Source organism: Agelaius tricolor, unplaced genomic scaffold (genome assembly GCF_023055355.1).
Source record: "Agelaius tricolor isolate 1412-34295 unplaced genomic scaffold, bAgeTri1.0.p SCAF_2, whole genome shotgun sequence".
Classification (NCBI taxonomy): domain Eukaryota; kingdom Metazoa; phylum Chordata; class Aves; order Passeriformes; family Icteridae; genus Agelaius; species Agelaius tricolor.
Window position 1 is genome coordinate 53,401,502 of NW_027269262.1, and position 488,102 is coordinate 53,889,603.

At 40.3% G+C, this 488,102-nt stretch overlaps 6 protein-coding genes and 4 non-coding genes across 17 annotated transcripts; 4 read left to right on the plus strand and 6 right to left on the minus strand.

Moving 5' to 3' along the window:
- Positions 1-13,797: 13,797 nt before the first annotated feature.
- Positions 13,798-111,209, plus strand: MAPRE2 (microtubule associated protein RP/EB family member 2). Of its 6 annotated transcripts, none has more exons than XM_071419142.1 (9): positions 13,798-13,856; positions 40,150-40,211; positions 74,411-74,538; positions 86,185-86,330; positions 88,266-88,479; positions 99,457-99,596; positions 103,989-104,144; positions 108,851-108,934; positions 109,062-111,209. In XM_071419142.1, the coding sequence occupies exons 3-9, from the start codon at positions 74,418-74,420 to the stop codon at positions 109,131-109,133; spliced, it is 933 nt and encodes a 310-aa protein (XP_071275243.1). In that variant the 5' UTR covers positions 13,798-13,856; positions 40,150-40,211; positions 74,411-74,417; the 3' UTR covers positions 109,134-111,209. The 6 variants fall into 6 exon arrangements, with proteins under 6 accessions (XP_071275243.1, XP_071275222.1, XP_071275237.1 ...); XM_071419121.1 differs by lacking the exon at positions 13,798-13,856 and adding an exon at positions 24,247-24,365; XM_071419115.1 differs by lacking the exons at positions 13,798-13,856; positions 40,150-40,211 and adding exons at positions 53,894-54,031; positions 54,521-54,688.
- LOC139585991 (ethanolaminephosphotransferase 1-like) lies at positions 111,127-169,161 on the minus strand. Its single transcript, XM_071419105.1, has 10 exons — positions 168,900-169,161; positions 156,058-156,126; positions 151,202-151,310; positions 149,129-149,203; positions 141,668-141,936; positions 132,854-132,962; positions 122,647-122,695; positions 120,425-120,605; positions 116,680-116,862; positions 111,127-115,571 (listed from the first exon to the last, which is right to left on the minus strand). The coding sequence occupies exons 1-10, from the start codon at positions 168,954-168,956 to the stop codon at positions 115,506-115,508; spliced, it is 1,167 nt and encodes a 388-aa protein (XP_071275206.1). The 5' UTR covers positions 168,957-169,161; the 3' UTR covers positions 111,127-115,505.
- A 6,149-nt stretch (positions 169,162-175,310) lies between these two features.
- On the plus strand, positions 175,311-372,018 carry SPIDR (scaffold protein involved in DNA repair). Of its 2 annotated transcripts, XM_071419195.1 has the most exons (20): positions 175,311-175,439; positions 182,237-182,392; positions 183,297-183,375; positions 184,887-185,072; positions 187,645-187,802; positions 227,186-227,442; positions 236,669-236,769; positions 249,778-249,997; positions 303,034-303,244; positions 305,052-305,302; positions 344,662-344,820; positions 353,920-354,007; positions 356,389-356,532; positions 356,626-356,685; positions 359,883-360,081; positions 361,130-361,282; positions 366,742-366,835; positions 368,437-368,551; positions 369,061-369,114; positions 371,521-372,018. In XM_071419195.1, exons 1-20 carry the CDS (start codon positions 175,419-175,421, stop codon positions 371,653-371,655), a joined length of 2,841 nt encoding a protein of 946 aa, XP_071275296.1. In that variant the 5' UTR covers positions 175,311-175,418; the 3' UTR covers positions 371,656-372,018. The 2 variants fall into 2 exon arrangements, 1 of the variants encoding a protein (XP_071275296.1); XR_011677433.1 differs by lacking the exons at positions 368,437-368,551; positions 369,061-369,114; positions 371,521-372,018 and having other exon boundaries at positions 361,134-361,282.
- Positions 372,019-373,575: 1,557 nt separating this feature from the next.
- Positions 373,576-375,840, minus strand: CEBPD (CCAAT enhancer binding protein delta). The gene has a single exon (XM_071419162.1). The coding sequence runs from the start codon at positions 375,825-375,827 to the stop codon at positions 374,079-374,081; it is 1,749 nt and encodes a 582-aa protein (XP_071275263.1). The 5' UTR covers positions 375,828-375,840; the 3' UTR covers positions 373,576-374,078.
- A 7,731-nt stretch (positions 375,841-383,571) lies between these two features.
- Positions 383,572-466,468, minus strand: PRKDC (protein kinase, DNA-activated, catalytic subunit). Of its 2 annotated transcripts, none has more exons than XM_071419185.1 (86): positions 466,308-466,468; positions 465,798-465,874; positions 465,615-465,707; positions 464,706-464,780; positions 463,271-463,379; positions 462,167-462,279; positions 461,391-461,490; positions 460,793-460,848; positions 460,672-460,702; positions 459,514-459,671; positions 459,162-459,308; positions 456,925-457,089; positions 455,936-456,104; positions 454,837-454,886; positions 453,500-453,637; positions 453,047-453,196; positions 452,488-452,603; positions 451,659-451,818; positions 450,453-450,539; positions 449,973-450,092; positions 449,447-449,606; positions 448,896-449,002; positions 446,984-447,074; positions 445,561-445,724; positions 444,751-444,903; positions 443,436-443,543; positions 442,420-442,646; positions 441,883-441,977; positions 440,834-440,933; positions 439,786-439,919; positions 439,032-439,283; positions 437,808-438,034; positions 436,932-437,140; positions 436,676-436,808; positions 435,471-435,629; positions 435,106-435,309; positions 433,493-433,678; positions 432,478-432,582; positions 431,355-431,522; positions 430,940-431,067; positions 429,748-429,955; positions 428,462-428,640; positions 427,264-427,432; positions 426,690-426,755; positions 426,170-426,242; positions 425,788-425,936; positions 424,542-424,679; positions 424,222-424,341; positions 423,198-423,341; positions 422,820-422,971; positions 422,099-422,230; positions 421,558-421,669; positions 420,058-420,182; positions 419,815-419,964; positions 419,230-419,403; positions 418,313-418,411; positions 417,415-417,625; positions 416,648-416,837; positions 416,073-416,288; positions 414,655-414,767; positions 413,467-413,598; positions 412,117-412,296; positions 408,716-408,924; positions 408,128-408,266; positions 407,511-407,699; positions 406,769-406,993; positions 406,061-406,169; positions 405,248-405,359; positions 403,525-403,714; positions 402,269-402,443; positions 401,995-402,182; positions 399,336-399,516; positions 398,659-398,819; positions 397,094-397,305; positions 395,991-396,078; positions 395,158-395,301; positions 392,219-392,423; positions 391,609-391,676; positions 391,118-391,338; positions 390,670-390,762; positions 388,699-388,788; positions 386,643-386,714; positions 386,324-386,525; positions 385,699-385,887; positions 384,977-385,116; positions 383,572-383,951 (listed from the first exon to the last, which is right to left on the minus strand). In XM_071419185.1, the coding sequence occupies exons 1-86, from the start codon at positions 466,447-466,449 to the stop codon at positions 383,747-383,749; spliced, it is 12,405 nt and encodes a 4,134-aa protein (XP_071275286.1). In that variant the 5' UTR covers positions 466,450-466,468; the 3' UTR covers positions 383,572-383,746. The 2 variants fall into 2 exon arrangements, with proteins under 2 accessions (XP_071275286.1, XP_071275278.1); XM_071419177.1 differs by having other exon boundaries at positions 401,995-402,185.
- Positions 466,469-467,474: 1,006 nt separating this feature from the next.
- MCM4 (minichromosome maintenance complex component 4) lies at positions 467,475-477,960 on the plus strand. The gene is made up of 17 exons (XM_071419214.1): positions 467,475-467,564; positions 467,694-467,794; positions 467,931-468,089; positions 468,801-468,964; positions 469,050-469,148; positions 469,292-469,387; positions 469,476-469,571; positions 469,966-470,104; positions 470,502-470,722; positions 471,240-471,360; positions 472,780-473,039; positions 473,922-474,287; positions 474,464-474,591; positions 475,849-476,056; positions 476,559-476,787; positions 476,906-477,039; positions 477,393-477,960. Exons 2-17 carry the CDS (start codon positions 467,725-467,727, stop codon positions 477,483-477,485), a joined length of 2,583 nt encoding a protein of 860 aa, XP_071275315.1. The 5' UTR covers positions 467,475-467,564; positions 467,694-467,724; the 3' UTR covers positions 477,486-477,960.
- Positions 477,961-480,432: 2,472 nt separating this feature from the next.
- On the minus strand, positions 480,433-480,505 carry TRNAA-AGC (transfer RNA alanine (anticodon AGC)). The gene has a single exon. It is a non-coding gene; the product is annotated as a tRNA-Ala (tRNA).
- Positions 480,506-480,877: 372 nt separating this feature from the next.
- On the minus strand, positions 480,878-480,950 carry TRNAA-AGC (transfer RNA alanine (anticodon AGC)). Its single transcript has one exon. It is a non-coding gene; the product is annotated as a tRNA-Ala (tRNA).
- A 2,205-nt stretch (positions 480,951-483,155) lies between these two features.
- TRNAA-AGC (transfer RNA alanine (anticodon AGC)) lies at positions 483,156-483,228 on the plus strand. The gene has a single exon. It is a non-coding gene; the product is annotated as a tRNA-Ala (tRNA).
- Positions 483,229-483,901: 673 nt separating this feature from the next.
- TRNAA-AGC (transfer RNA alanine (anticodon AGC)) lies at positions 483,902-483,974 on the minus strand. The gene has a single exon. It is a non-coding gene; the product is annotated as a tRNA-Ala (tRNA).
- Positions 483,975-488,102: the final 4,128 nt, after the last annotated feature.

Sequence of the window (488,102 nt, forward strand, 5' to 3'; positions counted from 1 at the left end):
CCTCTGACCCACAACTCCTGATTCAGGGCATGGTGTGGCTCAGGGACAGCCCAGAAATGGGCTGTGCAGGCAAGGCTGGCTGCAGCAGCAGCAAGGCAGGAGTGGGCCTTGGGGACACGGCTTCCCACGGCTTCCCACGCTGCTTTCAATTAGAAAACTGTCAGGGAAATAGTCACAGATACCAAATCCCAGCAAAAAACCTGCAAGCATATGTAGGTGCTGAAATAGGGCATTGCATGGAAAATGAAAATCCCTGGAGATGGCTTAGCAGTCTCAAAGGGAACAAATATTTTCCTTATAAAATATTTCATAGGAATGCCTTGTGCTACTCGTAATGAAAAATTTATGGTAAATATTTGACCCTTTTTCTCTCCATGGTTTCTCAACAACTAGGCTCAATTCTTTATGATTTCCCTTCTTCAAGGAGTCCATAAATGTTTTATATGAACACATTTCAGCCTAGGCATGCTCTTGAATGCAGTGTGGCTTTAGTCTGGCATGTTTGCTTACCGTGATTTGGTCCATGTTCCCTCATTGCTCATCTAAACAACAGAAGTTATTTTTCTTCCACATTAGACCAGTGAGCCTGCACAGATGGGGAAATCATTTGTCATTACTTTGCTGAGAGCATACAAGTGACCACGTAAGAGATCCACGTTTCAGATAAGAAGGAATTCATTTACTTCCCCAACATGTTTTTATGCTGTTACAGACCCAAGAAAACCAAAGCACTCCCTGTATTAAATTAATTCTCACAGAATTCTAGTGTTCCACTAGCCATATGTTACAAGTAAAAAACAGAAGAAAGAACCAAAGACACATTTTGTTACGAGGTCTTCTTCAGCAGTGATGCTACTCTTCATTTTTCCAAAATGTCATCTTCTGATAATTAGTGAAAGAACACAACCATAAAGCAGGAAATTTTATTTTTCCATTTCTCTTGGCAAATCTCTGTAGTGAGATTTTGAGGTAGATGAAGCAATGGACTCTTCACTTTTTGAATGGATCCACTGCTTACCCCACCTGATTTTCTGGAGCAAAGAATTATGTCAGTCTGTGTGTCTGTCCATCTCTCTGTCTGTTTGTGCTGGCTGGTACATGCTCTTTATTTTCCCTTTCTTCAGAAGAGATTTCTTTGCTCATATTTCACTTATTGAATGTGTTCTATTGATCAATTTTCATTGCATTGCACTTCTGCCTCACTGGTTATGAGGAGCAAGCCTTGAACTGCAGACCATATCTCATTCTGGCCAGAGGAGAGAATCAAAGAGATGCTTAAGTCTGGATCCTATTCAGTGTGATAACATTAAGCAATAATTTTTCCTTTTTTTTTTTCTCTCTCCCTTTTCTGACCCCTGTGAATATGACTTTTTAATCAGAGCTTCAAATGAAAGAGGAGGAGGAAAATAAAACTATATACAGTACCATATTGTGGCTCAAATTAACCACATTGTGATCAAAGTAATTCTCCCTTGGATTCAAAACTGCAGTAGAACAAACCACATTCTTAATATTTTATTAGATTTTTTTTAATCAGAGACCTTTGAAGTTAGCTTGATAATATAAAACCAGAAATGTGACACATAGCAGAGGTAGATCCTGAACAATTTGTAGCAAACTGCCAAGAATCTTCAGTTGATTCTTGTTATTTTTGAAGGAAAATGTGTGTGGAGAAAGCACTTCTGTTTTATAATGTTACCTGAGACTTATCTGAAAATCAGAAATTGCACCAAAACAATAATGCAATCCATTGTGTACTTCAAAATTATCAGAAAACAGCTGTGAATATGTTTATGGTCAATGCTCAGTTTTGGACTCCTTTGGCATACAGAAGTTCTGATCTAAGCACAATAGCCCTGTTATTCATGAACCCCAAGCCTCTGAAAAATCACTGTATTGATGTGGTATCCTTAAGATTTAAGTTCTTCTTACTCACATCTGGGAACTGAACATAGAGAATTCAAAGTTTAAAAGTCCTGAGCACTAAAATACCCCGCCTTTTTTCTCTTGCTAAAAATTAATGTAAGATCACAAGAACAGATACACTGGATCAGGTTCAAGGTCTAGCTAGTTCAGGATCCTGTCTCTGGCAGCAACAAATATTACCTACTTTGGCTAGAACATAAAAATAGGCAGTAATATAGAAACATTCTCTTAATATAGTTACCAGCCTTTTTGACTGCAGCTGCAGAGATGGCATCTTGGTGTTCCACTGCCCCTATGGATTTTTCTTTCATTAATGTGTTCAATCACTTTTAACCCTTTTGGATCCATAACATCCCATGGCATTGAGATCCACAGGCTAGATACCTGTTGTGCAAAGAACACATTTGTTCTTGCATCTCTTCCCCATCTGCCACCTAAATCTGTGTGGTTTACCCCACATTCCTTTATTCTGGGAAAAACCAAACAATTACTCCCAAATTATTTTTTCAGGTGAAACCAAACAATTACTCACAATTATTTTTTTCAGGTCTTCTCAGGATTTAATAGAAGTCCTTATCATATTCCCTCACTTGCTTTTTCTCCTGGCTGTAGAGAGCCCATTTGTCACTCCTTGAACAGAAGTGGTGCCACATTTTTGGTCTGGCTGGTTTCTTCTTTGTGTAGTTTTCTTCTGTCATTATGTATTTATAACAGAGAGTGGGAGAGAGAAACTAGATCCAGATGCACTATGAATATATAAATATGCTATGGCATAATGATAAGTAGCATAAAAATGTTGTGCACAATGCACAATAAAATCAAAGAATGCTTTGAGCTGGAAGGGACTTTAAAGGCCATCTAGTTCCAACCACCCCTGCCATAGGCAGGGAAACTTTCCCCTAGGCATTACACCTGTTTCAGAAAATACAAGTCTTATGGAAATGATGGAAATATTATACATTCCAGTCTGACATGTCAGTTTAGATCCAGCTAGGGTTTCAGGCTCAATTTTTGCCTTCAGCTCCTAAAGCACAGGTAACATTTTCAAGCTTCTACTTGAATTATTTCTGGTTCTATCTTGGTGTAGATTTTTTTCTGTTCAAATGTAAGAACTAGGAATAATACAGATTTTTGTTTTGTTTTGTTCTGAACAACTTTTCAGCATATCTGTCCAGCTGAAGTTCTTCCATGCCAAAAACTGAAATTTACCATGGAATAGCTCCAGTTACTGAAAAGATCTTGGAGTGTTTTGGTAGAACTGATTGTGTGAGTGATTTGAGTCAGCCTAGAGACCCATCACTGCACAGAAGTGTTTGTTCCATACAGGGAGTGGCAGGTCAGGCAGGTGGCAGGTCAGGGCCCACAGAAAGGAGCTCTTTGAAGCTACACTGAAGAAAGTCATGCACCCTTGATTGGGTGAAATGCCCTCAAATGTTATCCAGAGCTTCTTTGTAACTCATCACTGAGGACAGACACTCTGTGAGTTGTGTTTCGTGTATGTAGGAGTAGCAATCTGTCCTCAGGTTACCTGTGCCAGAGGTGCTCCCCATGGAGAGCAAGCTGCAAAGCCCTGAAATGGCACACAGTGTTTCCTTCTTGGTCCTCATCACCTCATGTTGGCTCAGGTGCCAACTTCCCTGCAGCTGGTTTTCAGTTCTCCTGAGTTTTTGTGGGATGGGTGGAGAAGAGGGAGACCCAGAGCTCAGCATTGCAGAGTGTGGTGTGATGCAAGCTGAGATTGCTCCACTTTGTCCCTGTTGGATCACAGGGTGCTGGCAAGGCTTGTGACAAGTGACAGTCCTTGGGACATGGGGCCACCTGAGCTGGGACCCCAGTTCCCAATGGAAGATCAGCCCACTCCTGTTGTCAGGGTCTTGCTGCTGTGGTTATCCCGAGGTGCATGGAGCAGCAGGGATGGACACGGGCCTGAACCCCACTCCTCCCTTGGGCTGCTGTCTCTCTGAAACACTGGGAGTGCTGCAGGGCAGAGGGAGCACAGGTGTGCCTGTGCCAAGGACAGATAGCCTGCCCCAGCCCCAGCCCAGCAGCTCAGGTCATGGCAAAGTTTATCTCCTTCCAAAAGTTACTCTGCGACTGGCCAAGCTGGGAGAAGATTACTTGTGTGGACAGCCAATTTTTAAAACATAATAATGTTGGATTGGAAAGAGAACTTCTGAGGGTTTTAGTTGAAATTCTTTTTTATATTTGCTTCCCCCAAAGCAAATGGAATAGTGAAAAGCAATAACTATTGGTATTGTGTATCTTTCCATGGAATCTCATTAGTATCAGGGCATCTGTAATGCAAGGAATTGTGAGTACTATTTGTTTACTAAACCATTAGAAGCAGCCACTTTTTGGACAATTTGTAACAAAAATATCTGTGTAGTTCTCTTCTCTCTTCCTCCCACCACTGCTACTCCTGGCTTTGCTCCCAGACAACTATCCTCTTCAATACAGAAAATGTCCTTTATTACAAATCAAAATCAACACATCCCAATAATTTTAATTTTTTTTTTATTTATTTAGTCTCACCTTGTTTGAGTCTATAATGTATATTCTGCCTCTATTACAGTGCTTGCAATTTGCTTGCTTTCAAATTTCAAGCTTAACAAATAATACCCAGCAGAGTTATATTTCTTTGTCTTCAAATAAATCATTAAAACCAGAATGATGGTTTTAAGTGACAAGACTGATCTGACTTTCCTTATCATCATCATCATCCTCATCATCATCATCATCATCATCATCATGAAAAATTGGAGGCTGTTTGAGAATAAAGACCAATATATTATTCATGCCAAATACTAACAAACTTCTGGGGTTGTTTAGATGTCTCTTTCAATTCTAGAACTTTGGACAACTGATTATTTTTGAAGTAAGCTTAAGCAAGATTTTAGGTTCTGGGAACTGAGATCTTGTTGGAACTCTGCAGATGTGGAGCTTGGTGAACTCCTTGGCTCACTTGAAAAGCTCTGCTCACTTTTTGCTTTTGATGGAAATTAGAAACTTCAAGTCCAGTCAGTAAAGGATGTGTTGACATGGAGATTTTTCTTCACACCAGGAGTGTTTTTAAAGGGACTCACTTGGCTTTCCTCACTGTGCAGCAGAAGTCACAAAATGGATTTGTTTTGTAAATAAGTAAACCAGATGATACCATGCATTTACAAATAAAAATGCATTTAACAAACTTCAGGTGCTAAAGCCTTCAATCCAGAGCACCAGCCCAGATCTTGTCCAGGATATCCCATCCCTAGCACATGTGTGGCCCTTAGGTTCACTGGCCCTTCCCTCTGCAAAGCCACTGCCTGCTCCTGTAAGCAGAGCAAAAGCCATGCCAAGGATAACACCCTTTGCTAAACAGCTGCCAAAATGTTCAGCTCATTGCAAAATACAGTCCCTGACAATTTAAATATGTTGTTGCTGGAGTGCTGTGCTACCACAGCACCTGCTGACAGAGACATGCACGGGGTGCAGGAGAGAAAGGAGGCAATGGTGTAGGGCAAGGATATAGGATGTGTTTTCCTATCATGACTGAGAGGAGAAGCTGCTCTTTTGGCATCAGCAGGGCACTGCAAGTCCAGAACTGCAGGAGTCTGCCCTTTATAGCTCTCCAGACTTGTGCTTTTCTGCATTTATGACAGCATTTCAAAAGAACTCCATTAAATCCCATATAAACTGAGCTGCTTTCACCATCTCATATTAATCCATCTTTCTTTAGAGATCTCTGTTACCTGTGTAAGTATTGTTATTGACAGCATCAAAATCACTTTAGCTACACTGATACATGTGTTGTCAGCAGTTATACACAAGTTTCTATTCTACAGAAACAGCATATCTGGATTTTCAATGAACCTCTGAAGCTGTAACCCTGATCAGCAGCCATGGTACAGACCTCTAGTTCACTTCTTTCTTGTGCTATTAGGATGGCACAAATATTTATATTTTTATGTAAGTGACAACCAGGGAGCTTTTTAAGTTCAACAATGATGGTATTTGCTCATATAGTCCCTTATTTCCTTTTGGGAGTGTTTCTGTCATATGACATTTAACTTTAAATTTTACTGTCTTTGAGGGAGAGAAAGGGACTTGTGGAGGTAGGCATTGCTTATGCAAATTGCTCAGTCCCATGGGAAAAGGTTTAGTCACTTGTCATTATTTTCCCTATTAGCCACTGTAATATATTAACAGTTACTACTTTGGATAGATCATTTCAAAAGTAATATTTAATAGAATCTCATATTTTATATAGCAAAATAATTTGTGAACCACTCCTAGAAAATCTACGGCCTGACAGGGAAAACATGTGTTCATTTTTGTTCTCTTACTGTTAGTCACTACTCTGAGACAGCCAAATGTGTGCACATGGATAGTGCACAGAATTAATTTCATCGAGAACAAAGAAACACATGGTGGCAGCGTGGACAATGTCAGGGGCTTTCAATGCTCTGCTGACTGGGATATTCAGTCCCCAGAACTCTTCCTGCCATTGCTGGTTTTATTCCTGCAGATTCAATAGGACCTGATCCAGCTTTGTACACACAGTTCATTTACTTCTTGCATGGCTTGTTTCTATGGTAATACTAAAACAGGAGATATCTGATTACTCATGCTTCTTTATTTAGGGAAAAACTCAGTGTCAGATGCCATAAACTAAATTGTTTTAGCCCATTCCACTAAGGAAGTGCATACTTTTGCATCTGCTTATGGCACTGCATCTTGCTGCTGTGATTACCCAAAGTGACCTCAGCTTTACAGGAAGAAAAAAAGTGGGTTTTTTTCAGATGAGATGGTTCCTCATTCTACCCCTCATATCATTGCTTCCGCTCCTGAGAGTCACAGAAAGAACAACATGGCTCCCTCCAGCATCTGTTACAGTGAGATGTGCTCAGTGTTTTCAAAGAGGAATTACCCTCCAAGTTCCAAAAGAAAACCTCTGTAAAGGGAAAGTGTGGCTCAACACTGAGTTTCAACTCAGCTGCCTAATTATTCCCTCGGGGAGCAGAATTTCTTCAGTTGTAATCACGGTAATTCTGGCCCTTCAAAACTGAAGATTTCCTGAATCCTGCACAGTTTGGGGGCCACCTGTAGAGGGTGAGGAGACCTTGTATCATGGCACATTGCCATTAGCAACCATTTCCACAGAACCAGAGAGTCACAGAATGATTTGTCAGACTTTTCTGCTTTCCCTGAGGCTGTTCAGGAGCAGCACTTCCCACGGTGCTGTAGGGGTGCAGGGATCACACTTGGTGAGGTACTATCTGCCTCCTCTGCTGAGTGCCACAGACAGTGTCAGCTCATCCATCTGCTTCTGCCCCACAGATACCACTATGATCCCATCTCTGGGTAGGTGAAGTTTCCAAGGAAAGAAGATCTTCAGCCTCACTGCTTTTCACATTCTCAAGGTATTTCCCCCTGGTTATCATCTGGTAGGTCCCAGCAGCTGGGGACTGTCCCCATGCACAGTGGGGCTCCTTTTTGCTCTACAACCACCTTCCAAACAGCAATCTCCTGCCAGCCAATACAATTGCTGGCTAATTTTTCTCTGCTGGTGCCAACAAGTATTAGATTAATCTTGTGGAGCTTTCTTCTTTCCCAACTTATATAATGACAATCCAATTCAGAAATCCTCCTGGTATCAGGGAAGCAGTCCCTAGCCTTGCAAAAATCTTTCACACTTGACAGACCCAGAGAGATTTAGCATCACAACTTCAGCAACTTGATCAGCCAGGCTCTCACTGATAAAAAACTTCTTCCATCTAAAGAAAGACAATCTCAAATATGGTCAAAGGTGAATCAGAAGAGACTGGCTAAGAAGGCTTTGTGCACTCCTTTGGAAATCAGGGGTTTGGCATACATTCAAGAAAGCATCCTAGTCAGAAAAATGGATGTGTGCCTGATATGTGGTGCATACTTAGCAGCTTTCCTGAAAAGGACCTTAATAGATACCATTCCATAAATGCTTACAAAGAACTTGAGTGTTGCATCTATTTATTTTTTTCAAATGTTGTCAATTTCCTTTAAATGAATACATTTATCTCCACTATCTGACTATTTCAGACTTTGAAAACCTCCCTCCCTGGAGAAAAACATTTTAAAAGGCTGCACTTGGGTCTGACCTCATAAAGGGGTCCTAACCCCTTAAATTAAATGCACTCTTAAAACTCATTCATTCATTCTAGTGAGAGGAGATATCAGGGCCATAGAGAGGTTAGAGAAGAGGGATTGCTCTCCAGGGATGCTGGTAGAGTGGGCAAATATGTAGATACAGCTAAGAACCTCATTTTTAATTCTGGAACTGGGCTGAGACAATTACCACTTAATGCTGCCCTTCCCTGATGCAAGCAAGGTGAGTGAGGACAGGACTGTGCCAAAAAGTCTTGCTTTGGCCCTACTGGAAATAATGGATTTGGATGGCAACAGAAGCAAATGATGATATCCTGTATGAGCTGGGAATTGCTCTATTTGAGCCTGCCTTTGAGAACAGAACACAGAAGGTGACAACCTTCAGTGAGACTTTTCAGACTTAACCCCCAACAATTTCTATAAAATATTAAGAGTGACAGCTGATATATCGCTCCTGTTCATACACACCACGTAAAATAGGCTGTGTGTATCCAACCAAACTATTTAATAGCCCACTAATGCATTTGGGGATTGTTTTTTGAAGGCTTTGGCAGAGAAAAAGCCTTCTGTAAAAATACCATGAAACGTATCTATCAGATTACCTTGTCAGCATAACACAAGTCTCACTCCTTCCCCTTCCCTCCCTGCTCTCTGCTCACTGTGGCTACTGGAAAAGAGGCAGCAGAGGCACTGTGTACAACTGAGACCCCTTCAAAGGGACACACAGGTGATGGGGGACACACAGGTGTGTGTGCAGGGCTGCAGGCTTGCAGCGTGATGGTGCATGCCAGGGGACAATGACAATTTATCTCATTCTTTGGTTTCAGATGAACCTTCATGGGTGCTGGGCAGGGTCACTCCCTGTGGGCTGCTCAGTGCTTCCTGTCACCCTGGGAGCACCTGGGTTAGAAGGACAAAAGTAAATAAACATCCCAATGAAGAGAGTAGGGAAATGAGCAAAAGTAAAGAGAGGATGGTTTCCTGAGGATTTCCTCCGATGTTTCTGGATACCAAATGGTAAGGTTTGGCCAAATGCAACATTTTGTGGGAAATGTGGTTTGGGAGGACAGTTGGTCAGGGGAGAAGAGGGAGGGAAAAAAAGTCTGAATAGTTTTTATTTTTTTTAGAGTGGAAATTTTGCATGAGGGAAAAAAACCAATTCCTTTAACAGGTTCTACAAAACAACAGTATAGGCTAATTGTGACTTTTAGGAGGTGCTATTACTTATCCTGAGACAAATTTGTTTTCTATATATTCTGTAAACAAAGGCTGCTGCTATGTATAAGATATGTTAATTTCAACTCTATCCTTTGTTTTAATGGGAAATATCTGACATATTTTGGGATACTGTAAGTTTAAAAACAGTCACTATCCAGGAATAATGAAATATTAAACGAAGAAAGAGAGAAGCACTTGCAAATGACAATGCTAAGTTTTATATTCAGATAGATGTATTTACATGGATATTTAAGTGTATGTCCTTGCTAGAAGACTCAACCACACACTTGGCTTGCACTGTGGATTTGTGTAATGGGTCAGATCCAAAAGCTAGCAGAAGAGCATCTAAATCACTTCTGCATTAAACAGACTGATAGCCCTTTTATTCCTCCTTTAACAGCACTCACTGATGAAGATGATGCAGAGAATTAATTACAGCTATGAAGAATGAAATTGAAAGGGCCATATTCCCTCCTCAGCCATGACCCTGCACTGGGCTGACCTCAAGGAGGTTGCAGGGTCAAAGGAATTCAGGAAAAAGCCTTTGGTAATAAATTCTACTGAGCTGATGTCCTGTAACCTAACTGCAACTCTTCAATCAGCGACTGGAGATCATGTGCAAAGAGCTCTTAAAAACTGCAAGTCCTTTTTCTTCCTGGAAGCAGAGTGCAGTTGAAGATGGATGCACTTCCCTGAGGCTCTGAGCAGGTTGCAGTTGTATCTGCAGGTGCTTCTCTTGCTGTGTTTGAAGGAAAGCTGGGACCCAAGTGTGCTGCTTTGACCTTTCCTTTGTCAACTTGGAATCCTTCTGTTTTTTCGCTTGCTGCAAAGCAGGTTTTGTTAAGAGATAGCCAACAAACATCCAGCTTTAGAGATGAGACAAATGTTCATTTTAAAAACTCTTTTGGTAGGTAAAGACAGTTTCTCAGCCCAGCACCAGCTGCTACTTCCAGCACCATTGGTGGAAAATGGCACAAAACCAAACTGGCCACAAATGTATTGTTAGCCTGTCCAGGATGCCTGTGATGCTCAGGAATGTGCATGATCCTGACATCTCTCTGCCAAGGGAAACAAAATTGCCTGCAGAGGGACTACAGCAGCGACTGTTTTTGCGGCAGTGCCTCTTGTGCTGGCCTTGGTATAAAACAGAAACATGGGAAGTGTCTGAGGGAAGGAAACACATGTCAGGACGTCTCACAGACAGCAGCCTCCATGTTCTGGGACTGATAAATCCACAGACCTTACATGGATCTTATAATGAGCCTCTCTAGTTTTAAAACTTCTTGTTTCTCGGCTGTTTCAATACCTGAGGGCTGTGAGAGATGATATCCATCAGACCAGGCTATTTAGGCTTAGGAAATCACAGGTGTGCAGGGTGAGCCATGCTGCCCACACAGCCTGGTGATGGATGTGGAAGCACCTGGCCACAGCTGAGACCAAATACATCTCTCAGCTCTGCTGCTGGGAGCCTCAAGCAGGAGAGAGGGACCAGTGGAAGCTCCATGCCTGAGTCAGCAGATCTCCCCGTGGGCATTTAGACTGGATGTGCTCATAGGTGAGGTAGTTTTTATCTTGAGTCTGTCTCTCAGCACTGCAGTTTCCCTTCTGCACCATGAGGATTACAACTCCTGAAATACTGAGGCACATGCTGATGGCAAAATCATCCACCAGGGCCTCAAACACTGCTGTGCTGAGTCCCAGAGAAGACCATACAAAAATAGCATATCTTTTGATCTTCAAACTTGGTTAAATGCAGTCTGCAGATGCACTAAAATCCTCTAATTGTTCTGCAGGCACAGAAATAGGTTTTTGTCACTATGACACAAAGCAACAGGATTAGGAAAAAATCCAGGTGGTTTTAGGTGGAAAAAAAAAAGCCAGAAAATTCCTTTGGTTTTGAATGGTAGGTTTTTAAGGGGCTAACCACTCTGCATAACCTGAGAACACTTATATTTGGGATTCCCCTCTGCTCCCCAAGGGACATCTATGACCTCATGAGTGTACTTGGCCTCCAGGCCCAGCTTCATGGTTTTAGCATCATCTCATCAGCAGCATGGCCCTGTCACTGCTCTTCTGCCCTGAAAGATTTAGCTGCCATGAGCCCTACTCTGCACCCTTCAGAGCAAAGGGTCCAAGCCACTCAGTGGTGGTGAACACATCTGCACCTCAAGTTCAGCCCTAAACTGCTCCTAAAGAAGGGGGTGGTCTCTTTTTTCCAGCAATGGGAAGGATTGGAGGCTCCATGGGTATCTCTCATGGCATTTCCAGGCTGCTCTTTCTGTCAGTTCATTGGGACAACAGAGCTGCTGTACCAGTTCTGTCAGGGGTCTATGCATCCCTAGGGACATAGGGGTCCTTTAAACCCTGCAGCAGGAGAAGTCCCATAAACATTGGAGAAGAAGGTAAATCCCAGCCTTCACACAGAGCAGTTCAGAAGGGAATGGCACAGTTTCCTCTGACATGGATAATGACAGAAAAGCTTGGATTGGGAGGGACTTCCCCCCTCTCCCCCCCCATTTTAAATTTCATCATCATGTAAATGATGTGCCCTGACATAACTCCTGGGGGAAATACCAGGTGTCACGGCAAGGGCAGGAAGACTCTGCACTATTTCTCTTTTTTTTTTTTTTTTTTTTTCCAAGCCTTAATTGATAGGCATCCTTATAAAAATAGGAAAAACCATCCTACACAGAAATCACCTCCCCTCAGCATTTATGGCTACATGGCACAGAGCTTAACAGCACAAACCACTAGACTCCACGTGGGCAGTCCATCTAACTAACAGCCCATGACTAACAGTCCATCTAAAGATAGGCCTGGCAGCTTCCCTGGCTAGCTCCGCTTCCGAGAGCAGGTGGGACGGTTTTGCCGCAGGGAGTGATTTAGGAGAGAGCCTGTGGAAATCAGCATCTCCTTCTGCAGAGCCGGCTCTTGCGCTCTGCCCCTCCGGCGGGTCCGGCCGGCCTCAGAGCCGAGCCGTGGGCATGCAGCCGGCCAAGAGGCGGATGCTGGAGGCGCTTCCCAGCCCCGGCGCCGCCCGACGGGCGCTCCGGGACCGGCGGCTGCGGGAAAGGCGCGGGGGCTGCGCGGTGCCGGGCTGCGCTCCCCCGGGAACCGCGCCACCGGCGGAAGGGAAGGGAAAAAGGGGAAAAGGGGGAAAAGGGGGAAAAGGGGGAAAAAGGGGAAAAAGGGGAAAAAGGGGAAAAAGGGGAAAGGAAAGGAGAAAGGAATAAAGGAAAGGAAAAAGGAAAAAGGAAAGCAATAAAGGAAAGGAAAAAGGAAAAAGGAATAAAGGAAAGGAAAAAGGAGAAAGGAAAAAGGAGAAAGGAAAAAGGAGAAAGGAAAAAGGAGAAAGGAAAAAGGAGAAAGGAATAAAGGAAAGGGAAAAGGAAAAAGGAAAGGAATAAAGGAAAGGAAAAGGAGAAAGGAATAAAGGAAAGGAAAGGAGAAAGGAATAAAGGAAAGGAAAAGGAGAAAGGAAAGGAATAAAGGAAAGGAATAAAGGAAAGGAAAGGAGAAAGGAATAAGGAAAGGAAAAAGGAAAGGAATAAAGGAAAGGAATAAAGGAAAGGAATAAAGGAAAGGAGAAAGGAATAAAGGAAAGGAAAAGGGAAAGGAAAGGAGAAAGGAATAAAGGAAAGGAAAAGGGAAAGGAAAAGGAGAAAGGAATAAAGGAAAGGAAAAGGGAAAGGAAAAGGAGAAAGGAATAAAGGAAAGGAAAAGGGAAAGGAAAAGGAGAAAGGAATAAAGGAAAGGAAAAGGAGAAAGGAATAAAGGAAAGGAAAAAGGAAAGGAAAAGGAGAAAGGAATAAAGGAAAGGAGAAAGGAAAGGAGAAAGGAATAAAGGAAAGGAATAAAGGAAAGGAGAAAGGAATAAAGGAAAGGAATAAAGAAAAGGAAAAGGGAAAAGGAAAGGAATAAAGAAAAGGAAAAGGAGAAAGGAATAAAGGAAAGGAAAGGAGAAAGGAATAAAGGAAAGGAAAAGGAGAAAGGAAAGGAATAAAGGAAAGGAATAAAGGAAAGGAAAGGAGAAAGGAATAAGGAAAGGAAAAAGGAAAGGAATAAAGGAAAGGAATAAAGGAAAGGAATAAAGGAAAGGAATAAAGGAAAGGAGAAAGGAATAAAGGAAAGGAAAAGGGAAAGGAAAGGAGAAAGGAATAAAGGAAAGGAATAAAGGAAAGGAAAAGGGAAAGGAAAGGAGAAAGGAATAAAGGAAAGGAAAAAGGAAAGGAATAAAGGAAAGGAAAAGGATAAAGGAATAAAGGAAAGGGAAAAAGAAAAGGAAAAAGGGAAGGAAAAATGAAAAAGTTTTAATCTAGAAATATTAAATAAATAAAAGCAGCAACAAAGTAACAACAATAATAGTAGGTGCATCCGGGCGCAGTCGCTCCCGCCGGGCGGGATGCTGTCGGCGGCACTGGCAGGGCAGGGCCCGCACTGTCCCGGGGCTCGGCTGCCGTGCCCGAGCGGCTCCCGTGGCACCTCCCGCGGGGCGGAGCGGAGAGGGGCGGGCGGACAAAGCCGGGCTGTCAGCGGGGCGGGCGGGAGAAAGGAAAAGAGGCGGCTGCTGCCGGCGGGGCGCGGAGCAGGTGAGGCGGGAGCCGGGCTGTGCCACGCTGGCACCGGGAGCGGCTCCGTGAGCCCCGGGCGGGGAGCGGGACGGGAGCGATCCCTTCGCCCGCGGGCAGCTCGGGGCGGAGGGCGGCGATGGCCGGTGCCCTGGTTCACCCACTGCCTGCGGGGCCGAAAGTACTTCGGGGAAGCAGAGAGGAGCTTACTGCTCCCTGCTCTTATAAAAAAGAGGAAGTGAAATTTCAGCGCTGTGACGGTGCTGAAACAACCTCCTGACTCGAACCGAGTCCGCTATCCGGTGGCACTGAAGCCGGAGAAATCCCGGGAATATTATGCTGGGTTGCATCACTTAGAGACTAATTAGTATTTAGCGGGCTGCAGGACCGAGAAGCGTGTTTGTGTGTTTGTTTGGTTGCTGTGAATAGTTGGGAAGCGGGAGAGTTGTTGGCTGGCTCTGTGGTGCGCTGCGTTCATGAATTTAAAGTGCTTCGATATAAAACCAGTTTGCATGTCCCTGCTGAGCTGCAAGCATCCAAAACAGCTTCTGGTGACGGACCCTTCCTTCAGTGTGCTGCATGGTAGGAAAGCTACGTATGGATAAATGCCATTCCAGGGAAAGCACTTAAAAGCCTGATGATTCAGCATGCTGTATGCACTGACCAAGGGTGACAGCTCCTGCGAGGAAGGATGCAGCACTGTGGGTGGATATAAACATTACCTGAAGCCACAAGCTTCCCGTGCAGCAGTGGCACAACTGAGTGAGGCTGTGCAAAAAACAAACTCACCCCCCCCCCCCCCCCCAACCAACTACTACCATTTTTTTCATTTTAAACAGCTTTTTCTGATAATTCAAATCAACAACCCTCTGGTGCTTTCTTTGAGTTGAGGGAGGGAGGATGGTGTAACTATAGTGAGTTACAGTCCTTTTTGTATTGCTTCCCAAAGAAATAGTTGCTTTTTATCTGTGGCCCCAAAGCGTGTAGCAAATGAATTGGGGCTAATAACTCATACCTTAATGTAGCAAGAAATCTAAAGCTGTAAAGAAGGTGAAAACTTTTTACAATAAATACTGTGACATTTTTGCTATGTTTTAAGAGAAGATAAACACTGAGACCGAGATGACATTTGAGAAGTGAAATAGCAGAATGGTAAGTATTTCAAACAAAGCCTTGTGCAGCTCAAAGGTTATTTTGGTAAGTTGAGCTTGCTCTAGAAAAGACAATCTCTTTTAAAAGTCAAATGAACCATGTAAAGACTTCTACAGAAACACTGTTGCAGGGTGAATCTAGTCAGGCTTTTGACTGCTTCAGTGAAGAGCTAAGTATTTAGAAGTATCATCTCAAGGGCATGTTGAGGTATTTATTATTCACCAGCTGTATGAGCAGCTGTACACACTGTCATGTCAGGATGCCCAAGTCATGAGCTGAATGCTCTCCAAATCCTCGGTGTACACACACTCACTCTGTGTCTTTTCTCTGAGGTACAGGGACCCCTGCTTTAATCCTTGTTTATGTCTTTACTCACACAACTGGATGTGCAGGGTGGGGCTTTGCCCAGTGAGTGAGAATGTACAAAGAGCACAAACTGTCTTTGTCTCACACGGGGCTTGTCAGCAACCCCTGCTGAGATTGAATGGCTTCTTGTTGCTGAAGCCCTTGCAGTGAAAATCATCCCCAAAGTCAAGGAGAGGAGGGTTATGACCCCTTAGCTCACCTACTGCCTTATCCTGTGGGTGAGGGTTTGACTTGCAGGAAACTCTTAATCCAAGTCACTCAAGATGTATGGTTCTGCTGCAATAGTGAAGTTTCATACTGTCCCTAGTAGGGAAAGTTGACTAAGATGTTATAAAATCTATTTAGATTCAACCAAGGGCTTCAGAAATGGTTAGCAATTGATAAATTTTACTTTTCCTGAAGGTAAGAATGGTTTCTTTCAGTCTGCCTCAAACTTAGCATATAAAATCCATGAGGTACCTCAGTTTCCTAAGGAAGAAAGGTCAGCTTATTAAGAAGGGAAAAAGTCAGGGACAGCAGCAGGTGGGGCAGTCAATGTCTTGCAGGCTTGGTGTGTATGAGACATCTATGCCTTTTGGAGATATTGCAGAGACAGGAAAATATGGGTATTTTTCTATGCCCTCACTTTGTGAGATGTGCCAGGGGAGGGAGGATGGTGTAACTTGGCCAATTGTCCTGTCAGGCTGTATCAGAACACCTGGTGGTCAGATTTGATCATTTAGATTTTCTGCTAATTTAAAACTTTTGGCATTTGGCCACTTGTCAGGTTTGTTTGTTTGGGTACCTGGAGCTCCTGGAGTTGGTCCAGCAGAGGACTATGAAGATGATTAAGGGGCTGGAGCATCCCTCTGATGAGGAAAGGCTGAGGGAGTTGGGCCTGTTCAGCCTTGAGAAGAGATGACTGAGAGGGGACCTCATCAATGTCTGTAATAACTGGTGGAAGAGTGTCAAGAGGATGGAGCCAGGCTCCTCTTGGAATGCCAAGCAATAGGCCAAGAGACAATGGGCACAAACTAATGCACAGGAAGTTCCACCTGAACATAAGAAAGAACTTCTTTACTGTGCAGTGGCTGTGCCCTGGGACAGATTGCCCAGACAGGTTGTGGTGTCTCCCTCACTGAGAGACTGACTCAAGAATTGGATGCAATACTGTGCCATGTGCTTTAGGATGAACCCGCTTGGGCAGGGAGGCTGGACCAGATGGCCACTGGGGTGGTTTTCCAGCCTTGCCCCTCCTGTAATTTTGTGTTTCTGTGACTCTTGAAGGTTAAGTCCTCCTATAGCATGGCGCTTCCTCTGAGAAACAAAGGGTCTCTTGTGTCATCACCATTGTTTCTCAGGCAGGAGAAGCTTCTGTCCACAGGGACAGCAGGCATCACTCACTTGGGAGCACATAAAGTCTGTCTAAAGTGCACTGGAAATAACCCATGCATTGATGATGCTGGGACAGTTATTTCAGCCTTATGATTTTGTTTGCAATGGCCTCTCTCAGTTTTACTGATGTTCTAAATGTAAAGCCCCTCTCTGATGACGGAACTCTCCAATCAGATTTCTCTCAGCTCTTACAAGTCCAAGTATTGGATTCAACTATTTGTCATCTGGCTATCTGGCATTTTTCTGTATTATTTTTGAACATTCTTCCAAATGCCAGTGAAACATTAGGAGGAGTTAAAAAACAAATTATATCCCCTCCACCACACCACACCCACCCTCCCAAATGGATAACCACAATAATTTATTGTTGTGGTTTAACTCCAGCAGGCAATTAAGTACCATGCAGCAGCTCACTCCCCGCCCCCGCAGAGGATTGGAAAGAAACAGTAAGCCTTATGGTTAAGAACAATTTAAGGTTTGAAACAAAATATGGCAATAATAACATACCACTAATATTAAATATGCTGTCCTCACTGTGCAGCCTTCTGAAATCTTGTGTGGCTTCTCACTTCCAGAGTAAGAGACATGGAAAAGCCCTTGGCTTAGGAATAGCCAACATATCCATGTGTTATCAACATTATTCTCATACTAAATCCAAGAAACAGAGCACAGTACCAGCTACTAAGAAGAAAAAGAACTGTGTCCAACCCAAACAGGGACATTGAATAATTTTGGGGGATTTCAAAATTACTCAAATTTTGGCTGAAACCTATAGTTCAAATTTACCTTACAATAGCTTGTATCTTGATCATTTTTCCCTTAAGCCTTGCAACACTGAAACCTTAATACAGTCAAGTTTTTTGTTTTTTTTTTTTAATAGCTTAATTCCAAAAGAGGGAGAAACATTAGACTAATGCAATTAGGTGAGTGGAATGCATTTTTCCCTCGGGCAGCTCTGGAGAGTGATACTATATCATGTTAAAAACTGCAAGTGGTTGTGTCAGAGCGAGTTGGGCTGGGCAGATGTTGGCATGAAGCATGGGAGGGGGAGCTGCAGCTGATGCAGAGCCCCAGTGGGAGCATGTTGACAGCATTGCTCTGAGTCACTGGGGGCCCAAAGGACAACTCTGTCATGATGGCACGCACTATGGTGATGTTGGGTGAAGTTTAAGTGAAATCCTGAGCCTTCCAGCACCTTCATGTATATTAGTTATTTTACTGCAGGTACAGGTATACGTGTGTGTATATAAGTCAGTGTTTTGGCCCAGCTCCTCTGAGCAAAGCCACAGCTGTGGATGTGAAATCCTTGCAGTTTCAGTGGGGCTTTATTTGTCACTGATGGAAAGGTGAGGGGATGTGGGCAATTCCCTGCACAGCTTTTGCCACATGGATCATGCAGAGCCTCTCTGCTGACAGCCTCCACCACGTGTGTCTCCAGGAGCAGTGAACCTGAAGACTGACCTCTGGCAGAGCAATGGGTGCTCTCAGGGCAGCAAGAGAAACTGGTGGTTAGTCTGCCTGCAGGAAAGGTGGGGAAAGAGCCTCAGGCAAGGTGCTGTTTTCAAGGGGTTTGAAAAGACACTTCATGGACTGTAAGGAAGAAGCAGTGAGTCGTCTTCTGCCTTTGGGAAAGTCAGATGACAGGAAAGGGTGCTGGCAGCAGGGTTCAGGAGCGGGGAGAGGAGAATGCAAAATCTGAACTGCTGGGAAAATATTCCAAAACCAAGAATGTTCTAGGAAAGGTGTCAGGGACAGCATTTATCATATTATTATTTAATTGGATGTCAGAACAGTTTCACGTTGTGTTTGTCCCCGACGAGCTGGAGCGCAACCCCAGCGCGCAGTCGCAGGGCAGAGGGGATTAAGGCACAAACCTGTTCTGGGAGCAGTGCCCAGTGTCAGCAGCAGGGCTGCCTTGTGCTATTTATATTATGGCCATGAACAAAAAGTGTTTTAAAAGGACCCAAGAAAAGCAATGCTGCTAACAGAGCCCCTCTAGCAAGAGAATGGCTTCAGAAGGGACAAGTATGCTCAAATATGATCAGCAACTGCTGCCCTAGAGAGGGGACAGCTCTTCACAGTGGTCCAAAATGATGCCCAATGATAATGAGGAGGAGGAGGACATGTAGTAGAGAAGATAAAAACATGACAAAATTTGGGGAGAGAGCCTCAGTGATCTTGGTTGAATGCCTCAGTCCCAGAAACTCTTCTCTTGTGCTGAAGAGTTTTACAGTCAACCAGCTTCATTCCCCAAAGGTTTTAAAAGCCCCAGATGTCAAATATGTCCTATTTAAAGTTCAGGGAAGGTTCTCTTAGTAGAAGCTTAATCTTTAACCTGATCTCTTCTGAGAATGGCTCACCATGTAATTTCCCCCTTCTGGGAAGAAGCCAGTAGCATTTCTTCAGCAGAGCAATTTCAGATATTGAGTACACCATTTATTCAAGTTTACTCTTTTCCTTAAATGTTAAAATTATTAGGGTCTAACACTGGATAATCTACCATATACATGAATGCAAAACTTTCAGGTTGGTCTAATCACCAATGCCAAAGCAAATAAATACATCAAGTTGCCAGAAAATACAAATACTGCATACATTTGACAGTTGAGAAGGATGTAGGACAACAGGTCTATCAGCTGTAAGCTTTAGACACCTAAATTGTTTTAATCTAGTAAATCTTGATAGAATCATTGAAGTCCACAGGGGAAATGTGTCTCTCATCTCTCTGCATCGTTAGTTTGTACAACATGCAATGTGAAACGACTGAATATCTTCTCAGGCTGCTCCTTATAGAGGAGGTTTATTAAAATAGGCTTTGATCTGGTAACTATTTTATGCCTCAATTAATCCTGGGTTGAATACAGAGTGGTAACAATCTCTTCAGAGTTCAAATGAGACTGCAAGTAAAGTGTGTTATGTTTTATCAAAGGAAAACAATGTGTTTTGTTTGGCATTACTATATTCAGAATAAGTAGGAATGTGCATTCTGGAAGCTTCTTTGCAGAATGGCACTTGAAACTGACCTTGGATCTCATGACTCATCTCTGCTGGGAATGTGGCATCCCTTACAGTTCTGCATCCAAGAATATTTGCTAGCCAGACACAAAAACATGGACTAGGAAGCAAAATGGAAGCAATAGATGAAGGCATCTCTGGATTTCCATCAGAGTCTGGAATTCTTCACCTCTGATAGAAGTTCAGAAGACATTGTCTTGCAGGAGTACCTGCAAATGTAAATATTGTTCAGCTGTGTTTAAGGCTTGTGGATTTAATTGCCAAATAAACACATTTCCAAGCACCTGCAAGTATTGTCTGCTGTGCTTTGTAAAGTTGGAAATGGCTCCTTGGCAGATGGCATGAGCACATAGTCAGTATTAATAGACCCACACACAAGGAGAACAGGGGACTTCTGTTTGTAATTAAGCTAATCACAGAGGCAGCAGAGAGCTCCTGCCTTATCACTTATCACTGCTCAAAGTCCAACTAGCAGACTGCACCAACAGGGCAAAGAGTTTCCTTGGCATTTGATGCTCCCCAGTATCGTGTGCTTTGAGGTTTTTCTGGAGTTGGAAGTAGTCAGGGTGGGATATCCCACTCATTCAGCTCTGTTCTCCTTCAACAGATCAGTCTGCAGGTCTGCTGTAGAGCTAAAGGATTGCCAAACAATGGGTTATTTAAATCCACCAACACAAATAAAGTGTGCAACATAAACAGACTAACATTTAAAGCTGTTTATTTAGTTCTTTTCTGCAAGCTTTTGCATCTTTTTCTTGCAGCTCAAGTTCTCAGACATTATTAATTGTAGTAACTTTTTATAGTCAGTGCTGCTCCTTTCAACTGCATTAACCCTTTAATTCCCTCGTGAATTTTGGTATCATAATAATGGGAAATGTTATCAAAAGAAAGCAGGAAATTTAGAGGTAAAAGACAGTAGGTATTGACAATTGGTTGTGAACATCTTTATATCTCATTAGCAAGCCCCTGAAATTTTCTAGGAATATACATTTCTGTAGAAGAAGGGGTTTTGAGGTGCAGCTGAAACCGGTCTGGGAAATCTCACAGGAATGCTGCATTTGCTGAAGTTTTGAGCAGCAGCTCTAGGTAGGCTGTCTCTTGGAAGACCTTTGAAGTGCAGATTAAATAATTCCAGATGATGACAAAAAACTTTGTTAAGAAAACAAAAGATCTGGGCTTTGAGCCACTTCAGGGTAGTTGGTTTTGTGCCTGGAAAGAACCCTGCATCCACACACTGCTGCTCTCAGGCTGCTCCTGTGGAGTGCCCCTTTCTTTCTCATCTTACAAGATGATCTTATGAGATTTTTCACATTCTTTATCTGTGATGTGTCTCTTCCCCTGAGCTGCATCCTGACTTCACCACAAATTTGGCAGTAATTCTATTCTGTCAATTTGCTTTTTAACTTCCTCTGGCCTTTGCCTCAAAGGATCCCCAGTTTTTTGTAGTAGCATAGAAGAGACTACAGAATGGTTTTGGGTGGAAAGTACTAGTAAAGGTTACCCAGTTCCAAGCCCCCATCCCTGAGTGGTCTTGGACCAACAGCAAACACCTGAATTCCACCTTTTGCCAAGCAGAGCTTTGGTTGCTGTTTGACAACTCTCTTGTTTCCCAGCCTGGCCCTGGGTTCAGTAGGAAAGGGCTACCACAGGTTGGCCTCAGCCCAGCTGTGCAGCAGAGCCAGAAAATGTTGTGCTTGACCAAGGGGAATGAGAAGCAGCCTCTGCACTCAGAGGTTGAACATGCTGCTTTATTAAATCAAGAGCTTTTGATCCAGGGGGACCATGAAGAGGGAGGGGACTATGAAACAAATCAGGACTAAATCTCAGTGATAAGTTTTCCCCTGCATGTGAAATGCCAGCAGGCAGATTAATTCTGTACTTTAAAACATTGCTTCCTCTCTAGGTACAGGCAGATTTAGAGGAGGTCTTGTAACTATCCCTGCTCAGGAAAGCAAATGTGTTCTTAAGGCTGGCCTTTGCATGCCTGGAAGCAGCTGACAACAGCAGTGACATTATCAGTACAGGTACTGCTGAAGTGCCTCCCTATAAAGACCAAGCCACCAGCCCCTTGCTTGCAGGTGTGTACTCACCTCTCCTGCTTTTGGCTGCTGAAATCTGGTCAACTAAGTTTTAGCAATTTCCTCTGGTTATAAAAAGTGTGATTACACTTACAGCTGCATAATGCTGTGTGTGCCATTAGGACAGTAATAAAGTTGTTCTGGCAGGCAGTGCAGATGTGCCATCGTCTTTGTAAGAGCTGTTGGTCATATTCAGAAAATAAGACCTTAAGACTTTTTTTTTCCATGCATGGTGATTATTAGGAATGAATCCCAGGCACTAAGTGTTTTATCTATTGATTTTATTTATCTATTTTATTTTGCTAGCTGCTACAGATGAGACTATACTCCATTTCACTGTTTCATGTTTCAGTACTGGGATATAGGTATTCACTATTTCATATTTCAGTACTGGGATATAGGTTTTACCAGCAGAAACAGCAAGTCCTTTGGAAATTAAAGCATCATCTCTGGTATCTTCCCAATGCTGTATTTCTAAACAGAGCATGGTTCCAATGTGGAGTTGCATCTGTACAGTGTGAACAGCACTATGACATGCTGGTACTTCTATCACATCTCCTGTGATATTCCTCCTTCTTTCACCCACACCTGTGGATTTCCTCATTTTGTCTGGGAACATAATTCAAAAGAAGTGATAACTCAGCCAAGAATGTCAGAACTGACTGTTTAGTCAGTCATTGCTGAAGTGGAAAGAGAGGAAGTTGGCCCAGAGTGAGCACCTCGCAGGTAGGAAGGAAAATGAGCTTGTCTCAATTTCTCACAACTCTACATTTCAATTGAACTGCTTTCTTTTCTCTTGCATGCTATGTTTAATTTGTGAACTCACTCAAAACTTATAATTTCCTCAGAATCATCAGACTTTCTGTAAGGAGTGAAACTGTTTTATTAGCCTTGGAGAATGCTGCAGAATTTCTTATTCTCATATAGTAGAACATGACATTACAGACTTCCAGACACAGTAAGAGACATAGATATCTCTGTACTTTAAATATGGATTTTAAAATCAAAGATGCTTTATCCTGCCTGCAGTAGTACAAAAGCAGTGAGAAGTGAATGCTGTAGTTTATTATGCAATATTTCTTGTTGCAATAAAGGTGGCTTTCTTTCTTCATCTGACATCTGGGAGTGTCTAATATTGAAGTAAAAGTTCCACATGGATATATATTTTTTGAAGACCAGTTAGTATTTTCAGACAGAAATGGCCTGGCACTGTGAAAAGGGATGAACCTTCTGTAACACTCTTTAAAGCTGAGATTTGGCCCAAGTCACTAATTCTCAAGAAAATATCTCTGCTTTTTGTATCAAGATGGAACAATCACTTCAGCTTATATACAGGAAATGTTGGGTATAATAGTCATTACTTGCACAGATCTTGTTAACAAGAACATTATTTCCTAATCGCTCCCTTGAAAGCAAATCCAGATGATAGAAGCATAGTTGAACCCCTGCCAAACACCTCAAGAACTCTAATTTCACACCCAGCCTCCTTCAGGAGTGCCAGGATAACCTCAACTATTCAGTGAAAAATAAACCCCAAATTTAAGCCCTAAAAACCCCTAATTTAGGCCCTATGCTTATAGTTTTCATACTTGTACCCATGAAAACAAAAAACTATCAGTTGGAATAGTACAAAAAGCTAAGAGACAAGAGTGCAGCCACATAGATGTGTTTGTATTACACACCAAAGCAATATAAAACTCTGTAAGCAATACTGCCTTAGTGACAACATCCTAATCCATCACCCCATCCTCTTGAATTAGGCCTTGGGAGGAAAGAAAGTTGAGGGAATTTAAAATGCAGCGTGTCAGGAGGACAAAAGAACAGATTCTAATTTTTATTGGTGGTCCCTCCGTAGTGCAGGTGTGTGTGATTTAATGAGTCATGCGAAAGGCTTTGATGTTGCATCACCTTCCCTCTGTAAGTGATGAAAACAAGAGCCTTCACTGGTGGTGGAGGCTTGTCTTGAGGTGATGCAACTGGAGATTGCTGCAAGTTCAGAGATATGCTGCTTTTCAATATAATGCATCTGTTATACCAGTAGACACTCAAAGCTGATACACTTCCATCAGGTTGTTACAATACTGCTTTTAAAAAGCAAACCACTGAGCAACCCACCACATGGTTTGTAGACCATATTGGAGGTTACTGCAAATATGGAAGACAAATCTAATTTTGTCTACATTTTCCCTATAACTTGTGAGGCTGTCAACTAGTTACCTACTTAAGAAAAAAACAACCCCAGAACAGCATATGAGTAGTTGATAAAATTATTATATTGCTTCAGATAAGTTTTTTTCCTTTTTTTTTTGGTAGGGTTTCTAAATAGGATGAGAGGTGGAGCTAGTCATTTAGCCACACCCATGGTGAGGTTTATAAAGGGAGGTTATCAAAGGGAAGTTCTCTTCTACCAGTCTATGACAACAGGCAGTTTCATTTAATTTTTTTTATCTTAAAAAATAATACTAATCCTACCATGTCAAGGCTTCTTAAAGGTTCCAGTATTGGGGATACTCCTCTAAATGAACCTTTGAGACAGCAAGGAAAGGTAAGTCATGGGGTCTGCTTTACTACCTTAATTCCTTTTCTACACCTAATATTTCTCTGTCAGAGAATGGGGTATTACTGTCCTTTCAAAGGTCTGTGTTTTCTCTGCCATTTGTGATTGAAGTTTTATTCTCTATAGCTTTGTAATCCTCTATAATTAAGTCAAATGGAGAAAAAGCAGCCTTAAAAAAGCATGCCCAAAACTGGAGAGGTTGTTCTTTGTCATAAGGTAGTTATGCTTTCAGGACTGATGACTTTGAGGGCTAATTTGCACCACCTGGCCACAACACTGAGGTTAATGTGGCTGTCGTAATTGTGCTGCTGTTTGTCAGTCACACCAATATTAACTTCTCAAGCAGACAAATAAAAGATATGCTATGCTTTATTGCACAATTGCTGTGGCTTAGTCATGACTTTTTGATACACCCAAAAATCCTGCTATAATTTTTGGTTTCTACTGTATCACAGTTTCCTTATATGCACATGCACAGGATTGCTTATGAGTTACTCTGTTCAGCAGAGGCCTTGTGAGTGACAGTCGATGTCCCTCCATGAGATCAGGTGCTATAAAATTTGTTTGCTCTTGAACACAGGTGTTTATCTTGGTACAATAAGTCTAAGGAGAGTCTGTATCTGTTTACAAGATGTCTGGGTGAAATCTTTCATAGTCTTCTGCTGAAGTCAAATGCAGTGTAGTAAAAAGTGATCACAACAATGCATGGATGCGGCAAGGACACTGGTCAGCATAAAAAATACCTCTCTCATTACACTGTTTAGATGACTCTGGGTTGATTGCTGGTGTGATGGTAAAGCAGAACTGTGAGGAATTGTAGAGAGGAGGATAAACCTTAAAAGTGCTTTCTGGGAGCTCCTTTCAACCTTCTGGGAAACTGGAAGGAAGTGTGGGTGGATTTCTTGGAAAACTCAATATGTAACCAGACACAAGAGTCTTAACTTTCTTCTCCAATTACTTTATCTGTAGGTAACTAGATCAGAGAAGAGCAGTAAGTTTCCTTTTATAAGTTTTCAATAAAGATGGAGTAGAAGTCACTAATATTTTTTGTACTAATTGTATGCAAAACGTAGGAATATTTGAGGGTCACTAGTCTAACAGTGTTCTGAGCATATTCTGGAATAACTAGCATGGGCTACAGAAATAATCAAAGTCATGTTTTCCACAAAACTGGTGCTCTTGATGGGTTCTTCTCTTCAAGGTATAAGCAAAGCTGTGAATTAATGTATTGGCAAAAGCTGAGTGATGGCCTCTTGGGCAAAATGTCATGATGCAAGCTGGAGAGACTGTCACAGCATTTTGACTTTGTAATTAGTAGACATGAGGAAATAAATGCATCTTACACTTGAATACACACATTTTCTGCCTTGATAATGCTGTGGCATTTCTTTGGAGCCAGTGGTAAACTTGTAGGATGCTTAACTTGAGCAGTGTGGTCATTTCTGCTGCCCACCATATGTTTTCACTGATATGGAGCAAATTGTGGCTGAGCTGGGTTGTGGTGAGAAGAGTCTTGTTTGACAGCATAGCATCTCCTTCTCCTGCAAAGGCAGGCCCTTGGCTTTATCCACTGCCACTCTTCCGGAGGCTGACATGCTGCAGTTGCGTTGTTGCTAGCTATTTTTAAGTTTATTTTAAGTAACTTATGTTGATTAAATTGTTAAAAAATACTTGTTGAGTAAAAAATACTTGATGATCTCTCTTGTTGTACTAATACAGTAGATTGGGGAGATGAAGGAGGAGGAAAATACTCTCAATACTGGCAGAGAGTCTTAGGTGTCTCTACTCTTGGATCCTTTTGGATGGGTTTTCTGGATGAGGGAGAAAGTTGAAGCTTTTTCAAATGTGTAATGGAGAGTTACTTTTTGACATCATTGCATAGCTTAACACCTTTGTCAATTTGGTCATCCCCCAAGCAGGAATTAAAGTGACTTGGAAAGTAATAATTGTGGAATACTTAGCATCATTCTGACACCTGCTATTAAACACAAATGACTGAAGTGACACTAACTGTCCTATGGCTGATTATTTATTTCATCTGATAAATTTAGATAAATCTTCAAAAGGCTACTTTTGAGTAGCCAAACTACAAGCCTTTGGGTGCCACCTTCCTTTTCTGGTTTGATTTTTGGAGCCACTTATGTTCTAAATGTCGGAATACTTCTTGGTGATGAGCTGAGTAATGAACAGATAGATGGCCAGTGGCAATCTCTTGTAACTTCCTTGAAGCAGTGTATGAAGGCTGACACTGACAGTGGCCTTACCTTGACATGGTCCCTTCCATTAGTCCCTTCACATTTCAAAACTTCTGTCAGAAGATTTAAGCAGAAAATTCAGCATATATAGGTGACTATAAAGTCTATTTTACCCGTACTGCTCAGAAGACTCAAGCTGACCCTGCTCAGCTGGATGCCTTACTGCTTTATGGAGTCTTCTGTTCAAATGTGATTTATTTAAATGGTGGGATCCTTATATCAGAATGCTCTACAGATCTTAAAATAACTGCAGTTTCTTTAGCATTATTTGATGCCCTTAAGTAAAGTATCTTTTCTCAGGGCAGTGCAGTCAGAGGACAGACACAGCTGGCTTTTGTAGCTGCAGTCAAACCAACTTTCTAAATTTAAACAGTAAATCTTGTAGACTTGCAATTTTTCAGTTTTTGTCCACCTGACAGTCATGTATATAGGCAACAATTTCCAACACAAGGAAGAAGACTGAAATTCAACTCCTTTGTGTAAGCTGGAAGAGGAGTTGCAAAGGATGTGGTATACAATTAAAACTCTCCTTAGATAGCTGAGATCTAAATAATAAACTGAGAAAGCAATATAACTGCCCAGTCAGATGTCACTTGGCCTGAAACAAAGTTTTTGAGGTGTGTTTGTAACACTCGAAGGCCATACCAGATAAAGGATGTGCTTAGTATCCTGTGAATGGCTTTAGGATGATGTATTGTCTCTGCTGCAGCAAAAATCTTTCACTGGCATGCAGGGGCTACAGGCAACAGGTGATCATGGGAGAAAACCAGACAGAGAAATCCTATGGTGGGCTTGTCAGATGACAGGGAACTTATTCTGTAGCTATTCTGTGGAACAGACCAACAAGAAACGTTTGTCTGACGGGTGGCAGTGATGTCTCTGGGCTCCCTTTGAAAGGAACCCTGAGCTACTGGTACAGTTCTGTCCATCAAAACAATGTGGCACAGAGGGATTGGATGAGGCTTTGTTGCAGCACTCACTGGCTGCTACTGCAAGAAATTTGGAGTGCTGCTTTCTGATCTGTGATGGTGAAGGTCTTATTTCAGGTTTTATTGGTTTCAGTGATACGTAATAAATCATAAATAAAATGTGTCTGTTCTGCAGTAGCCTAAGTACCCATTTAAATCAACTAAATGGATTGGTGATACAGGGTATAGGGCCTCAGAGTTTCCTGTGTATGTCCTCCTGTACAGTGTGGTGTTTATATGTGGATTCTTCTTGATGAAACTGTTTAAAACTTTAAATTTAAGTAAAGATTTGCTCAGAATTATGCCTGAGGTAAAACTGAAAGGTATTTCTGCTTTATTCACAGCCCTAAGCATATGGGCTGGTCCTGGAAGGTGCTGGAGGGCCCACTGAGAGGTAACCAGTGGGAGCTGGGTGTCAGCCTGTGTGTTTGCAGGGTGCTGCAGCAGGGTCTGAGCTTCATGGGGAAGCCACACACTCTTTTATATGGGCTTAAGTGAGGTGTAAGGGGCTTCCAGCCCACAAAACTGATTTTATTAGAACATAAAAATAAATGTGAGAAGAAAAAGCACTTACCAGCAGGAGAGAAATCTGGTAGTGAGATTAAAGCTCCTTAATAATATATGTCTTCTATGCCCTATGTATCCTGTGCAGGAGGGTCCCTCCCTCCTATCTTTTCTAGCTGTCTAATGTTGTGACTTCTGAAGTTGAAGAAATTTTGTGCTGTCTCCAGTTTATTTCCACTTCTTGTTGAGTTTGCCTTTTGGTTCGAGCCCCTGGCACAAGCCCAGTGCTTTGCTCAGGCATCTGCCATTGTCCACTTGTGCATCACTTTGAACATGGAAGGGTTTCACTCGCAGCTCACCCCATGGAGTGCACTCACAGCAGTTAAATAAATAGCTCTGTGTGTGTGTAAACATAAAACCTCTTTGAGTTGGATTCTCTTGCCATGCTGCAGGATGCCTTTCAGTTCGTATCAAGCACAGACAGGGCCATTTCTGTGGGATGGGGACTGGCAAAACAGTGACCTTATTCCAGTTAAAAAAAAAAACCAAAACACTATAAAAGAAGCAGCAACTTGTGTTCCTGGACTTATTGAGTTCTTAGTGTCAGAGAACTGTCACATTGGCTTCAACATCATTTTCCCTGCATGAAATAGTAGGGGAAAGAACACAGCACTTCAAACAAGAAAGGTTGTAAGCATCTCTGCTGAAAAGGGAAAGCAGGAGTGTTCCTGGGATTAAAAACACTGCACTTCCTGGGGGAGCATCATGTCACCTGGTTAAAATTGGGACAAGTTCAGTTGTGTTTTTCTTTACACACCTTGTATGTCAAAATATATTGATAATTTTCGTATTCTGGAAATTAAACTTCAGCATCAATTTGCCATCAAACAGGAGTAGGAAAGCTGAACCCTGACATCTTGTCTTGGATTCAGCAGTTTCTCACAACCAACACGTCATGCCGAGGGAAAACAGAACAACGCTGAAGTGAAACGATGTGCTGGTGCTCTCGACAGGCAAAAGGCATTTAGTTTGATGAGGTGCCAAACAGAGTCATTTGAGAGTGTTGTAAAGCCTTCCAGCTGTCTCGTGTATGCTAACTAACTATCCGGGTGACTTGGAATTTATCCCCGTGAGTATTTCACCAGAAGTGACCTTGCCTGATCCCGTGGCTTCAAGATCAAGTGCAGCTCGTTGCATTCTCCCAGAATTATTTCTGGCCATGGCTGCACTGCTCTGAGCATCCTGCCCACTGCTGAAGCATGGACTGTGTTTTCACAGCCAGGCTCCCCTCTCAGCTCCCTCCCTGCTTGCTGCAGGAGATGCTGCCCTGCTCTGTTGACTCATGTGGAAGGTGTGGCATGTTTCTACCAGAAATGGGAGGGTGTAAGAGAGTTGCAGCAGAGTGCAGCAGACTCTGAGATAGGCCCTGCAGGGAAATCAATTTTATGGGAAAACGTAGGTTGAAGCTCACATTTTTGCTATGTGAGTTAATAAGCAATCCGACTACCAAAAAGGGAGAAATACTGGACTTGTACCACCAGCCTGCATGAAACTGCTCACTGGTTTGGAAGAGACAGACCTGCTTTCAGCTGTTGCTGGATGCTTCAGCTGCAGACACTATGCAGCTGCTCATTTTTTCCACAAGTTACTACCTTGATTCATCTTGGGCATGTTCAGTTCAGTAACATCTTGTTATGGGGACTTTCAATAGCTGACTAATCTTGATGAAAACAGCAAGGCTTTGTTAAATGAATTCATGACTGGGAAATAAGGACTATGTATCACAAGTTTTATTTAGAGCCCCAAAAACACCTTTTGTACATGTATTTTATATCTAGCAGTATTTCCTAAAGCAGTCATGCCTGAAAATATCTGATAGTTGCCATCTCAGGAGCCTTTGATGCAAAGAGTGTGAGTTTATGGAAGGCAGGAGGTGTGCCAATTGTTCTTTCAGGCTCAGCTGAAGGACACTCTGGTCATTCCAAAGGAAAACAGTTACTGGGAGGCTGCTGCTCCAGCAAGTGCCACAGACTGAAGAGAGCTTATCTACAACATTAACACAGGCTGGGCTCTCAAGGGCAGATTGCATGTGCCTCTGAAGAAACAGTAAGACTTGTTACTCTGCACAGAATCTACTGTACTGACAGGTTTATGAGAGAAGGATACAAACAAAACCAAACCCTTCCAAACTCCAAAACTGCCAGGTTTGCTAATCTAAGCTAAAAGGCTTTGTCTTCTAAATGTGACAAATTGGCTTTTGTATAAATCTATGAGGGAAATAGTGTGCATGTAAATGACAAATCAATCCAAAGTAGCTGATTCTTCATTTAAGTGATGACTTTTCTTGATTGGTTTGGCCAGCAAATGAAAAACAGAAGTGTCTGGGAAAGGCAGTGAGGAAAGTATCTACACTTAAATTGTGTATACTATTTAAATTAGTTTAGTACTCTTCCAAATCAGTGCTTACACACAGTGTGCTGAAGGAAAAGCTTTGCAGAGCAGAATGTTGTGGAAGTTTAAATTCAACCTAATATTGTAAAATAACTTGAAAACTTCCCAACTGGCTTTTTTTCTAGTGGGTAAATGAAGCACATGTTCATGTTTGTGGGCTGATGCACTGTGTTCTGTGGCTCTTGTCTGCAGAAAAACATGAAGAAACAATAATTCATGTGAGCTTTGTACTGCAGTTTCTTGGAGGAAGTACTGCAGCTCAATAATGCAGCCAAAAGTTTCTTACACAGTAGAATTCAAATGCAGGCTATCCTTTCAGAACAAAAGAACATTAACTTGAGGGGTTGAGGCTTAGCAACCCATCTTTTGAACCCCTTCCTATATCACTTTGCTTTATTGTGTCGTATCATGGAGTACTTAAATAAGGTAACAAGCTGTCACTCTTATCTCACAGACTGGAATATTTTTCCTTCAACTTGAAATTCACAAGCTGTGATCAGGTGGCAATGCCATTGTAACTGAAGGAGTAAAAGGCATTTATACAATTTTCACATACAGTCCTGCCCTGAAGAACCTCTCTTTGGCTATTTTTGAGTTTCCCTTAATGGGGAAACTTCCAGCCCTACATGCACTCTAGATGCCAGAAAAGCTCAGTTGGTTCTGTGCCCTCTGTCAAATATGCAGGTTTCCAGTTTTAGCTGCAATTATTTGTGTGGGGTCATTACCACAGTACAAGTGTCCTCAAGCTTCAGTGCATTTTAGCTTTCCCATTTTGCAAGCAGGAGGCCCCCACTTTGTGGCAGACCTTTTGCAAGTGCAGGTTTCTGATCCTTACTGAAAATATAGGTAGCTGTTATATTTGTCAGTGAATTTCTTCTTCTCTTCATGATAGGAGGTGCTGCCCCTGGGTAGGGTAAGCAAATCAGTGCTCAATGCTTTGAAACATGAATAAATACCAAGCTGTATTTCTCTGTCTACTCCCCCAAGAGATCCAATCCTATCAAATCCCCAGATTTTGTTACCTGTGCCAAGCACAGCAATTGCCTCCTGCTTTCAGTCAAAATATGTGTGGAAGGGTGTGAAGTGTTGGTGGGCTGTTCCTCCACCTGGTAGATGAGGAGGGCTGAAGGATTGACTCAACACATGAGATACTAAAGGGGATCTGCCCCTTAGCAGGTTGGAGAAGGCTTAAAACATGCTCCTCCAGTGTTTCTTGATCACTGGGCTGTGACAATGTCACTGGGACCCCCTGCCCATGTCTCTCCACTGATTAAATTGTGTAAAGGATTAACATGGTCCTTTCAGCAGAGATGGGAACACAGGGATCATTGTCACACTATGGGTCCATGGAAAAGTGACTCTTCCATTTCATTGAGGAAAACTGGATGGTTGGGATTGATTAGATGAAAAGGAGAGACTTCTTTGGCTTTTGGTTTATGGGAGCACCTGTTATGATCTGTGCAGGACAAATGAGGTGATGCTACACACCCTTCAATGTCCCATCAGCTGTCACATGAGCACCTTATCTAATCAGAGGTTTACATTTTTGCAAATTATAGCCTTAAAGCCTTCATAGGTTAATACATGCATAATTGACTGCAGGTAATCCATTCTGCTCACACAAGGCAGGAGTCCAAGAACTTTTACCTGCTTCACCAGTGCTGTAAAGAGAAAAACTTATGGCTTTAGATTTATGTATTAAATATTATTTATTATAAATTTATTTCTATAGTATACATTTATTAATGTATATGCATACTATACATATATTCTGTATAGCAAATGTTTACATAATAATATAAATGTATACTATATTAATATATTTATGAAGTATACATTTTCATCTAATGACTGAAACAGAAATCAACTTACAAGACTTGAGCTGCTTTAACTATTGCCCCCAATACTGGAATCTGTCTTTACATCTTTGAGTTGAACCCCTTTTTCTGTTCAGCAATTTAAGGTAGAGAAAGTTGCCAGAACTGTTAAAAGGGCTGAGATTGCAGTTCATACCCTCACTCTTTCCTGGGTAAGGCAAGCAGGCAACAAGCAGCCTGCAGTGATACTTCTGCATGGAATCACTGGATGATACTGGTTGAAAGACATAATCTTGTCCACTCCTGTTAAAAGCTATCCCAAACGGATCAAGTTGCTCAGGAACTTGTTGAGTTCTGAATATCTAGAACATTCAGATTTTCCAGCCTCACTGGACCTAATGTTCAACCACTCTCATGATGAAAACACTTTTCCTAACATGTAATCAGGATTTTCCCTGTTGAAACTTGCCTGTTGCCTCTTGCTGTGTCTGTGTTCCTTTGAGAAGATCCTGGCTTCATCTTCCCTACACCCTCCCCTTTAGGAGCTGAGGGCTGCAGTCATACATCCCCCACACACCTCAAAGCTTCTCATGTTCAGGCTGGACCAACCCAGCTCTCAGCCTCTCCTGTATCATACCTTCCATCTCCTTGACTATCTTGGTATGGTAGGCTGGGCTCCAGAGTGTCTGTCACTGGTTTGTGGCTCCCCAGTACACAGGCACTGCACTTTTGCAATCCCTGAGTACAGCAATTACTGTCCTGGATCTGCAAGCCCAGCCCACCGTAGAGTTGCCCTCCTTTTCTGCAAGGACATTCTGCTGAGCATTTTTCAATTTGTTGTCAATTTTTCAATTTGACCCCTCAGGTCTTTTTTTTTTTTTCCTCTGAAGTTTGTCTCCAGCTGGCTGGGACACAGCAAGGTCATTCCTTCCCTCGGGCAAGAATTTGCATACTTGATTTCCAGGCCTGTTGTCCTCACCTCTTTTCTGGTCTGATATATGCACAGGTCTTGCACTGCTTTGGAGAACTTTTTTATTTTTTAAAGGAAGTTACTGAATTCTGCAACTTAGCAAGGACACCCAGTTGGTAAGTTTAGATGATTTGTAGGCAAAGTGCTCATAGTAAAGCACTAGGTTAAAACAGAGGGTTGGTAGGAGCATTCATCCCCCTCTGTCAAGCCACCTAAAAGATTTTTGCTGAATGTTCTCTTATGTGCTAAATTTTCTTCACTCACTGTAAAGAGAGATCTGAAAAAGGAATCCCACAATAGTGAGGGATTCAGCCCATTTAATCTCAAGCACTTGAACTGATCTACCTGCATTTTTCTCAGGCATAAGTTACTTTTTGAGTTAAAACATCTGTCTTTTAAATCAACTTGCTCTTCTAAATGTTTTCCTGGTGCTGAAGTTGGTACATTTTATATCCCTGAAGCAATTTTGAGAGTCCCCCAGACACTGCATAACACTCCTATGGAAGTTCTCTTTGGGCACTTCCTACTGTGCTTGTTCAGCAGGCTCATTTTCAAAGGTTGTCAGCTTGGATAATTCAGCTTCTTATTATTATGCTATCAGGACTCCTCATGTTAACCTCGGGATTTGCTGTTTTAAAAGAACTTCAGAAAATGGCTCAGGTCAGAACACAAAGACAGGCACTTTTTGTGCTTTTTTTAAACTTTTGAATGTATATTTTAATGCCTTCCCCTTGAACCTTCTTTTTACTTCTAAACTGATGATTAGTCTATAAAATCCAGCTACAGAATGAGGCCTAAAATTGAATACAGGAAATGATCAATCTGGAGGCTGGTGGTGAGTTGACCTGGAGCAGAGCAGCTGCTGCTAGCTGTCTTCCATGTGCCTCTTACTCCCGTTGAACGGGGGAAGGCTGATGTGTGTTCTGCCTTAGCTCTGTGTATCCCCCAGTCTTTAGGCCATATCTGAGGAGTCTGTGTCTGCTTTCAAAGCTTGATCTTCCCTCCCACTCAGTGGAGTTATTCCCTGTGCCTGTTTTTCTGGCCAGCAATACAGATCCTGACATCCCAGTGTTGATTGAGCCTTGCTGGGTACTGTAAAACCCAGAAACTGTCCCAGATTTACTTTTCTAAATCTGAAAAAGAAAAAAAAATATTGATTACTTTGAAATTAGATCCCTTTTTGCTTCTGCTTCAGAGTGGATGGGATTCAGAGTTCTAGCAAAACTGCAGGGCAGCCCAGACACATAAATAAGGAGCAAACAGTTAGGGCTGGAATGCCTTAAGGCAATATTATTGCCAAATTCTTCATCATGGGAAACCTTAGTCAGTGCTGGCTTTTCTTTCCTCACTATAAAACATGCATTATCACAGCATAATTTTGTTTATAAGGAAATATTAAAAAGAAACTGCTTAAATTATTCTAGTGCATGAAACTAAGCAGAAACCTGATCAACTCTAGTTATTTTTAAACCAAGTGCTTTCTGTAAGATGATAGAATGCCTACCAGGAAAAAAAAAATCCAAACTAAAACATGAGTACATACAGAAGTGCATAAATAGCAAACTGCAGTCCATTGTGCAAACTGCAGACATGCAAACAAGATTGGTGGTTGTGTTGGATGTAGAAGTCAAGACACTGCCACTGCCAAGTGAGACAGACTTTTAGTTTTGTGATAGAAATTGAAATGTAGACATCAATGACTCTGAACTAAATTTTAAAGAAAAGGATGCCTCAAACAATTGAAGGAAGATTGTTTTATCCAAATGGAGCAAAGAGAAATTTTTTTTGCAGATAACTGAGGTGTGGCAGCCTGCTGCAAAATACAAAGAATGATAAATACACAGTCTCATCTGGTCATCCTATTAGGTCTGCCACCTACTGCTGGATATACTGGTTTGGCACTGCTTGTCATGCAAAAGAAAGGGTTTGCCAAATCTGTCACACTAGCTGAGTAAAATCACACAAACTGAGCTCTGTTACACCCTTTCCAAGTTGGAAGATAATTACTGTGTCTCAGAGTTACCAGGCAGGAAGGCAGTGAAGGTATTTATTATTAGGAGGAGGACAGGCAGACTGCTGCAAAAAATGTAAGTGTTGCTGCAGTTGGCTGGAGCTTTGAACCCTGCAAATCACTTGGGTCATGGAAATTCCTCTTTACAAGAAGTTGAGGAGGGACAGGAGAGGACAGCAGAAATGACAGAAATTGGTTTACTGCTCTATAGGAAGAAAAATCTAAAGGTTTCCCAAACAGAGTAGAAGTCTTCATGAAAAGGGATGCCTGCTCTTTCCTACAAAGTTGCTAAGTAGGACATGCTTGAATTTACTTTGTATGTAAATGACCAAAAAAAGTTTGTTTGCTTTGTAAATGAGAGGGAGGAAACAGAGTCTTATAAGAAATCTCTAGGACCTTTTTTGTGCCGGTAGATGACTTGAAATCAGAGCACTGGAGAGAAACAGAACCACTGGGACAAATCCGTGTTTGGAATGGGAAGAGCAAAAGAGGTGGGAAATGCTCGGTATCAGCATCTCACATCTTCTGGGACTGCCTTCCTTGTGAAGCACTCTGGGTCAGATTTGGTTTCTTGTAGTTCTGAAGCTGGAGATAGTATTCAGCTCAGCTCTGTTTCTTGATTTCTTTGCTTTGGGTCTTTGCCTTTGTGCCTTCCCTGTAGTGCCACAGAGCCGAGGCCTGAGTAGATGCAGAGGAATTACTCAGGAACAGTGAGGCAGCACAGGGCTGGGCTGTTAGTTACTAGCAAGTTGAGAAATCTGCCAAATTGTGAAGTAAATGGGGGTTTTTGTTTTGGTTTTTGTGATTCATGCACAGCTCATAAAAACAGTCGTTTTTTTTCCTTTGACACTGGAAGCTGTAAAATTAATGTTTCTGTTAATCTTTTCAACAGGAAAGCATATGTAAATAGTGATATACATGGTTTTCTGATTTACACTCTGAGTTTGTCCATTTCTGTAATTTGTCAAGCTATTCTCCACTCAGTAAATGCCTGGATAGCAGCCACATGGGGTTGCTTGAATTCTTTCAGTTGCTAAAAATAAGTTGGTTTTGAAGTTTTTTTTTCTGTAAGTGCTGAGAATATTTGAGGCAATAATCAGTGACTGTCAGCCCATATTACAAATTGTTTCATGCAACATCGCATTTCCAGTCTTTGGCAGGGAGAAGAAAACAGATCTGTGCAGTATGGAAGAAAGTATGCAGAGAGACAGTAGCAGCAGACAGGGCTCAGTGCCCACAGGGGAAACACAGTTTCTGGAGACAAAGTTTTGAACTAGAAGGCATTTGATTTAAATGACTTTAATTACATTCTGTCCTAATTTTTCCTCCTTGGTCCTTCAAACTAACAACTATGGGTTAGTTTTTCATATTACTTTTCATATTACGACTGTAGGATGTGCCTCTGGATGCTGTTGTTCCTTGTTTACTACAGATTCTCTGATGTACTTCTTCCATTTAGTTGCTTTGCTTTCTACTTGTATTCTCATAACCCTCTTTCCCAATTCTTGTTTTGTTTGGGGTGTTTGTTTTTTTTTTTATTTCGGGGGTTTTTTTTGGGTCAATATTCATTCAAATTAAATTCAATGCTTTACAGCATTTCCAGGGATATTATTATAGAAGCCCTTTCTGCATCAGTTTGTGTCAGTAGGTTCAGCACTGTTGGTGCAGAAATAGCTAGTCTGCACTGGGAGAAAAAAATATATGCTGAGACCAGGTAAGCCCTGGAGAGCAGCAGTCCTGCTGAATCCACAGGACACCCCAAGGTCCCATAAACTCTGAACTGTACAAGTTTACCAAACCTGCCCTCCACTAGCACTCATTAGTATCAAACAGGATATGTCACCCAGCAGCATCTGAAAAAGTGGCAAATGTAGGCTGCATACACAGCTGGTGAAGGAAAGGAAGGCACCCCTGAGGAACTCTCTGGAAGCCAGTGGCCCACTAGTCCAACCTCCCTCCCCTGGGTTTCACTTCCTGACTGTATCTGTAGCAGGATGAAACAAGGGATGGGATGGGGAGAACTGAATGCAGTATGTGAACAGTCATTGGTTACTAATAAAAGCTACTCAATTCTATTAATAAACAGCTAAACTTGAAAGCATTTTATGATAAACATTGGTCTGTTTTCCCCCAATGTAATTCACTCATCAGGGAAATGGATAGTCTAATATAGGGAACTTGCAACTACGGGTAACTTTACACATACCTGCAAATATTTGCATTACAACACAGTAGAGCAAATTATAAATTTCTGCCTTGAAAAAAAAAAAAGGCATAATCGTATTTATCTCTTTTACTACATAGGATTTTCTGAAACTACTCTTTAAATTGCTTTTAATTTTTTTTCCTGTATCTTAAGGTCTTTTTCATTTTCCTGATCCTCTACATCTTCATCCTCTTGTATTTTACCTCTTTTGCCTAAGTTTTCCAATGTGGAAGGAAGAATTTCTTTAGGTGTATTGATAGATGACTTTTAAGGAGATGGGAACCTACGTTAAAAACAGTTCAGGCTGTGTGTGGTGTGGAGTTTTGAGGAACTGAATTGTGCTTGCTGGCTTTTGTAGAGTGGTGATGTGATGCCAGTGTCTGCAACTGAGAGCTGTGCGTGGCCTGCCACGAAGTAAAAGGACGTGGCATCCTTTCTCCTCGCCTTCATTGCACATCTTTATCCCTCCACCCTTTCAAAGGAGACTCCAGCTCTCCATCCTTACCTTCCTCACACCCACTGACTAGGACCTCTACTGCATTCCTTTGTCCACCTCAACTAAATTCCACCCCAATGATCCGGTGTTTCCTACCACTCCCTCGCCTGGTGCTGCTGCGGCATCTGGAGCCAGCAGGACGGGTTGAGGTGTTGGCATGGCTCACGGAGCAGGTGGAGACCTGGCAGTGCTGCTGCACACAGCAGCAAGTGCCAATTATCTCATGTGGCCACGGTGATTGCACTGCTCCCTGCAGCTCAGGTAAGTACCTGTTTGCAGGCAGAAAGGCAGGAGCTGTTGCTGAGATGTGCCTCTTTGGCTTGACCTGTGCAAGCATCAGCAGAATCAGCTTCCAAGTTTTAGGGACTTGTGCTATGATGATTTTTTTATTTGAGACAATATGAATGACATTCAGCATGGTGGTGTTACTCAAATCCCTCTCAAACTGAGGTCTACATACTGAAGACAATTAAGTACCTCTGTCTTCAATATGCTGTAAATATCACACTCTTCAGAAAGTATAGTATGGAAAACATTCCATGAGTGTATTGAGTGTCATATTTCTAACAGGATCACTACGTCTCTCCACTGCTGATGCCTGTTAGAATTTCTGGTCAACACCTCCTGGTGAGAGATGTCTTTTAACCATTATCCCACTTGTATGGATGGGACACTTGTTGGAGTAGTGCTGTCAGATCCCAGCTTAACTTCACAGGGGCACTACTTGGCCAAAAGTCAATATACCATGATGAATTTGCTGTTCTTTTGCCAATAGAATGCCTGAGGTTTTTCAGCTGTGCTGGAATCACTTTCCACATTAAACAAATGGAGGAAAAACAGTACATTGAAAAGCAAAGCTTAAGAGGCTTGGAGAGATTCAACGAAATGAAACAATCACATGTTTAATTCCCATTCTGGTTTGGCTTTAAGGTAGCTTCGGCCTTCCAGTTTGCTAGCAGCCCTCCTAAGTTCTCTGCCAGGATGAGTCACAGCTTCTGGAGCTGAGATCCAGTCCTTTAGACAAGCCATCTTTAAAGGTCTGACTACCTTTTCCACATGATAGTGAAGTATAGTGAGAATTGCTTAATATTTTCCACCTCTTAAAACAGGGGTTTTGAGGAATTTAAATTCACCTTCTTACATCCCTTGGTCCCTGATTCAGTCCCAGTACCCCTGGGATCCTGTTTGGTGTGGTTTCGTGCTGTTATGCAGAAATAGATGTCTTTGGAATACTCCTCCCTGCTGGGCTGTCTCAACTAGTTGACTAGGAATGCAAAACAAGCAATAACCAGAGCCCTGGTCTGACTGTAAACCATTATTTACCTGCTAGGAATGATAGTTCCTGCTGACTGAGGAGTCAAATTAAGAAACTGAGCCACAGAACCATAGTATGTAATTCAGGGCACCAGCTGAAATCTATACATGGTTGCTCCATCTCATGTTTCTGTAGTCTGTAATGTACCACTTGAGAGAACGGATGTGAGGACAAATTTAGCATTCATAGGCAATTCCCTCCAGGAACACAGAAGGGAATAGGCCTTAATGTGGCTGCTACAAGGGGGCAGCACCATGATTTCATTGTTAAGTGAGACACTTCAAAGGACTGCCAGTGTTTTTGTGCTGTATTGGCAAAACCACAGGCTTTCCTGGATTACAGTTACTGAGCTTCTCAATGGCAGATTTTTTTTCCTTCTGAAAAGCTGTTCAGGCAAGTGCAGCAAGGCTCCAGTTGCATGACACAACAGTCATAACTGATTGCCTGTGCTCGGAAGAAGCCTGGTTGGATGAAGAAAGACCAGTGTGCCTGGAAATCATGAATAAACTCTAAATGCAGCACTGCATGAGGGAGCTCATAGACCTGCTACTACATCAGGGGGCATCTGATTGTTGTGCAGATGTGTTGGACACTGAGCCATTGTGAACACAGCTGAATTAGCGCATTGTAATGAAGGATTTCTACTCATTTCAATTTTCAGCATACGACTGTTGCATCACTGCTCAGCCAAGGCAGACAAAGACCATCCAGTGAATCTTTTTCCTTTTTTTTTCCCTCCTATTTGGTAGCTGAACTAAAGATTTCATGTTTTCTTTCAGGGCCAAATTGCTGCAAGGAACAATTCAAGCCGGCAACCAGGGAAAGTGTTTGGATGCTCAAAGTAAGTATGTTTGTGTATTTGTGGTTTTTTTACCTAAGAACTTCTGTTTGATGTATGTAAGGTAGTAGCTAGATAAGTTTGGTATCAAATACAAGTGATATTGCTTTCCATCCTCTTTGACTATGTAGTAGTCATGAAACAAAGCTGATGAAAGTCACACAAGTAGTCACAGACCTCTTAAATAAATAATAAATAATTTTATAATAAATATAATAAGTAATTTGTTTTTGGTTTTGTTTTTTTCCCCCCACTGGAATTAGAAGGAAATGGTGGCAGAAAGAAATTTAAAATAAAAAAAAAGAGGTGGTCAATGAGTCTGACTTCTCTCTTCTGCTTGGGAGATTTGAGAAATTGTATCCTTCTCTGCTTTTGTTTTGTTAACTGTTAGCTCTTCTGTACTTTATAAGCGCTGCCATCATAATGATAAACAGAAAAAGAGCAGATTACATGAAGCACAAATACGGAGTTAGCAATTTATGCCCCAGAGAATTCATAAGGTGCTGTCCCTTTTTTGATCCCCAACTATGGGAGTTTAACTTCAACCATCCAGTCTTAAGCTTGGCATCTGTGAAATGTGCTCAGGAAGTCACCTGAGGAAAGTGATATCAGACCAGTGATATCAGACAGGAGGCCCACAAGGTGGCAATGTTTAGAAAGCCTTCAGAAGGGATGTGCCCTGAACAGATCTGTGCTTCCTGCAGTTGCCATCACTTGCTGCCCTTGTACCATTTCTGCTGCATCGGTGCTGTTAAACAGAAAATGCCAGTGTTGCCAAAATCGAGCATAGGATAGCTGGTACTAAACCTCTTGTTTGAACGGGTTCACCATTAGCAATGCTCACCATGCTCTACTGGATACCATTCCTGCCTTTTCCCTTGGAAGGAATGTGCTGCAGCATTAGTGGTTTTCAGTAGCTTGGGGCTTCCTTATGCATAGCTAGGAATAAACATATGCATGGCACTGAAATGATGCTCAGGTTGTGTAATGAAGAACTTCCATTTTCAAAACATACTGCTGCATTTTTGCTAATGCTTGCAAAGCTGTTACAGTGTGTAAATAAATGCTAACTTTGGATGTAGGAGGCAGCTCATTTTGTAGTGATACTTTGTGCTTCACAGCTAGAAGTGAAAAGACTCGCTTTGCTGTGAAACTGGGGGGTTGCTCCAGGTTATGTAATGCCCTGGAAAAAAAAAAAAAAAGAAAAAAAGGAAAGAAAACTTAAATATGTTTGCAGAAAGATTTCTCTAGATACCTGATAGGTGTGGGAAACCACTCAGGATAAGTCCTGTGATAAATGCAAGAATTGCCACCAGCAATTGTTCACCAGTGCAGACACAGGTGAGTAGGAGAGGGACAGTTGAACGAGGAGCCACATAGTCCAGATTCATCAGATTGCAAACTGCCTTCAACAGCAATTAGCAGACATGTGGTGATCAAGTGTACTTGGAGATTCTCAGGACAATCAGCCTATAATTTAGTCAAAAGAGGCTCGTATGCCTCAAGGATGAAACAATAAATCTAGACCACAGGAGGCATCTCAGAGCAAGAGCTAGGAAAATGTACGGTTCTCCCCCATGGATGCAACCCTTCCTGGGAAGGTGTTGCAGATGGAAGGGCAGCAGGACAGTGCTCTGTGCTGAGCCACAGAGGCTTTCATCTGTTGCTGTCTGCTCTGGCATGGAGCAGAGGCTGCTCCCTAAAGTCAGGTTTCGTCACTGCAGTTATGCTGGCATTGTCACAAGCACTTGGAAACAACAGGAAATCTAAGGAAAACTGTGAGCATGGAGATAGTGCACAACCACCAAGTGGACATTTATAAAAGCAGACTGCATCCTACCTGTCTAGCAGAAACTTATCTGACGTGTGCAGATTTCCTGCAATGTGTAACCCTTTCGGCAAAGCAACAGACAGTTTTCCAGTGTATTCCCAATGGATTGCTGCTCACTGTTTAGCCTTTCCTTTTCAAATCCTTTAGTCCTTATGGCCTATTATATATCCAAATGAAGATCTAGTTATCAGCCTTCTAATACCAGAGATTCATTACATTGCTGCAGAATTAGCTGAGCTATTACAATTCCAAATCCCTGTAACATGCTATTATATACTAGTCTTTGCTCAGGAAACCTTCTGGTCAGGTTTCAGTGGCTTTGAGCCTGATAAATGTGTGTATTTTTTTGTGGAATTAAGTTACATGGACAACAACATGAGGGATGGATACTGGAATATTCAAGAAATTTTACAGTTCTTGTGTTAGGTGCTCTCATGTGTGACATGCAGATAAGGGGCCTCTTGGCAGCAGCAATTCCCTGATTGATGCACTATCACCAAAGCAATTACAATACATCCTAACATTAGAAAGCAAGGTTTCTACTGGAACATTAGCTCAGGAATTACTTGTTAGACTTCAGTTATTGTGAGGTAGGGGAAGAGAAAGAAAATAGATTGGAAGTGTGTGCATATGAATATATCTACATGTGTATATAAAGTATGTTTGTATGATGAGCTACTAATTCATTAAGTGTTCAGGGCAGATCTGAGCAAAGGCCTGTATGAGCTTTTTTTTCCCTGCAGACATAAATATTCTCTGGGTGTTCATGATAAAGGTGCATGTACTTACCCAAACCAGGCAGACTAAATAATTGCTTCCTCTCACTCCTTTCTCCTTACCTCCCAGCACCAGAACCGGTGCAGAATAAACACTGTTTCTAGATGGGGGCACTTTGTTTCCCACTCAGTTCCTTGCTACTTGTTTCCCCCAGCTGGTTTAGAAAATGTCCACTACAGAAGCTCTAACTTTCCTTCAGTCAAAAGACTGAAGAAGCATGACATAGGTGAACTTCTGGGCTAAGCAGAGTGCTTTTAAAGCATTTTCACTCTGTGGAAAGACCATAAAGTCCCCCAAAATGCAGTGGAGGACATCTGTTGAGGAGGCACACGACACAGATGCTTTATAGATCCAACATGAGAAAGCCAGAGCCCTGGAGCCTGAACCTGAGGGCGCAAAGTTAACCAAATGGAATGTTTGTTTATGGCTGTGCACTCACCAGCCCAATTCCCTTCTTAACTTAGGAATTGGGTAGCTTGGATAGCCTTTTATGGTGCTGTCTGAAGATATTCTGAACTTTGGGGTGATATTTATTTTTCCAGTACTCAATACCAAAAATTATCCCACAGGAGCTCAGCAAAGCAGCTGATGATTCATCAGGAATGTAACTTTGCTTTTCAAAAAAGATAACGTGTGGTTTTGTTCAGAGTTAATGAGATCCTTTCCAACACAGAAGCTGTCAACAGCACTGACATACATTTACAGTTACAAAAACACATAGCCTTGTGGTTGGGGCTTCTATTAAATAGAAACCTCATTTTCTACTGTAACAAGGAAAAGGCACTGTTTTCTTGCCACTAGTACCTTTTGTACTCAAAGTGTTAGAAGCCTTTTATTATTATTATTATTATTTTATACACAATGTGGCTGTTCAGAGGTTACAAAACGGTGCCACTTAATGCCAGGACTGGTGACACCATGACAATATAAAATAATCTATATATTAAAAAAAGATACCCTTGTTTCCAGTCATCTTCCATTGCCTTCTACATCTTCCCTATCAATGGTGTTTCATTTAGAAGCTGGAGAATGTTCATTAAAGGATGATTCAAATAATGATTTGAGTTTTGCTCCAGCAGAAAAAGAAACCATAAAATGCAGGACCTTGAAAAATATTAATCCTTGTCAGATATATAAAGTATTTATAGTGTGTGTAGATGCTATAAAAATAACTGTGTAATTTTTCAAAGCAGTCTCTAGATTTTATATTTATAATCTTGCATGTGCCCCTGTGCTGTGGTAGGCACTGGGGAGCTTTCCTGGCCTCTCTTCCCATGCTGCTGCTGAAGCCTGCATCTGCACAGCAGGCATTGGGATACTCAGCTGTGGTGCTCAGGGCCTCCAGCAGCAGAGGAAAATCCAGAGGTGGACAGGCTCCAAGTATCAGCATATTTTAATATTTCTCTGCAATCACTGGAGTTGGAAACTTTGGTTTTCATTAGCTGACTGCTTGGATTCTTATACACTTCAGTTGCTCCATGATCTGCAGCTTGCAGAAAATCACCCTGTGTACTGAGTCAGAGTAAAGTGGGAGTCACTGCCAATGCACAGCACACTAATGAGGTCAGGTGGAAGCAACATATAAGTTGTTCTTGCAGTAAAATTGTTCCTTATAATAATGGCTTCCTCAACCTTCTTAGAGACTCGTTTAGCGCTAGGTCAAGTATGAGAAGGCCACTGTTGTGGAGAGTGCTGTTGTGTTACAGTACAAGGTGGCAAAATTAGAGGTTTTCAGGTCTTGGGACCTAGTAATTTGTTGCACTCAAACCCAAATGTTGTAATCATCTGTAGCATCTTGCATGTCTGCTCCTACCTGAGCCTGGAGCAGGGGCACAGGAACAGGCTTTTGGTGGGAGGTGCAAAGGGGCACAGGGGCAAAGTCAATGGCAGCTGGCTTGAGCCTTAAGAGCCTCAGCTGGAGATCTGCCACCAAAGTGTGCACACTGTGTTAAAAATCCTCTCTGAATCATGAGGCAGGCCAGGTACATGTCCTGGGTACCATTTACTGCGGGCTGGGTACCATTCACTGTGGGAGCACCGGTTTTAAGCCTCCCTGTACCCATTCCTCATAGAAGGAAGTTGGCAGTGCCCCTGTCTTCAGGTTTATACAGTGGCTTCCATTAGAACTTCATCCTCTTACAGAAGGCCTGGATTTGGCACACCACTAATGACCTGAGTGAGATGTGTAGGATAAATGCCTCCTGAAAAGCACTACAGGAAACTACCCTTACATCATGTTGTAGGTTTTTTAACAAATAACTAATTCTTGTCTTGTGTCTGTATAAAAGAATAATATTGACTGTGCTCAAGTATTTTCAGGCTTGATCTGATTTCATAGCTAGGATCGTTTTTGTGTAATGTAAGAGGCTTCACATAATCACTCTTTTAAATCTACAGCTTATGTTTGACAAGTGGGTCATTGGTTAATGGAAGCAAGTAGATCCAGCTGTTTATCTTTTCAGTAAGACCATGCACTTTCTGTATGCTCTTGTCTGCTCAGAATGGAGACATGTACATTTTTAATGACCCTCCCTCTATTTCAGAGTGGGGTGTGAACTTTATCTTATATTTCATTACTTCCCTACATTCAAATAAAATACAGTATTACTTCTGCTGGTATCCCACCTGATCCACAAATGTGTGGCAGCAGTTGTGGTACTATTAATTTAATTACTATGTGTGATTTCTTTAAAAGTTGTTCATTTGACTTCATGAGGAAAATTTACTGTTGGACGTTGCTTAAAAGTTTTCTTGCTCTTTTATTTCTCCCATCCAAGCCCCCAGTATTTCTGTGTGTTGCTCTCAAGAGATGCACCTTCCACTAAAGTAGACCAGCAGCAGCCTTCTCCCAGATAGCTTTAAACCATCATTTTTTGGGGTAACTTGAAATTTCAGGGTTTCAGAAATTGCTATGTAAGCCTTCTGTAGGGTCCTAGCATCTAAATAAAGCACTTGCAACATTGGGTTAATAAAGTGCTCAAAGTATTAATGGAAACTTGGTCTAATAGGTCAAGCTGCAAAAGTCCTCTTAGGGAATGTCTGTCAGCAACATAATTTTCGTGACACAGTTTTCACATATTCTATTATTTTTTCAGTTCAGACTACTAATATAAGTGTAAGATGATTAAAGCTGTCTATGAAAATTATTTTTCCTCTTCATGTGAAAGCTATTTTATTAATAAAGACTTAGCATAAACACTAAGATGATAATGAGCATTAACTTGCCAGGGGAAAGAGTCTGTTTTCCATCAATAAGTGAGAAAAAGAAAACTTTCAGATTAGCTAGGGTATTGTGCTAAGTAGCAATTAAATTATACTCAACACTTTCTTGCTCCCAAATGCTCTAGTACTTGCAAATAGAAACTATTACTTTAGAAGTGTGTTGCAGGTCTAAATTCTTAACAACAAGTTTAAAAGCATGTAGGTAAGAAATTCTCAGAAAGTAAAGAGCAGAATTCCTCAGATGCTTGCGTCTGGCTGGGAAGGAGCCTGAAATAGCTGAAAGCAACTCTATTTGTCTATGGGAAGACAAACTTCTTTTTTAAAATGTTGTGTGTAATACACGTACTTGCTGTAGCCCAAAGAGGAGGCACTCCCTGATTTCTCTGTGAGCTAGAGATCACAAACAAACCCTTGGCAACCTAGTTTTTCAGAGGCGCTGAGGTGCCTCGGGGATTTCGGCTCTTTGGTGTGTTAATGGCAGCAATGTGTCACACGAGGTGTGTGAATCCCGGCTGGGATGCAGCCTTTAAACACAGGTGTCACTTCTCGGGGTGGCTGCCTGTGAAGGTTCGTGCGGCTCAGCAGGCAGAGCTGCAGCTCATTCCTCTGGCCGGGATGGAATGAGGAGTAATTAGCTAATGACAGTGTGCTAGCTGCACAATAAGTATGCTGGGGACTTGTCCGAGGGAAGGAAACCAATTTAACCCAGGTTCTCTGCAGGTGGCTGAGGAAGGGAAGTGGAAATTGCCCAAGTCTATAAAGGATTATGCCTGCCAAAGGAAGAGTGGGAAAGAATGGGAAAAAAAACAATAGAGAAACCTCAGGTGTAGAACAAATCCTGAGATAAAAAGAAGGAGGCACTCATTAAGTTGTAGCAACGGAGAAGAAGGATTGGATTTGCTCAGCTGCAGAACTGGAAGTACTGAAAAGATTAAAAAGCCACCCATGGAAGAAAGGATGGAGATGGAGCACAGTGGTGCTGAGGATGATGCTTGCACAGATTTGTGTAGTAAGTGTTTTGTGAAAGCTGGTCATAAGAGCAGGGCCTGTTTCTGTGCTTGTAAAATGAGGAAAGCTGACAGAAATCAGTTTTTGTAAAATGCAATGAATGTCCCAGATAAAAAGCAGCTATCAGGAGAAAGGAGAAAGTTGCACACAAACTGAAAAGCACACCACTTTCTGTGTAACTTCTTGGCGTTTCCTAATTTCACGGGCAATGAGACGCCTTGGCGATTTGTAGTGCACTGTAGGGTCCTGAGGAAACTGTAGAGTATTTTGCAGCAAGGCACTCACTAAGTTTTTGGGCTGGGGCTTGCAATCACTGAAACACTCACACACTACTGAATGACTTGGCAGTGTGATTTTGATCCTGGTCAGGCATGAATGTGCAATGGATTTTTTTAAACGCTAGCTAGAGCGTGTAATGCTGTTTATGTTGGCTTTTTGCTGGGTGTGGGAGGACAGACACTTAATTAACAGTTTCCTGGGACAAAGTAACCCCTTCAAATCCCAGTTTGTAAAGATCCAGTCTTTGTCAGCTGGTGAAACATTCTTGATCCAGTGAAATTTAATAGACCATCTGCTGGAATAATTACATTCTTGTGCCAGCCTTCTCCCTTCCTCTTTAGCAGTGGTGAGCACCTTGGGCAGGTCAGACAGGTCTAAATCAATTGACTGAAACGCCTTCAAAGTGTATCACTAACGTTTTCAGTGTAGAGCAGTAAGAAGGTATATCAGAGACGGAGATTGTCCACTCCCACTCCATTTTATCACCTTTTTATCTTTTTCCAGACACCCCTCCTGAGCCCCAAGAAAGCTAAAGATTCCTCAACAGCTGAAAATACATAAATAAATGCTAGACTTAGTCTCTCATATTTCCAAGCCCTTCCAGGCTTTTACCATTTATAACTTGTTTTACTGGTTTTGTTTAAGATACCAATGTCTGAAGCTCTGACTTTTCCCACTCATAAACGGTACTGTGTAGAAACATGAAAATCCCAAATCCTTCTCTTGTAGAACACTAATCTCACTTCCATTTAATTCAAATTTTCTCATCCTCTAAAAAAATGTAGGAATCCACATTACCTGAAGATTTTTGATGTTTTTATTTTGGCTTTCCATAGTCTTTACATCTGAATTCTGACAAAACAAGCCTAGAAAACTAGCTAATGGAAGTGGTGCTAACGGAAGTGGAAATGGTACATCTAGAAAAGCTCCAGCCAAAGAAATGCATGTGAATGAGCCATGAGTCAGTCTCCAGTCTCAATTCCTTTCAACCACTATTAAAGATGCAGGAATCCTTACTCAAAGAATTTATTGATCACAGCATGCATTTCCAGGTTTTTAAATGAGAGCAGCTCCACAAGGTGTATCTGAAACTCTGCTTTAGCCCAGTGGATATCACTGAACACAAGGGTAACAGACACTAAAGAACTCCAAATTTTGGGTTAGTCTGGAGTTAATGGAAGTAAAAATTCCTTCTCTTTGGAACCATTTCTCACTGAAGTATTTCCTGCTCTCACGGGAGTTTTTTGTTATGTAGAAAGTAGAAAAATGTTCTGGCTATTCGGTGTGAACTTCTTATGTTTTAAGTAAGGAATCCTTTGATGTATACTGAAGAATGCTTCTTTCTAAATAGGAATTTGGGGAGTTTACTCTTTAAAGCGGCTGGATTCAGCTAATTGGATTTAATAAATGTCTACTAAACCAATTTATTAATTTTAATCTAAGAATTAATATTACAAGTACACAATTAGTCTTAAAATATCTTATTCAAGGGTTTTTGAAATCCTGTTCCTGTGAACATAAGTCCTTGTTTTGTAGGCAGTTCTTGAATCTTGAATTAATCCTCTGATTTCTATTTGATTTCTACAGTAACTATAAAAGGTAACTTTTATAACTGGTCTTTCTAAAGGAAAATACCCACAGTTTGTGGCTCTACAAGATATTTCTCTTTAGCAATCAGTTCATGCACTAATGGTCAGATTGGATTTGCAGCTCATAAGGCTAAATTTTCAAGTACGCTTAGTGGATAAAGACTCCAAGATTTATTTTATTCTTCCTCACAGGCACAGAACACTTTTTAAAATGTTAAATGTGAGCTCTGAAATATAAATATGTCTGTATATTTAAAAATAGACTTGAATTACCTCATAGGGATGTGGTGCATGCACATTGTGTAATTGGGACAGCCCTCTCTTTTTTTTTTCCCCTCTTTATCTGTGTCCCTCCAGGGAAGGCAAATAATCAAGACTTTGCTTAAAGTGGCAACACTAGAATCCCCAAGGGTAGGAAGCTCATTCTTTGTCTACAGGATGTCTGGAGTGATAAGTAGCTGTTTTAATACAACTTATGCAGTGTTTCTTTGTCCTGACAAAATTATCATTTGCTGTTTGTCATAGTGAGTTTAAATGCCCAGAAATAAAAGGTATAGAATGAGCTGGTGGGATGGTGGTGGGACAATTTATTCAGGGTTGCATAAACAAAGAGAGTCTATAAAGTTACAGTTTTGAATTTTTACCTGAAGTGATTTTATGACACTCTGTTTTCCTTTGGGTTGATCAGTGCTGTTGACAGTATGTCAGGAAAATAGGAAACACCAGTTCTGCCCAACCCAGATCAGCTTGAAACTTACCATGCACCTCATCTCGTCTGATATATGTTTGCTGGGTTAGGAACCCTGCTGTCGCTGACCCCTTTACAGATGTCTCTGTGTGATAGGTTATTGTCACAGGTTAGAACTGTGCTCTGGTTTAGGCCGGCACAAGCCAGTGCTCTCTAATAGACATTCAGCTGCAGACACCTCACTTGTACTTCTCACAGATAACATGCAGATCTGGATCTCCTGAATCTTCTGTTCCTAATCTGCTAAATGCAACTTTAGAAATTAGGCTGATTCTGATGCAGCCTAATTAAGTATGCTCATGGTTATACCCATCTTACTGACCCTCCTCATGATGGGAATAAAGTATGTCAATGTACCTTAATGAATTGGGACTTCCTTGCACAACCAAGCTATGTCCAAGACTCAACAGAGTAATTTCTTTTAGCTCTTTCCAAACTTTATTCCTGAGATGCTTTATTCACTTATTTTCAAATTTAAACACTGTTGACCAACTCCTTCAGGAGAAAGAGACTGTTTCTGCATGGATTTCTTATAAACACAGTGCTAGAACTGATTTTAATCTACAGTGTGTAAATCTGTGGCTTTACAGAATTCTGTTAATCTTTGTTGTGATAAAGGAAGACTATGAAGATAGTTAAATTAGAAAAGCAGGCTACATTGCTCAGGACTGCTGCTTTCCAAAAGTTATTGCTACCTTCCAAATGGTTTCTGAAATCTAGTCTCAGGTTTTCTTTCCCCAGCGAATAAAAATGCACTTGTGACAGGAATGTCCATGAAACTCCTCAGAGAAGTGATGTACATGGCCCAAAATACTTACACTGGCATAACGTTTGCTGCAGTTTGTAGCTGGGGTCTATTCTGAGAAGACTGCAAGCAATATCACACTGACTCCTTTATGAGCTTGAACATGAACAGAGATGTCAGAGATGAGGGATCCTTGCTGGCCACTCTAGGGTTAAATGTGTTTTTCTTAGTCTCACTCCCTATTCCTCCCACCTCCCCAAAGTTATCCAAGCAGTGGGGAATTTCTGCAATCATTAATTGTATTTATAGTTTGGCTATGTCATGAAATACTCCCTAAAACCATGTGTGTGGGGCTTTTTTATCCCTTCAAAAATGTATCAGCACAAGTCACTAGCCTGACCATCACCTCTGCTGTCAGAGGCTGTGCATTGATCGCTTATCAGCATTGAAATATTTGTAATTTATTTCCACATTAGCTGCCTAATATAAAATTCTGGCTCGAGTATGCCTGAGGTCTTTCTAATGCTGCATTTTGGGCTTTTAGAGGATTTTACTCTCAGGCATTATAAATTAAGCTTCATGGCCTTCCTACTGCAGTAAGTGAGGCCTAGAGCAAGTAAAGAGAGAGGAACTGAAAACAAAAGCTCTGAAGAGGAAGGAGGAACCAGATTTTGGTGAATGATGTTTAGGCCTATTCCAGTACTTAGTAGTGTTACTGGATACTTAGTATCCAGTACTTAGCTAGTATTCTCTCTGCCTGGTTCACCAGAGCAGACATCAAAGTCCTGGAATGCATGTGATGCAGTAGAGTGGTGCTTTTTGCATCAGCAGTACACCTGGGACTTGCTGTGTGGCTAGAATGGTACAGGAGGAGGTGATCCGGAGAGGATGTGACATCTCCATCCTTGGAGATTTTCAAGATTTGGATTGATTACGATCATGTCACCAAATGTGACCTGATCTCATATTGGTGATGATTGTGCTCCAAGTGGGAGATTGGACTGGATGACCTCCACAGGTCCCTTTCAGCCATTGCCTCTGTGGTCTCAGTGCTGAGATCTATTACATCAGGTTTTGTAATTCCACCCTTCAGCATTAATTGCTTTCCTGGCTCTTAGCTTTGCTCAGTCAGCATATCACTTGTGAGTACCAGATTTCAGTACTTTCAGCATTCCACAGGTGGGGCTTTTTATTAACACCAAGGCTGACCTTCTACTCTTTGGATCAATTCTCTATTTTTGTGCCTAGTGCATGTAAAAATCTATAAAAGCAGCACAGATGTACAGACACCTAATAACAGCAACAGGTTTCCTCTTTCTTTGAGACCTTTAAGCTTAGAATGATGGGAGTGGGAGGAAGATCTAGTGGCTTCCAGCACATAAAGACAGGAGTTGTGCTTGTGGGCCACACAGTGCCCAGAAACAGAGATGTAGGCAGAAGGAATGTCATGCATATTGCATCCAAATTGCACCCAAAGCCCCCAGGCTGTGCTAGATGGACTGAAGCACACTTAAACATGTGCTTTCTGAAAACCAGTACCAGGTTTCTTTTGCTGATGCCTGGCTCGGCCTCTGTAAAGGTAAGGTACCTGCCTCAGCAGTGTGTGTTCTTCTGACCTTGGGTCCTAATGCAGAGGCAAGAAGAGGTCTGCAGCAGGGCTGCCATGCTCTCCTCACCTGCACTTCTCTTCTGTTGCTCTGTTGGTACATGTTTTAAACAGCTTTAGGGACTTCAAAAAAGAAGCTTCTGTTCATTGCCACTGGTGAAGAAATAAAAATGTTTTTACAAGTTAGGGTTGCAGAGTGTTTTACTGCTTGCTCCCTAGCAGAGCAGGTAGGGTTATGTCTGGCAGATAAAGACCTGCTGTAGATTATTTTTATATTCGGTCACCACATAGCATTTCTGGCTTGTCCATGTTCTTGAGTGCTACTAATACACTTATTGGAGTTTTTAACAGAATGTTTTTTGTTGCTTGTTTTGAAAAAGACTCAAAAGTAGCTTCCTCCAATTACCAGATGAATGAAGTGTGTTTCAATGAAGTGTGCCAATTGCAAATGTCCATAGATTGGTTACTGAAAGATAAATATGAGTATATTTGAAAAGCTGGCAGAAAGTATAAGAAGATTCCCTGTCTTGATGTGCAGAAGACAGTGGCAAATTGGCAGACTAACTTGAGCCTTGTTAGAGACTGGTCTAAAATGTGTTAATCTATACATCTGATTTAAATCCAGGGAGTTCTCAGCAGTCCAAGTGTTGTGCAGTTGGTTTTATTGATTTTATTCACCTTACAAGCTCTCTGTGAATGGTCTATATTATGAATATAATCACGTAAACTAAGATTTCAGTAGTGTCATTTCAGTCTGAAACATCAGGTAAAGATTATTTAAAATTTCATTAAGTCACTTTCTTTGCCCAGAAAAAAATTTGAGGCAGAAACCTGATCAAACTCATACTTCATGAGTTAAAATACCAGCATGTGTCTCTGAGAACATATTAGAAGTACTCACATGGCTTCTGTTCAACCTACCATCTTAAGATTCCTTTAAAAAGAGACTTGCATTTGGGGGCATGTATTTATTAAGATGTTAATAGATCAGCCCAAATATTTTGCATCTAACAGCCATGTGAGAGGTCACATAGATCTGTTTAGAGACTATGCCTATAGCCACCCTTGTTGGTTTCTGCTTAGAGAAAAGAATTTGTAAACACCTGGACAGTATTTTTCTATGGTGGTAGAAGTGTGGGTTTTGATGCACTATTGGGACATGAGGGTAGGTTTTGGCCACAGTGAAGTTCAGGTCTTCTCCTGAGGATGACCAGCACAGATCTGTGCTAATGTCAAACTTTGAAGCACATTGCTATATAGGCAAGGGGAGATATGCAGAAATAATAAAGAATTGCAGAGGAAAACGGGCTGGGGAGGATGCAAAAACTGTTCTAGAAGAAGGGGAGGAAGAGATGAGGGTTCTGTGATTGGTGGTGCTAGCAATGCCAGAAGTTCAGTGCCACTGCCTTGGCAGATCTCTTCTTGTTTCTGATCCAAGGAAGATTTTGAAGGATGTGCCATCATTTTTTTTTTTTTTTCTGTGCAAGCCTGAGAGCAGGAGAATGCTGGAAATGTGCAATGCAGCTTGACAGGTGTTATGCTGTGCTCTCCAGTGAAGTTGTAAGCAGAGATACAGAGCTTGGTATCCAGAGCTTTGAACATCCTGGTGCTTGGGGTGGAAATGCAGGCGGAGTAGCAGACACAGGAATCGGGAAAAAGGGCATAAAATAACTAAGACCTTCGTGTGCTGTTTTATTATTAGGAGTCCATGATTTTTTACATCTTGTAGCTTATGTCACTTAATATTTATGCCCTTTTTAAAAATAAAGCGTTTACCATGTGAAGCACGAATGCCACGCTATAATTCTTGCGAGCTGCAGCCGGTGCGGGCGGGCTTTGTGCGGCGGGGATGGCCATCGCCCCCGGCACACCCGCGCCGAGGGGAGATAGAGCTGGGCAGAGCTGGGCGGCGTTCCCTGCGGCGGCTCGCCGCTCTGTAACCGAGCAGCCCGGCGTGGGGCTCCTTCAAAAGAAGCGCCATAGCTCCTTGGTGTGGGCAGGAGGCGGACGATGCTGAGGTACCGGGGGCGCGGAGGGCGACGATGAGGCAGCGGCCGTCGAGGTCTCGGCCGGGCGCGCACACGGCTGTCAGGGCGGCGGTGGGCAGGGCACGGCGCGGTCCCCACGGCCCAGGCGCCGTTTCTGTGCCGCCCACGGGTGCGGGGACAGGCGCGGGGGCGGCGGCACCGCCGTGTGAGGCCGGGGGGTGCCCGGGCGCTTTGTGTGTGCCGGGGCCGCCGAACAGCTCGGGCCGCCCCTCACTGCCGGGGCGAGCGGCTCTTTGTGTGGGGGCGCGGGGCGGGGCGGGCCCCTCTCCCTGCCTTCCCTGCCGTGCCCGCCCGGCCTGCCCGCTGCCGTCCCCGGGCGCAGCGCGGCGCCGGCCCGTTGCCATGGCGAGGGGCGGTCACGTGTGGCGGCGGCGGCGGCGGCGGCGGGGCTGACGCGCGGCGGGGCGGGGCGGGCGGGCGGCGGAGTCGCGGCTGCCGCCACCTTCCGCACACCAGCAGCAGCAGCAGCGGCAGCAGCGCGGGGCTCTGCGGAGCGGCGGGAGCGCCAATGCCCGGACCGACCCAAGCCCTGTCCCCAAATGGCGAGAACAACAACGACATCATCCAGGATAACGGGACCATCATCCCCTTCAGGAAGCACACGGTGCGGGGGGAGCGCTCCTACAGGTACGGCGGGGGCGCTGCGGCGGGCGTTGCATAAGGCGGGCGGGCTGCAGCCCCCTCCTCTCCCGCCGGCCCCGCATTGTCCGGCTGCGGAGCGCTCGGGGGAGAGGCGGGATGCGTGAGGGGGCTCGCCGCGCCCGGGCGGAAGAAAGGCGGTTAAAAATGATAATTAAAAAAAAAAAAAAAAGATGAAAAAAAAGAAAGAGGAGGGGGCGGAATAAAAGGGAAGGCGAGAACGCCCCCCGCGCAGGCAGCCAGCTCCCCTTGGAAAAGAGCCGCAGCACCTCGCTGCGGATCTCGGAGGGAGGCGGCGCCGTGCGGGAGGCGGCGGCCGCGGATGGCGGGGCGCGGGCAGCCCCTGCCCGCCCGGGAGAGCCGCACCGGGCACCGGGCAGCGCCCGGCCCCGCACGCCAGGGCGGGGGTGACAGCCGCCCCCCGCTCCTGGGGCGGGGGTGACAGCTCTGCCGGTGCCTGCGCGGGGGAGGGCGGCTCCATCCCCGCCCCCGCTCCCCGCCAGCCCCATTTTGTGTTTATTTATCGTCTCTCGTTTGGGGGGGACACCCGTCTTTTGTCGCAGTTGTAGGCATTTTTGATGAATCGTTTGGCATGCGTTGCTGGCAGCGCTTCTGCATTAACATCTCTGACAATATGTTCCGGCAGATAAGCTCATTAAAATTGTTTGCATTGTTTGATAAGGGTCGCGGCGCAGCCCGGAACGCAACTGGTTTGATGTGCTCCTTGCTGCCGACCCGAAGGGCGATAATACGGCCGGTGGCTCCTTATGTCAATATACAGTTATTTAAAATGCTGCCTGGATGACAGCAAGCAGTGCCGCTGCAGAGAACACGCCCCTTAAAGCTGATTTCCAAGCAGCAGGAAATGATGCTGCTCTCAAATATCTGACTAAAGTGGCGAGTTGTAAGCTCGAATACATGAAAACAAGCGTGGATGACTTGGCTTGTTTGTCTGGAGAAAATCGCAGTATTTTTTCTTCTGCTGAGGAATAACGGAGCTGCTACCGGCATTTGGCCATTAATAACCTTAACAGTGAATCTCATTGTTGATCACTCACTGACGGATGAGCGTGAAATACGTCGGAGATCCCAGTGTGTGGTTAGTTTGAATTGCACAAAATTTAGTCTGTGTCTCTCTCTGAAGCTGCTTATACTTTGTGCAGCGGAGCCCCAGTGCACACATTTAGCACAAAGTAGCAAAATTGCTTTTGCAAGGACCTATTTCTAGGTCCTTTCTTGCAGAACGCCTGGAGCTCTCACTTCCTATATCTAAATTTCAGCTGAGTAGTACAAGATTCTGTTTTAGGGGAAAGCTGTGCTTCTGTCATGCAACTAAACAGAAATATGAAATAAATTTGAAATATCACGTATCTACCTTTAGTTACTGTGACATGCCATAGGTACCACTGATTGCTAACTTGTTTCCTTCAGAAGAGTTCTTTGGAAAACCTCTGTTACATGGGGTTCTCCGTTCTTCTTTTTCAGGCGGTTTGTATGTGTTTTTCTACAGTCATCAACAAGTCAGTTTTCTTGTCCTTTAGCCTGTCAAATCATACACTGAACTATGTCTTGAAAAGACATTTTGTGAGGCTGCTGTGTTCAGCGTGTGATGACAGGAATAACTGTATCACTTGCCCAGTTTTCCACTAATTGTGAAGATGCTATGCATCTGAATAGCCTTTCATCCAGAGAAGTACTCTGTAGTCTTTTAGGGATTTGTATCCATTTGTATCCCTCTCTAGAGCAATATAAAGGAATACAGAACTACTGATGCTAGCATTGCATGTTATCTTTGGGCAGTAAATAAGCAATCCAGTTCAAGATATTTCAGAAATAAACCTTCAATGCACAAGTAAAAATTTCCACTGAGGAATTCTATTTAGGTTGGGTTTTTTTCCTTTTGGAAACTTACCATGTTCTGCAGAGTCATAACTCCCATATCTGTTGATTTCTTCCTTTCTCTGGGTGAAAGGGAGAATGATACTTGCTTCCATCTGAAGCTAAAGTCCTTTATGAAGTAAATGTCAAGCATAACAGAAGGGAAATGTTAGAGAAAATACATGAAAACTGGTGAAGCTTCTTCTTGATACTGGAAAAAATGGGTTTTAACTTCCATGACAACCTTTAGTAGCTAGGCAAGTTTGGTCCTTGTTCAGTGTGAGTGGCAGCAGGAGACCACTGGGTACAACAGTTGAATTCCATCACTTTAGTGCCTGCTGCCACACTGGACTGTCAGTGCCATTCCAGACCTCTGGAGCAGCTTGTAGGACCTCGCCATATGACACATCAAGTTGCTATGCCTCTGATTGCTGGGCTGGCTTCTTCCATCTAGGAATATGGAATAAATATGTCATTAAACACACCCTGGAGCTTGACGGCAGATGAGCAGTTGTAGAAATTTAAAACACTTCTGCATCCTGCCACTTTGCTCCCAAGTTAACCTGCATCTACCATGTGTATAGAGGTTCAGTATTTGCCTTTCCATCCTTCTCTCCTGTAGTAACAGAAATGCTTTCTCATTTTAACATGTTCTGTTCCTTAGATTTTTTAAAACAGAAGTAATCTTTACTGATCAGAAAATTTGTGTTCATCAGATTAGATATTCTCAGACCTAAAAAAAAACCCTTTGCTATTCTAATACCAGGTTTTTCCAAAGATTTGATATCCAACTCCTGAAGCAGATTTAAAAACAGCTGCAGGTTGCACCATTTTACTGACTAGGAAGCTGACATGGAAGCTCAAAGTTATCCATGGAGCTGAGGATGCAGCAGGGAATTGAGCTTATACCACAAGCCCCAGCCATGTGCTCTGTATGCAAAGCTACAAATAGTTTTCCCAAGTCTTCCAAAGGACATATTATATTTTGCAGACTGGGACATACAGGCCCAAGGTGTTAAGTTTCTCATCCAGCTTTACTTAGCTGGTAAATGGAAACCAGGCACTTTGGCATAAAATTTAGACACAGGGTGATGTTACCTTTCAGAGTTAATAACTGTAATCAATCTGTATTGCTCCAGTGAAATGCTGTTTCTTGTGCTTCAGATCAGGAGACTGTTTAACATTTGGTACTGAGGTGTCTTTTTGTTGGCCCGAAGTAGAGTTGGGGTAATTTCTAAGAACGGCATCACATTTAATGGTAGTTTTACTTCTGCATTCAAAGATGGCTGAAAAAATTCAATGAGAAACCAAATCAACAGCTGTGGGGATAATTTTTTTTTAAATAAGACCTGTTTGCAGTGTTTGGTTTTTTTTTTGCCAGGTATCTTGTGTGCTTGATCAGCTCATCATATTTTTAAAAGCTAAAGTATTAAGAGTGAATACTTCTAGGCTCAAACGGCATACCTAGTCTAAATCACCCTGGCCCTAAAGAGACAGGCTGTTGTACCTTCCTTTGCAGGATACTGTGCTTTACTTCCACTTTGTCTCTGTGTGTTGCTGGAAAAATGGTTTTCTGGTCCTTCATTCCCTGGCTATATTTAGTTTTATACCCAGAACTTGCATGAAGCAGAGGGGAAGGGGCTGACTTCCTGATTGTTTTTCTTGAAATCACTAGGCTAGAGGGAAAGAGTACTTCTGTTTTAGTTTTTATCTATGATTGTCTACCTTTCTAATGTTATCTCTTTTAAATATTTGTTTTTCCTAAGTGTTGTCTTCATTCTAGAAATCATTGTGTGAGCAGACAAATGATGGTGCTGTGCATAATAATGAAAGCTAGACAGCAGTGGTGATTTCCTCACCCACTGCTGGAATAAGTTGTTACAGAGCATATCTGGCTGGCTTTTACAGCACTATGAGCTGATAACTTCCACGCTGAAAGTCAAGATTTACGTTACAGCAAAATCTGTTTTGGTCTTTGCTTTCTGAATCGCAGTGAATTGCCAAATGCAGGCTGGCCCTGGGCAGTAGAGAGCATCCTTCCCTCGGCAGGAGCTGCCCCTGGCTCTGGTGACTCTGTGCCTTCCACACATGTGGCTTTACTCAGGGTTCAAAGGGGGAACTATGGCTTTGCCTTACTCTGGGCAGAAGGAATTTCTTGCTCTAAAATTAGTCTCCACTGAATGTGGTAAGCAGGTAGTTACACTGAAGTAAAAAAGACCATTTGTGTTGATAAAGTTAATATATAAAGGCCCAAGCTTGAGAACTGGGAAGATGATACAGAGTAAAAGCAGTCTTCTCTTCACAGTACTGATAGATGTGACTTCTGAAACTGTAAACACCAATCAAAGCAAATGTTATTAAATATATTAGGAAGTGAATCTTTATTTTCAGAGGCATTTGCTTTGACCTAAGAGTTTTATTGCAGATTATGACAATTTTGCCCTAGATTTCATTGAAAGCAGGAAAAAGTCAGTAACAAATGTTAAAAAAAAAACATCAACAAACTAGTATAAATTACACCCCATAAATTTGGCCTGTGCTTTTCTAAAAGCTGTAGTTGCAATAACCCCCTTGTCTGCCAAGCATCTGGATTGCAACGAGGTAGTTGCTCTCAGGGAGAATACCATCCTGGTGACTTAGAGCCAGCAGCTTACCAGCTAGCATTAAAGAGGAACCAAGGCAGAAATCTTTCCTTGGTTTCTGTCAGCTTAGGTACCCTCTATTTTCTCTTGTTTCACTTTCATAAAGCTGTCTTCCTATTGCTGCCACTGCTGTTCTTCTTTAATCTTGTTTTCTGCTTAGGGAGCGCTCTGCCTAGAGAGAGCTGTTTTGGTGAGAATCTTCTGCTGGGCAGATCCAGCTCTCAAAAAGCATAGGGTGAAACTGTCTGAAGATAACTGGGAATCACATATGAGTGCATGTAAAAGTCCCTGAGGGTTAAGAAGATGACTCTGCTCAATACTGTATCAGTAGCTTGAGACTTAGAATATTGGGATATCTCTGCATTATTGGGATATCTCTGCTGACCTGGATTTAGATCTTCCTAGATAATACCCTCATAGTGTTTTGGGGGCTGGAGGTATTTGTTTAAATCAGGGGCTAAGAGAGAGGGGGCTTTTTAGGGACTGGGGGGAGAGGGGAGAAAACACTCCACAGACAGCCCAGTTTGTGTAAGGACATTGAGGTAATTTTCAGAGAGCACGAAATCCTCAGCTTACACCCAAGTGCTCTCACCATAAAGGTCTGAGAACGCCTAATTTGCACCCAGCCTCCGTGGGTTTCAGAAACATCCTGTAGGTGGGAGGCTGCGTTCTGGGTTTTGTTGTGTGATGTGGGGTTTTTTTTAACTACCTTGTTGAGCTGCATAGCAACAGCAGTGTTTTTTTGGCATATGAACAGAAAAAGGAGCAAGTTTGGGACATGCGAGAACTGAACCTGATGCTGGCACTTTCAGAAACAGACATTTTGGCTTCTGTCTCGTGTCTTCAATCTAGTCTTCCTAGAAAACAGGCACTGAAAAATATGCTGCATTGTGAAAGAAAGGTGATTTGGAGGTGGGGCTGTGGAGCAAGAGACCTTGATTAAAGCTATTTCTTTGGCTTGTTTGAGGGAGATGCAGTTACCCCATCTGGACCACAGGAATGTTCTTCCAGGGGGCATACCTGGACTAACCTTTTGTGATATAAAACTTGTTTTGGGAGCCACTAAGAAAAGAAAATGTGTGGTAGGTCTACATTTCAAGCCTTGGCATTTGAATGTGTGACTCTTTAAAAATATCTTCGGAGGTTTTGGGTTTTAGTGGGGAGGTTAGTTTAATTTGACAGTCTCTTCTCCTTCCTCATGCCCAAAGCTAATTATAGCCAAGGCTTGGTAAGGAAGCAGATAAATAGTGTGCCAGCTTTTCGTGCACCTTTGTTAGATAATTGAAAATGAGTGGTCTCACCACATCTGTTCTCAATCACAGATGGGATGGCACCAAGGCCATGGTGGTGTGGTGGCAGCAGCAGCAGCGCTGCTCAGGGACAGCGTTTGGCTGCTCGCGTCCTCCTCGCTCCCTGAATCCTGGCCTCCAGCTAGCAGCGCTGGTTGCTCACTCCCAGGATCCGTGCTGGGGAATGTAAATGGAAAACATCCGTGTTTCTGCTAGGGATGGTGTGAGCTGCGCTGCGGAGCTGTTTGGATCTTGCTCAGATCTCTGCTGCCTGACTCACCGATAAAGCATCTTCTTCGTATTGTTTCATTACAATTAGGTGGGAGGGGAAAGGGAATATCAGCTATAACATTTACTAAACATGCATTTAACTCTTGGGGTTTAAAAATAGTGTTGTTTTCTTTTTTTTTTTTTTTTTAGTACAGTTCTACTGTTTTGTGCTATGAAATATTTAATTCAAGACTAAAATCTTGCCTGTGATATTTTGAGAAAAGTTTGTCTGGTTTTCTAGTGGTATACCAAGTTATCAAATATTTTGTAGAGAAGGGTCTGTATACTGGAAGCACACCCATTAAATGTCTCAGTTTAGCCACTCTGAAATAATTTCTTTTTTCCCATAGAGCCCCATGATTAGAGAAGGGTGCCTTTGTGTTAAATCTGGTTTTTTGCTATGCTATCCAAACAGGAAGTGTAAACATTCATTAGTGAATTGAGACTTAAGGATGTAGCTTCCGTAGGAAATCCTACAACTGTGCCAAATCATTCTGCCTGGAGAGAAATACCCTGCAGGTTGTACTGTTGATCTTCTGGCCTTGTATATGACCATCTTGCATTGTATTGTCTCAGAGGCTTAATTTTCAATATTATGTTTCTTGGCAATTCGGAGCCCTGAGTCAGTGGAACCCTTAGCTGAGATCTGTGCGCTTCAGTTTTATCTTTTAGGAGCAACTCAAGTGAATTTCCCCTCCTACAGCAGGGTTCCTTAGTACCATACAGATTTCCTACCCAAGCAGCTGTAATTATTCAGAGATGCACATGAATGCAAATTCTTTCCTGTCACTCTGGAATGCAGTGTTGATGCTCAGAAGGGCTTACTGGCAATATGTATTAAACAATTTGGGGGAAGTGAAAATTCATTTTAGGCAAATCTTACACAGTTGTTATGCTTCGCTTCTTAAGGTTAATCTCTGTGGAGCTGGTCCAGTAATATCATGAATAGGAAGCCCTGAAATATTTGAAGTAGGATACTCATTTGTTTTACTTACAGATTCAGTGTTACACAAATCATAGCTTGTTAAAATAACTATAGAATCTATGAGTAATTGTTTGTATGGAAGTGGAACACATAACCCAGTGATATGAAAGTCCCACGGGAGCTTGTGTATACAGAAAGACCATGGTGTGTAGGAGTGCTGAGAACAGGGAAGCAGTGGTAATTGGTTGGATAGAAGGGATACATTTTCCCAAAAGGACAGCATTCAGTTTTAATTAGTCATTCTGTTGGAAACCTTGTTATGCAAAATGGTGTTTGTTATATTTTTTTGAATTGAGTTGTTTGTGGTCCATATTGCTATTTACCCATAATAATGTTTCAAAGTTATACATTATGTAGATTCTAAGTCAGGGTCTAAATACACGGTTTTCAGTCAACACATTCATGTTGTGCTAGTTGTCACATTCAAGGAGGCAAAAGAAATATTATCTTTTTATTTTTTTACTTCCTTTAAAATATCTGTGATGAAGACAGGCTGAGACACCTGGGGTTACTCAGCCTGGAGAAGAGAAGGCTCTGGGGAGACTTCAGAACAACCTTCCAGTACTTAAAGGGGGCTTGCAAGAGAGCTGGAGAGGCAATTTTTACAAGGGTGTGTAGTCCTGAGACAAGGGGCAATTGCTTTGCACTGGGAGTATGTTTAGATTAGGTATTAAGAATAAATTCTTTACTGGGGGGTGATGAGACACTGAAACATGTTGCTCAGAGAAGTTGTGAATGCTCCATTTCTGGAATGTTCAGGACTCGATTGCATGGGGCTTTGAGCAGCCTGGTCTAATGGGAGGTGTTGCTGCCTGTGGCAGAGGGACTAGAACTATATGATCATTAAGGTCCCTTCCAACCCAAACCATTTTGTTATTCTGCATGTTTCTGCCTGCAGAGGCGTGGCTCTCTAGTGCACATTTTTAATCTGTGGCTCCCAAGTGTCAAATGAGTTCCACAGGGGTGCTGTGGAACTGCCTAGTCTCTCAAGCAGCTCTGTTTTTAATATGGTGAGGTGTTTTTTCCCACTACCACATTATGCACAACCCCCCAGTTGTTCCTGAAGGGTTGCACAGTATGGACCTGGTGGTGCTGGTGAACAAGATGAACGTGAGTCAGCAGTGTGCTCTTGCAGGGAAGAAGGCCAAGCCCATGCTGGGCTGCATTGGCAGGCATGTAGCCAGCAGCTCCAGGGAAGTGATTCTTCCCCTCTGGTGCTTCTGAGACCACATCTCACATGCCGTGTCTGGATTTGGCCTCTCCACTTTGAGAGAGACAATGACATGCTGAAGTGAGTGTGGCAGAGGGACACCAGGATGATCAGGAGGCTGGAGCTTGTCACCTGTGTTTGGTCAGTCTGGATAGGAGCCAGCTCAGGAGAAGGGAAGACCTCACTACAGTCTTATCTGTCTGTGGGAGACTGTGTGTAAAGAAAATGGAGCCAGGTTCTTTGAAGAAAGAGAAAGGATGAGAGGCAATGGCTGTCAGCAGATGCAGCAGCACAAAGTACTCTGGATACTGGGAGAAATGTTCACACAGCCAGGATGGTCAAGCCCCAGAAGTTACCCAAAGGGGCTGTGGAATGTTTGTCCTTGGAGAGACTTGAAACTGAGACAAATAGCAGCCTTCTCTTGCTGTTTCTGCAGTGACTGGGAGGCTGGAGCAGATCCCTCTGGAGTGCCCTGCCTACCCGAGTCAGTTTATGATCCCATTCTGTAGCTCTAATAAACATAAACAGCTTGTGACTTAAAAAACAAAACAACAAAATCACGTGCTTTAAAAATGAAAGGAATATCATCTGGAAAGTATGGAAGTACAACTTTTGTACTTCCAGGAAGGAAAAATCAGCCAAAGGTTGCAAATGGAAAAGAAAAATATGTGTATACAGCCTCAGTATGACTTCATCAATATCAAACGTTTTCTAGTTTAATTCTTGTGAAAGCAATACTGCTGCTGCAGCACTACATTAATTCATATTCATATAATTTCATATTGTGTTCTCTGAATCACTGAGAGCAGCTTCTGCAGTTCAGTACCCAGGGATGATAGAAAGTTTGCAGAGACACAGCAGAGCAAAGGCATAGTTTTGCTGTATCATAAAATTAATTGTGTACATTGCAATTGAAGATTATGTCTGGAAGTTAACAGCTGATAAATTGCTCACTCTGCTTTTAAAGGATTGTAGCATTTTTTTCACACAGAAAATATTAGCATTATTGATAAGTTTAATCTGCAGAAAATGTTTTAACTGTGAGCACAGTTCTTAAACTGTGTCAGATGTCTGCTTAGTTTGATGTGCTTTTACAGGGAGTGGTGCAGAACTGTCTTGTCGCATGGCCTGCAGCAACACTGAGAGGGTTGAAGCAACTAAATATCCACATTGCAACCTAGAGTACCTTCATAGCTGCACTTACATCTAGTTAAGGGCAATTCAAGCAATAAACTTTTTCTTCCTTGTTTATTGTGAGAGTTGAACTTGGTAATGTCACTGTTTGCCAGCTGGGAGCAATACACTTTAGGAATTAACCTCAAGATATTCCATGAAAGGAGGCCAAATCCTATTAAACAGTACATCTATGCTTCTCTTAGCTTAAGGTGCAAGGCTTTACTGGGGCTTGTAGATAAAGACTGTTGTAAGTAGTTCAGTTTCTACAATTACAGTTACATCAAAGCAGTAAGCACCTTCTAAAGAACATTATTTAGAAAACAAAGCTTTGGGGATTTCCCCCTTTAGATAGGCAGAAGATGTTAAAAGTTAAAATCTGTCCAAAAGTTGCAGTTTCACAGATCTTCAAAGACCAACATGGTCGAAAAAAGAAGTTTTGGCGAAGCTTTACTTGATGCTGGTAGACACCAATTATGTTGGTACTGCAACAATGGTAAAATCAGTCTGTGGTTACTGGCACACAGCAAGAGTAATATGTTACATAAATCACAGATGGCTGAGCTAGAATGTTCCTAGAGGGCAATTTACTTCATGAAGGATTAGTGAATTCTAGTTTTAGTTGCTCCAAAATTAATTTAGCAGTTAAGCAATTGCACTTAGAAGTTCAGCCCTGTTCTAGATAGTACTTGGTAGGATTAATTCTTAAGGTATGTCATTTACCAGTAGTATGTTGGGCACCAGAATAATTTAAGAGTGCTTCTTTGTCTGTTATAGTGTTAACTCATGAGAACAAGGGAAGAGGTCAAGTTACGTTGGTATCCAAAACCAAATTTAAGTGTTGTGGCTGGTAGTCTTAACACTTGCAGTCTGTATAATATTAGAAATGGTTTGTAGGGAGTAGGGAGCTTGTAATAAGCCAATGACAGGGGCATTTATTTGGGCCTATATCAATAACATTGGAGATGTCAGAACTCCAAGATTGATTATTATTATTATCATTATTATTATTTTTAGTCTAGCTTTCACCAGTGGTTGAGGGAGAAGAGGGAGAGAGTTGGCCTCAGAGCCTTGTAAAAAGCTCTGCAGTCAGTTGGTGCAGTGGTCTGCAGAGGCAGTGCTGGCAGGAGACTTTCAGCTGGTTTGTGTCACAGGTGTTGTCTGGAGCTTGGTTCTGCATTCCCAGCAGAAAGCCTGGTGCTTCTCCTTTCCCCCCAAATGGCAGCAGAGCTGTGATAGCAGTGGGAAGTCTGGGCAACCGTACTAAAGCTTAATATTTTCATTACAAAAATACTCAGGCATGTTTTAGAGAGTGATACACCAGTGAAAGCAGCTAGCATGGTTGCCTGTTGCTTCATCTGTTGTCACATGCTTGTTTACAGCTTCAGGGCTTAAAATAAACGTTGTCTTATACCCCTGATGAGTGTCGTCACCTTCCTGCCAGGATGACTTGTTCAGGGATGGAGTGGAGCTGGCTCACTCCAGGAACCTCAGCAGCTCTGTTGTGCACACTGTGCTCCAGAACCTTTGCCCATGGGTCCTGGGATGGCTGCCTGAGTGGTTGCTGTGCTGTGTCTTGTCCTTTAGTTGGTATCACTCCAGGAACTTTCAAAGTGAACATGGCCTTAGAAGGCCACTTTAAAAGGGCCTTATTTTCTGCAAGAATAGAGAGTTGGACTCAATGATCCTTGGTGGGCACTTTCCAACTCCTGATATCCTGTGATTCTAACATATATGTTATATATACATATGTATATGTATTATTCTAACCTTAAGGTTAGAATAAATGTTGCAATGGATAAATCAGTGTGTATCTACACTTGTTTTTAATGTAGGAGAGAGAAGAGCTGATGCATGACCAAATCCTTGTGCTCTGTATCATAGTGCATCATTTGTGAGTGGGAAAGCTGTACTGCAGTCCCTCCTTAGCTGGTGCAAGAGGTTTCCCATGGGAGTGCTCTGCTCCTTAGCTTTGCCTGCCTTAGACAACCAGGGTTTTTTAAGTGCCCTGCAGTCTCTTGTTAGAAAACAGCAGCTATGTGTTAGCAGAAAGGGAAAACAGGAGGATTCAACAAGGGGAAATGCAATGCCTTTTCCCCAGACTTGTCCTCTTCTGAAACCCGAGGATGTTCAGTGCCTGTCTCCTGCTGACTCACTGCCTCTCTTGCCTGGCTCTGCAGGCTTGTGAGGCGCTGGAGGCTGCTCAGGCCCCCTGTCAGGAGGGCTGTATAGTATTACAAAATCTCATTTGCCATGAGGTTATGCTTGGAGTAAATCAGCGTGTTACTTTAGCCTTTCACCTCGGAATGTATACATGCCAGAGAGGAGGAGGGGGGCAGCAAAACCCCGGATAGGTCAAAACTAAATTCATTTGGTGACTTCATCTGTCTCTAGCTGGATCCCATCCCTGCTGAAACTCCCAAGCCTGCCCGCAGCGTTTTCTGGACTTAAAAGGCGGAAATGGCAGGAGCCGGGAGCAGCCGGGCTGCCAGAGCTGCTGCAGCGTGGCTGCTGTCCTGCTGGGCTCTCCTCTGACACACTGCCCTGCAGCCCCAGTGCCCAGCTCCCCTGGCTGCTCCTAATCAGGCTTTCTGCTTGTCCTTAGCCCTCCCCACTCACGGGCAGGTATTCCTTGGGGGCTGCTGGGGTGGGTGGCTGTGTCCGCCGTGTTTCGCCTGGAAGTTCACAGGCTGCACTCACATGGGCCAGTGGATTTGGGGACAAGCCCTCCTCCACTGCTGTCTTCATTTTCCCCTAAGTCTGCCTTTGCTAAAGAAATCTCCTCTCTGAAAGTGAAACTACTCATCCATCAACTCGTGGGAGCGAAATAATAAGTGGTTGCCCTGTTACTTTCAGTGCTTAGGCTAGGAACTGAGGTTTGCTTGCATGGGCTGCCTCTCAAGGCATCCTTTCTTCAGTGGTCAGCACTGATGTTACCTTGCTTTATGGCACGTTTTTTAATCTCTTGGAAATCCTTTAGCAATGTCTGCATGTTTTCTTGGTAACCTGTTATTATCCATAAGGGAAAAAATGAAAAGAAGGAGAATTGGAAGTTCGTGCTAGTGTCTGGGTGAATAGAGTCTTTGTTTAATAGAAGATTAAAATTTGGTTTATTTATCAGCTTTCTAGAGGTTTTCTCATTACAAAATGGGCAGACATCTTTGGTTTTCTAAAATGTAGGTGTTTCTAATTGACTTGAGTTTATTGTATGAGTCTGAGAATTATTTTTCTTTGAATCAACCTTTTTTATTTTTTTTCCCCTTCACAATCCCCTTGTCTATTGTGAAAGGTAGACTAGTTGCCAGCGTCTATTGTGAAAATTTGACAGGTTGAATATCTTACTTCAGGGCATCAGAGCAGCGATTCAAGCTTAAGATCTTAGAGTTGAAAGCCTTGGCAGGGGGAGGGTAATAACTGTAAGTAAAGGCAGTGAAGTTTTTTAGCGTTGCAGCTTTGCCACGGTTAGGTTCCTCTCGTTCAGTCTACTTCAAAGGAATTTTTTTTGTTCATCATTAATAAAATGCCTTCTTAATTTGTAGTCACATTCTTTTTATACTGAAATTTTTGTGTCCTTACACCATGTTAAGTAGTGCCTGTCTGTTCAGCAGAAAACATTACTATTGCTTTGTTCAACTGCTCTAAGGTGTGGTTTGAGGGTGCTGTGCACTGCTGTGGTTCATTTCTAACCAGAATGAATATACCTGGGTGGAAATGGTGGAGGCCAGAGGCTCTGAATTGCTTTCATTTTGTGTAAAGCTATTGATGTCTGCCTTTCTTGAATCTCTGTCCTTTGTCAAGAATGCTTTTTTTTAAAGTAACGTTTGTTTCCTCATAGAAATTGATAAGGAACCTTTCAGAGCATGCAAATACTTTCAGCCATAAAGAAGATATTACCTAGTTAGATGTTACTGTTGCATTGTACTTGTGATGGCGAAGGTGAACCCTGAAAAAAAAAAAGGAATTTTGTTGCTGTAGAGACATGACATTGCTGTTTCATTGCCACAGTTTCAGTGGCAGCAGGAGTGAGAATGTAGATGGAGAAATAAAGTCTTATGATATGGAAATACAACTGGAAGATTCAAGTGAATGCAGACATGACTGGCAGATGTGAGTCAGTGAATGTGGTTTGTTCTTCTCAGGTGGACCTATAGGTGCCCTGAAGTCTTCAAAGCATTAAATTATTGTCCTGGAATTTGAAACTGTTATTTTCATTTTTGTGAGCTGCCCCAGTTTAATAACTGGTTAGTGAACAAATTTCTATTTCTAAATGCTATGCAGTATTCAGTGTAATACATTGCTAGTTATTAGGCCATATCAGAGGGTTTGGCTCTAGTTGTGCATATTATTGGAATACTTCTGGTTGTATTTTTCACATTTGAGGAAACTGAATATCTGAAAAATAAAAAATATCTTTCTGCCTCTCAAATAATATTTTTTTTGGGGGGGGGGGGGGGGTTAGTTTTCTAAAGCCACATGTAGCACAAATCAGAATTTCCAGGAGCCTTTATAAAAGCTACTCAGATTTGGGTCTAAAGCAGTCCTTTAGACCCATCATAAACATTTATGTAGGTCAGAACATCCCAGCATTGGCAGGAAGCCTCTAATTTAAAAGAAAAATATTCCGTAATCCAATCAGAGTACATCTCTTATTACTCTAATTTCACCTGCATTTAAACAGGGAAGTGCAAGGAGAACAATAGAAAATAATCTTGTCTGTGTTCAGTGATAATCCAGTAATATTCAAGCCATAAAATGTACATGGATTGCCTCAGTTTTGTCTAGACTTTGTAGAGTACTTCACAAATCATTTTAGGTTAAGTCAGATCCATGTGGTAAATGTGAAATGGCATTCAGAAGTGAGTGAGATATACAGAAAATAAAAATATTTTTAGCATTTCAGGGCTATTTAGTAACATGGGAACAGTGCAAAAGAGATTTGACATTCAGCATTTAAAACCAAGACTTTCTCACAGTATTATAATCACAGGATTCTTTTATTTATTTATTTTTTCCCCATAGCAGTACTTCATTGTGATTAATCTTATCTGATTCAGTTTCTGGCTAGATAGAGCCTTTGTGTTGCTTGGTGCAAATATCACTGCAGTCGCAGCACTCTGATGCCACGGTATTTGCTGCAGAAGTACAGCATAAGTCAAAAGGGGAGAGCAAGAACAGTGTTGTCAGCACTGCACAGGAGCTTTTTGTGTTGATTTTCTGTCTGCAGGACTCCTTTCTGTACAGACAAGCTCGAGCACAACTGGTCTCTAATGGCTGTGGCTGCAGCTGTGTGCAGGGAGTGTTAAGAAACAGGCAAGGTCCAGCTGCAAATCAGTTGTCATTTCAGGATGGTATAAAAGGATGAATTTTCCTTGTACAGGGATTTATCCAATGAATCTGGCAGGTTTCTTCCTTCAGGGATTTCTTTGTTTTTGCAGTAGCTTTAATCTAGAAAGCCTTTTCACCACCAGCTGCAGCAGTCTCATTCAGCTTCATCTTTGCCTTTCTGCTGTTATATCCTGCTTTAATAATTTTTGGTGTGAGATCCTTTGTTTTATTGGCAGTATCTTACCAGGTGCCAGCTTCCACAAGGTTCCTCTGTAATGTCACACAGACTTTCCACTGCATTTAAAAATTTAATATCTCTTTGTCTCTTTGCACTGCTATTTAATAAAAATATGTCTATTTTTAATAAATGAGAGCCAGTGGGCAGAAACTGTTACACATGAGGTTCCACCTGAACACAAGGAAGAAATTCTTTACTGTAAGGGTGAGTGAGCACTGAAACAGGTTCCCCAGAGAAGTTGTAGAGTTTCCTCCTCTGGAGATAATCAAAAGCCATCTGGACACAAGGCTGAGTAATGTGCCCTGCTTGGGCAGGGAGGTTGGACTGCAGGGTCCCTTCCAACCTTTCCTATTCTGCAAAAATATGAAGGCCTTGCAGGTTCAGAGGTGATGGCAAGTGTGGTGAGGTTTTACACTACAAATAGATTCACTGCTGTAATCCTTCTAGTCTTGTCATTATTACTGCTTTGTTGTGATACAGCTTCTGCTGTCAACAACCGTTAGTTTATCCCTGGAAAAATAAAGTAAATGTGCTTCTTGCAAAACTGTCCTTAAGAACAGCTGGATAATACCTTGTAACAACTGCAGTCATCTGTAGCAAGAGCAGTGGAAAATACCCAATATCTCAATGTTCAGTGCTGCATAAAATGCCTTAAAAATTGATAGACTTTTGGGTGTAATATTTACCATCAGGCATGCTGAGCCAGTATATTTCTAACTGGGGAAACTGCTTAAGCATGTACATGATTTTCAGCACCTGTCTAATCCTCTGAACTCATGTCTGTGGTGTGTAGCTGTGCATGTGTAAAGTGTTTTTCTGAAATGGCCTAGACTAATATGGGAAGACTCTCCTCAGGCTTGAAGTGAAACAAGGGAGAGTCCTTTGTGCTTAGGCAGTACTGTACCAGCCAGAGGTTCTTAATGTCCCCCTGTGCCCCCTGAAGTGGGAGGTGTGATGTGCTACCTTCAGTCTGCTTTCAGTTGCTATAGAATCACCAGGCACCTCTATGGAATTCTGAAGATACCAGGTAGACACTGGTTATCAGGCTTGTGTAAGCTTCATTGCAATCTTATGATTCAGAGCCTTCAGTGTAAACAAATGAAAGCCTAACAAGTTGAAAATGTAAATAATGTTATTGGAAAAAAGTAATGTATTACAACATAAGATCAAGTTGTTAGCTACTTGGCTATTCAGAGTATGGGCTGTGTGTCTCCACCTGTACAGCTGTTCTCTTGCATCAGCTTACACATGTTTATTAATGTGTTTTGAAGATGGATCACATTTTCCAGAGTACTTCAGCACTTTGGGAACTCGGTCCTGCAGAAAACCCCAGCCCAGCTGTAGATGTTGAGCACAGAGGTTCTTGATTGCTGCTGAGCACGGTAGCTGCACTACCTACATCTGCTTGTTCTTTCTTTTTTTCCTTCTTTTTTGTTTTGTTTAAGGTCTCTCTATGTGGCAAACAGGATATGTGTGTATCTGAGCACCAAATTAGAACATGCTTACTGTAAAGGAAACCTTTCCCAGCTGAGTTTATTTAGAACGTAACCAGTAGGGGAACAAGAGATGCAAAGAGAGGGTGAACTCTTTCAAGAGAAGCAGCTGTGGAATATTCACATGTATGTCAACAAAACACTTAAGAATGAATGGCAGTGGCATGTTATTGAGTTTTTTAACAGAAATTCTGATTCATTTTGCCTTTGCTTACAACTGTACTCATACACCGTTATGCATGCTTGTGTACAAATCTGAAGCTCTTGTCTTTAATAGCTTGAACTCGTCTCTAATAAATAGTCTGAACTTTTGTTTGACCCTTAGACCATAATAATTAATTCACAGATGTAGCATAAGTTGTATTACAGGTATCCTTCAGGGTAGCATTGTAAAACTCAAGGTTATTCATTTACTCACAGTTTCCTGCAGTAGAATTCCCCACCCCATGCAATGCAGCAGAGGAAGCTGTTTGCTCCCCTGTGGGTTGCAGAAGGATGGGTATTTCTCTTTGCAGTTCTTTGTGGAAAAAGGTGATGAAGGAAGTTCTGCTTCCTTTTTCTGTGTGTGTGTATTTTCTTGATCTTTTTAACAAAGTGAACTTTCCCTTTTCACTGGTGGTAGATGATGGTTTTTTGTGCTCTGCCTGGCCTTAGAGGCCAATTAAAATCTTCTTGAAGTAGTGGCAATTACAGATCAGAGTAGTTTTATTTCAGATGTTCTCATCTAAATATCTTTAGTTGCTGTAGAATTCAGTGGACTCCTCTGTATTGAACTGTCAGTTTATTATTAGGCTCACCAGTAATTCTAAGTGAATATTAAATTCACTATTAAGCTGTTATTTCAACTGATCTTACATACAATATTTAACACGTTAGTTTAATGGTGACAGTAGTACTATCTTTCTGTTAGTTTTTTATCTATATAAAAAGGCTAAAAAAAATAAAACAGATGTGTTTCAAACTTCAGATGCCATTAGTATCAAAGGGGTTGTTTGCCTGCTCAGTGCCTTCCACGCTGATGTTGAAGCTAAGCTCTTACGGTTAGCCATTATGGTGTAGTTTTAAGAGTAAAAGGGCACTCCCTGTTTCTAAAACTTTGTTCCTAGCACTTGATTCAGTCCAAGCACTTAGTGCATGCCAAGAAAGCGACCTTTGCTAACTCTTCCAGTGAATACAGGGCTGTGTTCACACAACTGGCTGTGCTGCATGCGAGCCTGCGGTAAGAACGGAGCAGGCTGAGCACGGGCTGATTCCTTCCGTGCTCCAGAGCTGCCTGTATACTGTGGACAGGCAGGCAGCCTGGTTCTGAATGAGTTTCTGGCAGTGGTTGCCTGACTATTGGAGCACGAATTTTTCAACCCTATTTTCTCTCTCTCTCTCTTTCTTCTCTAATTCCTTATAAAACAAATTCGAGGATTTTATGCCTCGCATCTTAATGTCAGTAGATGGGAACAAACTTGAACAACCTTCTGTTTGTAGATTTGTTTCCTAGAAAGTGACCTGTGTTATGAACTTTGTAATCTTGTATTTAAATTTATTCTCTGTGTTATGTACTAATACACTTACATGTTACCAAGTCAAGTTTTGTGCTGGTAGGTTTTTCCCATTTCACAGTTTACCTAGGTTGCCCTACCTAGTTAGCACACATAACTATGGGTGGAGTTAATCTGCAGTCTTCTCCTTATAGAATTGTCTGTCAGGCTTCAAAGGGCTACATCACTGCAAATTCTCAATGGAAATAGTCCATGCAGACCTTGGATCCTACAGAAGAGATCCTGCTTTCTTGCATTGACTGAGAAAGTTGAGGTTCAAAGCTAAGATGGCAGGACTGGCACCAAAGATAGACAGATCAGTGTTAGCTGCAGATTGCCACGACACGAAGGTGTGCAGTCCCCAGCAAACCAAGAATTATCTTTCAACTTTGACTCTGGTCATTTCTGAGACACTTCACACTTGGATTGCTTCTAGTGGACTTTCTGCAGTCCGTTACTCACAGGAACATTACTTACTCTCTCCATTAACTTGATTCTGCTCTTTGAAACTGCTGATGAGATAAACTTGAGTGTGCTCATGTTTTCTCTTTGCAACATCTTGCAACAGAAAGATGTGACTAGGGTAGGATAACAGGGAGCAAAGTCCAGTAGTATGTGTTTCTGGTCTGTGTACCTGGGAAGATGATAAAAGCTACTATGAATTGCCAGCTTCCAGGGAGGGACCTTTGCTAACTAGAAGAATCTATCTAAGGTGATGTAGCTGTGAAAACTTCAAGCACAGAGTGCCATTTACCAAGGTCTCCGTGAAATGTTATCTGAACACTGCTTGAAACTGTCTGTTTGAGAAGAACTGCTGGCAGGACCAGTCAGTGAATGTCTGACTTGATATAAGAGACTTACATTGATTTGTTTAATCTAGACTACCTGGGCATTGGGACTGACACTGAGTGCTGTCTCTAAAGCATTAAGAAATCCACTCTGGGGAAGAAAAAGCAATTAGAGCTGGAGGATAATGTTGGCAGAAGAACAAATGGGTTTAAGCTTAGAGGAAATGTTCCTAATGTTTGAGAAGAATCGGGCTCCACGGCAGTTTTCCAACCACACAGTTGAGGGGGCAAATCTCAGTTGCTTTCAGGATAGATGTTGGTGCACTGATAACATTATTTGATTTGAGATTTGAGATTATTTGATATTCACTCTGTGACTGTTAGGAACTGAATTAATGATCCAAAAGGGCCCTGTCCCAGTAAGAAATCAGTAAGAGAACAGCTGCTTCATCATTTAGAAGTTACCTAAAATTAAGTGTTGGTTTAGGAAGCCTGATCATCCTGCAGTGGCAAAAAACTGGCAGATGTTGGATCACTGTATTGATGCAGCGCAATGTGACAAAATCTTGGGTCTCTCATCCTGTCTGTGCATCTTTAGGTCTGAGTCTGGGGTTTTTCCTACCTTATTGGCATGAAGCAGAGTACCATAGGTTTGTATGTTCTTTAAGTTCACAATGACAGCCAGAGAAATATGTTCATAGGTTCCAAGAGGACATTGAGGAGGTTACATATCATCAAATAATAAAAATTACCCCTTCTTTCTCAATAAACAAAGAGAGGGGTTTGAGTTTTCTTTCCCTCTTTTGAACAGGAAGCATATATTCATTGTGTTTAAAAAACAATTACCAAAATGTCAAAAATATTTTTTGTCTCTCTTTTTTTCCTAGTTGGGGAATGGCGGTCAACGTGTACTCTACCTCTATAACCCAGGAGACTATGAGCAGACATGACATCATTGCATGGGTTAATGATATATTAGCTTTAAACTACACAAAAGTTGAACAACTCTGTTCAGGTAAGAAAGCCCAGTATGCTCTATAAATGTTTATTTTAAAACCACTTTAAAAGTCTGATTTGTTGAAAATAGATAACTTTTAACTTTGACAGAAACCAGTTACTCTGAAAAAAGAGACTAATGTATGTGCACAGGAAGCATTTTTACATTTGTGTTAATCATGGGAAGATAAGGTACCTTGGGAAAGCATAACAAAGGCAGAGGTGAATGGGACAAATGTAGCAGGAGATACATAGAAGTAATAAAAAGGTTAGCTAAGCAAGCAAAGAATACAGTGATAAGTTTTAGTGTTTTTAAGCCACTGGGGTGGTATCTTTTCAAATGGAGGGTGGATATAACTGAGAAAGAGACAAATAGAGAACAAACACCCTAGATGAACAAAATCCCCCAGCTCCTTTTCCTTCCTGAAGAGGTTTCCTTGAGGTTTCTCAAGTCCCTGCTGATGCTTGCAGGAAAAAAGCACAAGAAAAAGACTGAAGAAAAAACATGGATTTGAGGAAATGAGGCTTTAGTTGCTGTGAGGGCTTTAGAACTTTCGAAGTTTGCCTCTTTCTCTTTAAATCTGAGTTACTGTTATAAGTATATTTGGTAATGAGCCCTGAAAAAAGGGTAATAGTTTGAATACTTCAGACATTTTGGTTAATCAGAGTTGCAACCAGAAGATGGGTGTTAAACAACAGGGTCTGTAACTAGATGATGGCTAGAAATGACACAGAAAAAGGTTGATGTTTCACTGTGAATATACATGCCCCTGGGGAATGATTTCTTTCTGATTTCCAACTGTGATTTTTAAATTTGAAGATGCTTGGTGGAGGAGGAGTTTGTTTGTGGTGGAGGAGATCTAACTTAGATTGCTACTTCCAGACAACTAACATGCTGGGACTATCTTATGAAGGTATCATATTATCTTATGAAGACAGTGCTCAAAGCACATGGAAGAGGAACCACATGACCAGACTTCAGCTATTTCTTGGTCTAGACAAAATGAATGAATGGGGTCTTATATTCATATATTTGATTTTTCCTATCATTCTGGGTAAATTTTTTGTCTCAGAGATGTTCCCTGAAAGATGGAAGTAATCCTTTCAGGCTGATTGTCTTCAAAATTAAAAAAAAAAACAATTTTCAGCTGCAGAAGTAGAGTATCATACTTGCAGCCTTGCACAACAACCATAAAAATGAGGTTGAAAAAGTGCAGGATAAAGTCAATGTAAGCAACTGATGTAATCTGAACAATTAAAGACCTAGACCATGGGAAATTATTTTTTAAACTGGTATTAAACTTGAAATTGAAGTGTTATCTCTAGCTGTTGTTATATTTACATGTCAGGAAGTTAGCCTAAGTATTTTATTTCAGTATATATAAAGGCAGAATTCACACAGGGAGTAGCTATAGATAGATACAGATAGATACATGCATGCACACACTGAAGGAGATAAAAACATAGAAGGAAATGGACGTTTGCATCCCAAAATACCCAAAGTTTGCTATTGTTTGAAACAGGAAGCATAGTAGACAAGTTATTGACTTGTTCCTATGTAGCTATTTAAATGCTTATAAATAGTTGAAAGGAAGCTTTTGAAGTGAGTTCTCAATCAAGTTAAATGTGTGTGGGCTTACACAAAAAAACCCACCAAGCAAAAAACCAGCTAAGACATAAAAAACTCCATGAAAACCGTTTCTGAAAACAGGGGAGAGGTGATTGAAGAAAATATTGACTAAGCAGAATAAAATGAGTTAAAGTTATGTAAGAAGATCAGATAGAGAGACTTCAGCTGTGTGGGGCAAGAAGGGGGAAAAGCATGGGAACTGTCACAAATTCACTGTCCCATTTCATTACACAGCTTCTTATACAACTTTTTCTGTGACCTACAGAGAGGATTTTGGGACACACCTCAAGGGAAGAAGTGAAAAAGGGTCAACTCATTGCAGCTCTTACTCCATTCTGTATAAAATTAAATCTTTTCTTCCTTTAGAATTTCCTGGATTGTATTGATTGTTATTGCTACCTGATGCTTCTACATTCTTGTCTTTATGAGTGAAAGCTGTTAATTTGAATTTCCCCATTTGGTTTGGTAGTCGAACTTGATGCTTACACATTCCTGTTTTTACATTCATGTACTTTACAATCCAGAAGGGGCTTTAGTAGCTTCTTATCTAAAGAAGCATTCTAGCACAATACTTCCTGTGTTCAGGAGGACTTTACTCTCCGAACTGATGAATCTAAACACTGATAGATTTTTGCAGACACTAGAGCATAGTAATCTTAATATGTTCTTCCCATTTGAGACTGCATAGTCCATTGCTCATGTGCAGAGCATCCATGTGTAGGGATTGAAGACAGATGGACAAGCAGGTTTGGGAATCTTTCTGCATTTAATATAGTTTACTGTGTAAACTCAACGCAATTTATTAAATGTACATATATTTTATTTAGCCTATTTCTAGCATAGCTTTTAAGAGCGATACTAAGGGAACAATAACACAAATGATGAGCCAACTAGCAGGCAGAGCACCAGCAAGCAAGCATGGTATGGACTGCTGTTTGAGAATGGCCAGTCTAACTCATTCATTCTGGCATTCCTTGGCTGATGTCCCTTGAACCATTGGCAGCTTTCGTGCAGATTAATGCTTGTTTCCATAAAATATGAGCATTTCTCCAGGACTTCAAAGGGAAGGAATATGTGGGAAACTCTTTACAGCTATGAAGCATTTCACAGCATTAACAAGGATCTGCAGAGCTGCCGTAACTGAATTTTTATAATCTACTGTAAAATTGTGCGGACATTTTCTTCTTTTTTAGAAAAAAAGCATTAACATTAGTCATGCTGTTTTATGACTATTCAGTTCTTGCTCATTTTTGTTAATAAGGAGCAATCAAAATGCCAGGAAAAGCTAAATGTGAGGCCAAAAAATGTGGGAGAGGGAAAGCAGGGGGGATGTTATATCTGAATTAAAAGCTCAAAGGAGTTACTTTTAGGAGGTAAGAGCAACCTAGATATGGCATATGCTGCTGTTCAGCACCTGGCTGAGAGACCTCACGGGTGCCCACATTTTGCAGCCAACCCAGCAATAATTTTTGACATTCAGAGCTTAAACAAGAAGGAATAATGTGACATTCTGCCTTTACTAAAGGCTTTATTCAGAACATATCTGAAGCTTAACATGACAGTAGTTACAATGATAGAAAAAGCAATCCGACCTCCTTTTCCTCATTGCTGTGGAGAAGTAGCTTTGATAATACACATACTCTAGCAATACCAGCCTGTTTCTCAGTTTCCACTTAGAGGAACAGAGCTTCTAGGATGAGGAGCAGCAAAGGAAGAGGTTGGCTTAGTCATAAAGTATTTGTATTCTTTGGGAGTCTTAGATGTGGTTTTTGTCTCTGCTAAGTAGGCCGAGCAAAGTGCAGTGTCCCCTGAGCTTTCTGAATGCCTGCTGTGGTAGTGATGTGCCAAGAGAGCCAGGTTATGGATGGGCAGCCCTGGAGAGTCTTGCTTCAGTCTGCAGCTCCTCTGGTAATTTAATTTTGACAACTGAACAGGGAAAATCTCTCCAAGCATCTCAATACAATTCTTTTTGCTTTAGACATGTGTCATATTGTCAGTCTTTGGACTCTGGGTTTGATTTCCTGCAAAATTGTTTTACCTGAACATGAAATTTATAAACCATGGTTTTAATAGAAGGCACAGTGCATTCCCTTTAGATTGGCTTTAGAGAGAGCATTTCATTTGATACATGAATTAAATATTATAGAGAACAATTGAGAGGATGTAATGTCGTAGGATCCCATGTGCAAAACCCATACGTTTGGGGAACAAGAGTTTCATATGAAGTATGACATTGGTTGTTTCTTAAGAGTCATGCTGTTTTTTAAGGAATACACAGTGGTTTCTTAGAAAGAATTCTGACTAAGCAGCTTATAGCTGAATTTTCTTTAGTAAGGCTGTTTTTCATCTCTAAGGAATACCAAGTGTATGTGTTGCAGGGCTTTTCATGACTGTGAGAGTGTTACATGAGAGTATATTCAAAATAAGAGTCAGGCAGGCGATTATAGAAGGCTTGCATATGAATTAAAAAGAAATAACACCATGTCTACAAGCTGTATAATGTCAAGGAAATGGTAAATGGATAGAAAGGAAAACGTGGCCTGGAGCCACATTTATAATTTTTTGGTATTATTTTTGACTTAGCTATACTTCTGTGATTCTATGAGATTAAGGAGATACAGACTCTCCCCACTTCCTGTATTTGAAAATTCTCAGTAGAATTATAAACTTGCAAATTGTCAGACCCCCAGTGCATGCAGACCTTCTGTCTTTGAGGATTTGTATGCAAGGATCAAGGATTGAATGCAGGGTTGTTTTTTCCTTGCTTTTAATAAATGGCTCTATTATAAAGAAAGCATGTGGTTTGGCATTTTCAGATTTTATTCTGGGGGTTAGCTGTGTAGGATTTGTGTTTCCATGTCTCAGAACATGTATTTTGTTCACTGCCTATATTAACCCATAACTTCCTATATGCTTATTGCTAAAATCTGCCTTATAGGGCCCTTTTGGAGCATTTGATGCAAGCATTCCTCTACAGCCCAGTGTGCCCAAGAAGCCAAAGCATGTTTCCACGTTGGTGGTTTTGGTTTTTTCCCAGTTGGCAGCCTTGCAGAGCTTGGGTCTGTAGCACAACTTAGGAACATGATTAAAACATGGCTTGATCTCATTTGTGCTCTGTAACCGAGGCATGTTTCAAGGAACTGGCATGTTGTCCTGAGGTCATGCAACACAGAGCATACTCAGTGTCAATGACTCTCTGATATCTTCCATATGATATTTAGGATTAGAGGGATACTATGAATGTTAATGATGGGATTTAAATAATTTCCAAAACTTTCTGAGGACACTTGAAAAGCAGTATCATGAGATTCCCAGCCAATAATTTTTTTTTTTAATGTCACTCATTAAGAATTTAGGAGGAATAGAACTTGAACAAGGTTTTTGCTTTTTAAAAGTAATTATTTAATTACTCATAGCACTCACTTGCAGTCAGTTGCTTGATTTCCCTCTGGTTTAAAGAGCTTGTTAGATTTTTTTGGTACTTTCTTTAGGCATGATGAGTTACACAGCTATTTTAAGTTAAATGGGAACTGTGTTTTCTGAAATTGTTCTGATCTTCGTGTTTAAAAATTAATGAATTCCAAAATAAATTATTGCCAAAAATTTAAGTACTAAAAACTCTGCTGTGTATAATTTATGAGCAGCTTAATGATTTACATATTTAAGAAAAAGAGAATGCAAGTTAACACAGGAAAACCTCCCTCCAATATCCATTATTTAGAATGATCAGTGGATATTCTGGATTACGTCACACACGTGCCCTACCTGTGTGGAACAGGACTTTTGGAAGCAGATGTTATTTGGGTGCACATGATCTCAGGGGCTGTTGGTAAGGCTGGCAGGAGATGCATAGTTCTTTTAGGCTGTGTCCTGTGGTAGCAGCACTGCTTTCTGGAGCTCCCATCTGTGTGCAGGCACTCACCCTGCCCTCTTTGAGGCAGCTGTGCTCATGCAACTGTGAGCAGGAAGGCAGGGCTGCACTCTAATCTGCATCACTTTTAGGGCTTTTTAAGGGCCCTCCCAGGACTGTTCCTGGGAAAGGTGAAGCTGGGCCAGAGTGGCTTCACTGATGCACAGCCCCATAAAAATTTGCTTCTCTACAACTAAGTAGGTGGTAAATTGATGTGATCTTGAACATTCACTGGGAAATGGGCTGAAACTTTTAAAAAACTTTTAAAATTGTAGTGAAGGTGTGGGGAGAGGGGGGGCAGTGGAGGGTGTGTTAACTGGAGAAATAAAATTATGTTGACCTACATGCTAGGTCATATAGGTGCTGCTGGAAATGCAAAGAGGAATTTGAAGACTGTGGTCTCTCCAGTGGAGAGCTCAAGATAAGGTGTTCTGTTTCTTAAACACATGGCTGTATGTAACATAACATTATGCTCACAGACATGGAGTCATAGAATGATTTATGTTGGGAAAAACTGTAAAGATCATGGAGTCCAACTGCCAAGTCCACCACTAAACCATGTCACTAAGAGCCACATCTGCATAACTTCTAAATACCTCCAAGGGATGGTGAGTCCATCACTTCCCTGGGCAGCCTGTTCCAATGTTTGGCAACCCTCTCTGGGAAGACATTTTTTCTAATACCCAATCTAAACCTCCCCTGACACAGCTTGAGGCTGTTTCCTTTTGTTCTGTTACTTGGGAGAAGAGACTGACCCCCACCTGTCTACAGCCTCCTTTCAGGCAGTTGTAGGCAGCAAGAAGGTTCCCCCACAAGCTAAATAATCCCAGCTCCTTCAGCTGCTCCTCATAAGGGTTTTGCTCCAGACCCTTCACCAGCTTCATTGCCCAGTTTTTAAAACAACCTTTGAATTGCATACCAGAACACCCATATTTGAAATCCAAATGAAAATGTATGCTCTGATACTTGAGTTGAAAACCTACTGCTGTGTGCTTACCTAAACATCACTGCTGAGGAAGCAATTCTAGAAAGCCTAAGCTAAAAGACCAGCCCTAAGTGCTGCTGTACTGTAAACAATGATTGCTGGCATTTGTGAGTTTTTCTCTCCCTTTCTTACCAAACTATTAAGTCACACGTGCTCCTTGCAAGTCACTGCTTTTTTTTTCATTGTTGCTGTTGTCCCAGCAACAGAAATACAGGGTGTGTGCAGCTTTCCATCAGTGCAAGCAACCACTGTGAGCTGAAGTACTGATGACTAATTCATACACAAATCATCCTGTATTTTCCAAATGCATGATCAGGTGGTTGCAGCTTTGGAGAGAATGAATAATTTGAAGGAGTTTGTATCTAACACGACTGGATATGTGTTTTTGTATTATCTAAATATTTCATTAAAGCAAACAAACTAATTTTGTTACAGAAAAAGGTGCAGTCAGCCTTTTTCCCAAATGGAATTTTTCAAAAACTGAGTGTATGAAAATCAAACTGAGGCCTGGTTAAAAAGTTCAAATTTGATTTCTATGCAGTTGTAGAACAAAGCTAATACTAAACATTTATACCAAATTTACAGTGTAGAACTTAGCTCGGTTTGCTGTGGTTTGAGTATCAGAATTTTAAAAAATCAGGCCCCCCCTCCTGCCCCAGCAAGGCCCTGTCTTTTCATGGGCCCTTTGTTTTCCACATTGGCTGGTGTGGTTTTATATCCTTTTCTGGGATCTTGCTCCCACACACTACAGGGATTCAGGGAGGAGCAGTGAGGGACAGTCCTTTGACATTAGATTTGAAGGATTGACCTAATTTGTGTAGGGCACAAACATATTGGCTTATATTTATACCTGCTTATATTCATAGTGTTTCTACTAAATATTTTATTAGGGTAATAAGTTCTAACTATAGTGTATTAAAAGCAGTCTGTTTGAAAATAAAGTTTTCCTTTTAATTTATAAATATATAAACATCAATGCTAAAGCATCTAATCTTGGTTTCAGATCTCTAGTCAGAAATCCAGGAAGTTTACTGAGTGGTTAAAACTGGTTGCAAACAGGATTCTCTTGTCTTCATTGTTACCTCTTTTAATTTCCTTTTGATTTAAATAGTGAGGAGCAGAAGTATTTTTGATAATAAAGAAAATACTTCTTTGCATTTGTGGATTCATTAGCCTCCAGATGGTGAAGGAGAGGAGAAAAACTGAAAATCTCTAATGATGCAGAGTGCATATGCTTCAGAGCAATCTAAGTCAGCATGGACAGTGTGGGGAAAGAAACACAGAAGCAGGGAAGAAGACATACAGGACAAAAGCTAAAATTAGTTCAGCATTGCTTACTGCAAGGGACTAGTGAAAAATTGTCTACAACTCTGAAAATCCTGTAAGATACTCAGTTTTTATAAATTTGGTAGCAATTTTCTGCTTTACCACTGCATGTGGCAAAATTCTTGAATTTTAATAGTTTTAAATAACCACCTTTTCAATTCTGAGTTTGTTCTTTTGTGTCTGAATTCTGTCCTGGCATCTCTTCCCCTCCTCTGGCAGCTGCTTGCCCAGCCTGGTGGATGCAATGCCCTCCCTCCACTTGCTGCCTGCTCTGCCCCAAGCCTGGGATGCCCAGGAAACACCTGCAAAGCCCTGATGCTGCTGGGCTCTTTCTGCTCACTAATGGGGCTAAAAATAGCAACTGCTGGGGGTGATTTCAGCACAGCCACATTTGCAGGCTCATTTCAGAGTCTGCACAAGTGAATATCTTGTGTAACTAATGGCTGCATCAATATTCTAGATCAAAACACAAAAGGATTTTTAGCCAGTGATTCTAAATTGCTTGTTAGCTAATAAAGGATTAGAGGTTTTTAACATTGATCCCTCTTCTGCAGTGCCACCAGCTGTACTTTTCATCTTTCATTTGAGTAGATGTCAAATTATTTCTTTTTGTATGTGTGTATGTGCATGTTTATGCATATAGAAGTTTTTCAGTCAGAAGGATAGATTTATTGTGAGAGTTATTCTGGCAGTGTGTTTTCAACTTCCCTGTACACATTTGAGAAGATTTAGGTTTGGGGGGTTTTTTGGTTGGGTTTTTGGGGTGTGGGGGGATTGTTGGGGTTTTGGTTTTGTTGTTTGGTTTTTTTTTCCAGAAAACATAGGGAAGTTTTTTAGTACTGAATAAAACACAGTAGCATAAGAATTCTTTTGTTTGTGTAAATTATGCAAGAGGTATGTCACAAGCCATAATGTCATTATCTCTACTGTCTCTACTTTGTATTCCATGAAAAAGATTCTTTTCTCATGCACCTGCATTGAAACATCAGTTGTGTAGTACATTGGATAGGCCTAAAGAGCTGTCCCATATGCAGAGGAGCACACAGATATGCTGTGGCTGAAAGGTAAAGGCTTTGCAGTCTCACATCACTTAAGTGGGGCTCCCCTTTCTGCTGCCTCCAGGAAATCTCAGCCATGGGCAGTGTAGACAGTAGTGTCCCCATTCTGCTGCACTGGTGTTTCCCATTTAAATGTAATCTGACAGCTACAAGCTTTAGGGGGTAAAATTTTAAATTATTTATAAACACCAGTGTTTATTTATAGTATAGTAGTATAATATATTATATATATATATAAAATTAAATACATACATAACCTCAATGTCCAAAAGCAAGTAGCCCCAGCTGACTGTAATGATATTTTTACTTTCTCCTATTGGTGGGGTAGGCAGGTTTCTGGCTTTTTGGAGTCGGGAGGAATTTCCTTTCTTTGTAGCTCAGTGTTTAGTTCAATCCATGTTTGTTTGTTGCCTCTGTACTTGAGGAAGGAGTATTTTAATGAAGTGTATTTGCCAGTGCAATGAAATCCTCCTGTTGGGGAGACAGCCCAGCAGCCACTCCAGTGTTGTGTCAGAGAACAGCTCCTGCTGCCAGGTGGATGCAGTCCAGTGTTTTCTGCCCTCCAGTGCTGTGCAGACCCAGGACCACCTCCTGGCTGGCAAAGGTACAGAAACAGCTGCCAGCAGAGAAAGCACAAGGAAATACCCTAACTAGAGAGAGACTGTCTAAAGGCATGCAGAAGGAATTTGCATTACCAGCAGAAGGAGAAAAATCTCATGTGAACACTTTGGGTTTCTAGTTTTCTAAAAGGATCTAGATGAAAGGTTGTGCAGTGCATTTTTAGGGCCTCCAGGCAATTACTTAGATATCAGAGTAAAGCTTATAATTGGGGTATGGGGAGGATGAAAGGACAGAGTTAGGAACAAATTCAATTTATAATATTAAATGATTGCATAATAATCCTTTTGCATTAAATTAAACAAAAATAAGTGTACTCAAGCTATGCATTATCTGTATATCTATGCTTTTAACTGTAATGTATTTTTTCCATTGCCATGTATTTACAAGTTCTCTTGCTAAGGATGGGTTTTGAATAGCTAATTGTGTTTATAAAGTTTTCTGTAAGAAGATGCAAATTTGTCATCTGATGCTTGCAACTTGCCAGAAGGTGCCTTTCCCTTTAGGGAATATTTTACTTTGATTCCTAATCATATCAAGACCGTTGCAAACAGCTAAGCACAAGGTGTCCTTGGAAAATGAGGTTTTTTAATAACCATTTTCTCCACAAAGCTAGGCAATGTGAACAGATTATTTTTTTAAATGGCAATGGTTTTCAGCACTACAGCTGGATCTTGGTAAGTCCCTTAGCAAAATTTGTGTTGCTATTTCAGAGAACGTTTTTGGACTCTTCTCTTAAGCTCTTTTTCTGTTTGGGAAGTGATGATCTCGGTAACCCTTTGTGTGATGGCTGGCTGGATACAGAGAATGAGAACCATCTCATGCATGAAGTTGGTTGTGTCAAAACATACACATACCCACGGAGAAAAATGACCTTAAGTTCAAGTTATTGTTGACTCTCCTGTAAAACTGGGCAAGCCAGGTGTCTGCTTTGTTACCTTGGTTTCTCTGTGAACACTCAGAAATATTTGTGATAAAAAATCATTGTTGATAGTGGGCTGAACTGTAAGGTGAGATCTGGACACTTTTTTGTCAAAACTAAGGTGCACTAAAAGCACAACAGTCTTTTTTGTGGAAGTGAAATTTAACTTGTCAGGGGTAATCAGGCAATCACTTCCCTGCCCTGATGCTCAAGCACAGGGGCTGCACCCTCTACACTCCTGTGTGGACATCACTGAATCTTTGCCAAGTATAAAGTACTTTGTAGAAAAATCTTCTGAAGAAGAAAGAAAATTGCTTGATTTACTTAAATATTTTCATCTTGATTTCTAAACGCTCGAGTGTGTCAGCACTAAAGGTTTTGCAAATGACAGTAGCATGATGCTGTAGGAGGAAGCTCACTGCATACAAGAAATGCTGTCTCTGTTAGCCATCCTCAGGATGCTGGTTAGAAATTTTTCCATATCTTTGTTCTAGATTAGTTATGCACACACACCCCTACTGTCTGTAAGTTCAGAGAGCTCTCAAAGTTGAACTTAGGAACCTGGCTGAGAGAGAACTAAAGCTGTTAGCCCAGCCTTGAAAGCTATGGGTGGACTATGCTAAAACCTGCTTATTTAAATGCTTTTCTCAAGCAATGAAAATTGGTAAGGATGTTGCAGAAGGGTGGGACCTGACTAGTGTGTTTTAACAAGCTGGAGCCTTGCACTTTTTATTTTTTTTTTAAATCGTGGTTGGATATAATCTTAAATAATTGCATTGGATTTGCTTGGCATTTGGGTACAAGGGCCAGAAGAAAGATGATCCTGGCTTGTTTGAATTCAGGGGACTGTGGGGATTGAGGAAGCTTATTAAGAGATTTTCATTTTCACTGTTATCTTTTCATTGTATGGACAGTCCTGCTGTGTATGGGGACTCCAAGAACATCCATTTCACTTTGCATTAGTCGAGGTGATTCCTCAGATGCTCATGGCAGCACATTGTGGATCCAGACTGAGTGGGAAAGAGCCACTTGAGCATGCCACTGCTCAATGTACATTAGATAAGTAGGTCTTGGGTGCATAGTGTGAGGCTGAATTACAGCAGGGACTTATTCAGCACTGTTGCTTTCTGCTCATGCTTTCTGCTAATGACATTAAACACCATTTGGTCTTAGCTGGGTGCATCTGGATTAACGTCAATGCATTCTCTCGTTGTAGGAGCAGCTTACTGCCAGTTCATGGACATGTTGTTCCCAGGGTGCATTAGCTTGAAGAAAGTAAAGTTTCAAGCAAAGCTGGAGCATGAGTACATTCACAACTTCAAACTTCTGCAGGCATCATTTAAAAGAATGAATGTGGATAAGGTAGGAATTCTCTATTTATATTTTGAACGCTACATGTTTCAAAAGTTACATGAATTGTGTAAATTGATAAATAGGGGAAACAAACTTCAAAATACTTGAAAATGCACTTTTTCAACTTTTGGATGAAGAACTAGAATTGCAATAAATGTTCTTGACCTTTCATCATCTGAAAAGGGTATTTGGGCGTGAAGGGAGAAGTTTAGCGTTTGGCTTCATTTAGGTACGAATTGAAAATTGAGTCCACATGTCTGCTGAGGAGTTGTGCCATCTAACTCATTGTATCTTAATACCAGAGACCCTTTGATAAAATTCCATGTGTTGGAAATTCCTTGTCATCAGTGAATCTTCATTTTTTGATAAATACAATTATTGGTGACCTAAATTTCCAACAAAACATATTTGAAAATATGCTGTTCTTACAAGTATTCCATTTCTTTTGTCCAAAGCAGGGTTTGAGGAATTTAAATTATTCAAAAGCTGGAATAATTTACCCGGTGATCGAAGAGATGGGTAGCACATGTGATCTTGTAAAGTTAAGAATGGAAACCTCTGAGAAAATGCTTGTTCAGGCTTAAGGGATTTGGTTTATGCTTGAATGTGAGAGTTTGACAGACTCACCAATATAAATTACTGTGTTGATAAAAATGAATAATGGAAGTTATGTTATCATGCTTATAATTTTACACTGATGCACTACCTGTTTACCCTTTTAAGGTTCTGCTCTGGCTTTTAGTGTTGCCTTATTCTGCAATTTAAACAGTCATAACAGAAAGTGCCTTAAGACTTCTACAAAGAACTGGAAAACACTCATTGTTTCATGAAATGTTATGGATACTTTGCTATTTACAGTGTGATTTGCTAGTGAAACACTGGGAAGACTAATGTAGTCAATTTTCCTGTAGAGAGAAAATTTATCATGCCTTTTTAATGCAGAGTTGAGATACAAATGGAACAACCTGAAAAGACATGCAAAATGCAATGTCAATTCTTGCAGAAGCATCATAGATTTATAAAATGCTGTACAGTTGGCTTAATCCTGAAGAAGAAAATGAAAACCCTTTTCCAGCTGAAGATTCCTAACATTCAAGAGGCATTGAGGTCCGCCTAACTTGGCTGTTTAATCAGCTGCTTGAATTAAGCAAAGCAGGGCAGCTTTTCTGCAGTTGTAGACCATGTCTGCCCACAGTGTCTAGAAGCCTTGAGCACTCTGATATTGGCTGAAGACACCTTTTGGAGGATTCATGTCTATGAAAAATTTCTAAGATACTGATATTGAGACATCCTCATAGCCTTGCCTTTCTTTTAGTAGAACTTTATAAGGCATTTAAGTCAACTTCTGCATGTCCACAAACTGTTCTATGTATAGCTATATGTGGAACAGAAAGAGATTACAAGGTTAAAACCTCAGGCTTGGTTCATATGACGACCATGTGCTACCAAAATGTAGGTTGGTTTGAACTTTAGCATGTCTTGGAAAAGCTGCTGGGCTTTGTAGTTCAAACAGTAGGACAGAGAGAAAGGAACATCTGTCTGGAGTTTTTGAAGAATTGTTTGTTTGTAGTATGTCAAACTGTACCATGTCCATTAAAACCAGAAATCCCTAGTTGGCTGAATATAGTGTTAGTCCCAGGACAGTGTCATTCATCATGGGATGTACCCATGGGATGTAAGGAGGTACTTCTGTGGAACCATAGCTATAAAAGCTTACATACACCCTATGTATTGCTACTTCAAAGGCTGGGTCTCACTGGGTTTTGTTTTCATTTTTTAAGAGCACTTGCAAATTGCCCCTTTCTTTTAGGAGTAAAACAATGGCAGAGGTTTCTTTGTTGGTGCAGTTAGTAGATTTTTATCAAATAAGTGTGTATATATAATTTTTATATTTTAAAAAAACCAGCAGTGATGTAATATTGGATGTTAATATCTACGTTTTAGGTAATTCCTGTGGAAAAACTGGTCAAAGGGCGCTTCCAAGACAACTTAGATTTCATTCAATGGTTTAAGAAGTTCTTTGATGCTAACTATGATGGGAAGGAGTATGATCCTGTGGAAGCTCGACAAGGCCAAGATGCTCTTCCTCCACCAGATCCTGGTGAACAGATCTTTAACCTGCCCAAAAAGTCTCACCATGCAAACTCTCCAACTGCAGGTATTTACCTCTTAAGGAATTCCATTTCTCTCTCTGAACACAATTATAAACTGTGATCCACTCTACTTAAATACTAGTTTAAAATAATTTCCTTGGGTGGTTGTGCCATTCTTTCTGCCTTATCATGGGCTTAGCATCTTGAGACAGCAGAAGGTTAACATCTTGTGTGCTCTAGTTTGGCCCAGCCCTACTGAGCATAGGGTGTCCTCCACTGCACTCCCTCCATGTAAATGACATGGACTCTGGTAATATCTGGTGGTGGAGACAAAGGCTCTTAACAATCCTGTTGCTGAATGTGGTATGTGCAAGTGTATTCGAGAACATTAAATGGAGTGCGTTCCTCTTTCACACCTCCACCTTTATAGGAAAATGCTTGCACAGGCTGATTTTTTTTTTTAATTTTTATGGTGACTAAAATGTTTACAAATCTTAAGGGCTGGCCAGAAGAACAAAAATTAAGTTATTTTTGGGTTTATGTGTGCTTATTGTTTGGGTATGCTAGTCCTCCTAACTGAAAAACATATAGCTTTTGCTCTTTCACAAAGATACCTCAGTCTTCTAATTTTTTATTTTGTGCTTGTGTTGGGTTTTGCTAGGATAGAGATGACTCTTCAGAGGAGGTTGGTGCTAAATTTTGAATTTAAAACAAAAACAGTGTTGATAAGTCATGGATGTTTTAATTATTGCTAATCAGTACTTACACAGAGTCCAGGCTTTCTCACATTGCCTTGCCAACAAACAGGCTGGGGGTGCCCCAGAAATTTGGAGGGGACACAGCCAGGACAGCTGACCCCAAGAGACTGCACAGATAATCCATACCACATGGCATTGTGCTTAGCCAGAAAAGCTGGAGGAATAAGGAGAAGGGTGGGGAGGGATGTTGAGAGTTACAGCATTTGTCTTGCCAAATCACCATTATGGGTGATGGTCTGGCTTTCCTGGAGGTAGGTTAATTCCTGCCTGCCCATGGGAAGTGGTGAATGAATTGTTGGCATGGATTTTGTTTTACCTAATAAACTGTCTTTATCTCAACCCATGAATTTTCTCACATTTCCCCTCCTGAGTTTCTCCCCCATCTCACTGCAGGGGACAGTGAGCCATCAGCTATGGGGGCTCAGCTGTCTGCTGGGGTTAAATCACAGCAGTGTTTCTGGAACAGGCCAAAGGAGTAAACCTGATCTTTGGTGTTTATGTAATGTGGCTATGACTAGTCACTAAGCAGATGCTGGTTTTGTTAACTGAGAATTAAGTGGAGACGAGCTAATATTTAAGAAAAAGAAATAGTCACTAAAAAAGTATTACTGGACATAGGTTTGTGCATATGGAAATACACATGCACACACACCTAATTCCTTCATTGGTTTGTCCTGGGTTTATGCTAACCCATTCCTCAAATAAGGATTAATATTTAGTTGATTTTAAACCTGTGACCTGTCCTCACATGGGCTTGGATATGCAGCAGTACTCACAAAAGCAGGGGCAGGTGTGAAGCATGAATCACCCTCACTTTTAGGCTGCCTTGTGCTCTGGAATCCTACCCAGATTTCAGTGTTCTGCTCTGATCACTTCTGACGTCAGAGTGGGGCATACTTGGCCAGCTGCCTTCAGCTCATTAGTGCTTCCAGGAAATAGGGCACCTAATAGCAGGCAGTGTTACTCTGGGCTTCTAAAGCTTCTTTACATCTTTATTTTGCACCCTCTTATGCCTAAACTTCTGAATTTCAGGGTCTGGCACGTTCCAATTTCCCATGTCATGTCTTGCACTCCCTTTGGAAACAGAAAACTCAAGTGCTAATGTCAAGATGTTGTCCAATTCAGAAATTGGAAAAGACATTTTTATTAAACACAGACTTTACTGTGCTTGTTAATTCTTCCTACAGATGGTCTGTTCTTCTCAAAGTCACAAATATGTCATCCAAACTAAAGCTGTGCAGGTGACAATCCTACAGAAATTGAATAGCTACTGGAGTGGAACCAGCCAGCTGATGTGGAGGATAATGCAGTAATGTCACGTTGTGTTGTTGGTTGTATGAAGAGCATGTCCTGTGCCTTCCCAGCCTTTGTATGGAATTGTACAACTGAGATAGTGTGATGAGTCTTGATAAGATCCTGTGGCTGTGAGAGTTAGCTTTTTCATGGAAAACATCCTTCATTATTAACCTAAATATTGTCCAGAATTATGACATGCTGGACACTAGTTTAATTTCTGAGCTGAGGATGGTGGGGTATGGATATTACATGATGCTGGGTGAAATGAGAGTTCCAGCTTTCCTTGCTGCTTGCATTTCAGAACAGAGCTAATTCAGTTAGGTGCCAGTCATTCCATGGACTTACTGAATTCTGGGTGAGCACGTTTTTGTGGCACTGATGTACAGTGCCTTTGTGCCTTGCCTCACCCCATCACAGAACCTGCACATTGGAAGGAATGGGAGCCTTTACTGATGCTCTGGGAGGAGTTCTGTATGCATCTGCAAACTTGAGTGTGCCTCATCTCCTGCTGTTTGGGAGTAAATTGGGATGATGCAGGAGCAAGTTCTGGGCAGCTGGGAAGTTACCATGACAGATGTGCTTCTGTACCTCTGTCTTCCACACTTAGCTGGAAGGGAAGGAGTATTCATTACAGCTGCTATAGGAACCATAATATAAACCCCAGGATATTGTTGGCCTTCTGGGCTGCAAGTGCACATTGCTGGCTAAGTTTCTTATCAACCAACACCCCCCAAGTTCTTCTCAGGGCTGCTCTCAATCCATTCTCTACCCAGCCTGTATTTGTGCCTGGGATTGCCCCAACCCAGGTGCAGGACCTTGCACTTGGCCGTGCTGAACTTGATGTGGCTTGCACAGACCCACCTCTCAGGCCTGTCAATGTCCCTCTGGATGGCATCCCTTCCCTCCAGCACGTGACCACACCACACAGCTTGGTGCCATTATTAATTTGTATGGTTTGCTCTACCTTATCAATGAAGCTTTGAAGTTTTAGTAGTACTGCCTGGTCAGTTCATTAACAAAACAAAAGGTAGCACTCATGAGAAAAAATAAGGAACCCAGAAGATCTTTCAGCATAATCCAAAAGTTTTTAAACAGAGTGCAGTGGACATACCTGAATGTACACATCTATTGTTTGGTGTCAGGAGCAAGCAGATATATGGGTACTCATTCATATTTGGAGGTTTGGCAGGCTTTAAAATATGCCTATTCTAAATTGATTAGATATATGTATTTCTAAAGGAATAATTTACTTTAGCTACTGGCAGTTTCATATGCATTTCAGGTGATTGCTTTTGCTCCGTAGAGTAACTCTTCCAGTGCCCTTTGACAGAGTTTTGGGCTTGAGTGATTTAGGAGATTATTGTTCACTATTCATAACTGCCTTATAACACTGTTCTGACAATGTATTTTCAGAGGTAGACTAAGAAACATATCCTTGAGTTAACAAGTGGTCAGATCCTTAAAGGCTGCTCTGAAAACTTATCCAGAAAGGTACTGGCATGAATTGAAATTATTTTTGATATTTTAATCAGATTCTAAAGCTTGAAGGGATGCCTGGTATCAGGTAGCTGCTTCCTGTACCTGTAAATGGATATTAACCTGTATCTCTATAAATGCAGAGTGTAATCTTTATTTAGTTTGAAAAATAAACACTTCTAGAAGAACCCAAAAGTTGAGAAGTGTAAAAATGCACTAGTTTTTGTGTTAATTGGTGGGCAGACCAGCAGCCATAGCCCTTCCCATTCCAAAGATGATCCCGCTGGGGAGTCAGTGCAGGTCAAGGATAATGCAGCTCGGAAATGGAAGCATAAATAGGTCCCCACAACTAATCTGCTGTGCCACCCTCACAATGCCTTGTCCCCTCCTTCAGGGACAGAGCCGATTTGTGGCCGAGCTGGCGGTGGTGCCGTGGGTGGATGGCTTTGGTAACGTGCCACAGGGTGCTTCTAGAAACAGCAGGAGCAGCAAGGTTTCACCAGGTGACTGCAGCTCCCAGGTGGGGAAATGAGGGTCTTTTCCTCCTTCAAGGAGCAGCACAGGGCACTGCTGTAGGTTCTTGGCAGCAGCACCACAGCTGCTTTTAGATGCCATCTGCCAGCCCTGAGCCAGCTTTCGATCTCCTACAGCCTCCACTCTGCTCTAATGCAGTGGTAAACAGCCTACAGATGTAGAGTCAAAATTGTGGTGCAGGATTAAAATATTAGGGCACTGTTGTTTGTGCCAGTTCTAATGCTCCCTGCGGGAAATAGCGGAAAAGGCTTCATCTGATCAAAATTGAAAATAGTGATCAGGTTGTCAGGATTTTAGCTTAGTGTCTTATGTAAGTATTCCTGTATGTCAGAGCAAATCTCCATGGAGCACTCTCTAGTGTATGGGTGGGGGGTGTCAAAAATGCACGGGTATAAGACAGCTTAATAAAATTAATTATTTATATGCAAGCTAAAATTGTGAGAGGTTCTTAGATCTGAAGGCTGTTAGATTTTTTTTTTAGTTTGAAATATTCAGTGAGGGCAGGATGACTAAAGCAGAGCTGGAAAATACTGGAGGATCACATGAGGGCTAAAAATACTCACGCTATGACAGGGAAAATAACCAGGGCAGAATGAACTGTTTGTGCATGAATGCATTATATATAATGTGCCATCGAAAAGCCAATTGCACAAGAGGAATACTGATTTTCTGTAGGGAAACAGTATATCCTGCTGTGACAGATGTGCTGTAAATTAATTTTGAGGGATAAAAATACTCAGCAAGTCCGGTCTTTATTTTAGCAGCTAGTGATACAATTAGAACTCCTGGGAGACTGGAGAACTCCTAATGCTTTTTTTTTTTTTTGCTTTCCACCAAGACTTGCTACCTTTTTCCCCAGTGGCAGGCAGTAGGTGTTGGCAATGGCAATCTCTGCTCACTGTGGTTCAGTGCTGCAGGACAACGTGGCAGAGCTAGATGGAAAGAGCTGCAGGGTGACAAACGGAGAGTGTTTTCATCGCTAGTTCATACAAGGCCAAGGAATTGTACTAAGCGAGGGGAACAGCATGTGCAGCGCCGGCCTGGGAGGTAAAGTGGCTCAGCTGTAATACAGACACATCTCCCCTGCCAGCATGAGGAGCATTTAATTTTTAAATCCACTGAGCTCGAGAATTTAGACCAGGAGGCAATGCGCTTGCAGTGCATGAGCCAGGGCCTTTTTTCAAGAGAGATGATTGTGTTGGGAAAAGCAGTGGTGAAAATGGCAATTTAATTTTCAGTGTACCATGGGTGTGGTCTGAGTGTCTGTGTCGCACAAATGTTGCACATTCTTTCCTTTTCCAACATGCATTTCTTTGTAGATTTTTTTTCAGATTTTCCTTTTGAGACTGCTTTCTTCTTAGAGCTAAGCAGACAGTGAGATTTTAGAAAACACAGGTTTTTAAGAGCACTTGAAATTTTAAATTATGTTCTTCTGTTAAGCCTATGGAATGGTTCCATCTATTGAAGATAAATGTTTGCCTACTTAAAGATATTTCTAGTGCAAATAGAGGTTTCAGTTGAGAAGTGAACTCAGTTGTTGATTATTTTAAATAATAAATAAATATTGGTTATTTAAAATCTAGAGTAAAATCTTCATTTTTGATGGGGGGGTGATGGGAAAGGCTTTGGTTAGTTCCCTTCTATCAACTCTTGTATTAAGGACAAACTGAGGCAGTCAGACCCCCAGTAAAATTTTTTATTTAACAGGTGGCTTCCATTGGATTTTCTTACTTGGATAGCACTCTTGAAATTGTGAAAGTTTCAAGTACTCATACACACTTCTCTTTGCCAGCAGTGTGGCAGAGAGGATGAATGCAGAGCTCACCAGGCTGTACTGGACCAGCAGCAGTGAAAGTTTGAGGAGCTGAGAGGACAGAAGTGTCCTGCCAGCCAGGGGAAGGCAGTGCCACAAAATAATTAGGACAGCTGCACTGCAGCATGTTGGAATTCAGAGTTAAGTCAGATTTTGTCTGAGGTCATTTAATTCCCATTAAGTATCATTTTTCATTGCTTATTTCATTAAGTGTCCCTAAAGTGAGCATTTGCTTGTGTCCTGGTGTAGCTACAATAATAAGAGTGTGTGAATATTAATTAATCTGCTGTTCTCGCTCTCTTGGTTTAAGCGGGTGGAGAATTTTTCTTCAGCTTGTGAAGAAATTACTGTGGCCTCTTGTTGGGTTTGGTTTTTCTCCTGTGGTATGAGTCAGGAATATTCATTTTATGAAGTCCTTTAATTTGACTAAAATAGACAGTGAGTGATTCCCAAATTCCACTGAAGCAGTGGTTGTGTGGGCTCAGCCAAGTCTTGTGCTTGCTCAGGGCTTCCATTGCTCTCCACACTCTCCTTATGCACGTCCACACTGTATTCATGCACGTGTTTCCTTGAAATTTTGCATAAATATTTAACAGCATACTAATTACTCATATAGCTTCAAGGAAGATTTCTCTCTAAACGTTAAGTAGGTCTCTTGTTACAAGACTGTGCCTGTGATGTAAAGAGAACTGGAATTTGCAGCACAGCTTTTTTGTACCCAAAGCTGCATGGTGCCAACATCCTCTGTTTTATGTTGCAGAAGTTTGCATCTGTTTGTAGAACTTAGGTATTTAGCAAAAAGAATAGTGAAGCTGAAACTGCGTGGGATACATTTAATTATGGGGTTTTTTTAACAAAAAAACTAGTAATTGTTTCTGGAGTACCACAGATGGAAACCTCGAATGCATTTCAAAGCTGGCTCATCTTAATTCAGTAAAAGAACAGAATAATTTGTCTTTCAATTGTGAATTTACTTTTCTCATCTCTGCTAGTGTTATGTGGGCAGGTACAAAAAGTTATCCAGGTGCTAATTAAAACAGCTGCAATACTGTTTACAAAAAAATTCTAACTGGGACCCTGCACTGACCTAAAATCAGAGCATGCTGTTACAGAAGTTCTCACAGAACAGTGGAGGTGGGAAGACACCTCTGAGATAATCCTGTCAAACTGTTCTGCTGAAAGCAGGGTCACCTTGAGCTGGTTGCCCAGGACCATATCCAGTCACATTTTGAGTATCTCTGAGGTTGGAAACCCCTCAAGCTCTCTGGACAGTTTGTTCCAGTATTTGATAACCCTCAGAGTGAAGAAGTTTTTTCTTATGTTTAAATGGAATTTCTTGAGTTTCATTTTGTGCCCATTGCCTCCCATCCTTTGGGGACCACTGAAAGGAGCCTGTTTCCTTCCTTCTTTGCACCTTCCCTGGTGTAGATGAGATCCCCCTGAAGCCTCTCTTCTCCAGGCTGAACAGACAGAGCTTTCTGACCTGGCTTGTGTGTGAGGTGCTCCATCCCTTAGTCTTTGTGGCCCATTGTTGGACTCTCTCTGTCCCATCCTGGGGAGCCCTGAACTGAGCTGAGCATTCCTCATGTGCCTCTCCAGTGCTGACTAGAGGGGGAGCATCACGTCCCTCAGCCTGCTGATGGTGCTCTTCCCAGGGCAGCCCAGGAGGCTGCTGGCCTTCCTTGCTGGAAGGATGCTCTGCTGGCTCATGCTCAGCTCAGTGTCCACCAGGAACCCCAAATCCTCTTCTGCCACAGTGCTTTCCAGTCTTTTGGCTGCCAGCATGTTTTGGGGCATGGGGATGTTCCTTTCCCTGCATGTCTTTGTGAACATCAGCAATAAGCTTGAAGAGGAATTAATAATGACAAACTGTTATGTTGCAGATTACAATGCAATTCTCCCTTACTGATCAGGGAAAAAAAAGATGATTATTGGATACTTTTCACCTAAAATACCTGTATAAAATTTTGTGCTTTCTCAGAATGTATAAATGGTCATATATAAATATTTTTATGGAAGAAATTATGTTGGAAAGAATTTAAACTGCTTGGGTTATGTAGTCCCTCTGAGCAGTGCATTAGGAGTTATTCCGTTATTGCACTAATTGACTGCAAAACCATTACTCAACACCAAGTCATTAAGTCTATCAAGATCTTTTGTCTCTGTTTAGATATCTGGCTGTTTCAAGTACTTTGCATTACTCTACCAACCAGCATCCTTTAATTATTTTATGAAATTAGGCTTCTGCTACTTACTTCTGGGCTGATTATGAAACAAATGCTTTAGAATAAATGTGCAGTAAGGCTTTTTTTTTTCTTCCAGGATATTTTAAATTAGAAATCCCTGAGCATTCTCTGGTGCAATTAAGCTCTATCCAGCTGTTGCTGATACTTCCTAGTCACTAGTTAGCTGGTTTTTATCTGTGTTGCTGAAATTGGAATATTGTGGTCATTTAAGAGCTGATCCTGAGCAGTGGAGCAAAAGTTGATTTCTTTTGATTTGTCTGGACTTTATAAAGCTTAGTGGCACTTTGCTGTAGAAATCCAAAGGGCTTTGTTGCTTTCAAAGGAGGGCAGAACACAATGCCAATGTCAGTGCTGCAGGCACTGGGGATGAGGCTTGCTCAGCATGCTCTGGGAGGGCATCTCAGCTGCAAATTAGAGAGAATACCTGGGGATCAAATGTTTGCGCCTGCTCTTTCCTTAGGTCTCTCTGTGCCAACTTTAAAGCATTTACTTTTCAGTTGATACCCTGAACCTGCATCTTGTAGTTGCAGAATACAATAAGAAGTAAATGTTGCTGCTTTGGTCATTAAATAACTTGAGACCCAGCTAGAATGCTAGAGTCAAAGTGATTTTACTTCATGTGTGTGTTCTTATTGCATATTTTGACACTAGTTTACTTCTGTTCATCTGCTAATCCAAATGAAAATTATTTTCCTGGCTTTGAGAACATTTTAGCAATCCTGCTCTAAACCAGCTGATTTTTACTTAGTTATAATATGGGCTGAACCTTGAAAGCATTGAAGGCAGAATGGTAAAGTTTAGACAATTTCATAAAGAAAAATAGCAGCAAAAGATCATTATTAACGATTTTCAGCAAATTATTTATTCTTTGCTGGTCTAAGTAGGATGTGAAAAAAGTCTCATTTCAGACATATATACAACACTGGATTTTCCCAACTTTATCAAGCCTGTGTACTATATCTGAATCTGCTAGAGAAGAGTTTGTGTATGCAACAGACATGGAAACTATTGGAGTCACCAGTTTCTAAAAGAAATAAAACCAAAATAAAAATACCAAACAAAAGGGAAAAAACCCATAACAAAACCACAAAAAAAACCCCACCAGCATGCTTTTTTCTCCCCTTATCTTTCTTATATTAAAGAGCATAGAAAAGGAGGATGGCTGTCTTGCACAGAAATGTTTACACATGGTAACTGAATTATCAAGTTGTTTGTTTGTGTTCTGTTGGCTTTAGGTGACCCAGTTAATACAGAGTTATCCATAGGGGTGGGAGGAGATTCTTTCTACAGAGGGAGGCCTGCGACTAAATCAGGAAAGCTTAAGTTTGATTAAATAACCCATTGCTGCTCTCCTTCCCCATCCCTTTCCAGCTCCTCCAATGAACTACTGTCACAGTTCTAGGTCAGTGAGACTCTGTGAGCTCCACAGTCTGGGCATATGGACAGCCCCACAGGCTGTCTCTTCCTCTCCCTGCCTCCTTGCAGTTTCTTCCTAGTAATGGCTTTTTTTTATACATTGGTTTGACAAAGAATTGCTTTATTAAAGCATTTTCTGACATTGGGGATGAATTGTGGAAATGACAACTTAGAACAATTTGTGGTGTGCCATAAATTAAGTAATCCTATGGGAGGAGCAGCTGGTGAGGTGTGGGGTAGAAGGTGGCTGCTGAGAAAGCCTGGGCAAAATCCCTCTGGAAGTGGTGAGCAGCAAGCTCAGAGCTCAGCTGGGAGCTGGATGCCTGCTGGATCAGGGCTGTCTCCTGTGTGGCTCAGGGTTCAGAACTGACAGCATCTGATGGTGGAGGATGGCATGGAGCCTGTCAGCACATTTGGATGACTGTGTTTTGCTCGCTGTAGGAATCAGTGATGAACATGGGTGCTGCTGAGCAGGACCTCTGATTCACGTGCCTGCCTGCTTAATAAATCAGAGAGGCCAGAGGGAGGCTGGGTTTCTGTTTTGTCTTCTTAACCAAACTGGTATCAGATGTCCCTCCAGTGCATCTCGAATTTATTCCTTGTTGGAGGGAATAAGAAAAGGCCGAGGCAGAGTGCATTGCCTGTGGGAGCTGAGGCAGGGGAGGAGCTGTGAGCCAGGCACTTGTGTTTGGGCTCAGTGACTGTAAGGAACAGCCAGCATCAAGAAATGAAAGGTGGAGAGGCAGAGCAAGGCGTGAGGAGCTGCCTGGGAGGTTCCTGTGAAGGCACTGCAAACCCTTTCACACAACTGCTGCTCTGCTTGGGCATTTATGTGCCAAGTCATTGTGGGAAAAGAGTCATGCACTCATTACTGAGTATACACTCATTATTTGCCATTTTTGCTGGTGAAGATGTGGCTCCATATTCTGGCAGCTTCGCAGCACAAGTAATTAAAAAGAAATAGGAAAACCTAAGGATATCAAAACACATCTTCTGGTCACTGTGGCCAACTATGAGTTCACCAATGGGTTTAATTCTGCTCTGTCTGAGTTTCAATGCCTTTGTCTCAGGGTGGTTTACATTTCAAAATGAAAAAAGCACAGAGGCAGTTTAGCTGACTATTTCAGCTCTGTCTTTCTCCAGGGAAATTGAGGATAGCTGCGTATGTTAAGTAATGGGATGGGGGAATGCTCTTTTAACAGCATATTTTATTTGAGCTGAAAGCTGCTCAGATCTAAGGGAACTTTTTTCTCCTGATGATGTTGTTTATTTTGGTTTTAGAGTTGCCTCACTCTCAGGAGCAGACTCAGATTGGTAGGAAATGTGGGTTTTCCTTTCCCAAGGCATAACAGCAGTGGAATTTCCTCTACTGTCACCTTGAAGTAAGAGAAAGGATGGATGGCTGTGAAATCAATTCTTGTGTTTCAGTACCAGGTTAATAGGAATGCATTTATTATAGAGATCGATCTTGTTTAATGTTTACTTATTTACTGTGTTTTTCAGGTGCTGCTAAGTCCAGTCCAGCTTCTAAACCAGGATCAACACCTTCTCGCCCATCTTCAGCAAAAAAAGCTACACCAAGCAGCTCAGCATCCAAATCAGATAAAGATTTGGAAACTCAAGTCATACAGCTCAGTGAACAGGTAAATTTGCTTTAGGCTCAAAAGTAGATGCATTCATTGTCACAGGCAGGCATGAAATCTAATACTGTCTTCTGATGAATGATGCTCTTCAGAATTACAAAGGGACAAAAAGTGGAAATAGTTCAGCTGGAAAGAAATAAAAAAAGAAGAGATTTATTGTAAAAAATAATGTCTGGCAGAGATGACTGATTTTTGCCAGTATTTTTAAATTATGATCTTAGGAGTGACACATAAGTCTTGCTGAAGCATGGTAATTTTATTAGATGTTGAAATATATCTTTTATTTCACCTGGACAGGAAAAATCCAAATAGTGTCTTTGCTCTTGTGTATTACTAATTTGAAATAAATCCTTTAATGTGCCACTGTGGAGAAAACAAGCCTGTTTGTCATACCAAGGTGTTAAGAGATTTGCAGTTAAAGTGAGTCTAGAGCATTATGCTCTGCTTTCTGGAAGGAAGGTGTTAAAGAAGCTAACACACCATTTTCATTTAAAAATGCAATCTACCTTTCTGAGAATACATAGTTATTGTAACTATATTATAACTAAATAATGTTTTGTGATATAATTGAAAAAGTTCAGAATTTCTGTAATGTTAGGAATGTCAGGGCTTCATTTTTGTTTATGCTCTGGAGCTTTACACCATTCTCTCATTTCTGAACTGCAAGAGTGTCTGCACTGGACAAGAATAAATACCTGCATCTGGCTTAAGACTGTGCTGTCAGAATGGTGTAAATGCCACTACTATATATGAGGCCTGATGCCTGTATTTGTCCTTGGTGAGGGAAAATGGAAAGGAAAAAACTTGTATTTTAGAGTTCCTGGCAGCTGCATTCAGGAAGCAGTCATTATTCTGAATCAAGTATAATTTTCCACAGTTAAGGACATTTCAGTTTCAGACTTTCATTGACCTGAACAGCAATGATTTCAGTTTGCTGGGGCACTGTTTGCATGTTTTTGATGAGTTGTACACTGAAAGGTGGTGAATGGATAGCCACATCCCAGACATGGCTTTCTGTGGATTCAGGGTATCATTCTGAGCAGCAGAGAGCACAATGGGATCCTCCTGCTTTCCAAATGGGCTCTAGATTGTTGCTGTAACCGAAAAGTTTTTAAATGTTGCACAAGGAATGGATGTATATATTTTGCATGGAATCCTTTTTTTTTTAATCAGTGTCGAGCAGAGTTCAAATGTCAGCTTAATGCAACTTAAACCACAACATTTGTACTCAGAAGTCAGAATGTGTTTGCTTCAGGAGGAAGAGTTGGTTGGCATCTGAGCAAGATAGAAACATTTGATCTTTACTGAAACAGACAGTCACTATCACATCCACTGCTAACATACTCCTAGCACGTTCCATGTGTGAAAACCTTAAGCTTTATATACAAATAACCCTGAAGGAAAACTGGTGATTTCCCCCATCACCGAAGAGAAGAAGAAATTTTGAGGATATGAAAAACTGATTCCTTAATAGCTAGTTTTTAAGAGACATCATCTAGCTAGAATGGTATGGAAGCCTTTTTTTCTTAATGCTGACAGCATTTGGTATCTCATTTCTCACTAATGGATACTTGTAAACCGTGCCGTATTACATGAGCCAAAAAAGCTATGCTGCAAGCAGCTCTGAGCCAGGTTTTCCTGACCCCCAGTGTGAACATGCTGCAAGAGCCAAATTGCCTGGTTTTTACTATTCTGCAGCAGTTGTGGAGATGAGGCAGCAGCCACCATTACTGTGTTTCTGTGTTGATTATAACTAAGAAATGCTGAATTGTGTCTTGGATATCAGGGTCCTATGTGGCTCTAATAGTTTTTTCATTCCTTTCATGGATAGCAGTCGAAGGAGATGGAAACATCTGAACTTCCATGCAACCTGTAGCAGAAAAGTTTAATCAGTGGGGATGTCTGTACACTATGTTTTACCATAGTGTAGCTTAATGAGCTATTTGTAATAATTGTAAGCGTCCCTAACATTTGCCAGTGAATGGCTCCCTACAATCTTAAAGTTTCTCTTAAAATCATCTTCAAACTGTGCCAGTAAATTAAACTCCAAAATTAAATTCCAAGGAGTGTCACTCTGCACTGGAACTTGATTACCCATAGCATTGAAATTACTCTCTCCCAAAGAGTGTCTGAGGGCAGCTGAGGTGACAACACAAACCAGGGGCTATTGCATACAGAGAGGGACTTTTACAGATGGAGAATGGTCCCAGGAACTATTAGCTGTGTGCTGGTATACATATAGTTTCTGAAAACAGCATCATTGTGGCTTTTTTGCCTACAGTTGGGCCTAATCTGCAGCCTAACTAGTAAGTGCCAGAAGAGAAAAGTCCAGTCAGTAGGAACTGCTGCCTTTGCACCCATTAACTGGGTTGCAGAGGGGTGCTTTCAGTCCAGAAATAGAGCATGGGAGCTGACATGAGCTGTTCCTCAAGTGTCAGCCTTCTGGCATGCTTATGGAAGGAAAAAGTAAGATGCAGATATGCAAAGTGTGTGAAGAAATATGAATTCATGTGGCACAGACAGGTAGCTGGAGCTGAAGGGAAGCATATCTAGTTTGGTTATAATAATGTTTACTATATACAGTAGTTAATTAAGTCTGTGCATATGTTTATAGAGTTTAATGATTTTGTTTCTTTAAACAGCATGAATGTGAGAGAATGAAAACAGGAGAATGTCTTCATAGTAAATAGGTCAGAAGGGGAGATAGTCTCAGCTATTAGCTGCCAGTTTTTCAGCTGAAGTTCATTGTTTTCCCAAGCTCTAGCAAGCACAGAGCAAGAGATCTGGAAGCAGTTACATTCTTATTCTGGCTGGATTCAGGCATTGCTCTCAAGCAATATGCTGTGGCAGTTCCAGAAGGCACATCTTAATTATGAGGTCTTCATCTATAGATCAGAATATTGTAAACTCTTGTTTCATTTTGCTATGCCTACTTTTGTAAAAAAGTAGTTAATTTTAAGGTGACTGGTCATTATATCCATAATGGATTCAAACTGTCAAGGAAGACTTGAGTGTCACACTTAGACAGCTGGTCAGAAATGAATTAGTGCATAAATGAGGTGCCCTGAGATCCTGCTCTGGTAACAGGTCAGTTCTGCTGCTTGATGCCTTTGAGAGTGCAATCAAAGGTCAGAAAAAGGCATCCCTAGCTCAGCAGTCATGGAAAAACAAACTGAAAGGATTTAGTAGGCTATCAAAGCATTGTTTGAACTCTCCTGGTATTTTGACTAGTGAAGGAAATAAATAAACTTGCAGTAGATCTGGCAACACAGAGGTTTCTATTAAATCATATTACTTCACTGAAATGTAGTCTGGTATGATTTCATTTATTTAGCATGTTTTATTTAGAAAATCATTTGTATAATTGCAGGATTTAAAATGTGAATGTTTGGTTGTAATTGGATGTGATTGTGGTCAGTGTGTTTACTGTAGACAGCTTTATCTGTGATTATTTCTGTTGGTTTTTATGCTGCTGTCCTCTGAATTTCTGAGCCACTTAGATGTTCTCCTGATTGTGTATACCCCATTAGACAGAAGTTTATATGTTATGCCCCCACAAAACCTCTCTTTTTAAAATATATATGTATAAAAATATATTGCAGCATCTGTCGTGATTTATACAAAGCCTAATCATTAACAGCTACATTGCCCATGAATTATTTGCAGCAGTCCTAGTAGTAAAATTGAGGCTGACAGCATAGCTTGAAGACTCTTGTGAACAAGGTTGCAAGGAGAAAGGTACTTGGCATTTGAGAGAATTTGTTGGTAGAAACAGCACATCAGTCAGAGCAGGTAGCCTGTGGTACACCCAGTCATGGCAGCAGAGAGCTGAAACGCAGGTTTGTAAAATGTGGTAAGTGAGGAGGCAGAACAGTAGAGGTGAAAACCAACACAGCAATAGCACATTTGTAACTTGAGGACCTTTTAATTTCCTAACTAGACTATTTCCATCCTCTGCTAGTTCAATGTATTTTTAGGCAAGGAGACATTGTTTCCCAACAACTACACAGTTGTCCAGGCAAAATAATGCAAGTACTGAGCTGAAGGTTTTATTAGTTACCACTATATGACATTTCTGGCAATCCTGTTAGGAGACATGGCTTAGGTAGCCCTGATTTCCTCACTGCTGCTTTGAGCTTCAGTTTAAAGGAGTGCTGAGAAAATTGACCTTTTAGGGTGAAGGTTAAGGAGTATCCAGGAGGAGTAGTGGGGGAGCCTGATTCTCTGTGGGGTAAGGTTCAATTTAGCACTGCAGAAAGAAAACTGGACTTCATTTCAAGCTATAAAATCAAATATGTATTTAAGATCGTTTCACATACAAAATTTTAGACTGTGTTCTTTTGTCTGTAGTGCACCTCAAAACTGATGCATCATGTCTTGGTTTATATGCAGGTACATTCATTAAAGCTTGCACTTGAAGGCGTGGAGAAGGAAAGGGATTTCTATTTTGGCAAATTAAGGGAGATTGAACTTCTCTGCCAAGAACATGGGGGAGAGAATGACCTTGTCAATCGGCTAATGGAAGTCCTTTATGCTTCAGATGAACATGTAAGTTGAAGCTTAATGGTTTTTATCTCAACAAAAAAAGCTTAATTGCATAAAATTTTACTGGTGTAGTATTGGGTCATATCCTGTATTTAGAACTGCAGCTAGGGTTCCTGTGACTCCTCCCCAAAAAGGAGGTTTGCATTTGAAATTGCAAACAACAGACGTTTAGCTTGAGGGGAGGATTCAGGAGGTTTGTTGCTTTTCACTGCTTCAGTGTAGGTTTTGTATTCTGGGTTTGCTGAGCTTTATCTAAAAGGGGAGGGTCTCTTTCACAATTTTAAATTGATTTCATATGTTTCTGAGCCTGTTTTGTTTTCTTCATCTTCCCCCTATGTGCATGAAGTCTTTTACTCATGTTCTTTTGTGTGTTGCAAATCACAAAACTTCTGGCAGAGATGCTGTTCGCTGTCTACAGCTGTGAACCTTCTCTGGCCCATGTGTTGGAATATGTGTGGTGCAGGTTGCCAAATACATAATTATATCTACAAAGATAATGCTCTTTAGCATTTTTTATCCTGTTGCTATAGGCAAAATTCTTTCTTGTGCAAACCAAATAATCCTCTATTAGCAAAATTTCAGAATGTATTGTCTGCAAGATTAAGCAAGAATCTCATTGCATCTTAGACTTAATGTTGTAGACACTGAACAAAGCAAGAAGCTGCAAAGGGTGCTGGTTAAATTCCTCAGAGACATTCAGGGATAATGATTCAGTGGAGATTTAGATGAACTACTCCCATTCATGTTAACTAAATCCCTGTATGGATTGTACTGACAATTGACCCTTCAGGCACCAGTGGAGGAAGGCTTTGGCTCCAGAGTGTACAAGCATCAACTTAATCCCTTGGCAGCACTGTGGTACCATAGGCTGTTCTTACATCTGCTCCCAGAAAGCTGTTGCAGCAGCAGTCATCTGACTTAGTTTTATATCAAAACTAGTGCTGGAGGAACTACTAATTCAACATACTTTTTCTAAAAGAGGCTAATGTAGGGCCTAAGTGTTTGAAAGTTAGGTGCAAGAGAAGCACAAGTTTGAAGCTAACAGGTGCCACTGCTCAGATGAGAAGTGACAAGGGAAAGAGGATTTGTTCAGCAGTGCAGAGTGAGTGCTAGAGAGGAAAAGGAGGAGGAAACCATTATTTTCACAGGAATAAACAATAAGACAAATTTGCCAGGCATGTGATAACAGGGTAAAAGTGTTACATATATATAGTGGTCAGGGAAAATGTCTTCTGGATTCAAGAGCAGTGATTTATTTATAAAGCAAAGCCAGAAAAATCCCTCTTCTCCCCATACCCCTACCACATCTATCTGTCTGTTGGCTTAAATAGCAGAGTGGTTCCACATCAAGGAATGCATTTGTTGCTTTTCCTTCTGCAGTATTCCTTACTGGCAGAACACATTACAAAACGTTCTACTTCAGCCCATTTCCCAGTGTTTTATCTGCTTCTTCCCTCCAAGCCTCTCTCTGATGAAATCATCATCCATGCCTGCATGTGAACTACATACAACTGTGCTTTCATCTAAAATGTGGTTGCTGTTGGAGACTGGGTGTGTCACTGCAGCAGGAGAGCACTGCTCCTCCACAGAGGAATGCAGAGGCCATTCCTCACACAATTTTTTTGTTCCTTTTGGTGGGAGGCTTGGTCTCCTCAGCTTAACAGATGGACTGTGACTTGCTGAGGAAAGACTCAAATGTATTAGCACTAAGCCAAAGACTGTAGCTTAGTGCTGATTCAGATTCTGCCTGCTTTTTGGTTTTGGACTTCACTCTCTTATTGCCCTGCTTTGCCCTTCAGATCTGAGTTGGTTTTTTTTCTCTCTTTCTCTGTAATGAATTTGTCCTAAGCTAAATTCTTTATCTTGCAGTATTTTGCAGGTTAATCCCTTGGTGACAGCAATTAGGCTTTCTTAGTCAGGCCATGAGGCTGTTAGGTGAATTATGTGCAGAATTATTCAAAATGCAAGTATAGAGTTCAGTCCCTCAAAGAATCATTCCCCAGGTGTTTGATTATTGTAGTGTTGCATTGAAGAGATTTTGATCAGGTTCATATCTTGGGGTGGGAAGTGGAGTAATTATTTTTCTCAGAATTTCAGTTTATAGTGTAGTTTCAGTCATGTCACCTCCTAAGCTTCTGTTTTGCTTAGTTCAGTAAGAACTAATTTTTTAAGACTAAACATTTTCTTTTTTCTTTTTCTTTTCTTTTTTTTTTTGTTTGATTTTGGTGAATTTGAGCAGTGCAATTATCAATCCAGTTGGTTCCTTCTCTTTAGAGCCTTTCTTCTCTTTTCCCTGTTACGGTTCTGCTTAAACCTCACCATTATGTCTCTGCTTAGGCAAGAGGGATATCATATCTTCTACTCTCATTTAACATTTGTCTGATCAGTCTGTAGGCCTTTGTAATTTTTAATTATTAATTGGTCATCTGTAATCCTACTCCTTCATCAAAAACATCAAAGTTGCCAGAGAACAGTGAGGGGTGGAGAGATGTGTGCTCTCAGTGTGTAAAGCACTTGGTCATGTAGAAAAGCTTTTGCTTTCCTACACAGGCTCTTGTGGTTCAGTTCATGTAGAAGTTGGGAGAATTGCTCATGTTGGGCATCTCACTTGGTCTGCTCAGTTTCCAACAGCAATTGCTCAAAATGCAGCTGGTTTGGTGACTTTCTGCTCTAGCAGCTTCTAGATCTGCTGCTACTTTTGGAAAAGGCCCCCACCCTCCCCAACACCAAGTTTTCATAGTCTAACTCTTCAGTCTACAGGCACACCTGAATAATTTGAAGCAGATAGATCCAAGGGTCAAAAGAGACCATCTCTCAACATGGGAGACAGAGATGACCATGGTCATGTGGCTCAAGCCAGAAATAAATGCTCTAAATAGATCTTCCACTACTTTCCTTATTAGGGGATGCTGTTCAATGAGATTCCACACTCCCAATGTAATTGGACTCTTATGGTTCCCATTTCATGTCTTTATACAAGCTGTACATACTGAAAAACATGTCCCAAGTCTCAAAACACCTTCTGAGGTAGTTACATTATAAGGTTCACTATTTCCATCAAAGATAAACCTGACAAAATAGGGGCCACCACTCCTCTTCAGAGCTGTGGAATAGATTCCACTCCCTGTGCTTAGAGGCTTTTCCTGTTGTACGGATGAGAGGAAAGCACGTACATAACCCATAAAGTCTGCACAAGTGGGCTTTCTAACAGTGCATCTCATCACTCACAGGGCCTGTGGAACATGTGCATTCCAGAGCAGGTCACCTCAGCACAGAAGGAGGGTCAGGACAGATGGGGTTAAGGCAGCATCACTCACTGCGGCTAAAGAAGCTTCAGTTTTCTCACCCTGCAGGGCAGGGTCACATTCTCCCAGCTGTCAGCTCCTCCCTGTGAACCTCCTGTTCTCTGCACATCCTGCACCCTTGCAGCCCATCACAGGAGCTGCAGTTTTTGGGTACTTGCTCACAAAACTATTTTGACATGATGTACCTACTGTATGTAATAAGGGCATCATTTCCCCCAAGGGGCCAAAACGTGCTTAACTTCAGCTGCCCTGACTGATGCGTGACTCCTATCTGAAAATGGCACCTGAGTGATAGAAAACTTGCTTTCATTTGAAATTGGGCTGTTCCAAATGTTAGGGACCTTATTCTACTTTTGCCCTTAGATAAGTATTTTACTGCCAGAAGGGAATTCATTTGTTTCATAAGCTGCTCTGACTATTGTGGAGAAAATAAAATTATGGCCTTCCTTTTCTTTTGATTTTGCCTCAAATTTGAAAACTTAGCAGTAGCAATTTGTTAAAGTTTGTTGTTCAAGCCGCTTGCTTCTAACAAAAGTTAGAGAGCCAGGCAAGTTCTGCAGAGGTAGCCCACTGGGGATGCTGGATTTTGAATGGCAGCTCAGTGTGCTGGAAAACTGTTTTCCTTTGGAACTGCCTAGGGCAGAGCAGTACTAATGCAGGGCAGAGCATACACAAGAAGGATCTCTTCAGTGAACCGTGCTGTGGAAAGATGGAAAGCACTTGAGAGGAAAGCTGTAAATGCAGCTGTGCTTAATGGCAGTCCAGAAGGGATGCTCTAAAAGTCAGCCAGACTTTTTGAGCTCAGATAACATTGAGGTCAACTCAGGATACTAAGCCTGTTGCCTGTAATTTGAAAGTTGTTCATAACTGGTGTCACCTGCAGCGAGCATACAGCCTTTCCTTGTGTCAGGGATTCATCTTCCAGTGGGAATGTATATTTAGAGAGGCAGTTTTGGATAATACTGAGAATAAAAACAATGGGAAGTGATTACTTAGTAATTAGTGCTTTTTACAGTAGCTCTGTAAGTCAGTGAATACGGGGCTCTTCCCCTCAGCCTCCCCAAGAAAATGTGTTTGCAAGTCTATGGGAGTTGGCATGGGAAACGTAAAACTTTTGGGAAAGTAATATGCCTGACCTCAAAAAAGAGGCTGTGTTGAATTTTTCAAGCAGGTGATAGTAAAAGTGTCTTGTCCAATTAGTGATCTAAACCTTGAGAGAAGATTGTGTGAAAACTACAGCAGACAGGTTCAGAAAACCTTGGACAAGCTGAAAATGGGCAGATATAAGGATGCTGTGGTACAGGATCTAAATGTTGGCATATCACTGTCTAACTGTTCAAAGTGTTCGTTCACTCACCAGAACAGATAACAGATAGCAATGTTGAAAGCTGACTTTTCTTCTAGGGAATTACCAGTACTGCATATGCCTCAATTAGAAGTAAAGAAAGTACATTTCAATATAATTTTATGAGATGCTGCTTTGCTCAGGTAACAGCTCATTTTGTACTTCCTTGCATGAAAATTAAGTTTTATGCTACAGTGAGCACCACGGGGCAAGATTACATGAGGAATGCTTTCTGCTGAAGAGTGTTTTGGGATCTTTTTCTCCCTACAGGAGAGCCACACAGATGAGCATGAAGGTGAAGAGCAAGTCCATGAACAGCCCCAGCAGCAGGATGAGTACTGACTCATGCAGCATCTCTGACAATTTTCGTTTTGTGTGAGAACTTTCTTCTGGAGAATGGAACATGTGCGGCCTCAAACTTGAAATCAGTTCACTCCCAGTCTGCCATTAACATTTATGTACCATAGTGAGTGCCAGCCAACCACTGCATTCTGTACCAATACTTTGCCAAGATGCATTTGCAGGCGTCTTCTTTCAGTGTATCTTCCCAAGAGGTTGTAGGGCTACATCACCTACTGTACATCACTGCAACGTCACCACTTGGCTGCTTGAGATTTGTTCTGCTCTTTAAAAATATATATATTTATTTTTTTTTCTTTTTCGTCTTAAGTATGATACACTTGTAACTTGTTCTAACATATTTATATTGGCATTTTGTGTGGCAAGGAGTTCTGTACCACTAGCTGTGTCTCTCACTTTGTGGTGCTTTTGCATTTTCTAGTACATCTGCCTTGGGGCATCGATTTGGCCAAACAGTTGAAATAAAGGGATACAGTGGATATCATACTCAAGTCATAACGATGAGGTTGTGTTGTGGAGGAAAACGCTTGTGTTGCTCACATTTATTCCTTTCCTGCCTTCACAAATGGAAGGCAGAGCATCTGTTTCACTGGGAGATTTAAACCCCTGTGTTAGGAAGCTTGTTAGAAAGCTGCATGGTATGTTTTTTGGCTGATTTCTGGAGGAAGAGACATCCACTTAAGCTTTTTGAAAACCCTCCCAGTTTCCTAGCTAGTCAATAGACATTTCCCAGCTTTTCTTCCTTTCTGAGGAATCCAGTCTCAGTCTCCAGCTGCAGCTCTACCTCCTCAGAGCTCAGTGCTGAGGGAGGAGAGAAATCTCCTTGACACAAGTGTAGCTGCAGGACACAGTCTGTACCATCATCCTTGGCTTCCCGCTTCTCAGAAAAGGAGAAAGTAGGCCACACATTTCTTTCCACTTTCCTTCCCCCTTCCACTTCCCCAGCCATACAAGTCTAGAAGACAGAAATTTGGTCACTAGTGCAAAGTATGGGGGGAAGAAGCAACAGCACTGGCCCCGAACCATACCCCAAACTCCCCTGTAAGTGGATGGTGGACACTTCACAAGTTTAAGGCTGCTTCTAAAGCATGGAGAAGCAGTGAGGAGTCCTCCTGGAGACAGGGCACACATTAGAAGGAGACCATCTGACTGAGGGCACAGAGTTGGTTCTGCTCTTGGCTGACCTTTCTCCTTTAAGGCCAGTGTGGTGCAGAACCATGTGTGCACTGGAGATGTCTGCAGTGGGAGCATTCCCTTCCAGGGTGGTCCCATGGCCCTGTTCTAAATGATGGTATTTTATAAGGAGAGGTATCTTGAAGTATAAAAAGCATTCCTTGTTCTTCTCCTAGCACTGCACATTGTAGTCTTTCTGGTTATTTAATGCCTGGTATTCTTGGTCTCTCACTTCATTTTCTGAGTTCTGGTTTGCTGTGCTGATTTAGCAGGTACGTGGAAGTCCCATCCCAATTGGCATTCACTGAAAAACTCCACAGCCTATTGGACAGCTAAATCATTTTAGGTGTTTGTAGGCTTCTAAAGCATTAGGTCCCCAGCTATACTTCCACAGAAAGGTTTCCAACACATCAGCCCCCAGGCACACACACATGCACATGCAGTTTTCCATTCCTAATCAATCTTCTGCAGCTAAGTGGCTCTTAGTTAAATGTGAGAACCCTGCTGTTGTGTTGCACCACCAACAATATATAAAATGCTGTTGAGCACCAGAACAGGTATTTCCAGTTCTTTGATCCTCCCCCTGCACAGCAGAATAGTTTCTGGACCCTGCAGGCTGAAGTTTTCCCAGCTCTGCACCCAGTATTGACCTCACATCCTACCCAGTGATGAAATCAAACTACTGCAACCTGCAGGCCAGCGCTTTCCTCTCCCTTCTCAATTGGTTACAAAGAAGGTCTGGTTTATAAAATCGTGTTTTTTCCAAAATAATTATTTCCAAGAATCACCACAAATGGGGGAATTGTCATTTTTGTTGTATTTGTGTTTATTAGAACATATGTACTTATTACAATTGTCATTGTAATAAACAGTAGTTCTTCATAATACTGTTGAAGAGCAGTTACTAATTTTTTTTCCAGACTCCAGAATGTCCTTTAACCTTTATGGGATCTCTGAATGGGGCAAGGAGTTTGGGATCAGGCTATAAACTTAATTTCATCAGCATGTGTCTGCTACTGGAGTTCATCTTTCTGCCAATACTCAAGCAGGTGCATGGAGAGCACTTCAAGGGAAAACAGTTTTCTGAAGGTGCAAATGGTTGGGGTTGCTGAGCTCCCCAGACAGTTCATAGCCAGGCTGTTGTGCCTCTCTTCTTTTCTCTCTTTTGAAGCACATATGAAAAAAATATTAAAAAAAGCTGAACTTCGTTTCCTGAAAATTCCTTGCATCCTGTTTCTGATCTGAGGACCATAGCCCTCTCACTGCTTGTATCAAGGGGGGAGTGACTGATTTAGGGAGCCAGGGCAGTGAAATTCTTTGGGGGCACCAGAAATGTGGCTGTGCTGAGGGGAGAGCAGTGTTCTGAAAGGGGAAAGAGTTGTCCTTCCCCCCCACCCCCTGTGAGTAACCCATTCTTCTGTTATGGTTTTAATATGCATTTGTAATTACCTTTACTAAATAGCACACCATAAAGCTTTGGTTATATATTAAATGTAAACTGAAAGGAATGTAAACATATGTATTGTTAATTATAAATAGATAAGTAATGGCATAATAGATACAAAAAAGTCTTATTCAGATGTATCAGTCATTTTACATTATCCACAAACTGTCGCATGATAGAGTAGATTTTTGTCTGAATATGTGAATAACTTGACTTGCGTTTATCTTTTTACATATTTAATAAAAAAATATATGTTAAAATCTGTCTAGCTCTAGAGACTATTCGGAACATTCTAAAAGAATAATTTTCTGGATTAAATGCATATTTTTGATTCATCAGGGGCTGCATAAGGGAGCAGGAAGAAAAAGGCAGCTGCTTTAAAAACCCAGAAGTCCACTTACGCTGTGTGTGTGGATAGCATCTCTTTCCCCAAGAGCTCAGCAACTGTATTCTCTTTTATAAATCAAAACAGAAAATCCATGTATGTATGTATGTGCATGTAAACAGCACATTTTTCTTTATGGTAAATGCTTTCAGATTTTGGAGTGCTAACTCCCTTGGGTATCAGTCCAAAGCAAAACTGGCAGCAGCCAGGAGGCAAAGAGAGCACTACAGAAAGGTACCCAAGCTCCCAGTGGGCTTCCTTGCAGTGGCCAGGTATTTAGGAATGAATCTTCAATGCAGTACCTAAAAGCCACCTAGATTTTAGATTAAAGTATGAGGTTTTGTTGGGAGAGAAGGGGGAAAATTCACTGTAGTTCTCACAGCTCTGGTCTTTTGTAGCTGCAGTAGTTGCTGCTCTGGGGCAGGAGTTCTGAGCCTTGGATCAGGACCCTTTTCCTCTGTGTTGAAGTGACCCCGTTGTGAGCCACCAGCATGCGCCCCGCTGCTCCAGGTATCCCTGGGCCTCTGACAAAGGAGGGGAGGAGAAAGCAGAGACCAGAGGAGCCCATTTCCAACCCAGGTGTTCAAACCTGCAAGAGCAACTCTTGTTTAGCTGCTTTTCATAAGACCAGGAGGAAGGCATGTCCTTGGGTTAGTGCAAATGCTCTAAAGCATAAAAAAATGATATATTTTCCAATTCAGATAGTTGAAAACTTTCTGCCATAACGTGACCAAAAAATATATTGTCAGACTGATAGGTCATCTACATACATGACTTTGCAAAATAAATCTGTGACCATACAACCCTATAAGCAAAAGCATTTTTCTTCCTATTCATTGAACCAGTTGTCATCTACAACAGCTAATAATTCAATAGACACACTGTGCAATACATGATCTCTTTTTATACTTGTCTTTATACAGATTGTAATGACAAATTGCTTTAAAGAGGAAAAAAAAAGTTATTTGCCATGTTTTCATGTAGAAGGTGGGAAAACTGGCTGGAGATTAATGCCCTTTAAAAGTGATACTCAGTTTCTCTTTAGTAAGGTACAAGTGCAGGTTGTGGTAGTTCAAGTTTTATAATTTCATTTAATAAATATTTCTAAATACTCCATTCCATTGCATCAGATTGCACTGCTTCTGTGACCCTTATTTCCAGCTGTTTCCTAAATAAGTGTGCAAGACATGGAAAAAGGAAGCCTGTCCACAGAGTTTCTCCTTATGACCACATTCAATTTGGAGCTATTTTTGTTTATTGTTTCCCAATCATTTTCTCACCAGAGTTTCCTCAATGCTTGTGATGGAAAGGTGAAACACAAAGTGCCCTTAAAAAGCAGGTGAGACTTTTGTGGCAGTGTATCAGGTATGGATGTAGTATTTAACTTCATCAAATGTTGAGACTGCTGGGTGCATGCAGCAACACCAAACTCGTCACTGCCCCCCAAATACAGTCAGAACTACCTTTTTTGGCAAACCTCATCAAATAAAGAGACTTCAGACTTACTCCAGGGAAGTCCTTGGGCAGTTGGGAACACCTCTGTGGACACCCCATGTTCTCTGGGCATCACACAGGGGAAGGGCATGGCTGCCACACCAGAGGGAGGAAGCCTGGGAGATGCCTCCTGTGTGGAACCACAGCAGTGGCAAAGGACAATCCTTCCTTCCCTGCCTGGCTCTTGGCAAAACCTCTGACTCTGCATTACAGCATGACCTGTCCCCTCTGCCTGACTCACACCTGGAGCTGCTTGAACTGTGACTCACCTGATGTTTGTTTGGGGGGTGGGACTCTCAGTGTGCTTGTTTGGTAGATGGAACATGGATTCTTTCAAACCTGAAGGGACTTTCCAATATTTCTGCTTTGTGAACAGGGGAAGCTGATGTGCAGGCTTGTCCCCTGGCGCCTGTGCTAAGGGCTGCCTGGGGAAATCAGCCCTGCTGGTGTTGTCATAGGGCAACTGCTGTAACAGGCAGTACCAGCTTAAGCTGAAGCTGCTCATACAACTTGCCAGTGGCTCAGCTGAAAATATCAATAGGAGCTACTGATGTAAGGGTAAGTTAACTGGGGGGCAAAAATGATCAGGCTAGTGATAAACCCACATAAACAGTCTAAGAACTGAAAACAATGAAGACTCAGCTCAGCAGCTCAAAAACTGCACTTCCACCTGGCTTCTGGCAAGTGAGATGGTTAAATAGTAAATAAATGTGCCAGGCTGTCAATCACATCCCTCTGTGCTTACCTTGGGGAAGTGGACAGATTGTTTAATTAGTGCTTCAAGGCCACAAAAGCCCTCTGGCTAGGGCAGCTTATGAAAAGACATGAAACTCAAATTCTTACTCCCTCTCCAAGGCACACAGAAAACCCACGTGTATTATAGATAAAGGGAGCAGTTTACATCTGCATGCAAACATGTTATGTTTTAAAAAAAACTAATTCTTGTTTCTCTTTCCTATGGCATTTTCCAAAACCACAAGAATTTGCTTCAAGCACACAGGCAAATAATGACTTGTTTAGCATTTTGCACTGGTAGATGATGTTGGACTGAAACTAGCTTTGAAGAGAAATATGCAAATCTTCGAAGGCTCGCTGGCCAAATTTATTTTCAGCTGTTTACCTTTGTAGGCTATATTGTTTGTTGCTACTGAAATATAAACAATGTGCTTGTTACTGCCTAGAAAATAAATAGAAGGGCCAGCTGCTGCTGTGTTAAGCCTACATTTCTGACAGGTCAGCTGAGACTCAATGCTGAGAATGGGGAAAAAACTGTACGTTTCAAAAGCACTTTACTGTACCCGTAGCTTTCTGAGCTCATTCTCTTGTCTTCACACATTCAAATGAGGTGAGGAAAAGACTAAATGTGCATAAGCCTTTCAGGAGGTTGTGTGGAAGAAATGAGCTGTGAGAAAATTAAATACGGCAAATGAAGCAGGCACAGATGTGTGAGTGGGAAGGATGCACAGGGAGGGTTTGCATTGCTGGGGTCCCACTGGTGACTAGGCTGGGTTAAACCAGTGCAGGTTATAAACCACCAAGGATCTTGTGTAGCCCAGCATGCATTGATCCAGGACTTTGGACACAGTGGTAAGGCAGAGGAAGACAAAAGAGAGGCGAGTAACATGGCTTGGTAAAAAGAATAAATATCAACAGAACAACTTGGTAAAGTTCTCTGCTGGACAGGCATCTTCCTCTGAGATGAGGCATCTGGCTGCATAGCTCATTGTTGCAGTGGTTCAGATATCTGTACTATTCTATTCTTTGGTTATTTTAATCAGATACATTCCAACTATTTATCACATCAGAAGAGCTGCAAATCTCCATGTCAAGTGTTCCAGTCTGATCGTAGTGCAGGTGTTCACTCTTGGACACGTTTCTTCAGGGAGAAGATGTAAATGTTCAAGTGCTCGCTCAGCTGCCGACCCTAAAGAGAAATCACAGAGATTAGTAACCTGCTTTGTATCTGCTTCACAATTCACTGCCTCTCCTCTCCCAGTAAGAGTGGGGGGACCCAACCTCAGTCCTCACATAGTTGGGGATCTCTGAGTACACGGGGACCTGTAAGTATTCAAACAAGAGAGCTGTTTTCCTTACATTCCTCTTGCAACACACTGCTGGGAAGTTAAATGGCTACAGACTGGATTCACAGATGACATAAGCTGTGATGGAGCTGGACCCCTCTGTCAATTGTGAATTTTGACCAGGTATTTCCATTCTGACCCCCACCAACAGGCCCATGTCAATGCTCAGGTAGACTCTACTATGCCACCAATGTCTGCTGACAAATGGCTGCTTTCAAAGAAAAATCCTTATATCCCATTGCTGTGGCTTAAATAAAAGAACACTGACCAGCTCCCTCTGAAACTAGACCTTTACCATGCAAGATGTTTTATCTAAAAGCTCAAGCCTTTAAAACAGTTGCTAAAGGATCATTTCACAATTTAGAAAAGTGGGCCTCAACAAAGTAAAAATTTAGGCAGTAGTTCAGATGACAGTGACAAGACTGAGATGTAGCAGACACAAAAATGTGCTGGTAAGATTGAATGAGCTGGAAAACTATTCATGTCACCAGCTTGAGAGATGCTAGCAGAGGGCCAAGAAAAAAATTGGGACAGCTATTTTGCCTGCAGATTCAAAGCAAAGTTGACCTTATTTTATTATTTCTATTTATGTCACTTTGCATTTTACCTTCCTATTTTTTCAGTCAAGTGACCTTAGGAAGAAGAAAGGCAAAAAAAAGAGAGGTGGATGCATTCATGCCTCATGGGTCGACGGCTACGTAAAACCAGTCTATAAATATTCTAATTCTGATGGGCCTAAAGCCGAAACCAGTTGGCTACATTGGAATAATTCAAGTCACTGAAGTTGCTGCCCATGCAAAAAGGCATTGCCTCCTGCAACAAAATGGTTTGGTTTTTTTTAACTTTAGACTAAATAACACAACGCAAAGGACTAAAAAAAAACCCAATGTAAACATTCAGACTCCCAGACAATGCCCCAACCAGAAACTGTTTCCAGACCCCTCTGCTCACCACGCAGACGCCGTAGTGCACGTGGGCAGCCGTGACCAGGGTGGTGAACATGGCGAGAACCGCTTCCTCCATGGGGCCCAGCAGCCCCAAGATGGCCGCGTACACCACCAGCGCCAGCGGGAACAGGAACCAGTGGAACAGCTCCGGGCGCGTGCTGCTCATCTGGCAGATGATCACCTTGCACTGCCGGAGCAAAAGGGGCCAGGTGAGAAGTGCTGGGCCAGCCCCGAAGGTCTAAGGAAAAGTATTTCCATTTTCTCCATGGCTTGCTTTGGGTGAGAGGGAAACAAGGCTGCAGTTCAGCATGGGGCTGGTTTCTGGTGAGAAGGCTGCTGTAGGCACACACCTTTGTGCCTCACTGAGTCCTGAAGGACATTATTACAGTTTAAAATATACCTGTGGAAACCACAATATTTCTGTCTCTGCTCTGAAGTGCCCTGACCCCCAGGGGAGCACTGACTTTGACCCTCATTCATGGAGAAAGTTTCCTAGACTTCAAGATAGACTAGAATCCACAAAAGTGTGAAATAGATTATAGAGAGTAGTGTAGGTGTATCACTTGGCGAGAAATGTAGATTTTGGGATTTTTAGTCTGTTGTGGATGGAAGCAAGATGGAGGGCACAGGGTGTCATTCTGGGTTTCTTCTTCATGCTTCTTCTTCCTTCTTCTTCTTGGGTTTGGGTGGCATTTTGTAATTGGGCAGAAAAGTCTGCATTGGGGGCTCTTTGGGATCAGTTATTACGTCAAAAGGAAAAATAATCTAGGTGTCAGTTCTTAATTGGATAGTTTAGTCTTAAAAGACCTTGTAACAAGAGATTGTGAGCCATTTTGTGCCTTCTAATGAAAAGCTGCCAAACTCACAGTAGTGAGACTGCTTTACTGATAAGAAATAATAAACACATGAGTCCAAACATGAACTACCATCTCAAGTGCCTTCAATCCAGACCCAGAGAAACCAACAACTGTATCAACAACCAACAACCTTTCCTAGAGACAGTGTTCTGATACACTTGATAAGCGGAAGCACATCTTCACTAAAGGGGAATTTGTTTGCCACCTCATGTTTTCACAGGGGCTCATAAAGTTGTGATCTCAAATCAAATGTGCCACCACCTAATTAATCACTGGGAGAGTGTGCTGGTATTTTAATCACGAAGCCTGACAGAAATATCTTCTGGTTCATTGTATAGAAGGGAGGGAAGACAATATACGACATTTTCACATCCTGTTTCTCTTTTCTAGCATTCCTTTATGTACTAAAACACCAATTTCTTGGCTCAATCATGGCAGTGGGCTCCCTGGAGATGCAGCTGGGGCCCAGAGAAAGGGATCCTCCTCAGAATGGTGGAAAAAATGAATATGTGGTGCATGGTTTAACTAAAGACAATTAGCTTAATTCTACTGAGTTCTGGAAACATAATGAGACTAATTTACTTGAAATTCAGTATTTTAAAAGCAATTAAGCACACCAAAGTGTTTTGTCTGGCTTAGGCTCCTTAAGAAATATGTCTCATATATATCATGCCCATTACAAAAAAGTAAAGGAATTCAGGCACATCTGAAATATTTTATTGATTTAAGTTTCACTTGAAATTGAAATGTGGTTAAAAATAGTTTTTATGTACCCTGAAAACAGCAGAAGAATGAAAAACTCATTCCCTGTGCAGTGCCTGAAATCTTATGACAGCAGCAGTAGGAGTCTGACCATAGGAAAGAAATACTGGCTTTACTGCCTGTGCTGTGGAAACTGAAGAATGCAAAAATAAACCATGAAAAAATAATTAACTTTGAATAGTGGAAGAAGTAAGCTTTTGTACCTAATGTTAATATTTTCACTTATATTCTCAGTATTGATTGTGAATTTTTTTAAATAACACTGATTTTATGAGTCCTTTGGGAATCATTCCAGAGGGTAACATAAATTGCTAAAGCAATCTATAAGCTATAATTTTTCTGCCTACATAACTGAAGCTGACCATAGGTTGCATTTCACATTGTTTTAAACCATTGTTAAACTTACACATTTGGGTGACCAAATACATGGTCAAAGGCATGAGAAGTTCCAGATACTGGAACTGGGATGGCAGGGAGAGAGCCATGCTCTGCAGTGTGTGGTCTGCAGAACAGGTAATGGAAACCCAATGTGTCAGGCTATCATGGAGAAGAAAAGTATTGCCATGACAAGCCTTCCTCTGATGCTGGAGGGAACATGTCTAAGGAACCAGAAGAGGTGAAAGGAAATGCAGGCTTGATTTTCAACTCTAGAATGTTACAAATTCCAACTAACACCCGTACATTTTTAATGCTTGCTTTTAAAATGTTAAAATGTTCAGCTAACATGCATACATTTTTAATTCACATGAGCCTCCAACACTGCAATATATGCTTTGGGAAAATAAAAAACAAAGCCTGAAGAATACACATTGCACTCAGTCACTGATAAACTGCAGCCTGTAAAGAAACCTCTGGTTTGCCTTACTATTTTTCTTCTGCAAGCATCTTGCCACAATCACTCTTGGTTGGTTAAGATGTACGTGCAGAATGTGCCATCTGCCAAACTCTGAAAGCATTTTCCCTACTGGCATGAAGCAATTGTATTTCTCATTTTGGAATCCCCACTATTCTCTTAAGAAAAAGGGGTAGATTAGGTAATGAATAATGCATACAATAAAACACATCTGAAAATCAAGTCATTTTGTGAGATTAAGTCCTTAAGATGGAACTTTTGTGACCCTCAGAAATGTACATTTATAGGACATATCTAACAAACATCACAATTATAACTTTTTCCCATTCCTGAATTCATATTTCTAAAGGGGCTATACTTTCTCTTTTAAAACCTCACATTTTTGAAGACGTCTCATAGTGCAACACACTTCTAGCCTTCCACTTTTTAAACTGGATCTAGCATTGCTCAATGGCAAGATTTTAGATGGAGTTGGAGTCTATTTTCCTAAGATGACACTACTCACTATCCTCTAGGGTATTTTTGCTTAAATGCAAGAACACCTTTCTGCTTGCCTGCTCTCCTGGCTTCCCCCAGAGAAGAAAGCCCTGGGTTACCTGCAGGGCTCAGCACCCACCACTGCCTGGCTGCCCCTGCTAGAACCGCACAGAGGTTTGTGTTGTCCCTTGGGAATGAAAGGGGGGAAACTGGTCACCATGACGTGGTACAGGAGAAACTAATCCGTGAGCAGAGAGCCATCACAGGCCCCTACAGCTCTCCACATCTTTCCCTACAACATGCTGTCACTGCTACAGCCTTTCTCTGAATGGTGAAGGGAAAATGTAGGACCAGCTGAACTGCAGGATACAGGAATGCATGGACCATTGTAATGGACACAAGAGCAGGGGAAAGCTACAAGCCCTCCACTCTGGCTAGTAAATCTGTGCCAGTGCTGACCTCTCTTTTACTTTGACAAATCCCCCGTTCTGCCTGTATCCTGGGGAGTATCTGTTATATTTCTGGAAGTAAGGCATCCCTAGGGTTTTCATAAACCCTCAGAAAACAAACCAGAACCCTCACAGAAGTGTTCCACTGTGGCAGAGGAGGTATCTCAGTACTGTAAGTGTCCCCACTCCAGACACGTGTTGTGGTGTATTTTTATGAGACATAGTGTAACACTGAGGTAGAAGAGCTGTGGGGCACTGCTGCTTTTAGCTACATTTTCTGCTCCCTTCTGCTTATTCACAGAAAAATAGAAAGCTATCTCTAAACAATGCCACCACCTCAAATATACTTACAATAACATTTGAGAAAGTAACCCCAACCATCCATAAAAACAGTCTGGGTTGCTTTGCTAATATGTTGCTTGGAGATAAAACCACCCAGACTGTAAGAAGAATGAACAGCAACAGAGGTGACACAAGAGGTAGCAGTCCTTCATACAGAGAATCATTCTTCAGCGTTTTCTTTAAATGTGCTCTGGAAATAAATACAATAATTTTGTAGAGAAAGCCATTTTATCCATTCTATTTCTACACAGTAACCTCCAACTTTAGACCAAACTCAGCCCAAGAATTCCTCTTGCAACCAGTGCAAATGTGCTAGATACCAGACATTTTACAAGAAATTGTAGTACATTTATTTCTGGGGTTAAAATATACTGATTTATTCACATAGCTCTTGATCAACTTTGCTTGCTCACCGTTGTCTGGCAAAGGACCAGTAAACTCACACAAAGTGAGCTGCAGTACTCTCAAGCATGCAGACGTGTGTGAATTCAAAATCAATGGTTTTTTAGAGGATGAAACTTCTAACATGAGACATAAACTTGTTTAAGTTTCAATACACCCCACGTTTTCAGCAGCAGCAGAGTGAAGCACATGGCTGGCAGGCATTGCATTGTTTAAGTCTGGAGGTCATGCTGCTTGAGGATCCTGTACTTTAGGATTTAGGTACTTTAGCCCAAATACAGCCTAAAAGGGAGGCTTTTTGGCTAATTAGAACACAGAAAAAATTAATGATACATTGTGTTTTCTTGGGCATTTTAAGCTGTTTTTTAAAATAGTAAATTATTGCATTTTCTGTCAGCTAGGGAAATGGAAACTCTAAGTTCACTACCACTAAACCATTCCTTCATACAGCTAGTTCAGAAGAGCAATTCTGTGTTTGAAATGTACTGGGAAATGTCCTGTTTAAAATCTTTGAACATATATATTTATAGAAACAGCTAGACAAAAATCCAAGAAATATCTTTCTCATGACAAAAAGGAATCACCTACTCCTAAAATAACAACTGAGAACAGGCATCAGGATGAAAAAAGAGGGGATGATTGGAAAACTCAAATCCTTCATCACCAAAGAGCTCGTGCATGCATCATTCAAGTAAACCTGACTGGTAGTTTAAAATCTTTTGTGCTCTTCTCTTCAGAGAAATGACAAGCCTAGCAGAAGGCTTGAGAGGAACCATGTCAAGTGATGACTTGAAAAGGAAAATATTAAACAAAAGTCCTGAGAGGAAAGGAAGGGAACCAAACCCTCAATGCTCATTAGGATAAAGGCTGCTCCTGCCAGGGGCTGACATGCACAAGGTGCTTCCCTCCTCCCCTCAGTCATTCCCAAACAAGATTTCCTTGCATGGCTGGTTCCCAGCCCCTGCCCCACAGCCCAGCCTTTCTGCAGGTCCTCAGCCTTTCCTGCCCCACATCTCCCAACTCTCCACACTTCCTGCCCCAAACCTGGGGCTGTGCATGCCTCTGGTAACTGCACTGAGTGCCACCACACAAAAAGGGCTCTGTAGGAGAGATGAGGCTTTGTCTTATAGAATCTCTAAAATTTAAATGTTAGTATTAGTTTCCACTAATTCCTGAAGACAGGCAGTGACAGTCCCTCCTCCAGGACACTTAGGACCTGGAGACCTGAAGTGACAGATGAGTGAAATGAGCTAGCAAATACTAGGGGAAGGCAGGCAGCATTAATAAAAATAGGCCATTGGAATATGAACTCACTGAATATAAAATTCTTGGGTGCAGCAAGCCAGTTCTTAGATGTAATCACAGCTTGCTGCCTGCCTAGCTTACATCTGATAGCAATTATCTGCAGACTGCATACAGAAGAGAGTTTTACAGAAGGACCAGGAAGACAATTAAGTACTTCATAGAGTGCAGGATGGTCAGCTGCAGCATTCCACCCAGCACAGGCAGAAGTTACAAATCACATTTGATTGCAAATTAAATGCAGTGTTTTTTACTACAGAGCCTTTATCAGTTTACTGTGCAGGACCACTGTGAGCTGCCTGGTAAACAGCAAGTGAAAGGAAAAGGAGAGAGTTGTAAACATGAAAAAGAAACCAGTCAGATTCTGAAAACTCACCAGGAAAACCTTTGCTACATTATCAGGACAACATCTGGATGAAAGAAGCTAGTCTACTTCAAGCATTATATTTATTTGTAAATGAGGAAACCATTAAAAACACAGAATTAAATAGGAGGTGATAAAACTTATTTAATGTTAATTAACTTACCTGTGAATGTTGTATAGTGTTTGTGGAAATGATAGAAACAAACTGAAGCCTGGAAGAGAAAAATATTAATATGTAATTCAACACTGATGACCTCAGTGGTTTTTCATATGATAACAGACCTTGTGTACTTTTCTAAAAATGATTTGGTATTCCTGTACTCATTACAGGATATGAACTAAGGTTGGGGGCTTTAGGCAATAATAAAGCTGTCCTCTTTTTTCCCAAAAGCTAGCTGCTAGAAATAGTTGCTGATACAGAATTTCCTGTGTAATGAGTGACAAGACCAGAATTTAAAACAAAAATTCTGATATAGCTAATTGATAGGATCAATTGTTTTTCATACAGGTTTGTCTGCTGGACCCAGAACAGCCCTACTTTTCATGAGCTCCAATTTATCTAGGAAAACCTGACTCTAACACCAAAAGCCTTCCAGTGGAATACAGAAAGACAATAAACTTCAAGCTGGGCTGTTCACATTAGTGGGGAAATAAGTTTATAGTTCAAAATATAAAGGGTCAATTAATGATCTGTTTTGATAATGCAATAGCTGAAATTAATGATTTTTTATGGCATGTCCATTATTTGAACAAGCGAGAATTTTTGACTTCTTTTTTAACACAGCTGTGGTGTTTCTGGAGCTCAGCTTTAACCCACAAAGCACAAGGGTTTCACCTTTGCTAATGCTGTTTGTCCCTGCACTGCTGCTGGTGTTATCAACCCAGCTGCCAGCAGCCCCTGAGCTGCCTGAAGACCCAGCTGTACTCCAACACTCCCATTCAAAACACACTGGTCCACCCAAGAATCAAAGGAGACTTTCAGCAACAAGTGGAAGCTTGAGATTTAAACAAAAAAGCCACTGTGTGAGTCAGTCCTAACTAGGTGAAAATATATATGACTTTTTAAATCGATGTCATTCCCTGTAGAGCTCTTTGGTTTGTACTTTTCCCCCACTTATTGTGTATTGAGGGCTTTTCCCTGGTCAATTTGCTGCTTGGAGATTGCCCTGGGTAGCACAGTTCTGCATGGTTCTTTTATTGTAGGGCATGAGACTTGGGCGTGGTGCACTAAATTAATACATAATTCCTATTTTATTATGGGCAGGAAAAGCACTCTGATGTGTTAAACTTTCTGGTTTTGACCAAAAATATATCATTTAAGAAGCACTGTGCTGCCTGCAAAGAAAAGTAGAAAACTTAAATCTCATTATTAGCAATATGGAGGGAAAAAATTATTAGAGGAAAGATATGATTTCAGATGATTTTGTACTGGGGCTAATGTAACATAGCAGTGTCTTGAGAAATGTCAGTGTTTACCCTTCAGTCCTCATTAAGGACATGTCCAAGTGTTTAGCAAGCCCTGGCCACAGCGGCAACTCAAGAAAAGGAAAACATGAAAGAAAAGTGGAGATCAGGATTGTTGGAAAAAAAAGAAGTAAAAAAGGAATGTAATAGATAATCTGTCTCTCCTGTCTTTCTGGTTATCTGCTAAAGAGAGGGAAACAAAGAATTGGAAAAAAAAGAAAAGCCAGCCTGTAAATAATTTCAGGTATTGCATTCTTTTTAATATTTACCTTTTGGGTTTGCTTCTTAAAACAATTAAGAGCTCTGCTTCTTTTCCATGGCAGAAACTCCCTATCAAACAGCTAAGGATGAGCAATTGAAGTAATGTCCCAAGTATTTTGTCAATACATTTCTAGAATTCACAGGCTTAGTGCCTTCAGAGTGATCTTTGTTTAATGTGCACTCCAGTTAGCTGTGTTTTCTATTAGGCAGGGAGCTCTGGTTCAATAAAATCTTGCCTTACGTACAGCAGTTGCAACATCTGTATCACATTAGAGCAGACATAAGACAAAACATTGACTCTTGAGGTTAAATCTAAATTTCCTGCTGCAATCCTGAAGTTTGATTTGTTAGGAGAAAAGCAACCGAGAGGAACAGAAATAGAGACTAGACCTAGAAATAGAATTCAAAGAGCAATGGTTGCCAACAATTTGTTATTTTTATGAAGTGCCATTTTAGTTAGAAATAACACACTGACCACAAACAGTCCCCCAGCAAGCAAAAAGCCACTTTCTAAACCGGGCAGTTCCACCAGTTACTCCCCTGTATTTCTACACAGCTTTGCTTTTAGCACAGTGAGAGAGCTGAGCATGCAGCAGGGAAAGCAAAGAGTGTTCCCCGTTTCTTATGGGATTTTCAGAATTCCATCATTTCCTACAACATGTTGCCTTCCCATCTTTTTTTTTAGCTAAAGAGGCCTGGCTTGGGGGCTGCTTTTGGTACTCATTAAGTCTCCTGTTTAATTGGCATTAAGGATCCCTTTGTGCCCAGGAGCTAAACTGCTGCATCCGCATTGCTGCCATTCCCTGCTGCTCTGAGGAACAAAAGGTGCAGCCTGGAAAGCAAACCCACTGCTGGCTCTCTGGCGCTCAGCCACCCAGGCACTGCCCAAGTGATCATCATGGAGCTTTTTTTTTGTTGTTGTTGTTTTTAATGTCCCAAAAGTACATATTTTATTTTAAAATAATTCTTAAAATTCAATTTCAGCACATTCGATGTTTTAACACGTATGGGAAAATAGAACTCCTTCAGTGTTCTTAGAGGTAGTATACTGCTCTTCCAGGATTTTTTAGTTTCTTCTTTACTATTTTCCCATTCTTCAGCTGATTTAAAATCTGAGACCCAACTGTAAGAACACAGGCCTATATTAAAGGCAGAAATACCAAAGCACAGATGGGTGGCACAGATACACAGGGAATTCTTGTGTCACGCCAGGCTGAAAGTATCAAGCCCAAATCCTCGGATTTAGGTCCAATCCTATCCTCAGTCCTCTGTGTTGCACAATGTAAACTCCCTTTTCAGAGAAATAAACATTTTTAAAGCTCTTTATTAGGAATTATTTTGTCCATATTAAAAAATGCCAAGCATAAGCATAAAAAAACAAACAAATCCCAATGCATTCAGAAATTCGGGATTAAAGACATATTAGAAGTGAAGAAATGAAGGCATTATCCTGTTTTCCAAATATGTATGTGTATAAAAGCAGATACACACACAGAGATATGCATATAAATATGTGTGCACATTATATATATACATATATATATGTGTGTGTATATATACCTATATATATGTATATATGTGTGTGTATATATATATATATATATATACACACATGTGTATAAAAGTGAGCAAAAGGCAATTCCCATCAATCTTAAGGACAACTTTAGATTTCATTTAGTGCTTTCAAATTCAATTCCAAACCAATAAGATGTTGTGATATAACTGAATAAATTAATAATAATTTTAAAAAGCTAGCACACAATGGATACCATGACACCTTGTCACCCATGTTATTTGGAGTGACAGTAATATATTTTAATTATGTGAGGGCATTTTAAATGCTCATGTAACTAAATTGAAAGACTGCTGAAGATCTACAGGCAGACAGGTTGTTTCCATGACATGCTGCAGTTACTGTGGCTGTTGTACCTGATTTAATTCAGGCATTGCTGCAAAATACAGACTTGGTCATTGTAGAGAAAGAGAGGGTATGGTCAGGAACAAACTGCTGACACTACTGTCAGCTCCAGAAAATGCTGTTTCAGTACCCAACAGCCCCATGCTGTCACTCAGACAAAGCAAACAGCCTGATGCAGGTAGCCACATTTCTGAAAACACAAAAACTCACAGACTGTAAAGACTGCTAAATAAAGTGACTCCAAGACACCTAAACCACTAAACAAGTCACAGGGCTTCAAAGGAAGGACAACCTTTGCTGTTTATCTTCTCCACACCTTTGCTATCATAAATCCCCTTTGTTTGTAAATTCCTGACAAATGAATCATCCTTAAACTGTCCTAAGAAAAGCACTGAAAATTTATTTGTTAAGAATTGGCTCTCCTGATAGCCAAAAATCAAAAATTCAAAAATGAGACAGTGCAATACAGGGATGTAATTTTAGGTGAACACTGTGCTGGAAATTGTGTGAATTTGTTCAGGAAAGCACCATCCCTGCTGTGCTCCCTCCAAAAAAAAAAAACACTCCCCAGAGCACTCATCCCATTTGGGAGGCAGGGAAGAGGCTGTGCAGATCTTCTGGGCATATCACAGAAGTTGACCAACTCTCTAACAACAGGTATTTGTACTTGCATTTCAGCTTACAAATTAAATACTATCACTCTCCTTATTCTTCAAGTGCCCACACCTCTGTATGGCCTTTTTCAGTAGACTGCTTGGCCTTTCCATCTCTAGATTAATAATCTGTCATAATCAATGTTTGCTATAAAGAAATGGGATGTTATAATTTACCTTTCTTAGCCACCAGACAAGAAAAATTAGATTCAAAATATCCAGGCCTCAATATTAGCTTGGAAAAATATTTAAGTACTTTTTCCATGGTGTTTTTCTCAAATTTCTTGCACATTTGGAGCAGCTAGACACATGAAAATATCTTAACACACTGAAGGTTTAGCACACTGATCAGTGCCTGGAAGCAAGCTTCATCAAAAGGTGAACATTTTAGAAGAACTTGTTTCTGGAACAGAAGCTTTCTATGGAATAGTGTGACCTTCTCTGGCATGTCTTGAGCAGACAATGCTTTTAATTTATTGTGTGCAAACACATAATTGCATTTTGAGCTGTCCACTAAAAAGCCATTATATTTTATTACGATGTAAAATGACAAACTTAAAACCACTCAGTAGCTGGGGGGGGGAAGCCTTAGAAAACAAATATATAATTTGCAGACTTAATTGAGCCTGTAAAGTCTGAATACATTAGGGGGAAAAATACACCCAAAATCCACAGTATGAAATGATTTTACAGGGATTAAGGAAACATAAGGTAAGCATAAGCACTGTCTTCATGCACAAAGTTGATGCAGGTTTTGGATGTTTAGCACCTAAGACATTTTTTGAGTATAAAGATTGTATAGGGATGCATTTATCATGCTTGTTGAAAAGAGATGTGTTTATCATGTTTGTTGATTTTATACCTTATTCTCAATGTCTAGGGAAGTACACATGGCATTTATCTCAAACTGAGCCATAAGATAACAATTAGCATTCAGAGAGATTTGGTACCAATTGAAGAATTAATTTATTTGTTTATTAGTTTATGGATGTAGCTGCTTCTTTGATGCAGCTCTGTTCAAACATCATTCTGTTTCTGGGCACAGCAAGAATTGAGCACCAGAGAAACAGTGCCTTTATTCAAAAAGCCTGGACTGGCTTCCAGAAAGACTCTCCAGGAAAGCTCCCTTGTTTGCCCTTCTCCTGGGGGTCCCAGAGCCCCTGAAATGACTCCTCACACCTTAACACCACCAAACTCATTCCCACCTGTAGTCAGCATCCTGTGACACTGCTCTGCCTCTGGCCTTGAGCACTCTGCTCTTCTGGGTTATTGTTCTGACTGGTTCAGATGAGTTACTCTGAACATGAACTCAGTGACTTCTTAAAAATATATCTCAAGTGACAGGTGAGTATTTCACACCCTTTGCTTTAACAGAGCCTCGTACAATCTGTCACAACAATGCCTTAATAAATGTTGAATTGGTGACAGACGTATAGAAGCCAACTCATGTTAAGCACACTTCTCAAACAGGACTGGTCAAAGCCTGTTGGAGCAATAACCTTTTGAAAACATTGCACTTAACATTTAATCATTTAGCAAGTCATCACTAGGGCAGAGCCATCAGCCACTTTGCAAGGGGAACTACAGGAAATCACTACAGAATGACAACATTCCATAGGGGGCAGAAACAATTCATATTGCTTGTGACTGTGATTGACTGTGGCCTCCTAAACAGTTTCTGACACTGAAAAAGGGGCAGGCTACTGTATGAACACCCATGGCAAGGACTTGTGAGTCCTCCTTTGATAGCCAGGATGTGGTACAGTGTAAGTACAAGGCACTGGTTTAGAGGAGTAACTGTGCTGTGCTTTCCCACTATGATGGAATTCAAATAATTGGCATGTTTTAAATGCTACAGCTTGGCCTCATGGTTAGTGTTTTGCTGCTATTATCTGTTCATTTATGTTTTCACTCCTCATTTTATATACTTAAGTAGCTCAGTGAAGAGTGACCCTCAAGGAAAAACACTCTGTAAAAGTCAGCATAGAAACCAGACCCATGGACATCATAGGAAAAAATTCTGAATGCTTTGTCCTCATCTCTAAAACAAAGTTTCAGATCTCTGACAGATATTAATATCCAATTCACATTTCATGTTCAAACCTGCACTTTGAGAACTAGTTTCATCTTTGCCACAGGCTTCAGTAGCCAGATCTGGGCATTGTTGACCACACATAGTACACTCAAACATGACACCATGTCTGGATTACAGAATAGCCTGCCCCATGAGCCACACACTGATGAAGTATAACATATCCACTCCATGCTTAAGTGATCCTTTTCCCATGAAGTCTATTCTTGTGGTTGCAATTAATACTGAGAAGGAGCAGGAAACTGTGCATCCAGGCATCATTTTTCCAACTTGCCTTCCTAAGGAAATGAAGCTGATGTGCTAACTCTTCTTGTTTGTGTACATCCCACCACAATTTCCAAGCTTTCAGTCAATTCTGAACAAAAGAATATACCAAAAGAAATTTCCAGTAAGATGCATGTCTCCATCTTCCTTTCTCCAGGAAAGGATTGCAGCCTGAACTCAAATTTTATTAGACATTATAAAATCTTCATACAGAGCAAGTATGAAGGTCCCAAACATGAGAAATGCTTCATGCAGAGCACACATCTAGAGGTCATTTAATAGCAACGTGAGGCAGAAACCATCATCAATTAGTAATGCTGCTCCCTGAACTACAGATGCCTACCTGTCAGTGAAAATCTTCTCACTAAGTCCACAGCATCATTTGTGGTACTAGAATTTATGTGCAGAACTGACTGCTTTAAAATGCTTATTGTAAATATTTCATATTGCTCTCAACCTGATAGCACAGTGACAGGGAATGTTAGGCATTTGGGATGCCCTGGAGGGGTGAAAATAAATGATAGCTCTCACCCCAATGCTGCCTTTGAAGGGACCCTAGTTAGCCAGATAATGCTATGGGAGAATTGTGGTTAAATCCCAAGAGAGCTTTTGGAGTGTCATCCACAGGAGCCCTGATGAGTGCAGAGTAATTAGTTCCAGATGAGCACACAGGCACACAACTTTAACAGGGTCTGTCTGCTCCCCTGCTGGGAGAGAAAAAGCATTTCTGCCTAGCAGCCAGGGCAGCTGCTCTGGAAACAGGAGAGGGACCTTCCTCATTGATTCATGGTCCAGCTAGGTGTGTGTTTTGGAGCTGAAGGATGGAATTGCATTCACTGCCAGTGAAAATTACAGGATCATGTTTGCTGGGTAGCTGACAAATTCCCATAAAATACTATGCTGAAGTTTCTCTATTTCACAGGGTAGTCCTCTGAGGTCACTGCTCAGCAGCTCAGGACTTGGCTTTCCTACAGGTGTTCAGTGTGCCAGAGAGTTCCCAGGAACATACATAAAGCTCTCTTTCCTAAAACATCTAATCTAAACACCAGCATTGCTGCACTTTTATGTATATCTTTGTGTGTTCTGGCACCTGATAAAAGCTCCATTACTTTCAATGAGTGTGTGTCACCTGGTGGTACTATAGCTTCCTCTGAAGAGGTGCTTTTGCAGAGTTCATCCTTAGGTTATACATGAGGGTGTTTTGTTTTTTTCCCAGAAAACTCCAGGAAAGACATCTGAAAAGCACTCTTGTGCATCTTGTTTGGATTTGTTCCCACCACAGAAGGTAGGGGCTAAAGCCCAGCTGCTCTCGGAGAAGCGACGGCTCAGCAGCTGAACTCCTGTTGTGTACAGAACAGTAAAAGCCCCCAACAAATGCCAAGTATTGATGGAGCAGCTACAGGTTCGTTGTTAGAAGGACCACTGGTGACTACTAAATGCCATCAGATGGTTAAGCACAGCCATTTATGGTTTAATGGCTCCTCTCAGGATCCTGGGAAACTAGCTTGTAAAAAGCATCAGAGGCCCACTTTGTTTTTAACTAGCCACAAAGGCATTTAACTGAGCAAGCCAGAGGGGGCTCTCTGATACAAATGGTTCTGGCTGAGCAAGACACTCTTGCTGCAGCCTCTTTAAGGGAGAGAATAATTGAATCTTCCTGGCTGCTTGGCCCTTGGTGTAGGTTAGACAGGTACTTTTTCTGCACTCACAGTGGGGTCCTGCAATTAACCACAAGCTTCTAAAAATTTCACATATCCCTAGTCACTGCACACGGGCTACCCAATGATAACCACCTTACTGCTGAACTGAAATTCAAATATGAAATGGCAGTGCTTTCTGGACCAGCATGATCCTTAGTGGAAGGATACTACTTTTTCTATTTTTAAATTTAGTGTCTGATTCTAAGAGATTTACTAAGCACTATGATGATTCTGTAATATAGAGTCAACCAAGACTATTATTTTGCATACTTTAAAACCCATATTTAACTTCAACGAAGTTGCAAAGGATGCCACTGTGCACAGTGTGCTAGAGACGAGGTTTTTGGAGAAACCTTTTGGCTCCTACTTAAGCCTACTCTGCTTGGGACAATGATGGAAGAAATACTTTTCTGTGCTCACAAATCCACTCATACAAGCACACCACAGAAGACAGAAGCAGTACTTCATTCTAGTGTTAATGGAACAGTCCATCAAACCTTGCTTTGCAGCTGGTTCTGGCAGAGTATGAAAAAGGATGCTCACGCCTGCAGATCTGATAACACTGAGATGCTTCCCTTCCACAAATGTTCCTACTATGTTGAACAGTTTGATTTAAACCTTCATCCGTGGCTTCCCAAGTGCAAGGGAAGCCATCAGAGTAATCCCTGAATGGGCTGTCATGTGTCCTAGTGACAGGAACCAAGCACACCTGCCCTGACCTGCCCATTCTGGGTGAGCCAGCATCCATCTGCCCTAGGCTTGCAGTGCTGTTTCAAGAGCACAAATCACTCCCTGTCTACAGCAGCACCTCTGTCAAAGGTGAATAATTCACTGACTATGGAAAAGGAAACCACTGTCTTTCCCTCCTTCCTTTGTTTTTTTTTCCTCAGAGTGCCTAAATCAGGTCTGACTAGAAAAGACTGTATCATCTTGGTCACACACTGTTGGGTTTTTTTTTGGGTAAAGCACAAAACCATGTCCTTGCAGACACAGCTCATTAGAAAGCACAGCCTGAACACAGGGTCCTTTCTAACCTAGGAATTCTGGGAAAGAGTGCTGGGGCAAGAGGTGGTACCTGCTGATAACCTTGCTATAGGGAGAGGGTGGTGAGAGCACACATCAGTGCAAAATGCTCACATGGGTGACATGGGGGAAGCACCTATAACCAAGTCCTCCATTTGGCTCAAGGGCAGAAGATGTTTCTTGGGATGCTAGTTCAGAGTGTTTGTGTCAAGCAGTATTGTGGTGCCCTCTTCTCACCACTTGTATGCTCATATAAAGATCTCCAAATGCATATGCTAATTTCTTCACCTTCCAAGCAACACATCAAAGGCATTTTGCATACACAGATTTTCAGCTAAGACTTCTATATTTCTAACTCATTAAAATGTAACTGCTCTTGTTCTCAGTCTTGATATGGCAGTCAAAAAACATCAATGCTCATTTCAAACTACACTGACAGTATCAAATAATGACCAAATAGGCTATTGCTGTGTATGAAAAATAAATCTCTTCTGTTTTGCAAAAGATTTCTAAAAAAGAGCTTAGAAACCACCTGGCTATTATTCATATTTACAGTTATGCATCTAAGGTTATTTAAATAATGTCTTCATTCCCTCTGTACATAATGTTTTGGAACATAATGTGCTCCAGGCCAAAACATTAAACATAGACTATGCATAAATGTAAGTGACATTTTACCTGAGTGACATGAGGAGTTCCTGAGACTTTGGGAGCCCAGCAAGCCAGCACACTGCACTGAACTGCACATGCAGATAAGGAGTATTTTCTATATTATTTGTGTGCAGCATACACTAATACAGCAAGGAACAAATTTTCCAAAAATATCTACTTTTAAAAAGTTTTCCAGTATTAACCCTTTTAATTATTTCTATTCATGTATTTTTGGACTAGCCAACACTTACAAAAGTAAAACAAAAAAAAAGAGGGAAGTATAAAAAATATCAAATCAAAATTATTAAAAAGCAGCACACTTGTGTATAGATTCGGACACTTACCTATAAGCAGGATAACTAATACATCTGTAATATAATAACCAAACAGCAAAGGCTTCTGCCAGACCTCCACACCAACAGTACCAGTGAGCAGATATGCTGCTATTAACACCTACAGAAAAAAAGATAACTGATTTTCAATCCTTTACATCTAAAGGCAGAGAATTTCACTTATCATCTTCATACAAATGCAAAAGTTAAAAAAAAAATCTATTAGTTACCTCCTCCTGTCCCTACTTTACCTTCTGCTGCCATGGCAAAACAATTACTTCTAAGCAGTGAAGCAAGTTGCAGGGTCACCAAGAGAATTATTTAAAATGTATGAAATATGGTAAGCAAGCAACTTCCCTGTGTTTGTATCTGTTTGTATATTGTATTACTGACTTACCTTTTCAAAATACCTAAATCCACTTTTATTGCCAGGTCTCCCCACTACACATGCAATTCCCTGTTTTTGGATACAGACTTCAGAATTAGCCATGTGGTTATTTTTGCAGCTCTGCCCTTGAACTGATCATATCAGAATAACTGAGAAGGGGGCAGAAAAACCCTAAGCCCATCTGATACAATAATAAAAAAATAATAAAACATTCCATTGAAAGTGAAGAAATAAAAATATTGGGAAGGAGATGAAGTCTTCCCTGATTTTAAATTTGTTTGACAGATAACATTATTGCAGGACAAAAAAAGAATCACATAGATGTAGATGTCATTAGGAGTGAAAGGACACATCCACAAGACTCAGGAGCACCCAGCTAGAGGGACTGCTGCCCTTCTCTTTCTCTGGCCTGTTTTGTTCTCAGCTGTTTGGTTTTGCCATAGGACCCATAAGGGGCTGCATGTTTCATGCTACACTAGCTCTAAATGAAAATAACAATGTTAATTACAATGCCATTTAGAAAACTGCATATTCATCTATTTATTCCCAGGTAACATTCAGTAACCTTTATATTTTCCACTCAATGCAGCTTCTTACTCTGGGATGAAAAAATGGTGCCCAGCTTTACTTGTGTTACAGATTTTATTATTTCTTAATTAGGTTTTTTTAATACACTTTTTTTTTCTATGTTATGTGTTTTCTCTATTTGAACTTCAACAAGCACATTTCTGGTCTTCTATTAAATTTTAACTCAAAGATGATACACTGAAAATCTCTTTATTAATTACCAGGCTTTTTAAGATCACAGATTAAGAGCAGAATGCTGATGTGATTTAAACTTCTATTATATGTAGATAATACTACACTTGTTTCCACTTACTTCTCTGTATCTGAAACCAAGATTCTTGCCCTGTCAGTATATAGGTCTTTATGAGGTTTTGCTTGGATTTGCACTGTGGAACTGGATGTTTGAATTGCCTCTGCAAGAACAAGCAGCACAGCAGATCTGCAGCAAGGAGGAGCAGGCACCAGTGAGTGCCATTATGTCTTGGGCCACTGAAGACAGTGAGTCAAATTTTGGTCTCAGTTAAGGACACATATAATGGGTTTTGCAATCCACTGCATCAGAGCTAACATTTGGCTTCCTGAAGAAATTGTATTCAATTACACATAAGACATGATGGATGGAATCCTGACCCCATCAAAGTTGATGGCAAAACTCCAACTGGCTTTGATGGAGCTTGAATTTACTCTCACACGTTGAATCCTGAAAAGACTTTTTTGGCAAATTATAAAAGAGGAACTTTAGTATTAACCATTATTACAGTCAGTACTTTTGGCAGGGCAGTCGTGAGCATCACTGTCAGATGTCAATGCATGTCTAGGAACAGGGGTGTGGATGCAAGGGGCTCTCATAGGGAATGCCCTGCCCTGGGATTTGGTGATGCAAAACTCCCAGATTGAGATTGCCTCTTAACAGATGTAGCATATGAAAAAAAAACACTCCTTGGCTTCAAAATTTTGGTATATTGTTTTTTAAGGACTCATCACTTTGACTACACTGAAGCAGTCTCCAGCTTTAGAAAGCAGACCTCCTTTAGAAAGCCTGAAGGATGGAAAATGGCTGTGTCCCTTGATCTAAGCTCTACTAGCAAAAAATTGAAGATTGTCAAAATTACTAGCAAAGCCTAAGTCTGTTAATCAGCTGTATAATGTGTTTTAAACTGGTGGAAAAAAAAAAAAAAAGTAAAGCAATGTTCCTGAGTTCAACTGAATAATTTTACTTTAGAAAAGATGGCCAAGTTTTTTACTTATCTGTCTGCCATAAACCAGCTTTAGTACTTTTCAGATATAAATGTAGTCTCTAGCAAGTAAAAATAATTGCAGCCTTTTGTAAAATGAGAAGTCCAAGTTAAATAACTGTATTTGGTTTGTGTGGTCAGTTTTTGGTAGCAGGGGAGGCTACAAGGGTGGCTTCTGTGAGAAGCTGCTAGAAGCTTTTCCCATGTCCAGCAGAGCCAATGGCAGATGGCTCCAGGATGGACCCACCACTGGCCAAGGCTGCACCAACCAGAAATGGTGACAATGCCTCTGGGTTAACATATTTTAAAAGGGAAAAAAACCCATATTGTACAGTTGTAATTGCTGCCAGAGAAGAAAGGAGTGAGGATATGGGAGAGGAACAGCCCTGCACACAACAAGGTCAGTGGAGAAGGAACAGGAGGTGCTCCAGGCACCAGAGCTGAGATTCCCCTGCAGCCCGTGGTGCAGCCCATGGTGAAGCAGCTGTGCCCCTGCACCCCATGGACATCCAGGGGGGTGCAGAGATCCACCTGTAAGCCCCCACATCAGAGCAGGTGGGTGCCTGAGAGGAAGCTGTGAACCTGCAGGAGGCCCTTGCTGGAGCAGGCTCCTGGCAGGGATCTGCAGACCCATGGAGAGAGGAGCCCTTGCTGGAGCAGGCTCCTGGCAGGGATCTGCAGACCCATGGAGAGAGGAGCCCTTGCTGGAGCAGGCTCCTGGCAGGACTTGTGATCCTGGGGGGGAACCCACAGGACTGAAGAAGGTTGTGCCTAGATGACTGCACCCCATGGAAAGGTACCCATGGTGCAGGAGTTCATGAAGAACTGTAGCCCATGGGATGGACTCATATTGGAGGAGTTCACAGAGAATTGTCTCCCATGGGAGGAACCCACTCTGGAGCAGGGGGAGGACTCCTCTCCCTGAGCAGTAGCAGAAACAGCCTGTAATGAACTGACCAACCCCCATTCCCTGTTTCCCTGTGCCAGTGGGGGAGTGGAGATAGAACCCAGGAAGAAGGGAGAGGTAGGGGAAAGATGTTTCTAAGATTTGTCTTACTTCTCATTATCCTGCTTTGATTTTGATTCATAAGAAATTAAATTAATATCCCTGAGCTGAGTCTGTTTTGCCCATGATAGCAATTTGTGAGTGACCTCTCCCTGTCCTTCTATCAACTCATGAGCCTTTCTTTATATTTTCTCTCCCTGTCCAGTTGCAGAGGGGAGTGACAGAGCAGATTTGGTGGGTGCCTGGCATCCATCCACCACAATAACACAAGTGAGAACTGTATAGCAAGGCAATGTAGATGGGTGCAATCTTGGATTCCAACTCTCAGCAGCATCTGACCAGGAATATTTTTGGCTTTCCAAGACCTTCTCTATGAGGATGAGGAATACTTATGATGAGAAAGATGTGAAAATACAAGGTGTTAATTTGTAGTTTCTCTGATAGAGCTGACAGCAGGACAGCTGGATTCTGAGCAGGGCCTCCCTATCTTGACACAATTTTGTAAATACCAGCAACATAGCCACATTTGTTCCTGTGTAAAATCAGAATAATTCTTTGATGTGGCATTGGGAAAACTCTATATAAACATAAGGCAGTATAACCCCTCAAAGTCTTCTGCCTTCTACCTCTTACCTGTTCTCTAAAATTTTTGATAATTTTAAATCACCATCACTTTCATGTCTTTTCACTATTTCAGGTATAAGTTTTGTGACCACAATATTTTAGATTGTGTGTGAACATACATTTATTTTCTTAACATAGATTTACCATTTCAGTTTTAAACACAGGCATATTTAGTATGCTGTGTGATATTCTACATGATGAAATAAAAAATTAAATACTTTGTCATCTTCTAAAAAATCATGGATATGCTATAAAATTCTTTATGATTCCACAGAAACCTGACATGAATTTTATTGTAATATTCAATTTCATTAGCATATTAGCTATAGTATTAATTGCTCATGTGTTGAAATATTTTCCATAAACACAATGCTCAAAATAAACATCTAGGAAGCAAAGCCATTTAAAATACAAGGCTACTTCATTCTTCTGATAATAAATGTGACACTTGCCTAAAAGAGTAAGAATTATTTCCTACAAGTTATTTCAATAGGAGTTAGCTTTAATGTGATGTGCAATTTTTCCACTTTATTTTTTCCTCAGGTTTTTTTTTCTTTCAATAAATAATTGAAGGTTGCAAATCTTATACTTCGAAAAATTTTACCTAAAAAGATGATTTTAAATTTAGACTTTACAGACAAAATAACTAAAGGCATGTGGAAGATTAATTAATCAAGAAAGGTTTGTGGGGACTCATGGTTGAGAATGAAGCAGTCTGCTGCAGAAAAAGCCTGTGCACAGCAGGTTCTTCTGTTCAGATTTCCCATGGATACACCATGGGGCTTCCCTCAGATAACTGAGAATTGAGATCAGTTTCCAGCCCTGTCTGGAGGCAGCTTGAAGCAAACACCATGGTCTGGCCAGCACTGCTTCCTCACTGCTATCACTTCTCTTACTTCAACAATTCCATTGTGCTACAACTTTGGAACTAAGTAATAATAGTTTTTCTTCACAAGAAAGGCTATGCTTTCCACAGACACTTAAATTAGAAAAGCTCTGAAAGTGAATATCCTTTCAACTGAAATTAAATTGTGAATCCTGTTAATGTGACCAAAGAACAACATATTTGCGCCTTTATTTTGCTTTTTAATAGTAAAGGGATTTTGCCCCTCAGAGGAGGTAGAAATTTTTTCAAGAAGTGATGTGCACTTGCATTGTTTGGGATTTCTCTGCCAGCTCCTGAAACATTTGCTGCCACAGCACATCCCTAGAAAAGGTCATATGGAACATATTTCAGCATGGGTTTTGTAAATAACCTTGTCAAAAGAAAACCTGGTCTACGGTACCCATGAAAGAAACCTTTCCCAGTTTGACTGAAAGGAAGGAGAAGAGGAAGTCCTACAATGTTTCAGTTGCTAGGGGCATCATGTACTTCCATTTATTCAGAGTTCCAAGGCAGGCAGAGGGTTCTCCCAGAGGCTCTCAGTGGTACTGTCCAAAGCCATCAGGCAGAAGCAGCTGGGAAAGCATCTTAGACTGAAACCCTGGGGCCCAAGGTCCAGGCACCCATCCCTTCAGGCACAACTCTCTCTATGTGTGGGATTTCTGAACATCCTCTCCTTGCAGGGCAAGGGCTGGGCCAGAGACAGCTGCCTGTTGCCTTTGGGATTTTGCTGCTTGTGCTTCTTCTGAGCCTGCTTCTCTTGGCTGGGGAGAGGGAGAGGAAGGAGAGTGGAATTGTCAGGGTCACCGCAGCTCTCACACAGCTCTTCACTTTTAAAGTTTTAATTAAGAATATAAAGGGCATCTCCTGTTACACTTAAGGCAGCACCAATGGAGCAGAGGTATCATTACATCATATTATGGAAAAATTTGTTCCCCTGCTATGAACTCAACTGCAGTGGCTTATGAAAAGCAACAGCAGGATTAGGCAAGTATTTCATTAGGGTAATATTAAATTTTCCAGAAAGAAAACAGATCTTTTTTTAAACAAAACAAGACGATGTCTGTGAAAATTAACATATGGCAAGAAGTCAGAAATTTTAATTTCTCAGGAAGGCTCTGTCTTTTTTTTTTTTCTCCAAGAAACTTAATTTGCAGATATTAGCTTTCTTTGGTTCATCTTGTGACAAAAATAAATGTCTTCATTTTCACAAGATGTATCCAAGGGAATTTCTCATAGATCATAGCAGAGATTTATTTTTTTGGTTTTTTTTCTCAGACTTTTGGGGTTTCCAATAGGTGTGCTTACTCAAAAGTGTATGAAAATTGTCTAGATGCTCTGATACAGAGGCTGCTCTCCCTGCACCTTTTTCTGCTACTCAGGAATCAGCACAGGACAGATCCTTATGCAGGAGGGAGGAGAGACAGGAATAGCATTTCCTGCTGCATTTGCTGCCACCTTGATTCTGGATCCACAAACATAATGGTCCTCTGACCAAGCATCTCTCAGACACATTACAGCCATTTTTCAAGTTTACAAACCACAGCTTCCTGCAAGTGATTGTCTGCTGTAATCAAAGCTAATTGGAGTGCCAATTACAGCCCAGCTAGCTTAATTGGGTTACCAGTTCTGATGAGTCATCAAGTCACAGAAAAACGTGATGTGCATAATTCCCACAGATTTCCCTGTCTATAAGAAGGTATTTTTCATGAGGAACAGCAGCTCTTTCTCCAGCACAGCTGAGGCAGAGCCCGGGAGAGGGCTGTGTTTGTGTGCAGCAGAGCTGACTCAGCAGCAGCGTCTTTGGAGCCACATGCCAGTTAAGAGCTCATTAAGGTCATCAGTCCTCTATTTGCACGTTGGCACTAACTACTGGTTTTCTTGAGTTCTGTGGTGATAACAAAGCCCAAAGTTCCTGGCTGCCAACAAGTTTAAAAGCAAAAGCAGGGGGACTAGACCACCTGAGTGTCTGATATGCCAGTGCAACAGCATTAAGTTGTAGGTGAAATTACTGAAGACAGGACAGAGAAGCACATTCCTGCAGCAATCCAGCTAGGAATGCCATGGAGGAAATTCTGAACTAAACATTGCAAATCAGTCTGGAAGCAGCTAGTGAGTGCTTTTACACTCTCTGCTTCTAAATGTGACTGTGGGAATACCTGGCAGAGAAGCAATGGGGAAAAAACCAGCAAGGGAAACATAACTTTTCTTACTCATCATCAGCCATTTACTAATGTCCCCAGTATCCTCTAAGTTACTGGAGATGAAGAGCTACCTTTAATAGAACACATATCATATAAATTTGATGAATGAGTTTACAAAACAAGAACAGATATTTATGGGCATTAAGATCTTTTACTAGACTAGTCAGTAGAATTGGGGAAAAAAATATTATGTACTTTCTGGTGTGTATGTAGTGTATTTTGGACTAATGGAAAAATACCACCTTGAGCTACAAAGCCTGCTTTCTCTTAGTTCATAGACAACCACAACAGCTATTTTTTTACAGATGAGAAAACTGACATACAGAGATTTTTATAGTACAATCTTCTACCACTGCTGATGACTTTGCTAAAGAGCATTAAAAAATCCTCACGTTCACAAGCTTATCACTTTGACTGTGACCAAGTCATCACAGAAAGCACTAAAAAGCAAGTGAGCAGGACAGCAGTTCAGCATCAGAGGGGAACAGGAAATAGCACTTGTTAGCACCTTGCATCCCAGTTAATCAAAGCAGTTTACAAACTTTACTGATATTCAGCCTCACCACAAATCTGTCAGGCAGGGAAATATTAAAAACAGGGCCACAGGCACAGGTCACTAACAGGCACTGACAGAGTTATCATACTGCTCTGCTAGTTGATACCCATTCCCAGATTTAACCACTAACACAGTTTGGATGCTGCAGTGATCCAGCAGAGCTTTCTGAACATTTACATGTACAGTGATCATCTGAGCAACCAGTGAAATAGGCTTGAACACAGCTACTCCTCTCCTGCTGGAAGAACTTCAGGGAGAAGCCTTACACAGACATGGCTGAAACTTGCAGACCAGCTGGCTGCCTAATGTCTTAGTCCTGAGCCAACTTCTTCTTCCAAAACCTATTTTCTAGGGGACAACACAGATGCACCACAGCTGGACCACCATCTCTGAGTTGTTCTCAAACCACTGGATTGTGATTATGTTTACAGCATTACATCTGCAGCCATTAATTTGAATACTGTATTTCCATTAAAACACATATTTGAGTATTTGTCAAACTTATTTTCAATAATTTGGCTGTACCTTTCATCTCGTGCCTGTAACAGGAAGCTCAGAAGACTGACTGTGCTCTTCAGGCTGCAAGACCTTGGCTATCTGAGACACAGATAAGCCAGCCCACGGAAGTGCTGGGCCTTTGGAAGGGCACTAAGCTTGTTAATACTGCTACTCATCTGTGCACTGAGGACACCATTCACTTAGGTGCCCTGGGCATGCTTTCTGAAGATGTCCACAGGGCTGAAAACCAGACAAGAACTCAGCTGATGCTGACTGTGGGCTGATAAGTACTTGACCTTGCTGAATGTCTATGACTTTTTGACATCCATGACGACTGACTTGTTTTTCAAAGGCAGAAGTCACTTGACAACAGCTACCTCTCTCTGCATTTCCATTACCACATTTGTTATAGAATGGAGTAGAATTGAGAAGGTCTGGTAGTGTATAACTGTGCAATTACTGTTAATAGATACTACCTCGACTAATTCACATCGTGCCTCACAATCTGGTATTGGGGGGAGAATAGCTTGTGGCTTCAGACAGCATAGTAATTTTTGTTAATATCACAAATCAAATGCAGTTAAATGACATTCTCATGGGCACTGTCTGGCTGCTAGGCTTGCTGCAAGCCTTTTTCTCCTGCACAGCAATGAATCACTGATGCTGACAATTTGCTCAAGAACAGCCCTTTATTGCAAATGCAGAAAATATTTCTGAATTACTTCTAGGGTTTTGCAATTTCACATATTTCAATATCTCAGCCAAATATATTCGCCTTGAACTCTATTTTTCTATTGCTTTAATATTACGAAAACAATTACATAGTTAAAAAACCAAAACCAAAACAGGGATGATAAATACTTACCACTTGGCTTATATCATATCCCCAAGGAAGAAAAAGAACTCCTGTGTTATATTTCTCCCAGTGTGAACACATGAAGTTAAACAAGACAATGCTTAAATATATATACATTGTATATACAGAAACTCCAGTCTTCCCATTGTCACGGGAACAGACAGAAAAAAAGGAAAGCACAAAAATGGAGGTAGCCCAGCTATCCAGCCCATGGTCAAATAGTTCTCCCAGGGGAGTACTGGACTGAGTCCTTCGAGCATGTTTCCCATCTATGGAGTCTAGAAGGATTGAGAAAGGAAAATAAACAAAGAATTAGAGCACAACAAAAGCAGTAGCTTTCTCCACATATAATTCACTACTGCCATATATAACATACAGGAAAATTACACTGATGACAGCAAACTGAAGCACAACAGCCCCCTCAATACCATCAGGTTAAAACTGCTCATAAAATAATTGCTCAAGATAGCAAGGAACTTTTCTGTCCTTACCTCAGCTCTGAAACTAAATGCCACCTTTCTCATGAGTTTTAGAAAGACACTCATAATTAATTACTTGCCCCCAGTGGTCTTGAAACACTTTTACATCAGTCCCTGCAATTAGTTTCAAGTGCTGAAAAGTGTCCATAGAGCTTCTTGCCCATCCATTGGTGTTGTGGACCCTCTGAGCCTTCAGACCTCTTGTGGGATGGATTCACTAAGGCTTTTAAGTTCCTTGATGCTCAATACCTCAATGACTAACAGTTACATGGCAGCTTAAAGGAGGGAGCAAATTTCACAAAATTTATTTGCATTTGTGCTTACACATATTTTGAAGTGTTTTTCAGTTTTCATATAAGAGTGTGTTCAGATGGCCAAAAAGGCCAATGGCATCCTGGCCTCCACCAGAAGTAGTGTGGCCAGCAGGACCAGGGCAGTGATTGTCCCCCTGTACTTGGCACTGGTGGGGTCACACCTTTAATCCTGTGTTCAGTTTTGGGCCCTTCACTACAAGAAGGACATTGAGGTGCTGGGGTGTGTCCAGAGAATGGCAACAGAGCTGGTGAAGGGTCTGGAGCACAAGTCTTATGAGGAGTGTCTGAGAGAGCTGGGGTGGTTTAGCCTGGAAAAAAGGGAGGCTCAGGAGTGACCTTATTGCTCTCTACAACCACCTGAAAGGAGGTTTTAGTGAGATGGGGGTCAGTCTCTTCTCCCAGGTACAAGAAGAAATGGTCTCAGGTCACACCAGGGGAGGTTACATTGGACATTAGGAAAAATTAGAAAAAAAAAAAGATGGTTATCAGGCATTGGAACAGGCTGTTCAGGTAAATGGTGGAGTCACCATCACTGGAGGTATTTAAAAGGTGTGCAGATGAGGGACTTGGGGACATGGTTTAGTGGTAGACTTGGCATTGCTGGGTTAATGGCTGCACTTGATGACCTTAAAGGATTATTCCAACATGTATGATTATATGATTGTAAGAATGCATTAGTTAAGGTGCATTATGTGTTGATTACTTTTAGTGCTTGAGTGCTAAAAAAATGATACAGCACTGTACAGGACCTTACTCTGGGGATGTAGTTGGACAAGTTGTTTTGAGTTGCTCTGATAGATCACTTCTGCTGAACAGGGTGACCTGCAACCTGTTCAGCTGGTGGAAAGACAGCAAACATTATGTTTTCTTCTGGGTCACTGAATTGGTACTGTGAATGGCACAAAATGCAAGGGAGATGGCACTAGGGAGGGATGGTGAACACAGGGAGGAGAAAGGTGGTCTAGCAGCTGTAACATTTCTTAGTTGTAATGTCAAACCATACTCTTAGGCTCTTTTCTGAGACTGTGCAGGTGAAAAATAGAACTATTTTCCTCTTGAAGTTACATGTAAACATGCAGGATGAACCTCTTAGGAAAAAGTACACAGAACAAACCCTACAGATTACTTGGTTTTGTCTTGAATCTCAAAATAAAATGGAGGTGCTTTTTAATTTGATATTATTTGGCAGGTGCTATAGCTAACAATTATTAGCTATTGTTAGCATTAATAACCCAAAACTGAGGAGGAGCACAACTCAGCAGAGTGAGACCAAAGACACCACAGCTGCTGTAGATCATATGCTACTTACTTCTCTCAATTATTTGGCAGTACTGTGAGTTTTGTTTAATGTAAATATACTTCAGGGACCTAAACCAGGAAAAGATGGGATTTCATTTTGTACAGATTTTAGACTATATCTCTATTGTAATATCTAAACAGCTGTGATATATCCTCTGCTCAAACACAAATCTCTTGAGACAGTTCTCAGAACTCAAAAACTTAAATATCTCATAGAGGATTTCAAATATAGCTTGTCTTCTTCTAGAGACTCATTCTCTCTCTATTAACATTTCCATTGAATTTTCAGCATCTTACTGAAATGTGCAGAAAGAAAACTGTGTAAGCTTGAGGTTACTTGAAAGGTGTTGCAATAAAATTAGAAATTCTTCCATCCATTGAATGACATCTCTGAAACCTTACCAGCAAATAAAGATATAAGCAATCTTAAAGAGTTTGTGGTGGTTTATGTTCCAAGAACACCTATCTCAAATCAGACAGGATTCAGGTACACAGGTGTTACTATTTAAAAATAAGAATGTTAAAACATTTGTCTGTTTATAAATTTGACCTTGTCACACAAGTATATAGATACTAAAATATCTACCTCACAGTGAAAAGTGGTTTTCATTTTGCAAGAACTTGGTTTTTGTAAAAAGAAGCTTATAGTATTGTCCTAAAATACAGTACTTCTAATTATAATGGTCATGGAAAAAAATACAGGAACCATATGACACATACATCAAACCGGATTTTCAGAAATCCTTAACCACATTTTCCATGTAGTTTCATTGGCTTTTTAAAAGACTGAAAATATTTTCTGGTTTAGGTTTCAGTTTGAAATCATTCATGCCAACAATAGTGTGTGTTCATTGGTCAGCATACAGTGTTTCACACTTCCATTGATTTAGAATTCTTATATTATGATTTTGTCTCACAAAGATTCATAAATACTCCATTTTATAAAGTTTATATAACTTTTAAAGAGTGGAATTCAAAGTAACAGCAAAAAGCCCTCCATTTCATGGGAAGGAAATGATACCAAGCCACCTTAAAAAATCAGGAGGGATGGAGAGCAGCATGTTAGGGAATTTGGAGAGAGTAACTGTGTCATTAAAATAAGCTGAGAAAGATTACAGTTGCATATTTAGTTAGTTATTATGGTTCTTTGCAGCCTTCCAGAGGGAAAACTTTGGCCATGCAAAATTAAATCTCCGACTAAATATTTCATGAAGTGGCTTGGGCAGCAGACATAAAAATCTACATATATATTAGTTCATTATAGCTTTGACTGTCAACATCATATTCCTTGCCTTACAAGTATTAGGAACTACAAGCTTCACTGGAAAAAACCAACTACATTAAAAATCTCAGAAGCTGAACTTCCCATGAGCCTTCTGGGGTGCCATACAGTAACAGTTCCAATATGTAATTCCAATTTATGAAGCAATAGTCACTTCAATAAATTCCATACAATGACATAAAAAAATGGTTTTCACAAAAGAAACCACCCTTCTGAGTACAGAGAGCTGCTAGAGAAATCTGAGTAGTAGTCACCTTCAAGGGATTGTTGTCCCATTGCTTTTTATGGCACAAAGAAACTCTGGACAAAAAGATTTTGGCACAATCTCACCAACTGAATAGAAATGCCAAGGTATGTACAATGCAGGGGGAGAGATCTGCTCAAGGGGATACCCCAGGCCAATCAAGATGGCTCTACATGCATTGGTCTGATTCCAAAAGTGGTCAGCCCCTCTGCACAGCACTGCATGTATAACACACCTGTATATAGCCTGAGCATCTCAAATATGGCACACAAATATACAGCTACACTGCAATGGCCTTACCAGAAACAGCGTCAAGGAGAGGGTACATTTGGAATCAATTAAGGTTGGAAAAGACCTCCAAGATTGTTGAGTTCAATCTCTGACTGAATACTACCATGTCAACTAAATCATAATGCCAAGTGCCATGTCCAGTAATTTCTTGAACATTTTCCAGGGATGGCGATTCCACTACCTTCCTGGGCAGCCCATTCCAAGGCTTAACCACCCCTTCAGAGAAAAATTTCTTCCTGATGTCACACATGAACCTCTCCTGGCACAGCTTGAGGTTACTTCCTTTTGTCCCGTTGATTGTTGTCTGGGAGAAGAAACCAATCCTCACCTTGCTACAGCGTCCTGCTACAGGTGTCTATTGGTTGTAGAGAGCAATAAGGTCATCCCCGAGCCTCCTTTTCTCCAGACTTAACATCCCCAGCTCCTTCAGCTGCTCCTCATAAGATTTGTGCTGCAGACCCTTCCCCAGCTCTGTTGCCCTTCTCTGTACATGTTCCAGCACCTCAATGTTCTTCTTGTAGTGAGGGGCCCAGAACTGAACACAGGATTCAAGTTGAGGCCTCACCGGTGCTGAGTACAGGGGACAATCACTGCCCTGATCCTGCTGGCCACATGATTTCTGATACAGACCAGGGTGCCATTGGTGTTTTAGGACACCTGGGCACACAATGGCTCAATGTTAGCCACTGTCAACCACCACCCTCAGCTCCTTTTCCATTGGGTCACTTTCCAGCCACTCTTTCTCCAGCCTGTGGCACTGCCTAGGGTTGTTGTGACCCAGGTGCAGGACCTGGCATTTGGCCTTGTTGAGCCTCACACCATTGGCCTCAGCCCATTGATCCAGCCTGTCCAGATCCCCATGCAGAGCCTTCCTGCCCTCCAGCAGATCAACACTCCCACCCAACTTGGTGTCATCTGCAAACTCACTGAGGGTGGACTCAATCCCCTCGTTCAAATTATTGATAAAGATATTAAACATGCCTGATCCCGTCTGTCCTGCATGTGCTGCAGGACACTAAAGATTATCTGTTCCATAACCTTCCCAGACACTGAGGTCAGGCTGACAGGCCTGTAGTTCCCCAGATCCTCCTTCCAATCCTTCTTGCAGGTGGGCATCACACTGGCCAGTTCTCCAGTTCTCTGGGTCCCCCCTGGTTGACCAGGACTGGTGAAAAATGCTGGAGAGTAGCCTGGCTCTTCCACCAGCTCCCTCAGCACCCTGGTGTGGATCCCATCTGGCCCCACAGACTGGTGAGTGTCAGCTGGCACAGCAGGACACTGCTGCTCCCTCCTGGATCACAGCAGGGCACAGCTGCTCCCTCCTGGATCACAGCAGGGCACTGCTGCTCCCTCCTGGATCCCAGCAGGGCTCTGTGCTGCTCCCTCCTGGATCACAGCAGGGCACTGCTGCTCCCTCCTGGATCCCAGCAGGGCTCTGTGCTGCTCCCTCCTGGATCCCAGCAGGGCTCTGTGCTGCTCCCTCCTGGATCCCAGCAGGGCTCTGTGCTGCTCCCTCCTGGATCCCAGCAGGGCTCTGTTCTGCTCCCTCCTGGATCCCAGCAGGGCTCTGTGCTGCTCCCTCCTGGATCCCAGCAGGGCTCTGTTCTGCTCCCTCCTGGATCCCAGCAGGGCTCTGTGCTGCTCCCTCCTGGATCCCAGCAGGGCTCTGGCTGCTCCCTCCTGGATCCCATCAGGGCTCTGTGCTGCTCCCTCCTGGATCCCAGCAGGGCTCTGTGCTGCTCCCTCCTGGATCCCAGCAGGGCTCTGTGCTGCTCCCTCCTGGATCCCAGCAGGGCTCTGTGCTGCTCCCTCCTGGATCCCAGCAGGGCTCTGTGCTGCTCCCTCCTGGATCCCAGCAGGGCTCTGGCTGCTCCCTGTCCCTCCCTACCAGCTCAGGCCGCCTGCCTGGAGGGTGTTGGGTCTTTCTGTTGAAGACTGAGCCAAAGATGGCATCGAGTACCTCAGCGTTTTCCTCATCTTTGGTTACAATGTTCCCCTTTGCACCCAATAAAGGATGGAGATTTTCCTTGGCCCTCTTTTTGTTGCTAATGTATTTATAAAAACACTTTGTATTATCTTTCACAGTAGTGACAGCATGGAGTTCAAGCTGAGCTTTCACCAATCCAGTTTTCTCTCTACAAGACCTGATGACATCCTTGAACTCTTCTTAAGTTGTCTGCCCCTATTTCCCAAGTTTATAAACTCTTTTTTTTTTCTCTCCAGGTCCAGTGAAAACTCCCTGTTCAGCCAGGCCAGTCTTCCCTGATGGCTCATCCTTGGGCACCTAGGGATAGCCTGCTCCTGTGCCTATAAGATTTCCTTCTTTAAATGTATCCAGCCTTCCTGGGCCCTTATTACACAGAACTGTGCAGTCCTTTAAATATATTACCTTTAGTCCCCCCAGAAATTAATTCTGTTGCACCATTGTGTGGAAAGTTTAGTTTGGAATGAGAGAGCTTTGGAAGAGAAAGCAAAAAAGCCACATAAATGTGGATCTCACTTCCAGGTCAGCATAATTTCAGGTCTGTCTTCACACCACCGCACAGCAAGGTGCAGTCTACCTAAAAATACACTCATGGCACAGAATGAAGTAGTAAAAATAGAATATGAAACCGAGACATAGGTGTTATAGGAGAAAAACAGCAAGAGGAAAGAAAAAAATATACACTTATTTCCATAAGAAACTCAGGCCTGTCATCACATCTGTCATCACCACCTCTCCTGACACAGTCCTTAAGCACTGAAGTGCCTAACAATTTCCTTTTTTCTGCTTTGTCCTTTATTTTTCCTATTTCTTTGAAAGCACCCTCTGCTAATTCTGATGTCTGAGCTTCTCAGAATATCATCATCAAGGGACAAAGATTTTTATGAAACCAAACAGCAGCGACTCTCCTATGAAGAAGGCTGAGAGAGTTGTTCAGCCTGGAGGAGAGAAAGCTCCAGGGAGTCCTTAGAGCAGCCTTCTAGTACCTAAAGGGGCTACAGGAGAGCTGGAGAGGGACTTTTGTCAAGGACGTGTAGGGATAGGACAAGGAGGAATGGGTTCACTGAAAGAAGGTAGGTTTAGATTAGGTATTAACAAGAACATCTTTACTGTGAGGATGATGAGGCATTGGATTGGGTTGCCTGGAGAAGCTGGGAATGTTCCATCCCTGGAAGTGTTCAAGACCAGATTGGATGGGGCTCTGGGCAACCTGATCTCGTGGAAGGTGTCCCTGTCCATGGCAGGGGCATTGGAACCAGACTGCTGCTATATAATGATTTCCATTGTTCCTCTAAAATAATTTGAACATTCAAGAGGGATAAGAGTTACTGTAATAGAGCCTCTAATATATTACTTAACATGCTAGTTTGGGTTTAAGTCTGATAAACATTTTTATTGTGTGTTGTGGTTTGGGGTTTTTTAGTTTGTTTGGTTTTTTTTTAATCTAAGAGAACTGTTTTGGAAAGAGATCAGTAATTTATCCACAATGCCTCTTTATCTCAGAATCATCACTAGTGAATTTGAAGACAAAATTACATGAAAATGTCAGACATGCAAATTATTTCACTCTGCATTACCTAATGCATAAGCACAAAAGGTGGTAAAAGCACTGAACAGCCACACCCAGGTGGGAACAAGTCCAGGACTGGTACCTGAAAAAAAATGGGGTAGTGAGTCAGGGTAACAGGGGTTAACATCAAAGAAATCCACCAAGATATGCACACAGATACAAACTAGCTGCCACTGATTAACACATTGCATCAAACAGAAATATTTGAGTCTGACCTTCAGGCACTGGTGAGCTCTATCAAAGAAGCACTGAGCAGGCTTGAATGTGTTTCCACCGTAAAGGACAAAAGGTAATAGAGAGGTTTTTGGTCCTGAAATGACTCTAATATTGCACAAAACAATGATAGCAACTAGGCAAATATTCACAGGTCATGGGAAGAATATCCATTGAAAAATTAGTTAATGTTCATGTTATATATAGGAAAAAAAGTTTTCAAGCATTATTATCAGTACCAGTCTGGGATTTGTGTAGCACTCTCACCGCACAGATCTGAACAGAAAGTTTTTGTCCTTAGGCAAGCAGAAATACTAGCACCCTTTTTTTTTTTTTTTCCATGAGAAAAAGGAAAAGATAGTTGAATTGGACAGAGCCCAGAGTTCTGTTCTTGCTCTGCTGACAGCATTAATCCAAGGTTATTGTTGCTCCTTTAAAGAAATCGATCCTTCTTCCAAAGAGACTTCTATTTAACTTAAACATCACCCAAAACTACATCAACACTAAACAACTGTAAATGCAAAGTGCTCTCAGGTTTCTGCCATTTGGCACCAAACACAGGGAATTCCTGCATACAGAGGTATGTCCTTGCCTGAAAGATGCCAGCACCTAAAGCAGTGCCCTGACTTCCTTTCTCTCAGTGCCTCATCTTGCCATTCTGAAAGCAAAGATGACAATTCCTGACTCCTAGCTGCAAATCTACAAACTGTACCATGAAAACCAACTGTGCAGGAAATTAAATTTTTTATTTCTGATCCTAGGTATAGGATTGATATATGATACTCCAAAGGCCCTTTAGGTTGTATGGAAATTTTCCATCAACTGAGAAATGATGGGGACTGTTCTCATGTGGACTCAGGAAGAGCTTGCAAACTACACATACAGGTCTCAACTCTAACAGACTTCATCACCATTTCAAATGTCTTCAAGTTCCATGTATATCTACTGAGAATGTGCCAAGATAACATCATCCCATTAAAAAGATCTGTTCTGGATGTTCTTTTATTACAGGGCTGAGTAAACATCATCTGCATTGAAAAAAAAAACCAAACCACCAGGTGTGCAAGAACGAGGTCAGACAACTACATAACAAGCTGGTCCTGAAAATGTAACTTTTGAACCAAAACTGCTAACAAGTATCCCTGCCTCTAGAATTGCCATGCTAAATGTACAACAACCCTCACCAAAGTCTGCCTCCTGAAGCTAACCACAGGCAAAACAAAATAAAGGCAGCTAAATGTAGTTGTTTCAGGAAATAAAAGTTATCTTCACTGAATTGTCTAGTTTAACGAAAATCAAAACCTTTTATCTATATGTATTTTACATATTACTCAGGAGCAATTAGATCCAAAAAAATTCTGACTTGGTCTTCAATGAGGAGCAAACATGGACTTGGACTTTGAAAGTCATAATTTGAAGAGACATTTATTTAGAAACTATGTTTTTGTCTAGAAGCAGTCTTGAATAGGGGGTGTGAATAGTGGAGAAATGAAAGGGAAGTTAACTCTTGCAGGCATTAGTGTAGGTATTAGGAAATGTGAAATCAATGAAAATGTTATGAAGAATATTCAAGTGGATTTTGGCTGCATATTTAAACCCTGGAATAAATTTTAAATATAATGAGATCTTACCAGAGACTTCAAGCAGCATATGCTGAAACCCATTTTAGGGATAAAGTTAAATTAGATTTTTCAATAAAATTATCTAAATTTATAATGCTATGTGTGAGGTAGATTCTCCTACCTGCACCTATAGAAGCCTTATTAAGGGAATAAGTGGAAGATTTAAGTGTCTGATACCTCTCTGTAACATTCAGAATTATAAGCAGTTCAATAACTCTGAAAAATTACAACGTGAACATATTTACCTGAGGCAGTGTAGTCCCAGTCATAAAAAGATATTAGAAAATAATTAAACAAAATCATGACAAATCCAGAGAATGTTAACAGGTTGGGAGCAATCCACAAAGGCACTATCTGTTAAAAAATGAAAGGAAAAAAATCAGAAAAAATATATTTCAAATTGTACATCTTATTTTAATAAAATATTTTTTATCAGGAAAGAAGATTTTATATTACATCAGCAATATTCAGATTTGTGTATATTTCCCCATTTTCAAATCCAAATACAGTTTTAATTTCTGAAATTTATTTTCAAATGCAATCCTTTTGCCTGATTTCTGTGACTGCAGTAAGAATGATATTTGTGAAACGTTGTACTCCCTTTAAAATGTTGTACATTGCCCTCATTCACCCAGCTCCCAAGGAAAGCCTTCTGTGATCAGCTGTATCAGAACTGAAAGAAGGCTGCAGCACCCCAGTGTGGTAATTCAGCATCCACGTGGCAGGTTTTTTAAGCATTGTATTCCCACACTATAACAAGGAAAGCCCTTCTTCCAAAGTATATGAATAATTTCTTACTCCAAACATCAACTAATTCTGACCCTGAGTGCATTACACTTTTAGATTCAGAAATCTCCCCATTACAAGCATCTCCCTGCTCTCTAGATAGTAACTTTCTGACAGGGTCTCCCTCTTTATTCATCAATTATTAACACTCCATTAACTCATTTTACTTTGGAGCGTGCTGAAAAGGACTCTGCCTTCACCTAGACCTCTTTGTCCCAGTAATCATTCTCAGGCATTCATTCCCTGGCTTTAAGGGGCTCCTTATACTGCAAAAGGAATCCCTTTTGAAAATACTCTTCCCAAGCAACACAGCTTCTCCAGAATATTTTTGAAATAGCCTACACAGCTTTCTACATGACTTTTAGACAGAACATATTTGCAGAAATACTAAGTATCAACCATTACCATCACTCAAACACATTATCAATATATATAAAACACATAAATACTAGAGGCTTATAATTAAATTATTTGGAGTGTCTAAGGACTCAAAATGTATATAAAGTACTTCAACACTATAAAACAGTACAAGAAAATATTAAAGAAAATCAAATCAAATAATTCCTGATACTAACAGGAATAGTATATTACAATATACTATAGTATATTTACAATATACTATAGTATATTGCATACTCTAACTATACCAGTAATAGTTTTGAAATCAAATGTTTTGTTAATATCTCTGGACTAGCTAGCTGAACAGACAGATGAATACATATTAATTTATTCTATCCAACTACTACATTTACTTAAATTTACTTTTAAAAATCTGAATGCTTTGACTGATTTAATATCCTGACTGGGTTATCTTTTTCAACTATAGAACAATTTGTAATATTCAGGAGAAATTGTGAAAACCAATAGTGTACAGACTAAGTGTATACTTCCAAAAACCAGGTTAGAGTTCCTGAACACTTTTCCATTATGTTTCTTAGATGTTTTCTGTAATGACATTGGGAAAACTATTATATCTGATATTTGTTTCCTTATCAGTAGGACTTTATCACTGATTTTAAAACACTGCATGTCAGCTTTCATGGTATTTAAAATACACCATGGAATGCATATAGCAACAATTTTTAAAATGTAACATATCTATCATTCTGAGTGTTCAAACGGGCAAATCTAAACCTCTAAGAAAAGGGACAGCAAATGTCCCCTGAAATTCCTTTTGGAGATCATCTAAGGAGGAACCCTTCGCCGCATGGTCTCCCTTTCTTACACTGACTGCATGCTCAGCGTGCAGCAACAGCTGCACATCTCCCACCTTTGCTACCTCAGGATGCAGAAGATGGATCTCCTGCTGGGATTTATCTGCTATCTCTGACCTTCCATGAAATAAGAAGCACAGACACTGAAAAAAAAAATCTAGATTTGTCTCTTTTAATCTAAATCACAGATCAAAAGAATGCTCTAAGACACTATGGTTGAAATGTTTACATGGATATACATGGATAAACTGACTGCTTTTTCCTGGATGATTCATAAGGATTGTTGACAATCAAATCAAGTGGGGCACCACAAATGTCTGCTTTCTAATTAGGCTCATCATTCTAAATAGTCACAATGTCATGTTTAAGTTATTACAGGAAATAATTCATGCTTCCATGTGTGAACATGAAGAAATTATTTTAACCGACTTTCTTGCTAACTGTGTAATTTAAGAAGGAAACTTTCAAAGGTTTTTCAACTTGTTACAGTTGCAATCCCTTTGGCTAACAGACACACCATGAAAAAGAGTTGCAGGAGTTCTGTCCTCAGGAAAACAGACTCTCCTGCAGTTAAACCCTTAAGCATGTTCTTTTGATCCTTACTGAACCTAAGCTGTCTAGGTATTTCAAAAGTATTCCAGTTGCAAAATCCCTTTTGTTATATTTAATGCTCCTTATCTTTTTAGTTGGCATTACACTACCATCACCCTATTTCATAATTAGAAAATCACAGGGTGTTCAAGATTAACTTCTTACACACCTTGGAAAAATAGAGCCTGAATTTATTAGTATGCTATAGAAGGATGAGCTGCAATCTTTACTGTCTAATTAACAGACAGTAGAGGTCTAATACATCAATGTGCTACATGATTAATACAACTGGAGGTGCCATGGGGCAAATCACATCTGCTCTCTGGCAAAACCCTTGTGTGCTTGAACCTTTTAAAAAACTCTTAGTTCCATGAAGTATTAACTGATTTCTGTTTCTCTGGGTCTAGCCATTCATTCTAAAAGCCTTAATACAAACAGCAAATGCTTTAATATAGCAATTATTTGGATAATAAATGGTAAAAAACACATTTCTATAAAGCTCTGTTCAAATTTCACTAGGTCACTTGAGACCACTAAAATGCTACTCTTGCTCAATTCTGCTGATAAAATCAAAGTTCATAAAGGCAACAGAGGGGAGTTAAATTTATTTCAGTGATACTGGCATACACCTGTGTATTCCAGTGGGATTTCCTCCTTTTCCCCTCATTGTCCTGCATCCCCACCAGAGATAAATGAGCTGGGTTATAACAATATGTTTTCAGCTCACAAATGCACACATTTTTAATGTTAAGTTCTTCTTAATTTCTCATAACACAGGAAGTACATTTTACAATGAATGGTAATGACTTATAACATAGGAAACACATCTTCCAATGAATTCTGGTTGTGGAATACAGAGAAACTTGTGTTGCCATTAGGATTAAACAGGCATATGAAAGGCAAGACCAGAAACTCAAGCCATTGTTCTCATGAGTAGTTTTTTCTTTTTACTTGGCTCAGTGAATTTAAGGTTGCTTTTTTTTTTAAACTCTTCTAGAATCTAGTAAAAATAGTCCACGTGGAATTTTGATTGTCACCAGTTTAGAAACTAAAAAATAATTAATTCATATCTGAGAAGGGATGCATCAGGATGTCTAAACTGAGTGAAGGAACTTCTCCCAGTCATCAAGATGCACACTTGTACTGCCCAATTCTGAATGAACATAGATGCAAAACATTCTCCAAAAATTCTTTGAAAATTATCCCAATTTCCCTATTGCAATGCATTGTTCAGGAACAAAATCATTATAGTAACTTGCATTCCTACTGATATTTTACAAACAATTATAATGTGGCTAAGCTATATGGCAACATTCAATAATGTTGTTCTTCTTCTGGTAAAATGCTGCAACTATTAGGATAAATTACCTACAAAGGAAGTTTTGCATTGACAACACTCCCCCTTCAGTCTGATGGCAGATGAATACCCACCCATCTCCTAAACCAAAGGGCAAGTGCACAGTAAAGCCTCTACTCATCTCCCACGCCAGAGTGCTGGAGGGGCTTTTCTGCCTCATTGTTTTCCTCAATATTATTATGGGAATAAAAACAAAGTCTCTGAATTGAATTACTGAAGTCAGTGTCAAATCTTTTAATTTCTTTTTTCTCATCGCATGGTCAAGTTGTATTTTAATTCTTCAGTTGGGTCATATGAACATTTTCCATTAAATTACTTTGAGGTTATAAATTAGGGCTTATGATTTTCCTGATATATCAAGAATAATCAACACCTGAATTACAGAATCCAAAGATGGCAGATCCAACAACGTTCTGACCACATACATCCTTTTTTTGTTTGTACAAAGGTTTCTTTTCAAGTCTGCTCCAATCTAAACATTTCCTGTAATGAGGCAGATGCAGAAGTCAGTACTTCCTTGGAGATCAATAAAGTTCATATTTATTTGAGATACAGCTTGCTTTTTTTTTTTTTTTTTTTTTGCCAACAACAGCATAACTGGCTATGAGTGGTTTATTCTTAAAAACTGCAGATTGCAATGCATTCAAGAGATGGCATCTTCCAATCGTTATGGTGATCATGGTAACCACTCTCATTTTCAGCTTCTGCGAGGAACGCCCGGCTGTCTCAAGCAAGTCCCCTTGGGAGAAAATCAGACAGTGCTTGCATAAAATCATATGCACAGCACAGAGAGAGAGCCATGCTGTTGTTAGGCAGCATATGCTGCACAAAAATAATCTGTACTAAGTAAAACCATCCGTGTCTTCAAAGCTGTTTAATGAAAGATGCAATAACGAAAGATATAGAAAAGAAATGGATGCCTTTTCTACAGCAATCAGAAAAAAAGAAACCAGCCCTTTCTTTCTAAAGAAAAATCTCAAAACAACACACTCACCCCTTAAACATGGCTAAATATCCTGCAACATTTTTCTTTTATCAGATGTCTTAATTTCAGCTTTATTGATTAATATGTATTTTTAAATGAAAGTACACACTATACTTAAAACAAATTCTTACATTAACATGTTATGTTTTTATTAAATGAAATTCTTACCTTAATAATTTTATTCCAGATGGGCTGCATAATATACACAGATAAAGGATTTGTATCCACAGCACTGTACTGTGAGGAAAAAGCAAGCATGTTAAACAAAGCACTGAACAATGGCTATTTTTACATGTCCTTCAGCATCTAAGAGCACTCAGTGAGACTGGTGTAAATTTATTTTACTCTGATTTGTACAGGTTTTATTTCATTTAAAAGCGCTGGCCTGGTTTACAATTACCATGTTAGCAACTCTATGTATTAACACAAAGGTTTAGGCTTGTGAAATGGCAAACAGCTCTGCAGTGACATTTTACTTTAAAATTCTTATTAATTTTACAACCCTATAAAATTCTGCATTTCTACAGTATTTTGGATTTAACACCTTTATTTCCACTACCAGTAATGCACAGTCTGAGCACCAGTTCATTGCTAGTATTTAGGATAGATAGTGAACATGGAATGTGTTTGTAGGTGGAATATTATCTTGCAGAGATACACAGCTTTTGTCATAGTAACACAGTTGCATTTGCACTATGCTAATTCATGTAAGGCAATATTACTATAAAAATGAGCTCTAAAATAGTGCAGTTCATTACCACAATAACATTTCTCTATTGGACAGACTTGAAAACACCTGTGTTTTATAAATTCTAGTAAGTACATATCTATATCTTTTTTAAACAAAATGTTTCAGAAATCCAAGGCCACCCTGAATTGCTGTTGTCTCATTTTTCCTCAGAGGACAGTATCAAGTTTTATCCTGCCTTGAGACTGCAGAACACAGCATAATCTTAGGAAGAACAATCTTAATTGATAATATCACTTGAAACCATGTACTTGAGCCCTGGCAGGTAGACATTGGAAGAAGTTATCCGTCATTGGGGTGGTACATGTAATTATTTCAGAAATTCTTGGACTTTGAAAGCGCATATATGGCTTAACATTGCTAGGATGATGCATATGACTCACAAAGATTCAGATATATCTATATATAGCACTGTCCAAACATCATGTGCAGAAAATGGGAGTGAGATGGGATGCGTTAGACCACAGTTTGACAAAGCTGTTCACTTGCAGAAGAGCTGATGACAAAGAGTCTCCTTTCACATAACTTCAGCTAACAGTTAATTGTCTCTCCATATGTATAGTTAATTTATGAACCTCTGTAAGCCAACCAGTCTTTGGAGGAGACTGCATTCTGGAAGTACCTGTTCCAAGTCATTAATTATCAAAGCAACTTGGGCACTTGTCTTAAACTCATGTACCTACATATGAAATGCTTAGGAACTCTTCCATACATTACTTTTTTCTATCTGAATACAAAGCATATGTCTTAATTACCTTCTGGACAAAACAAAGCATTCACATAGTAATTTTGTGTGTTCAAGTTTAAATCAGAGATCATAAACCTACCATCTAATAAAATTATTCTAACACAGCTATTCCCTGTAAATACATACTGACAAATATAAAAAAAAATCATCCAGCAGTAACAGGTCAGACCAGACTGCCTAAATTTCCAAAGGGAATAAAATTTTCAGTTTAATGTACTGTACATCACTAATTTTAATTTTTTCTAAAAATGCTCTATGTATGTATGTATGTTCACTGTATGTATGTTCACTCTGATGTATAATTTTTCTCTGTTGCTGCTACCCATATTACTTAATACACAATGCAATTTTGTCATCAACAGATTTTCCACCAGAATATATATTAGAATTCTTAAATACATTACTTCAGAAAAAAATTAATTCACAGGTAAAACGTTATTTTTCATTATTCTGTATGTATTTGCAGGCCCAGGTGCTGTATTTATCTTTCAAACACTGATTATTACAACTGTTTGAAGTTTTGATAGTCCAGCTTGCATGTAAATTACCAAAACCTGGGCTTTGCTTACATTTATGCCAAAATTAACAATAATACCAAGCTATAAAATACTTATCCCAACAGACCGGTCAGCTACCACTTAATTCACATGAGAACTATGGAAATCCTCTGGGAATGAAGAAAATTCAAAGGATCCATAAGCACTTTTGAGGTTCCAGGTAATCAGGAGTCTGCTCAAAGTTTCACTGTGGCTACTGCCCATTTCCTTACCCCAGCTGGTATTCAAAGACTATGTGAAATATGGGACAATTTGCTGACCAGCAGATTCAATTAATTCAGCCATACCTGGATAAGAATGTGCAAAGGTCAAAATAGGGGAGTTTTACCCTTTCTTCTACTTTGGCATTCTCTTTCCCCCCTCACCCCCAAGTCAAAGTCATTAATAAAATCAGAACATGCTAGTTAAACGACAACAGTAAAATGAGGCTTTCTATCCAAAATATTCACTGGCTGTTCAGAACTACTGCATGCTCTTAGAAGAAAAAAAAAGGGAAAATCAGTCTCATTTCTTTGAAATTGTTTTCTTATAGAGAAAATAAAAGAGACTATATAGGTATTATATAATTTTTGTATTTTCTTTACTGGGAAATGTAAGAGATCAGGTAGCTTTCCAACATATCTCTACATAACAGACACAAAAAAGAGACACAGTCAGCTTTTTGTTTGCCTCACAGTTTCCAAAGACAAGCACCAAAAATCAAAACAGACCTTACTGGAAAAAGTTTAAAAAAGGAGAATTACTGACAGCTTTTGTCACCTAAAGACATTTCAAGACACACCACACTTCATCCTGTTAATTCCTGCATTTGTGGCTGAACTGTTGGTCCTCTGGGCAGGGAAGGAACATTCAGCAGATGTGCAGAAGAATGGAAATTTGCACTTCCCTCCACAATAATTTGTTTTAGCCAGACCAAAGGAAACACCCATGGAAAAATAGTTTTCAGTCACGGCAAAAAATAAAACTTGACAAATAAAGTCTGCTATACCATTTAATACTCTGCTTTGTTCTGCTCCCAAGAAGCTACTAACCTCAAGGCCATGAAATCCTCAGGAGTTTAATGTTCATGGCTGCTCAGAAAAGCAAAGTACTGAGTAATATGCTCACATTATGACCAATGAACATGAATGCAAGAGTCCATTGAACCCGACAGAAAAAAAGCACTGCCATTTGCTATTGTGCAATTCTGTCATTTTCAGGGCACTTATACTAAAAGACAAAAGTGGAGAGGATAAGCCTGTTGGAGGTTTTTAAGTGCAAGGCTTATACAAGTACTAAGCACTCCCCTGCAAACAGTTTCTGCCCTGGAAAGGGGATTGATTGTCCTTATACAAAGAAGAAGGGCTTGGAATAATCAGAAAGCTTCTCTCAATTATTTTTAAAGAAGTTGTAACAGTTGGGAAGGAATGGCAGTAGTAAGGGAATAGGAAAAATGGCATTGATTTCATCTTACTCCCAAAATTAAAAATGCCTCTTCTGGTTTTATTTAATAGCTGATATCTCCTTGAAAGTCATCTGCTTTCTCTCTCAGTGTTAATGGCTTCTAGAAGAGCTAGAAATGAGAATACAGACACCAGACACATGCACACATACATGGAGACTCAGGCAGCACACATGAAATGTGCTTTTACTTTGTATTCCTGCATCTTAATTTCCATCCAGGGGATCCAGCACAGGATGAAGTTTCTGCTGGTCACCTGTGTTAAAGGGGAAAGGAAACAAGATTAAGGAGGGGGAGGGGGATGAGGTGGGGGAAGGGATAAACAATTAAGAAAAGTAACAGGAAAACAGAAGAAAGAAAAATGAGCAAAAGCAAAGGTTTGGCTACACAGTAGAAAGACAACTGTTCTGCAGTGACAGAGCAGAGCCAAAACCAAGGGGCTAAAGCACTCACAGTGTTCAAGGTCTGCTCTGCTAAATACAAGACAAATGGTACCTTCTGGCTCACATCCACACAGCTTAGAAATACTTCCCATTATTGCAAACTGGTCACATCAGCACAGCACAACATCTGCTGGAGGGGTGTTGGGCCTCATCATCTGGCCCCACACACCCAACACATCATTAGCATTCAATATATTTAGGTTCAAAGTATCTGAAATAATCTGGAGACTACACTGTAACCCAGCAATATGGCATTTTCAGAGTATGAAAGTGAGCCCTGTCTGCTGTGTGTGTTCAAAAACCCAAATGCCCATGTTGGAAGAGTGCTGAAGGATGGTGAAACCAAAAAATTATGTGCACTACCTCCAGAACTGACTATTTCCAAACCAAAAGCCTAGCTACTGCCTTGGAGAGACTTTGGAGAAATAAACAAACAAAACCCAAACAGGGAGTGAGCTAACCATTAATGAGAGCAGACACTGGATCTTCACTGGACTCCCCAGCCCTTTCCAGCTTTGCATTGTGGAGGCATCACAAGAATAAAATTTTGGAATGACTGTGATTAAGAGAAAAACATAAAGCACATCTACACACACTTCAGAGTCAGGGGAGAAAGCAAGCTGCAAGAAACGTAGTTGCATAACTACATTATATCATTATTTCAACTTCAGCTGCTCTTTATACTAACAGATTATTCCTTTCCTGTACTTAAATCATCTTGTCCCAGGTATCATGCCACTCAGTCATTTACATTCACAACACCTGTGTTTTGTAAATGACAGACAAAGGGATGGGAGGCATGACAATGAACTCTCTTTTGCACAAGGTAAGGGGGTTTTGTGGTTTTGAAAACTGGAAGATGAGACTCTCAGTCCAGGGTATGGACCAGTTGATATTGAAGAGAGCTCAGTGGGAAATCACCCTTCTGGGCAATGTCTTATGCAATATGAACTTGGCTCCTGTGAAACTTTACACTTCAGGAACCACACAAAAATTAAAGAAAATACTGAAATACTGGCACATCTGTTAACAATTTTCCATCAATCCTTCTGATTCCTAGAATACGTTAAACATGTGGAGTTTAACTCTACTTTATATATGTTTCTACAGGTTTGTAGTTATTATGGAACACAGTCTTGGATCTTAACAAAAGCTTCACACAGGGAAGAAAGAGAAGCATGCTACAAATAACAGAGCTCCACAACACTGTGGATGCCAAATATGTTCAGCACTTTAAGTGCTGATACTTCTGTTACTTCTAATAATAGACTTGCTTTACATTATATCATCAGTTAGTTAATTATTCATAAATAATGGCTTGGGTTTTCTGTCTCTTCTACAATAATTTGGTGTATTCTGCATTTTCCCCTACCCACATATATATATATATGGGGGTTTTTTGTTTTGGTGGTTTTGTTTTGTTTTGTTTTGCTGTTTTTTGGTTTTGTTTTTTTATTAGATCACCAATACCTAACTCCAGGAGTTATAAGCCTGAACTAGGGCTGGATGCAGCTGCACTGTGAAGGAAGAGGCTGCCCAAGTTGGGCTCCTGAGCTCCTCTCTCCCCTCTCACTTTGCCCCCTTCATTTCCATTAGCCTGTGCACACTACAGCCAGAAAATATAGTTAGATTTTCCTTCCACCTGATATTATTCATAGCAAATAATAGAACATCATGGTTTGTGCAATTCCACAATTCTGATTGGTATTGCGAAGTCATCAGGAAGTTGTTATGACTCAAAATGCTGTCCTGGGGATGTTTTGTTGCAAAGGTGTGTTTATCATTCACTTCCTCATTTTCAGGAATCCTGACACACATTGAGTCCTGTGCTACATCCTTTCCCTTAATGAAGTATGTATGGACCCATGTCCATGAGGTCACCGGCACGTAGAGCTGTGGGTCAGGACAGGCCACTCTTAGGGACTCATGCCTGCCAGTGGCACATCCCCTTGCTTGCAGAGCAGTGCCACGGCCTCAAAGTCACAGAACCATGGGTTTGGATCACAGGATCATTCAGGTCAGAAGGGACCTCAGCAGGTTTCCTCCTTCTCAACATAGGCTCAAAACCAAGTGCTTATCCAGACCATGGAGAGGCGGACAGTCGGTGGGACTGGAAGTCAGCAACCAGTTTTCAACTCATAGTAGTTATATTAAGGATGCTGCCTAATTTCTCTTAAGGAGAAGCTTACATGGGACATGTTCAAGCACTTAACAACAAAGCCAAAATAATTAATAAGAACATAGAAACATGATATTGAGCAAGGGGTAATAGAAGAGAGCTGCATATGTGCTGCTGTAAAGGGACAAAGGTAGAGGCTGGGCCAGAATGGTGAAAATATAAATCCTGCCAAAACCAAGACCTGCACACTCTCAAGGAACTGCACAACTGATCCTTAACTTGCTATTCAAGGAAGCTCTAACATAGCAAGAAAGTTGATTTCTATGTTTTGGTTTTTTTTTTTTTTGTGCAGACTGGACTTCCACAGTCTGTAAAAGGAAACAACAGCAGGATTTTGTGCTACACCTATTTCTGTGCATGTACAAACATGTATGTGCCAGCAGCCCTTTAAAGATCTAACAGTAGACCAAGTACCCATCCAGCTGGAGCTCTGCCAGAAGGTGTACCTAAATACCTGGGGAACCCAAAGTGGGGAAACCACTCCAAGCCCAAAAGGGAAGACAGATTAAAAGCATGTTGTAGTTTCTGTAAGAGCTGCAGAACAGTGGTTCTGTAGCACATACACTGAACCCTTGTGTTATCTAACATCCTGATGCACAAGACAGGGGCTACTTCACAGAAAGATTCCTACCTCTATAAAACAACCCTTAGAATAAGGGTTCCTGTAGATTTATGACAAACATTACACATTCAAATCACAGCTACATCTTTGCAATTAGTCTTCTATTAAAACACAGATGAATAAACAAAAATACATATGTATACATGCATATTCTACACATAAAAATCCAAAAAGCACCTCAGAATGCTAATATCTCTTGATAAAGCAATAAAATGAAACTATGCAGTTGGTATTTGCACTTTTATGAGATTCAACAAGGCATACAACTCTTTATATTGAGCATATCTGTCCCAAAAGTGATCTAATGAACCTTTATAAATTAATGGGTGTAACACTGCACTCAAAACCATGTACAATTTCCCATCATTGGGAAAAAAGTCCTGCAGCAAGTTACATCAAATGCAGCATCTCTGTGATATGATTGCATTAAGTTGTTGGTTCATTAGCATGTGTTACGTAGAAGGAAGATAATGATTACAGAACTCATGAAATGCTATATTGTCAGCTACAATCACAACAGGACGAGGAAAAAGAGGTAATGCATGCATGAAGATTGTCTTTCAGAATGACATATTCAGTTGGCCCATGGCTCTTTGAAACATGAGACACATGAATGCAGTGACAGATAATGTAAGAGTAATGAGTTATTTGGTTTATTTCACATACTATTCAACAACATTTAATTACAACTCCAGTCTTCCATCAAAGTAACATGAAGAGGACTGCAAGATTTTATTTGTAGAACAGTGGGCTGTTGACTCATGGTTTTATTGAAGCCAGACAACATTAGTTTTCACTGCCTCAAATATTCAAGGACACAGTTTAATAAACTCTGGTGGTTTGAAAAATCTAACTACAGCAGACACAGCTGATAACTGCATTCAGATAATATTTGGAATTAAATATTAGCGAAAAAAACCTAAAAATACTATGTGGAAAAACACTATATAATAAACATGCAAAGAAAGTACTCAATATACATAAAATTGTCCATGTGCAATGAGCATTATTGCAATGACCATCATTAACTGTCTCTTAAGTAGTTCCAAGTAAGTATGTAAATGAAAGTTTCTTCTCCTAAATTTTCAAAATCATGTAAACTTCTTGTGTTACCAGAGTAGAAAGCAAAACTATTGTTCAGTTAAGGTGAGCAGAACCCATGATTTTCCTAAATCTCATAGTTACACTTGTAGTCTTGGAAAAGCATAGACTTCACAGAAATCCAATCCTGAACTTCCAGACACTAATTCACTAGATTATACTCAACACACTTTGCTCTTCTGGTATAAGTCAGTGTAAGAGAAAGAGTCAGACCTTGAAACGTGATCACTACGCATCTGATCTTGTTTCTCTAACCCTCCAAAATGAGGCCTGGGATGTAATTTGAGAGATCTTCTAGTCCAGAGTGTTCACCTAATGCAAGATCACGTTCAGTATACATTAAGGATGCAGATCAAGTTTCCATGAGGTAATGGCCCAATTGCTTGCAGAAAGCAAACATGCCAGCACATTAAAAGAAAATACATTACCCAAAACTTTCATAAAAAGGTGTCAGCAACTGTTTGTTTATTAATACTCAACACTAGATTGTTGATCTTGCCTCAGAGAAATCAAGTCATTTCTTAAGACTGATAAAATGATTGCCCAATCTCCTTTAGTACCTGTTCCAGCAGGCCTTATTAACATAAGACTGACATAGCAGATGCCTTAAATTTCTCTTTGTGCAGCCAAAACTCACATCTTGTCTTTCTTTCAAAGGGCACTCTTTACTAGGCTCTTACTCCCACTTTACTCAGACTGTCTCACACAGTTCATCTTTTCTAAGCCTCTTGTTATTCATACTGTCATTCTGAGGACTGCAAACTGTGGGCCAAAGCAGGCAGGACACATTATTCCACTTGATACCTGATCAGTACATCAGCTACAGGAGTAAATGTAACCCTTTGACATATTTATGACACTTCCAGCTTAAGATCTTTTTTCCCTTTATTATAACAGCCACAATGCTGTCAACACTCTGATCCCCTGGTATCTTTCCTGCACTCTGTTGTCTCTTATTTTATGTTTTAAATGTTGATTTTCTTTCCCCTAAGCAAAACCTTGGTTACTGAATTTTTTCATATTGATTTCTGGCTATTATATCCCTTTTCCAAGTATATTTTAAATAATAAACCTATTCTTCAAAATTCTTAAGTATAGTGAAAATTTTACAATGTTCTCCCTTCTGTTACTTAATGAAAGTATCGAACAGCAATAGAGTTCAGACAGAGAGGTAGCTGTGTATGTTGATAGAACTTCCTACTTTGACAGAAAACTTTAAATGTTTCCATTCTCTTTGAAGAAATATTTTAAACTCTTTAAAATGTTTCAATTTTACAATGATTTCATCTTAATTACCTCTACCTACTTTACTTGTGAGAACACGAGACAGTAGCAGACCCCTCACTGAAATTAAACTATTTGTACCTCATTTACTCTCCCCTCTTCACCACACCCCTTATCAACACAGAGCTACCTGCTAAAAAATGACTTCGAGGATAGAAACAATGTGGACAAAACAAGATGAAAATGTGGAACCTTAGATGTCAATTTTTAATGTTGTATCTGATTTTTTAAATCATCTTTTCCAGGCCTATTATTTGAGTCAAGCCTCTATAGCTTGTTCTTAGATCTCTTTTATTCTCAAACAGGATAAAGCATCAGTTTTCTGGCTTGAAGAACCTCTGTGCCCAGGTACTGTAAAAAAAAAGGTGACTCAAGGCAAATATGCAAGGGAAATCCTAAGAATGAAGTGATGAGAAGAGACAATGGCAACAAGAGCTCACCACTGACATTACTGCATTCTGGTGAGAAGAATAAAAATAAAGAACCAAATTCTGCTTTTATCTGTACTCATCACCTGGTTGTTGCAGAACAGCTTGCTTCCAACAGAAACCCAAGCAGGCAGAAAAAAAAAAGGTAGCAGTGTAATTCCATGGCTGCTCTTCTAGAACTACAAAACGCTGATAAAAGTAAGGAACAACATGATCCAAGCCCTACAATTCCAGTTGGTTGTAGCTTTTTGGCTGTGTTGCTCCATGTGCTGGAGAACAGGACACAAACCAAAGATAAGAATCTTCTGTGGTACAGTTGCAGCAAATCGCCTGAGCATGCAACTGTCCTGAAATCAGCACCTGCCCCAGAGGCAAGAAGGTGGCAGAAGTATCACAGCAGTAATATTCAGGGTTGTGTCTGAACTGTCTCAGTGTCACATCTCCACCTGTTCTCAGCGTGCTTTTAAGCAGAAAAAGGAACACTGAATCTCTAAAACCCCATTAACAGGCAGAATGAATGGGAATAGATTAGTAAAGTGAAATAGCTAGTCCTGAGGAGCCAGTGCCTGTGCTATAAGGATTTCAGAAGGTATCACATAAGCTGGTTCCATTATAATACTAGGGACTGAATGTACTGGGGGTACTTGTGTGTTTGTTAGCTGGTTTAGGTTCATCCTAAGGGAATGCATTTTTGTGCTCTGAGGTCACTCTGTGATGTAAGCCAAAGCTTGGTAACTGGGGAAAACTTGCTTCAAAAGCCTAATATCCATGGACCTAACATGCTAAAGGGTGCTGAAATCTTTGCATTCATTAGAGGTCTGCCATTCCCTTAGCAAAGAACTGTGCTGGTTTTGTTGCCAAGGCCCTCCTCCAACTGCAAACAGGAGACAGACAGTGCCTGAAACATACAATTGGAGCATTCATGGCAGAGAAATGAATTCAGCTGTGCGAAAATTTTGAAAATTGAACAGCATTTTTTTCAGGCCATATTTACCTTTACAAAAGCAGTTGATTGCACAAATTATTTTTTTTAAGCTGTGTTACGCTCAGCAGACAAATTGTGCAAAGTATGGAGTACGTTAAGCCACTGAGAGTACCGTGAGTACAATGCTGCAGTGTGATGTACAACAGAGAGATGGATGCTACTAAATCTAAAGTTTCTATGCACATTTCAAATCCAGAAGTGTTTTAGCTCAATATTGAATGTATGCTTACAGATCCTTTCAGAGGTTATCTAGTTCTTCACAGGGCCAACGCACATATCCCTCCACACTACTCCACACCTGAGTTCACCAGGAAACACAGGGCAGAAACAGCGAGGAGGTTGTAAGAAGAGGTAACCCATGTGGGCTGGGCACAGTGATCAGAGTTTAGCATCTGTTGAGTAGGGAGCAAAGGAAGCAGCAATCTCCTCCAAGGGGCTGGGAAGCTGAAGGACCAGGATGCAGTAAGGCCCTAGGCTGAAGGGGAAGAGATGGCAGCCAGAGGGCAACAGGAGGTTGAAGAGCATGTGTCAGGCCTGGGAGGTGGTGAGAACAAAGCTGCAGTTGTGGCAGCCCCAGGTATGGAAGAGTGAAGGACAAGAGATTGTGGTAATGATTAGTGTTTCCTTGCTGCACCCCTTTTGTATTTTTGGAGTACATTAAAGCACTGTGAGCAGCGTTTAGGAATAGGGAGAGCTGCCATCACCTGCCAGGTCCTCCTGCAACCTGGAGCACCAGGAAAATGGTGCAGATACCTGGCCAGCTCAGCAGCACCAACCTCATGTAGCTGTACTTCTCTGTGTGAAACACATGCCATTTGGATTTATTTATTTCCAAGATATCCTAGTCCCAAGTCACCTCAGGTAAAAGAAAACCATTTGATTTCATCTTTCTAAAGCCTGCAGTTACTAGGATTTTTTTTTCAGAACACAGAAGAACAGATACTTCTTAAGTATCTGTGTTGGCTGATTCTTGTACTTAAGAAAAATTACCCTACGTAGTTTCTTAGCAATGCTCTTGAGAAACCAATATACTAAAATTAAATTATTTGATATGTGATTCTGCCTTTTGGTAATAATTTGCCCTGTAAATCATAAGTATGGCACAATGATTACAGGTTTTTTTAAAAACGTTGTCTTGATTATTCCTCATCTGCACTTGTTTGAAGCTATTTTCATTCAAGTGATAAGAAAGAATGTAATACAAGCATTCCCATATTTGTACTGTGAATTCAAATAATTCAGGGAAGTTACTTAAATAACAACATCCATTTATCTTAAAACTTGCTTTTTATTTTTCTTCCTCCTGATCTCAGTCAAGACTGTGGCTTCACCATTCAAGCACAGACCTGCACAACTCATGCCCTGTGGCCAGAAGCAGCTGGCAGAATGTTTTATCCCACTCACATCGGAGACACACAAACAGGTTGGTACATTTTAATTAGCTTCTGTGCATAACAAGTTCCTAGGAAGCAACCTGGAGAACACTCTCGAAGCCACACTTCCTCCACCTTCATTCCTGCTGAGGTAAACAGGCAGAGCTGCTGGCCCAGGGAACGGAAGGGCTTGATAGGAACCAGGAAAAGCTGAATGCCCTGGTTGGAGCCCAGCCTGGGAAGGCACACGGTAAAAGCAAGAAGGCAAGAATCTTGGGGAGCATGGTGTAGGGCTGCTTTGGCAAACTGAACATAAAATAATAGGCTGGGTGTTGTGCTGGTAGAAGCTGGTCTGCCCCTCCTGCTTTTCACGAGGAAAGAGGTGAGGGTGCGTGAACACGGTGGCATGGCCCATTTCAGACACCTGCACCTCAACTGGCACAAACCTGGATGATCCCTGTACTGCATCCCCCGTAACTCCTAAGTCCATGACATAACACTGGTAAATTCAAATATCTAATGATTCACCCATTTACTGAGATTCACCCATTTACTGAGATTATTTGCAAACATGAGGTTTAGATCATTATTTAAAGTTTTTCTTTCCCCCCTCTGACGGCTTTCATATTTATTTCTCAACGCCAGAGCATTCCTGCATCCGAAGGCTTTGCAGACAGCCAGACAAGCAGCATCAATGCGTGCCTTCTTACAGAAACACCGGATGCCTCCAAAACCACGCTGCTCTAAAACGGGCACAGCTTTGACAGACGTTGATACTCACTCAAAACCCAGTTCACTCTGCCTCCACCGAGACCCACCTGCCGCCCCGCGAACACCCACCTCCTGCCCAGGGCACGCACTCCATCGGAGCCGGGCACAGGCGGAGGTGCGGGACATGCCCCCGCGGGCACAGGTGGAGGGAGCCCTGCGGACCCTCCGGCGGCGGAGGGATGGCCCGGCCGGCCGGGGCCGCATTCACAGCGGGGCCGGGACCCAGCCGCCCGAAGCGGAGCGCTCCGGAGCCGAGATGCCACCCGGGGCTGCCCGTCCGCCTCCTGCCCTCCCTCCCGGCCCCGGGGCTGCCCCGTACCTTCCCCGTACCTTGTAGTGTCGGAAGCCGTGCAGCTGCCGGCCGCTCACATAGCGCCACCGCCACATCGCCGCCCTGCCCTGCGCCGCGCCGGCACCGAGGCACGGAGGGATGGCAGCGACGGGAGGAAGGATGAGGGAGGCGGCGGGGCCGGGGGCGGGCGGAGGGCGGCTCCCCGGCCGCGCCCCGCGGGCTGGACCTGCCCCCGGCTCCGGGCACCCAGGCCGGGGCTGCCCGCGGGGCTGGCTCCCGGGGCTGGCTCCCGGGGCTGGCTCCCGGGCGGCTCCCGTGGGAGCGGGTGGCTTCCCGCGGCCCCAGGACGCTCCGGTGCCCGCCTGCCAACAGGGTGTATTTCACACCCGTAATGACCTCACGGTACCTAGGCACGTCGCGGAATCACCTCCAAACTGTTTTTCTCGCTACGGGTGTATTGAAGATTCTGTATTTACAGCATACGGGAGGGAGGGAGCGCCCGTGAAGTCGCTATACAAAATAGCGCTGAGTAACAAAAGCAAAACATGCCAAGTAACACTACACAAACTGTGTTAAGTGCCGCGTTTCAGAAACATGTGACACTGAGGATTAAGGTTTATATTTACATTCCAACAATAATCTGAGTCTTGTTTCTTATTATTGCACCTGCACTGGAGCCTGCCACACCACATCAGCCAGCAGCGCACTCTGTGCCTCCTGATTTCTAGGGAAGTGAGGCACTGGTATAGGCAAAAAACAAAAAACATCCCCCCCCCCAAAAAAAACCCCAAAACCAAAAACACAAACCCAAAAACAAACAAACAAAAAAACCCCCAAAACACTGGAAAGCATCAGGAGTAATGTTTCAGCTGCAAACGTATTTCAGCATATGGCATGACACCTTGTGTTACCTGGGAGAGAGAGCTGAAGTCATACACGCCAAGGTCTGAGATTTTATGGACCAAATGGAATCTATCCAGAAAGTAAATCAATTAAAATCCATTACTTGCACCCCACGAGGCATCTCATATATTGTGAGAGCCAGTGTTATTTTACAAACTGGACAGGTTTGATAGGAATTATGCACAAGTTATGATCGTTAAGTGCAAACTGTACGCAATGGTTTTTGTTCTGTATTATTAATTACACATTAATCAATTGAGATGTGCTTATACCTGCATTCTGCTTCCAGCAGCAGCAGCTGAACTTCTGCTCTTGAAAACAACCCAGAACTTTAATACTTAGCTTCAGGTTACTGAGTTAAAAGCTTGATACCAGTTTAGAAAGCTAAAGTGTATGAACTGTAGTTCATGAGCCAACTCTAATTTTAATTAGTGTTCACAGCCTGAATTTTGATTTGGGATCCCCTCCATTGTTATTATCACATTTTAAAATTGTGTTATGCTATTGAACTAATTTACAAGGGTACATAAGAAAAGATTCACGACCTGTATGGTACTCACTGAAGTTTTTTAGTGCAAGCAAATTACTAAAACAGGCCAAAGCATTTTAGAATTTTCACTTTCACTTCTTAACTCTAACCTTAGAAGCCTCAAACATGAAAGCAGAAATTTGTCTGAACAAATATTAGGAGTATGATGGACAGTAGTAGAAAAGGTGTTTGCTATTCTGAAAGGTAGAAGGTAGGCAAAAAAGAGAATTTTTTCTCTTTGCAGGCTTCTAGATTTATGTCAAAAATATATAGATACAGAAGATACATAGATATAGCAGACAGAGAATACAAGTTGTATTTCCTATTCTCTCAAAACTATAACTATAAGTGAAACACAAAAAAACCCTCAAACCCTCACAAATACTCCACTAAACAGGGAATGTCAAAGACTGCCTACATGTGAAAATGCAATTGCTCAAACTCGTACTTCAGCATGTTCTGTGTCTGCTAATGAGCACATCAAAGGAGGCAGCTTAAGTTATACTAAAGAGCAGGAAACAGAGGGGTGAATAAGTATGGAATATCACAGAGCAAGCTGAGACACAAGTAGCATGGGGTTTGAGAATACTGGGGAAATTGCATTGTGGATATTACTGTGGAAATTGATCTGTGTCACTATAGGACATGAAATAACATGACGTGGACACGCAGCTCTCTCAAGGGTAAGTAGAAAATTTTTAATTTCTGACTCCAGCATTTATAGATTTCCAAAAGTAACAGTGGGTTGGAGGGTGCCAGTGCCACTTCTCCAATGACTCTGGATAAACCAACAGTCCATCAAATTTCTCCTCCTCCACAAAAGAATGCAAAACAATAAGTTGTTTACATAAAGTGTGTGAGAAAGTTCGTTACAAGAATGTAAACACCAGAAAAACTTTAAAAATCAGGGCCACAGATCTGCTAGCTGTTGATTTAAGGAATTTCCTTGATTTAGGCATCATGGTTCATATGAATAGTTGGCCTTTAAGACCACACACACAGACTAGCCAAGCCCAGGTGCAATCCAAGCTCAAGCCATGAGCTTTACCTGCTACACTATGTCTCCATGCATACCAGAATGGTAGGCAAATAGATGAGGGCTCAGGATGGCCCAGAATAAATAATAAAAACATTATTCACATGCACACACACACATATATATATATGAAGTAAATAATAAATAAATAACTCAATAAATCCTTGGGTTTCATTCTTCTCTCTCTAAGTTATAATAATAAATTAATAATGATGGAGCTTCTTGGATAGGGAAGACTGCCTAGTATGGCAACTTTGATTTTTAATAATTTATTGTGTCTTCTTTATTCCCCACCTTAAAGCTGTGTACTATGCAATAGCCTTTATCTAGAAGGCATCTAATAGCACATTCCTGCCTACTTCAAGAAGTGAAAAAAAGCAGAAAGAAATCATGTAGAGACCAAACCCAAAATGACCAGCTGCCAAAGCAGTAGAAGAAGGAACCAATGTATTACCCTAGCCACTCTTTAACATAGTATTCTTCCTTGGGCAAGGCATTTTTCAGGGACACTGTTTGTAAAATCTTCAACACAAGGGTACACCACAGTCATGATTAGGCTAAAGTTGTATTAATACTAGACCTAAAAGAAGAAATTCAATATCTGGATGTACTAAAATTTATGAAGTTCAGTGTTATATGTCCTTCTGTAATTTTAAAATCTTGTTGAATTAAATTAGGAGGAAAAACTTTCATGGCAGTAAACTGGTCTAATGATTGAAGTTTAAAATATGTCACTTTTCTCCAGCTCTAAATATGGGCCTACATTTTTTTCTCACCAGCTAGAGCCAAAAGAGAGTACTTTTATGACAGATGTTCAGTTTCAGATTGGAAAATATTATTTTATTTGCACTAACCCCATTAAACTACAGAGGCGTCTCATAAAAAGTAGGCAAATATGTTTCCCAAATGTTACTGTCTGCCAGAAAGTTATGTACTCATACTCCTTTTATAGCACTGACACAGAGAAATAGCAGGAGATGAGAAAAATGTCAGCCACTGCAAGATGCCAGGGGAGCAGTTGGAGCTGGGATGCTGGGATGAGCTGGCTTGGGCTCAGTGAGCAGCCAGGACACTCCAGAGGCTGGAGCCCCTCCTGTCTTTTGGACCCAGGGGCAAGGGCTGCTAAAGAGATGCTTCCTGGGTGTGCTGATTCATTTAAAACCTTTTTTTTGCTTTTGATTCTTAAATGATCAGCTATTAATTTTTAATTTGTGTGAATGTTAGAAATTGACTCTTTGATCCACTGCAATCTGGCATCCCCTGAGGGGTTTTGTGGGATTTTTTTTCCCCATTTCTTCCACAGTTTACAGCTTGCCTCAGCATAGTGATGCACTGGACTGTGAAACAGTACAATTTAATTTAAAGTGGAACTGACACTGTAGCTTGAGGATTAAAAAGATTTAAATGTTTCGTGTTAATTCCTAAAAAAAAAACTTTAGAAAGCTTGGAATGATCAAACTGCAACACAGTCTGCAGAAGAAAATGTTATTTTGGATCTAGACTGTGATCGTCTAGCCTAGGCCTTTGGATCACCTCTTGCCTGACAAACTCATAAAAGCCCATCTGACCCTGAAAGACAGACTCTAAAATACTTGATGAGTTTTTCCTCACCTACTTCATCACAGTTCAGTGTCTGAGATACTTGTGACTTTTAAAACTTTCCTGAAGGAATGACTCAAATCAAAAACCTTTTTCTGTGTTTGAATTTGACATTGTCTGTACCAGACTTTGTACACTGAAAAGCTTTTAAAGCTCTAACTTAATGCTCTGTAAGAGGAAATGAATCCATAAACCCATATTAGAAGGAAGGACGGGCACATTCAATCAATATAAACAAGTGTTCCAAACTTCAGTAATTTAAGCTTCCTTACCTTTAACTCATCTGTGTAAAATACTTTCTGTTTCTTTGAAAGAGTTTTTTCTACATGTGGATTAAGGAACATTGGTGCAACCAACAGCACCACCAACAAATAAATTCCCTTTTTTTTATAAATTCCCTTTTTTTCTGGATTTCACTACAGAAATAAATTTTTGTTGCTAACAGAAATTGTATTGTTTTCATAAAATTTTCAGGCAACAAAAATAGAAAAAGTTCACAATTTCTTAATGTTCCCTGAGCAGCAGTAGATTTGATCTCAAGTGCAAATACAGTCAATCAGTATATCAGATAAAACAGTGGACTCAAACCATTATTTAAGCCTGTGAAAACACAGATATGCTTGTATATGTAGTTGAAAAACCAGTTCTTCAAAAAATAACCAGTTGTGTTAATTATTAGTTCCAAAATATGATGCACAGAAATTTTTAACAGACTTGAAGAATAATGTAGTGGTATTATGAAATTTCACCTTTTGTCAAGAAGCTTGGCTTTTATTATTCTTTCTTCACATTATTTCTAATAATGAAATGGAGACATTATTTTTTAAAAGCTGCAGCTCTGTTTTAGTTCCTAATATATATGGTGGTTTTCTCACATGCTTCTTCTACTTCCATGTCATTTCAGTACTTGTTTGTGAAGAACATGAAAACAAACAAAAGGAATCTATAGACTCAGTCATCTTCTTGGGATTCTACAGAAGTAAGTTCTTCCCAGGTGTGAGCACCTTGGAATTCTTGGAAGGAATTTATGTACAGAGAAAATACACTCATTAAAGTAGGCCAGACTTCTGTGGTCCATTTCTCTGTGGTTCAGCTCTAACATAAGATTATTTAGCTAAGCAGTGCAATAACATATATTAAAAAAAAAAACAACCCTACCTTGAGGATATATAATAGAATTAATTTGTCAGTCTGGAAATTTCAGAAGAAATATAGCAAGTTTTTGGAAGGATGAGAACCCAGTGCTTTTAATTCTGTTTTGAATATAAAAATCAAAGGCAGTATGGGGTTTGGATGATGATGTTTCTGGCTCTTCTGTTTGCAAAATCCACTTTAATTAGTGGCAGTTTTATAAAGGGAATGCCAGACGGGTATTTGCCATAGGGTGCTTTGGGAAAAATACAAACTGAACTATAGACGGATATATGTAATTAGGGCTCAACAATAAAAATGCAGTCATGCAGGACCTTCTATCAAAATGTAAGTACTTTATAAATTCTAATCAAGCTATGAGATACAACTACCTTATTTTACAAAGATTGTTTATTATTGCTTGTGTTTAACAGCAGCACTGACAGCCAAGGTGACCTTGTCAAGAACCTACACTAAGCAATATAAAATAACCTATCTGTAAAATACAAAATATAAACATCCTTTATAACCAGTATAAAAATAACCATCTTTTTCTGCCAGTGTTTCCACCTGCAGCAGTAAAACATTTGCAAAGGTGATCAGCCTTTTTTCCCTTTGTTAACTGCAACTTATCATTTTTCGAAAGAGAACGTCCATGCAAAGCAGTTCCAGTTCCAAGTCAACATCTTGGCACGGACATTACCCTTTCTGCCAGTACATTTATTGGCTTACTTTTTGCTTAGGAAGTTAAAAAAATCTTATTTTAGTGGTGTAACAGTAATATTTTTCATCAAGTGCCTCGTGTTTAGACATTACTTGCTTAGGTATCTAGCCAGTGTTTCCATCCCCGTGCTTTCTTTCCTTGCGGTATTAAACACTCATTTGAGATTTACTTCTGAGTAAACCCGGATATCACGAAGAATGCATGAGTGACCTTGGCTGTCACGAAGGATGTAGAGGCGAAACCCAGGCTGAAAAACTTCTCAGGGAAGGGCAGAGCTCACACGTCGCTCTCCACACCATGCCCTCAAAATTCAGCCCGTGCCCCGGCAGAGAACAAACGGCCCAGTTCGCGGCAGCCCCCTCGGGAAATGCCCGCCAGCTCCGCAGGGCTCCCGCACCACCCGGGACCACCGGGGCGACCGGGGCCACCAGCCCGCCCCCAGCGCGCGCGCACCGCGCCCCTCCTTCGCGGGGGCCCCGCCCTGCTTCTACGTCACCCCTGCTCTGCCCAATCAGAAGCCGCAGCTCCGGCGGCGCCAAAGCTGCAAAGGGCGGGCGCGGGCCGGGGGTTCCCTCGGCCCCGCCCCCGGTGCTCCCCCGCCACGTGACCGGGGACGCGGCGCCGCGCCGGGGGCGATGCCCGGCGGGAAGGGGAAGGTACCGGCGGCCGCGGCGGGACGGGAGGAGAAGGGGCTCGGCCGGGCCGGTGAATGCTCCTTGGCCGGGCTGGTCAATGCTCCCGGGCCGCCCCGTAGGGCCGAGCCGTGGCGCTCCCCGCGGCGGCCTTGCCGTGCGCCCTGGCCGCCGGCCAGCCGCGCCTCCCGGCCCCGCTGCGAGGGGCGCGGGGGTGGCTGGTGGTGTTGGCGGCGGCGGCAGAGCAGCAGTCGCTGCCGCGCTGTGCCCTCGCTGCCCGTTCATATCCGGCTCCAAGGCGGTGCTTGTGCTGGGGACCCGCCACGCTGGAACGCGGGGCGGGAGCCCGGGCCCTTCCCGCGGTGCTGGTGTGCGCGGTTGCGCAACACTAACAGTGAGATCCACCGTGGCACAGCTGCACCGGGGGGAGCGGCGAGCTCGGCCTGCTCACTTGGCCGGCGGGGAAAAAGTGCAGGGAGAGTAAAACTTGAGAGGAAAAGAGAATTGTGGGAATTGGCCGGGATTGGTACTGTTTTGAGCAGCTTCGCTTTCTTGTCTGGGAGCGGAGGGAGGAGAAGCGCCCCGTGCTGCTTTTCTATCCCTTTCCTTTGGTAATTTGCTTGGTCCATTGGATGTTCCCCGCAGAGGAGCAATTGGGATGTGCTGGCTCTGATTGTCCGTGCTTAGGCTAATATTGATGTACTGCTGGAAGAGGGACTGCAAGTGTTGTTTGACATACAGAGCTGACATATTACGGATCTGGTTCCTAGAGAATTTTGTCTATACTGGTGTGTACATTTAACTGCTTTTTAAGTATAAGCCCATTTAAAAGAAATTTTAATGGAAGAAAATGTCAACAGCTCTCAAACTACTAAAAAAAAGCTTTAAAATAACCTACTATACTTCACATAAATTAACCTGTATATTGACACTACACATGGTTTCTTCTGGAAGGTTTTGCATTCTTGCCTAGTGAGAAAATGCACACTTAACTGAAACAGGATTTAACCAACTCTTGTTGCAAATGTGGTAACAGCCTGTGATAATAGTAACTCCTTTTGCTGACAAAGATCACGTTCCTTGATGAATGAAAACTTATACCGTTCAAGAGGAAATAGAGGACTTGCTGGCTATTAATTAAATTGATTAAACCCATGCTAACCTGTGACGTAACAAAAATGTGTGATACTGTTATTGTATCCTAAACATTTTGGATAACTTAATTTTCTATGAGCTTTTCTAAAATACTTCTGCTTAAATGCTTTCATAGATTGCAGATTTCTCTCCAGCTACTTGGCACTAGTTGTTAATACAAAGTATACTTCAGTAATATTCTTATTCCATGAGAGTTGTTTTTTTCCAATGTAAGCATATAGTAATTTATATTCTGGCTTAAAAAAGGACATGTAGGTTAAAAAATCCTGACATTCAAATGGTAATCTTATATATGTCAGTGTAAGTCATTGAGGATAGTCTTTTATCTAGTGTAGTAAAAATCATGAGCACCAACAAAGGTTTTGAAAGAATGTTTTAAAAATTTTACTCTCACACATCCATAGCAATGGGAAAATTATTTTAAGATTTTAATTTGGTTTTAGTATTTCTTTGCCACAAGACTAGAAGGAGGTATGGTATGGCAGGTTATCACTGACTGTGATTGTACGGTATAATTTTTTTATGAATGATTACAACTTGATGAGGACCTTTCTAGGGACCACACATGTTCTTGTGAGTCATCTTTGGAAAATATGCATACTGATTTTCACAGGAGTAAAAAAATAATCTTCACTGGAAAAAAATACAAATCATTACTTTAAGTGTGTATTTGAATGCTCACTTGAGAGTTTAAATGCAAGGATGTTTTCATATTAAATTAGAACTTTACTTTTTATCTAGGCACTAAATACAGTAGTTACACTTTTAAGAACTCAGTATCATGAATATGGTGCTTTGCTGAAAGTGAGGTGCTTGTCAAATTCAGTTTTATACTCTCTTGAAGTTGGAGTTTTGAAGGCCAACACAAGCTGAAGTGTTAGTTGGAGTATTTTCATGTGAAACTGATGAGAACAAAGGTGAAAGATGAGGATGGCTGTTGGTCAATGTTGGATATTTACATACTTTTATCATACTTTTATGTGATTGGTCCCATCAGTTTTTTTTTTAAAAATATGAAAAGTCTCTGTCGACTAGAGCTATGATTTTCAATACTTTTTCATTCTACTCTGTCCAGGAAGACTGTACCAGTTGTATTTGAATAATTCTGACTGATGTTTAAGTGGTGTGACTAATTTTTGGATTTGAAAGCCAGTAGCAGGAGGAGTTCATGTAGTGAAATGGTTTATCACTAGTTTTCTCCTTCAGCTTATGTTGCTTTTTGTGTAAGAGTAGGTGATGTGTCAAAGAAATGCCACTTGCATATGAGGTAGATAATATACTGGGTCATGTGTTCCTGGGGGCTCTTCCTGTGGTTTTTGAAGTAGCCCCAAAGAAGTGTAAAGGGTGTGTAGTGAGTAGTCTTTGAGCATATGGTCCCAGTGACTTTATACAGAGTGTTTCTGGGTAACAAGTCTTGGACATAAGTAACCTCACAGATTGGTTGAGTGGAGATGTTCTAGATAGGAACATCTATTTAAAAGTCAAATCCAACACTCCAGCCCCATACTTGCAGTAGTCTGTTGTAAAATCCTTATGCATTTTCATGGTTTTTTCAGAGTCTGCCTCCCTTTTCCTCACACCTGCACCCATGTAGGCTGACTTACCTTTATCTCACTGGAAATAACTAAAGGAGTAATGCGATAAGGTTGCTTGCAATGCCCTTTATGAGGAGGGCTTGGACCTAATTCCACTAATGCCCACAGGAGTAACTCAAATTTTTTTCCACTCATTTAGAAGGAACTGCTCCAGAGACAAAATGCAATGCTTTTAAGAACAGAGGTCAAGGCAATTTGTATATGAGACAGCCATCCTAGCCTTCCCCTTTTTAACTCAAAATTTCAGAGGTCATATTTTGGCTTCTGACACCTCACACAATTTACAAGGTTTGTTGTCTGACTCTGTTTTGTAATAAATCCTGATTTTGTGATGTTCATGCAGGTCTACATGCTATAGCACTTTTGAGCCTGATTCAGTGATTTATTTTTTTTTAATTCCAATACCTTGTTTCTAGACACTTCATGCATTCCTTTAATAAATTACACAAGTTATTTTTTATATGCCCCGTTTTTATTTCAGATTGAAAGAAAAGTTTATTAACCTTGTGACTCAAGATTAAAAGAACTCACAGTTGTTGCTGCATTTCTTTGGGGGCAGCACAGCCTTCAGATTAGCTTAATTATAAATATTTACTCCTGAGAATTAAGTTTCTTAAAATGTTAGTTTCTCTGCAGCCGTGAAGCAGGCTGGAGCAGAAGCAAAGAGCCTTTAAAACTTGCCACTTCTGCATGCCAGCAGATGTATTGCTGTGACAGAAGTCCTTGGACACCATCCCTCTGTGCCAAGGTGGCTTTGCAGGGGAAGGATGACAGTGCTGTCCCCAACATTGGCACTGTTCCCATGGTGTCTGAAGGCAAAGAGCCCAACAGAGGCCCTGCAGGCTGCTGGCCCTCTCAGTAACTGTGGATTGAAAGTCTAGGTCCAGTTTCTTGAATTCACATCAAATATTTATATGGAGAGATTTAAATTGACAGGGAGTTTGGGATCCGGTAATTTGGCTCTGGAGGGTTTTTTTGTGGGGGTGTTGTTGTTTTGTTCCCAGTTTTTTAAGACAATTTAGAATGTGGGAAATGGTGACAAGGTATTTGTATTAAAAATCTGGAACTCAAAGCCACTGCTGTCAGTATCAGCAACCATAAGTCCTTCTCTTTTGTTTTATTCCAAGTAGAGTCTGCCAGAATTTGCAGTAGCTGAGGAATATCTCATGTAAAAGGTGTATTTCTTTACTTCCTTGGTTTGGGACTTTGGGGACTGTTTTCTCAGTGCTTGTAGTGGTTATAAATTTCTGTGTGGTGGTAGCAGAAACTCTCAGATTTTCTTGAATCTGTGGAGCAGGATGCATGGTGAAACAAAGAGCTAATTAACCAGAACTGTCCACAGTACTGATGGTTCTTCAGGTTGTAAATAAGCTGCCATGGTGTCAAACAGCTGCTGGACTGGTTCCACTGATCCTTGTATCCTTTCTTGTGCTGTTGCACCAGCTGTAGATAACAAGTGCTTCTTTCCAAAGAAGTTTTCTGTCAGTTTGGTTCATCGTTGCTGTGTCTGCACACAGAGTCTGGTGAGTTCCAAGTGCTCAGAGAGAAGGGGAAGAGGGGGCTCCAGTTGTTTCTGGTTTGTCAAGGAACCACCTGCCCTGAGACAGCTCTGTAGTGCTGCTCTGAAAACCTGAGCAGCCTTGCCTTTAGTCAGGCTAAGGAAGTGCAGGGTTAAATAAAACTATTCTGCTGTTAAGTCATCAATTATGAAAAGTCTTCTTGCCTGTCACAGCCATGACTGTCTTGTACACTGAATTTCAGTTGTGTAAAAGTCACTTCCAATGCAACTTCAGATTGCACTCTAAATAGAAATGTAGCCATCTAAGCATAAACCTAGCTATTTGTTCTACTCAGTTTGCTTTTTTAACCTTGTCACCTGTGAGCACATCCTTTCTATTTGTACCCTAACCCTTCTTACTTAGGGAGAGGGAGTTTACATGTAGCCTTTATCCTGCTGATTTTTATACGGCGTCCCCTTCCCAAATCTTGGCAATTGTGCAGCAGTGGCTGTGTATCAGCTGCCACATTCTGCTGTTCATCCCCTGCCTCTTATGTCACATTCTTTCTTTCCTGTGTTGGTATTAGACAGCACTGAGAAGTTGAGGTTTGCTGTCTGTCAGCAAATGTCCTGATTTTAAGAATAGCATGAATGAGAAGCTTAACAAGGAGTAACTCCCTAGTTCTATGTTTGTTAAGCTTGCTAACAATGGAAGTATATTACAAAGCTTGCTTCAGGCAACTCTTTCTGCATGCAATTATGTGCACTTATTTTCACTTATTTGCAACTGTTTCTGCTTTTAACTGACCATCAGAAGTGGTGCCCTGTAAACCTGCTTGCAAGCTACGGTGCTGCTGTTGGCACAGATGTGTTCCTCAAAACTGGAGCATCCCATTCAAGAAATAAGCTTTAGATGAGCTGTATGTGATGCTGTAAGTCTTTGTCTGCAAAATATATCTCGCAAAATCTTCTAGAAGCTACAAAACCAGGCATATAAGCAAGACTCCCAGCACTGATTAAGGTTAAAAACCATCAGAAGCATTTGCCAAGAGGACAACCCAGTGCAGAGGTTCCTGTCTAAGCACTTTGGAAATCAAGAGCATCTTCACTGGGAGGGAAGCAGTGTTTAAATTCTCTCTGTGTCGTAATGTTAACCTTTCTTGTTAAACTACCTGACATCGTGTCCTTGCCAAAACGCTGTTGATTCCAGATTTAATACCACGTCAGATTCAAGATTGTACCTTTCATATATCTGTGGGAGTAGTTATGGGGACAGTTTGACTTTGGTGATAATGAGTAGCTGCTTTGAGGTGTAAATACCCCTGGCAGTTTTAGAAGAGGCTCTTAGCAGGGTCAGTTATCTTACCATGCACAGCAGGACTGTGACTGGAGGGGTGAAGTAAGATGCTGCTCACTGTCTGCTTTTGGGAACTGCTTGTTTCATTCTCAAGAGCACTGAAAAAACCCTATGGAAAACAAATATGCATTGCCATTTGCAAAAGTGCCATATGCTTGTGCTCTCAGGCATGTGGTGTGATTCTTGGGTCTGTGCAGGACCAAGAGTTGGGCTTCTGTGATGCTTGTGGGTCCCTTCCAACTCAGAATATTTATTCTATGATTCCACTTTCTGTTTTTTGTTGTGCATATGTTTGACATGTATGTTACAGTCCTGATTGACCAGCCTGGCAGAAAATGTGTGAGCTGGTTAACTTAACTTTGGAGTAATAATTATTTATACATAGGAACTGGAGTTGCTTGAGAGAAGTTATATCAGAAGACAGATGTAGTTAGATGATACAGTCAGTGCTTTCTGATAAATTTCACCAGCACAATAGGATAAGATGATTATCGTGCTCAAGTTCAATTTCTATGTGCAGACTGGTGTTGAATCTGAGAGATAGCTTTGGATGTGATAACAGGCAATTCTCTCATCTTCAGCTGTTTTCAGATGTTACAATCTCTTGCATGATATTAGCACTGGATGCTAATCCTCTTTCATGACTTATCTAATGCTCCAAATGATTTCTGGCATCCTTTGTAAGGGGAAGGCAACATTTTTAGTGGGGAAATGGTTGTGGAAATAAGTGTAGTTCTTACAGCTGAAAGAGCCTGGGATGGGTTTTTTTTTGGTTGATTAGTTATTTTTAATGGTGAACTGTATAGTGATACCTAGTGTGACCTTCTGCATAAACAAAATTAAAGCACATTAAATATATGACTTTGAAGGCTTTATTTAGTTAAAGTGTATTTTAGTGAGCTGTTCCTGTGTAACATAATATTTTCAGCTTCACTGAGCAGCTATCAGGTATTATGAGACGTAATTTAGACCAACAGAAAGTGTATTTATCAAAAACTTAATTTACCCCTGACCTTGGTGATGGTGTTATTATTTAGAGCTGCATAAAAGATGCTTGCAAATGTTTGAGACTTTTTTTTTCCTGAACTCATTACAAATTGGAATTTGTTTGTAAACATCCAGAAAATACTAGTGGCAATCTAGAGTAAGTAAATTTAACTTGAAATTGATTATCTCTACGCTGTGTTTTTAATGGCTTTGTTTTTCCTTTCTCTAGCGGAAGAGACTTTGGAATGCAGACCGCACACCATTCCCAGATGAGACACCCGTAGGTCTGAAAAAATCAAATATCAGGACATCAGTGTCTGCTTCTTCGATTTCCAATGCGTGGCTTAGGTGTGGGGATGGTTTTGAGAGCACTTCAGTGCTGGAGGTAAAATGCTGCCTTAGTGGTGTAACAAAGAGATGCAAACTGACAGTGAATTTCCATGCTTGAGTGAATAAGATGTTGCCTTTTCTTTTGGTGTTGTTTCCAAACTAACAGCATGTTGTTGCAACTGTCAAAATAGACAGAAAATGGAAAGCACAGTTACATAAGGACATTGTCTTAACTTGTTAGTGTAACTTGGGGAGCATATGTTAATATGTTGTGTTCTAGATAGCACTCATCACTTAGAAAAATTCAGTAATACACTGAAGGATGCAAAAGTAATTTCATATTTGTGATGAAGTACTACATTTCCTAAAAAATATACAGAACAAAAATGCAGTAGTTTGCACCTGAGGATTTTTTGCTAGACCTAAAGAATGTGTTTGTAATAGTGAATTAAGTGTAGAAAATCCTGCTCAATCAGCCAGATCTGAATGAGAAGTATTTTGTGCTGACCCAAGCTGCTTTTTTGTTTCTTCTTCTGGTACTGAGCAGTCATAGTGTTGCATATCTTATGGGATATAGTAAAATCAGAGACAGGGCAACCAAGTTAATTCTTTATGTAACTTTTCAAGAGGACACACGCTTTATCAAGCATGTTGTTACTGCCCACTTTTGACATTTTAGTGATGAAAATACTGGCTCCTGTTCTTCTCAAGGTCACATGTGATTTCTGTCATAGTCATAGAAAGTTTGCATTTTCCAAATCTATGAAAATTCAGATTTTATGATACTATTCTCATGCTTTAATACTTCATTATATTACAGTCTTGTAAAAGATTTTAAATTTAATTTGAAATTGGTCTGCTAAGCTTTGGTAGGTGAGTAACAGCTTTAAATATATTGATACATGTTAAAATTATTTTTAATGTCCTAGTGATTAAATCTCTATCTCTTTTTAATGTAGTCCCAGAGGCCTTCTACTAAGAAATCCAGGATTAAGAAGCGTCTTGGATCACTGTTAACATCTGCTGAAAGTGCATCTAGTATGTTTTGATTATTTCATGTTAACATTGTCAGACTATTGTTACTTTATTTTGTTCTGTATTGGGGTAGAAGTTGGCTTGAAGTGCTGGTCGCTTTCTTCTTCTGTTTCTGTAATTAGAAGCTAATTTTGATAAGACACACAATCTCTCACTGTTGTGGTGGGGCTCATCCATTCACCCAGAATGTGCCAGAAATTTATTCTGCAAAGCTGCAGGCACTCAGCTATTGCTTTTGGAAAGGTGAAAGAAGCATCACTAATTCTGTATATGGTGTGTATTATAAAAGGGATGGGATATTTAAATGCTTCACATTTCATTAGGAGGGAATGAAAAATAGCCCTTAGCTGTATAGATTGAAAGTGAGATTATTCTGTCATTTTCTAGACAGACAAGCAGGCATGAGAGAGCACATATTTTTGTTTTTTGTAAATATGTGCAATAGGTAGAAAACCAGAGTTTTATCAACCTCCTGCTTTTACAATCTTCTGTATGCCCCCATGTTGCTTAATACCAGCATTAAAAAAAAGAACTCTAGTCAGAATAAAGAGGAGGAGGACTTACTGACTCTTTCTAGTTTTTTCCATTTTTTGAGCCCAGAGGAAAGGAAAGAAAGAGGGGGTGGTATTTTTCAGGCTCTATTTCTGCGTGCTCCAGCAGCTGTGCTGTTTCCGTTGGATGTAAGTAGGTGACCTACTGGGCACTTTTTTTTACCTTTTGGGGTTCTAGCTTTTCTAGATTTCTAAGAAGAACCTCTCTGTTGCAGGAGGAGATGTGGTGGCATTTTACTCTTCTAGGCTCTTCTGCTTAATTCCAAACCCCCAGAAATTATCTAAATTCCCATTTACTTATAATGTTTTAGTAGTGGTAGGAAGTGGAAAATTCTGCCTTCTTATTTCTGTATACTCCATGCTAAGCATGAATCCTTTTCTCCTTGCTTTTATGATTAAAAATAATGCAGAAAAGTATTTTGAATTAAAATGTCTTCAAAAACACATGAGGTATTCCTTGCAACTTCTGAGAAGTTTTGGTTTTTTTCCTGAAAAAACTGAAAGAGAAAACTGAAGAGTAATCTCTACTGATGGAATACATTTATTCCTTTGTTACTTGTTGGATGAAGTCAGAGAGCTCCCAAACCCAGAATTCTAAGGACAGTCTTTCTTTAAAGCACTCAGCATTTTACAAGGATACATGTGGAGGAGTGTTAGGACTGTGTGTAGGGAGACTAAATGTCAGACAGTCATGACTTGTCCTCACACTGCTGAAGGACACAGTTGTAGCCTCATTGTATAAAATGAAGTGTTAGCATTTATTGTGGAGAGCTAAACTGAAAATAACGTATGTATGAATAAAAAATACATGTGAGTTAATGCTTCAGTATTAATCTCTGATGCCTAGTAACAGAATTTATAATTTTACCCTTTAAAAATAGTACAGTTTAATTTTTAATACTTTTAAATTTAACAAAACTGTGTTTCTGTAGCAGTCTAACACTTTGCAATGCTTTTTCATAGGAGCTGCTGCTGCTGAAAGCTCTAAGGAAGCTGAGGACATAACATGGACCTCTAGTGGCAGTGATTTTTCAGATGATGGAAATAAAACATTGATTCCAAGGTTGGACAGCAAAAAAAGTGACACTTCCAAAACAGAGGACTTTCCTAGTGGATGTGATTTATTGTTAGAGGACAAAAGTAGTGAAGGTAAGTTCAAATGCAAGACTTAACAAGAAACCTTCTTTCAATTTCAGGTGCTGTAATGAAAATATTCTTGAGGTCATTCTGACAAAATGACATGATCCATTCCTATTTTGGTTAGATCAGTTGGAGGGGTTTGTTTCTTTTGGTTTTTTGGGGTTTTTTCATACATTTCATCTGGGTATAGAGTAAGGTTTTATTATAAATTATGTACAAAAACTTTAAACCTTGGAGTAAAGGAACACAGTTTTATGCATCTACTGATTAGATATGGCAGGCTTTGCAGCAGCAGATAGCATCATCTTGTGTGCCATCTATTTTCATTTCAGAACACAGTCTTCCTTGCTTCCCCTGTTAGCTGCACTATGTGAACAGCCATGAGTTTAGTTCTTAGAACTTCCTTTCTAATTCATGGACCAGGAAATGACAGAGGGGAGAGAAATTGATTAAAAAGTGCAGCTGAAGACAGAAAAATCATATGCTGTATTATAGAAGTTAATTGGGATAATGTATAAGTTGCATTAGAACTTGTTAGGAAGACTTTACAATGTAAAACAAGTTAGGTTAACTTTGTAGTACTTCAGTTAGATCTGAAATATTACAGTTAGACTGGATCCTGGATGTCTGGCAAAGCATTCAAATGCTGCTGTGAGCTGAGCAAATAGATTGACTTCTTGTTTTGTGCGTGACACTGGTGAAATATGCTCCGTAGATGTAAAACAAAAATGCAAAATCTTCCTCCTTTCATCTATATAACAGTGTCATTGGCATATCTGATGGCTATCTTTGTAATTCCTAGTAATTTTCTTCTTTTAGAAAAGGAAAGACTGTTCATTTTCTAAACTGCAATCTGTTGCTGAATAAAAATTTTTCTAACCTACCATTAATATAATTCACTTATCCCCTGAAAGTATATCCTGCAGGCTTTAATCTTCCTTTTTTTTTAAGAGACAGTATTTTTATGCTTATAAGATAGCAAAATTTGGTTTCTCTGTGTAATTGAAGAAACCCTGATGTGTTACGTATCTGCTTGAAGGTTACTGATAAAATCCAATAATTGTCATGTTTTTCTTCTAAACCCAAAAATATCCTGAAAGCAGTGGGCAGTAAAAGAACTGTAATTTCTATGTTTTTGAAGTAACCATGATATACACTAATTTTAGTACTGTACCCAGGGTGCCTCTATATGTGTGTGCATATATAGGTACAGTTGTAGGTGTGGTGACAGTAGGGAGAAAGTATTTTTTAGAGATGTTCCCTTTCATGTGAAGTTCACTTTGAGTGTTGGTACTTCCATGTGACAAGATAAAACGGATTGCCTTGTATTTCATCAAGTAATTTATTCCGTTGTCACACAGCTTCAAATGAAACCTCTTTGCTCTCCTTGCTTGCTGATGTCTGTGTTTAAAATTTCTGATGAAGCTTCCTCATAGTCAGAAACAGAAATGCATTTGTGCATGTAAAAGGTGGCAGCACTATAGCTGTGTGACTTCAGAGTCTGAAAGGTCAATGTAGGAACTAGTATTTAGATTACAGTAGCACTGCCAAGTACAGAAGGTACTGTTACAGTTCCATGGATATGTTCAGATGCCTGGAGCATGGTGCAGGTGCCTTCTTTCTCTGCTGCCTCTCCCCTGTACATGACTATTCCAGTGTTAGAAATATGACATTTACAAAATCAAAAAGCAGCCCCCCAAAATCTTTAATTCCTTCTCCTTCGAACATGCTCATTTATGCAAAGCACATTGAAATTATCTCTCTCAGTACCTTGTGATGTTTGGACCTAAAGGATTGTGAGGGTGCTACTGCAGCTCAAGTCTCCATGCCCTTCAGTAAATCCTTGGAGTTACAAATGGACTTTTGGAGTTGCATTAAATACTACATGGTCCTGATGGTGGTGGAAAAAAGTTCTGCATTTCTGTTGGCATCTCTTTTATTGCTATTGCATTGTGGGTTTGTTTGGGCTTTTTTATTTGTTATTTTTTACCTCCATCTTTCCTTATTCCTGTTTCTATTGATTTGCCCTCAACAGTTCTCTCTTTGATGTGCTTAGAGATTTGATTTGCAGACCTGTATATTGAGGCATGGTGTTTTAGGAGGTGACCATTTCAACTAGCTTTTTTGTTCTTTTGTGAGGGTTACCACTGATAGCAGATGTTGACATGGTTTAAGGCATTTGCTTAGAACAGTTAATTCTGAACAAGTACATGTGGAAAAGCCAATGAAGCTGGGCGAAAAAAAAACCCTAACTAAACCATGGAAAAATTATTAATAACTAAACTAAAGAGAACACCCTACCTGCCTGTGCAGTTAAACGTACCACCTCTTTGCAGACAGGACTTTGAAATATTTTTTTATGTATGTAATTTTTATCCTTCCTCACAGAACACATTTGGCTAGTAGGATTTAGATTTTTGTGAGACACAAAACACTTAAACATAAAGATCAGTTGAACATAGTTAAAAAATAATGTTGCAATTCTTCCCCCAAGTTCAGGATAGCTGTAGTATTACTCTGACTTTGTACTTATGAGAGATGGTGATTAATAAAAACTCTTTTTACCCATCTTCTATTTTAGATGAATTGAAGCTTATTGACTGGGAGAAGGATACTGATTCCACCGATCAGTGCGATGGGTCAGAAAAAGAGGACAGCTCAGTAGAGATATCAGACTCAGACTCTTGCACAAATACTAATTCTCTGCCTGTCAAAGAGGAAAATGATGAGCTTTGTAAGGTGAGAAATTGTTCCAAGCTTAAGAAAAAAAAAGCTGCTGCTATAATTATGGAATGTATTCATATTTGTTTGCATTTGAATTGGGGTAGTGTGAAGATTTTGCTTACTTTATCTTTTCAGTAGGAATTCTGTGCACAAGAATTTCAAGGCATTTTCTTTGACTGCCAAACCTCAAAACCAAGCAGTGCCCCTCCCACAGAGCTTGGCAGTGTGATCACTGAATCACAGGATGGCTGAGGTGGGAAGGCACCTCTGGAGAGTGCCTAGTCAAACCCCTCTGCTCACATCTGGGCAGCTGAACCTGGCTGTTCACGGCTGTGTCAGCTTTCATTTTGAGTATTTCCAAGGGCAGAGACTCCACAAGTTCTCTGGGCAACATGTGCCAATGCTTGGTCACCCTTGCAGTGAAGCAGCTTATTCTTATATTAAAATTGAATTTCCTGTATGTCAGTGTGTGTGCAAAAAGTCATCAGGTGGGTGGGTTTCCCACCAGAGATGATCATCTGGACTCTGTACAGTCCCTGGCTGCTTGTGACGAGTTGGTGCCCAAATTTCCTGTAGTGTGGTGGGTGAGAGACCATTTCCCATTTCTCTTTAGTACCTTGAGACTGTGACTATCTAAAAACTCAGGTGTTGGGAATAGAGCATGATGGGGTAAAGGACTATGTGTAGGACTCCCTTTTCAGTGATGAGGATTGCAGAGCTCCAGAAAGGGAAAGCAGTGAGAATGGAATATTGCTGGCTAAGATATGGTAGCTTTTCTTTTTAAACTGCAGAAAATGCAAGTTTATCTCTAAAGCATTCTGTGTCAGCTATAGATCTTTATTTAGTATCTTACAGTAAACTGACATGTGTGAAAAGACTTGAGATGTGATGGTACCCTAGGCCGAAGTAACATTTGAAATGTGCTGCTCAGGGTCACTGTCCCTGGAAGTGTTCAAGCAAAGACTGGACGTGGCACTTAGTGCCGTGGTCTAGTTGACGTGGTGGTGGTGTTTGTTCAGAGGTTGGGTTCGGTGACCTCAGAGGTCTTTTCCAGCCTAAGTGATCCTGTCACTGTGATTTACCCTCTCTCTGGTGCGGGGGGCTGGTGCCGCACCAGGGAGCCCCGCGCCGGCAGCACTCCCCGGAATGTGGGGGAGAAGCCCCAGGCGGGGCGGGCAGAGCGGAGGGGCCGGGCTGTGACCCCCAGAGGGGCAGCCGGGGGAAGGAGAAGGGGCAGCGCTGGCCTGGCAGCCGGCGAACATCGGCCCGAGGAGGTGCGGCTGTGGGAGCGGATCCGCCGGGGATCGCTGCTGGAGCAGCCCGGCAGAGGGCACCGCAGGCCCGGGAACCTCGGCCGGCGGGGCCACGGGCCGGGCTGTCAGCGAAGCGGATTGAAACTTATTGAAACTCGTTTATGTTTCGATTCTGTATGAAAATGCTCGCGAGTGAGTGTGACAAGGAGTCCTGCTCACACAGGAGGGAGAGCAGCCTCCAGTTTCCCAGGAATCCGCCCCATGGCAGGGTGCTGCTGCCTTGCCGGGGCCGCAGGGTGGGACGCTGCTCTGTCCGTGGCCCCTCACCACAAGGAGGACATTGAGGGGCTGGGGCGGGTCCAGGGAAGGGCAACGGAGCTGGGGAAGGGTCTGGAGCACAGGTGTGATGAGGAGCAGCTGAGAGCAGGGGGTGTTCAGTCCGGAGAACAGCTCACTGGAGACCTCATCACTCTCTACAACCCCCTGAAAGGAGGCTGTAGCCAGGTGGGGTCGGAGTCTTCTCCCAGGCGACAAGTGAGGGGACAAAAGAAATTAGCCTCAAACTGTGCCAAGGGAGGCTCAGATTGGACACCAGGAAGAATTTATGCACGGAAAGAGTGATCAGGCATTGGAAAGAGCTTCCCAGGAAGGTGGTGGAGTCACCATCCCTGAAGGTGTTTAAGGAAAGACTGGATGTGGCACTAGTGCCATGGTCTAGTTGAACGTGGTGTTTGGTCATAGGTTGGACTTGATGATCTTAGAATCTTTTCCAGCCTAATTGATTCTGTGATTCTGTGAAGCAGCGGGTCTGGCTGTGGCAACATGTATGACCTGGCACTCATCAGGCTCTTGTGGGTGTCAGTCCCACTCTAGCAGCTGTAGCTCAGAGTTCAGCAAGGGTTAGTCAAGTGTTTTCAAGTTTTGAAGAAGTTATTTTATATTGCCTAAATCCCAGGCTGCAGCATCAGAAGAGGCTGCATGGTCTGCATAAAGCTGTGAAAACAGAATTGAGATTTATGCCACTGGTAAAAGTTGTCCTGTTTTTATTACACCAGCATGACTTAGCCCAGTGTACATGGAAAGTTGGATAAACATTATGAGACACATTCATGTTAATGACGCTCATGAGAGGATTTTTTGGGATGCAACCATACTGTAATAAAAAGTTTTTAAATCTAACCAGAATAGTTATGCTAGTACAAAACATGTGGGTACATTGGGAAACAGACTGTCCCCACAGATTTCCTCTTCCCCCATCTCAGCTGGAGTAGCACCCTGGGAATTTTGCTGGGTGGTCACCCTCAGCAGAAAACTTTCTTCTGGGAATTCAGTGTATGCAGGAGGGTAAATCCCCAGTGATTGCTCTGCCTGCTGCAGTCTTTGTTTTGCTTTACTTGGGATATGCTGTTTTCCAAGGGAAAAACTGCTAGGAAAAAACTGCAGGCAAGCAGAGAGGTTTCCAAGACAGAATAGAAAGCACTGTTCACTATAGGAGGTCATTTGCTGTATGAGTATTCTTTAAAAAGGCCTGTTAATTTTGTGGCCTAGTTCATGGTGAGGGAAGGAAAAAAAAAGCCAAATGTTGATATATCATCATTTTTGTGGTATTTACTAAATATCTAGAATCTAATGGAGTGTGTGGATAATCAAAAGACCATGAAATTTCTTTTACGCCACTTCAAAATATGCCAAATACCAAGAAGTTCTGGAGGTTTAGGATTACTGCCAAAATATCTTTATGGTAGTATTTACTCTTGGTAGGAGTGTATTATGTTTCTACTGGGAAATTTCTTCCCCTACTCCTTTATATACTAATATATCTAATTTTAAAATTACTTCTATTCGGTGATATTAACTGCATAGAAAAGCTTCACATACTGTTTTGGTTGGAAGATAAGACTCTTGCTTATCTCTAGGCTGTAAAGCTGCAGTCACGACTCAGTTTATGTTCCAAGTCCCTGTGCTGTGTCTTTCCTATCAACTATCCACTTCTGATGTGTAAAGCTGCTTGATAGTGGATAATGAGGAAGGCAAGTTGAAGCTGGCCTTGTGGTAACAGCTAATTTTTGTCTTCAGAATTTTTGAAGGAAGCATGTGCAAGATATCTCAAGACCATGCTTTACTTTCCTTTAGCTATTTTTAGGCAATGAGGGGGTTATTTTATGTTAGCTTTCATTTGACCTGTAAGTGGTTGCATTTTTGCTTAAGATGATGCAGGACAAAGATCTGACAAGGTGACCCCAGATGGTTCTATTCTTTCTATTCTTACAGTTCCTTCATTTCCAGTTACCAGTGGTGGATACCTAGAGAACTTTTTTCTTGGAGAACATGATACTAAAATAAAGATAAACCATTAATGTTAGTTTTTCAGCATACATGTTTTCCAAAAGAGTGCCATGTAATCACTTCAAAATTTAAAAACTCCCTATTTTTATGCACTGGTAGTGACTACTTTTTGCCAAACTTGTCTAGAGACTTTGTCTTGTGAGCTAAGTTCCATATTTTGTAGGAACTGCTTATCTATGAATTATTTTAAACTTATAAATATTTAAATGCCTAGAAATAAATAAAAGTGTGTGCCCCTGTGGGTAAATTCCTCTCTCCTTCCACACTACCTCTGAATCTGGGAGCTTTCTCTGGCTCTGTGCATCGAGTGGCATCATCTTCCCTACTTGAACCCTTCCTCAAAACACTTAATCCCTTAAAGTAGGCCAGCATTTGTATGGAGTATATAATTTTGGTACCTTACAAGAGTATGGCCTTTTCTTTGTGCCCTCCCTGGTAAATCCACTTTATTAGTTTCTGATGGGTACCCAGATTTGCTTGCTTTACATGGGGAGCAAGTGAGGTTTATTCCAGAATGGTGTGAGGAATTAGTCTTATATACTTGCTATGTAGCATAAATGAAGCTTAACTGGTTACAGCAGATCCTCTTTATTTGCACAGCACACTAATAAGTGCAGTAGACAGTTTTCTGCTGATCTTAACTTCTGGTTTGGGTGAAAATTTATCAAAAAGTCACATGATTAAGAGCTTGTTCCCTTTGAATCTTAGAACCATAGAATGGTTTGGCTTGGAAGGAAAATTAAAGATCATTCAGTTTCAAGCCCCTGACATAGCCATCACCTTTCACTAGACCAGGTTGCTTAAAGTTCCATCCAGCCTGGCCTTGAACACTTTCAGAGGTAGTACACCCACAACTTCTCGAGGCAACTTTTTCCAGTGTCTCACCACCTTCAGATTTTCTCCCTAATATCTAAAGGTGCTCTCATTCAATTTAAAGCCATTCCCCCTTGCCCTGCTGCTACAAGACCTTGTAAGAAGTCCCTCTCCAGCTCTCTCTCATAGGCACCTGGTAGGGACTGGAATACATAGAGAGTGGTAATATCCCCAAACTATTATGCTGAATGAGAACAGACAACTGAAAAAGAGATTTGCCATGTGTTGTGTTTCAAAGCTCTTTAATAAATCCCTGCCACATTCTCAGCTCTCTATTGTTCTGCAGTCTGTGTGCCCTGACAGTGGATGAGCTGATGTGATGCTGAATAATGTGCAAAAACTATTTTAATGTTGTGCAAAAGGTTTATTTTGGGGTTTTCCCTGAGTGAAGAACGCAGGGAAAGAAGTTCTTCCTGCATGGATATGTGTAGGTCTGTGTCTCTTACCTGAGACCTTCTGGTCTTTCAAATTAAGGTTCATTCAGCTGTTTAGTTTGTGGATTTATTACTGTCTTAACCTGCCTCCTAAAAAAAAAGCCCTCAAAACAAATTCTGTCCTTCTGTGGCATTACATTGGAGGGGATTCAACATACTTAATGAAATTCTGAAGAGGTCACTCAAAAGATGAACAGGCCAAGGTTTGCTGTTATTTCTGGACTTGCTTTTGTGTCCTGGCTTTCTTGATCCATTATAATGGTAATTATAACTAACATTGGCTTGGTAATTAGAATCGAGTCTAGAACTATGGTTGTGTAACAGAATTTAAAACAGGTTATCTCATGGTAGGGAATCATTATTATGGCAAATGGAATTTGTGTCATCCTGTCAGACTGATGACTTAACAAGGATAAAGGATGATGATATGACTGTGTTATTGCAAGCACTTACTTTTGTCAGTTCATTACTGAAGGAAGTGTATATACAAAATACCCACAAACTTCCATCTTTTTTTTTCTAAATGTAATTTATGCAATAATTCAGGTTGGAAGCAATTTCCAGATTTCTCCAATTCAACCTGCACAAGACAGTCTCAGATACAAGGCAGACAAGGTTGCTTAGGGCTTTATCTAGTTGGGTCCCAGAAAACTTGAATGATGAAGGCAGCATAACCTATCTGGGCAGCATCCTTCTTCCTTCCCTGTGTCTCTTCTCTTTGTCTTTCCAAAAACAGCAACCTTATATTTCTGGGTAGAACTGGGCTCTTCAGCTGGGCCTTTTAGGCAAGACCTACAAGTCAGCAGATTGCAAGTCAGTAGTGGTACAGAAACAGGCATTCATGCCTGCAAAGTGAAAGGAATTATACTTGAATGATCAGAGAAAATGAACCTGTGCACCAGCTGCTTTCTGCTGCATCCTGGCTGCAGGGATGTCTCTGCATCTTCTGATGCAGGAATCAAGCCTTGAAGCTTTTTTCCTTAGTCACAGACAATATTTCCCTTCTCAACTTTCTGTTTCCATGATTTGGTCAGCTTATCAGAATAGGAAACAGGATGTTTCTGGGGGTGCTATAGCTATTTGTGTTATAACTCGCTTTTTTTTCAGTCTGTAGTTAAACAATGACCCCATTAAGTTTAAAACAGGACTGATGACACTAGTTCAGCTAATACCTAAGTGGCTCAGATATTCCTTGCTTTGATGGTTTAAACCATATTGGGACTATTTTTCTTCATAATTCTGGGACACAGGGGTTCAAATGTCAATGTGGCTGAATTGGTTCCTTATCTTCCTCAAGGACACAGTTATATGAATGTCTTGATTCATGTCATGTGTGGTTTTGGCAGTGTCAAAATGCCTGAAGTCTGTGATGCCCATTTTGAAGGAAGCATCTTTGATCACAGTTTTCATACATACAGATAGGTGATTCCACAGTGTCACTGAGGTAGCTGTGCTTCTTTGTGCCTAGTTTGTGAAATTCCTGGATGATTTATTAACTAAGCTTAGCAGAGATTTTGGTGTATCTCATCCATGAATCCATGGATTCATGAAATTTGATGGATCACAGCACCTATGACAGTGACATAAACAGACTTTAGACCTTGCTGCCTTGAGCTGTCATTCCCAGAGTGTATTTTTATGTTGTTTGAAGCACCAGGCTGTTTGTAAATGCTAATCCAACCCCTCTGCTTTGTTTAATTTAGGGCTTCAGTTGAGCCCCGTGTTCTTTCTTACACAGCTCTGGAGAGCAACAACTTTGAGCACAGCTGACAGCATTGCTGTCTTGGCATCCATTTATTGAATGCCCCTCTCTTTGTCATCTTCCCACATCCTCCCCAAGTCTGCCTGGTGTTTTAAACAAGATTCAAGATGCCTGTCCTGCAGCTGCATGTCCCACAAGGCATCTGCATTTCCTCAGGTCCAGCACCTCTCTGGGGCATGGCTCTTGACAGCGCCACAGAGGCTCTTTAGGATCAACAGGGAGAAGCAAAGCAGCATATGCTCGCTCTGTAGGGCCCTGACCTCCATCTAAAGAGGTGAAGCAATGAAAGAGGGTTTTCTCTGTCTCCTGTTGGTGGATTGCCTGGTGCTGCAGCAGAAGAGGCTACAGGGATGAGCATAGCATGCACTGCTTGGAGTGCAGTGCTCTCCTTTGAAAGGAGAGAGAGGATAAAGCCAGAGGAATTAGCAACATTAATAGAGAGTTAAAGGCTTTTGTCTTGCTGGTTTACTCGCCTCTGATGGAGCTTTCTGTTGTTTGCTATTATGGATAATTTGCTAATAGTTTTGTGTTCTGCAAAGGGTCATGAGCACAGTGAGAAAGCTGCTGAGTTTTGATTTGTCTGACTTTGTCTTCCAAACTATCTCAGGAGTCTTCAGGATAAATTGGAGGGGAGAGATTTGAATTTGTTGGAAATAGATTTTGAAGAAGTGGTGGAAGAGAACTTTAATGGGACACATAGGACCAGTCTTAATAATTTCTCTTTCTTATAAATGTGCTTTCTAAATACTGTAGTTCTGGAAGGAGACCTGAACAGAGTAGATAGGCTAATGGCTTGAATTCTCTAAAAGCCTTTGGTTACATCTTCCTTGTGGGTTGTCATGGTGCTTTAAAAATAATTTTATGGTCTTTTAGTGGCTGGTTATGTAACCTGTTCTGTTAGTTCATGGCATCAGGAGAGGGACCTAATTTATTGGGGAAAATAAAGTTTTCTTTTACTATCAAGGATGTTTGCTGCAACCAGTTGTGGAAAAAAAAGCATTGCATGTCATTTCAAGGTTACTAGTGCAGTTGCAGCTTCCATCTTTTCACAAGTGAGTTTTAGTGGTGTTGAGGTTTGTGGCAGCAGTATAAGAAAGGCATGCATATGTCTGTCTCAAAAAAATTGCATGTGTAATACTGCTTATAAAATGGCTTTTAAGTTAAAATAAGACACCTAAATGTCCAAGGTCATCCAATTCCTGGTAGAACAAGTAAAGCATGAAGTGTACCAAAATCATCTAACTATCCTCGTATTTAGGCTTCCCCTTCTAATGAGTTCTTTTTCAATTTTCACCAAAACAGAAATTTTTGTTGTAGTAAGGGTTAGCTGTGTGGCAGCTCTTTGTAGAATCTACTGCATTGTGAAGATCTAGTAGTAAATTTAGAATATCTGAGAAAACACAGGAAGACCAAAGTTTAGAAAGAATTCTAAACCAACCTCGGGGTTATTAAAAACCCCTGAGGTTTTTCCCAGTGTGTTTCTCTTTAATGGATGATGCTCCTGTGTATCTCTCTTTAATGAATGAAGCTCCCTCTATATCTATATATGGAAGAAGACAGTTATGTGGGGTTTTGTTTTGTGGTTGGTTTGGGGTTTTTTTAAGTCATAGCAGTGTATCTTTAGCTTGTAAAGAATGCAGTTTGATGGTAGAGTATTGGGAACATGACTTTTGTTCCTGGCTCCCATTGCAGTGTGGAAGTGTGTTGGATAGATAAGAGAGGGGCAGAACAAATGGAATAAAACTGAGACTATGTATAATAGAACTTGAGAAATTTAGAGGTATGAAATGTTGGGCGAGGGCAAGGGGTTGACTTTCTTGGGAACAATAAGAAGGGATGGGAATGGTATGAAAATGTAATGCCTCTGATATCCAGTTTGTCAGGGTCTGTGTCATGTTCTGTGATAAGCAGTTTCTATACAAACGTCTGAATCATCTGTAGATGACAGTTCAGATTTACAGTTCTTTTGTTATCAGGACACTCATGTTCCAGACTAACAACCCTGGTGACTGGTTAACCCCTTCTGTGGAGATGATCTCTAACTCCATAGCTATAATATATTAAAGTATGTTAAAGAGGATTTTTCCTGCTCTGTAGGGATCTGTTAGCATATTCTCGTGTATAGGCCAGCTGCTCCATCCCTTTTTATCCTCCTTAGGATAACATTATTTGCATTCAGACGAGGGCAGCAACCTTGACTACCTGCTGGTTTTATCTTTGTCCTCAATCTCTCTGGAAATAGGCTATGAAATTGTTACTTCATATGATATCTTTCCCACTACTCACAACTTCAGCCAAGCTTTGTTATTCCAGCTTCCTGGACACATGGAGAAGCTGTTGCACATGGCTGTTGATTCACTGCTCAGTCCCAGCACAGTGGCATTCTTTTTGACTCAGTCCCAGTCGTTCTCCTCCCACTCTGTCTCCTCTTCTCAGCACAGTCACTATTTCATTCTCTTGTCCCCATTCACCTTCACCTGGCCATTGTTTGGTGTCAGTTCCCTGGTTCTGTCTTGCCTAATGCAACATTTTAGTCCTATGCCACCAAATACTCTCATCTTGCTGAAACTCTTTAGAAACACTGATTGCTGCAAACTTGTTGCTGTTTTGCAGACACCTTGACACCCTCCTGTGCATGGGAAAGGGAACATTAAAGCTAAGTGAGAAAACCAGACTAGAGCTGTCTGCTTGTGAAGGCTGACACAATGGGCAGAGCAGCTTCATCCTGACCTAAATAGTCAGGTATGAGAAGGGTTGAGGTTTGTTCTGGGTTTTAAGCCTCTGAAAGGCTTCTAAAACCACCACAACTTCAAGAATCCCTTAAGCTTGCACACAGGCTGTATTTGTGGATACTAGCTTTGGTCTTTCCATTGATAAGAAAAAAGGTGCAGTGGAACTCGAAAAGCTTCAGAGCAAGTTGGTAGGAGTAAAACGTTCTAGAGAATAGAAATCTTCAACCTCATAAAGAGATTGTTATGGAGAGGACATGAAAGAAACCCATGCCTCATAAATAGATAAGAAGTCATTCAGATAACTGAATGACTGGGCACTGTCTCATGCTAGGACACATCAAGTGAAACTAGCAGGTTGATTCAGCATTAAAATGGAGTTCATTCACCCAGTTGATATGAGCTGCCAAACTCCTTGTCACAGAATGATACAGGTGCTGAAAGATTACATGGGTTCAAGACTAACTGGACAAACTCAAGAAAGACAAGACAAATCTGTTAAGAATTAAATACAGAGATCTTGCCTCTAGTTGTAGCCACAAACTGGAATCAGGAAGACTCTTCTGTAGCAGCCCTGCTGCATGCTTGTCCTGTTTTAAACTCTTCCCTAAACATCTGACATTAATCATAGTTGGAGACAAAAGTAGGGGGGTAGAATGGTAGACTCCCCTACAGCTATTCCCATGTTTGTGTGCTGTGGGCTTTTCAGCGTGTATGATTTTTGTCCTTTTTACCATCACCACCCTCGGTGCCTTCTTTGCAGAGCAATTGAGAAGGCACATACCAAAAGACAATGTTGCAAACGAGTCTCCACTTGGTCAGTGCAGTGGATACCCTTTGTAGCTGAGTTCTCTACCACCTGCTGCTCTGTGTGGCTTCTGCAGGGTGTTCTTTCACGTAGCCCAGTTTATGCTTACCTCATGTTTTTAATAAAGCTTTCTGTACAGACATAGGGAAGGAGAGGAGCTTTTGAGACAGCATGGCGGGTGCATTTTGTAGAGGGTGATGGCTCTAGCCAGACTTGTCTAGAGAAGAGTTCAGCTTCTCTGGAGTGAGAGTCACAGACTTAAGTTTCTTTGATTTGCTTGATTAGGTGAGGGAGAAGTGCGAAGGTAAGTCTGCACTTTTTAATTTATGGTTTGTGGGGTTTTTTTAAATTTAAATCTTTAATTTATATGGCTAATTGGAGAAGCACTATGTTGGGGTTTTTTTAAACATAAACATTTGATGAAGTACATTGAAGCATCATTAAAGTAAAAAAAAAAAAAATTGGTCTTGCCAAGTTGTGAATCTGGTATGTTCTGGTAATAATGTGATTTGTCTAGGATATGAAACATTTATAGAATGGGAAAACAGTATACCTACTTGTATAAAAAGAATAAATGAATAAATAAATACCCCAGTCTAATAGTTTATTATCTTAAAGGCAGAATGTGAAAAAAGATCTTTTATTTGTGACAGTTGTAGATAAAGCATCATGTTACCTTTTGACAAGTTCTTTGCAGACTTTTACAGAGAAAATAATTCATATTACGGACTGTAATGCAACAGTTTTACATAGCTGCTTGTAAAACCAGATTAATATATATATTATATTATATATAGTATACCAGGACACATTACAGAAGCTTTGACTTACTTGTTCCTCCTTGATGGAACTCAACAGATGAATCCTTATAATGTGAGATATTTGTGGTGTGTTGGAAAGATATGAGTTTTTGTATGGCGTTTGCTTACTGGTTTAAAAAGGAAGGGCCAAAGCATCTCTTCAGACTAAGAAACTGTCATCAGCCTCAGTCTGTAGTAACTGGAGGAGGAGAAGAAGAGAAAGAGATATATTTTCTTCTGAATAGTTTAGGGGTGGAATGGTGGATTAAAAAATATCAGGCTAAGCAGACTTTTTGAAGGGTGCAAATTTAGGATAAGGAAATAAAATAGGACATAATTGCTGTTCTCATGGCTAAAAAGCAATGAGCCAGACAATAGATAAGACTGTCAGTTTGAACATCAACAAAACCAATGTTTTTATATGAAACAAGTCTGAAACAAATGCCAGGAGGGTGATTATTTCCCTCTACTTGGTAGCCTTTATATGCACTTGAGTCTAGTTTTCCTATGCAAACAGTAGAGCTAGGCTTGATCCTTACATTATTTTTGACTTGTGGCTTACATTATTTACAATTTAAAGATTCTGTGATGCTTTTCTTACCTGAAAAAACTTTCCATTAACCACAGCAGTTGTGGAGGAAAAAGGTAGTTAAGAAGGCATCAGAACAGGGCAGAGTTTTTATTTTTGTGTGTGGCTTTACAATTTTAGATAAATGGTACCCATATATATTGATGGCTTCTCAAATCCAATGAACTCAGAAGAAAAACCTGTGGCAAAATCTCTGATTTAGTTTCTTCACTGTTAAAAAAAAGAAACGTATCAATCACTCTTGTTGATAATGAAGATGCTGAGTTGATTCATCACTTTAACAACTCTAAGTGAAAAATATTTCACATATCTCCTTAGTGGATCATCCTTGTGGATGCTGAGTATAATTTTTTATGTTATTATAGTACATTTTGTTGGGAGGTAAGTAGAAGAAATTGTAATTCAGGAAATAATGGAAATATAATGGAAAGGAAAACTAGGACATGATTTTATATAGGATTGGAAGGGAACATAACTTGTATGCCACACTTCTGTGTTACAACTTACTTTTTGAAGGCAAGAATGACAGTTAGATTTGATGGGGAGTAGTTGCACTATGTTATTATAAAGTACCCAGCATAATTTTTGTTGCATGTACTTTGCAGCTACTTTGAGCATTTCTGCACTTTTAATGCACAAGTTGCTTGTGACTTCAAAAATTTGGTTGTGAAGAAGCAAAACTTTTTGCATCCTCTGCATGTGAGTTGCAGGGTTTTCAAATACAAGTCAGATGTTAATTGCCATCAATTAATTTGTAAGGATTTTGGAAAGTGGTGGTGGAAAGTTGCTCTGTGCCTTGCATGCTGCAGATGCTCTGAACAGTCAGAAGTAATAATGTAGACAATAGCCATTTGCCTTTGACACAGTCGTGATCCTTGTCGTCATCACAGAGCTGAAAAAGTAAGACTGCTGGTGATATAATGTGTGGTGGTTTATTTTCACATTTTGAGCGGGGAGGGATGATTTAAGAGACCACTGAATGCTAATTTCTGTTGCTTTGTTACCATGCATTTTAAGTGGAAGAACAGCAAATGGATTTAATTTTTATAAGACTTGCAGCCAGTAATTGTAAAAATCTCCATCTGCTTATTAGCAGCACTAGCTCTGTTTTTGAAAAGAAGAAAGATGCTTGTGTTTTCCAGATCTGGAATGAACTGGAATGAATGAATGAAATGTTCTGAAGGAGATCCCCAAGTGTTGGTAGTATTGTAAAGTTGAATTGCAAGAAAAATATCTTTCAATGTATTTTTTTTGATCACCACTGTGACTCTTTTAAAATGCACTTCATTGCTTAGCCTCATTATCTGCCACAAATTCATTGAACAGAGGTTGCCACTTCTTTTTGTACATTTTAGTACAGTTCTCAGCATAATCATAATAACTCATATCTTTTCTGAGACTTCTTTAGATGTTGTAGCAATAATAAACCACGATGACATAATCAGAAATCTATGGCTGGTGACCTACCTGTGGTCCCTTCCAGCGACTTTCTTTGCAGACATTAAAAACATTAATTAGAATATAAGAAGTTTTACAATATTACCAGAATTCTGCAGAGTTTGGTTTAAAAGTGATTGGATTTTTTTTTTCTGGAGAAAATTCTGATCACCTAGTAATTCAGTTTATGCTCCCTTGGGAAGTTCTAGAGTTGCAGGTCACCACACTCCTCAGGAGTGTACCAGGGAAGAAGCATTCCCTTGCTTTGTGCTTCTTTGCTTTTTGCACCTCACAGGGGCCACTGTCCCAGATAGGATGCTGAGTTCAACAAGTCTCTGGCCTGACTTGTTCTTGCTGTTCTCACTTGGTTATTCCTTCATCTCCACAATTTTTTAATTGCTGCTTTATTGTGTGTTTAAGTCCTCAGCTTCCAGAGCCTTGTTAACATGTTATCTTATGTGGCATAATGCCAGTGTTGATGGAATTAAAGCAAAAGGAAGCCCTGGTTTGCTGCTTGCATCTAAAATGAGCAGCAAATCTGATTTGTTGTTTCTGTTTAGTGAAACTGAAGCTTTGTACCTGGTGCCTCAGTCTCTCTGGCAGGCATTAGTCCCAGTCTCTGCAGTTTCTAGCAAGAACAGTGTTTTAATTTCTGCTACGTGAAACTAGACTAAATTGCATGCGTAGAAATCTAAACAAACAATGCTGGAAAAAGTTACAAAGGAATTCTTTTGTTTGGTTTTATGAGCTTGACTATGTAGTGTTGGAAAGAGAAGAAACTGTTCTGTGGAAAATCAATACTTGCTAAAACTCTGAAAGACCACACAGAGGACAAACTAAGGCAAACTAGTCCATAATGAAGCAGAATGTAAGATTAAAGTGAAGAAGGTGATAATTATGGACATAAAGAATTAGCAGTACATAAGGATGAAATTAAGACTGAAGACACCAATTTGACATTTTACTTAAGTAAGATGCGAGTACAAATCTGTTTTAACATTGTGAACCTGTAGAATCCAGAAGCCTGATGGGCTGTATCACTTTGTTTCTGTGGTTAAAATGTGGTCACTACTACAGGTGTGTATGTTTGTTTTTAGAAAAATACCTCAACCTGCACTAGCTTTTGAAAAAGAAAACACACACATACACACATTAACCCTAAGCTGTAATTGGTAAAAATAAAAACAAGCATCTAGGAATATGTTGCCATATGTAGCTGGCAAGGAGCATCACCTCCTTTCCTGCAAACAGTAATAACTTCTATTTAATAAATTGAAAGGTCTTGAGTTTTGTATACATAGTCAGGTGCAATTTGTTTGCCTCAGTCTGTATTTATTGTAACCACAGATGACATAAATCCTGTTGTGTTGCCCTGTAGGTAGCTTGACATTTTTTCCTTTCACTCATTTTCTGTGCATTTCATCTGGTAATAAGTAATTTCCAAACCAAAACATTGTGAGGACTGACAGATTGGGTGTCATAAAAAAGCAATAGAAATAAAATGCTTCTTTAGTTTAAATGTTGCAGAAGCTGAAATGCAACACCAGACTAATTGTGGCATTGTCCTGGGTTTACTCACCTATGGATTTGATTGCATCTGTCATGTGCTAGCACACTTCCTGCTGCTCTGAAGTCATGTTTTTGTGTTTCTTCTGCACTTAACTCACTCTTGTTATGCATATGTCCTAGATTCTTTTCTCTGACCCTCCAAATGGGTATTTTAACTATGTTTAAAAAGGGGTGAGGAGAAAGTAGGCAAGTGTGTTAGTTTGTCAGGTTCTGCAACATTACCGACAATAAGTGCTCTTTGCTTTATTAGCAAATGACCCAACTCTCAAATTAGTAACTTGGCACGCTAACGGAACTACATGATATTTCTGTGCTTTTTCAGTGTCTGAGTCTTGCTTACACTTGTTCTTAAGGAGGATGAACCCATCTGATAGTTGTCACTTTAAAGTGACAGAGTTGTATTTAAGAAAATAAAAGTATCCCTCTTGCCTGCATTTTTTTTCCTACCTAGCGGGTATGTAACTAGCTATAGTTGTGTGCTGTTGTGGTTGCTTTCATATGTACATCGTTGAACATGGTTAGAGATGGCTCAGGATTCAGCTGTGCTGTGAAAATGGGATTTTACCATTAAACTTGTGCATAGGTGGGGTTTTTTGTGTGTTAAATAAAAACATAACATGCTTCAGCTGAAAGTTTTAATTCAAACAGTATATACCAAAGTCAGGGAATGTGTTGCTCTGATTTTGGTCCTGGTGCAGCTCATTGCATGCAATCACTTGAGATTCCCTAAACTGCAAATGAAAATATGACAGAACTTCATGTTCCAGAGAGATGAGGTGGTTTAAGGGAGAGGGGCAATGGATGGCCTTGCTGGCTTTTGTGGTCAGCAACAAAACATGAGGACTTGTTGCTTTATCTTTTAATTTAAGTCCTTTATCTTTTAATTTAAGTTAGAGATCCCAGCTAATTTTATTTTCATATCCCATTCACAGACTTGAAGGGTGTAAGAACAAATGATTTTAGTGAATACACACTTTAAAAAATGAATCTCACCCTTTTTGAGCAAATTGTTCTTTTGCTTAGAGGCTGTAAACCACACTGGGTGTTAGGAAGACGAGTAGCCTGCGTGATTGCGGTAAGTGTGTCACATCCTGCCCTCAACTTTGCCCTCCTTGGAGGCTCTGGCAGTCTCTCTGTGGTTTGCCCACTAGCCAGCTGGGAGTGGCTCGAGAAAACTTCTCTAACCTGTGGATCTGGTTCTCGAGCAAACTTTCAGACTTAACAGTATCTTGATGCTCCTTGCCAAACCCAATTAGGAGAGAGGCGAGGGTACTGGAGCAGGCTTTCAAAGTTTCACGGAAGACTCATCCGTAATTTTGTGACAAATTTAATTGTGTGTATTCAAAGCATTTAGTATGAGGATTGCTGCAGGGCTTTTTCCTCCTTGACAACCCAGTCAACTCCTTTGTAAACATGAGACTACCAAGGAGCTTCCCTCTTCTGTGCAAATCTTCCCCCCCATCTCTGCTGCAGGAGTGTTTGGAGGGGAATGGACAGGCAGCTGCTTTGACATTAGAAATGTACAGTGTGAATGCCAGCACATCTTTGTTAAATAAATATGAACTCCTGCTTCCATAAGGATTCTTAAAGATAACTTTCAAGTCAAGGCATGTCACTGGAAATGTGTGTGTCGTTTGAATTCCCTGTCCTTTTTGTCATCAGCAATCTTAGTATTTCTTACTTGAATGCTGTTTCTTCCTGTAACTTGCCAAACTCTGAATTCACTTTCTCTTCTACTTGTGCCTTCTTGGATCTGGAGTCTGACCATAAAAAGACGACATTAGAAACTGAGCCCACTGTTTTTTCTTTTGCTCTGTGAAAATCTTCACTTATACGTGGTTATGTCAAAAGATTGCATATTTTTTATAGGGAACTTTTAAGTTACCCATTCTTCTTTCATTCTCTGCTTTGTCCTGATTAGGATTTGTAGTTTATTCACATGTGAATGTGCTCTTGATATATTCCACAGTAAGGCAAAAGAAAATGCTGTAAGAATTTTTAAAATCTCTCTAGACTTTTTTTTTTTTAATTTTAGGATGCAGTTACTCAGAAAATGGCATTTTAAGCATCAGGAAGTTTTATGCACAAAACATAAACACTTGAGGTCTTTATGAATTTTTTTCACCCTTGGGGAATTAAAGCAGAATTCTTTTCCCTACTGTTACAGTATTGAAGCTAATACTGTTTTAATTTGAAAGGCATAAGCAGAGTTCTGGGTGGAAGAGGTGTTTTGAAACACTGTTCTGTGATACTGAACAGGGACTCCAGAAAGGGCCTAATTGCTTCCTATGCAAGTTTTCCCATCTCTTTGGTTAGCAAATGGTTTATTTCTATACTTATAAGCGTGTAATAGTCAAGGTGAAAAATAATCAGTGCAACTTTTGCATACAATACGGGCTCAGGATGTTGGAAGGACTGGTCAGAGATGTGGATTGTCTGCTAGATGCATGTCTTTTTAGAGAATCTGTAACTAGACAGAAATGTTTTCGTCTCTAAGCTGATGGATGAAGAGTTGTGGAACACAGGATAAGATATTAACTGATGCAGCTTTTCAGGTTTGCACCGAAATGGTGGAAGCAGCAGGGGCTGTCCAGGTAGGGAGACATTTTGTCTTGCCATCTCCTTATATGTTGCTCTAATGGTGTGGACTGGGTGCTAAGCTGAGGATGTGTGTGCAGAAGAAAATGGGGATGAAACTGGATCCGTGTTCCTGCTGTCATGAGTGATGGCCTGGCTGTAAAGCATTACTAAGGCTTGTGCCATCAGGATGCTGCTCTGTTTGTTGGTGGCAGGTCCAGGCCCTGAAGAGGTGGCTCTGGGAGAGTCTCCTCAGCAGGTGTGTGTGAGCTGGTTTTATCCTGCACCAACAGGCGTCAAATGTCTTGATCAGTCACTGAAGAGGAGTTAGGGCGTCAGGGAGATAAGAGGTGACCAGCAAGAAGAAGAAAAAGGATTGAGACCTGGCTTTGGAGAGAAGGAGGGGTAGTCTGAGAGAGAGGAAATGCAGAAAAGGGAAGTAATCACAATATGGTGTGTGGAGGAAGCACATAGAGTTCATGGTTCCTTAAGTTTATTTTGCCTGTCCTCCTTCTACTTGTGTGCTTGTCATCTCGTGACAAGGTGTTAGCACAATCCATTGGTGAGTGGCATAATTGTGTCACCAATCATCCCCTATAGGCTTGGGGTGCCTGCTGTGCTGCCTCTGGTGAGGGCTGGGCGAGGGGGTGAGTCAGGGGCAGCCCTGGCAGCGCAGCCGCTGTCTGCCCTCGCTGCCTGGCTGAGTGCTGCATTGGAATTTTCCAGGTAGGGCACAGATAGAGGTGAGAGGGAGAGCGCGTGGGACGGGATTTGGACAGGGAAGGGCTCGTCCTGGGGAGAGCTACCCGTATGCTGAGCCTCTTGTACATAAGGGAGCACCAGGAATAAATAAACTAATAAATCAGGGGGAAAATGTAGCAGATACAATTAAAAACATCTAACGCTGCCTTTGCGTTTTATTACCTTTTCATTACCATTTTCCTTTATTAATTTGAAACATCCACTGACTCTTTTTTTTTTTTTTTTTTTCTCTCTCTCCCTCTCCAGCATGGATTTCAACACATACTTGTGCGGGTGCCAAGAACACTGTGTTCTGTTAAGTCACGGGGTGACGTCGGGCGCTGGCCGCCCGCCAACCTGGGTCAAGTTCATTCAAATAAGTTTCAGCGGCGGCCCTTGCTGCCCCAGCCCCGACAGTCCTGCCTTCACATGGTAGATGGCTCTCTTGCGTTAGTTTTCCAGAGAGCTTGGGATTTCATGGCTTTAAGTTTGACAGGCTTTTGGATTTTCCGTAATGTTTGCAGAAGGATTAACCAAAAAAAAAAAAAAAAAAACTTGACCTCGCATGAATCTGTGAGGAGAGAAAAGGAGATGGCCATGGGTTTACTGCAAGCTGGAGCATGTGTTCCTCTGCCCACTGATTTTTATGATTTCTTTTTTTTTTTTTTTTACTCCTGTCCTTGGATGGCTTTTAATCATGATGTAAAGGCTTTGTGTCTTTAAAGCAGGAGCTACTCCTGAGTTTCCAGTGACAATCCTGTTCATGACAGAAGCAGATGAAACGGTGCAGTGTGTAAAAGCGGCAATGGTTATTCTAGATTAATCACTTTCATTTCCCACAGGATTTCATATTTTACTCTCAGCTCTGGAACTTTGGACTGCTCTTAAAAATGCATTAAGCAAAGAAATCTCTTGGTTGGGGTGAGCTTCCCATGTACAGGATTATCCCATGTCACGGTGTTAAAAAATCAGACCAGTTTTCTCAGTCTCTTTATTCCAGCTTCCCTTTCAGGGGACTGTTGTTGCTACTTTGCATAGCAGCATACTTTTCCTTCCTGTAACCCTACCAGAAATCACACTAGATCCCCTCCCCTTCACTTCCAGTAACTGCTCTGTGAGCAATAATTTTGGAACTACTGGCAAAATAAGAGTCTTTGACAAGCTTCTAACATCCTTACTACAGGACAGCATTTGTAACACCAGAGGCATCACTAACTGGTCTCTAAGACAGCTGTTGATATTTTAGAATTTAATGAGAAACCCATTCTTCCTGTTTGCTTCTGGGATATATACTTTTAATTAAGAATGAGGTCTCTGGGAAAACTTGGTTTCCAGAGAGAGCTGATTGGTTTTAAAGAGAATAGAGAAGTGAATTTGCAGGTCGTGATTTAGATCTGTTTTCACCATCTCTTGTTTGGACAGATTAGCCATTTTATTTTTATTCTTTTTAGCTGTGCACCAAGTTTCTAGGTCTTGGCTCACTTGATATTTGGCTTTTAAGGGAGAGAAACATGGTAGTGTCAGGTTCCCATGATTCAACACCCACTCCTGAAACACCCACTCCTGAGTTACCTGTTGGTGCTTGCTGGCTTATCTTCTCTGTGTGGGAGAGTGGAGGATGATCAGATTTGTGTTCATCACTAGGTGTCACTCACTTGCAATTACTTAAAGTATGTTTCAGGGCAAAATTAAAAAGAACAAGAAACTCTCTTGCTTCCTACTTCACCCAACTGGGGGGGGAGGGGGAAGAAAATGGTGTGAAATCTGGAAAAGAATATTTTCTCATCCTACTTTCCCATAAAACTATTGTGTGTGGCGTTTTGTAATTTTTATTGCTTTAAGTGTGTCTTTGTCTGTTGGCTTTTTTTCTTGTATAGTTCTGTCGCTGTAAGATAATGTTTTCTTGTATATTTTCAATTGTCTTTTCTGCTCCCTTATCAAGTGTGTAAAAACTTGAAGAATAGCAGATAGCATGTAAAAGATACGGAAATCTAGCTCAAGGGAGGTGCAGTGATGTAACTACATGATCATTTGAGACAATACTTGGAAAAAAATGAGATGACAGGACTCAAAATTGTTCCTGGAACTTGACCGCTGAGCTGGGCAAAGGATGCTGATTAAAAACTGTGCACATATAAAGATGATTTATCTTTGTGTTATTTAACAAATTATGTGGAATGTGATGCCTCAGCTGGGTCCTGGTCAGCCTTCTCTTTCATCAAATGATTAGTGTGGGGAATGTATGTTCAGTTGTTGAAATATAGAATATTTCAAAATTCTAACACCAGTGCTGAATAAATAAAAGTGAGGGAGAGGAGGAAGGTTACACAGTGAAACTCAATACATTTGTTCAGCGCACACCAAATGCTGTAAGTATTTTAGCCCAGAGGAAGATTTTTCAGACAATGCTCAAGTGTCCATGTGGATAGCTGGAAACTTTATTGGCAAGGATGACAAATTTATTTTCCTGTATCTCTCACCCTTCCCCTGTATTTTTCCCTTGAAATGGGACATGTATTTATTTTATCCAGCCTGGTTCTGTCATTTGGTTTGGTGGCTGGGACTTCTGTGGATTAGAATGTTTTGTAGACTGTGCCTTCCCTCCTTTGTGTCCAAGTGAACTAGGTCTGGGCTGTGTCTGTCTCCTTGGGAAATTGAATCTCATGGAGGGTCTCAAGGCACTAGTTGCTGGGCAAGGTTCTCTAAATGGCTTCAGTGGTGTTAAATGTGGACTTGGAGTGTCAGTAAAAAAATATGGTGAAAAACCAAAGCTTATCTATTGTGCATTTCTTTTTCATCCTCTCTCCTGTGTAACCAGAAGCATTTGTTCAAAAGGTATAACTATATACAGAAATCACCTTCCCCCACCCTGTCTTACACTAGAATAGTAGAGGCTGTTTGAGATCACTTACTTCTCTGAGAAAGGTGACCTATGCCAAGGGAAGCCCCTTCTAGACAAAGGTCATTATTCCTGCAAACCTGCAATGATGATTTGCTGGAAGTAACAATAATAGAGCAAATCTGCTGTGTGGATATCCGTAGAAGCTACGTGCTAACTGTACAAACACATAAATCTCTTAAGCTCTGTATCAGACCCTGTGTTTACAATGTCTTTGCTCATATTTAGACCCTAAAACCAGCATGAATTTCTTATGACAGCTGAGAAGAAAACACGCAGCCTCCACTGATACCTGCACAGATATGACAGAACTCTTAATCATAAGATTTAGTTTCCCTTTGCGAAGATTATAGGTTGAGATTCATCTCCTTGTTCTATCTTGGATTACTAAGTGTTTGTGGCTGTTTGTCACTGTATTTATCTAGTCCACATGCTGTATTTGAATTTAACTGAGAGTGTGTTTGAATGAATAAAGTAGCATAATTTCCTTCCCTTCCCCTGAAGGAGAGGTGGGTTTCTTTTAAAGTATGGCAGCTATTATGACTAACTATATAATTACACCTTTAATCAGACTGAACTATTTTAGATACACAGTAGCCCCATTTGGTCCCTCAGTGTTGAACTGAAAACCCTCTAAAGATGCATAGTATGGCTCACAGTCATCATCGTCACCTTTAATCACTCAGCATATTAAAGCCACTGTGCCGGAGTGTACATGGCTATGTGATTTACTTTTGGGGGTGGTGATGAGGACAGGGAAGAGATACATGTTACAGAAAATTCCTTTTTCTCATTCTGAATCTGTGAATTCATACACTATTGTATGTCTCTTCTTACTGCCTCTGATCATGTTGCCAGCATTCAGTGGATTTCTTCTACTGTTGTATTGTGCTTGAAGGAGAATGTGGCTCTCATGGTGTGGGGAGAAGTTTTTAGTCTCTCTGGGCTCCTGAAGCTACTGATGGGTGTGGGAAGCAAGTGGTTCAATGCACAGTTCAGAGGCATGGCCTCCAGAAAGCCTCTCTGTCTGAACAACAAGCAAGGTGTAATCCTCACAGCTCTTCAAAGATGCAGCAGGGCTGCTGAGTGTTCCACTTTGTGCAAGCTAAAGTGTAGGTTTCTAATTTCTGGCATATTGGAATTCATCCTTTACATAAGAAAATGTACTGCCACCACTAACTGTTTCTTCATTCACACATTCCACCTTTAGTCTTAATTCTGTGACTTTAATAAAGCCCAATAAGTGCTATTTCTTGCAGACCTTAATTATACTAGCATCCATTTTTAAAAGAAATCTTTTGCTCTAGTTGCAATACAGTTGCTTCCACTATTTATTTCTGTTGTGTTTCATGTGTTGCCCCATATGGTTTTGTTTGTTTGTTTTTTGAGTTTTTTAACGTAAAGAGAAAGAATAGAGGAGAAAAGGGAAGGGCAGATGCCACATGTTGAAGGGATACCACCAAAAAGGCAATTCTGTCAAATGCAGACAGATGCATGGATTGTACAAGGTGGCACACATGGTTTAATTTTGTTGTCATTTCTGCAACTGACATAAGCTAGTTTCAGGCTAAGATGTTACATTTTGTTGGGAGAAGGCTTGAAAATGGCTGAGAATGCTATTTAAGAAGGTTAAAAAGAGCTTAGGGTTGTGCTGTGATCTCACAGGGAAAGGCCCAGAGTTCAGAAGTGAGCAGACCTGTGGCTCCAAGACACACACATGCACCTGGCAGAGTTCTCAGTCTTAATTATGCAGGGTCTGTTTTACTTTACCATGAGTGACAAATTCTGAGCATCATGTTTGCAAAAGGGATCATGACAACGCTAGAGTTCGTTGCCTCTTATTGCACGTTTTCTCACAGCTTACTAGGTATACATGAATATTGCATTGGGATGTTGGTACAACACTAAGATAAGGGCAGCAAATTAAAGTAAACATAAGAAATGGGAGAGCCTTTGTAAAAATGTGCAGACAACTCATTCAGCACAACTGTTGATGGCTTGGCCTTGAGCTCAGTTGGTGGAGCTGCTGCTGCCGGGCTGCCAAGATAATGTGTGTGATGTAATTGTGCCAAGCCCATACTATCACAGTATTACAGCAAAAATGTCTGGGCACATTCCCAGTTACATTCAGGTACAGTAACAAGGTAAATGGAAGGGTTCTGCCAATACTGTATATATGTAGAGTTACAGCCTGAAGTGGGTGTTTTGTGGCAAAAAGGGCAATGTGTCTTTTGCTGAGCAGGTAGAGAACATAGTCTTTGCTCAGTGCCAGTGTTATCTCTTTTATGAAATGACTCTACAAGGATGCCCTTCTCCCTAGCTGCATTACAAGCTGCAGAGGAAAGATGTAAGAATGGCTACAAAGTACAGATTAAAAACCCATCCAGCTCACTGCTCTGACTCTGCTTGTGGCCAGATGCCCACAATGTGGACACTGGGTATAAGCATAGGTCAAGCTGAACGGATTAACTGGCCAAATAAGAATACCAGTTGCTTTGTTGCTGTCTGAATATGAAATAATCCCTGATCTTCAGTGGAAACTAGATGTTTGAATGCTAGAAAGTTCTGAGTGTTTTCTGTTCTTTTGGGGTTTTTTTTGCTTGGAGACATATTCTTAAGATACTTGTATAGTCCTAAACTGAGCTTGTTTATGTGGTTGCCTGCAATTTCTTTATGCAACCTTCACAAGCCCTTCCTGCTTTCCGAAGTTTTTGGAACAGTTAGTTAATTCTAACTCTCCATCTTCCCCTTTGACTGAAATTTGCAATTTCCTTTCGAGAAACAACTTCCTATTGAGTACTAAGTTATCTGACCACTTTGATGTATTTGAAGTATTTTTTTGAAGTCCTGAAGGCATTGCAAAATCCAGTGTTGTCTTCACAGCTTAAATTTCTGCACTGTCTGAATTGAGGAAGTACAGAAGTGGACAGGAGCTCATCTAACTAACAAATGAAAATACAATTAAATTGTGCTTGATCATGCAGTGTCACTGTAAAATTCCAAACTGTGGTAATTGAAACCTGGTTAGCAGTTCAAGAGGACTGAATTGTCACGTTTTTGCTGTGATCAGCATTGGCTTTGGGAAATTTGGGAGTTGTATGGATTTCCAAAAAACACTGCAGCCTATCTGGAGGCAGATGCAGACATGGGCTGATTTCTGTGGTGCAGCCCATCATTATGCCAGAGCTACAGGAATCTTAGTCCTGGCCTGCAAAATAGCCATTAAACTTCAATTTAGATGCCTGTGTCCTATATACAATAAACAGATGAGCTTAAGTGCTAAATACCAGGAGTCCCAGCTACTGTCTTTCTGACCAAGGAACACTTAAGCTCCCTGGTGTTCCTGCACTTTATCTAATGCCTGTTTGATGTGGAGCAGGGACTGAAGCTCTTCGAGATCCTTTGAATCTTGTGGGGGTTTTTTCTGCAGTGACACAGCCTTCAAGGGAGGGGCAGAAATTACCTCCTTGTTGCTTTGTTTGGTGGGTAGAGAATTTTACAGAGAGGAAGGGATTTAAATTCTCTTAATATAGAAATTGTCTTGTTAGAGTTGGGGCTTCTCCGTTGCTTAGGCTGAAATGCCTGGAGTGTTATTGAAGAGCTGTGTTTACTCTTGTGGGTGTGCTTTCCAATGCCAGCAATGCATGTACAGCATGCTGTGAGTGGAAATCTCTGCAGAGCATAAACTCACACCTACTGAATCAAGCCCCTAAACAGGCTTAGGTACAGAAGTACCAGCTTTGTACTCACAGGTTTATATGTGACATAAACCACGAGTCTGCAGAGTTGCAATGCATCTGTTTATGTCCAAAAGGACTGACCTCTTGGACTTTGATGTCTAAATGCCATCAAAACTCCTCTTGGAGCCTGAGTCTTAGCTTTTATAGCTGAAGATAATCTTATGTATTTCCCTGCATAGAACATTTTTAATGTTTTCTTTTAATTGTCATCTCCCTGAAGTGATCCAAGTGCTTACCAGTCTGCTGTTTTGAAGAGGTAACAAGTTAAGGGAGGACTTTCAAAGATCCTTTAAATTTGAACGTGTGCTTACACTAATTTTAAATGTAAATGCTTTGCAGTTCTGCTTCCCTCACCCCTAAATGCTAACAGTGCTCAGTGTTTTTACATGGGAGTTGGTGTCTAGCACCTGTGCAAAATATATTTCAGAACAGAGTTGCCAGATACAGTTGAGAATCACTTGTGAAAATTTTGTTTAAAGAACATGTCCCCAGACCACAGGAGATGCTAAATTGAGTCTTTAACGTCAGGCTTTCTGACTCAGTCCTGCACTTACACCACACCACTAGATGATGACATTTTATTCTGAAGGTTCACCAGTTCAGGCAGTACTTCATAAACATCATCTGCTTTTAAAGTAGATCCCTGGCTTTCTATTGCAGCTATTGTTTCCTCTTCTGTATCTGAAGCAGGGAATTCCCCAGATTTCTCCCAAGAGGTGTTTTTTTTTTGTTTGTTTGTTTTTTTGGGGTTTTTTTTGGTTTTTTTTTTTTGTAATTCTGGGCTGTACTCTCTCCCTGGAAATCTTCTGGTATAATTTTATTTCATCAGTCACAAGTGAAGTCTTATGCTGGTGGTTTCCATCTACAGAAAATTATTTAAATTATTCCCTCTGTATCCACCAATGTGGTTTTATATGTTGTCTGTCAAACTACTTTAGACATCCTCTGTGCTTCTTTGTGCCAGGGGTGTATCCATAGGGAAGCCACATTTGTGCACCTGGTCTTCAGAGTCTTGGCCATGATATGTGGTAGTAGTATAAGAGCTAGAAAACCCATCAGCATAAATCCAGTGGTGTTGCTATCATAGCAAACCTGATTTATATGCTTTCTGAATCCCCTCTCTGCACTGTGCTTTTTGAATGGCTGTCAGATGAAATAGAGGAGCTTTTTTCATCTCTGCCTATTTTTCCTGGACTACTGTATTTGCTAGGATATTCATAAGGCATTGTTTTAATGCTGTCCAAATTCTAGTCTATCAGTATAGTATTACTTGAAACCACAGAACTAATTATGATACTGACTTTAAGTTTTGAGATTTTGAGTATAAGAAAGCATTGCTGCTTTTGCTCCCTATTTTTGTGCAGTATGTTTCTGTAATCCTTCAGATGTAAAGATACCTGTCATGAAAGTCCTGCAAATATTTTTTATATATTTGGAACCAGTTTCTAGAGGATGTATCCATGTGTAGTGGGTTGTGAAGGGATGTGGAGTTCAGTTTTGGGGCAAGGAGGAGTGGGTATGTAGGTGCATGAATCTGCTTTTGACATATGGTCATGTTTTCTGTTTAGTAAAATTTATCTTGAATTATTGCAGCCCTACATAGAAGAAGTCAGTGAAGATAACTGAAATTTCTATTCTGGAAAAAGTGGAGTGAATTAAGGAACCTCTTTATAGCCAGACTACTTATTAGGCAGAAGAAGCAAACAAGTTAACATTAGGTACATAGAAGTCACAAAGAGAATCCTAAAACTGGGGAGAAAAGTATGTGGCATTTTCTAAATGGAAATTTCCTGAATGGAAAATGTCAGGCTTATTTAAATATAAACAAACAAATGTAATTGCTTGTGTGTAGAATGTAGTGCATATACATTTTTTTTTTCACTGTGGTGTTAGAGAGTGTGGGTGACTTGTTAACTTCAATTTTCAATTTCTTAATAGCTTTCTCCTTAAGAAGTGGTTGTCTTGTTAGGTAGTCTAAATGTAATTGTACAGTTTTGCTATTTTACATAGGGTAAGCTTTCTGTTCCTTTAATAACTGCATTCCAGGAGCAATACTACTTCCACTTGGCTGTAGTGATGCAGTTTTGAAGGATTTCTGTTGATAGTAAAATAAAAAGAAAAAAATGAAATCTCTTATTTGATGCTACTCTTGAAAATTGACACAAATGGTCAATTTTTGGTCTGGAAACTCCATTCTTCCTCCCGTCTAAGTGATTAGTCCATAACAGAATCAGTTGGCTTTTGGCAGGTTGGAGGGAAAATGCATTTAGCATGTCTTAGGTTTCCAAGTGTAAATTTGGCTGTTAATAAACATGTCAAAAGGATTTTCATCCTGAAGTCGTGATATGTGTTAAAGTTACATTAATGGTCTGAATTGTAGTAGCTGCAGTGTAAAACTGTGAGTCAGTATTTTGAATATCAAGGGTTTAATTGATGCACTTGTGATTGTATTTTCACATTATTTTGACATGAGTGTGAAACTGAGAAGTAATCTTTTCTGCAAGAATATTCAAATGCTTGTCTGAATCCTGAAAATACATACTTCTTTATGCCTAGACTAAATCATCTTGCACTGTTATATGACACAGCTGTGTTTGTTCTTATTCTGACTTTCCTTAACTAAATTTTTTGCTTTATTTTAATAACATAATTAGTGTGTGGTTTATTTTCAATGAATTGATAACTGTAGAACACAATGTGATACCTACCTTTCCTCTGATATCTAAAAACTTATTTTGACTTTGGCTCTCCATCTTTGAGGAGAGTAATAATACATTGATAGATTTGTGTAGTTACTGTCCTAGCACTGATAGGAAATACTGTGTGAGTTATAGTCTAAATCATTAAAACATCAGTATAGATAAGCTGATTAGGCTTTTGGCAAGTAGAAAGCAAGATCTTGCTCCACTGTAGTTCTGCTGTATTTGGTACCCTGAAGAATTACCCTAGACACATGTGAAATTTTTGATATTTTGAAAGACAGATTCTTTTTTTTTTCATTATTGTTATCCTTATTATTGTTTTTATTCAAGCCACATCTGCTGCAATGTCTCACCCATTTTTCTGACCAAAATGAAATTACTGTTGTTGCGAGCTGGGGAATGCAGATCATCCAGGCAGCAATTTAGTTTACTCTATGCAGGAACATCTCTTTGGTGACTGGGAGTGGGAGATATAAAATGATGCAGTGTTTTAGTTACTGTAGACCCTGATGACCACTTGTTCCTGCTGAGGTAATATGAGTGCATGCTGTATTGTTCTCTAGACTAAGAAAAGAACTTCTGATTAAAATACTTGCCACTAAGACAAGCACAAAATTGATACAGTGGGTGCCAAAAATTTGCACTTCTGCATTTAGGCAGTAAAGCTGCCTGTCACACAATTCCTAAAAATGGCGCAGCCGGATGCCCAGAACTGCCTGAGCACTTCTTCAAAGCTGTTGTCACTGTCCCTCTCCTTTCTAAATTTGGGTTCTTTCGCTTCCCCTGTCCCAAATTTTCAGTGCAGAGCACAGCTCCCAGAGCTTGCTGGTGTTTGAGAGTTAACTGCTGTTTAATGAAAAGTGTTCTTCTTTTTTTTACTTTTAGTACAAATTTTGGGTTCAGGTGTGTGATATTTTTAGTTGCTTTACCAAACATTGCAAGTTTTTGATCAGAATGCTAATAGGTCACTTCCAAGTTCAAGAGAAAAAGATTTGCAAGACTTTTTTAAAATCTTGCTAGCTGCAGAGTTTGATCTGAAGGACAAATATCGCACAAGCATTTTTACTTTGGGAAGAGGAAAATGAGGAGAATGTGTTTCATTTAATTGTATCTTAAAGAACAGATTTCTAAATGGTTTTCTGAGAGGTTGAATTAACCTCTATGATTTTAGCATTATCTTGTCTGCTTTGAGCTTCCCTTATATTATAAAAAAAGGGGACACACACATCCCACACATGAATTTTGCATTTTCCACGTGTAAATACACATTGACACGTGCTAACAGAATCGAAAAGAAAATGACAGTTTTCCATTATTTTTCCCCTCCCTTTCTGAAGCACTGCTTTAAGAATGGAAGTGAAATTGAACCATCATAATCTCTCAATCTGATTTGAGATAGTGGAGGCATGAATCCAAAAGCTATTGGTGACTCCCGAGGATACCAGTCAAGGATTGCTTTTTGAAGTGTGTTAAAGTGCATGACATGCACTGAGAGTCTTTTGTTCTCTTTGCCTGTAATTGGAAAGAATTACCTTAATTCTTCTTAATAATACTACTTTATGGAAGCTTTATAATCCTTATAAGGAAATGCTCAATACAAATTATAGATGTTAGTATTGCAGGGCTCCTTTCTTTACAAGTTCTCATGTCAGCTGCTAGCCCATTCTTATAGAATTACAGTCCATTGAGTTTAGTTGTGTAATTATTGTATTTGATTACTGGGACATTTCAAGTGTATCTTCCTGATAAGTCTATGTGTGTGCTTATTTTCTACAAAAGTTTTAAATATCTGTGATTGTCTCCTTGGGTCCTACAATGTTATGTTTTACCCATATTATGGCAGTCATGTCACTAAATGTAATGTAACACACCTATATTACAGCACACAAATTTTATTCTAATCTAGATCTCAAAGGAGTTTTAAAGTCTGTACTTTGAAATCTTTTCACGTACTATGAACAGTCTGCACAGCTTAATGTGTCAAACTTAAGACAGTATTGTAGCAGTGAGCAATTTTGACTCCCTATAAAGTGTATATTTGCAGCAACATTACAATTTTCAATTACAATGCCTTACCCAATTGATGTTTACTTTATTTTCCTTCTGTTCCCCCAAAGTGTAGGCACGTGATCTGAAAGAAAATCTGTAAACTTCATGTTGGGCTTCGTTTTCTTTGTTCTTTATCCAAATAGAACTAATTTTAGCTGAGTACATTTAATGTATTTTTCAAAGCAGTTTCATTGTTTGGTGTCCTTTGGCTTACTTGGAAAAGCAGTTAAATGGGTTTTCTGTTTCTTTAGCCTGCATATAGGTGCTCTCATCCATGTTAGAAATCAGTTTAGGTGAAGGTGGCGCTTTTGTGTGCATGCACATGCTGTCATCACTGACACAGTATTTCAGACGTGGTAAGACATTTCCTGCCCCAAAATGTTTGCTGTTTAAAATAGTTTTAACAGTGCAAAACCGCAAAATGATCTAGAAAAAGTTAGGCTGTGTGTGGAAGGACTTCTGGAGAGGAGGGAAAGGGTTGAAAGAAGCTGGAAATGAAGAGGAGGGGAAAATGAAGGGACTATTTTAGGCTTTGGGGGCAGTTCCGCAGGAGTTGTGAAGCAATAAATGGGGCAAAGGGAAGCACAGTCAAGTGAGAAGAATGTGGAGTGAGTGGGAGTAGAAGAAAATGAATGTAATGTGCTGCACTGCCTGGCAGCCTGGTGTCTCCTTAAGCTGCCAGTGCTGCAGCCATGAACGCTGGCACTGATGCAGCTGGAAGTGCAGAATCTTAATTTCAAGATATTTCTGTGTGTCCCTGTGGATATTGTCAACAAAAATTTTTCCACTAAGCGCTGAGCATTATTGCAGAAATTATGCCTGTATTGCATTTGTGTTATACAACACTGTGCCACTTGTGTTTCCATTCTCTCTCATTTTCTTTTTTCTTTCCTTTTATGGTAAGTGCTTTTCTAAGGGTTTTCACAGGAAACTGCAGATCAACCAAAGAGATCAATCAGTGTGAATAATTTTTGCTTTACTGAATACCTGTGTGCAATCCCTCATTTAGCTGATTATTCTGGAATTGCTTCCTTTAATCTCAAAAATAACATGCTTGCAGTTATCATCTACTTTTGGAAAGAATACATAATATGAAAGATTTGAAAGTCTTTGACTGTTCTCTGATCTATCTATACAGTGACATTACTGTGAGAAGCATTTTCTGTTTTAGAAACAACTTTTTTAAAAGCCTGCAAGATGATTATACAATTCATAACTGTATTGGGTAAAATGAAAGAAGCAATTTTATAAGGAAATATTTAATTTGCTTAGACCAAATGATCTGTTTGGAGAAAAAAAACACCAAACTTTTGAGACCTATAGATGGCCTTAGTGCTAAACGCTTGTCTGCTTTCCCAGAGTTATATCTGTTTGTCTAGTAAAAGATATTACCTCCCATTGCAAGTATTTGTTCTCTCTGAAGGCTTGTGTTAAAACAAAACAGTTGCTTGAAGATGGAAATGTACTTCCTCCTTTAACAGTACCTACTGAATCCTGCAGGTGTTTAGTCTAGGTGCTTTAGGATTTAATTCATAAATAATAATTTGGCTTTTAATCATGCCTTTCAGTTGAGCCCTCTTGTTACAGCCAAGCTTTAACCGGGATGATTACTATAACATCACCTAAACCAGAGACAATAAAACTGAGGTTTCATGGCACAGATCCACTAACTTTAATAAATGAAACTGAGTGAATAACTATAAACAAAGAATGTGAAAGTAGGTTATCAAACCATGTGATAACATCGGTTCCTTGGAAACATGAAAGTAACTATTTCTGTGTCAAGAACGAAACCCTGTTTAAGTGGTATTATAAGCTGACTGCAATTTTCCTGTGTGCCCAAACTTCAGTGTATAATGTTGAGGCTTCTGTGCGAAATGATGTAATTATCTGCATGCCCTATCAGAGTCAGGTATTTATATTTGAAAGCCTAGGTCTCTGTCATCTGGAGGATCCTTATCAAGATGAGAGCTCAACTGCGTGGGATAATATGCAGTTGCATGAGAGGAGACCTGGTTCTGTCCCTGAATAGTTTGCAAGATGTAACACGTGAAGTGGCGTCTCCCCCTTCCCCTCTTTTTTTTGAAGAAGGGAATGGAGAGCAAGGGTTATGGTAATTCACTTGAATGTAACGTTGGCTAACAGTGTGCACAAATTGTCCAAACTGTCTCTAACAGCCAGTCATTTTCCCTGAGAGAAAATGAAGATGTCCTAGTATGATGGAAAAAAACATTAGACAAAGCAGGAAAAGCGCTTGTAGGTTGTCCATGTCCATGTCCAGCATTATTTGGTCTCTTAGAAGTTGGCTATTTCTCTGATTACAGACTGATGGTGAGACCAGTGGTACTGAGATAATACTAGGAAGCAATAGATTGAATTCTAAATGCTAAAGAAGTCAACTAATCTACTAAAATAATGCTTTTAAGAGATGCAGTTGCAGTGCAAATGCTACAGATGCCAAGATTGCAGCAGGGTCTGTACTCTGTAGAGTACAAGTCAGTGTCCCTTAACTAATGTTAAGTAATCTTGTTTTGTGCTCATTTTGCACTTTAGCAGCTCAATGTCCCCTACTATTCTTTCCTGTCCTTGTGCACAGCAGACAACAGTTTTGTTCAGCCTTACCTTTGGGATCATTATTTAATTCTACATCCTCACAGCACCCTCAGAAAGAAATAGTGCTTCTTGCTTTCCAGCCTGATTTTGTGTAAAAAGGCACTTGGGCTGAGAGGAGAGCCTCACCTGTTTCGGTCGGCTGATCCATGCCTCAGAACAACCTGTTCTGGGAGAGGCAGGCTGGAACAGCTTGTGGATGGATCTCCAGAGGTATAGCCTGCTTAACCTGTTTGCCTTGTGAAAGCTGAGGTTTCTGCTCAGGATTAGAAGTTACGGCTTCGATTTCATCTTTCTTACCACTTGTGCATTCTTTACCTGGCTTAAAAGAAAAAAGAAAAAGTCAGTAAATACCATCTTTGCATTAGGTCTATAAAAAATCTGGTTCGCTGTAATTTTAATTACTCTTCTCCCAAAGTTCTTCTTTTGAAGATCAGATTTTCATGTTGATTTTTGTGTGTCTGTGCAAAATCTTATTTTGATGTTATTTTTTCGGTTCTTGTTTCCTACAATGATTAGTGCTACATGCAGGATACTGCCTGCCAGTGGTGTATGTGTACAGGACTGTGTGTGAGAGAGCTCAAACCAAACAAAAACATACACCTCTCCCCTGACAAAAAAGAATGCACAGCCAAACATACTGCATGCAAGCATAATCGTCACCTCATTTTCCACTTCAAGGCAGTATGATCTAAACAAGATATGGGAACTGATAAATGATGATACAAGTTATTTATTTTGTTAATTATTATTTCATGTGTGATATAAACCACCATTTTGTGGGCTTATGTACTGTGCTTCAACTTCCTCACTCTGTGAAGTGGAAGAGGGAGTTTTCCTGTCCCTCTATGACTTCTTCAAAAGTGATGCAGGAAGCCCAGCATCAGATAATTGGCTCTTGGATCTGACAGCAGCCATACCCTTCCAATTATTTCTGCAGAGTTCCATGAAACCCCTTTCAACTCCTTCTGTGTATGAAAGCATCTCTGAAACTGTCCCATTTGCTTTTCTTGTGATAACAGCTACTGGTATTTTTCCTTTGGATTGAATCCTATTTTTGGGGTTACCTTTTAAGACAGTAGCTAATGCAGCTGTATTTTGACAGGGTTTGCAGAATAAATGGTGTCAGACATGGGTAAGACTTCCCCAGGAGCTCTTCAAAGGGAAGCCCAGCAGTGGTGTGTAAGGTTTGGTAGCTGACCTGCTTCCTCCAGGGATAATCTGAATCAATTTCCTTTACGATAGGAAGCTCTGGGCTGCTGGATGCAGTGAATCCTTTTTGATTAGTCATAGAAGAGAAGTCCTAACCACTTGTTTAAAGGTCTCAAAACACCATTAAAGAGGAGATGAGGGTGCAGTCTGTGACCAAATTCTGCTTTGAATAATTACAGTGTTGCTGCCTACACTTCTCCTCCATATTCAAGTAGATACCGCATTCTTCTTTGCTACTTGGCATAAATGATTTTGTGTGCTAATAACTACTGCATTCCAGCCCTGGGGTGGTGGCAGCTGGGAGACAGCAAAAATCATTCCCATGTCTGTGTGAAGGGAGATGTCACTGAGGTTTAGTGGTGGCCAGGCTGGGAGAGAGAAGCTCGGTGGGTGCTCGCTCTTGGAGAATCCCAGGGAAGTGCTCGAGGTGGCTGTCCCGGTGCTTGGGGAGCACTCGGCTCAGTTTCCTGTAATGGCAGCCACAAAGTGCTATGTGTGTGGAGCAGGACATGTCATTTCCTAGTGCACTGAACCAACACCACTGATAAATATTTAGGACAGATCAGATGGTCTGAGTGCGTGTGCTGGGGAGGAATGCAGTACTTGGCTAAACAACCAGGCATTATCTGAGATCCATTTTAAATATGTGCTGTCTCTGTAATAACACTGGGTGGTTGTTCCAGATACAAAATTTCAGTTAATCTGCTGTGTCAGTTTGGGCTTGCAAGTCCAAAAATACCTTATTAGTGATTTATGTCTTTCATTGTTCTTTTTTACATACGATTATCTCTGCCCACGCACTGCTACCTAATCTTGTATTTTTGCGTGCTGTTCCTGTGGTTATTCCATGAGAAGAAGGCTTGGTGTCACCCACAGAGTTGCACATGCCTAACTCTGCACTTCAACATAAAGTTTCTTGTATGAAGGAATATTTGAATTATATCCCTCTAGAGTGAAAGTAGCTAGTTTACCAAGATTAGTATTCCAAATTATTTCTCAAGCTACTGGGAAAGTATATTTGGCATAGACTTCAGTGCTTCAGTTAAAGCTTCAGAAAACAGAGAGCTTTGAAGAGAATTGCAAGCTTTAAATCCTTTGTATCTTTAATTATCTTTATAGAGCTGAATAATATCCTGTACTATCTGTGTGCACAATGCTTGAATTAATTTTGTGTTGATTAATTAAGGGAAAACTTCTTTTCTTTTACCTTTACCCTACTCCCTGTAATCCTGCAAGCCAGCTGCTGGTGGAGTTAGCTTCGAGCATTCATTAGCATAGCCTGGGCCTTTGACATACTGCACTGGTGATTTATGCTTGTGAATATTCATTGTGCTAAATCCAGTGGCTTTTCTGCTCACTCTTGTTTTTTAGAGAGTACCACGCAAGATACAAGGTCTCTTTGGAACCCATAACCAGCTGCCTGGGGTAGAAGTTGGCTGCATTTGAATCTCTTTGCAGGCATGACAGCAAAGAACCTGCAGTGCAAATGCAGGGAAGACTGGATAAAGGACAAGGCAGTAGGGTAGTCACCACAGTTCACTGTGTGTTTGTTAATACTGGTCATACTGTTAATACTGGTCAGCTTCCACCATCCTGAGAGCTGTCATGAGAGGGCAGGTAGGGGAATTGCAGATCAAGTCTGAAAAACATGAGGGAATCACGAAAGGGAAAAAGCTAGTCCATGAAAGAACAGGCAGGGGGTAAGAGAAAATGCTTCCAGAACCAGAGGCAAATATACGTGAATGGACAAGCAGGAGGGAGATGCCACAAGATTAATTTTACTCTGTATGTACTGTGATCAGAGCCTGAAACTCTGAAATACTGTTGCTGTTTCTGACATAACTTGGCTCTGTGACCTTGAGAAAGCCTGGTTCCCTAAGGGTGCTCTGAGAAATACTCTTAGTTCTGCCATTTGAGCTAGGCTGTGGTAGGATAATAGGAGGGAAGACTTCTATATTATTTAGGGAAGGAAATGACAGACTAAGTGACCTCCATCTGCAAAAAATTATATCAATGTCTATATAGAATTTGATATGTGTTTTTTGTCTCTAAGACATAGTGCAGCATGCTGAAGTATCTTAGTTTCAGGTGATAAACTTGTTCATAGTATCTGTGAACTCTTATTGAGCATCTTATCTGCAAAGTATCTTCATATCTACTGGGAAATATTTACAATATTAACTGAATGTATGCAACTGAACAAATTGAAGTGTTTAATGGCTACAAAGGTGAGGTGTAGATACTGATGTTTTTCTGCAGAAATCACTGAGTGATGTGTCTTGGGAGAAGAGAAAAGGGAGATAAGAAACCCACACAACTGCTCACCACCTTGTCTCTGATTAGCAATCACTGTCTGAGAGCCTTATAAAAAACAGATTTATTATTTATTTTAATAGGTTTGATCTGTTAGCTTTCTCTTTGTACAAAAAGCTTTGTAAGGTTCTGCTTTCTGTGCTAACGCTGGAAACTTCAAATGGAAATGTAACACTTCTCATGTTAACTTACTGCTGTTTTATTGATAAAAAATATCAAGTGCTTATTTAACTCATGAAATACAGATTTTACTTGCTTCCATCACTATTGAAGTGAAAAGGTGATTTTTTCAGGCCTTCTAGAAGCAAACATTGTGCAGATTGCCAAGGTACTGCCAGAGAACTCACAGGATGTTCAGCAAGAGGTAGCTGAAGCAAATCTCTTGAGGCTGAGGGAGGAAGTACTTGGTCACAGATGTAACGGCATAATATTGTCTGTGCTGCATGTGTGCAAAAATCTATGTGCTTGTGGAATGCCATCTTCATTCCACTGAAGTCAAGAGTTTTGTGTTTGAACAATTTGGGCTAGGATTTTAGAGTTTCTGTGGTTTGTTTTTTGGTATTTTTTTTTGTTCTTAGTGAATGCAAATTGATACAGGCAAATATATGCGCTTTAGCAATCTTAGCTGCTTAGTTGGGATTTGCTGTTTCTCATTTTGGTTTCTATTTTTACATGTATACCATCTTCTTTGTTAACTAGACCTGGGAGTGCTGTCAAAAATATATCATTAATTAATTAATCTTGAGAGCTCTTTATTTTTTGATGCATTTTGATTTTAAAAATGCTTAACCTTAAAATATTGGGTCCTGGATGCTCCAATACAGTACTCAATGACTTCTTTGCTTTCCTGTAGTCAAATCTTAACAGAAAAAATGGCAATAGCCTGTGTATTTATACTTGTCATTTTCCCTTAAAAGAAAGAGCCATAAAAGGGGAGCATTTGTAGCTTTTCAGATGACACAGTCACAGAGAAAATAGATTTATTTTAAAATCAAACAAAATGAACTATGTGTATTGTTTTAGTGATAAAGATTGAGGTCAACCCCAGATTTTTTTTTCAGTCAGCCCCTGGATATAGACAAGTGGCTAGCATGATGTAGAAGAGGGTGTTGTGGAAAGGCCATCATTGGAAATATAACTATATCTTAGTGAACAGTCTACTACAAAGTATTTGGAGGTATTGGGATATATGGGAGACAGTCATGAAAATCCTCTGGATCAGGAATTATTACATTGGGATCAGGGGTCAGAGGAAGAAATTAGGTGGGGAAACTGAGCCTGTGTGTGGTGGGAAGCATTGTACTCTCAGCCACTGTAACCAAAATTACTATATTTCAAAATAATAAGCCATGTGGAAAACCAGTTTTAATTTGAGAATTCTTTGTGCTTAGCAGTGGTGCTCTTCTGAAACTCTAAAAATGCAGAAGAAAAACATAATATTGCTGGGGATATTATTTAAAAAAATCAACAAAATAACAAAACTCCTAGACATTCTTCTTTGTGATGTTTAAGGTATGGATAAAAAAATGAAAAATTTCTTCCCTATTTATCAATGATTGTTTTAAAGTGAACCAAAGAAATATTTTTTTTTGCCACCTTTTCCCCACCGTATTGTTGGTAGGCTTGCCAGCTTGTTTACTGGATATTTGAAAAATTATGTTTGATGTGTGTTTTGAAAATATTTTTCTCTTTAGACTAGAATTCTGATTATGGCTACAGTTAAAAAATGTACAGAATTGGAAGGCTAAGTTTTTGTTCTTTGTTTTTCTTCTGCATTTTTAGAGTTTCCTCTTTTAAGAAAAATTTCCAACTGACCAATTAAAAAAACATCAACAACAAAAAACCACTAACAAGCAAACAAAACAAAATCCCCAAAGTACGGTTTTCTTGGGGAAGTTCAGTCTAAACAAGTATACAGTAATATTAGCAGAAATTATTTATTAGACAATCTTTAGTTAGGAAAGCTTCTTAACACTTAAATAGTCAGTGGGATTAAAACGTGCTTAATTTAAAGCACTTCCCAAGAGCTTTTCTCATTTGCATTTCACTCGCTCAGAGAACTTCAGGTTCACATCCTTTTTTTAGGTGCAGTGGATATCTTAGCTATTAGAGAAAAATTAAAGCATTCCTAATGCAAGTGAGTGCATTGGAATGGTGTTTTAAGAATGAAGTGCTTGCTTACTGCTTTCAGAGTCTTTGAAATCTTTTATTTCTGGCTCATTTCCAATATGAAAGTAGTTTGTTTTCAGAGAAATATTGTTGCCAAGGAACAGATGTTGACTGTGTTGTGTTTAAAGCAGACTGATATTAATTACATTCTTTTAGCTATTCTACTTCTCTGGGTAACTTTAAAAGGTCCTTCCAATTTCCAGAGTACTTAGGTAAGCCCTCGGAACATGAACACAGTGTCTCGGCATTTACATGAAAAATGTATCAGAGAACTGGCAAGAGCTGAACTTATTTTTGTGCACAGTTGAGAAATGCTGTTTTCAGATGATTACACTAATTAATAACATGGAACAGCTTTAGTGAATTTAATGAATGCTGTGATTTCCCTCCCTTTCCTCTTTTGCCTTTCAAGTCTTTATCCGAGCCAGTTGTCAAACAGCCTCTGTGGAGCATTACTTACTGCATTTTACCAGAGGAATGGGGTAATTTTTTTCTGTGATTGAGGCAGCATGGTCTGGAGCAATGTCAGCCTTTGGGGTTTCCCAGTTTCCCACTGATAATGCAAAGTTAATATTTTGTGTTTGGGGTTTTGGTTCTTTCAAGATCAGTCTGAGTAACTTGCCTTGCCTTGTCTACAGTTTTATGCCAGCTTACTTGAGCTGGCCTACTGCTGGTTGGTCTGTCACTGCCCCACCAGAACCTGCAGACAGTGTTGGTTTGGTTGTTTTACGTTTTTTTCAACTAGCTCCTGAAGACTGAGCCCATCTCATGTTTCTTAGTCCTCTGCCTATTTCAGTGGTTTAGATCATTTTGTTCTGTACTTGGTAAAATGTCACTTTCCAAGTATTTTTGCTTAATACTCAGTACTTTAAGAAACACTGGGTGAAGAGAACATAATGCATGTAACAGCTGTGCAGAGCTCACCTTAGGGAGCCAACCCAGCAGCCTTAACCTGCTTCTGCAGGAGCCCTAGAGAGGAGCAAAATAAGCTCAGCCAAAGCAGTTGAATTTTCCCCCCCAGCCCTCTTCTCAGCCTTCCATGTCTCTACAGAGTTGTTTTTTCTGCCTTATCCTCTCATCCTTCCCTCAGTGGGATGAGTTCAGTGTGTCCTATGAGTTTCTGGTAGAAGAGCTCCAGTGAGGTTCTGTGGGGCTGAACTCCAGCCCTGCTGGCTCCCAGCCCTGACTGCTGACCAGCGATCCATCCTCTTTGGAGCTACCTGGAGACAGCCCAACAGCTTATGCTCAACTTTTGAAACCTTCCTGGGAAGCTGTAGGCCTGCTGGATATGGATGAAGGCCTGCTTTAGTGTTCAAAATCATGTTTTAACAAAAGGTTACATACTTGACAGCTACAAGCTGTCAGTAGAGGCATGTGTTTCTTCCTTCCATTTAAACTATGGAAGCTGACCTTCCTGTTTGCTCGAATCCCAATACAAAGCTCTCTTTCTTTCAGCTTCCAGTCATGATCCCTGTCACTCATTAGCCTCTCTCTACTTCCCTCAAACTTGCCTTAGATAAAAACATTAGCCTAATTCTCCAGACCTAGTTATTTAAAAATCCTAAACGTTACTCCTCTCAGTTGTCCCTCAAGAGATGATTCTTATGTTCAGGAGTTGATGTTGACTGACAAAAGATTAATGTGCATTTACAGTGAAGTTGTCCAAGTTGTATTAATAAATTGGCATTCCATTTGTGGGTTACTGGGTAACATGAACCTGCCTACATAAATCTATACCCCCTCATTAGCATTCTGTTCAAACAGCTTTTTGTCTTTATTCGTTTAGGCAATTTCGACAGAAATATCTGAGTACTCCTCCGATAACGACAGCCTGGGAGAAGGAGAGGCCACCCTGGCCACCACCACTCCAGGATCCAGTAAGGGATTACAGCCAGGGTCAGGAGGGGACACGGGGGATGTCCCAGCACGACCGGCCAGCGAGTGGCTGAGGTCAGCACAGGCCCTTCTCCGCACCCCGGGGAAGCCAGCGGGAAGAGCCCCCAGAGCCCCCACTGAGTCTGCCAAGAAGAGGAAGCTACTGAGGTAAATGGACTGTCCACCTCAAGGATTTCTTTATGGCTGTTTATTCGTAAATTATAAGTAAAACAATACCTGCCAAAGTGTTGGAGTGTGTTTCAAGAGTAAACATTTTAGAGACGCAAATATGAGAAACTTAAAGAATGTCATTTATCTGTAAACAAGCAAAGAAGGCAAGAAATAATAAATTTAAAATCTCTGGTGAAAGCTCTCAATCTTGAACTCCTGTTCAAATTGATTTTTGCACTTCTAATAATGCTTTACAGATATGTGAGTGGACATACTTCTATTCTAGCTTCTAATCATTTCATTGCTTTGTGCCTCTCAAGAAAGTCTGCAAAAATGCTGCACCTCAGGTTTTAGGATATTTTTTTTTTGGTCCTCTCCACATTTGTCAGTGCAAAATTATCCAAAATAATGTAGGAAAGGAGTGGATGAGCAGTAGTTCTGATGAGAGTAGGACAGAGCATTATGTAGGTAATGGGAGGATGTATTCCTAAGCTGAAATTTAACTGTCTGTGACTAAGTTAAATACATTAGAAAAATATGTAACTGCTGAAAGAAAGTAGCCTGAGATGGAGCAGTTGAAGCCTGAAGTTCTAACTAATTACAGTGCAGAAATGGTCAGTTGCTATATTAAATTAATGAAAGTTGTGTTAACTTAAATGGTATATGTGAAGATATACCTCAAGCTGTGGAGACCACAATTACAAATGGTGCTGCTCTACATCCCTATTGTTGTTTTAACAATGTGCTTCTCTTACAGCTGAATCTATGTACAGTAATCAGTCAATTACTTAAAAAGTAAACATTCAGTTAATAGGCATACCTTATTTTTCTCTGAAATATTCTTGGCTATTTCAAAATGCTCTCTGAGGAAACAGGTTTGGAAGTCCTAATTACTGAGGATGTCTATACTTAAAAGTGCTTTGCTTATGCAATCAAGCTTTATTTCTTGTCACTTTAGAAAACATGCATACTCAGCTGTACTAGGTCAGACCACAGCTGTAACCCCCAAAAATTCCTTATAGTGGCCAAAAGCAAGCATGTGTGAATGTAATAGAAACAGAACAAGTGTACAGTGGTATTTTGCCCAGGTGCTCTTCCAGCTTTGAGCAATTCCTGAGCTGTTTGTTACCATTAGTGGGTTTGTCTTTTTCTAAATTCCAGCTGCATTTGATGACCTTTACTATCAACAGTCTAAATGCAAAAAATGTTTTATGGGAAAGATACTCTGACACAAGTGTATAAGAGAATAGATTGCTTTAAAAACAAAGAAAACAACAAGACCAAACCATCCACAATTATGTAGAATGTAATCTGTCTGGAGTGGCCAGAGGAGCAGAGCCTACAGGGCTTTTTACCTTCCATCCTGTGGTTCCACTTTGGATTCCTTTGGGAACAGGGAAGCAGGCAGGAAATTCCTTAGTTATGAGTGTTGTTTATCTAGTTATTTTTCTCATCCAGGTAATTGTCATCTTTTCACTCTTCCTGTTCAGGGCATTAATTCCATGTGTCTCTCCCATCCTCCCTTTTACTGCTGACAGAGAACATTTTCATTGGTGTGATAGCAGTGGATGTAAGTTTGCATCCTCAATAGGAAAGCACAGGTTTTCTGTGCTGTGGATTGAAGGCCATTTTGGGGAATGGTTTGTCAGCTTCTTGATTGATTGAGTGACAATCCCTTCTTTGTGATTTAATAGCTAAAAGCTACAAAGCAGTCGTGGCCTTGTCATTTCTCCTTCCTTCCTACCTCTGCTGCAGCTCAAGGCCACAGCAGAAAGAGCAGTGAGCAGGGGAATCATCCTGAAGCTGGATCTGGCCCATGAGCTCCCACGCAGATGGACCATTTGGAACTGCTCAGGAGGTGGAAGAGAGCCACAAATCTCTGCTTAGCTGGGCCTGTCTTTCTCCAGGCCAGTGCCTAGGGAAGCATGGGCTGTGCAGAGATGGTGCAGGTGTTGTAGAGCTGCCATCTTCCTGTGGGAATTCCTTTGCTGTAGGTTCAACTCCAAATCCACAATGTATTGTGTCTGCTTTTTTCCTGAAGGCATCCTTATGGAGGTAGAGTAGGTCTCCTCCCATTTTGTTTCCCCTTTGAAGAAAATAGGAAATATTTCTATTTTTATATCTCTTTGTTTGACATGTGTAAATTTATCTTCAAGTATAGAGATATATTTTCTAGAAATTTTAGCTTATATTTTCTGTAGAAACCTTAGTCGTGTTACAATCTACATTTATGTTTGCACTGCCTGATTGGAGCTATGCCTCTGTTACCATCAGTGGGTACATTTTTCTGGGTAACTTCAAAGAAACCCCCCTCAAATATCCCCCCTAAATCCCAAAATCCCAAGCAAAACAAAACCAAATAAAGAAAAGAACCTTAACAGTCTCTGGAAAAATTCAGATAAATTCGTTTCTACTGTCCTTTCTTCCTGGATACCTCCTGGTGCTAAAATGGAAATGGATAGTTGCCTGGATGGGAGGAAAGAGTATTGTTTGTTTAACCCTATCACAGATAGAGTTGTCATACACTAAAAAAATTGATATACAACCAAAGCAACAGAAATCTTCAGATGTCAGCTAATTATGGATGATTAAAATAAATTTTTGTGATCCTAGCATTGGAAATTTGACTGTAAATTCAACACTTTTGAGTTTAAATAAAATGAGAAGCCCATCTATGTCCCCAGATCCACATGCACAATATACAGTGCCGCTGCTGCTGAGCCAGATTTGAAGGGGCATGTTGCAATTCTCCTCTGTTAGGGGTTAAGTGGGGTTTTGGAAGACAATTGGTGTCTGAAGACAAAAATGATGGGGTGAAAGCAATTTCTCCCCCACCAGATCTACTGCCAAATTCTTATGTTTTCTTGGATCCCTGTAATGTTCGTTTTTGTTTTCAAAAGTGTCCCAAGTAAAGATGATTCTTCTTTCTACCATGGTCCCTAGGGGAGAGCAGGTAGTCTGGATGGTGGGGTTTGTCCTTCAGGGGTGTTGGTGGCTCTGAAGAGCTGTGCTGTGGGAGATGCCAGTTTGTCACACTGAAAGCAAAGCAGATCATCTCTTGCCCACAGCCATCAATGCCACTGCTTGGGACATCCTCCCCTTAAACACTGATATTATGTGGCTCTGTAGTTGCCTTCCTCTATTTAAACAAGCCTGTTGGTGGATGCAGTGGGAATACATAATTTTCCCAGGTGCACTGCCAGATCCATGGCCTTGAACTGCAGCTGTGAGCTCCTAAGTGAGTTGAGGATTGGGCACTACTGGTGGTACCTGGTACTGAGATGAGCAGCCTGGTGATCAGGTCAAGAGGGGTTGGGTTTACATGCTCCTGCCCTTTTATTCCATCCCAAGGCTTCAGTTTCTCAGCTTGAGTCAGCACTTCATGGGAAAATTATGCAAATGATTTGTAAACCTGAGGGGAGGGAGTATTTATTGCAAAGAACAGTTTTCAAGAAGTTCTTGTTACATTTGAAATCCATGTTAATGCTATGGGGTGAAATGTCTAAACTGCGTTAGTTCAAATCCTTTCAAAGTTTCTGGGTGAAAGAATGGAGGAATGTAGAGTATTGCAAGTTTTAACATTTATTACATGTATTGAAGAAATAACTGGGTTCATTCAGTATTTGTAGAGAAGAAAACTCAAAATGCATGTACTCAGCTCCTCTTGTCTGCAAGTAAACCTTTCTTAAATGTTTTCTGAGTTGTTTACTTTTTCCATTAAGATTTTATTTCCACCAGAAAAAAAAAAAGTCTGAGGTTATTGTAGGAAATAAATATCTTAAGTTATAAAATGTTAACTCTACATCTAAATCTGTCATGTTGCAAGAGCTTATAGTTCTGAGGAATAAGCTTTAGCTTTTTGTTTGGTTTTTTAAGTACTTGAGTGGCTGTTTATAGTTCAAGAGAAACAGGATTTCCCAAGATTTTATTTTAAATTATCTTATATCTGCTTGTGTGCAGACCACATACAAATCTGATCAGCTAAAATTAACTTTTGTTATCAAAAGAGGAGAAAATTACAGAATGTCCTGGTACTATGTGCAGTAAATGAAGCCCAGTTGTTACATGAGGCCAACTGAGGTCCTGAAAATAAAGGAAATTGCCAAGGGAAGAGGTAGCTGGCACAAATGAAGCAGACTTTTACTCTAAAATTTGGACTGTTCCTTCTTTACATGCATCCACAAGTGACATGAGGATGTAACAACAATGGACTAGCCCTTTGGATGGTCATGTTTTTATGCTAATTTTAACTATTTCTGTAGCTATTTAACTTTTCTTTGCTAGTGAATTTCTTGTTGGATTAGGAAAATATAAATGAAGAATATCATGGCTACAGTACAGATGGCTTGTCATCACTGGCAGTGTACACGGTAAAATTATTTTGCCCTTAGAGGAAGTTAAATTGTATTTTCTCTTTTAGAAAGTGTGGATGGTTTCAGTGGGCCAAATGTTTGGTGCTAATGGGAGAAAAAAGTGCCATGTTTGTCATTGGTCACAGCCAGTACAGCTTCAGGAGGGAGAAGTCCTGCTTGAAAACCCTTCTGTGACAGGGTAGCCCACCTAGCTGATCTAGGGAAGCCAGTAGATGTGATCTTTTTGGATTTCAAAAGCAAAACTTTTGGTAGTGTCTCTCACAGCACCCTCCAGACCAAATGTCCAGCACACAGCTGGATAACCATGCTCAGTGATGGGTGAGCAGCTGGCTCACAGGCTGGGGACAAAGGTTACAGTGAATGGAGTGATCAGGCTGGGGTCTGGTCACCAGTGGGGTTCTGCAGGGCTCCATCCTCAGCCCACTTCTCTTCAACATCTTCATTAACCACTGGGATGCAGGATTCAAAGGGACACTAAGTGAGTTTGCCAATGGCACTAAATTAGGGAGTGCTGTCAACTCCCTTGAGGGCAGAGAGGCCCTGCAGAGAGACCTCAACAAATGAGAGGACTGGGCAATCACCAACTGCACGAAGTTTAACAAGGGCAAGGGCCAGATTCTGTACCTGGGATGGGGCAGTCCTGGTCCTGTGTACAGACTGGGGAATGACTTGCTGGAAGGCAGGGCTGTAGAAAGGGACCTGGGGATCCTGGTCACTGGGAATTTGAACATGAGTCATTGGGGCCTTTTTCATTGCTTCAGCAAGTGCCCCATGAAGTGGAAAGGAGTCTAAAGGGACAGCTGAGTGTCAGTCACTTCACCAGTTAATGTGAAAGTAGGAGAGAAGATTTCTCCTTGCTTTGAAATGAGAGAAGATGGAAATTGCCCAATCCTGAGATGAGGATATATATTTGTTTTGAATTATATGGAGTCCTGTGTATACTGTGTACAAGGAGACAACTCAGTAGAGAGTGTTGACTTCAAATTAAGTCTGTAAAGAAGTAAACTTGGATGAATAGGGGGTTATTTTTGGTAAGTGCTCTGCTGAATTAAAACCTTACTAAATAAACACAAGGAGATCTCTAACACTTCAGAAAGATTGAAAATTACTTTTCAAAACACAGCAGACTCACTAATGCTCTTTTGTTGTTGCTTTCTATTAACTTTATTGGAGTTGGGAGATAGGAATCAGCCTGGAAGTTACAGATCAGGCTCAGTATTACTTTTTGGCCATAGCTGTCACAAAACTCTTCAGTCTTGCTGTTAAAGTTTGTGGGTAGGACAGCTACCAGAACTTGAGCTGTTGTACAGGATGCTGAGCTTTCTTATGGTCATCAAAGCTTGTTTTTCATGTGGATGTTGTTGGACATAGACAGTAAAGGCAATGTGTTGTTTTAAATACAGTATTTCAACAAGCTCAGATTTAGTATGGAAATAGGACATGAATTGCTGCTTTTAAATCTGTCTGCCTTCAGGGAATTAAAGGAACAAAATAGTTGTACTGGAAGTTTTGTGATCAAAAATAAAAAGGTTGTGGGCAGTGGAGATAGTATCTGAGCAGCTTGACTTCACCAAACAGCATTTGCATTAACAATTTGCCAAATGTGTTCAATTTGCTCATGTTAAAACATTTAGGGGGCAAGTTTGAAGTGCTGGTCCAGAAAGTATACATCCTAAACTAGTTTTTATTATTTCAATAAAATAGTTTGTCAGTTCCCTTGATTACAGAATTGATACATTAGTAATCAAAATATATTTGCCAATTTTATACACATATCCCCCAGAAGTTGGCTTACCTCTTACTGCCCAGCCAGTAGTGACTCTGTCTCTGTATAGTTCACAGAACTATACAGACACAGTTCATGCACTAGTGTTTTACAGGGTGGGCACCTGTACTGTTTTGGAAGGAATGAATGGTTTTCAAATGCTGTTGTCAGCAAATCTGTTACCTTGTGTACCAGAAATCACCTTTTCCTTTGTTTTATATGTTTGAGCCTAAAAGGGGGTTGATCATTATGGGTTGTGGTGGTGTTTAACATCCTTTGTTTCTACCTTTTTAAAAGAAACAAACCATAAAGTACCAACTGTTGCTCTGGCCATACAAAGTCTTTCTGTGCCTGGCATGTCCTTGTACTGTGTTTTCTAATTTCATGATCTACGAAACAGTATAAAAACAACATTTCCAATGACCAGCTGAGAACCTCTCATAAATGCATTCTTAGTTATATTTTGTTTTCTGCAACCAAGCAGAGGCAAATTGCTTTATGATGTTTTCTGTTTAAACTATTTTTAACCACATTTGGAATGTGAATGGAAGGATGATGGTTAATAAATATCAGTGCACTTAGCACAGAGGGCTACTAAAGAAAGCCAGAATTTTACTTTTCTTATACCTTTGTGATAAGTGGTATCCTAATGCACTCATGGTCAGCAAATTAGTAATGAAATTGTGAGCATCAGTGGAACACTCCTGGTAGTCATATCAGGCCTGAAACAGGAATGATGTCTTGCTGTTGAGTGCAGTAGCCATGGAATCAGAAACTTGCTTTCTTTCCTTCATGCTACAGGGCATTCCTGCCATAGGTGTAACAGTTGTGAGCTTGCAGAAGAGTAGGAACTGATTGATTGGACACAACCGTAGCCCTGTTCAGGAAAAAAATGGGGAAATTAGGCTGTAAGCCAATAATAGCTGCTCTCTTCTGCAGGTACTTGGAAGGCTTTCTTGCACTTTGAACAAATAAAATACATTTCTCTGACTGGCATCTGTGGAGGGAATGAAGTAGGAGAACACTCATGTTGAACAGTTTTCTTTCAGCAAAACAAGTGTTTGAGCTACTAACTGTGTGGTGTATTGCTACAGCCCGACCACGGAGTGCAGATGCAGACTCATGCATGCAAGACTTTTAAACAAACAATCTGAAAATGCATTTTACTGCTGCATTTTTAAGCCTATCTACCAATTCCAGAATGGCTCATGTAGGCCACCAGCCAAGCTGGGTTACATCTGCATCTGAGAATGGTTCCCTGGTAAGAAGAGAAACTGGGTGGCCCATTTGTTGGAGTCTGTAGAACTGTTTGCCCACAAGTGTTGTGGTGTGGTAATGCTTCAATGCTCAAGTTTGATGGGAAATGTGGACAAACACAGTGTTATCAGCAGAGTAGTTTATCCTGTGTGTATGAAGTGTATGAAGTCTTGTGCTTGGCTGTGCTGCTCTTGGAACTAAAGCTTCCATTGCACTTCTGTATTAGCTGTCAGTCTTAAAGTCCTTGCTGAAACCAGGATTAAACAAGTTTGTTAAGCTTACTTGGAACTTCACTGGAGCCCAATATTTTCTAAACATTTTTGTTTATTTTCCTTCTAAATATAGCATGGTTCATAGCTTGTTAAGTGTGGGTTCATAGCTTGTTAATTCTGGGGTCTCTATTTTGAGGCTTTGGGGATTTTCTTCCTCTGAGTTCCTTTCCTCTCTGCCTGGCACCAGCCATAGAGATGTAGCAATGTAAACTGCAAAACTTCTATATGTCATTTTGACTTAAAATAAGGCTCTTGGTAGTTCAGAGTTCATTCTGTGATCTACTACTTAGATGTTTAGCCATTGCATCTGAAAATCCTTGTGATGATTATAATTTTGCAAAGGATATAGTTGTTCATTAAAAATTCAGCTGATACTCCTAACTACTTTTTATAAAATGTGTTGACTTGTCTGTAAATGAAATTTCTTAATAACTGGTAACTGAAGAGAGATTCATTTTATTTTTTTTACAACTCACCTGAAGTCCTGCTTAGCCTTTTTAGCTCCTTCTCAGTTTCCACAGGTGTGTGTCTTCCCAGTTTCACACTTATGATGTGAGCTTTACCAAGCTATTTGTCTTTTTTAACTAAGCCAAAAAATGTTCATCATGCATGCAAACAGTCATAAGGTGGTTGTATGTTATCTCTGTTGATTCCTTAACCAGTTTAACTCAAGGACACATTTCACCTTGGTAGAAGTCTTTATTAATATTTTCCATAGTACTTGCGGAGAAAATTTACACTGCAACAAAAGAATGAAGTAGGTCTTTATGCAAATAACTTCTTTGAAGCCAAAGAAAAATGCTCAAACACTCCCACAGTAGTCCAGAGCTCTTTGTAGTAGCCCAAAGACAGCTTCCAACACATACATCTTCTTGTTCTTAAAAGTGAGAAATTATGTCTTCTGGCTTTGAATCCAAGGGTAGGAATTGCTTTAGTGTTACCTTAAGTGTATTTGTGCTAGATGCCACTCCTCTGCTCCTCACCTTGGGAATGCTAAATTAATTTCGTCTTGGAGAGTGTTCAGACCACTGAAACTGCGCACTTGACCCAGCTTGTGAAGTGAATCATAGGGTCAAGTATGGGTAAAAGAATATTTTTGTGATCACTCCTTGCCAACAGACAAACAAATCTGTGAGGGAAAAGAAAACCCAACCTGTTATAACTAGTGGTTACACTGGTTTGTTTTGAATTTGCAACTGTCTCTGGTTTCTAATAGGATCTGTTCATAAGTGCAAGGGAAAGTTAGAAACCTCTTTTTACACTCCTCATACTGGAGACATGACTGAAAACATGAAGATTTTGAACACCCAGATACTGAAAATGTTTTGTTGCATGTATTGACCCTAGGTGTATGTTTTGTTGGGAGTAACTCCATTGGAAAGCTCAAAATTGGGAGAACTAATCTACAAAACATAGTTCTACTGTATGATTCTGTTTCTAAGGGTCAAAGCATACATACATATATATATATACATATACATCTGTCCTGTGGCTTGTCATTTGGCAAACCAAATACTGATTCCTGGCAAAGCTGAGCATTCCTTTATTCTCTGCAGAGGCGGCCTAGCTGAGAGGTTATGTTGGCTCCAGAACAGAGAAAGATCTGCCATTAGCTTCTGGAGGCATCAGTGTCTTTCAGATGATAAAATCCCCTCAGGTAAGACATAACACAATGCCACTGTGAAAGTATTATACCTACATGTATGTATCTATGGCCTATGTAGGGGGAAAAGTGAATTTTATATTATTTGCTGGTCTTTCCTGACTTGGGTTTAATGCTGTAGTGATGGTCGTCTGAGCATTTCTGGTAGATATGAAGGTTTCTAACAACTCAGTCATCATTTCAATGCATAAAGTAAAGGATATATTTTAAGTAGCTTCCATCTAAGTTCTTCACAGCTCCTTGATTTCCAGCATCACATGGAAAAATAGTGTTTTAGCAGGTAGTAGGACAATTCAAGTTTTAATTTATGGATGTTCAGATTTTTTTGGTGGCTTTTTTTCTTTATAATCAACCTTTCTTCTTGTTTCTTTTTACTTTGTGATCACTTCTTGACAACAAGCAAACAAACAAATGGATAAAAATTCATGGATAAGTGCTGAAATTATGAGTGGCACTAAGTGTGAACAAATAGTACACAACTATGAAATGAGTGTGAAGTGTAACTACAGTGTGCACATCAACAGTGGGAGTCATGCAAATTAGTTACTGTGACTGATAGCACCACTTTCAGTAGTGTTTCTTGAGAGCTAATGGATTCATAGATTTTAAGTATAAAGAAGTAGTTAAGTTTTTTAATCAGCTTCTGTGTGTGACTATAGTCTACAAAATGTCACATATTTATTCTGTATTAAGCCAACTGCTTGTTTTTGAGCATATATTAACTTGCATTTATTTTTCAGAAAGTCCTCTGGTCTTAATTTGAAAACACATGGATAAGTGAATCTAAGTGAATCTATCATTTACTTTGAGAGTTTGTCCCCAGTTCTACTCCCAAATTTTTAAAGGTCGTTTTTCTTCCAAATCTGAATTTGTCTGGCTTCAGTTCCCCTCTTTTGTTTCTTGTTTCTCCCTTAAAGAGCTCTTTAGTATGTGAAATTTTTCCTTTCTGGCACTTGCATAGCAAAACCTCTGCTGCCTCACAATTTTCATAAACTAAACAGACTGAGCTTTTTAAGGGTCTCTAAAGCATTTTTATCAGTGTTCAAGTGACTTTCATGGCTTTTTACTGTACCTCTCGAACTTTTCAGAAGGGTCTTAAGAACAAGGATAGCAATTCTATGTGTTCTTCATACAATACATAGCAACTCTCTGTGTTTAGTCTCATTAAAATCATTGGCCGGCTCCAGTTCACTTCTCAGCCTCCAGGATATTCAAGGCCTGTGAGAAGTGTTTGAGTCTAGTTTGGCTTTGGTCACAGCATGGTGCTGGAACTTCACCTGGAATCGATTGTCCAGTATGATTTTGGAACCTCTGCAGCTATTTTTTTCTGAGATGCTGTTTCCCACTCTCCAGCTACTCTTTCTGCTTCTTCTGCCTAAACACAGGGAAGTATTTGTGCCGTATCATGGCTGATTTTACTTAAGTGGTGCAGCTGACAAGGCAGTTCAGATCACTGTATAGCCAAAGCCTGTCCTCTTTTAGTCACAGATTTGCTTGAGTTTGTGGTATTCACACAGTTATGTCACTGATGAAACAATAGCATGAGTGTTTACTTGCGAGTCCTGCTGGAACTGCCGTTACTCAGTTGTAATTCTCCACTGGTAAAAAGTCTAACTGTAATTCACAAAGTTAGCTCTCAGGATTTAAATTTTTTTTTTGCATTCCACTCAAAGAGTGCATTACTCATAGTGAAAATGGTTGATTTTTCATAAGAAGGTTGTATGATTTAAGGTTACACCCAAAGTCTTGGCTAAAGCTTGGTCTGAGTTTCTCACTGGAGTTTTAGAGGGCTTGCATCCCTTGGCCATTGCATGCTCTGTGTTCAAAATGCCACCCATGCAGAATAGCATGTTGTATTTCTGACCTTAATTCCTTATTTTTCCAGCCACTTTGCCTAGATCTGATGTCAGGCTAGTTGGTCTCCAGTTATTGTAAGCCACTTTGTTTGCCCTTCCTGAACAGTAGCACAATATCATCATCCTTTCAGTCTTCTGGAATTTCACCACTATCTGAATACACTCTAGAAAGTGACATCAGGGAACCAGAGATGTCTTTAGCCAGCTCTTTCTAGAAATGCTATGCTGAAAATTGCACAGGCATGCTTACTTAAAACCATGAGAGGTTACTTCATCACTCTTATGTGGTGTGAGGACATCCTCTCACTGCTTCTCAAGTATGGAACAGAAATAGATATTGAACAGGCTTGCCTTTTTTAATAAAATGAAAACTTTAATGCACTTTGTAGTAACAGACCTCCAACATTGCTAATATTCTTTTTGTCCTAGTTTCACATGTGTCATTACAAAACCTTGTGTTTGGCTGCTCACCATTTTGTTAAACCAACTTCTAGGCTGAAATATTCCATGCTAAACATCTGCCCCTGGCTGAATTCCTTTCTTTGATTCTTCTTTTTTCTTTCAGAAAATGAGTCAGAATTCGTTAGCATTTTATGAGAAAAATGGCTATGGGAAAATACCTTGCTCTGTTCTTAAGTACATTTAAAGAATTCTGATGAGTGTCTTTAAGATGATTTAGTTTTGGCAGAAGATGAACTATTTCTGGGATATGCTTTTTCCATCATTTCAAAAAATGTACAAGAAGTCTTTAGGACAAACTACTGCAAGCATTTCATTTACCCTGCAAGCATTTGCTACAATTTCTGGAAAATGCTGAACGTGCCATAAATTTAGGAATAACTCCACAGCTTCAATTTCACTTCCAATTCTCAATCCTTATTCCAAAGTATGATGATTATAAAATAATCATTAAAATAGCTGTGATAATATTTTGGGGATACTTTTTCATCTAGAGCAAAATTTATTTTTGATAGTTGTATTCTTAGAACGGCCATAATGTTTTGTAACACCAAAATGAAATTGGTGTTTGGTTTGGAGAACATCAGTTGGAATGGTTGAAATTTTAGTAATGTAACTAGATAACCTTCTCTTTGCTTCTAGTCAGGAATGTGAAGTGTCAGCACAGCAAATGCATGCCACTTTCAGCTTTCATCTCTTTAGGTTCAAGTTAAGGCTGTCTCACTAATCTAAGAATCTTCTTGAATTTTGTTTCCCCTCTGTTTTGCCCAGTAACATTTCTAAGCCAGACTGTTTCCAGGACTGTTTCTGACTTCGGCACAGAGTTAGAGGAAAGAACTTTTCAAATAACAAACTCATTTGAGTCACTAAAGAATCCTGAAGATTAATGTGGAGGATTGAAGTAACTTAGTTGCTGGGAGAGCTGTCACGTCATTTTGGATATCCCATAGACATGCAGACCAGAAGTTCATTGCTAAAGCAGCAGGGAGCAATTTCAAATGAGATTGGTTTAAAGTCCTCCTTACGTATGAGATTTAAGGAAAAATGTTTCCAGAAGTTCCAGCTGTCACCCCTATTAGACATTTCAAATTGCAGAATTTTATGCCTTTATTTTGCTGTTGCTTACTTTTAGGTTGTATCCATGTCCATATTACTCAAAACCCCCTCATTTTTGGCTTTGTTTTTTTAAAAAAATTCTGTCTGTTACCTCCCTGACCCCTTTCTGTAAGTAACCATTGTGGTTTGGCTGCCTCTTGGTCACTGGGATGAATCACTGCCCAGAAGAGAGCACCTCCTTTCAGAGAGCACGCACTTTCTGGTGTTTGTGCAGTGCGCAGGGTCTCACTTTGGCTGACTCATTCTGCAGAGTAGAAGAAACCTTTGTGCTTTCTCAGATTTTGACAATTTTGGGCCACAGTCACATTCTGCAGCTGGTCCCTGTGTTGGGATAGGCACTCACTAAGGATATGGGTTTCTGCAAGGTGAATCCCACTTCTGTAAATCAAGGTAGCCATACCAGGCAGAGTTCTGAAGGGAGGGAAGACCAGAGTTTGCCCGTGCTCCACAGCATTGTCTGGATGCTTTCTGTGGTTCAGCTCTAACAGAGGCAAATGTTACAAATTGCCGCAAATCCAAAATTTTTTGTTCTTCACAAGATGTAAGAGGAGGGCTGAGGTGCAGGCCATGTAACAGCTAGTCTCTGATCAGCCAAGCTGGTGGTTCGAGGGTACTCTCTGCAAGGGCTTGTAGACCATTTGCGAGCTTTTTTCTGTATGCAGTGCTGCAACTTCCCCATGAAGTTTCCTGTTTGGGCAAAGAGGAGATCTGGACAGCTGAAAGACAGAGAGAAAAAAAAAACCAAACCCACAACAAAAACCCAAACCTTTTTCCTGTCAACATCTGCTGGAAGAAAAAATAGTGGTTTTCTGAGTTACATTCAGACAACCTTCCTGTCTATAGGAGGGGACACTAATAATATTTAAAGCAAACTCGTGTAGATTCCTACTGTAACTTCTGAAATTCTGCTTTTCTACACATCCTACCTTCCATTGGTTTTGTTTGTCTTGCAGCTCTCATCAAAGCAGTTCTTTACCTTAAATGCAGAAGCATTTTATTCTCTAGCATTTATAATCTGATGCAAGATTTGATATTTGTTGATCCAAGGTTAAGATTCATGATTATGTTACAACCAAATTTGAGTATTAAACTGACAATAAAACAAAACCGTTGATCTTTCCTTCCAAACTGCTCCTTTCTCTCAGGGAAAAGTGACCTTCAAGGGGCAACAAATTTTCAGTTTACTGAGGCAAATGGAATGTATGCATGAGGGGAGGAGGGTGAAGCCCTGGAGATGAGGACAGGGTTTCATGTCACACATTTTCAGGAAGGCTGAAAGGGTTACAGAAGAGGATATAAACAATTTCTCCCTCTTTTCCAGTTTCATTGACTAGTTAAGATGATGGGAAGAAATTATTTTAGCAGCTCGAATGCCAAGAAATTTGTAGTTGATGAAGAAAACATGGGTAGCCCTTAACAGGGTTTCCTTTACTGTGTAAAATTCTTCTAAAAAGACAGAAATCTGAGATTTGCTAGTTGTTGCTTATTTCTTAGTTCTTGATAGTTTGTTTTATTACTTAAGAGTTAATACTATAAATTAGAGACATGGCAAGTGGCCAATTTTTTTTTCCTAGCCAACTGTCTGAACTTGTTACAGCATTGGAAAGGAAAAAATCAAAAGTAAACTTGTCTTCTTCAAGCAAGAATTCTTTGTATTGTTTTTGTTTTCCTATGAGAAACAATAATGACATGCATAGTCACTTTAAGTAGCTTACATATGTTCTTATAAAGAATTTGTAGTGTTTAAAGCATGACCAAATGCAGCAGACTTTTAAAAATTTATATAAATGTGGCAAGAAGCCATCATGCCTATGAGAGACTTAGTGTGTTTCTGAGAAAAATCTTCTTGAATGGCTTCAGAAATTACCAGCCCAGGAAGAATAACAACATGTATAGATCAGAACAGCAACCAGATGATTTTGTACAGGCTGTGAAAACCTTGAAACCCAGACCTGGTTTTCAGCATTGACTTTGAATTACAAGGGTCTGCTTGGTATCTACCTGCTTGCTGAGTTTGTTATGCCTGCACCTGCAAGTTATACATGAGGGAGGAGGAAGAACAATAATGGGATGCCAAGCAAAATAATGTTTTGGTTTTGATTTGTGCCTGTAATTTGACATTTTATACTTTTTACGCTTAAGAATGAAAGTAAAACTTTGTGGCTTGAACCAGAAAGTGCTTGGCTATTCTTCCACTGCAGATAGTATGTGATGTCCCAGGAGAGTGTCTAGTAACTGCAGTTTTGGAACCACATTTGACAATTAGAAGTTAAATTATGTTGGGATGAAATAATGCCTTTGAAAAACAACTGAGTGAGACACATTTGGAAGAGTGTTGCTAGTTTGTTTTATTAAACAAAGCATGAAGTGGAATTTTCTTTGTTTCCTTTATAATTCCATAATATGTATTTGACCTATTCATCTGAACCAAAGGCAAAGAGTGACTTCATTCTTTGTGCAGTGAGTACTATTCCCGACCTTAATTGCCCACAATTCTTTGTACTTTCAGTGGGAAAGTTTATTTTAGAAAAGCTTTTACCTAAGATTAGTAGAAATTTGACTTGTGTGTATCACGTGTATTTTGCATACTGCATATTTCTAAAGAATTTCCCAGTTAGGAGAAAGTATAACTTAACTTCTCAACCACGTATTTAGAAACGTCAGGTACAGTAAAAATTTGCTTCTAAACTGCAGTTCATGTATACTATTTGTTTGATAGTTCTTTGAGCAAAAGTAACAGTAATTCATTTTTTTTTAAAGTATCTGTCCTTTCCCTATATCATTCAGATATCACTAAGATAAATAATTGTTACTGTTTAGCTGATAAGAACAAGTTGCCTTCACTATTTTTGCACAAAACATGTATTTGTTAGCAGTTTTTCAAATACTAATGTGGCTTCAAGCAAGCTCATCTTCCTCCCTTGTGTGTTCTCAGGAGTTTGTAATGGCTTTATTCAGAAAGCTCTACTTGCATAAGGGTAATTTTTAAATTTATTTAAAAGGAAGGTGGTGAAATAGTCTTCCTTTTGCCTCTTGTCGTGCTTGCTTGGTCTTTTTTATCCATGTGACTTGTGGCTGAGGAGTTTTATTTTGTCAGTCTTGCTTTTCATGATAGTTTATACTTGTAGGTATGCATATGGTCCTTATTACTATAGACTTTTTATTATCACAATAGTAATAATTTCCAATCCATTCTTCTTCATGCTTGGATATAAGTTGGTTTTTTTTTCTGTAATGCTCAGTGGAGCAGAGCCATTCACTGCTTGGCATTTTCCTATGCTTCAGTTTTCTTTTGTGTTTCTAAGTGGTCTGTGTTGTTGTAATTCACTATTCTCTGCATTGGTACTGTGGCCTTTATGAACTGATTTCTGCCTTGTGTGATGTGATTGTTACATTCAGTTAGGTTCAGATGGGCACATCATATCCTTCAGCCCTCGGGGTGAGATGCGTTCTTACCACGTGGCAAGACTTAAATTTTCAGGAAGAGTGGAAAATTGAAAAATTCAGGAGTACCTGCTGTCATAGACTAAACTTGGCTTTGTTTTGCTCTTGTTGGTATGGTGGTGTTACTGTTGCTTCTGTTGGTCTGATCTGCATGGAGGTGCACTGCCTATCCCAGCTGACACGTTCAAACCATGCAGAATTCAGTTTACGGTCCTGAAACTCTTTGTCTCACTCTGTAGGTCTTGTAAAGATTGCTCTGCTGCTGAGGAGTTCTATTAACCAGCTCTAAAGAGAATTTCTTCCCTTTGAGAACTTTCCATTTAAGGCTACAAGTGCTTTTTTGGAACACTTGAACGGTAGCATTTTAGCAAAATTCATTGGAGTGAGGTGAAACTGCGTGCAGTCTTACTGATATTGACATTTGATACATTTCCATACATCAGGCACCATGGATCCTCTCCTTGCAGTGTGTTCAGCTTCCTGTCACTGTGTCACTAGAGAAACATAAAATATGTGGCTCCCAAGAGATCATAATTTCTATATTTTCCTCCTCATTTGTCTTCCTTATTGGTAGTTACAGAGTTATTAAAACAAACTTTAGAGTTGTATTTCAGGCACTGAAGCCAGAATGTCTGAACATTTGTTTTTTTTAATTGTGCTCCTCAATGTTTTTTTCATTCTCTTGTCTCCAAACTGGTTTTTAGTTGTTGAGAGTCAAAGCAGGCTGGCTTTCTTCTTAGCCTCGCTCCTAGGCTGCCCTTGGCATGGCCAGTGCATCATCTGTGACCATGTACATTCAGTGTTGATGTGGCTTAAATACATGTGTCTGCTCTGAAGCCACTGTGTTAGGTCTGAAGATTAGGGGCATTCAGTCTGCCAGAGACTGTAGAGTCATCTGAAGTCTTCAAAGGGCTCAAGAACTCAGGGTCTGTGAGCTCCAAAGGAATGGGGAGCTTTCTTTTGCCCTTCCCCCCAGTCCCCTTTTTTTTCCCCCTTCTTTTTGTTTCTTTGTAACCCTTCTGGAATTCAGAGTAAATGCAGAACATCTGCAAAGTGGTGCATCAAAATATATTTTGATGTCATGGTGTATGGCATGGTACATGGCTGAAGGGCAGCATCTCCCTGTGTACTAAAGTAATAAACAAAAATGAAAATAAGTACCCAAGGAAACTGATGCATTCAGTGTGAAATTTGTTTGTTCATCTCCCAGGCACTGGAATTATCTTTGAGCTACTTCATGTCTGGGTTGCAAATTGGAGTGAGAAACCAACATCCCAGAGGACACCTGAAATTAAATAATTAACTGTGTATGTCAGAGCAGATCTCTTAGGTGGTTAAACCAAAGTGCCTCTAGCTTAGGATCCTGTTTCTGCCAGTGACAAGAGCTATCAAAATGCATAGAAAAAATGATAAAATGGCTAACACTTGATGATGTTTTCCCAAAATACTCTCCCAAATACCTCCCACAGATCTCTGACTCAGGGACTTTGTAAACCAGAATTACTGTCTGTGTTCTTAGTATTTCTAAGTAAGTTTTTCTCCTACCAAAAAGTTACTGGTTGTTTTTTTTGTTGTATGAACCCGTGCATACAACATAGACCTGTTGTGATCACACTATTATGGATCATCAGGCTTTTTTGGAAATTATGCCCAAGATCATTGCCAGGTTTGCTCCATTACTACTTTTGCTTGAAAAGACCTTTTCCTGTGATTTCAAAGGTTCTGCTAATAGTAGCAGTGAGAGGTTGATGTTCCATTTGCCCAGGTTTGGATCAGGATTTCTTCATCTTTGTCAGAGCTTCTTGTTTCTTGTCTGGGAGGTGAGGGAGGTTCTTACCAATCACAGCAAGGCTTCACCAAAGATGCTTCCCTGCTTAAATGGCTCATTCCTCCCACCAGTCAGTGTCTCTCATGGATTTCGCTCCTTCTGGACCACTTGCAAAGTGTGAAGGAACTTATTTGTTTGATCGTGGTCCATCTAGCAATGGTTTCTGTCTGTTGCTTTTCAGAGGGTGGCATTTATCACAGTGATGTTCCACAAAGGCTGATGTAACTAATCTAGCTCCTAACTGATACCTGATTTTTCTTGTACACTGTCCTTTCTGTGACCAATGTGTTGATTCAGTAGTAGCCAGCATGTAACTGCATGTCTTTGTGAAGATTTCTCTTCCTATGGAAAATTCTGTGAGAAGTGAGGGAGCATTACAGGCCTTGGTGGCTGATCCTCTCCTTTCAGATGGTGTTCTTTAGAGAGCACATGTTGTACATCTCAAATACCTCTGCAAAATTCATACTCAGCCAGATCAGTGCCTTTCTGGTTTTCTTTGTGGCACCTTAAGCCTTGTGTATCAGTGATTGAATACATGCCCCTGGGATGAATAAACTCTGTTTTTACTCATGGGGCCAGATATTTCAAATGATCCTTGTGTCAGTGGATGTTTTCTCTGACTTTCTAGCTGACTCTGTGAAGGCTGTGGAGAGATGCTGGAAGGGGCAGCTGTCCCTGTTAGGCTGTGTTCCAGGACCAGTGAGCTGCAGCAGCACTGTGTCACTGGAGCTCAGAGCACCCTGGGCTTTGCTGAGAAATGCACCTGTGTGTCACACTGGTCAGGCTGCTCTGGGTTTCCATCTTTATCTCCCCCAAGCATTTCACTTTGCAGAGGCCTCTGGAACCAGAGTGAATATTTGGAGAAGGTCCTTCACAGAAAGTGTGGTTGATCACTGGAACAGGCTCCTCATAGCACCAAGCCTCTCATTTCAAGGAACATTTGTTGTATGATTTAGTGTTAGGTCTTCCTGTGAGGAGCAGGGAGTTGGACTTGAGGATCCTTATGGGTCCCTTTCAACTCTAGATCTTCTATGATTCTTTAAGAGCTTTGTCAAACCGTCCTCAAATTGCTGATTGCTGCTTCATGGAAGATTTCTAAATGCATCCAGGCAGCTGTATGCTCACTCCCAGTGAGTGTGAGAGTGTGTACGTGTCTTTCAGTGGGCGAATAAAGGTTACCTTGAAATAAGTAAACTGAAGTGGCTTTGCAGTTGGCTGAATTAGCTCATTAATTCTTCTAGAAGCTAACCCTGAAGAAATCCATGAGTATTCTGGGCAGTAGAATGGGAAATGAAGAAATTTGCAGTGTAGGAATGGGCACAATTGCAACACATTATTGATTGCACCATTTAAAATGCACACAATTGTAAGGTATTATTCCTTATTTAAGATTACTAGGTATTGCTATGAAACATGCACATGTCTGCTTCTGAATTTCTTGAGCTTTAATTCTGCTTTGTAAATGCAAGTAAGTGAATGATAACTTCAGCAAGCAAGTGGGAATTTATGTAAGTTATCCAAGGGTGAAGGAGAACAATGCAAAACCCTAAAGTGAGCTTTTCACATGGATGAACAAACAAGTAAACTCTGGAAACCGTAGAATTTGCAGTGATCCAGCCTGTCTCCTCACCCACAAATTTGCCCTTCAGTGTGCAGCCACATATGTTTGATTTATTTTTGATTGACATAACAATACAAGAGCCAAATGTATTAAAACCAAAGCTACATTCTGAAATTTGGTGTTTCATCATGTGCCAGCAATCCAAAGTGCTTTTCCATGTTGTTCAAGAGAACACTATCATCAGCAGTAATAATAATTTCAGAGTAATTAAACTAAACTATCTCTGTGCATCTAAATAAACAAATAGATTGTGGTTCTGTAGAATGTGCGTGTGTGCCAAGTGTGAGATTTGGCTACTGGTCGAAATTGAGATGCTTTTAGTGCAGAAGCATTCTGCTTCATTTAGAATCAGCTCCCAGTGTTTCCACCAACTTTAGACTTGCAAGAGACTCTAGTGTTGTGGCAGGATATTTTTTACTCCAATGTCTTTTAAAACTTTCATACAGATACAGCTCTTGATTTGCCTAGTATTTTTAACTGTTTTATAGTCAGAGGTATTTAAAAGAAAAATATTATTAGGCTGTCATTCATTGTCTTCAACCTGCTGTATAAAATGAGTAACATATAAGCTGCTGGCCAGTAAGAATTGTCATAGAATTCTTCACATAAGAAATGCTCAGCTCAGAAGTGATGAGCACTCTCTCTCACAAGCTGTCTTTTTAATAAGCTTTTTTTTAATAAGCTGTTGGTGCATTTGAAAATTGAGACTGATTTTATTTTTTGTGACTTGGTATTTAAAGTGGATGTCAATGCAAATTGTGCTGTATGTCTAGAGGGAAGAGGTAAATGCTTAGTTACTTTAAAGGATGAGAATTTTTGTGGTTAGCAGAATTTGCTTATGCATGCCAAATGACTTGGGGTTGACAGAGGACCACAACTGCAGCTAGTCAGGCAAAACAGAATTCAAGTGTGAATATTCTAAGCCCTTCCCTTCAGGCATAGAAAACTAGTCAGTGCTCACCCTTGTCAGAATTTTCACATAAGGAAGCATTATCTCAGTATAGTGAGTCTCTGCAGTGGCACTGTGACGTTATGGCTTTCTCTGAGAAGGTGACAGCAGTGAGGAGCAGCAGCAGGCTGCAACCATCTCTCTCCATCAGTCAGTTTCAAAGGACTTGGCAGAAAGGCTTCATTCTCCTACTTCTCAGATCTGGGAAAGGAGGTCAAGCTGTAATGGCTTGGACAGAAGTGGCTTATGTACATTTTGTGTCTGTCTGGTGGAACCCTTTATAGAGCTGGAAAATACCAGTTCAGGGGAAGCAGAATGCTTTGCAGAAGCATGTTGCATGTGATGAAAAATGGGTTCTCATGAAAGTGGTTTTGAGAACAATTTAGTTTTAGATTTCCAAATTGCTTTATTTCAGTTTCAGTATGAAATTTAATAAAAACAGGGACAGAATTTTTTATTTTACTTTTGTATAATTCAACTTTATTGAATAAATTTGAAAGGTTTTGGGGCCCAGTTTCTTTGGTTTGGGTTTCTTGAGGGTTGGGTTAATTTTTTTTGAAGTTTCTCATAAACTCAAACTAAAATATTTTGATTTATTTTCCAGAGGAAAAACATTCACAGTTGTGAAATGAGCCTTAAAATAAACAAACAAATAACTAGTACAGCTCTGCTGTTAAGTTCCAGTATCACGTTCACTGTTCCTCCCCTGTTTCTTCTTTGCTGTGGGAAGACAATAATTTATATCAGCTGTTTTTCTTGAGATGTTGTGTTTTTCCCAATGCAACTTATAAATCAAAAAGGGTAGAACTGTGGCTCTGCTGCCCTTGTCCTTTTTCTGCCCCGCTAAATGCTTGCAGCATTCGGCAGGGTAACAGCATTTCTCCTCTCAGTGACCAGAGTGCAGATCTGAGTAAGGCTAGATGAGAATGAGAATAAATCTTACATTTTCTTACAGCTCAGACCAAGGTCTGTCTGAGCAGCTGCTGCCCTGTGCAGAGTGCAAAGGACCCAGGGGTAATTTCATTTCAGTGCAAAGTTGTTTCTTGTTCAGCAGAGATGAAAGTGCTAAGAATTGATCTGTGTAGATGCTTGTATCTGTTCATGTTGCTTTAAAACAACAGAGCCTTCTGACTACCCTGACTGCCTACTGATAAAATGGATGATCAGTTTTGCAATAATTATTTTTAGGCAGTGCATCTTACTCCTTCTTTCTCCACATTTGTCCCTCAGCATGAATCATCAGCTTTTAGATGCTTTGTATTCTTCTAATTTGGTTCCTGACAGCTGCTGCTTTGAGAAAGGTCGAGGAGGGCAAATACAACTTCACTTTTAACACAGTGTTTGATTATTCTGTTTTTAAATAAATGCATTTTTGCAGTATCTAATTAAAAAGACTGAACAAAGTCAATGAGTTGCAAGATTTAAAAGTTGAGGTGTGGTGGGAGAGAGTTTCTTGTAGGGAGTATCTGAATTCATTGATACTTGGAAGCAGTGCAGGTGGGATTTTTTTCTTTACAATTAATAGTATCTATAGAGAAAACAAAAATTACTGCAAAAGCTTAATGTTAGTCTTTTGATAAGACTGTGTATTCTACTCATACATGGATTTATCACGGTCGGACAGATGTGCAGAGCACAGAGGGATGCACATCTTTAGAGTACCAGAACTTCTTTCTTTCTCCTCATCCAGACTTTGCATTTTTATTTTTAATTTTCACTTTCTTTCCAGATAAATCTGGTGTTTTAATTGTGAGGATCTTGGAAATATTTGAGGAGTGCACGATACAAGTTGCCATCTGCCAGCAGCTGGAACAGTCTCCTGCTACGCTTTCGCCCGAGGATGCTGTCATCAATGCAGAGGAGCCAGTACTCAAAGTCCTCTTCACAAGAGAGACAGCAGCTCACCTGAAGAGCAGACCACAGGATGTCATCCACATCTATCCCCCATGGTGAGTAAGGAGAAGGGGCCACACTTGCTGTAGCACTGCACAACAAAGTGGAGTCGGTTGAGTGCTGGCTGCACTGCTGTAGGAAAAACCTTGAGGGGTAATGGGAGACCAGGGCATTCTTGTGGTCATCTGTCTCTGGCAGCTTGAGAGACTTTGACAGATACCTTCAAGACAGCTCAGATAACAACTCAATGTGTATCATGATGCCTCTAGTGTTGCTCAGGGCTTCAGTTGTGTTTTCACTTAATATTTTCATGTTTAGAGCACTAGGAAGGCCTGAGCAATGTCTTATCAATGATAAGGCCAATAAAGTGCATACTTTCTGGTAGCAAAGTACTTCAGGAATGCTCATCTGTTGTTGGGAGCATGGATATAATATTTCAGTGGAAAAGTCTCCTTTAACTTTATAGCATTCAGTCTTCAGTTCCCTGAGTTCCTCTTCAGCACAACCCTTTCTGGAATTCTACAAAATGTTTGGTCTATGCTTGTGATTATTTTCTGAGTTAGATTATTTACCTGAATTTCAAGGGTAGCAAAAAATGATGAGATTTCTAGTAAAGCAGCTGGTTGTTAGTGGCTGTAGGCTGGAAGGACTGCTCTTCATAAAAATTTAGGGGAACTTTGAAGTGGGAACATTACTTCTCTCTTCACTGCCCTCCACCCTAAATTATAAAAGAGGAAATACTTTTCTTATGTATTTCAGCATTCATTACCTGAGTTTTAGCCTCCAGCTGCCTCTCGTGTTTGACCATATCCTTTTGCAAAATACTTTTTCCTGTTTTGCAAAGGTCTGTATCTGGTTTTTATCTTCATTGATAGCTGCAAATCTTTTCTGAGTTCCCCAATTTGTAGTCTTTTGCTTCTGAAATGTTTTTAACTCTTTTTGGATGCAATTCAAAAACTAAGGGAAGATATTTTATTTGGGGTTTTTTATGGCTACAGATACAACTATTGATAGTTTAGGTGTACATAGATCGGTAGCCAAGGGAAAATGAAGTTCAATACTAATTAAGTCCTAGTCTGATATGATTCTGATTCACTGCCTTTTTTTCTTCTCATTTATCTTTTCCTTCACAAGCTTTTTTTCATGCTTTACATTTGGTTTTGTTTTCCTGTTTTCTTCTTGTTTCTCTCCTACAAACTTAGTTCCGTTTTTCTCTTCAGGTTTCCTCTGTCGTTTTTAAACCACGAGGTTTTGCATTTATGCAGCTGTATCCTTCTGTGTAGACCTTAACCTACATGAAGATTTTTGTGCCAGAAAAACTCTTTCAAGTAGGGTGTGATTCAACTTTTCTCTTTGTTTCCTTCTTTTTTCTTCTCCTGACCTGTTACTGTAGAATGCTTAGCATGTGTAAGTCTCGGACTGACTGCTGCAGCTTTTTTCATGTCTGCTCTGGGAAGATGTAAATCTGCACTGATCTGATCCTTTCCAGACTACAGACATCTGCAACTGTACTAGTCTACACTTCTCATTTGTTTAAATTTTAAGATGTTCTGGACACGAAGCTCATTCCTGTATGCATGTAAGCTGAGACTTCTTTAGGAAGCTTCATAGCTAGCTGTCTGTCTTCCTAGAAACTCTGCCTTTTATTTGCTTTTTTAAAAATATATATATATCTTTAGTAGGACGTGCTTTTCATGTAGGAAAAAGTTTATTTCATGAAACCGTAATGTTTGGACAGAGGATACATCTGCATTGTCACGGTTGCTTTCCTTACCTATATGTCTCTCAAAGCACTTCATAAATACATCAGTTAATTGTAGCAAAACTGCATTAAACCTCATCTCTAGTCCTATTTTCTCTCTTTTTGAAATTATCTTAATGTCAGTTGTCTGTTTACTCAACCAACTTCAAAAAAAGTTGGGCTGGATACTGTTAAAATACTGGAGGCAGGGAGGGGAGACAATGAGGGATGTTTTTGTTTTAAATTATAATTTGGCACTTTTAGTTTACATTAATTGAAAATTGGACTTGTATACTTAGTGGAAGTTTCCTCTATCACAGTTCCAAGCTTCTATTCTCTTAAACTCTTACTTGAGAACTCTGAATGCTGAAGTCTAGTTCTTGTTACTCTGCATTGAATTTGTACTTCTGTTAAAAACAAATGCTGTTTCTGTTAGAACGCTTGTCTGTCAATTCAAATGTGTGACTAGTGAAAAAACAAATTAACTAAATCTAATCCTGACATGGTGAAATAAGCATATTTATGTATCTTATTAACATCTTATGTATCTTATTAAAATCAGTCAGAAGCAAAAAAGACCAAAAAAAAAGTAGATGCAAGGGGAGGCAATCCTTGAACCACCTGTGTGGTTTTGGGATACATAATACACTGCATATTGTTGTCTTGTATTTTGAGACAGTTGTATGGCAGGACAGAGTGGGATGAGATGGGGTGTTTTGTAAGTGGCCTACTTCTGGTGCTGTTGTGTCCTGAGAGCAAAATTTCCCATTACCTTTAAAATAAAATTCCAGAATTACATTCTGACTTTGCTTTTTGCCCTCTGACCAGGCGACCAAGTAAGATGTAGACACACAGGCTACTGGCTCCTGGAGGTGATTATTCATGTCAAAAATTGAACACTTAATTTTGGAGCCTTTGTAAAATTAGACTTTGCTTTTGTAACTGTACTTGTATGTGCTGTGAACTCAATGCATAACCTGGTATGTGAAACATCTCCAGCAGTAGACTTGCATTAAGTACTTCAGGAAGCAGTGTTTAGAGAAGTGCTGATATGCTTGTTGGTATCTGTTTGCATGCAGAATCCCATGAAACTTCAGCACTGCAGTATAAGCAATTTAATTTCAAAAATAAAATATTCACAGGGGGCTGGTTGTAAGAATCTTACCACCAGACCATTGCTCATGAGAATGGTCCCACTGGATTTCAGAGGAGCTTTGTGTCAGGGCAAGAATTACCAGGACTGAACCCAGATTTCTTTGTAACTAGATATTAATTTCTTTGGGTCTAATGTCTTAAGGTACATATTTACAATCTTGAAAGCAGGGGATTTGATGTGAGAATTGTCACTTGCTATAGGGAAAGCAACCCCCACAAACTGATAAAAGCTTTCAAACCAGCGTGTGTGGTGCAGGACAGAGCTCAGCTGCCTGGCCACTGAGACATCTGACAGGAGCCTGCTCTGATCTTGTGGCTATGTGGAAGTATTATTGCAGTGTTGTATCTAAATAAGGCCTATTAGCTTGGACACATCACATGAAAATGATTGTGTGTTTTGGGCTGGAGCTGGTTTCTGTCTGGCCAGTCGGGAACAAAACAGGCAAAAGAACTCAGCCCTGCCTGCCCCTGCCTGTGTAGGCTTGCCTTTAGTTTTCTTTGCAGTACCTGAGCAACTTCTTGGATTGAGATTTTAAATGAACACCTCATAATTTTTCACAAACTAAATCTGAATCATTAAGTGTTTTTAACACCTGGAAAAGAAAAAAGTTTATTACTGAGTTTAATTAAATTGATTTCTAAGTCTTTATTCACTTTGCAGAAATACATATCCAGCACAAAGTAAAGATTGCCTGCAAAGACATGAGAGAGTGGAAACAAAGGTTTCCACTCTTCCACTGTGGTGATTTTATGGCTTCAACTTACCTGGGTTTTTTTTCTGTTTGTTTCACAGTAAAAATTATAGAAATAATTTACCATACCTGACAGAAAGTAATGAGAGTTGGTATTTTTAGCGATTCCAGGATTCATTTGACTGCTGATGCTGCAAGGCTTGGGGATGGACTGTTTGCCTTAGATACTCCTGTCTTCTGCTCATAGATATGCCTACTAGTTAATATTCAAGATAAACTGACCTGAAGGAAATGGTGTGATTAGAATTCTTTCCCTTGCCAGTAAGTTTAACAACTTTGAAATGTTTTTCATGTATTTCTGAAGTAAAACTACTAGAAGTATGTGATATTAATAGAGTTCTTGGCAATAGCAGTATAAACCACAGATCAAGTTTGATTTGGACAGGCTCAGAGGTCGATCCATACCTATTAAATCTGAAAGTCTGGTATGAAGCCTCTAGTTCAGGAGGTTCATGTGGTGGTAGTTACTGGGGGCAGGGGCAGTATGAAGGGGACATAACCACTCTGTTCTGTTCTTACACTGCCTGAAAACTCTGCAAAAAACAAGATCCTTGGCTGGATAGCCATTATTCCCCATGCAACTTTTCTGAGACAGTTTATTTTAGGAACTTGGTATGGCAAGTACATAAAACACTTAAATCTGTGACATCAACAAGCAACTTCAAAGTTGTTCTTTAGTTTCTCTTAACCTGTGAAACCACGGGGAGTCATAATTACTCAACTTTGAGTGTTCCAGTGCCTGGAGAAAGTGTTTAATGTGGACTTCTCATTTCTGTTTGCATAACGCTAAATTCAGTCTCTCCTCAGCGAAGGAGTTTTAAAAGACTTTGAATTATTTACTGCCAAGAAGAACGACTCATACAAACATTACTAAAGATCAGCTGATGTACAGGGATGAAATCTTGTATCTTAAGTCCCTTAATGCAGGCCAATGGTGGAAGTTGCTGTAGAAACGTGCAGGCAAGCTCTGAAGAAATTTATGTGCAAGAAGCAATCTGGTTTTGTGGATTCAGGTAGTATTCTACTTGAGAATTATCCTGGGCATGCTGTGGGCTGTGTTGTTGACTCAACAACAGCATTTATGATAAATGAGTATGTTACTGTGATTTTTGCATTGTCTTACCTAACACTGTCTTACGTCATCTGGGTGAGAAACAACAGGAGCAACACAGGGAGCTCACATGAAATAGGTGTTTTGAGCTAGCATGGCTCATGTTAAAGAGCATTTGGCTTCCATTTGATGAAATTTTATTTTTTTTAATCGCTGTTGCTCTCATCAAGCAAGGGAAGCATTTAAGAACATTTACAGAGTACCTATCACTAGAAAGATCATGTGAAAGCAGGATCTAGGCTTCACATGTTAATGAAATGCAGAAATTATCTCCTGCTGCTCTGTAAAGAAAGCATCTCTATCCTTCTAAATTTTCTCAAATTAAGGAAAGACATGTATAGAACACCTTTCACATACATTCAGTTTCTCTGGTTATTCCACAGAGAGGCAGCTTCTTTGAATGCTTGATAGATCAGTTTTGTCCAACTGATCAATGTTCACCATCTTCCTCTCATGAAATCTGGGCACTTTATATATACGCATATAAATATTCAAACAGATGGAAAAGGGGGAGGGGGGAGATCACCAGTCAGATCCCCCTCACTGGAAAGATGTTGGCTCTGCCTTAACATCTTCAAAGAAAGAATGTAACAATGGCAGAGTGGGAGAACCTGATAAGAGGGATGAGGCTCACTCAGAAGATAAAATTCTACAAAACTTCAGAGCTGTAAAGCCAGTGTGGGCACTATTTCTAAAGTACATATGGGAATGGCCTTGGAGCCAAAGATCAGATCATATCATCAGCTTGGAATTGCTTCTCAGAGATCATGCAGTGGTGAAAATTGAAGTTCCTTTCAGAAGCAGCTGAAGCAGCAGCAGGTTTTTTGCAAGAATTCACTTTTTGTTTTCCTAAGATATACTTTTCCTAGTGCAATCACTTCAGAAGAGGTGTTTTGTCTTTTGAGAACAAAAATACACATACTTTCTATGAACTGAAAGCGGTCCCTAGCAAGCTTTTAATAGAATTTCTTCAGTGTTTCTTTTGCTTTGTCTTTTCTTGACAGAATAGACCTTAGGATTTTTCTCCTTTTTTCTTTTAAAAAAAAAAAAATTTCTTTTTTCCATCCTCTCATGGAAAGGGCGAAAATTTTATCTGTATAGCTGCTCAGGTATATGCTATTTGATATCTCTAGAAGTGAAGAGATGAAGCAATTAATATTATATGGGTTTGTTTACTTTGCATGTAGAAAATCAAAACAACTCAATTTCTTAGTAATCTAATCAATGAAAAGTGGTGTTCCTTCATAGGTGGGTGACAAAATTGGAAAAATGCAGAATTGCACAGCTTTGATTCCAAGAGGAGAAAAAGTCATTGATGTAATTTCTGTGATCTGCCACAACCACCTGAAGCAACAGATATATGTGGTATTTCGGATGTGGGCTATGTCTAATAAACACAGTAACATGATCACATTTTTACAGGGAGACTGACATGCTTATTTTTACAAGTGTGGCATGGATAGACACATTATACAAATGCCACATAGAAAATATAAGTACCCTGAAAAACAAAGATGAAAAACCTGCTCTCTATAACAGAGGTTTCCATGGAGAAAAGAATGGAAACACAGGAGGACGGGTGCCTCAAGATAGTAGATACAGAGTTGTGTAGAAGATTGAAACTGGATTTTTAAACATGACTGCCTGTCTCTGGATTAATAGCTGATGGTATCTTGCCATGCTGAAAAAGGGGAATTTCCACTGCATTGTACCAGTGACGCGCGGGGGTTTGTTGATCCATTTGTTTGCTTTCGGCCAAATCAGAGGGGTCAGAAGCGAGCGGTGTGTTTGCAAAGCAGCAGCTTGGCTTTCAGATCAAGGTTGAAATGCGTTGCTGCTGCCACAGAAGCCTCCATCAGGGTAGAATACCTCTGGCCTCCCTGACCAGATGTGTGTCTGAACTGGGCACATCCAGTCAGGCGTTGTGCTCCTGCCTCACACCCCTGCAGCAGAGCTCACCCAAAAGGAGAGCACTGCATGTTGTTCTCTGGAGGGAGTCTCCACCAGGATGACTTTTTCCAACATAGGCTTGTAAGAATAAAGGAGCTGTAGAAAAGAGGCAGGGGATGTGAACAGCCTGGTTTATGCATGGGGTGTGTTTTTCTACATTTTTCCTAAATAATAGATACTGTCCAACTTAGATCCTACTGGAATAACTGTGGTGTCCAGTTAATGGGAAAAATCTGAATCACCTCACTGTGGTGCTTCCATGTTGAGGAATTAGCATACATCTGAGTCCACAGCTTTTAGCAACAGAATAGGAAAATTGTTTTTAAACATCCATTTCTTACAGTCAGTGATGTTGTTTATGTCTGAAAAATTACTGGAAAAAATATTCAGTGAGAATGCAAATGTCTTCTCCTAATATTCATGAAATAATCTTATCCTGAAAAATCTAATAAAGTTTTGTTTTGTTTTGTTTTTTAATGAAAGGTCTGTACTTGAAACTTTCCAGCTTTTATAAGTGAGGAAATTCCAAGCATTTTGTAGTGACAGATACTGTTAGTGGGTAGTTGTCCACTGACGTCAAAACCAGAGGATGGTGAACAGCTTTGTTCAAGTCAACGAAAAATGTACGGTCTTGGATAAACTCTGTGTTAGCAACGGAGCTATCATTGATATACGAGCAGCTTCACATGAGTTCCCATGTGTATTCAATCCAATGCTAAATTCCAGATCTAGTTTAATGAGCAACTGGTGGAGCCAAGACCTGGCACTGCAGTCTGCTTTATCCAGTCATGAAGGAAAAACAAGCTAAATAAGTTCAGATGAACAAGTTCAGAATTACTGCAAGGTTATTAAAAAGTTGTGATTTGTATTCCTCTGCTAATGTTTATGACTAACAGATTTGGGACGTGTAAAACAATACTTAATTTGTAAAAAGACTATGTGCCAAAATTCCTTTGGTAGTTTAACCGCTGAAGAGCAAGTTTTAACTTTGTGAATGGATTTCTTTGAATGTTCAAGACTATCAGTAATCAGCTAATTTTTTTTTTTTAATTTAAAATTTGAAAATTTATGGGTTTTGCTTGTTGGATTGCTGTTTAGCACTTTCACTTCATGAAATAAAATGTATTTCTCTAGCTCACTGTGGAGAGGCAGTTTTCAAGACAAGTGCCATTGTCTTTATTTATCAGGTGTGATTTGCTACTATAATGGTAGATATGTATTTGGAGAATGATTTTTCCATGCAGTTCTGTGTGCAGTTAGGTTGGGGTTTGAATAAGCTGGATATTTTCTGGATATATGCTGGATTTTCATGCTAAGGATGCTTTTGTCCTTGGGCAATTTTGCGTGGGCAAAGAGATGGATAAAGCGTGAGTTTGCCAAATTATCCTGTGTGGTCATTCCCTACAATATCAAGGTATGCTTTGTCAGATTCCTCCTCCTGAATGTCATATTTAAGTGTAGGTAAGCAACAGTTAATTACTGTAGTCCTAGCAGAAATAGTAATTAAAGCCCCAAGTATTTCAAAAGGGGAATGTGGCTTTCAGATATTTGAAAGATTTGGAATGTTGCTACCCAAAATACAGTATTTAAAAGATCTCAGCTATCCTGGGGGGCAGGAGCATGGGAGGGCAAGGGGGAGAACAAATTTTACTGTTATTTCTACCAGGCAGATTACTTCTCTTTCAGTAAAAGCTAGTGGGAAAAATACCTGTAGTTTTATGTATTATTGGCAGAAGAATGTACTTTGGTATATGAAACAGTTCAGCTTTAAACATTCAGTGTAGCCTTTTGTGTGTTTGATGAAGCTTCTCTTCCTACCAGTCTTCCAAGTCAACATTCACAGTGCAGATTGCAATGTATTGCTTCTCCCTGACTGGTGGGCTTCTTTGACAGTGTCCTGAGATGTCCTGAAAAAGTTACTGCCCCAGTACAGCCTTCTGGAACACCAAATTTCTCCAATCAGAAGTTTCAGAACATGTTTCAGAACAATATTTAGAGCATTAGAAGTCCTGTACAACCACTAATTTTACCTTTGGGGATTTGTGTGTGGAAAGCCAAATCACTGATGTGGCGCCAAAAAAAAAAAAAAATCATTACTTGGCAGTATGTGGAAAGGGGGGTGGTAGTGTGTATGGGGGTTTTTCGTTTGTTTTGGTGGTTTTTTTCTTTCTTTAACCTCTTTGGACTTCTGAAACATTACCTGTTTTCTCTCTTCTTGGTAAAAGATTTAAAGAAAGAGTTAAAAATAAAGAAGCCTTGTGAACATTTCTGTGGATGTTTTTTGTTTTGATGGTTATCTTCCCTTTTTCTAAGTCTTGTATTTATTTTTTTTCCTGTAAGCAGCACATGTTTGCTGTTGAGCAAATCACAATAATGCACTTCTGCATGGTCTTCCTGGCAGTGATTGTCCATAGTCAGTCCAAGGTCCTTGGCTGTGATAAAAAGCAGGACTGTGTGTCCACCTTGACTCTGCTGTTAGTGCAAACCCAAGCAGGTCTGTTAGTGCAAACCCAAGTCTGTCAGCATCTCCAGCTAATCCCTTGTTGTGTGAACTGAGGCTATGAAGAAATATCCTGAGATACTCTGAGATATTGTTGGGACAGACATTGAGGATCATAACTACTCCCAAAAAAAACCTGGCAGAATATTTACAGTGCTGCATACACACACTGAAAGCACCAAACTTGAGAACACTTAAGATTCAGTATAAAACCATAAATTACATTGATTTTATTTGTGTTTTCATCTGTCTTCCCAGCATGGCACAGCATGTCTGTCTGTTGCGTTTCCCAAAACCAAGTTTCTCCTCCAAGCTGAGGTTCATTTTTGAGAAACATGAGCAATGCAACTCTGTGAGATTTGTACATGGCATTTGTGCATTACTGCTTGTCTTCTGGTTCACTGAGCTTGTCATAAATATTAATTTTATATGGCTGGTAGTTTTTTATGCATTGTGAATGTACAGATTGAGGAAGAGATAAATTTTATTGATATGGGCTGTCATGGATTTTACAGGGTTTATATGCTTGAAGGAGCTCACATTTACAGTATATATGTATAATAATCATTCTTTAAATTATTTTGAAGACATTTGAATGAAAATACATTTTATACAATATAGGATTGTTCTTTATGTTATTCCCAAATATTTCTTACCTTCCATCTCTCACATAAAACCAAATAAGTTGCCCAGTATTTTCTTTGGCTTTTTGCAGCCTCCTGTGGTTTGCAGCTTGAGAAGTTCTGCATGAGGTGATTGTCTAATTTTGCTGGGAGATATTTGACCCTAGGAGTTTGCTTTTGAATCTTGCTGTATAGCAGAGACCTGTTTTCTAGCTATACTTAAAAGCAAACCCATTCTAAAAACAAACTTCAACATGATCAGCTTCTAGAATAGTCCTCCTAAGTCTTGAGAATTGCCTTTATTGTAGGTCACTGCAGATACAACTTCAATTTCTTGATTTTTGAGGACTGATGCTTACCTAGGAAGGAATGGAATCCTATTAGGTTTACTGGTTACCCTGAAACTGAAACATAGCTGGAGGAGAAAACAAGGGGGAGAAGTTATTTCCACAACCCAAATATAAATTACACCTTTTTTGGAGGGGGAGTGAGCAACTTTTATGTCTATTTATATTTAGATTAGACTGCATATGAAAGTATTATTTTCCTGTGTGTTCCAGTTAATTGGTTGGGATTCTTTACCTTTGATCATGAATCTTGTTCTTTGGCAAAGCCTTACATATTGAAGACTGCCTTTCTACAAGAGGTCTGAGATTTGGAAATATGTATAATCTTGCATGCAAAGCCCTTCTCTACTTATTAAACTCTGAACACACATTTTCTAAATTAGTGTAGGTATTGCTTGGGTTGCCATGTTGATTTTTTTGAAGCTTTTCTTGGAAAGTACTTTCTTATCGCACATTAACAGCTCCATTGGTGTATTTTGGCTATGTTTAAGTAAAGCCATTTTCCATTCAGAATGTGCACTAAATGTATTGGTTAATATATTTGATTTGTTAGTAGTTGTGTTTTTAACTGCTGTCTTAATGCTACTGTTTTATTAACTATACATGAACTGTGGATGATTTGGAGGAAAATACTTCGCTGCAAGCTAGCAAGACAAAATACAGCCTTTTAACATATAACCTCATCGGAGGTTCAAGCTTATATAAAATGCATATATTGACATTACAAGTGTGTAGAAGCCAGGGTAGTTCATCCATGTGTTTTATTGCCCCTTTCACTGACACTGGGCACGACAGCAGTCCAGTGCATGAGGGCCGGAGTCTGGAATGAGATGCCCTCAGGTCCGGCCATGGAGACAGCGACATTTGCCTCCCTTTAACTTCTGCTTTGACTTTCCCCAGCCTCCTCAGCTGTTTTGGAAGTGACACGAGCAGCCAGGCTGGCTCTGCATTCACTAGGATGTACTGTACGTGTGGTGCAGAGCGCGTTCCCTCTGTCGCGTTTCCCACCCGTGCGTGCGCTCGGCTGGACCGCGCCACTTCTGGGGGCTGTGCTGCGCTCCGCATCGATTCAATCGCAGGCTTCGAAAATAAACTGTTCTGAGTTGTCGGGGTGGCTACAAAGGGTAGCGGTGGGGAAGCACCTTCCTGAACAGCATCTCCACGGCGCTTCCCGGAGCGGTGGGATGCTGCCCGAGCCCCCCGGGCGCGGGTCCGTGCTCTTCCCGGCGGCTGCGGAAGGTGGCAATGTTGTCAGCAGGAGCCCAGGAAAAGCTGATCTCACTGAGACAGCGGCAGCGCGTATTTGTCTACAGCTTTCTCTGGCGTCAAAGCTCCACATCCGTGAAATAGGAGCCTGCAGCAGGGATATTTGCTCGGGTTTGTGCGCCATCGCTTCTGCACAACTTGTAATAACTCGGTGCGCTCTCCTTGCTGGATGTGGGGATGCGCCGGGGGCGAGCACCGCGCTGCTCGCACAGCTCTGCTGCCCGCAAGGCTTCTCCGCGCCGGCTGCCTCTGAACTTGCAGACCGACACCCATCCTCCACCCGGGAGAGCGAAACTGAGCTCTTTAAGTGAAGTTTCATTTCTGCAAAACACTTGTAAATGTTTCTGAAACACGGTGTCGTTTTATGCCCACTCCCCCGGGATGTTTACAAACTTTGCTTTGAATTGAGCTTACCAGGGGAGAAACAGAGAACTTCCCTGCATGTCGCAGTCGCGTTAAGAGCAAACCTCCTGACTATGACAGGCTTTTAACCTGCTGAAAGCCTAACAGACCTGTTCCAGGCTTTGGTGGGGATTCTATTTTCTCTTCTCCTTCTCTTCTCCTTCTCTTCTCTTCTCTTCTCTTCTCTTCTCTTCTCTTCTCTTCTCTTCTCTTCTCTTCTCTTCCTCAGTGAATCTTTTTAACTTCTTCATATTATTCCCTCAAAGACTTTTGTGTCTTGTGATTTTTAACATTTTTCCTGACTAATGCTGATTCTTGACACTCGAGGGAAAATATGAGAAACTTATTGGTTACGTTATCCCATTCCTTTCCTCCTCTCTGTCTTGATGCTGCACTGGTAAATAGAGCATTGATTTTAAACTATCATGGAACTTTTCAACATATTTAATTACTGGGTTCACCTCTCATTCTGTGTTCCTCACCTTACTTTCTGACTAGATGTAATAGATTTAAACCATTTAGGAGGTCAAATAGGGGGAAAAAATTAAATATCCTTGACATACTTTACCATAAGCAGAGAGTACATGGGCTGATATTACCTTGTATTCCCCCACCATATTACCTTGTATTCCCCCACCTTCCTCCTTAACTTTATTTGCAACACAGATGGCAATTTTTGTTTGATTTAGAGTCTAGTTACTTGTTTTTCATAAGACAGGAAAGCAGAGTTAAGGTAACTAACATTCTACAACTTCCAAGACGGTGAACTTGTGTGTGTGTGTGTGTGTGTGTGTGTGTGTGTGTGTATCTCCTTCCTGACTCATGTGTTGGACATGCTCCTCCCTGCATTAAATAGACGCTGAAGGTTTCTAGAATTGCTTTGGTCTCTGTTAAGCCAAGATTGTTTGCTGGGTACCAAAATCTGTTGCTGTATGGATACTCTGCCTACCACCGCTCCTCACTGTATTGTACAAATGGCCCAGCAGTTGTCCAGGAGAACCATGAGTAATGACTCCTTAGTTGTGAAAAAAAAAAGTAAAGGAAGACTTTCAGAAACTAGTTGGGATTTTGAGCAGTTAGTCTGGCAGAAACTGCTATATTCTGTCTCTCCAAATCAAAAGACAAGCCAGCAAAAGCTTTTGGTTATGCTGTGCTATGTGGGAGAATTTTCCATTTCAAAATTGAAACTGGAAAAAATAATCTCCAACTCCAAACAGGATAATTTAAGATGTGGTGGGTTGTTACCACTGTAATTTTTGTAATTATTTCTTTTTGTAGTAATAGTCTTATTACTTTAAGAAGAAAGTGAAATATTTCACCTTGGGACTTTCTTTAAACACTGCTGAGTAATGCAGTCTCACACTGTTGCAATAATAATTTGGCTGAGGAAAAGGCTTCGTGGTCGTAAAATTTTGATGTTAAAGGAAATAGATGCTACACAAAATATAAAGCATGGAAATAAACACATTCAGAATTTTGTTTTCTCTTTTCAAACCAAAGGAAAAGAAAATACTTCCCTGTGATTTCAGAGTGTTGTTAACAAGCCCTCACAGCTATTAGGAGCCTAAAATGGTAAACAGCTTAGTAACAAAATTATATTAATAAACCTAACATCAAAATTACTCTACAAAGTTATGTACATATGGTTTACTTTACACAACAAAAGAAGTTTTCTGAAGTCCATTTGCCTAAAACAAAGGTTTTAATAGGACAGTGTAGTGATTTGACCTCATCTCTGTTTTTCCTTTTTTTGAATGTAAATATGAATGCCAAGACAATTAACTGGGTAATTTACCCAGGCAGACAGAGCTGAAGTTCTGTAGGTAGGCCCTGCTTTAAGGGCAGGTTGGGTGTTGGGTGCTGTCTCCTGCTCAAGTGCATATCGACCTTCAAAGCGTCTCAGCGCTAGGGATAGCTCACCCTCAGGAAGTTTAGTTTAGATAAGCATCTGAATTTTTTTGGGTATCAAAATCTGGAATGCAGCAGGAAAATCTGATGAGCACGGGCTCCCATATCTGAGTCAGCAAGGGGGCTGGATCCACTCCTGGTGTTCAGCACTTCCACTTCCAGGCCCAGCCAGAAGCAGAAAACAGAGATGTATGAGAAGAAAAATCAGGGAGAAGAGCAGGGAGCACACCTCAAAAAAAGTATGAGCAGGCTTCAAAACAGAGTTTGTGTAGGTTGTGTGTGAAGGTGAGGAGCTGTGAAGAAAGTCACAGTTTCTCCCAGTGCGGCCTTCCAAAACCTCAGGGTGAGTTTAGTTCTCAGGAGGCTCTTGGCTTAGACCTCTGTAGGCAGGGCTGTGCATCATTAGCACCTGGAGTCTGGGCTGTTTCACTTGCCAGATGTACAAGTGAACCTGTGAAATTAAGGGTTTTTTCCCCCTGCTTCTGATGCTTTGCAGTTAGCAGTATTTCAGGTGTCACAGGGCACAATGATATCAACTGACATTTTAGACTCGGAGAAAAAACTATCACTTGAATGGATAGTTCTTGCTGGCGATGTAAGCAAGAAAGATGGAAAAGGAACCAGGAAAAGAGAGTTGATGTATTTTTCTTAGTGATCTCTGGATATCACTCAATTTTCTGATCTTTTTTTCCTCTGCACCCATTGTTTTCTAAGCCTTGTTACTGATGAATTAAACCCTTTGCTGTAAGTTCTGTAAGTTTCTGTAAGTGGCTTCTGTCTCTAGAACTCAAGTGAACTGCTGTGGTTTTGCCACAGCAAATATCTGTCACTTTATGTAGGTTTTTTGCCGAAAACAAATGTTTAAAGTATTTGTAGTCTTCTGAGGCTGAATTTCCAATCTAGTGTCCATTTCATCTGCAGAGATCAGAGCACTTGCCAGATTTTGACAGGAGAAAGTTGGCCATGACTGAATAGCAATGCACGCCTGGAACATGGCTGGTGAATCACAGGTTCCTGAAGCAGCCTCCTGAAAACACACCTGAAGTTTAATTCTGTGTACCATGCATAGAAGGAAGTTCTTGCTGTGACTTCATTCATGCTTTTGGCATCCCAATGTTATTTCAGGTGATAAAAGAATAATAGAACGAATAAGCAGCTGAAACACAAGAGAAAAGAGTGAATTTAATCTTTAGGGAAGGTGAGAACACACCCCAGTTCTCATCACTTCTGTATGCCATGCATGTTCTAATCTCCATCCAAACTTCAATGCTAGGGATTAAATTGTCAATCATTTTTAAAAGTTCATCTTTCAGAAATTCTAAAGTCTACTTTTCGGAAGTGACCTGGTATTGATTTGCATGTATTTACATTTTGGTGAGATAAAATTAAAAAAAAAATTGTGAGAAAAAAAGGGACATTTTTAAAATCCCTAAATCCCTATTTACCTGAAAAAAACTCTGTGTACATCTAGCTTTACATGTAGTAAAAAAAATACAAATAAAATAAACTAGAAATAGAAAATAGAAAATGGAGAAAATTGTCAAGCGCTGTAAAGTGTATAGTATTCTTCACGGGTTACAGGCCACCTTAGCTTGGCTTAATTTCAGAAGGTACTAAGGACATATTTCACTTTCTTTGCTATTAAGCTTAGGAAATTGACCAATTCTACTAAGCCACTACTTTTTTTAGGTAATATAATATTTTTGTTACATTTCTCCTTACTTCTGTTTCTTAGTGATGGAAATATCTTATACTTTTTTCTCACTTTGTTGCAAAATACCAAAAAAAGGGTATTATTTTTAATAGTCATGTATACTGATGGCTGGCTATTGACATCAGTGAACTTCAGTTAAAATTTTTAGGTGTATATATTAAAGTACAGATCACTGTTTTATTCAGCTGGCTGATGATAGGGGCCCTTTTTCAGGGCCCTATTAAGTTTTATGAAATAAAATTAATGGGTGTCATTGCCAACTTCCTGAACAATACCAATTTGTCACTGGAATACTCATGACCTCTGGAGAAGAGCGCAAAAAGAGGTGGTTTTGGGTTTTCTAGCTGGTCAGATGTGGACAGCTGGTATAGCAAAGGCAAGAACACTAGGAGGATGTTCTTACCAGGAAAGCAGTGTGTTTACTTAGCCTGTGGTTCTTCAGAGAGCAGGTTTCCCTAAAAAGTTGTGGGTGGCCTGAGGTTGGTCAGAGGGCAGACACTTGTTTGACCTTTTGGTAACAAGTCCTTACACTAGAAGAAAACCCAAACATATTTTTATTTCTTAAATTGCCACAAATGGAGCAAGAAGCTGAGGAACTGGGACTGAGAGATGGCCTGCAAGTTTTGGACGCATCTGGATCTTCATGTGTAGAACTGCAGCTGCACAGACAGTATAACCCTAACAGCTGATTAATTATGATTATTATTGAAAGTAATGCAACTGTTTTGCTTAGTGTTTCCAAATCTTTATTTTTTCATTGTGGTCAGTCAACATTGAGAAATTTGTATTTATAAAGTAAATATTTTGGGGAAAGTGATATATGTGAACACTTTACTACCACCAGTCATACGCCTTAGCTTTTCAGGATGAGTTTTGGCTTCCTTTGTATTCCCTGGAAAATTATAATTAAACTAACATCTACACATTAGGGTTTTGTTGGTTTTGGAGTGGTGAAATGATGTATTTTACACTTCTTGTTAACGATTAGAGATGTGAAATGGAAAGGTGTCTATTGAAGAGCTTTTTCTTTGCATCCTCTAGAAATGAAGGTATTTCCATATGTTTCCCCCTTGCCCCCCCATATTTCCTAGCCTACCATCCTGGTCTGTTGGCATGGTGGAATTAGGATACTCTCTGTTTTATCATGGATCTGGTAGCAATGACAGGGATTTTTTTAACACTGTCTTTGATACAGTGATTGACTAAAGCATGTGGAGATTCTTTTCTTTCAGGCAAAACATTTTATAGAATTTTTTAAATATATGTCCCAGAAATATCAGAATAAGTGGACTAAATGCTATTGAAAGGAGTAATACTCAACTGAAGGGCTGCAACTCAACCTAGAATGTCTTTTGTGTAGTTTTAGCTACCAGCTAGTTCAAGAGTAGAATAAAATAATATTTAATAAATGTATTAAATAATACATTTAATAATGTATTACCATGACTGAGCATGTCCAGAGGAGGGCAACAAGGCTGGTGAGGGGCTGGGAACACAAGCCCTCTGAGGAACATTTGAAGGAACTGGGGTTGTTTAGCCTGGAGAAGGGGAGGCTTAGAGGTGACCTTATTGCTCTCTACAACTCCCTGAAGGGAGGTTGTAGACAGGTGGGGCTGGGTCTCTTCCGCTGGGCAGCACTGACAGAACCAGAGGACACAGTCTCAAGCTGCATCAGGGAAGGTATAGGTTGGATATTAGGAAGAAATTTTTCACTGAAAGAATAATAAAGTACTGGAATGCTCTGCCCAGGGAGGTGGTAGAATCACCATCTCTAGATGTGTTTAAAAGAAGACTGGACATGGCACTTGGTGCTATAGTCCAGTTGAGGTGTTAGGGCATAGGTTGGACTTGATGATCTTAGAGGTCTCTTCCAACCTCATTATTCTGTGATTCTGTGAACTGAAATTAGAGAGGCGAAGGATTGAAATCCCACACTGTGATGTGTTAGAGGCTGGATACTGAATAAAAAAAAAAGGAAACGGAGAAGATCCGGGTTGGACACAGGCTGCCTGCCTTGGTATCATGTCATGTCTCTCGTGAACGTCTTAGGAGTGAAAAAACAACCCACCCTGCAGCAGCGTGTCCCTGTTTTCCTTGGCACCCTTCTGCCGCCTGCCTTCCAGTGAAGAAATCAGAAGTGAAGGGAAAGAATCGCCAAAGTCAGTGCCTAAGCTGATTTAAGCCTACAGGGGGCCTGAAGTTTATCCGAAGCACAGACTCATGTTTTAGGGGAAGGGGTAAGGGATACATGGTATGGAGCAGCTCTGGTGCAGCGTGAGCCCCATCCCAGGCTCATTCTGGCTCAGGGTTTGCGGGCAGAGCAGGAAAACCCCGGGAATGGGGCACGGGCTGGCGGAGGGACCAGCTCTGGACTTTCCGGGCCCGGCCACGGCGGGAGAAGGAGGAGGAGGAGGAGGAATGCTGCCGCCCTGACGTCAGGAGCTGCTCCTGGGAATGTTTTGCATTCCTCTTCCTGGCAGTGGTCAGGTGGCTTCCAGCAAGAAGGAAGGAACAGCCGCTTCCAAAAAGAGAGGGAAAAAAAAAAGGGGGGAGGGGGGCATTGAGAGCGCGCGGAGGAAAAGAACACTTTATAATAAAAGTATTGTGGGGGAGGCACTTTTATTAAAAGCCAGATTGGGAATTGGAACCAGATGTTCTGCATTCGAAAGCTGCACGAATGTTAAACGCGTTTATTAATGACTGTGATGGCTGAGGTATTTGGCTGTCTGCCTCGCTTTAATCTCATTGCTCCGTATTAAAAAACAGTTGAGAAAAACATTTTTTTTGTACCCGACTTTAGGCAGCTTCCTTTATACAAATATTCATTTAAAAAAAAAAGTCAGGATTTTTATGGGAGTATAGCAACATATATGAAAGCAAGAAACAAGCAGGGAAATGTCAACATTTGTCTTGTTCTGTTAGTTTTAACATATATGTTGTGCTGAAAATTATTTTCTTGAAATTTGATTTCCTTCTTGATTTGTGGTTGTTGGATAACATGCATGATGTAAGCTGGAGAGGCCAGAACATGGAATTACTGCTGTTCACAAAGTACTTCCTATTCCCTGAACTCTCCCTCTTTAAAGTCCCTGTCAAAGCCTGTGTTTAAAGCAATACGAGAGTAGATACTCAGTAGGAGATGAGTAAAGTAGGAATTGCATTCACCACAGTCAGTGCCTGTGAAATAGCTGCTTTATCTCCTTAGATGGACCCAAGTGTGTGTTATATCTCCATTTCAAGAGCAGTGTCTCCACCTTGGCAGTGCTGCACGCTTGGGAGTACTGAGCACCAAGAGCTTCCACGGGCACTTCTGGTTTGTGTCTCAGTAGGGCTGAGAACTGACAACACCACAGCCTCTACAGGCACAGGCAGGTTTGGGGTGTCCCCCTGACAGGCATGATCCTCCTCCCACCCTTGGGCTCTGTTGTGTGCAGATCATAAGATTTTTTGTGTGAAGTAAGGACTGTTGGAGGGAGAGACGGAACTGTACCATGTGTGTGGCAATGCCCTGAACTTGTGCCTTCTTTATCCATCTGAAAGGGGAAAGAATCATCTTCTCTGTAAGCACCAGGAACCCACTCTTTACATGGTGGGGCATGGCTGCTTTGGATGAATTCAGACTTCCTCGGACAGGGCACAGATCCTGTCCAGGGCTGGTGGAGCTGAGCTGCCTCTGGATTCAGGCTGGGAGAGGCCATACCAATAAAATTGCACCAGAGAGACACGTTGCCCTTGTCCAGCATGGTGGGATTTTTTCCTTAATTCATCCTATATTTTCCTGTTCATTGCTACTGCACAGAGTTGTGTTTGGGTGGAGTTACCAAGCTAATTCACAGGCAGTGCATTTGTGGTGTTGCAGGAAGCTGGTGGGATGGGGAACATTTGGTAGTTTTGGGGAAGTTTCCTTGAGCTCTGTGCCCGGGTCAGGTGAGGCCCAGGAGCACCCATCCATTTCCTGGTACCGACTGAAGTGAGCAGCAGCTTCCTGCTACAGGGTGGATGCTCTGCTGAGGAATTTCCAGAAATGCTGAGAAGTGCTGACTCATAGCTTACGGCCTGTCTGGGCTGAGGGGAGGTTTTCAAATCCTTGGCTGAAGCCAGCAAAAAATGTTGCTGTAATGTACTGTTTTATTTTTAGCAAGGGGGGAGGCTGTGTTGCTTAGGATGAAATGCTTGTGAGTGGTTTCAAAATGACAGACACTTTTAATTTTTTTTTTCTTTTCTATTTTTAGAACTTGGAAAACAGGTTGTTTTGCTAAAATACAGACACTTCTCTGTTTCCCTAGTAAATGGGTTGTTGTAAAGGAGCCTTAAGGATTTCATGCAGGAAGACTTTTACCACCACTGCAGGTCAAAATGCCTTTCAGGGTAGGAAATACTGAAGTATTTGAGACTGAAACTCAGTTGGCACTTACTTGCATATATTTTTCACTTCTGCCGAGGTGGGACTGCAGCTCCAGTTGTTGGAGCTGAAATGTACCCAGATATTTGCTGCTAGTACAAGATCATTGTAATAGCAGCAAATGCTTGTGTTTCATCCTCCCTTGTTTTTAGCAGTCACTTCACAAGTCATGTGCTGTGCCTTTTCGTTTTTTTCTTTCCCAACAGAAAATGCCCTATAGTGTTTTCTGCTGACTTCTGCCAGGAACAAGATTGAGGGAGGAGCCCTTTCAGGCTGTACCACCACTCAAAACACAATTTTGGTGATTAGATTGTAAGGGCAAAATTATTTTCTTCTCCCTCCTCCACTCCCAGCCCCTCCCCCAGTCAGTACATTTTTTTTTAACATATTCTTGGGGGTGTGTATTGTTTTTCTGTTGAACAAGCAGTAGTACTTGGGGATGATCTCCAATGTTTGCACTGTCCCAGAGAGTATCATAAATTAAATACAAATTTGTATAAACTCTTCTACTTTTGCTTATAATTTCTAAAATTTGCTGTCAGTTCTTCTTCATTCACAGCTCTGTACCTCTGTCTGTAGAGCTGTTTACAGCCCTTTCTTTTACACCTTGATAGAGAACTGTGATTCTACAAATGATCTGCAGACCTGCTTCTAACCACAGTGCTAATAACTTTTGAACCTGTAGCATAAAACAGAACATTTTGCAAATATGAAGGAAAAAACAACCAAACCCACACCTCTTACAGCAACCCTGCAGTGGCTGGCTTGAGAATCACTGGTGCACAGCTTGCCTGAAGTTGTTGGTGAACAGCATTTAACTGCTCTCCTTAGTTTTTGTCCTGGGACTGAGTGATATTACCTGTCCAGCAGGGTCCTCATCTGATAACAACAGAAAGGAAAAGGATCATTCTGTGCAGGAAGTACAGGAGCATAGGACAAGGCTGTTTCCATGATTTGCTCATTTATTAGCTCATCACTCTGCAAAAGTCCCAGTCTTAGTAATTTTTAAGTAAATACAGTGTGTGCACGTGAGCTGCTGGTGTTTTTTGTGGACAGCAAGAATTGTAGGCTGCAAATTTATCACAAAATTTCGCAATCAAATCCACTAACAACTCTAACCTTGCCAGCTACCCACCTCTAAGAGAAAGCTTCTTTTCTTACCCAAATCTGCCAGTTCCTTCCAAGATTTTATAGCAGCTGCATAATCTCTTTTGAGGGAGTTGTGTCCTGGCCCCCGCCACTATACTGGGAAAATAATATAGGTCATACATTATTTCTAGCCACCTGTCAGTAAATTCAGGACAAGAGCCATGAACTAGCAGCCTTGCATGTGCCCCTTTTTAGATTGATGTGTCATCCGACCTGGGTGGACATGCCTCAACTGGATTGCCTGACTTCAGATAACCCGTTCTACAATCCTCAGCTGCTTGACCCTATTCTAGTTTGGATGAGGCACAGAACGTACCTTTTTGTGAAGATTCTGTCCCCAAACTTATAAAAAAAAATTAATTATGCATGAATGTTGTCCAGCTTTCCAGGGAACATCTTGGTACGACATGTTTCAGTGTAGTGAGAACATCTCATTTTACAGTCAGCTTTTTGAAATTGAATCTGCCCTAGTCCTTTCTAGTAATAATATGCTACACACTCTGGTTCCTGTCTCTAATAGACATGTCCTGCAAAGAGCTTTCTGCTTGTGGCAGTGTAAGCTTGTGCTTTCTCATGTATCTTTGTCTCCTAATGCTCCCTGTTCTTGCATAGCTTTCTGATCTCTTCACTATTTGCTGCTAATTGCACTACAGTCTTGGTAGTTGTGTGAAATCTGAAAAACTCAAGTCTATGTTTCAGTTGCCATACTACTTTTTGTTACTGTGTCATTGTCTTAAATAACTTTTACTTTTGATCTTGCAGAATTTCTCTTACACCCTTCTGGTAACTTCACTTAGGGTCACCATGACAACATATTTCTTTTTTCTAGATTATAGTGAGTGCCCAAAAAGAGCAAAAAAGACAGATTATTGGTAAATCTTGAGCAGTCAGTTGCTTTATCATTATCATCACTTATGTGGTTGCATTAGCATTAATTGTCTTTTGCGCGCTGTTCGTCCATTAGTCTCTGTTGGTGTTCAGAACAATTCAGTTCAAGAAATGCACTGTGTAGTACTTTACTGTTTGCTAGGTAGGGTGGGTCAATCATACATTCAATCAAAAACACATTGATTTCTAAATAAAGATGAGAGTCCAGTGGTAAAAAATAAGACTCTTTAAAAATTAGTAGTCAGAATTTGAGAATCCTAAGCAGTGCAGTTAAGTCAATCCACTTGTTTTGGTAAAGGTTAGAGGAACCCTTGGTGAGAAATTTTAGAGAATATGCACAGTAGACATGTATGTATATGTCTGAATATGTGAATGATAAGCTTTGAGAATGTAGACTGATACTTATAAACAGTTTGAAGCAGTGGGTAGAAATGAGTCACATTTTGTTTGAACCAGTAAATTATCCAGGGAGACTGAGGATCAAAAGAAGGAAGAGATGGTTAAGGAAAAATAGCTTACCATTACTTTATGAGGGTCTGCAGGTCTCACAGCCTCATCTCAACTGCTACTAAGTCTCTTCAGTCAACTTTTCCAGTTCTCCTGGTTATTACATCTTGGTTTTGAGTTTTAATCTTTTTCTGGTATTTACTTTTGATTACCATAATGATTCCATAGTATAATCTAAATTAGAAGCTCTGTCATAAACTATCACTTAAAACTTAAACTAAATCAAAGTTTGCTTCTTGCAGAGAAGCAATGATTCAGGTGTGGTATCAGCTCTATGTGATACATCCCCAAAACGAGTATGTGCAGCTGCCAAGAAGACCCATGACAACACTGCAGGTGGGAGGCCAAGGGCTTCATTATTAACTCATTTACATATATTCACATCAAGAGTATTGTGGGGTGTGCAGCCTCAATGCATCCCAAAATCCAGTCATCCCTCTGCCTGCCACTGCTGTGTACTGCAAACAGCATAGTTTGGTGATTTCTTTTTTGTGCCATTGATTCCCCAGCTTGGGGAATCAAATTCAAAACATCTGTGCTGCTGTACAGCTTCAAAAATTTGTTTCTCTTTCTGCTCTCATGATGCCTGTCTGAAATGAAGCTATCAAATGATGCAGGTAGGATTGTGCGTATAGAAGACAAACTTCCCAAGGAAGAGGAACATCGTTTTTGACACAGACATGTCTGGGCTAGCAAATGATGTAGTAAGAGCAGCTTTGTGGAATAGAAGCTGGTATGGGAGATTTGGTCCTGCTGTAGGCATTGTGGGCCTTTATTCCAGACACACTGTAAGCTGGTCACATGGCCCAAATGCCTTTTAGCAGTTGGAGCACATCCTCAGCACATCCTTAGTTTCATGTGAGAAGAATACATCGTGTGAGCTCAGAAGGCTGCTCCGCAATCCAAACCAAAGCTCGGTGAAGATGGAGAGATTTGCTACAGAAACACAGCACTGATCTGAAGCGCAGGACTGGTGTGGACACACCCATGAATGACCAGACATCAGACCAATCCATCTTTCTCAGTTTGGCTTGCTCTGAGAATTCCTATTGTCATACACATTCGCAGATGCACAGTTGTAAACAGAAAAACCCAGACAATAAGCTGCTTTTTAAACACTAAGGAGAAGAAAGAGAAAAAAAAGATGGGTGTTCAGCTTCTAAATACCTGGGTGTTGCTCTGACTCTGTAGCCATTGTTGCATCTGTCAAAGTTCTAGACCTTGTCTAACTGCCTCCTTTCTCTTGTAAACTCCCTAAAACTGCAAAAATACTGACATTGTTCCCTTGTAGCTGGTATGTATTAATTTGAAAAGAGGTGTGTTTTCATTCCCCTGGCTACGCTGGAAAGATTTGACAGCTTTTGCCATACCATATTACCTGATGGTACAGCAAACAGATACTTGGAATGATAAGTAGGAAAACCAGTCTTAAGCACTGTAACTTTATCCAGAGGAACAAGTTCAGAGTTTACCGTGACATGGACACCTAGAAAACACTTGTATGTGTGAGCTGTGGAATGTGAGATGGTGGTCCTCTATCCCATGGCCCTAAATCAATAATTCATGGTTCTTTCAGGCTTTATTTTGGTGAAGTGATAGAAGAGTTATCCCCAGGATAGAAGGAAGTGCCCACACCACAGCAATTGCAGACTCTTGATTTCCCAGGATATAGCTCGAGCTTTGTTTCCAGGAGAAATGAGCAGGGTCATGTGGACTTTTACCTTGTTCACTTACATGGCCAGGTTAGAGCCAGGAATACAAAGCAGAGCACAGCAACAGGTCAGTGAGACCCCGTCAGGTGCCTTTGAGCTCACTGTTTACTGTTTGCCCTTTTGAATAGAAGCTGCAAATCACCAACCTGCAAGTAGTAGATTTTTGACAAATATTTATTGTATGCAAGTGAAAAACTGATTCGTCAGTATGTATTTCAGTATGTAATTGCCTGGAAACATTCTTGCAATAAGATTCAGTATTAAAAACTGAGCTGAGAAATCAATTTGTGTACCATACAGAGCAGGAGGTTGCTTTACAAATTTTTCCCTTTCTTGTTTTCCTCCTTCCATAGAGAATATGCATTGCATTGAGGACAGAGAAGCAGAAAGTCTTAGCAAATTCTAGTGTGCCAGAGACTTTGTTCTGCTCAGTGAGGAGGGGTGCAGTTCCCAAGAAAGATGTCAAATGCAGTTATTAATGTTCTTCCTTCATATGATGGATACCATCTGTATTTAGAAACATCTGAGCTTGTGCTTCAATAGAAGTCACGTAGCATTTTTACTGGTATAGTGTAGAACTTGAGTGTTTTTATTCATGATACTTGAGGCTTTGCTCCCAGACATAGTTTACAAATGCGTGACATTCCTTCTACGTTTCTAAGTGAAAAGTGAGCCAGGGTGAGCAGGAAGGACATTCTGTAGCTCGGTGAATCTTAGCAGTTTTTCATTGTGTCATATTTGTTTTTATAGAAGCAACTTCAAACTAGGGCAATATGAGTAGCAAATGAGTTTTTGCCTCATATAAAAACAAACATGATCAGAATCATCTTGTCTGTAAGTTATTCATAGAGTCCATTAGTATCAGGATATACAACTTTCCTCTTTTGACAGCCTTTCCTCAGACTTGTCAAAATATAGTATCTTCAAAACAAACAATGTTTTTAGTTTTTACTTCCTTCTTTGCTTCCCCTATTTCCCGAACAGTGAAACACTAGTAACCTCAGTTGAAATAATCTGTGTTTGTATCTGTGCCTCTTACGGCTGGGATGTGGCTCCAAGAATTCTGTGATGTAGCAAGTTACTTCCCATCTTTGTCATGCAATATATCTTCTCAGATTATTATTCCCCTTTGTTTCAGAATATAAACATCAGCAAATATTATCTTGATTAATCCTCTCCCTTCCTTCCATCTCCTCTTTCTCCTCTCCCTTACTGTTTTGAGAAACAGTGAGAAAATGCAAGTTTATTCCTTGCCAGCCAAGAACTACTAGTTTCTATAGGGAAGAATGTCCTTGGTCCTAAACATGATTATTTTGTTTTGTTTTCCAAACTGGTAAGAAAGAGTTAATGGCCTGCAACAAAGATTTTAGATGATAGCCTCACATTTCTCAACAATATGTTGAGAAATGGACAATTCCATGTTCTAGCAAATATTTTGAAAATTTTTTAAGGCATCGTGAATCTGATTTTGGGGTCAAGAAAGAAGATGCCAGCTAGCCTGGATACTTAACTGTGACAGCATGGAGCCAGAATGTTTTCTTTAGGCAAACCTATATTTATGACAGTACATGAAACCTCAACTCTGCCAAAGCTCTCCTGGTTTCACAGTTTGTCCAGGGACAGAGGAGGATCGTATGCTCTGACCTCATATTCTGCCACTGTGTCATAGTAGTCCTTGTCACAGAGCTGGCTGTATGCCAGCCACATGGTCAAAATCTCATCCCTTTCCCTTCCAACTCTTGACACATGCTCGGATGTCTTGTAGTACAAGGCAGAATTATAATCAAATCCTACGAGATGAGGAAAACCAGACTTTGTTTTCAAAATATTCTTTACATTCCTGATTTCATTTGGCTTATGCCACAGGCTTCCCATAAAATCTTCATCAAGATATCTGTTTTGAGTCTTGATCTGGCATATAAAAAAAATTAGAATAACAGTGATTCTCAGTTTTACTGGAATATTAGTAAATAAAATTAATGCTAATTAAACACTGGCCTGGGCTTGAGGGAAGGCCAGAAAAGGGGGTCTGGGGAGAGTCAAAGTTTGCTTTTCTTAAGGCCTTTGAATGAGCTATGTCAGAAGTGCTATAGTTCAGAAAGAGCAGCAACACATTGAGGGAGACTTGGAGATGCTTCTGGCTGCTCCTTCTTGAGATCTGAATCTTGTGCTTCTTCTCTCTAGAGGCATGTGCAGTCTTGTCCTAAGGATGTGTTTGTTCACATGGAATGTTAGAACATAGAACACATCTAAATTTATTTTCTGCCAACTAGCCAGAGAAATTTGTTTTGGATTTGAGAGGAAAGAGAACTTCAGATTGTACTGAGTAATTTGTCTGTGTTGTAAGCAGATAAAGAGAGACTAATTAAGGAAAGGGTAGGTGGAACATAAAGAAAATTGGAATTAAGCATGTAAAGTCTGTGTCAGTGGGATCCATTTTCAGGCAGAATAAGAATGCACTGTGAACTTAGAGACATTTTAGTATATATACTTATGTTTTACTGACTAATACTATGTTCATTTTCTTCCTTTTATATTTTCTGTGTATGTATTTCTGGGTATGTACATGTAATCTTCAGCATAAAAAGCCCAATATTAAAGACCAATAAGCATGACATGTAATATTCAGAATATTACAGAATTAAATCATCATAACAAACCAAAGCAAATTGCTCTTAAGCAATTTCGGAAGCTTTCCTACCAAGAAAACCTTTCTTGTGGGGGAATAGCCAGGCGTGAAAAGTGAATGAGGGGACAGCCCACCCTTGGTTTTGAGTAGGTTTCCTGTTAGAGTGGCGGTGGAAAGCGTTTTCCCGGAGGAGGATGTATGCACTTCTGCTGCGTTTTCCTGAAACTGCTGAATCCAGGAGTTGTGCCTGTATTCTGGCTTCTTTCCCATTGTGAAAGTACAGCGCAATCTCCTGCCTGCTACTCCCTCTGAGCTCGATATCCTCATTAAAGATCAGGGGAAAAAAAGGGGAAAACCCGAGGAGATCAATGAGTTCATTTGCATACCATGCCAGGGCTGGCACATGGTTCAACACGTGATACGACAGGGAATTTTTTTTTTTTTTGTATGAGCTTGCTACAGCCACTGAGACATTTCAAACTGCAGATAGAAGGCTGCAATTTTGTATTCAGAAGCAAGAGTGAAAGTGCTTCATGACTCAATTGCATAACGTAAATAACGTGTTTTGCATTTAGTCAGAGAGCTGTGACAGTATTCGATGTTTATTGATGTTCATTGTTTTGTTTCTGTTTGTTGTTATTGCTATTAATGCCTGAAGTATTTGATACATATTATCATTCCTGTCTTAATGACCTGTGTTCCCGGGAGTCTACAGTCAAGCTGATGACTTAGTGAGGTGGAAAGGCCAATGAAAGCACCTAAAGTGATCTACATTGATGTTCATCTTACGCTGTGACATCTGCTTGGACACTTTTTTTTTTTTTTTTCAATTGAAACTGGATTCTTTTATGGTGCTGTTTAGCTCCATTCCTGAGCAAAAGCCCTGGCTGCTGCCTGGAGGGTGGGGTGTGTGTCCTTGCCATTTTGCCTGTCCCATCTCCAGCACACATCACACCCTTTTGGGAGCAGTTTCCGTTCACCAACTCTGCATTATTAATTCCCTGGGTTAGCAAATTCAAGACAAGCTCACAGACAAGCAGGGAGCAGATCTGGGCCCCTCCTCCCCTTTTTAGGGTTAACCAGCACATAGATACATTTAGCTGAATCACACAGCCTTCTGATTTTGTCTGAGAAATTTTTTTTGTGGATGCAGAAAGGGTTTCAAGATAGCATTTGTATCTTGTTTCCTGAATTTACCTACATCCATTTGACTGAAAATTGCCTGTAATATGTTACAGCTTAGTGACACACAGGTGGGGTGTTACCCTCTTAACATCAGCCAAGCCAAGAAAGAAGGCCTTCTTGTTATAAAACATGCTTAGCAGCATAGCAGACTCATACCTATGAAGACTGTAACTTGTAGCACACCCTGACTGAGAATAAATTGCCTACTTACACAGATGTAACTATGTCTGTATAGTGAAATACAATGTTGGTTACTGGACTGGTAAAGATGAAGTGCCAGTTCATGTAGACAGATAAAATGTTGAAAGTTCTGTGTGGACACAGACCTGTGTACAGATATATTGGCCCTCATTATAGCACTCCCACTATGGAAGGTCCATTGTGGGTTTGAGGGACTTCTGGAGAAAAAGTTTAGTTTCGTTTGAACTGAGGGAAGATGTAGTTGAGAGGAGAAAATGAGCGGTTTGACACACAGTGGGAAGAAGTTCCCATTTACAAGTTTGTTACAACAAGGTGTGTCTAACTCTTCTGTCCTCACAATTTTTTATGTCACAAGAATACCTTCATGGGACATACATCTCTAAAATGACTGTTTCTAGGTAAGAAGTCTCCATTGTTTCCCAAACAAAAATTAAATTGCAGGTCTTGTGTGGCGGCACATAACGGTTGTACTGTCTAGTCTACTCTGCTCTCAGGTTGTTTTGTATGTTTTTGGTGATTATTAACATGCATATTCACATGGTTGATTTTCTGTATTAGCTCTTTTCTAACTTAGAGCATATATGAGAGGGGAAAGTGCACAGTAAATTGAGTCTGTTCTCTGTTTTCTAACATCTCTTTTCTCTAACATGTCTGTTCTCTAATGTGTTTTTAGTTAGTGTGAACACTATTTCATTTTATGTGTTCTTTAAGAAGCTGCATCTCCTGAGGCTTTTCAAGGAGCTGTGAGACTTCTCTTTACTTGGACTCAGCTGAAAATACAAGACGTGTTTATTATGATCTCAGTTGTTCCTTAAAGGTCAGAGCACCAGTTTAATTTATGACTCAGCACTCTAGTTACTAGAGTCTAGGTAAAGTGGAGACTGTAAATAATTTTCACCACTGTTTCTGAATTTAGAAATGTGTTCTTTTTCCACACAAAAAAACCCGTGCCTTTCTTGTGAAGTGTTACAATCAGTGAAGATGTTATACATTTCTCTACTTTGTAACAGCTAAGAAGGAAGAACTTCAATCTCGCTTGGGGTTTCTTTGTGGCTGTATACTTTAAATAAGTGCTTTAGGAGGTTGTATTACAAAAGACAGATTTTGTTTCTGGTAGTTGGAAAGCTGAAATTTTATCTTGTGTTTGGGAAACTGTATCTGAGTTAAAGTAGAAATAAAAGCACATTGCAAAGATCAAGATTTAGAAGGAAAGGTTTAATCACAAAACAGTAAAATACAGTTTTTAAAACAGAGCCTGCATAGGCTGATCACAGAATCTTGGAATTTTTGCTTGTTTTATGGTTACCATTAAAGCAAAACATCATCACATTTCTGGGAATCTTGCGTGATCAAGGATTATAACATCGAGACCATGTTTATATTCATTTTTGTGGAAATTTTTAAGGCGAATACTTATCAGTTAGATGATTTAAGTTCCTGTTGCCTGCTACCATCCAGGCACATGCCTATCAATTTTTGCTCTTGCTGGATTTTTCACTATCACTGTGAAAGGTGTTCCTTCCTTAGTATCTTTGCTTTAAACAAAGAAGTTCAAAGCTGGTGGCTGGATGACAGTGAAATGAAGAAATAGCTTTAAACCATTGTAGTTGACCCAATTCCAAGTAAAGATAAACCTTTCTGATTTACAAGGTGTTGCATTTTAGCTTAGTCTGCTCTCTTGGGAGTTATGTCTGAAAAAATAAAATGTGAAGTGTATGCTCAGCTCGGTTTCAAATAGAAAAGCTCAGAAGCGGCACTTGTCAAAACTCATTTTGGTCCAGGCAAATAAGCTTTCTGCTGAAGGGGAAACAAGGAAACGGAAAGCCTGAGCATCTGTAGCAATCCTAATAGGAGCTAATATGTGCCAACCTCAGCAGTGTCAAGTCTGCTTGCTTAGAAAGAGGTTGGGGTTTGCCCAGTACTGATGCTTCTGGCTGATGGTTTTGGGAAACCAGGCTCTTTGTTTCGGGGACAGAAACCCCTCTTGTGACACAGCACTTTCCTACTCTCCCTTGAAAACTTGAACTCTGTGATTGAGTCCTGTTGTGCTGCTTGTGAGGTTTATAATGCCATGGTTTGATCCTTTACCTCCAAGGTAACTTGAAAAAAGTCTGTCCTTGTAGATTTTCTCCAAGGCTTAAAGCATAATTTCATTTAGTAAGTCCTTCTGCTAGGAAGCTGATGGAAGGGTTTGTGCAACAAAATGTCAATAGCCCAAACTGAAACATTTGCCATATGAAGTTACTTGAGTGATTAATGATTTCACTATACTTTTTTTTTTCCCTCACACTACTGAGGGAGGAATTTCTTTTGGAGTGTTTTCAGCACCTATTGAACACTCGGCTTCAAGGGGACACCAAATGCTACTAGATGAGTAAATTAAATTCTACTGGTAGCTATAGCTCTCACACGTTTAACAAATTTTTAAAATAAGGCAATTTTTAGTCCAAATAATTTGTAGTTGTCTCACTGCCTGATACCAGAGCTTGACACATTGTGTTATTAGTACTTACTGTATTATACCTTTGCATGACAACTTAGAAAGATACCCATTATTTCCCTGTTTCCACTGGAATTGAGTGGTAGGTTTTCTTTTGCCTGCACTTAATCACTGGTTTGAGGAGCAGTCTGAAGCTTCCTTTGTTTTCCTTGCAATTTCTCCCTTGTGCTGCCACATCCCTTTGTGCTTTATTTATTGCCAATTTGTTTGATTAGATTAAGGAAGGATTAAGGAATCCAGAACCCTTGACAAAAGGCAACCCATCATTTATAAATGTGTAAACATAATGTAATTACTTCTTAATTCCTTGTGTTAAACAAAAAGGGATTCTTCAGCAGATAAACCCTGAGAGACTTTTTGAAAATCAAATGAAGGCAATTTGCTGACTCAAAGATGTGTATGCCAAAGATGAGGAGTTATCACGCACAAAGCTCATGTTTTAGTTGATATGAAGAGCTTCAGGTACTTTGATCTCCTTGTGATCCAAACACATCTTGTCAGTCCACACTGATTTCTAACCATTTCTGAATTCCTATAGTGAAAGGAGGTTTTGTCTCTGTTTGGGCTGTTTTGGATTTGCCATTAATTTGCAGTTTGGTGCTCTTTAGGTTAGCGGTGGTAAGGGTTATAGTAAGAAGAGGATTCATCTTTTATTCAAAAACTTAATGTTGACAGGCCCTAGCATTCACTACCATTAGCAGAGCTGTACTAGTGGTGATTCTGGTTGAAGAACCCTCATGAAACCTTATTAAAAAAGAAAGAAAAAGTAACTCCTGCCTGTAGGCTGAGTTGGCTTCTTTGCATTTGGGGTTTTTTGGTTTCCCAAATTAAAAAAAACTGAAACAAAAGAGTAAGTCTGATTCAGTTGGACATTGGGAGGACATACTGTGTGCAGTCTGTCCTGTAGGCACTTTTAGAGACTGTCTCAGTGAAGAGCAGAACTCACTTGTGCAAGTCCTGTCAGTTTCAATTTTACAATCTTCTACTATTTGAAACTTAGCATCTTGATCTCTAGATTTCTTGCAAGATGTTTTTGCTGCCTCTCATGTGAAAAAGAAGGTGAGAAGCTGTTTCCTGGACAGGACCATCCTCTTACACTTCCCTAAAGCATTAGCAGTAGAATGTTTCACCATCTTTATTCTTTCATGTTTTGGCATGTGTTATTTTTCTTCTTTCTTTGGCTTTGTTGCCTATACTGCATGTTATGATTGGGACTGTTTATTTGTATAATATTTGTATAATACTTCGCAGGTCTGTATCTGGATAGTTCTGAACTGGCTACCTGCAAGAAGCTGTCTGTGCAAACAGCAAACAGCAGGGCTTTGCTTACACGTCTCTGCCAGGCTGGTGTCAAAACACTGCTATCAGAAATGATGACAATTCAGTGGCAAAGGTTTCTGTTGGGTTTTTTGGTTTTTTTGACCAAAGATACTGAACATGGACTGCTAAGAAGCCATTGACCTTTTGCCACGATCACTCTTGTTTTTCCCGCAGAGTAAAGAGCTGCAGCTTCTCTGTTGGCCACAAGACAGTTGAAAGGAATTGCAGATTCTGCTCACTGCTCTGGGTGTAATAATGAGCTTCCTTGTAATGAGCATTACTTTAAAGATCAGAGAGTGTAAATTCTTGCTCTTAAAGACCTGAAATTAACTCTGGATCTAATTGTGAATGACATACGCTGACTTGAGATTATGCAGAGCAGTTGGAGGAAAGCATTTAGATTGCAATGTTACTGCTTGTGCTGTCTTACTTTGCCTCTTGCTGGCTTGGGATTGGGACTGTTTGTGCTTCAGTTTTGACAGGAACTACATTCCATTAGAAAAGCAATGGGAGAAGCTTTTGCATACACAGGCAGTTCCTGGCTGTCTATCGCAACCGCAAATGAACAAGTTGCAATTAGCACAAGCCTTGAAGAGCATGTTTCCTTTGGAACTTGCCTTTTGCACCTGTCCTTTAGTGTAGGGAGTTTTAAGGTGTGAGGTAGAGGATGATACCTTAGAGGATTTCCCTGGAACCAAGCACTCTGACACCTCAGGCCAAGATTTGTGATACATCCTTGTCTCAGCTATTCTGGCCTCCTCCAACTGTTCCACTTGACCCCACTCCTGCTCCCTGGCACAACTGGGAGTGCTCCCTGGCACTCCTGCTCCCTGGCACAATTTTTTTCAGCCAGCCTAACAGTGACTGGGGTCTGCTGGGACCTGGATCTGACCAAGAGGAGTGCTCCAGCTATAGTGCAGTAAGCTGATGGATTTTTGGGTTTGTTTTTATTTTTTTTTTGAAGGGACAGGGTTTTGTTTCTGTTTTTCCAAGTTGGATGAGTCCTTGACCTGTAGCACAACCCACAGACTTGTCAGCCTAAATGACGTTTGGGGACCAACCATGAGTTGCGGGTATTGTGAACCCAGAGGTTCCTTTTCTGTTTTCCTTTAGACAAATTGCCATCCTCTTTACCTTCCATTTTCATTTCATGAGGTAAAGGAAAAAGCAATTTTATTAAAGCAGGAGTTGTAAGATGCCTGTTGATTAGTACTGCTGTGTGAACTTTTTAAGTTTCATGCATTACTCTAAAATCTTCAAGGAATAGGTACTATTAGAGAACTAGACATTATTTTCAGGCAGCTTACCACCTGCTTCTTTAGATGCTGATGTAGTAACAATTTTGATTTTATGAAATGCCTTGTTCAGTAGGGGAGGCATCCTGCACTCTTAGACACAGCACTACTTTTGCTGGGTTTCCAGTTGTGCCACTAGGTCCATCTTGTTCTAAAGCTAAGTGTCCTGAAAAAAGTTTAGTTGGTTCAGCAAGTCTATCTGTTTAGCACGGAGGTTCAGAGAATTCACTGATGTTCTCCTTTCTTTTTTGAACCTGCACTAGGCATGATTGCCCTCTTAAAATCTGCAGGACTAGCTTATTTCTTATTTCCACATTTTCTGTGGCATATTGGCAACAGTGAAGCAATAAGTAACAGGTGAGCAAAAAATGTTTATTAGCATGAGATACAAGTTTTCAGAGTTAAATTAACCATTATGTTTTCAAAATATTGTTGTGAAGTGAATGGTTGCAATACAAGATTATTGCACTTTGGAAATGCAGTTCCAGGGTGGCACTGCAGCATATTTAATTCCAGCAAGTTAAGTGAGAGTGCTGGAACTGCTAAGTGTTCTCAGTACTAAAAGGGAAAGTCTTTCTTTCAGTTTAGCTTTACCTGGATTTCTTTATGCACTTTCTTTGTCTGTTAGAGGCCAATACACCCACATGTGCATACAAACAGTCAACAAAGCAGTGACCGAAGGCTGGGGAAGGAGGGATTGCTGTCGCCAAGGCACGCTGATACTGACAGGCTCATGGAGCTGTAGAAATCTGTAACTCACAAAATGTGAAGCATTCTGCTGCACACTTGACAGCTAATATCTCTAGTGTGGGTTTCACTACACTTCTGTTGAAAATAGGCGTTTTAGATTTGTGTGGTTGGTTTCAACAGAGAGAAAAGAGTTGGCAGAGTGTCTGGGCAATTAAGACTCTTGCTGTGTGAATAATACATAGCAGAGGTAATAGTTTGATCAAGGTGGAGTTCAAGTTCTCCTTAAGCTGAATACTGGGCTCTTAAATACTGAAATATGGCTTACTTTATACTCATGGTAACTTTCCCTTTGATGTATCTGGCTGAATAATTAGACTTAACCCTGTCTTTCAGACTCTGCCTCCTTGTTATGTTGAGCAGGCTCAAGAGAGAACACTGCCAAGAGCACAGGCAGGCCATGGGAAAAGCACTGTGTTCTGATTTGTGCCTGCAAATCTTTCTCAAGAATTACTGCTGTGAAATCTGCAATTGCAAAGATTTCTGAACAAATATTGTCAATTGCTTTTCTTCTTTGTTGTGTTGTAATGACATGAGCCTAAATAATTTCCCCTCAGCTCAAGAATCAGCCACCCTTGTGTTGAACAGTCATGGAAAATCTGGAGTCATCCCCTAGGTGAAACAGGTGATTGATATTTTATTCTGAGTTTCAGTCATACAAATATAGTAGGATCAAAAATTTAGAAAAATTGCAGAATCAGTCATAATGCAAATTCTGAACTTCTGATTTTTCTCAGATGAAAATGTAAAGAAATCTCTAGTTCACAGTATTCAATAGCACTCCTGAACCAGCCAAGGGAAGACCATGTAGCTAAATGAGGACAAAAATATAATATACCAAGAACTCTTCTATTTGCCATCAGCTGGCACAAGGCTTACCTGCATTAAAAACTTTTTCTACTTTGCTTTGGAGCAGTTGTATTGTGTATAGCTGTACCAGTTTCAAAAACACTAGGGAGCTGTGACTCTAACCTTAGATTTTAGTGCATTATATTAATTTTGTTCAGTGAAGTAGTAATTTCATGGCTAATTTACATTTTGTTTATAAAGTAAAAATAAATTATTTTGATTATATTTCTTAGGCGCCAAATAACTCAAATCTTGCCAGCATAACTGATTAACCTTGTAATAGCATCTTTGGGATATTAATGTACGCACTACCTTATCTTGTGCTTTATCTGACCTTTATCTGTTGATTTTAATATCCTTTGTGGTTGCTAGTGACGTGTTTTTGTTGTAGACAGGGAGAGATTTTGGCTCCTGTTTATTTCTCTGCTTTATCCTCATTCACTCTGTTTTCTTCTCTCAAAAAAATAACTGCATTAAGCAGAAAAAAGCAAGATAATAAACTGTAGCCCAGGAGCACAATAGGAGCCATGTCTGCTTGAAGTGTTCAGAGCATTCTGCAAGCAGCAAGTTACCAGTCTAATGTGCATTGACAGTGGGAAAAAAAGGAATTGATTGTTCTGAACAAATATAGGATAATTTTTACCCCTTTGCAGCATAATTTACTCATAATTTGCAGCATCATTTATTTCAGTGACTTACATAAAGTGTTTATATAGGGCAAAGTTTGGCCATTGCATGTGCTTGCAGCATTGTATCATCTTGCAGAGCCTAATCAGAAAATAAATATTTTAAAAGATGGGGAGGGGGGAGGAGTATGACTTTTTCACATACTACTGATTGAATTGGTTCAGCAAGATCAAGCATATCCTAGAGCAGCAGAGGGGCAAAGGCAGAGGGGAAGCTGCAGCAGGTCTGTCCAAAGCATGAATTGTGAATTGTCACGGGTACTGCTGGCTCTGCTGCCTCCTCACTCCTGATGTCTTGCTGGACACCATTGCCCCATGCCAGCAGAGAGTGGAGATGAATGTGTGAAAGTCCTTCATGCACATTAGTGTGAAATCTGAGAGCTGAGTGGGAGCTGATGATTGAAGTCAGTTTGTGATAACCTGGCTGCCTTTGCGCTGAAGGGATTAGAGCTCTGCCACGGGGATGGTAAGGTGCTGGCAGTACTGGTGCTGAGCAGCTGAGAGGGGCAGCCATCCTGCTCAGCCACTGCAGCTGGGTCTGGAGGAGAAAGAACTGCACACCATGTGCTCCTGGGTGTGTTACACTTCTTGGCTCGGTGGCCATGGCTGTACCCTCACTGCATCTGCTGTGCTCTTTGCTTCTTTGCAGTCACTTGTGCTTTTTCTGCTTGGGGCTGTGCTGGATGCCAGTGTTATTCCCATTTCTACAGCTCTTCCTCAGTTTGTCTCCTAGAGTTTGGACACATTTAGGAGAACATGGGTGCGTTTCTTTGGTGCAGTACTATGCTAGTTTTCAAGTGGGTTTTTTCCTTGATACATGACATCTGATTTGGTGGGACATGGAAGAAACTGTGTGGTTTCTCTGTGAGTGATTTAGTTCAATTTTCATGCAATTCTACAACAGGGTTTTTATGTTTGAAAAGTGAAAAAAACCCCAGAAATAGGAATGAAGTTTTCTTCCCTTAGCGCTATCTCTCTATCCACAAAAGACCTCTTCCTAGCATCAAGAAGACAGAGATGGGGAAGATCTCCTTCTTGGGCAAGAAGTACATTTAATTACAGGAGGCAGGGAGCAGTCTGTAGTAAGATTTCATTATGATTTTTCATAAGCCAGTGAAGCCTCCCATGATGTGATGATGGAGCTTGCAATGCTGAGAGCAGCTGATGCTGTGAGAACCACAGCAGAGCTCATCTCTCCTGTTTTGACAAGGGGATTGCTGCGTTACAGATTGCTTCTGTGCTGTGCTGGCCCTGCCTGAGCAGCCTGGCAGGCAGCATTCAACTCAAGGCACCTGTGGTACAGCTGTGCAAGTATGGGCCTGCCATCCTTTTGTAGGATTCAAGGAGAAGGAAGTTGGCATTTCTGAAGTGTGTCTCTTAAGGACATCAAATGAACCTCATTCTGAAGTTTGTTTTTGCCCGACTTTGTAAAGAAGTCTAGGGGACCAGTTGATAAAGTTAGCTAGGTAAATCCCAGTCTTGAGTGTCTGATAAGTGTTTAGGCTTTGAACATCTCCAGCTATTTACTGATGTCTTTGCAATACTAATGTAATAGATTACATTTCCCTGCAGACTCTACCATGCTACCGATCCACTTGACATAGTCAATCTTAAGCATTTACTTTTATGAGTACACTATAGTGAAATGAGCAGCAGGCTTTCTTAGTCTGTACCTAGTACATGTGCTGTATTTTCTTTTAGATACAGAAATAAATTACTATTTTTATAAGCAAATATTTTCTCTGTTGGTGCAAATGATTTGGGTGAATAAGATTTCTGAGATTTGGAAAACTGCTTTGCTTATATTACCTCCTTCTGTTTAGAGGTGTGCTCAGTTTTAAGGTATTGGAGTCATAGTGCAAGGAAATGCTAATTGTAGTCCAAAAAACTCAACAGGACAACTGTTATCTTGTCCTGCTGACATGTAGATGTGCTGCAGATCCCTTTATCTTATAAATGTGAGGTTAGCAAATTTTCCTTAGTACCCAGCCTGAAGAGTTGGCAAACTATAGAACAAAGTTATTAATGCAAGCATTTTTTGTTTGGATGCAATGATTATAATTTGTTCTCTTGAAGAATCACATTCATGTTGCATCCTGCTCTCAGCAGAGCTCATGGCAGTTGCAATTTGTCAAAATTTGCCTTCTTTATGAACTTTGGTTTTGCTGACAAATTAAATTCTAAATTAAAACAAAGAATTGAGTTTACACTCTTTTGCTGCCAGGATCCTTCCCCAAAGATGGTTAGCCTCAGCATAAAGTCAAGAAAGAATCATATCCTTTTCTTTCATAAGAGATGTTTTAATGAGCCACCTGAAGGCAAGGAGTAAGCAAAATTACTTCCTTTTTTCCATCAGGATTATCACTTAGGGCAAGTGTTTTCAAACAAACATTACAAGTCTCCTGCTATGTTTACAGTTTGGGAGGAGGGCATTCACAGGTACTGGGTTTTCCATGTGTAACTTTTATATCCAGATTCTGTGAAAAGCGTAGAGATATTTCCATGGCATAAAACAAACACATATGTATATGCCAGTAGATATAATTGCTTTAATCAAATACTGTGTGCCCCATAGCAACCTTAATCTGGCAGTGAGGAGCACTGGAAGTAAAGCTAGCTGATTTGCTTTTTGAGATAAGTAGGTGAGGTTATGGGACATAACTCAGGAAGTTATTTATTTCATTTGCTTCTTGTAAGTTATACTCGTCTAAGTGGTAATAATTATTTTGAAAAACTATTTGAAGAATGTGCTAACCTGTGGAATATTTTCCATACTGAGCATGAGAATACCATGGCTACACATACCTGTGGTCCTTATCCCACTGGCCTTCATCTGACCTGCATTTTCCATGTATAGGTTTCCCGTGCGTGTATCAGCATAGAACTGAATTATGTTTTTTCACTGAGGACCCAAACAATGCTCATTAGTCTCAGTGTTGAAACTCTTTTTGTCATCCAAGGGTGACTGTTCTTTCTGGAACTGCCATCCCTTTCCTGTCTCTGGGGGGAAGAGGGTGAAAATTTCAGTGCTCAGGGGCATCTTGAGTGGGGCCATGAGCTCTCAGCCACAGAGTCTGGTTTTGTGGCTGTGTCTCTTCAGCTGGCACTTAATCATAACACTGTTAATCTTAATTCTGCCTTGGAGATGCAGCACTACATGGTGATATTTGGTTGTTGATGGAATACTGAGAGACAGCAAAACAGCTGGCGAGAATATTTCTGGGAAGAAAGAAAAAATAGCGAGAACAAAGCAGAAAATGAAAGCAGTATTTAATAGTGGGTCTGTGTTTAGATGGATTTTTAATTTTTTTAATCTTCCCACCTGCAGTGTTCTCTGCAAGGCAGAATCTTTTATGGCAGCAAAAAGATATTATTACCCTTTCAGAAAGTGTAGCTTTCTTGATAAAGTCCAAGACTGTGTGCAGTGGAAGCATGGTAGAGGCTCACCCTCAGAGAAGATAATAGAAGAAGTGAGCACAGAGGCAAAGTGTTTGCTTAAAATTTTGTCAGCCATTCATTCTGCTGCTTGAATTACTAACTTTCAATATTCTTTTGCTATGTTTTCTGGTCTAGCATAGTCCTTTTTTTTGTCCATGCCTACTCAAAGTTATATCTGCTAGTGCTTTCCATGTGGACCTTGTTAACATTACAACTTTATTAAAATGCAACAGCAATTTGTATGCAGCTGTATTATCTAAACAGAAAAAAAGCCAACAAAATTGCATAAATACATCTTTTTTAATGGATATGTGATTTTACCACATTTTAAAAATTGTTTGGTGGCTGCTAGATGTGGGATCTCAGCACATCGTTCCCGATGTCCAGAGATGCCAGGAGAACCCTTGGGGGTCTCGAAAATCCTGGAATGTTGCCAAGAGTGTTTGGTGGCTTGATTTTGATCCATCCACAGAAGTAACAAGAGTCTGAGGACAAGAGAATCACTTTAGAGTAAAAGGTGTAAAAGAGACACATTTAGAGGGTGAGATATAGACTTTAAGGTTTTTGGTACAGGGGGGTTATGGAGACAAGATGGAGAGATCGGGGCGTGTCTTGTCCTTCTTCTTTCTTCTTCTTGTCCTCCATCTCCTGTGATGATGTTGGCACTTAGAGATTGGTTTATGGTGAAGGTGCACTTGCCAACATGGGCGAAAAGCATTGGGAAATAAAGGTAAATATTGTATACGTAGGTTTTAGTATAAAAAGACATGACCGCCCCGTGGGTGGTCAGAGAGTGCCTGTGACTGCCTGCAGATCAGACCTCTGTTGGGCAGACAGAAAAATTTTGTAGATAAGAAATAATAACCTGAAGACCGAAAGCTGAAGAGTCCAGACTCGTCCTTTGCATCGCGCCCACCAAAGAACCACTCTACCCGTGTCGGGGCAGAGACAGACAGCCGGACCCGACAGCTAGACAGGATTTTTGGTGATTTGAGAACCTGGAAAAGGTAGTTTGGAAAAACTGTACAAATGACTGCTAAGCTGCCACAGTTGTTTGTGTGTCCTAAAGCCAGATACCCTCTGACAGCACAGAAGAGAAACTCTCTGGATGATTTTAAGAGGCTTTCTGGTCTTATGTCTTATGTCTGGTCTTCTGGTCTTATGTACTTATGTCTCCTGATCAGACATAGCCAGAGATTCTGGGTGCCCTGGAAGGGCTACCTGCCTTCTGAAGTGAGAGGAGGAGCATGTGGGCTGCAGAGTGGATGATAGCATTTTGGGGCTCTCTATTGGGTAACCACTCTTGGACTTAGTAGGGCCTTGCATTTCTTCAAAACTTCTTTGGTTTTTTTTAACCTTTACAGAGTTGACTTAAATAAAAATGCCAGTCTCAGAAAAAGTTCAGAATAAAAAAGGTGAAATCTGCATGCATCTCAAGCTTTTCACGTGTTCTGTGACAAGCTTATAAAATTAGGGAGTTGTATACTCATACATCAACCTTACATTCATTACTGTCATTGCACGATCAGTTGTGGTCATGGTCTGTGGCAGCAGGAGGTATTATACAGACCATTGTCATGACAGCATGAGTTTGAGATACAGAAAAATGTGCATGATGATTTGACAGTCATCTTTTCTGTTAGCTGCTGTAAGGTGGAGGCAAACAGTGGTGGATGTGATGAACAGCCCTATCAGGTGAAATAATGAAATCTGCACATCAGGGTACCCCATCTCCAGGAGTGCATATTGGATGGGAGAGCAGAAGGGCTGAGCAAACACAGACTGATTCTACCCTGGATTAATCTGGCAGCCTTCAGCAAACTTTAATTCAAGGACTTCCAAGGGCAGAGGTTACATTTCTGCACTTGGCAACATTTCTTTAAAATGCACTTAAGCAAGTTTTTATGGGAAAGGCAGTAATTTAGATTCACTTTAATACGAGTGCTCTGGTAGTGGAAACAGGATTTGAAATAAGATTCTGTAATGCTGCTTGGCTCTGCATAGCTCATTGCCTAAACAGTATCTGAATGATGAAGCTGTGTTTAAATAAAATTCTTTAAAGGATTTTCAGCCCACATGGACATGTAACCACAATGTAGAAAACAGATATGAATGTTTTGGTAGATACTGAAAGAGGGTGGTGGTGTAGGAATTTGGAGGTCAACAATGATAAAGAAGACATGGAAAGACAAGTGATCTGAGGATAAGGTTCTCTAAAGAGAAAAAATACTCTGTCCCTGGATTTAGGGCACTGGAGTTTTTGCTCTGTACATCAGTTAGGCAGATGTGGGGCCGTGCAAGCCAAGTCCCCTGTGTGTGCCATTCACCTCCTCAGTAGTCACCAGAAGGACTGCTAACAGTGTTAGCAGGGGATCTGACCCTCTCCTCTGGGACAGCAGCTCTGTTCTCTGGCAGGCATCCCAGGGTGCTGGAAGGCAACGCACTCTGCACAATCTCTCTGCCTCCTGACCAGAGACAGTCAGGGTCACAGACGTGAATATTATCTTGGTGACGCTTCAAGCGAGCAAACAGATAATATATTTTTTAAGAGGAATGCTGCATGCAGTCAGTTGAATGTAAAAATGTCATATCAGATCTCTCAAGGGCTTGTTCCCTTGAGGGGATGTTGCACCAGCTCACCCACCCCGCCAGTGCAGAGGCGAGGCAGGGAAGGCAGCGCTCACACATGTGCCTGCACTTCTGTGTGTATGTGCACACACATATGAGAGTCATGAGCTGGCCTCTTTTCCCTGCATGAGTCCCTTTGTCTTCCTTCTGAGGGTAACTGAGCCAGGGAACTCCTCTTTTTTCCTGAACCGTAGTCTGGGAATCATGCCCTGGACATTTTGTCAGCTGAGCACATTTACATACAGGAAATCAGCCCAGAGACTCATCTTTGAACAGTATTTGTACTAGACAGTTTTACAGTGGTTTCAGGTATGCTTCTTTTTTTTAACCAGCTGATAGAGAGGGAAGTAAAGAACACAAGTAACTTTGTTTTAAAAACAGATGTATGGATACATGTCAAAATACACCATCCTAAATATATATACTTGTGGAATTTAAAGCAAGACAGATCTAGTATCATTGTATTTATAGATGTTTTTTCCTATGTCCTGCTTAGTGATGCAGTTGAGCAAGTTCATTTTTATTTAGGTCCATCTTGAATTGCAGATGAATGAGAGTATGAAGCAGAGCACCAGCATCAGGAGGAGCAGTGAGGGAAGGGCCTGGCAGGGCAGCTGTGGACCAGCATGCAATCCTTCAGAAAAGACATGTAAGAGAAGCTGACCCTTGCCCTGGATGAACAAGAAGAGCAAACTCTTTTAAATAAAAGATTAAATAAATACATAAGCAATCAGGGAGAGTCATGCCACCACAGTGGGAAAAAAGAAAGAATTTCAGCTTATATGTGAGGATCATTATCTGGCACAAACTTGTTTCTTTTGGAGTATAGAAGATGGTTTCTTACCACTAGTGCTTGAGCTGTTGTGGGAGAAAAGACAGGTCATTTTGCTGGCACTTGATCACTTTGTCCTTTTTTTACTTCTCTCCTGGTTTTGCCTGTGATAGCCTATGACTCAACTCAAAACCAGAAGCCATTCAGATCCTGTGTATGTCACATAAAGCCTGGGATCTTGCACGGTGATACTGTGTTTGCTGTTACTTTAGTGAAGGTACATAGAGAGTGGAAAGTATTGAAAAGCGAAATGCATGATGATTCCTTTATAACAAGTCAGTCAGCATTCCTTCTTTAGGTTAATATTTCTCAGGCTTTCAAATCTGGCTGCAAAATCCCTGCTTCCAAAACTCGATACACCTTCCAAGCCTGAGAATTGGGATGCCCTTCTTTGTTAAACACTATGAGATATATTTAAGCCCTTGATTAACTCACAGTTGTTTGCTTAGGAAATGTGTGTGTAGTGGAGTTGTTTCACCCTTTATTGCATAAACATTTCTCTGGACTGGCAAATTTCACTATTGTTCTTGGAATGTAATTCTCACTTTAAACGTCAGGATTTTTGCCAGGGCCAAGATGTCTGTGATGGCACACCTTCCACCTTATGTCTCTCACACCAGTTTTCTCCAAAATCTGTATGTTTTCACAGGTGTTTTCTCACAACTTCAAAGACTTTGTTTCTGCTTTGTTGGCAGGGGAGGGCGGGGTGCAATAGTGAGAGATACCCGTGCTCCAAAATGCTCCTCTCCTTTGGAAGTGGGTTGCTTCCGCAGAGAGCTTTAACTGAACTGGTTTGTCAGAAAACTGTCCCTCGTGTGATAAAAAGTCACATTGCTGCAAGGACTCTTGCCAGTTTTCACTGATTATTGATGGTCCTTTTTTTGGCAGGTGTGTTTGTATCAGTATTGTTGAGGTTTTATTGTGGTAGTGCTTCAAGCAATGATGTGAGTTGCAATTCTGTTTTTTAGATCCCCTTAAAAAATGCAGATCTCTTTCTTGTTCTGAAAAAGTTATTCTTAGGTTTTATTTTTGTAATGATATGTCTGGTATTTTCCCACTTCTTTCAGCTTGGCTCACAATTAGTTTTGATTGATGAGGTTTAAGAAGTTGTGTTCATATGACTGTGCAACATACAGAATTGTGATAGGTAAACATGGCTTTTTGAGTTGGTGGATGTTGAAGTATTTTAAATGTAATAAATCAAGGCAGAGCTGTGTGGTTTTGGGGGTTTTTTATTTAATAATAAGGGCTTTCATCTTTCCACTATACCTCTAACTTTTTTCTCTCTGAAGCATAAAAGACTGTTTCTTTCTAAAAATAAATATTCTTTGAAATGGAAAAGTAAACCTAGAACATGCTGGAGCTGTGTAGACTCTGAAGTCTAATGGGACTACAAAAAAACAATCCAGGGCTTCATCCATCTCATTGCATTATTGATTCTGCTCTGCTGAGTCACCAGCCCTCTTACATGAATCTGAAAAGGAAATTCAAGCATATAAGAATAGTGTGATGCAGTATGAAAACTCTCCCAAATCTGGTGTGATCTTGTTGCTAAGTATCATTGCAACTATTCAGTGAAATAAAAGAAGTCAAGTTATCAGTGATCTGTAGACTATAAAAGATTTCAATATTAGAATTAGAATTTTTTGCTTGTTCTCTACAATTATGTCTTTAAAGTAATGCAGGAATCCTAAGATTGCTCTGGATTCAGAAAAGAAAAAAGCAACATTAAGGAGAATGTTGAATTTTAATGTTATTTCTCAGAATGTTTTTCCTTGCTTTGACTGAGAGAGCTATGCCACCGAATCCACCTATGGTGATTTAATGGAGAAGATACATGGTATTGCATAGAAGCAAAATGAAGCTCTGAAAGTTACTCTTGTGAGTGATAACTTCAAAGTACACACACTGTTGAGGGCTGTTTTCTAACCTAAAAAGAAGGAAGGTATTTTGTTTATCATATACTATCGGTGTTTCTGTGGCAGGCCAAGACGCTGAACTCCTTCCCTTGCACAGGAGGTTTCACTTAGGTGATGTCTACACCAGGATGTTTCGATAAAGAAGTTTCCACTCTGGAAACTAGCATTGCTCTCTTTTCACTGATGACCATTGTGAGTGGATTACTGCAGAAAGGACTTTGCCTAAAAGAAGTTTCTGTGCTACCTGGCTCATCCACAGCACTTTTACTGTTGTTGCACATTTATCAGTAGCGGCAGCAAATATAGTGAAACAAAGGATTTTTCTCAGCTCAGTAAAGCTGAAGTGGATCATAGTGGATGTAAATTTGATCTATAACATGCCTAAAGACCTGTGGAGCTCTGCAAGACAGCTTTCTCTACCAGTGGTTCAGTTACTTCCCCTTACCTGATGCTGTCCACTGAGACCTCCTGGCTGCTTGAAGCAGAGTTTGACAAGCTGAGAAGGATTGTTCTGCTTTGCTGTTGTGCTCTGTGGCTCACAGCAAGCTCTCACTACCTTTTGTGATTCTCAGTTGTGTTACCAGAGAACCCAGAACTCCTGCTGCTTTCAGCTATTCTTCCTGTGCTGATAGTACTGGATTTGTCTGTATAAAAAGTGACCTCACCAGAAGAGAGCAGAATTTGGTCTTGCTTCATGACCTGGCAAAGAAACAATAGGAAATGCTCAGAAATGAGTACCAGAACAAGACAGAAGTATAAGAACAAGTTTGATGGAAGATTTTTGGTTATTTAGTAGCTGTGCTGGGTTTTTTTAAATACTAGCTTTGATAATAAAATATTGAAGTAAAGTCAAGCATACGTGTACATTGATCTGTCTTTCTGAAGTTTGCTCAGGGATAATTATTTGTTCTTGCTACTGTGCATGCAAGCAAGCATGGATGCAAGAATGGACTTGTAAAGGGTCTTTGCCAATAGTAAAGGCCAATGTCTATGGAAGAAAAGGATAGTGTTCTTAATAATCTCTGCAAAACATTGAACAACGCTTTTTAAAATGGCATTTGTCCGTTAAAGTTTCTCCAGTAATCCTCCAAACCTGAACCAACCAACCAAGGACCCTGACACTCCAGAAATTGGTCAGAAATTCTTGAGTACAAGTTCTTCACATGGCCCTCAACTGCTTGGGTAGATATTGCAGAGTTCTTCTGGTGTGAGAAGCAGCTTCTTCTGATACCTCAGGAGTGGTGACATTGTGTGTAATGGTGGCAGAGTGGCAACACTCCTCATCTTTCATGCACTGGCAGAGGAGTTGTTGGTGTAACCTGTTGTCTCAAATCTCCATGGTGCCGATGAAGAAAATAGAGAATTGGACACCTTCTGTTCAACAGAACTCTATGCAAGTTTCCTTTCTATTCAATTGTGTGCTGTCATCCTCACAATCCTATGGACAGGGGAATGTCTTCATACTCTTAGTGCTCTAGAACTAGGGCTGGAGGAGGGACTCGGGCTCTCCTACTAGGAAATTGTAGGTAACTGTGAAGTGCACATATGAAGTGATGGACTCTAGATGGTTGGTATCCAGGAAAGTATTTTTAGTGTTTCAATAGCTTCATTAATATGTCAGCTTAGTCTTCATTTAATGATCAGGAAAATATATGGTAAAATAAGACCTGACTAGAAATGGAGTCAAAACCATCTTGATGTCACTGTAGAAATTCGTGGTGCATTTCTACATCAGGATTTCAGTCTTCCAAATCAAAGATATGTAGCAGAAGTGGAAAAATAACAAGAGCAACAAGAAGAGATGTATGGAGCAGCTTCCCTGTGAGAAATGACTAGGATGACTGGGGCTCTTCACCTTGAGAAAGCAGTGGCTAGGAGAGGATGTGATAAAGGTCTGTATTAGGAAGTGCCATCAGGAAGGATGATTATTCACTGACTCTTAAAAACAAGAAGTGGGGAGCAGCAATGTAACCACTAGGTGACAGATCAAAAAAAAAAATCAAAGGAAGTGGTTTCTCAGATGCGTGTAATTAGACTGCAGAGCACGGTGGATGCTGCAGGATGTTATGGATGCCGTCAATGTACAAGCGGTCAAAAACCAGGCACATAAGTTCCTGGAAGAAAAGTCTACTAAAGGCTGTTAGATACAGAGATATTACTTCTGCCTTAGGAAGTCCCTAAGCTGAAAGTTTTTGGAAGTTATCAGAGAGTGTTCTAGAGAACTTTCACTAGATGCTTGCTTTTGTTTTCATAGTCTTCAAATATTTGTTGTTTGCTGCTCTAAGCTAAAGTGCGGGGTAGGTGGGCTTCTGATCTCACACCAGGACAGTCATTTTTGTTCTCTCTAGCACTCACCACAAGTTTTAACATGATGTCATTTTGCAATTTGCTTGCTTCCTTTTTTTTCCACCTTTTAGAATCCCTCTGGCATGTCCCTGGACTTTGTGGTGGCTCCCTCAGCCACCTCAAACTCTACGTGCAGTTTAGCACTGGGAACAGAGGGAAGAAGTCATCTGAATAATGAGCTCATGGCTAGTCAGACACAAGTTGATATATGGGGTAAGCACACAGATTGGAATTCTTTCATAACATCTTGATTATGAAAAGATAACCATGATATTTATATCTCCCTAGTTACTTGTAACACCCTCATACCATGGGGGGAAATGTTTTTGTTCTGTTTTTAAAGCAACATTCCCATTTAATGTTTCATTGTGTGCAGGTTTTTTAATACCAGTTGTTTTGTGTCTGACTTAGGTGTTAAAAAAGTCTCAGCATCCCAGTTGGAGTAGATTTTTAGTGAATTCTCTCAGGAGTATTACCCCAGTAAGCTCAAGTGATCATTTCCATGCCAGTTTGTACGTAATCGCAATTGTGATTGGAATTTTATGTTTTGGTGGTGCCAAAGGTTAAGCCTTACCATGGTGAATTTAGGTCCAGAATGCTAGCAATTTCAGGTGCTTTCTTCATAGCCAAAATGAGTGGCTGGAGAGCTCTGAGAAACTTCCCTGCTTTCCAGTCTTGGTAAAGCCTGGTATTACAGTAATTTCCTGGAGGTGGAGGAGATTTGCTTTGATATCCATCTATGCTTTCCTACTTCAGAAGACCTGTACATCCCCTTCAGTTAGCACACAGTGCAGCTCCCTGCAGAGGTGAGAGCACTGAGTGTGTGGTATAATAGTGCTTAATGTTAACCACAAGCTTTTTATAGCAGAGCTCTTCTTAAATGTGAACATTTCCATACAACTTTTTTTCATGCTACAGGGTGTCAGATTTCAAAAGGCAGCACTATGGCAAGCCAGTGGTTAGTTTATATGATTACTCTGAAATTAGTAAAATGATATAGTGATAAAAATGTTGGCTTTGTGCACTGTAATTTCTTCCTGGAGTGATTTCTTAGCTTTACAAGTAGTTTTGTTGAAAAGCACAATAGTATTTTGCAGAAAGAACTTACAATGTAATACAAAATATTTATTTTCATTACTTGTGTTGTTTTACTGATTTTCTTAGTTGGCTTTGTACTTGAGGTTCAGTGACAAATTGTAACAGATTGGGATATAGCAAATTATGTATTTAACAGCTATATGCTCTTTTCTTTGTAGCTTGTATCCATGGAATGAGTCCTCAGACAAATTTTTTTTCCAGTAGGGGGACAAAACAAGTATCTGGTTATTCTATTCACAAATAAAATGCATCATACTTTAAAAGCAGAAATTTTAGTTTTTTATTGTTACATCTTCTGCAGACCTTCTATTCTGAAGTGTTGAAGCCAGATTTCTTTGGAAACCTGACGCAGCTGAGAATTGTATATTTGCCAGATGTGACTCTGGACATTGATCTGGATGGTTAGAGCTACTTTTCCATAGGGAAAAGGGTACAATCAGCCTTGGGAACCTGTACTACAATAATCCATTGCTCTGAATGAAATAATTTCAAAGAAAGAGATACCAGCTGATTTTTGTTTTCTGTCTTTGACGTTGGGGCATGGGAAGAAGTTTTGTACTGTGAAAGCGTTAGCTCAGACTTGCAGTGTCCATGCAGCGTTACAGCAGCAGTAAATGACGCTGATGGAGGCTCACACACAAGTGGTGAGATTACTCACTCATGGATGAAAATTCTGTGTTTGGGCAATCTCTAGGCATGGCAGAAGGCAGGTCTGTCACAAATGGCTTGTTGATTTGGGGTCTATACTGAGTAGATAGTTACTGTCCTTGGGTGATGGGTGGGCTGAGATTCGTCCGGACTTAAGGTTTTTTGGGGTTTTGGGAGGATTTGTTTCTTAATTATTATCATTAGCTCAGTGCTCAGGCATTTCTTGGACATTTCACAGAAAAGCGTTGCAAGTGCCATGCAACACTAAGCAAGAGGCAGTGTGAGCAACTTCCTCTACACTGGATAAAACAAGTGATTCCTAGGAAGTCAGGGATGGGCCCTTTATGTTGTTCCTATGGGGAACAATTCCTCATACTTCTGGGCAACAGTGTAAGGCTCTGGCACATTCTTGTTCTACATGTGTTACTGCTGTGCTACTTGATGGAAGTTAAACCTGCTTTATGCAGCAATCCTTGTTCTGAGACTTGAGAATAGCCTGTTTCATAATTACAGTGCAAGTTGTAAGAGTGTTCATCTAATGCAGTGTACTCTTCAAAAAAACCACTCTAGGTGTTATACACTTTGTAAAGGAAAAGGAAAAAAACAGCAAAAAACAAAAGCCCTGTAAAATACCCAGGGAGAGTGAACAAAAAAATATGTTCTCTAATTTAAAGTGATCTGGAGTCTTCTCGAGTTCATGAACCAGCACCGCCGTTTGATGTCAGCAGAACTGAGCGGAAGCGTGTGGTTTGTGAGCTCGCTGCTGCTGTGGAGTCACAACTCCTCGCTGGCTGTGGATGGGCTGTGCAGGGCAGACCACAGTGCAAACCTGCTGATTGTTTGGCCCCAGGATTGAGACCCCGCCTCAAATGGAAGCGTCAGCTCCTTTACCCAGTGCCATGCTGTACGTTGTGCTGCGTTTCGTGCCAAGGATGGAGACAGACCACAATAAACGTACAAGTGGGCAAGAACGTCTGCTGCCTACTTGGCCAGATAGCCTCCATCATAGGAGAGAGGAAGAGAAAAAGCAAGCTACATTCTTGGACAGAGAAGCAAGCTGCTGCTGGAAAAGAAAAAAAAAAAAATTAACAGTATTGCCTCATGTTCCTTCAGCATGTGACCAGTTACGGCAATTGCTGATTGTCTACATACCGGGAAAAAAAATGCCCCGTAGTATAAGTTCCCAGTCTCTACTTCAGGTCATTACAAAGGTCTAAAGGCAGTTATTAAGGAAGTCAATCCAACTTTTAAATAATCCTTTGCTGAGCAAGAAAAAATCAGAGAGGACAAGGGATTGTTTCAGGGGGGTTTATGATCTGTACTGAGCTTTTTTTCCATTGTGTTTGGATTAGCTGAATGAGATGATGTCTCTCATTCTTTAAAAACTAGCTTTTTAAACTATTATGAAGAAGATAGAAAAGAAGCAATACAAGAGAGGCCACAGAAGACTTGCAATGCCCGTTTAACACTTTAAGTGTAAGAGGATGCTGCAGTGTATTCTGCATTTTAGAGTAAGGCTGCTTCTGGGTATAGAGAATCTGCATCTGGAACGGATATTTAAAGTTGAGGTGGTCAATTATGGTGTCTCAGGGACAGGGACACATGCAGGGATTGCTTGGGGAAGTTTGGGGATTCTTCTTTTCTCACCTCTTCCAGCATGATAGGCTTTCTTTGCCCCAGTCTGTACCTTTCAAACTGACAAAAAAGAATTTAAGGTATACATGTGTCTCTAACATGATTGCCTTTGTTGCAAAGAAAACAATATGAACAATATGCAGCAGCAATGCAGAGATTTCAGCCTAAGTTCCCATTCCACAGAGCGTGCTTTTGCTGAGCAGTACTAGAAAGAACTTCTGGGAAAAGAGTTTTCATTCAATTAATTGATACTATTTAAATAATTCTCATATTGAAGAATAAAAATACATAAAGCTTGGTAATAATGTAAATAAACAATACAATTATTCTATATATTGTATGCAAAATATAAATAATTTTATGTTTTCCATATATACATATATGTATAAAATATTTCCATTTAGCCATCTACCTGTACACAAAATAGTGAGCTTATTACAAACTTCTTTCTTATTTATTTCATTTCCTTTGGGATTAATTTCTATTTATTCCTGGTTCTTTTCATCATGAGGTATCTGTCCATTGAGAAATAGGGAATATTTGAGTAGATGTATGTGGATAATCCTCTGATGTAGCTGAAGAATTACTGTTAAGTCTGTGCACATCTATGCAGGTCTAAAACAAACGATTTATTCAGGAGAGGTTTTTTTAGTGAACAAATTGCATTTAAAAAATGAGAGGTTTCTCCTGAAAACATATATATATATATATGTATGTGTATATATATATATATCTCCCCATTTTTGCTTTATGGAAATAGCAAGTAGCCAGTAGTTCATGCATTACCCATGTAAAGATATGATGAAATAATGAGTATTTCACCAGGAAAGCTCTAGGCCATTATAAAGATACTCAAGACATGGAATGCATAAGCCTAGCAAAACCAAGCTACACGTCATTTTGGGTATCAGTAAAACCTACCTGCCTTTAAAAAAAACCAAAAAACCTGATCACATGTCTGCTCAGGAAAATAAAAATAAAACCATAAACCTCAAAGTTTCTGCAAATGATTTGCTGCTAACGTCAGTGGTTTTTTTTAGAGAATGAGATGTTTTAGATCAAGCAAACATTCTTCTGACATTGGTGACGTAATGGTCTTGTGTTCAGAAAGATTTCCTGTTTACTTTGGATCTGAACACAGACATCTCAAGAAAAAAGGTGCTAAAATTTTCATTACACATCTGTCTATAAAGACAGCACAAACTGTTCTGAGATCTGTAGTAAATCTATATACATTTCTTTCTCTAGAAAAAAGTGGATAAGTAACAGTTGAAAAATCTCATAAAATCAGAGTGTCAGTTTGCTGACCAAGCTAATTCCCCAGTTTTAATCCTGTAATGCAGAAAATTATCAGGCAATGTCAGTTTGGCAGCCTTCTGAGCTATTTTCATGCTCTAAACTGGGAGCTTTGTTAGCAAATGCATCTGAAGTCAAGGGACTAGGTGTCCCTTAGAGATGAATTGCTGCTCCCCTAAATCTGGGGAGCTCACAGGTGGCAATAAGGTTTCTTTGTGGTGAAGTTCAGGTCTTAGTTTTATGCTGTAACTTTTCATGAATTTTCTGTTTCAAATAATAACTTCTGTGAGTGTTCACAGTAGAAGCAACACATCTTGTTCATAATTTATATTTAAATGTATCCTTTTTTCCCAGAAGGCAGAGATGATCTGGCTGTTGTTTTATTTTCCTAATTATAAAATAACAGAGATTATATTTAAAGCTTGCTGCATCTCTTCCTAAGCCTTTGAAAATATGAATACATCAATCTCCCTTTAGCTATCCGCTCTCTAAAGAGTGGCGGAGTCTGTGGTAAAACAGACCATGGTGAAGATCTTGTATGGACTGAGATCAGAAATAAGTATGTTTGAGTGTTTCATTGTTTCATTTTGCTTTTTAACTCTGTATGGTTATATTTTGAGAAACAATGTCACAGATGTGGAAACTTGCTTCACCTCCATAATATAACTGCTGAGCAGTCTAGAGGCTGAAACTGTGAATTCAGATCAGCACAGCTTTGCTGCCAAGGCAGGAGGCATTATTTGATGCCTTGGTGATAAAAATCTAATAGAAGAAAAATACAGATTGTGGTAAAGTCACCAAGTGGATTTTGGTCTGTTTTGATGGTCTGTAGGAAATGAGATTACTGGTTGGTTTTGTTAGCTGACTTCATTAGATGTGTGTCCTGTGAGTATAAAAAGTGTACTTCTGAATGTGCAATTGTGATACCAGCATAAGAAAAACCCAACATCAGCACATGCCTTGGCATGAAATTATTGTGTGTTTAGAGATTCTGCAAACATTCTCTTCATCTGGTGGGTAAGAAATTGCTGCTTGTGGAGCTGTTAGGGAATTTACATTGGCACTAGAAGCCACAACTGGATCTAGGAGGGCACATTTATGACAGTGACAAATACACAGGCAAGATAATATACAGCATATTGTAAGAAAAATACGGGATTTCGCTTTTACAAAAATGGAGGAGGAAGGAGCATCTTGCTGCCAGCCGCATGAGAATGGATTTGAGTTGGTGGGAAGCACTCACCAGAGGGGAATGTCCTGCAAGGGTCAGGCTGGGTCCTGTGGATCAGTGGTCTGAATTAACATGGAGCAGGTTTAATAGTCTCATTCATGGCTTTTACCTCACTAACTGTATGCAGAGGGTCCTGGTGCTCTGGGTTCTGTGCTGACAGCACAGAGACACCAAGCAGCACTTGTGTGAAGCCAGATGGGGCTCATGGGGCTTGGCAGCTCAGCTGGCTTCCAGGTGTAACCTGTCCCTGGATGCAGTGGGTCTCCAATCGCCCAGGGCTATGCCTGAGCTGAGACGGCTCCAAGCCGACTCTGTCTGTGGCGTGGGTAATTTGCAAATTGGATAACACACCTCTGCAGTGTTTTAGTGGTAACTGTAGAAAAAGAGAGAGAGAAATGCAATGCAATATACATTTTAAAACAGTGCTTATCAGTAATTTAACTTGTAATGTATTTGATGCCACTTAAATTGGTTTTTTCCAGGCAAAAACTGCTTCTCCAAAATACAGATGTTCCTGTTATCATGAACACCTACTTTAGTCAGAAGGTGCTACGCAGTGAACATTCAGAAGCCAGAGAGAAGACATATGGTCTTACAAAGATGCTTATCAGGAAGAATATTATATCTTTGGCACAGACCTTCAGACTTGATGACGTCGATGATAAGTTACACCAGGAATCTTCAGATAATCAGGTATGGTCCATTTGGTTCACAATTAAGCACTTGGTAAGAAGTTAGTGAGCAGATGTTTGGAAATCGTAAGAAAAACAAAAATTCTAAATTACTGACCTGTTTGGTTTCCCCTTTCATTTAGTCAAGGCTGAATAATATACAGTGTTTACTTTAATAATATTTTCTTAGTGGAGGCTCTTGGTCCATCCAAATGCTGAACTGCTGTGAGGTTATTTTGCTGAAATCTCACTACTGTGCTAAATAGTATATATAACTCAGTTTTTCATTGATTTTTCTCTTATTCTTTATAGCTGAATAGCTAAAAAAATAGCTGTTTTCTTGTAACTCACTCAAAGTACTATCTAAAATAAATACTCCTTTTTCCTATTCCTATGCCTTAACTCGTTTGCTTATAGATCCTATCCTTTCTTTAAAGCATCAATTGATAACATCACCCCCCTTTCCCACCCCTTCAGTTTATTTTCCTACTTTGACTTTATTTGTATTAAAATGACTACTGACTCTACATTTCTGTAGCTGTGGTTGTACAAGCCGAGGTATTTTAAGAGATTTGTTTTCTTCTCAGTGTGTGCCAGCACTTTCTGAAAGTAAGGCTCTTGTAAAAGCTTTATATTGGCTACCTAAATGATTCTTAATATTTGACAAGTTTGGCCCTTCAAGTTTGAAGAACCATGAGTGTCAACATTTTGTGTTTGCTTTATATATAATTCCCATTATAGGCCTGGGAATTAAAAAGTTACATAAATCAAATCCTAATTGAATTTCTTGCTTCAACTCTAACTTGTAAAAAGCTTCTACGGTGGTATTTGAAAACCAGAACAATTTACTTGTTCCCCTCATGGCTCCTAACAAACAAACCACTTCATTTAGAACTTGGTAGACAAGTTTTATTGCAACCACTTTGTAGACAAAGAGCAGTGTCGTACCACAATTTTCTTGTAAATACTGCAAATCCTCCTTCTTTATTGGTGTATAATACTTATGGCACAGTCGGTAATTCTCTGAAAACCTTTCTTCACACACAGCTTTTTATAAAAACAGGTTTCATTGTGAAAACAGAAATTTGGCTCATGCTGCAGAGGGACCTATATATATAGACCACGTTGGTCTATCTTGCATACAATCTTTATCAAGAAAGGTTTATTTAAAATTAAGATAAATTACATTTCTCTTTTGGATTAAGGCAAACTGTAGCATTCATGAAATTTATTTTGCAAGTTTGTAAGGTTTAATTAATAAAATATGTTTTGAAAGTAGTGGAAAAATAAAGTTTTGGCTTTAAAAGTTTTGTATTTTTCATTAATGATCTAATTCTTTTACACTGAAATATTTTCCATTGAAATGTGTAAGTCTGAGGACTAGCTTATTAGTCTATAAAACTAGACACCTGTTCATTTCCAACTTTGTTTAAAAGTCTGGAAGCATTCAAGATGAATTTTAGCCTTTTTTTAAGAGGAGGAAGGAATAGAACACCAAAAAAAACTCCATTCAAGGGCAAGAATCATAAGTGCTAATATCAGTTCTGGTCTCCTGCTGGTGTCACCTTCATCTCTCAGGGGCTGTGTTAGCTCAATTCAGAGCACCAGTTAAATACAGGAGCACACCTTGTGTGCAACTCCCTTGAGTGTTTGTTGAAAATACACAATAAATAACTGGCCACTAGTCTGTACGTTACTTTAGGAGCAGCAAGTATTTCAAAATTGATTTTGCACTTGCAACTTGATTTTTCGTGAGGACATCTTCCTCTCTAGTTCTACATAATTTCATTTCTCTGGAATGTTTCTCTTAATGGGTTTTCCTTCACCAGGTTCCTTGTGCTCCACAAACCCATAACAACGGTGATTCAAAACAGCATCCCTTAGCAGTGAGTGCTGTTAATGATTCTCTGCTTGAAATGGTGGAAAGCCAGGGAGCAGTGGGATGGAGAGAAGTGCAGGTCCGAGTTGTTATCCAAAGGGTGTACTGTTTGCCTGCAAGAGAAGGGTACAGAAGCCAGACTCATGGAAACAAGCCTCTTTGTGCAGCACCTGTCACGAATTCAGATCCACCAAATGTTAGGTGAGTAATGAGATGCATGGGAACTTTTTTGTTGAGGCTGTGATATATGAGAAACTAAAGAGGAGTGAGTTCAGAAATGTCATTCTTGGTTGTCAGCTCGTGGGCAATAAGCACACTCAGCAAGGAAGGCATGGGGCTGTTGTTGGGCGTGGTGTAGTTCTTTAATAGGCATAGTGTGACACAGAAGTAGTCCTGCCCAGAGAAGGGAAGGGTCTGTCTATAGTTTATGTCATCCACAGATGACAGGAAGATTGAAAATGAATTAATGAGAAGCTAATTGAGAACATCATATACTGTTCCTTGAGTTTCACAGAATTGTTGTTACAACCCACTTGCCTATTTCAGTCTCTGGTATGCTCTGCTAGTGAGTTATGCTTGTGGTCTTTTGAAACACAAAAAAAATACATAGACACAGAAATGAGAGGCTTTTCTACAATGAGGATTTTGCACAGATGCTATTAGAGAAACATAGGTGTATACTTCCATTGTGAAGTCACTGGAAAAAGATGCTGTTGACTTCTGGAAATCTGGAGGCCACAGCAGTTAAGATTCCTCTGCAGTAAAAAGTGTTGCGGTGTCAAAACATAACCAGCAGTGCAGAAACATTACACGCAAACCTCATGGATCACACAGCTTTCAGCCAGTTGTTTTAGCCTCTTATGTTTTAGTCTTTGCATCCTAACACTGTCCTCTTTACAGTGGAGGGAATCAAGAATTGGACCTTGTTTTCTTAAATACAAAAGATATGGCAAACAGTTTTCTTTTTTGACCAATACTGAGCCATTGAATTCTTTCCTTCTTCTTTCATGATTCTCAAGGTTTGAGACCAAAGCCTGATTTTGGTCTTTCTCAGCAACCTTGGGTCTGAGCTGAGTCTGTTATTGCATTTTCCCTTTAATTTTGCACTGACTTTTTGTTCATGCTGGTTTAAAATATTGAAAGGTAAGATTATCAGATATTTTTTTTTTCACTCAGGAAGATCATTAAAGTAAGTTATAGTGGAAGAGCTTGTATTAAGGTTCTAAGTTCAGCCTTTCAGGGCATAAGCAAACATTTCTTCCTGCTGAGTTTGGGACTTGAATGGAGATGTGCAATTAGTTTAACAGGTCCTGTTGAGAGCTCTCCAGATGTAATTTGCAATAGGCTTTGAAAGGTTTCTTCAAAGTTTTGAGTAATTTGAGTTCCTCTAAGCCACCCTGCAGGTGGATAGTGGTGTCCTCAATGGTCCTTCTTCTTGAGCTTTTGAAATACTAGAATCCTCTCAATTCTCGTGACCTTGCCTCTGGATAATTCACAGCACTCATTGATCAATAAAATTCCTCCAGAAGTAGCTCAGGAAGATTATTCTTTCCTAAAATACTACCTTGGTCATCACCCACAGAAAAGTAATTATCAACAGCCTGGTCCCCGACATTTTTAGGAGCTCTTTTACATATAATAGTTACACTGAACATTATTTTTAAAAAAGTAATTGATACATCTTGTTGTCTGGACTCATTGCTATGTATTTAATTAATTCTTAATAAAACATATATATTTTTTAAAAAGTAAGAGGAGAAGTACTTTATCAGCCCACATCAATATGTGGCTTTGAGGACAGTACTCCTCAGTGTAGATTTTCTTCCAGAGGGCTACATTTGATCAAATGTCAGGGCACCTGACAGACTGTTATTCAACCTGATTTTTTCATTTCCAACTCTTAACCAAAAGTACACTCAACTTGCAGTCTCACAGTTTGGGGAAGTTAACCTGCCTGAGCCCACACCCTTCACAGGAATGGGGTGAAAGAAAACAGAAATCTCAGATTGCACTTCTTATGTCAAACATGAAATAGAAATAAAATAAAAAATGAGAGCTTGTTGCTTTTGCGTACATGCTGTAGCTGGGTATTCTCATGTGCAGTTGTTAAACTGGTCTCTTGAAAGTTCCTCAAATTTCATAGAAATCTCAGCTCAGAAAACAGCTTGTTTGTTGTTCACAGCTATCAGACTGTGTTTTGGATCCTGAATCAAAAAACCAACCCACTTTCTTGTTTGCAAAGAGGAGAACGAACACTTCTTTTACAGACTGAGGAATGAAAAACACCTCTTGCTGCTTTATCAGCTGCTATTTCCATGGCTGATAAACATCCACATGAGACTTCTCCTCTACCAAAAATGTCTGTGTCTGTCACCTGATAGTGAGCAAAAGGGTCCAACGCCCTCTGGCAGTCCTTTGAACCACCTATTGGCTTATTCTTTTGTAACAAAAAGAATTTTTCCTTTTTAAATTTCTTTCTGTGAAGTAAAACTGCCAGGAAAACAAGGTTTGTATTTTATGAGGCAAGATGAGTTAGATTATTCATGTTTCATAGACAAAAATTTCTAAATAGATATCAAGATAGATTAATACCTAATTGATTCATATTTTAAACAAGCTGTTGTATTGCATATCTTCTTTTATAGCACTCCACAATAACCTAGATGCTGCTGTCACAGGGAAGCATGAAAACCACCACAATAAGCTGAAAAGAAGCATGAAATTAAACGTGAAGTAGGGGAAGTAATGCATTTGGTTCAAGGCATCCAGTTTCTAGTAAGAGAGTAGCAAATTGTGGGAGAAACTTCTATTTTGATCGTAAGGAAATGGATTAATTTAATTGATTAAAACTAACACTTGTGGAACATAGAAGCTACAGGGCTGCCTATGTGCATCTAGCATTTATTGTTCATAAATAACACGTGTGGAATATGGCCTTTTACTGATAGACAAGGGGATATGTTTGAAGGGTTGAAGTTGGCTCAGCTGAAGTATTCAAAGCATTTTCCAAGGATGCTGAGAAATCTTTGCAGAGACGGAGGAGTTCTCCGGCTTCTGTTGTGCATAAATTGGATCCACATTCCCTGTATTATTGTTGAAATATTTGCCTTTCCCCCGTAACTAACTGCTCTTGCAAATGGACTTTTCATGCTGAAGGGGTTTCTTGGGGGGAAAAAAAAAAAAACAGAAGAAAATATGGCTAGCTGTGACTGTCTGCCCATTTCCAGCATTCCTGGCATACTTTTTGCTGCCTTTTCCCCTCTGATGGCAGAGAGATACTTTTGTTAATGACACAACACATGTTTGTCTAAACCCAATTGTTTTGATTCTTTTCTGAAAATGTCCTGGCTTACAAGTATGAAGATCCCAAAGAGACTCCTGTCAACCTGAGGAGCTCACTGGCTCAGAGGTGTCTGACTCACTGAGCCGGCCTTGTACTTTGTGTTCCTGGGATAAAGCAGTGTATAATTTGGATTTTGCTCCTGCCAGTATCTGTTTGTTTTGAGCAGGCCACGTGAGTTTAGTAAAAAATAGAGCTGGTCAGTTTTGTGCCTTAAAGGACAGGGCTGGGTGTGTGGTTGTCAGTGTAACTGAAATAGATGCACTTTTAGGACTATTAGGCAGTTAAACTGGTCAGAGCACTCGGAGGATTTGTGTGAGGAGGCTGGACAGAAAAGGGTGTTGTCATGAAGGAAGAACTAACCACTGCTGGTAGAAAACAATGTTAGCTGTAGCTGTGAATCCACACTTTAAAATCTGTGGGTGACTAGACAAATTTTCCATTCACTTCTCTTGGCAAGTTTTGACCTATTTCCTACCTGAATAAAGCCTGCTATAGCTTTCTATTCCAGGAACAAAAGAAAGACCATACATTTACTTTAAAAATTAGTGTGATCTGCATCTCTGCACTACTCATCTGTAGTTCTTTCAGCTTTGCTCTTTATTTTGTTTTCCATTTGCCAGATCACAGAGCAGTGGAAAGGTCTGCCACCATGCAAGCAGGACCCTTGGGGAGCAAAATATTTAGAAGAGATGAGGATTTGTTTGAGTGGCTGGAAGAAATAGAAGTGAGGAAAATCACATTTCTCTTTTTGAGCAGGCCCAAAGAAACATGATAGTCGGTTGCTGTAATTCATTGTGGTCTAACAAGTTGTTGCAAGTTTCCAAGTAGTTTGTTCATATGTAATTCTTTGTAAAACACTTTTATTGGCAAGTGATGATCCTGTAGAACTAATTAATTTCTTAGTTGGATTTCCTTTTTTCTCCCTCTTTTTCTTCATCCAGTGATCTTTGCTGTTTATCTTAACACAAATCTAGTCAATGGGTTAACCTGTCTGGCAACATGCACGACTAAAATGGAGTGTCAGATGCTGCAACTAGCATTCCAAGGAGATGGATTAATACATTGTAAGGTTGTCCCTCTGGTATGGAAAACATACCTTAAGTTTTATAAAGCATAGTGAAATTAACAACAACAACATAAAAATCTCTGGAGGTATTCTTATTTGAAAAGAGCCCAGATTGGAAAGGACTGTCATGAAAGATCCATGTTCACAGATGCTAACATCTGTCAGAATGTTTTTTGTGGCTGACTTAAATCTGTTTACAGCATTCCATTTGTTTTTTGTGTTTTTTTTCAACAAAACATTTTAAATGGAATGGTCATAAATGCAAGTTTTAAAAAATTACATTATGTTTCTGGGATGTGATTTTTCAAGTGGAAAATAAACAGGAAATAAGTAACTGGAATGCAGTAGTGAGTACTCCATAAACTAAAAGGTTTCTCTCTTTTTTCCCTTTTCAAATCCTTCTCCGAAGTGAAGATACTGCTCTTAATATTCTTGCAAAGTAGTCTAATTGCTACTTGACAGACTTATAATAGTTCTCCTAATAGCTGTGGTTCCAGCTCTAGTAACTGGTTTCTGCTTTGAAGTCTCTCTCTTTTTTATTCACAGTAAAGACTGCCTGACACTTGGATTATTCCCTTTTGCCTCCACCCTGCTCTATTTGTAATTCTTAAACTGGAGCCACCAAAACGGAGAGTAAGGACAAAAGACTGTTGGAAAAACAGCTTTAGTATCACTCTGTCCAACTAATACTTTAAATTGTCTTATGTAGTTAGTAACACTGTAGATTCCCCAGGCTGTTGTCTGGATAGCCCTGAAAGTCTGTTTTCCCTGCTGATGCTGCACACAACCAGATGGAACTTGGGCTACTTCCAGTGCCACCGTAGTACAACAATTTGTTAATTTGACATTGCTGTTTATTTTTCAGTGCTAAGTATTTACATAACCTTATTCTGTCCAAAGGCAAGGTGAAAGCACTGTTATCTGATATACTCTGTACAAATGAAAAAAAAAAAATGACCCCTCAATGTACACCAGCGTTTTTCGTCCCCGTCCTGGGAATAGGCAATTAAACAATTTGCTGTTGTTCCAAAATATGTCAAGGCAGTGGTAAAAAATGCTGGTGCAGAAAAGAGGCTCAAGAAGATGATAGCCAGTCCAGACCACAAGTGTGACAGGGATTCAGTCTCCCTGGAAAGCAAATGGACAGGAATAGAAACCAACTATTAGATGGCTAATACTGTGTGTGCAGACTCCTGTATGCATCTAGCAAAAAGGAGACACTGGTTGCTTTATTTCCTCCATACTCAAGTGCTTAGACTGATCAGTTAAGCACCCATGTGCTCACAGAAGGCAGTCAGACACACCCCAAGCCTTTCTTTTTTGGTCAAGAAGGAGGAGTTGCTCTACTAACTGATGCATTCCCCATGATGGGCAAATTGCAGAAATACCTGAGTAGCACAGAGACACAGGTAAGTGCTATAGAAGCATCATTATGTAGAGCTCTGTGTTCCCCACCACTTACCTTGTAGGCACACAATTTCACCTCCCACCTCTGATGATCACATGCAGGGCTTTAGGAAGCCGGGGAAGCTTTATTGCACCTGAAGACCTCGTTTCCCACTGCTCTTTGCTTCACGGCTGTATGCACCCAATTGGTTGTTTTGAGGGACTGTGTAAATGGTGAGAATGGGAAGAGTAATGTGGTCCCTGTACATTATCCTACAGTAGAGACCAGTCTAGGGAGCAAAAAAGCAAACAATTTGAAAATGTAATTTGCCAGCCCTAGAGCCACAATCGAAGTATGTGCTGTTGTACATTGGGTGGTTTCAAACAGGAATAGTAATTTTCCAGCACCTGTTATTTGTCAAGACTTACTGTAAGATGGCCTACATAAAAGGTATGGAATCTTACCCCCAGCTTTGACCTTCCCCCTGAATTTTTATATCTCTGAAAGTTACGTGGTTGATAGAACTGAGAGCAGAAATCTCCCATGTGTGTTTTGCACCTCTACATTTCACTGACTATACCACTTCCTGGAGGAAGTGTTAAAGTTGTGCTGAAGCTCTCAGAAACCTTTGTAAAAGTCAGATTGTGTCTCTGGAATTTGTTTTTCTTCTACCATTGTACCCAAAGGCAAGAACCTTGAGCAGTGACAAATGTTATAAATGCCTGGGTGGAGGTGAGCTAGCAGCTGGGAGAGAAATTTAACCACCTGAATATTGCACGGAATTTCTTTGCCACTGGGCAAGTAAGCAGTCTTTGTATGCACAGCCTTAAGTATCTGCAGAGGTAGTGCATGTGCAGAAAAACATCAGCACAGATTTTATGTAATAGCAATTTTCCAAAATGGAAGATTCTTAGAAATAACTTTCTATCATCAGCTTTGTAAAAGCTTCTGTTGTATGTAACAGATCAATACTCCTTGGAGAAGTATTACAAAGATACTCTTTTGGGGAAAAGGAGGTCTTGAGTCTCAAAGAGTCAGGAATACACAGTTTTGTGCAATTAAGGATATGCTGTATTAATTAAGACAGACTTTGAAAGGGAAAATATTGCTGAAACATAGGCCTGGACATCTATATTTTAAACTCGTCTAGGCTTTCTTTTATACAATGCAAAACATGAAGGTACAGCAAACAATGCAAATAAAATAGAGCTCCTCAGAGAAGACAATTAGTTCTTTCAGTAAGCATTGTGGTTTAAAATTGGTATGTAAGTTAAAAATGTAAGAAGGTTATCTTATGTTCACGTGCCAGTCCTGACTGATGGCTGCTGGTTTTGTTCTGTTTCTCACAGCCAAAGGCAGTCAGCAGCATCACACTGGGTAGGGATCTGCTGTGCTGAAATCCTCAATCTCATTTCAGTTAATACTTCAACTCCCTCTTTGACTAAAGGGCACTTCACAGGGTTTGGAGAAGAACATGCTTCTCAAATGGGAAAAGTGATGAGCAAGGGCCTGGGATGGACTTAATGCATATTACAGTTTACAGGGTAAGGGTTTCAGTGGGTTGGCAGTTAAGAGAGATTTATTTATTTTTTAATTTTAGTCCTACATTGAGAAAAAATGGATTATGTAACTGATACATGCTGCCTGATATTTGTTCAAATTGGTTTTGTAACACACTGGATTTAGAACTTGATTGGAGGTGTGTGTTTGACTGCAGTGTGGACAACATGCTTTACATGTGCCTGAGGCTAGGAGAGGATGCAAAGTGTACTTCAGAGGTGTTTCACATTCACCAGGCTGAGAGGGCTGGGGCTGTTCAGCCTGGAGGAGTGAAAGCTCCAGGGAAGAACTTAAAGCAGCCTTCCAGGACATAAAGAGGCCTTGCAGGAAGGCTGCACAGGGACTTTTTACAAGGACGTGCAGTGATAGGACAAGGGAGAATGACCTTTAGCTGAAGGAGCGTGGGTTTAGATTAGATATTTGGAAAAAACTCTTTACTGTAAGGGTGCTGAGACACTGAAACAGGTTGCCCAGAAAGATTGTGGATGACTCCTCCCTGGAAGTGTTCAGAAGCAGGTTGGATGGAGCTGTGAGTAACCTGGTCTGCTGGAAGCTCTGGATTTCCTCTCTGAGGCAGCAGCTTTCCCCACTATTGAATTCAAATATGATCTAGTCATGACAACTACAGATGTTCTTGTCTTTGTCCTATAACAATGGGATTATGCATTTTCCACTGCCTCTGAACAAATGCCAAAATTTGTAAATTCTGTTTGACATGAGGAAAAATGTGCAAGGAAATTAATTTGATTGGAACAAGTTATGTCACATCTTCAATATGGAGCTATAAATTAACTGGCTGTATTAACATAAGTAAGTGGGAAGTGGAAGACAATATTAGCAAAGACACTCAGTGTCTAATCTTTCCAAAAGCGTTTTTAATGTCTTTATTTCTATTTAATTTAATTGTAAGTGGATATTTCCTTTCCAAGGGAGCTGAAAACTGCCAAAGCTGTCTTGATGCAGCTTGGGCTGTTTAGTCATGCTTGAAAATATCTGGGTCAGGAGCTCATCTATACCTTGGTGATTCTGTGTATCTGAGTCACCTTTTTTATTTGGACTGCCAGGGTTTGTGGGAGAATTGTAGCAATAACATCCTGAGAGAACAGGTATTTGAAGTGGATGCATGAACAGTTAGGAAAATCGGTGTCTCTCAGGCTGTTTATGTTTCAGCAGTGCAAGTGGGAAGGGACTCTACTAAGGTTGTGGATTTTTAAGAAATCAGTTGGAAATCAGCTTATATGTACAAGGAGAAGGGGGAGAATTCAAAGCAAAAAGAGGTGTCACATAGGTGTCACTTCTGGTTTAGTGGTTGCAACTTCAGCCAATCAATGAATTGCAATCAGGTAATTTATTTTTGAATGCTTGCAAGGGTTGCACCTCATAGGATAACCTCTGTATGCTAGATTTAGGAAACTCCTGCATAGACAAATGGGTTGCATTCTGTGATTTGTTTGATCCCTGCTGAATTTGGGGGTGATCTGCCTGATTGCCATTGCTATTTGGGTAATGCAAATCAGAAATAATTAAAAAGTCATGCATTGAACAAAACCATGAGAAAGAAGAATCATTATATTTGGAAATAAGATTTTTTTTTTTATAAGATAAATATACTTTTGGGTATTCCTCAACTTTTTTTGATTAAGAACCCCAAATTTCCTGATTTTCCTTGCGTATAAAAGGATTTCCATTATAAAAATGACAAGGAAAAATAAAAGCTAGGTATGATTCTTACTTATTGATTCAGGCTTGGGGTTAGCCTAGCATATTGGATAGCAAGCCAACATGCCTGGCCTCCCTGCAAAGACCTAAAGGATTTGTCTCTGTCTGAGGTCACCTGCTGAAATGCATAGAAGCAGATGGTGGCTTTCATGATAAAACCCTTTTAACAGAGCAGATAGACAGTCCAATACTCAAATAATAATGAAGATTTTGTGTGTGCATGGTGTGGATTTATAAAAATTGCTGATTGTTGTAGCACTTCAGTATCCTGATGTTTTGGTCTGAATTTGCAACCTTTAGTTCAGCAGTCAAATAATAATGAAGATTTTGTGTATGCACAGTGTGGATTGATAAAAATTGCTGATTGTTGTAGCACTGCTGTTTTGGTCTCATTTTGCAATCCTTAGTTCCATGGAGTAGAAATACATGCTTTTTTTTTTTCCTTTTCTCCATATGTCCTGGATAAACCTGTCTCTTTCGTTTTGTCCCCCCTGCAGTTTAGTTTTGTATTTGGCACAATGAAAACATATGTACTGCAGTAAGTTTTTAGAGCACACAGAAGTCCCGGGTGTAAAGTGTTGTTAAATTCCGTGCATGTCACTCACGGCCTGGGTGTTTTATTACAGCTGAAGCTGTGGCAGCACAGCAAAGTGGTATTTCAGCAAAACACAGGGATATATGGCAAAGTCGAGCTGCGTTCACTCCGCGGGTCAGTCCCTGGGTGAGCAGACATTTCCTGCCTTTATCCCAGCGTTCCCTGGAAGGCCGGGGCTGGGGTTGCGAGAGGGCACACGTGGTGTGTGTGTGTCTGTCTGTCTGTCCCCGCGCATCCCTGCACACGCTGTTCAGTAAACAAGCGGGGGAACCGGAGCGGGCTGGTTGGGAGCAGCGCGTTCATTCACACGGAGCAGCTCTTGGAAAGCGCTGCCTTTGCGCAGCCCTGACGTCCGGGCTGAGGGAAGCGGAGAAGGCAGTATTTATGTTTTCATTAATGCTTTTTATAGCTGCGAGCCAGCTGTAGCTAGTTAGCATTAGCCTAGGACATCTATTAGCGTGCAGACCTCTTACGCAGGATAAAGGGCTTCTGATGGAAACAGAGTTGTTACTCATGCTCCTCCCGGCTGCGTGTTTACATGGAGGCTGTTTGTGCTGACATAGGAGATATATATATATATATATACACACACACTAGAACATATTAGAACAGCATGCACCTTTCGAACGAGCAAGTTTTCCAGGATTCAAGAGAATTTTGTATAAGAACTTCTAGTGTAGCAGACGCTGAGATTTGCACCTTTAAATGGCGTATTGCTTGTTTAAGAGCTGTTCTATTTAAATAAAGCTATGCAGATGCTAAAATTATTTTGTGTTTAGCTTTTAGGCTATATTGTGAATAAACAGCATTCCTGCAAGTCTTGAACGCACCAGTTTGGACTGTCAGAGTTTTTGCTATGAATGATTTAAGTGGCTGGCAGTAGCACAGGGTGAATTGGACCTAAGGGTTGGTCTACAGAAATTGATGGCTCAGCTATCCTTCTATACTGAGGTTTCTCCCAGTTTTTGCTTTCACGATTTTTTCCCCCTCTTCTTCTGTTAGTCAGGAGGGTATTTTAAAATAAGTAACAAAAGCGACTGTGAAAAAGAGAATGAGGAAGGCACGAGTTTTGTTTTTAAAGCTCCAGTATGACAAGCACCACGGTCTCTGGTATTTGCATCAATAAAACAATTTCCTTTCCTGGTCAGTCAGGGTTCCCCTTACAATTCTGACACCTCCATTCATCCAGGCAACCACAGAGATACTTAAAGAAAAGTAGGAAATTTTTTCTAAACTCTGTTTTGCATTTCTGTAGAAGGTGTGGAACGAACTCAGTGCTTTCTCACAGATAATTTAGTCCTGCTAATAGTTAAAGCTTTGGAATGGAAAGTTTCAGCACTGACTTCCCGCTCAAGTAGTTTTCTTCTGAAAGTAGATTGTACTGAAGACCATCATCTCTATTCCTCTTCTTCCCGGGTCTTTTGCCGCTACTTGCAGTGTGTTCTACAGAGAGAAAAGATTCCTTCCATGTGTTGTAAAACGATCTGAGCATGAATTTCCACTCCTCTTATCTTTGTCACAGTCCCACCAGTTGTCAGTGACAAACTCTTTTCAGTCAAGGGGAATTCAGAAAGTTCACTGTAAAAAGCTTTGTTTGCCTCTTTAAGCCTAACCTCATGAAAGTGTTGATTACATCATCTTCATGTCAGAATTATACCTTTATGGTTCACAAAAAGAAACTTTACAGCGCTATTCTTTTACATCTGCACAACAGAATCTGTGTGTGAAACTGCTGAGTAGCCCCACATGCCAGTGTAAACTCACATGGTTGAGCTATTGTCTTACCTAGACAAAAAGTCGGGTTATCTCCCAAAATTGAATCACTTCTAATCTTCTGTTCAGATAAATTTCCTCCACCCATCCATTTAGGTACACCACCCTTAATGATCCACTTGAGAAGAATGTGACAGGCTCTTGAAAGCCCTGTGAGGCTGTGGAAGTGCAGCTCATGAATTATGTGTGTTCAGTGCCTACAGCCTTAGCCTCAAAACACAGGTGGGAAAACGTATGTTGGCAGTATCTAGACTTCCCTACAGATCATGTCTGTGATTTGGTTCTCTTTTGCCTTTACAAGTATGGTCAAGGCACAGTTCGTCCTAATTTCAAAGTCAGCTGGTCTTTTGAGGACCAGAAGGATAATTTCTTACTCGGCAAAATTCAAGCTTTGATGTGCTCACATTCTTCCTTGTAATGCAAACCAGCAAACTTGTGGGGAATGTTTTGCGCCGTTCCTTAAATCTGCTGGAAGCTTGTTGGGTGTGATCTGATAGAAAACATTTTTGATCATTTTTACTATTTTGCTAAATGCTTCCTAAGCGTTAGGGCTTTTTATGCAGAAGGAAATGACCTATGTGGTGTCATCACATGCTGGCCCTTGGGCTTGTTTTGGACTTATTGTTCAGCCATTCAGGGTCCTTGGTCATTTGTTCCTCATGCTCTTGTGACTGAAATGAAACCTCTGCGCAAGAACTTAGTTGGAGGAATGTGGGTAATTGGGAAAAGCAGCTTTATCCAACCAAGTTTTCCCACAGAGATGGCTGGGACAACCAGCACCGTGCTGCTAGCTTTGGGTGATGTGGTCACAGATCATTGTGCCAGGTGCTGTATAGCCTAAAAAAGCAATGTCTTTCTCCTCCAAATATTTGGCAAAGCTGTTTCTAGTGCTTTCTCAAAGTTCATACTTCTGTGTCATCTGTCTAAACAGAGCCAAATTTAACATAGCTAGATCTTGACTGCCCAGTCCTTTCCTTGAGTGAGTTGCCAGTTGTCTTTAATTTTTGGTTTTATTTTATGGCTAGTTTTTCCAACAAGCAAGAACATGTGTGAGGGCAAGGAGGCATTTTTAACCATGGCAAGACACCTGGTTACAGCATGGATTTTCCCATTCCTCAAATGCTGTCATAGTCTAGGATAGTACGTAATTAGGTCCTGTAACAAAGTGAAATCATTTTTACTAAATCTGGCAGGAGATTTTTCACTTATTTTTTGGATGGATTTTTCTGATTGCTTGAGGATTGTCTTTTTCTTGTGTGTTCTGTCCATGGGATCCTAATGAGGCACATGATACATGGGAGGCATGGATAAGAGAGAGATAAAGCTGTAATTTCTGTCATCAGGCAGTACTGGGTTGACAACTACTAATTTTATCTAATCTATTCACCATATACCTTACTCCTTATACTGAGTAATTGCCAGAAACTCCCTTCTTTGGCCCCTTTGCAAAACATTTAATGCATATTTTCTCTCTCTGTATGTGTCTGCATTGTGTTAGTGTATTTAATATCTGAGAAACAATTATTTTTGTCTGCTTGAAAAAAATAAATTGTCTTGGGGTTCAGATGTACAAATGGAATGGATGCTGAAGAAGAGGGAGCTTTAAGGAGGTATTGGAATTGGAGACCTTGTTGGTATGTTTTGGAAATCTATGGATACACAGTACAAATCACTACAGTAAAGATAAGGCAACAGAAAAAAATAACTGTGATTTCTGTAGATTGTCTACATGGCCTTTTGTTCTTCACACACACACACATTTGTTTCATCCATCTGCTGAAATTTGCTAAAAGCATGTGAGCAGTCTAAGCAAACGGCTGCATATCTCATGTCCCCAGTGTGATGGGGCATGAACCTGGTTAAGGTTTCTAGACATTCTCTTGTAGTTGGTACATGTGCCCATTGAAAAAGAAAAGATTATTCATATGGTGCTATTTACCAGTTACAATTTTTCATTTCTGTTTTTATTTGGAAGTGCTGAATTCAGATTTCAGATTACTCTGAATTGATGGTCTCTCCTAAGATTAAAGTTACAGTGTCTATAAACCAATTGTCACTTCATGGTTTAACACCGGAAAACTATCAAATAGAAACATTTTATGTACCAATGACAGACAATGTCTGAACTACTCCCTTACTCCCTTTGCCCCCAAGTTATCAGTGGCCTCTAATTACCAGTTTCCTTCACCAGTTTAGTCCCATTTTCTCAATCACCCACATTTAAAATCTAAAAACTCAGATGTGTTTTTTTCTCAGCAGTACTTCTAGTGTGAGTCTTTTCTTGCAATAAGTCAGGCTCACAGGTTTTCTTCATCCTGTTGTGAAGAAAATGTTGGCTGACCAGTCTTTTCCAAGTGAGGAAGGAGGAGGGAAGGCAATATTGGAGGAGCATTTCCATACTGGGCACTTTAGGTGAAGCATGAATGTACAGAAAGGTGTTGAAATCTTGGGAGAAGCTGTAGGCAGTAAGTGAGAGTGATGGTCTTGTTGGGCAGCTTCCCATGGGAGTTGGCAGGATGGTGATTGGTAAAAGATGTGTAGGGTTAATTCTTTAAATGAGCAAGTGCTCAATTACTATTCCAGTCACTGGCTCTCCTGGCTTGTGTCTGCTAAACTATCCTGTAGGGAAGTGGGAAAATTAAAAAGAAATTCAAAGCAAGCCCTTTTTATTATGAAATTATGACATTTTTCATGTTCATTGTCAACATAATTAGTTCTGAAAACTCAGAACCTTCAACCCATGCCTGCCACTCCCTTCCTCCACTGCCCCAGCATTGCAGAAAAATGCAGATAATCACAGTTTCCTTCTTTGCTGAGGCTTACCTGTGTGCGGAATTCTGGAGGAGATTAATGCCAAATACGTGGGGTGCACATTTAAACTCTGGTAATTTCCCACAGTAAAACTATTTTGTTATGCTCATCTGAAGGAATTTGAGTTTAGCTAGGGATTAGTAACAGAAACTTGTTCAGTGATATCTTGTCTGGTATTTTTCCCACTAAATGATTCTTGAATTACCTTTCATTTTCTGCTCCTGGCCTCGGGACTAAGAGTTCTCTGTTCATCTTCTTAGCAGCAGCACTCAGTGGGTGTCACACACTTCCTGAAAGAAACCCTCTGCTTCTGAGAGAAGGAAGAGAGGGAAGACCCCCAGAGTGTGCTTGTGGAGAGGGCAGGAATGCCAGTGCTGTAGGGGAGTGGAGCAGAGGGGATGTTTGGGTGGGGGCCAGGGTGGCCATGGGGAAATGTGACCCCATGGGAGACTGCTGTGCTGGCAGGGCTGAGCGTGTGTGCAGGCACAGAGCGGGAGCCCAGAAAACATGTGGCTCCTGCTGTTGCTGAACCCCATGCTGCCAAATCTCCACGGAGGCCTCTAGTGTGGGTTCAGTAGCTTCTGGCAGCCAGGGGCTCTCTGCATTGCTCATTTGTCCTTTGGCTAGAGCTTGCAAAGCACAGCTCCATCAACAGCTTATCACATGCTCTGCTCCTCTCCCTGAAGCTCTCCAGTAGCACATGCCCTTTCTCCTTTCCCCTACTTTGTGCGCAGCTTAGTGTATGACCTGCTATGTCAGAGCATCCTCCGGTTTGCTTGGCTTCTTATGGCATGTAAATGCACTCCCTTCCCAAAGAACTGAAAATCTCTTCTTTTTAAGACCTGACAATTAAGGTGATTACAAAATAGCTTGAGGGAGAATTAATTCAAGTTACATCACTGGGACCGTGCAATGTCTCAGCAAAGACTAGTTCAGCTCACAGCGAAGTGTGTTTGAAAGCATGTGCAGTGTTTGTGAGCTGGAAACAACCCCTGCCTGTAGGTAGCCTGATATTTTTCCACTATGAAAAATTCTTGTGACCTTTTATTTGCAAAGCTGTTTCAACTCCATTGTTTGCTGTGGACGTTTGATGTTCAGAGGGGAATGCCCTCGAGGTGGGAAAATGCCTTGTTTTCTTTGGCAGCGGCTACAGCTGACTCTACCATGGAAACAGTTGGGGTTGGAAAGGGAGGAGCGGGACGGAGATAAAGGATAGGCTTTCCTCCTCCAGCCTGAGAGGTTCATGCCACCCCAGGCAGGAAATATTTCAAGGTGCAGGACAGAGAGCTGAAGTAAAGCTGTTCCCAAGCCATCCTCCCAAGCAGGGCATAAACCACACTGTTCCATAAACCACTGTTCCACTGTGAGGGCATCACATGACACTTTCCATATGCATGAAGCAACAGGTGGGTGGCACTTACCTGCAGCCTGACCCGGGGCTGACAGAATTCCTCTTTCTTATCCAGCAGTGGGACTCAAATGTCCCCTGATTCAAACAGTAGTGGTCTGCTCAAGCTGTGGGCCTGCTAATACAAATAGACATTCTCTAACCATATGTTGAGAGGCACAGGTGCAAAACATTCAAAAGACATGTAATACCGGATTTCTGCAGAATATATATGTGTACTGAACACTGAATGTGTCATCTGCTGATTTCAGAGTACTTAACCTTATCACCTTCAGATTCTAAACAGGAAGGTTTGGTAAGTTTTATCTGTATCTGCTTGTGAATTATAAAAAAAAACAAATCCACAAGAACACAATTTAGGATGTGTGTGGGCTTATATATATGTTTATATGAATGAATGTTACATATAAATTCTGTGTTTACTCTTTCTAGTCCCATGTTTTTCTCCCAGAGCAGCACAGCCTGTTGCACTTTTGATTTTTTGGATCAGGCTGTTCTTTCCATTTTCTGCTGTTTTATCAGCCATGAATTTCTGTTTTCACAGCACAAACTCAACATCTCTATATTAGTTTGCAGCCAGTATATATTTATTAATGGACTTTAAAGTCTTACCTTTCTCTGTCTCTTTCCCCTGCTCGGTGTTATACAATAGGAAGAGATGAATATTGCTAAATAGTTACTATTTGTTTGCAGAATTGATGTGGCATGTAAAGCAAATAATTACACATCCAAGTAGTACTGGTACTCGCAGCTATTTCTCCTGCATACGCACATAAGGGATTTACACACTTGTAAGGTCATATTTTGCTTACATAAACGATCTTATCTTCTTGCACCCTGTGCCGTGTGGCATTCCAAACATTGCAGGGAACGTGAAAAATGTCAGTAGTATATACAAATCATTTTGGCATATGGCATACACTATATAGACCAGTTGCAGAGTGTGTGGAATAGGGCAGTACAGTCATTAGAAATTTGTATTTCTTTTGATTGTTTCATATTTAAAGTAGTTTGTTCATTCAGTGTGAAAAAAAATTTGCTCTGAACAATTAAACTGAGTTGGGCTAAGGATGTGCTTCTCTGAAAGGAGCTGAGAAATAAAAATAACCCCAAAAAGTAGCATTGGAGGAGAGAGGAGAGTCAAAGAATGTTGGGCAATGTGGGACCATGTTTTAAGAAGTCTGCTAGAACTGCAGCACTGCAGGAGTCACTGACACTCACCCCAAGGTGAGACCATAGGGACCAACATCTCCTGTTCACCCTGTGGGGAAAACATAGAGAGAACACTCTGATTCTTGGAACTCATACAGGAAAATAAATCCCAGAATGTGTTAATCTGGGGGGGGGGGGAGGGAGGATAGGTAGGAGATGTGGGAAAAGAAGAGGAGGAGATGAACATTCATCTTAGTTATTGTGGTTATAAAGGTGTGCCTAGGATACGTCGATGAGGATTGGATTAGGTGGTAATTGAGTAACAATTAATTAATCAGATAATCATTAATTCTGACGAGATAATGAGGGAGGATGGGAGAAACTGTGTTTAAACAAAGGTAGTTTTAGTTGGGTGCAACTATCTGTTACCTAAGGGGGATGGAGGGAGTGGGCAACTGGACATTGCCATCTTTGTTAAGAAATCATTCCAACACCAATTTAGCCATTTTTTCGTAGTGGATTGATCCAAGATTTGGCCCTGCTTCTTTTTTGCCCCATTATCTCCTCTCCTAGAGGTTGTGTGCACCTTCATTGCTGAAGTCTGTGGGTTGCTGGGCTTTTCCCACTGTAGAAACACATCTCTCCATGTTACTCTCTTAAGCTGATACAAACCACTGGCAAAGAGTAAGTAGTTCTTAATAAGTAACTGAATCCTCTCTTGAATAAAAGAACATTTTAAGCTTATCTAGGTGTGTTACAAGTGAAGGGGAGAAGTGAACCCCAAGTGACTATACTTTTATTAAAAAAAACAAAAACAAGAAACAAACTCTTTAACATGCAGGGGGTTTTAATTCTTGATTGTATTATCAGGGTCTTTTTACTTTCTTCATATTTTTGCTTCTTTTTCTGCTGAAAAATCTTGCTGTAACTGATAGAATGACAAAGTACAGGAATTGAGGTAATTGCATTAAGGGAATACTGAAAAAAATCCTGATAATTCTGTTTCTCCTGCTTTAAAGACTTACAGGTAGCTTCTTACTTTAAGTTAGCATAATATAATAATATTAAGCATTTATGAAGGTATTTAAAACTGTCTGGTGATTGCTTTAAAGAGATTGAGAAAAATTTGCCGATAGCTTATTGGCATAGCCTTAGGTTGCCTTTATAAAAGAGAGGTTAGGTAAGAATCTGAGGGAAGATACTGCCATTTGAATACTTGAAGTAATGATTCATTTAATGCTTTAAACAAATACAGGATTTTTAACTAGCCTATGTTTATTTAGGTCCAGATTATTATTTATGAGTTGCTTGACATTCCAAAAAGCAGGGAACAAAAGACTCCTTATACATAATTTTTAAAGGTGTGGCAATCAGGTAGGATTATCTCTTTTACCATGTCATAATATCTTGATTCTTTGTTAGAGCATTTTACCCTTTTATTGTTTCCTATAAGAAATAGTAAGCTACATACAAATAATATTTCAATTTTTAAAATATTACTTAATTTGACTATATTTTAAATATGTTAGACAGCAGTTAACATAGTTCAGAAATTTTCAATAAAATGAAGTGGAATACAGCATTTTATCCCTCATGAGTAAGAAACTGCAATTACTACACCAACTTTTTTAATAAATATGATTAATATTTGAAGTCACATGACTAACAACACCAGCTGATAAATACTCCCAGTTTCTCTGACAGGCAGCAGGTTAACTAGTGAACAGTCAAAATATGCTACAGGAGGTTTTCAAGAAGGATCAGTTATTTAGAATAGCTCAGTTCCCAGGGAAAAATAGTTTATTCTCCTCCTGTCAGTCTTGTTTTTTAATAATTTTTTTCTTGCCTCAAAGACCAAGCTCTATGACATCTTTATCCATAACTGTGGTGACACACCGTGCTGTGAAACTAATTCTGCTAAATATCTGTTGCCTGTTCCTTTGGAAGATTAAATCTTTGGTGTGTTGTTTCATTGGACATCTGAGAAGCAAAATTTGCTTTATTGTTACTGACTTCTCCTTTTCTGGAGAATGTGTGACACCATTAAGGTGATACCACAAAGAGAACTCTTCTAGATGTTTGCATGACATTTCAGGAAAACATACACCCGAGGTTTTGTTATACTGATGGTGCCCTAGATTATTTTTGAGCTACACTGCGGAGTTTATAGGAAATTGCTTCAAATACTGGAAGTACTAATAAAACCTTGACCTTACCACAATTGTGATAAAGTTTTGAAAATCAACTTCGTCTTTGCATGCTGACTGGAAGGAGCTACCATGTTTGGCAATTTTTCAAAGATTTGCCCATTTAGTGCAAACTCTTTGGACTTTGGTCTTGACAATTATTGAGGGATCAGGAGAGGAACACCTTTCCTAAGAAGCCAGGAGCTTCATTTTATAGATACAAGGAAGAGGAGGTCATCTTCTGTATTTTCAGTAGCTAAGAATCACATAAAGTTTATAATACAGCAGTGGTGTGTGTGTCATTGAATTTTCTCTAGAGAAAGTTTGTATCTGATTTGGTCAGAGGAGGAAGAGAGCTTTGATATCCCTGGTCCATGTACAGTCAGGCCAGCATGTTCCTGCTTGTTGAGTTAGGATAAGGTTCAGCTCTCTGAACACACTGATCAAAACATATCTGATCTAGATGTTCCTAGGTGTTCCTGTGGATTTCTCAGATAAATGAGTTGTAGTGCTGAAGGCTAAAGCCAGCAGAAATTGCAGTATCCACTCAGGCCTCAGACCCCTCTACAGGATGTCTTCTTTCAGTGTGGTGAATAAACTGTGTTTTATATTTGTTTAAAATTCTGAAATCTTCAGCAAGCAGAACATGTTTCATATTTAGAAAGAAAATATTCAGACGTCTTCATCATTCCAAGAGTTCTTTGGAGTAAGAACATTTAAAATGTTGTCTCATAAACTGAATTGCAGCAAACAGCTCTCAAAGGCTACTGGAGTTCAGTGAGAGGTTTGGGAAGTGACCAATAGTTATGTATTACATCAGGTGGTGTAATAAGTACCCTTATCTTGTAAGTATTTTCACTTCTGTAATGCTAAATCTAGGTGCAAGTGTATGCAAGTGACTATAACCTGCATATGATGGGCTGGACTATTTGGATATCCATTTCACATATGGATAATACTATTCCAATCTGAAAATAAATGTAGTAAGAGGTTGTGAATGGTTAATGGCAGAGGGAAGATTGGTAACTCAATAGTAAAAGCCCCAAGTGCCTTTCAGAGATGAGCATAGATACCTCATTTGCTTTGCTGAATTTTGATAGTTAAAGGCCACCTTTAGCATTTTGTGCAGGAGTTGTTTTTATTTTTATTTTGCCTGCTACCTTTGTGAAAGGAAATATTTAATAATTTTTTCCCATAAATGTTTACCCGTAGTTCTCCCAAATTAAGAATGTCTCACTCTACAGGAATGTGAACTAAAAACCAAATAAAGCTTGTAGGCTTCACAACACGGTCACTCGTGCCAATGCTCTGGCTTGTGCTTAATGATGACCCAGAGTCTGACAGTTTATATCCATTTAGTTCTTTAAAAACAGCAAACTTGATTTCTTTCCCTTTTTTCCTCTCCCTTTATATCAGCAAGAAAATTTGCTAGGTTTGTCACTATCTCCTTAAATAGGTACTATTTTGGTCATTATGAAAAAAAAATTAATTTTAATTCCTGCAAGTACAAACTGATTAAGCAAAGGAAACAATTTTCATAACAGTTTAATTTACCAGCTGATCTGCCTCAGTCGAAGGAAAGGAAATACTGAAGTGAATATGTTCATTTGATCATAATAATTTCTCACTGCAATGTATTTCAAGAGTTGCAGATGTCACCGAAGAATCTTGAAACATTTAAAAAAAAGGGATTTACAGGTAGAATAGAAAATCACTACAGTGGACCATTAAATGGCATCCACAGTTGAAGCTTTAGGTAAGTTGAATAAATTCAGTAAGCTATAGAGAAGGTACATGAGAAGAAATATGAGTCAGAAGTGTAGTTGGCAGTTGGACACAGATTGAAATTTGAGTTTGAAAGCCTGAACTTCACTTTTGAAGTCTGTTTTACATATTCGGTGTTAGTGAACTGATTCTGCTGGAGAAATTAGATTGTGTTTGTGTGTTTTTGTAGCATACAGTTGTAAATGCACATTGGCAAACTGAAAAGACTAAATGGACTTTAAAATATGCAAAAAAGTAAACTTTTTATAGGGTTTTAAACATGTTTTCCATTAGACTGCTTTTCAGTGATTTTGAAGTATTTCTGCTGGTCCTGCTAGGTTAAGCTTACATTTTTAAATTTGCCTGCCTCTTCTGCAGTTATAAAATTAGAATGCAATATTGTTTCTAATGTTACATTGTGTGCTATCATTTGTGTAAATATTTTGTGTAAAAATTATTTTTACAAGTGCTATTCTTGCAAGAATAACAATCCCCCCAATCTGTAGGGATTCAGACCAATATTTCCATCAAAACCAAGCCAAAAGACAAATGCTTCAGGCAGGATTGTGATGGACCTTCATCCAGTGGCAGAAAGCCCATTTGTTTTTATGCTTCATCTTGGGTGTGACAAAACTGTGATCTCTCATTGGGAAATCCATGCTAAATTATTGTCTCTCTCTCTCTAATCTGCTTTGAAATTAATCTGACTCTGTGTCTATCTCCCCAGATTTCCTCATCCCAATGAGCTGTCTTTTTGCCATTGCATGCCAGGGTGCCCATTCAGATGAGTTGGGACAGCTGTTTGTGATGCTAAGTCAGCAAACTGATGCCAGAAAAACCCAGAATCATAAACCAGTTTGGATTGAAGGGACCTTTAAAGGCCATCTAGTCCAACCACCCTGCCTTGACCAAGGACATATTCAACTAGATAAGGTGTTTCAGAACCCCATCCAACCTGACCTGGAATTTTTCCAGGGATGTGGCATCTACCACTTGTATGGAAGATCTGTTGCAGTGCTTCAGCACCCTCTTTGTAAAAAAAAAGAAAAAAAATCTTCCATATATCTGGTCTAAAACTACCCTCTTTTAATTTAAAACCATTACCTCTTTTCCTACCACAACAAAACCAAATGAAAAATTTGTCCCCATCTTTCTTAAAAGCCCCCTTTAAATATTAAAAGGCAATAAGGTCTTCCCCGAGTCTTCTCTTCCCCAGGGTGATCAATCCCAGTTGTCTCAGCAGCCTGTGTTCATAGGAGAGGTGCTCCCGCCCTCTGGTCATTTTTGTAGCCCTCCTATGGAGCTGCTCCAACAGGTCTCATGTCTTTCCTCTGCTGGAAACTCCAGAGCTGGATGTAGTACTGCAGGTAAATAACTTCATTTTTGCATCCGAAATTTGTTTGTTAAGGCAAATTAATTCCCTGATCTGATTTATTGTGCTGTCTCAACTTGGTTTTGCCATCACAGTTATGAGGGAGGAGAGGGGACAGCTCAAAACTGAGGAATCAGTGGTGTAGGGCAGAAAAACCTTCATCTGGTTTCTCTACTTTCTGAACTGAAACTGGTGTTTAGTTTATGGATGCTAAATCTGTGGAATTTTGAGTTTGTGGATGCTAACCTCATTGTTGATAGCACCTGGAAAATAGTGATTTCAAATCTGAAAGTTCAGTATGTATGCATATATATTTTTTTCCCTACAAGGATGTGTATATGCATCTACATTTGCATAAGGAAAAATGTTTAGTTTAAAATTTTGCTGTCCTTGTACATCATGAAAAACACAGAATTTTATGGTTTTACAGAAAAATCCTTCAGTGGACATAATTTCAAGTTGCAAAAGACAAAAATGATTTTGAAGTCTACAGAGCACTCAAATGCATGCCATGAGAAGTTGGATATCTTCATAGTTGAATCTGGTCATTAAAAAGTTTAGTTTGTGGGGAAGTGTAGGTGGAGATGTTAATATTTCTTTCATTACTCAACTAGAAATTTGAAAACAATGTGAAAAGTTTCCTGTGTCCTGAGATTGCCTATGTTAAATTTCAGCCTTTTAATACAAAAATCTTACACAAAGTAAGTAGAACATGGAAGTTCATTTTGTCTGTTTGTAAGCAGACCAAGTATTCTGACCCTGAGCATTTCAAAGTCCGATTTCTGTTTTCTTTGAGCAGTTTTACTTAGATTATTACAGCCTTAAGTCATCAGAGATAGTAGATGTTCTTTCTTTTCACATGGCATTCTTCTGTATCTTACCCCATACTGCAAACTGACCTCATCCCAGATCACTGTCATTTGATTGGATTGAACAGAGGTGTTGGGAAGGACTTGGAAAGACAAAGGAAGAGCATTCCTTGGCTTCTCCTTTTGTCAGGGTTGTATTTCAGGAAAACTTCTAAGTAAAACCTGTTGTGGTGCAAAGCTTGTGTGAAAGTTTCCTACTGTACATGAAAATGTTGCTGCAGTGTGAAAAATAATATTCTTGCTCTCTGGGAGCATCACTCTGTGTGCAGCTATGATAAGATTGCAAGCTATTTTTGTGTGTTGTGTAAATTGCTGGTATTTTATTTCTGCCCAGTCAAGGCTTCAGATAACTTATTTTGAAAATACTGATGTTTTAATTGTTTTTCAATTTAATGCTACTCAAATCAACCTGCGGATAAGAAAACTAGGAAGCATTTAATATCCAAAGGATGCATTGCCCCCTTATTCCATTTCACCCACTGTGTTCTGAAATGGTGCAACCCCTTCTGCAACTGCAAATGCTCAAAGTTTGAACCGCTTCTTAACTCCTGAGCAGTGCTCACAGTTAGGCAATCTTTTCTGGCAGCTTTAATAAACTGAGTCAGTAGAAGAAGAGGGTCATTGTGATAATTATCATAATATAGCAGTTCTAACAGCAGTTTCCATTTGTGTGTTTCTAAACCTGAATAAATAGCACCTTGCAGGTGCTGTTGAAGTAGACAAATTGTCCCTGTTGTTCTTCAGGCAGGCAAAAATACAGGTGGTGAGGGTGGTGCTTTTCCCAAGAGTGTGTCCTTCCAGGCCATCACCAGCACCCTCTATCTAATTGTTGCAGTAGTTGTTTGGAAATGATGAGTTGTTCCTATGACCTCATTTTGGAATAATTTCAGTGTTTCCCTCTGGCACCTGGTGGCTGCTTGCTTTCTTACTAAGGTTTATAAGTGCTGACACTAGAGAAGTTACCCGGAGCTCTCAAGACAAATCTGCATCCATGCCTTGAGATTTCTGTCCCTCTGTTGTTGACTTGTGCATGTGGAACAGAAAGAACTTCTGTTCACTTTCTTTTCCTCCCCTGCTCACTATAATCTTTTGTAAACTGGTCCTTTTTTAGCTAGAAAACAGTATTGCCTACTAAGGAACTGTCACTGACTTGTACAAAACATTCTTGCCACTTCATCAGTTGAACGTTATTCACATAGCTGTATTTACAATGTTGATTGGTCCCAGCTCCTACCACTTAATAATAACAATTAGATTATAATTCAAAATTATAATATAAAATATACAAAGAATACACTGTTTATGTAAGAGTTTTAATACATTAACACACCAGCTGTAAGATTAAGCTAGTGTTCACATGTGGAATGAAAAAATGTGGAATAGTGGGAATCTTTCACTGATACCTCATATTGAAATTTGGGTTCAGTAGGTATACAAAGGTCAGTATACGCAGTAGTGAAACGTACATGTAGTATGGTAGATTGGGGAGAAGGGGGAAATTAATGGGGAAAGACAGATATGAATTCAAATTAAACCATTGTATGATGAAATTAAATGTGCTTTTGGTGTTTCATCCCAAACCAGATGATGCCGCATTTTTTTGTTCTATGAGAACATAAATTTTTGTGTGTGCTGTAGATAAATAACTTCTTGGTCAAAAAAGGAATGTTTGTGGTGAATTACACTTCCACACAAATTGAAAACTATTCAAAACCTAGTTCTGTGTGTGAAACATTTTCTGTTTTGTGGGACTGCCATTAAAAGAACCTATTAACCAGCATAAAAAGACCAGTGAAATACAGTTCATGCCTGTTGAAATTTTAAAATTAAAACTAGTGATAATGATACATCCCAATTGGGTTAGGTACGGGTTGTAGTTATCTTTCCTCCAAGAAAATTCTTGTGAGTCTTTCTTCCCCTTTTCACTGGAAATGCAGGTTTACCACTTTTGGAAACCATAGGTGCAGTTACACTGTAAAATCCAGATCAGATCCTGCAGCTGCTGTTGGGAGTCAGCATTGCCTCAAGCCTAGCAGAATCCAGGTGAGAAAACAGAATGGAGGAGGTTGGAATAAGCCCCTTTTCTTAGTGGGGTTCATGATCCTCACTGGGCTTCTCCACTGACTTCCTTCAAATACCCAGTGGTGTCCAGGCAGGCTGCTGGTCCCATACCCAACCCAGTACCTTTGTTTCAGGTGCATATAAAGGCAGAATGCAGTTTTCATGTTACCTTTTTCAGGATTGGGGCCTGAATCCCACCCTGGTAGCCCCCCAGGAGGACAGCTAGAGCCATGTTCAATCTCCAGGAATGGCACCAGCAGTTTCAGCCTCTTGGTTTTTCCATAAAGGATACAGGCTTTTTTGGGTTTTCTTTCTAAGGTTAAGGATTACCTTTTTTACCCACTAGCTTTCTACTTTTCCTAAGATATAACAGACTTTTTTTTAACAATCAGGAAGAGATATAAACTCAGAAATTTGCTTTTATATTGTGTAAGTTCCAAAATTTAAAATTAACATGCAATAGATGTTTGCAGCTTTTTTACAGCTTTCCCTAGAGCTTTTCTTCTGCTTAGGAGAAAAGTTATGTGTTGGGGTTTAACCCCAGATGGCAACTAAGCCCCACACAGCCACACACTCCATCCCTCAACAGTGGGATAGTACAGAGAATCAGAAGAGTAAAAGTGAGAAAACTCAAGGTTTGAGATGAAAACATTTCAACAAGTAAAGCAAAAGCTGCTCATACAAGCAAAGGAAAACTGGGAATACATTCACCCCTTCCCATTGGCAGGCAGGTGTTCAGCCATCACCAGGAAAACTGGGCTTCATGTGGGTGATGGTGACTTGGGAAGACAAATGCCATCATTATGAGTGTTCTCCCCTCTTTCTCCTTGTTAGCATGATGCCGTATAATATGGGATATTCCTTTGGTCAGTTGGGGTCATCCATCCCCTCCCAGCTCCTTGCACACCCCCAGCCTCCTCAGTGGTGGGCTAGGGTGAGGAGCAGAAAAGGCCTTGACTGTGCAAGCTCTGCTCATCAATAACTAAAACATCCCCATGTTATCAACACTGTTTCCAGCATAAATCCAAACCACAGACCCATACCAGCTACTCTGAATAAAATTAACTTTACCCAAGCCCAACCCAGCACATATGCTCAAATGTATTTCTACAGCTATTGTTAGAGAAGAAGGGGAAATAAATATGTTGCATTTCTGTCTGTCACTGTTCAGCATTGCTTCTACTCACAGGCATACTGGATAATTTTTCTTTGGTGTACTGAATAAATATGTTTTGTCAAAACAAAGCCTTGAAAGTTAATGAATAGTTGCTGCAGTAGAGGTTTGAAAAATATTTCTAGGAAAAAATGGTTGGGAATTTTTCAAAGAAATAATTTTCTGTCAGATCAACTTGTAAAATAATGGAAACTTTTTATAAAAAGCTTGTAGAAGCAAATGAAAAGTTGTGAAATTGCTGAAATGGTATGTTTTGAAACAATGCCATTTTCCTACTCTGAAACCACTTGTTTAGAAATTCCACTTTGGTTAGGTTTTTTTAAAATTGGTAAAGCAAAATGCTTAAATTGATCCAAGTGGGATTCACTTACAATGTTTTCATTTGTTGTGTTCTTGTCTTGTTGATATTTTCACACTTCTTGCAGCAGTGGAGTTTAGGAAACATGTTTTGAAAGTGGGTGATCAGAAAGATCACATTTTTAAAAAGTGTAGGCATTTTTTGTCCTATTTTTGAGAATATTGTTTGAAGGTTTTGTCAATTTTGCTTTAGCATATTTTGGTATTTAAGTTTAGGGTCTTTTTATGCTTCACTTTAGGAGTACATGAGTTATGTAGTGTCACAGTGATCCAAAACCACAGGTTCCTCACATTACCTGGCAGTGGAGGGAGAGAACACCATGGACAGCGTGTCCCATGACAACAGGCAATGCATGAAAATACGGCCTATATTTATTTAAATTTTGTCATTTTCATATGCTGGTGGCTCTCTGCATCCTATAATCACATGTCCAGCAGGAAGGAAGCCCCTTAAAGCAACCTCCAGACCTCCCTCTGATAGTTCCTGAAAGCTTTGCTCTGGGGATGAGGTGGAGCCAGGCTGGAGGAGCAGCCTTGCAGCCTGATTTGACACCCTTCTGCACAAAGAGATCCTACTCAAATGAAGAGCCTGGAAGGGATAAATGCAACTGCAAAATTGCTGACAGTACTCAGAAAATACAAATACCAGCCCTTATTGCCTGTGGTTTAGAAGGGTAAGCAGCAGAGACTGATGATTAAACGGCGACACCAAAGCTTTGATCTGCTTTTGTGACACTGATGCTCCAGTGAAGATCAGGACGTGTACCCTGATCTCAGGTGCTCTGCAGGCACAGAGAAGTGCCTGTCCTAATGTCTCCTCCATGCAGTACCCTGAAGACTTAATTAGAGAAGGAATGTGTGGCAGGAAAAAAGAGGAGAAGACAGCAAATGTGACAATACAGAACAGTATCAACAGGAAACCACATGTTTTAAAGACCATAGTTATCTTGTTATCTTGGCTGTGATGTTCTATCTCCTGCTGGCCTGCAATGGGTAACAGCTCAGGAAAATCCAAATGTTTAGCAGTGCCTGTCCCTTTGAGTCTATGCTGAATCAAATCAGAGGCTGTAACACCACCGGCATGGTGGTAGGTGAACAATGTGTTATTGTTAATAGTCTTTTGGATAAGACACAAACCCAGAATCTTAACCACAGAATATTAAATCACCTCTTTTGGCATGAATAGATAGGCTTACTAAGGGCCCTAATCCAGTTCTAATTTACGTTATTATCTTTTGTGTCTCTAAACACTTCCTGTAGTTTTGATTAGATTTGGTCCTGTTCTCTTCTTTTCCTTGGAATATAAATGATGAGAACAAACTATGCTGTACTGATATTTCAATAGGTTCTCATTTTCAGGACTGTTTTTTTGCACCAAGAAGTGAAAAAAAGGAATCAAATATACCATGCATGCAGTTTCTCAGTATTTGATCAGGGTTATTATATCAAATCCAGTGTAATTACTGATTATGCCATTACAATTAAATAGGATTCCACATGCATGAGATATAAAATATAGACTATCATCTGTACACAAGTTGATTGAGATTAAGATGCCCTGGCAGAGACTTTATTTTAGGACACTTCTCACTAGCCCACATAGTATTTAAAATCTTACACATCTGAAGATAATCAAAGTGCTGAAAGAAGTGAGAGGTTCTCTGTGCCTTTTTTAAAATTACCCAATTAAATGCCGCCAAAAAAAATCAAACCAACCAAAAAAAAAAAAAACAAAAAAACAAAAAACCAAAACCCAACAGACAAACAAAAAGGAGGGAATGTGGCAAATTGAAGATTTTTTTTAATGTATTGTGTGCTGTATTCCAAGTTCCGATCCTGCTAAAAATGATTCCTTGAAATTACAACTGAGTTTACGTGTGGTGCTTATAAAATTGCTTCAGTGTTTGATCCTTGACTGGTGTTCAGTTTAGATGGTTTAAAAGAGAAGCATGGAATTTGTATGAGTGATTGAATGAAATCAAGATGAAGGAATGGAACTGATGCTGCCAAGATATTTTCTCTGCCTGCTAAACAGCGTGAAATAAATCTCATTGAAATCAATGAAAAGGTATTAATTTGAGTGAGCTTTAGATAATGGCCCAAACCTACTGCTCATGTAAAAGTAATTTATAAAGCTTTGCTTCACCTGTGACTGAAAATGGGATTTGTCATTTTGCAAAGTTCAAATAAAAGCTTAAAATGGCAAATAAATTTTATTTTTCATTTTCAAATTGGAATAACTGCTGCCATCTGCACCTCTCTTTCAGCAGGGCTTGTTGTGTCCATAATTTCTTATGTAAAAAACCCAGTGTATCTGGGGAAAGTGCTCCTTCAGAAATACTTGTAGGTCATCCATGGGATGATACCAGTGTTAGCATAGCAATTCCCCTCTGAATCCCTGACTAAAAGAGATATGGGGAACAGCAAGGTGTAAGGAGGAAAGTGGAAAAGAGGTGATACCAGAGAATACTTCCTCCTCATCTTTGTCTCCTTCACCTTCCACATTTTCTTCCTGCTGTTGTGTCACCTCCTGAGGATCTGCAGCTGATTCACCTCTCATCCACATTCCATTCCAATGATCCATTCCCTCCTGAAGGAACGTGTGATGGTGGTCAACCACCACGGGGTCAGACATGAGGGTCTTTTATGGACATGGATTACAACTGCACCCTAAATTATTTAGGTTTATTGCTTTCTTCTCATATACCCAAGAGTTTCCCAAAAAGTAGAGACAGTAGGACCACCACATTCTTCTCTGGCTTCCCAAGAGAGAGGTTTTACCAAAGTCTGTTGCCTCTTCCCTGCAGTCCTGCACCACTACCCACCCTGCTGAGAGCTGCAGCACCTTGGTGCAAGTTGAATCCTTCACAGATAGGGCTGGGGACTGTCCATCAATTTGGGGACAAATTTGGCTGGCCAAAGCCAGGATCATGAGGGGATGACCATGCTTTCCTTGTGCAGGTGCAGCTCTGGGAGGGTGGGAGTTAAATGACAGGGTGCACCTGGGGCAAGATGAAGTGTTCAGCAGCAGTCCTGTCCTACCAACACTGGCTCTTCCAGTCCTCCCTGGAGGCCATGGTGGGCTAAGTGGTGGATTGAGGGAATAGTCCTGAGGCTGCTCCTCTGGGCTTCTGGCCCCAGCCACTGACAGCTGCTTCCCCAGCTTGCCTCCCTTCTGCAATGGGAAATAGCTCTGCTTTTTCCTGCTCTGTCACATTAGAGCTCACCAGAGTAAATTCAGCAACTGCTGCAAAAAATTTAAAAATAAACGCAAACTAAATTAAGAAGTCAAGGGGAGGAAAAAAAAAAACAAACAGGAAAAAATATAACAATTTTGCATGTAAAATATTTCTTTTAAGAATCTGAAAATCAGACTTTCACTCATGTGAATTCGCATTTTTGCACTTCATGATATCATTTGCACAGAAAACACAGAATCTCAAGAGCTTGCAAAATGAGTAAAAATAAAACAGAAATATTTTTCTTCTCCTCTTACAGTTTTTCAAATCATGTATTTTTTTTTTAATTATTATTATAAAAAGCTAAATCAACAAACTTTACTGATCAGGCATGTTTAGCACACTTTCATTGTTGACTTTCAGAACTATTTAAACTCTCGAGTGCTAAAAATTAAAATTCCCTCTGGGAAATCTTGTAGCTTTCAGTGGACTGGGTTGAAGTCCCCAATAAGAAGTAGTCAATAGGTAGACTGTGGTGACTCCAGCAAAACAACATAATCAATTCCAGCTGCTTTTCTGATTAATCACCCTTATTATTGGAAGTCAGAGACACCATGAATTTGCACAGTAAGCATATCTTTTGAAAAGGAGGATAACAGTTTGTTACCTTAGTTGCAGCCAATTAGTCTGATTCTTCTTTTTTCACCTCTCAGAGAAAACCTGGGACCAGCCACCCCCCTGCTCAGTAGCTGATCTCTACTCCCCAGGCACCCTGTGCTCCAGTGGCAAGGACAACAAATACCCTGATTCTTTTTTTTTTTTTTTTTTTGGTGTACCAGTTTTGCTTGTTCTTTTCAGAAACGAAGTAGTTAAAAGGGATGAATAGAACATTCTGTTTGGGACTTCAGTTTTCCAAAATAAAATATGTAAGTGAGGGAAAGGTTTCATTCAGTTTTGGCATCGCTTTGTTAAGGCAGTTTAAGCCAAGAAAGATTGTTATTCCACAGTGTTTGCTGATAGTAGAAAGTTTACATATCAAACTGCTTTTTTTTTTTTCTAGGGGAAAGAAAAAATCTGTATGAATTTAAGGGACTGATCTCTTATTTGCTTTGCAGAAGAGATTGTTCTGTTAACAACTCATCAAGAAAGAAAAAAAAAAAGATAAACAGGATTAACTGTTTACTTTAAGTGAGCTGAAGTCGGGTTGTTTTTCCGAAGAAGAACACAATGTACTGTTGTATCTGGTTTCCAGAGTGGTGTTTATCATAATTCCTCCTGCAGTGGTTGGTAGAGTGCTGGGAAGGCTCTCCGCCCACTCGCAGCTCGCTCCCTTTCCCTCTCCCATTGAGGCCTCCGGCCAGGACTGCGAGATGGAGAGGGCTGTCCTGTGTGATCTTTGCTGCCTGACACGAGCTGACATTGACCGAGAATAAAATAACAGGGGCCGTTTCCTAGAACTCTCAGTGGACTGCTGAGAACTGCTACCATAACTCCTGTAAACACACAAACACGCTCCCTCTCCCTCATTTAGAAACACACCTAGGACAGGCAGCCACTAACAGGGCTAGAGGAAAACAGCATGAGTGGAAAACACACCCGGCAGGCCCTGCGAGAAGGCGGAAAATTGCCTTTCTCTGCTGGGTAGGGAGCCCTGGCAAGCCTGCACTTCTGCTTTTCTTCTTGGCTCTTTGCTCTGCCCTTGATTTTTGATGAATGTTATACTTTTCTGCTAGTTCAGTGGGATGATGTGGCACTGACACAGCAGAGTGTCTTATTTAATACAGCCACAGCTGTGTAAGAAATCCTGCGGGCTTGCTAAATTTCATTTACCTTTCATGTGCCATAGGAAATGCATGAGCAGTCCAGTGCTACCAAGAATGAGATTTAGGATCATCTGTGCCTGCTGATGGGCAGGGTTTTTTTTTAATACTCACTGCATGTTGATTTCTTGTTTTTAAAATAAAATCTTCCAGGATCCCATTCATGGTACCACTTTTTTATACTTACTCTGCGGTTCAGAAGTAAATCTGGTGAATCCACAAACAACACAGTCTTGAAAGATAAGGGACCCCAGCACCGCTTCTACTGTGTTCTTGCTTCATTCCAGATGCTGTAAAGCCCTCACTGTGGGCTCTGCAGGGCAAGCTGAGAGTTCTCTGAGTCTTGTAGTGTGAAAGAAATGAGTTGATACTGCAGGGAAGCCCTTCCTCTCTAGATATACATATATATAGCCTCCTCCCCTAACTCAAATGGCATCTAGCACACATAATAGGCTTTGTGGACCAGCCCTCCCAGATACAATCGTGTTATTCAGCTATTGCTTTCAGATCACTCTTTGAAGACAGGACTTTTATTCTGATTTTTACGTATAAGGAACTGAGGCGTGGAGGAAACGCAGTGCAGCAAAGATGATGTGAAACGCTGCCAGAACCAGCAACTGAATGCTGATTTTCTTGGAAAGGAGGGTGCTGAGCACCTTGCAAGAAAAGATCTTTTTGGCAGCACCCCACCAACTGTTGGAATTCTTGGATGCCAAAACAATAATTACAAAGTCTTGAGATTAAAAAAATAAACAAAGAACCCCTCCTCAGATTCACAGATAAGTACTTGAAATGACTGGGTGGTAATTACTTGTTATATTTGGAACATAATCTTTCTATTGGACATCATCCATAAGAAAGACTTGCAGTTTTCAACTGAGCAGTTTTCAAATGAGTTTCTGAAATGTACATTTTCACTCTTGATTAGTAAATTGTGACATGCAGGAAAATAGTATTTTTTCTGAATTGTATACTGAAATAACCAAGGGGTTGTGATGGGATTCCATGGTGAAGTAATGGTACGCTGAAGAACCTGTGGAGGGTGTGCATCATTATTTTTCTTACCAACTACAATTAACAGCACAGTGGGTGAAACATGATGGGGTGATCTGATGTGCTTGCTTTTTTTGTTACCACTCAAAATTGGTTTTCTTTGCATAACAAGCTGTATGGAATGGATCTTAGCAGAAGGGCCATAAATTATGTCCCATGGGGGGTTGAGATGCCAGGGGATCTGGAGGGAGGAAGGCCTTACTGTTCCATTGTGGCCTAGCCTTTATACAAACTTTTAGGCAATACTTAGGAAGTTATTTTTCCTTAACTCTCTGTGTCTTCCAAACCAGCTATCGCTATGAAAATTGACTTACATGGCATCATTACTTTGGATCTAAACTATGAATGTAGAACAACTTTAGTATTCATTTTTGACATGGCATCATTACTTTGGATCTAAACTATGAATGTAGAACAACCTTAGTATTCATTTTTGAATCTGACATAAGTGAAGCTATCGATGATACTGAAAATATTTTTCAAATGCAACTCTGTAACTGTTTGAAATTACAGCTTAGGCTCTATATCGTGTTTGAGTGAATGTCAGGAATGTCTTTTTATGGTTTTGAATGTTTTGTTTACTTTTGAGAGAAATTCCATGTACAAATAAAACACACACATCAGCAGTTTCATTCAAAAGTGCACTTAGAGACAGTGTCAGATGGAGAGTTTAAAAAGTTCGCGTGGTGTCACATGAAAACTTCATATAAGAAATGGTTTTTGCAGGAAGAAATTGTCACATGTGAAGCCGTGGTTGTCATGGCAAGTAGAAAAAGCTGGATTTCATGCTACACCAATTCCTGACAAGTTGCATATAGCTCCCACCAGGCAGGTGGTGTTCCATGTTTTGAGTGGGAACATTTGCAGTGCAGTGCAGCCCTGTTCTCCACCAGCACTCTGAGCATTGCAAAGGTAGCTCTGCTGACACCCTTGGCTCATGCAGGTCTCTTCCTACGCACAAAAGCTGTTTCCCACAGAAGTGCTGCTTCTTCAGGCCACAGGCAGAAAATAGTAGGTGGAAGGATTAACATGAATGAAGAAATGGAAAAAGCAATCAGCAGGCAGGGGATCAGGAAAGAGCTTGTGGAAGTGGTATTTGATTTTCCAGTTTGTGTCAAACTGTGTGATGATTCAAGGAAGAGAATAAAAATAAGCAGTTATTAACAGTTATCTTATAACTTACACTCTCACTCCATTTTTTAACATATGTATAAAAATTGTAATGAACGGCAAGGAAAATCCAAAATGGGGGACTTGGTATAGTTCCTGTAGTGAGTATTTGCAAGTGTGTTACAGAAATCCTCTGCTAGGAGATGTCTGCAAAAATAAAAGTTTCCTTTCCTGAGACCAGAGAGTCCTCTGCAACATATTTTCTATTTGAGATGCTGAGATAAGACTAGGTCATTGCCCTGGTGATACTCCAATCATGTGCAGTTTCCACCAATACTTCTGCCAGGTCCAGCACTCCAGAACTGCCTTTTACTTTCTTTTCTTCTGGGCCCTTCCACAGTTGCCAAATAAAAACATACATGATCACAAACTGTACTTTTCAGTAGTTTTAAACTTCCAGTTTTCAAAGCAAATTATCACTGTTTTGTTCATGTCAGTTCTTCAAACCAGAGCATCAGGCTGGGTGCTAGAAATGTCTGTACTTGGACCAGGATTCTTCTTCTAGCTTAACATTCCCCTTATAAACTGGGAACAATGGTGCTTGTGTTTTCCTCTGTACCTTTGTGCCTCTGCAGCCTATGCAGAGAAGGAGATAGTTACCATCATCATTAATTTGTATTTGTAGCATTCAGTCCATAGTTGTGTTCTGTAGAGCTTCACTCACTTTTTATTGGCAGCAAATGGTATGGATTTTAAGCAGAAAACTCTAAATCTTGTGTCTCCCTGAAGAAGGATAGAGTGGGTACATTCTTTTCAAAAGGGAGCATAAAGGAACTTATTATATGCTTTTAACAGAGAAATACTAGTGTTAAATAGGATATATATATATATAAAAATAATAGTGTTAAATTAAATTAAAATAAATATAATATAGATATATAATAGTGTTAAATAGAGAAATGTTAGTGCTGAAAGGGGGAAGATGGACAGTTGTCCCTGTGTTCTGAGTTTGATTTTTCAATTACTATATGGGAATGGTGAATGCAAGGAGTTCATAAGGTAGGGATAAATTAAACCCAGCTAGGGTGGTGTCCTGCAGGTTACAATTTGAATGTGAGCCATATTAGCAGGAGTTAATCAGCTCCACCTTGAGACTTGACCAGACAAGTTGCTGGATTGGAGTTGTGTAGGTAGTGTTGTGCCTCTGGTGATGCAGGGAGAGGGGGTTTTGTTTGTGTGTGTTTATGTTCGTGTGCTTTATGCCTCTGCTAGGACCGCACCTCACAGAGATAAGAAGTCCTTCTGACAAACAAAACAGCAGCAGCTGTCTCATGGATGGTGAAGATAAAGAATGAGCAAATATCAGAGCTAATACAAGTCAATTAGTTTTCAGGCATTTTCCCATTCCCCCCTTTCACTCCCAAAGAAAGAGCAACTAAGGAGGTCTGTGCAAAGTGCTGCAAAGGTGGTGGTGTTGCCAGCTTGCCTGGCTGTCCTGCTCCTCGTGCTGTACTGCTCAGCTTAGCTGCCATGGAGAAGAGCTGCCCTGGGCCACACAATTGTCCTCCTACCCAAGGCTAAAACAATTACGTGTTGGTTAAGGTCTGCTCGTGACAAATTTCTGCTGTTTGTTTTCCAGAGACTCAGTAAAGGCAGCGTCAGTGTAATCAGTCTGCTCTGGCCTCCCTGTGCTCTCATCTCCTCTCCAGGCAGATCTTCCTTTTCCTAATCTTTTCCCCCCAACTGCTGAGGAGGCTGGAGGTGACCAAAAATGGAGGCTTTCATTGCCCTTACCTCTCCAGAAAGCCAGCTGCTTGATAAAAGGCAGCAGTATGGAGAGAGATGATTTTTCATGCATAAAAACATAGTAGTAAAAGAAGGGCTTACCCATTACCCATGAAGAGTGACTAACTGGGAGAAGGGCATGGCATTAATCCTGTAATCCCCTCCAGATTCCTACTGGGAGACATTTTGTCCTAAAGATCAGCACAGTCATAGAAATAATGCAGGGCAATCAGTCTCATCTTCCTCCAGCCCCCATCCTTGCTTCTGGCTATTAGCAAATTAACAAAATCTTCCCAAGCTTTTGCATGAGACTTACTGTGTCATTACATAAAAAAAAAAAAAGCTAAACTCTGCCTCACTTCTTATCATTCCCTATCTTCTCCCCCTTTGCTATTACCAATGTGTCATACTTCACCTTTTCCTTAGTCTGCATCTCCTACATTTGTTCCTCTACTGGCTTTCCTGCTACCCCTCTCTCCAGGAGTGAGTTCTCTGCTATTTTTCATGACACATTTCAGTTTCCAAACCCATATTTTAAGTTGAGGGTTTTACACAGGGGTACATCCTGTTGTCCCAAAAATAAAGATAGCACCTATTTCCTCCCTGCACAAGCACTACTGATTAAATTTGAGATGTTGCCTGTCTTTTTTTTTTAACATTTCAGTACTATGCATGCTGACAAGGCATTGGTAAAGGTATGTTTAACCTTATTAACTGATACAAATCCAAATTTTATGAAAAAGAGGTATTTCCTATAGATGTGCACAAAACATGAATGCTGAATTCCTGGGGGGCAGATACTCATTTTGGCTTTGCAGCTTGTCTCATAATTTTGATGTTTGGGTTTTCGTTGTGGTAGTGAGGTTCAAAGAGGGGGAAAAAGTAATGGGACAAGCTGTTGGCTTTAATCACAGTTAGACTGCCTGCTAAAAATTAATTTGTGAGAACATTTGCTGTAATATGAGAGCAACTCTGCAACATGGGAAAATAATCCAAATGCACTGTTCTTGGAATAAAGTGAAATCAAGGGAAAAAAGAGTACTGGTAAGGAGGTTAAGGTCCTGAATCAAAAGGCTCTGAATGCAGCTGAACTACTGTCAGTGATCTGACAGCATGTACAAAATCCATAAGAACAGAACCAGTTCCAGAGAACAGGAGGGTAGTTCTCCAAGTGAATTGCTAAATCTGTTGTGGGATACAGCTGATTTCATGATAGTCATTAAGTGGGAAAATCAGTTGTCCCTCAAACACGTATAGCATTTCAAGATTTTGCCATCATTCATTGATACTGTTTGAAAGGGAAGCTGGGAGAATGTGTTTGGGAACTTCTATTCATGGTGTTGATCTGGGATATTTCTCTCAGTCTGCAATTGGGCGTCTGAAGGGTTATTAATGAAATTCTGACTTCTAAGTGAGTGAATACACACATTTCATTTTAAATGCATGTTGCAGAGAAACTGTGACTATCTTCTGGATACTGTTAAGAGCAAGTGTAGTAAATAGAGTGTCTGTCTGTGCTTGTGTACGAACCTGACAGAGCAAAGGCACTTGGAATCTGCTGCTGTGTGTTCCTTCATGATGCCAGTAATCATGAATGTATTCCCAGTGTGAATGGGAACATTACTGATAGAAGCCACAAATGGCACAGTTCTTCTCTGCATTGAGCATGGCCATGAGATGACCATTCTCCTGTCATGTGAGCTGGGATTCCTGCATGTGCTGCACACCTTGGACAGCTGGAGTGGCAGCTTCAAGGAAAACACATCCTTGCCTAGAAGCAGTACTCCATGCAAGTAGCAGTTTACTTTTAAAGAGTTGATTTTCAAGAAACTCAGATGATGATGATGCTGCTGCAGATGATGATTTGGCTACAGTATTTTTTGGTCAGATGAGCTTCCTGTCCTAGCCATTTATGTGCCACCACAAAGGAATGGAAATATGTGGTCAGGGATGCGGGGTGTTGAGATTCCCATGTCTGACAGAAACCATCTCTTTGCTTGACTTAAAAGGACTTGGAAAATGCTCTTTTACTGACTGATGTCTTCAGCACCAACCAAGCTAGTTTTATTTGGGCAATTAACATGTCCCAGAGGACTTAATATGACCCTGGTGCCAGCTAGTCTGAGACTTACTTGTGTTCAGTTATGTCTCACTAAAGATTTGAGAAATTCCAGTGATCAGTTAAGAGACTGCTGAACTGATCTGATCTGAAACACTAACACAGTTGGCCCTTCTTGCTCTGAGATACAGAGGCCTAATTTTTCACAATTAACAGTCAACATTTTGTTAACGTAGGCAAAACTGTTTGGTTTGTTTTTCCGGTTCCCCTCAATCTGATTTTCAGAAATGTTCAGAGAATATGAACTCTGGTTTTCCAAACATAAAAATATCACGGGGAGTTTCAGTCAAATCAGTTAAAACTCAGGGGAGTTCTTAACTGAATTCAAAGTCCTAACATGGAAAGCAGCAGGCAAACATAGTTCTTCTAATTTCTTTTGGGTTTTTTTCTGATGATGACTGGGTTTGTATGGGACCTTTGTAGCTGGAGGTATGGGGAAAATATGTGAGTCTTTGTTTGTACCCAGTCCTATCCCTCCCTGTTCCTTACAACCAGCACTAGCATTTGGAAAAATGAGGACTCTTAGCTGGTGCTCGCACAATTGCTGATGTAGGAAGACCTTTGGGTTGTATCTTGTATCAAATGCAGCCTTCTTGAGGGTCTAAGCCAAAGTTAGGCACTTCATAATGAACAAGGAAAGTGTGATTAGGGCTCTTCCATGTGCCTACATTTCCATGTGAAGAAAACACATGGATTTCTTCAGTGTAGGAGCTCATTTAGCTCATAAATGTATTTTATAAAGATACAGTGACTGCTGTTGAATGCTTTCAGGGTGCATGTACGTTACAGGATGTGTTCCAAAAGCAGTTGGAGTTGGCTTGCTGGGAACAATGGTGCCACTCTGGGGAGGGTAGTTTTGGCATGTACCTTTGAAATGAACTGAATTCTGCTGCCTGGTGCACCCCTGAGTTTTATTTGGAAACGAAAATGTGTGTGCTACCCTCAAAGGTAATTTTTGTTTCCCTTTGAAAAGTTTCCATGCTTAACTGTCTCTTTCTGAGGCAATTAAAACCAATCTTGTAGACAGGGGCCTCCTTCCTCCAGCCCTGCATGATTCATGCTATCGTGGCTTCTCATCTCAGGTGCAGAATCTTGTGAAATGTGCTTTTGACTATCTAAATGTATGACATCCACTGATTTTGCCTTATCTGTTATGACAGTACTATCTTCTCAAAATGCCATCAAGTTGGTTAAGCAATACTTCCCAGCCCTACAGCCCCTACTTCCATAGATTTTAATCAAATTGTTTGTTTAGCAGGTTCTTTAATTACCTTCTTAAAATAGTTCCTCTGGGCTTCATACCCAACTCTCAATATAGTAATCTCCAGTTTTATGTTGTTTTGTATAGTTTTGTTCTTTAAAGAAAAATTGATGTTTCACTCTTTTTTGCATCCTGAGGACTCTTTTTAAAAAAAGAGTGTGGGAAAATGTAATGCTTGCTTTGCCAGTCTCGGTGATTATTACTTGTGAAATATGTTGCTTTGCTTACTTCTAAGCAGAGTTTTTATATTTAAACACACACATATTTATGTTTCTGTCGTTGTTCTGTCTTTACTGTAGAATTCACCTCAAGTAAGGCAAAAACTCAATTTTATTCATTTTTAAGTACACAAGCCACATAGTGCATAGCAGTTAATTAACCTAATCCCCAGTGCAAGCCTTGTACTCTTTGTTTCAGTCATGCTTCTCTGCTTCATGGCCCTGTTATGTCCTGAAAATGTACATGAGAAAACCTTTAAAGATGTTGGGTTTGTTTATTGATACGTTACTTGATAGGAATTCTGCAGATACTGTGTAGGATAAGCCCTGTCCTGAAGCTTGTAACATTGTTTTCAGAACTTTGCTCACTGGTTTGTTATGAGCAGATGCCAGTGAGTAATGGAGGAATGTTTTGCAGGTTATGCCTCCTTGTCCAGGATGCCTATGGCATGTTCAGTGAAGTGCAGCTGCAGTCCCTGAGTTCCACAGATGACGTCGAGCAGTACTGCAGGAGATGGGAAGGAAAATCTTGCTGCTTAGCCGGAATGAAGATTTTGCAGAGAACTACGAGAGGAAGGTGAGAACAATTAATGGAAGAATATGTTGCTTGCTGTGGCAGGCAAAGATTATCTGCCTTTTTATTTATTTCTGTGACCAACATTCTTTGGAACAACTGAACCTGGCTTTGTTCAATCAAATTGTCCTCATTGCCACTTTTGGGGCATCCAGCTGTGCTTGAGCCAACCATTCTCCAAAGTGAGCTTAAATAAGCTAATGCACAAATACACACTCAGCAGAGTAAGGAATTTCTGTGTGCAGTATTCCATAAAATATGAGTGTTTTCTTCCTCTTCAGTAGATGCAGAGACTTATAAACGTTAGTTCATCTCCCTTTCATTGCAGAACTTTTTACTGCACGAAGTTTTTCTACAGTCCTGCCCAGTATGGCTTGAACTTTGAAGCACAGACTTTCCTTTAGTATATTAGAGCCTAATTCTGTTAAATCTATATGGGTTTAGAACCACAGTTTAAGTTTCTTAAAAAAAATCTTGCAAATCTTAAAGCCAATCTTATTTTGGAATAAGAATGTCAATAGCTTTATAGAAAAATTCCCCCAGGTAAATAACAAATTGACTTATGGTACGTCTCAGATTTTGCTTATTCTCTGATTCCTCTTACATTGTTCAAATGAAATATCTTTAGTCAAGAAAAAAAATTAAATAGATCGATTATCTTACAGACTATCTTTCTAAGAAGAATGATACAATGTTCTCATGGGGACCTATATAAATATAATTAGATTGGTTCAGTTCTCAACATAATTTATTCGTACAAGCATCCGATCTAGATAAGCCTTTGCTATTAGAATGGCTATGGTATTTCTGCTGACACTTTTTTTCCTGTTGAAAAATGCTGTTTCATCAAAACCAGAATGTTTCATGGAAACATTATCTATTTTGGAGACAGCTTTGTTGGGAAGATTTTTTTCAGGTCCAGAGGGAGTGAATATTCTTTCTCTTATTCTTATTTCATGAAAACTTTGAAAAAGTCTCATTTTTGTTTCATATTGGAACAAAAACAAATTTCAAAGCTTTGAAATGTTTAGCAAAATGGAATTGTTGTTTTCCAGCCAGCCCTATTCAGTACGCTTTTCTTTTTATGTACTTGCAGTGTTAATTTTCAGAGCCTTTGGATTTCAAGCCTACTTGCATTTTTATGGATCTTTAATAACAAACACGTCTTCTTATTTAATTATTTTGTTGGCTTTTTTTTTTCAAGTTACATTTTTTCCAAACAAATTAAATAATGGCTTTGGAATTCTGGATACAAATGAAGTTTTACAACTGGCTGCTGGTGCTTCCAGTACTCTGCCTAACTAATAAGAGACAGACTTTTTCTAATGTAAATTCTGTTTCAAAGCAGCAGTAACTTACTTCTGGCTATTCTGAGGACGTTCAGAAGGCACACTGCTGAAAATGCTGGTGGCTCAGCTGGAGCTGTGCTGGTGGTAGCCCTGCTAGGGAACATTGAAAGAAAATGGGTATAATGTAGCTTCAGGGATAGTGCAGTGGTTAAAACGTGATTTCACTGTACAAGATGGGTGGGTGGGGGAATTGTTCAGGGATTCGTTTTTTTCTTAATTGTTTAAGCCTAAGTTCTGCTTTGTAACTTTTTATTACTTTTAAGTGTTTGGGACACATTCTAGGTGTGATGGAAACCACAGCAAAGCCATAGCTGAAATTAATATGAGGGAGTACTTACTCTCAGAGAGTGTAATTAAGCTGTAGAACTCATTGCCACTGGATAAATGGATTTCCAGAGCCACTGGTGTATCCAAGCACATGATGGGTTATGCCTGTGAGTGCCCAACCTTGGCTTGCAGCACATGAGTGAGTAAGAACTATGTGGTCTGCCCTGCAAGAAAGAATGCTGCCTTTTCTTTTTTTTTTGAGAACGCCAATTACTTTTTGGAAGGAGATGGCTTTGAAACTGTTTGTTCCTGGAGTCTGACAGTGGCTTTTAAAGTGGATAAAAGGGAAGAAAATGTAGGAAACACAAGGGAAAAGTAATGACTTTTTTTGTGTGTGCCTTTGAAGCACATGATCTGGAGAAAGCCAGGAATGGCTAATAAGATCCCATATGTTCATGTTGTCCCACAGTCACATGGATTGTAATCAGAGACAGAGTGCTTCCTCAGTCCCTCTGTGAGACAGAGGACATTTGCTAATAGATACAAGAGTTTTGCATCAATGGACCACTGTTACTGTTCAAAAAATTTTCCAGGCTGTCATCCATCCTCAAGTATTTAATTTGAAGAACTATTTGACATCATTCCAGTAAATGCAATTTTAAAATCAATGTTGTAAGCTGAAGTTTCATTTCAAGGGCTAAACACCTATGATAAAGGGTTTTTTACACCCAGGGGAAACCCAGCTGAACACATTACTTGATCTTTGGAATGAACCTGTACTGTTAAGGAGTGCTAAAGAAACTAAACACATTTCTTCTCTGATAAGAAAATACTTGTGTTCCAAGAGAAAAGTAGGATAAGAACTTACACAACCATGTCCTGTCTTGACAGAGATCAGCTCTGTGAAAAATTGGAATGATAATGTAACCTTACATTGAGAGAAACACTTTTAATGTTGAATATTGGTTTTCAATATGCTTTGACAAATAGTAGGGTCTTGTCGAGATCATTTGAAGGTCTTTTACTGGTTTAGGTGCTTTTCAGAGCCAGACCCTTACCCCACATAAAGCACACTCCCCTAAACCATCCCTGCAAGAAATCCTTCCCTTTGCAGTACAGTAAAGGAAGTGGCGTTTCCCTTTGCAGCCCAGTTTCTGGCAATCCTGTAAGACAGAGGGACATGGCTGAGTCATGCAAGAGTTGCTCGTTCAGTGCCTGATTTCCAGCAGTTCTTCTACTCTGTGAGGCTGCTGGGTAAAGTAGGAAGCTGGAGTGTGGCAACTGACTGAACTTGTGTGGTTCAGTATCTGTTTCCTGACAGCTTTTCTCTTCACCCTCTCATCCATACTTGCCACCTAGCCTTTCCTACAACTATTCCTTGGCCTGCATGCTCAGAATCAGCAAAAAAAAGAAGAAAAGAAGTACAGTGGTTTAAAGGGAGAAGACTGAAAAATATTCATTGAAAGGCTGCTGGTGGTGTTGTTTCCTTAGAGGCTCTTGTTCTCACCCTCACCCTCCCACTGTCTCATGTGTCAGTCTTAAATTCAGTCCCTTGAGGAAGAGGAAGTGAGATTTTGGGGGTGTGCTGCTAGAGGCAGGAATGCTGGTTAAGAATCCATATGCAGCACATGCAACCCCCCTGGTTTTTGATAGGTCCCAGGCATGTTTCAGGTATGTCAGGTATAACCAGGAACTAAATGAATGCTCAGGGGCTGAGCACTCACTAACATGCCTCAGGAGTAAATAACCTATAAATTGTCATGGTTCCTGCTTCCTACTGGAAATTAATTTCAATGATCTAAGATAATCTTTGGAGTTAGAGACCTGTCTTTATCGACAAAAAAAAAAAAAAAAAAGATTTTTTTAGCCCTACCTGGAGTTCCACACAGAGTAATAATTTGGATTTTGACAATTTGGGTTTTTCACCTGATTTTCCTACCGTAGAGTTGTTTTACTGCTGAGTATAACAGAGGTACCTGCTTCTTCTCTTTATGCTTTCTTACGTGTTAGAAATACGAAGAGTTTCTCTGCAGTAGAACAGAAAGATAACAGCAATTTTAAAATGGATGGGGGAGAAAGAACACAGGGTGTCAGTACAAATTTTGTCCCTAAATTGAAAAAATTGTTAATAATCTTCAAAAGAGGAGGCAACTGCTGCATGTAGGATGCTAAAATCTACACTGGTGTTGGATAGGCTAAAACACTTTGAAGGATACATCAACTCATAAGCTTTGACTCTTGAGCCAACATTTAATTCATGGCAGGCTGTATTATCTGTTGCATTTTCCTCTGCAGTAAACAGGCTCTGAATATTGAGCTCATCAACCAGTGTTATGTTTTTCTGAGAAATTTCTGCATTTTCAAATAAAGCTGGCTTCTGTTGTTTGTCATTTTGAACTTTCAAATGTTAGGCACTGAAATGTGAAATCTCCCTGTATGTTTGTAGTGGTCACTATTGTGCTTGAGGGTTTTCATTCTTTTCTAATTTTTTTTCCCTTTTTATTAGAATCACATACTTCTCTGACCTCAATTTCTCTCATTTTTTCCCCTTTACTCTTCACTTTATACTTTCTCTTCATTTTGTTTTGCCCTCAGAAGAGAGGACCACTGCTAACTGCTGCACAAGTGAGTGTTTCAACTGCTAGCCATTGGCAGGAAATGTAATAGTAAGAACTCTCCCCAAAGCAAGGAGGTCAGAACTTCCTTCCTTTGGTTTTCCCTCCTCCAAAAAGACTGCCATCTGCAAGATCCACCCACGTCTCTGGGTTCTGAGGTCCTGAAACATTTCAGTAATTTCTGTGGTTAAAAGTTGAGTTTCATTTAAAGCACAATTTCAGTAATCACATTGATGTTTTGACTATATGCGTTATTTTTATAGTCATTTCTATGGCTGCTTTTGTATCAGAAATGAAGTTTTTTATTTCCTGAATTTTCTATATTTTAATAAACATGGACTGCTGCTTGTATCTTAGTGCTTGTGTCATTAATCTATTCAGTAATCAGCATTGGAGAATAATATAGGCATATCCATATTGAATCAAAAGTGCTTTTATGTTATAATTTCAGTGACTTCATGTAGTATGTGTAGTTTCTAATATACTGTAGAAATATGACTTACTAAAGTATGTAAATCATTCTACTATATGATTCCATATATCTACACAAAACCTGGGGGGGAAAAAAGAGGTCAGCAGCCATTCCTCCCTGTTCATACTTTGACAAAGATGCTGGTTTAGTAGGCTCAGACTTTTACTTTGTGATTTTGTTGCTTTTATTACTCAAGACTAAGAAAATGTGGTGTTGCATAGTTTGTGCACTGCAAGATCTTACTAGGTCAGTTAAAGGGAGGAAGCCTACAGTGTCAGCTTTATGTTTGGATTTCTTGTCTCTTGACAGTTGAAGTTTATGCAGTCTAGGTGATTATTAAGGAATTTCTTAGTTTTGCAGAGAAGGCTAGGAGTTGCTTTATTTTTGAATTCTTAATAATTGAGACTGACACTGCCAAAGAAAACTGGTTTGGTTTAGACAAAAAGTTTAAGTAGGAGAGGAGGAAGCAGAGAAGTTCCAAGTCCCGAGTCCTCGGAGCAGAACTGTGGAAGATGTTGGAAGAGAATCCTAGCATCTTTCTGTTCCTTGCTATAAACCTTACATAGTGCTCCTTTTTTCCCTGTTTATGTGCCTTCTTTTCTCAATACTGCTGGTATTTTCTCCCTCTAGTATTTTTTGCCTGAGCCTGCTATGATTATTAAAGTTGAAAAATCCCCCGAACTATAAGCTGTATGTTAAAAGTTAGATCAGGCATGGCAGACACAAAGTTCTTGGACCAGAACTGTATCTGAAACTTCATGCTTTTGAGAGAAATAAACAAAATCTTCTTATTAGGTTATGAAATAAGTTGTCAGGTCAGAATCAGTGAAATGCAGTTTTGAAAAATCAGAGTTGTTTGACTTTTGAAATACAGCTTGTAGTATGAAATAAATGGAATTTCCACAGGATTAGAGATGTTCTGATAGTGTAAATACTGGTGTATCAGTCATGCATTTAGCCTGTTTAACAGTATTAGATCTTTAAAATTCTCTGCCTGATGTCTGGGTACACAGGAGGCAGTTTGCATTTATGGATACAGAGAAAAGATATACTGAAGTTTAGCAAGGAAAGGTTAAGAGAGATGTCTTTTGAGGACATTGGCTAGTAAAAATAATTAAGGACCCAAAAACCCCCAATTTTGCTTATTATATACACACGCATATATAAAATTGTATACACACACATATATAAAATCTGATTTTATATATAAGCAAAGCTTGAAGATGTGGGTTTATAAAAGAGAGGCAAACCTACCTGTCACAAGTCCAAATTTCTGTGGAAATCTTTACTGTAACACTCCACTGGAGTTACTGGTAGTTGGTGTTTAACAGTGGAAATATACATATTTGGGATGGGACAAAATTTGTTTTACCAAACACAGAGTTGAGCTGGCATGGAAAGTAGAGAGTTGAATCTGTCATTTAGAACCTTATAGATGATTTTGTCCTTTTCCTGATATAGATTCAATCTTTTTTTTCAAAGTTGTAGAGTACTACAATAGAGCCCTGGTCTCTGAAGTAAAAGAAAAAAAAGTAATTCAAAATACTTTATATATTCATTTTTCTTTTTGATCCTTGAGCCTGTTTCTTCTCACTTCTTACTCTGCTTTTCCTTTCTTAGAAGTCTGTCCTTTTGTGATTTTTTTTCCAAAGTAATTAAACTCACTGAGCAAAATTTAAGTATTTTTATTTTGTCTTATGTATCCAGAGAGGCTCCATATGCACATGGGAGCTAACCATGCCCCTTTGCTACAGCACAGAGCCAGCTGTTCATCTCTTGTCCTGACTCTAGAGCTGAAGAAGGCTCCACATATTGAATAAACTGCACCCATTGTTCAAATCAGATTGAAATGGAGTTTGAGTGTTACTTGGCCAGTGAAGGGAATTAATTTTATTCTTTCTGTGAGGAATAATGATCTTCTGCAGAGGAGGATGCAATGTCTTTGTCATTTCTCCACTGTCAGTGGCCCCACTTTATTTTCCCTTCTGCTAAGTTGAAGCCCCTAAGTGTAAAGAGGGAGTTAACTTTGCTGTAGATGTATAAGTGGGTGGAGCAGGCAGGGAGCTCCCCACCAGGGACACTGACTGATGGAGTGAGAGTCCCAGGAGAGAACATCCCAGCTCACAGACAAGGATCACAGCAGGATGTGATTTGGAACTTGCTAATCCTTTGGTTTGTCTTTGCCCTTGGCCTGACTGGTGTCAAAGAAATGATGGGGCCAAGATGTTCAGGAGTCTTGCCCCACCCAGCACTGATCCTCTGCCTGCTTGCAAACAAATCCTGTCATTTACTATTAATTAAGTGCTCCTAGTTCAAGCAGTAGATGACCTTCTCCAAAAGGGCACAAAGAATAGAAGGAAGTGTACCACATGTGTTAGATATTCTGACACAGGATGGTGAGTTAGGAGTGAGCTAAAAGAAAAAAGGACAACTTCATGTCCTTTGTGAACACTTTAAAATGCAAATGAGGGATCAGTCTGGGTGGAGATGTGAGCATGCAACAAACAGCATGGCTTAGTTGCTCTAAGTTGATAAATGTGCAGTCTCTGTGCACAGTTTGTGGTATGTTCCTATATGTGCTCTGACCTTGTGCTGTGGATTGTGTGAGGAAGGCCATTTAAGGAACTGCCTGAGCTGGACAGGAGGCTCTGCTCTTGTTTTGTAGCTCTCCTTTTCCATCTCCCAGTTAGCAAGACCAGTTGGTTCCTCTGGGCATTGGCCTTCCTTGTGTCAGATATCATTCTGTACAATATAAACCAGAAAATCTTGCCCCAGTCAATGATTCAAGAAGTGTTCAGTTTGCTGTAAAGTATCTGTAATACCTAGGGAATATTGCTTTGTGTGCTGTAATGACATCACTGTTAAAAAACAAAACCAAACAAAAACCCCAAACTAAAATTAAAAAACCCTCCAAACACCAAAACTACCCCAGTCTCTCTCCTTTCACAGACTTGGGGATGATGCTTTGTAAGTCAGGAAGTCCAATTCTGTAAAAAAGCAGCATTTTGTGTCTCTAGTATTTTCATTCATGTGGAGAACACAACTACAGGTACCAATGTCTTTTCAGTCTGCCAGCTTGTTACCTGAATCGTGAGCCTCAAGTTGTATTCCCAAAGATTTCCTTTGAGATTTACAGCCATAAAACTTCTTGCAAAGGCATCACTGTTAACACTGAATCACAGGCAGTGAAAAAAACATTCTGAGAAGCTCACAGGAGACACCCAAAATCTAAGGATCCAGAGAAGGACTAAGGAAATGCAGAAATAAATAAGTTTAAGCAGAAGTGAGCTAAAAGCAGAACTTTAAAAGGAAAGTTTCTATGACCCCTTGAAGAGAAGCAGCATATTGCAACGTGCTTCAGCCCTGTAAACAGGGTATGTGGTTTCCTTCTAAACAGTTGGGTTTAGAAGCTATTATTTCTTTTAACAAGTTTTGGACTTCATTTTTTAGAGTTGTTTCAGAAATAGTGGTTTTCGTAATTGGACGAACAGACAACTTGGAGGCAGTGGGGGGTTAAAATCCAGATCTCTGTGCTTCAACTCACAGAACAGAGAACTGGGACAAGATAATTCAGAGCTTTAACTCAGAAATGTTTTTCTCTTCAAGTTAGCTATCTGTTGCTATTTCCTCTCCCTCAGCTACTCCTGTCTGTCCAGCAAAGATCTTCCATCAACTCACAAGGCAGCCACTGAACTGCTGCAAAGTACAGCTTGGTTTGCTAAAGAGTGGTCAACATCTTACCTTAATGTGATGGACTGTTAATTTTATGCTTGTTTTTTAAATCAAAAGTGTGAAACTTGCAAAATTATTAAATACAAACCATAACTGAGTGAGCAGCTGTGTAGGAAGGAGATTGTTCTCTGCACATGGTGCTTAACAAAATCTTGCCTGTTTTTTCTCTCTATCTGATAATTGCTGGCTTTCCTGAAAGCACTTACAATCAGCTGTCAACAACAAAAAACCCAGCAAAAAGCACACACACAACCCCCCAAAAACACCCCAGTAGAAATGAAAATGTTAGAAGCAAAACTTTTTAACGGTTAAATAGCTAAAAGCTACTTTTAAAAGAAGTTGTGCTGATACCTGTGTCCTTCCCAAGCTACAATTTACCCCAGTTCCCCTGAATTCTGTCGTGTAGCAAGCTGTTTGTGGCAAAGGATTAAACATGACTTGCTTGTCACTGGATGTGATACATCCCTTCCCTCCCTCTCCTCCCGGCAGCAGAAGCCATGGAAATTTAACTAGACCAAATCAAAACCAGCTTCCAGAAAACAAATATGATTTTAAATTGTTTTCATAATCATGCAATGGTTTAGATTATATTTCTTAATGAATCTTTTTAATGTAATATGTGGTAGTGGAAAACATTTTAAACCTGATTTTATTGGTCTCTTTGAAGGGCATTAGGACTGTTTAGTCTGATAGACAGTCTGTGGCCTCCAGTAGTGCCTGTAAAAGTTCCTGGACAAAGTCAAGACTCTGAAATGGTAAGTTTTGTTATTATGGATATGAATTTTTTCACTCACAGCTAGTATTTTTGGTGGTGGTATAATCATGTTTACTTTGGGTATCAATACTCTCTCCCTCTTTTTACCTACCAAGTTTTGTTTTACTGATTCTGACAACCTCCCAGGCTAACCTGAAGCCCTCTGGATTAGCAGCATCTTTCCAAAATGATGCAGTTAGCCCCTTATTAATCCTCTAGAGCTAGAATGGTAAGATGTCCAGACAAATTCTTCCTCTCTTCTTCTTGCAGGAGTAAAGAGGTACTAGGTGTCATGGAGCCTGCTGAGAAATCTATATACAAGGATGTTAACTCCTTCTTTAAAAGCACTTTTCAGCTTTAGATTTGAAAGCACTTTTCAGAAGATTAACTTCTGTGAAGACAGAGTGACTGCTGGAATCAGGTCTCTTTACTAGTTAGGATGTCTCTGACTGATACTTGTTTCATGGGAGGTCAGAAACATGAATATAAAAGTAATTACTAAAGAGAATTGAATGTTCCTGTGATTTTAGGGGGTAGGAGTATATAGAAATGGATTTAAAGTATGTTATTATATATTTGCAAAGCTGAAATCACATCTGTCATTTTACTTCAATTAGCTTTTGTCTTGGAAAAGGTGTTCTGTCACATCAAATGATTTTGATGTGACAGAAGACCCTTTGAGAAGCTTCTGGGTAGCCAAGAGCTTGGGCTTTCTTGATGTTCTTGTATAGGCTGTTCTTTGGGAAGAAGTTAGTGGTAGTAAAAATTGGTTTTAGACCAAAGGAGTCAATATGGGGGAAAAAAAAAAGAAAGAGTTGGAAATAAACAAGTTTCAAAACCAGGGAATATTGAAGATGGATATTACTAGTTATTTCTAAAGTCCAAGAATCTTTTCTCTGCAATGTAACGTGTTCTTTGCATTGTCCAGGGGTTTATATTGAAGAACAAAAAATCAGACCTAAGTCAAAAATAAAATTGAGACTGAAACTGAGTGAAATAGCTGTATTCTCTTTGACTCTTCCTTTCATCAAAATATTTTGGAAGTCTCAGAGGAATGGATGGGTTTGTGCATTAAAATTGTGCGGGCAACAGAATGGGAATATCTATGGCTGAGGCAAAGCTCTTAAATGTCATTTAGTGTTGTTATGACTGTTGCTATTTCTTCATTTTTTCTGTTTTATTAGCAATTTAAAAATGGAGGAAACTTGCCATGATCGTGTAATTTACACTTCTGCCATCGGTTTGAAACAGAAATTAATTCCACACAGAACCACAACTTGCATTCTGATGCTCCAGGTTTTTGACTGGGTGGAGTTCTTTCAGTTGAGATATATTTTTTTGATACAAACAGTATAGTTTTATGCACAGTTCTGTGGAAGAAGTTTCATACATCAGTACATAAATAATATTGCCAGCATGATGTTAATGTTTTTGGGAAGGGACCTGTGGAATGGATTTCTTGTGAGCTGTATGTACATTCAAATGCCTTCTTTAATACTGTCAGAGCAAACAGTTTGGGTATCAGCTTCCTTTGCTTTTGTTTTTCTTTAAGCAGATTCTTTTTAATGGGTGGGCAACTGTCTTTAATATATTCATATTTCTTCTATTAAATTAAATGTTTTATTACCAACAAACATTGCTGAAAGAGTATTTTACCATATTTACAATAAAAATTATCTTCTAGCATTGTCTTTTCTTTTCTGAGAAGTCTTTCCAGCTTGGGACCTCTCTAAGTGGTGATTGATAAAGCTGTTACGTCATGGTACTTTTTAAGGGGAAAAGAAAAATCTGGCATACTACAAAGAGAGCAGTTCTTGCAGCTCTTGCATTCCTGTTCTTCATTATCTCCTCCTTGTGCTGTCCTGGATTTAATTTGGCAGCTTTAAAAGTTCGGCAGCTGTTTACTATCACAAAGACCCACCCACATGCAAAAGTCCCCAAATCTCAGAAAAGCTATGGATGTTGAAAAAGAAAGGAAAAAAAAAAAAAAAAGAGAAAAAAAAAAAAAGAGAAAAAAAAAAAGAAGACCAATTGACGCACTCCTTCCACGTAATAAAGATACACAAAACAACAGAAAGCACCTTGAAATAGTCACAGTGTTTGCCAAGTGTGCCAAGTTATGAGTTGTTTGAGTGATGAGGGTCAAAGTTAGATTATGGAAAGAATTATACACACAAGCTGATTTTGCTTATAACTTGTGACTGTTGGTTTATTAACTCATCTTCTACATCAGAGTCCTTGTTATTAACCATATAATTTTGTTTCCCCATCCATCTTAAAATGTAAATTGTTTTGTTCATCTTGCCTATTATTGTAAAACTTGACTGGCTAAATTAAAGTGCCTTTTTTATGGTCACATTTCTTTTTCTTATTTTTTAATAGATGACAACTAATCTTCCTCCTCCCAGCTTCTGTTACATTCTTACTGTTCAGTCTGGTGAAATACATGTGGAAGTGGATGAGGAAGAACAGATTTCTAATTTGTACCAGCCACCAGCTGTTCATGGTCTAAAGGAAATTCTTCGGGTAATCTGCTTTACAAATCAGATAACAAATACTTTTTACCACTGGATTTCTGGTATCACAGTTGTCTCATTCCCTATTTTGTGCTCTTTTCAGATTGATGGTTGCAATGAGCGGTGTAGCTTCTGGGCCCAAGTGCTCTATCAAAGGCTGCAGGTAATCTTTTTATTTAGCAATGAATTCAACATAAAATCAGCATCATGTTTATGTGAAGAAGATTCATCTTGTGTAGGGGTAACCCCTATGCCAGGATTATCTTCAAGAGCTGTATAGGCAGAATTATCCCTGTGTCTAAAACGCTTGAGAAAGGTAAAATGAACTGCCTCACCGGTTTCGATGCCACTCAGTCTGGAAAGCTAATTATTCCTGAGTACATTGCTATCTAACCAGAGGTGATACTGCACCCTGGAGAGAGAACTCACAGGAAGTTAGCTGAGGCTCAATTTATAGCTGAGTGCTATCCTTAGGAGCGTAGCAAGAAGCTCCCAGTCAGTTGGGTGTTGGGGGATAGAGCGGAACAGATGATGGTTATATAAAAATACAGTTTTGCTCTTTTCATGCAAATGTGTGGGTGATTTTCATTGACTTCCATAGAAGCCCCTCAGGCAAATTTGGCTTTTATGGTCCACTAAGTAGTAAAAGGGAGGAACTCTTAGGTAAATACATCTGCCATCCATACTGTGCCGGAAAGCTTACAATTATGTTTTATTTGTTTCTGAATGATGCTACAATGTTCTTTCAAATTGCTGCTAGCTCCCTTAGTAGTTAAAGGGATTTTTTTGTTGCTGATTTATTTATTTTTTCCTGGCGACTGGATCCTCAGTACAGCCAGCACTGAATTCTAGTAGAGAATAATTTGCAATTGTCCATCAGCTCCACAAGAAACAAAGTGTGAATCAAAGCATATGAACCAAAGACAAAGAAATTCCAGAACAACCAGCAAAATAGCTGGAGATGCTTCCCACAAGTTTGAGACATAAATTTAATTTAGGTCTTGCCCTTTTGCTTCAAAAGCCAATGAATTATGATTTAGTTTTTAGGCAGGGAGTACTTTTAACTACTGAGATGAGGGGTATCTCTTGTGTTTTCTCTATGCTAATTGAGAATGTGACAGAGCATTTGCAAACATGGAATTAGGGCTAGCTGGATGGGATCTTTAGTGTGCCAGCAGAAAGATGAACACATACGTGCGTAATTCCTATTTCCAAGAAACTTCTTCTAGTGAAAAATGAAATAAAATTGCAGACTAGGGGCATCCTTGCCAAACATTTTTGAATTCAGGAATGTCTCCATCTGAAATTCTGATGCGTGTTATCAGTATTCTTATGTAAAAGCACTTCATCACTGAATTAGAGAAAAGATGAAGCATGCGGGAACAGATGTGGTTTTGAAGAATGGAATACTGAATAGCAGAAAAAAAAGTCCATGCTTTTTTGTCTTGCTCCTAGGATGTTTAATAGTTCTTTTTTTAATGGCTATTCACTTACTGAACTAAATTGTATAAGTACTAAATTTTTATGAGTGAACAACATGAGTGCTCATAATTTTTTTGAAAGTAATGATGGGAAAGCAATAGAAGATATTCTCCTTACGTTTAACTGCTCAAGGAATGTATTTACCTGCTGCTAGTGTATCACTTGCCTTGTCCTCCCAGAAGATCAAGAACAGCAGCTTGTTTCCTGCAGCTGCCTTTGCCAAGATGATGTACCCTTCACATGCAAAATCACCAAGTTGTAATAAGTGAGGAAGGGACAATGATTTGGTTTGTTCTGCAGATTTATTATTAAATAATCTGCTATGTGAGCTAATTCAGACATACCTTAAAAATTAGTATTTACTCTCTGTAGCTACAGCATTAAGTGCTTGAATTAATATGACTTAATTTGTGTGAAGGAGGAATGGAAATACACTTTTTTTATTAGTCAGAATCCGAACTGTGGTTCAGAAGGAACATGAGGAAATATATTCCATCTGTGGTTAAGGAGCTGTCCTTCCTTATAACTCAATCCTGCTGCTATTTGTCTGTTGTGTCCTCCTCTCTGTTCAGAACAAATAGTCACACATAGCAAGATGATGATTTTATACTAACTTGTGATTTTTGCTTTTATTATTATTTACTTCTTGGATGATTTTCCTGAAAGAGAGCTTTTAATGTGTTAGTAATTCTCAAGGGACAGATGTAAAAATTCTTTCTCTGAAGCTGTCCTAATGGTATCTGTGCAGAGGAGGTGCCCAAATGTATGCAGTTACTAGGCAAAACAACAACATCAGTGCAAGAGGCAGCATATGCTGTATTAAGGCATGACTGTGATATCTGAACTGTGAATTTTTCCAGTCACTATTTACAATTACCTCATTTGCTCTAAGAGTGTGAGCATGGACAGAAAGACAGGCTCAGTGTGGCTGATGGTTTCAAAGTTATAATTCAACCAAAGACAAAATACTGGGGGTTTTGTTGTGCTACCTTCTGCCACAGACATGCAGCTCTGAGAATAAAATGCCACATTGTCTTTCCAGGCATTATAGTATTTAATTTTCAATTAAATGTTTTAGGCATTAATTTTTGATCAGTGGACTAATTAAGAAGAGTAAGAAAAACATTTAAAATTGATTAAGTTATTTAATCTTAGATATTTTAAAATATTAGAATCCGAAAACTTGCAAGTTCCTTGCACTGGTAAATATGAAACATGCTTTGATATGATATTTTTTATACCTCTCTGGGGCAGAAAACTTACACTGTCATTGCAGATTCATATATGCCTTACTTAGAAGTTATCTACTTCCTTAACTTTATGTATTTTTAATGTTTAGGGATATTTGTTCACCTGAAAGAAAAACCTCCACTTTGCAGTTTGGTTATGCTTTGGAATCTAATAACAGTACCTAGAAACAGTACCTCTGTGCCCACAGAGGAATAATATTAATAGTGGAAATATTCTTTCCCCTTTGTTTTTAAGACAGAAATTATGTAAGTCTTATTAAAACCATCCAATAATCATTTTATGTGTACAATATATATAGTACATTTTTTTAGGAAATATATTTTCAAATCTCATGTACAGTCCAAGAAAATTATCATAAAGCTTGATGGTTGACTGAAGTAGAGCCAAGAGTCCAGAGAGTCAACCTCAGAAAGTTAATTTAAGGTAGAGATTTTAAGGTTTGTATCTGAAGTAAGGAATACCAAAAAATTCTAGTAAACCTTTGACTCATTATCCTGTACAAGCCCTAACTGTAATAATTTCTGTCAGTTTTATGAGTCATTTTAATATGAAGATGTTTAGTCTTTTCTTCTGCTAAAAAAATTAACAATTGCAATCCAATTTGTGTAATTTTTTTCCTAATCACAGACAAAACACAGTGTTCCCATAGATCAAAGAGAAATGCTGTTGTTTGTGACTGACTCCACACTGCAAAATGTGGCTCATGGGATTCCAAAAGTTGTTGCTGTGTCAGTCACTGCGTCATGTGTTCTCAGCACAGAAATCATGGAAGCCCTCAGTGCTGGCTCACAACTTGTCTTCTTCAAGGATGCTCTCTGGGGAAATGGTAAGCTTTGCACGTGGTTTGGAAGCATCTGGAGTCCCACAGAAACAGCAGCCTTATCTCTGACACCTCCATATGTGACCTCCAGAGAGGTCACTTTCATTACCAGATGAAGATGAGACTTTGCAAGTTTGGGATGAGAAATTTGAAAGGGGTTGTAATTTAAACTTTCTTGTAAGGTTTCTTTTTCTGTATTTTTGGCTTGATTTTGAAAGTGAATGAGAAATTCAGTGATGCTGTTGTATGCCCACCAGTATTACCAGTATACCCACCAATACACCAGTATTGCTGTCAGTCTTCTCTGATGACTGTTGAATCTGATGACCAGTGAAAATCAAATTTGTGAACTGACAGAAGGCTCAAATATATTAAGAAATCTGCATGTCCCTAGATAGAGAAATTTTACAAGCTCTCCTAAACCGTCTTAGCTGTGAGCCTTCACTCCCATACAGATCATGAAATAATGGTTGTTCCCTTTACTTTCATTTTTACTCACTCTTTTTTGAGGTTCAAGTTTGGTTCTGTATGGTGATGGCAGGGCTGGCTCCCATCTCACACCTTCAGTCACTTCCAGAGTGTAAGTGAACTGGAAGTACAAAGCTGTGCAAAGGGCTGTGTGTCCAGAGCAAAAATCTCTGCTCTGGAGAATAAAGCATTGCATGCACCTACTCTTTATAACCTCTGAAGCAAAGTAGGACCACCTGAAGGGGTGCCCAAGCTTATTACCAAGGAAAAGCATGTAACCTGTTTGCCAGGAGTGAGATGAGATGCAGTCTGGGTGGCATCAGACACTCTCTTCTGGCATGTTCAGATTTTTAAATTTCTTTTTCTTCAAATTCAGATTTCTTTTTCTCCCTGGGAGTCTCAAAGTGTAACAAGAGCGCGGTGCGTGTATCGCTGAAAGCAAAATATTTTGTCATTGAGAAAACCTGATGGAGTCTATTCATCTGTTTGGTAGCTGGCAGAGGTTGTTGTCTTTATTGGCCGTGACAATTAACGTGGTCACCTTTTTCCTTGTTACTGTACTGAGCTGAAATGTCTTTTTTGGCAGGTAGGATTATTTGTGTTGAACGTACTGTTCTCCTGTTACAAAAGCCTCTTTTGTGCTCGGCTGCCGGTGCTGACCTCAGTGAGCTGACTGGCCCTGTCAGACTCGATGAGCTGGATTCTACAACACAGGCCAGCTCCATTTGTGCTCTCAGAGGTTTGTATGGCCTTGCTGAAATGAATGCTCTTAATTATTTGTGCTCACTTTAATCTTTTGTGTCTTTATATTGATTTCTTGCACAAACAGCGTGGAGGGACAAAAAAAGCATGGCATTGCTGTGGGTCATTAGAATATTTAAGTTTTTATGCCTCATTGTGGGCTCTGTTTGCCTTTTGCTGGCCAAGCTCTGCTCCCACTCACTCATACCCCAGAATAAATGTTTAATGTACAATCTGTTTCATTATATTCCTTCCTTCACTGTCTTCCTTCAGGAGCCTTCTGTTCACACCAGCCTTGTTGATGTTGGCAACAAGGAGTTATACCAACATTTTTTAGGCAGATGGGTAAGATATCTTACCCAGATCTTGAATGGTAGGGGTTGGTGACTGATTTTCCTGGAGCTTTGCTGCAGTAGGACAATTTATTATTTTACCATAGTAATTTAGCATAATGTGGCTAGTATTTGCTCACCAGCCACTTTGGATCATAGCTTTGTCTAAGATATGGTTTGACCATATCTTGGTTTTACCACTAACCATGCAGAAACATTTCTTACTACAGATTTTCTAGTGTTTCCAAATCATGCAGAAATATTCTCTACTGTATATTTTATAATGCTTTGTCCAGGCAGCTTCTTAAACCTCCCAGCTGTACAGTGCCTATGAGAAAAAGTCCTTAAAAGCCCAACAAGCCTTCAAGACTATTTCCTCCCTTAATTTAATTTGTATTATTCCAGTAGCCCTTGTAGAAAATACCATCAAGTATTCACTGGAGCATTTGAAATTAACTTTAAAATTACAACAAATAACGGTTTTCAAATGAATTCCTCAGTTATAATAAAATAGACTGAGAAGACAGTTTGAAACCAAGCAAAGCCTTTACTAAACATACCTGCTGCTATGGTACAGCCACAGCTTAGCAATGCCTCTGTGATTAATTACTGAGCACCTTGCAGTGACAAATGTTGAACAGTACATAATGAAAGCCAAGCACAACCAGAGGCACTTCACTCAAAGCCATGGTTGTTATGTACATCTTGCATTGATACAGCTACTTGAAGGATATTTCTGTCACTGGGTGTGAAATGCTTTTTGCCTTTTTTTTTTCACCTCTCCAGTAGTTATGTTAAGAATTGTCACTGCTGTTAATTTTGTGATTATGAGAAGTGCCTGTCTTCTTTATTCTTGTTGACAGTGTTCATAGTAGGATAAAGGAAACATCTCTCTGTCCTTTCTTTATCCGACAGGGCAAAGAAAGAACACATTTGTGATCTGTTGTGTAAACAAGAACTTACTTTATACACATGGGAGATGTCATGCTTTGCCTGTCCTGTATTAAAGATAGAAGAATGACAAAAGGAGAAATTAATCCTACAACCTTGTCTTGTTTAATCTGGAATTTGTGAAGGATAGCTGTTATCAGTAGGTCCCCACACCAGAATACCAACATAGAATATAAAATATCTTCTATATACTCATGCTGCAGCAATATATAGATGAAAACTCTCACTTTTGTGTGTACTGAAATATTTTAATAGCATTGAAGAGATACATTCACTGTTTTGGGTTTCAATTAGTTAGTGCCTACATATTTCTGCTAACAAATGAAACTAATAGCATTGACCCTACTTTGTTGGTGGGAGAATATACTTTTGGTGGAACAATGCATGGAGGGAGATGTATGATCTCTAAAATTCAATCGCTGTCTCTCATCTCCTATGTCAAAGAATTTTAGTCTGGCTTTCAATGAGAAGCAGTTATTGCCTCATTCATTCTTTTTCTTTGCACATCCTCTCATTTCTTGTACTTTTGGTCACCTATGTGTGTTGCACACTGGCATTCTCCCACCTAGCAAAGAGGCTGAAAAGGTTTTGTCTACCCCTTCCTGAAGGAGTGTGTCTTCCTGCTCCTTTGGAAGGAACATCTGAAGTTCCACCAGTCTAAGCTCCTGCTTAAAGCTGGGCCCTGACCAACCTGGTACAGCTCTGGACTGGATGTTCTTCAGAGGTTCCCTCCCCATCAAAACAGAAAATGTTCCAGTCTGAGCAGATGCAATGAGTTTGTCAGAAATTCTTGTTTCAGGGAGGTCCAGCCATACCAGCTCTGGGATAATGGACTGTGTTGCCCTTCAGCAGATGAGTGAAAACCTGTGGTTGCTTTCTAAGGAAAACTTTATTCTTCATTGCAAGATGAATCTGTGGTTTTCACCTGTGATCTTAGGGTTAATAAGTTTATTTTCTTATCACTATGCATTACAAGGTAATTTATAACCTCATTTTGCTGTATAGTAGCAGTCAGGATGACTTAAATGTTGGCAGTTCATACAGCACAGAACTGGTTTTCCTCTTAATCATGCTTTGAGTAAATTCTACTTAGTCTATACCACATGTGATATGTGGGAATATTACTTGATTAATGCTATTTGCCTAGTATATGACTCACCAACAGTGATTGAATTTTGACGTTGGATATTTTCATATTTAAGCCCTTACTCAGGCATGTAGGGTTTTTTTTCAGTTTTCCACTTGCTAGTGGGACTAAAATGGGGTCAGTCAATTTATCTATGTTTCCTTTTTTGATTGAATTTTTGCATTTCCTGTCCCATTAATCAGGATAGCTGATTGGGGGAAAGAAATCAAAAACAACACCTCCATGTTTTAATTGTTTCAACCAAAGTGTTCCTTTGCATTCCACATGGCAGACCTGCCAGGCGTTGTCCCTTGGATGTCAGTCTCATCCAAGAGATTGACAATGTCAATCTCTTCTTCATGGTGCCAGCCACAACCCTTAAAAATAAACTAGAGGTAAAAATCTAATTTTGCCCATGTGCATTTTCATTTAAAAGAAGGATCTTGGGAAAGTATCCAGAAGATTTGTGTATGTCAAGCAAAATCTAGAGTCTTGAAAAAGATGTGCAGTAGTTCAGCATCTTAAATTTGAGAAATCACTTTATAGGGTGCACAAGACTGTCACTAGATTACTACACCTGTTGCTGCTTTGAGTTGGTCTGACTTCAGTGATGTCTGCTGGTTTTCTCAAGGGAACTCTACATTATCATCAAAATAATCTTCTCCACTAGACATAATCTCATCAGTATGATCCTGATTGGTTTTCATCAGTATGATCCTGATTGGTTTGCTTCAGATGTACTTGCACTGGCATCTTGCACACAAGTGGCAGAAAGTGAAAAGGCTTAGAGAGAAAGGGGATTTGTTTTGGTTTTAAAATTATTTTTTTAATGAAGAAGGAAACATACTTAGCAAATTAATTGGTAGTTTTTTGGTGAACAAGAATGATAAAATCATAGAATCATTTAGGTTGAAATGGATCTTTAAGATCATCCAGTCAAACCATTAACCAAATGAAAACCAGCACTACCAAGTCTACCACTAAACCATGTCCCCAAGTGCCACATCTGCATGTCATATAAATACCTCCAGGGCTGGGGACTCCACCACTTTTCTGGCAGCTGTTCAAATGCTTGACCACCCTTTCAGTGAAGAAAGTCTTCCTAATATCTGATCTAAAGCTCTCTTGGCATAACATGAGGCCATTTCCTCTCATGCTGTCACTTGTAACCTGGGAGAAGAGGTCGACCCCTGCCTGGTTACAAACTCTTTTCAGGCAGCTGTAGAGAACAAGAAGGTTCCCCCTGAGCCTCTTTTTCTCCAGGCTGAGGAACCCCACCTCCTCCTCATCAGCTCCATTGCCCTTCTCTGGGCCACTCCAGCACCTCAGTGTCTTTCTTGGAGTGAGGGGCCCAGAAGTGGACTTGAGGTGCAGCCTCACCAGTGCTGAGCACAGAGCGATGATCCCTTCCTTAGTCCTGCTGGACCACACAGTTGCTGATCCAGGCCAGGATGCCACTGGCCTTCCTGGCCATCTGGGCACACACTGCTCGTGTCCACTTGGCTGCTGACCACCACCCCCAGCTCCTTTTCCATTGGGTCACTTTCCAGCCACTCTTCTCCCGAGCCTGTAGCACTGCCTGGGGTTGTTGTGACCCAGGTGCAGGACCTGGCACCCGGCCTTGTTGAACCTCACACTCACACCATTGGCCTCAGCCCATTGATCCAGCCTGTCCAGATGCCCATGCTGAGCCTCCCTGCCCTCCAGCAGATCAACACTCCCACCCGTCTGTTTGCTGTCATCTGCAAACTCACTGAGGGTGGACTTGGTCCAGATTATTGATTAAAATATTAAACAGGATTGGCCCCAGTACTGAGCCTCAGGGAACACCACTGGTGACCAGCCAGTCAAGTGGATCCAGTCAAGCTAAATCCACCAAGTGGCTTTAACTCCATTCAGCAGTCACATCATTCAAAGAGAAACATACCCATGGAAACTCCCAGTTTATCATGAACATTGAAGAATCAAAATTATTCCTCTAAGAGTCCATGTGGCTAAATAGAATATCTTATTCTGTCAGAGAAATGCCTAATATTTTGTCGTACACTTATAAATTGGGTCATAAATGTTGTATTTGAGAAGCAACTTTTCAGATCTTCAGACTCGCTGTCCTTTGAATTCCCAAAGAAAATTACAGTTTAGTTGTTTAGGTGTAGCTCCCTGCTTGTCCCAGGAGAACCAGAAAAGCAAGGGATTAACACCCTGTCTTACAGTCCAGACACTGTAAATGCTCCAAGTCTCCAAGGCTTTCTTCTATTGAATGTGGTATAGAACTGTGAGATTCTTGCTCAACAGAGGCTGGATTTTTAAGTCTGTAGTTCTGTTGTACTATGAGCTTTTATTTCAGTGCAATTTCATTCTTACAGGTGAATATTTTTCTCTATAAATAATGCTCATAATTTCAGCATATTGTTACCATAAAATATAATACACTCTTTATTGGCTTCTCATAAAATTCTGAATATATCTTTTCTTGCCAAAACTAGCGAGGCCCTTTTTATTAGTCCAAAGTGTCTTTGGCATTCCCTTCTTACGCACACATTTAAGACTGTGAGCCAGATCTAATCTCTGTTAAATCTGTATAAATGAAGAATAACTCCATTGTTAGTAGAATTTAATCTGCATTGTTGTTTTCAGAAGGGATTGGGGCTTCTTATTGGTTTGTATTTTCTAAATACCAATTTCAAGCTATTCGATCTGATTATTTTTGTAGCTGTTTATTGCCAAGAAAACACCAGAGGACCAGAAAGAAAGCAAACAAGCAAAAGCAAATCAGAAAAGCAGTAAAATCCAAACCAAAAGAACCAAGCCTGTTTGGAAAGTTAATTGTCAATTACCTACTTTCTGATATTTTTAGAACATAACACTCTGCTGTACTTTCATCCCTTGTTGGAGGGACAAAGGAGAAAGGCAGTGAGATTGTTCCTGATTCCTGCTCTGACAAGTCTTAAACTGTGGGTCAGGAAGGTTCAAACCTGCTGTGAAGCCAAGAGTGACTGTGTTTGCTGGCTTAACATTAGCATTTTGTAAGAATTCCATGTTCTGCAGGTACTGTTGTTGGAGTTAATGAGAGCACTGCTTTCTCCTGGCCTACATGCAACAGATGTGGCAATGGAAAGTTGGAAGTGTGTCCCCAGGACAGGTGAGAGTCAGCATGCTCCAGAGCACTCCAGGTGTTTTGTAGATGTAGCCATAACAGCAATGGGTGATGCAATGATTCCTGCAGGCACAGGCTGCACTTTGCTCCTTCCTAGAGCTAAGACGTAGTATTTTTATTGCTGATGAACTGATAAAACCTGCAAGGTTACATTAATATATGGAGAAAGATACAAGTAGATATGAAATAGTTTGATTTTGCAGTTATTACTTGGTTTTTAAACCAATCTTGCTTATAAAGGTTTCATAGCCCACTGCATTGTAATACTGCTTTTAATAAATATGCCCATAATCCACAGGTCTGATTTTAAGTTCCTTTTGAAGCAGGTACATGTGTTTGTGTGTCTTGCCTTGTTAATCTGTGTGTCCTCTATTCACCTCATCTTTATACTGGACTATGATCTCTGCTACCATGTATCTAAGTATTAAAGACTTGCATTTCAGACCTATTAAATTAGTCACCTTTCTAAAAAGGATGTTGAATAATTCTGGCAGTATGTTTGTCCTGAATGTGAGGACTGATCCCACAGGACCTGTTGCCACCTGAAATGCTGAACCTGTGTCACAGTGACATAATTTTGGAAAGCCTCCCCTGCAGCTGCCGAGGCAGCTTGTGCTTGCAGAGTGTGAAATTCCTGGTGGAATAAAAGCCCAGGGGATAAGAGCAGTCGGAGGGAGGGAGGGAGGGAGGGAGGGAGGGAGGGAGGGAGGAAGGAAGGAAGGAAGGAAGGAAGGAAGGAAGGAAGGAAGGAAGGAAGGAAGGAAGGAAGGAAGGAAGGAAGGAAGGAAGGAAGGAAGGAAGGAAGGAAGGAAGGAAGGAAGGAAGGAAGGAAGGAAGGAAGGAAGGAAGGAAGGAAGTTCTTTCTACTGAGAAATCGTAAGAAGTTGTGTTGTTCTTATTGAAATAGATAATATTGTCCTAAAGATTAGAAGATTGGCCCTTTATGCTTTGTTGTACAAAAATGGCTGAAAATCAAAACCAGATGTCCTGTATTATACTGTCATGTTAAAAATAAGGATGTGTCTATGTTCACATAGTAGTGTAGTCCAATTAAAAAAGTATCTCACCTGTGAAGGACACTTTTGCTTCATTTGGAGAACAAATGAAGTATCAATATTTGTTTAAGAAGTTCTTCCAACAAGTGGCTTATAGCTGAGCTTAACTCTGTGCATGACTTAAGAGTACACTGAAAACATTGAACATTTGCTGAATGAGGGCCTAAGTCAATAATTCACTTCAGCCAAATCTATACTACAGATTTTCTTTTGCCATAACTTTTAGGAGCTTATGAGATTAATATTTGCTTAAGCAGAGTGACTATAAATAGCAACCTTTCTCCATGCTGCCAGAAATTATTAAAGGAAGATCCTTTTGCCAGAAGAGTTTAGGTCCTCCAGGAGAGTTACTGCCAACAGAAGAGTTCTATTTTCTCTTATCAACTGAATCTCTACCAGGGCTTTGCTACTAAAAGTCTACCAGCAAAGTATTTTAGGGAGTATATTAATTGGGGTTTTATTTATTTTTATTTATGACTGATAGCTTGTTCATTTCTCTATGTTTTTCCATCATTATTATGTGTGTTTCAGAGAATTGCTATATTGCAACCAGTGCTCTGAAGTTGTCACAACACCAGTTTTGAAAATGCAGCTGGAAGTCTTCTTGAGTTGTCCATCCCGATCTCAAAGTACAGTAAAAGTGAAGGTATGGCATGAAGTAAGGGCTGGTGTATCAGGTGCAGTGAGACCAGATGTGCAGACACATAGGTATCCTAAGCCACACTGCTATGAACAGTTCTGGCAGAAGACAAATTAAAATATGTAAGACTGTCCCATAATTTAATACTAAACTTGTGTTTCGTTGGGTTAAGAATGCAGTTCCCAGGTCTTGCTCAAATAATGCAGTCATTGAGTTCACCCTGAGGTTTGCAAATGGTTCTATGGCCCAGATGAAGGGATTTGTTAGGCTGGGCCTTTGGAAACCTCAGTTTAAAAGGAGTTAAAAGGAGTTTCCACAGTTTAAAAGGAATGTGTATTTTTAGACTTCCATTCTGAATGTCTTTTGTGTCACCTCTCCTCTGCTTTCTTGGCCAGAGAAACGAAACTGTTTGATATTAAAATGATAAATCTTTGTTCTATGTGACTGCAAACAGAATGTTTTTGCACACTTAAGATTTTTGCCATGAACAAAACCTGTGAATTTTCTCATTCCAGCTGTTGCAAAGGACAATCTCTTCTCTCCTGATGTCCTCTGCCAGTGAGGATGGGGTAGGTATAATGAATGCTGACCAAAGGAAGTTAAACTACAGAACTTAATGTAAAGGCAGAGTACCAATGTCAGGTATGGCAGGTCAGCCATGACTTGTGCTGGTAGGGTCTTGAAAATCTCCAGTGGTGGAGATTCTGACTTTCCAGGCAATTCATTTCAGAACTGCACTAGGAGTGGAAAGAGATTTCAGAACAAGTGAAATGATTTCTTTTTTTTCCCATGTCCAGGCTGTGACTTGAGTGGGCTGTGCCCTTTGGCAATCCCCCTTTGGCAATCCCTCCTTCCAGCTGCTGATGCCCTGCCATCTGATCAGACTCACACCCTCCTTTTCAGAAGGGGGATGCAGCAGATGGGCTGTGTAGCTTCAGCTCAGCTCTGGATCTGCAGAGCAGCTTGCAAACAGCACTCAGAGCTGCCACAGGCGATGCTGTTCACTAGCTGAGGATCCAAAGGCAGCAAAGATACCCTCCAAGCATCCCACCTTTTGGGTCTGGTCTTCTAAATCCTATAAACCACAGCCACTTTGTACCAGCACAACACTGAAAGTACTGGCAGGTGGAAATAGGAGAAGAATTTGCAAAATGCGCACAAGATATTACTTGATAATTGTATGAATGAAGCACACATGAGCCATGGAGATCCATGGGCTAAAGTACAGTTTATGTAATCGCAAGTATTTACTCCTTTAATCTGAGCTATCAGAAGAGCCCTGACACTTGGCACAGTGACCCAGATTTACCATGGGTGAGGGAGGCACCCAGGTAGGTGCCTGGCTGGCATTGGCTGATGGATTCTCTGCAGCCTTCACAAAGTCATTAAGTCCAATTAGGATTCCAGGATTTTCCCTCTCCCTTGCACGTGAATGGGAGCAAAGGTCGGTTTGTTGTCTTGTTTAATCATCCCAGTTAAATATCTTCAGTTAGGTGATATGTACTGGGGTCAGTTTGCTTTCCCTGTCTTACAAGTTTTCCAGCATTTTCCTATTACATGCTCCATGCTTTTAGTGGGACTTGTGGGTAATATTTAAAGTGGAAAGTTATTCTGAAATAATAAATTACTTTTCTTATGCTGGTGGAGGGTGTATATTTCATTTAAGCAAAGAGATACAAGAAACTTCCAAAACATGTTTGCTCCTTTAATAGCAGTTAAGTCTTGCTGAGTTTTACAGGATGTGTCTGGTTTGGTTACAGACTGGCAAAACATAGTTCTTTTTCGAGTTATTAGAATTCAAACAACCTCTTTTTCATGTTTCAGTGTGTATTCAGCCAGTATGTAAAAGTCTGGCAACTCAGATTTTTTTCTTCCCCAGCTGAAACAGAGGGAAAAAGATTTGTCACAAGAAATACCACTTGAGGTGGCATTTTTTTGCCAGTGCTGCTGAAGTTTCTAAGGGTGTAGCTTTGTAATCAAATTCTTTTGGCAGGGAGATTGGTTTTAGCCGTCACCGGCCCTGGCTACCTGTTCTTCTCCTTGTGGCAGCCCTTCTGTTACACCAGGAGAGTTGTTTGTGCAGCTGCATTGTGAACTGGACTGCAGAACCGGTCTGGGGGAAAAATAATCCAGGAAAAAAAAAGAAAAAAGAAAAAAAAAGATTGTTTATACCTTGAGCCAGGCAACGCTATGGGTATCACATACCTGTACAGAAGCACAGTGCAGATGAAGGAGGGGCACAGTCAAGGCTTGTTGTAGGCAAGGCCTGTTAGGGTGAGAAAGGGATGTGAACCTGCCACCTGAGACACCCTCTCGAGTGAAATATCAGCTGTGAGTGTTACCAGTTCTTGTGTTAACATGCTGCTGCTCGTAGTGCAGCCATGCCAGCCTTGCATCCCTCTCCTCCACGCAGAGCACAGCCTCTGCAAATTCACTCAGGCACAACTCATGGATGAAATTCGTTGGATCATTAAACACGAGGGACTGTGTTGGTGCTGCTGGTGGTAATGCATGAACAACAAAAAGTTAAAAGGGGGGAGAGGAAGGAGAGTAAGAAGGGTTACAAAATGTTTTTTTCCCTTTAGTGGGTAAATTAGCACAGGTAGTCAGTGTATAGTATATATATAGACATTGCCAGCATGCATGAAGTCCTGCAAGTGTCAGAAAGGAAGGTAAAGGGAGCATGTATAGGTTATGCTTAGCAAAACTGAGTTCAAAGTCACAGTAACTTTTTTCTTTTTGAAACAGCTCATTTTGAAAGCCTGGTAGGGCAGCAACTGAGACAGGAGTGTGATCTAATTACTGAAAATCTAATATATTCATTCTTTCCATTAGTTCTAATGCACTTTCCGAGTCCTTTAAAAAAATTGTCTGTTGGAAGAGGATCCTGCATGCTGCATCTTCCCAGCTGAATGCTGCCTAGAACAGAATGTCCAGCACTGTTTGTTTTACTCACCATGCTTTTATTCCTGCAGACTTACGAGGTGCAGAGCGTGCTGGGAAAGGAGGTGGGGTTATTGAACTGCTACGTCCACTCCATAACCAGCCACCCCAACTGTGTTGTGCTGGAGGAAATTGTTCTTCTGGAAGCTGCAGCAAGACAGAGTTGAACTCTAGTCAGCTATTATACTATTTGTGGACTTTGTAATGTGATTATCTGTTAACTAGTGCCACAGATAATGTATAATGCAAGTGTGATAAGCATTAAGATAGTTTATTAAAACTGTGATTTATAAAGCACATTGTGCTAACACTGAAAAAAAATCTATATATTGTTCAACTTTCTGAACTCTTTCTGACCAGTGCAGGATCTAAGAATACAGTTCTTTGTCATAGTTGCTGTTATGTAATGTAAAACATCTTTTTCTGTAAGTTTTGAATGGTTGTGATTTATTTTTAATAATACGGTATTTATTATGTGTCAATGGAAAAAATTTTACTGATATTTTTGAAATAAATACCTTGCTATGGCAGTTGGTTTAAGCTGAGTTTTATCAGTGCATCCAACCTGCTGCAGAACGCTGCGTGCTGTGTCAATTCTGAGTTAACACTTTGCAATAGTTGTATAAAGACAGAGATTTGAACACATATGAAGTTAATGTTTTACTGCTAATTGGTCTCTCAGCAGAGAAGTTGTGTGTTATCTGTAGCTTCCCACAAAGCTGGTGTTTCACTGCAGTTTCTTTTATGGGCAAGCAGCAAACTGCGTTGTAGGCCATGCAACAACCCCCACCCAGGCTGTGGAGACTAGAGACCAGATAAATGCCAAAATCTCCCTCTGTGTGCATTGCAAGAATTAATATAAGAATTAGAGACTGCATGGTTCCCCCCCCCCCTTACTCTTTCACAGTGTTTAAAAACCCCTTAGAGGTCAGAGGAGGAGGAACGAGTGGTTTTAGTGCAGGTCCCATATGTGATTAACCAGCAGAGAAGGAGCAGCACACTTGCCACACTGGTCATTTCTGCAGCTCAGGCCAGTAGTGAAAAGTCTTATGGATGTCACAATTATTAAATGACCCAGCTTTTGAATTCCCCTTTTTTCCCCACCTCCTCCAAGCATTTCAGTCTCTTACCTGCCTCCCTGTAAGGAAAAAGGAGATGACAGCCCATTCCTGTGTAGAGGTCTGTATGTGAGACTGGGGTTGCCCCTTCAAAACCATTCAAGACTTGAGTCTCTGAGAAAACTGGAGGTGCTTGTTGTCAGGCCATTTTCCTGCCAGTGCCCTAGAGATGCTCTAGGTGCTCTAACACTGCACTACTGAAATTCAGATAAGTTGCCCGATCTTCTGTGACCTGTTCACTCACTCAGCAGTGAGCAGCAGCGTTGCTCTGCTCGCCGCTCTGTCACAAGCAGGGATCAGTGAAAGTCTTTGTGACCACTGGCTCTGTGATGAGCAGCAGTTGCCCACTCTCACTATCCAGGATCAGGGAAAGTGTCCGGCTCCTGCAGTGGGCTGAAGCCTCAGGGTGCATCAACACCTCTGAGACTCCCTACAGAGGTGAGCTCTGGTCCCTGTTATGGAACATGTTAGTGTAGGTGCAACTTTGCATTATCTAGAATGGAAAACCCTTGGAAGTTATTTTTAAAAGGGAATTTTAACTAGTGGTATTCTTTTAATGATGTTCTTCTAGTCCTATGCCCTTTTTTTTTTTTTTTTGGCTATAGAATACGGTATTTCTGGCACAGTCCTGCTCACAGAGCAGTCTCTCCCTTAATGTGCAGCTGCTCGGTCCCACCAGCGCCACGGCAACCCCTGACTCAGCACTCGGGCTCAGCGATGCGCTCCGGGGGGAGCAGACTTCGCAGCCACCGGGCCGAGCGAGGGGTCTCACGGGTGTTCCCACCCCTGCATCGCTCTCTGGATGCTTTGGGAACTAACGCAGCGGCCCTCGCTTGCCCTCACCTCCCCTCTCGGCCCCTGGGACCCCCTCTCCGTGTCCCCCGCCCGTGTCCAGCCCCCTCCCGGGCAGCACAGCTTTCCCCGCCGCCAGCCCCTGGCTGTCACGACACAGAGCAAACGAGAGCAGGGTGGATTTAAAATGCTTTTCTTTATTCTTAGAAATGCTGTAAAAATTGATATAAAAGGTTGAGCATGCTCAGTCTTTGTTTTTTTGGGGTTTTTTTTCCATCCTACTGTCTAAAATACATGGGATTTTGAATCACTTTAACAGATGTACCATAGCTGCATCGGTATGAGTAAAATGTAGAAAAGACGAAAACTACCATTACAAAAATAATTTAAGGGGAGAGAAGAAAAAAAATAATATATTTAGCTTTTTTTCCCTTTTTCGCAAGTTTCGTGGTGAAAGACCCAGGCATCGCTCCACGTCGCTGCCGCATCCCGAGCGCGGCCGCGGGCCGGCAGGTCCCGCCGCGGCTCCGCGCCTCCTGCCGCGCCCGGCCCGGCCCGGGGCGCCGCGGCACGGCACGGCACGGCACGGCACGGCACGGCCCGGCAGGGCTCGGCACGGCCCTCTGAGGTATTTATCCACCGTCTCCCGGAGTCCGTCTCTCCGTCCCGCTCCCCCCCGGTTACCGGCAGTCGGTGCCCGAGCCGGGCTGCAGGAAAGAAGCGCTGGGCAGCTGCTTGAAGAAGTGTCGGAGGCTGGTCAAGTCCCTGGTGAGCTGCTCGATCTTCTTGTGCAGCTTCTCGTTCTCGGCCGAAAGCTCCAGCAGCTTCTGCTGCATCTCCTGGTTGCGCCGCTTCGCCTTGTCGCGGCTCTTGCGCACGGCGATGTTGTTGCGCTCCCGGCGCTGCCGGTACTCGGGGCTAAACCTGTCCACGCACTTCTTGCCGCCGCGCTCCTTGCCCCCGCCGGCGGCGGCAGTGGGCTGCGGGACGCCCTGCGCCGGCCCGGGCACGGCGGCGGCGGCGGCGGCGGCCCCGGGGCCCGGCGAGCGGGTGCTGCAGCTGGAGGGGGAGCTGCTGCCCGGCGGCTCGGGGGACGTGGGCGGCGTGGGCTGCCCGCTCAGGTTCATGATGGTCTGGGCGCAGGTGGCGATTTGCGAGGGCAGCAGCGAGGAGGAGAGGTCGCTGTCGCTCCAGTCCGGCTCCTGCTTCAGAGCGCCGCGGGAGGAGAAGGAGGAGGAGGAAGAGGAGGAGGAGGAGGAGGAGGCGGTGCGGGGCTCGGAGCCCAGCAGGGTGGTCATGGCAGCGCCGAGGTCCTTGGCGGGGTCGCGGCCGGCGCCGCCGCCCGGTGGCAAGTACTCGCCGTATTCCCCGCCCCGCTCGGGCTTGTGGTTGCTGTTGAAGAGGTCGGCGAAGAGCTCGTCGTTGCAGAGCTCCAGGTTGGGCACGGCAGACATGGAGTCAATGTAGGAGCTGAAGTCGATGGCGCTCTCGTCCTCGTACATGGCCGGGGCGGCGGCGCTCAGCTCCGCCAGGTTGGTGCCGCTGCCCCCCAGGCCGCCTCCCGCCTCCTCGCCGTTCATCCCGCAGCCGCCGCGGGCCCCCGGCTTGCAGGCGGGACCCGGCCCGCCGCCGCTGCCCACCTTGGCGTCGTAGAAGTTGGCGGGCTCCAGGCACCAGCTCTTATAGCATGCCGGGGAGTCCAGGCTGTAGAGAGCGGCGGCGCTCATGGGCGAGCGGGACGCGGCGCCGCACGGCCGCGGCGCGGGGGCTCCGGGGCGCGGGCACCAAACGCGGCTCCGCCACGGGCGCAGCTCCAGCCTCTGGCACGGGCAGGTGGGAGCGGGGCTGCTCCTGCTCCTGCTGCCGCTGCTCACACCGCTGCCGCTGCTGCTGCTGCTGCTGCTCGGTGGCACCGGCGCTGCCGCTGCAGCCCCGCCGTCGCCTCCCCGAGGGGGCCGATCCGGGCTCGGGTCACGCCGTGAGCGGCGGTAGGAGGCGGGGATGGGACAAGGCGTCTCAGGACCTGGGAGTGAAACGCCCGCTCGGTCCCTTCTTATACGGCGCGGGCCCCGCCTCCTGCCCCAATGACGGGAACGATGTTCCCGGCACCCCCGGGGACCCGGGGGCGGGAGCGGGTGGGGTGCGTGGCCGCGGAGGCAGGGCTGCCGCCGCAGCGAGCTGCCACCTCCCGGCCGAGGGTGGCCGCCGTCCGAGGTGCCCCCACCACGGGCACGGGACGGCGCGGGAGCCTTTCGGGAGCCTGCCGCCCTCCCCGCACCGTCCCGTCCCGGGGAGCGCCGCCCCGGCACCGACACCGGCACCCCATTCCCCCGGCTGAGCGCTGGTTTTCCCTTTCCCCGCGGGCCGGCGGAAAAGCTGGCTGAAAAAGCCGATTTTACCCCGCCGCCGCCACCAGCACCACGCTGCATCCCCCCACGCGCTTCCCGGCGGCGCCTGGGATGGAGAGATGCGGGGAGGATGCTGCCGGCCCCACGCGTGTCTGTGCGCATCACCCGAGCGCCCTCCGGAGGCTCAGCTGCCTCCGCTGGAGCACGGGCAGCTTCCCCCGAGCAGGATGTAAATCCCCCGCTCCGGGGAGAGGATGGACACTTGGGTTTCTTCTGGCAGGACCCTCTGGTGGGACAGGGGTCTCTGAGGCATCTTTAGCTGCCTCACGCCGTCATGAAGTTATGCCTCTTAAAACCTTACATTAAGTTATTATGCATGTTGTTGTCCCCTGCCCCCCCCCCCTTGCATCCCACAAACTACTACTAATAAATTGGCAAGTACCAGAAAACTGAAAATACTTGCAGCTAAAAGATAAGTTTTCTAGTTACATAATAGTTTCTAAAACCCTGGTTCCACCCCCAGGTGCTCCGCTGACTGAATTACTAAAGAAACACGCAACAAAACGCCCTTAAATTTACTTTTTTGGGGTTTTAAAATTATTTATTAATTTATCTTCCAGAAGACCCTTCTATATTTAAGATAGGACTGTCCGAGGCGCCGAGTTTCCAGCCCAGCACCCAGCTGACGCTGCTGGCACGGAGCTGTGCCCGGCGGAGCGCGGTGCCGCTCTCCCGAGGTGGCTTTGGGGACCGCCCGTGGGGACGTGCCGGTCATGCCGGGCCCGCTGCCCTTCTCCGGGCAGGGCTCCATCTGCCGCCACCGCAGCTGTTGCAGGACCGCAGCTGTTTATCACAGGGGTGTGTGTTTTAACATAAGTAGCTGGGAACAAGACTGGTACATGCTCTCCCTTTGGATGTAAACTCCACGTGGGAAGCCTTGTGGGATCAGGGTAAGGGTGCAGTGCCTGGCAGGTGGGGTTTTACATCTGGCAGCTAAGGTTTCGCTTGGAGAGGCTTTGCTTTTAACTCTAGTGCTGCCAGATGTATTATATATTATATATTGATTTCCTTTCTCATCAGAGGACTGATCACACAACCTCCATCGACACCAGCATTAACCACTGAACTTAACAGTGACACAAGAAATGGTTGTTTTTGTTTTTTCCACATTGTCAAAGAAATAATATGTCCTGTCCCAAACCCTTTTACATGTTATTTTTTCCCTTCTATGTACCCCAGACCTTCTGTGGGGTCTGTTCATGATGCACAACTCTGCACCAGCTGTCCCTGGCCTGGCTGTCCAGCAGGGAACATGGTGCTCCAGGACCCTTTTACTCTGTATGAAATGCAGAGGAGTGGGTGCATGAGACATGGGAAGGTAGCTAGAAATGAGATGCAGTCTGATATCTGCTGTCTCTCCCCTTGCTCTGCTGGAAGGGGTGAGATCTCACCCATTATAGTCATAAAATTATGTTTTGTCCTGGAAAGCACTCATTTAACTGTTTGCATGCAGAGCTGTCTCACACTTCCAGCTCAGCACAGTCCTTACCCCAAAGGTCAGCCAGTGCTGGCATGCCACTGTGCCAGCCTGAACATGCCTATTTAATGCCCATCATGTGTTCCTCCAAAAAAGACACCGAATTCCCAGCCAGGTCACCCGACCCCCGCTGGGCACCTTGCCTCCTGGCAATTACATTCTCAAAATCCCTCGATAGGAGGCCCAGAACTGCTGTGTAAAGCTCAGTACAAGCCATCTGTGTCACACCTGAGCCCCACCACAGAGGGTGCAGCATTGCCTGCAGGGTCTTCAGGACCTGGAGGTGCGTTCTGAGCTCGTGGTTGGACCTGTCAATGCCTGTCCCTCAAACCCAAGCAGCAGGAGCCACCCCCTGGAGGATGAGCTGGTTGTGTTTGTTGCTGGGCCTGGGATGTGTGATTTCAGGAGAATGTCTGAGGGGGTTCTCCCAGGTGCCATGCAGGATGTGGAAGCCCAGGGTGCTGCAGCACCTGCAGTGAAGCATCCAGGAGCAGGTGAGCAAGTGATACCTGGCACTTAGCAAAGCAGTGCACTGGAGGCAGGCATTTGTCTGGCATCTCAGCAGCTGAATCTGTCCCCATCTGTATATGTAATTTCATGAGCAGAGAAGTACAGACAAGCCCTTGATTTCCCTCATCTGTCCTGCTGAGTGCCTGACCCACCGAGTCACAGCTTGTCTCTGGGGTCCAGTCCTTTTAAACAGCATTAAGAAGCAGGTGATCTTCTGAATTTCAGAATAAATTCTTTAAAATTTTCTTGAGGTTCATGCTCCAAATTAAGGGAGGTATTTAAACCTGGCAAGAGAGGGCAAGAAACCTTTCTTTAAGAAGCAGAAAAAAGATAAAACTTAAACTTACTCTGCTGGCTGTGAATCTGAGAAACACCATGACCCTGACCCCTTTGGGGATAGCAGTTAAATCACACTGTTTTCTGACTGGATTTTCCTCATGAATAGAGGACAGGCCACTCAGGGAAGGTAAGGAAACAGGGTAATGCCTCAGCATGCTCACCTCCAGCAACCCAGCCAGGCATGCAGGACCTTTTGGGACAGTGGGACTAGGAGCGTGGCAAGGCTGTGCCTGGGAAGCCTGAGGAGCCCTTCCCTGCTTTTGATGATAGGACTTGAGACAGCACCTGCAGGACCTCAGGTCCTGGGGTATTCATGGGTGAAGACCAAGCTGACAAGGGGAGAAAGATGGAGGACTGGTTTGCTGGGTTTCTGCTCCCTGCAAGAAGCAGCAGGAGTGCATCCTTACATTCATCAGCTGGAAGTCAGCAACGGCACATGGAGGCTGACAACGGATTGGGACATGTAAATGAGGAGGTACAAATTGTCTGGGGAGAGTCAAAAAACCTGCCTGCACACTCCTAGGGAGGAGCAGTACCTGCCTGAGGTTGGTGCTGGCTCTTGCCAGCCAGCACAGTGACTGCTGGACAGCCCCCTCTGCCAGGGCTCGTGCCCCTGCCTTGTCCTCAAACAGCGTCACAGCATTGTGCTTGTCACTGGTACTGTCCCTGTGCATCATTGCACTGATCCTGCCTGTGGCCTCCCTACTCTTAGCAGCTGAAGAACTTGATGGTAACTGAAAGGATTTTTCCTTTTAGCTCCTTTAGTTGAAGCTCTGTGTTTTGTCTTGCTGCAGGCTTTTAAACACCAGCGATGCCAGCCCAGGTTGGGTTTGTCCAGCTGCACCTGTGGCTGCTGAGCTGCTGAATAAGATCATCCACATACCCAGGCTCCCAAAAGGCCAAGTGCTACTGCAGCAAAATGCCTCAGAACCTGGGCTCCTTGTTTTCTCAAACTCCCTGGTGAATACTCAGAACTTTTTCCTGATACAGGTTTTGCATGGATTTCCATTCATGTGATCAAATTGACAGCTACATCTTCTGTGTAATTGAATGAAATCTTCTGTGCTATAATTTACTGTAAGTGTAAAGGACAAATAAAGTCAATGTTGCCCTCTTCTATCCCATCAAAAAGATTAAGAAAAACCCCACCCTGTAAATAATGTGGAAACTGTAACCAAAACTTTTCCAGTCCCTTATGGCCACTCCATGTTATCAGAATGCTTTGGGTTGGAAGGCACCTTAAAGATCATCTAGTTCCAACATCCCTGCCATGGGCTGGGCCAACTTCCACTAGATCAGGTTGCTCAGGGCCCCATCCAACCTGGCCTTGAGCACTTCCAGGGATGGAGCATCCATGCCTTTTCTGTTCCTGTGTCTCATCACTCACAGGGAAGAAATTCCTCCCAATATCTAATATAAACCTAACCACTTTCAGTTTAAAACCATTGCTCCTTGTCCTGTCACTACAGACCTTGATAAAAAGTCCCTCTCAGTCTTTCCTGCAAGCTCCCTTTAGGCACTGAAAGGCCACAATAGAGTCTCCCCAGAACCTTCTTTTCCCTAGGCTTACAACCTCTCAGCCTGCCTTCACTGGAGAGGTGCTTCAACTCTGATCATCTCTGTGGCTCAAAAAACTTCCCAACTTTTTTGCAATTAGAGAATACCCCTCTAAACACCCTATTCTGGACACATCTTCATTTGACATAAGGCTGGTGGCTCTTTGGTAGTTTTGCTACAAGGCCAGTGACACCACTTGGTGCTGTGGGTGTCTGCCAGGGTGTGAGCTCTCTGCAGTGGTGCCATTTCTTACAGGCAGCAGAACTCAAAAATGAAATTTTTATAGCCCATGTAATTTCCAAATGAAGCACAGTATTAACAAAGTGACTCTGCAGACCCTCAGCCTCAGGGGGGGAAAAAAGCAGAGGTAATAAATCCTTATCCTTGATTTTGAAAAACAAGAATTTTGGGGAGAAGTGTCTCTATATATAGATGCTTACTTTTGGAAGCAGCTGGCCAAGCCCTAAGTGTGAGACCAGAAGAGCTGTAGGAAATTCCTTATTCCATGTCTGAAGACGAGCCCAATTCATTGTTTTTGTGGAAAACTCTTACCCTCCTTCCTGTGCCCAAATGTGTGCTGGTGCTGTATCACCTCTCAGCCACAGAGACCTCAAGATAACATTTAAACTGGGGGGCAGTGATGGGGACTAAGGGGGAAAATCCCAAGCACAAGAACAACATGCAGAAACCTCTCCATCAGCTGGAAAAGGGGACAGTAGGCAGCAGCTCCAGAGTTTTCCTCTGGATTCAGCAGTACTGTTATTCTTAGCTAGAGGGAAAATTCTAAGATTGGCAGGGCTGGTAAGGATTAGCTTAAAGATGACATCATTCTATACTCTAAGAAAAACCTAGTGAGAATATATGCTAATGTTTTACATAACTTTTTAGCTACAACTAATGGGTTTCCAGATATAGTGCCCATCCATCTGGTAATTTAATCTGAGAAGGAAATACTCTGCTGTGCTTGTGAATAGTTCCCAAGTTTTGTTTTGCATCGTGAGACCTGATGCACTCTCTAACTCTGATCTTCACATCATCTTAACTCTCTTCTGGGAGTCAAATAAACCTGCCCTGTAAAGAACTGAGCCCAGCAATGTGAGGTTTGCATTGTGTCAGTACTTTCCTTGCTGCTTCACAGGCTGGCTCCAGCCTTTCCACTTAGCTGCTGAATCTTACTGAGAGCAGCCAGGCCTGGGGACAGCAGCTGCCATTCACTTGTGTTGGAGGTTATTTCCAGGACCATTCAGCTTCATGGTGAAAGCTCCCTAAAGAAAGTTAGGGAAACTCCACTTGCTCTGCACAGGATGTGCCTCTCTCTGTGTTGAAGACCCAGCAGCCTCGTGCTTTGTGCCTCAGCTGACACATGAGCTTGACAAACACATGACTAATAAGGGCTGACGTGGCTGAGGCTTCCCACTATGGTGCTTATTCTAGGGCCAAAATGGAGCTTTTAAGTATTTAAATTGTCATGAACGTTCCAAGCCCGTGTCACTTTTGCCTGTGTCACAGGTTTTCACCCCCAGCCTGAGGGCTGGTCACCATGGAGCTCAGGGAGCCCTGGGTGGTGACCCCCAGCCCCCTCCCCCTGGAAGGGCCAGGCTGCACTCTGACTCCCCTTCCCAAAGGCCATGGAGGGAGCCTGCTGTGCACAAACATCTGCTGTTGCTGAGGCTATCAGAAGGCCTAGGAGAAGAGCCTCGTTAAAGTATAAACCTAAACTTTGTCCTCTGCAGTGCAGGTCAAAGTACCCAGTAACTATCTGAGGTATGTGCCAGAAGTGCCATTAAACACCTTGTACACCCAGCCACTTAGTTTCCAAATGTCCCCTGCCTTTTCATGTTACCTTTTTAATTGTGCTTTAAACTTTCTCATATTTGTAGAGTGACAGCATGCAAGCCAGGGTACCTCACCTGACCAAGATTTAGTCATAAGATTGCAGTCCTAATTGTTAGCAGAGATCAAAAGAACAAAACACCATGACATCTTATCTTACTGAAGTGTATATAAGAACAGACTGTATCAAACTCTTTTATAAAAAAAAAAAACCACCTTACTGTCCACTAATTATCATCTCTATGAATGGGTAAATGTGGAAGTTTTTGTGATTAAGTGCCGTAAATTAACTTTTTAAAATGAGGTATACAGTTGAAAGTTTATTTTATTTTTATTTTTCAATGTTTCCTCTACAAAAATACATCCAAACAATATTTTTGACTAATGAAATGATAAAAATGTTTTGGATTTCTTGATTTATAACTATACTGACAGAAACCATTGAGTATGCTTATTAAGGAGAAAGATAATAAATAGTAGTTATTGCTGGAAAGTATTTGAAACAGAAAAGCTCCCTCCCCATTCTTTAGGCCTCAGCAATGTTCCTCATTGTGAGTTTTTCATGGAGTTGCATCTAGAAGGCAAATTTCTCTACTCTCCAGCTGACACATTCATTGGAGACTGGTGCCAGCAGGAGACGTGGCTCTCAGTGAGACCAGAACTGCCCCAGTGCCACAGAGGCAGGAAGGAAACCTTGAAGCAGTGAAAGGGCAAAGACTCATTTTTATTACACCCTTTATGATAATTATTAAAAGCCTCAATAAAATCTATATCCTACTATCTGGGTAATGAGCAGCAGTAGTGCTTGAGAGAGTTCTCTTTCTCCCTCACTGCCCATGCTGCAGCTTAAGCTCAGCTGGGAGCTAAGCCCCACAGAGCTCCTCCTCTATCCCCCCAGAGAGAACTGGAAAGTGAGAAAACTCAGGGGCTGGGATCAAGACAGGGAATAAGTTAAACCAAAAGTTGTGCACACAAGCAAAGCAAAACAAGGAATTCATTCACCACTTCCCACAGGCAGGCTGGTGGTCAGCCCTCCCTGGGAAAGCTGGGATGATGGTGACTTGGGAAGACAAACACCATCAATCTGAACATCTCTCCCCTCCTTTCTCCTTCTTCCCCCAGCTCTGCATGCTGACCATGACACCCTCTGGTATGTGATAGCCCTTGGGCCAGTTGGAGTCAGCTATCCTGGCTGTGCTCCCCTGGACTCCTCAAGGTGTGAGAGGCAGAAGAAGCCTTGCCTTGTGCAAGCCCTGCTCAGCAATAATGAAACATCCCCGTGTTATCAACAGTCTCCAGCACAAATCCGAACTACAGCCCCACTCCAGCTACTCTGAAGAAAATGAGCTCAATCCCAGCCAAAGGCAGCACACCTGAGAACTGGCTGCTGGAGACAAAGAGTCACATCTGGCACAAGCTCCACAGTTTGGCATAAGCAAACTCCAAAGTGCAGCAGACATTGCTGTGCTGTGCTGCGCTTATGGCAAGCAGCTTACTGTGCTCAGCTCTGCCGGCAGTGGCTACTTCTGGCTCGGGCCAAACAATAATTTGGAAATAACACAGTGTGAGCAGTGCAGACTTCCAAAGGACAAAGATAACAGGGTATAACCTCTAATTGCTAAAAACAGTCTCATCATTACTATCTCGTTATCCAGTAATGCAAAAGCTGTTCAGATACTTTAGGTGTTATCTAGAGCTAAGAGCCGTTTTCTGTTTAATTTCACCATGTGTCCCACTGATACTACTGATACAAAAATCTTCAAGTTTTAACTACAAATAATATGTGGCTGCAGAATGGTTTCAGTTGATTGTCATCAAGGTCTCTGCAAAAGAAAAGCACAGACTCACTACATCACTGCACTGACGCCCACAAGTTTGTGGGGTATGAATTTGTGCTTTCCACTGAAGGATCTCAGTGCTTTCCAAATAAATCTTTAAGCTCTATAGCCTCCCCAGTTCTCTCTACATTAATTTTAACACAAAGACAATAAAGCTGCTTTGTTACAGAACCACAAGCAAGAAAAATAATTTTAAAAAAAGAAACAAAAATCACTGTTTGAATACAGCTTTAATACAAAAAATTTATTTTCTCTATTAGTCAAGTTAACTGATGATAAAAATAGTTAAGAGTTTTTTTCCTTTTTGGCCTTAAAATTCTGATCTGGTTGCAGCTGTGTTTTAGGGTACAGGTCCCTCGGCAGACAGGGCTGTAGACAGCAATTTCTCACATCCAGGGTTCCCATCCTTCCCAGACTCTGCCAAGAATATTGGGGTCTGTTGCTTGATCGATGAGGCATCTCACTTGGGTCTCCTCTGACAGTCCATCCTCTGGCTCTTTGGCTCTGATATCATGATTAGAGTTACCACGAGCCACAGCTGCAAAATCATTATAAGCAGGTGACCTCTCATGGCCCAGGCGCAGCTCATCGCTGAAATTGAGAACACAAAAATAAGCTCTTACTAAAAGAAACAAGCAAAAAATCTGAGATGGATTTTTAAATAACAAAAAAGCACTTGAAAAATAAAGCTTGAATTGAGATCAAGATGTGGAGGCTGCTCAAGAGCCATAGAAAGCTTGGCCAGTGAAGACTGGTGGTTTCAGGGGTCCTTTACAAATAGTGGGTATTTACCATAATACGCCAATCTTGTCAAGGGTCTCCAGCTGGAAGACAGATGCAGCAGTTCACATCCAAGCTGTTGATCTCTTTACCTGCTCTCCTGATTTGTGCCTATAACAAGTATTTTGCTGCCTCTTCCAGTTCAGCCTTGACCGCAAAAGGGACTCCTCCCAAGTCCTGCACTTTTCAATATTTGTACGGTTTTAAAACAGGCTTGCTTTCTTTGCTTTTCTGTCTTTCCCCTGATTAATCCAAAATGACTTTTTAAGAGAGGATGGAAGGGATTAATTGTACTTTTAACTGAACTTAAAAGACATTCTGGCTTGAGCCAGACTTGACTAGACTGACATAAATAACCTGAGAACGCCACCAGATTTGAATTTGATGTTTCACATAAGCAACTTTCCTCCATGCCTCCCCTACCGCTGGTACAGGTTCCATTTCAAGCAATCCTCCATCAGAAGCATATATTAATTTAAATATTATCCCTACCCTGAAAGCAGTGGAGACAAAGAACAGAGGGACTGAGGAGTATGAGATTAAGCAGTCTGACAGGGAGGGGAGGCATGTGTTGCCAGGAGCAGTAAAACTGCTCAGAAGGCCTGAGCTGGAGCAAGAAAACTCACAGGGAGATATCTGGTGTTTTGGCTGGCAGGGTGATTCAGAGAGCTTGTACGTGGACCAAAATGATTCTGACAGAAGGTTTGCTGAAATTTTGCCCTGTCTGTCTCTTCCCTTTTCCTAGCCTCCCTTCTATCCAAAGGGAGCAAAATCTGACTCAGGAGACTTCCAAAGCTCTTAGTGAAGCAGTTTAAAGCAAAAGCAGAGCATCTTACCAAGTGATTATTGCTGGATTGGCACCTGTAAGCTTTCTTCTGACATAGTTAACTTTTTGCAAAGGGTACCAATTCACTTCAGATGTGTTTATTTCCTTAATCCACGTGCCTCCTTTTTTCAGCTGTCTTTGTTCAAAGTTCTAGGGAGAAAATATATTTGTCCTATTTATCATAAATCACATACTTGAAAAAGGCTTTTAAGCTGCAGATCATGGTAAGTCAAGCCAGTATCTTAACTGCAGATGCAGTGGCAGACAAAGCAGTGAGATAATATCTAACTTGCCTATGACTTTTTTACAACTGAAGTTGCTGAAGTGCAACTAGTTGCAGATTTTTTTTTCTCTGTAACTATTAGTTTGACATATACAGGGCTGTTATGTAAATTTAAGAGGTTGAATGCAGAAAGTTGAAAATATTTATGCTGGTGCCATAAGTGGCATAACACGATCAAGAGTTACCCATGTCTTTAGGATTAGCATGAAAGATAAAGAACAGTACACTGATAACACAGACATATGCTACTATTTTTTGTGCATCTATACAGAATTCTGTCATTTTAAATACTTTTAAGTTCAGTTTCTCTGAGAACTTAATAAAACAAAGAAAGATAAAAGGAGTAGTGAGAGTGAGCCTCAAGGAATACTTCCTTTTTCATCAGTTTTATTCTTATCACAGTTTAAGAATTTCCACATGAAGAAAAATGAAAGATGACAAAACCCCACCTTCCAGTCCAAAGAAGGCTCTTTCACAAACACATCCATGGTGCTGATGAGGAGGTCTGGATCTGAACGATAAGCCCTCAGGGCATGCACCATCACGCTGTAAATGAGTCCCCACTCTCTCACCGGCATCATCAGATTAACGAACTGGCGAGTCAGGCGAAAGGGCATCAACTCTGGCACACTCAAAAACTAGCCAAGGGGAAGGACAGTCAAAAGAAAACAAGAAGTAAGAAGCCTTGGAACTGAAGGATTAGATGGGAATATTTTTTTATTTTTAAGCTTTGAAACCCTCTTTGTCAGTTCACTGAAAATAACATGCAAAAGTAGAACTGAACCAAGTTGTGACATCAAAGCTCTAGTCATGAGTATTCAGTGATAGCGGCTGCATCCACAGCTGAACCATGTAAAACACCACCATACTGACTCTGTGGAGTTCTGTAACTCACTGCTTGTCTGAGAATATCTGGACTCAGATATTTTATTAAATTGACTAGAAATTACTTGCAAAGATTATTTTCCACCAGAACAATGGCAACTGAAGAGCATCAAATTTAGTCCTGAGAACACACATGTAATAGCACATAACAAATGCAAAAGCTGTAGCAAATTAGTTGAAAACAAATACCTGTGTGGCTGCACCAAAAGCATATCCAAAGTCTATTCCCACCATGCCTCCTGTCTCCTTGTTAATCATGAAGTTGGACAGATGCCGGTCTCCAATCCCGAGTATCCAGTGGCTGATGCACATCAGTGCATGCGAGCTGGCAAAGTGGGAGCGCAGGGCCAGGAAGGCCTCGGGAGATGTGCTCATCTTCACAAAGGCTCTCCTTAACAAAACAGAACTCATCTTCACAAAGGCTCTCCTTACAAAGCAGAACTCACTCCTTGAATGCAGACAAACACCAACATTTGTTTCACAGCACCCAGCCATCAGCAGCACTTACCTCAGCAGGTCTTCTGGAACGCTGCTCTCCCTGCTTTTGAAGGATGTGACTGCTTCTGTACGGCTGGCATTCCTGCAAAGTAGTGGAGAAGTAAAGGTGGCTGCTGAGGTAACAGCCTGCTGCATGTTGGAAGTCAAGATGGGCAGAGTCATAAGTCTAAGTGCTGAGTTCTGCGTTTGGGCCACAAAATCCCCTACGTTACAAGCTGGGGACAGTGTGGCTGGACAGTGTTCAGGTGGAAAGGGACCTGGGGGTGCTGGTCAACAGCCACTTGAACATGAGCCAGCAGTGTGCCTTGGTGGCCAAGAACGCCAATGGCATCCTGGCCTGCATCAGGAATAGTGTGGCCAGCAGTACCAGGGAGCTCATTCTTCCCCTGTACTTGGCAATGGTGAGGTCACACCTTGAGTGCTGTGTCCAGTTCTGGCCCCTCAGTTTGGGAAGGATGTTGAGATGCTTGAGCGTGTCCAGAGGAGGGCAACAAGGCTGGTGAGGGGCTGGGAACACAAGCCCTGTGAGGAATGTTTGAAGGAACTGGGGTTGTTTAGGCTGGAGAAGAGGAGGCTTAGAGGTGACCTTATTGCTCTCTACAACTCCCTGAAGGGAGGTTGTGGACAGGTGGGGCTCGGTCTCTTCCACCAGGCAGCAACAGACAGAACCAGAGGACACAGTCTCAAGCTACGTCAGGGAAGGTATAGGTTGGATATTAGGAAGAAATTTTTCACTGAAAGAATAATAAAGTACTGGAATGCTCTGCCCAGGGAGGTGGTAGAATCACCATCTCTGGATGTGTTTAAAAAAAGACTGGACATGGCACTTGGTGCTATAGTCCAGTTGAGGTGTTAGGGCATAGGTTGGACTCGATGATCTTAGAGGTCTCTTCCAACCTCATTATTCTGTGATACGCTCGTGACCGCAGCAGTGTGCGGTGCTTATTCCAGTAAACAGTACAGGAAGCCACAAAGGGATCATGCCCCCAGTTTCATCTGATTTTACAAGTACCCCACCCTCCCTCTTTCTCCCAGCAGTTTTTTCCAAGACTGACATTTCTAAATAAAAAAGAGTATGTGGTTTTGTGTATTTTCCTCCAAATTAAGTTGATGGGTTAAGTTTTAATAAAGCAATACAATCATGTTCTTTCTGGCTGGACAGTCTCTTCCAAGCAGAGGAATTAAGGCCCCAGTTATATCTCTCAGCAGCAGGCTGAGGCTATACTGACACTAGAGAGTAGTGCAGCAGAGGGGAAACAACAGAACTAAAGGACTGGTGCTGAGGGACTCATGCCATACAGATTTGGGGAAGGAGGCTTTGTCCTAGCCCATATCCAGTTCTGAATGCTTGTGAGAGCTAACATGTGCCGGGTGCTTTCCTTCCAGTCTACTTCCCTCTGAAAGGAGCAGAATTGAGAAACAGAGGACAGCCCTTTGGTGCAGCAGACTGGAGATGAGTGGGGGTGATTGGGAATTACTTCAAAAGCACATTCTGGATCTGAATACGAATATTAATTCAGTTAAACAAGTCAAAGTTTTCCTTTAAAAAGTAAGACACTTGGTTAAGCAGGTTATGAGCTTATAAGAAATGCTTTGGACACTTCACTTTACGGAGCTAAATCTAGGTAGGTGAGGAAATTCTTCTGAGAGGATGCTCAAGTCGGAACCTAAACCATCAAATATTCTTAAATTCTCTGTGAATCGTGGTGATTTTCTCTGTCCAACTTCAACAGATGCTTGGGCTCTGAGGCAGCCTACCTAACTGCATAATCAGGAACAAGACGCCTAGAAAATAAAGTTGAAGAGCAGCATCTGCTTCTAGACACTTTCTAAAGGAAGTGAGCAAGCTTCTGGAAGCATTCCTGTACTCTGGTAGGAATTTTGGCAAGAGGAATTTTGCAAAGCATCTCCAGGAAGACAAAGCAGTAAAATGAGCAAAAACCAGCTCTAGCCATCATATCATAATGCAGATGATACTTTTTTTTGTTTCCTGGAATTTCTACATCTCTGCGTGTGTGCACACTCCAGCTTCTCTATTTCCCATGCAGTTCTCTTTTGAAACCCACCTGTACATGGCATGGTACCGAGAGATGCCCTGTGCTTTCCCACCCATCCTGGACAGCCACTCAGAATAGGTAGCACGAGGTCCTCTTGGGCTAGGGACAAAAAAAGAAGAAAAGCACTGATGATTTCCCTGTACAATCTCACCACTCTCCACTTGGTTATCCACAGGCTGTGTGCTGCTCTGACCCATGAGATCTTTATGCAAAGGAAAAGTCAGGAAGCTACAGCCTACATTAATTTTAGCCTTGCTATGGAAATGAAGTTTATGCAGAGTACAGGCTAATCCATTCATCTCCTTTGCCCCAGTTATGAAAACACTTCAGTCATATCAGACATCTCAAAGGTGTTATTTTGTCAATAGGTACTGAAAGTACCTCCAGAAGAAAGATCCAAAATAATTTCTGCAGGGAAGGAAAGTTATTTTTGACTTGTAGTCTTGTAGCTTTTGAAAAGCATTATGTAGTCTGCCACAGTACATGCTGCCCTTTGTCTTTCCAAATGGGCAGGGAATGCAGGAAGGTAATTTGGTATCTCCTCAGAGTGCACAAGAGAGGAGGAATAGGTGCTTGGACTTGGGGTATAAATCCATAAGAAGCCAGTATTCCTTAGCTGCACTGCTTATGAAATAATTTGATATTTTTCTCCCATCAAAACTAAACACATCAAACCTTAAACTTCTATTTCTCAATTTAGCAGAGCAGCCACCTCCTCTCTTCCTTCCAAAGTATGTTTTGAGATAAAAAATGCCATTTCCATTTAAGAAGCATTTATCAGTTATAGACTGTAGCCCATCACTTTGGGATAAAGGATTTCAAAAATTCAGAAAGTTGTTCCCCACACCCCAACCAAAATTTTCCTTTGTGAGGGCTGCCACTTAACTATAGCTCAATATAAAATGTCTCAATTGTCTTGATTGAATAACATATGGGAAAATATTAAAGTCTATATACACAATAAAGCAAAGGGTTTTTTTTTTAAATAAATTATGACCTGATTTTAGAAATACACTGATCTTCTGCACTGAGCATATTATAAATTTCCTCCCCTCACAAGATGGTTCCATGTGAGTCTCCTTTCACTTTCCCACTCAGTGAATCGAGATCAACATAACATCACTGCTGTTCACAACAGTGAATCAGACAGCAGTAATGCAGGAACTCTAGCAGTTCCTAAACTGCTCACAAATCAAATAACCATAGAAATAAAGACTCTTTGGAGTGCAACCTCCACGCTGGAGCTTCCTCCAACCTGCCCCATAAATGTTAACTAGTAAAAATAAATGGTGACAACACTCAGACAAACCCAAACAGAGATTATGTAACTGAGAACCACATTTGTAAATTAAACCACATTTGTAAATTCCAGGACAGAACTAGGCTGAAATGCCAGAATTAAATAAATTTTACAAATATCCAACCTGCAATTACAATCACAAGAAAGCAATGTAATTTATTCAAACCCAGCATTTGTATCATGTCAGAGAAAGTGCTCTGTTACAGTTGAGTTCTGTGCATTTGCTGCCAAGTTCCATCTCCCATCACTGACTCACTGCTGAACTCAGGTTCTCAATAGCTCTGCCTCTACTCCCTTCCCCTGCCCCTCATTGACCTAAGTCCATTTCCTGCCTGATCAAATCAAGAGATCAAAATCCTCTGCTTGTAAAATCAATCTGCTGATAAGGAACTGGTGATGATAATGACGTCACACACAGATTATAATTATAAGCCTCTTGTTTAAACAAGCTGGGTGGAGGATATTCCAGCTACAATGCCACTCGTTAAACAAACAGTTGCCAATTACTAATTTGGGTCAGGAAGTACAAACTGCCTCCTTGCTTATAAATGCTTTTCTTTTATTCTTTAATTACAAAAAAAAAAAAAAAAGGAAAAAGAAAATCCCCACAAGACTGTCAGTTATCCAAAAACCCATTAGTAGTGGTTTCTATTAGAGCAGACAGCTAAAGCAAGCATCACCTGTAATAGCTGATATCTTCCTCTTCAGACATACTATTTCTAAGGAATTCTTTTAAGGTACAAGTATTTTCCAGCCACTTGATGAGTCCTAGCCTGAAACAAAGTAAGTCAGAGATAACAAGTAGCTTTAGAGGAACACCACAAATGGGAAGCAATACATTCTATTGCCTGTTAAAAGAAGCTTAAAAGCTACCAATTTAAATATACTCTGAAAAAAACATTTTCCAGGCAAAGCAATTTCAATGTTGTTTAAAAGGAAAAGGAAAAAAAAAAATTAAGCCAAGGCACAAAACACTCTCAATCTGAATCTGGCAAAGCCCTCTGTGGCTTGCCTCTTCTTCTCCAGGCTCAATCTCAATCTGAATCTGGCAAAATTCTCACTTTCCAACATCTCAAAACTAATAGATGTTAACAAAAGGATTTCTGTCCCTTCAAGATAAATGCCTACCTTGTTGTCATGGGGATGACCTGGTAAGTTTTCAACTGCATATTTCTTTGGCTACATGTAGCATCTTGGGAAAGGATAATGTTCATTACATCAAAGAGCTGCTCAATGCGTTGGTCTTGTCGCAGGTCTTCCCCACCTTTGACAAGAAAAGGATACTCCCGCTCATCGCTGCCTCGGATCGTTATGCGTTTTGGCTTCCTCAAGGATTCCATCACACTTATCTTGGAAAAAGACAGGAAAAAGAAAAATATTTGTGACAGAAGACTTGGTCTTACAGAATCATCGCTGGAATTAAGTATATCTGTCATTCCTAGATGACATAATCGAGTTACTCAATTATAACAGAAAAACAAATGCCCACTTGCAGCCTTTCCTTTGTATGCTGCAAGATGTGTAAACAAGCAATGACCCTGCTACTGCCAAATTCTTCAAATGCTACATGGACACAGATTTATACCACACAGGATTCTGACTCAATTTTAAAAACATACCCGTTCATCAAATCCAGAGATTTTTGCGTGGTACTCTGGCAGTGGTTTCCCTTTTCCATCATACTGACCTGAAGTGGTAGTGGAAAAAAAATATTAGTACATAGCCTGATGTTATTTTAAAGTGTGTTTAACACCAGAACACACATCCAAACGTTTTGTCAAACTGGTAGAATGACAACTATGAATAAAATATTTTTAAATGCGTAAAAAAGATCCAACATACATGTAGTATGATTTTATCTGTGAATTACTGATACCCTCTCCTTGTTTAGCTGCTAGAATGGAGTTCTTGCTGGTTTCAGAAGACACTGCCTTTTTTGAACTAGATTTAAACATGTATTAGATTTATATATCAGATTTCCCAGAGTCAGGCCCTTAGAAAAATACTAAATTCTTAGGTAAGAGATATAAGCTTAGATACAGTTTTAAAAATCAGGACTACAGCTTAAGAATGGATTTAAGAGATAATGAGTGAATAAAATTATTTCAAGTAGGGCCAGATAAGGCTTAAGGCCAGAAAAAAGGGTCATATAGCCAATATAAGAAATGAAGTTCAAGAGCAACTTTCTTGTAAGGGACAATTCACCATTGACACTGAACAGGAACTTACCAGGAACCTCCAGTTCACTCCTCAAGAACTCAGCTTTGAATTCGCTCATCCATGGTGAACATTCTTTGAGGTTCCCAGGTTCTTTATGGGTTTTGTTCATTTTTGAGTGGAGAGAAGCTGCAATTGCATCGAAGTCACTAGTCCTCATATCCAACAGTTCTGAACCACCTCTGCCAAAATGATGATCCAGCTCCTTCCCAAAAGCCTAACAATCATTTATAAAAAGGAATCCTGTTTACACAGTGCTAGAAACTATCCAAGAGCACGAAAAGAGCACCTTCCTATCTATATACACAGCTTGTCTTGATATTAGGAAGAAATTCTTAATGTAAACCAGAACAGGTTGCCCAGAGAAGTTGCAGATGCCTCATCCCTGGAAGCGTTCAAAGCCAGGTCGGAAGGGGCCCTGAGCAACCTGGTCTAGTGGGAAGTGCCTCTGGCCATGGCAGGGGTGCTGGAACCAGATGATCTTTCAGGTCCCTTCCAACCCAAATCATTCTGTGACTCTGAGAAATGTTTTACATGTTTTATTTACCATTGGATTTATTATTCATGGATGTATTACTGCCTAGCAATAATTTTGGACATAGAATGCATAAACCCATATTTTAAAGTATTTTAAATATCCTGATATAGGAAAAGAGCAAAGTTTTGGACACGGATCCATTTAATGAACAAAGTAAGTATTATCTACAAATAGTTAACTGAATTGACTTCCTGTATTCATAATTCAAGGTTCTAGAAAAACCAAATGTTCCTTCTTGGACTGGGTATTAATGGCTTGGAAAGATGTTTTTTTCATTGCCTGATCATTTTTCTATCAAGCTATGAAGACACAGCTATTTCACTGAAGTAAATGAAAATACAAAATCCATTAACCTTTTGAGGAGACTGCTACAGTCAAAAACATCTTTATCACTAAATCTATTTCCAGATTATGAGCCTGAAGTACTCCACGTAGCAATTTTATGTGTCAGTCAAGAGAGACAACTTGTTTTTTTTCCCCAGCAAGGACACTAGAAATGGTACAGTTATTCTCACAGCACACTTTGTTTCTTCATAATAATGCATCACGAAAGCAAAGACTTCAGAGCCTGTGCACCATCACCTTGTCTCTCTTCTGCAGCTACTCTCTGCTCTCTCTCTTCCCTTTACCAGACGGGAACAACCTTGATATCCCTCTCCAGCATCTCCCTTGCTCTTCTCCCTGTGTCTTCTAACACTGCACATCTCAGTGTTTTGAAGAGCCATGGATATTTTTTTTTTGGTGTGGGCACACATATAATCCAAACAGCCTTTGTGCTTATGCCTGCTATGTCCCTTGCTGTGCATGTACCCTGTATAGCTGCTCCCCTCTCCCTACCCCCACCCCTGTCACCGGCACATCCTGCACATTCTTATCCCCCACTCTTAAGTTTGAAGTCATTATCATCAAAGACCCATCTTATCTCAGAGCAGCACATTCAGAGGGCTAGTGTGCCCCTAAACTCCCAATTACCCTTTCTGCTTCATTATCACCTCACCTCCGACTCCACCTTACTCTCATCCTCCACCTTTCCCACTCATGGGGAAGGAATCTCCCTGCAGACACCCAGGTGAGTTTATCTAATGCTAATGTGACATAAGGATGGCCACAACGGGAGACAGCTGGATGCACCCCGCCCTGGCCACGGGGCTGTGCACACACAGACAAGCATACAGTCAGGACCTCCTTCTACAGGAGTATCACTCTCCTGCCCTCAGCAATTTGCACCTCAGGGATTTCTGGACCCGGGAGTGTGCATTTATATGTAAAAGCTCTTAAAGCACTGCCCCCTCTCCGTGCTATTGCTTGCTTGCTATGTGAACCCATGAAAGCATCTAACACCCTGCAGCAGGAGTTCAGGACCTAAGTGTGCACTGAATGAGGAAACACTTCTCACTGGTCTGAACCTGCCACTTCCATAGCGCATCTACTTCCTGTTCAGTGCTCCTGATAGAATCATACAACTGCTAAGGTTGGAAAAGACCTGCAAGTTCACCAAGTCCAACCATGGGACTGATGTTAAGAGCTTCACTGTAGCTGGCATCATTGCATCTTTTCCAGCTGGAGGAATGCTAAAGTTGCTTGTGTAGTGGTTACTCTGTACCTCTGATTATTCTTGCTACTTTGAACCTCCTCCAATTTTACTGTATCTGTGTGGAGAATACTGCAGACGAGGACTATAATGTTCAAGAAGCCAGAGTCAGAGAAGGCTGCTATGCCAATGTACGAATCTATAGTTTAGTTCTCTATTCTTAATAATGATGAGCATTTGCTTTTCTTTCTTGACTACCCTTGAGTTTTCACAGCTGATGTTTTCAAGGAACCATCACAAACCAAGATTTTGTTCTTGAACTGCAATAGTCAGCTAAAATATGCAGAATTTCTATATGATACCGGGTAATTACATTTTTTGCTACATGTGTCACTTCATTTTCTATGCTGATTTTCATCACTTTGGAATTCAGTCAGTTTTGTAAAGTCTTTTCTTTAATTCTTCATAGTAGTAATTCTTCTGTATAAGTAACTTTGTATCGGTAGCAAATCTGAGAAGTATAATACAGCAAAACTCCCTAAGGTGCTCATAAATCCTTGGCAGCAAGGAACAAAAAACAAAGCCAGATTCCCACGGATGATTAGAGGCTCAGGTCCTAAGAACCTGGCAACATTCAGGACAGGAGAGGTGGAAGCTGTATAAGACAGTACATTTATCCCTGCAGGGCAGTTAGAAGTGGAAAGTGAACTATGTTAAGTCCATGGCTTCTAGCAAAGAAATCCCAGTCCTGTACTCCTGACTAGATCAAGTCTCATCAAGTCCTGCAACACCTGTAAAAGCTGTGATCTGGTTCCCTCTTTTGACTTTCTATTCCCTTCTAGAAAAGCCATGATGCCAACACTACCCAGTAACCACATATACCTGAATAAACCTTTTCCTCATCAATCCAAGGCCAGGACTCTCCAAATTTCCCAGATTCTTGTACATTCCTTCATACATTTCCTTAAGCTTCTTTTTATTTCTCTGAGGCTTTGACAACTCATTTCTGACATCCTCAGCCCAATCCTGCAAAGAGAAGAAAACAGATGAGTACCGAGAAAAGATTTATTGACCCTAGCTCTTCAGTAGGCCAAGCAGATTGCACTGGGGTTACTGTATTTACTAATAGTCAACTATTGTGTGTCTTTTGACAAAATAAAGAGCAACCAAAAGACTGTGGAAGTATTTTCCTTTTGTTGTGTGTCTTGATAAAATATTTCCACTTTATTATGAGAATTATGTTTACTGCCATAGTGTTTGGTGCTAAGAAAGCCTCTGTGAGGTCAGGAGTGGCACAAAACACAGGAAAAGAATCACTTGGACAAACAAGTCTGAACATAGCCAGGGATGCCCAGCAGGGAAAGGGCATAAGAACACAAGTAGTCCAAAATTATAAAGATGGCCAGAAATGATAATTCTGTAAGGGTTTCAGAATGATTAAGGAAGACTGACCGTGGGGCAGGGCACAGACCCTGAAGGGGAAAGCTGAAAAGGGCTGGAGCAGAACATCCAGCTGGCACAAGGGAGGGAGTCCATCACCAGTGAAAGCTGCTGACAGGCACCCCGACATCATCATCATCATCATCGGTTGGTGCTGAGCGGAACCACTTCCTGTGGCTGTGGTGGCAACTGAACCGTGTCAGGCTCCACCCAGCACTTGCTCTCCTGAACAGAGGGAGAGGAATGAAGGGAAAGTAGGGAAAAATACACTTTACCTTGAAAATCATTACAGGATTAGAGAGCTGCTCCAGGGAGTGAACAAAATCTTGAACTACTCCTCCTCTATCCAGCTTATTCTTGATCCTTTAAATGAAGAGAAAGATGCATCACAATGCAACAGAAACTACCGTCACCACCTTGCCTGCAGATAAGCAATGGTCCAGACTGCTATATACAAGAATCTGGTAAAACAATTCAGGTATAGGTAGGTAAGACTCCCTTGGAATTCCCTCTTGGGCTGCATGATTGTTTATATGTTGACTAAATGTGCTACACAGCTCCCAGTTTTTTAATTATATGTCCCACTGTGAAAATAGGAACTTGGTGGGTGAGTGGAAAGCATGCTTGAAACAGACACAGGCACTGACCAGACCATGTACCCCTGTCATGACAGTTACCGAAGGGTGATACTGTCTGTGAAACACATGACTTGGTATTTTTATTTGAAGCAAAAATTTATTCAGCAAATGTATCAAATTTGAGAAAAAGGCAAAAAGACACCCAAAATTTTAAGAGTGGTTCTACAGCATTGTGTGATAGAAACTGATTTTTGCCTGGGGATTAACTCAAGTGTTACCGCATGGCAAAAGGGACAAGGGAAAGCTTGTAAGAAAAGCTGCATGTTGCACACTGAATAAGCAGAGAACACCACAGCCAAGAGCTGTCATTCCCAAGATAACCTGCATCCATTTCACTGTCCTCTCTGAAGTCTGGTATGAGTGTCTATTGTACTTAAACATAGCTGCTTCCTCTTGGTATTAGAAAGGTGATAAATGTTCAATAGCACAGAATTACAAAGAAAAAGGCGTTGTCTCTCTGTGGTCTTTTTGTTTTATCTTGGGAAAACTTTTAACTTGAAACAGCCTGGGGACTACACAGTCCCAACACTTCATAAGGTTTCATGCCACCAACCTGAGTATGCCTGACACTGACAGAGCTGATGTATTGCATTTCTCTGTGCCTTTAAACAAAAACTCAAGACTACCCTCTAATATTTCTCGTGCTCGCTAAAGAAAAGAGTTTATGTAGGAAAAATAAACTAATCTGTCCACTCCTGCAAAAAAAACATACAGAAGAGCTACTCCAGTTGCAAATTCACCTTTCTACAAACTCCTTGTTCTTGCAGCCAGCTGCAGTATCTTTGAAGCAGTAACTTTCACTGCTGATCATGAAAGGGTAGATGAGTGCCTGGGGGTAAGTATTTGCAATCTCTTCAACAGTGCGTTGCACAGCTACTGCTTCATCCTTGTCAAGTAGTGCCATCATCTGGCTAATCCAACCAATGAACTGCCAACAGGGAACCGAAGAAAGCTGCAAAAACACAGACACTGCTTTCATATTTGGTCTTCCTCAAAAACACCAAAGACAGCAAACAAACAAAACTGCTCCGTGGTGCAGCCTGACAGAGAAACATGACAAGGAAACAGAGAATGTCAACTAGATGTGCAAAACATACCCCAATGAAGCACAGATTTAATTATTAATATCACTACTACTACCACCACTAGTGCTGCTTAATAGGTTTTCCATCATAAAGATTTGCAGCCTGTTGATCAATATAAGGCTTTACACTCAAAACTTGAGTCTTTTGTCTCTGGATGCAATGCAATAATTTTTGATCATCACATACAACTCAAAAATCTGAAGGAATTCAATTCCAACACCATTGGGTTAAAGTCTTGATTTGAGTAAAAAATGCCAGGAAGGAGAACACTGAAACTCCTATCACAGTTTTGTCCTCTGTTCATCTTTAAGCATTTCTAATAGAATTTAAGATCAGATTGCCAGTATTTTATTTCACAGAAAGACAGAGGATAGGATAAATAAATGCCTGGTGAACTCCCTTTCTGATTGAGATTTGTCAGCTTGTGTCAGGTTCTGTTTGAACTCCTTGTGTTTCTCCATGGCCACACCTTGTGCACCTCAGCCATTTCTGCTATTTTCTCAACTCCTTGGGATAATGAATCCGGGTTTCTGCCTCACTTGAGTTCCTCCTCTCAAAGAGCCTGTGGCTCTGGGAGCAGCAGCACAATGACATGGGCTTGGAAAGGCAGGCAGGAACAGGCACGAGTCACAGAGAAGGTCTCAGCTTATCTGTCCCACCACAGCAGGGAAGGCTCATGCTATCCTGCCATGGAATGGCAATGGAAAGACAGGTTGTGGATGGAAGGAAAGAAGGAAGGAAGTGGGAATTACAAAGGAAGACAAAGCTGTAGTAATCTCTGAAGTGAAGAAGGACAGGGAAAGGTGGGTGACATGGAATGAGTCTGGAAAAGCTGCTGGCTTCCTGCATACAGGAAACTCGGTCTACAGGAATAAGATACATTCCTCACCCTAATGCTAACCACCTTTGTCAGCCCATTTAGATTGTTCCGAAGGAAAAAAAAAAAAAGACAAAGCATACCACAGTTGTTCTCCAGCAACTTTCAAACAAATATTTGGAATGATAATAATGATAAAAAGCTAAATTTCCAAGAAAAATTTTCTGTCCACATTAATTCAACTCAGTAAGTTACAGAAAAGACAAGGAACAATGATGGGATAAAATTTATCTGATTTCCCTGAAGCAAAACTTACCAGTCTAACCTCTCTATGTATCCCACCCCCACTTTTCAAATTTCATTTACAGCAACATTTGCTGGCAGAAAAATTGAAGCAACTAACCTCTCGTGTCACTAGACCCAATGTCTCTGCTGGATATCTTTCAATTATTTGGAGCAGTCTAGGAAATCTCAGCCTGGCTTCTCTGGAATTCAGTTTTAAAGCTTTTATCATTTTCTCCACCACAATAGCTGGGAACTGCTGCAAATCCACAGTGTTAATTTCTGCCAAGAGACATTAAACAAGAATTATCAGAAACACCATCACTTGTTCCATGTCTTTGATCATCTGAAACATTCATCTTTACAATTTGGTATTTTTTTATCAAGTGTATTTTGTATTTTTACTTTGTTCTCCTTCCCATCTGTTTGAACTGCACACATCTGCAACACATGTACTTGGGGACTGTAAGGATTAGCTTTATCAGGAAGCTGCATCACTGCTGGTATCTTGCCTGCTTTAAAGACAAGGCTGCTGTGGTCTGGGAAGGAACAAGGGAAGCATCTGCTGGATATGATATTTTTATCACAACTAAGAGTGAGACTACAAGTGATCCACTAGTACCAAAGCCAGCAGGAGCAGAGGAGGTGAAAAAAGGCATACAAATGATACTGAACTGGAGGTCAAACTGCTCCACTGAAATTCAAGCTGTGCTGCTCACAGAGATCTCCTGGGTACAGCAAAAGCTCACGGACCACAGACAAATACCTCTCACAAGCTTAGGAGAAATGCTGACTCACCAAGCAAGCCTTCCTCTTCCCTGCGCAGATACTGGTCACAGAAGCTGATCAAAGTCAGATATGCATCCACAACTCCCACCACGTCCACGTGGTCCATAGAGGAGGACTGCACCTCCTCTTCAGACTTCCTCACAGCACAGCTGAAACACTGAAAAGCCTTCTTGTTCAGACCTGCCAGCACCTGAAATTCAACCATAAGAGGAAAAAAACACACATCAGTGCTAAAGTAGCATTGAACAATCCTTTCTGAAACTGGAGCTTTGTTGCAAGTCTTGAGTGGATAAAACTTTAGGTGTTTTAAGATGTTCTGAGCAGCTGATATAAAGGAAAAAAATTGGGATGTTATTTCTAGCAGTGATTTCCAGAACTTTAGTTTCCATAATTTTCAATAGGAATACATAAACTTAGATTAGTCTTTGGATATGTTAAGTGCAATTTTTGTCACTGCAGAAAAGTTAATGTTACTGGAACTTTTGGAAACAGTTAACAGAAAATATAATAAAACTTTCAGGGTTTTTTCCTATTAAGACATATCTACAACATCTGCACTACAGTTACACTTGGAATTTGTGTTAAAAAAGCATGCATCAAACTATTTTGAATCTGATACCTTTTTCTCTACCATAAATATAGTAATATTCATAATACATTTCTAATGCAGCTCATGCAATGGGTGACTTGACAGGATTCTTTACAGAATTACAGAAGCATGGAAGTTGAAAGAGACCTTCATGATATCTGTCCAACTGCCAACTCAGCACCACCACAAATACCCCTACACCATATCTGAAAGTGCCACATCCAGATGCCTCTTAAACACTTCCAGAGATGGTGACTCCACCAGTGCCCTGGACAACTTACTCCAATGCCTCAAAACATAAAATAAGAAATTCTAATATCCAATCTGAACCTAACTGGCACAACTTAAGGCCATTTTATCTCACCCTCTCACTTGGAACACGGCAGAAGAGAACAACTCTCACCTCACTACAATCTCCTTTCAGGTGGTTGAAGAGAGCAATGAGGTCTTCCCTGAGACTCCTTTTCTCCAGGCTAAAAAAATCCCAGTTCCCTCAGCTGCTCCTCACAGGACCTGTGCTCCAGGCCCTTCTCCAGCTCTGCTGCCATTCTCTGGACATGCTCTAGCCCCTCAATGTTTTTCTTGTGGTGAGGGGCCCAGAACTGAACACAGGATTTGAGGTGTAGCCTCACCACTGCCAAGCACAGCAGGACAATCCCTTCCCTGGCACTTCTGGCCACACTAAATGCTGTAACTGAAATTAAACAGTCAGGTAGGTAGAAGGAGACTACCAGGGTCAGAGTGCTTCTTAATAGTAAGCTAAAAAAACGCTAAGCTTCTTAATCTTTCAGAAATCCCTGGTATGGTAATTTTACTCATCTGACACAGAAGAACTTTTGTCCTCATCCTTTAGATTGTCTAAAGAAGAATGCTCTTAAGAATCAGCTAAATAAATGAAGCTCAAGCTTTTGCTTACATTTCTACACACCTGAAAATTTAAAACCTTTTTTTCCAGGAATTTCTTCTTGATCTGCTTTACTTTTAACAGCCATGAAACACAAATTAAGAACATTTTTTTGTTTGTTTTATACTAATATGGCTCATATTCCCTGAAGTGATCCTGCAAGAAAGGTGGGAGAAGGACTTTTCACAAGAACATGTAGTGACATGCAGGACAAGGAGCAATTGCTTCAAACTGAAAGAGAGTGGGTTTAGATTGGATATTAGGAGGAAGCTCTTTGCTGTGAGGGTGGTGACCTGCTGGAACAGGTTGCCCAGAGAAGTTGTGAATACCCCATCCCTGGATGTGTTCAAGGCCGGGCTGGATGGAGCACTGAGCAACCTGGTCTAGTGAAAGATGTCCCTGCCAATGGTAGGGGGGTTGGAACTAGATGAAACTAGATGATCTTTAAGGTCCCTTTCAACCCAAACCATTCTATGATTTTATATGTAAGTGTCTTCATGGTAGCTTTAGAAATTAGTAGATATAAGCCAGCAGTGGTACTTCAAATTCTCAATTCATTTGACAGACAAGAAGTCAATGCATGTAAGGCAGCTGACAGCAAATATAATTTTAGTTGCAGCACAGTCTAGAACTGTATTCTTCAAATGCACACCAACCCAAAATAGGCAAAGACAACCTGCATGTGCTCTGCCTTAAAAAATTCCATTAAAATTACCTAGATAAAGTAAGTGTATCAGTATTATAAACATCTCTTTATCAAAAAGAACAATCTGGGGGCATGAAGCAGGTCACAAATGCCCAGCTGAAATCAAGGCATTCTTTGAGGATCCCAAGCCTTGTCTCATCACTGTGCAGGCAGATGCTGTGACTGTGTCTTCCCCCTCCACTCAAAATGCAGGTACAGAGAAACACAAGAACATTCTCCTATTTAGAAAGGAAGAGTGATGCAGAACTCCAGGAGAGCAAAACCTGGAAGAAACAGCAACCACAGCCTTGTTTTTTGCTTTTTTCCCCTGCTTTTCTTTCTCTATCTGGTGTTGCTGGACAAATCACTGCCAATAGCAGACAGGTTTCACATGCTCTGTATCTATCCACAGCCATCACTACATACTGAAGTAGTAATTTGTAGTAATAATGACACTGAAATTACTAAAGGATCTTCCCCTCTCTTTTACCTTTTTAGGGTTCTCAAGGCTTTCTCCTGATATTAGTGATATCTTCCCAGCCTTTTCTTTCTCAATTTGCTCAAGACACCTTGGATTCTGACTAAGAGCATTGGCCATGATGTGATACGTAGTACCCAGAAGAAGATTCTGGTTTCGGAAGGCCGTTATGTTCTTGCTGAGACAGTCAGATTTGGTATCTTCTGTTGGGATTCAAAAACAAAAGTTGGTAACTGGACAACAAAGCAACTTTGTAAAGTAAAGAAGGTGAAGCAAAGGCTGTTACCAAGCAGGGAGATGGTTTTCAGCACTGAGAGCAGGCGCTCAGGACAGCTCAGGTTGCGGCTGCTGCTGTGAGTGAAGCGGCAATAGGCGTAATTCCACCTCAGCAGCCACTCCTCCCTCCATCTGGCTTCCTTGCGCAAGTCTTTCAGGAGCTTCTTGGCCACTGCAAAGCTGTTCTGTATGCAGATTAAGAGAACTGTCAGATCATATACCTGAAGAGACACTAAACCTGCCCACAACCAAATTAGGGATGAGAGGGTTTAAGTAACACAAGTAAGAGGTGCTCACTGCCTGCTGGGTCTCATAATCAGAACCACATTTGTGCTAATGGAGAAGTTTGAATAGCAAAAGAGAGGAACAGAGGTTTAAACAACTGAGAAAATCATTCCAGCTGCAAGAAGCATTTAACTGCTCCACAGTACAAACACATATGGGAAACACAACTTGATTTAAGATAGCATTAAGAAAATCATTTATATTTGTGTTTTGATGAGAAGTTTCACAGAAGTAACATGAAAGGAAATCTTATTTTTCACTTACTCCTTCAAGAGTGTATAGTCAACAAACCAATAATGTTATATTTACTTATCAGATTGCTTAAAATAAACTCTTGAAAATGACTGCAGATTTCTGCAGCATCTCAGAAGATGGGAGACCTTGACTTAATTATTCATCTTGTCTCAAGTTTGAAACACCAAAGGCCCATCATCAAAAATGATGCTTCAGTCATTTCAACAGCCAGATTCAACCAAAAATTTCTAAGTTACTTAACTTTAGTTTCTTAGTTAACTAACATCAGTAATGAAAACTGTGAAAAAAAAAAAAAGAAATCCAGCATTGCTGATTGAAGCAAATTATACTAATTCAACTAGAATTCATTTTCTTGTACAGAAGAAATTATTTGTGAATAAGAAGCATAATGCTTGATTGCAAGCATCCCTTCCATTAAGGACTGAAACATTTCAGATACTTTATCTGCCCTTTAGAGTGTCCAAAACCATCTGTGGATCAAAGGGGACTTTGGGCACATTTCCAGTAATGACAAATTATCATCAACTTTTTAATTAACATTTATTCTTTTGTTTTCTTTCATTGTGGAACTGACTTTCTGGAGCTTTCAAAATGTCCTGGACTGCAGGGTCAAAAAGGGACAAGGTTTGTCCCGGCAAAAGGGTACCAAAGACCACCTAAACGGCTTTTCCAGCTTTTTCTATGTATTTTCTCAGCAAATTGGAAGCTATCAGACAGTATATTCACCTGTTTCCTGGCACTTTCTATCATCTTCATTTTCATATTGAATTTGCAGCTTTTAATCATTGAGTGAATGCTTTCACCCTGTTGATCCACTTCCATTTGGTCACCAGCACTGTGTTCTCCATCCACTTCCATACTGTCATTGGCCTGATCTGAGGGAAGTTTCTCCTGCAGTTTGTCAAGAAAGAAACACCTGCACAACAACAACAGGGGTATAGATCACTCTGGTATACAATCCAGGAAATTAGTGTTCCAAAGTGTTGATCTGCCTAACAGCAAACAAAGCTAATAAAAAATATCAAACTACAGCTATCACCTTTAGCAGGGCTAAACACAGGCCTCAGAGACTGGACACTCCCAACAGGGATGAGGTTGACCCTGAGAGCATTCAGGATCTTGTACTGGCAAGATTAGTGTTAGAAAAATGTCCATTACAGAGTGGGATTTTTTTGTTAGTTAGTTCCTTTGTGCAAGCTACAGTCCCTAAGTTCACCAAGCCATAACTTGCATTTCAACTTCACAGACGTGCAAACAAACAAAGGAATCTCAATTATTTAGTGTGAGTGCCAGGCTGTATTTTATGTCAACTTGCTACTCAAATGGTTTATCACATCAACACATGCCAACACTGAAATCTGTATTGCAGAACAGATTAGCAACCACACTCACCTTTTGAAAGGGAATTGCCATGCTGAATTCTGCTACTCCACAACTAGTCCTATCTAATTTAATAGCACATCTCATTACGTAGACTGTTACTCAAAGCAGAGGACAGCACCACACTCTGAAGTGGCACTTGGCACATCCTTTGTTACTAATTTAAGGTGCTTTCAAAAAGCACATAAAGTGTTTAAAACCCTGACAACCCTTCGAGTCATAAATGTTTTGAGACTTTTTTCAAAAGTGAGCCATACCATGTATTCTGCCTAATACTGAACTGCAATAAGCTGTTCTGTAGCCATGCTTTCCTGACACCAAGAGATAACAAAATAAATCACACAGCATGGTATGTATCAGCAGAGCTACCGAAGAAGTTATCACACAGGAAAGGAGGACTAATCTAGACTTTCACTGGAAGAATAAATTGGGACAAAGACAGACGCTATGGCAAGGACAGAATACTTTTAAATTTCAAAGAGCATTCCAGTTTCTTCAGAGCTAATCCAAAGGAGTCTCCAGAGAGCCTTTGTTCTTTCTAGCAACATCTGCACAACAGAAGTCTCCAATTAAAGCAGTGGTCATTAACTTTCCCATAAACAGGTGAGGCACTGAGAGTGACAGGGCTGGGCTTGTTTTGTATGCTCCCTAATTTTGGAACTGCCCAAGTATTTTTATTCATAACTGACTGGCCTTTTGGGTGGTGTTTCATTGAGCTAAATGCAGCTAATCTACTCAATTGTAAAAGTGAATATGAAATGGGCCAGCTTACACAGTGTATATAGTCAGTGATGCAAGAAAATGACTAAACTAACATCTATGTTTCCCTATCAAAATAAAATTTATTCCCTGGCCATTTCTCAACCTCCTTTTGCTCCTCTTCACAAGTTAGTCACACAAACTCCCCAGTTATATTGAGAAAGCTACTACCACAGTTAAAAAAGGAAAGAAAAAAAGTAATACATTGGATCAAACCCCTCCCATAGAAAAACAAGCAGCATTAGAAAAAGCACTTCCTGGAACTCAACAGGCAGACAGAACCTAAGCTAACCCAAGAATGCAATTTTACCGGTTTGTAATGATATCATCCCAGATGTTCATAGGATCCATTTTAGCATCTGGATATCTGCTTGTCCAAGTTCTGAGAAGTCTCTTAAGGGAAGCCTCTGAAGCTAAGTTACCTAGAAATCAATTGAGAACATTTTAAATGCATCTGAAGCCAAACAGCATGAAAACAAGGCTAAACAAAATATAGTCTAATAGTCAAACCAGGAAACTGCCATTAAGTAACCCACTGGCATTTCTGGGCTTGCACTAAAAATGCTACTTAGTGATCATCATATCATTTTTGTTTATTGCTGAAGCACAGGGGGTTCTGTAAGGACATCTGTGTCAACTGCCACTGGAGATCACCACCAGGTAGTTTCCTTTCCATATATGAACATGCTGGAACCTAGTGGCACTGTTAACTAAATATCTAATTTGTTTTATGCACACAAATGTGTACTTCAGGCCTATGTCAGTAGGTGCAACTTATATACCGCATAGATTTTTTCGTCTCTGCTAACTGCTATTTACTGACAAAAGTTACTCCAATAAAAAAACTTAGCTTAAAACTTTAAATGACACTTTCAAAAGAGATGCTTAACTCTTATCACCAGAGTTATGCAAATTAAACTTTGCAATAGAACACAAAGTTATGTTCAGTCCTATCTTACAAAACTGTAATAGGTCTTACTGTCAAGAAGACAGTAAGAAGTAATTCCAGACTTATGCTTCAAACAGCAGTCCAGAAATTCAAAGTTCAGGAAACCACAATTACTGAATACAAAAGGAAAATTGCTTGAGAACAAAAAAAAAAAAAACAACCAAAAAACTTTACTTCTTTTGGTCATAAAATTGATGAAATCCTGTATTTCTGTCAAAGCTTGTACAGACTGCAGTTTGGTCATTCGACTTTGATATAACAAGGAATCAATACTGGAGTAGCTCTGAAAAGAAAGGGAGAGAATCAAAGACAGAATTTAAAGCATGGTTCTGTTCAGTGCTATACAAATTATTGATCTGATCCTTTTGTATGTTTTGTATGTTTAGAACCCAACCTCTTACAAGTAATTTAAGAGCTGATAATCAGAGAGCAACTCTGCTTTGGACAAGCACAGAGGCATATTCTAGCTGCAATTCCTATCCTAGGTTTGAGCAAAGTCCCACAGTCTAATCAAAACTCAGTAATGGATAGAATTTGTAACTTCCCAATGCAACACTCTTTGCAAGCTTGTTCTGGGGACAGGAAGCCCCTGAAAAGATGAACAAAATAAAATTTTTATTGTCTGCACAAACAATTACTCTGAAAAATGTATAAAAGATAAGATCAGCAAAACAGAACAAACTAAAACAGAAGCATGCACTCCATTGGCTCATTCACCTTTCATCATTGCAAGCAGTGAATTTAAAAGAAGTTTTGTCACCTGACATGGAAGTCACTGAGTGTTTCTCTTGAGAGTAATATCTAGCAGCAGTAATAGCAACAGCAGTTTTATTGTTCCAGTTTACACAAAAAAAAAAAACCAGAGATGGAAGACATTATTACCTGCATGAAGATCTGCATGCCATTGCTAATGTAATATTTGGCTCTGTCAAAATCATCTTGCAGGATGTACAGGAGACTAAGTTCTTGGCTGTAGTGCATTTCTATAATGGCTTTCTTCTGTTCTGTCTTCATTGCCTCATCAATAAAGGTTAGCAAAGTCTGGTCATTCTCCCCACTGAGCAGTAACTTCAACTTACTGCGTATTATATAGGGCAGATATGTCTCCTACAAAGTGAGAACACAGTCTTTATTTCTTGGAATGGAATAACAGATGATCAATTTTTTTGTTACCAGTGGCAAATCAAATAAATAAAAAAAAATTTTGAATTTTTTAAAAGATATTTTCACTTTCGACAAATTCCTATTTGCTAACAAATCAAAGCAGTCTTTTCCTACAGCTCAAGAAGTTGTTAGTAAACTTTACCAGTTTCAAAATCCATGCTTTGGTAACTCTTAAAATAGGAAAAAAATATAAGTGAGAAAAGCAACAAAAAAGACTTGCAAAAGGAAGGAGACAATAAAGCTGGTCCTATGGGATCTGCCACAGACTTGAGGTAAAAATTAAACATCAAAATGAACAAGCAGAAGTAATTGTTTCAATTTTTAAAATATGACTCTCCACTCATTTCCATAATAAAGTAACCCAAATAATGCAGTTGATTTTCACCCATAATCTCAATACTGTAGGGCATCCCTACAGAGATAAAAATGGTGCAGTACCAATGAAATAATTTCTAAAAACCTGAAAAAATGGATCATTCCATGTTTTGCTTAGGTCTGGAGGTTTTCCACTATCAATATTAACAGTAGCACAATACTCCAGAGACTTCCACATTGTGAGGTGGTCATAGCATTCCAGAGATGCAAGTTCCCAGAAGTCCTTCTCTGCTACTGTTGGCTCTCCATCTTGCCAGTCTTCTTGGGAGAGTGCCTAGGGAATGAATTTGAAGGGAGAATAGTGCCAGATTCCAGCCAAGAACCTGTTTCAATTCTAAGTCATGGGCAACTTAACTGTAATTAATTCTCATAAAAATATCTATCCATTTACCAGAGTGCGACAGCAACATTAAATGCAGAAAATTCAAGCTTGGCAGTGTTTATACATAAATTAATTTCAGGTAGCTATCTTCAGAAAACCTACATTTTCAAAGAGTGAACATTTTAAAAGAAGGTTTGAGATCTGTCTTTATTTTTACCCACTGCAACTCATGCCATGAACACATGCAATTTGCTCTCTCAGGGATGCAGTGTGCCCATTTGTTTTTATTTGTCTGCCCAGATAATTGCACTTTTTTCTAATTTGATTAGTTTTAAGTCATGAGAGAATTACAAAATAAAAATATCTTGCTGTAATTTTACCTTATCATAATATTGAGCTGCTTCAGCATAATCATTCCTTGCTTCTGCCAACAAAGCTTTCTGTGTAATTTCCTTAGTCCCAATCTTACCACTGAAAATACCACGAAGGGCATCATAATCCCCAAGGGATCTGTAGAGCCTAGTAAAATTGAAAAGAGAAATCTTTTAAATAGCTCAGCAGATGTATATCAATGCAAACAGAGGCTATCTAAAAAAAAAAAAAATTCAATTAGCAGTAATATTATCAGCTTGAAATAGTAAATTTCTAGGAAGTATTTCTTATGTAAGATCAGAAATACACACTTAACTACATAAACTTCATCCTGTAGGGTAATAGCTGAACTAGGGAAACTCCTGCAGTTGAAAAGCTATGAACAAGACTTTTTTCAGCAGTCTGACAGCATCATGAGAGTGCACATTTTTAAAATTTAATTGCGCTCACTGACAGTATTAACTGAGAAAAAAATTAAAAGCATATCTAATTCTAAAAGACAGAAAGACTAAAAAAGAAATCCCACAAGCCATAAAAGCAGAGTTCTTCACAGGGCAAACCTAAGTGGGAGTAAATTGTCTCAAACAAGAATTTACTTAGCAAGTTCAATCCATCTGATCACATCTGGGGGCAGCTCTGTCCTCCCACGCATCCTTTTGGACGGGGGCTCCTCCACAGGGGACAGAGCCATCAGGGCACGCTCCAGGAGAAGGATGCCCATGGGCTGCTGCAAACTTGCAAGGCAGCTGGTGCTCACATTGGCTGAGTCCAGTTCCAGTAGCTCTCTGTGCTGGTAACTCATTTCCTGTAGAATAAAACAACAGGTGTCTAACTTGGTGTAAAACTATACAGATTTGGTATCCTTTTTGCTTACAGTGCAAGCTGTAAAATGAAATAAGCCATTAGGCCTCCAGAAGTTCCCAACCCAGGGAAAACTGGAATCTTTTCCTTCTGTGCTGTTGCTCTTTGTACAGAGAACAGTACAGAGTAACCCCATACACTTTGGCTCCAAGACATGGGACAACTCTGGACAGAATCACAAGGAAAGTGGGGGAGAGGTAGATGGACACATTGACAGCCTGAACTTTTCTTTCTGTTTGTTGGCAGGATTTTGCCTGCTACACAGCAGCTGTGCTTCACTTAGCCTGTTCAGTGGTGCATTCCTGCATAAGCCAAAGGCACGATTTACAGATTTACCAAGAAGTCTTCTCTGAGCTGGAGGCTTTCTATCCACACACTCAGCCAGTTTTAGCACATCACAACTTCCTGTTAGACCCCTCTGGTACTCTACTGTCTAACCCTACCTGATTTAAAGACATAACAATATTTCTCTTTATCATATTTAACATTAGTCCAACTACAGAATAATCTCTTCTTCAGGGATAAACATTCTTGTTTAGTTGAAGCTTTTTTTTTTAAATACTTAAATCACTATTTTAAATACAGATAAATAAATCAAGAAGAAAAAAATTCACAACATGGAAGAGGTGCAGTATAGCTTTCATTACAAGAAACAGCACCACATTTTAGAGTAAAAATTAAAATCAGATTCTTGCAACATGGCACGTTCAAGGATACAATGTGAAAAGAAACACTGTTTGGAAATTGCAACAGGAGACTGAGAACAACCAAGTTACACTTCTTTGATAAATGACAACCACCACAAAAACTTCAGAAGAGGCATCTGGCATTAGCGAACTCATGACACAATTTGTAGAGTTGGGACTCAAAAAACCCACAGCCTCTTGCAGCTTCCTGAGTTACAGACCAGTCAGATCCCAGTGAGGGGTTGTATTTCAACTACTACATGTATTTCAGCTACTATTAAGGCAATTTCAATTAGCTGCACACATGCCCCAGACACATTCCTTGACTGCCAGCTTTTAGGGGTTACATCAGGAACACAGTGACAACTGCACAAAAATCTAAAACCTTAAGAACAACTTTGCTAAGGTAAGACCAAAAGCCCTTTCTCATACCACAGGAAAAAAGGTAAGAACTGTGCAAATATAAGGGTATATGCCAAGAATGAATATCCTCCCAAACTTACAATTTACAGACATCATCCCACATCAAAGGAGGTATCTTTCTATTTAGTGCATTTTGGTGACTATTTGATCACTTATCTTCTCAAAGCAGAGGAAATGTCCCCTGCTCCATATGCAATGAGCACTGTCTACTTACACCATATGTTCAAAGATTAGGGAGAATGGCATCCAAGCTGGCCTGGCAGCTAAAATATTTCTAAGGCAATTATAAGTTCTTCAGAGGCCAAGCATCTCTTTGGAGGCTATGTAGACTTTTGTCATGGAGTTAACTCTTTTAGTATTTCAGTTGGTCCTTAATCTGCCCTGAAGTGAATCCCAGAGCTTCATAGTCAATTTTAACATTATATGTATAGACAAAACCAGCTCTTTTAACCCTCCAAGTTACTCTCCTGATGGGACGTGAACCTGTAGAAGATTAAGAAGTCAAACAACCAGAAGGAAACAGCAGTAAAACAGGAAGCCTTTCTGAAACCAGCCAGTATTTATTATGCTCTTGGTATACAGGAAAGAGAAGCTGTACTTCCAAAAGGCCAAGCCACTAGGACCCACATGTGTGAGTCAAAAATGAAAGCCCTGACGCTGCTGTGCTCTTGCTCACACTCCCCCAGGCTGCTCTCTTGATCAATGTGAACTCAATTCCCTACTGGGAAAAAACTTCCTCTCAGTGCTTGCAGGCTGTTTGGACTTCATGATATTGTACTTTTGTTATTGATGAGGATGGCAAGAAGATGCTCTTATTGCTCTTACAAAGTCTGTATTTTTGATGAAATTGAATTTACCTACTTCTTGAGTCTCCATTTTATGTCTATTCAGAAAAAAAAAAAAGTAGCCTAATGCAACAGTGTTACTAGCAGGGTCTAGACAGCATAATTCAACACAAATAATATCATCAAGATGGAACCAACAAATGCAATGTCAAGAGGGAATATTAACAGATAGCTATTGTGAGATGCTGGCTCAAAAAATACCAAGACAGACCAGAAAAATCCCCATAGTATTTGACCTTTTATGCAGCTGCACAGAAAAAAAGTAAACAAGAAATTACATTTTTTCAGATGTGTAATTACAAGTACTAAGAAGCAAGGTTTCTCTCTGTTTACAAAGCTAGTTCAAACTAGATGGTTCTCTTGTATTTGGAAGGATACCTACTGTCACAAAGTATTTAAATTTCCATAACAAAAAAGAAACCATCAGCTGCCGCTGAAAAAAGGATTCCTTTGAGAGCCAGGAATCACAACATCAATACAGTTGATAAGAATCATTAAATACAGTGACAGTGGGTATTTAACAGGTGCTAGGACAAGGTTTTTTTATCTCTCTGAAAACTGGGTTAAAAGACTGGGTTAAAATTCACAACCTATTCCAGGTCAGTATATTCTCATAACAGAAAAGCTCGTGTTTCCTCTCCACTGAAACAACTGTGGTGCACCCACTCATCCTCTGGTGAGCCCTTCCTTCATTACTGAAAATCCCCAGACTACTACTTCAGGGGACTAATTTGAAAAAAATAAACAAGAGAGACTAACAACAAACGGTCTGACAGCTACTGATATCCTCAAGACATCAAAGAATTCCTCAGTAAGCACTTCCCAGAAACAGGAAGATAAGCACAACACCCACAGAACCCTTTCAATTGTTCTCAATTCCCACTTCAATTGAAATAGCTTTCATTTGTAATCAAACCTCTGCTTGTTACTGATGCAATTAAAACATTAGAAGGTGACTCAAACTCTAGAGATCAGAAATGTAGAAACCTTGAAAAATCAGTTCAGAGGTATGAGCTACCTTGTTCACCTCAAGTGTCACTTGAAATAACCCATTTGGTTAACAATTCTCCTTCCATCTCAGTCTAAACTTCAGTGACAGTATTTGACCTTCACTACCCTGGGTTTATCAGACATTCAGAGACATTATTTCCAGTTACTTCCATGCCATATATCAGGATTTACCTGGATGCACGCAATGAAGGGTGGAAAGTATGACAGGCTCATACTGAGGAAATTATTGAAGTCGTTCAGCAGCTTCTGGACAATGGAGTTTTTCTCAGAAGGGTTTTTAGATTTTTTTACCTCATGAAAAATTCCACTAAACAAGCTGCTGAAAAGTTGCTTGGCAAATGTTGGATCTTTCTGTGAATTAAAATAAAAACAGTAAGGTCACTGAACTTTGCTGTGACACAACAGACTGTTAAATAAAATTAAAAGCTATGACCCACCCTGTACCTAATCCCTAGGCACTCTTTGGGAGTGGACTATTTAAACTGGCACGCATCTTACCTGTGCTGGGAATTACTGTACTACACATTCAAACACTATTTTAATTCTTCTGCTTAAAGAAACTCCAAGGCAATGCAGATTTTCAGGCCACAGTGTCAGTGGAGAGGGTGGAATTTGCAATTTTCACATATTCACAACTCCCAGTTGTGAACCAGAAACCAGACACCAAGTATCATGTTAGGGATACCACAGTCCATGAAGTGAGTTTCAGGAAAAAAGAACACATCAATGTGTGAGGAGACCAAGTCCTAAAAATTGAGGCAGCTAACAGAGGGACAGACTGTCTGTACAGACAGACAGTTTCGTCTGAGATTTACAGGCATTTTTTTTTTTCAATCCAGAAACACATTTGTGTGTGTAACATAATCCTGTGCATCTTGGTCTGTCATGGGTCTGGAATTTGGTCTAACTCTTTATCTAACACTCCACTCGTGAGTGTACTACTTCCATCCTTTACAGAGAGATAAGGGACTATCAAAAGTAATGAACTACAAAGGTAATCAGGAAGACTGTGACTTCCCAAAGACTGTAAAATGGGATTCAGTCTACTGTTCATTTCAGTCTACAGTTTCTACCACTCTCATGTAGGAAAAGGAATATTAGATCAGCTTTACTGAGCAGGCTGAGTCCAGTCACACTAAGTTAATTTGTATTTTTACAAGTCTATTACAGACATATAACAGAAGTGAAATGGCTGTTTTGTTACTGAACAGTGAGATGTCCTTTGCAATAATGTCTGCAGAGACCACCATCTGTTTCTCAAGCAGAGGAACCTGCAGGAAATGGACAACAGCTGATGTATCCAGTCCTCAACTGCTCAGGTGAGGCAAGCAACAAAGTCTCTTTGAGCACTGCACCAGCACAGGGGCAGAAGAAACACTCCCTCAAAAAAGTCTTTAAATGTGTATCACAGTGGTTGACTGCAAAGCTCCAAATGAATTTTCAAAGTGATTGCCTAGCTACAAGACACTTTCCCTGCAGGACCAGAAAACTTCACAAGTGACCTTTGAAAAGCAGACAGACCTGGGCAAGGCCCTGCAGAGGGGCAATGAGACTGCAGTATTCAATCTGGATGTCAGGAAGGTCTCCCACTCGGTAACTTCTGTACAAAGTAACCTGGGCATCATACTTCATCTTCAGCTCAGATTTTATCTCCTGAAATGCATTAATCATGTAAAAAAAGAATTAGGAAATGGCCTCAAGCTGTGCCAGGAGAGGTTTAAATTAGATATTATGAAAAATTTTTCACTGAAGGAGTGGTCAGGCATTGGAATAAGCCTCCCACAGAAGTGGAAGAAATACCATCAGTGGAAGTGTTTAAAAGCTGTTTTAAATCCCCCTGTTTAAAAGACAGGGGATTTCATTGGCTGTATTTTGGACTGCCATACAGAATGCATTAACAGGTTCTCTCTTGTAGGGTGGGAGGAAATGGTACCTTTAGCCTGCAAGTAAACATAAATGGGCTAAAATAGGTGCTTGTGTGGTTCTTCCAGACATAAGTTCTGTTTACACAGTTGTCTGCATCTGCAGAGTATTACAGGAGTGTCTCAATCTGGTAGCTCTCAATCCTGGATTCCTGCTCTTGGGACTAAATGCTATCATTTTTTGACAATAATGTGTGCTATTTTTAGTAACAGGAACGTCTGACAAACTGCTACAGAGCTTAAAACCACTTAGATTTATTGCAGGTACATAACACAATCAGAAAACCCACAAAGTAGTAAGTTTCTGGCCTTGAGAAACACTCAGCAAATGATTATTACTGACATTCTTCAGGTTAAAAGTTCAAACCAGTTCTGGGTAGTCCATCAGCTGGACCACATTTTTGAGTTCACCTTCAGACACTGGATAATGTTCTCCAACAATTTCTGCAGTGTATTGTAGCTCTAAGGCTCCTAGTTTCCAGAATGACAACTGTAAAGGGTTTCCCAATGACTGTTAGGGTCTCCCATCACATAAAATCGTTTATTGCATTTTAAGTGGTAGACTGGAAGTGTTATCATCCATCTCTTTTCTCACCCATGCTAAGTAACAACATTTAGCTTTAGGGCCATAAATAGCATTATTTCCAAATTAAACCTTCGAAAGCTTTTAAAGTAGCAACCAGTACCTTATACCTACCCTTTCTTCACAAAGTTACTGCAAGAGATGGAGTACAAGATTGCAAATGCATCGAGACTTGAAGTTCTAAACCCATTTGGATTGACTAACCTTTTCTCTTTTCTGTTCAGCCAGACTTTTTCTGGCATAAATCAGACTGAGTTTGTCTTGGTCCTTCAAGAAACGTCTCCGCAGTCTTAGAATTTCTGCTCTTTCTTCTATACCTAAGGAACATATGACCATGTCCACAGCTCTTCCTTTCAGATTTAAGGCAAAAGCACCATATAAAAACAAACATCATCTTTGTATTTACTAGCAAGTAAATACAAGGCCTTTCAACAAGCTAGCCAATGACAAAAAATTAAGTTGCTCTTAGGAGAAGAGATATTAAGCATTTATATAGAGACTTTAGGTGCAAGGATGAGGTCTAAAGATCAAAGTATTGTACAGGGAAAGACCCTAAAACTCATGAACAAATATGCCCCATGTGCCAGATTTATTTTAAGCTCTCAAAGGCATGTATGGCATTTGCACTATATTCCAGAAAGTATATAACTCCTTAAATATAGGGGTGCTAAAAGACATTAAAATATTGTTTAGTAAGGATATTGTACTGTATTGTTTAAGTACAATTACAGAACTGCCACTGGATCAATTCCTGCTCAGGACAGTCATGGGGAAAGGCCACTTAACTGACTGTCAGCTCAGTCCACTTCCTAGAAAAGAAGAGTGAGCAAACAAAAACATACCACTGTAGCTGGTACTCTCCAAGGGTAGAAGAGCAGGGACTACCTAGAAGGTAGACTGACCTCTCTGTTTCCATAGCTCTGCCCTGAAACTGCCCTGTTTCAGGGCAGTTATGACTAATAGACTGAATAGAACTGCAGTCTATTAGTCATAACTGCCCTGAAACACCTCTGAGGTACGGAAAAGGTTGATCTTTATAGCTCTATGCATGAACTTCTCATGTCATCCTTTTGGTCAATATTTTAATGGCAGTGTAGACAAGGGTTAAAGAGGGAGAAGGATCCTAAGTCACTTCAGAGCAGTACTGATATTTTTCACTTATTTACTGGGTGGAAGAAGGAGCATTCTCAGAAAAACAAGAACTTCTAATGACAGATTGTAAAATGTTGGAGATCATGTCAGCACAGCTGAAATGTTTTAGAAAATATGTTTAAAGAGATCTCTTCTTTAAAGGGTTAAATTTAAAACAGAAGGGTCAGAACTGTCTGATATTCATGCTGTGATCCTCTTAGGGAGAGGTAGGAATGCAGAGATCACACTGACTGGTTTCTCATCTAGCCAGTTCTTTCAATGAAGAAACATATTATTTTACAATTCCTAGCACAGTCCTAGCTTTTTGTCACATGTTATGTAACATCACACACTCCTGGAAAAAAAAATCTCTCAAGCTGAACCTCAATTGGGCTGTCTCAAAGACAATGGACTGCCAGCCAAATAACTGACAAGGATGGTTTATAAAAGAGTACTAATTGCATGGAAATTGCACAGTAAGGCTTACAGACCTTTAGTTTTGCTGTCCACTTCATCTCCAGGCAAGCCCAACCTTTTTTTCCCAAAATCTGGCCCCACTGGTTTGAAGGTTGCTTGTTTAAATTTTTCACTCCTTTTGCTAACCAACAGCATGGATGAAGACAAGGATTCAGAGGATGAAGGAACTGCATACTCTGCCAATGTGTCAATGCTACTTCCAGTTAGCCAATTAAAAGAACTTCTACCACCTGTAACAAGAAATTGCCAAAAAGCTCTAACATACTCAGATATAAACAAAGTGAAAACATTTCTGAGGCAGGTATTTTTTCTCTCCCAAAAATATAATTTCCTAGTGTTTAAGGGCAGAACAGATTTCAAGCTGCTAGGTAAGACAGTGTTTCTTTTACATTCGGCAGAACATAAAATATGTATGAGAATAATAAAAAAGTGATTTTTTTTTCTCATACCACAGACAAAAAAAAAAAAGCCCTGGAAAACAAAATACTAAACATTTTTACACTTTTATATTAAAAAGTTATATGCAACAGAAATTACATCACTCCTACAGCAAAAAAGAACATTTCAGAAAACACTAGTCTGGACTTACCGCCATGCTGTGTAGGTGTAAATTCATATTGCCTTTGGGTAGCCCTCACTTGCCCATGGACTGACCCAGAAGGAGAAAGGGATCTTTCCTGTGACAAATTCCTGTGGGTACTTGGAGAAGCCTGAGTCTCCACAAACATTGGTGTGAGCACAGTGCTTCGGTAACGCCAGCTGGAGTCAACTACAAAGTCCTATCAACAAAGAAAGATTTTAAGTAGAACAATAAAGATGGAGGATTTCTGCATTTCTTCATTGAGCAGGATGGCAGAAATTACAGTCCAGAAATCAAAACACCCTCCCAGGTATAGGGGCAAGATTTGACTATATATAAAAGTAAGCCCAACAAACCACAAACATGTAGAAGCTCTCCACAGCTCAGTAAAAAAAGCTCATTAACTTAGACTGGTCAGCTGAGGACTGATTTACAGCTCTTGCACCAGTACTCCTGTTTCTTGACAGTATTTCTCCAGTTGATGCTGCTTCTCTCTGCTACCCTCTTTTTTAGCATTTCAGTACTCTACAAATCAGCTATTCCTGGTATATTATTTTAATCAAATAAACATTTTTTAAAAGAAAGTACAATTATTGCCCCCACAAAATCATTAACCTTCTGATACTGTGCACAACTCATAACTGCTGCACCTGTTAACTTTGGAGCACAAAACACTTTGAAAAATCTCCTTCATTATGCCATTCTTTAAGTCATAATTACATTAAAGAGCAGAATTTGTCACATAGTTGCGAACAGGACAACACAGTACAATTCACCTGAAATTTGCATTCAGACAGTGGATGCTCAAATATTTTTCTGGAATAATCTGGGCTCTTGCTAGTCATTTCAAGCAGAAAATTTGTGATTAGACTCAAGTAATGTGTTTCAATCTTGGTGGAATAGAAAGAACTTAACAATGACAGCATACGGTCAAGAGTATTTGTGGGCAGCCTTGTCTCATGACTCCAAAAATTCCTAACAATTAACCTGTAAAAGCAAAGAATAAAGTTATTCTTGGTCATTTTCAAACAGAACCACCCCCTGCCACCAACTTCTAAAAAAGCCAAGTAAAAAAGGGAAAAAAAACCCAAACCCACCAGCAAAAAACTTCTAAACAATAAGCTGTTAAGGCCTTAAACTAACACTTTCATGACAGTAATCTTCCATTGAATTACACTGAATCCCTCATTCATCTACCATGTTCTGTGCCTCATGTAAAAGGTTTACTCTGAAAAAATTATTTCTGTCAAGTTTTTTCCTTTTGAGAAGTGCTATGGATGGAGAAGCAGCAAGATGTCCTCTTTCATCTTTTGCTTCATCAAAAGAATTTCTAAAAATCCAACATTTAATCTACTGTTGTGTGCTTGTGTATATCAGGTCCTCCTTGTTCAAAAACTCCAGAACATTAATGCAGAATTAGGTTTAACATCATGAAACAACCTCACCGCAGCTTAGAAATTCATTCAAGTGCTTCACTTAGACTTGGTGTAACACCATGGGACAAAATTTTATAAATTAACTTATTTGAAGAAAAGGAAATGGTATTATCTCAGTGTTAGTCTTTTATATAGAAATACTTAAAAAAAACCTCTAAGGTTGTCTTTTGCTATAAACAAAGTAAGAGAAATGGAGGGATTTTTATTTCAGACAGTTATCACAACACTCTTTACTCACTGCAGTTCAGCATTTTCATCAATCAGTCCTTGAAGCAGTATTTCTTTTGCCACTTTGAGTATCTCCCGAGAATCATCATCTGCTTGACTTTCTGGATCACTGATGGTGGGAGAAAAATATGCCTTAATGACTTGTCTCAAATAATCCACAGCAAAATAAGAAGATGAGGATGGTGGGACAAAAAGGAGGAATATACCCTCTGATAAAAATCTCAACTTGGCATAAGAACATGAGTTTTTCCTTGCCAAAAATGCCTTATATCTCCACTACTAAAAAAAAAAAAATTATCTAATAAGCTAATGTTAGGTATTTATTATGAAGTTTGCAAGGTTGAATCTGAAAAAACAGGCAGGGAATGCTTTTCACAAGTGATGCTGGAGTAAAGATTGACTGTACTTTTTCTTCGCAATAAATGTCCATTGAAAGAGTTATCTTGGGAAAATGCACATAAAACACAACTAAGTTAGATAATTCAACAGCAACCCACTTGTCAAACTGAGTATGTCTGTTCCCTATTTTAAGGGGTCAAACAGAAAGACCATCTTTATACTACCAGATCTAAGTGATCCAGATCATGCCCATGTGCCTTAATGTATCCTCTACCCAAAAGCAAATTTCTTTAATTAGTTACAAATTCCAGCAACAAGAAAAAAAGCTGGAGCATCAAAGTTAAGACCTCTTATGCCATTCTGCTGTGGTGATGCAAAATCCTAGTTTTGATCCAAGTATTTATCCGTTATTGGAAGGGATAAATTTGTCACCAAAGGTCAGAGCCAGTTAGGCAAATCACAGTCTCTATTCTTCTGACAACTGGAAAAATCCCTCACCAAGAGACATGAAATTGGAAGATCATTACAAACACTTCCACTCTGCCTGTGACAAACCACTGAAAGACAACACCTGCAGTGAACACATACCTGTAATTATCATAAATCCACATCAGGATATCATACATGCGCTGTCGACATATTACAGAAGGGTGAGAAATGAACCCTGTTACTGCAGGAAGAAGCTCTTTAAGTTCCAGTGGTTTTAATTTTGACAGCATCTTGTGTACTATATCCAAACAAACCCTTTGTCTTTCATCATCCCTGAAAGAAGAGAGGAAAAATAAAAGCTCAGTTACATTGCTTTTTCTCATCACTGCTACATACAGAACCAGAAGATCAATTTATGTTTTAACAATATTTGGTTTTGCATAAAGGGTTTTAGGTAAATACTTTGGCACTCAGTCTAAGAGTAAGAATATAAATAAACGAATACAAACTACAGAAATTGACATTCTACTGGTATTTCACCCTAAGGCTATTTTAGAGGTGTTTGTTCATTTTTCACAATGAGCTGACTATTTTAAGTCCTACATTACATTAGCTCAAATTTGGGGAACAATGACCAAAAAGTGAAGGTGATTATAAATGCTTCTGAATGTAAAAGTGTTGTGGGCAGCATAGAAAATGTTATCAAGAAACTTGAAATACCATCATAATCACACGACTACTTACCTATGATTCATGATCTGGATAAAGTCTTTACTCCTTAACTGCAAGTGGAGATCAGGAACTTCCTCAGCCCGGCACATTATTACTTCCAGACAATAGGTTTTCATCACACCATGAAGTTTGGGTATCAAAAAGAATACTGCATTCATAAACCTTAACATAACCAGAAGTCCACAAAGAAAAGCAAGTTATTCTCTATTATTCCTCTAGATTTACAGTCAATATACCACATAAATCATGACATACCTGTCAGCGAGAGGTGGAAAATTCTTAACAACTTTATTCAAGCATTGAATAAACTTATCATGTTGCGTGTTCTGATGATGCTTCAGTTGTTTTACAACACAATCATAAACTGGATCTTCAAGTATCTGAAAATGAGAAAGACAGTAAGACCAGGATACCCATGAAAATCATAACCACCTTAATGAAACATGGTTTTAGGCCTATACTGTTTGATTCTCGTGCATTTCACTAGGCAAGAGCCAGACAACTCATCTCAACCTTAATGGTGTTTCATGGGTCCTGTACAGCTCTGCCTGGCTAAAACATATGACCGCTACTTAAAAATATATTTGTGAGCTTCCTTTCATTGGTTTGGAACACCTTAATTGTGTAGTAGAAATTGCTTAGTGTGCTTATATAAACAGCTCCTCATTCAGTATAGAAGGATTCCAATTAATGAATGCAAAAAAATTAGACATTTTGAGTAAAAAGGTGAAAAACAACCAGCAACCTGTAACTAACATCAAAGGAATAAGAGTTGTTCAGGGTAAAACTTACACCATCTTTGCTCATTTATTCAAAATACTGCTTATAATGGAACATGAAAGACTGAGAAAGACTTAACGAAGCTTTATGAAATATGCTCTACAAACTGTGACAGAACAACCAGAATGCAATTAAGTGGGGAAAGAAGCAAGGATAAGAACGAAGAATAACCTACAAGGTCTGGCTAATACTCCACTTAGCCAACAACTTGGTATTTTTGTTTCCAATAGCAGTTACAGAATTATATTTAGGGGGGACATATGACCCTGTCTGCATTTTGTCCTCTTTTTCTCTTACACAACCCAACAAACCTTTGTCATTAGATTAAGCATCTTTGAGTGTACATTGCTGTCTCCTGTATTTGGAACCTGTCCACGACATTTTTTTTGCATGAATTTACCTAATTTCCCTTTGAACCTGCTGATCTGCTTAGCCCTAGCACCTCTTCTGGCACCAAACTCCAGAAGTTCCAAAACTATTGTGTAGAGAATTACTTCTAGCATATGTCTCAAATTGACTTCTGTGATCAAGCACAATCCCTCAGTTCTAGCACTGTAGGATTTGGTGAGTAACAGTTTTGCACTCACCTTATCCACTACCTTCAAAATAACTGGTCTCAGATACAGTTATTCAAAAGGTAGTTCCAAACCTCCCAACCTGCTTTTCTTTTCCTCTTAAAAACCCCCAACTTTAAAACATACTGTGCTAGTGTTGCTGGCTGGCCAAAGCTGAACAAAGCCTCAGAAAGAGATCATTCACTGTCAGCTCCAAAAGAGCAAGGCAAAAACTCTGCACTTAGTCTGCCATCAAATTCTTTTCCTGTTGAGTTAGTAGTTTGAATTTTTAGTTATTCTGTTGGATAAAGACTGCTGAGTTTTAAATACATTAATTTTTGGATCTGAATCGAGTAGTCATATAAAAGATAAACATAAAATTAAGACAGGAAAGGTCAAACACAAAATACAGTTCACTTACATTTTCTCTCTCAGCAATGTATTGAAGAGCAAGTCCCAAGACTTCTGCTGCAGCTGCATAAACTTCTCTATACTTTAGTAAGCCCATGTTGCTGGTCAAAGCTTGAAAATACCTAGCACAAAAGATACACCTGCAGTAAGCTACTAATCCAGCAAACAAATTTAAACTGAAGCAAAAAATTCATATGAGCTGCTCACAGTCATAGTGACTGCTTTCCGAAGAGCTGAATACAGTATAACATGCATTTTCCACTTGCAGTGTCTCAAATCTCTGCTTTAGCAATTCCTGACTCTATGAACTTCCACAAAACTGCAACTCTGGCACCCACTGTAAAAAAGCATACAACCTTATACTTTCCAAAATAAATGTGGTCTGCAATTTGTAGGTAGGAAAGTATTATTTTATATATATATGGCAAATATTATTTGCCAGATGATAGCAAAGGATTCCAAAGAATAAGCTCCCACACCTCCTGTTGACAAATTAAACTTGCTCTCTTTGGCTTAAGATTTTTTCATTCACAAAAAACTGCATTTCTCACCTGGCACGATCTATTTCACACTTTGGGTCAAAGGGTGGCAAATTGTTAGCAAGAACAATTCCCAGCAGCTGAATTCCCACTGAATTATCCTTTGTATCAGGGTCTCCACTAGAAAACTTTTGAAATATTAAGCTGTTGGATAAAACCACAAAAGCAATGATATAAATGAAAAGCAATGATATACATGAAAACTTCAAAACAGAGACACCATAAATCATTCACTGTCTTTGTATACAGGGATGTATATGCACACATACAGCCCATCAAAGGGATATTGTCAGAAAGCAATAGTAGATATTTAGCTTCAATGAAGAAGTCTTTGCAAAGAAACCCACACCAAAACAACTGAAAAGAGACTGTAAGCCCACACAAATGCTTGTTCACAAGCATGGCAGATGGCACAAGTCTTAATAAGACTGCACCAATATTCAGTGATAACATTCAAAACCTCAAATAAAAAATGTCTTTTCAGAGATTACTCCTGCTTTTGTTGCTGCTGCTATAATCCTTTGTGTGTTTTCCCATCTCTCTTTCCTTGTTGTTTTTCAAATTAATTTACAATCTTTAGAGAGTTTGGTTCTGAAGTTCTGCTGTTCACTGTAGGGACAAAAAGTTAACTATTGCAGCTGAATTTACCTAATTTACCATCCCATGCCCTTTCATACAATTCACTTATATTTTTGATATATTGATAAAGGAAAGCAATTGTCCAAGTGTTTACCTGTAAGGTATGGAGAGACAGTTCTTCCAACACTCTATAACTGTCTTAATGATTTCCAGATTGTGCCTGAACACAGCTCTTTTTGGGTGAAATGCATTCTTCATCAAGAATTCAAGCAATCTGTTAGCCAAAATCTCATCCTTAATATTCCCCTACAAAAACCAGGACCAAAAATAAGCACAGTGACTCTGAGAAGACATATCTTGTTTTATGAAAGCAAGTAAGTAAACAATTTATGTTTGAAGTTAATATGCAAAAGAATTGTAAAATGTAAAAGTGGACTGATGTATAAAATTATTTAAGAGCATAAAAACAAATTCAGTCATTCTTTACCAAACAGTCACAATAACAATAAAAAGTATTTTCATAGTTCCTTACTTTGGGAGTGGCTACACTTGTCCAGGAAAGGATTGTAGCTACTATTTCCACTACCATGTAATGAATCCCTTCCCCTCCATTATTTCCAGAAACAACAAGCTGCAGCAATGGACCAAGCCAGTGCTTCGCATAAGGCCGGAATACCTGCGGGCAATCAAAGACAAAGTACAAATTACCCAACTATTTAGCAACCTGTTGTTCAATGAACATTAGTGATAAGACTGCTAAACCAACCTCTTTAGGACTTTCCTCAAACCCTGAGGGAACAACCATAAACATCTTAAAATAAAAAGTATCCATAACTACATTTCTCACTTTTGCTCAGAAGCCTTTAACCACAGAAAGTGAATTATTTCACTAGAGCACAGACAGTATGGCTCTCCCTTAGAGTATCTGTCTGTAAAGGATTTGAAAGAGTATGTTATTCCATTCCAGTATACCCTTCCATTTCAGACAGCTTTACTAAGAAAGTAGCATTAAACAAATATAAAGGTTATTGAATTAATGCTGAAATTTAGCATTTTTGGATTTGGAATATTCCAGACAGAACCATTATACTTTAAAATCATTGTATCAAGTAGGTAGAGAATGTTTTTCCCCAAGAATGAGAGTTAGAAAATGTTGCTTCTCAAACAAACACGTTATTCTATCTTACTATCTTTCTGCAACAAGAACATCATTTAGCTCAAAGTGTTTCTATAAGATTAATCTGTGCCCACTAATAAAACACTGTATTTGCTCTTGTGAAGATGGAAAGTATAATCAACCCCACCTCTTACCTAGTATCAATGAATACGCTACTTGTGTTTCCAGAAGAGACATACTGTGGACACCCTCTTCTTATAGAATATGGGAGAAAAAGTATTGATAATGCATTGAAAATACTTGCACAATCTGGAATTTTAGGCCATAAATGCACTCCCTTTTATCACAGCAAACTACTCAATTTGAATGCCCCAAAGGTCTCAATATATTTTACCCTGGAAGTGTTACACATTTGATATTATGAACAAAAATTACTCACATCCTCAGTATTAACAATAAGTTTTGCTATGAAGAGGCGGATATTTAATGGTACTGATGGGTTTCCTAATTTGCCATGAAGAAATTTCATCCAAAGAGGAAGATCTACTGGAACTGTCCCCTGAAATTTAGAAGAGATGAGCAAAAATCAAATCACTTCTTGCACCCAACAGGCTTACCAACCCAAAAACCCCCAAGCTCAAGCCACACATGTTTCTGTATAATATCGCCAAGAAAATAAATAAATGAAGGGAATCAATCATGACTCTCTTTTCTTGGTAGCATTAATAGAAAAATGCCAACTTTTTAGTTAATACTGGCCTCCTCCACTTTGGGTGTGATCTGGTTCCTCTCCATATGTTTAATCAGAGAGGTCATAGAAGCCATACATTCATGTTGGTTGAATTCATCCATTTCCAGTTCCATCTCATCATTTAAAACCTTGTATTCTGTGGGCTCCTGAAAAAAAAAAAAGAAAGGTGTTACTATGGTTAATAACAACACTGTGTTTTCTTTTAAATCCCAATCATGCCATGAGTCATTCCGATCTTATCTCTGCTTAGATTTGACTATACACTCGGTGTGTGCAACTGGGAATACATCAAATGTGTTGTTCAAACAGACACCTCCCAAATGCATGCACCAGATCTGCACATTCTTTACTTTTTGTGCCAACAGATGCCACCTTTATGTTACTCTGACTTTATTACCTGCCAGGACAGGTGTGGCAAATGCTGAAAGCAAGAGGAGTTAAACTGAATCTGAAAGAAATTATCTCATTTCATAGCTCAAAGAATATACAAACACCTAAATTTTTGTGGATGTGTTGTTTCACACTGACCAGCATCTGCAGCAGCTCTCTTTTGCTAGACAGAGTAAATCACAAAAGAAAATTGTTTAGGTAGAAATTACAACAAAGTAGAAGTGTACTTCCTATCTTGCTTAATTACCCTGCAGCTCAAACACCCCCTTGCTTCAAAACATGGAAACAGTTATCTTCACCAATGTTAACAGTTATTTTGACAGATTGTCTTCAGTGTCTATGATACTTTTACAAACTTTCTATTTCATAGCAAATATCTACTCTATCAGCATTGCTGCTGGTGAGACATATTTTGATTGCAGAAGGAACACAACCTCAAGACTTTGCTGAAAGAACAGTATTTAGTATCTCCCAAGAGCAACAGTTGCTCACAAGAGCAACAAGGTGCCACAACAACAGAAAAAGAAAAATAATTGTTTGATTATTTATTCTATCCAATTGATACAGCCAGTTCTGTCACAGACCAAACAAAGAGGTAAATGAGGAAACCAAATGCCTAACAGCAAAACATAACCATCAGAGGATGTACCTGAGTGCAGTACAAACCATCTTTTTACAACTCAGGCTGGACTTCACTCACACTTTTTTAAGTCCCCTCCCTCATCTTCTGGAGGAACCCATTCTCAGTCAGGTAGAACAAACACAGAAGACTAGAAATTTCTCTTTCTCAACCCCAGTAAATGTATGCAATTCCTCCAAAGCATAAAACTTTTCTTTCTCACAGCACATAAGTCACTAAATTACCTTTCTCCTGAAACGAGTGCTGTTAGCTGTAACGTCTTGGGAGCTGTAAGAAAAACCTTGGACTCCAGTAGAAAAATCAAATTGACTCATTTCCTCACTCAAACTGCTATCCATCATGTATGATGAAGAAGCTAAATACTTGGGTTCATCTAGAGAGGAAAGAAGAACAGTCCATTAATCAAAGTAAATATTTTGATTACAAAGAAACAAGCCTTTACTGCCCACTAAAACTTGAGGGTAGGTAGGAATTGACTGTTAGATTAAATACATTGAACACTTTTATTTGTTCCTGCTACTATAGAAGCCAGTGAAGAATACATCAAGAAACACTATATGGCAGGTAAGAAAGCATTTTTTTCATCATCATAAATGACTTTCATACCTTGGCTGGTATTCCCTGCATCCCTGGCTTCCTTCCTAATAGCAATGTACCTCTTCTTCCTTTCCAGAGGAACCTAAACAGCAAGAAATAAAGTTCTAATTACTTAATTTTTAAAAAATAGTTAATTAATTTTAAAAAAATTACCGATTATTTACACTTTTTATTTACAGAGATACCAAAAAATTATTAAAACCATTTGACATGAATGGAAATGTCATGTTGTAAATGATTATTATTAATGCTACAGAGAAACAACTGAAATTTTTTATTCCAACAGCCATTCACTATCAAAGTAAGTACACTAAGAAGTATGTTAAAAGTTATGTGCATTATAGGTCTGTTCTACATTTCAGGTCTGGATTTCTCTCAGAAAAACATATTTTAAATAATGAGAGGAGTACTACATTTTTTGTATCCTCTTTCTCCATAAGTGAGAATTGACCTGGTGTTCAGTACCTACACTGTTAAAGTCATCTCCTTTTCTTAGTTAGAAACACTAAAGGGCAGAAATTTCACTCACCTCAATTTCAACAGGAAATGTATACTCACGCTTCAGGTCTATCAAATTTTCAAAAATCAGCAAGTTCTACAAAAAGCATGTTTTGAAATAGCAAAATTATAATGCTGCACACAATAACAATTGCTTTGAATGTATTTTCTTTCTTCTTTAAAAAAATCCAACAGATCATTGTACAGCATAGAAAGTGTGGCTTGTTTTCTCTTCTACATCAGTACTCTAAAAAGAATTTTGCTACTTAACTACTCAAGAATTCACATCACAGAATGTGCTCTGTAAAAAGGTCTCCCTTATTCAAGTATATTCTAAGCACTGGAGAAGTTAAACAATAGGGGCTTTTTTTTCCTATTTTAGAAAATTGATTGGGAGTGGAAGGAAAACAGCATCACTACTTCACCCATTCCCAAACAGCTGGTAAAACTTTCATCAGCTACCACTCCTTCTATTGCCTCACTGGGTAGTTTGTTAGTATAATTGCACATCATTCAGGTTTCATTCTTTGATTTATTGCCATCAGGTGAAATCACTTTGTGTCTGATGCTCTGGAAGCCTTCTAACAGCAACAAAAGCTTCTCACCTTTTCTGATTTTTCTGAAAAAAGAAAGCCTTGATAAAATTTACTTTCAGTGAAGACACAGCTGATGACAGCAATAGCACAGTTATATGCTGCACAGTGATACTGTCTCCTCTTCTCCAGCAGCTGACTCTCTCCTGCCATGTTTTCTGTAAATGCATCATAGCATGACCTTAAACACAAACAGGCAAGAAAACACCATCAGAAATCTTTCATTAAGCAGTACAAGAAGGGTTCCAATCAGAGACCAAGAGAATTTCAAGGAAGCAATATGCAATTAAACCACCTCAGACTTGTTCAAGTATCCTGCAGGTAGATGGAACCAAAATGGAACCATTCAGCAATGACAAAGAAAACCTCCCCAAGTATTTAGACAGGAGTCCTTAATGTCAGAAATGTGATGACAGGTTATGTTCAGATAAGATGAATTTTTATTTTGATGTATAAATACACTTCTCTCATGGTCCTTTGCCAAAAAAATTATGACTGGACATGCATGCTAAGGTATTTTATGGATTAGCTGAAGAAAATAGTTGAGATGTGATTTTTAAAGGTCTTTGGCACAAAGCCAGTTATAGATCTGCAAATCATAGCCAAGAAATTATTTGAAGTCCTCATAGGACATAGTATTGTAAAACAAAAATCAAAACAAAACAAACAGCAATTCAGGCATCTTATTTTTTTCTCTGAATATTAAACAAACCAAACAATACGAGTTAACATATATATTCAGTATTTCTCTTTTGTCCCCCTTTGTAATGATGATCAAGCCAATTACTCCTACTGGGTGTGCTGCTCTATTATGAAATGTAAATAAAAATCAATCCCATCTTCTCATCAGTCATATAAATACCAATTTTGCAATACAGAGCCATACTCCACATAGAAGTGTGAGTATACTGAAACTGAAGTTGTGAAAACACAAATTAAAGGCTAAGAATCATCCTGAAAAGTTAAAATAAATGTACAAGCTTAACAAATAAAAAAAAAGTACAAAAGCAGGTGGCAAAGGTTATTCTAACACAGGATTGTAGTTTACACTACAGATAATTCTATCAAACTCAAGATTTGAATTTAAAATCAAAAGCTATGTAAGAGATTATATTTACCATCTTTTGCTTCATATGGCCTACGTAAAAAAGCACATCTGGTCAAATCCTAATCAGAAATACAAAGTAAATAAAATAAACAATGGTCTTACTTTATTAATGTCTTGGTAAGTTCATTCCCTTCTACACTCACGGCGCCACGGTAAGCTTGGTTAATTTTAGAATCCTTGGAGTAAACTTCCTCTTTTGAAAGACGCACATACATCACCTCTAGCAGCTTGTAATACCCCATTTTCTTGGTAACTTGTGTATCATAAGTGTGTTCATGGGACTAGAAACAAAGAAGCAGAATCTCAGAAGGAAATTTCCTCACTCTTGTCCTTTCTAAATAGTCCCACAGTTACTTTAAATTTCTTAGACAGCCTTCAGCTTACTTCTACCTTCTAAAATAGAGAAAAGAGCTGATGATAATAAAAGATTGACAGATTCTGAGTTCCTGTGTAGTGCAGTTCCTAAAACTGGTCGACTCATGCTTGTCTGGTGAGTCCTCTTTACTACAACTGGCCTAAATTATTATAAGGATACTGGAGGAAAATAAGCAGAGTACCAAGTGACAGCTCAGCCTCATGACACATGAAAGCAAAACACACACACACTGCCATCATCCTTGTTGTCATTCATGAGTTTCTTTATACACCTAATTTTGGTGCCAACATTTACAGCAAAAGGAACATGGTGTGGCTGACTCTACAGAGATCATGGTTTTAGCATTTTGTTTCAGTAGCTATAACTAAACTTTGGTGATTTCAGCATCTTGCTCGTCCTGCTGCCTGTGAACATGCACCAGCAAAACCATGGGACTGAAGAACTATAGCAAGAGGAGAAACCTTGACTGGCAACAGATCATGCCTGCAATGATCTTTTTTGTACTCTTAAACTGGAAGAAAGGCTGTAACTAAAGAAAGGAAGATCTGTGCTCCTAATCCCTTGCTGAAGAATCTTTGCAATGACTACAGGTGTGTGTGTTTCTTTCTCTAGAAGCAATGTACTTAATTTCAGAGCTTCCATTATGGAGGTTGAAAACCTCTCCCATAATGTAGTAACAGGCTACAATTTTACACAGCTTTTATATTTCAAAGTTACAATAGGCTTTTGCTTTTGACAAACCCCTTCAGATATATGCATATAACATTCCAACTTCAATTTTTATCCACAGTAGATATGCAGACAAGCATTAACTCCAAAGGAACAGTGTGTTGGGGAATAAATAAAAGTTTATCAGTAATAATCAAATTCTATAACTGTTCCAGGATACAGAAAACTAGAAATCAAACAGTTTTTTATCAGTGCTTCATTCAAAGCTCAGCAAAATACATACCAACATCAACACTTTCTTAGACTTCCCTAATCCTAAATAAAAAATGAAAGTAATTCATACCTTTGTAAACCTGGAATTAAGTGTATCCATAGCCTCTACTATAATCTTGCCAAAGAACACTCTCAGTGCATCCAAGCTGCAGTGCCACAGGAGAGTGAGAAGGGATCGATCCACAAACGCTTGGCGAGCAGCATTTGAAAGAAGTTCCTCACTTCGGAACATTTTGTGAACAGTGTCCAACAGTAGCACTTGCTTGTCAGTGGGGCTCCTAAACAAGATGGAAATCTCAAGATGGAAACTCATTTACCAGACTTCACTTATGTCTCACACCCTTAGGACATTTAGATTTTTTAATGACTGCATTCATGCCCTCTTAGGGTTATCCTACAAGACATGCAAAATCTTGGCTGAACTACCAAATATTATGCAGCCCTCAAAAAAGCCCACCTCTGCTTCTTAGCCTGCAAGAGATGGCAAACTTGTTTGTGTATCTTTAATAATTTAATCCTAAAGCAAACATTAACTTTCTCAGTTCCTTTTTACTAAACAACCTAAAAAAAATAATTATCCAGTATATGTGAGAGATGTAGGCAAACCAAAGGAAAAAAAAACAAACCTGTGGCTATCAAGTGTTCCAGTACTAGATGATCTGCTATTCTGAATAATTTTATTATAACAAAAATTTCAAAAATGGGATACGGTCATAAGGTAAATTACTTTGTCCAGGAAGCTACATGCTCCACTATAGTCACTACTCAACAGCCTATCAAAAATTGGAATGTTGGTTTTGGAAGAGATACTGAATACCTCTTCTGTGGACAGAGCATGTTTGAGTCTACAATTTACCACCTTGGAATTATTCAATTAAATAAGTGCATTGTTGTATTTTCAAAGAGGTTGAACAAATTAACTTACTATCAACTTAAGCGATCATGTGGTTATATAGGGATAGCAAATATACAACAAACAAATACTATTTTCAACTGAATTATCTCAGAACAAGCTTATTTACAGAAGGCTTTCCAAATTTGCACAAGCACTGGAAGTGTAATCTGGAAACTGATGTTACTTGTTCACACTTTGTAAATACTTAGAAAATGTAATGACAAAAGCAAAATCTGAATTAAAACTATGACATAAAACTTTATAGTGTAAATCATTACTATTATAAGGACAATAAAATATAAGAAGCACATTTGCTTTAGCAAAAATTCAATGAGAACAAGCACAAAATCCAGTGGACTAAACCCACCTTCTGGAAATTCTTTTGAAGCTGGCTTGAAATAAGTCCTCCATGAAATGCCTGTGGTCCCTACAGAGGATTTCTGTCATCAGTTGCAACAACATTGGACTCTGAGACAATTCTAATGCATCTAAAAACTGAAGAAGCAGCAACACGTCACATGAAAAGCCACAGTGGATCAAATAATTCAATCTAATGATGCAATTATTTTTTAATACTGATCAGAAGCAGATGCACAGAAGTATGGGCTTATTTAATGTGCTTCTGTAGATTCAGTTTCTGTATAAAGACATAAACCAGAAACACAAAAGCTGATCTCCTCATGTGAACCAAAAATCTCTCTCTTTAATTCCAGATCCTATGAAACAGTTTCCAGACACAGTTCACTTTGGCTTCTAATTATGTATTCATTAAAAATACTGACCTTCTTAGTGCAGTCCACATAGTTATTGTGCTTCAAGGTTCCTTTGGGAAACTCATCAGACCTCATGGGAAAATTGAAAGCTACAAGTTGATCCAGAGCATTCTTAAGGTCATTAAGCTTTTCTCCCGTCAAATTAGTGAAGAACGGGAGAATTATCACTGCTTGGCCCTGAAGAAAAAAAAAACAACAAACATAAAAAAGATAGTTTCACACTAAAAAAGAAGTTATTCCCTAACTATGAAGTCATCTGAATAGGACCACAAAACAGCAGCAGTGGCTGTTCTTATTGATTCAATGGCTCAGTGTACTAATAAAAATATGTTATGCAGCTGCTTTTCTTTTCAGCTTCTAGATCAGAAAACAGCTTTTAACTCTCATGTCACTGCTGAGTGAGAGAAAGCTAATTATGGCTGACATGGCTATGAATAATATCTCATTGTTCTTTTAAGTGAGCATTCATTCTCACACAAGTCATTGATTTCATGCATCACCTTGTAGCTAAAGCAAAATCCCGAACTTTATTTATTTTGAACACACAGGAAAGTACAAAACTTTGCCTAATTAAAGGCAGGCTGGTTGAGAAACAACTACACAAAACTTCCATGAGTACAAAATTTTTTATTACTCTAGTCCAACCAGTATCTTTTATAACTCTCAGTCTGCAGTACTTTATCTCCCTCTCCTGACCAAGCTGCATACAGCAGCTACTCCATTAGTACCAGTACTAATGGACAGATATGGATGTAAAGATCATGACAAGTGTTCATCATTTGACCCGTAGGAAATGCCCACTCCTTGCTAAAAGCCTGTTTAGCTGTAATTTCTCAAATGAACACTTGGGAGTTCCCAACAACTTGCAACTGATGCTAATTTTTTCCCCTAAAATTTACATTCCTTTCTTCTGAGCAAGGGAAAAAAAATCACCTTAAAACAAAGCTTGGGATCTGTGATAGTGTCTTCTGTCTGAAGAACAAAAAGGATAATTTACAAGTTCTAGGATGTTGAACAGAAGAATAAAAACCCAGAAGTCTGTGATAAAAATTAAGCCAAACAACAGAATTCCATGAGCAACTAACATTGTAAACTGGGGAGGGTAGGGAAGCTGTTGAAGTGAGCAGTTTACCTTAAGATTTAAGCCTAAATTCTGATCAGTAAGTAGACTGGTATAGGTATTAAAAACAGCTGTAAATGCTTCGTGATTGGTATTGAAGGAAACTGAAGAGTCTATCTGGAAAGACAAAAGAAATGAAAAATTAGTTTGGGGTTTTTTAAAGTAGTTAAAGAGATTTGTATTAAAGTGTAAAAAAAACCCTTGAGCTATAGAATTATTTATTTCCAAAAACACACTGAATTAACAGAAAGCACATACAGAGTGATTTTGGTTTTTAAAGAACTATAAAAGCTCCTACACAGTACAAACAAAATCATGTTGGGATTCTTCAGTTTAAAAAAATATTAATCTCCTTCCGAAAGCCAAATTTCCTACCGGCCATTTCAGTGCCAGCTAATTCAGCAATACAATTCACCTTCTGCATACTAACATATACCTTTAAAACAATTCAAGTTTAAAATAATTAATTATAATTAATTAAAATTATGCTCAACTGTTGATCTTTGAGTGTATTTGCATACAACTACTTTTTACAAGTTCCTACAAAAATCCCAAAAGGATAAGTAGAAAATGATGTTTTCAAAATAGAGAAAAAAACCCCAGACCATAATCTCAGTGTCACAGAAATTAAGTGTGTAAAGTAAAGATAATTCTGCAGTTTGTTAATATGGGCAGAACTCCTTCTGGATGCCAACTTGACAAAGAACATTACCAGAGACTACTCAGAGCTCACTCTCTGTACTTGTACCTGCTCTCCTAAAGGAAAACAGGCACCTAAAACATGAGAACAATTGAAAAAATAAAAAAAGGTGGCAGAAGGGAAGAAGAGCAGTACCTAGTAATTTCCACCTGCCTCAAATTTTTTTGTGCTTTGCTAATAAAAACACCCAGATTCTAACAAGGCCCAACTTTTCCCCTTTTTTCTCCCCAAACACAAAACATTTGACCTGAACAGCATTTCTTGAAAACACAATGCAATCCCAACAGAACCAGAAAGGTTACCTGAAGTTTACAAAGCAGTACATACCTGCAGAACTTTTGCCAGCAGGGTCAGGAGTGCCATTTTGCTCTCAGCAGATGAACCTTTGGCCCACCAGCCATCCAGTTTCTCCCAGTTTCTTAGTACAGCTGTCACCAGTTTTGCTCCCTGCTGCTTGCGCACAGCACGGTCCCTAAAGCTCTGATCTAACATGCCATTCAAAATGCTCCCCACCTGGAAGGAAAAGCAACAGGTAAGATTCTTGCACCCCAAATGAAATGATGATAGAATGGCATCAGTGGTATGGGCACTCATAAAAAAGAAGCATCACAAATCAATGCTAGATCTATATCTCAAAAGGATGTAGAGGAAAGGTCTCTGCAGGAAATTAAAAACCCATCCTTCTCAAAAAAAAAAAAAAGACATCTCTCCAATTTCTCCAATTTACTCCTGTTTCAGAGTACAATGCAGCAATTACTTCTGATGCCTTTTGTGTATACATGGAGAAATAAATGATAATCCAGACTAAAGATCAATACTTGATAATTTTAGTTAGTGTGAAGTTGAAAAATAGCACACATGTTCTAATTTATTCACATCCATTTTGAACAGAAAAACAACCCTTGCATAGCACGTGTGAACTAAGTATGTTTGAAATCTCTTTTCTTCAAAAATAAGTACTCACTATCATCTATCAGATAAACTTAAAAGAATTAATGTATTGCAGCATGCTCATCACAGGAAACACTAGATAATCCTCACCAGAAACAGGTTATTAAAACATACACATTCCTCTAAAGTCTAACTAAACAATTTTTGGTATCACCAAAATTGATGCTGCAAGTCTTTCAAACTACAACTTGGATGCAGCACATCTAAGCATAACATTTTAGATTATAAATGCGTCAATTATTTTTAAAGGATGATTCTACTTTGCTGAGCATATTTTTAATCAAAAGAAAAAGCAGACTTGTGATCTTTTTGACCCTTCTGTTTGTCAGAAGCACTGAAAGAAGACTTTCAGTTCTGTTTCCTTCATGGCACTGAGTTCTGTAAGTGCTGTAGACAAACAGGAAGAACTCTGTTCAGCCAAACAAGCAGTGCTGAGACTGAGTACATGACAAAGTATCTCATATTTAATTCAGCTCAGGAGGGTTGTTTGTCTGTATGTCTCTCTTTCTAATACTCTGATCTAACTCTACCTTAGTCCTGTGGACTAAATACCCATTAGTAGTTGGAGCTTGTGTTTCGGTTTAGTTTTATGCAAAACAAATCCAAGTCACATGCTCTGGGACCATTCTGCAAGGAAAAGCAAAGCACAGTAAATGGGTTCCTCCTTTGAAAGGACATTTTTTATCTGAAGTACTATGCAAAGACATCCTGAAATACATAGATCTCAGGATAGGTAATAGGTAAGCACTTTCCACTCAGTTTGATCTGAGATCACAGAGTAATGGCAGGTTGCCAGAGATCATGATGGTAGCAGCAGCAGGTCAAGACAAAAAAAACCCTGAAACTTAAACGAAAAACTATCAATGCACTCCTGTCTGAAAGTCAACCCAATGCATTTTTTCCTCTACTCCACCTCTAAAAACAATAATACAATTGTTACTTCTAATATTCTCTTTTGATTTTGTCCTTTTAAAGAGTAAGACCAATACCATTTGAGGATTGCTGACAGATGATTTCATAAGATGGACTATGATCATATCCAGGTTTTTCAGTAGATGTTGATTGATGGTTTCTGAGAACAGGCTGTAGAAATACTGTCCATGAGAGAAATTCATCAGTTGGTTCTGTGATGCTCTGGACAGTGGCACAGATAACACTACTGTGTTCAACAGCAGACTTACTAGCTCCTCACACTGAAAATCAATGCATAGAGAGAAGAGTTATTTCAAGGACATCACATTTCACTTTGAAATTTCTTAGAAAAGCACATGATTTTTTTTCCAAGCTCCCACCCCAAACTTTTAAATTTTGTTTATTTTATTTTAAAGATTGTAACTGGAGAACCACACCCTACCTGCTCATCAATTGCAAAGGCCAGCTGCAGAAGACTGTCAGCTAATCGCTTCCTGCTGATGTCTAAGCATGGAAGAGAGATCCTTTCACGCCCAGGTGCAATGCCTTTATAAACAACTGAAAGAAGCTTGGAGCCAACTGAGAAATGAGACCTTTCATCCTATGGAAACCAACAAAGAAGTGACAATCAATAAAAGCTGAAAAAAGGCTTCCAATCCATCTGTATAGTTAATTAAAACACTTGACTTTCAGATAATTTCCTTATAAAGCAATGCAACTATACCATGACAAGACACCTTTCTAACTCAGGGATAAGATTTTAAATGAGACAACCCTATTGTGTACAAAGTTCAGAACAAACTAAAAGTAACTTGACACTGTTCCAAATATTCTGATCCTCCTCCACCTTTTCAGGCTTACTTGACTACAGAAGTAAAAGGAATATCTAAGTCAGGATGGGAGTGACACAAATGGTAAACCATGCAGCTCCTTGATTATCAATATAAGGCAACCACAGGTCTAGATTTTGTTGATACAGAGAATGGATAGCACACAGAAATTAAGTATTTTGTTACTTGTTAGCTTTGTTCAGCCCTGTTACAGCCTCATTCACAAATTCTCAGTCTTTATGGCTGTTGCACAACCTGTTCCTTCAACTGCCCAAAGTAGAGATTTACTACAATCAGAAACTTAATGGAAGGAATTTGAGTAATATAGTCTACATCCTTACACCTCAGGGGTCTCTATTCTGTTTTCCTGCAACTCAGACCCACTACACTGCTTCTGATCAGTCAGGAAATATTCCTTTTCTAATTTCCCTCATCACTTCGAATGGTGTCTGTGTAAAAGTTGTTTAAAAATGCCTCCTTTATAGGATAGTTAATCCTGAATTTTTGAGCTTTCAGTTTTGTGAAGCACACTTAAAGGAAGTTAGAGAATCTACATTCTGATTTTCAGAGTCTGGAGCCAACCACAGAAAGACTAACATAATTATAAAGGTTGTTCAAGTCTCAATATTGTGCTACTCAGATTTGTAGATTAACCATCAAACATTTATTTTTGATCCCATTCAACACTAGCCCTTCACTGTTGATCTCATTTTAAACAACATCTGATCTGTTCTCTGTTTTTATCCTGGTGTTTTACACAGGAAAAGCTCTTTACAATGTATAAATGTTTACTCTTATCTTCTGTATTAATAATTACCTGACCATGAAGAACAGAATGAAGCAGGCCAGATTTCTGGAGCTGCTTACAGGCAGAAAGGACAGCATCAAACCTAACTGGATCCAAACGTGCCTCTGAATTAAACAGATCAACAGAACAAAGGTCCTCAAGGCTAGAGAGGAAAGAGAAGCAATAATGTTACATTAGTGCACCCACAGACAACATTATTTACTTTCCATGGTGAGGGTTTGTTCTGGACTCATGCTTACCAGAAAGCCCGAAAACCCATACTTACCTCTGCGGTGTGATTCTTTTTTTTATGCACAATTCCAAAGATTCCTGATAGGGAGATTTCATCAGAGCTTTCATGAGTCTTACTGAGATATCTGGGAGGTTTTTCATGACTTGCACATCAGCTGTGTTAAAGCCTATGTGTGATGGACCACACACTGTCATCACCACAAGCTCTATAAAGCTGGCATTTAGCAGTTCCTTCTCAAGCAGCTAGAAAGAAAAAAAAAATTAAACATAAAAACGTGAAAAATTCATTCAGATTTCTCTATTTAGTTCTTAATAACTTATCATTAATCCTATCTCAAATGAAACCAAACATGAAACAGTCCCTATTCTTGCTGATTTTCTCTACTGAAATGTCAAACTTTCAATCACTTAGGCCAATGCAGAGAAATGAGGTATCTATAAACATAGATATGGGATATATGCTATCCCACCAAACTGCAACTTAGATCTTTTAAACCACATAGGCCTGTTTCAGTCTATACAACTGCAAATCCTGATGTACATATCTGTACATACTATTAGAAATTCGCTGACGAGACAATCACAGTCTCAGACCTAAACCTGGAGGTGTAAATTTTCCTAAGAGACTCTTAAGTATTATACTTTATATAGTTAAATATGGCTTATATTGCATCAAATAGACCAATAGAGAGACAAATAGAGAAACCTAAATATCTGTACTGAATTCAAGAAAGGCAGATTGTGTCTATTCTTTCTGCCTTTCAAGCAGCTACCACCTCCACACATTTAATGCCATCATAGAGGAAATCATAGAGGAAATATGCATTGCAAGTACTCCATATACAGAACATGTATATGTAACTACATATAAAATTTGTATCTTTTATCCACTACAGATTTCAGAGCCTACCTTCCAGAAATCCTGCTGGCACATTTCCAGGATGACAGTGACAAACTCCAAGATCCGGACTATAATGGTGCACTTGCTGTAGTTGTACTTGTCCCTTTCCTGAGGACTGAACATGCTGCCTTTGGAACTGCTATCAAAGCACTGCTCTGCTGCGTGGATATCATGCAAAGCAATAGTGTCCAGGAAGAACTGCACAGCCTTCAAGAACAAGGAACCTTCATTTATACCTAGGAAGAATTACATGAAGTTGAAATGTTTATTGTTTCATGCTTGGAAGAAAACAGACAAACTGAGATGACAAACAGAAAGAGGAACATCTCACACCAGTGTTTTCTGAAAGCTCTCTGCTTGTTCTAAATATTACCATTCTGGACAATAGAATAGCAGGACAGCATTGTACTTCATGATCACTCCAGAAACTAACCACTAGAAGCACTTATTAACAATGATGATGATTTAGGCTTATGTAATAAAATGGATAAAAAATTTTAAATCCCTAGTTTTGAATGACTTAGCCCTATGCTAGCTTCTTCCAACATATTGTTTTAAATCAAGACACATCTAACACTGACAGACAGACCAACTGAAACTTGTACAAGACCATGAATCTGTACTATCGCTGAACAAAAGCACTTTATTTAAGCTTGCAAGAATGATTGAAATAAAAACCTTTTGGGACACCCAGTGGCTACACAAGGTGTTGTTATTTTACCTGACCAAAATTCAAATGCAGCTTTTAGACCTGATGTAGTTGATGCATCAGGAAATGAAGAAAGGTAACATATATGGGACTTGAAGTGAAAAGATGCTTTCTTTCATTGTTTTCAGATAACTTCCTCCAGATATTAATAAACAGCAGGTAAAAAGCTTTAGAAGGATTTCAAGAAAAAAATTATAAAAACCTATTGCTTTTCTGTGCAGTGGGAAATTAGCTGTACAGAATAATTTTTGAAGATGAGATAAAGTAAAAAGAGATGCTGGTAAGTGGATGACTCAGAAATGCAAAGATTTATCTCTATGGCTAAAAGGAAACATTTTAAGACACATAGTACTTCATAAAAAACCCCCATCCCATTACAACTGTGATTGGAAAACTTTGGGAGAGTTTGTAAAACCGTCTATTCTACATTTGAGAAAAGAATTTAAATTCCAAGTTAAGAACTCACTTGGGTGAGCTTTGTGTAACACACACAAATGAACTTACTGCAACAGTTAATCACTCACCCAGTACTTTATCAGGTTTGATCATCTGCAGCTCAAAGAACGTATTGTAGCAATCCAGTGCTGCTAAAAACATGTCCATCCACTGCATGACAGCCTGCAAACTGAAGGGTTCCTGCATGCCACAGAGAGTTGGCTGAGAAAGGATCCCAGATCTTTGGGCATCGGTGCCACCTCCTTCAAATTTGTTAATGAGGAAAGAAACACCCCTGTTTTTTAGAGTATCAGCCAGCCAAGAAGATGGAGACTTGTTTCCTGACAGAAATAGAAAAAGAAATATAAATTTTCTAGGGAAAATGCATTTCAAACTAGCAAGGAACTAGAGGCAAATGAACTAACAACTTTGTGATTTAAACTGGGTCTTCTAGCAGAGAAGGTATTGATTCTGGTTTAGCCTTGGTCACATTCCTAAAATTCCCATATTTCTCTTCCTTCTATAAGGAAGAGGTCAATTTTTAAGACATTCATAGTTCCCCCCATCAACAAATTTTGCTTTTTTTAGCTGGATACACAACAGCAATTTTGGGCCTGGAAGTAAGTCTGCAATAAAAGCCTCTTCTGTGCCCAAAAACATCCCTCAAACTCTGAGGTTCTCACAGTACCAAATTTGCAATATAAGCAACAACTCTGTTTCTATTTAACAATGCTGAATGAACAGATATTTACTTGTAATTACTACCTTGCATAAAAAACACAGAGGGAAGGTATGCACAGAATATAGAAAGCAAAGATAACAGTGCACTGTGACTTAAAATACCTGGTAACAAAGGAACAAATTCATAGAAGAGCTCCATGGCTTTATGGCGGCACTCTGTCTGAGGTCGTCCACACTGCACTAAGAGCCACATTACAATGTCCTGAAGACACACAGGCTTAGTAGCTGGGAATCCCCTGCACAAAAATATTAGGGGTTAACAGTTCCTCTTGCCATCTACCAAGAAGCAATAATAGTCTCTTAGTCGAAAACAATCAAAATGTTCCATGAGCACTATGAATCCCTTTTATCTATTGAACCACCATCCATCTGCACTACCTGAAATAGCTCTTCCACCATCATGTCTGGCACTGCTTTCCCTTCTCCTCACTCTACTTGGCATAGTCCTTGTGGAAAACAATTTTAAATGTAGAAGCAGCTATCTTTCCTTCTCTTTGTAAACTCACAGAGGAAAAACTGTGAATGAAGTTTAAATAAGCCTCAACAGTTTTTCTCCATCCCCATAATCACCTTATCTCATAACTTATCAAATGCCACACCAGTGACCCAAATCTAAACTCCACTTGTCAGTTTCTTTAAGATCACATGATAATTTTGGTAAAAAGGCAACTAAGGAGGTCTCTAGTCCAACCTTCTGATCAAATCAGGGTCAGCTAGGTGACTCAGAGCTTCATCCATCCTCATACTGAATCCATTTTTGCATCTTTTACCTTTTTTGCTTCCCTTCTTTAACTGCTGATCATCCTGTTGCAGCTTGCCCTGCTTCTGGTGACATTTAAGAACAGTAAGAAAGGCTTTGGGGGAGTTTTGTAGCACCAGTGCTAATGTTATAATATGCATTGCTGTGAGGGAAACATGCCTCTTCTGCCTCTTTTTGCTAAACTAAATCAAGTTCACCATACTGGAATAGAGTCATGCTCCTCTCATATTATGTCCAGTGTTTTCCCACCAGTGGTTCAACAGACAACATCAGGAGGTCTGTATCAGAAATCGTCACAGGATGAAATCCTCATTCAGAATGCCAAGCATTAATGGAACTACTGGTCAAGTTTATTAAAATGCAATATGGAAACAAATGCAAATAGCTGACCGTGGTACCCGCCGTTTTCCTTCCTTGTTCAGAGAAGGTGCTTTATGCTTGATTATGCGCTTCAGGTGATTAATAGCATCACAGCACTGCTGGGCAGTACCTGTTGGAGAGACAGAATTGACATCTCTAAAAAAATGCCAGTAATTAGGTTAAATGAATTGAGATAGCACTGTAGACATGGTGCAAGAGACTTATACAGATGATCCAGCTCCACTACGCTGTGCTTCTACAGTAAGTTCTTCAAAGGTTCAGAATGAAATCACAAAACACCAGACAGGCCAACCTGGCCTGAGCTAAGCCTGAGGCCTTTGGTATATAACTGTGCCTTCTACTTTTCATGATCATGCTTAGAGAAACTATGACATTTTCCCATCTGAGTAATTCTTCTGGGCACACTTCTACCATGTCCTGAACTCTTCCTCAGAAAGAAATTAAGTTTTGTTACACCAACTTTTGGCTTTCTAATCTAATTACTATTAATTGATAAAAAAGCATGAAAAAGAAAGAGAGAGAAAAGTAGATTTACTGAAGAATCATTAATACTGTGAAAGAGGTCACAGGCTCTTCACACAACTACATACTGCCGTAAAGAATGACAAGACAATGAGGAAAAGGTATCACAAAAGAGTGGAAATATTCCATAGAATCTATCAAAATGACAATTTTTGGAGCATTTATTTGTTATAGAAGAATAGACTGATTTTCACCAAGCTACATTTTTTACACCATGTAACTGCAAAACTACAACTCAAATCTGAAGCACCACCATCATTTTTAGTGTTATTACAAAACTGTAAATCATCGTAAATATTAAAAGGTTCTTTCTCCTAGGCTCAAAATATTCCACCTTTATACACTGCAAGGAATTGATTCAAAGAGTTCCTAACTAGATATCAAATGACCTTTCTACTGATAATGAAAAATAATTCTTCCTTTGTTGCAGAAGTAAGAAAACGTACTTTTCTTACCGTTAAAGTTTTTCTTTGTTAACCCAAGATTCCACAAGGATCTATTTTCTTCGTTCTACAGTTAAATTAACTATAGCTCACCTAATGACTTCTCATCTGCATGGGCTAAAGCCAGGCTTTCCAGAAAAACAACCAGTGCTTCAAATACAAACTGCTCCACCAGAGAATTTTCTTCCCTTAAAAAAACAGGAAAACATTCTATGAGAAACATGAGTAGAAGAAGCACTAAATGTAAAATCCTAATTAAAAACTACCAAATTAAATACTGTAGAGATAGACTGCAAAAGATGTTTGCACAAAAAAAAGTGCATCTAAACCAGTTTAAAAAACAGCACAACCTGCGCTGTTTCAATCAGACAGTGAAATTTGCTGAGCATCCTGAAAAGGCACAAAAAACTTCTTATAAACTTGTGATTAGTATTTATTTTTATACATTTCACACAGACAAAGCCCAAACAACAAAATTATTATTAAATATAAGTTGAGTAACTGAATGTTACAGCTATCATATACATTAGTAGAATGAGCGTCAGCGGACGACTATTTGAGCTGTAACTCTTTTTATCCCACTGAACCTTTAGGCCAAGTTAGTTACTGTTTCAAGCTCTGCTTGCTCACCTAAATTCTCTGTAGATACTGTTAAAAGCAAGTGCTGCACCCAGCCTCTTGAAAGCACTGGGGTGAAGAGCAAGGCTGTACAACCGTTTAAAAAGAGACTTGGTGTTTGCTGGGCTTTCCTCCTGCTGTCGTGGTGTTGTCTGCTTGATCGACCATTTCAAGAATTCTCGTATGCACTGACCACAGAAATCCCTCAAAGTGCTGTCAACTGGATCCACTATGCCACTCTGAAATTACACAAGGCTACTTCATCTCAAGAATGAGAAAACCCCCTGCCATTGGCTCTGTGCAGTATTATAGCAGCTTATCTACATTGCACCATTTGAAAATTAAAAAACTGTACTCACAGTTTACCAGAAATTAACAAAATTCAAAATTGCTACTGTCCAAAGGAAGGGCAGAACTTTCAGCCCTCACAGTGCTGAATTACAGCTCAAAGATCTGGATTTCTATTCCTCTCTCAGCCATCAGTGTAGGAATCTTGTCTAAGTCACTTCATTTTCTGATGAGTGGGCTTCCTCTGTGTAAGAAGTGGTGGGACACCACTGATTTTTATCAAAAAAAAGTACTCCAATCCTCTTGACCTACCTTGCCTCCAAACACTTTTGTTCAGTGCAAATGCTAGTTTTAAATGCAAAATTTTTGCACCTGGTGAAGGAAAAGATACTTAGAGAAAAATTAAGGACACAACAAAGGCATTCAGGGGATGAATGGTGAATGGGCTTCAGTTGTTCCTAACTCATACTGATGATAAAGAGTGTTTCATTTATCTGAAGATGATATACCTCATTTTGGGAATGCCAAAGAAAGAGAAATTCATCATCCAAATCTCAGTTAAGAAATATTAAATGGCTACTAGAAAATAAATAAATAAACCAACCATTTTCTTTCTTTCGAATAGTTAAGGGGTCATTCTATCTGTTCATGTGTTCATGGTTGCTTCAGCAGTAAAATGATGCTAGTTAAAAATAAAGTCATATGGCACAGAGAAAAGAGAGGAAAGACTTATGACCTACCAGGATAGCTTCCAGGAATGCCACTGTATCTTGACTCTCAAATTTTTTGTTGTTGGTAAACCAGTGAATGAGTTGCATGACCAAAGGCTCATACAACTGTCGTGCTACCTGAAAACAGCAAACATTAATATCTATGCTACTTTGCTATTAATATGTAAGATTAAAAACCTGTACTTTGAAAAGGGGTCTACAAAATGAATAACTAATTTCATATTACATTCCTATATCAAGGATCAAAAAATCCAAGACAATTAAAATGGGTTAGATGCTTTTTATTCAGCCAGTCTCCATGACCTCCAAGCTTACTTTCAGTAATATCCTTTGAGACAAAGAACATGGCATGCCAGACTCATGTGCTAATATACAATCAGGGAAACAGGGATGTTTGTTTCTTAATCCATATTTAGATCTAAAAGTCTATTTTTAACATTAATCTAACTTCCCAGATTTCAACAATTCTACCAGTAAATCAATCTGATTGATTATTGTCATACATGAAGGGAAGAAACATACATGTCATGCATGAAGGGAAGAAACACTAAACACACTTATTTATGCATACACATGCTTCAACTGCAGTGCCTGTGCCTTGTACCAATCCAGACATCATTTACCTATGGTTTCTGTTCAGCCACACACCAGCAAAAGAGGTATCACCTGAACTGGTAACACAGATTGCTGTCTATTTTAAAAGAACACAAAATCCCTTTGATCTCAAAGTAGATACAGATGCCAGGGTCCAAGCAACAGTCTCAAAAGGCACAAAAACCTGTAATTTCTGTGGAGATGAACCTATGTGTCTGTTCTGTTTTGTGCAAAGGAGGAGAAATATCAAGTTCAAATGTTTGAATGAAATATGTCATCTGTAAGTATCAAAGAGGCAGCTACAAATTCTCTCCTAAATGCCTTTCCTATGAGTGTAGCTTTGCACACACTCAATATTAAAACAATCAACTTCACCTCCAATTAACTTCTTACTGAAAGACAACAGAAATTAAATGTGGTGATAAAGAGGGTTACCGCCACAAACTCCCTGAGTGAACCATGAAACCTGAATCTCTCTTGTACACTTCTCTGAGCTACTCTGAACTAGACTACATTACAGAGGTATTTAAAATGAGTATTTGAAAAGGTTTCAAACCCACTCACAAAGTCCAGATGGATCCATCCCTAGAATAGAATTTCAGCCTACAAAATACTCTTCATTTGGGGGAAAAAAACCCAACATGTTAGGAAAACATCTAAATCAAACTATTAATTCCCACATTCAAAGGTACTTGAACAAGCTAAAATTTGTATAGATGAATTTGCTTACCTGGTCTATGTCACAAGCAAGACGAAGCAGCACTGGAAATACTCGCTTGTGTAGATGGTACATAGGTGGGGGACCCTGACATCCTTCTGGCATCTGAGAGGCTTTCCCCAACATATATGTGACTATGCCATGTAGCAGCTCACATGCTGCAACCTGAAATTTAAAAATCCCTTTGGTAATGCATCCATTACTTTCACAGAGAAGACAAAATTGTGGGCAGGAGAGAATGAGTCACATGAAAGGGGGTACTTGAGAAATCATACCTATGGTAAATCACCATCTAGGAACAGATCATGAATTACCATGGAAGTAATTGACACACCTACTAACTGGTGTTTTTCCTAATGTTTTAGTCTCTGTCATGGGCAGTCACATATCAGCTGGAAAAAGATCACTCTAAGAAAAGTCACCCATAGTGTTTTCAAGGATACTTCCAGTCTGGACTCTTTGGGTATCAACATCCCAATCCAGCACAGCACCAAAATATTTGTTCAAGTGTTCTGCTGGACTGAGCCCACAAGTTCATAGGCTGGGCATGAGAAGGAGGTCAAACAACACTAGTTTAAAAAGATCCACTAGTTTAAAATATTCATTTTTATGTTAAATCAAGCACAATGCTGTCTGACAGAGCTTACACAACTTCTGCTCTTTAGCTTCTAAACACTTAGAATAGTGTAATCATGAAAAGGCACCAAAGAAGCACACTGCTACCTATGAATTAATTAAAACAGGTCTGTAGTAACAAGGAAGACATTATTTCATGCGATTTTATCAGCTAGCATAACACAAGATGTAGAAAAAAAGCAATACTTTTGTTTGCCTGTCACTTGCAGAAAGAGCCAGCTCAGTCACATGAGGCAAAAATAAGTCCAAGTAGATGACAGGCTTCATATCTGCGAACGGTACAGCAAAGCTCAGGCGCTTCTCAGTGTCCCAGGATACACATTTCTTCATCATCTCTTCTGCAGAGGTAGCTGATGCATTTGAAAGATGAAAACAAGCTTAATACAATATACATAAAGCAAGTATTTACTTAGTTCAGTCAAAAAAATCTGTAACCTTCCAACTTCAGTTAGATTGCCATGCAATGTTAATGCTTTAGAAACTACTGAAAAAAATGTAGCCAACGTTTCAGGTGACAGTTACAGCAGTCTCCTGTACCAATATAGGTTAAGTTTGGAGACAAATAAATCCAGAAGACATCAAATCACGCTTGATTTAAAATACTTCTGTAAGACATCCAATGTAAAGCATTTTTCTTCTAATGTTACAGGAAATTCTTGAAAGTCAATCAGACAAGAAGATCCAAATACTGACTCCTGCAATTGCACAGAAAATGGCTACATTTATAGCCATTTATAGCTATCTCCTCCAAAGAAAACTAGTGCACTTACTCCCTTCTCTCCCTATATTCCCATATTAAAATCATATTTAACAAAATCTGACCACATTTTGTATTTAATTTTTAGAGAATAAGGCTACTTTCCCCCATTATTTTTGAGTAACTAACAGAGAAGTACTTGGCAGAAAGAAAATTGATTGTAAAGGCAGAAAAAACAAACATAAGCATGCAAAGAAAGGGAAAAAATGCATAACACTACATTAATTTTTAGATTAACTAAATTTTGTGCTGATTCATCCCTTGAATCTCATGGGCAGGTGCTTACACTATGGTTTCCATTTTTATTAGACTATATGATATTTAATATGTAAATTATAAAGCTTGTTCATGGACTGGACAGAGAAAGGGAGAACATGTCATTTTTTTGAGGAGCACCCAAATGGAACTCTAGTACTCACACATACTAAAGGCATGATGTACCTTAAACTCACAAATGAAAAAGTAAGCTTGCTGAGGTTTACACAATTCATGACTGCAGCTCTTAAATACTGAGAACTGTAGTAGAGGTAGAAATAAGTACTAAGGAGCTACAAATTGGAGCCAAGTTTTATAATGGCTTTGCAGCCAGAGGATGAAGGGTAGAGTAAATAAAACCATATACTCAGATGCATAGTTTTTTTACTTTCACCTGTAGTTTCCTAATCACTTTCCCCACACCATATTAAATTGGTGAATATTTTGCTCTACTGAACTCCAGAACTGAACAAAAGTAATTTTGCTTAAACGAAAGCAACAAAAACCAGGTATATGAAAGTGATGTTGAGGCCTTAATAAAATCTACTTTCAAAAGAGACAGCAGAGGCATATAAATATTTTTGACAGGATACTCACCTGTAATTAAGTTGTGGTTAATCTGCCCTCCCAAAGATCCAAGAAGGCGTGCTACTCTAGTCCTTACTGCTTCCAAGGAGGGACTATTATCCTAAATAATTCAACAAGTTAATATTAGTGAAAGAACAGTTACTTCTATAGAGAAGTCATTTGGTTTACAGAGTAAATGAAGGTCTTATGGCTCTTATTAAATACAGATGAAGAAGGTGAAATGGAACCATGAGGAGAAGAATTGCATCAAACAAGGGAAGAGCTTTGGTTTAGTAAACAGAAGAGGCCAAGACTGGAAAGCATTTTCATTCCACTGTGTGAGCTTTCAATTACCATTTCTCAAGTAAAATTTTATTACCACAGGTAACATACCTACAGAATGACATAACAGTGCAGAGACAAATCTGAAGCAAAAATTGTTCTTTTCATTTGCTTTAATTCCAGAACTTAAAGCTTAGATCCTGTACCTACATAGAATCACAGGATCATTGTGATTAGAAAAGACTTCTGAAGTCATCAAGTCCAACCATTAACCCAGCACTGCCAAACTCATCACTAAACCATGTCCTCAAGTGCCACACCCATATGCTTTTGAACACTTCAGGGATGGTGATTGTACCACTTACCTGTGTAGCCTGCTCCAATGCTTAACAACCTCTTTAATGAAGATATTTTTCCAAATATCCAATCTAAACCTCCTCTGGCACAATCTGAGACCATTTCCTCTTGTCCTGTCACTTGTTACCTGGGAGACCAACCCCCACCTGGCTACAAGCTCCTTTCAGTTGTGAAGAGCAATAAAGTCTCCCCTGAGCCTCCTTTCTCCAGAATCAACAGTGCCTCTCTCAGGAAACTGATTTTCAGAAGCAGCCTGTATGGGATACAAAATTAACTAATTTTGTTTCACAGAATCACAGAATGACCAAGGTTGGAAGGGGCTGCTGCAGGTCAACTCCCTTCTCAAGCAGGGTCATCCTAGAGCACAGGCACAGCATTGCATCCAGACAGTTCTGCAATATCTCCAGTGAGAGTGACTCTGCAATTTCTCTGAGAAATCTGTCCCAGTGCTCGGTCAGTGCACACTAAAGAAGTTCTTCCTCATATTAGATGTAACTTCCTGTGCCTTAGTTTCTGCCCATTGCCTCTTGTCCTATTGCTTGGCACCGAGAAGAGCCTGGCTCCATCCTCCTGACACCCTCCCTTCAGATACTGATAGACATTGATGAGGTCTCCTCCCAGTCTTCACTTCTCCAGGTTAAATAGGCTGTAACCCCTTAGCCTTTCCTCATAAGAGATGCTACAGTACTCTAATCATCTTTGTAGCTCTCCACTGGACTCACTCCAGGAGTATCATGTTTAAAGACAACCAGGCTGGAAAGAGTTCTGTATATAGGAGTAATGTCACATCTAAAAAGAGGTTTATTTCAAGTTAGTTTGTGTAGTAGAATATACAATAAAACTACACTTACATTTGAGAGGCCACTGGACAAAGTAATACATATTGGCCTCTAAAGACTGTAAGCCTATCCACAAGACAATTAAAAATCCCCCAAATGCTTAAACATTCACAAAACTGTATTGCCTACTACAAAGCTGCTAAGCTGGGACTGATTTTGGGTGTTGGGAGTCAAATTTTTGTTGCCATAATGTATCAGTCTAGCAGTGATACTGACTTACAGGATTTCTTCAGTCTCCCTTCCCTGCTTAATTCCCATCCTCACCCTAGAATATGACATCTTTCCAGCTGTGCTGATGTAACAGCTTGTCAAGCCACACTGAAGAATGGAATTCATTAAACTCATCTCAGGTAGAACTAGCCCGCATTAAAAAAAGCAAAAAAAAGTATGCATGCAAGAAAGGAAAAGAAGCAGTGGGAAGAAAGGATTAACATTTAACTCTTAAAAAGAAAGAGGGTTCTTACCACTGACAATGTCTTTGCTTTTCTTATACGCTGTATCACAACTTTAGTACGTCCTTTCTGGGCTGCTTGAGAAAGTTTCCTTACTTCCCAGTTATTCTGGGATTCAACTGATGAACAAAAAAACCAGCATATCAACACCAGTTGATTGTACCAGCATCTCATGCACCTACTTGTAGTTTCGTTTAAAAAAAACAAAAACACTCTTATTTTGCCCATTTTTATTTTTAAAATGTGACAATTATTCTTTCACTTAAGATCTTTATTGAGGAAAATAATAAATAACTTTCTCTTAGTAAAACTAAGCTAATTTAAGCAAAAAAAGGACATATCATACAGAAACAATAAATAAAATGGCAACAATTACTGATTGTTCAGCCAAAGCAAGTAAATCCTATTTTAAGAAAAAAGTGCATTTTGGGGTGTAAGGGAAGTTATGTTGTTCCAAACACAGAAAGTGTACAATATAAATAAAAAGTATGGCATGTCCACATCTTTATAAAAAAAATAATTTTCCTCTTCCTTAAGACTAGCAATTTTTTGCATGTATGTACCTGTAGATGTAGAGCTTTTCAAATAACCATCAAGAAGAGGCAGGACATCCTTGTAATAGGGCTGCATCATGTGTCTAGGGATGTGAGCTGACCAGTCTTCCAAAGCATCCAGGCCCAGATCAGCCATTGGGGTACAGCTAAGGCCCAGCTTAAATGCATTCTAAATGTCAAATACAAAACTATCAGCCTTTCACATTTATTCACTAGTGTTACTTAATGGTAAAAGAGACAAATTTAAAAGCATTTAGTGTACATCTCCCTTTCCAGCAACTTTTTCTGTTTAGCATCTCACTCAAGATCAGGACAGGAGATATTTTTGTATTTCAACACAGGCAATAAGAGATTCTGCTTAATGCAAAAGCAAATTCCAACAATTTACTTTTTATCCAAAGATTCAAGTAGTTTGCATTCTATCTCACTGAAGACCATAGAGAGCTTAATAGTTATGTTAATACTGACTTTTCTACAGAATGTTTGTATGTATCTTAGGGGAAAAAAGTGTTAGCTGTACATCACTTTGACTCACCTGCAGTGCAGGAATATATGCTTTGATATCAAGCATGATGATGTCATGTGGTAAAGACAGCAAAAAAATCAGACAAGATGCCAACAATTCATCTTTATACTGCTTCATTTTTGCTGCAACCTAAAATGGAGATAAATAGATCAAGAACAAACATAAACATTTTGAAATCTTGACTTAATTGTATCAATACCCATGTAAAATAAACAAGCCCAAACCAATATTGGAATCTCATTCACCTGCAGACAGTTACCAGAAGTATTTATACTGTTATTTCTCTATTGTATATGAACTGGTGACCAATACACCTCTTCTGACATTGAAAAAACTGACCAGAAAGGATCTTAAAACCTCACTATCTTGAACAGCTCAAAAAGCAAGAATACCTCTACTGTGTATGTAAGATTTCTCAAAAGATAAAATTTTAATTGAATCACATATGTTTTATTCAGCTTAAGAAAGTTAGGGAGCAACACTCCTTACCTCTTTTCCAAACTTTACAAACAGTGCAAAGCAAGAGCTCTTTTCTGGGTCTTCAGGACACCTTCTGAGGCTCCTGGGGCTGACACCCTACCAAACAGAAACCACAAGTCAATACCCTTAAAAAGCACATAGTACATATATGAACCACAAGTTCAACTCAGAATACATACATCATACTGTCCAATACAAAACTGGTGTCAGTGAAAATTTGAAATATATCTGAAATATATTTGATCTTTCAGAGGTTAGAAAACTTGAAATATATCTGAAATATATTTGATCTTTCAGAGGTTAGAAATTAACATTAATATGGTTCGCTGAGGGTCAGCTTTTTGGAATATATTAAATATTAAGCAAATAAACAAGAAATGTATGTCTGCAAAGCAGCTTTTCAATGGTTCAATTTTCTCTGCTCATACAACAAATCATAAAAACCCAAACTTCCCTAACAGTGGATGTCCTGGTGGCAAGAATGATGATGTAACAAGAAAACAATTCACAACAGTGTCCACAGTACAAGCATCTACACCAATGAGTTCCCAAATGTGCTTCATTGGTGCCATCAGCAGCAGTGGCAGGGACAGCTCTGGGCTCTGTGTTGGGCTACACACCCACATGTTTTAGTCCAATAGCTTCCAAACCACAGCTACTGCACCTACCACTGGGACATCATATTCCCTGTGGAAATCAGAGCAGGAATACACTCCAGAAGTTGAGTCATTAACCCATACATGACTCTACCGTTCTGGTTAGATTGTTTCTATCCAAATTATCTTTTATACCACCTGCACTGCAAAGGTACCTCCCATCTCTCTGTTCACCCAGCTCAGGATTTTGGAACAGGCTGCTCAGGGAGGTCATGGCCTCTCCCTCTCTAAGACATTCCAAAGCCACCCTGATGAGGTCTGTGCCACCTGCTCTAGGAGACACTACCTTGGCAGAGAGGTTGAACTGGATGAATTCCAGAGGTCCCTTCCAACCCTAACAATTTGGAGATTCTGTGATTACACATGGATGGTGTCTCTAGAAGCTGGGCTTCTAGTCTAAATTTTGACTATTAATGTGCTTCCAATTCTGGAGGCACAGGAAGCTATAAACATTTGAAACAACCCAGTAACAGTTTCAATGAACTATCTTCCATAGGGAATAAAATACTACACATTAAGAATGGCACATGTTACCCCTCCATTGGATAAAAGATCTCACCTCAAAGTATTTTATCCTCTTGGCAATTTTCATTGTAACTGAGAGCAGCTTGTAGAATCCACTAATAAGAGGTAGTCTTGTTGAATGTACAATAAGCTCATAACCAAAAGAATATACCCAAGGGTGAAAGTATTCCACATGTTTCTCTGGCAGTAACTCTCTAAAACCAATTCACAGAAAACACAGGAGGAAAAAAAGGAAAAAAGTAATCAAATACCATATTTTATTTTAAAAAAACTTTCATCTCAGTACAAGAAAGAAATATTGCTGTAACAAAGCATCAGACAGACAGAGAATAAATGCATGCTGCATTCTGAGTCAAGCACAAGAAGATTTTAATTTTGTTTTAGAGGGCAAAGCCATTTATTATTTATTATATCTCATTATTGAATTTATACAAACACACATCCTCATATATCACATTCCATTACTGGATATCCACAGGCAACTAATGCTGTACCTTCCACATAATGCCCCTGACTGGTCTGTGAAGACTGCATCTCTGGTCTCTGAAGTATTTAGGATACATGGTCAGGATAATACTAGAAGTTATAACATATAATGAATGACAACTACACCCAAATAATGAAAGTGAATGCTAATGGATGTCTCTTGTATTCTTTTAAAAAACCTGAGCTGATGATCTTTTATGTGTTTACCTATGGCTCAGGTGTCTGAAAAACCCTTCCTGTCTCCCTCCTAATCATCTTGTGCATTTTGAAATATGATCTATCAAACTAACTCAGAAACAAGCATCTTAAACACATTTCACCTCAAACTTCTTCCAAATACTTTGTAACTTTCAAATTACATAAAAACATATAAATACCTGCAGAATTCCACTAGATTTATAAAGGCAATAAAATCTATTGGCTTCGTTGGCTGAAGGTTTGAAGCAGGGTCAGAAGAAGGCCCAACCAAAGCACTGTCATCTGCATTTCCATCCTGAAAACAAATGTGAAGAAAGAACACTAGATCTGTGACAACACAGAAAGCCTTTACACATTTTTTTTGCCACATTAACAGTCTGTCTTTTTCTAGCTGTTACTAGGTACTCTGAGAGATGAAGGACTAACAGTTGACACATCAGTCATTGAAAGGAACAATAAGAGATGCCTGCTTCTAAGTAGAAAGCCAGTCGAAAAATGAAAAACAGTAGATTCCAGAGTAGAAAGTGTAAAGTAACAGGTGAACAGATGTGAACTTCTATTGATTCTGATGTTTCCATCTCCTAACACTGCAATGCAACATTCAGAGATATTAAGAAAAACATTTTATCTAGCATAAATGTCACTTCAAGACACTAGGCACAATGAAAACAAAACAAGGGATATGATTTTGGTTCCCTTACAACAGCAGGAGTTAATGGATAGGTCCTCAGGTCTCACCTGTTCACTAATATCCAGTTTCTGAACAGTCAGGTCCAATTTCTCAATGATCTTCAAAACAGATTTTATAAGTTCATCATACAGGACACGACTTAGGGATTGCAGTTGTGCCTTTTCAGTAAGGAAGTTTGCATCTTCAAAAACACATTCCTTTGCAGGACAAAAATGTTTATATTTCAAAACACAAATGAAAATTATTTCTTTAACTTACAAACTAACATCTACATGATCCTGAGAATCCAGTTTTAGATGTTTCTCAGCTATGAAAGCATAAATTAATCCCTTTTTTAATTAATTTATCAGCCATAAAATCCAACTAAAACCAGAAAACAACCCTTCTAGAGCATGACATTTGGAAAAAGTCTGAAGTTAGAAAAGCAGCTATATGACAAGACTCAGGATCGTGTTTCATTTTCCATTTCATTTTGTATTTCCATGTTAACTATGCTTTACCTTCATTGTGTCACAGCTCAGTAGACTTCTAAAGAGGTACAGATAGTCCTTATAAGTTGGTACTTTTGATCTTGGTGTTGCAACCTCTCCAGCTTCAAAGGCTTCTTCTGTTCCAGAAGTCTCTTTTACAGAAAAATCCTGAAGGGACACAATGTTTGTCAGACACATTACTCTGGTGGTTTGACCCTGGGTGCATGGCAGATACCCACCAGGGCATTCTACCACTCTCCTCCTCACCAGGACTGGGAAGGGGAATATAAGATGGAAAAAAACTCACGGGTCAAGATAAAAGCAGTTTAGTAGCAAAGGATGACAAAAGATTTATTCTCTACTTCCTATCAGCAGGCAATGTCCAGTCACTTCCTTGGAAGTAGGGTTTTGGTACATGGAGCAGAAGCTCCAGAAGAGAAACGCTCTAATCAGTGCCACCCACCTCCTCCTTTCTGCCAGCTTTTCTTGCTGAGCAGTCACCATATGGCATGGAATATCCCTTTGGTCAGTTTGGGTCAGCTGGCCTGGCTCTGTCCCCTCCCAAGATCTTGTCCCCCCAGTCTTCTGGTAAGGGGAAAATGTTGGAGAGCCACCTTGATGCCGTGCTAGTGCTGCTCAGCAGTAGCCAAAATGCTAGTGTGTTATCAACACATCTCCACTTACAAATACAAGCACAGCTCCATGAGGGCTGCTGCGGGAAAAATTAACTCCATCTCAGTCAAATCCCAGTACAACTGCCAATGAAACTCCCTGATATATGCAATATACTACCTATATATGCAATATAATGTAACATTACTGCTGCAGGTAGAAACATGGAATGTTTAGTGTTCTCCATCAATCTGAAAAGAGCACAAAACAACCATCTCATTCCAAAAAAAAAACCCCAAAAAACCTCGAAGGTTGTTTTCCTAGTGTTCAGTTATTTGAGAAATTCTATAGTTACTCTGTTGCACAGGATTAAAAAGCTTTAATATCATTGCTTAACACAAGCATTCAGTAACATTTAAAATGTCTAAAATGTAACCTGGAAGAAAGCTGGATGACTTTAATTACAACTTACTTTATTACAGACAATCTGACCAAACAGAAGTCTATTTCCTGTCATTTTCTTCATCCAGCACAAGAGGAACATCTACTCTGCGCTGAGCAGAGGCGGGGGTGAGAGACTTAAGAACAAATGAGCCAATAACTAATAACACTAATGGAGTAATAACAAAATGGATAGTACTATTTTTGCTTCTTTGGACATTCCCTTCTTTACTAGGTTAGGTTGTCAAGAACTGGAATGGAATGTATGCTCTAGGAATCTAAATGAAATAAATATGTTTAAACAGTCATTTTACCTTCGAAAATGTGATTGGCTTGGAGAAAATTCTGATTAATCCCTGATGCACTGAAACAAACAAAAACCAAAACTGCCTGAATAGATTTAAAAAGCATGGCATTCATATCACTCATAATATTAACAATGAAACAAATCACTTTTCTATATTCTGTCATGGTAAGGGATAGGCAAAAGAACACCGATTTTTTTCCTTTAAGGACAAAATAACTCAGATCAGAGCCTTGACTCTAGAATGTTCCACAGGCAACCAATCCTGAATTTGCTTCTTACTACTTTTTCTCAATACTGCTTTGACTTTTTCCTGATTATGAATGACAACCAGGGCATCACTCATAATGCCCTTATTGAAAAGGCAACAGCCCCCATTTACGTTTGCAGATTTAAAAGCAACATAGTACTTGGCTGTACCACTTCCCAACTCAAGAACATGGGAAACAATGAAAATGCCCCAGCAACAGAGAAAAGTCACGATAAACAGTTGAAAGAAATAAAAAAATAATTTCTGAAAATCATTGAAAAGAAATGTCAGCTTGAGACTACTAGAATTGTCAGCTACCAGTGCTGACACATTCAGTATTACATTCACAGAACTATACCTAACTTCATGTTTGGAATTTTACTATTTAAGAGTTCCAGAGCATAAAAAAATTGCATTTTTAGAGATAACACTCACCCTATTTTCTGTGCTATTTTTAGGGGTAACTGAAAGGATACTGAACAGATTTTTTGTACACTTTCCTATGAGATCCCTTTCTTCTCATAATTCTTCAGAGCAGGAATGCAAGTCTTATCACAAACATGTGATAAGACATGTGATTCTCCTGCCCTAAATCATACCCACTTTGCTACCCAAAATGATTGCTAAATGCATTCTTCAAGTTATTTAACAGTGGATATTGAAAAATATCACCACGAAAACACTCAATCTCCATTATTAGAGAAGAAGACAAGCTTCATTTTTGATCCTGAATGGCTATTCCACATTTCTCTCATAGAATCAGTTATGCAATTTATGGGGAAAACAGAAAAGCAACCAAAGGAAAAAAAAACCCACATGATCCTAAAAAACTCCAATGAAGTTAGTATCATAGACTTACCCACAGTGCTAATAAAGCTCCACAAAACTGGACCTTTTCCTGAGAGAGACAGAAACACTTTTATTATAGATCTGCAACAGACCAGCTGCATTTTTTCAGTGTACTGTGGAAAGCTGTTGATCTGCAGCACAACTAGATGTTCAAGAACTGGGGTGTATACCTCAGGAACCTAAAATAAAGAAAAACAAAACAACCATTATGCAAATTATGTGAAATTATTTCAGCATGTTACTTTGTTACAAGAGCTTACTTGCATCATGATCTGCTGAGAACAAGAAGAGAGTTAGCAAGTGGATTCATCTGAGACATACAAAAACCCCAAACAAAGAAACAAACAACAACAACAACAAAATCCTCCCCAAATAAAACTAAACAAACAGAGTAAGAAAGCTTCCACATTATGGAAAGTAGCTCCTGAAGAGATTAGTGCTTCAGTGAATATAGGTTTAAGCTTACCAGAAAAGTACCAATTTAATTAAACAACCATGACAGCATTATTATCTGTTTATCCACAACCACGTGAATACAAAATGTATGCCCCAATCTTACTTCACAGCTCCAGGTAAGATCCAGAAAGCCCTCTTTAAACAGACAGCATAACATCATAGCAGAATCAAAGTACCAGTCTCAGAGAACATGCTAAGTATCAGTACCAAAAGGCAAAGCAGCAGAGTGGTATAAACACAAAAAGGTTATGGCTATGTCTAAATAAAGAACATAAAATAAATAAAACATATTCATATTTGCCTACCATGGTTTTCATTTCAATGCACTGTGGCATTTTATTTAGCATATTCAGTGCATTTTCTTTATTCAAATAAAATCCATTAGAGCATTCTCCTGATATTCTTCCCATCCCCTAGGGGCTAGATGTCATTACATTCAGTTAAATAAACACCTTTTACCATAGGTAGGTTCACAGCTATTACCTCCTCACACATCTGCAACTGCATAAAAGAATTGGGTGGTACTTTAAATACTCCGCTTACTTTATCTATATGGAATATCACACTGGCAATGGACTGGAGGAAACTTGGTAGCTGATAGAGATGGTCATCGATTGTTTCTGCTTCTGTGAGGAACATTTGCTTACAACGCTGAAGGAGCTCCACGTACATGTTGTCCACATCCTCAGGATGTATAGCTTTACAGGGCTTACAGAGAGAAAATAAAAACCTGGTTTGACAATTTTGTTGAACTGAGCAAGTAAGTGCATGCTGTAGCACTAAAACCCAGCCACGTCTTCACTGAACCATAAAAAGAATAATATTTGAGTTTTTTTCAAAAACTCAATATACCTGAAAAAAATAACTTCAAGTACTTGCTACATTCATAAGAAACACAATACCTGACATGGAGTATAATAATAGTTCAAATGCAGTGTAGTTTACTGTGAAAGTACTTGAACTTTCAGTGACATGACTTCATATTCAGAGTGAAAAGCATGGGATTTGGCTGTAAATATCTTAAATATTGCATTATAGATGCTTAGATTCACTTATATTTTGAATTAGCTACTTTTAAAGTAATAAGTGGCTTACCTTAATGTAGCTTAATTGATTATCACTGACAGGTTACTACTATTAAACACTTAACTGAGCAGTCCAAATTCTGAACTTTTACTGTTCTGTACAAACAGAACCTATTAAGACTATTCCTAAACAAGTGGAAAGTACCCCAGAGAGTAACAAAGTGTTTGTAATAAAGCTTACAAATTTCTATTGAATGATTTGTAAACCACAGCATGAACTAGGTCAAAAACAAATCCTTGTGGACAGGAACCAGGTCAAAGGCAAGAACTGTGGCAGGGAACTGACCATGGCAAAGAATGGACTGATTTATGTAAGAGTGAAATATGGCTGTTAGCTTAAAGGTTGAAAGTCTAAAGTCTAAAGATAGCCTAAAGTCTGTCTAAAAACATGCTCACAAAATAAAGATTACCCATTTATCACTTGCAGAACTTCAAGTAATATTTTAAAATTATTTCATCAATTAAAGCAATATTCTGCCTTGAAACGGAACCAAGCATGAACACAAGTTCAGTGCTACAGTCACAACTTGCAGCAGCACCAAGACTCTTCTTCCTCACAACCCAATATCTGATGCTTGGCCAAGATTTAACTTAAACACAGTAACCAGTATTAATATATCTTAACATATTAGATATTTATAGGTACTGGAGCATTAAATTTGTTAAAATTTGCAGTATTATCCTATATCTATATTTATATTATGCAATTTTAAGTTCTTGCATTCCGTAATAGATGTTTTAATAGGGCTCTTTCAATTATCTGAAATACTTAATTTTTTCTGGAACCAATACCTTGAACTCAATTTCTTTCTACCTCATATCACAGAAGAGGAAGACTAGGTTTGAACAAAGCACATAGAAAATTCTACAAACAAATGCACTCTACTCAAAAGGTAGCAAAAAGAGGATTCAGCTATTCTATTGCCATTCCTAAACTTCTCTAAATAATCTTTGAGATCATTTAACCTAAGTTTTGCTTTGAGAGACAAACAAAAGCCAGTCTAAAATGTATTATATAAAAGTTGTAGTACCACCATCAGGCACAGAGGCTGCAAATACATAAATACCACCCTTTCTTTATTGAATTTGATTGTTATATTCCCATTTTAATTGACTGCTGACAGAAACTGGAAGTTGCTCCTAATGGTGCTTCCTGACAAACATACCTGCCATCTACATTGGTATGTAAGCATGGTTTTGTTTGCTGTTTCTTGTTGTATTTTACTTTGTGGTTGTTTCAGGAATCACCTCCTACTGTCCTGCAGTCTGCAGTGCCTTTTAGCTGTTTGAGTGAGCTCTCTAAGAATCTCTGAACTACTTTCAGAGTGAAGCCTGGATTCTACCATTAAATACAGAGAGAGATAAAAAGGTATTGCCTGTATCTAAGCAATTAAGCACATCCTGAAGTTTTGTGACAGCTGTATATGAAGCTCCTGTTTTTCCACTTCAGAAGTTGTGCACAGGAACTAACTACAACTACAATTCAATGATGCAAGAGCTCCTGCTAGATTCAGTATACACTGGAAAATTTTCATCCAAAAGGTATTTTATAGTGTAATTAATTAAGTCCAACACTTAGTGCAGAAACAGGAGCATTCCCTATTAAAAGAGCTGTGTAAAATTGTAAAATGCATGGTACATGAATTTAAATGCTTTCAGCAAGCTCCTTGAGCAGAATAACTCCTCTGCACATACTGATGCAAAAAGCCCATATCCGCGAATGGCGATGGACAGCTCCTTGCTGCTTGAATCCATCCTCCTGATGGTTCCATAGAACTGCTCCATGAAGAACTGCAACTTGCTCTTGTGTAGCTCTGCATCCTTAGCCACCATTAGAGAAATCTGTAAAACAGATATGAACATTCCAGCATTTCACAAAAAATGACAGTAAGTCTTAGAAGATATTCTGCTTGTAATACAAAGCACTAAATAATATACTACATTATTCATTAAATAGATGCATTGAACTTCCAAGCACTAAATATTCCCACAATTTCAAGAAATTTAATTTTGCTTTAGACTTGGAGATCCCAGTGAAGTTACACACCTGCTTAAGGAATGAATCTAGTGCAGAATAACTGGCTTTCTTCAGCTCCTGGTGCGTGTGGCCACACCATTTGCACATCACTTCATAGAGGGACATATAGTTGTCCAGGAGCAAGGCTCCAAACTGAGCAGAGTGCCAGCTGAACAACTGTAACCCAGCTGCAATTTAAAAACAATTCTCATTAAAAACCAGACTTACATTACATTTTACACAACCAACCCAGACTGTGAAAGTCCACATTAGGACTTTAGCTAGGCAGACCCACCATGACTAGAGGATATAAAATGTATTCCTCTAGTCTCTACTGATACTCTACAGTATCAGTACCTAAACATTAAGAACTTAAGCATAAAAACAACCTTCCAAAATCCTCTTTATAATGTACACCATTATGGAACACATAGCTGTGTTCTGATGTAATTTACATTACTATTGAAAAAGAAAGGGACTTCAGGGGTTATAAATAAAAATTGCACAATTCAGAAGGATCTGGTTTCTGTTGTCAGGACACATGCAAAAGTCCCCTCCTCTGCCAAATTGTGATGCAGACAAATAAAAAATTCAGATTATAGGTAATTTCACTATTCAAAATATAAACATAAATGAAATTTCAAGATCCTTACTGAATTAACTGGGGAGAGGACAGACTACCTTTAAAGAGGGTTTTACCCCTCAGCATTACCATAGGCCTAATACTCAAACCTTGCATTTTTGCAATTTCTGCATAAGCCACTCACATTTCACCAGCCAATTTCTAATCTTCCAATTTTTTTCCCCCCATTCTTTTTCTCCTTCTTCCAGTGAAATTTCTTTCCTTATTTTTTTTTTTACTTAATCCACTGTCACACCTCTTTTCTCCTAATTAGCTACACTCCTCTTATTTTTACCATTTCTTTCTCACATCACAGTTTTGTACTACTCCAGAGGGGCAAATGGCATCAAGTATAATGCTGCTATTCATAAGCTGATTAGACCTTGACTGGTTTAACCAAATACCTGTTAAACTCCATATTCCAATTTGAAGTACAGCAGCTTTCCCCCTGGCCAGCTTAGAAGACTGAAGACTAGAGACATCTGAACACAACCAGTAAAGCATGAACAATTCCAGACAAAAGACAGTATCCACCTCAGCATGAATAGAAATAGTTTACATCTTACCTAGAGGTACTGCATATCGCTTCTGATCAACCTGTAATACCAGAAAAGGTTTGTCACTCTGATTTACTCTTCACCAGGGCTAATTTGTTTATGCAGAACAGTTAACTCATAGCAGATTTACCTGTGGGTTGATTGCCTTCATTGCAAAATCAAAAATCTCCTTTGCAGTCTGTGGATCTGTGAAACAATCCAATAGTGAGTATTTCACTACTAACATACAGTAGGCAAAGTGAAGACTAAGGTATTTTTATCAATGCTTGGTATGAGGCAGTGATACTGGAAAGCCTTATATATCTCATTTTAAGAGACAGAGACATTTTTTTCCTGAAATACTCAATTTGAAAAAAATTGTACATCTATATTAGCTGATTTTTCTGAATATCTGTGTTTAAGTAGACTATTAAGAGAAAGACATCTCCATACAATCTGCATTCCAGCTTCAGTGTAGCTCTCACAGCTGCCCAACATGTGGTAAGAAAATAGCACTTCAAAGATTTACATATAGAAAAACACTGATGAAGCCACTTCACACAAAGACAGATTACAAGGACTGTGTGAGTGTGTATTTTGCATAAACCATCTACTAACAGGGAAATTTTAATTCTGAGTTTACACACAGAAATGGTGCAACTTTTTGGCTGTGTAATTATTAAATGTAGAACTGTCTGTAAAACCGTACTAAAATGCATCAGTGCCTTTCTCATAGAAAAAGAACATACCTTCATCCACAGACTTGGTGAAGTTGTACATGAGTGCAACCAGCCCCCTCAGACATCCTGCTACAAGAGGTAGCTTGGGCCCCCTGGTAGCAGATGTCATCTGAAAAGAATAAAATACCCTCAAGCTAAGATAAATTTACACCAAGGTTTTCCAGCTCCTAGAAGTGTAGGTAAATAACTTCAACTTAATAGTTATATCAGAACCCAACTCTATGAAACAACTCCAAAGAAACATCTTTACTCCTAAGTGTCACATCATTTGGAGGGAAGCAGGACAGATCATTTGAAAAACATGGAAATGTTCCACCAAGACCAACAATACCAAAATTCAGATAAAATACACTAATGTTTTGAAAGTACTTAAAAATTCAGAAATATGAAAGTTCAGCAGAAATTTGATCTTCTCCTCATGTGCAAGAACTCTGCAGCCAGTACAGAACAAATCAGAAACTACCAGTGCATGACAAGGTACCACTTCTTGGGGAACGATCATCACATGCCATCTTTTCACACAGTGAATTGGCTCATTTGCTGTTATTGATGGCCTTGAATTTTCACTTAGAAAGCTTCTCAGAGCTAGAGAACACAACTTAAACAGTCTTTCAGGAAGAATTTATGATTGTCCAGCTAGATCCTGAGAAACTGTACTAGCCACAGTAGTATTCCAACAGCCAGTGCTATACACTTCAAAGGAAAAAAAACCCACTGAAAACAAAGCAATGAAAAAAGAAAACCAAAGCAAAAAACCAAAGAATGAAAAGAAATTCCAATCATACCTGTGTTTTAAGCTCTCTCAAATAAGCTCGGAATAGTTTTTCAGAGTTGTTAATCATGTCACTAGGCTGGACTTCTCCCAAAACTCCCAAAAGCTCATAAATCTTTTCCAATACTAGAAAGTAATTTTTAATATTATTAAGTCTTAATTACTGAAATAATTGCTTTTGACATTTCCAGTGCAATTCCTATTAACTTGCAACCATGAGAAGACCATCCCTAACAGTATAATTGCTGATTAAAGTGTGAAGCAAGCATCTTTATATATATATGCACACATGCACACACACACACACACACACACACACACACACATATATATATAGCCATATCCTACAATGTGAGATGAATCCTCCTCTCACATCAGTAAGTTAAACACATTTACTATTTTTAAACAGGGCTCGGAAAACTTTAATTTAAAGGCCACATACACTGAGGAAGCACTTGTTAAGGCCAACAGCTAGCAGAAGTTTCTAGGCTTGAATTCTGACTGAAGGATTCTAGGCCGGCACAAATTTTATGAGACCTGTAAAGCCAAGATTTCAGCAGTATCTAGCCATAATGATCAAACTGCAGCTCATGCTAATATGCCATAAATAATACAATCAGGCAAGGGAGAACTGATGAGCTTATATTAGAGGTGACCAATGCAGGAACTATCCCACTAAAACTGCAGCTTTGAGGACAACACTACCCAGGCTTAGAATAAGATAACAAAGAGCTTTAGAATCATAGAATTGTTTAGGTTGGAACAGACCTTTAAGATCATCAAGTTCAACCATTAACCCAACACTGCCAGGTCTCATCACTGAAACATGTCCCCAGGTGCCACATCTACACATCTTCTATGCATACTCAGCAATGGTGACTCCACCACTTCCCTGGAAGCCTGTTCCAATGATTGACAGTCCTTTCCAATTGTTCCTAATATCCAATCTAAATCTCCCCTGGTGCAACCTGAAGAGATTTCCTCTTATCCTGTCACTTCACTTGTCACTTGAAGGGCCCAGAACTGAACACAAGATTCGAGGTGCAGCCTCACTACTGCTGAGTATAGGTGGACAATCAGAGAAAAGAAAAACTTCAAAAGAAAAACTAAGGCATACCTGTGTCAGGAATTCTACTTTTTGCAGCAAGCTCTTCATAAAATTTATTAAATATCTCTCTAACTTTCATTTCTTCCATCAGACAGGAACGTTGTAAACTGTGAAGCAACTAAGATGGATTAAAAAAAAAAAGGAAAACCTTTAGATCAATACCCCAATACTACTCAATCTAAATAAGAACACAGTTCATACATGTAAGTTCAGCTTCAAGTAAGCAAACATGCTATTCTATGAAAAAGATCTAAGGTCACTTGTCCAAAGAAGAGAAATGGCATGCAATCTATTTTAACTACAAACTACCTTCCTATACATGCATAAATATAAAATATACAACCTTTAATTTATAGTATACATATTACATATGTATACATCATGATCTACATGAAACCTATACACAGTATGATTTATACATATGTACATATAAAGTCCACTAGAGCACAGGCTGAGCAAGTCTGCAGCAGCTTTTATCATACTCTCTTTCTCTCCCTGCTAGTATAAAGCCAATCCAACTCACAGAACTGACTCAGAGTAACTCAGAAGGGAGTTTTGTTTCTCATAAACAAACTTAAGTAGGCACAAAAGCATTTACAGAAGAAGGGTCTAAATGCATTCAAAGGAACTACTGTCTCACACAGCAACTAAATTTCTGCAAAATGTCCTCCTCCCCCACACTTTCCAAATATTTTATCTTATATTGCAATAGCATATATAATACATAGTATTTTAAAGCAAGAATGCAATTGAACAGCAAAATTTCTCCTTAAATAACCGCAGCAAACAGAGAGAGAGACCTACAACTGTCCCCCAAAACAAAATAGATATTGACAACTGTCCCCCAAAATAATTGTGTCTTGCTCTAACAAATGAAGGAATTATATGCCCACATCTAAGCAACATGCTAGAGATTACTGAAGACAATCTGTTAAACACTTTTTTTAAACATCTAAACATTAGCTATCTCTCTTCCCTTGCTACATCAGACTACAACTTCCTAGCAAGAGGAAGAGGAGGGGCAGACACTGATCTCTTCTCTTTGGTGAGCAGAGACGGGACCCAAGGGAATGGCCTGAAGCTGTGAAAGGGGAAGTTTAAGTTGGATAACAGAAAACAGTTCTCCACCCAAAACAGAAAACAGTTCTCCACCCAAAGGGTGGCTGGGCCCTGGAACAGGCTCCCCAGGGAAGTGGTCATAGCACCACACCTGACAACAGCTCTGGAAACGTTTGTACAATGCTCTCAGGCATGTAGGGTGACTTTTGGGGATGGTGCTGTGCAGGACCAGAGTTGGACTCAGTGATCCTTGTGGATCCCTTCCAACTCAGCTTATTCTGCAACTTCATGATACAGATGTTCTGCATGACATAGTGTAACTATAGTAATACAACAGATTTTCTGCTTATCTAGCAACAAGAGAGATTTATAAAATGCATTTTACCTTAATCAGAAGTTCCAGTGCTGAGATTTTACATTTTGCTGCTCTCTCTTTTGTATAGACACTAAGACAAGTTTGCTGCAAAGGAAATAAAGATAACAATACTTGTAAGTGAAGATGGAAATTCAAAGACAGCATATTCTTCTACCTCTTTAAAGTATCTGTTCTTACAAGCTTAAGTTTTTTTTTAAAGACTAAAATAATATCTAGTCCTGGAGATGGCTTCACTAACAATACTGCAGCACTGTCTGACATAATAAAAAACTCCAACTCAAGCAAAGAAATTGCAGTTTCTGAAGTAAAAATTGCACAGGGCAAATTTTATACCTCAGTACCATCAGTCCTTAACAACAAGTAGCTACTAATTTATGATCAGAAACTTCAGTGGTGCAGTCAAGCAAAGCAGCATAGATGTTCAGCCATCCAGACTCCAGTAACCTCAGGTATTGCAGGTACCACCAATTTTTGTATATATTGCAAAAGTAAGAACTTCTCAGGTGAATTTTTAAAAAATGGTAATTAAAATTAACCCTATAAAACATTTAAAATTTTACACTTAAATGGCAACTTTAGTTTGTATAAATTAGAAGTTACAACTACTATTTCCAATGAAAATAACTAATTTTCAGAACCAATACCTACTATGTTCTATAATGAAAAGTTAATAAAATTAAGTCTACAGCTATGAAAAGTTAAAAAAATTAAGTCCACAGCTAGACAAACAATTCCACACTGCTCTTACAGTTTATGTAAAATATTAAAATTATTTCAGCTCTAACAAGAACACTAGAGTTGGGCAAGGCTGACTGGGAGGGGTGAAGTAAAGCTATGAATGTTATAACATGACACCCATCAGACCACTTTAAACTATCTGGCAAAAACCCTTCTAGGAAATAATTTTCATTTACCTACCTTAATATTACAGGCATAAGGATGAATTCTGTCACCAACTTTTTCCATAAAGACACAAAGAAACTTCAACGCTTCTTCCCTGCAATCTCGAAACTGAAAAGTTAAAAAAAATTTTTTTCGAAATGTGCAACATGTTGCTCATATAGCACTACCGAAACACTACTTTAAAGTTTGCCAACTTACCTCCTCGATGCCGAGGGATCTCTGGATAAAGACGAGTAAGCCATGCTCCTGGGAAAACACCAGGGACAGGTGCAGCGCTGCAGGGAGGCAAGGAACCATCGGGTGGTTGGATCGCGCTCACCACCCACCCCATCCCCGGTGCAAAACGTGACCTGACACCTTGGGCACGAGTGACGCTTGTGCCCAGAAACACCACAACAAAGTGTGGATGCTACTGACCTCCCCCATGGCCTCGGGGCCCAGGCCTGTGCCCTCGCACCGGAGCCTGGCGCCGCTCAGGGCGGAGGAAAGCCGGCCTAGGGGCAGCTCAGCACAGAGGGGCCCGCACCCAAGTGCTTTTACCCCGGTGAATGGTTATCTGCGGCAAGAGGCCCCCCTCCCTCCCTGGGAATGCCCGGTGGCAGCGAGCGGGCAGCGCAGCACGGAGGGAGCCGGCCCGGGGCGTGTGTCCCGCTGCCACCGAGCCCTCCCCGGGCCCCGCTCGCTCCCCCCGCCGGGCCCGGCCCACACCCTCCTCGCCGCTGGCCAGGCTGGCCACGCAGGTCTCGGCCAGGCTGCGGAGCAGGCTGTATCCGTGCAGGGCGCTGCCGCCCGCATCGCCGGGCTGCAGGCAGCGGTGCAGCTGGAGCAGGCACTGCTGCACCCCAGCCATACCGCCCAGGGCCCCGAGCAGGGCGAGGAAGCGGCGGGAAGGGCCCGCCTCCCGCCGCTCCCAACGCCGGCCGGGGGGCGCGGGCTGCTGCTGAGCTCGGGCGGGAGAAGCGCTCCGCCAGATCACTCCCAGCCGAATAAGGACCGGCGGCAGGGAAGAGCGTTTCGGGCGCTTTCGTGTCTCTCGTCTCAGGATGGGCTCAGGACACACACACACAGAATGACAGAGTGGATCAGGTTGGAAGGGACCACAGTGGGCCATCTGCTCCAAATTCCCTGCTCAAGCAGGCACACGGCCAGGGTTGCATCCAGACAGTGCCTTCAGTATCTCCAGTAAGAGATTCCACACCCGCTCTGGGCACTTACAGTGCTCGGTCACTGCACAGTAAAGAAGTTTTTCCTCACATTTAGGTGGAACTTCCTGTGCCTTAGTTTCTGCCCATTGCCTCTTGTCCTATTGCTTGGCACCCCCGATAAGAGCCTGGCCCCATCCTCTTCGCACCTTTGCTATAGCTACTGATAGACATTGACGAGGTCCCCTCTCAGCCGTCTCTTCTCGAGACTGTACAGGCCCAACTCCCTCAGCCTTTCCTCATCAGAGAGATGTTCCAGTCCCTTAATCATCTTTATTGCCCTTTGCTGGACCGCTCCAGGAGCTCCAGGTCCCCGTTATACCTAGGAGCCCAGGACAGCAATGCTGGATACAGCAGTGGTTCCCCCTCGTATGCGAATGGGCTGCTCCAACCTCCCCACGCCTGCCCACAGCCCTGGTTTTGCCGCGAAATTCGGCAAGGTGCGGGCGGCTCCACGCTAGGTTGCGGGGGGGGGAGGCGATGTGCCATTACTGGGGGCAGCCTCTGTCTGTATCACAAGTAGTAATCTGCATTATAATTCTTTCTCTAGTGTAGCAGGTCGAGCGGGCCGAGACCCTCACTTCGGCGGTACAGAGGTTTCATCTCCTTCCTCCTCTCCCTCTCGATTCCGCATCCCCCCTTTCTGCCATCGTTGGGCGCTCCCGTTGCGATCGCGCTTCGCCATTGGCCAGAAAGCCCGGGAGAGCGCGCGCACGCCGCTGGCTTTGGCGCGGAGTGCGGCGGTATCTGTGGGGCTGTGCAGGTGGGTGGGGGTCGCGGCTTCCGAGGGCAGGAAGGGGACGGGAACGGGAACGGGAACCCGCCGGTCGGGGCTCGGCCGGTGACGGAGCGCCCGCCGCGCTCATTCTTCTCTCCGACCCCCTGCCCCCAGGTAGGACCGCAGCTGGAGCCGCAGCAGCGCCATGTCGTCGCCAGCCTCCACTCCCAGCCGCCGACGGGGCAAGCGCGGCCGGGGCAGCAACCCCCCGACTCGTAAGTGCTGCGTTGGGAAGGGGCCGGCGGGGTGGGCTCCCCTCGCTCGCCGGGAGCGCTCTCCCATTCTCCGCCTCTGTCCGCCTGGCGCGGCGGCCTGGCTGTTGTAACTCCGGGTCCCCTGTGTTTCTTGCAGCACAAGATGCTCGCTCTCCTCCTTCCCAGAAGCGTCGCACAGACGATTCCACCTCCACCGGGGACCTGCAGCCCATGCCCACGTCCCCGCCCGCCGACGCGCAGAGCCCCGGCGCCGCTGATGCGCTGTTCTCCAGCCCGCCGCAGTTCCGCCACTCCGGTAAGCGGGGCTGGGGCTGCTCCGAGGCTGTGCGGGCCCCGGGGATGCATATTCTACACAGCGCTGGGCCAGATCCGGCTGGAAAACGCTCGACGAAAAAATGAGCGTTATCTCATGTTTCTCATTTGAATTTAGTGTAGTGAACTCTGCAGGAGAGTAGTCAGTGTCTGGGGTGCAGATCTCTATCGTAGTTTCCAGTTAGCGTGGGAATATGCATCAGGGAATATACATTACTTGAAAAAATTTATTTATAGAAAGAGTAATAAAACTGTTAACACAGAAGGAACTAGTTGTTTGCCATAGAAAGCCTTCCTTGCTTTTATACATAGGACTGTTTTTAATTCCAGTGACTGTAAATTGTGTCACTTGCTCACCACCCTCAAAATACTAAAAGAAGTGTTTCATCTACAATTCTGTACGTTTTTATGCTTGAGCTCCAGTGTAGTTTTAAAATGCAGTACTGCTGTAAAGTTTTCTAGGGAAGCTTTGTTTGAACTTGGGATCTTTGAGAAGAGCTGTTAATACAAAGAAAAGTTCTAGGGAGACTGGCAACATCTTTATTGTGTGTTTTGACAAAACACTGGGCTTGACTGATACTACTCATTTTATGACAGAGTTGAAGGACCAATAAGACAAATCCAGAGGCTGAATTTTAGTCTGGTCTAGATGTAAAATGTCTCAATAATAATTACAAACCCCTTCCTATTATAGCCATTCCTCTTGACTTTGACATCAGTTCACCTCTGACTTACGGCACACCCAGCTCCAGGGTGGAGGGTACCCCACGAAGTGGTGCCCGAGGAACTCCAGTCAGGCAGAGGCCGGATCTCGGCTCTGTCCGGAAAGCCAGACAAGTGGATTTACACTCTGATGGGGTAGGTGGATGTCTCACCTCTTGTACCTGACAACTTCTTTTTGAACATATAAATATTTGTATATGCTTAATTTGTTTCCATGCAGCTGGCTGAGGATATAGTAGCAACTGAGCAATCTCTTGGACAAAAGCTTGTTATTTGGGGAACAGATGTTAATGTGGCCTCGTGCAAAGAAAAATTCCAGGTGGGTTTTAGTTCTTCCTCTTCTTTTTAAATGAAATGCTAGTTTGATTTAAACAAATATTAGTTGACTCTGATACAAAGGAGGTATTTATACTGCTAAATTCTGTTAATTTTTCCTGTCTTTCTTTTACCTCTGACATTCAGAGATTTCTCCAGCGCTTTATCGATCCACTGGATAAAGAGGATGAAGACATTGGCCTGGATCTTAATGAGCCACGCTATATGCAACGACTTCAAGAGGTACTTCTAGTGCAGTAATTTGTAATTCAGATTTTCGTTTTTCAGTCTTGCATGCCATTGAGCTAAAGATTTACTAACTTCCTTGCAGATTAATATGGTTGGGGAACCATTCCTGAACGTAAATTGTGACCATCTAAGATCATTTGATGAAAATCTCTACAGGCAACTGGTCTGCTATCCTCAGGTGAAGTAGCGCACTTGTTTTCTGGCTTTCAGATGGTTCTTTCATATTTCTGGGTTTTAAAATTCTTGTTTAAATGCAGCGCATACTGTGTGTGTTTGGTACTTTATTTTACTGAATATAAGTATCTTGTTTCATAGTAGATGATCACAGAAACAGTGAGTACCTCATGCATGCAAAGTTAGCTGGTGAACTGCAATGTCCAGAGTTTTGTACTTCCACCTCTTGCAATACTCATGTGAATGAATAAATATGATCCAAACAGCAGGTTTTGTGTTATGTAGGAAAATGTTTAGCTGGTGTAACTTTTAGTCATTACTGGCTGATCAGCACATAAAATGCTTTATGCATAATTACTTCATTCTGTGATTTAACATGTAAGCTGTTTATAATACAGGAAGTTATCCCAACATTTGACATGGCTGCCAATGAGATCTTTTTTGATCGTTACCCTGATTCAATACTAGAGCATCAAATTCAAGTAAGGCCATATAATGCACTGAAGACCAGGAATATGCGAAATCTAAACCCTGAAGGTAAATTTTTTGCTTACCATGTTAGAAAAGAATCTTAAGCTTTCCATAAACTTAGTGAATACTAACATAAGACTATATAAAACTGTACTTGTGGTCTGTCCAGACCAATATCTTCCATTCATGTCTGTTTCAGAAGAACATGCTTTAAAGCCCTAATGGAGAATAATCTTATCCATAAAGGAAATATCTCTTATCATCAGCCACTTGTGTTCTTATTTCTGGAAGTGCAAAGGATTCTTTCTTTTGTATTATGCATTTATGATTCTTTTTGCTTGAACAAAATAGTAGTAACCTGTCTGTCTACTTACTGCCTAAAAACTATTGTAATGTGAAATTTTGAAGGTTATTTAATTTTTAAGAGTATGAGGTCATGACATGAGTCCCTGTATTTTTGTAGACATTGATCAACTCATCACCATCAGTGGCATGGTCATCAGAAGCTCCCAGTTAATTCCTGAGATGCAGGAAGCATTCTTTAGATGCCAGGTTTGCGCTTTCACCACCAGAGTGGAAATTGACCGCGGCAGGATTGCTGAACCTTCAGTGTGCAAGAACTGTAACACAACGCACAGCATGGCGCTGATTCACAACAGATCCATGTTCTCTGACAAACAGATGGTATGTTGGCTTAGGTAGTGGCTAAAATGAAAGAATTGCTAGTTTTTGCTCCCCCACTCTCCTAAAATCATCAACAGCATGAGTTACGTATCTTGAGATTGAATGCTTTGAAAAGAAAAAGTGTTTTGAAACATGGAAATGGGTGAAAGAACTCAGTGAAACAGTAAGTCTACTTTAGAGAAGAAATGCATTAGGAGGATGGAATTAAGGATGTACATCTTTTAATGCTTCTGTATGGAAGCCCCTTTATATACAGTATATCCCCTTCTGTCTAGACTAGGGGAGCCTTGTTTGTAGCAGCTTTTTATCCATACTAGTAGTAATACCAGAATTCTCATTTTCATAATCTCTTCTAATCAGCAGTCAGTTTTGCTGTTTGTGTGGGGATATTTTGTTCCTAAGCAATGTTGCTGATTGAAAATGATGCTGAAGACTGTATTAATACAAAATGCTGTTGTATGCTCTATGGAAAAGCTCTGCTTTTTTGCAACTGAAACTTAAATGGTGTTTTTGCCAGATCAAACTGCAGGAGTCTCCTGAAGATATGCCAGCTGGACAGACCCCACATACAGTGGCACTCTTTGCTCACAATGACCTTGTTGATAAAGTTCAGCCAGGTGACAGAGTTAATGTCACAGGTAAAATTTGGTTTGAGTACTTCCATTTTTCTTTTTCATTGATCTGAACTGTGGGTAAAGGGACCTGATGGGATGCACTTCCAGGTGCTGAGGGAGTTGGACACTTCCTTTGCAAGGCCACTTAGTTATCTTCAGAAAGTCACAACGATTGGCTAAAATACTAGGAAAAATACTAGGAAAAAAGGAAATGGCACTCCCTACAGTGAGGAGGAGACCTGGGGAACTGCAGGCCAGTCAGCTTCATCTTGAGCCCTGGGAAAGGTGATAGAACCAATAATCCTGGAAGCCTTTTGTTATTGGGACAGTGTTCTACACCCTCAGCAAACTTGCAGACAAAAACAAAACTGGAAGGAAGCAGTGCTTGATGGACCATGGCTGTGGTGCCAGCATTCTCCTGGGCTGTATTAGGAGTGTTGTCAGCAGGTTGAGGGAGTACTGGGTCCAGTTGTGGGGTCTCCCAGGGCAAGGGAAACATGAACGTACAGGAGTGAATACAGCAAAGGGCTACGATGGTAACAGAAGCCTTGGTCACACATGGAAAGGTTGAGAAAGCTGTGGCTGCTCTGCCTGGAGAATAGAAGGCTTGGGGGAATCTTAGCAGCATATTTAGAAACACCTGGTTAGGTGTGGGTGGAGGGGTGGTAGTGTCAAGAAGACAAAGCCAGATTCTTCTTAATGATGCCCAGTGGCACACAGAGGGCACAAGTTGAAATACAGGCAATTCTGGTTAAAAATAAGAATTTTTTTACTGTTTGTGTGGTCGAGCCTCATCACAGGTTGACTGGCAAGGCTGTGTGGAGTCTTTGTCCTTAGAGGTACTCAAAACCTGATGGGAGACAGCCTTTAGCAAGCAGTGGACTCCAGCTGACTCCAGTTTGACCCCATGATGAGGCTAGACATCCCCAGGCTGTCTGACCTTGACTCCTTTATTCTGAAGCTGTAGCTGAAGAAGAGACAGTGTCTTAAATAGTGTCTGCAGTCAGGAGAGTGATAAAGTAAGCCTTGTGATACTGCAGCAACATATTATAAATCACTTTGCTTAAAAACAACTGCTGTAAAAAAAAAAAAACAAGCTGTTTGAAATGCAATAGAAAACTCACTAAACTTGGCACTTTAAAAGAGGGGGAAAGGCTGACTGGAGTGGGAATTTCAAAGGCAGCAAGTCTTAGGTTTTTTTCAAAAATGGTTTCATTGTTGAGAACACTTTTGGTACAAATGTAAAACATGTATGTCTATCTGCAAAAATGGGTCTAGGTGACTTAAATATGGCTTCTACATGACTTACATTGAGAAATTAGAGGACAAAGTACTTAGGCTGTTTAGAAAAGCTCTACTCTTCCTGGGAACTTGTAAAATTTTTAGGGTTTGGAATGAGTATGTTTCTCCATATCTAATGCTGTGGTTGAAATTTGTATTTAGGTATCTACAGGGCAGTCCCCATCCGAGTAAATCCCCGTGTCAGCAGTGTGAAATCCGTGTACAGGACCCACATTGATGTCATACACTACCGCAAGACAGATTCCAAACGCCTGCACGGTGTTGATGAGGAAACTGAGCAAAAGAGGTTTACAGAGGAACGTGTGGAATTGCTCAAAGAGCTTTCTAAAAAAGCAGACATTTATGAGAGGCTTGCTTTTGCTCTGGCTCCAAGTATCTATGAGCATGAAGATATCAAAAAGGTGAAAAGTTCTTTATTTCTCTTGCAAGACGTGTATTTTTATGTGTATATATTTGTAGTTACTGTTTGTTGTTAATGTATCTTGAAACTTAAAAATTCAAAAAGCTGTTATCTTGAGCAGTCTTAAAATGTCATGGTCTTGTCAGGGTGGAGTTGGTTATAAGTGTATCATAATTCTTTTCAAGCTATTAAGGAATGTTAATTAAAGGGAAGCTAATTGAAAAGGTAAGAAGGCAGCAGAACTGGGAAAACTTAATTGCAGGATGTATCTTGGACATTTATTGGAAATTCAGATTACTGGTTTACTTTTATCAAAAGAAAGTAAGTACCTGTAACATAGTAACTGTGCTTGCTGAGAAGAGGCATCCACAAGGGAAGAGTGGCTTCAAAATGATATATGGTTGACTCTGAATTATGGAGTATCAAAACATTTACTTGGATGTATCCAGGGACTGTTATCCAAGGGACTCTTCCAAAAGGTGTCAAAGTATATTCCTTTGAGGTTTTTTTAACAGAGTTATACATTATTATTGTTCACAAGTTCCTGAAAGTATAATTCAAAACCATACAATGATTTACTTATGAAATGGGAACATAGTAAAGACAGTTCCTTTTGTTGTTACCTTCTCAACATGCTAATAAAGGCACATCAAGTCTAGGGGGTAGAGTTGAGGAAAACTAAGGACCCTTCATCAAGGGGATTCTTCAGGTTCCAACCAAAATCTGGTTACAACAACATACAAAATTTCTGTCTTTAATGCTTGGAACCATGCAGATGCATTAAGTTGTGTTAATTTTAGCAGTGTTTGTTTTTCATATGTTTCAGCTGAACAGTTGTATTTGCTCTGTTACATCTATACAATTGATAATTTCATTTTCATAGGGTATTCTGCTTCAGCTTTTTGGCGGATCAAGAAAGGACTTTACTCACACAGGAAGAGGGAATTTTCGTGCAGAGATCAACATTCTTCTCTGTGGTGATCCTGGTACTAGCAAATCCCAGCTGCTCCAGTATGTGTATAACCTGGTTCCTCGAGGCCAGTATACTTCTGGCAAAGGCTCAAGTGCAGTTGGTCTTACTGCATATGTGATGAAGGATCCAGAAACACGGCAGCTGGTTCTTCAGACAGGAGCTCTAGTACTCAGTGACAATGGCATTTGCTGCATTGATGAGTTTGATAAAATGAATGAAAGCACAAGGTCAGTTCTACATGAAGTAATGGAACAGCAGACGCTCTCCATTGCAAAGGTAAATGAAACTGAAGTTATTCCTAGGGGATTTTGCTCTTGCTTTACTCAGAGGCTTTCACAATGCAGTTTTTGACAAAAGAATCCACCTAGTAACACTGGTGATCTCATGAAATCGGAGGGAGGTTTTCGTGGCACAGCTGCAGCTGGTTTCAGAAATGTTTTTCCTTTTGACAGGCTGGAATTATTTGCCAATTGAATGCTCGGACATCCATCCTAGCAGCAGCTAATCCTATAGAATCACAGTGGAACCCAAAAAAGACTACTATTGAAAACATTCAGCTTCCTCATACACTGCTGTCAAGGTACTGAACTGCACTGCATGTATCATTTTTAGGGGATGTTACACTTCCTCTTCTGAAAATCATTACATAGAATATAATAGAACTACTGTGCTGTTCACAACCTAATGGAAAACTTTTACAGCACATACACATACTTCAAATGCTGTCCTTGCAATATCTATGTGAGCACAGGAGTGCCTTTTAGTATTTACATGTTGACCTTGAAGAGCAGGTGTGATAAGATCTGTAGGATCTCTTATTTAATTCTATGTTGTTTCATAATCATCTCCTAGAAAAGAGCTGTTCTGAAACTTAGGGTATTGATAACTTTAACAAAAATTCAGGATGCTTTTCTTAGCGCCATAAAGATTTTGAAGTGAAACTCTGATGATCAGGAACTTGGCAGCAGAGGTGGTAGAGTCCTAAAATCTGTGCCTGCTTCTTGCTGTTTTGTAAAATTTATCTGAAGAGGTAGCAGTGCTGGTCAGTCATTTGGGCAATAGTTGTTAGAGCCACGTTTAGTGCTCGCTGACAGAAAATTAAACTACATGCTGGAATTGCATCTTGTTAAGAATTTCCACAGTAACTGGAAATTTGAAGTACACTCATGCTATACTGGATATCCTGAGAACACTTACGGCTTAAATTTCAATTAAGGGCTGCTAGGTTTGAGCAACATCTCAATTCCACAATTTATTGGATTTAACCCTACAAAAATAAATTATTGGCTGGCTAAAAATGCATCATCCGTGTCTGCTTATAGTTGAGACTAGTTGAATATATTGTTTGTAAAATTATAAACCATTTTCTTCAGGATGAAACTGCAAGTGCTTTTTGAATTGTAATTTTGTTTAGTTGCATTTTTGCGGTTGTATTTCAGGGCAATATCTTTAGCAGCAAGTTTCATGCAGTTGTTATGTGTGTGAGATTTTTTGTTTGTGGCAGTTGCAACTTTCTTTTGCGGGGGGGGTGTGGGGTGTGGATTTTTTAAGGAAACAAAATATGTCAGCCTTGAACGTGGACTCTGAATTTTGCAGAATGTACCTTTTGGAATTTCAAAATTTCAAGTTCATAGGGGTGTAAGCAAATTCATTATGTTGTTCTGTACCTTGAGAATTCTAAAATAGATTTTTTTCTGGTGTGAGAAAGCAATTTTTACTGAGAGTAGGAATTAAGTCTAGGAACTCTTACCTGTACTTATTACGTCAAATCTTTCTAACCCAAGTACTTAAATGACAAGAAAGTATACACACTAATACTGGATGTTATCCCATTCAGATTTGACTTGATCTTTTTGATGTTGGATCCCCGTGATGAAGCTTATGACAGACGCCTTGCTCGCCATTTGGTTTCACTGTACTACCAAAGTGAAGAAAAGATGGAGGAGGAATACATGGATATGGCAGTATTGAGGGATTACATTGCATATGCTCGTAGTTATGTAAATCCCAGATTAGGTGAAGAAGCGGGCCAAGCCCTTATTGAGGTAAAGGAATTGCTGCTTAGAATGATCAGAGTCTTTACTGACTTGTCAGAAGTGGTGAGATTCCCTCGTACATACACTATCTACATAACAGCCTTCTGTAAAATCCTTGAAAAAAAAAAAAAGGTCTTTAATGGAAAGAGGGATCAGATAAATCATTCTGCATTCTAATGTTTAGCTTTCACATATGTTGGTTTGGTTCCATCACATAAAACACATTAAAGTCTACCAAAGCAAAATGTGTCATCATAGACAAAGTACTGCTATATAACACTAATCCAGAATTCTAAAGTGATTCAAAACTTGATTAATTACCATGGTTTAATTGCTTTATAATGGAAAAAAAATTATTTGATGCAGACGAACCGTGAAGTGTGTGAGCAGAAATACAGTATTTGGAATGGCTTGCCAAAACTGCTTATATTCTGAAATAAGAGGTGGGGGATGCAGGGGACTGGAAAGGAATTAAGAGGCAGTGAACTGTGTAACCCTGTCTCCCTTTCAGGCGTACGTGGACATGAGGAAGATCGGCAGCGGCAGGGGGATGGTGTCCGCCTACCCCCGGCAGCTGGAGTCCCTGATCCGGCTGGCCGAGGCGCACGCCAAGGTGCGCTTCTCCGACAAGGTGGAGACTGTTGATGTGGAGGAAGCCAAACGCCTCCACCGGGAAGCGCTGAAACAATCTGCTACTGATCCCAAGACCGGCATTGTGGACATATCCATTCTCACCACAGGTTTGTGCTCGCGTAGCGTTAAAGTAGGGCCGCTGTTGGGAATTTGTGGTTTTTAAAATGTAACTTCACCTCTCCTCCTTAGCTGATTGCTAAAAGGTATTTTCTTTGCTTCTCCAAGGAATGAGTGCAACAGCTCGTAAGCGGAAAGAGGAATTGGCTCAAGCCTTACGGAAGCTCATCCAATCAAAGGGTAAAGCACCATCTTTGAAGTACCAGCAGCTTTTGGATGATCTCCGAGCACAGTCTGATATAGTAAGTTTCCTGCTTTGTTTTTACATTTCCATTAATGTTTAAAAGCATTTTTTCCAAATGAACATTCTTGTCCTCAAATCCCATTATGGAAGGAAATGGAAACGTGAACTATTTGTTAGTGTGACTACAAAACCAGTTCTTTTGCAGACAAATGAGTTGAATTTGCTGTACCTTAGTTTATTCTGGCTTCTGGAATGACCAAACTCAGCTTCAGGGTTCCAGGCCAGGCTTCAATTCTCACATAGAATGAAAACTTCAAATAAAAATATTAGAAAATTGATAGAAAGTATAGCATTTTTACTATGTTTGAAGTATTTTCCCCATCTTTATTTGACTTGCTCCTTTTCTTTAAGGCTGTCACGAAGGAAATGTTTGAAGAAGCACTTCGTGCCTTGGCTGATGAAGACTTCCTGACTGTGACTGGAAAGACAGTGAGGCTGCTGTGAGTTACCCTGTGCTTGGGAGCCTGCTGTCACGACTTGTACTTTGCCTTACTCAAGATAGTGTCAGTCTGCAAGATCTCTGAGAGTTGGGACTATCATCTGCTATGACAGGCATAGCCTTTCCCTGCCAACCAACTGCCATGGTTCCTCTTTGCCTTACTGCATTGCCACTGCAAGATTTTCACAGCTTGGGCTATCATTTGCTATGACAAGGGTAGTCATGATTAAGTGGCATCACTGTCATTATCACTGTCAAGATTTTATGGAAATCCTCATGTCAACAATACTATATACATTTTAGCTAAATGTAATTACTAATATGGCAAGGGCTTTGTGTTTTTATGATGTTTTTTAGAGCATGGTAACAATATTGCCTGTCTTTCCATTTGAATTGTAAAAACTCAAATGACTTTTTAGTAATTGCAATTTTTACTGTTAGTATTGCAGTAAGCTGAAATAAAATTATTTGACTTAAAAAGGACTCTTGTGTTCATTTCAGGTACAAATCAGCATATCCTGTGCTGATTTTCCATCTAGAATTCTGCAATTTTTTTGGAAGTTCTTTCTGAGACCATAAAAGGCGCTCTGCTTTTGGGGGTTTTTTTTGTTTGATCTGAGTGTACTGTGGAAGTATCCTCAATGTAAAAAAGATAGATAGATTCCACTTGAAAATGATATTGCTTTACTTCAATTTTAGGTCTGACTAATAGAGATTACCCATCTTTGGTGTAATGACATATAATCAGTCCTGAAAGAAGAAGGTCTTGTAGCTTGTTTATAATAATATTCCCAAGGGCATGGTATGGGTGATTTTTTTAATAGAAAAATACAAGGCTATGTCGACCTTCCTCAGCTGTACAAAGCAGCATGATTGCTTTATGTCTTTTTTTTATTTAAGTGCAATGAGCAGGTTAGAATCCTTGCATAACTGTTTAAGCCAAACATGAAATTGGATGTTACTGAGAAATATTCCAAACTGTACTCTGCCTTCACTTCATGAAAAAGGAAAAAAAAAAAAAATCCATCTATTTACTTAGTTAAAATGATATTGGATTATTCTGTGTTCATCCTAAAAGAATGATGAGTCTTTCTCTAATCATTAGACATTCCTGAGACAGATGTCTACATTGTCCACACTGCCTACAGTTGATGAGATAAAAAATTACATATCAAAGATCATGATCAGAAAGTTTTTTATAGAACAGGTTTACCACAGCATGTTATGGGGAGAAGAACCCAGTGGCAATACATTGTGAACTGAGAAAATCTTTGCTGAAAATAAGTGCCTACACAGCAGCCACAAGGTTGCCCTAGACTTCTCAGAACAATGAGATTTAGTGTGACCATTCTAGGCATCTACTGATCATACTGAAAGTAGTCACATTTGGGTATGCTATGAATTTTCAGGTAGGCCTCAGCGTTCAAGGGGAAGATGAAGTTTTTTACTCCAGAGACACACCAAGAAATGGAATACTAAATTTTGCTAATTTCACACACATTTTCTTCCTCATCCATGAACAGACTGAAGATGTGAGGAAATAAGGCACACTGTGAGATGCTCAGTTAACATTCAAGACAAATTTAGCATAACTGGTGACTGAGATCTAAAAAGCTGCACTTGCTGTGCAGCTCCTGGAAGGGTCAGGGGAAAGTGCACCATAATGAAACACCAATGTCTGGAGAAAGACCAGAAGAAATTAATAAGACTTTGGGGAAAGTCAGTGAACCACATGGTCAAGGTTACCTCTGAAACTCTAACAGAAATGTGCTTTCAGGTATGTTAGAGGCATCAGCCTCTTAAAGGCATCTCTGCAAAATGGGAGTAGGAGAGAAGTCTGAGGAGCTCAATTATAGCCTGCACACAGGCCATAGCTAAAATGCATGGATGCTGTAGTGTGCTTTCCAGGACAAAGACTTGGGAGGAAAGAGGTGACACCTTTTAGCTGTAAACTTGATCCAGCTCATACTACAGCTTCATAAAGATCATTAATGAAAGAAGATCCCATATATCTCAGGAGGGATCACAATCGACAGCTGGGGAAGAACAAGCATTCTGAAACTATTTCTACTGTGTGATCAAGACACATTGATTCAGGTCTCTGACCATCATTCATCCATTGTGTGCTGATTTTGGATGCTGTACAGTTAATTTTCTTCACTGTGGCTGTTGTGGGGATGTATTTTAAATTTGTGCTGAACACAGAGTTGATAATACAGAGGTGTGTTTGTTATTGCTGAGCAGGGCTTGCACAGATCCAAGGCCTTTTCTGCTTCTCGTATTTCCATGCTGGCATGGGAGGTAGAGAGGAGACAGCCATGACCAAAGGGATATTCCAGACCATACAACAACATGCCCAGTATATAACATGGGGGGAAGGAGGAGGAAGGCGGGGACATTTGAAGTGATGTCATTTGCCTTCCCAAGTAACCAATACGTGTGATGGGGCCCTGCTCTCCTAGGGATGCTGGACACCTGTCTGCTCATGGGAAGCAGTGAGTTAATTCCTAGGTTTGCTATGCTTATGTGCATGGCTTTTGCTTTCCCTGTTAAACTGCCTTTATTTCAACCACTGAGCTCTCCAGCTTTTACACTTGTAATTGTCTCCCTGCTGGTGGGGGAGTGAGTGAGCAACTGTGTGGGGCTTGGTGACTGGCCGGGGTTAAACCACGATGCATTGTTTTTCATTAGGCACGGGAAAATGTCATACTGCAGAATTCTCTTCCTGCTCAAATTAACTCAACACTGTTGAGGAAGTCAACTGTTACAACAGAGGATTGACCTATACAGTTATATAAGCCTGATTTACGTAGTAAAGGCAGAGGAAGAAAAGGAAGAAGGAAAAAAAAAATCAGTTTTACTCTAATGAAAGCAAAACTAACACTTTATTTACGTGAAATAAGTTACACGTTTTGTTTGGTAGTGTGGATGAATTCTTGTGTGGCAAAACACTGGAGAATGCGGGCATCGATCCCGCTACCTCTCGCATGCTAAGCGAGCGCTCTACCATTTGAGCTAATTCCCCCCCTTGAGGTTACTGCTGGGATCACAGAACTCTGATCCTCTGAAAGCGTCTAAGGCCATAGCTTCAGAGGTAGAATTAAGTTTTCTCTCTTGTTCTGGCCTCTCTGCTCGCAAAAGAGAACACGTTCAACTTCCATTCCAAAATCATACATTTGTAGTATTTCATTTAGCATTTCCAAATCAAGCAGCAAGAAACAAGGCAAAGTGGAACAGACGTTTTCCAGCTGTCGCATGTAATAATAAAAAACATCTCGTTTGTTACTTGCCGTTCACGAAAGAAAGTATGTTGTGGCATTTCGCTTTCTTGCTGGACGAGTCAGGCTTTATATAAGTAGTGAAGTATTTTTACTCCCACGAGGAGCAAAACCGAGAGTGGAGAATGCGGGCATCGATCCCGCTACCTCTCGCATGCTAAGCGAGCGCTCTACCATTTGAGCTAATTCCCCCCATACACGATGCGCACATCCTGTCGCTTCAGAGTTCAATAGCTAAAAATACAACCTGCACTTTCTGCCTTTATTCTGCTTTTTCACTGCAGGGAGTAACCCCAGGGCAGCCGTTCTGAACATTTAATTACCGCCTGACCTGGAGACGCCCCTGGTTTTGCCCGAGATGACAAAAATACTGTCGTGGTAAGGCGGAGTAATGTGATAAAGCATTTCACGCTAACGTGCACAACAAACCCCTGCCCTGCAGCCTTTCAGTGCCACCTGCCACACACTAGATTTGTCCTTCTCCTACGCTCAGGGAAACCACATCACAGAAAACACACTAGAGCAGCGTGAGGACAATACAAAATTCGCATTTACCTTGATATCCCCTCAGGAGACCATCTAGAAAGCAAAACTCAAGCCTGATTAAGTTAACTTACATCAGTTTCCATTAGTATTGACAAGAAGATGCGTTGAAGTGATCTGTGTTAAAAGAAAGTAAGTGGGCACAAAGCCTTCAAAACTGAGACACTCTAATGTTTTTTTTTTTAATGGAACCTAAGAAGTTTGGGCTATTTTTCAGACATAGGTGAGGAAGTTTTCCCAACCAGGTTAAGAAATCAGGATATTTTACTTGCCATCTTACATGAAAACCTAGCAACACTCAGAATAAATTCATGATCACAAAATGTTGAGAGTTATATAAAATACATGCTTTAATACTTGAAAATAGTGCAGAGATCTTTCCTCACTTAGGCATTAAATGAACTTTTTTCTGTTTCTAAAAAACAGAAGATGTTTCTAAACGTTTTCTAAAGAGTTCTGTTTTGAAAAACGTTCTAAAACATTTTCTTGTGAGCCAGATGGGTGAAGCTTTAGCCCTTTTCAGTGGCAGCAGAGTGAGACACGGTGGTGAAAAACAGGGAAAGGTAATCTGCCTTTTTCATAATGACTCTGCAGAGGGTCGATAAAGAAAACTGTTCCCAGAGCCGAACCTCGTGAAACACGATATGGGAGAGATCCTGGCCACAGGCTGCCAGAGGCCGCCAGTGAGCCTAACATACACATATACCTGTGAGAAGGACTGAAACTGCTTTTGCATATTTGCATATTTCCCCCATCAAGTCTGCTCAAGTGAGGTAGATAAAATCATCTCCAATATAATGCAAGAAGTGTTAAGAATAAATTTTAATTTTTTTATTCTTGCAGAGACTGAAGTTAGGCAGGAGAATATTTGAATTTTAAGAGAATGTTTGCAGCCACAATGTAGTTGTAGTTCCACATCTTGACCTGTAATTGGATTGTAACAGATTTGGAGTACTACCTTACCTAGGACAAGTTATAACTTGCGCATGCTCAATTTTGAAATTTATTTTGTTTTGACTGGTTGCTGCCATCCAGTGGGTTAAATCCTTCAGAGGAAACCAGCAGTACATGTATTGTTGAATTACTGCACACACTTTAGTTTACTAGCAGGACTTAGTCCTCTGCATTTAAACAGAGCATATCAGTGTATCCACTCTCTCTGTAAACTACATTTTCTTTCTTGAAATCCAGAAAGCATTTGATTTAATAGCCTGTGAATAGAGGTTTAGCCATGTACTTCCTACTGCAAAGTCAGTTAGTATGACTACAGGTGAATTTTTCTATTTAAGAAATGTACTTAGTAACCCCACATATTTAAGATGCAATACTATTTGGACAGAATTATCAGTCAATAAATAAAGGTGGACATACAAATAATTTCTAGAATGTAACATAAGAATATATGAATTAATTTTTCTTCTCAAAAAACTAAACATAAACTTTTAAACCACTGTGTTTATCATTTATGTATGTTTAATGAGAAAATGAAGTTGGAAAAGGAACTAAAGACTTGAAAAAAAAGGAGAAGAAAAATCTCACTGTGCTTGAGTGACCTCTAAAAGCAATCTTTCTGAATTTACAAGCCTTTTTGTATTTGTTAGAGATGTAAAAAAAAAATTAGCTCTCTCTCCTCGAATAAACGCTAGAGGATGCACTGCTCAGGAAAACGAGTTGTTTCATCCAAGGAACACAGCAGAAAACGCACCTCATAACGCCAAGTGTGTAGCCTGGTTTTTCAGCCATGGCGTTTTCCACGTAAATTCAGGGATGGTCAGCATTGTCCAGCAGGGCGGCTGAGCACAGCGGAGCGCGGTGACCGAGGCCGAGTGCCGCCGGTCTGGCCGCCCACGGCAGGGGGAATTAGCTCAAATGGTAGAGCGCTCGCTTAGCATGCGAGAGGTAGCGGGATCGATGCCCGCATTCTCCACACTTTTCATGGGCTGTGGCGCCACGGCGGGAAAAGATTTTCTTCCGTGAATTGTCCCGGTTTTCTGGTAGAAAATCCTCAGCGGGAAATACAGACCACCTCACGCGGCAAATAAAAGGGGAGAAGAAATGGTAATTGTATAGATTACACCTGTACACTCTCTGAGGGGCAATTTCTTCACGAACCCATCTAAACTAACGCTGTAACGCTGTTACTTTGTGATACAGGAAAAAAAAAAAAAGCTGCTTCCGTCCCTTACCACTGCACCGAATGTGAGCATTTTTGGTTACTTTTTAATGATACGAAAAGTTATTGGAACTGTCTCTGAGACGATGTACAAATTGGTAGGTATCTACAAAAATAATCAGCTCACCACAGAATTAGTGTCTCTCCAGCTACCTTGCACCCGCTGTGGGATGGGCAGGGCACGCTTGTTCCTAACGTGAGTTTCAAGTGATATTCGGTCTCCCACGGTATCATTTAATGCCCTCCTCTAGCCACGAGAAGAAGATAATTTGCACTTAAAAAAAAAATAAAGCTCAGCTCAGATCAACGTTAAAACCTTAAATAGTTCATACTATGCAAACGTGTCTCTCAACGGATTCATTTTAATCCTTACGAAACTGCTCCAGGAAAACGAATCTGAGTTCAAAGCAGCGGCGCAGCAAAAGTGTGGAGAATGCGGGCATCGATCCCGCTACCTCTCGCATGCTAAGCGAGCGCTCTACCATTTGAGCTAATTCCCCCCGCGGGCACCCCGACCCCTCCGCTGCTGATTCATCCCTGCGCTGCCCTCGCTGCCGGAGCCACCGCACACCGCGCTGAACCGTGACCCGCCGCTGGGCAGGCCGAGCCCTCCTCATTCCCTCTGGAAGTCACGGGCAGGCAAAAACAGCGCTCAGCCCCCCAGCGAAACGCAGAAACAATTAGGTCTTCCTGCAAGCGCACTGCTTCTGACAGCCGTAGTGGGAATTTTGCCTAATATAGTATCTGGACTTCTTGAAGCAACAGCAGGCACTTTGTTCAGCGGAGCTGCATCTGGATAACATCCGGGCTTGAGTTTCCAGGCAATTGCAGACTTATGTTCACACCAAAAAAAATTATCACTGCTTAAGAGAAATCTGGATATATTTAAATACTGTATTTTTTCTAAAACAGATTTTTCCTATCTGTAATCCCCGGTGGAAGACAATCGGCTAAATTACTTTATCCTTCTCTATATTTTACAATATAAAATATATATGATGGAATAGGTAGAGTTCTGCCAGTTCTTTCTATTGTGGCAATAGAGGCTGGGTTAATGTTATAAAAAGGAGGTAGAAAAAAAAAGGCACTCATGGAACAATGAAGAAAGCATCAAACAGAACACCAGGAAGCAAAGTAGTTCACATTATTTACCTACATCTCTCAGGCATTTTTAAGTTGTGATGCTATCACCAGATAGACAAGGACACTCACACAGACACATTAAAAAATCAAAAATACACAACTAAAATGTAAAAAAATACAAATTTTTACTATAATGAAACAGCAGTGAAAATTCTGTTTAGTGGTTTCACAAACAGCAAGAGAGAGTTGTGAATTTTTATTACACTTCCAATATTAAATAATCTGCTTTCCTGGAAAAAAAAGGAGTATCTGAAATGAAATTTATTTAGTAACTACATAAACAGCTCCTGATTTCCCCAGGATGCTCGAAGACACATGAATCACACTGACGTATAAAGATCTTTCAAATCTCTCCTTGTTGATGACTTAGTGATTTCAGAAAACAAAATAACAAAATTTCAGTCTTTGGTCTAGCCCTAAAAAGCTGTATACCAGAAGTCCCATGGCCATTCTTTCATCCATTAACAAAATTCCAGTGTCTTGCCACCTGCTCCCTCCACTCTAACTGAAACAGCTCGCTTTGCCAAAAAAAGTTCTTCCCTCTCTGGAGCAGTGGCCGGTGGAAAATAAAACGCCCAGGCTAGATGAGTGTCCAGCCAACCTCCAGCCAGTAAGGCGCTTCCCCAACCCAAAATCAGGGCCCGGTGCCTAGCGATGACAGGCTTAAGGACGTGTGGCCACAGTAGAGAACTCCTAAGTCGCAGGATGAAATGAAGGGGCGACTCTCAGTTTCTTCAGGGAAGGAGGTTTTATTGGTAGGGGAACATGGAAGGTCAAGGAGAAGGAGCTGAGAGTCCCGAGGCAGGGTAAAACTTGGGTTATAAAGGGAAAGGGAGGGGTGAAGGACAACGAATAAGGAGAGAGGTACAGGAATACATTTGGGATTGACAACACTCGGGGGCCAATAAAACACCGTTGCGGGTGGGGCCCTGGCCCCTAGACCAATCACCCGACACCCAGGCCAGAAGTTTCTGGAAAAGGAGGCAGGGGTGTCGAGTGATGGGCAGGCAGTTAGGGGAGGAGAATGAATTGGCTACATTGAGTAACCATAACAACTTGGGAGGGGCTCTGGGATTGACAAATAACTGGGAACCCGGCAAGACCACATAACAATGGGGGAAAACTGAACAAACATAAAACGAACCCCAACACCTCTCCTAGTTAATCAATGTGGAAAGAAGCATCTGAAATTATTTTGCAGGAGGTCATTAAGCTTTTACTGCTGGAATTACACTGCAGATACCACTGACATTTAAGCAACTAGCTGACTAAAAGCCTCACAGGTCAGTGTGCCTGGCAAAGTAAGGAAGCTTGCTGCTCCTTCTATTCTGGGATGTTTCACATTATTCTTAGCATTCCTTCTAAACAAAAACCATTTAAGTCTCAAAACCTCCTATGCTATAAAACAAACAAGCAAGCAAACAGAACCTTTCTAGTTGTGTCTGTATCAGGCTTGTTAGCCCAGGTAAAACCAGGGTTTAATCAAGCCAGATTTTGAAAGGTACAGCACATCCACTTGGTTTAATTAAGGGAATCCCCGAGCAGGCTTACAACTGCACACAAAGTGAAACTTTCAATTTGTGACTAGGCACTGACAGTCTTAAGGCTTTAACACAGCAGGTAGGGTAAAATTTACTTTAAATCAAGCAAAACTCAGAATGAACTATAAATTAAGCAGTGACAAAATGAGTAAGGACACCTATAGTATATTCAGTTCATTCTGTTAAATAGCCTAACCTTCAAGTTGATAGATATGGCATTAAAATGAAACAAGTATGTCTCCAGTTCTGTATCCAGTATTTATCCCATATTTAAAGCATGGAAGGAAAAGCTGTATTTAAAGCATTGAAGGAAACATCTTTTGGACCTCAGAGATAATTTTACTGAAAAGCAGTATCAAAATATGGAATTGGACAGCAAAATTCACACCATCCTCTGAGGGAAAAAACCCATGAACAAAAACCTCAAACTCCAACAGACAGCACCCCACCAAATGTACTGTAAATCACATAAAAAGCAACACAGAAGACATGCCACGAGTCAGAAAAAACCTCCCAGAATCCCTATTTCTGTTTTTAATGGCCACAATGAGAATAAAACTTGATTTGTTGGTGAAGATGTTATTGCTTGTTCATAAAATTTTGCCTCCATTTTACCATTATTCATTGATTCATACTCAAAGCACAGGACATAAACATGCTAAAGAAATCCCAAAACATAAGAACCAACCAAAAAGAAAAAAAAAACTAAGTCAAAACATAATAAACACTAGAAAGATTTGCTACTTTTAATAGTATTTCCATGTTTGTGGAAAATCAGTATAGTCCATCTGGGAGGTTAGGCACCAGTACAAAATTCTGTAATATTGGTCAAAGAATCAGCCTAGCCAGGCATCCTAACTACCTTCAGTTACGATTAGCAGCCACAGCAGAAACTTGCAAAAGCTAAAATAATTAACAGTAAATATACTGCTTTTGTAAGAAGTATGACACCAAAATGTTTTTTGTATCTATTTATCAGATTAGCATTTAGGTTAACACTGTGCTCTCTGTGCACTAATAAGGAGTCGGTGATCTCAGAGCACAGCTCTGAGCAAGATCATTTTATGCTGCTCACAGCCATCTCCCTGGGGACCAATACAAAAATCACCCTCATTATTTCAACCTGTAAAATCTCTAACTTTATCAGGGAGTTGAAATACCAAGAAAACATACAAGTTACCATTCTCTCTCTCTAAAAAAGGATCCATGGATTTTAGGTTTCCACCTAGGTTATCATATGGAGTCCAGATTAGCAAAGGTTTCATTCTATTTTCAGACAGGGAAACAGGAAGTCATGCATTAACATGATAATGCATTTTTTCCCTAGGAAAATGGCTAGACTCACATTACAACTTACTCCCAATTTTTTCTGGAAGACCTTGTATCCCTACTAACCTAATGGGTGTTTAAAAAAATTTCAACATCATGCTACATGTACAATGCCCTCTTAACAGCTAATATCAATAAACAAGGTTATTACAAAAGTAATGAGATTCACTATGCCTGAATCCCACTGGATCTGCAACCTTTGTCTTCTAAATCACCACTGTAAAAATCTAAATTTTCTCTACATTCCCTATAATTCCACGTAGCAGAGAATGTGGGCTAGCTATGCCTAAGCCACCTGGCTAACCAGCTATCACTAAACAGCACATAGAAGATTTTCCTCATGTTCATTTAGTATGTCTTCCAAGCCATGGATTTCCACAGAATAGTAAACAATTTCTTTATGTTTTCAATTTTTATCCACCTGTCACTTTTTGTGCCAAAGTTAACAAGGGTGAGAATCAAGATTTTTCATAGCTTAGAAGATTTAAACAATTCAGATCCCTATATCCTGTGGCTTTTACTAAGGAACAAAACTACATGCTCACTAAATGAGATTTTTTCCAAGAATAACAGAGTAGTTTTAAGAACAATAACCTCATCCAAATAAATAAATTA

What these genes read in the sequence shown, in the direction of transcription:
- SPIDR (XM_071419195.1), top strand. Translation starts at nt 175,419, where the DNA reads ATGCCCGGCGGGAAGGGGAAG. An exon ending in AGAGCACTTCAGTGCTGGAG is followed by an intron (nt 182,393 to 183,296) that starts GTAAAATGCTGC and finishes TTTTTAATGTAG; the next exon opens with TCCCAGAGGCCTTCTACTAA. An exon ending in GAAGTGTGTCCCCAGGACAG is followed by an intron (nt 366,836 to 368,436) that starts GTGAGAGTCAGC and finishes TGTGTGTTTCAG; the next exon opens with AGAATTGCTATATTGCAACC.
- PRKDC (XM_071419177.1), bottom strand. Translation starts at nt 466,449, where the DNA reads ATGGCTGGGGTGCAGCAGTGCCTGCTCCAGCTGCACCGCTGCCTGCAG. An exon ending in AAGCAAAGACATTGTCAGTG is followed by an intron (nt 447,075 to 448,895) that starts GTAAGAACCCTC and finishes TGAATTATTTAG; the next exon opens with GATAATAGTCCCTCCTTGGA. An exon ending in TGTCTCTCCATACCTTACAG is followed by an intron (nt 422,231 to 422,819) that starts GTAAACACTTGG and finishes TTTATCCAACAG; the next exon opens with CTTAATATTTCAAAAGTTTT.
- LOC139585991 (XM_071419105.1), bottom strand. Translation starts at nt 168,956, where the DNA reads ATGTGGCGGTGGCGCTATGTGAGCGGCCGGCAGCTGCACGGCTTCCGA. An exon ending in ACACTATACAACATTCACAG is followed by an intron (nt 120,606 to 122,646) that starts GTAAGTTAATTA and finishes ATTTATTTCCAG; the next exon opens with AGCACATTTAAAGAAAACGC. An exon ending in TTACTTTCTCAAATGTTATT is followed by an intron (nt 116,863 to 120,424) that starts GTAAGTATATTT and finishes TTGCTCCGGCAG; the next exon opens with TGCAAGGTGATCATCTGCCA.
- MAPRE2 (XM_071419115.1), top strand. An exon ending in TGCAAACTCTCCAACTGCAG is followed by an intron (nt 88,480 to 99,456) that starts GTATTTACCTCT and finishes TGTGTTTTTCAG; the next exon opens with GTGCTGCTAAGTCCAGTCCA. An exon ending in TTTATGCTTCAGATGAACAT is followed by an intron (nt 104,145 to 108,850) that starts GTAAGTTGAAGC and finishes CTTTTCTTCTAG; the next exon opens with GGAATTACCAGTACTGCATA.
- CEBPD (XM_071419162.1), bottom strand. Translation starts at nt 375,827, where the DNA reads ATGCAGCGTGGTGCTGGTGGCGGCGGCGGGGTAAAATCGGCTTTTTCA.
- MCM4 (XM_071419214.1), top strand. Translation starts at nt 467,725, where the DNA reads ATGTCGTCGCCAGCCTCCACTCCCAGCCGCCGACGGGGCAAGCGCGGC. An exon ending in GCCGCAGTTCCGCCACTCCG is followed by an intron (nt 468,090 to 468,800) that starts GTAAGCGGGGCT and finishes TTCCTATTATAG; the next exon opens with CCATTCCTCTTGACTTTGAC. An exon ending in TGTTCTCTGACAAACAGATG is followed by an intron (nt 470,723 to 471,239) that starts GTATGTTGGCTT and finishes TGTTTTTGCCAG; the next exon opens with ATCAAACTGCAGGAGTCTCC.